Source organism: Equus przewalskii, chromosome 9 (assembly GCF_037783145.1).
Source record: "Equus przewalskii isolate Varuska chromosome 9, EquPr2, whole genome shotgun sequence".
Classification (NCBI taxonomy): domain Eukaryota; kingdom Metazoa; phylum Chordata; class Mammalia; order Perissodactyla; family Equidae; genus Equus; species Equus przewalskii.
The window spans coordinates 50,971,045-51,547,760 of record NC_091839.1 but is presented as its reverse complement, the minus strand read 5'-3'; the positions used below and the strand labels follow the sequence as shown (position 1 = coordinate 51,547,760).

The 576,716-nt window shown below is 37.5% G+C and overlaps 2 protein-coding genes, 1 long non-coding RNA gene, 1 other non-coding gene and 1 pseudogene across 5 annotated transcripts; 2 read left to right on the top strand and 3 right to left on the bottom strand.

Annotated features, from left to right (window-relative positions):
* Nucleotides 1-42,971: 42,971 nt before the first annotated feature.
* TRNAK-CUU (transfer RNA lysine (anticodon CUU)) lies at nucleotides 42,972-43,044 on the bottom strand. Its single transcript has one exon. It is a non-coding gene; the product is annotated as a tRNA-Lys (tRNA).
* A 104,042-nt stretch (nucleotides 43,045-147,086) lies between these two features.
* ASCC3 (activating signal cointegrator 1 complex subunit 3) lies at nucleotides 147,087-467,887 on the top strand. Its single transcript, XM_008516619.2, has 42 exons — nucleotides 147,087-147,425; nucleotides 162,389-162,519; nucleotides 164,738-164,888; nucleotides 179,126-179,685; nucleotides 204,716-204,836; nucleotides 209,011-209,215; nucleotides 209,947-210,088; nucleotides 210,695-210,820; nucleotides 242,003-242,203; nucleotides 242,652-242,792; nucleotides 275,410-275,574; nucleotides 283,618-283,794; nucleotides 286,417-286,488; nucleotides 318,026-318,160; nucleotides 338,755-338,946; nucleotides 339,253-339,477; nucleotides 345,137-345,256; nucleotides 347,799-347,963; nucleotides 349,633-349,719; nucleotides 350,581-350,757; nucleotides 355,372-355,597; nucleotides 357,165-357,319; nucleotides 359,843-359,941; nucleotides 360,941-361,109; nucleotides 364,652-364,872; nucleotides 366,230-366,315; nucleotides 367,808-367,974; nucleotides 368,084-368,229; nucleotides 368,358-368,478; nucleotides 370,695-370,837; nucleotides 385,760-385,897; nucleotides 385,985-386,105; nucleotides 387,047-387,179; nucleotides 390,293-390,418; nucleotides 404,003-404,114; nucleotides 404,312-404,446; nucleotides 439,494-439,718; nucleotides 459,300-459,451; nucleotides 461,147-461,294; nucleotides 464,618-464,827; nucleotides 466,803-466,978; nucleotides 467,073-467,887. Exons 2-42 carry the CDS (start codon nucleotides 162,430-162,432, stop codon nucleotides 467,218-467,220), a joined length of 6,609 nt encoding a protein of 2,202 aa, XP_008514841.1. The 5' UTR covers nucleotides 147,087-147,425; nucleotides 162,389-162,429; the 3' UTR covers nucleotides 467,221-467,887.
* Nucleotides 316,486-317,630, bottom strand: LOC103548712 (small ribosomal subunit protein RACK1-like; annotated as a pseudogene).
* A 37,149-nt stretch (nucleotides 467,888-505,036) lies between the features above and the next one.
* Nucleotides 505,037-507,048, bottom strand: LOC139073722 (uncharacterized). The gene is made up of 3 exons (XR_011522709.1): nucleotides 506,858-507,048; nucleotides 505,389-506,391; nucleotides 505,037-505,298 (listed from the first exon to the last, which is right to left on the bottom strand). It is a non-coding gene; the product is annotated as an uncharacterized lncRNA (long non-coding RNA).
* Nucleotides 507,049-507,207: 159 nt separating this feature from the next.
* SIM1 (SIM bHLH transcription factor 1) lies at nucleotides 507,208-576,415 on the top strand. 2 transcript variants are annotated; one of them, XM_070556746.1, is made up of 12 exons: nucleotides 507,208-507,552; nucleotides 508,269-508,885; nucleotides 518,177-518,259; nucleotides 521,882-521,975; nucleotides 522,506-522,610; nucleotides 522,742-522,827; nucleotides 523,549-523,748; nucleotides 523,957-524,063; nucleotides 524,747-524,894; nucleotides 547,531-547,699; nucleotides 568,326-568,728; nucleotides 571,011-576,415. In XM_070556746.1, exons 2-12 carry the CDS (start codon nucleotides 508,711-508,713, stop codon nucleotides 571,739-571,741), a joined length of 2,301 nt encoding a protein of 766 aa, XP_070412847.1. In that variant the 5' UTR covers nucleotides 507,208-507,552; nucleotides 508,269-508,710; the 3' UTR covers nucleotides 571,742-576,415. The 2 variants fall into 2 exon arrangements, with proteins under 2 accessions (XP_070412847.1, XP_070412848.1); XM_070556747.1 differs by lacking the exon at nucleotides 507,208-507,552 and adding an exon at nucleotides 507,684-507,793.
* The last annotated feature ends 301 nt before the right edge of the window (nucleotides 576,416-576,716 follow it).

Below are 576,716 nucleotides of genomic sequence, written 5' to 3'. Positions count from 1 at the left end.
TCCTTATGTAAGAAATACTTATACATATAGGGGTGCTCAAACCAGCACATTAAATAGTATCTGCTACAACATTATTTCACTGATTGAAACTTGAGACCCTGCTACCTGCCTCTCCTGCCTAGTTCCAACATTACCTCATACCACGTGTCCCTCATTCAGTCTCACACTGCTCTTCTTTCTGTCTCTTGAACACGTTGAATAATTCCCACTTCAGGACGCTTGTTCTTACTCTTTCCTCTTCCTGGAATAATCCTCTATCAGATCTCTCTTCCAGTCTCCCTCTCCCCCTCTGTCAGGCAGCTCCCTTTGGAACCCAGTTATCATATAGAAGAAAGTGTTCCAGTCAACAGCCCTAGCAAAGGTCTTAGCCAACAGCCAGCATCAACTGCCAGACATGAGAGCAAGCGTCCAGATGATTCTAGCTCCCAGCCTTGGAGCCACTCCACTGATGCCAACTTAAGCATAGACAAACTATCTCTGCCAACCCTGCCCAAACTGTGAACAAAATATATGTTGTAATTGTTTTAAGCCACAGTTTTGGGATAATTTGTTATGCAGCCATAGTAACTAGAACAGATTTGTGGTACACACACACACAGATATATGTGTGTATGTAGGAAATAACTAAACCACACAAGAAATACATTATTGTTGTTGTTCTTTTAAAAACTATATTGTTTCCTCCTGTCAATGTCCATCTACTCATGTATTTTCCCCTTCCAGTGTTCATTCTTCCCTGTAGCTCCATGCTTCCATCTATGATCATTTCCTTTGCTTAAAGAATGTCCTTTAGTATTTCTTTAGTTTGGGCCTGCTTTTTTCATTGTTTGTTTAAAAATGTCTTAATTTGCCTGAGTTTTTGATGATGTTTTCACTAAGTACAGAATTGGAAGTTATTTTCTTTTGGCACTTTGAAGGGACCATTCCATTGTCAGTCTAATTATTGCTCTGTTGAAGATAACACACCTTTTTTCTATGAGTGCTTATAATATTGCCTCTTTGTCTTTGGTTTTCAGTAGCTTAATTATGCTGTCCCAGAGTATGGTTTTCTTTGTTTTCATCCTGCTTGGATTTGATAGATGCTTCCTAAATGTGGTTTAAATCTTTTTTAATCCTTATCTCTTCAAATGCAGTTTCTATCACATTCTATCTCTCTCTACTCTTTCTGGGACTCTACGCACATGTTGAAACTTTTCACTATGTCTCATATAACATATATGTTGTCTCTGTGTTGTCTATTCTTTTACCTCTCTTTGCTTCAGTCTGGATATTTTCTTCTGATCTATCTTCCAATTCACCAATTCTCTCTTCAGCTGTGATTAATCTGATGATAAACCATCCATTGAATTAACTTTAGTTATTGTCTTTTCAGTTCTAGAAATTCTATTTATTCTTTTTCTTTCAATTTCCATTTCTCTACCAAAATCTTCCCCTGTGTATTTAACTTATAAAGCATATTAGTCATATTACTTTAAATTTCAAGTTTCATAATTTCATTATTCCAATATCTGAATCTTCTGTGGTTGTATTCTGTTTTCTCAGTTTTTTTCTCTTGGCTTTCATTCAGTTCTTATCTTTTTATACATCTAGTTACTTTATTTATTTTTAAGATTTTATTTTTTCCTTTTTCTCCCCAAAGCCCGCAGTACATAGTTGTATATTCTTAGTTGTGGGCCCTTCCAGTTGTGGTATGTGGGATGCCGCCTCAGCGTGGCTTGATCAGCAGTATCATGTCCGCGCCCAGGATTCGAACCAACGAAACACCGGGTCGCCTGCAGCGGAGCACGCGAACTTAACCACTCTGCCAGGGGCCGGCCCTTATACATCTAGTTACTTTAGATTGAGTGCCAAACACTGTGAAAGCTCTGAATGAAGTTATCTTTCACCAGAGAGGATTTATAATTACTCTCGGCAGGCATCTAGGCTAGGGAGAGAGCACCATAATCTAATCAGGCATTGAGCTAATTCAAAACTGGGCCTCCATCATTTTGAGATGTAATTTTACTAGTATATCCTTTCTCCTAGACATTAGCCTTTTGGGGTTCCAACTAAAAGCTTCAGGTGTTTACCAGGATCCCTCCTCTTTAGAGAGCTCCAAACTCTAATTTTTGTCCCCCAGTACTCAGAGACTGCTAAAATCTCTGCTCAACTTATCCTCTAAGCCAAGGTTTTAACTTCAGTTTCTCAGCTGCCACTTTTGAAACAGCAAATGCCTCAATGGGAAAACTGATGCCAAACGTTGGATTTGTTTCTATGTATTTTCTTACACATTCTCACTATCTTGTTATCTCTCTGATACCATCAAATATATTGTTTTTATATTTATTTATATTTATATTTTATACTTATATTTATAGTTATTCCCAGTGGGAGGGTTGGTAGGAAACAAACTAGTCTGCCATTACTGAACATTGATCCAGAGATGGCTTATTCTTGAGAGTAAGTTCAAATATTAGTCTATTCAGAGAGGACTATTTCACCACGGATTAGTCAACTCATCCCATCTCCCATTCCTTTACTTCCCTTCATGTTATCATGTTTATTTCCTTTATAGTATGTGTCACAATCTGAAACTATGTTGTTTAATTATTTGTGTATTTATTAATGATTTTTAAATTTATTTGTTTCTCCCAACTAGAACATACGTTCCATGATAACAGGAACACGACTCTCTTGATCATTACTCTATCCCACTGCCGAGCACTGTGCCTACAACACTCAATAAAAACTATATGAGTTGTTTGGCTGCTGCTGTCACCTCATGGCGACATGGGTAGAGGAGGCAGCATGGTGAAGAGGCAGCAGTGCTGAGGAGGCACTCGAGGCCAGAAGGGGCAGACGGCGACACAGCCTGCAGCAGAAGTTGTAGGTCCTTCTGGCTGTCTTGTGTGGGATGCTGCCTCAGTGTGGCCTGATGAGCTGTGCCATGTCCATGCCCAGGATCCGAACCGGCAAAACCACAGGCCGCCAAAGCAGAGCGCACAAACTTAACCACTCCACCAGGGGGCTGGCCCCCTTGAATTGTCTAAAACTGTGCTAATATGATAGCCACAAGTCACATTTGGCTATTTAAATATTAATTAAAATTAAATAAAATTAAAAATTCCAAAAAGAAACTATTTGAATGAATCAATTGCTTGATAATCAACCAGGAGATTCAAAAGGTGCTTTCCAGAAAGAGATAACTAAATAAAAAACTAAATTATCATAGGTAACCTACTTTTAGTTGCAGTGAACATTTTATTCTATGTATTTATTACTAATATAAAGAGTAAGAATGTTCCTCATATTGGAGTTGATAAAGTTTAGAGAAATCATATCTGAATTCTGTGACAGATTATCAACCAAGTCAATCATTTAACAAGTATTTACTGAGTGGCTATTACACACTGTGCTAACAACATCCTTTCACTGCAAATTATGAGAAGCCATGGGAACATTTGAAAACAAACACCCTTTCACGTTCTTTCTTTCCTTAAATCAGTAGTTGGTATGGTTATCACTATTTTTTCAGATTAGTCTACAATTACTACTGTTATCACTGTAAGATAATTTTCTTCTTCCAGTATTTCTTTTCTCCATCTTTCTACTTTATGTCTCTAAAAGTGTTTCTTAAGGAATGCGTTTTTTGTGTGTTCTTTCTGGAAACTTCTCTTACTGTCAGAGTTATTGTGTGTGTGTGTACATGCATGCATGTGTGTATGCAGGGGGTAAGGAGAGGAATAGATAAAATCATATGATGGCAGAGAATCTGAAATATATTGTTAAGTAATTCACTCTAAATAAGCTGGGTATTCAATCTGCCTGAATCTCTGAACCATGCTTATGAGGACAAGGATACTTTAATAGAAGTTTGTTTTTACCTCTTCTAATATTCAGGGAGATACATGCCCTGCAGTTAACCTGAAACTTTGTGTGTGTGAAAAACATTGGGAGCCATTTCTTGGAGTCTGCTTACAAGATCCACTTCAGGATGGGCTGTGACAGCTGGTGATAAAGCCCAGCAAGTTTGTGCCAGGTTGGTGTCTCAATGAACCTCTTCTCCACACCAAAGATGAGGGGACTTTTAAGTATACCACAGCTACAATAATTCTTTCCAGGTACTAGCTGCAGACAGGTCTTCCAGAACAGGGAAGCTTTACTTACTTTTCCAGAAGAGTTAGCTCTGTCCTATTACATCTGGATGGGTAATAAAAAGGAAAGATGCTGGAACCAATCTAATATGGACTGATTGCTATTGAAAGGCTGATGGAGGACGTAAAGGACATGAAGCAGTTGACCCTTCCTTCATTCTCTTCTAGCCACAAAATTCAGCCTCAAATCTATTAAAGATAAAGCTTGAGCTAATGCTTGAACATAGATCAGAAATCAAAATTTTAGAATTGAGGTCATAGACTGGCAACCTATGGATTGAATTGATCTCATATGTGTTGTATTTGGCTGGCACAGTGTTCTTAAAATTTTGAATTTAATGCCTTTGGATTAGAAATGTGTCCTTCATTCTGCCAATTCTCCCCTACAGCCTAACATTTTACACCAAGCATGAGTCAATTATGCCACGTGCCTGGACTCTACAGGCATTTCAGATTACAACCTCAATTTCAAAATGTATGTATTCAGGTTTTTAAATAAATGAAATTATCTTTAAAACATGAAATGTATCTAATTAGTTTGCAACGTCTTCAAGGATTATTGAATGATAATCATTATAGTTTTTATTTCAAAGGAAATATTCAATATATTTAACCACTTAGATGCCAGAATAGCTAGAAACACACAATCTAGAGTTACAAGCAGACAGAACGCTTGGACTTTACTTCGTCTTGTTCTGTTGGATTGCCCAAAGTTCTCCAAAATCATAAAAGTTATACATTATTATAATTTATCTTTATTATTTATCTATAAGAATAAAAATAACAAATAACCACAAAACTCCAGTGGCATAGAGGCATACAACAAGAAACATTTGTGCTCAAGAGTCTATGGGTTGGCTGGGTGATTCTGCTGATTTAAGCTGAGCTCAGTGGGGCTCAACCATGTGTCTGCTGGGAGGTCAAATGGGGATAAGCTGGTCTGAGATAACCTTGGTTGGCACAATTGGTCTCTCACACTCCAGTACACTAACTGTGGTAGCAGAGTCCTAAAAGAGAGAACAGAACAGCACAAGCCCTCTTGAGGTCTAGGCTCAAGCTAGCACACCATCACCTCATGAAATTGGCCAAAGTAAGCCATAAAGCCAGTCCAGATTCAAAAAGTAGGGAAATAGACTCCACTCTTTGATGTAAAATTACATCTCAAAAGTCACATCACAGGGAGAGGTGGAAAACTGAGGCCACTTTTTACATCAATCTACCACAGTAGCATTTTTTAAAATCTCTTTTTTCAATATAACACAAGATCCTTAGAAATAATTAATGCCCTCAACCAATTTCCTAGAAATGTTTTCAGATTTAATAGGACAGGATTTTAATGTTGCCTTGAGGGTCTAAGACTCATGGGATTTATGTTTGATATTTATAACTTTGAATCTCACATATTTTAAAGACTAAAGAGGATAAGAAAAACAAAATAATTTATTGGCAGAACCAAAAACAGGTATTTCCTCAGCTACCACTCTGATTCTCCTTAGACCCTGTTAGTTTTTGGGGTTTTTTTCTTGTTAGTGTTATCTCCTATGTGGAACATAATTCTATGTTCCTAAGAGCTCCTTCTGCTTCCAATCTGGAAACACTTCCAATACATCTTGCACACAACTGCCAAAATGACACTTAAAAAGGCGAGTGATCACATGACTCCACTCTGTAAAACCCTTCAGTAATTTCCCTGTTCCCTCAGGACAATGTCTAAATCCTTGTAGAACATCATACCTGCACGAACACCACACACCTTCTAGAACCATCTGGTTTCTTCCCGTATCCCACCGCACCTCGTGCCTACACACACTCCTTGTGCTGCACCTCAACATTCTATGAATGTGCTGTATAGTATCACGTCCTTAAGCCTTTGAAATGCTGTTCTCAGTTGTTGCCTAGGAAATGGACGAAAATTTAAAGATAGTTAATGTGTAGAAATAGATACTTAAATATACCATCGATAAGAGTTTAAATTGTTACCGACTTTCTGGAAAACAACTTGGCAGTATCCAAATCTTCAATTTATAGTAAAATACAAGATATCCCCATTTTAGGGGGAATAGCACATTAAACCCTGATCTTCCTGCTTCAATTTCTATTCCAAAGCTAAATATAAGAATGACAACAGTAAAGTGAAATTTACTGGTAAGAAACATTGTTAAATAAATGAGAGTCTAAGTAATTAAAAGTATCACATAGCCTAAACATCCAAGATTACATGTTTTTAACCACTGACATTTTAAGTCTTTTCCCTAAGAGTGAAGGGTATTTTCAGCATCCCCTCCAAGCATCAGAACATACAAGTGTACTAAAAGAAAGCTAAAAGCTTATAACCTAGATGAGAAAGAAATGGCCCTCAAAAGCCAAGCTATTACCAGAGATGGCCTTCAAGAATGCTGTACCTCGTTGGGTTCTCATTAAAGTTCATTTTTTAAATGATCCCCATTGAAGGTCAGTCTGCTGTACTGAGTAAATTGAATGTGGATGCTCCTTTGCATCCGGTTGTGAGGAGGACTTGGACCATTACCAACAATGAAATAAGCGCACTGGTTTTGGAGTGGAAGGAACATTTCCTAGCGAAGTTTGCAATTTTGCTGCCGAGTCCCTTCTGATGAGTCAGGTGGGCAGCCTGAGCTGCAAAAGGGTGATGGACAGGTGACGGACTAGTATGCCCAGAGTGTTCAGAGAGAGACGATGAGGCATCTGCTGACCCCCTGGCTCAGCGTAGACAGATCTGTGTGTCATCAGCTAAATGGGGAGAAAAGGAGCTGACTCTGCTTGCTTTTTGAAACTAACCCCACACATCCTCGTTCACCCGTGGGGTGACCTACTTACCAATCCTTAAAACACGTCTCTTCAATGAAGCTTTTGGATGTTGCGCTAACGTGAAACTATTTTAAGCAAGGTTTATGGGAAGCACACACTCCAAAATTTATTCAGATCAAATATAAATAAATTGCAGACCCACAGTTGACATTGATTTTTTCTATACGTTCATGGTTTGATTAAGCACTTTTCATAAATATAAATAAACAATCCACTTCAAGCTTATAGGCAAATACAATTTGGCGATGAAGTGTAGGCATTTGAGGCAGGCACTTACTGATAAATAACTCATTTTTTACTATTAGCCAGTGTGCTCAATAGTGTTGAGAATGAGAAGTTAACAGCCTAGGAGCCAATGTAAGTAGCAAATTCCTTAAACTAGAACCAACTTCAGATATGCCGATAAAGAAAACCATATACCAATTGTATGGAAAAGTATTAGTAATAGTTTATAAAGGGACATCCAAAAAGGGAAACAAACTCCTTCCTACTCTCAGAGAAAAATGTACCAGCACATACAGACATGAGCCTAAAACAGGATTAATGTTCAAAATCACTGAATGGTGTTTGAAGGGGGATAAAAAACAAAATCTATTTCTTGCATGTATATTCTAGTACCACTTTTGTGTTTCAGGATCAGATAGATTTTTCATTACCAAAGCAATTTGGAAGCCACAAGATTTTGTGAGCAGTGGGGAAGAGGAACTAGGAAGATAATCTATTAGTATTTTAACTGGAGTTGGAAACAGCCATTCCCAAAGCCTTAACAATAGTCCAGACAAGCTGGCCCAATGCCGATGGAGCCCAGGTCACTCAATTTAGCTGCATGGCTTTTTTCTCCATTTCTGAATTAAGACCTATGCTTTAATCTCATATAAGGAAAAGTACATCATTTTAAAATTATTCAAAGAAGAAAAAAGCTTACAAACTAAACAAGGAAAATATTTTCTTCTGGATAGGACGTTCACTGTGTTCAATATTTGAGTACAAATGGGATTCTCCTGTTCCTAGTGTGGTAGGCAGAATTCTAAGATGACCCCAAGATTCCCACCCCCTGAGGTATAACATGTATAATCCCCTCCCTTTGAGTGGGGACAGGATTTGCAAATATGATAGGATATCACTTCTGTAACTAGGTGATGTTATATGGAAAAGGTGAAGGGATTTTGCAGACATAATTAAGGTTCCTAATTGGGTTACTTTAAATTCAGTTTAAAGGAGATTGTCATAGGTGAGACTGACCTAATCAGGTGAGCCTTTTATTTAAAAAAAAGGAGAGTGTAGAGATTAGAGACAAGAAAAGTCAGAGAGCTTCTCCAGCCACCCTTGAAGAAACATACAGCCATGATGTGAACTGCATTTGGAAAGGGACAGCCTGTGAGAGCTGATGTCCGCTGTCCTACAACCGCAAGGAACTGAATTCTGCCAGCAACCTGCGTGAGCTCTGAAGAGGACTCCAAACCTTAGACGAGACTACAGCCCGAGCTGACACCTTGATTTTAGGTGAGACCCTAAACAGAGCTAATTCATACCTGGACGCTTCACTCACAGAAACTGTGAAATAATGATTTATGTTGTTTTAAGCCGCTAAGTTTGTAATTATTATAGAGTAATGAAAACTAATATACCCAGTAAGTTGTTGATCAAGTTTCAAGGTATATTCTTGAGTGGAAAGGAAATTGGAAGTCATCTTACCCAACTTTTCATCCAATTAGTTATGTAAATACACTCCTGATTACAGACATTAATTAACCTCTCCTTGTTTCCTGGACTACATCCTTTATAATACACAAGGGCATTGTGCAGCTTTAAGGAACAGAGTCCATAGTCTATTTATGTCCTCAGACATTCTCCACGTGCTTACCTATGTGGCTGGAACCAATATGGCCAGAGAACAATATGGTGGCACAAAGTGGTCCACGTTGCAATACACAGGGCTACTTGGTGCTTAGTTACAGTTAGCTCATCAAAATGCAGGTTTGAGACTTAGCCATCCAATTTAGCTCATTAGGATGTGTACCACTGACCAGGATTAAGAAATTGGATGTGGACATATTCTAGACAGTCAATTCTAAATGGAAGGGAATTTACAAATTCACATAACTTTGAAATAGGAGTTTGAAGATTTAGGTGCAGATTATATCTCTGGCACTAATGTATTTTGTTGTCTCAGGCAAGGCCTGAATCTTCCTGTATAATTTGTGAAGTTAAGTTAATTATTAGAGAAAACTCTCTAATGGTTCTTCTAGTACAGATACTCTAAGATTTTGTTAGTTCATGTCTATTTCTCTAAGTTGGGCTGAGCCTACACCAGCTCAGATGATTGCTTTGGTCTACCCACTGGAAATGCTGTTTTATTTTTATTTTCTATTATGAAAAGTAGCAATAACGGAAACAACTCATAGAAGAGGCGTAATAGAATCTTTGGCGTCTACCTAGCTAGTATCCCAGGTCATAGTGGAAAGAAAAGATGGAGGCTAAGAAGGAGAAGACCACAAAGCACAACAAGAGAGAAGAAATAGGGTAAGGAGAATGCAGGCTGTAGAGACAGGAATTGTACATGCAAAGGACGATGACTACCAACCTCATCTCCTTCCAGAGAAGGAATTCCAGGAAGGACATTATTCAAGAGTCCCATATAGAGAGGCCTTTATGTAGACCCCAGAATCTAAGAAAACTATGAACAGGCCTCTAGCATACCTATTATATGAATTCAGAATGTCCCTCGAAACAACTACAGGATACATAGACTCTTAAAGGCACCTCAGATTTCACTTACAAGACTCTACCCATATTAGAGAAGATTTAGTCTCTGAGAGGTGCCCTGAAATAATTCTATCACTAAGGATCCTACAAAGCAGAGTCAATGTTTAATAATTTTCTTCACTATCTAGAACACTGCTGCATAAAACATTAGTGCCCACTAAATGCTTTTTCAAAATCCTACTGAGGACAAAATATAGTCCAATAAGAGATCTGTAAATAATGCCACCCTGAAAGGAACAATTCAACCATCTGTCCCTTTTAAACACCAGTGAGCACATCTTTAAGAGTCTTAAAATAAATTGACAGTGAATGCCTAGGGAGCCATATGGTAACTATGACGTCCCTTAAAGAAACCTAACTCCCAGGGGCCTTGTGGATTTCAGGATGTGTGAACCAAAAGCAAACCACTTGGATCTTTCATGGGCATCAATTTCAAATGATCTGGTAACTAAAAGGGAAACAACTGTATTCTTTTTTATTATTTTTTTATTCTCCTCCCCAAAGCCCCCCAGTATATAGTTGTAGATTCTAGTTGTGAGTGCCTCTGGTTGTGGCATGTGGGATGCCACCTCATCGTGGCCTGATGAGCGGTGCCATGTCCACGGCCAGGATCTGAACTAGCAAAACCCTGGGCCACCGAAGCGGGGTGTGTGAACTTAACCACTCAGCCACAGGGCCGGCCCCAACTGTATTCGTATTAATAAATATTTCAATACAAGGTCCATGGAAGACATGATTCATACAATCTAGATCTGTAGGATTCTTATCGAGGTAAAGAATAGGCAAAAGGGAGAGGGGGTTGAGGGCAAAGATACTAACAATATTATGAAGAACTAAGACAAAAATGTTGAACATTACAGTGCCAATCAAAAACATAATTCAATAGAGGGAAAGCTGTTATTTCCCCCAGGTTTCAGCCTAGCTTTCCACAGTAGATAAAAGTAAATGCTATATTGAGAACTCTTTTGTGGAAAAGGGTGCTAAATCTCCAATTACATCTGAGAAAGAAAAAAAAAAAACCTCAATAGTCACTCATTATAGAAAATGACACATATTTTGAGATCAAGAGTCAGCCACCTGCCTGGTATATAGAGTGAAAGAAAGATTTAAAAAAATCTCTCCTGTAGTCTGTGACAATATATTTGATAAGAAAAATGATGGAGAAGATTAATATATAGAATAGCTGCATGCTCACAGTTAAAATTAATGGCCTTCAGAGTTAAAGTTAAAAAGTTAGGAACGAAAGGTAGAAGATACTACCGTTTGTTGAAAGGAAGCAGAGTATATATTGAAATGTGCGTAGACTATCCCAGAAAGGATTCATGAAAAACTAGCTGCCTCCTGGGAGGGGATCTGGAAAATTAGGGACAAAAGCTGTAGGGAGATTTACTCTAACTGTGTACACTTAATATTATTCTGCTCCAATGTTTTCCCATAAGCACATACTACTTTTTCAAACAAATAAAAATGGTATGTCCTTGCTGTCTATCACATGTAGTGGGGATTATGAGAAAGTGGAGTATGCAGAACCACCCACATACAACTGCAGAATTACATCTTTCTGGGAAGTCCAGACACCTGCAAACCTCAGGTACACAGACATAGTCCCCCATCCCCAAAGTGAACGAGGTAGAAAAGTTCTCTGGTTTGGTTGTAGCTCCATCATAACCAGCCAACAGATCATTAGGTCTTCACTCGGGGCCTAGGTGGCCCTGACAATGTTGGAGTGATGATCACTGAACACTTACAGACATCTGTCTCATTCTCACAACGACCCTGCAAGGTAAGTATTCTTTCTCTGCCTTTTAAACTGAGGTTTGGTGAAGTAAAGACACTTGCCCAAGGTCTCACAGATCCCAGGAAGCATAGTGAGGACCCCTCAGGATATCTGGCCCCTAACTGCCACGCTCCCTGCTGCTCCAGAGTTGGAGGTACAGGTATTAGGAGCAGCACAATAACAAAAGCCAGGATGGCAACTGACAGCCAATAGGCTGGAGAGGAGAAAGAAAGCAACTTCAGAATTGCATCATCCTGCGGCAGCTTGGGTGGCGCAGCAGTTGAGTGCTCACGTTCCGTATCAGCAGCCCGGGGTTTGCCGGTTTGGATCCTGGGTGCGAACATGGCACCGCTTGGCAAGCCATGCTGTGGTAGGCACCCCACATATAAAGTAGAGGAAGATGGGCACGGATGTTAGCTCAAGGCCAGTCTTCCTCAGCAAAAAGAGGGGGATCGGTGGCAGATGTTAGCTCAGGGCTAATCTTCCTCAAAAAAAAAAAAAAAAAAAAAGAATTGCATCATCCTTCAGAGCTCTAAGGAGGGTCCAGAGTGAATGCTCTTAGTTAACAAAAGCATTGAAGTATGTCACACTATATGTATTAGTTGCCTATTGCTGCTGTAACAAATTACCACAAACTTGGTGGCTTAAATCAACACAAATTTATTATCTCATATTTCTGGAAGTCAGAGTCTAAAATGAGTCTCCCTGGGCTAAGATCAAGGTGTTAGCAGGGCTGTGCTCCTTCTGGACGCTCGAGGGGAGAATCCGTCTTCTGCCTCGGCTTGTAGGCCCCATCCATCTCCAAACCTGGTAATGGTCCTTAGAGTCTTTCTCATGCTGTATCGCTTTGACTCATCTGCCTCCTGACTCCTCTTGTGATTACTCTGGGCCCACTTGGATAGTCCAGAATAATCTCCTTATATTAAAGTCAGCTGATTAGCAACCTTAATCTTATCAACAACCTTATTTCTCCCTTGCCACGTAACATAACGTATTCATAAGTTCCAGGAATTAGAACATGGACAGCTCTGATGCGTCATTATTTCACCTACCACCTAAACTTTTTAGGAAAAATTTTTATCAATAGTATTAAAATGAAGTGGCTTTCAACATTTTAATTATCTGGAAAATTTATATATATTCATGTCCACATAATGATGTTTCAATCAACAACAGACCGCATATACGACAGCAGTCCCATAACATTAATACCATATAACCTAGGTGTGGAGTAGGCTATACCATTTGGGCTTGGGTAAGTACATGCTACAATAGTCACACAATGACAAAATCGCCTAACCACATGTTTCTCAGAATGTATTCCAGGCATTAAGCCATACGTGACTGTATATGATTCTTTGATGTCACTAGGGAAAAAGGGCATTCCTCTCCTTGAAAGTTAGTTTATTCTGGAAAAAAAAGCGCCACATTTTATACAACAGCACTTACACATTTAGGAGCCTTGATAAATTAATAAATCCTAAATAGTAATATGTGACTGTATTGTAAATTTTTAAAACTTCATATGCATTTTCCTGCTGCCTCAACAACCACACAAACAGGCTGTGAATGCCCCACCCACCAGTGTGATAGGCAGGCCACTCCTCAAGTTCCCCTTCTTGCCCTCCCCTGACCATGATCTGTAACCTCCAAACACACCAGTGAAATCCCCTCACGTCTTTTGCTTGTGTACCCCACACTGACCCTCCAGAAATGCACCTGCCAAGGGGTCCTGATAAACAAATGCCAAGCAGTAAGATATTGGAGTATATGAGGAAGCCATTTGGTGTAAAACTAATTTGGCCTAACCTTGTTTTTTTTCCCCAAAAAGTGCTTCTGTGGCCATTGAGCATGTACCATATATCTGCTTTAAGCATTTGCTATGTCCCAAAGACAAGAACAATGCCCTTGAGATAAAGGTGCAACTTCCCCCACATCGGCATTTCCTTAAGGATAAGCATCTCTCCCTAAGCTAGGAATTGATTGCTGTGCCCACCCTGTGACCACCCGGTTCGAAACAACAGAGAAGCTACCTGCTGCTTACACTGAGACAGCAGATCTACTGCCTGCTGGGTCCATCATCCTTGGGCAGTCGCATGACTATTGTAAAAGGGACATTTCAATCATATGTGATACATGCTCTTTGATGGTTTATAACCACTCTGTACACTCCCACTTCTTTGGTGCCTTTCCTTCCTTGGGGAAGGAAGGCCCTGGGCTAAGCTAGTCCTCAGATCTGGCTCATAATAAACTCAACCCAACTTTCATTTATAGATCGGTTATGGATTATTTTCATGGACTGCCCTCATTCTCTCTCAGCTCCCCCTTCCCTGGGTGAGCCTGCTCCCTTGGCCCTCTCCTCATGTGGTCCCTTGTGTAGTATGGCCTGTGGTGCCTCCCCCTTCTAGGAACTGTGAGTAGAATAAATCCTCTAATGCCACTCCTAGTTAATTTCCATGGACATGCTGGAGTGATGCTTACAGACCCACAAAGGGAACTTGCGCTCTCATTTACAACACAGGGACTACTTCATAAGATGCTTATAACATTCCTAATAATCAAAAAATTCTCTCAAAAATAAAATACAATAAAAAAATTAAGAAACTAAAAAAATAAATAACTAAAAAACTAAAAAAATAACTGGTATTGATGCTGTAACTGTCTACATAATTTTACTTCTCTATCATATCAGACATATTCATGTGGTTAAGAAAGCCCTACCAGACACATCCAGAATAAATGTCCCCACAGGCACGCAGCTGTCATGTGGGTAAACCCATGACCCCACATCATCACTCTAGGACTTACCTTCTAACATCGCCAAACCCTTAGTAGATACAACAAATCCAATATTTTTCACATACACAGTAAAGGAGATCAAATATTTTAAGTACTCAACTGGTCCATAGTTGCATATTTTATTAATTGGGCATCTACTGAAAAATCAAATGGCACCAAAGAAGACAGAAGAATCTGACTAGTGTAGTTGAAAACATTATAGAATTTTTGAAGAATTTAGACTGTATTAAAGATAATACACAAAATTATTTTTAAAGATACACTAAAATCTAATAAAACCATCCTAATTTTTATTTTCCTAGATAAGAACATTTTGGATAAAGAGATGGCAGATGATTGATTCCAAAACAATTAAAGAAAATCTCCAAATTGAGAAGTGTGTGTGTGTGTGTGTGCGCGCGCGCGTTCCAGTTGCACTAAGTGTGCTGCAACACTGTTATGCGGCAAATCACGATTTGTCAGGTGTGGCACTGAGTAGCTTACAGTTATTAGTTTTGGTTCAATGCTTGTAGCCTTAGGAACAAAGGCGTTACATTCTATGCACATTCAAAAAGCAATTTCAGAAGCATAAAATGCCAACAGTTTCCCATAAATGTTGCTGTAATTATTTTAAATCACCTAATAATATTCCAGGAAAAAAATGAGTGAACTGTGTTATGCCCAAGTCCATTTCACAGAACACAACAGCATGGCCCAGAGCTGGAGAATTTTGTTTCTTTGATTTTGTTTTTGGATCAAGATGTCTGTCATAGTTCAATTATTGTCATGGTTTTCAAGAAGCCAATTGGTTTAAAGATTACTGACTAATGCGGAAGGTAAATAGACTAGGGAGATATACCAAGGCTTCTTCTGTGGGCTAAAAATCTCCAACCTGATCCCTATCTACCAGCAAGGGGAAAACCAAAAGAGGTTATTTTACATTCAAATCAGCTACCATTTCATTGTTCGCCTGTCTACTGCTTCCTTCAGGAATCCCATTTCACAAGTGAAAATAATGAGAAAACATAATCTATGCAAATATGAAGAAAAGTCTCAAATAATGATCTGCTAAAGGCTTTTTTCATAAAAGCATCAGAACTTCTGAATAAGCAAACACATTTTCCACTCACAACAATCCAGTTTTGTTGTTGGTTTGTATTTTGTTGTTTATGAAGCATGCTTATTACCTGGGTTTATCCTGACAGTGGATAAAATGTGTTTAGATAGTCTGTTCGTGCTGTGCATCAGGATATTGGCTGCAGACATTCTCTGCACTTTCCCTGTCCAGCCATAGTCGTAGGTACTGGCCACGACACTTACGTTTACGGAGTTCAGAGGCCAAAGAACAAACTGCTTCCTCCCTCAGCCTGAGCTCACCTGGTCAAGGTATACTAGGTAAACAAAACAAAATTGCTGTCTTATAGTAAAGAAACAATTGAATAATGTTCTTTAACATTTATTTAAATTTTACCACGTATTTGAAATTTTTTATAATAAAATGTTGAAGAAAAAATGGTCAAATATAAGCATATTCATATAGTTAACCTAATAGTATTCCCTAATTCTGTACCTTTGATTTTCCGAAATGAGACCCCTAAACCTTGCGCACCTTGATCCCTAAGTCCTGGCTACTTCTGCTTAACTGATGGATGTTCCAGATCCTGCCCGTCCGCATCTACACATGCTGCCATCCACACCTACGGGAAACTCAGCAGTGATGTGGAACGGATGGGGTCTCCTCCTGCCTCCAAGGAAACATCCCTCCAATTGACCTCCTGCATGTCTAACGACAGGCCACCTCAAAGTTTCGTGTGCTCAAGCTGCCTGTAGTCGTCAACACAGAGGCCATCCAGGCTTTTGCCAAGTGTCAGCTTGCTCTGGGAATTCCCTTCACACACTCATCTAAATGCACTTTATTTGCCTGGTTCTCAGGGTGGCTTCCTCTTCAGCTTGCTACCTACACTCTGTACAGTCCCCACAGCATTACCCTGCAAGCTTTTCCCAGTTCAGCCTTTCTGTTTGAAATAGCACCAGTTTCAAGATCCTCTCAGGCATGTCTTGATGATGAGGACTTGCTCAATGCATCCCTGCCTGTAGATATGAAACAGTCAGTCATATAACCTATTTTAAGTGGTCATAGCCTGGAGTTTCAAAACGGCTGCTCACAGTGGGAAAGGGTATGTCAGGGAAGTGGGAGAATCCCCCCTCCCCTTTTCCTTAAGGTTCTTATGGCTGTTCAAATAATGAAAAAGGCAGGTTAGCAGGAGAAAATCAAACAAGCTTTAATAGCCTGGGAGAAACTCAGGGGAAACTGAGTAACTCAGCCAAATGGCCAAGGCTTCCTGTTTAAGTATCTTCAGCTACAGACAAGGAGGACATCTGGAGTAGTGATTTGGGACTTCAGAGGGGAGGAAGGCAACCCACATGGAAATGGAAAAGCAAATATTTGGTAAATAGAACTTTGATAAGGGTGGGCTTAGCAAGGATCCTCCCAGTCTACGGGAACCCAAAGTTATCTATGGTGATGAGCTGTCCTGGGGACAGGCCTTCATTTTAAATTTCTTTTAGGCAGTTAGGGGGGAAAGGTCAATGTTCTTGCTGAGTCTGAGCCTTTATTGTCTTCAACTCGAAGTAATCCACATACCAAAGTGGTGCATCTTGGGGCGGCCTGCCCTGAACCCCATCAGGTACCTCAAGGAAGATGAGCCAAGTAGACTATTTATTCAACATTCAACCACATTTATTGAGCCAAGAATCTACCATGCTGGCCCACCAAAACAAAGCAGCTTTTCACAAGCTTATGATGAATCCCAACGAATTCCAATATGAAGATTTCTTTTAGTTAAAGTATAAATTCCAGTTTCTAATTTTTAATTGTTCCCATTTTAATTTTTATCCAAGTACCGTATTCACATAGCTTTTAAAAGGTATTATGATCCTTCTAATAAACATTAGTAGTGCCCTAACCCAACACATTCTCCACTTAAAATTCTCAACAAAAAGAGGCAATCTCTTTCAACTCTCTTAATTATTTTGTAATTTAATAATGTATTGTCTATTTCATGGTGAACACATACTTTCATGATGCTTACTATGTGCCAGGAACTTTCTAATTGCTTTACAATATTAATTCTTGGAGTTCTCATAATAACCTACAAAGCAGCTGTTCCTACTTTCTAGACAGGAAATTGAGGCAGAGAAAAGTCAAGTAACTTGCCCAAGGTCACACAGCCAGTAAGTCATGGAGCCAGGATTCTAACCCAAGTAAGCCTGGTTCCAGCCCATGCTTATAATCACAATAATATATAAAAATGAACATATTATTATAATATATTAAATAACACATATAAATATGTCTATAAAATATATATATATTTCTAAGTAGTAGTCTTGGACTGCTAATTATTAATTTTTAGATTTTGACAATATATATTTTCTATAATGGAAAACTAGGATAATTTTCCACACAAAACACAAATGCACACTCACACACACACATTTCTTCCCTTTCTTCCCTCAATATACTTTAATATTTTTGTTAAATTACTATCTAGTTTACATTTTTGTAACAGTTGATCTGAGACTTGTCATTTTCTTTTTCTTTTTTTTTTTTTAGAAGGTTAGCCCTGAGCTAACTGCTACCAATACTCTTCTTTTTGCTGAGGAAGACTGGTCCTGAGCTAACATCCATGCCATCTTCCTCTACTTTATATGTGGGACGCCTACCACAGCATGGCTTGTCAAGAGGTGCGATGTCTGCACCTGGGATCTGAACCAGCGAACCCTGGGCCACTGAAGCAGTAAGTGCGCACTTAACCGCTGCGCCACCAGGTCTGCCCCTGTAACAGTTGATCTGTTTAGTGCTCTTTGATTACTTTTCCTTCCTCGTATAGATTTTGTTTTTAAGTTTTTATTTTCAAGAAAATTATTGGATTGTGAACAACACACCTTGAAATGTTTGATCTGTTTGTTCTGTTAGTCGTCAAAAGTAGACCATTTCCTTGTGAGCTTAATATGTTTGGAACAGGCCTACTTCCCAAACAAAATAGTTTTTAAAAGATTCACTAACTGTTCATGAAAAAGAGTTTAACCATCCAGTGTCTCTGAGATCATAATTGGCACACACAATGCTGATAAAGAATATAGATTTAACTGAAAGACTATATACTGTGAAAAACTGACGTAAGTGGGGTCATTTTATAACAGAGCTGGAGCAGCCATTCCGGAGGAAGTGCCTGGCTCCTCCTGTTCCTTAAGCCTAGGACTGGGCCCAACCTTTGGACTGGGCCCAAACAACAACTGCTTGACAAGAAATTGTTTGAGAAATCAGCAAAAGAGTAGACACCCTGATCACAAAGACTGATGATTGTGGACTTTCTGAAGATAAAATCAACAGCCAACCAAGGTATAACTGAGTACCTTAGCTTGTCAGCACCAATGAACTCTTCTTAGAAACATCTTACATCACCTTCCTCCTTTTCCCGTAGAAACCCTTAGCCTCTTCTATAATCGGGACACTGCTTGGGTTTCTACTTGAATCTATGCTTCCCGAATTGCAATTCTTTGACCCTAATAAACACTTTGCCTCTTAAACTGATTTCTGTTTTTGTAGCTTGACAATACATTGCCTTACTTATGTGTATATTTCCTCCCTTTTATCAGTAGATATTTTATTTGGTAAACTTATTGAAATTGAAATTATGCACATTTCCTTGACTAATGCTGACGGAGCATTTAAGAAACTCTAGAATTTCCACAATTCTAGTTTGAAAAATGTTCCCACTGCCACCTCACTCTCACATAGTTCTCTGCCCCAGAATGCTTGGGAAGAGCAACTGAAGAGCAATTACCTATTGCTCCTTTCACTCTTACCAAAAAAATAAAAAAGCCAAATCAAAATTATTTTATAGCTCTTATCAAGCTCTGAGAGAAACCAAAACACATAGAGAATTATTCAGATATGTAATTCAAAATTGGTAGATGATACGTAAGGAAATACAACACTTAAAATTAGAGGTGTATTAAATAACTAAATGCACAGTATTGCTGAATTTCCAAATTTGTTGAAAATTAACTTTACTTTTTAAGTGTACATAATTTGAACTGAGCTAACCTGTTTTGACAAATAAATAAATTTTTGATTGCATACTGAAAATTGTAAAAGAAACCTTCAAATTTCTTGAAAAAATTCTTTGTCATTAAAGTGCTCCTTGTAAATGTTGTTTATTTCCTCACAAACTTATGTTTCAAATACATAGTGTAAAAATAAACTTCCATCTAGCTGGCTTCTTAACAAAAACACAAATCCTGAATCTGTGAAGTCTATATTCATAACATTAGGTTAAAAAAACAACATTGTACAAAAAAAAAGTACTTTAACAAGCTCGCAATCAACTATTCAGTCTTTCTCTCAAAATCATCTTTCAATTTTCAACTTGAAAAGCAACACATAAAGTAAGTCTTAACTATACATGTATAAGAAAGAAGTTGGAAATTACAGTATATTTCCATTTATGTCAGAAGTTATCAGAATAAAAAATTCCAGCATTTTATTTATAGGTAATTTTTTCTAGACCATATTATTGTAAGTACCTCACCCTCTGTGGAAAAGTTCTGTAGAATTTAATCTTGTATTCAAAACCCAATCTTCCTGTGGTGCAAGCTTTGACAATCTTAGCATTTTTCCCCCAGTATCAGTTTAACACAGGAAGAGAAAATAAACCATGTGGCACAGCTCATTCTGTCAGGAAGGAATCTATCAAGTCATCCTAGACAGTAGGGATTCAGCAACAGGACATGAGTAATGGGTCAGGCTCAGGAACCTTCTAAGAAGTTTCAAGTCATAGTATACATAGCAAATTGGCATTAAATTAAAAAAAATAAGGCAGCAGGTTTCTTTTTCTTTCTTTTTTTTTTTGAGGAAGATTAGCCCTGAGTTAACATCTGCCAATCCTCCTCTTTTTGCTGAGGAAGCCTGGCCCTGAGCTGATATCCGTGCCCATCTTCCTCTACTTTATATGTGGGATGCCTACCACAGCATGGCTTGCCAAGCAGTGCCATGTCCGCACCCGGGATCCGAACCAGTGAACCCTGGGCCACCGAAGTGGAATGTGCACGCTTAACTGCTGCGCCACTGGTCAGGCCCCAAGCACAAGGTTTCCGACAAGTAAGCGCTCTACACATGTACACATGTATCCTGCAACCTTTGTACAGATTAGAACTTTTATATACAGAGTAAAGAAGGTAAATTTAACAAATATGTTTTAAAAAAAAAGAAGAAGAAACTCAAAGAATTTGATTCAATAAATGTTAAGCAACTAAATATTTTAAACTTGAGTCGTCAACTTTGGTTTTCTCACAACTATCTAATCCCGATCCCTAAAACTAAACATATTAATAAGTCTCACAGGCTTCACCAGCAGACACAGGCCTACGCCAGTCCTATATCTAACCTGACAGGAGCAGGTAATCTATCTCGTAAGGCTGGAACACTGAATGGAGATACAATTTTGAGTTCAGATCCAGTGGCCCAGAAAGAGTTGCAAGACTTCCAGTCATGTTGTTGCCTCAGTCCCACCCCACTGCCAAGTTCAGTTCTCTTTTTAAATAACAGATCTAGGACCTGGGACACGCATCTTAGCGAGGTTGCTCTCCTAACATGTGCCTACATACCAATGAGTAGAATTCTGCCAAGTCCTGTGGTCCTTTGTTGCCAAGTTGCAGTTTGGCAATAAATGGAAGAAGCAACAGTTCAAATGACTGTTCTAAGAATTTGACGCAATTACTCTGCAGGTTTTTATATATGTTTTCTTTCTCTTTTTTTTTTTTTTGGCTGAGGAAGATTCACCCTGAGCTAACATCTGTTGCCAATCTTCCTGCATTTTGTATGTCAGCAGTTGACACAGCCCAGCCACTGACAGACAAGTGTTGTAGGTCTGCACCCAGGAGCCGAAACTGGGCCACTGAAGCGGACTGCGCTGAACTTAACCACTTGGCCACCAGGGCTGGCCCTATATATTTCTTTAAAAAGAGCAATTCTATGTAACTTACAAACAACTCATTTAAAATGTAAAGAATAGATAAAGAATACATTGAAAAGATATGAATAAAGCTTCTGCTCTGCTATAATGGGATAACAGTCTAGACTCACCCTCTCAATGTAAACAACTAGAAAATGGGACAAAATACTTGAAACAACTGTTATGAGACAATATGCAGCACAGACTACAAGAAAAGCACTTTAAATATAAATACATGGATTCATATGGGGCAGCAAAAGACCGCGAATTGCTAAAGCAATCCTGAGCAAGAAAAACAAAGCTGGCGGAATCACAATCCCCGATTTCAAAACATACTACAAAGCTACAGTGATCAAAACAGCATGACACTGGTACAAAAACAGGTCCACAGATCAATGGAAGAGAATTGAAAGCCCAGAGATAAAACCACACATCTATGGACAGCTAATCTTCGACAAAGGAGCAGAGGGCCTACAATGGAGAAAAGAAAGTCTCTTCAACAAATGGTGGTGGGAAAACTGGACAGCCACATGCAAAAGATTGAAAATTGACCATTCTTTTCCACCACACACCAAAATAAACTCAAAATGGATCAAAGACCTAAAGATTAGGTCTGAGACAATAAGTCTTCTAGAAGAGAATATAGGCAGTACACTCTTTGACATCAGTTTCAAAAGAATCTTTTCAGACACTATATCTCCTCAGTTGAGGGAAACAATAGAAAAGATAAACAAATGGGACTTCATCAGACTAAAGAGCTTCTTTAAGGCAAGGGAAAACAGGATTGAAACAAAAAAACAGCTCACTAATTGGGAAAAAATATTTACAAGCCACTTATCCGACAAAGGGTTAATCTCCATAATATACAAAGAACTCACATGGCTTAACAACAAAAAAACAAACAACCCGATCAAAAAATGGGCAGAGGACATGAACAGACATTTCTCAAAAGAAGATATGAATATGGCCAATAGACACATGAAAAGATGTTCATCATCGCTAATCATCAGGGAAATACAAATCAAAACTACACTAAGATATCACCTTACACCCGTTAGATTGGCAAAAACATCCAAAACCAAGAGTGACAAATGTTGGAGAGGTTGTAGAGAAAAAGGAACACTCATACACTGTTGGTGGGAATGCAAACTGGTACAGCCACTATGGAAAACAGTATGGAGATTTCTCAAAAAGTTAAAAATAGAAATACCCTATGACCCAGCCATCCCATTACTGGGTATCTATCCTAAGAACCTGAAATCAGAAATCCCAAGAGTCCCTTGCACCCCTATGTTCATCGCAGCATTATTTACAATAGCCGAGACGTGGAACCAACCTACATGCCCAGAAACTGATGATTGGATAAAGAAGATATGGTGTATATATACACGATGGAATACTACTCAGCCATAAAAAAGACAAAATTGGCCCATTCGCAGCAACGTGGATGGACCTCGAGGGTATTATGTTAAGCGAAATCAGCCAGTCAGAGAAAGACGAACTCTATATGACTCCACTCATAGGTGGAAGTTAACATATTGACAAGGAGATCTGATCGGTGGTTACCAGGGAAAAGGGGGGATGGGAGGAGGGCACAAAGGGGGAAGAGGTGTACCCACAACATGACTAACAAAAATGTACAACTGAAATCTCACAAGGTTGTAATCTATCATAACATTAATAAAAAAAATATATAAATACATGGATAAATTAAAGTAAATATATACAGAAAAAGATATACAATGCAAAAACTGGAGTTATTAATGCCGTTGAGTCAATTCTGACTCCTAGTGACACCATGTACAGCAGAGCAGAACCCCACCTGGTCTTTTTGCTCCATCCTCCACCTTCTGGTGCTATAATATCAAACAATGCATGCTGCTATTCATAGGGTTTTAACATCCAAGTTTATTGGAAGTGAGTGGCTAGGTCCTTCTTCCTAGTCTATCTTAGTCTGGAAGCTCCAGTGAAACCTGTCCACCATGGGTAATCCTGTTGGTATTTGAAATACCAGTGGCATAGCTTTCGGTACCACAGTACCATGCAGCCACCAAAGTATGACAACCAATAGACAGGTGGTGTGGTTCCCTGACCAGGAGTGAACCACAGCCATGATGGTGAGAGAACTGAATCTTAACCACTAGACTACCAGAGTTGGCTAAAAACTGAAGAGGGTATTTTACTATCAGATGTAGTAGACTTAAGGACAAGGATTATTTCCTGGATAAAGAGGAATGTTCATAATGACAAAGCGGTCAATTCAACAAGAATACAACAATCTTAATGTGCATAAACCTAATAATAGAGCCTTTAATACATGTAGGAAAAACTTGCAGAACTGATAGAAGTAAAAAGAAAGTCCACAATTACAGTTAGAGATTATGATACTCTTCTCTCAGGAATTGTTACAAGTAGAAATAAAAGTAGTGAGGATATCAAAGACATGAAGAAACAAAATCAACTAACTTGACCTAATTGGCATTTATAAAAATGTCCACCAAGGAATGATGTCAGCATCATGGCAGAGTGAGATCTTCCCTTAGATAAGATAAAACGAAAAGGACACTCATTAACCAACAGAGGAAATCCGCACAACACAATAGATGCCTGAGAGATCCACACAGCCATACATCTGAAAGTGGGTGTACTGGATCCCCTGGGAAGCAGTGGAAGGAGACAAGGGGATCTCCTCCCTCTCCCCAGTGGCAGCTAACTAGGGCATGGGACCTCACGCAATGGCTGGTGTGGGACTCTGAGAAGAGACGGGAAAAAGCAGCCCTCTGCAGGAATGCTTTCACTCTTGGAGTTGCATCTTGTGCCTGTGGGAATGCTCCACACTGAGGCAGCTCAGTCACCACGGGGGTGTCCCCACCAAGCCAAGGAGCCTAGGTGGACCACCAGTGAGTGCAGAGTGGGAGCACAGAGGGGAAAGAAAGTGCCCCCTCCTCTCCATCCCACCTGGCACAACAGCTGAGCTGGTTGGCCAGGGCAGGGGATCCCCACCAAAGTGCCTGTGCCTGTGTGTGTGAAGCAGTGGTGGCCAGGCACAGAGAGCCCTATGAGCACAATGTCTAATGGATGGGCACAACTGCCAGGGGACGTGGTGGGCTCAGAAAACACAGCACCTGCCCTGACCCAAGTGGTGGCAGGTGAAATCTGCAACTAAATGCTACCACTTTGCCATGCAAAGGTCCACCCCGTCAAACAGCATGAATAAATACATTAACACTTCAGACCAGAAGGAAAATGACAAGTGTCCAGAAATCAATTCTGAAGTCACAGAAAGTTATAATCTAAATGACAGAAATTTTAAAATATCTGTCATAAAGAAACTCAATGAGTTACAAGAAAACTCAGACAGTTCAATGAACTCAGGAATAAAATTAATGAGCAGAGGGAATTCTTCACAAAAGGCATTGAAACTCTAAAAAAAAGCCCAAACAGAAATGCTGGAAATGAAGAACACAATGAATGAGGTAAAAAACAGTCTAGAATCCTTGAAAAAGAGAGCCGACATTATGTAGGACAAAACTAGTAATTTAGAGAACAGAAATATAGAAATGATTGAGGCAGAGGAGCAGAGAGAACTAAGACTAAAAAGAGATGAAGAAATTCTCTGAGAAATATCTGACTCAATTAGGAAATGCAACATAAGGATTATAGGTATTTCAGAGGGACAAGAGAAGGACAAAGGAGCAGAGAGCCTGTTCAAAGAAATAATAGCTGTGAATTTCCCAAACCTGGGGAAGGAGCTGGAATTACACACAAATGAAGCTAATAGAAGTCCTAATTGCATCAATGTAAAAAGACCTTCTCCAAGGCATATATTAGCAAAACTAGCAAAGTCACAACAAAGAAAAAATATTAAGGGCAGCAAGGCAAAAGAAAATAACATAGAATGGAACCCCTATCAGGCTTTCAGCAGATTTCTCAGCAGAAACTTACAGGCAAGGAGAGAGTAGAATGGTATATTCATAATACCTAAAGACAAAAACTTTCAGCCAAGAATACTCTATCCAGAGAAATTATCTTTCAGATATGATGGAGAAATAAAGTCTTTCCTAGATAAATAAAAGCTGAGGGCGTTCACTACCACAAGACCACCCTACAAGAAATGATCAAGAAGGGTCTCATATCAGAAAAAAAAAAAAAGGTTTACAAATTCTTGAGGAAAGAGATAAGTAGAGAAGAAAAAAATCATAAAATTGCAGTTCTCTATCAGAATAGGTTAGCAAACACTATACTATAACAGTAAAGATAAAGGGAAGGAAAGCATCCAAAATAACTATCTTTTGTTTGTTTGTTTTTTTTTTGCTGAGGGAGATTAGCTCTGAGCTAACATCCATTGCCAATCTTCCTCTTTTTTTAGTTGAGGAAGATTAGTCCTGAGCAAACATCTGTGCCAAGCTTCCTCTATTTTATATATGGATCACTTCCACAGTGTGTCTTGAAGAGTGGTGTAAGTCTGCACCTGGGATCCAAACCCGCAAACCTGGGCCACTGAAGCAGAGTGTATCAAATTTTAACCACTAAGCCATGATACTGGCCCTATAATGACTTCATTTTAATCACAAACTCACAACACAAAACAGAATAAGCTGTGACGACAATAATTTAAACAAGGAAGAGAAAAGGGATGGACCCTACTTAAGCTAAGGAGAAAAAAGGCTTTCAGAAAATGGACAGTCTCATCTTTGAGATCTTTTATACAAACCTCACAGTAACCACTAAACAAAAAATCAGAACAGAGACACAAATGATAAATAAAAAGAAAACTAAGAAACCATCATAGAAAATCACCAAACTGAAATGGCAGTTGGAAACATGCAGGACGAGAAACAGGGAAATATAGAACAACCAGAAAACAAGAGATACAATGGCAGTATTAACCCCTCATATATCAATAATCACTCTAAATGTAAATGGATTTAATTCTAGAATCAAAAGACACGGAGTGGCTAAACGGACTAAAAAACAAGACCCAACAATATGCTGCCTTCAGAAAACACACCTCAGCTCTAAAGACAACACAGATTCAGGGTGAATTGATGGAAGATGATACTCCAAGCAAATGACAAACAAAAGAGAGCAGGTGTTGCCATACTTAGACAAAGTATACTTCAAGATAAAAAAGGCAATGAGAGAAGAAGAGGGGCAGTATATAATGACAAAAGGGGCATTCCACCAAGAGGACATAACATTTATAAATATATATGTACCTAACACAGGAACACTGAAGCACATAAAGCAACTATTAACAGACCTAAGGGGAAAAATTAACAGCAACAAAACAATAGTAGAGCAATGGTTACATCATCAATGGATACATTACATCAATGGATAGATCATCCAGACAGAAAGTCAACAAGGAAATAGTGGAATTAAATGAAAAACTAGATCAGATGGACTTAGTAGATTTACATAGAACACTCCACCCAAAAACAGCAGAATACATATTCTCCTCAAGGACACATGGAACATTCCTCAAAGATAGACCATATGTTGGGAAACAAGGCAAGCCTCAACAAATTTAGGAATATTGAAATCATATCAAGCATCTTTTCTGACCATAATGCTATGAAACTAGAAGTCAACCACAGGAAAAAAGCTGGGAAAGTAACAAATATGTAGACTAAATGGTATGCTACTGAACAACCAATGGATCAACGAAGAAATCAAAGGAGAAATCAAAAACTATCTAGAGACAAATGAAATTGAAAATACATCATACCAACTCATATGGAATGCAGCAATAGCGGTCCTAAGAGGGAAACTCATAGCAATACAGGCCCACATTAACAAACAAGAAAAATTTCAAATAAGTAATCTCCAACTACACTTAACAGAGCTAGAAAAAGAAGAATAAATAAATCTCAAAGTCAGCAGAAGGAGGGAAATAATAAAAATTAGGACAGAAATAAAATAAAATAGAAACAAAATAAACAGTAGAAAGGCTCAATGAAACAAAAACCTGGTTCTTTGAGAAGAAACAAAATGGACAAACTCTTAGACAGACTCACTAAGAAAAAAAGAGAGAAGCCTTAAATAAATAACATTAGAAATGAAAGAGGAGAAATTACAATGGCTACCACAGAAATACAAAGAATTACAAGAAAATACCATGAAAAACTATATGCCAACAAATTGGACAATCTAGAAGAAATGGATAAATTCTTAGACTCATAAAACCTCCCAAAACTGAATCAAGAAAGAAAGAGAGAATCTGAATAGACCAATCACAAGTAAGGAGATTGAAACAGTAATAAAAAACCACCCAAAAAATAAAAATTCAGGACCAGATGGCTTCTCTGGAGGATTCTACCCAACGTTCAAAGAAAATTTAAAACTCACCCTTCTCAAACTATTCCAAAAATTTGAAGAAGATGGAACATTTCCTAACTCATTCTATGAGGCCAACATCACCCTGATCCCAAAGCAGACAAGGACAACAAAAAGAAGGAAAATTATATGCCAATATTGCTGATGAACATGCAAAAATTCTCAACAAAATTTTGGCAAACCAAATACAGCAATACATGAAAAGGATCATACACCATGTTCAAGTGGGATTATACAAGGAATGCAGGGACAGCTCAACATCTACAAATCAATCAATGTGATACACCACATTAACAAAATGAAGAATAAAATCACATGATCATCTCAATAGAAGCAGAGAAAGCATTTGACAAGATTCAACATCCATTTATGATAAAAACTCTGAATAAAATTGGTATAGAAGGAAAGTACCTCAATATAATAAAGGCCACATATGACAAACCCACAGCAAACATCATACTCAACAGGGAAAAACTGAAAGCCATCCCTCTGAGACCAGGAACAAGACAAGGGTGCCCACTCTTGCCACTCTTATTCAACACAGTACTGGAGGTTTTGGCCAGAGCAATTAGACAAGAAAAAGAAATAAAAGGTATTTTAATTGGCAAGGAAGAAGTGATACTCTCACTGTTTGTGGACGACATGATTCTATATATAGAATACCCTAAAGAATCCATCAGAAAACTATTAGAAGGGCCAGGCCGGTGGTGTAGTTGTTAAGTTTACATGTTCTGCTTCTACATCCTGGGGTTCACCAGTTCGTATCCTGGGCACAGACCTACACACCACTCATCAAGCAATGCTGTGGTGGCATCTCACATAGAAGAACTAGAAGGACTTACAAATTGGATATAAAACTAAGTACTAGGACTTTGAGGAGGACAAAAAAAAGAAAACTATTAGAAATAATCCACAACTACAGCAAAGTTGCAAGGTACAAAATCAACTTACAAATACAATTGTGTTTCCATACTCTAATAACAAACTAATACAAAGAGAACTCAAGAATACAATTCCTTTTACAATCTCAACAAAAAGAATAAAATATCTAGGAATAAATTTAACCAATGAGGTGAAAGACCTATACATTGAAAACTAGAACACATTGTTGAAAGAATTCAATGATGACATAAAGAAATGGGAAAATATTCTATTCACAAGGATTGGAAGAATAAATATAGTTAAAATGTCCATATTACCTAAAGCAATCTACAGATTCAATGCAATCCCAATCAGAATCCCAATGACATTCTTCACAGAAATAGAACAAATAATCTTAAAATTCATATGGAACAACAAAAGACCTCAAATAGCTAAAGAAATCCTGAGAGAAAAGAACAAAAATGGAAGCATCACAATCCCTGACTGCAAAATATACTACAAAGCAATAGTAATCAAAACAGCATGGTACTGGCTCAAAAACAGACACACGGATCAATGGAACAGAATTGAAAGCCTAGAAATAAAACCACATATCTACAGAGAGCTAATCTTCGACAAGGAGCCAAGAACATATAACAGAGAAAGGAAAGTCTCTTCCAAAAATGGTGTTGGGAAAGCTGGACAGCCACATGCAAAACAATGAAAGTAGAATATTACCTTATGCCATACACAAAAGTTAATTGAAAATGGACTAAAGACTTGAAGGTAAGACGTAAAACCATAAAACTCCTAAAAGAAAATATAGGCAGTACACTCTTTGACATAGGTCTTAGCAGCATCTTTTCAAATACCATGTCTACTCAGGCAAGGGAAACAGAAGAAAAAATAAACAAATGGAAATACATCAGACTAAAGAGCTTCTGCAAGGCAAAGGAAACTATGAACAAAATGAAAAGACAAGCCACCAACTTACAGAAAATATTTGCAAATCATATATCCAAGAAAGGATTAATCTCCAAAATATATTTTTAAAAAAACTCATACAACTCAACAAAAATAAAACCCAAACCACCTGATCAAGAAATGGGCAGAGGATATGAACAGACGTTTCCCAAAGAAGATATACAGATGGCCAACAGGCACGTGAAAAGATGTTCAATATCACTAATCATTAGGGAAATACAGATCAAAACTACAATGAGATAGCACCTTACTCCTGTTAGAATGGCTATAATTATGAAGACAAAAAACTACAAATGTTGGAGAGGATATGAAGAAAAGGGAATCCTCATGCACTGCTGGTGGGGATGCAAACTGGTGCAGCTACTATGGAAAAAAGTATAGATATTTCTCAAAAAATTGAAAATGGAAATACCATACAACCAAGCTATCCCACTACTGAGTATCTATCCAAAGAACTTGAAATCAACAATTCGAAGAGATTCATGCACTCCTATGTTCACTGCAGCATTATTAACAATTGCCAAGATGTGGAAGATGGGTACCCAAGTGCCCATCAGCTGATGAACAGATAAAGAAGATGTGGTGTATATATACAATGGATTACTACTCAGCCATAAAAAAAGACAAAATCGTCCCATTTGCAAAAACATGGATGGACTTTGAGGGTGTTATGCTAAGCAAAATAAGCCAGACAAAGACAAACACCACATGATTACACTCATATGTGGAAGATAAACAAACACGTTGACCAAAAAAAAAAAAACAGATTAGGGGTTACCAGAGGGGAAGGAGGTAGAGGGTGAGCATAATGAGTAAAGGGACACACATATATGGTGACTGACAAATAATAATGTACACCTGAAATGTCATAATGTTATAAACTATGACCTCAATAAAATAATTTTAAAAAATTTCTACTAAAAGGAAGAAAAACAGCAAAAGGCACATTTTTAAAAAATTCACATAAAACATCAACAAAGATGGACCATATTCTGTGACATAAAACAGATTACAATAATTTAAAAGACTCGAAATCATACCAAGTATGTTCTTTAACCACAATGGAATTAAACTTGAAGGTACTAGAAGAAAGATAGCTGAAAATTCCCCAAGTATTAAACAATGTAATTCTAAATAATCCACAGGTAAAAACAAAACAAAACACAAAAATAATTAGAAAACATTTTGAAGTGAATTAAGCTGAAATTAAACTGAAAAGTCCACAAATCAAAATGTGTGGGATGTTATTAAAGCAGTGTTTAGAGGGAAACTTACAGCTTTATGTGACTATATTACAAAACAAGGGAGGTCCAAAATATATTATTTAAGCCTTCACCTTGATAAGTGAGACAAAGAAAACTAAATTAAACCCAAAGCAAATAAAGAAGGACATAATACAAATAAGATCAGAAATCAATGAAAGAGAAAATGCACAAAAGATAGAGAAATTCATTGAACAAAAAACCAATTCTTTAAAATACTCTAAAATTGACAAACATCTCACAAGACTGATGAGAAAAAAGAGATAAAAGACAACTTTCATCAAATTATCTACATCAGACATAAAAAGGTGGATAACACTGCGGATTCTACAGTGATCAAAAAGATAAGAAAACATTATGAACACCTTTATGGCAATAAATTTGACAATTTACATAAAATGGACAAATTAACTATAAAATACAAAATACAAAAAGCGACTCAAGAAAAAATAAATACCTAAGTGGCCTGATATCTACTGAAGAAATTAAAATTATAAAAGCTTCTCACAAAGAAAACTGCAGGTACTGGCTGTACCATGAATTCTATCAGATTTTAAGGAAGAAATAATACAAAAGGCAAATAAAATATTTGAGAAAGAAGAGGAGGGGGCATTTTCCAACTCATTATATAAGGCCAGCATTACCCTAATGACAAAAGCAAACAAAACATTAAAGAAAAGAAATATACAAATCAATATCTTTCATAAAAATAGAAGCAAAAATCATTTACAAGATGATAGTGATTAAAAATTCAGCAATTTATTAATCCTCAGAATTAAATATTAACAAAATCTGTCAATGTAATTCACTATACTAATAAAAAATAAAAGAAAAGCAGTATGATCATCTCAGTATATGCAGAAGTGTTCAAAATTGTTTAATCACCACCCATTCAGGATAAAAACTTTCAATAAACTACGGCATCAATGACAAACCTACAATGAATTTCATATTTAATAATTAAAAATGAATACTTCTTTTAGGGGCCAGCTGGTGGCGCAGTGGTTAAGTTCTCACGTTCCGCTTCAGCAGCCCGGGGTTCACCAATTCGGATCCTGGGTGTGGACATGGCAACACTTTGCAAGCCATGCTGTGGCAGGTGTCCCACATATAAAGTAGAGGAAGATAGGCATGGATGTGAGCTCAGGGCCAGTCTTCCTCAGCAAAAAAGAGGAGGATTGGCAGCAGATGTTAGCTCAGGGCTAACCTTCCTTAAAAAAAAAAATAGAAAATAAAAATGAATACTCTTTTATTTTTTTAATTTTTTTTTTTAGATTGGCACCTGAGCTAATAATTGTTGCAAGTCTTCTTTTATTTTTTCTTTTTCTGCTTTTTCTCCCCAAGTTCCCCCAGTACATAGTTGTATATTTTAGTTGTGGGTCCTTCTAGTTGTGGCATGTGGGATGCTTCCTCAGTGTGGCCTGATGAGTGGTGCCATGTCCACACCCAGGATCCAAACCAGCGAAACCCTGGGCCACCGAAGTAGAGTGCACAAGCTTAACCACTCAGCCACGGGACCGGCCCTGAATACTTCTTTTAAAATCAGGTATAAGACAAGGATGAATGCTCACATCACTTCTGCTCAACATTAGTCTCGAGGGCCTATCTAGTGAAATAAGGCAAGAAAAATAAATAAAAGGCTTACAGAGCATCGCCAAAGGAGTAATACTGTCTTTAGTCCCTGATGATAAGAAATCTACCAAAAATTTTTAGACCCAGTAAGTAAATTCAGCAAGTCACATGACACAAAGTCAACACACAAAAATCAATTGTATTGTTATATAATCACAGGAAAATTAGAAATTAAATTTTAAGGCCAATTAAAATAATATCAGTTATATAAAATCAAGAAAATTTAATAATATATATAAGATCTATATGGTAAAGATTACAACACATGAGAGAAATTAACGAAGATCTAAATAAAAACAGAGATTATACCACATTCATTAATTGGAAGATTCATTATTGTTAAGACAACAATTTTCTCTAAATTGAACTATAGATTCAATACAAATACAAACATTAACCCAGTAAGATTTTCTTAGAAATTGCCAAGCTAATTCAAAAATGTATATAGATAAGCAAAAGACAGAGAAAGGCACAACTCCAAAAAAAGAGGAGGGGGGCCGGCCCCATGGCCGAGTGGATAAGTTCGCGCACTCCGCTTGGCAGCCCAGGGTTTCGCCAGTTCGAAGCCTTGGCACGGACATGGCACTGCTCATCAAGCCATGCTGAGGCGGCATCCCACATGCCACAAGTGGAAGGACCCACAACTAAAAAAATACACAACTATGTACCGGGGGCTTTGGGGAGAAAAAGGAAAAATAAAATCTTAAAAAAAAAAAAGAGGACAAAGTTGAAGGATTTATGTTATCTGATTTCAAGACTTACTATAAAGCTAAAACAATCAAGATAGTGTAGGATTGGTGTTGGGATAGACTTATAGATCAATGGAAAAGAATGAAAACCAGAAAGAGATAAATACATATATTACTTGATTTATCAACAGATGCCAAGGTATCTCTTAAGGAAAGGATACTCTTTCAAACACTGATGCTGGGACACCAGATATCCTGAAATGAAAAAAGTATCTCTACCCTTGCCACACATCATACAAAAGATTACTTAAAGTGGGTCATATATATAAATGTAAAAGCTAAAATTATAAAACTTATGGAAGAAAACATAAAAGAAAATCTCTGTGGCCTTTGGGTAGTCAATGATTTTTTGGATAGGCACGAAAATCATGAACCACAAAAAGACAAAAATTCATAAATTGTAATTATCGAAATTAAAAGCTTCTACTCTTTGAAAGACACCAATAATAAAATGAAAATTCAAGCCAATGACTAGAAAAAAATGTTTGTAAACCATTTAACTGTCAAGGTACTTGTATCTAGATTATATAAAGAACTCCTGCAATTCAATAATAAAATGGTAAACAACCAAATTAAAAAATGGAGGGGCCAGGCCAGTGGCTCAGCGGTTAAGTGCGCCCGTTCTGCTTCTCGGCAGCCCGGGGTTCGCCGGTTGGGATCCCGGGTGCAGACATGGCACCACTTGGCAAGCCATGCTGTGGTAGGCATCCCACGTATAATGTAGAGAAAGATGGGCATGGATGTTAGCTCAGGGCCAGTCTTCCTCAGCAAAAACAGGAAGATTAGGAGTAGTTAGCTCAGGGCTAATCTTCCTCAAAAAAAGAAAATGGACAAAAGATTTGAACAGACACTTTATCAAAGAAGATATGTCTATGGCTAATAAACACATAAAACTTGCTTAGCATTATTACTCATTAAGGAAATGCAAATTGAAAACACAATAAGATACCACTACATACTCACTAGAATAGCTAAAATTAAAAAGACTGAAAATATCAAATTTTGGTAAGATTTTTAAAGCAACTGGAATTCTCATGCATTGCTTGCAGGAATGTCAAATTGTACAACCACTTTAGTTCTTATAAAGTTATATATACACTTACCATACGATCTAGCAATTTCACTCCCAGAGAAGTGAAAACATATACCAAATTTACTCAAGAATGTTCACAGAAGTTTTATTCATGATAGCCAAAAGCTGGAGACAACTCAAAACGTCTATCAATAGATGAATGGATAAATAAATTGTGATATATGCATATACTGGAATACTGCTTAGTAATTAAAAGGAACAAGCTTCGATACATGCAATAATATGGATGATCTCAAACACATTATGCTGAGAAAAAAAAAATTTTAAGCCAGACACAAGGTAGTACATGCTGTATGATTCCATTTACACCAACGCTAGAAAAGACAAAAACCATAGGGATAGAATCCATCTCAGCGTTCATCTGGGTCTGGGAATGGCAGAGGAGTGACTTGAATGTTTGGGGATGATGGAAATGTTCTTTATCTTGATTGTAATGATGGGCTATACATCACAGGGCTATACATTTTTCAAAGCCCATTAAACTGTATGCTAACAGCTGCATTTATTATATGTAAATTATACCCCATAATACTGTCAATACAAATAATTTAAATGATAGGAAAAGACAAATCATGAAAATTCTAAAAAAATAAAGGTGCTGTAGCTATATAAATATCAGACAAAATAGACTTCAAGGCTAAATGCCTTCCTAGAGTTCAACTGGGTATCAGAATAATGGTTCAATTCATCTGTAAAATGTAACAATTTTATATTTATAATCATGATGGCTTCAAAATATACAAAGCAAAAATGGACAGAACTATAAGAAAATGTAGACAAATCCACACTGGTAGAAGAGTTTAACCTCTCTCTCAGTAATTGAGAAAACAATAGACAAAAAAAGTCTATGAGAGTATAGATTTCATCAATGTGATTAATACATGTTCTAGTGAACATATATAAAACATTTCAACCATCTGTACAAAAGACATGTTCTTTTCAAACACATGGGAAACATTTATAAAAATTGACCATATTCTGGTCATATATGGACATATATGACTCGGGTAGCATTAAAAATAAGTGGGGAACCTAACCATATGTAAAAAGAATCATACCTCACTACCAAGTAGGGCTTGTCCTGGGAATGCAAGGCTGGCTCAACATTCAAAAGTCAATCAATATAATTCATCGCATTTACAGACAAAGAAGAAATACCATCTGATCATCTCAATTGATATAGAAAAAGCATTTGACAAAATCCGACATCCGTTCATGACCCCTTAGCACACTGGTAATAGAAGGGAATTTCCTGAGCCTAATAAAGAGCATCTGCAAATAAACTTATAGCTAACATCATACTGAATGGTGAAACACTGAATGCTTTCCCCCGAAGATTGGGAACAAGTCTTGAGTGATTTTTTCGGTAAGATAGCATAGATGGTAAACTTTCCAGGCTCTTGCCTATATTCAAGTCTATTTTGCTCTTATACTTCACTGTTTGATTTGCTGAATTATATTCCAACAATTTTAGGAGGAACACCCATCTCCATAAATCATCTTATGGAACCTCCTCTCCTTTCACGGTCCCGCCTTTAAGCCTTCTCTCACTTTCCCATCCAGGAAAGATCTCTTCATCCAGGGATTCCCACACTCTCTTTGTAACCCTTTGATACCCAGCATGTTCTGTGGTATGTAACAGTTCCTTTTGTCATTTTTTCTTCTCCCTGGTCAGTTAGAAGCTCCTTGAAGAGAGAGACTTTATCTTTCTTATCTTTTCTCAAGAGCACTCAACTGAGCCCCTTATGTAAAGCTGGTAATCAATTAATATTTCTTAAATGGCATAGAAAATTGCAGCTAAACATTAGAGAAGAACTGGTGAAACATTTCACCTCACCTGTCATCTAAAAGCACTGACGTTTGCTCATTTCATCCATTTAGGGCACCTCTTGCTATGTCATGCCCCTTCCACTGACATAGTTATTAAAATTCAAATTAGGCAATAATTAACTGCCACTCAATTCAATTTTACAAGCATCTAGTGTTTTGGTAGCTTCACATAACCAAACAGCTATCGCAGTTAAGTAAAGTAAATAAGACACTTTTCTAAATAGAAAAATATAATTAACAGTATTTCTTCTTTTGCAACTGAAAATCAAAAACCCTCTTAGTTTTCCCACCAAGGGAAATTACTAAACCAATGCTTCACAAAATTCTGCACTATCAGAAGCCAAAGCAAAATTATGGAAGTGTATGGAGAGGTAATACAATTTTTTCTCCATTCGTGTCACAGATGGTGAGGTAGATAGCTTTGAGAAGTTTATCAGAAATGGAACTGGCTCTCTCAAAAGCTAGGAGAAAACAGATCATTTATTTATGAGGAACTTCAGATAAAAACTCAGTGTCTTGTGCCAAACACATCTCAAAATATGCCTTTTTAATCATTATTCTGAAGCACAGAATTTCTGGAAAAATGAAAAAGAACAGGCATAAGAAGATCAAGCCTTTCACCAACAATATCATTTTCAAATGTGGTCATATCCATGCTCATTAACAGCAAAGATTCATCTTCTTTACATTTAATATTGGAATCCTTCTGACCTATATATAGACAGTACATGTTTAAAATTTGTTAAATATATAAAATAATTATGTGCTGCATGTATTTAGCATTATACCTTGTACATACCCTTGTGACAAGATTTAGACAATGATAGTTTCTCTTTGTTTTGGTGAGGAAGATTGGCCCTGAGCTAACATCTGTTGCCAATCTTCCTCTTTTTGCTTGAGGAAGATTGTTGCTAACATCTATGCCAATCTTCCTCTATTTTATGTAGGATGCCACCCCAGCGTGGCTTAAGGAGCAGTGCTGGGTCCATGCCCAGGATCCGGGCCTGTGTACCCTGGGCCACTGAAGCCGAGCTCGCAAACTTAACCACTACACCACCAGGCCAGCCCAATTATTGTTAATGAAGACCAGAATATTTTCTGGAAAAGGCAGGACCCAAAGAAATCCAGTACCTAGCACAGTGCATGGCACATGGTAACCACTCAACAAATATTCAAAGAAGGAATAAAGAAAGGAAGAAGGAAAGAAAAAAAGCATAAAAGAATGAATCAAATAAATGTCTTTCTAGCTTTACTCAAAATAGATGCTTTGCAGTTTTAATCATAAATAAGGATGAGTCATTAAAAATGAAAGCAACTATTTAGGATAAAGGGAAATTCTTCACTGAAGGCATAAATTACTGCAATTTTATTTCAGATTCCTCTGAATGATTTCTTCCCAGTCTCAAACAAACCTCTATGGGTCAAATTAAGATTTTTTTTTCATTCTTTAAACTTCCTCCCTTAATCATAGTATTTTCCTTGGTTTTCCTTGCAGGTAGTTCTGGAATTGCAAAATTCTGGGTTTACTTCTCGCCTATCACTGCTACACAAAATAAATGGTGTTTGTTGAAAGGACCTCATCTTCTAATAGTGAATTATTTTATTTGATTGAGATTTTATAGCTCTGTTTCACTCAACCACTTTGCCTCAAGCCTTTAAGGCATTCAAGAATAAATTTATGGAATCTTTGATGTTGTCAGAAGTTAATGGGAAATTGTACCATAAGCAAAGGGTTTAGAGAGAGATGAGGGCATTCTGTCTACAGATTCAAGAAGGTGGTCTCTCTTAGACAGGGTTTGGTTTTGTTAAGGGACATGTATCTCTGTGGTCTTTTCCTGCAGCTCTGAGACTGCAACTTCACTTAGCTGCTTTCTGATTTAAACGCAACTTCCCAAATAGTCTTCTGTACGGGAAAGATAATGCACTGATTGGCCTAAATCAATATTAGCAGCAGCAGTAGCAATCATATCTCTCATCATAAAGGGCTAAATTTACTTTCTGGGCACATTAGTATCCTCTGGTAAGCTTGAGGGTCTATAAGTTTTCCTCTGGGACTGGTCACTCCCGAATAACCAGGCCATCCAAATTTCAGAATGGCAGAAAGAAGAGAGGAAACCCTGAAGCACAGAGAACAAACAACCAGGCTTTCTTGATCCTCAACCTATTTCCCACTAATGCATTATGGTGATTTCTTTTTGGGATGAGAGCAAGGGTGACTCTAAAGTCAGCAAGTATGGCAAAATCACTTAATCAAAACTATATTTGAAAATTCCCTTAGATTCCTGTTGGTCTATTATCTGGATGATAGGAGTTGTAATGAATGAGAAAAAGACAACACCAAAGACATTAGATGAAAGTGAAAATCCCTTGGATGACCAAAGCTTTGTCTAAAATCAACATTCCTTTGAAACCCTTCAAATATAACTCAGCAAACAGTAGGCAGTAGCACCTCTTGCTACTCTCTTTACTTAATCACAAAATATGCAAAGTTTCATGTGCATCAAGTTATTCATTATCTCATATTAATAGCAAAATATTGGAAATAACAAATTGGCTATAAATAGGGGACTATCTGAATAAGGTACGTCCTTAAAATGAAGGACCACACAGCCATAAATAGGAGGAAGTGATTTGACCTGAAATGATTGTCAAGACATGCTGTTGAGTGAAAAAAGCAAAGTAGATAACAAAGTGTACTACTCCTTTGTGTAAAAGAGGAGGGGAATTCAAATAGATCCGTGCATTTTCTTATATTTGCAAAAAGAAAATGTTAGAAGGATAAATGAAAAACTAAAAAGGAAACGACAACTTATAGGAAGAGAGAGACATGGAGGAGAGAAGGATACAATTAAGGTTTCCTTCAGTGTACCTTGTATAGTTTGACTTTGGAATCATGAAAATGATTTACATATTCAAAAAGTTGAATTAAATAAAGAAAAAATAGTCCAATAAAAATGAAAACAAACAATTGTTTTACAGTTGTTAAAATGAGAAAACCTGTGTTAAGTTAGTGACAAAAAGCACATGAAGGAAGATTTGAACCAAATGACTTTAAAGGCAATAGTTTTGCTGCACATTCTTAGTGGAATACTGAGATATTGTGATTTTTAAGAAATATATATATGCTTGGTCATTCAGATGACCAAAATGTATTTCTCACATATATTTGGTCTTCATTCACAGTCTCTGGGTCACAGTTTCCAAAATCCTTGGAATTTCCTGAGCAATAAGAGCAATGGGAACATCTTTTGTTATAATATTTGGCCTCCTGTTCTCAGTTTCTGAAAATGCTTCAGGGCCATAAAGGTGAAATGGGTATTTGGTTATGCCAATGAATGTGACTGTTGGAACCCACCCAAGGGTGAGGGCTGGTTCTCAGCAGACGCACCCATGTGATCACAGGATAAGAACTTTCAGTCCCACCCCTTAATTTCCAGAGAGGGGAGGGGGACTTGAGGTACAATCAATTGCCAATGGCCAATGACTTAGTCAATTATGACTACCTAATGAAGCCTCCATAAAAACCCAAAAAGAGTTCTCAGGCTCCTTTTTGGAGAACTTCCACTTTGGGGAGCCAGAATACTCCCAGGTGCTACCGGGCCCCAAGCTCCACAAGGACAGAAGCTCCTTTGTTTGGTACCTCACCCTATGTATCTCCTCATCTGGCTGTTGATCCATATCCTTTAATATCATTTGTAATAAATCAGTATTATAGTGAGTTCTGTAAGTCATTCTAGCAAATTAATCAAACCCAAGAAGGGGGTTATGGGAATCTTTGACTTCAAGTCAGTCGGTCAGAAGCACAGATAACACCTGTGCTTGCAACTGATCTCTGAAGTACAGAGAGATCTTGTGGGACTGAGCTCTTTACCTGTGGAATCTCCTTCCATCTCCAGGTAGATTATGTCAGAACTCAATTGAATTCTCAGATGTAGGGAAGGAAGACATTTCCTCTACCCACTCCAGGTCCTTCTGACTGGGCTGTGAATTAAATTCACATGAGACAGAATAACAGGAGAAAATTAAACAAAGCTTTATAACAGGTATACATGGGAGAAACTCAGGAAAACTAAGCAACTCGCCAAAATGGCAGAGGTTCTCATCTTAAATACCATCTTTAGCTACAAAGGAGGATGTGCATGGTGGAGGGAGTCAGTTATGGGAAATTACCAGAAAAGTACAGTAAACAAGAGTAAGATTATTATGTAGACTTACGTCTTTGCCTTCCACATTGATAAGAGTGTTTAGAGATGAGGTCATCCCCCCTTCTTCCTGGTGCAGAGAGAGAGACACCTTTACAGATGGAGATTTCTCTTACAAATGTAAATGTCTCTAACAAAGGGTAAATTTTACTTTTCAGAGTTTTTCCTCATGTGTGCAGTTTTTGAAAGTAACCAGCCCAAAATAATCCTCATGCCAAAGAGACATATCTTGGGGTGGCCAATTCCAATCCCTCACACAGGCATCCTGCTGGCCTCTGAGAATTGTTCATTGGTGTGGTGAAGCCTCCATAAACACACACACACATACGTTGGAACTGAGTCCAGCAACTTTTGCAAACACATGTGTGGGGGATTGGAATTGACCACCCGAAGATATGTCTCTGGCATGAGGATTATTTTGGGCTGGTTACTTTTAAAAACTGCACACATGAGAAAAACTCTGAAAAGTAAAAGTTACCCTTTGTTAGAGACATTTACATTTTAAAGATGTCTCCCTCTCTGTACCAAGGAGAAGGAAGGATGACCTTATCTCTAGAAACTCTTATCAATGTGGAAGGCAATGATTTAAATCTGCATAATAACCTTACTCTTGTTTAGTGTACTTTTCTGGCAATCTCCCATAACTGACCTCCCCCCCACCCCCCCGCCCCCAGAATCTTCCTCTGTCTTTAGCTGAGGATGGTATTCAAGGTGAGAGTTTCTGCCATTTTGGTGAGTTGCTCAGTTTTCCTGAGTCTGTCCTGTGCATACATGTTATAAAGCTTTGTTTAATTTTCTCCTGTTATTCTGTCTCATGTGAATTTAATTCATAGCCCAGCCAGAAGGACCTAGAGTGGGCAGAGGAAATGTCTTCCTCTCCAACACAGGCAAAAGACAAAATTTCGTTTTTTACATCTTTACTTGTTTGCCTTAAAAATTTCATAACAAAGTTTTTAAAAACTTTTCAAAATTGTGCCTATATTACATTTGGGGGGCAAAAATCATCACTTCTGTAAAAGTAGAAATAAATCCAATTGTGCAAATTAGAAAGTAAACTAATTTTGTTCAAAAGCAAATTTCTAAGAGAAATCTGCTGTTGTTGATCATTATATGTCATCTTTTCAAAGAAAGCTCTTTTCTTCTCAAAAAGAGGACACCAGATGCCCAGTGCATTTTTGGGACAAGCAAATGCAGGGTGTACCTTCAGCCTTGTTAGATTCATGCTTTCCCTGGAAAGAATTTTCCATCCATGATACACCACAACTTTTGAGTTCCATCATGTTTCTGGAAACAAAACAAAAAACTCGTTTAAGAGTCAATTACAACGGAAAAGGAATAAAAGAACTCTAAAAACAATTTCTGGCATGTTCAATAAAATTTTAAACGTCACATTAAATCTCTTACAATCAGGCCTTTACAAAAGATGAATGAGATAGGGTTTATACAAGTTTAGTAGAGAATAAAACAGGCTTGCATCTGAGTCTTTGCTGGAATCTTTTAAAATGATGTTTACTTTCAGAGTAAAAAGTAAAAGATTTAGAAGAGGAAGGAATTCCACCTCTGATTGCCCTCGGAGTCAAGACTACAACATCAAGATGGACTCTTGCTGGAAGATCCAATCTGCTCTCACTTTCCAGCAACCACAATTGTGTGAGCCAATTCCTTAAAATCTCTCTCCCTCCATATTTTCTGTTTCTCTGGATAACGCTAACAAATACAGTCTCTTTTAGGTGAGTAGGAGTTCCCCCCAGGCACCAAGAGGGACCTGAATGTGCCTCCCCACTCCCCAACCCTCCCCTTCCACACCCCAAAATGGGGAAGCCTCAGTTTTCCAGCATGGAGCCAAGATCCAGAGCAGCTGGGTGCCAGAGCTGCAGGGGCACCCAAAGGAATGGCCCCCTGGAAACTCAGACTACCTGACCTCATGACTCACTGATGCAGGGTCTCAGGGCCAGTGTTGCTAACCAACCCTTCTACCTTGCCCACGCCATCCCCAGAAAGGAACCCACACTTCCCTCATTGCTTACTTCTCAGGGAAGCAGAGACATCTAAACCCTGCTGACAGAATCCCATGAGTTCCAACTTTCTTTCTACTTTAGAAAGGGGAGAGGGGCTGCGACAGGGGTGGACGGCCCAATGAGGGGCTCCCTTCCTGTCGTGTCTCTGTCCTACAAGGGAGGAAAGCTATGGTGGGCACAGGTGAGGATGCAGAGTTGTTGGAGGAGGCGATGCTTCTGGCGGGGTTGCGGCGGGGGGGGAGCATCCATGGACACAGATGGGACTCCGCATAGGTCCCCAGTCAGGCCAGAGTTAGTGTGATTCCACCTTTAGCTGAAAATCCACTTCCAAGTTGTCTATTGTCGCTCTTGTTCAGCCCTTAGTGCTAAAGTATTGGGTTCCAGTCCTATGTTAGGCGATATTCTTGGCCTGGTTAGCACCTGCCCGGATCGTGGGAATTTCAGGGAAGTCCCTAGAAGTAGAACCACTGAGAGAGGCTCCCGACTACTCTCTGTACTGTATCTGGAACTTTCATGCAAATTTCAATTTTTTTGATAACAAAATATATATGATAAGACATTAATGAGACAAAAGCAAGTTGCTGTGGTGAGATTCCAGGCCAGCTCCGGTGTGACGGGCTCCCTGGACCAGAAACAGATTCTCCTTGGTTTGTATGGACCCAGTCACCTCTGCTGCGTGTAAGAGGATCTTAACAAAAGTCACGCCCAACGTGGGGATCGAACCCACAACCCTGAGATTAAGAGTCTCATGCTCTACCAACTGAGCTAGCTGGGCAGATACAAGACATTTGTTTGAAGCACTCCATGGTCTGGTTGGAATTCTCCAAAATTTTCTTTCTTAAAATTGGTAGGGATGCCCCTGGGATCCCGGACAAGTGACATTTCCAGCACTGGAAATTAAAAAAAACAAAGACACACACATATATATTCTACTTGGTGTGCAAGAATATTAACTGAGCTACTTCAAACCATGCTGATAACCATGGCTATCAATTGAACATTATGATTTCATAATGACTTTAGCTCAGTTTTATGTCATATCCTAGGAAGAACGGTATAAAAGCCAGGATGTCACCCCAAAAGAGGAGAGCTCAATATGGCCAAAAGGGAGGTTGCCCAAATTAGTCACTAGACACCCTGCTGGAACAGAAGAGACAAAGTTGTAGCAGAGAGAAAACAACACCTGCATTGAATCCAAGACACAAGGATAGGATGTGACTGAGTAAGACGTGGCTCACCTGAGAGACTGAGAGAACGTGGGACAACAGGCGAAGGGGAAAAGTCGGGATTGACTTGGATTGTTAAGGAGTTGGCTCCTAGTGAACGCAGACATCATGTATGAGTGCCTAGAAGCAAGTAAGTCAAGAGAAAAATCATGGGGGAAGTTTATTTTCCAGAATTCTCCTTTTTTTTTTCAGGAGTTACTACTCAAATAAATACATCATAGGAATAGAAATAAAACAATGGCAGAAGTACAGGTATGCAAATTTGTTGCCAGCTTGGCCATCAACTTTAAGGAGCAATGATATAATTGAGTGTCCACTATATAAGGCACTGTGAGGGATAGAATGTTGAACAGATACAGTACTTAACACCAAGAATTTATGATTATTGACATCTAAGAGGACTCTCCTCTATCTCCAGGCTTCTCCTTTACACACCCACACCACCAACTCTCCTACTCCCATACTCCTCCACTATAGAAATACCTATCTAGGGGCTGGTCTGGTGGTGCAGTCGTTGAGTTTGTGCGTTCCGCTCCAGTGGACCAGGGTTCACCGGTTCGGGTCCCAGGTGAGGACTTATGCACTTCTTGTCAAGCCACACTGTGGCAGCATCCCACATATAAAGAAGAGGAAGATGGATACAGATGTTAGCTCAGGGCCAGTCTTCCTCAGCAAAAAGAGGAGGATTGGCAGCAGATGTTAGCTCAGGGTTAATCTCACTAAAAAAAAAAGAAGAAATACTTATCTAATTGGCCGGATTTCAAGATTCCAACTGAGCCAGCTTTGCCAATAGGCAGATTAAATATTTTCTTACACATGAGAATTCACAAAGTTTAACTCCCATATACCCATTCTTGACGTTATACTTTTAACAAAACAAGGGAGAAAATCAAGCAATTCAGGAGATGGTAGACTCATCTGAGGAAGCAGCAAATCCCAGGACAACCTCAGGGTTTGAGGGCAGCCTCCATAGATTGCAACCAAGAGGTCCGAGAAAGAGAGTTTTCCCAAAAAAGAGAGATTCCGTGCAATGAACACTATGATTGAGAGACTATAGAAACTTGAGGACATGGCAAAGACTTAAGTTTTTAATCAACAATAAAAATGATGAGTAGGGCTGGCCCCGTGGCCGAGTGGTTAAGTTTGTGTGCTCCACTGCAGACGGCCCAGTGTTTCGTTGGTTCAAATCCTAGGTGCGGACATGGCACTGCTCATCAAACCATGCGGAGGCAGCATCCCACATGCCACAACTAGAAGGACCCACAACTATGTACTGGGGGACTTTGGGGAGAAAAAGGAAAAAAATAAAATCTTTAAAAAAAAATGATGAGTAGATTTCAGGGGGGAAAAAGTAAAAAGATGTACAAGAAAAGAAAACATGGTTATGAGATTACACAATTGTTTGAAGTAAGAAAAAATCGGGGGGCCGGCCTGGTGGTGCAGCAGTTAAGTTCTCATGTTGTGCTTCTCAGCGGCCCGGGGTTCACCGGTTCAGATCCCAGGTAAGGACACGGCACCGCTTGGCAAAAGTCATGCTGTGGTAGGCGTCCCACATATAAAGTAGAGGAAGTGGGCACAGAAGTTAGCTCAGGGCCAGTCTTCCTCAGCAAAAGGAGGAGGATTGGCAGTAGTTAGCTCAGGGCTAATCTTCCTCAAAAAAAAGAAAAAAGGAAAAATCCATTTGACTTTGTTGATGGAAACATCCTTGTTTGAGTGATACAGGAATCATTTTGGACTCGTAATGAAGGAACTATAATCCTTAGCAACAGTTTCATTATTAAAAGATGTAGGGGTCCGCCCGGTGGCACAGCGATTAAGTTTGCACGTTCTACATCTGCAGCCTGGGGTTTACCCGTTCGGATCCAGGGCAGGGACTTATGCACTGCTTATCAAGCCATGCTGTAGCAGGAGTCCCACATATAGAGTAGAGGAAGATGGGCACAGATGTTAGCTCAGGGCTAATCTTCCTCAAAAAAAAAAGCAAACATTTTCAATTTTATTTATTTTTTTGCTGAGGAAGTGTCACCCTGAGCTAACATCTGTGCCAATTTTCCTCTATTTGTTAGTATGTGGGCCACCAGCACAGCAAGGCTGCTAACAGAGCTGTGTAGGTCCACGCCGGGAATCGAACCCAGGCCACTAAAGTGGAGTGCACTGAACTTAACCACTAGGCCACCAGGGCTGGCCCTGGATTTTTGCTTTTACTCACTCATGAGTTCTATTCCAGGCACCATTCCATGAACTGATTATAATTTATTTAAACAAACCTTTAGAGAAAGCATAGAGGACTGACTTTGATTATAAAACAGAATTAAATGTAACAGTGCTGCAGTCGTTATAGCTGAGATACAGTGGGAAAAGCATATGAAGGGGAGGGAAGGTAGAACCCAGAAGGGCCTAGTGTCCCCTTACAGAAATGAGGGTCTGCAGTTATCAAGTTGGAGCAACAAAAAGTGGAAGTAAAAATATATTGTTTAAAGTTACAGTAAATAATAAAATTTGTAGCGGGAGAAAGAAAGGAACGTCAAATATGGTGAGTTGAATGCTAATCACGCAGAGCAGGGAGTCCACAGCCACTGTCTTGATAAAGTTGATTATCGAACAAAAGCAGAGTGAGCATGTTATTTAGACGCATAATTCAAGGTTTTCCAAGTTCCTCCAAAAGACTGCTAATTTTTCATTATTTTTGGTTAAATTTATAAAATTATCGAGGAATAACTGACAGTTTTTCAATATTAATCACACACACTTAATAGTGTACATCCCTGAGCAAGCTATATATTTATACTGATTCAGATTTTTTGTGTTCTTTCATAGAGTAATGCAATCTTCTCCATGAAGCTTTGTGCATTTATTCTTTCAACCGTTCAACAAATATTTATTGACCATCTGTTATGTCCCATGCAGTGTGCTGGGCACTGAGAGACAGAGCAAACAAGACGTACTGTTGAAGCAGAAGCTTACATTTTAATAGCGACATTCTTTAATAAGTTCCTAATAGTTTGTCGTTTTTGAAGTGATTTTAAATTATATTTTCTTTTCTATTATTAGTTTGTTATTGCTGTTATGGAGGAAAGCTATTGATCTTTGTCTCTTGATCCTGACTCGGCACACTTTCTGAACTCTCTTATTTAATACTTGGTCTACTGATTCTCTTGGGTTTTTAAGTAGTCTTTATGTTATCACCAGTAACTAATGCCAATTTTTTCTCTTTCTTTTCAAATTTTATACATTTTTTTCTTGTATTGTGTCGTCTAGCCTTTCTTTTCAAAACACAGATTCAATCATGTCATCTCCCTGTTTAAACTCAATGGCTTTCTATTGCTCTAAGGAAAAAAACTCCCTACCTCCCTTTCCAGCTTCATCCCATACCCTTTGGTCCTGACTTTCCCCACTCCTGACTCATTTACCTGTCCCTTAGACATGCTCAGACCCTTTTCAACAGAGTACTGTCCAGCGCTGCTTTCTTTGCATGGAAAATTCTTCCCTTCTTCATTTGATCTGGTTAACATCCTACTTACCCTACAAATCTCAGATCAAAGATTTCACTTCACCAAGGACTTTTTCCCTGATCAGACTAAATCTCTTTCTTGTAGGCTCTAATAAGACTTTATTTTACACTTTTTTTTGATGTTCTTTTATTAGCACCTGTATCCGTCTGCTAGGCTGTAAACAGTTTAGGGACTGTCTGAGGAAGAAACAACAACAACAACTATTTTTTTCTAACCACTTTATCCTAAGCCCCTGGTATTATTCTTGGCACATGGCAGAAGTTCAACGAATATGAACTTTTTGCATGAATGAATGAAGTTAGGAATTTTGTTAATAAGTTAGGAGTTGCCTTACTGAAGTTTATTTGATATATAAAAATATTTTTCAAACTTAGAAAATCTATTTTACTAAGAAGAAAAATGTTAATAAAAAATATGGCACCATTTTTTTTTTCCCACTAAGATATTTCAGTGTGGGAATATTTGAAAGGAAAAAACATGGAGGAACTTTCTAATCTGTCGGCCTTTTTATGTACATAGCTTTAGTGTTTATAGATTTTTTCATTTCATTTTCAAACAATTCCATAAGACCTGTATTATTATTTCTATCTCTCTTGAAGATACCACTTACTTCTATCCATAATTTAAGATGGGAGAAATGAGGCACAGAGTGGGTACACAATTGGCCTCCAATGCAGCATTGCCCTTGGGATCCAGTCACTGTGCTGAGAGCTGAATAAAACCTACCATCTTCTCCCATCACCCCCCACCTGACTGTAGGATCTCCTGATTAACTGGTCAGCTGGGGTAGGGTAGCATATGCACCTTAGAGAGTGTTAGAAAGAAACAACTGACCCCAAATGGAGTCACTTATGCTAAGCCCCACCAAGACCTAATGCCTAACCTAATGGCAGTTTCACCCTCTCCCAGGAGTGAAAGCTTTAAACCAATCAGTCTGGAATTTCCTGATCAACACTGGTGAGATAATCTGCCTCATAAGACCCCCTGTCTTCCCCTAAGGGAAGGTGACCTTGCCTGAAATAATCTGCTTTTCAAATTTCTTTGTCCCACTCTCTTTCTGCCTATAAAAACTTCCATTTTGTACAGCTTCTCGGAGCTCCCATCTATTTGCCAAATGGTATGTTGTCCGATTCCTGAATTGCTGAATAAACCCAATTAGATCTTTAAATTTACTTGAATTTTTGTTCTTTAACAGAGTGATTGCCATTCCAAAGGAAAATGAGAACACTTCCTCAATTTTGGGTTTGTTTATTGCATGAAATTTACTTAAATTTTATTAAAATAAGAGTCATGGTCTACCCTTAGCACTCAGATTCTGCTCTACTCAAAAGATGGCCAGGGTCTAGGCCTGAGTTTCTTCTATTCACTATGATGAAGTCTCTCTGGGTGGATGATTGGAGAAGAAAGTCCTGATTAAAACAAATTATCCTAAGAGAGAAGGAATCAGGCTCTATGGGAGAAAAAGAGGAGGGGAGCAGCCAGAACCTAGCCCTTAGGATGTGGTGGTGGCTCCAGAAGAAGAGGTGGGCACTAGGCCTGGGAATATTTCCCACCCTTTCTCCTCTTTTAATGTTTTCAAGGTACAGACTCTTCATTTTTCCTTAGTGGTTTCCCCAGCTCCATATTCTTTTTTTTTGTTTTTTTTTTGAGGAAGATTAGCCCTGAGCTAACTACTGCCAATCCTCCTCCTTTTGCTGAGGGAGACTGGCCCTGAGCTAGCATTCATGCCCATCTTCCTCTACTTTATATGTGGGACGCCTACCACAGCATGGCTTTTGCCAAGCGGTGCCATGTCTGCACCCGGGATCCAAACCGGTGAACCCCAGGCCTCCAAGAAGTGGAACTTGCGAACTTAACCCTTGCGCCACCGGGCTGGCCCCTAATATTTTCAAGGTACAGCCTCTTCATTTTTCCTTAGTGGTTTCCCCAGCTCCATGTTCTAAGAACATTCTACCTGAAACCTCAACAAGAAATGAAAATTCAAATTGGATCAAATGACCAATAAACATAAGAAAAGATGCTCAGCTTCCCTAATAACTTGAGATCCTTCCTAAAGCCTTTTTTTTTCCTTCCCCTCTAAGCATTTTTTAACAAGTGAGGAATGTAGTCAGAATCATTTTTAGGTGAGGGCATATAAATTAAAAATAAAATCTTAATTCAGCAGATAACCCTGAGTAGGTCTCAAGATGTAAATGATTCACACTCTAGAATTTTTTAAAATGCCAAAAAAAAGTTATAAAACATACACACATATAGATATTTCAGCCCTTGAAAATAGCACAGTATAACAGAAAAACTAAGAACCGTATTTCATTAACAAAATCCAGTGTCACCAAGCCAAGCCCAGCATATTTTCAGATACACAGTCGCTCAGTGCTCTGGAGGCCCTGACCCGGCGGCAGATCTACCCCAGTCCTAGGGAGAGGGCATCCTTATCCCTCCCAGGAAGCAGCAGCCCCTCGCCAGACCTGGGCCAGATGCTCACTGTCTAAAGGCAATCTCTATTCAGGAGCTTGTTCTCGAGGCATTTTCCACTCTAAACTCAATGCTTTAAGTGAATTGAAAGACCGCCTTTGAAAGTAGCTCAAAACCATATTTTGAAGTTAGGCTGCCTAGAGAGAGTGGTCCAAGGGCTGTGGGCTGTTCATCCCCATCTCAGAGTAGTACATTGAAATTCAAGTTAAATGTTAAGGTCAACTTGACTCCGAGACCAGGAAACCCAGAAGGTTTACATTCCATTCTGTACATCTCTTTCAGACCAGCGGAGCTTTTTCGGCACTTGAGAATACAAAGAACGACTATTACTGTAGAATTAACTATTTGCTGAGTATTTTAAGTCGTTAATTATATGGAATAATTTAGAATGTATCCTATGGATTTTCTGTTCAGTGATGGGGGGGCATGTCACTATCTATTTATAAAGTAAACAAGACAATTTATATTATGGACATATTTGTGCCATTGTTATAAAGCATCTTTAGTTGCTGGTCACTCAGCAGACCTTAAAAATTAATTTTTCCAAATATCACAACGTTAGAATTAGGAGCATGTACAGTAATGCCATGGATGAGAAAAAAGTAAGCAGGTAGGCGAATGAAAGTGAGGAATAAGAGGAGCTGAAGAGAAATTCAGAAGATAGAATCAGCAATGCCTATTGACAACTTGGATAGAGAGGTCAAAAGAAATAAGTTGTCTAGAGAGAATCGAATATTTTGGCTTGAACAACTTTCTGTTTGGCAATACTATAGGTAACATAGGTAATATCAGTTCAGAAACATAATTTGGGGTGATGCATAAAGAAAATACATAATTTAAGTTTGTATAATCTTGAAGTGTTTGTGGGCTATCTAGGCAGAAGTATCTAGCAGTTAGTTAGATATGTATTTATAACTCAGGGAAAAAATAGATCTAGATATATTTTTTCAGTTTTATTGAGGTAGAATTTATAAACTATAAATTCACTCGTTGTAAATGTATAGTTCAATGATTTTGAGTAACTTTGCAGCTCTGCAATCATTGTTACATTCCGGTTTTAGAACACTCCCACCTCCAGCCTTATGCAGACACTGATCTGCATTCTGTCTCTATAGTTTTAGAAATTTCATGTAAATGGAATCATGTAAGATGTATACTTTTATGCCTGGTTTCTTTCACTTAGTAAAATGATTTTGTGATTCATCCACGTTGTTTTATGTTTCAGCAATTCACTTTTTTCATTGCTGAGTAGTATTCCATTCTATGGATATACTCATTTTGTTGGTCCATTCACATGTTGTTGGACATTTGACTATTTGTTTGACTGTTAAGAATATTTGCAAAAGATTTTTGTGTGAACGTTTTCATTTGGCTTAGGTAAATATGTAGGAGTAGAATTGATGGGTTGTATAATAGATGTATGTTTGACTTTTTAAGAAACTAAGTGAAGCCAAATTGCTTCACTAAGTGACTGCATCATTTTACATTCCCACCAGCAACATATGAGGGTAGCAATGTACTGTTGACTCTCATCAGTATATAAGTGGTACAAGAAATATGTATGTGATCACTCGTATAGGTTAGATTAAGCTGCAGTAACAAACAACTCCAAAATCTCAGTAGCTTATAATAGCAAATGTTTTCTTCTTGCTCATGCAACATGTCCATCCAGGGTTGGTTGCAACTCAACTGTGTTTCATCTTCAGTTCTTCTGGAATTCAGGGTGATAGAGCAGACCCTATGTGGAGCACTTTCCTGTTTCAATGGTGAGGAAGAGAATGTAGTAAAGCAAAAGCTGGTTCTGAAAGCTTCTACCTGAAAGTAACACATACTAGTTCAACTCATATTTCTTTGGTCATTCAAGTCTCATGGCTGAGCCTGACTTTAATGAATGGGGGAAGTGTAATCCTCCTCCAGGGATTGATGGAGAAGCAGATATTGATGAAGCCAAAGTTTATAATCTACCACACCCAGAGAGATGATAAATGAACAAAGACAAAATCCTGCAGAATGCCAGAATTAATTTATTTATAAACACTTTTAATGAGCACCTACTATGTGTCAATGATAATGTCTCTCATCATCCAACAAGCTGGCCTGAGTTTGTTCACATGGTGGTGGTAGGGGACCAAGAGGAAAAGTCAAAGAATTCAAGACCCCTTGAGGCCTATGCTTGAAATTGGCGTAATTTCACCACACTATCATGCCAAAGCAAGGCACAAGACCTACCCAGTTTGAAGAGATAAGGAAATAGACTCCATCTCTTGATGTGAGGAGTTGCAAAGTCACACTGCAAAGAGCATGGATCCAGAGAGGATGAATAATGGTGGTCATTTGTACAACCAATCTACCACACATCAAAATGCCAATTATTGCAGAAAGCCAGTCGCTTCTATATCCATACTGAAACTTCCATTGGAAATGGATTTGGGGGATAAGCACAAGATGAAGGTGATTGTAAATTGTAGTTTAAAAGGTAAAAACTGGTCAAATCTCAAAAATTCATGCTGTTCTTTGTCCAGGTGGGTATTGCTCCCCAAGGGCTCCACTGGCTGGCTCGGCTCCCATGGCTTCCTCCCACTCCCCAGTCACCACACTCTGGGGTGGGAAAGGCAGCCCTGACCATCCCTGAATCACCCTTGGGGTCCTCCTTCCCTCATCTTGAAAAATCAAAGAAGCTCACAGCCCAGTAGTTCTCTGGTCCAGTTCTGCAGGGACTATGAAGCCCAGCAGTCTTCTGCTGTCCTTTTTTCTCTGTTTCCTGTTAGTCATTAAAGTCAGGCTCATTCGTGAGACTAGATTGACCAAAGAAATGTGAGTTAAAGTGGTATGTGTTACCTTCAGGTAGAAGTTTTAAGAACCAGCTTATGCTTTACTACATTCTCTTCCTCACCATCAAAAAGGCAAGTGCTCCACACACAGGGTCTACACCATCACCCTGAGTTCCATCCAGCTGGCAGTGTTCCTGCTGGTATAACCCCATCTCTATTCTTGGCTTCTATTGAGATGGTTGATTAAATCCATGGTTAACACTCACACTAATCTCTTTACCAAATGGTTGGTCCACCACATCCTTAGTGTTCTCTTCTGAACACCTTTCTCATATTTTGTAATATGGACTGGCTGAGAATTTTCAAATCTTTACGTTCTGGTTCCTTTTTGCTTAATAATTTCATCTTCAGTTCATTTCTGTCCTCCTGCATTTTACTATAAGCAGTCAAGAGGAACCAAGCTGCTCCTTCAACACTTTTCTTAGAAATCTCCTTTGCTAAATATTCAATTTCATCAGTTGCAAGTTCTACCTTCCACAAAACGTTAAAAAATGAACACAATTCAGCCCAATTCTTTACCACTTCATAACAAAGATTGTCTTTCCTCTAATTTCCAATAACATGTTCCTGATTTCTGTCTAAGGAGTCATCAAAATACACTTTACTGTCCATTCTTTTGCCAGTATTCTGCTCATGGTGACTTAGATATTCTCTGAGAAGATAGAAGCTTTCTCTGCAGCTCTCCTCTTTTCCTTCTGAGCTCTCACCAGAATCTCTTTAAAAATCTGCTCATGGCAATTTAGGCTTTTTCCAGCATGCATCTCAGAGTTCTTCCAGCCTCTACCCATTACCTAGTTCCAAAGCTCCTTCCACATTTTTAGGTATTTGTTACAGCAGCACTCCCACTTCTCAGAACCAATTTCCCCCTCTGTCTATTCAGGCTGCTATAACAGAGTACCACAGACTGAGTGGCTTCTGAACAACAGAAATGTATTTCTCACAGTTCTGGAGGCTGTAAGTCTGAGATCAGGAGGCTAGCATGGTCGAGTTCTGGTGAGAGCCCTCCTTTCGAGGTGCAGACTGCGACTTCTAGTATTCTCATTTGACAAAAAAAAAAAAAAAGGAGAGGAATATCTGGGGTCTCTTTTATGACAGCATTAAACCCATTCATGAGGCCTCCATCTTCATAACCTAATCATTTCCCAAAGGCCCACACTCCTAATACCATCACATTGAGCTTTAGGATTTCAATGTATGAATTGGCAGGGGGCGGAGTCGGGGGGGGGGGGGGCACGAACATTCAGTCCATAACACCACTGAATTGTTTTGCCCTTCTGTAGTAAGAGAGAAATTTCAATATCTGATAAGACCCTTTAATTATCAGTACAGGAACTATGATCCAAATTCCATATGGTAAAGGACTGAAAATCTGTTTTTCTAACGTAGTATAGGAGCAGTTTTGTTATAGTCTTATCAAAACTTGCAGATCTGTGTGAAATTGCTTAAAATTCAAAATATACCAGAATATAGTCCTAATATTTGTGATACAGAGGAACATGATTCCTGGAACATTTGTGTTAGATGTTAGGAGATATGATTGGGCACTGAGTAGGCTAAGGACCAATTTCTGACAGGGAAATTTGTCTTCCATTTATTTCTCTTCCAATATCCAGAAGAAGCTGTCAGTTTATAACTATCTGTTTGAGGTAAATAGATTATAATAGGGGATTAGCCCAAAAATCTGGAACTAGAAAGACAAGGAGTGATGATTTCAATGCTAATAGCATTAAGAGCCCAACAATTACTACATAAATGAAATATCATTTTAAAACTCATTCCTTGCTTGGTGAAATACCCTTTAGAATAGTTTTCTACACTACTCATGGTTGAACCTTCTTGCATGATACACGGACCTCCTTTGACACTGCTTCTCACTTGTACAGGCACTTAGCCACTGATGCTCGTCTAAAGAAGACATTTTGTCTTGAAAACTGTCAGGTGCCATTTTGAATATCACCTGCATTTAGAAGCAGAACAAACTGAAATGAAGTCAAAGCCCGAATTTGAAAAACAAACTACTCACCTTCCATCTTTGATGACAAAATCAGAAGTCATTTGCAAAGCAATTGCCATGCTAGGCAACTTCAAAATGGGTAAATTAATATATATTTCATATCAAACTAACTAAATAAATATATTTTTATATACAGGAGAGTCTTGGCAGTTGTTAGCCAGAGTTGGGAGAGAGACGTCCGTTGTAGACAGTCATATCTTCCAATAACGTAGGTAACAAGATGGGAAAGATACAGCTCAGTCCCACTTTCTGCTGTTTCACTGCCGCTCACAAGGCTGACAGAACATTGCACCCGAGGCATTGATATGAATCATTCCACAGCTGTTCTCAATTTACCTCTTGAGCTTCCCAAATGTTAATAGCATATACTAGTTCAGAATGGCAAAAAGAAAAGTTTTGTGTAAAGATTTAAGTACTTATTAGGAAAGATATAGGTACAGATGCCATTGTAAGTTATAAACTGAAGAGACTAGATGGCCTTCTAAATAAAAAAGGGATTCATAAAACATTTCTGTTTCTAAATTTCTTATCAACTACATATAGACCTACCGTGTTTAAATAGCATTCCTGTATGTTTCAGATGCTGTTTATATGAATTTATAAAAGCATTTCCACAAGATTTCGTAATTTCGTAACTCTTTGACAACTAGATGTCACAAGAACAGTTTTTTCAAACAAGTGAAAGTTTATTATTGGAAAGAAAAAGACAACTTGACTTGTGAGCTTAGCCTTTACTTATGAGTGAGCAGTCAAGAAGGAAAACAAAAAATTACTTTTTTAAATGAAATATTTTGTTACCATCCTGATTTGTTTTCCTACTTAAATTTCCCTTTAGAAATGGTAGGTAAGAGGTTAAAAGAATAATTTTAACCTTAATTCCTTTGAATAAAGTCAGGGAAAGAAAACTCAGCACTGACCACTTTCTCTCCTTATTCTATAGAGAATTTACAGGACTCCAAAATTAATTTTAGATACAAAAGTTGATTCTCTTCCAACGTGGCTTTAAAAAGCCTTGGGGAAAAATAAAACCTTGGGTGACAGATAACTCACTTAATCTCTCTCTGAACTTTAGTTTCCACATTTATAAAATAAAAATAATCTTACCTCCATTATAAAAGATGCTATATGATAACATACATTTTAAAAACATGGACAAATAATAGTCAACTTGTCTGGAATAAAAAGTATGGAGTTGGAAATACAAGTAATTCCTAACAAGAAAGTGTATATTGATGGTCCACTTTCTTCACTTGTTTGCTTGGTCACTGGCTGGCTAGCTGGGTATCTGGCTGACTGAGGGAATAAATATCCCAATTTCACTTTCCTCATTCCTTCTGAAGTCCTACTAGGCTCCTATTGCCCAACCAGAAGTCAACGGACAAAATGGTCCATGGATGTGATCCATATTAGGTCAGCCTTGTGGAAAAGAGAGCCGGTTAGAAAAGGATAAAGAGGAAATTTGGAAAGACAAATGGAAGATATCCAGCACATCACTTTTTTTCACTGATGTTTCTTGAATATCACGAAGGTAATATATAGCCCATGACAATATTTATAAAAGTCTTTTTCTTTTGTCTCCCATCAACTTCTCACTCCACTACTCCTTTCATACTGCCCTCTCCCAAATGACCAGGAAAAGGCGTTCTGGAAACCCTCTCCAACCCCATTCAGCCCTAGCCTTTCCCTTGTCTCCCTCTTCTGCCTCACAGCAGCTCCGAGGGAGTTCAGCAATGGCAGAAATCTCAGAGGTGAAGGGTAGAAAAGAAAATAAGTAAACAAGGTCAATATCCTCTTTCCTTGTGAAGGGGTAGAGAAAATGCTCAGAATATTCATACGGTAATTTTTCCCAGTATTATTACAAAAGCCGTCTAACAGCTATTCTTGCTTTTTGTCTATTCTCCCTCCTTTTCGTTTTTCCTACTATTGTTAGAGTAATTACTCTAAACACAAATTTGATCCTGCCATTCACTCCAAAACATTTCAATAGCTTTCTGGTGTAGATTGCAAAAAAAAAGGCACAATTCTCCACTATTCCCTGTATCCATGCCCCTTTGCAATGGTGATGTTGCTGGTTCTCTTATCAGGAGGTACAGTCTAGTTCCTCTCACTCTTGGGAACTCTGCCACCATCTGTGAACAAGCCTAAGCTGACCAGCTAGATTATGAGAGACACTTGGTCCAATAACCTCTGTCACCCTAGCTAACAGATAGCCAGCCAACCACTAAACATGTGAGTAGGGCCATCCCACCCAGCCAACCACAAACCAATGAGCAAGTCTAACCAAGTTCAACCTAGCCTGTCTAGATCAGCTTTACCAGCCAGCAAACTCTTTGGCTTGTATTAGTATATGGTTATTATTCTAGGCCATGAAGTTTTGGGATTGTTCATCATGCAACATTGATAACTGATAAACTTCCCATCATAGGTAATATTAAAAATCTGAATGTCTTATATGATATGACCCTTCATAAAGCCTAATATAAATGTTCAGCCTTATACTCCGACCTCTAAACCTGTCTATATTGCAGTTTAGTCCTTAGAGTCTGATCAGGTCCTGCCAACAAGTATACACTTTCATATCTCTGTGCTTTATACACGAGTTAGAAGACAGAAAAGGAAATTGAAACTAACATGTACAGAATACCTACAAATGTCCCAAGATTTTTACATGTGCTTGTTCATTATACCTTCACAATAATCCTTTAAAGTTGTAGTTTGCCCTATTTTATAGATTGGAACATTGTGGCACAAAAAGGTTAGATTTCTCAAGGCTATCCAAGAGATAAATCTGTCCAGTTTCAAAGTCCTATTTGCACAGATCTTGCTATTGCACAACTGGCTTTGTTTGGTGGCCAGATGGGGAATGAGCTGGGGTAGGATTCATTTCAGAATCATCATGGGAGTGCTTTCAAAAATTAGTTGCCCACCCTATTTACCCTGAATTTTAACAGAGATGGAAATGGGCTCCTCTAATATAGCTCTCTCTCTTCAACACTCCTCTTCTGGAAAGCTACTGTACTTGCTTTATCTATGGGATTTTCTCTGCCTGGAAAACCCTTTCCTCCTTTTCCACCTGGTTAAATCATACTCAGCCTTCAAGGCCCAGCTAAAAATCTAAGCTTCTCCATGAAAGTTAGATAGAAATATCACAGATAGAAATAAACACCTAACAACCAGAAGGACCTGCAACTAAGATGTACAACTATGTACTGGGGGGTTTGGGGAGATAAAGCAGAAAAAAATAAATAAATAAACACCTGTTCCTTTGAGCTTCAAAACCCCATTGTCGACATCTTTTCCCTTATAAGCTAATTGAGGACAGGAACCATTTTTATTCATTTGCATCCCTGAAACTTTACACTATACCTGGCGCTCACTAAGTATTTGCAGAATTATAGTGCATAGCTTTCCATGTATTTAACAAAAGATGAAGGAAATATGTTTCTTTTTCAAAACTTAAGGTAAGAGAGCTGGTTTTGGCTAGGAAAGAGATGTTCCCTGAAACCCCAAATTCCGTTCCTATTCCTAAATAAGAAAACATTTTTGAAGATTTCTCTTATTAAGTAATTTACAATATAATTAATGCCAAGAATTAAAACATGAAGCTCTCTAGAGAAGAAAAACAATGACAGCAGTATCTGAGGTAATTGGCAAATGTAATCGTGAATTTACACAACAGACAAATAGACCTACCGAAGAGATCCATCCTACTAAATGTAGTTATTAGCAAAGCACATATTAATCTTCTCATGAAGATAAAACTTCGTACTTAAACGTTTACCTAGTTGATTGCTTAGCTGACAAAGCCATAATTACGGCTGCAATTTTAAAAGAAATGTCAAGATATTGAAGTAGCCTAGTCTTGAAGTGTGAATGTTCTTTATTTGTTTATGTGAAGCCATTTTGGTAGATAATGCCCTTTTCAGAGAAAAAGAATGACAATGAGAAAAGTACATATTATAACTAGATTTCCAAATATCCCCCTAACCTAACTGCAACCTTCCAAAAGAAAGGACCTCTTATTATTACCCCTTGAACCTGTGCTCTGTAAGGAATTGGGGCTCCCTAATGATGTAGCCCCATTTTGACATGGCGATATATATTTCAGGCTCCAGTGACCCTATTTTTCATTCTCAGATTAAGTTTGACCCTTGCCTCCTGTTCATTTCAGTGACTCTCATGCTACCACCATCCTCAGAAGTGCAGGATCGACTTTGGTAATTATTGCCTGTAGTGGGACATGAAGATTATTTCCTACATCTTCAATGAATTTTGTATAAATGTCTACTGCTCAGAGGAATGAAATAGGCTGGTTTTATAAGAACACTGACAACCACAGAGAGATGTGTTGAATCATCTATCTGAATCTGGCTACAGGAAAAATTTGCAGGAACATAAAGACACATATAATATCACAAAAAGAAGGAGAGAAATCCTATAGGTGAAATGATTTAGGCAGCCAAGTTGATTATAGATCATGAGAAAATGATCACCTGCTAATAAAAAACAGACCTGAGGATGCACATGATTTATTAATTAGTGAGATGCCGGATTAAGGCAGTAAGAGTCCAGGCCTTGACAAGGGCTCCTCCGGGTGTGTGATCAATCAGTTAGAAGGCAGGGTAACTGTTAGCTGCCTGGGAACACAGTCATCACCGTTCTAGCTTTAAACAACACTGGCTTATTATAAATGCATGAGTGGGAAAGGAATTGCCACTTAGACTAATCATGAAAATTTCCAAAATTTAACCTTCAACTACCTAGGGCATTTATGGGCATATATAGCTATGGATTGATTCATTTTTTAAAAAGCAAAAATATAAAACAACGTCTTCCTCAAAATTAGTTATTTTGTTAACCCTAGTGAAGGTTAAATCATGAGAAAGTAGTTGAGAAAAAATAATCAGAATCTCCAAAAATAAAAATATCATAGTAAAGGTGAAAAAGTTCACCCTAAACCATATACTTTTATATGTCTCTGAAGAATGATGATGGGTCATAGGGAAATATAATTGAAACATAATTGACAACTTGGGACCATCAACATGTTTTCTTGTATTTTTTCCCCACTAAAGACTTTGGTTTGAGTTCTATTTCCTTTGCTACTTTCACCTGCCTGAAGTCATAATCTTCCAATTGTAACATAAAAAACCTTTTCTGCAACAACCAACTGTGATACCTCAAACAGAAGACTACTGTTTGAGATTTGAAGAAGCAGCAGGAAATGACTGTCAAAAGTTAAAAAAAAAATCTCCCAACAAAGAACTAAGCAAGAGAAAGTCAGAGAACATAGTATAGAAACAGAAATGACCTTCTAGAGAATGTCTAATTTTCCCAAAGAGATTTCATGGGTTCTCTTAGGCCACTTTCACAAAATACAGTTAGCCAGGCTCCACCGTGGAAATAATGCTAATGCTTCAGAAGGCAAAGAATTTAAAGCCCAGGAATTGTGTAAAACTCACAGTCCTAAAGAATCTCACTCTTCCAAATAGAAATCTCACATAAAAACTACTAATGTCTTAAAAATGATTGAGTAAATATTAGTAAGTCAAACTATAAGATGAATATTAAGGAAATGGACTACCAACAGTAGAAATGTTATCACTTTCCACTAAGTTAGATGCTGCCACTATCTATTGAAAGAATTGTTAACGATGAGAATTGTCAGACTAGGTAACAAAAAATTGACCTGTATTAAAACATAAAATAATTTTGAAATGAAGAATCCTTTAAATAAAGTTCTTTGGAAGACATTATTAAATCATAAGGAGAAAATCCCAAATTAACAACGTGATATCTATTGCTCAAAAATGATTTCATCCAAGCTATAGAATAGTCCACGATCATTGGAGCACTAAAAAAATCTAGATTGCCTTGGGAATTAAAAGAGATAATATATATGAAAGTACATTATAAATATGGAACATTCTTCACATGAAAGGAATTACAATAATCATTGTTTTGGGGGTTGACACAAGTGATGCAACATGCAGATTCCAGGATATTTCACACAATCACCTGATTTCACTTCAAATGTATTATTTTCTTTTTATTATTTGCTCAGGAGACATTTTCTTTTTACCTTCAATACTATATCCCTGGTAATATTTTAAGGATGTTATGCTACAGGGGGTAAGATCTACTTGATTCTTATCCAGCTCATCTGAAGACTTGTAACTCCCTTAGTTGGGATTTCCCTGAAAACAGTCTGAGATGAGCACTTGCATGCAGGCAAGTTTATTGCAGAGAGAAAATAAGACAGAGAAGAAGGACAAGTTAATAAAATGGTGAGTTGTTGAGGTCTCTGCTGTAGGCCTCAGGGGCTCAGCTCCACCAGGACTTCTGGGAAACATATGGAATTGCCCACTTAAAGAGCACTAGGCTGGAAATTTTGTCTACTGACTCTAACCTCCACTTGGTTAGTGGTTGCCCCAGAGCATTAAGCCTTGCATACTTCCAAGCTGTGATTGCATAGGGCTAAAGAAGCTTCGGTTGCAGTGGAGAAGACCCCGGGGTCGCAAGAGGATGGATACGCAGTGAACTCTTGAGGTGGGATGCCGCCAGGGTGAAGTGAGTCTGGGCACACACAGAAATGTCTGCAGCAGTTAAAATCATATATAAGTTTTCTGTTGCTGTATAATAAATTACCACAAACAGCAGCTTAAAACAAGAGCCAGTTATTAGCTCATAGTTTGTAAAGGTCAGAAGTCCAGGCATGATTAGAATCTCTGCTCAGAGTCTCACTGGACTAAAATCAAGGTGTTGGCTGTAGCTGTGGTTCTCATCTGGACTCAGGGTTCTCTTCCAAGCTCGCTGGTTATTAGCAAAATCCACTTCCTTCTGGTTGTAGGACTGAAGTCCCTGTTTTCCTGCTAGCTGTCAGATGGAGACTGCTCTTGGCCTCTACAGCCCATCTATCTTTCCTTGCCACGTGCCCTCTGAGCCAGATAGTGTACAAGACGGATGTTTGCTTTCTCCCAGGCCAGTAGAAGCACATCTCTCTGACTTCCTTTTCTACCACCACTGGAGAAAACTCTGTTTTTTAAAGGTTCATGTGATGAAGTCAGATAATTTCCCTATTTTAAGGTCAACTGATTAGGACTTTACTTGCATCTGCAAAATCCCTACACAGTAACATCTAAATTGATGCTTGATTGAATAATTGGGAGAAGGTGCGTGTAGACCAGGGCCAGGAAACTTGGGGAGCATCTTAGAATTCTGCCCACCCTAGACTGAACTCACAGATTCACTCAGGGGATGTGACATGGGGCACCAAAAATACCTTCTATAGCAATTTTAAAAAGCAAGTTTGATTTTGCTTAACAATCTAAGGTAAGGGAGAATCCAAAGTCTAGCAAGATAGGTCTGAATTAAGTTTAGAGAATTAATTGATCATATTGTTCTGTACTTAAATAAAGAACCAAATAGAGGAGATCTCAACAACCATCATAACCTAGGTTTTCAATTATTTTCTATCATATTTTTTACTTGGGGTGCTTAAATAGGTATGTCTTAAATAAGGACTATGACATAAAACTGATTACTCCGAAGAACTGTGCAACTACTAAAGAAGGCAAAGTGGGAGAGTTTTAAAGATTTACTTCCCATTTATCCTGTATTGTGAGCATTATTTGAATGAATTACAACAGATTCAATTAATTTTTTCATACATAATTGTTACACTTTATCTAGCCTATTAAATCTAACATTTAAATTAAAAAAGCCCGGTTACTATAAATTAAATAACTGCCAATTTTATGGCTACAAGCACATGCTAATCTACATGTTGGAAGATGAGCCATGCAGATTGCAAGAAACTAAGCTATATTTAGAAGCACATTACTAGAGTTGGGTGTTTAAATTCAAGCTCTGCTGGATCTTGTATGACATTCTTTTCCATCTTGTAAAAAGTATGTTTGACTGTTCTTCTAATTGTATCATTTAACTACTGAAGAGCTTAGGTGACCTTACCTATTTCTACGCGGACGATAACAGTGTTGTGTTTGTGGTTACTGTCACACAAAAGAAGCACTCCGATTTTTCTGAATTCATTCCCAGCTCTATTTGGCATCTCTGCTAATCTCTGCTGTGGCTTCCTGTGCAGCTCTCTGAGTTAGTGGTGAACAAGAGAGAAGCAAATGGAAATACAAACCACAGCGGGTGCCGTCCTTACTCTCTGTGCACCCTGATCATTCTCCTGCCCCCTGGCTTGAAAGAGGGGGTATCACACACAGGTGAACACACTATACGCCAAGCTCTATCCTGAGAACCTGATTAATGTAATTTATCCTCATAAATCTTCATAGAAACTTTAGGAAATAGACAATAGTGATATCCTCATCTTACAAATGAGGTTACAGACGAGCTTATGTGACTCGCATATGGCTAATAAGATTGCATAGCTAATAATAAGCTAATAAGGATTCAAACCCAAGCAGCCTAACTCCACTGCCAGTGTTCTGAACCTTTGTGCTATACCATCATGAAGATGATGAATAAATTAATCTTCTAAAACTGCTACTTAAGGTCCAGAGAAATTAGTAAATTTTCCCTCAGGTCCTTAAAACCAAGATGACTGGCGCATACAGATTCATTATGCTGCATGCAAATATGCCACCAAGTACACTTTAATATGCAGCATTTGAAGATCTCGAGGCATCTTTCCTTCTTATACAAAATGCCAACTATTGAGCCATAGACAGAAATGTTATTATCAAACATTGATTTCCCAAATGGAAAAATGAATATAGAATTACCTTCTACTTTAAAATAAAAAATATGACTACCAGAGCAACTGCCTAAAGTTCAGAATTTGTTTTCTATTCCTTTTTTTTCTTAAATGTCAGTCACTTTTGAAATATAAGGCAAAAATTGTTTCATATCCCATATACTCATACCTGATGAGTGCTTAGAACTCTGGGTTCACCAGGCAGTTCTCATTGCCCTCACTCAGGCAAGATTCATGATCAGTTTTAAGGGTAATCATTAACAAAAGCAAAATGATAGAAAACCACTAACATATGCATTTACTATTATTTGTCAGAGAAATTATCCCTTGAAGGGTGGTTCTTATTTGGAGGGGACAAAGTGTCTTCCAGAATTAAAAGACTACCAAATGGTGATTCATAGCTCAAATGTCTTGGTTCATGTCTTCTCAAAGCAGAATGTTAAGCAAACTCTTTCAATTGCCTATGTGGATTCTGTAGGCTAAATGAACCTAAGAACTGAACCACTGAGACGTATCGTGGATGAATTTCACCAAATGAACTATTGCCAAATTTAGTGTTATAGACTTCAAATCTATATCTTGTAGAATTTTGTATAATATTGAGGATTTAACTTTTAAGCTGATGCATTTTTTCTCCCTTTAAAGGGTCCCGATATCCCAGGATAGGAAGTGATGTTCCACAGCTGGAGATGATCACCCATGTTCCATCACACCATTTAGATCAACCCTCAGTGAATTCCCAGAACTTCTCCAAAAGTTCAGAATCATTCATTTCCTCTCTCCCTTTGCGATGGATACATTTTACTCAGTATAGATAAATTCTGAGGTTTATTATTAATATACAAGCATAATGTAAGAATAAAACTACTGGGTTTTTTTTTCCAGTTTGCTGAGTAAAATATTTACAAATTCAAAATAAGAATTATAGGATCAGTAAAAGAAAAATATTATTTTTAAGATACTTGCAAATTAAATGCTTAGCATGAATGAGCTGCACTATCATGAGAAAACTTTATTATGCACATAATTTGTGCAAATCCCTGTTACAGCTTCTACTGAGACAATGAGTATAAAATATGATCTTTTTAAAAAGATTCTAATCTACAGATAAATCACTAATACCACAGTTCCATGAAAGTCATATATAAGAAAATTATCTCTTTAAACGAAGCAGAAAAGTTTTGTTTAATTTTTTTACAGTTTTTTTCCTTAGAGTAGCAATTAATTCAAAGTACAAACTCCAAAATATTATACTCAAGTATTATAGTGAAATGACAAAGATATACCAAATTTACATCATAAAAGGATGCCTAATATACCATAATTTCTTGCATTTTGAGAGAGCAAAAGTCTTTTTCTGTAAAAGATAACCGATGCGTGATTTTCCTATTTGATTTACTATTTATACATTAAACATAATTCTGATAGCTTTGTTACTTAATGCCATATTAATCCTTATTTAATCATTTTGCTGGAGATGCCTGAATCATATAGGAGTCATACTTCTTCTGATTCAAGCCCCCATACCAATGAAATAGCCCAGCAAGCAAGTCCAAGTCAGAATATAGAAGAAAAAATAAATTAATATAATAAAAACATATATAATATAAATAATACACATAGATAAAAAAGCAAATGCAACAGACTTTATATGTTCTTCACTAAGCAATAACCCAGGGAGGTGGGACTTGTAGTTTTGTAACTTTGGCCTCAGACGACAGCCTTTATTTAGAAAGAATTATTAACAATGATCCCTGAGCCTTTCTTTCCCATAAATAGAAGCAATACTGTAACTCATTGACTTGTTGTGAAATAACGCATATCAAGAAGTCAATGGGAGAAAAGGCATTTCTGAAAAGTAATTGAAATAGTAGAGCTTATTATTTAATCATAGTAGAGCTGATTATTTAATCATTACTACAACCAAACAAATTAAGTACTAGTTTTTCATTTTTTAAATCAAGATACAGAGGCTCAGAGAAAGTAAATAATTTACTCAAGGTTGCCCACCTTGAGCATGATGAATCTAAGATTTGAACCCAGACCTGCCTGATTTTTCACTTATACCAGACTGCCAACTATATTCTACAAACAGTCAAAACCATACACAGTGGGATTTTTATTTTCATTTTATTCTTCATTTTACCATCGTCATTTATAGTCCCTGCAATAGTTTGCTAAGACTACTGTGACAAAGTACCAAAAATTGGGTGCCTTAGAATAAGAAAAATTCGTTGTCTCAGTTTGGGGGCTAGAAGTCCTAGATGAAGGTGTTGGCAGGGTTGGCTCCTTCTGAGGCTGTGAGAGAGTCTGTCCCATGCCTCCCTCCTGGCTTCCGGCGGTTGACCGGCAGTCTTTGGTGTTCCTTGGCTTCCGCTGCCTCACCATGTTCTCACCTTCACCTTCACGTGGCCTGCTTCCTGTATGCGTGTCTGTGTCCAAATTTCTCCTTTCTATAAGAACACCAATCTTATTGGATTAGGGGTACATCCTACTCCAGTATGACCTCATCTGAACTAATTACATCTGCAATAACTCTATTTCCAAATAAGCTCCCATTCTGAGGTATGGGGGGAGTTAGGACTTCAAGATAGGAATTTTGGGGAGAAACAATTCAACCCATAACAGTCTCTAAAGGGAAACAAATCTTTTCATGTAGGCAGGTCTGGATCTTGTAATACTGCTCTTCACTACGTGATTTGCCCCCACAGTGGTTTGTGTGTGGATGTGGCCATTTTGCCGCTATGTTGTCTGCTGGCTTGGGCTGCTCACTGCACTCTGATTGTGTAGTCAACAGTGCACCCAAAACTATCCTACTGATCTTACATCTTCTCCTGGCCAGCAAACTTTAATCATTCAAGGCTCCCACCATTCCTTCTGAGTACCTAGGTATTCCACTGGAAAGCTAGGAAGATCTGATCTGACCAGAAAGTGCAGTTCTAGCAATCACTGCCTTCTCATTGACATTTCTACACCCTATTTTAGAGTTCAACAACTTCTGCGTTAGAGTTCCGTAGACAAGGAATTCTCTATTTTTCTTTCTGAGTGGAAAATTCTCCTCATCTTTGAGTTTTTTATCAATAACGATTGTTCACTCACATTTCTACTCTCAGGGGTTATTTGTCATTACCAAGGGGGCATATTTCTGCTCCAGAATGTTTATCTGTATTTATCTTGCTCTTCACAGCTCTTCAGTGACTGTTGAGCCAGTCACTTGACCTATATCTAACCAATCCCCGCCTGGAAGATGATGGACATTTTTCCTGCAAATGGCCACACCTATCTTTCTAGGCACCACCAAACTAGCTCAGTTTGTTTTTGGTTTCTGAGATCCAACACATAATAACAACTATGAGCATGTGTTACATACCTGTTAGACTTCTCTTGATACTAAGGGAGCAAGATATCAGGATCGTAAATGTCATGCTTTTTTGGTTAATGAGTATATCCTGTTATTCAGACATGGAAAATTCAAAATTCTAACATTATAGCATTTACAAAAATATATATAACGTGTATAAAACACCTTGAGTTCTGCGGATTCCCTCAATAATTAGTTCCAGTTAATATGGATTCTCATGGAGAGGTAGGATAAAAGTTTAAGTGCTCAGGCTTTAGAGTCTAGCAAGACCAAGTTCAGCTCCTATTTCTGCCACACCCCAGTTCTGTGACCTTGAGTAAGTCACAATTCATTTAATTGACCCTGAGCAAGTCATTTAATCTCATGTGTAAAATGAGAAATAAAAATAGCACCTACAAATGAAGCTGCATTTGTATAAAGCAGTATTTCCAAAACTTGCCTAGTGATAAAAATCACTTGAAACAAGTTAAAAACACATATTCCAAGAGCCCTCCTCTGGAGACAAGGATTCAGAAGATCTGAGTGCAGGGCTCCCAAATCAATATTTTCAGTAAGTACCCCAATAATCGGTGTCATCAGGCAAGTTTGGAAAACATTGCTGTATTGCACCATTCATATCTCATTCAGTAAATGCTAGTGTTATTTTCATTTATCAAAATTCATTTCCTAGAGACCCATGGAGAGGAGGTTGGCTAGGCTGCTCACAAGCCGGTTTCCTCTTCCTAGGCACACCACTAACCTACACCTCCTAGGTCTCCTCCCTCTCCGTGACCCCATAAGACTAGCCATGTCAGCAGAAATAGGGTGTCTCTTCTCTCTCCTCATTTCCCTTCCTCCAGTCTGATAGTTGTGTATACTCTAAGGTGACCTTGAAACCACACGTTAAAGATGGCAAACCCACGTTTATACATGATGTGGGTTCCTAAGTGATTTTGTAGCATCAATTTCCCTACTAACTCACACTGGACCCCAACATGAAGAGGAATAATGCTTTACTGTGTTAAGCCACTGGCTTTTGGAGTTGTTGCTGCAACCATCATTACATATCTTAACACATCCACATTACATCATCTAGGATTACTGAAAGTGGTCTTACTTCCTTCATTCAGGCTTCTCATCTCCACTCCAGCTTGCAGACCACTGCCTGACATGAATCTTCTTAAAACTGCGTTTGCATTGCCTCACTTACCTGTACAAACATATAGTAATAACTTCTTTTATTTGCCTCATCAGGTCACGACTCCTCATCTCGGTTTTAAAAGCCTTAAAAATCTCATCTTAACTATTTAAAGTTTATTTCCAGAGAGTGGAAAAATAAAATGCCTGAGAGAAGTAGAAAGAATCAGGGAGATATAAAGATCATTCTTTCTTCCTGGAAATCTTATTTCACTTGGAGTCTGAACCACACAACGTAGCATACAATTTTTCTGTTATTTTTTAAGATAGCTGTATCTCCTCCCCTTGATGTAAAGATGCTATTGAACGTGGGGTCCATGTCTCACACTTTTTATCCAGTCTAGTCTCTGGCACCATGCTAAACACACAACAGGAATTCAATAGAACCTTGCTGCTTGATTGTTGGGCCGACTTCACACTGTTTTGTACGTCCTTTCTCATGTCAAAACTTTATTTCTTAACTGCAGTACCTTACACAAAGTGCTGCGATAATGTTAGGTGGGACCAACTAGAGAAAGTATTCGATTTAATGATAGGCAATGGGGCGACCAAAAGCTGTGTGATGTTTCCTCGATTGTATAAACATGTTGAGAGCCGACCTGCCCAAGACTCCTCAGTTCCATGTGTTCTTATAGGTAGTTATTTGTTCCTAGTTACTTAAAAGTTTTGATACAAAAATAGAAATTATCCAAATCCTTAGAGTTTTTTAAACGGATAATGTTAGAGAGAAAAGAACCTTAAAAATTATCTAGTCCATCTCTTTCATTTTATAGACGGGAAAAACGACACAGTGGAAAAAAGACTTGAACAGGATACAGAAATACCATGTTCTGGCTTCAGTCCCACATGTGTGGTTTGAACAAGCCACTCAGTTTCCCTGGGCCTCAACTCTTCATCTAAAAATTCAGGGAGTAGGATAATATTTAAGGCGCCTTCTAGCTCTGGGATCCTAATAGTTCTATGTGCTTATTAAGCACTTTTTAAAAAAAATTTTTAAAATGTTAATTTCTAAACCCAAATAAATAATATCATTTTTATATTTATACAATGGACTTGGAAAAGTCTTTATACAAAGGCTTTGAAAAATTCATACAACACACTGGGTTAATATATATACATACTATGATATTCTACTTTGCGAAAATATAGCAAAACTAAGTTGAGCTCTTAGTTTAAATTAATACAAATGACTTACAACAAAACTAAAATTATAGACTAGTTTTTAGAATCTGTTGTAATAGATTTTTGCCTTTACTGCTTTATTTAAATCTATTTTGAGCATATAATGAGTGAGCTTTCCCCACTACCTAGGTTATGACATGAACATAAACTCAGCACATAAAGAAAATGAACTTTTCCAAGCCATCACATTACTACTTAGTGCATAGAGGAAATAAATTCCTAAATGATACTGACAAGATTTTTTTTTTAAGTATGCAGCTTTCATAATGACTTATCCCAATAATGTTGCCTGAAAACTAGACCCATTCTTATTCACTATGCACTATACATAACACAGGTGTCAGCAAAAGATCCTCCACCTCTGAGCTCTAAGTAAAATCATCTCCCGAGTCCCTCCCCTGTTCTACAGCCTGTGTAAGCTCAAACCCCTCCTCGGGTTTTCTGTGAACAAGCTCATGTCTCCTCTGCATTCTCAAAGGTGGAGTCTCTGGTTTGCTCCTCAGCAAATCAAATGTGAAATTCAACAGCCACTTCATCCGTTTCCACAAATGCTACATCAAAGTGTTAATGAGAAAAGAACAACTGACTGAAGTTCAGGGATGACGAGGAGGAATCACAGGGCAACTTTACAAACCTTACTAGATATTCCTTTCTCCAGAGGACCCTTCAACCACTCTGTCACCAGGTGTCCATCTTTTGATGTTTCCCCTATGTAGCACACTTCTCTCATCTTTCTTTGTACTAAAGAGCAACAACAACAAAAATTGAATATTTTCTCAGCTCAGAGAGAGCATTCAGCCTTTTTTTCTAGAACTTTCTTCAATTCTCAGGATCCTGGGGTTTCACCTTTTGTCCATAGATCCTATTAAGATATTTTTCCAAACAAAGTGCTCTCCTCTATAAATCAAGATTCCTTTTTGTTGGAAGTTACTGAAACCAATAAATTAGCTGAACCCACAAAGGGGGCTTTATTGGCTCATGAAACTGGGAAGGTGGGGAGGATCCTAGGACTTAAGCAGGGCCACCAAGACTCTCTCACTGACTCTTCCTGTTTCTGGATGTTGGTTCTGTTCTCTCAGACTGTTCATGTTGCGAGATCTATGGCAACTGTCAGTGAGGGGTCATATTATTAAAGCTCACATATCAAGGGGAACAAAAGACTCACTTAATATCTGTTGCCACTCTCCAGAGGCAGTTTAGATCCTCACCCAAAGTCTGTATCAGATGTCTAGACTAATGATACCACACACACACAATAAGAGTATGAAAAAAGCTTATTATTTACATAATGAGGCTTTCTGGGGAGAGCAGGACAGACTTTCCAAGCTCGTCAGAAAATAGCTTGACAGAGCAAGGAAAGGAGGCAGGCTTGAGGCCTTTATTGTGATTAGGAGGTGTGGCCAGAGTGAGAGTTCCCAAGTTCAGGCAGGTGCTTGTGTGGTTTTAATCTCCCACCAGCATCAAAGAAGCAGCACTGGCCTTTCTTATCAGCTTACTCAGATGTGAGGCAGAAGGGATAAGGGAGGACTAAGGCTTAAAAAGCTTGTGAGCACCAAAAGATGGAGCCAGACTCTTTATTACAATACCTCAACTTGTCACATGTCCAACTGTGAGAATCGTCATTGCATCTAGAAGCATATAACCCTTTGATAGATCTTGTGTTCACATCTGTGGCCATGGGGCCCAGATGCTGAAATTGGCAGCCCAATCAGATCAATGGAATGGGTGGTGAGAAAAGAACGAATCTTCAAAGAAAAGAGATATTCTCTTGCTAGAAGTTGAGGTAGCATGATGAGCAGGAAAAAAATAACCTGAGTACCATACTCCAATAAAGAGACTATAGAGCTACCTGATAAGATTGACAAAAGGTCTCCACCTTGTTATGGGTGATTGGTAGCACAAGAAATCAGCAGAGGTGCATAATACAAAAAGCACTGGAATTTGGGTTTGGAATGAACTAGGTAGGAAATAAGCCCTTCCACTAGCTCTGAGAACTTGCGCAAAAGTGAAAAAAGAAAAAAAAAAGGAGAACACGAAGACTTTTTAGAGAGCACTTACTAAGTGCCACGTAGCATGCTAACTGTTTTACATGGATTATCTCATTTAATCTCCCCTAAGAACCCTATGATCGGGGCCCAACAGATGGCATAGGTGTTAAGTTTGCGTGCTCCACTTCTGTGGCCTGGGGTTCACCGGTTCAGATCCTGGGCACAGACCTACACAACACTCATCAAGCCGTGCTGTGGCAGCATCTCACATAGAAGAACCAGAAGGACTTGCAACTAGGATACACAAATATGTAAAATATGTACTGGGGCTCTCGTGGGGGGAGGGGGAAGAACCCTATGATTTTGATGTTTTTATTACCTTCACTTTATACATACAAAATTTTATAGCCTATGAAAGTTGAAGTTAGTTAACTTCCTCAAATCCTATCTCTAGAAAGTTGTGATCCTGAACTCAACTCAAGTGCAAAGCCTGCATGATTAACCACCAAGGCTTACCTTTTCTAAACCTCAGTTCATTCCACTGTCATATGAAGACAATACCTACTTCATAGTTTTGTTGTGAAGAGTAAATTTATACAGAGAGCATTCCATCAGCATCTGACACACAGTGAATACTCAGCAGCCAATAATACATTTCTCTCCTCCATCTCCAAATATATATTTATATATCTGTGTGTGTGTACATATTTAACTATAATCAAGATAAATTTTAAATTACATTTTTGGCAAAAACATGTTTCAGAGTATAGATAGCAGTTGGGTCGAGAGATGTGGTATGAGCTGAGGCAGAGGTAAACCGAATACACGTTTTGGCTGGATGTCAAATGATAAAGTGTTAAAATAAATATTTGGCCAAAAAAAATCACCATGATAGATTACATTCCTTTGATATACTAATATATATATAAAATATTGTAAAATTTTTAAAAATAATACAAATTTATTATTAAAAATTTGAGCAGCCAAAATGTAAAACTTTGACTTTTGATACTGACACAATCATTGATCAACCCTATCAGCTTCCAGATTGCTCCTGAGTCACAGTACTGTGTATCTGTGATGATAACTTGAGAGAGGAGAATCTCAAGTAGCTCATTTTTTTCCCCTAAAATTTCCCTTTTTTCATGCTTTTCTAGTTTATGTCTGAATTAAAAATGAGTGTATTGGTCAATGTAGGCTAGATGGTGCTGCAATCTCTGCTCTTTAACCAGTCTTCCCAACTGTAAGGCTACATTGTTTTCATTATATTGTATAAAGTAGATCCTGTCTCCTTTTCATCCTTACCTCCAGCTTCAGTCTGGTTCCCAAAGGGCTCACTTTCAGAACCAAACACTTGTCAAGGTGTTTTTCAAATTAAGATAATATCACCAGAGAGGAATTTTTGTGCTGTTAGGGTGATTTAATTTTTCTATCTCCTGAAAAATGGCCAAAATAAAAATGATAAACTGCAATGGCATACTGTCTCACAAGTGACAGAGGAATCATATGTTACTATGGGGTTAGGCAAAAATTAGGTAAAGTCAAAATTGCTCTTAAAAATCCATCCAGACCCCAACTTGAGACAACAATTTTTTTTTTAAGATTTTTTTTTATTTTTTCCTTTTTCTCCCCAAAGCCCCCCAGTACATAGTTGTGTATTCTTCGTTGTGGGTTCTTCTAGTTGTGGCATGTGGGACACTGCCTCAGCGTGGTCTGATGAGCAGTGCCATGTCCGCGCCCAGGATTCGAACTGACGAAACACTGGGCCGCCTGCAGCGGAGCGCGCGAACTTAACCACTCGGCCACGGGGCCAGTCCCAACTTGAGACAACATTTAATTTGTAATTGAGTAAGTCCGGTACAGCCAGATCTTCGTCCAGCACTAAAGAATACCACTCTTTTTGATCGAGCCATTTGGAGTATTGAGATTGTGTTTAAGAAATCACGTATGAAAAATATATACCTTTCATCATTAAAATTACATTCAGCACAGCAAGACAGTCATACCATGAGATATGTAAAGAAATTATGATTATTTGTGGTAAGAATAGATTCAATGTGCCTTAGAATAAACATGGAAGAGACACCATCATATTGGTATTTTATAAAGATTATTCTTGTTTCAATGTGGAAAATAATTGAGAGGAAAGAGACCATCATGCAGACTATTGTAGGATTCCAAATTGAAAAATGATGATAGTGCAAACTCAGGTAGTAGTGGTGGGAGTGGAGAGAAGAAGCTGATCCAAGTGTTACTAAGGAGGTAGACATGATAGAAGTTGGTATTTGATTGGATGTAGAATTTGAAGAGAAGGAAGAGTCAAGGATAAAAACTGGATATTAACATGATTTGTGTATAATACTACCAACCCAGAAAACACTGAAATAATTACTTATCATGTGGGTTGTTGCCTTTCCATTAAAGCAGCATAAGATGATTGCACTTTAAATGTCATTTTAATCTCTCAACCAACTAAATCCCCAGGTCTTTTTTGGTATAAACTTTCACTAAGTTAATGTTTCCCCTTCCTGTATTTTGTACACAATTTTTTAACCTACTGTTACAATTTGTGGCAATTCTCAATTTTGATATTTTCACTTGAAAATGTGCAAACTATAATTAAATATGAGAAATATGATTAAATCTACGGATAAATTAAAAATTTTACAGTCAGCTCTTTTTTTCTCTTTTACTATCCCTGAGATAAGTCCATCTGTCCTGTGGATGAGAGAATAGAAATTTCTATGTGACTCCACAGGATAGAAACAAGACTATGGCTATGAGCTGCAGGGAGAAAAATTTTAGCTCTATATAAGGAAAGCCCTTCTGATATTTGTAGCTATACAAAAATGAAATGAGATAGTAAATTCTCTTTCTCTGATGATATTTAAGAGGATTCAACTATTAATGAAAGAATTAGACGAGGAGATCGTTCAAATAGAAATAATAATGATGAAAATGAAGATTGACAATATTATACTGAAACCAAAATATATGCTATCATTTAGATGTGTAAAAAAGAAAAACTCTTTATTTACTATAAATTGAGCCTATCTTGCTCCAGAGCTCAAATTCCTGCTGAGGGCAGTGGAGAACACAGTTTCTTCCAGTTTAATGGAAATATCTTTTGGTATAAATTCTCTCAGGTTCTTAACCTCTTTCAAAAGCATTGTCTTCTTCATTTTCCCAAGGTGATGTGTGGGGATATAGTTGAGAATAAGAATAGATAGGGCGTTAGGAGTAGAGAGCCTCTTCTTGTGCTGTCCTTCCAGTTCTTACTGGACCATGGTAAGATGTCCCCAACTCTGTCTGGTTACCAGGTGTCCAGAGAAGCCATCTACTGATATCTATGTGGCCCCTTCTGACTTGGGTGTCCCTAGTACTGAAGCCTGTGACTGAAATCTATGGCCCCTGTCATATTCTCCTGTCACTCTGCAATCTCTTTATTTCCCCCTGGGCATCTTCATGTCCACCAGTTGTATCAAAACTTCTTATCCATCCTGGGACATATGGAAATTCTGGATCTCCTACATGTCACATTCAAGCTGAGGGTGATTAAAGAGCAATATTAAGACCATCTAACCAGCACCTCCTTCCACTGATGCTATTTTACTGCTCCTGCACCCTGGTGGATGCTATACTGCACCAGATAGACAACTTCTCTAACAGTCTTGCAATCTTCCTAGGATACACATCCGAAAGTGAAGCACTGGTCTGAAAAATTTTAGGTTCACACAAATATACCCAGCATTTTTACCTGCCCCTCCCCATTCCCAGGGTTTCTCTCCCAAACAAAAGGATGGCCAAAACCTTGCCTCTTACTGCTTGCTCATCTTATGACTTCTTTCTCTTTGGCTCTTTTTCTCGCTCATCCATTGCCACAGTAATGCTGTGTAACGAGTCATTCCAAAAATTAAATGGCTTAAAACAACCATCATATGTTTTTACTCACACATCTGCAAGCTAGGAGTTGGGGATTGGTGAACCTATGCAGGTTTGGCTGGCTTAGCTCCAAGCTGAAGTTTGGATCCAAACCAGCTTTTCCTATTTCTCATCCTCATTGGTCCAGTGGACCAGCCAGGCCACATTCTTCTCATGGTGATGGCAGAGGTTCAAGAGGTCAAGCCCAACCACATGAACACATATCAAGCTTGTGCTTACGTCATATCCGTTAGTCTTCCATTGGCCAAAGTACTTTCCACCTAATATGAGGCCAAATCAAGTCACATGACCAAATCCTACGTGAATGAGGCAGTGATGTACACTCCATCCATGGAGACGAGGAGGAGGTAGGTGAATATACATGAACATACTCCTCCCTCCCGCAACAAGAAAGCTATTTCCTCTTTTCGTCTAATAGGAAGAGACAGGAATGGAATGAATCATGTTTTGTTTTGAATCATGTTTGGAATCATGAAGGTTTCCACTGGATTGCTGAGAGGAGATAAAACATTGGATAATATTTCAAATGCATTATCCCCAAAGCAATTGCTACTATCATTTAGTCCAGGCCTGTAGTAAGCCCTTTACTAGTTCAAATCATTAGTTCTTACCACAACCTAGTATAACAATTTATTAGTCCCTATTATACAACTATGGACAATGATAAAGTTCAGAAACTTGACCAAGATCACTCAGGTAAATGAAAGAGACAGAACTCAAACCAAATTCTATGTGACTCAATAATTTACTGCGAGCAAGAATTCCAGTTCAGCAAGGAAAGCTGGCAAAATACCTTGTAATCCCTGCGATTATACCAGTAGAAGAACTCTAAGTTTGCTAGACTTTAACAGCTAAAAATTAGCATTTCCTATAGACTTACTGTTTCAATGATCATTTATCAGATTGTCTTAGTGGTCACTGGAATGCCATTAATTCATTTTGCTTAGTGGCCTCATATTTTGCTCCAAAATTCATGGTCCCTGAGTCAGAAACAAGGACACTTTTTTCTTTAGCATCCTCTAACCTCCAGATATAAGACATTGCTATCTGTCATGGTAACTTTATATCTTAATTTGGGAAAATCAATAAGAGCAATAGGGCAGAAGTCCTAGCAGTAGAAGAGATCAGGAACCAAAATGTACTTGTGTGAAACAAATAACAAAAGGGCCATCTGAGATACACACACAGAAACCATAAAATACCAGGAGAACTCTCCAAATCTGCTACCGTAAGTTATTACTATCACAAGCTGTGAAATCAGTAATGACAACAGCAATGATTCAAGTTAATTGAATTCTGAGCTCCTTTATTCTTATCTTCACACCCAAATAGGTACTCAGGCCTTTCTCTGACTGAAATCACCTCTACATTACCTTCCACTCTTCCTTCCAATGTGCATAATATGAAATAAATAAATCAAATTTCTCTTTCTGTAAGCAGTTCACGCTGTGGTCTAAAAGTTGAGATTCGGTGCTCTCACTGCCACAGCCCAGGTTCGTTTCCCGGTCAGAGAACCACACCACCCATCTGTCGGTTGTCATAGTGTGGCAGCTGCACGTTGCTGTGATACTGAAAGCCATGCCATCAGTATTTCAAATACCAGCAGGGTCACCCATGGTGGATAGGTTTCAGCGGAGCTTCCAGCAAATGCAACATATTTGCTAGGTCTGCCTGACTTGGGAAGATTCACGAGTGACCGAAACAGTCAGTTCAGTACATAGGAAATCAGCTCATGAGGACAGTCCCTTAAGATCAGTGCTTGAAACCTCCCTGTTCTGTGCCATTTGTGGAGCTGTATAGACTGCAGTACACTGGAGGCAGGAAATCTTTTGTCCATGTCAGCTGAACTCCAGTCCCATAAATATTGCTGGCATGAAGTTTCCCTTTAAGCCACTTTGACTTTGATTTCACTCATCCAGAATATGTAATATATTGACCCATTCTGGGATGAAGTTTATGTTTTCCAAAACTAAAAACTCTCTGAGTTTCCATTTCTAAAAAGCATCTAACCCAATTATTTTTGAAGTGCATTCTGCAGAATATTCATGGATTTTTTTTAATATGTTAATACCCATTGTGATTTTCCTAAAGGCAGATATACTATAAAATGTTTCCAAAGCTATTTGACCTAGGAATGCCTTTCTCAGGAACATATTTTGGAAAATATTAATCCAGCTTAAAGCATGCCACTGCATATTTCATTTATTTTGAGGTGATCTGCTACCTGACAGGCATCTAGCACAATCTGAGGAAGCAGACTGAATTCCTGTCTGGGTAGACAGTCTTTAAACTAACATTAAATTATAATTAATTTAATCATCCTAAATGTGCAAATTACTGTAAGAAAAAACCAGGGGAATCTAACCTAGACTAGGAGGTGAAAGAAGGCTTCTCTGAAATAATAAGATCTGTAAGATGGGTGCGAGTTTGTTAGATGAAGAGAGGCATAGAGCATTCCAGGTAAAGGAAGCAGCAAATCCAATGGCTCTGAGGCAGGAGAAGGTGTGGCCAATCTGAACTACTGACAACCATTCAGTGGAGCTGAAGGCAGGAGAGCAGACCTCATGGAGCATACTTTCTAGTTGGTGAGAAAGACTTGTTCTATACTTTACCCTTCTAGTTCCAAACCACGCAGAATCGCCTTTTCCAGCAAATGATAAACTAGTTGTTGAGGACTGAGACACCACTAAGAATAACCCGAAGAGCAGGAATAAAAATCACCTCTTTGAAGGCATTGGAGAGTTACCAAAACAAACACCTAAGGGAATACGATTCCAGAGAAAAACAGAAGCTCAGAGAGAGGGGAGGCAAATGTTGGGGCCTCTCTTAACCTGGAGGCATTAGCCAGTGTGAGAGCTTCAGCTGAGAGGCTGAGAAGCTCAGCAGAGCACTCAGCAGTTTCACAGCATTTAGGCGACAAAAATTATGTCCAGGGCCTGCCAAGGAGAAAGGAGACAGGTTAAAATACTGATGGCCTTAGCCGGGAAAACCATAGTGCTACATGCTGTGTCTAAAGTGAGTGTTCATAAGAGCTAAACCACACTTTCAAGTCAGCTCAATCTCTGTTCAGACTAAAGTCATCTACCTACCCTAGTTGCCTGCCAGAAGCAAAAGTAAATTCTCTCAGGAGGGAGAGCTCATCTCCAAGTCCCAGATTATCTCTACAGCTTGTAATTCAGGATAGAAGGTACTAAAGGGCAGGTACTAAAGGAAGGCAAAGAAGGAAAAAGTATGGAAAATATAGAATACTGCTTAAGAAACACTTGGGGCTTGGTAAAAATGACTAGCATACCTTGAAGTTTTGGCACAAAAGGAGTGAGGAATGAGGCAAAAGCAATATTTCAGCAGCTAATGAATGATCCTTTTCTGAAACTAATGAAAAATCCTAAGCCACAGATATAAGATACACTGCAATTCCCAAGAGGAATAAATACAAAGGAAACCACATCTAGACATAGCATAACAAAACTGTAGAAAATAAAAGACACTGTGGATCCTAAAAACAGCAAAACACAACAGGGCACAGTATCTCCAAAGAATCAATAATAAGACTGAAAACCGACTTCTCAACCAAAAAGTAGAAGCCAAAATGTTAAAAGAAAATAACTGCCAGACTAGAATTTTATATCCAGCCAAAGATTTACTCAAAAATGAAAGTGAAATAAAAACGTGTTCACACAAATAAAAGCTGAGAGAATTACGCTCCAGTAGATCTATACTAACAGAGATGCCAACATAAGGTTTTCAGGCAGAAGAATGATAATCATAGACGGAGGAATGGAAATGACAAAAGGAATGAGAACTAGCGGAAAGGATAAATACATAGGAAAACCTAAATAAAAATTGGCTGCGTTAAGCAAAAATTATGTCTTGAGGTCAACTATATATATAGTTATATATGTATATGTGTGCATAGAGAGAGAGAGAACAAAAAAGAGGACAAAAATAGCACAAAAGTCTAAGGAGGCTAAATAAAATATTCTAAGTTTCTTGCATTGTTCAGGATGTGATAAAGCAATATATTTACACTACACTTTATAAGTCAAGAATGCAAGTTGTAAGATGTATGGTTAACTGCTAAAGAAAAATGAAAGAGTATATAACTAACAATTGACAAGGAAATATTGAGTTTTAATTCTCAATTGAACTTCTGCTTCTACCATAATGGATTAGGTAATGAATTTGCCCTACTGTCATAAACAACTAGAAAACTGGATAAATGATATGAAACAAGTATTTTAAGACACTGCAATAAAGGCAGCACAGGACTGTGAGCCCTGAAAAAGGAAAATAAATGAGGTGGGACCTACTATTACCATGGCTTTCCATATGGAGTCATTTTCAAGACTGCAACACAGGAAGGGTTTAACCCAACAGCAAGGATGTCTCACTGAATTAAGGAATTAGAAATCAGAGTTTGAGGAGACTGAGGAGACTGAAATTTGGTAAACAAACTACCACAGAGAAGGATGATAAGCAGAAAAAGAGATCCAGAAATCTGCATAGAGATCCCTTGCAGTGACTACTAAATAAAGATCTGTATGTGTATGGATAGGGTAAAACTTCACAAAGACAGGTATAAAGCTATCCAGATCCAACTGAATAATTCCAAAGCTCATGCAGCACTGGGAGAACTTCTAGTTCCAACCAGTGAGTACAAGGGAGCTATTTTGAAGATCCAGAGCATTATGAAGAAGCTATTTTGAATATCCAGAGCATTCAGCAAGATCCCAGAATAGATGCCTTAGCAGTAGAGCTAAACTGGCTGTAGAATAAAGGCTACTCTAGATCTACTCTTTTTTTTAAAAGATGAAAAGAAATACAGGAAAACAAAGGAGGAGGCAACCTTGAAAGGATCAAGTGGATTCACAAAAGTCATCACAAGAAGAGATGGCAATAATCTCACGCAGAGAGCAGTGCCAACACCAAGGCTGTCTGCTAAACATGTAATGTGAGTCCTTCTTCTAGGACAAGGTGAGAGCAATATTATTGGTGGGAAAAAGAAACAGACTGCTTAGAGCACCGCCATCCAATAAGAATTTAACACGTTCCACATATATAACTTTATTGCCAAGTGGCCACATTAAACAAAAAGACAAAATTAATTTTAATAAGCTATTTTATTTAACTTGACATATCCAAAATAACACCATTTCAGCATAGAACCAATGGAAAATAAATTATTATCGAGATATTTTACATTTCATAGAAAGTCTTTGAACTACAGTGTGTATCTTACACGTTCAGCAATCTCAATTCCGACTACCCTCATTTCAAGTGCTCTACAGCCATATGCGGCTAGTGGCTACTGTATGGAACAGCACAGGCCTAACGATGAGGAGTCTGAATTTGTCAGCTGTGTATAGAAGTTGTCTAGGAAAACCAGCACCTGGGGACTTTGAGCTCACAGAAAGTTGCAACCCCTCCCACTGGGGATCGGAAGTCATCATTCCCTTGGGAAAGTAACCAACGAAGCTGAGTTTGGATGTAGCCTGTTGTGATCTTCCAGCAATATTTTTGGGCAGTTCTGTTTGTTATACCATAGAATCATATTGTTAATATCCAAATATTTAATCAATGCATCTGTCTCTTGCCACTAAAATAATGTAGCTCTGGGGCCAGCTCGGTGGCGTAGTGGTTAAGTTTGTGTGTTCTGCTTCAGCGTCCTGGGGTTTGTGGGTTCGGATCGTGGGCACGGACCTACACACTGCTCATTCAGCCATGCTGTGGCAGCATACCACATACAAAGTAGAGGAAGATTGGCACAGATATTAGCTCAGGGACAATCTTCCTCAAGCAAAAAGAGGAAGATTGGCAACAGATGTTAGCTCAGGGCCAATCTCTCTTACCACGAAATAATAATAGCTCTTCCAAGAGCTTAATTAGACCATGAGACAAACAGGAGCAACCCACTGCAAGAATGTCCAGTCTTTTAGTCATTGACCATGAGATGTCAGCAACAGGAATCATATGAAAATTGACAAAGATAATTTCCATAATGGATCAATCATATTTAGCAAAAGCTTGCCATTTATTGGAAATAACCCATTTACTTTACTACTATAGACAGTAGTAAAATAGCAGTCTATCTAAGAACTATGAATAGACAATGAGAGAGAGTAGCTCCTGGGTATAAAACTGCTTGTGAAAATCTGCTAGTCCCAAAGGGCATGCTGGCATATAGATCTAGACCTTATATATGTAGAATACCATGTCACTTCTTTATGTTTCGAGATTATTCATGTTACTCAGTGACATTAAATACCTAGTTTTCTCAGATATTTTTCATAACATAAAAGCACTATAATTCACAGATCTGAGTCACGAAAGGGAGACAGATCTCCTTTGGTCTTTTAAAGAGTAATTAGCCACGTTTTAGCTAAAAGCTACAAGATCAGAAATACTCAGAAGGCTTGTTTGGGGTAAATGAGTATGAGGTGGATTTTGTCTGGCTCAGTGATTATAGCAGTCTTGAAGACATTATAAATCTCATCCAGTAAATGTGCTTATTAGTCTCCGAATATCTCCTTTCAATTTGACGTTCAGACCTTCTTTCGCAATTTTCTGATTCCTTAGAATACGTCTATAATTTGTCTATTTTAGGAGTATGCAAAACACTGCATCTTTTCTTGTTTTAAAGAAAACAAGAACAGTGTTTCTTTAAAATGGACATCTAAAACTTTTCCTATGACTCCAGGATTCTTCCCTGCAACCAAGATTTTCAATTGAAGGCTCTGGCAAATGCTGCTTTCTAAATGGCTTTCCTTTTGGAAAATTCAGGCAGTTGAAAAGCTGAGCACACCTCCAGGCACCACCCCCCCCAAGTAGAATGTGTAACTCTGAGCTCGGGGACTTTATATCTGCACAGCTTTGACCTAGGTACAACAGCAGACATCTCCTACATCCTTTTAGAAGAAAGCTACTGAGGGAATTTCTGCAAGATTATTAACAACAACGACAACAGCAGTACTGATATCCACTGTCTATTGAATGCTTACTACATGCAGGCCCGGAGCTAAGCATGTCACATGGTTCCCTAATTCTGTTTGTACAACTACCTTTGAAGAAGTGCTCAAATTTTCCCCTGAGGGAATATTAGAGGGAAAAGTAACTTATCCAATCTGACCCACCTGGTAATGGTGGAGCAGAGATTTGAAGCCAGACAGTCTGATTTCAGATCTTATGCCACTTCTTGCTAATACATACTGACTCTAACTTGTGAAGGAGCTAAATCCCACTTACACTTCAAAATCAATTCAGACTACTCTTCTCCAATAACCCTCTCTGTGTCCTTTCTGGATCTAAAACTCAGCTAGGCATCCCTTTGCTTTGCTCCCAAAGCACATTTGCATTGCCCATTCACCACACTTTCTGCATTATTTAAATTATCTGTTTACTCCTCAACGTCTCCCACTAGATTTACATTTCTTTAAGGCAATAGTTTTCAACTGGGGATGACTTTGCCCCCCCAGGGCACATTTGGCAACGTCTGGAGACACTTTTGGTTGTCACAACAGGCAGAGGGGTGCTACTGGCATATAGTGACTAGAGGCCTGTGGATACTGCTAAATATTTTACAATGTACAGGACAGCCTTCCAACTAGAAAGAAATATCTGACCCACAATGTCAACAGTGTTGAGGTTCAAAAACTCTTCTTAAGGCAAGACCAACTATATGTCATTAATCTTTGTAGTCAGCCCCCACTACAATATCTGTTACATAGTAGGTACTCAATAGATGCTTGTTGAGCAGTACTCAACTGATATTGTAGGTTAGAAAAATTTTGCTCCATTTTCTATTTACTTGCAAATGCCTTCCCCAAACTTCCCAGATTGAGTTCCCTACATCTTCCATGAGTTATCATTACCTGAAATCACCCACCAGAGGCTGGCCCGTGGCCAAGTGGTTAAGTTCGCAGGCTCCACTTTGGTGGCCCAAGGTTTTCCCGGTTCGGATCCTGGGCACGGACATGGCACTGCTCATCCAGCCATGCTGAGGCGGCATCCCACATAGCACAACCAGAAGGACCTACAACTAGAATATACAACTATGTACTAGGGGGCTTTGGGGAGAAAAAGAAGAAGAAAAAAGAAATCACCTACCAGACTGAAGAAAATCTCTCTGCACTAGCATGCTTGTTAGATGGTGACTCCTATCAGTCTTAGATATCTTTGCATCTTAGTCCCTGCCTATACAAAGTAGTTTTTAAAGACACTAAAAAAGACTATATGAAAAAAATACTTACTGTAATTAGGTGACGTTGGCATCTCCCTCCTGGGAATGCATAGTTCCTCTTAGTCTCAAATTCTATAGGGCATGCAGCCACAAGGGGACCTACAGCCAGCAGAAGGTAAAAATCCTCCGGGTGGGATGAAGGCTGGCCCTGATGTACATTACTATTTTCTCTTTTTCTATGATGTAAGCCTGTGATATTTCGTTGTATATAAGATAGAACAGCTGTCCCTACTCAAGTTTCCATCAAACTTACATTGTTTCCTGTTGAGGTTGTGATTTTATTTTTATCTGTCCTTCACAGGTCTGAAAAAACATGTCACCACGCTTTTGCTATCTATTGAATAACTGGTGCAGGACACTCTGCAGTAGGCACTTTGTTGCTTTTCTTGCAGAGGTATAAGTAAGCATTCCCCTGAGAATTTGCTACAGAAAAAGTGATTTTTCTCCTTGAAAACAGGTGAAATAAGATCAAGGGCCATAATTGATAGCTCTTGTTCAAGAGCAAGAAAGTCAAAATATTTGTCACAAAAGGCATTGAGAAAGTGCTGTTAAATTTCATTAGATTATTAACAACCTATTCAGCCTCTTTTCATTAATGTTTTTGTTTGACAGCAGTCTAATATTCTAATATTGGTAGAATAATGGTAATCCTCATGTCTACTGTATTTTTGATGAATTATGACCTGCAATACTCTTTTTCTTAGCTTAATACCTCTGTCTTTCTTAGGCTGCTCAATCCTTCTTCCTGGTATAAGATTTAATTAAGATGTTACTCTGGTGTTTTTTAAGCGCTAGATTAATGGCCATTTGTCTTTGGATCCTTCTTTACGTAGAAGAAAATGCCATTAAAACTGCCACTTTTAGCTATGACAAGGTAGCTACTAGCAGACCAAAACTCACACCAAAAGTAACTAGAAAACTGGACAAAACACACACACAAAAAAAATATTTTGGAGGTATTGGAGAGCTTCAAAGCAGCCAGGACTTGAGGGGCCAACCACTCAAAGAGACGAGATGCTGATTGGAATGAGCTTGAATTCCATGTGCCAGTTTTACCCTTTGGGGATTTTCCAAATCTTTAGGACTTTGGAGCAAGAGACAAGACGCTGGTCAGTAAAAGAAGCAGAAATTAGCAGACAGTAGTGCTTTCGGTGATCTCAAGGAGCTGGGGAAATAAAAGTTTGAGTTCAGACCTGACAAGGCAGCCAGGGCTTGAGGGACCAAGAAATTGTGTTGAGAAAAGGATAGTTGTTCACAAATAATGCTGAGCTACTGCATGCCTGCATGAGAAAAAAAAAAAAAAGAAGAATCTTGACCTTTATGTCGCACCATCAAAAAAATCCCTTCCAAGTGTATTTCAGGTTTTGAGGTAAAGTTTAAAACTAAGAACTTCTAAAAGATAATGTTGGAAACTACATTAACGTTGGCAAAAAGTTTTTAAACAGGATCTCAAAAGCACTAACCATAAGAAATTGATCAATTGGGCTACATTAAAATTAAGAACTTCTATTTTTTACAAAAGACACCTTTAAGAGAGTGAAAAAAGGAAGCCACAGAGTGAGAGAAAACATTTTCAATTTATATATCCAACAAAGGACTTGTGCCTAGAACATATGAAGAGCTCTTACAAATCAGAAAAAAAATAGATAACCCAGTTTAAAAAACGATCAGAAGACTTGAGAAAGCACTTTATAAAAGATGATATTGAGTGGACAGTAAACATGAATATGTGCTCAAATCATGGAAATGCAAAGTAAAACTACAATGAGATAGCACAACAATGACTAAAATTTTTAAAAAATAACACCACGTGTTCATAAGATTGCAGATAACGCAAACTCTTATGCACTGTCCTGAAAACGGGAGTTAGTACAACCACTGATTGGCAATATCTGCTAAAGTTAAATATATCAGTAACTTACAATCAAGCACTTCTACTCCTACGTATACACATTGCAGGGATGCAAAAACATGTTCACTGAAAGACATTTATAAGAATGTTGATTATAACACTGTTTGTAAAACCCCAAAACTGGAAAGAGCACAAGCATCCTTTAACAGTAGAACAGATTAACAAATTATAGTATATTCACACAATGTAATATTAAATAGAAATAAGAATGAAATACTGTTATACACAAGAACACTGATAATCTCAATGAAGGAAAGAAAGCGAACGTAATGGAATACAGAATATACAACTTCATTTATTTAAACATCAAAAACAGAATTAATTGGTAGCAAAGAAGTCAAGATACTAGTTGCCTTTAGGAGGGAATGTTAGGGACTGGGAAGAGCATGAGGGAGGATTCTGGGCTGCTGGTAATATTCTATTTCTTGATCTCAGTAGAACTAGTGTAACCGCTGGTGAAAAAAATTCACTTGTGATTTGGGCCCTAAATCCACGCTCTAAAAATCTATGCTCTAAAGATTCCATTACAAATCAGATGACAAAACAATGTTCATGTCCTAGGAAAAACTTATAGAAGTAGTATTAGGTGGTCAGGTTGCAAAAAGAAATTCCAACCCCAATGTATTATTTGTTTTAATCAAGACAAAATCTTCCTACCACATGTTTTCACCACTTGACATTATGTTATATGCTAACTTTTTCATTGCCTACTCCCACCCTGTAGCATGTAAATTACATAAAGGCAAAGAGTTTGTCTGTTTTATTCACTGCCATGTACTCGGCATCTAAACCCATACACAAAATATCTTTAATAAATATTTACTGAGTGAATGAAGCCTACTGTGACCATTAGTGGTCACTGATGATTTCGTTTAAATTTTGTTTGAATTTCACACACATTGAACCTTATGGTAAGCCCTCAATAATTCCAGGTGTTAAGCAATCTGCATGAAGTGAGCAATAAATAATTAAGAATTTTAAAGTTCTGGAAGATAACACCTTAATCCTGCTTCATTGCCTCAATGAATATACCACAGGGAGAGGACCGGAAAGCATTTTGAAGCAATCTTTTGGTTCCTGGGAGTTTCTTGTCAGCTGGATTCTTCTCTACAAAATTTGTAGTTTCTTAAAAGGAGAAAATAGTTCTTCCTGTCATTCAGAGAAGAAGAGGGAAGAAAATATGGCTCAAAGGCCATAGGATAATGTAATGACTGACTCGTGTCCAGAGTGACACGACCACCTGCTGACTGGAGTACTCCCCTACCTAAAGCACAGAAGGAACGTGAAGTAACGGTGGATGATCTAAATAAAGAACACCCCCTTTATGAAACAGGTAACATGAGCCCTATCTTTATGAGCCAAGTGACCCCAGAATATGTAACCCCTGGGCGCAGAAAAGCTGCACAGAGGGAAAGCCAAGGAGCTCAGGGAAAGTCTATGCAGTGTGCCCGTCATGTGGCGAGCCTGTGAAAGGGGCCCTGAAAGGGTGAGCGCAGACAGAAGCAGCTGTAGTGGCCATAGTGTTACAGGGGAACAGTGAGTCTTCTAAGATAAAGAACAAAGGAGAGAGAAATTGGAGCAGAAAGAGAAAGCTACCAATTAGGGCAATTGAAGGAGAAAGAGAAAATAAACACATATCCATCTGCATCCAGGGAAGCGAAGCCCGGTTACATAACTGCGCATTGCGCGAAGACTGAATCACTTTACATAGAAAGCTGTGGGAAGAGGAAAGAGGAGAACAAGTGAGGAAGGCAGCAGGACAAATGCTAAGGCAGCTGTCCTCATCCAGGGCAAAGCTAAATGCGTGTTTATTGTACATTGCAATGTCATAGGTGTTTAATTTATATATTTAGTAAATTCTGTTAACACTTCATTTTTAAAGCTAATTTTAAAGAAAATTAGTGAGTCCTCCAAAAGAATTTTAAAAGAAGCATTAGTTTATATTTTTTTAATTACCAAATTGCAGAGGATTGATGCCCAGGAAGCTGTACATAGAGGCATGTACCCTCCCCACCCAGAACAGAGGAAACGAGAGTATTATACAGGGAATGCCCTACATAAGGGTCATCTGAGGGATGCCCATGATTAAGATCATATTTGAAAGGTATTCCTTCTTTAAACAAGCAGAGCAAAATCTGGTAGATGAATCTGCTTCTTTTGTCCCGAGTCCATGCAGTTAGGGTTTGGTCTTATTCAGAACACAAATAGGGCTCACACTCAGTACTGAAAATTTCATTGAGACAATAGGCACTGCTAAGAATTCAAAGTTAAAACTAATATTAGCATCTGTTAGAAGCTTCTTTTTGTAAAATGCAAGCTCACGTAAAACATACCCTAGTTAGGTTATTAAAGCTCTAAACTGAAATAATTTTTTTCCCTAGAAGTTAAAATGTTAATGAAATGTCATTACTAGGGGCAAGAGAAGGCAAAGGATTAAACAAGCTGCTGTTGTGTGACTTCGACTTAGGGGACAATATCCATGATGAACGTATTATCTCTTTTTCCAGGCAAGATATTTAGTGAATCCACTTTTTAAACCAGCCAAAACTGCAAAATGCAATTCGTTCTTTAAATAATTGGAAATCAGTATTGTGAATGGATTTTGATTGCTAGAAAAAAATGTTAGCTTTTTCTTATTAGCAAAGCACAGCCGAAAACAAAGATGGAAGACAAAAAAATATGGGCTTGTTAATGGACCCTGGAAAAATAAATGAGGTTTTCTTAATTTCTTAGTGACTAAAGAGAGTGTTTATGTCACAATGTAAAAGACAGCTATGTCACAGCTCTGAAAAGTAAGTAGGAAGCATATAGAAACGGTTATTGAATTAGGTCATTTTTTTTCTTCCTTGCAACTTTTTAAAAAGATTTTTAACAACATAAAAGTAAACATTACATCACTTATTCAGATATGGTTTTTCTCATATTTGTTGAAGTCTTAATATCCAGGAAATATACAGGCTCATTGATTCTAGAGGGCAATAGACTTTCAAGGTACATAATTTGATATAAAGAGTTGAGTTTTAAATCTGGGAATAGATCAAAAGAAAGAGCTCTGCTCCAAAGTGAACCTTCAACTGTATGTATAGATTGGAATTGGTCTCTTAACTTCTGAGCATTCACTGAACTCATTTGTAAAGTGGAGAAAATAAGACCATCCCACAGACGTCAATACTCATTGTGAAAATCAAATTAGATAACAGAAGGAACAGGCTGTTGAAAGTGATTTTTCCTGTCCTCCGAATTTCAGCTAAAACCCCAAACCAAGGATAGAGAAAACTGACACCAAATATTCCAAGCACCTCTTGCAAATAGCAGAACAGTCCTGAGACCCTTACCCTCAACAGTACCTCAATTTGTGTAAGTAGTGTTTGGGAAATTCCATAGAAATGCAAAGAAGACATTCTCCCTCCCGTAGAGCAGCCATAGCCTGAGTGGAGCCCCCACCCAAAGCAAGTTGAAGGGGCACCAAGAGAACCACTCAGAGGGACTCTGAAAGAAGGGGACAGTAGCATCTCATTCCTTGGCTAGACATTTGCTCATTTGCAGATGCTTATATGCCTGCTACTGGACTGTCATCAGAGTGAAGAACAATGAGGCTGTGTATTAGTCTTCTCCAGAGAAACAGAACCAACAGGAGATCTGTCTATCTATCATCTATCTATCTATCTATCTATCTATCTATCTAAAAGGAGATTTATTTTCAAGAATTGGCTCGGACAATTATGGAGGCTGAGAAGTTCCACCATCTTCCATCTGCAACCTGAAAACCTGGGAAAGCCAGTGGTGTAATTCAGTGTGAGTTCAAAGGCTTGAGAACCAAGAGACCTGATGATGTAAATCCTCCCCTGAGGGCAGGAAAAGATGAGATGAGATGAGATGTCCCACCTCAATCAGTGAAGCAGGAAAAATGGGACAAATTCCTCCTTCCTCTACCTTTTGGTCTATTCAGGCCCTCAACAGATTGGATGATGCCCACTCACATTGGGAAGGCAATCTACTTTACTGGGACCACAAATTGAAATGCTAATTTCATCTGGAAACGCCCTCACAGATACATCCAGAAACAATGTTTAATCTGGAAACCTGTGGCCCACTCAAGTTAACACATAAAATTAACCATCACAGGCTGATATTGGAAGAACTAGGCAATAGTGCCCCAAGAGACTGGGACATACTTAAACAGAGGCTGATATTTGCCTTCTGCCTGGAGAACTTTGAATACAAAAGTCTGGCTTGAGTATCGTAAGGTCAAGATAAGGAGGGAAACTGCAAAGGGAAGCTTCCTGTAAACCAAGTGGACACCACAAAGTTTACCAGACTTAAGCTGTGTTTAAACTACACCCTCCCAAGACAGTGGCCCTCATTAAGACACTGCAGAGTACTACCAAAGGCAGGAACTTGGTTTTAGGAAATGCTTCACAAGAGGTCAATATGGGAATTCATCTCAGCTTCAGGAATGATGCTGTCTTAGTCTGTTCAGTCTGCTATAACAAAAATACCATAGACTATGGGGCCAGTAGTTCTGGAGGCTGGAAGTCCAAGATCAAGACACCAGCAGATTCAGTGTCTGGTGTGAGCCCACTTCCTGGTTCATAGATGCTCACCTTATCACTCTGTCCTCAAATAGCAGAAGCGAGGAAGCTCTCTGAGGTCTCTTGTATAAAGGCACTAATCCCATTCATGGGGGCTCTGCTCTCATGACCTAATCACCTCCCAAAGGCCTCAGCTCCCAATACTATCACGTTGGGCATTAGGATTTCAACATGTGATTTTAGGGAGGACACAAACATTCATCTCTAGCAGACGCAAGGCAAAGGTGCCTTCACGCCACACACAAATAACCAATATAAAGATACCCATAATTGAAGGCTTCCCATGCAGAGGAAATCCACAACCTGATTTCAACAGTCTCAGGGATATAAGAAATGTGATGGTTCACCACTAATCTGGCTCTTTTCTTGCTGAAGGAGCAAGAGTAGGAAGAGGAGGAAAAGGAAGAAGAATGAAAGGACAGATCATTCTGCACTCATCCAGGACAGATCATTCCGCACTCATCCAGGACAGATCATTCCGCACTCATCCAGGACAGATCATTCCGCACTCATCCAGGACAGATCATTCCGCACTCATCCAGGACAGATCATTCCGCACTCATCCAGGACAGATCATTCCGCACTCATCCAGGACAGATCATTCCGCACTCATCCAGGACAGATCATTCCGCACTCATCCAGGACAGATCATTCCGCACTCATCCAGGACAGATCATTCCGCACTCATCCAGGACAGATCATTCCGCACTCATCCAGGACAGATCATTCCGCACTCATCCAGCACTGCAGATCCTCTACCTCATGAGTAGCCCTGAGCTAGAAAAAGAGAAAAGTTTTGAATAGGATGTGAAATTAAAGTTCTTATTTGGACTAGATTGAAAGCTTCGGGATCTGCCACTGAAAGCATCAAATATCAGGAAAGGTAGTGATTGGGAAAAAATGGAACCATTTCCAATGTATACCCCATTGAATTCATACTGTTCAATAAATTGGTTACATAGATTCTAAACCTATTTTAAAATGCTTAAAGCATTATAGAAATATCATGGGTTACATTTATTGTGTTTGTGGTTATTATTATTATTATTACCAAATCAGAAACAGGGGTGTAATGTATGTTTACTTTTTTCATTCTTTAATTTTAAAAAGACAACTACTATCAGTAAATAACATTTATCATTTCAGTCATATCTTTCATCTCCAAAATTCTTGAGTGGATTTTATCTACATAAAATTTGAATGAGTCTCATATTATTCAAAGATGAAACACTTCTTACATCTTCTCACTTACTAACTTCTTTCTTAAACATTGATATCGATAAGTATAGTTGTTGCACTTCATTTGCCTCAGAATTCTTTTTTTTATTTTTTATTTCTTCATTTTTTTATTGCAGTAACTTTGAATTATAACATTATATAACTTTCAGGTGTACATCATAATGTATTTCAAATTCTGTGTAGCTTACATCATGTTCACCACCCAAAGACTAATTACAATCCGTCACCACCACATGTGCCTAATCACCTCCTCTCCCCTCCCCCTTTTCCCTCTGGTAACCACCAATCCAATCTCTGCTGCTAGGTGTTTGTCATTGCTTTTATCTTCTACTTATGAGTGAGATCACACGGTATTTGACTTTCTCCCTCTGACTTATTTCACTTAGCGTAATACCCTCAAGGTCTATCCATTTTGTCACAAATGGATGAATTTCATCATTTCTTAAGGCTGAGTAGTATTCCATTGTGTATATATACCACATCTTTTTTATCCATTCATCCTTTGATGGGCACCTAGGTTGCTTCCACGTCCTGCCTGTTGTGAATAATGGTCGTGTATCTTTATACATTTGTGTTTTCAAGGTCTTTGGATAGATACACAGCAGTGAGATAGCTGGAGATATGGTAAATCTCTTCTTAATTTTCTCAGGAAACTCCATACTGTTTTCCATTGTGGCTGTAGCAGTTTGCACTCCCACCAGCAGTGTACGAGGGTTCCTTTCTCTCTACACCTTCTCCAACACTTGTTGTTTCCTGTGTTGTTAATTATAGCCATTCTGATGGGAGTGAGATGATATCTCGTTGTAGTTTTGATTTGCATTTCCCTGATAGCTAATGATGTTGAACATCTTTTCATGTGCCTGTTGGCCATCCATATATCTTCTTTGGAGAAATCTCTGTTCACGTCTTTTGCCTATTTTTAAATTGGGTTGTTGTTTTTTTGTTGTTGAGATGTATAAGTTCTGTGTATATTTTGGATATTAACCCCTTATCTGATATATGGTTTGCAAATATCTTCTCCCAGTTGTTAGGTTGTCTTTTCATTTTGTTGATGGTTTCCTTTGCTGTGCAGAAGCTTTTTAGTTTGATGTAGTCCCATTTGTTCATTTTTTCTTTTGTTTCCCTTGTCTGGTCAGACGTGGTATTTGAAAAAATGTTGCTAAGACCAATGTCAAAGAGTGTACTGCCTATGTTTTCTTATAGAATTTCTCATGGTTTCAGGTCTTACATTCAAGTCTTTAACCCATTTTGAGTTGATTTTTGCGCATGGTGTAAGATAATGGTCTACTTTTATTCTTTTGTGTGTGGCTGTCCAGTTTTCCCAACGCCATTTATTGAAGAGACTATCCTTTCTTCATTGTATTTTCTTGGTTCCCTTGTCAAAAATTAGGTGTCCATAGATGTGTGAGTTGTCTCAGACTTCTTTAAGAAATAGCTTTCTGAATATTTTTTCTATATTTTGAATTTGTCAAATGCAAAAGTGAAACCTCATTTGTTTTACAATTCATCTTTTCTTAGTTAATTACGTAAACCTCCCACTTCATAAAAATTAAATATCTTCCTTATCCTCATTCAGTGATTAAATCTCAAAGACACCTGGAATCATAACCTATAGATATACACCCTTCCCTTCACCACCCAGGACTGTCCTTAGGCACAGGGAAGAGGACCCACTGATCTGAACCCTGAAACATCGCCTCTATCCTCCAGAGGGTAGATTGTCCTGCAGGTATGCACATCATAGGCTGAGAGATGGTCAGGGGATGGCTGATTGTAGGAGATGTGCTAAGAGCTTGGGCAGTGGGTCAAGTTGACCACATGTCGGGGTAAATGTTCCTCACAAAGCCAGAGGTGAGAAGAGACAGACTTGGGTGGGCCAGCTCATTTGAACACAGAACTTCATGGAGTCTGAGACATCTAACTTCTAATTTGGCCTTCCAAACCATTATGAAGGTCCATTTGTCAAAAGAAGAAAATAGGACATATTTTATAAAATAGTTCGTTGGCTTGATTTGTGACTTTAAATATTCAGACATTTGATGTATAGGTCTCCATTTTTACTCCTGTCCTGGCCATGAGATATTAGGGACAGGCAGGACTGCCATCATCTTCCAAGTCTCTTGTGCCAGAAATAAGGCTAAGGGGACACACAGAAAGGTCCACTGAGAAGCCACACTAAAGGGCCATTGAGAAGCAGGGGTAAATTACAGCATATTCTCATTGTCTTGAATTTATTTCCTTTTCAGAGTGTTGGCTAAACCCCATTTAGATAATTGATCGTATCTAATTAAACTACCTGTGTGGTTTCAATTTTTTATGGCATTTTTCAATGTTCCTACTTACCCAGAGTTGGATGAAATATTTTCCAAGTGTATCATTTTGTAAAGATCCCCAGAGTGAAACACAAGATTATTATAAGGTCATAATTGTATTGATAAAAGCGTAGTCTTGGGTTTATGTTCAAAATTTCTACAATGGTTTGAAAAAAAACTTTCGTCATTACAAAATGTGATCAGTGAAAATGTATGTCATTCAAACTTTAAAGCTAAATTGATTAGGTGATTGCTTAATTGATATTCTCTGCTCTGTGTTTACATGGCTTCTTTTAAATTTCCAAGTCCATCTCCAAAACACATCTAATAGGTACTTGCTAGTCAATTTCCCCATCAGACCATATCTGTTCTAAGAAATGCGGGCCCACAACCTCTACTGAATGGGCAGAGGTCCGTCTGACCCCTCCCCTTGGCCCAGCTGATTGGCTGAGGGTGATTACCTCACCTGAGCTGGACCAATTGTAATTTTCTCTCAAAAATCAGTTCAAGGACACAAGAACTCTTGCCAATCTCTGTTGGGCACTTGACCTGATACAGGATGCAATACCAAGCTAGGGGTAGCTATGTTAGGCTCATGAACAAATGGAGAGGAGGAAGTCTATGTGCAAAAGGAGAATCATGAAGCAGACACACACAGAGAGATGCTTAGCAGAGAGCCCTTACAGCCTACAGGACAGAAAGAGAGAAAGAGACTTACTACTTTGATTTCTGCTTTTTTTCAGATCCTGCTTCCAGACCAAGTGACTGACAGCTGCATTTGCTCTTTTGGATTCTAAAAAGATGTCCTTGTATACTTATCATAAGTTAGACATTTTACTTATGCTAACTTAAGTGGTATCTAAAAGCAATCATCTTTCAATATAGAACAAATAGATTTTGCCATCTCTAATTCTGTAATTTTATGATGACATTTCATATACAACCCATACACAGAAATGTAGTTATATCAAACTTTTACCCTCATAAGGATCCTATGATGTAGGTATTATTATAATCACCACTTTCCAAATAAGAAAATTGAAGCACAGAAAAGTTAAATAACTTGTCCAATGTCATCCAATGAGTATTTAAGGTCATTCACACAGACTGTGTGGCTGCAGGATCCACACTCTTAAGAACTATAAAATTTACAGCATATCAATCACTTTTCCATGATTCAAATAATCATATTTTAGAGAAGCCTTATGGTAACTCATAATTTATTTAGAAATTACTTTAAGCAGAGTAAACAAAACAATACAGCCATTAGAAGGAGCACGAGAAAACTATAAGCATCTGGAATTATGAGTTTGATGTGCAGATTAAAGTCATAAAACCTTTAACCTTCCTTTATAGAATGCCTCATTGACCACACTTTCTCAAAGGAGTTACAAAGAAGATTGATATATGATAAAATCATTAGGAAAATTAGGGGATTTATTTTAATTTTCCAATGAATAAGCAAACATGAAGCAGAGAGTAATAAGACCAAATATTTATTAAGCATTCAAGAGAGCTCGAGCAACAGTTCTTGAGTGGCTGAGAATCACTTTCCGGATTAAGATAATCTTTGTATCTAGCCTTCCTTCCTCTGTAACATGTATTTATTTAACATGAGACATAAGAATCTAAGACTAGTGTATTGTGTGATTAAGTTGACATTTTTAAGTTTCTGTTGGATTTATTTTTTGCTAAAATCGATATCATTTTAAGATAAAGCCAAATGTAATCTCTAAAAGTAAGTTTTAAAAAGTTAATGACCAAGAATGTAACAATAATAAGCAATGATGTTTTGGATCATAAAGAATTAGACGATAAGAATCTACTGTTTATACACTGAGCCCAACTCTGTGAGGCAAGAGAGAAATAAAGGGCAAAAACCTCTGCCACAAAGAGGACAATCTGGCTTGGAAGACAAAAGGGACCTGCATGAAACAAACACATACAGTTAATGAAGGTACGTAAGTCCTTACCTTAGCCTTACAAGTTGAGAAGTATTTCAATAAGCCAAAAGAAGAGAGGAGGCCAAGTTTAATTCCAGAGAAGCAGCATTAACATAAGCTTGGAAACAGGCAGTATTATATTGTGATTATCCTTCCAACAACCATTCCTACCACCATGCTGTTTAGAAGATAGTGGCACCAGTTCCAGTAATGCACTGGGCCCCAGGATATCCTGGGTAATTCCATTCTTCTTTCCACAGTCACTGGTCCAGGCCATTCAGGCCTAAGCCAATCAATAACTAGTATCCACTGGTGACAGTGATTCAAGGGAGGACTCTTGATTTTGACATGGGATGCTTTCTCTCACATTGGCCATAGGGAAGCTTGGGTCTCTGGTTATCAAGAGTGTGGATCCTGCAGCCACACAGTCTGTGAAATGACCTTAGGTATGAAACATGAAATATATTATTTTTCATAATCATGGGAAATAGAGATGCTTTCTACTGAGGAAGTTTTGTCAGCATAGAATAAATACTAATATGTGATTCTTTTCACAGTCCTTAAAATGTGACATCTGTAAAGAGAAGTTTGTTTTTTGGTTGTATAATACTCTCATTGATAACATATCAACAATGAAGAAAATACACAGAGAGATTTCCAAAACATTTCTACTGCGTATAACACTGTCCAATCTATTTGACTTCATTAAAAGGAAAACATAATTTTTTATCCCCCTATCTCACAGCGATATTTTTAAAGTTAGGGCTTATGAAAGGAGTATGTTGTGATGGTGCACAATAAGCTTTTAGGAAGACTATAAGCAGAATTGCACTAAAATGAAAATCACTGCTAAGACATTTAATGGTCAAATTTGTATTTCTTTTCAATAACTGTTTTATTATTTATGTGTTCTAGTTTCTAAAACACTCAGAATACTAGTCATAAAGCTTCTTTAATCATTCAGAGTCCCTCTGAATCATTTTCTTTCCCAACACAGTTGAAACATTTGTAATGGCACAACATAGACAAAGTAAGAATAAAAGAACTTTACAGCACTCCCATTTCAAACAAGGAAAAGTACGATGCAACTAATCCATATTCCTTTGAATTAAAGTTGGTTACGATATTATTTCAAATAGCTAAATTTCTTATTTTTCCTCTTGAAATCTAAACAGTCCTTTCACTATTTGCAGTCAGTGATTTTTAACTGATATTTAGGTCACCCAACTGTTCTCTTTTTTCTCTTATCCTAGTTTCCAAATCTGTACGTTTCATCATTGCACTTTCAGTCAGCACAATATATGAATACACAAAATCAATACTCAATTTGATATATATAGGACTAATTTTAACAAACTTCATCTTAATCAAGCCTTAGTTCAAATGTTATCTCTATTTTAAATGTCCTCTCTTACTCGGTGTTGTAAAGTTCTTCATTTCACTCTCAACACCTCTCTCTCTCTTCACATTTTCAACAACAGCTTGTCTATTTTTTCTTATTTTTGATTTGGGAATTTTTGCCATTGAATAAGAAGCAGCAATTGTTTCTTTTTGCACCTCAACTATGTCTTTCAAAATTTTTTTAATGTATAAAAATAACTTCTTACCTAGAGCAAAGAATGCTAATTAACCCTCATAAGCCAACAGTTCTGGTTTATTAGATTTCCAAAATATACTTAGTTTTTGAGCAAATTTTAAAAGAGAAATTTAAAAAGTCAATTTCTTTCAATATCTAGAAACAATAGATTTCTAACCTCCTAAAATAATCCCCTCGACAAAAACATAAAATCTAAAACTTTGCAAGAAACATAAATCCTATTTTTTCAAAAGGTATTTGTATAACTTCTCGTTGAACTCCCCAAAATATCACCCAACAACTAGCTAATAAAACCAAACCATTTGGACCCACTAAGGGAGAATGCTATCTCGACAAAGTATTGGCAGTGTCTCAGAAGAAAAATGTCAGAAGTGAGAAATTTATGAAACTTTGGATTTTGAGCTCAAGTGATTAAAGGTGAGTCTTTCAAGGCAGTAAATTAATTAGAATATGATAAAAAAATATTTATCCTACAATAATTTAGGATTGGTAGACATAGCAAAACGAGGGTCTTGAAGCTAGTCTTGGAAAGCAAATCCCTCATTGATAAGTGAGGAGTTTGCCTAGGTGAGTAGATTATTATCTCCAATAAATTGACCTATAGGAAATTCCTGAAGCAAACAGTAAAGTTTTTTATTGGTTTATAATTTCATCTCTCTCAGGCAAAATTTTCTTGGAACAAACATCTAAGTTAGGTTGACATCATTGGTCTAAAATCTTATCTGTTGAAACAGATGGTCTTAGTTCTCAGTTTTCCCTTTGGTCATTCTTCAGGCTGACCTGGAGTATAGACAGTTACCATAAGGGGAAATGATTACACAGATGTTTGTAGAGTCATCATTATGTATCAGGGTTCTGTTGGTGGTCATTTCAACCATCGTATACATCAGGTTTTCTTGCTCTTTTTGTTGGGTTATCATTTAATGGAACAGTGCCTATGAAAGGCATTTAAGATTCTAGAGATGACATACTTGAATCTAGCATTGACTGGACACAGTTAAATACTAAGAATACTGTGATCAGATTCTACGGTCTACATCTAAGAGCCAAGAATTAACAGTGGTCTAATTAAACCAAGAAAAGAGATTGCATCCACAAAAAGACCTGCAGACTAGATCTGGGTTTATTAGTCAAATTACTTAATTTCACAATTTCCTTATTTGTTTTCTGGAACTTCTTAGTAATATTAAAATTCTCAGAAATATCTATAGGAATGTAAATACAATACCCTTTCCCTAAATGGTACATGTAATACCTCTGCAGTCCAGTTATGTCTAGGGCTTCTTATTTTCAAACAGGGAAGGAGTTGTATGAATTTCTATTATCTAACTCTTCTCCTTTCAGTCTCTGACCTATGGCATGTTAAGATTTTCCCCACCATCCATGCCTCGGGTAAAGAGTGATATAAAGAGGCTTAAGGACAGAAGAAAACCATCCATAATTCCCCTTGAGTAATTAAGATTTCTGGTCTCGATAGAGGCCCAGTTTTTCTCCTTCTTGAAAAAAGCTATATAGTCATCTCTTTTCGGAGAGTGTCAAATAATGGACCAAAATGTACCCTGAGTGATATCAGAGACTACTTGACGACCTTGAAACAGGCATCAATTTACTAAGACAACAAGTACCTGTCCAATTTGTTAGTAGTAGTCAGTAGGCTTTTGTGCCACAAATTCAATACCTATGGCAGGGGTCTTCCCAATCACAAGTTCTTAGGCAAAACACCCCTAGGTGGATACCAAGTGTTATTGTACGGTTTTGGCATTATTTGGAGGCACGCTTCTCTCTAAATATAGTGTAGAATATACAGTGGGAGAATACATAGTAAAGACATCATGAAATAGACGAAATGTTATATAGAGAATATAAAGATTTCCTACATAGTAAACCCTGTTTGTAAGGTCTGTAAACGTGAGACAGGTATAAATATATTCCACAAGTTCCCTTTCTGAGTCTTTCCTTTGTGAAAGTTGTTATATAGAGGTGTGCTCCTACAAGTGGTACCTGGATATCACAGAAACCTGCCTTTCTACCTTCCTAGGTATGACATAATAGGGTGTTTTCATTTTTGGTTATCTGCCTGATGTGCTGTCCTCCACAAAACTAACAAAGAAACAACAAGAAAACAAAAACCACACATTACTAATTGAGTCAACTGACTGATGAAACCAAATGTTTTACTATAAGCAATTGGAACTACAGGAAGCTAATGGACACTCAGAGAAAATGGTTACAAGCCCAGTAATTGGTTCAATCACATGTTTTACCCAAATCCAAATCAAGAACAGGTTACATCCAGGTATTGAACTTAAATTTAGGAGTGAAAAAGGATGCAGAAAGCAGTAATGATCAGAGAGAACTCATAAATAACATAGTTAAGAACTAACAAATACGTTTGTTAAAAATTCAGAAGTTTAACCCGAAAAGAGGAAATAAAATGACTAGAAAAATAAAGAACAAAAGCACACAGATTAAAGGGTGACAATCTGTGGCTCCAGTGCTCTAGAATCAGTTCCATAGGTCTGGAGCAGAAGCTGTCCATGTCATACAGCCGTTTTCTTCATTCAAAACTCTTGGGTGGAAGCTGTCTCATTTCAAAGACCATCTGCTGCTGAAGGATTCTTAAGAAACCTTAATTTAGAATAGACATTAGGATGGCAGTTCAGGTGTCAGAGGGTGTTAAGCCTACAACTTCTTGGTATTCATATCCTGATATTTATACCCTTGTGTAATTCCACATTGTACCAAGATTGGTCTGTGAGACTGACAGAATATGGTAGAAATGATAGTATTTCAATTATGAGATTAAATAATAAAATACATTGACTTCCTCCTTCTTGATTATTCTCTCTCTCTCCCTATCTTCCTCTTTCCTTTCTCTCTCTATTTTTCTCTCTCTCTCTTTCTTGTTTCAGGCCATTCCTGCTCCAGGGGATACCAGTTGCCATGTCATGAGCAGCCCACTGGAGAAGTCCATGTGATGAGATACTGAGGCCTCCCAGCTGATAATCATGTGAACAACCTTGGAGATGGATACTCTAGCCCAGTCGAGCCTTTGGATGACTGCAGCCTCAGCCAATAGCTTGACTGCAAGCTCTTGAGAGATCCTGTTCCAAAATCATCTGTTTTATGTCATCTCAACTTGGGGACCTAGAATTTATGTGGAATAATTTTCAATGTTTGCTGTTTTATGTCACTCAACTTGGGGATAATTTATTAAATAATTTGTTACTCGACAATACATAACTATCACAGAGGCTGAAATCCTGTGCTTTTTTAACTGGGAGACACAAAGCCAGGGATCTATACCCTGGAATGTAATTGCTGTGACAGTGGCTGGAAGTATCTGATAGAGTTCTTTCCAACATGACTCCTAGGAGGTTACTTTTCTCCTCTAGTGTCTTTACCTGAAGGGGAAGTCTCCAGGTATTAGGCCATGCAGAGTTGCGTGGGAGGACGTAAAGAAAAGGCAACTTGGATTTGCTGTGATAAGACTGAATATATAGCATGAATGCCTTGCAGTAATTTCCCATGTATGTCTGAAGTAAAGTCCAAAATCAGGGAAACAATCTCAAAGGGTGACTTGTGAAAAGTTCAAACGGTAAGAATCGATGAGCACCAGAGGGTATGAACTTCATGGTCTTGAGAGCCAGAGGAAGCCCAAGAGTACCAGTTAATTTTGCTAGTTTCAGTTTTAAAAGATTATTCATTATTGGGGCTGGCCCAGTTGTGCAGCAGTTAAGTGCACACGTTCCTCTTTGGCGGCCTGGGGTTCGCCAGTTCAGATCCCGGGTGTGGACATAGCACTGCTTGGCAAGCCATGCTGTGGCAGGCATCCCACATATAAAGTAGAGGAAGAGGGGCATGGATGTTAGTTCAAGGCCAGTCTTTTTCAGCAAAAAGAGGAGAATTGGCAGCAGATGTTAGCTCAGGGCTAATCTTCCTCAAAATAAAAAAAAAAAAGATTATTCATTATTTCTAATTTTCTTGAGGTTTGAGGATGACAGGGATAATGAAGTTTCTGAATAAGTTCAAAGCTTTACCAAATTTTCTAACAGTCCTTGTAAAATGAGTGCCTCTATCACTGGAGAGACAAATTAGAATTCCCCAGGTTGGGAACATAAAATCAACCACTGTGTTTGCTACTGTCAGAATCATAGCTCTCCAGAAAGCAAATGCTTTAGTCTACTCTAAGAATAAGCAAACAATGATCAGAAAGACATATTTAAAACCCCTAGACAGAGGTAGTTATATGAACTCCTTTAAAAATGTTCATGATGGGGCCAGCCCTGATGGCCTAGTGGTTAAAGTTCAGTGCATTCCACTTCGGCAGCCTACATTTGGTTCCCAAGCACAGAACTACACCATTCATCTATCAGTGGCCATGCTGTGGTGGTGGCTCACATTAAAAAAAACAGAGGAAGATTGGCAACAGATGTTAGCTCAGGGCGAATCTTCCCCAGAAAAAAAAAAAAAAAAATTGCTCATGGAGATCTTGAGGCTAAGACTCTTATCCATGTCCCAACAAGTGTTGGCAAAGATATGGAGAAATTGGAACACTTGTGCATTGCTGGCAGGAATGTAAAATGATGCAGCCACTGTGAAAAATAGTTGATGCTTATATTAATGTATTTACATTAATGTTAAATTATGCTAAGTGAGATAAGCCAGACGGAAAAGGAAAAACATTGTACGATTCCACTTACATGAGGTACCTATATTAGGAAAATTCATAGAGACAGAAAGTAGAATAAAGATTACCAGGGCTGGGGAGAGGGGGCAATGAAGAGTTACTGCTTAATGGAGACAATTTCTGTTAGAAATGAAGAAAAGGTTCTGGAAATAAATCATGGTGATGGTTGCACAATTGTGTATTTCTTTTTTTTTTTAAAGATTGGCACCTGAGCTAACAACTGTTGCCAATCTTCTTTTTTTTCTGCTTTTTCTCCCCAAATCCCCCAAGTACATGGTTGTATATTTTAGTTGTGGGTCCTTCTAGCTGTGGCATGTGGGACACCACCTCAACGTGGCCTGATGAGCAGTGCCATGTCTGCGCCCAGGATCCGAACCAGCAAATCCCCGGGCCACTGAAACGGAGGGTGCAAACTTAACCACTCGGCCACAAGGCCGGCCCCAATTGTACATTTCTTAATGCCACTGAATTATACACTTAAAAATGGTTAAAATGGTAAATTTGATTACATATATACAAAAGAGAGATTGAATGCTTGTATTCTCCCCAGATTTTTATGTTGGAATCCTAACCTCTAATGTGATGGTATTATAAGGTGAGGCTTTCAGTAGGTGAGAAGGTCATGAAGGCAGAGCCTTCATGAATGGGATTAGTGCCCCTTGTAAAAGACACTGTGTGACTCCCTTGCTCCGTCTGCCTGGTGAGGACATAGTGAGAAGGTGGCAGACTGTGAACCAGGAAGCAGAGCCTCACTAGACACCAAAGCTGCTGGCACCTTGATTGTGGACTTCTCGGCCTCCAGAACTGTGAGAAATAAATGTTTGTTGTTTAAGCCACTCAATCTGTAGTATTTTTGCTATAGCAGCCCAAATGGACTACAATATACATATGTGTGTGTCTGTGTGTCATGTGTATGTGTGTGTGTGTGTATATATATATACATATATATGTATAACCTTACTTTTTAAAAATCTTTGTTTCCAAAACATTCCAACATCATGGACTACCCGCTATGATTATATATATGATTGTATATATTAGCTCTTTTCTTTTACCAACTGGCAAACTCTTGCAAGTACAAAAACTTCATCCATCTGAGCCAAATTTGTTTCTGATAAAGGGTCATGTTCCAGGAGTGAATTGAGATCTGCCACGGCATATCTTGCCTAATATTTCCCAGTTTCAGAATTAAGAGATGACTCATCAACAAATTACACTAAATCAGGATTTTTCCATGGATGTTTATAACAAATCTTTTCAAGGCATAGTTCTTGAACAGAAGTTAGACAGTCATGGGATTCCCTTTCCTTGGGTAATGAAAGAAGATTAGTAAGATTTAAAATATTACAAAGATGGATACAGTGTGTGAAGGAGAAAGTGATAAAATTTCATAGGAAGTAAGTCTGCTCGCTGGAAAATGACACCTATTTTCAGTGAGTAAAAAGATTACACAGCATGAGACACCATCAAGTTTAAGGAAGATCCTAAAATCAAGTCAGTAAAAGCCTCCATTTGTTTGGCTGCTGCTGCTTAGACAGGGAGATTATGGGCGTAGAGATGCCTAAAATAAGCAAGTGTCTGTGATGATTCCCATGAGTTTGTATTGGAACACTAAGAGATCATCCCACGGCATTCATGTCTTGACCTAAAACAAATAAACAGCCAGTTATTTTACCAGCAAAATGGGTTTATTGAGGAATAGCAAAAAACTGCAATTCCAGACATTTAGTCTATGGCAAAACACTCATAAGTCCGGAGAAACAAAGGAAATAAAAGTTCTTTTATGAAGTTCGGAGGGGCTGGTGTAAAGGAAGAGCCCATTGGAGGAGACTGGGAGTTTGAAGTGTAGTGGCTTTTCATTGGCTGAGTTATGGCAGTCTTTCATTGGCTGAGCTGTTTGCCGGGCAAAAAGGAATTTCTTCCTTCCTTCTGCTGGGGTAGTGAGGAGTATCATTTCCTATCAGAGACGCAAGGTGCGTCTCTTTGTGTTGGGGGTCTGTAGTGTGTGCTTTGAGTGGCACGTGTGTGAGAGTTCTCTCTTCTGGCCTCCCAACTCCATTTTAAATGAGCTTTCTGTTTATTAATCTTCACACATGTCTAAATAGGTAGAGAGGTTTATAATTAGGAAGACCCACAGTATAGGGCTTTTGAAGAGGTAATTTTAAGTCACAAAGTGGCTGTTAAACTTTAGATTCTAAGGAGTTTCAGTTACCAAGGACTAAGTCAGTCATATAGAGATGTGACAATTTCTAAAAAGTTGGGAATTCATTGGTTGCAGGAGCTAGTGAAAACCAGAAAACTTCTTAACTGTCTCTCAGTAATCTTTCTAGGAAAGTTTTGAATGACTTGTAATATCGAGAGTGAGAGTTTATTCTCCTTAGGATATATTGTGTCCTAGATAATGCACTCTGTTCTAAGAAAATTGTCGTTTTCCTTTGGAAAAGATATAAGCTTTCTGAGCTAAAATAATAAGTAAACAGGAGTCAATCTTCAGGCTCACTTTATCTTGAAAACATAGCAAAAGTTTCTCCACATATTGGATAAGAAACATTCGCAGTTCTTCAGCGCCTAGTTAAGAACTTGTGAAAAATAGGAGGGTGCCTCAGTAAACCCCCAAGGCATAACTATCTAGTAAATTGTCAAACTTCTGGTGGTGGGGAACACCAGGTGTTGACTATTTTGATCTAAAGGGACACTAAAGAAAGCAGAACATGTATTTATAATGTTGGCATTTAAGGTAAAATAGTATTGGGATTTGGTACCACAGGGAAGCAGAGGATGACTCATTTATTTGAGCTTAAGGTTTGAACAAATCTATATCTTCACTCAGTGGGTTCTTTGACTAGGAGAATTGGAGTGTCACAAGGACTAGTATAAGGTATGACTAATATTCTTTGAATATTTGACTTTCAACTATTGACTTGAGGTCTTTCTTAGCTTCTTCTTTTAGAGAATATTATGAAAGCTTAGGATCAATCTGAACCTTGATGAATTCATCCCCAATAAGTCTGCCAATATCAGTAGAATTTTTTGCCTGCAAAGAACCTGGCACCATGTGGTGATTTTCAATCTGGGCCTAATTTAGACACAAAAATACTGGAGAGCCAAAGTTCAATTTAGCTAGGAAGCTATGATCTGATTATCAATAGTAAAATTCTAAGAGATCTGAAGAAAAGACCATCAGGAGAACTTTTAGTTCAGCAATTCCACAGCTTTTCTAAAACCTTCTGGTTTCCTGTGCAATTCAGAGTCTTCTTAAGTAACTGTATTCAAAATGTATCATACATTGCATTTGTGCATTTTCTACCGAAAGGGCCCGTAGCTCATCAGATGGAATCATAACAACCATTACCCTTTGCTTGTTCCTTTTAGCGAACACCCATTATGTACAGTCTTGGCAAAAATATCAAAGTGCTATCTTTTCTTAGTCAACGGATATGCACATAACTCAACCTAAACCAATCAGTTTTCCTCTCTTCCATCTCTTCTCTCTGTCTTTCCCCCTCTCCCGGCCACCCTCGGATGCTTTTTTAAATTTTAACTAAAGTGTTACAAAGGCATTCAAATTATTTAATAATAAGGGTCTTCAAAAGATGCTGTTAGGAGAAAGAAAAGAAAAGCTACAAACTGGAAAACACTTGCAAATTGCTTATTTGATAAAGGGTTTGTATTCAGAATATGTAAAAAACTCTGAAAACTTAATAAAAAAGCAACCCAGTTTTTTTAAATGGACAAAATATATAAAACTATAGCCAACGAAGTGCAGAATACAATCACAATAAAATATTTTCACCTATCAAAATGACAAATTACTTGTTCCACACTTGCAAGAAATTTGAGGACAAGCACACAAACTTTTGTAAGAACATGAACTGATAAAACTTTTCTGGAAGGACATTTTGATACCATTTATTCTAGAGTTTTAAATGTGTTCATATTTTTTGGCCTATATATTCTCTTTTGTGTAGATAAACTAAGGAAATAATTATACATGTAGTCAAAGATACATATTTGAAAATATTCTTTACAGCTTTTTTAAGATAGAAGAGAATGGAAATAAACTAAAGGTACAATAATAGAGATATGATTGCATAAAATATGGTACAGAAATACAATAGACTGAGCAGCCTTCAAGAATATTGTCTAACATGAGAAAATATTTAAGTTTTAAAGTTAAGTAAAATATATATATTTAAGGGTTTAAGGGTGTTAATACACTACCTCAGTATAGGAAACCATCAGGACTGAAAGGCAGAAAATGTTACCTCATGTCATTTATAAAATATAGGATTCTACATAATATTTTTTAGGTTGTGGATAATTTTTATCTTGTTTATACTTTACTTTGCACTGTTTTCTATGATAAACATATATTTCCTTTATATGGAAAAATAGGTGTGTTTGTTTCATTTATTTTAGGTAGTAGGGCAATCATGCAGACTGGTGGCTTTCAGGCACTGATTCATCACAGGGGACCATGAGGTTGAAGTATAAATCTTGTTTTGTATTAATCTTTATAAAACACAGATTAAGAATAGTAAACTCAATCACCACGTTCTTCAAGAAAACTAAATCAAGTGACTCAGTTTCCAAAGTTTCATGTGAATACATTTTTAAGGTTGAGCTTGGGAGTGAAGAACAGGCAGGCAGAGTGAATCAACGATCTTTCCTTTGACATCGGAGGATGGATGGAAAACACGTGTGGCTCAGTAATGGGTGGATTAATAAATGTTTATAAAAAAGAAAATTAGAGGTTGTTTCATTCAGTCTTCTCATTTTATAGATGGAGCATCTGAGACTTTACTACTATTCTCGTGTTTGAAAATCTGCTAATTCTAGTTAGTTACTATTTTCTATCCCCGGATTCAAAATACCTACCACTACTCAGAATTTCTTTGAGACTTGGGACATCTGATAGCTTTCCTATTTGTTGTGGTAAAAAGACAAATAGAGATGTAAAGGCAACCTGTTTGATAATGAATGATGGACACAAATGTGGCCCAAGATATGATGGAGTGAGCCTCTGCTAGTTTTATTGCTAGAAACCAGCTCCCTTTCAAATTGTGCCTGAGTGAGTTCTGATAACTTCCCAGCATGCTACCCTCTATGTGCTCTCCTGTTGTATCATCAACTTCTTCCTCAGATCAGCACTGCTTCTTTGATGCTGATGACTCTCCTAAGATTGCTTTACCGTGATCATAAATGCCTTCATCCAGTGACTGCTTCTGTTATCACCATCTGGCCTCAGAGGAATAACTCTGCCCATTCGTTGTCTACTTTACCATAAACGTTAGTCAGCTACTTCTCTTTGATTCTCCACAGCAGGCCATTAACCACATAGTTACATGGGAAATTGGAATTTGTAACATGTCTTTATTGAAGGATCAGGGATAACAGAAGGGATCCTGTAACCACCCATAACCATCATTTGAGTAAACCATATAAAAGTAGGGACAATGGACTTTCACCACAAAAAGGGGTTAAGCCCACAACACTATTTCCCCTGGTCTACTCTAATGAGCAAATAAGCCGTGCTCTTTCCAAATGTCCAGAGTCTTACTTTCTCTTGGATGCCTATTTTCTTGTCAACAATTAATCTAAATCTTAAAATCTGCTTAAACCTAAGATAAAAAATGCTTTTCCCATCACCAGGTTTTACTACCTTGGCTCACCTTGCTATTTGCCATTTCTGAATTGAATATTTACATTTGCAACACTGGAGTATAGGTATTATATTATAAGTTCTTATCTTACATTTGTTTCATTTATCTAAATTCTATCTCCACAGCTAGCTGGCTAACATTCCAAGGACAGAAACTACTATTTCTTTTTCTTTCTCCATAATACTGGACACAGAGTAGGCTTTTGATACTCAAAGACTTGAATGAATTTGACTTATAGCAATAGGATAATTTGAGATTTGAGATATTAAGGCAATTGTCTCCTTTAAATGTTTATTCTTTCTTTAGTGATTTAATTTAAATGGCTTAGCCCTAAATATAAGAGTGAACATAAATCATTGTAAACGCTATCAGGAAACAATAATGAATGGAATCCAGGATTAGACAGGAAATAACCACGTATACATATGATTAGTTATTTCAATTTTTACTATCCTGTGTTATTTTCCTTCTTTATGTAGCTTGCTTAAACTTTTAATGACAAAAATAGTATTTGAAAAATTTATTCTATTTTATTATCAGTCCAAGAAAACACATGGATCAGTAGTATCCTAAGCACATTAACCTCCTGACTGGGGACTATCTTGAAAAACAGCAAATCTGACATTCATTCACTGGAACAAGGACAAATAGAATAGAAAAACTGTTCACCTCCAGATTCAGGCAATTAGTTTTAAGTATGTCTAGATGAGAGCTGCTATGAGAAATAAATGCACTGAATAGTAACTATGAGAAAAGATAAATTGCAAAAGAAGCCAAGGTATAAGTAAATATCCTAACAGAAGACCCTTGAAAATAAATCCTCCCTACTATTATTGGAGGGTTCAAAATATAAAGATCTATTAAATTTTATTTTTGAACTTTCATAAATGTCCCCATGGTAATACTCCAGGACAATTCAGATGGAAAATTTAAATTAAGACCCACACGTTGGACAGAAAGAACAAATGTCCATAAATCCCTAACCTAATTAAGCAGATGAATCCTAGCATTCATTTTTTAAAAATAGTGATAAGCCTTCTGTCCTGATCGGAAGATGGGGTAATCTGAAGAGAATCAGATAATATTTTGTTTAGGGATGTGAATATAGAAATACAGTGTGACAAATATTCTGGAGACAATATTTATCTTTCCTCATAATGCAGACATTTCTTTCGAAATAAAAGGTCTTTTATTTTGTTTTTATCGTGAGTAATAGATGCATATAGAAAGAAAAAATTTTTAAGTATAAAAGAGTTTAAAATGAAAAACAAGTGTTTTTTCCTGTCTCCCACTCCCCATTCCACTCCCCATTGACAAAAAATTTTTTATACTATTTCTGGCTTTACTTCTACAGGTTGTCTTTGTTATCTGCTAGATAACAAAGATTATCTAGATTCTAGGTATCTTCTAGAGGTTACAAAGTGTATAACAGTATGCTTATACTTTTATACTTCTATTTCTTTTATCAACTGTTCTCTCTACCAGAAAAAATGAGGAATTAGCTCACTCCCTCTTACCTCCCCCCATACAATCTGTATTACGTTATTCTTTTAGTAGGTTTACTTGAAAATTTTAAATAATATGCTTAAACATCTTGTTCTTTAATTTACATTTCTAAACTCCTCTCTATAAATACAAAAAGTTGGTCAAGGTTTATAGAATTTACATTTTATTCTCTAACAATGATCAGCTCTTTCGTTTTTTGTCTATATGTTGATTCTGAAAACTGAAAACCAATACAAAGCATCTGTTATTATTCATTACAAAATTATGTTGTATGATTTTATTCAGAGAAGGAAATATAATCTATAAAGTTGAATCATGTAGATAAAATATTCCAAAAGCATGGATCAAATGGATTCTCAATGTTTACTTGGCTGCGTCTCAATGCCTTTGATTAGGAGGAAATATTTGAAGAAACAATGAAGTTGTATTTTCCAGAATTCTTTTTAAAAGGTGAAATTCTTCACATTGAAAAGGCCCTGACAGTGCCAAAGAGAAGAAACAAGGGAAAATCCAACCTGTGACACATTAGAGTGAGATCTATGAATATCAAAGACAAAGGGAACATTTAAAAAGCTTACAAAGAGAAAGAACAGATAATATACAAAGGAATAAGAATTAGAGTGACTTCAATTTTTTCAATAGCAGCATTAGATTCAAGAAGACAATGAAGAAAAGTCTCCAAAGTATTAAAAAGCTAGAATTTTCTATGTAGCTATTAAAATGTGAAGGCATTATAAGATATTCTCAGAAACTTTGCTGCAATAGATTTTTCTCTGAATTCTCACTTCTTGCCATGATGGCTGACATAAGGCAGACACTCAATAAATACACAATAACGAAAGGAAGGAATTGTGGGAGGGAGGAAAAAAGGCAGGGAGAAAGGAAGGAAAAAAGAAAATCCTAAAGCAAACTCAGTAAGAAGTTTCATGAAAACACAGAAACACTATTTCACATGTGGTTGGATACTGTTACCAAACCAGGTCCCTTTTGCCTGTTGCATAAAAAGCCAGTTATCAAGATGACCACTTTGCAGCAGAGGAAGAGTTTATCCACAAGGCAGCCAAGTGAGGAGACAGGAGAACAAATCTCAAATCTGCCTTCCCAAAAATGGGGATTAGGGAAATGTATGGGGTAGTAGGGCAGGATGGTCTGAAGTGTGGGAATAGATGATTGGAGGTATGGAGAAGTGAGGTAATTGGTGAACTGTGAAGCATAGTCAAGCTTCATGGCTCTTCACAGGATGTACGTTCACAAAATGGTACGTTCACCCTAAGCATGATCTTAGGGTGGAATTTTTGACTCTCTGGCCTCCAAAGGGTCACCTATCGGTCATCTGTGCAGGTTAGTTGATAGTCAGTGGTCTTAACTGGCCTGAACTGGACAAAGAGTCGCCTCCCAGTTCCTGAAAAACTTACACACCTGTTACCATGGTGGCCCAAGCATCAGACAGGTTACCTATAGGGTGGTCTTTAGTAATGCGTTATCTAACTACTTTTGCAAACAGACAATGAACCGAATACAGTTAAAGTAAGCTGGCCCCAGTTTCAATAGTATTTACTATATAAAGACCCACATTAAAAACAGTTTTGGACACTTCAATAAGAGGAGAGACAAATTCAAAAGATGTTGCAAGAGATATATGAAGTAAAGGTGATAAAATATTTTGGTAAAATTTATTGCTTTCTTTTTGAAAAATAGCTGAAACTAATTATTCAGCCTCAAACAACCTATGTTACCATGTAGACAAACCTTAAGAAAGTTGTGCTAAGTGAAACAAGCCAGTCACAGAAGGACAACTACTGCATGACTCCACTTATATGAGGTAGCTAAAGCAGTTCAACTCTTAGAAACGGAAAGTAGAATGGCACTTGGGCTGCTGGGGGAGGGGAAAAGAAAAGTTGTTCAATGGGAATAGAATTTCAGTTTTGCAAGATAAAAAATATTCTAGAGGTCTTTTGTACAACAATGTATATATAGTTAACCCTACTATACTGTACACTTAAAAATGGTTAAGATTGGGTCCGGCCCGGTGGTGCAGCCGTTAAGTTCGCACGTTCCTCTTTGGCGGCCCAGGGTTCGCGGGTTAGGATCCTGGGTGCAGACATGACACTGCTTGGCATGCCATGCTGTGGTAGGCGTCCCACATATAAAGCAGAGGAAGATGGGCACGGATGTTAGCTCAGGACCAGGCTTCCTCAGCAAAAAGAGGAGGACTGGCAGTAGTTAGCTCAGGGCTAATCTTCCTCAAAAAAAAAGAAAAAAAACAAATGGTTAAGATGGTAAATTTTGTATTATGTGTTTTTTACCACAATAAAAAAAAAAATAGCTAAACTAGACCTATTGTCTCTGCAATTAACTAGCAACATAGAATAGCTGCCTTTCAATCCTTCCTTAGGGAACAGATGATAACTATTAGATTTTTTAAATACCTAGCACTTTTTCTCCTGTCTTCTTTAGAGTATTGATTTCTCTTTCCTCACTATTCTGAGTTCTATGGCCATGGACCAAACTAAACCCATCAGGCTTCTTTTCTCAGTGGTATGAATTGAATTGTGTCCCCTCACTCCAAGTTCGTATGTTGAAACCTTAACTCTCCCAGGACCTCAGAATGTGACTACAGTCATGAGTTGCATAACGACATTCAGTCAACGGGGGACCATATATATGACAGTGGTCCCATAAGATTAGCCCCATATAGCCTGGGTGTATAGTAGGCTGTACCATCTAGGTTTGTGTAAGTACACTCTATGATGTTGGCACAATGACGAAATCGCCTAATGATGCATTTCTTAGACTATATCCCCATCATTAAGCAATGCATGACTATACATGCAAACAGGGCCTTTAAAGAGGTAATTAAGTTAAAAAAGAGGCCATTAGGGTTGGGTCCCAATTTAATATGACTTGTGTCCTTAAAAATGGAAGAGACATCAGGGATATGCCTGCACAGAAGAAAGGCCATGTGAGAACACAGCAAGAAGGTGGCCATCTGCAAGCCAAGGACCAAGGCCTCAGAAGAAATCAAACCTGTCCATACCTTGGTCTTGGACTTCTAGCCTTCAGAATTTTGAGAAAATAAATTTCTTTTGTTTAAGCCCCCCAGTCTGTAGTATTTTGTTATGGCAGCTCTAGCAAACTAATACACTCAGAAATCTTATTTTGGGAAAAAAGCCATCGAAAAACCAAAGGTGTTTAGTGTGATGGTGCACTGTTGAGCAGTTCCACAAGCAGTTAACAGTCTGGACGGGAAAACAGACAAAACATAAATAAAATTCAGTGTCAAGACACAGTCAGTCCTGTGAAGAAAACTATATGAGAGTAAGGGAATACAGAGATGGAGGAGAAGGGCCTATTTTAACGTAGTATGGGAAGTAAATAATGAGAATTTTGTTCTCTTTGGGTTTTTCTACAGAGGCTCAAAGGAAAAAAGTCTCTCTAATATCAGCAAGAGTTTTACGTTCTTTTATGAACAACTAGTTCAATTTCATCACATTAAAACCACGACACTTGTAACAGTTCACGTTACCCATGTAACTTTTGTGATTGACCCTTATCAGTCAGAGAGAAGAGAGAGGTTACCAACAAAAGAAAGACAATTGGACAGACAGCTGACATTTTAATAACAATTGAAGACAGAAAAGAAAGGGAAAATATTTTCAAAGTAATCAGAGGAAAGACAATCATAAGATTGTTTGAATTATATTTTAAACTTAATTTACCTGACCCTAATAGCAGGCATATTCCTGTTATGGAGATGACTATATTAGTTTACTGATTTGAATCAGGATAATAGCTAATAAAAAATACTATTTGTAATGCACCCACAATACACATATAATAGCTAATCCTCAAAACAATTTTTAAAATAATCATTATTACCTCTATTTTATAAAACAGAACAAGAGACTCAGAGAAGTTAAATTATATAAAACCACACAACTGGGGCGGGCCCAGTGGCGCAGCAGTTAAGTTCGCACGTTCCGCTTCCCGGCCGCCCGGGGTTCACTGGTTCAGATCCCAGGTGCTGACATGGCACCTCTTAGCAAAAGCCATGCTGTGGTAGGCATCCCACATATAAAGTGGAGGAAGATGGGCACGGATGTTAGCTGAGGGCCAGTCTTCCTCAGCAAAAAGTGGAGGATTGGCAGTAGTTAGCTCAGGGCTAATCTTCCTAAAAAAAATAAAATAAGATAAAATAAATAAATAAAAACACACAACTAATCAAAAGCAGAGACAGGACTCGGATCCACTGTCACATTCCAAAGCCCATATTCTATACATTACACACCGGGCCTCGCCTAACAAATTCTTCTTTCTCTAAATTTATGCTCATCAAGCAAACTTTGTATTGTAACACTTATTTTTACATACCTCTTCTCTTTGGGGAGTAAAATTGCATACTGATTTCTCCTAAAGTTCATGTAAGAAATATATCTGGAATATTAGGGAATTTACCATAATTTTATTTACACAAATACTTAGAAGTATGTCTATGATCAAAAAAGGAAATATACTTATATTCACGGAGGTATGCCTGTCATAAAACCTATTTCGTCTAATTATATGAGTAAAGTACCATCTTTAATATATGAAGTACTAACCTGTCATCAGAAGGACATGAATACTGGGAGTGTTTTCAGTAGAGATGAAATGCTAATACCACTATACCTTGCTTTCTTACTTCATTTTCTTTATGTATCTCCCATCCCCCAACTGCAAGATGACCACTCATGACTAAATATTTAACTCAGTCATGGAACATTCTGACCTACAAAGCAATCAAGTTCATATCCTTGGCCCCATTAAAACAGTTTCACTAATCATCATTATCTAAATTTACTTTTTGAAAATTCCAATAGCAATTATTGTCTGTACAACTCTTTTGGCAATTAATCATGTATGCTTTGCGACAAACCTATTGTTCTTTTAAACTATTACTTAACTATCTTGTTATTTATCTTTATGCTACAATCCATCTGTCATATTATCACAAATTATTTTCCTAAGCACAGATATGATCACGTTGTTGCCCTGCTCAGTAACTATGAAAGGCACATTCTTATTCTCCCCTCTGGCTTCTAGTTCCTCGCTTCCACTGAATTGGTGCATTTTAGAGATCATCACACTGTTTTACCTGTACCCTCTTTTCTTCCCCACAGGGATGCAGTGGTAAACAGAGTAATGGACCTCCAAAGATGTCCACACACTAATCCCCAGACCCTGTGAATGTGTTACCTTGCATGGAAAAAGGGGCTTTGCAGTTGCGATTAAGGATCTTGAGATGGAGAGATTAACCTGGGTTATGTAGGTGGGCCCAATGTGACCACAAGGGTCCTTCCAAGAGGAAGGGGGAGGCAGGAGAGTCAGAGATGGAGAAGGAGGTGTGACAACAGAAGCAGAGATCAGAGAGAGAGAGTAGAAGATGTGATGCTGTCAGCTTGGAAGATGAAGGGAAGGGCCATGAGCTGAAGAATATAGGAAGCCTCTAGAACTCGGAAAAGACAAGGAACAGATTTTCCCCCTAGAGCCTCCAGGAGGAATCAGGAGGACTGACACTTTCATTTTAGCCCTGCAGGACACATTTTTGGACCTGAGACCTCCAGAACTGTAAAATAATAAATGTAAGTTGTTTTAAGCCACTAAATTTTTTGTAATTTAGAATAGGAAATGAATACAAACCCCTTTGTGGAAATCAGTCTCTTCTCTCAACTTGTCAAACTGGACTCCCGAGACTTTCCTGAGATCTGGGGAGGCAGAGCAGGGAGTTTGCATTTCAGAATAACGAACATTAGACATCTCTGCTTTTAAAATACTCACCCACACTGCTTTCTCCTCCTCTCTATTGTGCTCTTCCTCTTTCCCTCAAATTCTATTGCTAATAAATACAAATTAAGCTTTTTCCTTTGTTTGTTTGACTCCTGATAATCTAAGCCCTTAGGATCTCATTTTCCATATCAGGTGATGTTATCAAAGCATTTCCTCAATGAAATCAAAAGAACTCCGATACTAGCTGTTAAGATAACAGGTTTTTACACCTCGCTGTATAAACTACGTGAAACAAATATCATATATCATTTTTACCTCTGCCGTTCCTTTTTATGGTAGATGCTCCTCACGTTTTTCTTTAAATTTGCTTTTTCAGAAACATTATTAACTGAATTCAACATGTAAGCTTTAGCCCCATATGTGGTTATATAACTTCTAGATTCTCCTTCTGTTAAAGGTTCCTGGAATTGCCTTTGAATTTCCTGTCAGGAAGAGGTCAAGGGCTCTAAATTTAGTAGTACGTTATTTTCATTTGCTCTCTTTTGGTGGTGAGAGTTTACATAGAATTACATGCATCCTCACCAAATCCTCTCTGTGACTGATGGTATATATTTTCAAAATGTTCACTCACTTTTTTTTTCTCTACTTTCTTTGTTTTCCTCATAACCTGAAACTAACAGAGGTCTCTGAATTAGAATTATGAACATGATGTAGGACTTCAGAGCAAGAGCTATTCCAGAGACTAAGGGACTACATTAGCTTGTCTCAACCAACAGGTCTGGGAATACAGGCAGCTAGAAAGCCAGCAACAAAGCAGCTGGTCAAAAATCGAGCACAAATCTTCACAAAGGAGTACCAGCAATACTATGGGATACAATTATTAAGCCAATTTCTTGTCCTTATTTCCTAACTCCTTAGAAAGTTAATAGCAAAATCATTGAATGTGATCAATATGAGGCAGATCTAGTCTACCTGGATTTTTTCTTATCTTTTGTATTTAGAAGAAAAGTCTGTAATTGGTTTGACAGGAAGGAACTAAAAATGTTATGTTAACTGCTCTATAAAGGAATTTATTTCGTGAATGTCATGCCCCAACTCAAGGTAAGGAAACTATGGCACATAAGCCAACATCTATATTGATCTCATATTGTCTGAGTGGTAATATCCAACACACAGAAAAGAATGTTTTCTGGTTTTTGATGCCAGCATACCCTATTCAGAACAGAGATTTATTTTGGAGATTTAAAGATTAGGACAGTTGAAGTATGATTAATAGTAGCTAATAAGATAATCGAAATTTCAAAGGACAGAGCTAATACTCAACCATTTACTTAAAATCCCATAGTTCAAGTAAATAGTAGACTGTGAGAAAAAAACATTACTTATTTCCAATTCACTTCTGCTGCAGAAAACTCAGATTATTATAAAGGGCATCAGTATTTTAAAGACCCTACCTGACAAACTGGCAATTCTCAGCTCCCCACAAACTCTTCATGTCTAAGTTCAGTGGACATGAGGCTATTACTAAAATAAAGGAAACACGAGGCTATTACTAAAATAAAAGGAAAGCCTATAACACGGATAATATTCAATAGACATAGGACAGTAGACCAAATGACCTCAACGTCACATATCATTTTGTGATATATCATTTGTCACTTACCATTTGTGAAAGTATGTTACATAGTAGAGCCCAGTCTCAGTTACATGCACTCCACTGCCACTCTCCATTGAAATAATCACTCTCCTGTGACTGCTAACAAGTTTCTGTTGACATAAGCTGCTCTCAAAAAGTTTTGTTGTTTTTAGGTTCTGTTTTTCATTGTCTTCTACTCTATTGACTCCTATATTTTCCTCTACTGGAGAAGCAGATATCATTGAGTGTAATTCCAAGTGTATTACTGAGGCGTATTCTACTGTAATATATTCCATAATTTGTTTATTCATTCACCTTTTGATAAGCATTTGAGCAGTTTCCAGGTTTTAGCTATTGCAAATAATATTACCATGAACACTTGTGTACAGGTCTTCATGTGGACACCTCTTTTAATTTCTTTTGGTACATATCTAGAAATAAATGGTTAGATTATGTGGAAGGTGTATGTTTAACTTCTTAAGAACAGTCAAGCTATTGTCAAAAGCACTTATACCATTTTATATTCCCATCAACAGTATATGAGAGTTCCATTTCCTGAACATTTTTGCCAAAATCAGTCTTTTTAATTTTAGCCACTTTAGGAGGTGTGTAGTGGTTTAATTTTCATTTCCCTAATTACTAATCATATTGAGAATTTTTCATGTGCTTATTTGCCTCTTGTAAATCTCCTTTAATAAAGTGTCAGAGCAAATGTTTTTGCTCATTTTTGTAGGTTGTTTTCCTACTATTGAGTTTTGAAGGTTCTTTATATATTCTGGAAACATGTCATTTATTAAATATATGATTTACATACTTTTTCTACCCAGTCTGTGGCTTGTCTTTCATTGCTCAAGCAATGTCTCCTGCAGAGCGAATAAGGCTAATTTTGATGAAGTCCAATTTATCAATTTATTTGTTAATGGATGGTGCTTTTGTTGTCAAATCCAAGAAAGTGTCACATAACCCAATGTTTTCTCCTATGCCTTTCTGTATCTATTGAGATAATCACATGATCTTTCGTATTTAGTTTGTTGATGTGGGAAATTACATTGATTGATTTTCAAATGTTAAATCAATTTTGTATTTCTGGAATAAACCCCACTTGATCATGATGTATTATCCTTTTACATATTTTTATTATATTTGCAAAAATTTTTGTTTAAAGATTCTAATCTATGTTTGTGAGGACTAGTTCTCTGTAGTTTTCTTTTTTGGTAATGTCTTTTTTTTTTTTGAGGAAGATTAGCCCTGAGCTAACTGCTGCCAATCCTCCTCTTTTTGCTGAGGAAGACTGGCCCTGAGCCAACATCCGTGCCCATCTTCCTCTACTTTATATGCGGGATGCCTACCACAGCATGGCTTGCCATGTGGTGCCATGTCCGCACCCGGGATCCGAACTGGCAAACCCCAGGCCACCAAAGCGGAATGTGTGAACTTAACCGCTGCACCACCAAGCTGGCCCTGGTAATGTCCTTTGTTTTGATATCAGCGTAATTTTTGCCTCATAGAATGAATTAAGAAGAGGTCTCTCCCTTTTGATTGTCTGTAAGAGTTTGTGGAGAATTCATATTATGTCTTCCTTAAATGTTTGGAGGAATTCACCAGTGAAACCATCTGAGACTGGAGTTTTCATTGTAGGAAAGTTGTTAAGTGCAAATTCTATTTCTTTCATAGATAAAACTCTAACTCTATTTGTTTATTTCTTCCTGAATGAGTTTGGTGGTTTGGTCTTTGGAAGAACTTGTTCATTTCACGTAAGCTGTTCCCTTCATTAGCATACTGTTGTTCTTAATTGTTAAATCAGAAACCTCAAAAGTCAGAGATTTTACCCTACTTGCAAACTAACAAGTTAGCCTTCCACAGTGTTACATATATAGATATAGCTATGGATGTGGATATAGATATAGATATAGATATCTTAACAGAAGAAACAAGATTTTCAGGATGAAAGAAACAACCTACTGCTTACAGCACAAACAGCCAGAGGAACATCTCAGCGCCAGTTCTCCCAGCCCCAGTCTCATGTGGCGACACAAACGGAGCAGGTATTACTTGTGTGTGCGGCGGGGATGCATCGCAGTAGAGGAATCTCAAAATTATGAGACTTGGGGGGCTGGCCCCGTGGCCAAGAGGTTGAGTTCGCGCGCTCCGCTGCAGGAGGCCCAGTGTTTCATTGGTTGGAATCCTGGGCGCAGACAGGGCGCTGCTCGTTGAGCCACGCTGAGGCAGTGTCCCACATGCCACAACTAGAAGGACCCACAACGAAGAATATACGACTATGTACCTGGGGGCTTTGGAGGGAAAAAGGAAAATAATAAAATCTTAAAAAAAAAAAAAAAATTATGAGACTTGGAGCTGATGTAGGGGCTGCTGGCACATATGACCACTCTCCTCTCTGGCGAAAAGGAGGGAGTCTTTTATTCTGAAATGTAAACAAATCCTCCCCAGAGAAGACAGGCAAGGTCTTTATCTAAGTTATCTGGGAATATAAAAAATGTCTCCAGAGGAGACAAGTCTCTAAATTTCTAGCTTCCAGGGCCTTTAGTATTCACATATGCTCCCTTGGTTTGAAGAGCTGAACCATGCAGAAACCTGAAAATATTCATAGAGAATTGCCTACCAACACAAAATATGACACATTTTATTATAAACACAATCAACTCCTATCTTCAGGGGCAAACCACCCCAAAATCCATTCAGTTAATATATTAAGAGGCAATTATCAGGAGACCACTGTTGACTAGAGGATGTGCAGGTCCCCTCTAATTTGATTACCTGAACATGATTCAGAGATAAAGAATTATTCCATCTCATGGCTCTGCAATCCACAGGGCTTTGTCATCACCTTCACATCTTAGAGTGAGGCTCCTCATCCAGTTTCCAGACAGAAGGAGAAGGTAGGAAGGCCTGGCTTCTCTCTTAAAGGACTGTGGTAGCCAGCCTCCAAGATGACCCCAATGAATCTCATCTCCTAGTTTCCATGCCCTTTTGTATCACTCTCCCACACTGAATAGAGCTGACCTGTGTAACCAATACGATATTGTGGCAATGATGGCACGTGACTTTTGAGGCTAGGTCACAGAGATGTTGCAGCTTCTGCCTTGCTCTCTTGGTTCACTTGCTACAGGGAAAGCCAGCTACCATGTGATAAGGATACCCAAGTGGCCTTTTTGGGAGGTCTATGTGGTGAGGAACTGAGGCATCTTGCCAAAGACTGTATGAGTGAGTCATCTTGGAGGTGGAACGCCCAGTCCCGCCAACCCTTCAGATGACTACAGCCCCTATTGCCAACCTGACTGAAACCTCATGAAAGACCCTGATTTGGAACCACATGGTGAAACCGATCCTGAATTCATAAACCTCAGAAACTATATGAGATAGTAAATGTGTGCTATTGTGATTTATAATAAGAAATACACATTTGTTCTTCATCCACTGTTCATGGCACAGAGCTACTAAAGTCCTTGTAATTTCCTGTGTAAGAACCTTAGAGGCATCTTTTGTTATAATATTTGGTTTTTTGTCCTCAGTTCCTGAAACAGCTTCAAAGCAATAAAGATGAAATCAATGTCTTATATTATTTATAGAAAGCCCCTTTCAACTACATATGAGCTTATGTTAATGAGATGACTTTTGGAAAGCCCTTAGATAATCTAAGGATGGAAACTGGTTGCCAGGGGAACCAATCATGGAACTTTTAACCCCAACTCTTAACCTCCAGGGAGCAGAAAGGGGCTGAAGATTGAGTTCAACAATCTATAGCCAGTGATTTAATCAATCATGCCTATGTAACGAAGCCTCCATAAAAACTCAAAAGGACAGGAATTGCTTCCAGGTTGGTTAACATGTTGAGGTGCTGGGAGAGTGGAAGGCCCAGAGAGGGCATGGAATCTCCATGCCGCTTCTCACATACCTTGTCCTATGCATCTCTTCCATCTGGGTCTTCCAGCATTATATCCTTTTATAACAAACCAGTACTCTAGTAGGTAAATTGTTTCCCCGAGTTCTCTGAGCCACTCTAGCAAATTTATCAAACCCAAGGAGGTGGTCATGGTTGGTCCAAAGCACAGATAACAACCTGGACTTGAGATTGGCATCTGAAGGAGAGAGGGCAATTTTGAAGAACTAAACTCTTAATCTGTGGGATCTGACACTATCTCCAGGTAGGTGGAGTCAGAACTGAGTTAAACTGTAGGACAGCCAGCTGGTGTTGGAGAGCTGCTTGATGTGCGGAAAACCCACACATTTGGTGTCAGAAGTGAAGTGATGTTGTAGTAGAGTATTGAGAGTAGAGGAGACACATAGGTATGTGTGTTTTCCCCTTAATAAAATGTTTATTGTTCTTCTAGGCTATAATTTGTTACACAGCAAGAGATAACTAATATAATGTATTGTATTACTTCCACTCATGTTTCATCGGTGAGAATTTAGCTACTTTGACCACATATAACCAAGAGAATCTAGGAAATGTGGTCTATCCATATACCCAGCAAGAACGGTAGAAGAGTTTTTGGTGGACAGCTATCATTCTCTGCAAAACGCATTCTAATATCTGGACATTATCTGTCCTGTGTCTCAGTTTCTCCATCTATACTATGGAAATGGAGACCCAAATTTTAGTGACAATTAGCTATTTCTGCCTTAGCTGATTTGTGTTAAATGCCCAAACTTGAACCAAATAATTGAAGCCAAGACACAGGATTAAATTCTACCAGTATGACAGCTGTCATGGTACACAAATGGATGAGCTGGGCAGTGCAGGGTGTAGTTCTCAGAAGATGTGTGGGGGGTACTAGGCAGACAATTCCATAGATACATACTACATTTCTCAATAGATATCTATAGAATGAATGAATGACTAAATTGAACTTCTCTACAAAAGAATGTTTTAAATACAAAACTGTAAATGGGCATGAGATAGATGTATACATCATGACATGGAAAAAGGTCTGTCCTATACCATTAAGTAATAAAAACAGATTATAGAATAGTCTGTATAAAATTACCCCACTTATAAAACAAACAAAATGAATATGAATAAATATGTATACATGGAAAAGTCTTGAAAAAAATAATGTACCTTGGGGCCAGCCCCGTGGCCCAGTGGTTAAGTTCGCGCAATCCATTTCAGCTGCCCCGGGTTTCGCCAGTTTGGATCCTGGGGCGGACATGGCACTGCTCATCGGGCCATGCTGGGGTGGCATCCCACATGCCACAACTAGAAGGACGCACAACTAAAAATATACAACTATGTACCAGGGGGCTTTGGGGAGACAAAAGAAAAATAGAATCTTTAAAAAATAATAATAATGATAATATACCTCAAACTGTTAAGCATAGTTGCCTCTGAGGACATTCACTTTCTCTTTATACATTTTATTATGGTTTGCATCTTTTCACTATCTACTTTATACATACTGCATTATTTAAATTGTTTACAATAAATATCTATTACTTCTATAAGGATATGTAGTAATAAAAAGCAGTAAAAATAAATATATTCTTTGGGGGAAAAGAACTCTCTCTCTAAAATGCTTCACAAATCTGGCTCTTTCTCTCCGTTGCATCTTCCTTCTTTAGTTCAGTCCTTTATCACTTATTACCTAGTCCAGGATTCAGCAAACTTTTCTTGTTAAGGGCCATGTAGTAACTACGTTATGCATGCAGGCTATATGGTCTCTTACAACTACCCGGTTCTGCTGTTGTACCTTGAAAGCAGCTAGAGGTGACACCTAAACTAACGGTTGTGGCTGTGTTCCAGTAAAACTTTATGTACTAAAATAGGTGGTGGGCCAGCCCATGGGCCAGCGTTTGCTGACTGCTCACTTAGACTCCCAAAGCCACCAAATTCTCTCTCTGACTCCAATCCCCCTCCTCTCCCTCTCCCATATCTTACACTGTTTCTGTGTATGTCACGTAATTTCTTCACATTCTGTTTTTGCTTAAGTCTTATCTGCTTGGAAAATTCTTAGATTTCTAGTGACCTCAAAGTCATTTTTTAAGACTCAGAATAGTCCTCATGACCCCACTAAGTAAAACTGACTGCTTGGCTTCAGTGCTGTCACAGTCTTTGTCCATATCTTGATTGGCATTTTACGTTGTGATAATTTCCATGTGTGCCTCCCAGTGAGACATAGCACACCTGGCACCTAACACACGACAGAGCAGAGTGGGGATTCAGAAATGTTCGCGGAGTGAATAAAGGGAGAGAGAGGTATCTCTTTGGCCTCTTAGGCTTTCAAATTAGGTGCAGAAAATTGCTCCTCCCAGCAGTTCTTTTTCCCTTCCCAATCAGAGCAATCAATACCTGGCGGTTTGGATCCTTCTTTCTTCCTTCCTTTTCGTATTTCTACATGATTTAATGCCCAGAGCAAATAAGACCATATAATGAATAGCAACTTTTTGAATCTAATTTTTCATCTGATCCAAAACAATACTCTAAGCATTTACAGGTAACATCTCTCAGGGGACGCTTCATCTTTGCCCTGTAGTCCTATTTATGAGAGTTTCCGCCCCCCAAATCAGGTTCACTTGATGGTGAGCCCTTTGACTATAGGGAGCAGAGGGAATATATTTGTGAAAGGCTAAAAAACATTTAGTGCATAAATGAGTGACTCCCTGGGGCAAAGGCTGCAAATTTAGAATGTGCCTTGGTATGCTTGGTCCTCTTTCACAGGGCTTGAATGTAGGAGAAATCTTACCTTATACACCAGAAACTATCCAAAAGCCCATTGTATTGTTCCATTTAATCCTCCCTCAGCCATTTAGCTGGCTATTATCACCACCTTGCTGATGAGGAAACTGAGGCTCAGGTGGTTAAGCATCTTACCCAGTGTCATAGTGAACAAGAGGGTAGAGGTGGGTCTCAAACTCAGTTATTCAGATTTTAAATCCTGTGTTCTCTTGGAATGTGCTGCTTACTGTCATATTCTCTTGATTATTAACATTTCTATAATAGCCTTTTGCATATCACTTAAAATGAGTTATTGAACTCTCCTATCCAGTCCTGGAGCTTTTGCAACTGTTGTTAGTGCCGTCAAGTCAATTCTGACTCCTAGTGACCCTTTGTGCAGCAGAGGAGAACCCTGCCCGGTCGTTTTGTGCCATCCTCTCACTTTTCAGTGCTGTATCAGACAATGCTCCGCTGCTATTCATGGGGTTTTCAAGGCGATTCTTTTCAGAAGTGGGTGGCCAGGTCCTTCCTCCCAGTCTGTCCTAATTTGGAAGCTCCACTGAAACCTGTCCACCATGGGTGACCCTGCTCGTGTTTGAAATACCAGTGGCATAGCTTTCAGCATCACAGCAACATGAGGTTGCCATAGTATGACAAGTGACAGACAGCTGACTTTCTGCTAAAGAATATAGTTAATTACTCAAAACGTTGTTAAAAGGGATGCAAAAAGTTTGCCTGTTGAATATTTTTTAAATGTTTAGAAAGACGATTAAAACAGTCTTAAGCAGCACTAAACACAGAGTTTCGCTGAGCTGTCCCTGGGTTTTGACTGGCAGTGAGATGGACTAGACTGAGATGACCTGCATCTGAAGACTGAATAAACGTCCATCCATAGGCAAGGCAGGTAAGTGGACTAGACCTGCACAGCCCAACATGGTCAAAGAAGGCCAATGTCAGTTACAGTATTGGAAAATTCAACAATAGATGAGATCTCCAGTAGATGTACAGAATACGATAACAAAAGAACCAGAGATCTACTCAGCATCCAAAAATCCTGAAACCAATAATAGAAATCTACTCATAGGGATAGGACTTAATCAAGAAAAAAAAAGGAAGAAGCTCAGCTCCGTAGGAGCTAGCATACTCTTCTCAGAAACAAGGTTGATACTCAGGCAAGAGGAACCAGACAGCATATTAGGGGCAAGAAGTAGGGTACAAAGTTAAAGTGTCAGCAGCTGACTTGACTTAGGCTCCCTCCCATTCTCTCTTCCCAGAAGGGCAGAAATGAGTCATACAAGTTGAAATCTATGGATGATGCATACAATGCTCCAGCTCTGAAGAGGCAGGAAAAACAGGCAGAGATTACAATGCCCATCAGTAGCAATATCTCTCTTCCAGTGTGCCCATCTTCTTTTATATATCTCTCCATGTCCACTTCTCTCTTGCCTGCCTCCCTATATTCTTTGCTTCTTACTGTTCAAAGGCTTTATGTAACCAGAGTGTACTTTGGAGTATTTTCCTTAATTATTAAATAATCTTCCTTTTTCTTGTTCTGAATTTTTAAAATAATTTATTATTTTATATTTCACTATAAAAAATATGATATTCGATTGATTTTTTTCCTTTGGGTCAGTAGCCCTCTGTAGAATTCCTAACCCAGCTTTAACCATCTGTTTATTCACTCAACTGAAAATTTCAATTAATCCAAACTGCATAGATCATATTCGTGTTTTTTAAAAATCCCTACATTACAAAAAAATTGAGTATACATGCCTCCTAAATATTCATAAATAATGAAATAGTTAATTATTGTGCATTCACTTGATGAAATGCTAAGCACTGATTAAAATGATATTTAGAAATGCTAAGAAGCCAGGTAAACAAATGTTTATATTGAAAAACTTAAAATCTGGGGCCAGCCCTGTGGATGAGTGGTCAAGTTCATGTGCTCCACTTTGGCGGCCCAGGGTTTCACTGGTTCGGGACCTGGGCACCAACATGGCACTGCTCGTTAGGCCACGCTGAGATGGCGTCCCACATGCCACAACTAGAAGGACCTACAACTAAAAATATTCAACTATGTACCGGGGGGCTTTGGGGAGCAAAAGGAAAAATAAAATCTTTAAAAAAAAAAACCTTAAAATCTGAACTCATGACTACAGATCCATAAATTTTGTAATCATATGGGCAAAAATGTTAAGAGAATGTGGAAAAACATGGTTCATAGAGAGACAAATGGTGAATTACATTTTTTTGGTATTATTAGGTTACTTGGGCAATTAATCATATTTCTTAAAATGTATATCCCACACCTATGTTCTTTTTCTTTTTTTGTATTTAACTCATTGAGATGGGTGCACAAGCTCACACAACACACAGTCAGTTTCACAATGCCACTATTCTAAAAACACTCAGCTGTTGTACGCTTTTTAAATAAAACATTTCAAAGAATCTAGCATCTTTGGGAAATGGAGCTGTAACTTCACGTATCTATAAAGACAAAAAAATCTTTCCATGATAGACATGATAAAGGAAGCCATCGCTCAGCATAGTTAGATTAGAGTGCATTGTAAGGAAATTCTATCTACGACCTTCTAATCACCTCTAGTCCCCAACTCCACCCTTCCCCATCCTCCCACGATAGCAAAAAACCAGTTTTCATTTAAGTTTTGAGATTTTTCTCTAATCCTCAGTATTACTGCAGAGAACACCAAAAGACTAACTTTTTGCCCTTCCTCTGTTTTCAGATATGTCATTTTTGGTTTCTAATTTGAATGCACTTAAATCTTGCACAAAATTAAATTCTGATTATGCATTCACTTACCTTTTATTCCTTAAAAGTGGTTTTTCTTCCCCTGAGTTTATAGTAGCAGGCTGATAAAGGCCTGCTTACATGTGCAATTTTATTAAATTAATACACATTCAATGGAAACATTCAGATATGATTATTTTACTATTCATAATATGTAATTTGTTTCCTTTGAGAAATCGTTTATTCTTCCAACAAATAACTTCAATAAAATACAATAGCATAAGATTGAATACATGGATAGACTCTTTTTATTATGAAGAAATATAAATGCTTATTAAAAATATGGACTTTTCCCATAAGAACTTCTTAAACGTCAGTTCTAAAAAGATGAAGCAAAAGGAATTTTTATAATAGCATTAAAATTTGTGGTAGCTTAAACTGAAATAAGATTCTGATATGAAATTGGTTACTTTTTATTGTTTATATCCTCAGATTCATTGCCACTATGTTGTTTTGGCTGCTGGCTGTGACCTAGATTTTATTTGTTTTTATGTTTTATTTTTCTTTAATCTTATGGCAAAATACAAAATACTGAAAATTTATTTTAAATAATATCAAAGATTTTTTATATCAACAACACCACAAAAAATTCTGAGTATCTGTGAATATAAATTTGGAGCAGTGACTGAGGCAGGAGCAAACTTGGCATATTCAATGATAGCAAGGAGGCATTGTTACTGGCTACAAACTCAGGTTCTTTACCCTCCACTCAAGAAGGGCCAAATAAAAACTGGAACACCAGGCTTAAGGCAAGGAAAGGATTTTTATTTCAGGTGACATCAGCTGGGAGATGAGAGTGAACCCTCAAATTCATCTGTCCCCCTGAAAGATGAGAGGCCAGAAGTTTTAAAGTTTGCAAGGAATGCCGTTGCTTATAGGGAGGGGGAGGCTGTGGCCTTGCTAACTGGCATTTTCCCACGAGCCTGCATTTGGCCTTGTGAGGCTGCTTACAGAGAAGAGTGTGGTGAGATAAGGGAATCTGCAGATGGATATCCTTGGTTGTCTGCCCCCGTGGGGGATAGTGGATTCTGGTGCCAGGAAGTCAAGGAGTAAGCAGGGAAAGAGAATGAGTGCTTTGATTTTAACCCCATATATGCTGAGTTTAATGGAGGGGAACCAATATCAGGGCCAGTATCAGCATGATGATTGGAGCAAAGAGAGAGAGGGCGAGGTGAGTGTAGAAGGTAAGGTCAAAAAGATAACCAAAGGGCAAGACATAGGGCAACAGAGGTCTTTAGATTTTATTATACATGTGAAGCCATTGTGGGGTTTGGTGCAGGGCAGTGACATGATCTTATTCTTGTTTTCAATGGCTCACTGCTGTGTGGTGAGTAGACTGTGGAAGGAGAAGAGTGGAATCAAGGTAGTGAGGATGGTGGATTGAGGTAGGTGATTTTGCACAGGTGGTAAGGTGTGGTTAGATTCTGGAGACATAGAAACCTACAGATATATCCTTTACCACCAGGTTCACCTGTTGTTAACATCATACCCTATCTGCTTTACCATTTCTCTCTCTCTCTCTGTCTCTCTTCCTCAAGCCTCTTTCAAGTAGTTCCTCTGAACTATTTGAGAGTAAGTTATATTAAACATACATCGTGGCCCTTTACTTCTAAATTCTTCAGTATGTATTTCCTAAGAATAGGGATCATCCCTTACATAACAATTGTACTATTATCAGCTTCGGTAAATTTAACATTGATACAATGTCTAATTTTATCTGATTCACCATTTATTTTCTAATCTTGTCAGTTGACCCAGTAATGTCCTTTATAGCATTGTACCCGTCCAGTACAGGATCCAGTATTGCATTTATTTGTCATGTCTCTTTAGGCTCTTTTAACATGAACCATTTCAAGAAATTTTCTTTGTCTTTTATGGCTATATTTTTAAGGTAGACCAACGGACAGGACTGAACATTTATACAGATAGATTTGATGTGGGTTTTGAGGGAGTTGAGGATGATTCCAAGATTTTTTGTTTGAGAAACTGAATGGATCTCATTTATTATGATAACTAATACAACAAAGATAGGGGACAGGTGATAGGAAGAGAAATCACTGAAGAAGTGCCTCTTTGTGAAGAGACTTCTAATATGCACTCATATCTTATTCTCCTTTCCTGGACACACTAGGAGATTATACTTCCCCACCACCTTACAACTACCTGGGGCTATGTGATCAGTTTTGGCTAATGGGTTGTAAGCTGAAGTGATGATATCACATCCCAGGTGAAGCATTTTCTTCTCCTGTCTCATTGATCAAGCAGGCTGCATGTTTCAGGTGGCGCAGCTGCAGGATGGTAGAGGCTCCATCAGTCCGGATTGTTGAGTTGTCACATGAAGAATGATTGCCCAGACTCAGACCCACAGCAGACTTTGCACAAGCAAATAAATATTTGTGATGTTAAGCCACTGATATTTTGGAGTTGATTATTACCTAGCCTATCTTGACATTAGACATTCAAGTGAAAATGGTGAGTAGACAATTGGATATAAGATCCCAGAGTTGGGGTCAGGTTAGGTGTGGGAATGTTAGGAATCACCAACACGTAAATGAAAGAGGCATGAGATTGCCTCATGTAGTGAGTGTAGGTATAAATAATTGATTGATAGGTGATCAATTAATTGATACATACATATACATACATACATAATGACCTAGCCTTCAACTACCTGACAGAGATCATTGATTCAGGAAAAGGCATCTGAACTAAGCCAGCCACTCAAAGTCTGTCTGCAGGATTTTTGAAACTGAAACTAAGATAGTCAGACTCTCTTAGATGGTGGGAGTCAGAGACCATAGTCTATGAGGGTCAAGAAATCATGTTCCAAGCCATGTGGATGAAACTAGCAACAATAGATGAGAGCAAAGTGGAGGTAGAGAGAAAAGAAGAGATAAGACGGAGTCCCAACAACATTCAGTTCCCTGGTTCTCATTGTTCTTGAGGCCATTTCTCTTATATCTGTTGGATGGTTTGGTCATTCAACAAAACTGTTAATTACAAGAGCCAATAATTCTCATATTCTTCTATTATAGTTTGAATTAGATTTCTATAACTTAAAGCCCAAAGAATGCTGGATAGTAAATGGATATTACCAAATTAATAAAATATAACTTTTTAACCTAAAAGAAAAAATCATTATTGGTTTCTTCTGTTCTTACACATGGCTAAAAGAAAAAAGCCATCATTTACTTCCTGTCCCTTCCCCCATTTAAGATCCTATTCCAGTTACCTATTGATGTGTAACAATACTCGAACACTCAATGGCTTAAAATGACAATCAACTGTTTTGTTCAAGAATCTGCAATTTGGGCAGGGCTCCACAGGGAAGGCTCATCTCTGTTCTACATGGTGTCAGCTGAGACACCTGACCAAGGACTTGAGCAACCACTTCCTAGAAGGCCCACCACATGGCTCACAAGTTGGTGCTGGCTGTCCACTGAGAGCTCAACCAGGCCTGAGGTTTCTCTCCATGTGGGCCTGTCAGTGTGACCACAGCTTCTTCAAAGATGAACCGGGCAAGCACATCAATAGAGGGGTGACCAGGCAGAAGCTATATCACTTTTTATGACTTAGCCTCAGAAGTCACACACTGTCACTACTGCCATACTCTACGGTCGAGTCAAAGGTCTCCCCAGGTTCAGGGGGGAGGTACATAGATGCCACCTTTTGATAGGGTAGTGGCAAGGCTCTAGAAAAGCATGAGGGAAGGGAAATATTATGGCCACCTTTGGAAAATTTAATCTATCACAGATACTTAATGGTTTATAGAAACTAAAGTCAGCGTATATAATCCACAGGGACACACATTTTGGTTCCATATGAAAAAAACATTCACTCATTCATTCACTCACTTACCCATTTATTCATTTATAAAATAAATATTTATTGAGACAAATATTACAGGTGCTTTGATAGATGCTTAGTATATTCTACAATTTATTTATGGCTTCATAGCCAGTATTCATTTTTACTGGGCCTGTGTCCATTTGGATGACTTATGCCCAGGTTGTCAAATCATCCCTGTGCTTGGGGAACAGCAAGTCTCTAGCCACTTCTTCCAGGAAGATGTAGACTAAGGGAGGAGATTATAGTCTGGTGTACACCTATAGACACTCTGCCAATCTTACGTTGGATTCCCTAGAAGTAGAACCTGAGACAGGGGTTCTTGTGAAAGTGATTTATTTGGGAAGTGCTCTCAGAAAAGGAGGGAGGGAAACAGGACAGGGCAGGGAATGGAAGCTAAGCAAGTGGTCTTGGCTGGAGACTCACATTAGCCTGGTCCCACAGGGAAAACTGGAATGTGACTTGCAACACAGTGGGTCTTATCTTGAGGCAAAGGGGCCATATTTTAATACACAAGTGGCCACTGGTTTGGGTCAGGTGGATGAGGGAGGAGCGGAAGCTAAGTGTAACCTCCTAGGTGTGGCAACTCCACTTAAGTAGGGGCAATTCTCCAAAGAAGGGTGCAGTTGTGGTCCCTTAGCATCCAAAACTCAAAGCAGCTGGAGATGGACACACCCAGCAAAGAAAGAAGTTTCGAGAAAGGTACTAACACATTCACTACACATCTTTGCCTGCTTGTTTTACTAGAAGCTGTGTGCCTCTACCTGATACCTAGGCATGAAGTAAGAAGAGAATTTGACCAGCACCTAACTAGATATGAGTCAATGGCAGGTCTTACATATTGCTTGTTGACTAGAACTCTCCTTGTTTGAAGATGAGGGTAAAAAGAAATCAACATAGTGTTTATGAGGAGGGACTTCAGGAAAGAGAAAGAACATTAAATTGAACTTTAATAGGTTGAATTAAATTAAATTGAGTTAAATAGGTCACTGAAAATTATGTATTATATTAAAAAACTAGATGATTTTTATAGTTTTATTGAGATATTTATATATCATAAAGTTCATTGATTGAAATAATTGAATGAATAAATGTTTTATATCTACTGAGTTGTAGAACCATCAGCATGGTCTGATTTTAGAACATTTACATCATCATTAAAAGAAATTGCATGCCCATACACAGTCATTTTTCATCCCCATTCCCCCACCCCAAGCCCTAGGCAAGCATGTTGTATCATATATCGGTACTTCTTTCCTTTTTATTGCCACTTATTGCTGAACAGTATTCCATTCTGTTTTGTTTATCCATTTAGCAGATGATGAAAATTTGGGTTGCTTCCATTTATTGGCCACTGTGAATAATGCTGTTATGAACCTTCATGTAAAAGTCTTTACCTTGAGGGTAATTTGCTAATAGGAAAAGAGGGTGAATGCCCTTTGGATAAATCTTTTGAAATCAGGGTCATTCAGTAGTGTAAGCAGCACAAAGGTTCAAGCTCTGAGGTTGATGGAAGTTTTGCTTAGATTTAATACCATCCAACCACAATACATTGCTAGATTTCCAAGTAGTCTAATAACCTGTAAGTTTTCTGTTCTGATTCCTTTTAAATCTTACAGCTAAAGCCACTCAATCTTCACTTGGAAGTTCACTTCCATCTCAGATTCTGAAAGTAGTTCTTCACTACAGAATGTTAGTAGAAGCCCGAAATCGATTTGGTTTAACTCAACACACTTATTTTTATATTTGCTCTAAGCTTGGCACTGTACAAGTTACTGATGACAAGATAAATAACCATAAAGATAAATAAACCACAGGCTTGATTCTTGAAGTGCTTGTGGTCTACAGCAGAGGATCCTTAAATGCTAATGTGTATAATAACTGCCAGGAAGGTTGTTAAAAATGTAGGAGCTGGCCCCACTCCCAGAAGTTCCGATTCATTAGTTCTTTTAGGTGATCTCAAGTGAGTGATTGCTCTTTGAAATCATTTGTCCAGGGACCAAGCACAGAACACATATTTCAACATAATGTCAAAGTGCTATGTTGGAAGAATGGTTAAAATCATAGACTTTGGCATCAGAAGATCTGGATTTGAATCTAGTACTACGTACAACTGACTACTTGTGTGATATTGGATAAGTAATTTAATCTCTGTACAAATATTACCTCCTAGGGTTGTTGTGATGTTTAAAATTAATGAAGTAATTTAAGTCTAAAGGAATGAACTAAAGCTTACTGTTGTACTAATTTTGTTTTCCTGAGAAGGTGTTGTAACAAAATGCCTCGTTACCATCACAGGACTTGGGAATCAGTGTGGGCAAAGGGAGAAATGGAAAATGGAAAGAAGATCTAGAGTCTGCAAGGATAAAGAAAGAGATTTTGAAAGAGATGAACAGAGATATCTGATGAAGAGCCTTGCCTAGTGTGTGCTCTGTTCTGTGCAAGGTAGGTTTCCTAAAGAAAATTTCATAACATTTACATTACTAACCAATGTTTTTGAAGTTAGACTTGCTTTTACTGGGAATGTCAGAAGTGCTGAGGCTGTTCTCAAAGCCAGCTGGGTGCAGAAGAGGCTGCCCAGAGAGTACAGTCACATGTTTATTAAGGAAATAAAAAGCTAATAGGCCAGCCCATAATAAACCTCCAATAAATGATAGTTATGATTAGGACCCTCCTCTTCTTTGTTCCATTCTCACCCCTGTTGCCTTCTTCCCACTCTATCCTTAAGTATTCCAGTTAGTTTTCAAGAAACCCTCTTATATTCTTACTTTTTTCCTAGAACAATCCCCCTTTGCAACTTCTGACATTAAAGCCTAAAGGCACCACTTCCCTCATCGATTCCTCTCACAGAGAGCCATTCATTCAATGGGTCATTCACTTAACAGGTACTTACTGAGAAAATACCCTGTGTTGGGCACTAAGCCAGGAACAAGAATAGGACAATAGAAAAAAGACATAGTCCCCTCTCTCTCGGAGCTCCTAATCTAGGGGAGGAGCAGACATCAAACAATTACACAAGTCAGTACCTAATTACAAATAGGATAAGTGCTAAAAAAGAGAAGTTCAGTGCTTTATGAGAATATGCAGGACAAGTACCTATTTCTAGTCTGGACAATAAGAAAGGTCCCCTACTTTAAAAAAAGAATCATTATTATATTTGTCAAACACCTATTATATCTCAGATAGTAGTTGCACCTATTATACATGACATATAGGTACACATGTTAAATAAAAGTTGCGGGAGGAAATTAACATTTATAGTACAGTATGATAGTACAGTACATACATACCAGATATGTAAAAGATAAGTACAAGGGCATTTGAAAAAGTGCTAGGAATCAGGGAAAACCCCCTAAAAAAATAATAAAATAAATGGTAGCTATTATTCTCATGATGCCATATGGTCTAAAAAGAGGCATGTAGCAGGTTACATAATGACCTCCAAAAAAGACATGTCCACATCCTAATGCCCAGAACGTGTGAGTATCACCTTCTATGGGAAAGAGCGCATATTACCTTAGAAGTGAAAAAGATGTGATTAAGATTTTGAGAGGAGGAGTTTATCCGGATTATCTGAGTGGGCCTAAATGCAATCACACGCATTCTTATAGAGGCAGAGAGAGTTTTGAGACCTAAGAGGAGGAGGCAATGTGACCACAGAGATTGGAGTCCCAAGCCAAGGAACTCCTGGAGCCACCAGGAGGTGGGAGAGCGGGGAACAGATTCTCCCTTACAGCCATTGGAGGTAGCATGGGCCAGCTGACACCTTGATTTCAGACTTTTGGCCTCCAGAACCGTAAGGGAATAAATGTTTGGTTTTTTCAGTCATCCAGTGTGTGGTAATTTGCTGGCAGCCAAGGGAGTGTTAACTCCTTAACCCAGGGGCCGGCCTGGTGACCAAGTGGTTAAGTTCACGTGCTCTGCTTCAGCGGCCCAGGGTTTTGCCAGTTCGGATCCTGGGCACGGACATAGCACCATTCATCAGGCCATGCTGGGGCAGCGTCCCACATGCCACAACTAAAAGGACCCGCAACTAAAATATACAACTATGTACCGGGGGGATTTGGGGAGAAAGAAAAAACAAACAACTCTTAACCCAATTTGCAAATGTAGGGACAGCTTTTGGGAGCCAAAGGAAACTTAAAAGGGGGGAAAGATCCCTGTAATATATTACTATATGTAAAATATTAATATTTTTAAAAAAGGACACCAGACATGAAACAGCGTAATTTTTTCTGGGGACTCTAAACTATAGCTGTGGGGAAAGGAAGAGATGTAATCAGAGATCATAACAGATCTGAGAATGGGATTCTTTCTGTCATAATTTCTACTGAAGCACCAACAGATGACAGGGTGCCAAGTGAGGATGAGAGACATTCTTCCCTCCATATGAAGGTTGACAAAAGAAATATAGTCAAGAAACTGTTACATGATTCTTGGAGCCTTCGACTTGTTAAAAAACAAAAACTGAACTGAGTAAATTTTAAAGATCTTATTGGCTTTATTTAGTGATTCGTAAATTGGGCAGCATCCTATCTAGCAGACAGAAAGGAGCTCTGAGGAGCTGTACAAAATGAAAGGCTCTTATAGGCAGAGGGGAGAGGGACCAGGAAGTTGTACCAGCATAAAGTGGATTGGATGTGGCAAGGTCACCTTCCTTTAGGGGACAGCAGGGGTCTATCAGGCAGATTACCTAATTAGTGCTGACCAGGTAATTTCAGTTTGATCGATTTAGGATTTCATTCCTGGGAGAGGCAGAAACTGTAATTAAATCAGGTATTAAGTCTTGATTTGGTTACGTGGGGCTTAGCATAAGTGTCTCCATTTGGGGCCTATTGTCTTTTTTTTTTAACAATTCAGATCAAGGATATAAAAAGTGTCAGGGAAAGTAAAGGAAATGCTTCTTTGGACAGCTGCCTCTGTGTTGTGAGTACCTGTCTTATTAGAAAAAAGGCACAGGTGAGTAATACCTTCTAGCCTCAAGTCTAGTGAGGATGAGGATCAAGGCTGCCCCTGGGAGAGAAGCCCAAGGCTTCCTGGCCTACATGCTGATCTATGTCATCCTCTGGGAAGCGTAGGACGTCCTGACCTGATTCAACCTGATTTGTATCCAAAATTATACACCCACCTCATAACCAGACCCCACCTGCATCAATACCATTTTAATGACTTTTTTACATGATCTTTCCTTTGTCTTGTGAAGAAATAATTCACATGCCTATGCTTTATAAACTGAGCCCCACCCTCAACCCATTGCAGCTCTTCCCTGCCCATGCGGCCTGTCCCCATGCCTGCAGCTCTTCCCTGCCCATGCGGCCTGTCCCCATGCCTGCAGCTCTTCCCTGCCCATGCGGCCTGTCCCCATGCCTGCAGCTCTTCCCTGCCCATGCGGCCTGTCCCCATGCCTGCAGCTCTTCCCTGCCCATGCGGCCTGTCCCATGCTACTCCATGCTATTCTCTGAATAAAAGAGCACTACCACCAGACCTTGAGAGTCCAAGAACTCTTTCTTTCGACTCCTCAGCTCACTGAGCAGGCATCAGTGAGGGATACTGCCGGGGGACCACAAGAGAGCTTTGGAATGTATTTTCTGCAGTTGGAAAATGTAAAAAACTAGTGTTGTACTGATGCCCAAAAAAGCTTCAGTGGACTGTAGACTGAGGTGGACTCTCCCTCCACCCCAGAAAATTTAGAGACTAAGAGGATGATTGACAGCTTGGTGGTGGAACCAGGGGAGTGCTTTTGCTTTAGAACTGGACTTCCACCCTAAAACTTTTCAGGGAAAGGGATGTAAGCCAGAGAGAAGTGAGCTAGAGTGGGTCATCTTGTGTTCTGTCCAATTAAGCCATGTGGAAGAGTAAGAAATTCCCCTCCAAAAGAAAATGTAGATGCCCAGCAGGCTTCCCTGGGCCTGAGGAGGGACACATGCATCAGCCAGGGAATTGCAGGAGTTGGGAAGGTCGAGCTGGGAGCCTTCAAAGAGTCCTCAAAAATGTCCCCCAAGAAAAAGAGTCTGCTTTAATCGTTTACCAGAACCTGCGAGGGGCCCCTGCCTTTAGACCCAGAGAAGGAAACCACCAGAATTTTCAACCAAGTAAGAAATTTCCTATATCTCCCGACCTCCTTTCATTCTCCTATCTCCTAAGGGATGTGTGTACCCTTGGAAATGACAGCGATAAGTAGAGTGGGAGGATGTTGTGATATGGAGAAAGGAGAAAGAAGGGCCACCCAACTTCTTCAGGTCAGGCTTTCAGCTCTAAGCTGGCTTAAGCTAGTAGAAGGGAAAAGAATTAATACTAAACTCAATTATGAATTTTCATTATTACCTAGTACCGAAGAGTCTAGTACTAAATAGTCTAATTACTGAATTGCAGTAGTGTTTGTGACCTAAAATGACGATGGAAAGTTATATTATTTTAAAAGTCAACAGTAACAATAAAGTCATAGATCCCACCAGAGTCTTCATCCAGAAACAGGCAATCAGCCTAACAAAATTTAAAGAAATTGTGAGAGAAAAAAGTTTCATTTTAGTATGTCAAAAGCTATGCTTGCTCAGTATACAGATTAAATTAAAATTTTGGTAAATATTGCTCTTTAAAATGCTATCCTTTGAGCTTGCAACCTCTAGCAATTTGAGTTGGTTCATTTAGATTAGAAGATAGCTGAAGAGAAAAAGACAGAATTCTGGGACTGACGTCAATTATGGACAGTCATAACCCGCACTTGTGTCTGCAGAAGGTGATCTCAACACACAAGCTTGCTATTGCTATGCAGTTGTCTACTTCTAGAGCCTCAAACTATGAGAGAATATTATACTATTTCCGCTTTTATGAAAGGAAATACTATAGTTAGTGCTACACACATAATAAAAAGTTGTTGCTTAATCTTGTTTTGCTTATATTTGTATTTATGATTTCTTACTTTGTCTTTGTGAAAGGTTAGAAGGAGAAATTCTCCCACAGAGCACATATGTCAGCATTTATTTTGTAAAAATTCACTTTGGTGGTTGCTAAATAACCAGATCTGTTCAGAGTTGTGTAAATCTGAGACTTTATGTTCAGGCTAGGACAATTTTTCTCTTTGTCCACTAATTGTGCCCAGATTTTAAAATGAGGTGTTGGTGAAAACAATCTCACATTTTGAAGGAACAGCTTATTTTTAAGCAACCTTGAATATATATTTTAAGTGCTTTTATTTTACTTATTTTTTACTTATATATTTATGTATGGTATTTATATTTTAAGTACTTAATATTTTCAGTATTTTAAATACTAATATACTAAAATTAATTTTCTATCCCTATTTTTCTTTCTCCTGCATAACAGCAAAATAAACGCCAACTGACAGGCTATAGCCAAAATGAGCCCCTTCTCCTGGTCTAGGAAATATTAGGATCCTAGACAATAAACCATTTAGTAAGGAAGAGAATAAGGTAACCCTTAACTAGTTTGTCATCAGTCCCCAGCTTGACTTTCTTTACGAAATTCCACATCTTGCCAAAAGATGGGGCTCTTGTATCCAGCATAGAAACTGAAAGTGATAGCGATGAGGATACTTTTTTTGATACGGAGAAACTATGTCCATTACAACTGGGAAAGGCCTTTTGATAGCAAGAAAGTTCAGCTTTGGAGGGTTGGCCAAGTGGCCTTTGGACATTCTCTTTCAACCAGATGGTCAACCTCTTAGAGACTCAATTTCCTTACCTGTGAAATCTAGATAAAATCACTCACTGTTAAAAGTGAGAGTAATAAACCCTCTTAGTGTTCCAGGAAGAGTACTTAGCATGATGCCTAGCAAACAGCAGGTGGGTGTGTGGTGAATGTTAGTTCCATAAAAGCCAGCACAGTGTTTATCCTGTCTGCTCACTCATACTAGGTGCTCAATATGTATCAATTGAGTGAATAGATGAACGAATTTCCAAACCAACCTACAGACTTAGCTAAATATAGCTTTCAGTCTGAGCATCTTGAGCCATGACATCAGAATATGTCTGACTGGAACTTGCCCTTCCTGACCAGAGACTCTATGATAGTCACCTGACCGACCTGCGATTTGATTGACTTCAACTGCCCTTCATCTCGCCTGAGCTGCTAAGGTGGCATTTTAGTCTCCAGCCTGTTTCATCAACTTAAGTCCTGTATCTCTACTACATCTAAACGTGAACAAAAAAATTGCAACTCATATCTAAACTAGGAAGAAAGCTAAATGTATCAAAAAGTAATTAAAAATTATTTTAAATAGAAACTTTAATTGTAAGTGGCTCCTTAACCTTTAAATCTTTTAATTTTAAACTATAATGATATTAGTTCCTCAGTGATTACTCCTTAATGCATTTATGTAAAGACAGAATGTTCAAAATATAGGGACATTTTTTGACAACTTCACCGTTCTTTACAGAGGTCTGGGGAATTTGCGCTCTTTCTAGGGGAGTTTTGTACACTTACTCAATCCCCAAACCTCAAAATCACTGAAAGGTTGCTACCCAGCCTTATTTTTCGTTCATGGTCAGTTCTAGCATTATAGTCTACTGGGAAACTCTCAATTTTATTTTGTAGCTGTGTCCAACTTTAAAAACAAAATGCCTCACAGGTCAGTAATGTTGGTAGAATCCATATATATATATATATATACATATATACATATATATATAGGACAATTAGAGGAAAAAGAAAATGTTAGTAATCTTACTCCAATCTTAATCCTCTCATCAAATATGATGAGATGTTTCATAATTATTCAGAATTTTCAAAAATACAAACTCATAAAATTTATTGTTGAGAAACAATTTTTTTTGAAGAAACAATTTAATTGCAGGATTTAGAAACAACAAATTTTCCAGTTAGAGAAGTAGTAATTTAGAGGGTAGCTAGTAAAGAATTTGAGCTTGCCCAAAGAGAAGGCCTGGCCTTTGCCCTCAACCTTGTAGGATATGCTGTTTGTTTGAGAGCTTTGGGTCATACTGGGTAGCCAAATGTGATTTAGCGTAGGGACTGGACATACCCATATAGTCTTAGTTTGGGGACTGGTGAGACCAAAAGACCAACAAGCGATTTAGGGTGGGGGCTTTGGGTCACATGGTGTCAGTGGACCTAGAAACTGAGATTAACCAATCAATCATGCCTACATGATGAAGCCCCCCCCCAAAAAAAACTCTGGACACCAAACTCAGGTGAGTGGTAGTACTGACTGGCAGTCCTCTGTCCGTATGTCATACATCGATGCTGGAACAGTAATATGTCATGACCCCCTGGCTGGAAGACAACTGAAATTGTATTCAAAACTGTCCTGGACTCTGCTTTATGTATTTCTTCCTTTGGCTAATCTTAATCTGTATCCTTTCCCTTTAATAAAGCATAACTATGTGTGTAACAGCTTTCAGTGAGTTCCTTGAGTCTTTCTAGCAAATTATTGAAACTGAGGTAGTGTGGGGAATTCCCCCACAAACTTGTAGTCAGTGTCAGAAGTGAGGATGGTTTTTTGTAGGACTGTGCCTCTAACTTCATAGTCCACCTAAACTTCTCATAAGGGATTTCTATGTTTGTTCCAGTAAAAAAGCCACAGCAAGCAACTTGACTATCATTTTTGAAGTACCAAGTTGTACTATAATGGTACAGGATGAAGGTTATGCTGACCTTGCCTACTCTGAAGGTAAACACAACCTGTCTTTGAAGTTTAAAGATCAATGACAGCTGTAATATATATTACTATATAGTAAATATCTTTTATGGAGGTTTCCCACAAGAAAAGACTTTTAAAATAGAGGGTGGAAAGCATCTCTTTCAAGTATCAAACAGCGTCACAAATTAAGGCCAGGGTGGCAACATCGTGAAAAAATGTTGAGTGACACACTACGCGATTTCATTTATATGAATTTCAAACCAGGAATACTAATGTATGTTGATAGAGGTCAGAATTGTGGTTGGGGTAGGGTAGGGGGATTTGAGTGTGACTGACAAGATCATAAGGGAGTATTATGGAGAGCTGGAAATGTTCTGTATCTTGATTTGGGTGGTAGTCACATGAGGTAGCACATAGCACTATACGCTTGAGATTTGTACACTTTGGTACACCTCAATTAAAAAAAAAAGGACTATTCCTCAACAAAAAAAGCTAAGTCCTTAGTCACATAAAGAACATTGAGTATAAAAGGAAAACCATATTTATTTAATAAATATTTGGTGGCTACTATGTGTCAGGCATTCTGCTAGTACTTGTGGATACAGTACAGATCAAAAACCAGAAATGAAACTTGTTTATAGACTATTCAGCCAGCAATTTGTAGCCTTTAGGTTGTCACCATCAACAACCTGAATTTTTTGGGCTTTTTGGTGAGGAAGATTGACGCTGAGGTAACATCTGTGCCAATCTTCCTCTATTTTGTTTGTGGGACACTGCCACAGCATGGCTTAATGAGTGGTGTATAGCTCTGCACCTGGGATCTGAACCTGTGAACCCCAGGCTGCCGAAGTGGAGCATGTGAACTTAACCACTACACCACTGGGCCAGCCCAACAACCTGGGCTTTAAAATTCAACATGGCTTTATTCCCTGAAATCAACCCTACAAATAAACCTTTCATGATTTTGCATGTGGAAGGTTTTATAAAGAAATTCTACTTATTCTTAGAGGCCCAGTTTAATTTTCACTTTTTCTGCAAGGTTTTTAATCTCCTGCAGCCAACAGTGGCCTGTCTTTACTTTGGACTCCTTGTCTATTCATGAAGTTTCACACAACTCTCTAACAGTCTTGTGTTAAATTTATCTCGTACCAAAACTGTAAGTTCCTTAAGAATAGAGATCATGTTTTTCTTTGAAAAGTCCCAATTCTTAGCAAAGTGTAGCTTATGTGATACATGCTTAACTACTTGTGGGCAGAATGAATGAAAAGTTAACTTTGACTATATTAAACATGCTTAAGAATAGTTTAAACTTCAGGAAAAATTAATCCTTAAATAATTACTATCTGGCATTTTATTTTGCCATTTTTTACTAGCTTACTTTTTATATGCTTGAAAGACATATAAGTTATTTTTGACATTCCATTCTGTTCCCTCTGGCTCAGTTCTGATAAGAAATAAAGAGAAGCTATCCTTATCTGTTTAATACCAGAATGTTTGCTTTAATTGAGAAGGAAAAGAATTCTGGGTGAAACATTTTCTCTAAATATTTCTTTATCTCTCATGGTTACAGAACTCTGATTTTTTTTTTAACTGAGCGTATAGTTGCCTAAAATAAAAACTACATTTCCCAGCTTCCCTTGCAACTGAGTGTGGCCATGTGACTGAAAGGGATAGGTACACTTGTAGCTCCTGTTCCCAAAGTAATGTGCTTTTGTTCCTCCTCTTCCTTTAGACCGCTACTTGGATACGGTCATGGTTGTGAGTCATCTTGGACTATTAAGTGAAGACAACACTCTAGAAAAGGCAGAGTAAAGAGAAGATGCCTAGGTCCCTGGATGACTAAATTGAGAAAGCAACTACACCATTTCAGGATTACCCATCTAGCCAGTGATGTGAGAGGAAAACTCTATTGTTTAAACTATTGTTATTCTGGGTCTCACTGTACACAGCTTAACCAGTTCCCTAACTTATCCATTGGGGCAATCATAGCATGGCAACAGTTAGCAAGGGAAGATTCTTCCTTTCCACAGAATGCTTTAAGGAATAAATATGTTTTAACCCCAAACTTTGGGTGGGTGATTTGCTTGTATAAGAAAGTCAAATCTAGCTTTTGATATCAGAAAGCTAGTTTAAAAGGATTAGTTTTGATGCTAACTATCCCTAATCTTCTTTTCCCCAAGTCCCATTCATACACATAAACATATATTCATATGCAAACTCATACTCATTATGGGATCTCAACCGGTATTTGGCAACTGGCAACCAATTGAATATCAAGGTAAATTAGCCAGTGAAAATTGTGTGACTAGTATTGACTTGAGTGGTGTTACATTTTAAAACCTAACCTATGCCTGCATCTTTGAACTTGGCTTTTGTCTGCATTTTGTAATATTTCATAAAAATTTAACGTATGTTATTATCTTATAGGAAATAGTTTAAAATATTAGCCATTGAACAATTCATAATTTCAAGGCTGCCAAAAGACACATACCTTTCATATTGTATATTCCACTTAGAAATTTTTATAGCTATATGTTCCTCAATATCTTAAACTTTTCCTGTATTTTCAAGCATCCTCTACTTCTTCCATCCTGTCTCACAGGAAATGTCCCTCTGCCAAGGTCAAGAATAACTTCCTTCAAGGTCTTGAGTGCATCCTTGTCTGCCTTCACCTCATTATTTCCTTATTTAACTCATCTCTTTCTTATGGGTTCTTTTCCTCTATCAATATCTCGTTTTCTGGGTTTTTTCCTTCTTCTCCTATTTCTATTTCTACAAAAGTCTTTCTATGGATCCTGATATTTCTTCCATGTATTGCTCTGCTTTTTTATGTATTTATTAGACAAAAATGATCATCTGTGCTTTCATTTTCTCACTTCACATTTACTCTCTTATGTTTGCTATCTGATTCCATCTCTATCAGGTTACTAATGTCGTTTCCAATTCATCAATCACCTAAATCTCCAAAGACATTTACTCAGTCTCCACTCTCCTTGACATTAAGCAGGAATTAACTTTGTTAATGACTTAAAAGAAATAATTGTATATATCATTGCTTATCTCTTACCTTTTTAGCCACTCTTTCTCCTTGGCTAGCTCCCTTTCTTCCTCTTAGTCCTAGGTGTAGCGGATATGTATTGTTTTGACCCTTTTCCTGATAATATTTTTTCTGAATTTTCTTTAAGGAACTACCCCTTTCCACATTTTATCCTTGCACTATTTGATTTACTACAACTTCGTTTTTTTTCAAATCCCCTGTCTTACCATCTACTCTGAACTCCCCCATTTTCTCCCATAAGGCCTAACTTCTTGAACCTGTGTTCCTCTTGCTCTGTCTACACTGCTTCCTCTCTAGAACTGCTGCACAGTCCTCTCCCAGGAATTTTTCTGTGCCTTTCTCTAGGATTGGTACACCTTTTCCAGAATTTCATGTTTTTCTCTTAGTTCTCACTCTTATTTTGCTGGAGTATATGGTCCAGTAACTTACTAAAAGATAACATGGGAGGAAAATGTTCTGTATCCTTGCTGGTCTGAAAATCTATTTAGTTTGCTCTTGTAGTTAATTGGTGACTTGAATGAGTATAGAATTCTAAACTAAAAAATATCTACTATTAAAAACTTTGAAAATATTCTGTCATTGTCTTCTGGTATCCCATGCTGCTCATAGGTTTTTTTTTTTTTTTTTTTTTTTTGAGGAAGATTAGCCCTGTGCTAACATCTGCCACCAATCCTCCTCTTTTTTGCTGAGGAAGACTGGCCCTGAACTAATATTCGTGCCCATCTTCCTCTACTTTATATGTGGGATGCCTACCACAGCACGGCTTGACAAGCAGTGCATAGGTCTGCACCCGGGATCTGAACCAGCGAACCCTGGGCTGCTGAAGCAGAAAGCCACCAATTTTGCTGCACCACCAGGCTGCCTCTGATAGGTCTGATTTTTATTCATTTGTTGATAATATGTATTTTATGTTTAGAAACTTTGGGGATTTATTATTTTTATTCACTATTATTATTCCTAGTTTTTATTCTTTGTATTATATGATAATGTCTCCAAGTATGAGTCTTTTTTCTGGTACCCTATAGTCTACTCAGTGTAAAGACTTATTTTCTTCTACATTCTTAAAAAACCTTTTATAATTAAATTTTTTTTTCTCACTTTTAAGAAAAATCTCTTTCTCTGCTACTAGTTGAATGTTAGTCTGGTGGATTGTTTCTCCATGACTCTTATCTTTTCTCTTACTTTTTGTATGCTATGTCCTAGATTTCTTTGATTTTATCTCCAGTAATTCCATTGAATTTTTAATGTAAGTAATCATGTTTCTAGTGTCTAGGAACTCTATTTTATTCTATGTTTGCTACTTTTTCAGAGCACCTCGTGTGTATCTTACAGATATAATATATTATGAATACTGGAGTTTATAAGTTGGACTGCTTTTTAAAACTATTCTCTTCTATTTCATACATTATATCTGCTTCCTTTAGACATAGTTCTTCTGTTTTTCTTTGCCTCTCTATTTCATAATGGTGATTTTCCTGATTTGCCTGTTGAGTCTTCATTGTATGTTTATATATATATGCACATACATATAAAGAACTGATCGTTGATGTGATTTTCCTTGGCTTTTAGGAAGTAGGCTCCTCCAGTTCTCTCTCCTATGTAGGAATTGTGAATAAGTTGCTGGCTTGGGTAGCACAGGTCCAGGAATGCCAAATATCACTTTAGGATGAGTAGGCAAGTAGCTGACTCTCTGGATGCTGGTCCTGAATACCAGAATGAGAATGGTTTGGAAGCTTTCACTTACTTTCTACTACATATGCAATTAATTTAGAGAAGACTATGTGGGTCTTTTTGGGTTTCTGTTTTTGTCTGGTGGCAGATGTCTTTGCCTGCTCTCAGTGTGTATGGATGAGAGGAGGAAATGTGTGTGGTGATTGATTCAATCGTACCATATTTAGAGTGTTATCCCCATTTTTCAGCCCATATACTCCTGCTCTCTGTCATGCCCCCAACCAACTCCTCTGTAGCTTCTTCACTACAGTTTTTTCAGGTAATGGTTTTGGATGTTTTTACTAGTCCAACCACTACTACTAGCTTTGTTTTCCAGGAAATTGCTGAAATTTCATTTACTTTTCTCCCTTCCTCCACCTACCATTCTCCCTCCCACCTAAGCACATGCAGCTCTTTTATTTATTACTTGGTTTTTCTATTTCTACATTTTTATTTCAGTTGTGTCTAGGAAAGAATAGTAGGCAAATTATATGCCAAGTCTACCATCTTGAACAGTAACCCAAGAATAACTCTCTATATTTTATAAGCATATAATTTACCATTAGGGTAAAACATATTGCAGAATCCTCCCTAGCTGACTGTCACTTGGCCACATGACCACTTCTACAACATTCTTACACAAAGGGAAATAGAATTACTTCCAGGGTAATGGGAGGAGCTTGCATTTCTTTAGTTGTTTGGTACCCTAACAAATTCATTTTATTAATTAAGGAAGAGGAGAAAAATGGCGGTTGGGCAGGCAACCAATAGTGTCTGTCATAGTAATGATCTAAATTTTTTTCCTTCTCAATTTCACTTACTAAAAAAGTAAGGGAAGCTTATTTTATAATTGAGTCTTTCATTAATTAGCATCCCCCAGAGGTTAAGCTCCAGGTAAGGAACTGCTCTGGGGTCTAGTAAAGATGGATTTTTAAGACACAATGTTTCAGGCTGATGTAGGAAAGAACAAGAGGGGACAATAGACTGAAAATAGGTAAAACCAAAAAGGCCTAGAAACTGAGGCTGTGGGACACTGGTGAGCTGAGCAGACCTAGCGGACATACACACTGAAAGAGATACAAAGAGACTGATGGGCTGGAAATGCATCTGGAGCTTATCAACCCATCCTGACAACCCATGAGGTGACAAGGCCAAGAATGAAAGGCTAATACGCTAAGAGTGATGTAGCATAGAGCTCAAAAGAGCCAAAAACATGGATGACTTTGTTGAGTCACTGAAAATATGTTGGGAAAACTTACTTCTTGAGATTTTGTTTTTGAGACAACTTTGAGATAATTAACGCATTCTTAGACAAATGATCTAGTTATATAAACACGAATAATTTTACATATATGGTTTCATATTGTATATATGTTGTTTTGCAAACTATTTGCTCAACTGTACATCTTGATATATTCCCATGTCAAGCAATACAGGGAGCCAGCATGGTGATGTAGTGGTTAAGTTCCTGCACTCTGCTTCACAGCCTGGGGTTTTGCAGGATCAGATGCTGGGTGTGGACCTACACACCACTCATCAAGCCATGCTGTGGTGGCATCCCACATACAAAATAGAGGAAGATCAGCAGAGATGTTAGCTCAGGGATAATCTTCCTCAAGCAAAAAGGGGAAGATTGGCAACAGATGTTAGCTCAGGGCCAATATTCCTCAACATAAACAAAGCAAAATGAAAAAGCAATACCGATTCATGTCATACCTTTTTAATGCCTATAAAGTATTCCACTTTAGGGATATGCTATAATTTACTTAAATCAATCTCCTATTGAACATTTTTGGTGTAATAGTTTTAAGTACAATGATTTTTAATTGGTTGCCCAACCACCCACTAATTTCAATCCACCCTACTCAATATTGCCAAGATACTCTTACAACATCATTTTGTAATTGCCAAATCCTGATTGCCTACAGTACTAAATTCCTTAAATTCAAAATTGAGTTTCCTTACAGACTAGTTCCTATCTAATTTTAAATTTATTGTCACTATTTTCCAATAAGAACATTCCATTATAGACAAACAGGTTACTCGTTATCATAGAATGCATCTGCAGTCTTGTTTCCTTATCTTTGCTCATGGCATACTTTCTGGACAGCCTTCCTTCTCTTCATTAGGAATCTTGCCTTCAGACTGTCTTTCCATCAACATTTTGGAAACCCCCTCAGGGACAACAAAGAGGACAAAGATAGTTTTTAGAGTTCAATGAAGTAGATTTCCTTCTGGGCCAGGTTTATCTAATAGAACTAAGATGCAAGCCACCTATGTAATTTAAAATTTTCTAATAGCCACATTAAAAAAGTAAAAATAAACAGTGATAATTTTAATATATTGACCAACATATACCAAATATTATTTCAACATGTAGTCAATATAAGAATAAAGATACTTTAGTCTTTTTTTTTGTACTAAGTCTTCAAAATCTGATGTGTATTTCACACTGACTGAATGTCTTAATTTGGACTAGCCACATTCCAAGTGTAAATAGACACATTTGGCTAGTGGCTACCCTACTGGACAGGGCAGTTCTAGGCAGTTTATTTTCAATTTCCTTCTTCTCCCTTAAGCCCCTGGAACTGTGATGAGAACAATCTGTCATGTGAATCCCCAGCACTTACTGTTAGTACCTCTCATTATCATAAGGCCTCCTTGCATTATTTACCTTTTGATGCATTTGTCTTGTCTCATAAGCTAACCTGTAAATTCTTTTAAGGCTGGGACCATGGACTCTTTGAATCTCAGGGTTGGAAATAACTTTAACAAAACCATCAACTAATTCTTCTCTTGATGCATGGCTCCCCTGCACCTAGTCTCCATTAGTAAGCCTTAGAATTTACTTAAAGACAAATCCAGTGGTCCAGACATCCATGCATCCTAAGGCAGACAACTTCTCTGGCTAGTGCAAGAAGGCGATCTCTTTTTAGGATCTGAGATCTGTTTCTCTCAACACTGCATATCTTGAGACCACATGAAACCAATCTATGTCACATGATGAGTCTTTACATATTTGGAGGCAGTCCCACTAGCTTTCTCTCTTCTATGAGAATCCTTCCAAGTTCAATCAGTACTTCTTCATTTGTCATGCTTTTGACTTTTCTTCATCATTTTGCCATTCTCTGAAATAATTCCAACTTCTTTGAGGTCTTCTTAAAGTGCTCAGTCTAGAACTGAACACAGTACTGCAGATGTGGTTTGGCCAGTGGAGCATATGACTGGATCAGTGTTTGCTACATCTCTATAAAACACAGTTCTACTAGGCTTCAAGACACATACGCACCGCTCCTCTCTCCTTTACCTTTAATAGGAATTACTTCCTCCCCGTCTTCACCTTATGGAGGAGGGCGGGGACGAGATGCAGTCCACTCAAGTAACTGCAGGGAAAGACCCCTAGATAGTGAGCTGGAGGCGGCACCCCCGGCCAGGTTGGGGCGTCCATCGATCACGGAGTCCCGGGAGCACGTGCACTCGCACCTGCGCCCGTCCGACCGCGCGCCCTCGCCGCGGGGCTGGTCCTTCTCCGAGCTCCGCGGGTAGGAGGCGGGGCGGCGGCGCGCGCACGCGAGGGGGCGGGGCCTCAGGGAGCCGACGTGCCGACGTTGGCGCCGCGGCGGCCGGTGACGTGTCATCCGCGCCTGATCCGCCCCCTCTCTCCTCGCCGGCTCTGTGGGTCTGTCTGGCGGTCGGGCGGTCTCTGGGCGCCGTGCCTGGGACTAGTAGTGACCCCAGCAAGCGCTGGCGTGGGGCGCGGACGAGGGCGCGCGGCGCAGCTGTCCGCTGGCATCCTCAGCCCTGCCCTCCGCTCCCGACCCAGCGTGGGAAGTGAAAATAAAAGCGAAAGGGAGGGAGGCGCTGAGGCAGGAGCCGACGGAGTGTGATGGGGAGCTCGTGAGCCGGGCCGAGAGGTGAGGAGGTGGAGGTGGGAAGAGGCGAAGGGGCGCCGGGCCCGGGGAGACTGGCGGGAGGCGGGACCTGCGGGGCGGGTGACATGACCGGGCTCGTCCCTAGGGCGATTCTTGTTCGGCCCCGGAGGCAAGCCCGGAGCTGTCATCCCTCTTCGGGCCTGAGGACTTGCCCAGTCTCCGACAGTCTCGACCCATTCCTGGAATTTGTCGGTGGGGGTAGGGATCAGAAATGAACTCGAGGCACAATTTGCCCAGGGTTAGGCCACAACGTGATGACAGATGGGGTGCTTTTCTTTCCTGTGTGTGGGTAGTTTTCGTTAGTTTTGTTCCCATTACAAAGCTGTGGTAAGTTTTTCGTTTTTTTCACCTAGCTTTTGGGAGAGAAGTCTGCTTCATTGTATTTTTTATTCCCACACTGAAAAGTGGATAGACTGGATAGGGAGTTGACCATGGTGATTTGTGGGTGAATTTAGCAATCGAGGAGTCTAGAATGTCATTTTGAAATAAGTAAATGTGTGTGTACGGCGCCTCAGGGAGGTGTGGGTACATGGGCGGTTGTTTTAAATAGACTTATAAATTAGCCTATTCATCCAATGCAGTGTGTTCATGTATTTTGCTATCTTTTGGTTTAAAAGAAGCATAATTTTAGCAGTAGCTAAAAGTTTGATATGAATGGTATCACGTGTGCGTCTCAAACTAGTAATCCTCTTTTCTGTCTTTCTGTTTCTAGTAAGGTTAGATTGAATAGTTATATCTCTTTCACCATATTTCATGTTTGATAGATTGAAATCATTTTCTGAAGTTCAAAGTGTTTTCAGAAGTTGAGAATTCAGCTTTGGATTCTCCTTGGATTATGCGCCTGGTCATAAATCTTTTATTTTAATAATGGTTATAATAATAGTCTTGCATGGGAAAAATGCTCCTTAGAGATGCCAGTTAAGTGTAGGCTAAATAATCTTATTTGAGTGAATTAATTTTTCGTGACTTTGCCTTCTTGATCCCTTCTGAACAGTTTTCTTTTGTCATTCATTCATTCATGTCTTCAAATGTGCCGGGCACCCTGCTAAGTCTAGGAAATTAAGAGAGACACAGTGCCTGTGCTTATGACACTTTCTATAGTTCAGCATCCTTTTAATAGAGATTCTTGACCAGGGTTCCTCTTCATGCGGTAGATCTCTAAGTTGATCAAAGCAAGGCTTTTTGGAAGAATAAGTTATTGTCAATGTTTATACATAACTGGCATTGAAAGAGGAGCAGATTATTTTCCTTGAACAGCGTGACTTAATTTTGCCTTTGATCAAAAAGATAGTATACATGCCAGCGTATTGCCAGTTAAGAAGAGTGAATTTTTCTTTCTGCAAAGTTAGCTGAAATATAAAGTTCACAATTGGAAATCAGTTTCTGCCTGAAAAAAAGACTGTGTTTCTAGTTTTTACATTGGTCTGATTGATCTGTGTGTTAATAACTTGTAATTCATAAGAATTCTATGCACAAAGCATGTTCATCAGGAACGTGTCTGGTACTTATTGAGTGAAGTAAATTTATTGCCCCATTGCACTTCCCCTGGGGAGATAGTTAGCTAAGGCCTTTCAGTACAAAATATGTCTTCTTTTTTTTTGGTGAGGAAGATTTGTGCTAACATTTGTGCCATCTTCCTCTATTTTGTATATGGGTTGGGCTGCCTCCACAGCATGGCTGATGGGTGGAGTAGGTCCATGCCCAGGATCCAAACCTGCAAACCCAGGCTGCTGAAGTGGAGCATGCTGAACTTTAACCACTCAGATGTGGGGCTGGCTCCCAAAATATATCTTGATAGAATGTGGCACAGTTTTTCAACTTTGAGAAGATATCTGCCTGAAGTCAGAATTTTAGCAAGCTCAAACATTTATGGAAAGAAAAAGTGCATAATTACCAAAGAGGAGAGAGTAAGGTATCTAATATGTATTTAGTAACCATCAGAAGGCAGACATTATGTGTCTATCTCCTACATTATACTGTTAAGTTACTTAAAATAGGGACTGGATCTTTTATCTTGTATCTTTTGCCTAGTATAATACCTGGCACATAGTAGACAGACCCTATATAAATGTTCATTCATTCAACATATATCATCTTAAATCTTCTATTTTGCATGTAGATGAATGAGTATGTGTGAGTATGTCTACTGTGTGTTCAGTGTCATTTTTCTGCTATCCGTTGGCTATGATAATCTGTCTTCCAGGTCATCTTAACTTATTTTTGAAACTCTAATTCTTAATTCAAAGTTAATGCAATTTAGTTCATGTTTGAGTATTCTGATTTAATCAGAGTATTAGACTTGAAAGGGACATAAAAAAATCACTTTGTAATCCCTTTTTATTTTATTGATCAGAAAATTGATAAAGAAGTTAACTGATTTTCTTCCAACAAACAAAAATTGGCATCTGAACTCATTTCTCTTTATTGTTATTCTACTTCTTCCTACTATATGATTCTGCCTCTCCTCATTGTTCTTTGAATAGACTAACTCTTACAAATAAATTAAGATAGATTCCCATTTATTGTCCCAGTTTTGGAGTTTTGGGCTAGTCTTCCTTTACCTCTGTGATTCACTCTTCAAAGAGACTTCTTAGGAATTGTGTTCATTATTAAGGGTTTGAAGTGACACGGAAAATTAGGGTGGAATTTGGGAAGATACATAATTAAAAAACCTAGTAATCTGTAAGAAACTTACAAGTAACAGTAAGCATTCTCAGGATATGTTTTAATGAGATAATTGCCAAAAAATACTGTATTTGAAGAAGAGAAAGTTTACACCTACTTATTTAATGACTAAACAAAAGAGTGTCAAACTACTGAATCAAACTTTCTTGGGCTGGTGTCTGGAAATGTCTATTTTCAAGCACCTCCCCAGTTTTTCCAATACAAGCACTTCATATTGTTTCATGTTGATCATTTCTACATTAAACCATAGGAATTCAAGAGTCTCTTAAATTTTGGATAATATTTATTCTCTTAAACCAGAACTTCAAAAGAAGGAAGGTAGTTCATCTCAGGATTATGGAGTAAAGGAGACAGTTGCTAATGTTTTCCTGCATTTTCAAAGACTTGCTAGGTCTTTTGAAATTAAGTCAGTCACTAGCAAGTTACTCACTTGTGTGTAGCTAAGAGACATGACATGAATTTGACAGAGGAAAGTTTATATTCCATTCCAAGAGAAGTAATCCATGCTTACTGATGAAACAATTTATCTTTTTAGGAAAAATCCTTTATTTTAGAGTGAATGGAATGCCAAGCATGCTAGTCAGATGGAACAATATAAAAATGTTAAAAACTGCTTTTATTTATAAATAGAAATAAATATGCCTTCATCTTGAAATAAGAAACTTAATTATAAAATTCTACATAAATGATATATAAGAAGAAATTAATATGAGGGTGGTGTTCAATTTGCAAAAGTAATTTCAATACATCTTTCCCAGGGTGCATGTTTTTCGAGTAAAATGAGACTTGCTTTAAGTAATTATTCCTTTAAAGAAGGTTCACTAAGTACTGATTTCTTTCTGACTCTTTAAGGGAAAAATACTATCTATGGCCGTAATGTCACCTGAAGTTAGCAAATTTAACTCTTCCTATTTCATAATGATTACTTGTATCTTGAAACCAGACCTCTCTCCTTACTTCAATCCAGCAACCCGTCTTCTCTTCATCTTTCATCTGGATTGTTTCAACAACCTTCTGTTATCTTTCCTCTTCCAGTCTTGCCTTCCTGTGGTCCACTGCCTTCACTGCAGTCTTACTAATCCTTAGTAAACACAGCTCAAGTCAAAAACTCTCTTGCAGATTTCTTTTACTATTAGAATAATTTCTAAACAACATGACTTATAAGGTCCTTTGTAACTTATTCCTACCTCTCTCTCCAGCTCCGTCTCTTGTCACGTTACTCCTTGACCACCACACTCCAGTCATCTTTTTCAGTTCCTTGAATGTGAAATGTTCTCACTCTTCAGCTGGAATGTATTGCCCTCTTTGCCTGGCTAACTCTTCATCTTTGAAGTCTCAATACTAGAAAGCTGCTTCTCCTTCCTGACCTCCTTTCTTGTTAGGCTAGAGGCACTTGCTCTGTGTTACAGTAACACTCTTTACTGCCCGCTTTTATAGCAGTCTTATTTTGCATTAGGTAGCTTGTTTAATTTGCTTGTCTTCCCCATCAGACTGTGAGCTTCATGAGGGAAGGTGCCAGATTGATTTTGCTTACCATGGTCTACCCAGCCTGGTGTCCAGTATGTAGTAGAAATATTAGTTAAATGAGTGAAACCTGTTCTACATTCTTCTATGATTTTCCTTGTGAGTCCACTCCTACTCTAGGGTTTCTAGCAACTATCAACTTTTCTTTTACCCTTGCTTTTGCTTTTCTGCTTTAGCTTTGTTAGCTTGAGATTTAGAAAATGCTTAGATAATTTTAGAATTAAATTTCTGCGTATGTAAGTTCTTTGAGAAGAATGGCATCATGAGTTGAATAAATGACATTAGATTTTGATTTCTTTTGTGTTTGAGTAAACTTATTATTTTGTAAAGCATCTTATCTTCTTAAGGGCTGAAATAAATTAAATAAACTAATTTCTGTGAAAGTATGTTTTTGAGGTCTTGAAATAAAGATGATATAAGTATTAAAAAAATAAATGCATAGGAATCCAGACCTGTAAATGCTTCTGCCTCTTTTTTGTGGCAACTTTGACCACCCTTTATCCTTCTGGTCATCCATCCAGCCAGCCATTATATGAATACTAAGTGAGAACCTGCTTTGCCCCAGGCAGTGTTTTAGGTGCTGTGGACACTGCAGTGAACAAAGCAGAGTTCCCACCCTCACGGCGCTTGTATTCTCTTGGATGAAGTTGACAACAAATAAGGAAAACATGTGTTGTGCGATAGGTGCCATGAAGTAAAGTGGGTTGGGTGCAAGAGAAGGATCAAGGAAGGGGGGTGCTTTTTTAGATAAGAGTGGTCAGAGAAGGCTTCTCTGGTAAAGAGACATTTGAGCAAAGACCTGAAGGAAATGGGGTGCTACCTGTGTGGCATCTAGAGGAAGAATGTTCATGCAGAGCGATCTGCTTGGTGTAGTTATATCACTGGAAGGAATGCTAATATGGATGCCCCAGAGTGAGCAGGGAGTAGAGTTACAGGAGATTGAGTCAAAAAGTAGGAGAAAGCCAGGTTCCTTGGGGCTTTTGAAGGTTACTCAGAGATATGGGAAACGTTTGGAGGGTTTTGAGCAGAGGAGAGCCACAATGTTACTCGTTTTAGAAAGAATCATTCTTGTTTAATGTGTAAACTAGATTGTTAGGGAGTGAAGGTGAAAGCAGGGATACTAGAAAAGCCCTTGCAATAATCCAGGGAAGAGATGATAAGTGGTCAGATTCTGGATATATTTTGAAGATAGAGTTGGGAGAATTTGCTGATAAATTGAATGGAGTAAAGCATAACTCCAAGTCTTCTGGCCTGGGCAACAGGCGGAATGGAGTTGTGACTTACTAAAGTGAGGTGGACCACACAGCAGGAGGTTTGCAGTGGGAGATCAATTTTGATATTTTTAAGTTTGTGCCAGCTCTTAGACATCCAAGTGGAGATGTGGAAGAGGCAGTGGGTACAGAAATCTGGGGTACAGATGAGATGTGCAGGATGGAGATAAGAATTTGGTGTTTGTCAGAATATAAATGATACTTAAAGCCATGGGACTGAATAGGATCCCCTGGGGAAGAGTGTAGCTAGAGAAAAGGTCTAAGCGCTGAGCTCAGGGGTACAACAATGTTTAAAGGCTGGTTGGATGAGGAGGAACCAACAAGAGAGGAAAGTGCCAGTTATGTGGGAGAAAAACCAAGAAATATTGGTGTTCTAGAAGTCAAGTGAAGCAACTGTATCTAGAAGGGCTGGGTCAAAAACTCCTGACAGGGATCAAACAAGTACTGAGAAGAAACATTGAGGATGGCAATATTGAAGTTGTTTGTGACCTTAATAGCTCTTTTGGTAGAACAGTGGAGGTAGAAGCCTGACTGCATGAGAGTTTTCGCTGTAGGTAGGGAGGGAGCAGAAAAGTGGGGTGTTGAAGAGGGCTGTGGAGTCAGCAGAGGTTTTTAAATGTGGGAACTGCTACGGCATATTGTTAGGCTTTGGAAATGATCCAATAGAGAAAATATTACTAATGAGAGAGGAGACAGTTTCACTCCAGCAACTCTTATCACTGTCTCCCCACTGAATAAATTTTTCTTGAAAGAATTAATCAATGAATGAATAAAAGTTCACCAGATGCAGTATATTTTTTTATCAGTGCTGATAAAAAGTAGGATAAAGAACATTTTTTTTTTTTGATTTTTTTTTTTTGAGGAAGATTATCCCTAAGCTAACATCTGCTGCCAATCCTCCTCTTTTTGCCAAGGAAGACTGGCCCTGAGCTAACATCCGTGCCCATCTTCCTCTCCTTTATATGTGGGAGCCTACCACAGCATGGCTTGCCAAGCGCTGCCATGTCCGCACCCGGAATCCGAACTGGCGAACCCTGGGCCGCTGAAGTAGAAGGTGGAAACTCAACCGCTGCGCCACCCCGCCGGCCCCAGGATAAAGAACATTTTGGTTAACACCTGCATTTTCAGATGGTTCTGAGAATTGATTAGGTTTCAGCCTTCCTTGGTTAAAGCACCATCTTGAAGTTTCCTTTCTCACCTTGGTGGACCTGTGTTTCTCAAGTCTTTGCAGCTGCCCTTACAAATTGTCTCTTAAGGTGTGTCACCACTATGGACATTTCTCATCTTTTACTTTGTGTTCATTTATCCCATTTAAATTTTTAAAAAGTTGGTAGCTATTTCAAAAATTTGAAGACCTGTTAGGAACTGTTACCCTTAGCTTAAGAAAATACAAAATTTGCTGAAGAGTGAAGTCAGATTTTTAAATATTCAGAGTAGGGTTGCCAATTAAAATACAGAATGCAGAGTTGAATTTGAACTTCAGGTAAACAACAAATAATTTCTTAGTATAATAGGCCTCATACAATATTTGGGACATACTTGCGTGGGACATACTTATACTAAGAAAATTACTTGTTGTTTACCTGAAATTCAAATTTAACTCTGCATTCTAAATATTTATTGGCTAAATCTAGCAACTGTAATTTAGAGGAAAGGTTTGGATGATTCTTAGTCTAAGAATATAAACAAAAGGTAAACTGTCAGAATTTGGGTCTCTTGAAAATGTAATCCTGATGGTGTAGTCACACCTAACTGATGATCAAGAAGAGGGAGGTATCTCAAGTAACTGATGTTGCTGTGCCTGGATATTTTAAAAGAATATGAAATTGAACATGGAAAGAGAGTATACAAACCAAGGACAAATAAAAGAAAAGAGAATTTGTAAGAACTGGGAGCATATCCTTGAAGAAACGTTAGGGTTCGCAAGAACAATTTTTAAGTTATATTCATCAGTCTGTTTCTAGAGGCAAGTGCTAGCATGTTAAAAAAGAGAAAATGAGTTTACTTAATCTGCTTCCTTCTTTTATGCTAAGGAGTGTAGAGAATGGACTCTCGATGGGCAGAATTGCCAATGAAATGGAAGAATTGATTTGGGTTAAATGGAATTGAAGCACCTTATGGGTGGAAATATTAAAAGAGCACCCAGATGTTCAGTGTTCAGATGTTCAGTCTGTCATAAGCCTGAGAATTTTCAGATCCTGCAATTTACCAGACACTCATTTTGATGCTTTCACAACTTACCATCTCTTATTAGCCTCCTGTGTTTATTTAAAACTTTTAATAATGGAATAATTCAATAATATGGGGAATTTCGGGAAATAATGTAACAAACACTGATGAACTCGTGATGCAGATTTAATTAGTATTAATTTTTACCTTATTTGCTTCAGGTGTTTCTCTTCTAAAAAATACTGCTAAATTTGTTTTTCTTTTTGTCACTTTTTCTCCCCTCCCCTTCATTCCACTACTTTGAAGCTGGTGTGTATAGTTATCATGCATATTTCTACATACTTCTGTGTGACAGGATGTAAACTAAGGCATAATGAGGGAGTTGATGGAAAGAAGTGGAACTGATTAGTGTGGTGAAGAGAAGACTTGAAGTAGGGTGAAAGTGTCTTCAAGTAGAAGTCACTCATATGAAAAGGAATGCTTAAATTTGGTAACTTATTGACATTACGCAATACAGATAGTTTTTTGCCTTTAAGATCAGAAAGGAACATCCAGTACTTAGTGATCAGTTATTTTATGGTCTATACTTACATGGAAATTTTTATTAAACATCGAAAAATATTGTTCAGCCTATGCAGATGTCATTTTTATTAAAATGTCAACAAAAATTGATTTTCCTAATATCTTCACAGTAAAAATTAACCAGCGATCTTTAGAGAAATGACATTACTATTTAAAAAATTGATAAAATCAAATGCTGTAATTTTCAAAGCACAAGAGAAAGTGAAATTTTAAAATATCTTCCTAATATGGTGCTTTTCGAAGCATGATATTTCTTTTCAGTAATTAAATTTTAAAAAAGGTGGGAGGTGTCATTGATGAAACCTGTTGTTTTCCTCAGTTGGAATAGGTATAGTTTGTTTCTAAGGAAAATGGCTTAGAAGTTAGACTAAAGGAAGAGGGAGAAATCTGGGCCTGACCCTTTCAAACAGCTCTTCGGTTGAGGAAGCTGTGGATAGCAGAGGATGGAGTGTGAGAGGGCAGACAGTTCAGCTCAGAGCAAGGCACAGAAGACGTCCCGGTGAGCTGTATTTGGCAGGCTGCGTTTCTGACAGATATAAAGGGCAAGAGTACCCTGTTTTTATAAGTAATTAAGTTTTTTCTCATAAGTATTGAAGCAAACAGTTCAGACCAGAATGTTAAATGATGGTCATGTCCGTACATTTTTTCAGAAGGATTAAGTAAAGCATGTATTAAATACAATATAGTAGCACAATAGAATTCTTATTTCTATATATTTGTTCTAATTCACAGTCCCAGTGAGTTAGTAATTCACTTTTGTGTTTTTACATTTCTTGTTTACCATGTAAAATTCATTTGAGTCCTGATTTTAGCGTCTGATTTTTCTCTACTTGAGAGAGAAGGGTAGTGATTTCATCCCGTATTGCCAAGTATATGCCATCATCTTTTACATAGTGTCAGTGTTAGGGCTATTTAAGAATTTCCTCTACTGTGCACAAAACAATAAGTAAAGATTAAGGCCATCATGTCCTTTGATAGATAGTTTTTGGCTTTGGAGTTTGGGTGTAAACACTTGAATCAGATTTCTGAAAGGTCACCAGTTGCAGAGCTCATGTTCGGGTAATGGTGCTCCATATAATTGTGATAGAGGAACAAGTGTAAGGTCAGGAAAACCCTTTCTCTTTGAACAGCTAAGGCTGGTTCCAGAGCGTCACTAGAGTTTTGGTTTGGTGTCTGAGGGTGCCTCTTGAGAGGAGGAGGTAGTCACGGTTTCAATTCAAATTAATCTTTTCAGGGTTTATTAAGGGGCAGGTATAAATTCCTTGGATCTGTCTTCCAGAGGCCCATAGATTAGTGTGGAATGAGAATTTTGCCTTTCTCAAGTAATCTGGACCGGGACCTCTTTCACTAGGCCAGTGTGGGAGAATTAAAATATGACTGCTCAGTAATATGCGGGCTTGTTTGATCCTTGTGGGGTGTTCTTTCTGACTGTGCTTGTTCTCATCTGGTGCCGATATGTTATTCTAGCCACTTGTTTTCCTGAGGGCATTTTTAAAGAAAAATTTTTCTTATCCTTTGTTACAAGGAAAATTAATGTAACTATGGGGGTCTTCTGTGATTATAAAGACTATTCAGTTTATAGTTATGAGCCTGTCTAGGTCTCCTCCCCTCGCGACCATTTCTCACAACATAGTCCCATTGTTAAGTGATGTATGACTATATATTTGGGTTTATCTAAAAAGTGTGTTTGTATGTATTTAATGATCTTTCCCTTGCTTTCTCTGTTCTCTGTGCTCCAAGTCTCTTTCCTAATTTGGTTGGAAACTATTCAAGAGCAGTTGCTTCTTGCTTAAGAATGAGTTAGAATCTAAAGTGAACTTGTTGGGTGGAAATTATGAATAGTTAAAATTACCCTCGAAAATCCCTTATTTGGACACTAGGTTGTCGCAACATATTGTTTCTCAATATGTTGTACATAGCTGTGTTTTTCCTCCAGACTTGGAAGATATCACGGTTTCCTCAGATGAACCAGGTGAAAAAGTTGGCTTGTGTTGAATGGCCATGTTGTGTATTTTTTTAAAAAAGGGAGCATAGTTTTAAACATTGGAGTCGTGCAATGCAACAAGATGCTCACAGTTTGAGATGCATGTGGTGATTGAAACAGACTAAGGGAGCATCATATTCTTGTTGCTCATCCCCCATTCACTCTGGAGCAAGTGTTCAGTATGTAAAATAGTGGGCAGAATCTCCAGTATTACTGTTTTTGTCTGTCTACAGCTTTTATTTGGCTTATTGTGTTTGATTGATTCAAATAATTAAATGTGCCTGTGATGTGACTCTGCTGCACTAACCAGTTGATGGCAGTAAGATGCAATGTAAGAAGGAATAAAAGGTAAAAATTCTCTTTAGGATATACCATGAAAAATCACCTTTTTTTGAAATGGCATAATAGAGGATTATATGTATAATGTCTATTAAGGCTGATGTCTTTCTGAATTCTGATCTTGACAGTGTTAACTCTATCACAACTCGATTTTTTTAAAAGGTGAAGTAAAATATAAATATTCTAGTTTATTTTTCAAGATATGGGTTGTGGGCATATAGTTCTATTTTAAGTATTGAAATCTTCTTTTTTAAAGATTGGCCCTGAGCTAACACTTTTCCTTCTTCTCCCCAAAGAGCCCCCCAGTACATAGTTACATATTCTAGTTGCAGGCCTTTCTGGCTGTGCTATCTGAGACGCTGCCTCAGCATAGCCTGATGAGCCGTGCTAGGTCCACGCCTAGGATCCGAACCTGTGAAACCCCAGGCCACCGAAGCGGAGCACACAAACGTAACCACTCAGCTACGGGGCTGGCCCCTTAAGTATTGAAATCTCAAATTCTAGTTTTTAGTCCATTCATGACCTACTTCATTATTCCAGTGTTTTTTTCCTTTACCTGCATTATATCACTTGACATTTTTTTTCCCCTAATAATTCTCTAGTATCCATGCTTGTCAGCAACTAATTGCTGACTTTATACTCATTAGGAAATATAGTTTGGCTGTTCTGGAGATTCTGTTATTTGTTCATAGTGAAAAATACATTAACTATATTTTCCTGACATTACTGTCAAGTAGTCAGACCTTTTTTAGAGTTCAGAAACATAGGTGTGGAATATGAAGAATAAATCTTACCAATTTTCGGAATAATATGTATTAGAATTCTAGCCCACTAGATTATTGATTATTGGCTAATATAATTTCACAAAGGGAAATACACTCTTCTCAGATTTTTTTCTTTCCTATTTGAATGTTAAAAAGGGCAATTAACTTATTCAAGACCTTTTCTTTTTATCTGTACTTATATCTAATCAACACTCTAAAGATTCATTCAGATAGTCACAGATGGGTACTTCTGGCCAATAAAAAATAGGCTTTTAGGGTTTCACTCTTAGAAATTATATTTGTTCTGAGGTGTTAATATTTCCTATTAAAGGAATTTTTCATTATACTTTTGTCATTTAGTAGACCATACTAAATGTGGAATAAAAACTACTGAGGTAACAATTGCAGTGTAGGCCAGTTTATCTTAATGGGTATTCACCGTAGTCTTAGAAATCAGGAATTTTGACTGTGAACATTATAACATGTCTTTAAGACCTCCTAGTTGATCATCTTTTCCTTTTATGTGCACCTCAAATCCAGTACTTAATCCCTCTCATCATTTAGGCCCCACTGTCCTCCGATTGTCCCTGTGTTATAAGCCATAACCCTAGGTCATACCAACTTTTGTTCCTTTGCCAGATTGTTGCCACTCTAAATTCATGGTTTCCAGGATAAGTGGAGCATTCATTGCTACCCAAAACATTCTTTTATGGTTTGTTAATTAGTTTCCTCTCTGTTGTTGGTAGTGAGGTCAAACTTTTGCCTCTGTCATCAAAAATTCCATCTCATCATCTTTTAAACAGTTTCAGCAGATCTTAAAGAAAACAGGAGTCGTCTTGGTGGAACTCCCTTTACCATGTTTTCTCTCCCCATTCACCTTCTGCTTCACCATGTTATAGACATCTGCACTTCCACTCATCCATCCCTCCATGCTTCTCCTTCTCTCCGGGTCTTCTCAATTTGACTTCTATACATTTCAGATACCTTTAAATGTTGGTAATCTTGGGGGCCAGCCTGCTGGTCCGCCAGTTAAGTTCACATGCTCCGCTTTGGTGGTCCGGGGTTTGCCAGTTCAGATCCCAAGTATGGACCTACACACCGTTTGTCAAGCCATGCTGTGGCAGGCATTCCACATATAAAGTAGAGGAAGGCAGGTACAGATGTTAGCTCAGGGCTGGTCTTCTTCAGCAAAAAGAGGAGGATTGGTGGCAGATGTTAGCTTATGGCTAATCTTCCTAAAATAAATAGATAAATAAATAAATAAATGTTGCTAATCTTTTTACTGGTACAATTACAATGAGTTTTGAAGAACAGAGTTCTTAAAACTTATTTATACCCAGTACCTAGCACAGTTCCTGGCTAGATAGGAGAAACTCAAATATTTGTGAATAAATGATTTATAGATGATCATGAGCAAATGAGCTGTTACATTTTTAGTGTTGATTGTTCAACCTGAGGAAGACAACAGATGAAACCAAATTAGAAAACCAGTAATATGATTTACTTCTCTTGACAAGTATAATTCGTGCTGATTATTATTATTATTATTTTACTGAGGAAGATTCGCCCTGAGCTAACATTAGTGTCAGTCTTCCTCTATTTTGTATGTGGGATGCTGCCACAGCGTGGCCAATAAGTGGAATAGGTCTGCGCCTGGGATCTGAATCCCCAAACCCAGGCCTCCAAAGCTGAGTATGTAGAAACCAACCACTATGCCACGGGGTGGGCCCCAATGCTGATAATTTTGATGGGAACTCAGGGAGCTTTAAAGTTTCCTGTTAGTGTAACAATGAGACTGGCCTCAGTGGGATCATTACCTGGCCCTACTATTAGATCTCTTCTTAGAGGTTAGGTTTATTTCTTGTTTTGTTAGGATTTGTTAGGTTTGTGGTGAATTAGAACAAAAATCAGTGAAGTCTTACTCCTTGTGTTTTTTAGAGAGGGATGGGGGATTCAGGAGATTCCTGTGAGATATGTGAAAATTATGGAAGTAGTGTTCTCAAGTACCCCATTTATGTTCATAAGACCATGCCTGAGGCAGACCCTTCTGTGTATCATAAGTCTCTTGTTCTGATGTAACCTTTTGAAAGCACTAACTTGTGTGGTAAAAGGTAGGTTCTAAGGCAGAATCTGTTTAGTTTAGTGTCAAGACCTTTCTTTAAAGACTTTTAATGTCAGTCATCATCAGTAGAATGCCTGTCTTTGCAGTCTCAGTTTAGGTAGACAGTTTAAACCCCAGTGCCCTAAGGCATTGTTGTATCCCTTAGTTCTCCTCTGTGGGTGATATTAACTGTCTTCCATCTTGCGAGACTTGACTAAAAAGTCTTTCAACTCACTTTCAGTAAGACTTTATTCTCTCACAGACCCTGATTGAGAAAAGCTGCTAGGAAGCAGATTGTGCACCTAAACTTTGGCCTCTGAAATCTTAATAGATGGGAACTCCTTGGTCACTGTTGATTTGAGACAAAATTGTATGGTGACTTAAGAATAAATGATACTGCCTCTAAGACGGTGGTTCTTAAAGTATGACCAGCTGCATCACTTGAGAACTTGTTGGAAAAGTAAAATTCTTATGCCCCATGTCAGTGCCATCTGATCTGCTGAATCAGAAAATTGAGGGTGAATAGTAGGGTCTTGGGGCTCAGCAATTTGAGAAGCCTTCCAGGTGACTTTGATGCATACTAAAGTTTGAGGATCTCTGCTCTGTGCTGTCCACTAACTCCTGCTTCCTTTTTTCTTCCAAATGCTCCAAGAAGTATATTATCCAGTCTTAGAAAAATCCAGATGTGATTCCCTGAGTCATCTCGTTTCCAGAATTGCTCTCCTAAATTCATTCCCAATGGGTAGTTTAAAGTCAGCTTCTAGGGCATTCATTTGCAAATTGGATCATTTTACTTTTCTGAATAAGATTCTTCAGTTTGATGTAGAGAATCCAACTGCTTTTTCATACTATTTCCTAATTGATCTGCAATGTAGTCATCTATGTTTTTTGTTTCTGATTTTTAATGTAATTTTATTTTGGTCAGAAAATATGACCTATATCAGGGGTCAGCAAACTAGTTTGGTCACCCCGAGCCCAAGAATGGTTTTTACATTCCTGTGTGTCAAAGAGCTAGCTACAGGAACTTTAGGAAGAGTGTTCCAAGCAGAGGGAAGCACTAACGCAAATGCCTCTGAATGGAAACATGCTTATATTTCAAGAAGAGAATAAGCCGTGAGACTCTGAAAGCAAGGGATAATATTGTGTGAGATGAAATCAGTGAACATAAAACAAAATTAGGGAAAGGATGGGCAAGTGCTTTCGTCTCTCTCAATGTTAGTGGCAGTAGTACTACAGTATTTGAAGCCTGTACTTGGGAGTCTGTAGAACGCATTTTGAAGGAATATTACAGTAGTACCCACAAACAAGTGTTTTTTGTTTGTTTCCTTTTCCTTTCTCCAACCATAGCCAGTGCATTATAAAAAAAACTTAATGGGTAGAAAGTGTGTCAGGAGAATTTTTCAACAGTGGTAGCAATTGCATTTTAGTTAGTTGGTTTCTTTTTTCTCTTGTGTAGGTCAATTTGTTGAGTTTGATTACCTCTCTCCCCTCCTCCCAACGATAAATATCATCTTGTTTTGTTTCAGTTTCAGGTTTCTCATTGTATGGATCACTGATTGAATAATAGATGGCTCTACCTCGTCTCACTGGAGCCCTGCGCTCCTTTTCAAATGTCACCAAACAAGATAATTATAATGAAGAAGTGGCTGACTTAAAGGTAAATTTTTTTAGATGAAAACCATTGTAAATATAGAATATAGGCAGACATTTGACATTCTTTTTCTCTATTCTGTGTGCTTAAAATAGTAAGTCTTATCTTGTTTGGTGTTATACTGAGAAGGGGTATGGGTATACTGATGTTTCCTATGGGAATACTTATCTTAAGCACTTATGACTGTATTGTCAAAGAGAATAATCAGAATTATGATATTGAATTCTTTAATTTTTCTTTTGCTAAGGTTCCTACCACAGGTATTTTTGTAATTTAATCCAAGAATTTGCCTCTGGATCATTTAAGTTTTTAGGTCTTTGGTAAAAATTTTATCAAATCCAGAAACAGCGTCTGTACCATAATATGGGAAATATGAATATTAATCTCTTAAATTCAGTGGCTGGTCTCATAATTGACATCTCTCTGGTCCTTATAATTGGTTCTGGACTTTATAGGCTTGAAGGTATATGAACTGTGTATATGAAGGAATGACCCGTATAATATAATATATGAAGGAACTGGCCCTATGCTGTTTTTTAAAAAACAGCAGTCACTTTACTGACTCCTTATTTGACTCTATCGTAGGATATTATCATCATTTCCTAGTAGGTTGGAATTTTATTGCTTGAAGTCCTTATGCAATTTTACAATTAATAGCTTCACTTACTAGGAAGAAAAGATTTGAAGTAGTCTTTAGATAGATTTTTCCTCTAACAGTGATAGAGAATTTTGCTACACATGAAACAGTTAACCTTTTTTACAATGGGAGCTCTTTTGCATTTTCCATAGCAATTAAGATAAGGATGTATCTATACAATTAATTAATATTGTATCTTAAACTTGAATTACTACATTTCCTCTACTAAGGTCCTTTACAGGTTATTTTATGTTAGAGATACAACTGAAGATTTTAAAATTTGAAAGGGAGTAAGGACTACATGCTTTTCCCATTTCATTTCATTTCATTCATTCTTGTAGGCTTTTAAACTTTTTTTCCTGAGGAAAGAAAGTGGCAGATATAACGAGTCTCATTTTAATACAGCTTTTTATCTTGGGAAATTTTCAACATATACAGAACAGAGGGAAAAGTAAGATGATCCTTTATGTACCTATGACCCATTGTAACAATTTAATTCAACTTGTCGCCAGTCTTATTTCATATCTACATTTGCCCATTTTCCTCCCCCTAAATCTTGATTAATTAGCTCCGTTTTAAATTAGAACTGAGGGGGCTGGCCCCTTGGCTGACTGATTAAAAGTTCATGCACCCCAACTTCCACAGCCGAGGATTTCACTGGTTCGGATCCTCGGTGTGGACCTAGCACCACTCCTCAAGCCATGCCGAGGCAGCGTCCCACATAGCACAACTAGAAGGACCTACAACCAGCAAATACAACTATGTACTGGGGGGCTTTGGGGAGAAGGGAAAAAAAAGATTGGCAACAGATGTTAGCTCAGGTGCCAGTCTTTAAAAAAAAAAAAGTTAGAACTGAGGCAGGGAAGTAATAGTGAATTATGCAGCATCATCAGTACAACCAAGAGTAAAATTAGTTTTTATCTGACCTACTACTTTTTCATTTGGTCAGAAGGCTTCGTGAAGTTTAATCTATGGATCAAGGCCAGTGGTGTAAAGTAAAATTTTTATTGCTTTCTGTGGTCAGTTCTTGAGAATGAGGAAAAGAAAGAAAAGAGTGTGGATAGATAAGAGCTCTTAGATGCCTAACCTGTTCTAGGATCATAATTAGGAAAGCAATGCTGATTTGAATATAGTGAACCCATCATAGGAATCTAATTTTCTTTAAATGCCTTTCATCAAAAAGTATCGCATAAAGGTCTTGTATACAATATGGTCTAAGCTATGTTAAAAACAAGCAGAAAAGTGTAAAAGATGTACATGGGATGTTACCAATTGTTATTATCTAGATGTTGGACTTTATGCTTTTTACTTTGCTGTATGAAAATAATTTCATGATGAGTATTCATTGTGATTAAAATGATAAAAGAAAAAGGAAACTTTTATTAAACATCTTTTAAACAAATAAGATTCTTTTAAATCACATTAAATAAAGCTCCTTCTGGGAGCTGTAAATTTGGATGTGAATAGATACAATTTTGAATTCTTGTGGGTAGTGCCAAGCTGTATAATGGGATGTAAAATAGATGCAATAAGTAATGGATTTGAGAAAACCTTTAACCAATATGTCTCTTTATTATGCTGTTTCAGATGAAGCGGTCTAAACTTCATGAACAAATTGTAGGTTTGGACCTGACGTGGAAGAAGATAGTAAAATTTTTGAATGAAAAACTGGAGACAAGTGAAATGCAAAGTGTAAATGAAGACTTAAAAGATATATTGCAGGCTGCAAAGCAAATAGGTATAGTTTTGTTTTGTGTTTTTTTAAAGAACCACTAAGGTTCAAAAGTAGTTTTCTTTTAAACTATATATTATATAGTGAGAGGCTAACATTTCCTGGCAAGTATTCATAATTATGAACGTTTTATCTATCAAGGAGCGTAGGATAGAGTCAGGGAGGTAGAAGGAAAGTAGTAATTATAATACAGTGAAACATGAGGGATTTATAGGAATTTAGAGTTTGAAAACCAGTCTTGATTGAAATAAGGGTCAGATAAATTAAAAATTTAGTGTAACTTGGAGGAACCTTAAAAGGCATAATCTCTTATAGATGCCCACGTAGCACATAGTGAGGGACAGCACTAAAGCTGAACTTTGCTTTATTTCTTGTCACACACTAACATTCTCATCAGTTAATTATATTTGAAAGAAATTAGAGATTGTAAGACTATGTGCTTAACACAGGTTACTTTCCCAAGGTTGAAAACAAAACAAATCAAATGACTATTTGGTAGTACATCTGAGTTTGTTCATTGAAATTCATCATCTCATTCTAGACTCTTATAACTAAAACGCATAGTTAATACTACTATAGTTCTAAATTTTCCAAATTCAGGTTTTCTGCCTCCAAAAAGTTCAAACTCATGCCCTGGCTCTGTGTGATCTGGCCTCCACCTTTCTTTCTGGCCACAAGTCATGGTTGCCCTCGCTAACTTTGTTTCAGACACATGGACTTTTCTCGCTTCCTCAAACCCGCTAACTTGCTGCCTGTTTTGGGGGTCTTTGTACATGCTCATCCCTGTGCTGAAAATGTTTGTCTGTCTAATCTTAGAGTGGGTAGATCCTTTCTTGTTATGCTGAACTCAGCTAAAAAATTACTTCCTTAATGAGGCCTTCGCTGACCATCCAATCTCAAGTTGTTACCCAATCAATCTTTATCTTATAACCCTCTGTAACATTTTCTCCACAACATTTATTGTTATCTGATATTTTGCTTGTTTGTTTATTGCTTGTGTTTTGCTACTAGGATGTAAGTTTAATGAGAATAGGATCTTATTTTTCTTGTTCTGTCTCCATCCCCAGTGCTTAGTATGGTGCTTGGCATATTTTAGGGTCTTAATGAAGGTTTACTTGATAAATAAATGAAAAAGCTTTCTCAGGTGATTTCTTGGTAGAGTGAAAATGTAGATCTATACTTTTCCATATGCTGGTCAGCAATTTTCTTCCCTACACTAACTTTGGAGGGTGTTCTATCTCATATACTTGAAGACTTCTGATTTATGATCATCAAATTTTTAAATTTATTTTTTAAGTATTTTGACTTTGATTATCCTTTAATTATCATTGTTTCGTAGTATAGTATAATATTGAATGTCCTCGCTGTTTTAAGTTGTGAGAATACAAAATAAATGTCATATACGTTTCTATAGTTAGATGATCTTCTGAAGTTCAAGAGCTTTAGTCAGAGTTGAGTTTGCTTAAGCCTACGGGAAACAGAGCACACTTTGGTGAGATTTGTGATAGCATTTGGCATAGAATCACACTTTATATTTTAAGAATGTAGAGGCAGTTAGATACTTTGGAAAATGGTAGCAAAAATGCAGTGTCTCCAGTGCAGATCACCTTGACTAGGATCCTAACCCTTATGGGCTTCACTGTCTTTATTTCTAAGGTGTTAGGGCCACCAGGGGGGTGGTCTGACTAAAGTGCTTTTCAAAAACGGTAGAGAGTTTCCTTCCTCTTCCATTTTAAAAATGCCTTAGAATACCTAGCAAAAACAGTAATAAAATATTAAACTTATTTAGTACCATGGCTAAGTTGTTTCTTTATGTAAGTGATGTAGAAATTAAGATTTTTAAAAAATAAATTATCCTTTAGACTACTTCCCCGAATATCTTTGACAAGTCAAAAATCATTGTTTGAAACACCAGTCATTAAAAATAATCCTAGGAGTTTTGCCTATTGGCAAAATATCTGATTCATACTCAGGGACTAATCTGTTGATGTGTGTAAGGATTGATTATTTTGAGATGTAATGTCTCAAAAGAATATTTTCATGATAGATAAAATCTTAAGGTTGGATTTAGGCAAGTGCTTTGTTATACCTACTTTGTAATACTGTGTTTAAGTTGAATAACTATTAGCTTTAGTGAAACTAATAGTTGGCCAGGCCAGTAGTCGGCCACTCTTTCTGAATGAAAATACTCCTGACTGGAAATGTAATTAAAACTAGCAGCTTTGAAAAAATTAGTCTCACAGGAGAAATGTCTTTGTGATTTCTCTTATACCATTCTTTTAGCACAGGTAATTTTGGTGTAATTGTATTGAAAAGGTAGAGCAAGAGAATAAAGAAAAAAGAGCAATCACTTACATTTCAATTGATTGTAATATAATAGTATGAGGTACTTGTTTAAGACCATGTGTATTGACTAGTCAGAGTAATAGGTATTTTAAGCTGGGGGGACATCAGGGAACATCTTGTCTAATCCATTCATTTTGTATGTGAAGAAACAGGGCCCATGAAGGTTAGTGAATCCCAGGTGAAGGTAGGCCTAGACCCAAATTCTGAAATAGAAAACATGGTGGAAATCCTAGATTCTTTCCTTTCCTTGAAGTCAGAGGTCATGTCCTGTCAAGTGTACGTTTTAGCTATTCTTGAACTCCCTCCCTCTATGTATTTGCCATCACCCTAGTTTAGGCTTTTACCATCTCATGTCTGCACTACTGCAGTAGCCCCTTGCCTCAGCCTTCCTTTCTTATTCAACTTCTTCGCTGTCACTAGACTGATCTTTGTAAAAAACAAAGCTCATTTTTATTCCCAGCTTACTCTTTAGACCAGATTCCTTAGAATGGACATAAGAAAAGCTCCTTTATGAATGGAAACAGTTTACCCTTTCATCTCCTTGCTGTTCTATCACATGAAACCTTTACTCCTAATATATGCAGTGTTTACTCTCTTCATTTCCTGAACAGTGCTATTTTTTTCTGTCGTTTGTGTGTTAAAAAATAAATTTCCCTATTGTGTTCAACTGGTGAAATGCTTTCTCATCTCTGAAGAAATGACTTAAGCTTTATTTGTGTCTTCTATTATTCCATTCTAATCTTAGTAGAGATTATTCCATTAGACTGTCATCTCTTACGTACTTTTTTAGAATACTGTCTCAATATTTGATAATTATTTACTTCTGTTCCCTTCCTGACGGGCTGTGAGTGCCTTGATGATACAGGGATTCCAGGAATCACAGCATCTTTGTATCCCAGTGCCTCATATGGTACAAGGGATACAGCAGATTGTTCAATAAATAAATGAAGTATTGAGAATCCAACTAAAAGTTTTCCATTTTCTTTACCACCTCTGATGCTGACAATGTCTTACAAGTGGCAGAGATTTTTTGTTGTTATTTTGAAGTATTTTTTTCCTTTTAGATTTACATTCAATATTTTTCCATACCTTTTACAATTTTATTCTCCTTTCAAGATTATTTTAATAATAAAGCTTAGCTTTAGGAACAAAGTAATGTAAATAGTATTACTTGGGGCTGGCCCAGTGGCTTAGTGGTTAAGTTCGTTCGCTTCGCTTTGGTAACCTGGGGTTCGCTGGTTTGGATTCCAGGCGTGGACCTCCACACTGCTCATCAAGCCGTGCTGTGGCAGGTGTCCCACATGCAAAATAGAGGACGATGGGCACAGATGTTGGCTCTGCGACAATCTTCTTCAAGCAAAAAGAGGAAGATTGGCAACAGATGTTAGTTCAGGGCCAGTCCTCCTCACCAAAAAAAAAAATAGTATTACTGGTCCTTAATGTTAGTTTATCCAAATCCTCGTTGTAGGCATAGTTATCTTCTCCATGGATCTTGAAGGATAAGCATAGTCATATTAACCTGTATTCTGTTGGCGAGGAAATTTTGTTAGTACATTTTATGTGTTCTAAGTAAAAACATTTTTGAAAGTAAAGAGGTCAAGATTGAGCATGGCAATCAATAAAATGCATCATGTATTAGGCATGTATCTCTGTAGCTTAGTGTTTTAAATGTTCATTTCAGGAGGCTGATCAGATTTTCACAGTGTCAAGAATGAGGGTCAAGAATGGTGGGAAGGTCAGTAGAGAGACGCGACAGTTCCTGATCAGCTCCATGACTGAGTCTCCCAGGGCCAGAACAGAATGAGCTAATGATTTTACTCTGGTCTGGATACCAATCAGGATTCAGCCAGAGCTGAGCTAGGTTTTTTCAGTATTCAAATTATTTTGCCACACAAAGTTCTGTTTGTTTTGCCTTCTCTAATTTATAGCCTCTGCCTTATTTGGATTTTGACATTTTATGCATTTTATGTTTAATAACTTTGTCTTTAAGAAAAGTATGAATCAAAAGTTAGGTTGGATGGGAGTGACTTACAAAGTGTGGTTTAGGGAATTTCGGAATCCATTATGTTTTTGAGTTCTCAAAGAAATAAGATTTGACTATAAAAAAGTGAGAAATCAAAACCAAGGGTGGAAAGCAGTTTATAATGCAATGATAGAAAAGGAGGTATAAAAAGATATTAGCAGGATCTGGCAAGTCTGTCTATGGAAGTAACAGTAGACATTTAGAATAATAAAGATCTGTTGTGTATTGGATGTGGTAGGACTTTTTCAGGAGTATTAGTGAAAAATAGCTATCTTGAATATTGCAGATAACAAAAAAGTTCAGCGTTCCACTTCCCTTTAATTGGCAGACAAGGTAATTTGGAACAACTCTCTGCTGAGAATAACTAGAAAAACTGTGAAATATGAAATGTGACTGCATCAGAGTACTACTAAAGCAATGAAGAATTATGGGGCCAAGATCTAGAAGCAGAAGTAAACCCAGAAAATGTGATCCTGGCATTTGGGCCACTTTTTCCTAGAGGTGACTGACCATTCCAGAAGAGGAACCCAGCGGGGAAGAGGAGGATGAGAAGATGAGCAGAGCTTTGACAGCTTCAGAGGACTAAGATGACAAAAATAACTAAAATGGACAAAAGAGAAAATAGAAAATCTGAATCTTTTATTATTAAAGAAATTCAATCTGTGTTTAAAAACCTTCACACAAAGATTATATACCTTGACTGCTTTACTGGGAAATACAATATAATGTCATTTAAAAAAGATATGAGGATACTATTGTAGATTAAAGGGTGTTACAGGAATATAAAAATCATGTTCAGTGTACTATCTTTGATTGAGTCCCGGATGAGAAAAAAAATGATAAAGCTGTTTGGGGACCATTGTAAAAATTTGAATATGTGCTGTGTATCATTAGGTAATATTAAATCTTAGGTGAGATAATGGTGGTGTGGCTATGTAAGAGTATGTCCTAAAGCTCGGGAGATGCATACTGCCATGTTTGTAGGGAAGTGTCATGAAGACTGCAATACACTGTCAAAGAGTCAGTAAAAAAAAAAATACACATGAGATGTGTGTGCGAGAGAGAACGCAAGCACATGTGAGGTCATAAATGTTAATTATTGCATTAATAAATAGGGAAAAACAGTGTAATTCATATAAAGTAATAAAGTCTTAAAAGTCACATGCTTAGTAGATGAAGAAGAAGCATTTTATGAATATCTAAATCCAATTAAGATAAAAAATTTCAGCAAACTAGGAATAAAGGTAACTTCTCTAATTTGATAAAAGAGTATTAAAAAACCTACGTCAGACATCATATTTAATGATGCAGTGTTGAAAAAGCTTCTCTGAGGTAGGGAATTAGACAAGAATGCCTATTACCACTTCTGTTTCTCACTGGACTAAAGGTCGTTGCTAATATAATAAGGCAAGAGAAAGAAAGAAGGGGTGTAAAGATTAAAAAAAAGCTACCATTATTTACATGACTATATCTTTAGAAAATGAAGTTAGCAAGGTCAATATAGAAATCAATTCTACTTACAAGCAGCAAGTTAAAAAAATGCCATTTACAGAAACATTAAAAATTATCAAATACCTAGAAGTAAATTTAACAAAAGATGAGCAGATTTCCTCATGGAAAACTAAAATATTATTGAGAGAAATTAAAGAAGATCTAAATAAATGGAGAGATATACAAAGGACTGGAACACTTAGTATTATAAAGATATCCATTTTATCCAAATTGATCTACACATTCATTGCGATCCCAGTCCAAATCTCAACAGATTTGTCCTTGAGGGTGTGTGGAAATTGACAGAATAATCTGAAAGTTATATGTAAATTCAAAGGCAAAGACCAACCAAGTCAATCTTGAAAAATAGAGAGGACTAACTTATTCTACCAGATATGAAGACTTATTATAAAGATCAGTAATTTAGACAGTACAGTGTTGGTCCAAGGATAGACAGCTAGACCAGTGGGATGGATTAGAGTCTGAAAACTGACTCATGGATATTAGGACACTTGATTTATCATGAGGGCCCGGTAGTGAGACATGGCTGTGTTTTCAGAACATGATGCTGGGTCAACTGCACATACATAGGAAAAAAATGTACAGATAATTCTAAGCAGATTATAAAATGAAACATGAAGCTCAAAATAATAAAACTTGTAAAATATAAAAGAATATCTTCCTGATCTTTGAATATGGAAAAATTTATTAAACAGAAAACAGAAAGTACACATAAAGGGAATGATTGGTAAATTGGGCTCCATTAAAACTGATACTTTTTTTTTCTTTTTTTGAGAAAGATTAGCCCTGAACTAACATCCACGGCCACTTCTCTTTTTGCTCAGGAAGATTGGCCCTGAGCTAACATCTGTGCCCATCTTCCTCTATTTTATATGTAGGACAGCATGGCTTGATAAGCGGTGCATGGGTCTGTGCCCAGGATCTGAACTGGCGAACTCTGGACCACTGAAGTGGAGTGCGCAAACTTAACTGCTATGCCACTGGGCTGGCCCCAAAACGGATACTTTGTATTTTGAGAGTAAAAAGGCGGGTCTTAGAGTGGGAGAATATAGCTTCAACATATATAACCAAAAAGAGAGCTTGTTTCTACATTAAATAAGAGCTACAAATCAATAAAAAAAAAGGACAGATAATCCTGTATAAAAATGAGCAAGAGCCTTGAACAAGCACTTTGCTGAAGAGAATTGAATGGCCAATAAACATGAAGAGGTGCCCAACTTAAATAGTAGTCAGGGAGACGCCACTACATGCCTGAGCAAATGGTTAAAATTAAAAAGACTGACATACCAAATGTTGGTCAGACTCAAGAATGTGAAACAAGAATTCTCATCCACTGCTGGTAGAATTTAAATTGGTAGGACTGCTTTGAATAACTGTTTGGTAGCATCTACTGTGCTTGGACAAGAGAAATTTTAAATCTTGGTGCCTATTATCTAGCAACACGTACATAAATGTTCAGTAAAAATGCCAGCACACGTACACAAAAGACACGTGTGTTCATGGCAACATTATTTGTAATAGCCTTAAAGTGGAAACAACCCAATTCACTGTTACATAGTGGCATAGATAAATTATCATATGTAGACTATCTTATAGCAATAACAAACTACAGCTCCATGTAACGTTGGAAGTGAATCTCATAATGTTGACTGAAAGAATCCAAACACAAAAGAACAGATAGTTTGATTTTTATTTGTATAAAATTGAAAATTAGGCATGACCAATCTTAGAAGTTGGGAGAGTGGTTACTTTTGAGGAAGGGAATAATGGAGTGGATATGAAAGAAGTTTCTGGGGAGCTGATAATGTTCTGTTTCTGGAAGAAGTTATCCAAATAATACAGGTGTGTTCATTTTGTGGTAATTCTTTGAGCTGTATGTGTACTGTATGTATTCTTGTTATGTTCAAAAAACAAGTAAAAATTATAGCTTTTTATACTAACAATTGTCATGAAATATTTTATACTGGTAAAAATAAAAAAATAATATAGCAAATACCTGTGTAGTCACCATTCAGCTTAATTCAGCTCAGATATCAAAACCTACAGTGACAAAGAGACCAAGTGGGTGTATTTGTTTTACCTGACAAATTCCCTCCTTAGGGTTCAGCAGCTTAATAATGTTAGGGCTGGAGACTGCTCACGGCTCGGACTTTTCTTCATGTTTGTTGCCTTTTGTTCACCATGTCTTCTCCACCTCTAGTCATCTGTGTGCTAGATGTTTCTTCTTTAATTTTTTTTAAAGTAGATTACGTTGCTAGATTTTCTGACACTTAACCATCTTTGTACTCCTGGAATAAACTCTACTTGCTTATAGTTTGTTTTTAGATAAATGGATGGATCCAGTAAGCTAATATTTTCTTTAGAATATTTGCAACAATATTTTTTTGTACCATCTTTTTTGTTTTCGGTTTTAAGTTTCCATAAAATTATTTTCCTACATCTTAGGATAATTTCAAGTTTTCAGTTAATATATGTGGTACAAATTTAGTTCTCTTATTTACTAGTGGGTAGCTAATTAATATCACTAAACCTATTTCCTCATCTATAATATAGTGATGGTGATTCTTACTTGTATAGTAGTTGTGATGTGAAGCAGTACTACAAAGTGCCTAGAGTGCAGCCTGGTAAATGACTATCAGTCAATAATTTTATTTAAAACCTAGATGTGCCGGTAGCCATTGGTAAACAAATAGTTCTTTGTCATTAAATGTTATTGATAGATGTATATGCCTAGTGATATGGTGATACTAAAAGGGCAGGAACTCTCCTTGGGTAAGTCAGGAGGAAATTCATAGAAAAGGAAACTTGGGGACAGAATTAGATTTTGTTTGCATGTTTCAGGGTCAGAGATATTATATTTATGTCCATTTCACAAGAGAAATTAGAAAATAAAAGAGCTGAGTGACTTAATGAAAATCATAGATGACTTTGCTAATGTATCCGTTGTGTAAATAGGCAGTTCAGATTAGTTGGGGTTATGGCAAACAGCTATAAATCGAATGGATATTGGAGCAGTCACAATGGAAATATTTTCCTAATGAGAACAGGATCAACTCTTCACAGTTTGCTTTAGTTTATCAGTATATTATTCTTCATTTACAAATTAATTATGGTTCCTTAAGCTTAAGAAAATTTACACTGCATTCCCTTAGTAGAGGCATTTTTAAGGTTGCAGTTAATTTTCTTTATAGTATTAGCAAGTGCTAAGCATCTGATAAATAGATGCGGCAGTGAAGTGTATCCAGTCACGTGCCACATCGTGATGTTTTGGTCAGTGACAGACTGCATATACGACAGTGGTCCCATAAGATTACTACCATATAGCCTGGGTGAAATCGCCCAACGATGCATTTCTCAGAACGTATCCCTGTTGTTAAGCGACGCGTGACTGTACTTTGTCATCTTTTTTTTTGATGTTTTTCCTTGGGCATTAAAAAAATAAAAAATGCTAAGTAAATCTCATGAGCTATGTGATTTGTTCAGAGGCACAGTTTATTGCATTTGTGTTGCTCAAAATAATGGTTTTATTATCAGAAGCTTTTGTATAAAATCTGATTGAAGCTTTTATGTTAGCTATTTGGTTGCTTGGGAAGTCAAGTTGTAATTTAATGCAGGATTTTTTCATTCTAGAAATGGTAATATGTGACTGAATGCTGGTTTAAAGTCTACACCATAAGATGCATTTCACCTTTTGTAATGAATATATGTAAAATTAAATGCCTGGCTTCAAAACATGGGGAAGTGCCTTGGACTCTTTTTTAATCCCTTGAACTGCTACTCTTTTTCTCCACCAAATATGTTTCTCTGTTTGCTTTCCTTTAATTATTTGCTCAGCCTGAAGGCAATAATTTCCATATAAGTGTAGGAATAATATGAACATGTAAGCAACTCCTTCAGATTACTATATTTAATATTTCTTGAATACTTTGCCCACTTAATGCAAGGTTTTGCTGGAGGTGCTTTGATGCACAGTTGTACCCTAAAAAAATGCTCATTTTATTAAATTTCATTACTTAGGCAATATTAAATTTATATCACATAAATTGTTCAGTTTATTCCTCAAGAAGCCATATGGTAAATGCTTATCTCCATTACATCATGTTTGTTTGGTAATTTGGTAATTATTTCAAAGATGGCATAATGCAAAAAGAGAAAAAAAAGATGATCCTGGCTCTTGTAGTCTTAGTGTGTTATTTAGCTTCTCTGTATCTGAGTTTCTCAGTCAAATGAGGAAAATACTTGCAAGATTCGTGTGACGGTTTTGGATGCTGTACTTGTTTAAAAAGTACACTAACAGGCACTGCAGGTGAATATGTAGAGGGAAAAAAAATGACAGGATAGTATATGTTTAAATTGAATCATTTTTGTGTTTTTTTATGTGTAATGCTGACCTAGAAAAGTTGCTGGTACAAATATTTTACGTATTGGTAAAAGAAATCATCATCATCACAATCAGTTTAAAAAATCAGTTAGCTAATCTCTATTCAAATATAGCGTTCATAGCAGTTTGCCTGCCTTGCTGATATGTCTAACAAATGGAATGAGCTTGAGTTGACGCTGATGCAGGGTTATAATATTATATTTACAGTTGCAGATCAAGTGTCAGGTAAAATGGACACTTCAGGTATGGACCTAGCATGAAAAAACCGACTACTTTGAACAGTGCAATATTAACATATAAGCATAAAAGATATTTGTAAAATATTTTCTACTGAACAATGAAGAAGATTTAACTGGTTAAGGAACTCATTTGTTGACAACTTCTAAATTGAGTATTTAGCAGTTAAGGATGCAAGCAGTTGATGGATATTTTTATTCAATTTTCAAGTAAAATTTCCTACTCAAATAGGATAGTCAAGTGGTTAGGGATCTAGAGTAGCTTCCTTAAAGGTCTGGAGCTCTTGTTGCATTCAAACTTTGGCCAGTTGATTATTTAGTGTATATTTTATTCTTTACTGAGACTTTATCTTGAGGGCAAAACTAAACTTAAAATATCTAAATTTCTCTCAGAAAGATTAGCACAGTCAGTGATGTGAAACAGAAAAAGTTTGAAGAATTGGGAGCAAGTTTTAATTGACCAAAGAGCTTCAGCCTAGTAAGTAATCATTTAAAAGATTACTCAATACTAAATTGTACATAAAATATAAAGGGAAACGAAGACGAAAGATTATTTGTGAACAAGATCCTCACTGTTAATCTAACATGATCAATTTTGTATATGGTCTAAGCAAACAAGAACACACTCCCTCATTACAAATTGCCCCTCGAGAGGTGCCGCGCGCGCCTTCCGAGGCCTCCGCGCTCCCTTCGCCGTGGCCAGTGCTTGTGCGCTGGTCCAGCCCGCTGACCGAGCCGCGGAGCAGCGCTTAGGTTTCTCAGGGTTCCCCTTCTCACTCCGCTTTTGTCGAGGGGAGGTTTGACAAGTCCGACATCATTTCATTCATTCTTTTCAGATGTTTTCTCTGTTTTACAAACACCATTCATGTATTTCAGTCACCAAAAGATCTGAGTGCTGGCTTCGTGGGTGGCTGTACTTGCAAAGTGGCGTGGCTCCTTTGTCGCTGCCCTGCCTGGGGCTCCAGTCTCTGCTCCAATGCTGGGCATTCTTCTCATCCGGGGTCGCCTAACAGCCAATCCCCTGCCATCACGTGCCAATGGCTCGCTGGTGCACGTGTCTGGGCTCCGCGGGTTTTGGGGGACAGGGGGGCAGAAGCGCGTGGGTGGTTGCCGGAAAGCGGCAAGAATGGATGTCTTCGCATGTTTGACATTCCAGGAAAGTTCATTGTTTTCAGAATGCGGTAGCTTCTTTCCCTGTCGGATGGCCAACAATGACAACAAATGCTGTTTGCTAGTGCGTTTCAACAGTTGAAACTCCAGAGTCCTGGGTAGCGTGGTGTAGAGATTCGCTTTTGAGAAACGGCTTTGTGGTGTGAACACGTGTCCATTTTTAGCAGTCCAGTTGAAAGATGTGGTGGAATAAGTTGTGCAGAAGGAGAGTTAATAGTTAGGCTAGGGTGTTAAAATTTATGAAGCATCATTATCCACCTAAGCTTAAAACTTTTTAAAGTAGTTCTATGTTATTGAAATTTATAGATGTAAGTCAATGTTCATTTAAAATTTGAAACCCTGAAAAAAATTTTTTTTGATCTTTGTAGATGTTTCTATGAGTCTGCAGTTATTTTTGTTCAAAAGTGAACTCATAATTTCTCCTGCTTACTGTATTGTGGAGGTTATTTTATGGCAAGATATGTGGATCCACTGCATTATATTTAATGAAGGCTATATATGGCTGTAACGTAATTTAGCCAGTGACCCACAAATGAGTATTTGTTAATTCCACTTCTGGTAATAAGTTAAGGTTGTTATTCCATTTGTTACTTTATTTCCTAAGGTGATTTATTTGTTTTTTATTTGGTAAATGAGAATTAGAGATGAATTTAGTTTCTAGGAATTTACAGTAGATTAGTGTAGTGTAGTGGAAAGACGTTCATTTAGGAGTTTTTGAAATCTGCTTTGAATCTTGTTTAATAGCTAAGTAACTATTTGATCTCTCCCAAATTATTTGACTCTGGTCTCCACTTTAGCATCTGATAGTTTTGTTAGGAAGAATTGGGATAATTTAGTGTGAGAGTTCTTAGTAAGTTGCTTAAGAAAAATCCCAAGGTGCAGAATGATAATATCTTTACGAAAGAATACATATTTACAGTGTTAGAGAATAAGTTTGTAAATGTGAATTCCATTTTTTCTCAAACTATAGTATTCCCAACCCTGTTGAATTATGTGTAGATTATCACAGTCCCTAAATTGTCCAACACCTAAGTTCTCCAAGCATCATGTATAGAATGAATAACTAGAATGTACATAAATGCTATTCAGTTAATTAATTTAAAAGCATTATTTAATTTATAGCAGATTTTTGACATGTATTTTCCTAAATGCTAAAAGAATATGCCAGATGGTGTTTTTTTAAATTTTTTAATCTTAAAAGACTTCATACTTGAAGAAATTGGAAATAATAGGCATGCATTGTAAAATTGATTATCTTCATTCATATAAACTGTCAGTCTTCTACACATGTGTAAACATGTACAATAAAAAGTTATCGAGACAATGTGGTGTAGTGTAAAAACACTAGTCTGTTGTCATAGAGGCCTGGGTTCAGTTTAATTCAACAAATCTTTGTTGAACACCTATTTGGGGCTTGGTACAGTGAGAATTTACAATAATGTACACAATATTGTACTCACCTTGAAGAGGCAGTTGAGCTGGGTTCTGAAACATGAGTGGGATTTGAAGAATCAGAGGCCTGGGGGAAGGTTACATAAAGGCACGGAAATAGGCATAGTGTAAGACAGGACCTGGTGTTTGGATGTTAAGAAATTCTTGTTGGCTGGAGCAGGAAATGTGTAATAGCCAGTAAGCCTGGAAACAAAGGATGGGGTCAGCTTTTGGTGTGACTTGAAAACAAAGTATAGGAGTTTGGATTGAATTACCGAGTTATAGTAAGCTGTTCAAGATTTGTGACTATTGATAAGATTTGAGCTGTGGTTTCAGGAAGATACTAGTGGTAATTATATTACTTTCTTTACCAGTATTACTTTTGGTAAGTCATGTTGACTTTTGGGACGTTCTGAAGATTGAAATTCCTTATTTCTGCCCTAAGAATATTCTTTGACTTCTATGACACAAGTACAGGTTTTTTCCTTCTTTTATTGGAGAAAATCAGATATGAGAAATTAATGCCTTAAAGAAATTAGGAGCTATTCCTTTACTTCCTCTGACTTTGGTAAGGAGTTTACTTTTGGTTTCTTAAACAGCAGATTTTTTTTTATGTTTTATAATATGGCTAAGTTTATTTTAAAAGGTTCTATTTAGGTTCATCCTTTATGGTATTAAGTGTGTTTGAATGAAAACTATGTAAATCTACTTGCCGTCTCAGATTTACAGGAAAAGTTGGAAAGTTACAGATCTCTGAGGTTTCCTTCCAGCTCCAAAGTCTATAATTCAGATTTTTTTGCACCTTGTTTTAGTTTAACTAGCTCATCAAATTAGTACTTAAATTTGGTTTTAAATAAGTTTTAGCTAGTGCCTCAAATTGTTTTTAGGAATAGTTAAAGGGTTGTTATTAGGTAGTTTTTGTGCTTAGCTACAGAATAATTATTGATAATGGTTTATTTGATACAGTTCTTTGAGAATTTGGGAATGGACTTAAAGGGATTTTTCTGCTCCTATATTGGTTATCTGTATCGGTGCGTGTTCAGTTTTGGATTTGCTCAGAAGAATATTGGTGGGAGTTTTTTGAAAATGGTAACTTGAACCATGATTCATTTGAACTAATATTGTTTCTTTTGTCTTTGCATAGTTGGAATGGATAATGGGAAAGAAGTGATTGAAAGTGCGGCTGCATTTCTCTTCCAGACATTTCACTTGAAGGACTGTGTTGGTCACAAGGAGACGAAGGCTATCAAACAGATGTTTGGTCCCTTCCCATCGTCATCTGCCACTGCAGCTTGTAATGCTACTAATCGAATTACTTCTCATTTTCATCAAGACAGTCTTACAGCTCTTGTCCAGATGACAAAAGAGGAAAATGGTGATAGAGTTTTATTTGGTAAAAATTTAGCATTTTCATTTGACATGCATGATTTGGACTACTTTGACGAACTGCCAATAAATGGTGAATCTCAGAAAACTATAAGCCTAGATTACAAGAAGTTTATGAATGAACATTTTCAAGAGCATTCTACCCCAGGGCTCAAGCCTGTGGAAAAAACAAATGACTCCTTTTTGTGGTGTGAAGTTGAGAAGTACTTAAATGCAACTTTAAATGAAATGGCTGAAGCAACAAGAATAGAAGATCTTTGCTGTACTTTATATGATATGCTTGCTTCTGTTAAAAGTGGTGATGAACTTCAGAATGAGGTATAGTTGAAGTTATTGCAGTTTTATGTTAATGTGAACTATCTTAATGAAAAGCCTTTTATGGGTGGCTAGCAAAGAAAGTACTTCTTTAATGTTGTGCTACAGTTGTCAACTATGTAGCCGAATAGTTTTGCATAGTAGGCATGTATAGGTCTTTGAATAGCAGAAGAGTCAGAGGGCAACAGTTAAGGTGTCCACGTGTCCTGGTTACTGGCACAGTCCTGGTTGAATCTGTCGTTACTTTGTAACAATTAGTAGTACCCCTTCTCCCAAAAGTGTATAGGTTTGAATGATATATGTCTACTCTAGTAATCACTGTTAACGTTTGTGCAGCATTTTATATTTCTAAGAGTTCTTTGATGAAAATACAATACACTTCAAACTATTAGAAATTTTACCTATGTATTAAGTGACTTACTGATTTATAAAAATATTTTTGACTAGTTGCTACGTTTGAAAGAAAAACCTTTGAAAAACAGACTGCTCTAGAAATAATTAGGCTCTTTTATATTACTTGTTCAGTAAAGAATTATCTTTACAAGTTTTTATATCACACACAGGAAAACATTATTTTACTTCCTTTCTGTGCCACGATTTGGCTATGTTATTCAAAATGATGAATAATTCCTACTGTCACATGAAAAGTTTATCTTGAAGGGTTTAGTCTTACTCTCAGTACTGTTATCATATTCTTTTCCTGGTAGAAATTTAAAATAATGTCAACCCAATTTTAATGCTGGATAAATTGAATGAGTAACGTATTTGATGAAGGATTAGGAGAGGTGGCATGCTGTTGTAGAAAGGGCTCAGGCTTTGAAATCAGATTTTCCTTTTCACTTACTGGTATTGAGACTTTAGGTAATTGAATTTCCCAGAGGCTGATTGTTGGACTATCTCAAGGGGATATGAATATGAAGATTACAGATTTGGTATAAGGCTTAAATGAGATATCATATGTGAAATGGTAAGTAGCATTTGGTAGCTGTGGTTATTTTTGTCATTATTATTATTGGAATTAAGAATTTTTAAATCACACAGAGTATCAGTCAGGAATACAGGAAAAAATGCTAGTTATATTTTTTCAGGGAAAAATTTATTTAGGGAAGTTGTTGAATAGGTATTGGTGGACTATACACATGGTAGTGTTGGGTATTATGCTGATTAACTTTAGTTTGGAAGTGAGGTATCCTATTGTTAATTCTGTGATCAGTCTCATTTACCTTTAATATTTTACACTTGGTTTAATTTATATCAGATATCGTCCACATTCATAACATTCTGAAAATGATACTATTGTAAAAATTTATAATAAATTTATAATTTATAAAGAAAAATTTAATGATATTTGCTGTCATAATTGAATACGTAGCAGTTTCCCTATTATGATTGTAGTAAACTAAAACTTATAAATATCAAACTAATGGAAATTTTTATTTTCTGAGTGAGCCATAAAACTATTCTTTTTACTTCTGAATATCTAGCGTGAGGTTTGTATTTTTTAGTTCCTCACCACAATTTTTATGTGTGTAACCAAATATGATTGTTGGAGGGAGGATGTTTTTTAGTTCTCAGGATTTTTTGATAAATCTGCCTCATTGCAAGGTCAAACTGAATTCATGCATCCATCCATTCATCATATATTTATTGTATGCTTACTCTGTATTAGGTACATTGCTAGTTACTGGACATAAAAGGATGAATAAGATAGCAGCCTTGTTCTTGCGGAATTAATTGTTTTGTAGGAGGAGACATGTCAATCGATAAATGTACCCAAATACCATAGGTGTTAGGATAGTATATACAAAGAAAATGAGGGCATTAGAGAACCAGTCATAGATTCTGTAGAGGAGTTAGAATGGAACGAAAAGTTTTCATAGAGGAGGTTAAGCTTGAGCCAAGTCTTAAAATATGGCTAGATTTAACTTCAAGTGGACCAGAAATGCAGGGAGCATATTTTGGGTGTGAGAAAAAACATGGTGTGTTTAGAGAGTTGCAGTCTGTACAGTGAGGGTGCAGGATGCAGAGAGGGTGTGGTGAGAGACAAAGGTGGGCAGATGGATTAGGGCCAAGTAAGGTAAGGCCTTGTACACCTTATTGAGGTGAATTATAGGCCACTCTAATGCTGGTAGATACACTCTGCATGGTCTGGTTCAATGATTTTTCAACCAGGGTTTAATGGACAGTTTAACATGTAAGTGAATATTTCTCATTCTGCCAATGGCTTGAGTAGTAGAGCTTTAAATGGTTCATCCCCTCACCATTTTGATTTTTCTATCGGTGAATGAAAATAAACAACCCTTATGGTAGTTTTTTGTTTTACAGCATAGACTGTTCATACTTTATATATTAGATCTCTTTCTGTACAATTGTATTGTGTTACAGCAGATTTTCTGTATAATTTTGAAGTAATGCTTCAATAGAAAAATGTTTCGATACAATCACTCTTGACCACTATTATTTTCATTTTAGGGTGTGCTGTATCTTGTGTTGTCTGTTTACTTTTAAATCCCTCACTTAAGCCTGGAACTAATGTAATCAGTTTATGTGATGGCATAGTTAATTTCCATTTCTTTTTGAGCTTGTTGTTGACTCTGTGGAATAGGAATATTTAAATAACCACACTGTATGCTGTTGCTCCAGAAATTTAGCAGACCATAGGAACGCATTTTTACATGTAACTTAAACGAGGTAATAAAAAGCTACGTCTATGCTGAAGGTATTTTTGCTTAACATATTTCCCAGTTCTGAATTTAGTTTAGTGACCTAATGACTGATGATAAAGCTATTTTTAAAGGCTAGCTATTTAAAGTCTTTTTTTCCAAAGACCTTTATGTTATTGTTGAACTAGTGTTGGAAGCATAATAAAAAGTGTATGCATATGGGGATATTTACCACAAAGATGGTGCGGGAGAGGTTCTAGTCGTAAACATGTGGAGAGCAGTAATCCTAATGACAGTGGTAATGATGGCTACATTTGAGTGCCTCCTGCATGACCCATAAGGCCTTCTGTGAAGTGCTTTATGTGCCTCACTTCCCTTAACCCTTACAGCAGTGCTTTGAGGTAGGCAGTGCTGGAGTAAAAAGTGTTAGAAATTCCAGGCGCTGAAAAGGTTACACTCTGAGGCACTTCTCCTCCTCTGCCATAAGTGATTTAACAACATCAACGAAATAGATAAGATAAGAAAGTCTCATAGAATTTCATTTTTGCCGTAGCTAAGTTGATATCAAACATTGAATTTTTTTAGAAACGTTTTTCTCATTTTTTGGTACCTCTACTTGGCTGGTACCTTAAGGAAATGCTTGCTGGAGGTAGGTATTTTATGGAGATGTTGGGAAATTTGCCTAAGGTTACAGAATAAGTAGTGGATCCAGGATTTAAGTTCCAACATTCTAACTCCAGTGTGTACTTTTTTTGCCAAGAAATAGATCTGCATTTTCTTGTATTTGGTGCTTTGAAACATCAAGCATTTTAAATACTCTGAGGCGTCTTTGGCATTTGCTCTTAATTTGCAGTTTGTTTAGAAACGATGCCTTTCCCTTTTGGAGAATTCCAGAGAAGGAATTGGCTGAAATAATAGAATGGATGAAACTTTGAGACCCTGTTAAAGATGAGTTTTAATATTTCTTCAGGAAATTACAGTGATGTGCCACATAACAAGGTTTCCATCAGCGATGGACCACATATATCATGGTGGTCCCATAAGATTAGTACCGTATAGCCCAGGTGTGTAGTAGTCTATACCATCTAGGTTTGTGTGTGTACACTCTGTGATGTCCATACAATGATGAAATGGTCTAATGATGCATTTCTCAGAACGTCTCCCTGTCATTAGGTGACACATGACTGTAGTTACATTTAAAGTACTTCTATGTTCTTGTGGGTGTTGAATTAATAAAACAGCCCACTTCTTCGGTTTCCCAATACCATCTTCTTTTTCTTCCCTTTCACCTCTAAGTTTTCTATTCTAGGGACTTTTCTTCCTCTATCTTCTGAGTCCTAGTAATTTTTCTGCTAAAGCTATAGTCATGGGTAAGCCTTAGAATTTGATTGGGCTAGAGAATTTTTAAGGTTCTTTGTACTCTTGAGATTTGTTTATTTTTAAAACTATTTATTGAAGTTAGTATATTTTAATCACCAGATTTGAACATCGCTTATTTTCTTTTTTCCCCCTATTTTTGTTTTTTTGCTGAGGAAGATTCACCCTGAGCTAACATCTGTTGCCAATCTTCCTCTTTTTGCTTGGGGAAGATTCTCCCAGAGCTAACATCTGTGCCAGTCTTCCTCTATTTTGTATGTGGGTCGCTGCCACAGGTGGCCATTGACGAGTGGTATAGGTCCCTGCCCGAGAACTGAACCTGGGCTGCCAAAGTGGAACACAGCAAATTTAACCACTAGGCCCTGGGGCTGGTCCTGCATCTTATTTTCTTCATCAGGACTCGTCTATTGTTGGTAAAGACATCTTCATGCTGCTGCTGTTCCATAACCAGAATTACAGCAATAGGTTTTTTTTTCCTATTGGGATCATATTGTTAATGAACTTTCCACGGAAACTTTCTCCCTAGGAAATAGTAGTATTAGTAGCAGCAAAACTACCATGTTTTGAGTGCCTAGTGTGTGTGGATGTGGACCAGGCTATCTCCCTTGACATAACCAGTTTCTTCACAGTCTTGCAAGGTAGGGGTGGTATCCTCCGTATAAAGAGGAAAAAAACCTGAGGCCCAATTGTTTCCTAAAGTCAGAAAGGGAGACATTGGTAGAAATTCTGGGATTTTTTTCTCAGCATAGGCCTGCAGTTCCTATCCATATGCCGTCAGAGTTTTTGAAGAGAAGGGCATTAACTGACAAGACTCTCTGAAGAAATTTTTTGTTTTTAATAAAGCCAGGTCAAATTCTGTCTCTGTTTGCTCACCTGTTGTTTAACAGGGACAAGTTACTAAGCCTTGTGAACCTCAGTTCCCTAATTCGTAAAATATTTGCTTTACAATGTTGCTGTGAGGTTGTGTGAAATAGTATATGGGAAGTGCTTAGTAATGTTTCACAAACTGTAGGCTCTCAGATGTTAGTTTCTTGCCTTCCACATTAATGAGCATCATATATTTGCACATATCAAAGTTTTATTAGAAAATATACCTTATGGATCAGTAAATAAATTTTTATCTAGATGTTTCATATAAGATGTTTCAAATAATTAATAAAATGATGCTTAAAGGCTAGATCTTAATTCAGAGAATTATTATTTTACTACTTTTGTTTTTTCTGTTTTGCTTTTTTTAAGTCTCACTATCCTAAAGAAAATCTTTTGAATTCAGTTTTTGATGTGAGTTCTGATTTTAATAGCCTTTGGTAAAATAGAAAAGGTGTCAATAAAAAAAGACTTGAGAATATTGGAGATATAATGGAGATGTACTGGAGTATACCTATCTCTTGGTATTATTTCACTATTAAATGCTGTTTGCAGAGTTATTAATGCTGGTGTAAATATTGATGGAGTTATTGTGTAATCAGTTCTTAGAAGAAGTGAATTTTGAGTTGTATTGATAAGGTCATAATTTGCTTTTGTGCAGATGGAGCTCATTCTTTGTATCATTTGTGATTTGACATTTGCTGTTAGCATTATCTCTTGACTACGCAGATGGTGTTACTTGAGCCATGCAAGTTCATTTCTGAACCTAATACTGTTCCAGATATGTGCCTCATTCTAAGAAGTAGGAATTATTTGGTTATATTGTCTTCTGAGGGAAGACTATGTATTTTTAGTACTTACATGTATCATAAATGATTCTAGCATTCTTTGAAATTTTGATGTAGAAATTAGCATGGTTTAATACAATGGTTCTCAGACTTTTTGTTCTCAAAACTTCTTACACTCTTAAAAATTACTGAGAACCTCAGAGAGCTTTTCTTTATGTTGTTTATCAATGTTTTATTGATACTTATTGTATTAGAAATTGTAACAAAAATTTTAATATATTAAATGATTTAATAAGCTTATTAAATCATTTTAAATAATACTAACTCTATTATGTTAATATAAGTAAAATTTTTTGTGAAAAATAACTTTTCTAAAATAAAAAATATATAGTGAAAAGTAGCATTGTATTACATTTTTCAAATCATTTTAGTATCTAACTTTATGGAAGACAGCTGGATTCCCATATGCACTTCTGCCTTCAGTCTGTTCTGATAGCACACATTATGTAGCTTCTGCAAAACTCCACTTTGTACTTGAGGGAGGATGAGAATGAAAGATGCAAATAATATTGTAGTATTATTATGCAAATGATTTTGACATCATGGACCTCCTGACCACACTTTGAGAAACACTCACTTAACATGTATGTTACAGTTTGGCAAGGAGCGTATAGTGATGTTTTTCGTACCTAGAATAGGATATTTAAAGTCCTATGCTGAATCATTCACATTAGTGCTTTATGAAAAGGTGCTATACATTGTTTTTGGTAGTCTTAGCATTGCTGAACGGTAAGGGAGGACACCAACATCAGCCAGATTGGAATTAAAAGAGTCTCTTCAACTATGAGGACCAAATATGTATTGCCTTTTTTTTTTTGCTGTTTCCTAGTTTTTTTTTAATTGAGATATAATTGACATATATCATTATGTTAGTTTCAGGTGTACTGTGTTGCTTTTTCTGTAGTCTTCCCACCAAATAATCAGAAGAGCCCCTCCTCATCCCCCAAGTCTGAATAGAGAGCTGTAATTGAATAAAATTATACTTTTAAGACCTAGAGGATGTTTAGAATCATATAATTTCCCCACCCCATATAGTGTTTGTATTTCTGGTACTTTATCCAAATCTAGACCATATAGTGAGGTCTACTTACTCTAATGAAGAGTTTCCTTTTTTCCGAAGGCATCTTATCCCTTCCTTGGTTAGTTCTCTTGTAACTTGCTTTTATTTTGCTCAACTGATGCTACTATTACGTCTGACATTTAGCCCTGTATCTGTACAGAGGGGCACAAAGCCGTAGACATCTACTCTTTTACGTGACTATGTTTTAGACGTGATGGCAGTTATATTTTCTTTTCCTTAGTCTTTGTTTTAAGTGTAAAACTCCATCAGGTTTCCTCTATGTAGACATTAATCCGTTATCAACACAATTTGGATACAGTGTTCAGTGCTGCATAGATCTAACAGTAGTGACATAGGACGCTTTTCATCTTGTTTTTGAAGATACCAACCTTTCAGTTGCTTTGCCAAGTTAACAACTAACCTAATAATCTCATAGGAAAAAGAATTAAGATTATTTTGTCCTGACTTGACTTGATCAATCCTGTTCTTTGTTTTATTACATTACCATGTGTTGATGTTAAATTTACACTTAAGTAATTTTCACACTCCATCATTTTTATCATTTCTTTTTTCCTTTTTTATATTGGGGAATTTTGCCTTCATCTGGCACTTCCGTTTCTCTTCATTATTTCTCAGAGATAGCAGTGATTCTGAGATCAAATCTGAGCGGTTCCTGAACCTTGGGATATGATGCATTAGAGTGTCAATACCTGAACTTATTTGAAGAGGCTGGGAGATTCCTTACTACTTTCTTCCTTACCATAGGTGGCATTCAGTGTTTATGATATTTGTTCTGCTCTTTCCTGTTTTAAGCTAATATTCTCTGTAGGAGAAGATGCAAGCAAAGTGATAATGGACTGCTTCTCCTGTCTTATCCAAGGAAAAGAATATGTCCTGGTTTTATTTCCTTGCTTCAAACATTGGTAAAAGAACTCTTTTTATTATTTCTCTCTTTTATATGTGCCTAGACTTCCTTTTTAGTTATTTAACCTTATAGACACTACTATTTTAGGTTATAAGAACATATATGTGCAACTATATTTGTTTTATTACGGTTTTGCTACCATATTTTCTTCCATGTTCCTCTTAATTTTTTCTGTGTAGCCATAAGTTTACTGTGTAGCCATAGTGTTTTGTTAGAATCCACTCAATTTTTTTCTCATATTTTTTTCCAGGATTGTGGTGGAAATTTCAGTTTTTTATGCCATTTCATTTTTTAATGCCATTTCATTTTTTAATGCCACTTATTTTTTTTACACAACTTTATTTTTCTTATTTTAAAGATATATCATTATGGAAAATTTAGAACAAACTTATACAACAAAGTGCAGGAATTCTGTCATCTGTTATCTTACTACTATCCAGCCATAGCCACTGTAAATATTTTGGAGTGTGTGTGTATATATATATATATATATATATATATATGTATTTGAATGTAAATACTTAAAACAATGGGTCATACAGTATATATAATTTTGAACTTGCTTTTTGTTACTCAACACTTCCATGCATGTTCTTGTGAGAGTATTCTATTGTGTAATAATTTTGTCCTCTTCTCTGTTTGACACTGTTTGTTCATTCTCTAATGTGTGACAAGTACTCTTAGGTTTTGAGAGACAGAAAGGTAATCTAACGAAGTTTAATCAATCCACTCCCATTATCTTGCTTTTTCTTTTTAAAGATTGGCCCGGAGCTCACATCTGTTGCTAACCATTCCCCCCCACCTCAAATCCCCCCAGTACATAGTGGTATATTCTAGTTGTAGGTCCTTCATGTTGTGCTATGTGGGCTTCTGCCTCAGCATGGCTTGATGAACCGTGCTAGATCACCCAGGATCTGAACCAGTGAAACCGTGGGCCACTGAAGCAGAGTGCACAAACTTAACCACTTGGCCATGGGACCAGCCCCTATCTTGCTTTCTTGAGTCTCCTCTTGGAACTTTCATACATATATTTAAAAGGCAGTGGGCAGGAAGATTGTGTTTGATGTAATGAATGTTGTTATGACTAATTTGGAGGAACACATGAATTTTATATATTGAGAGATCTATGATGTATTGATATGGGAAAGAAATAAGATAAATACATTTTATTAGTAAAATAAAGGAGAAATTTCTGTTTTAATAGTATTTGAGATGAATAAAAAACATTTTGGATAATGTTTTCATCGTCAGTTTGTAAACATAAATAAGTATGATTATTAGATTTAGAAATTGCTGGTAAGCGTTCATTTAAATATTTAAAATTTAATACATTAATTTTGTTCAGCTTTGTATATATACATGTGTGCACACACACATGTTGGCTGTGGATTTGTTTTCTTTAAGGCAGTTAAAATGAGCATGTTCTCTTTCTAAGAATAAAGGAAGCTTTCAATTTGTCATGTACACGAAAATGTGAAATAAGCTTTTAAATACCCAGTGGTACCTAGCTTTAACCTTACTTACTATACATCCAACTAATTGTAGTAGGTGGTGAATAAATAATGTTCACTTTCCAAGAATTTTTAATTAAGTTGTAAATGACCTTAGTTTTTGCTCTGTTGAATTTTTGTTAGATTAAGTACCTGTAAATAATGAGCATTAGTTATTCTGGAAATATAATTTATCTAATTCTCTACAATGCAGCAACAATTTGCGTAGCACATTTTTCTTGAGAGAAAAATAAATGCTGAATAAATTCTGCCCTGATTTTCATGGTCATTTTCTTATGTTATTTGAGATTTTATTTTGAATGTATGAATATTTAATAATTTTTATGCCACCAACCAAAGAATAATTTACAATATAAATATTATATAAATATTATAATTATATAAATAATATAGGTATAAATAATATAATAAGTTATAAATCATATACTCTGCTTTATATAATTATTCTAAGGCTCAGTTCCACATGGACTGTTAATTTACAACTTTTTCAGAGTTACTCAACTTTTAGCATTTTCTTTTATCATACCTAATTATTCTTGGTTTTTGATACCCACATCTTTTTCACTTCACATTGCAAATATAAAATTGCTACTTATAGCAAAGAAAGGCATTCCCTAAATTGAATATAGGGGTTTTTTTGGATGCTATTCTTACTATAATATATAATGCATGCAGTTTATTACATGAAGTAGAGGTGTAGATACAAATTCATATCATTGTATAATTAAAAAAGGAAATCCATTGGTTTTCTTTAGTTAGATTTCTGAGAATCAGAATGCCTCTTTGCCTTGAGGCTTTAATTGGATAGACACTGGTGCATTTTATGGTTTTTCCATCCTCCTCCTATGCTTAGAATCCCAGCCTGAGTAAAGAATTTGTAAATTATCTTGTTTTAATACCTAAAGTTATTCCAGCCTCATAAAATAAACTTTTGGAGCTTTTTTTTTTTTTCTATTTTCAAAAATGTTTCTTTAAGAAAGCAATTGTTTCTTTCATGAAAGTTTGTTATTAGCATGCTTCTAAAACTGTCTGGCGTGGGGTCTTTTTGCAGGGCAGGCTTTGGTTACCAAGAATTTTCCAGTAGTTGTCGGTTTTCTGTTTCTTCTTAAATCAAGTTTGATAATTGTATTTTTCTATGAAATTAGCCATTTCATATAGTATTTGAGCTTTTTGCTATAAAGTTATTTATGTCTTCTTCCTTTAAAAAAACAGTTTACATAGCTTTTAGCTATGTTGCTCTTTTCTATCTGCCTTTTCTCTACTTTTTTCTTCATTTATGCTAGAGCAGTGTTTGTTATGTTTTCACAGAATCAGCTTTTGGTTTTGTTACTCTTCTCTTTATTTTTTTTTCCTCATATGTTTCAGCTTATGCTCATATAGCATGTATTTGTTTTAAATAATAAGACATCTGGCAGTTTTCCAATCTTCAGATTCATAAGAAGTTGAGAAGCCTGATGGCCTCCTAGTTACACCCAGTTATAATAGGTGTATTTGTTTCACAATGAAAATGGGTTTCTTTAAAATTTTTAATCTGTTTACAACTACTTGTTTTCTTATGCTTTCAATAATAATCATGATAAGATTTGAAATACTCTAAAAATATATAGACCTCAAGGACATTTATTATATATGAAAAGTAAAATAGTTCCCAATGAGAAATTCCAAAAGAGATGTATATTTTTTGATGACTGATCACTAATGCTGGTAGAAAACAACCCCATATTGATCATTAATTCGCTTTTCATTACTTATCATTTTCTTCACAAATATTTGTTAAGTATCTTTTATATGTAAGGCATCTTGCTAGGTAGTTTGTTTAAACCACAAGGGGATAATCCTTCAACTTTACAAAAATTTATCAACATTAAGAGAACACGTTGATTGACAGCTTTATAATTCTTATTATCTTGAATCATATACCATCTTTTTTTTAATGAATAGACTTTTTTCCAAGCAGCTTAGAGTAAAATTGAGCAAAAAGTGTAGTGTTCTCATATGCCCTCTTCTGTTTCATAAATTATTTTAATGGAAACAGCTGCTTTGGTGACCTCTTTGAGTTTCATAATATTACTGATTTTAAAGATTTTGTCACACTGTTCTGTATTCCTTTCTTTTGCAGTGAATTTATATACTATTGTTAATTTTGTTGAACATCATTTTTAGTATAAGATTTCTTCACGTGTTTTAGAATTTTAATTTTTAGGCTGATGTTGATTTGTAGCTTCTCTCCTCCACGTTCCTCCTACTCCCTGTCTTAGATTCCTATTGAAATGTGGCCCGAGGTCTCATTTTGGTAGCAGTTCTTTTCAGCCCCTTCTCATGAACAAGGGAGCCCCATGCCCATACCCTGGCTTTACTAAGCCTCGCTCTAGTACACCATTGTATGGAGCAGGAACCAAATTCCTGGCCTTGCTGTCCAGAACTGGAACCCAGCTTATCTCTTTAGCTCTACTCAGTGCTTTGCCCTTTTTGCTTAATTTCTGGTCCAGGGAGATATTTGTCTTGTTTTTAAGTTTGAAGTGTCTTTTAAGTTTTTCTCTTTTTTTATTTTACCACAGGAGGTGCATTAAAGCATGAATTTTGTGCCATCTTTTCTTCTTCATCTTAATCACTAATACTTGTTCTTTCGAAGGCATCCTCCTTTGTATCTTAAGCACAAAGGGCAAAGGGTTTTTTCCAAGATAATTTTAAGAAGAAGTTTAAAAGTAAAATATATTTTAGTGGTTTTTTTAAAAAAGAGAAATGACTTATTATTCTTATAGAATTGCATTTTTTATTGTGACAAACAACATTTTATGTTTAACATCACATAAACAGTTATGTTTAAGCCCTTAAACATATGGGTTTAACTGTTTGTCAACATTCTAAAACTAGAAAATAGTAGAATAACTAAATTCAGTATGTGGAATTTACATACCACTTATACTGTCATAATCAGTGACTAAGTCAACACTTAACTATTCTTCCTATATAGGGATAAAATTGAGATCTTAAGTTTGCTCAAGGTAATGGAAAATTAATCATGATGGTTATGTTGTTTTAATAAGAATAACTTAACTGTAGCCTTTACAAGTATTTTGATGATTCTGGGGGAAAAAACCCAAATCAGGAACTCATTGTTACTTATATTATTGTTAAGCCTTATTTATGTTATGCTTTACTTTGGTAGTTTAACCCTGTCTCTCGTTTCATTTGAGTGCTAGTTCTCGTAATTTAGTTACTTATGCATTTTATATATCAACTGATACCCCAAAAAAGTGATGTGTGATATATTCCTGGGATTGAATTTCTGTGTAGAGAGTTTGGTACCTTGCAAATCCCCCAAGTAGAAAGTTCCCCTGATAGATGCTGTGATTTTTATTGTCTGTGCCAGTAAGGAAAGAGGCTAAACATTATTGCTTGCATATTACCAGGCTACCATGAAATGTAATAAATAACTCTCATACAGATATTGAATGTGTATATGAAGAGTTACAGGGATTCTTCTCTGTGAAAAATGCTCCTTTTCTTTTGATATACAACAAAATAAGCTTACTTGAAAAGTAATACCTCACCCACTTGCTCCATTTTATAAGTCTGGCTATTTAGATGCTCAAGTAAACTTTTAATTTTTGCATGTAAGCTGCTGTGCCTTTTCCTCACTAGCTTGGTTCCAATGCCGTGTCTCTTCTATTTGGAAAGAATTTAATGGATAATGCACTTACTGCATCTCCATCCCTCTTAACTAGTTCCAGTTAGGTATTAGACTAATGAATTTGCTTATTAACTCAAACAGTTAAATTGTTAAATCATTTATTGCTATTATAAAATAATTAATGTTATTATTAAAGTTACTAAAATAATTTTTCAGTGATAAGATTTTTCAGAAAGTGGTGTCAGTGTGATTCCCATGTGCTTAAATTGTGTTTGATGAAAAAGATTTTTCATTTTGAAAATAAGATTTGATAGAGGAAATAAAGTTTAAATTGTCCCGTCATTGGTCCTTGTACTATTAATTATCAGCTGATTTGTCTACATAAGAGTTTTTTGTTTACATAATTTCTACTGTTCTTTCCAAATATAGTGAATGTGTAAAACCTATTATTTATGAATTAAGTTAGTAATGTTTCGTGTATTTAGCAGACAAAAAGTGAAAAAATTGGTAAATTGGAATCTGCTTTATATTATTTAAAAATAAAATCTTTTCTGATTAAGTAATATATGTTTATTATTATAGAAAAGTTGGAAAAGATAAGAATAAGGAAAAATAAAAAATGTGCAATTTAGTAATATTTCAGCATTTCTTTGTATAGGATTTGTTTTCATAATGAATATGAGAATATATATGAAGAGCAAAATTTAATGAAATGAGAAATAAAGACAAAGTTGCCAAAACTTGGAAGCAACCAAGATATCCTTCAGTAAGGGAAGGGACAAACAAACTGTGCTGTATCCATTCAATGGAATATTATTTAGTGATAAAAAGAAGTGAGCTGTCAAGCAATGAAAAACTTGGAAGGACATTAAATGAATATTTCTAAGTGAAAGAAGCCAATCTAATAAAGCTGTATCATTATGATTTCAGCTATATGACATTCTAGAAAAGGCAAAACTCTGGAGATGGTCAAAAGATCAGTGGTTCCTGGGGATTGTGGGGAAAGGAGAGAGGGATCAATTGGTGGGGCACAGGGCATTTTTAGGGCAGTGAATCTATTCTTTATGATAGCTGTGATGATGGATACATGTCATTAAGTCATTATACATTTGCCAAAACCTGTGGAATGTACAACACAAAGAATGAACTGTAACAGAAAACTGTGGGCTTTTAAAAAAAATCAAATTTGATAGCATGATACAGCTAGACATAAATTATGCTATATAAACATATCTTGATATCAGCAGAAAATTTTACAGTAGAATCAAAATATCTTCTAAGCCAATGCTGTCTTTTGTGATGATTGAAATACTCTGTTTGCTCTCCAACATGGTAGCCACTAGCCCCATGTGGCTGTTTATGTCTTGAAATGTGGTTAATGTGACTGAGGAATTGTATTTTAAATTTTGTTTAATGGTAATTACTTAGAGTATAAATAGCTTCATATGACTAGTTGCTATAATATTAGAGAGGGAAGTATCTAAATTAGATAAATAAGATAGAGAAATGTGAACCAGTGATTAATGCAGTTAGATGGAGTTAATAGTTGATTGAAAAACCTTACTCTAAATATTGGTTCATTGCCAGTTTAGGGTCAGGTCTTCGTACTTCATCCTGCACTTTTTAACTGTTGTCCTGTCTTCAGTACTTCAGCCATTAATTCTCATGAAGGTATGGTTATTGAACATGTGTTCAGAACAGATTCAACGTTGGTAGTGTTTACTGGTGTGACACATGCCAGAATCTGGATTTGGAAAGCTCTCAAAAGACAAAAATAAGAGCAGGAAGAAGGTGAACTTTATAAGGGATCCGTTTGAAATTCTCGACTTAAAAAGTATTATATAAAGTATAGGATATGGGAATCTTGACCTACTAGTGTTCATGTGGAAAAACCTAAAACTGAATGTTTTTACTTGTCTACACATTCAGTTCAAGCCAACAGTGTGATGCTGTTACCAACTTATGCTATGTTTAAAAAAGTTTAACATCTAGTCCAAAATTGTTTCTATCTCTGTGATCTTCCCTGATCAAATTATATTTGAAATATTCAGTTTTGGATTGCATCTTTTTAAGAAGCTCAGTAAAACATAGATTTCTAAAGGAACCCAGATGAAGAATCACCTAGAAACTAAGTTGCATGATTAATAGTAAGGAATTGATGTATGTTTACCTGGGAAAGGAAGAACTTGAGTGAAGTGTGCCTACTATTTTACTTGGCCTTGTCTTCAAATATTTGAAAGGCTGTCTTGTAGAAGTGTTACTAGGATCATTCTCTGTAACTGCAGAGGACACAGCTAGAGTGAAAGGTGGAAAGATAGACTGATAGGGCTCAATGTTAGGAAGGAGTTTTTGACAATTAGTGTTCTCTAGGAGTGGCATGAGTTGTCTTGTAAGATAGTGTCCTGCTGGCTGAGGTATGCTGTATGTTCATCAGCCAGGAAAAAAATTGTCAGTAGTAGCAGTGGATATTTATTGAGCACGTTTTCAGACACCAGAAAGCTGAGGCTCAGATTGCTTAAGAAAGTAGCGCATAATCACATAACTAGGAATGGACAGAACTCATAACTAAACTTAGTTCTCTCTGACTCCATACACATATTCTCAACTGTCCTGTTATTCTGCTTTCCTATGGCAGTAATTACTGCTTTTATGGGAGCTTTGTTTAGATGTCCTTGAAGGTCCCTTCTAAACTGAGCTTAGACAACCCCATTGTAGTTTCTTGGCAAGGTGTACATGAAAGCTCACTATGAGGAAGGTTCATCTGGTTCTAGGATGTAACAGGTTGAAGTAGAGACATACTGGTGGTCGGCAGGAAGATTAACTAGGAAGCTGTGATCTAACCAATGATTAAAGTTTTAGTTGGTGTAGTGGTTTCAAACCTATTGCTGCTTTTTACAGAGTACTTGGAAATACTGTTTAATTACACCATTGAACCGTGAATAATTTTACCCACAGAAACTGGAATTAGAATATATGTGTGCACGTATTACAGTCACGGGCACACTTCCTTGGAAAAAATGCTGAAGTAAACATGCATCTCATATATTTTTGTTAATATTTGTTATGTGTTCATTTATTTCCTGACAAGTGATAGTTGGTTATTACTTTTGTAGTGTTTTCTTTGAATTATTATTCTATCATGATTGCTTTTAAATGATAAATGCATCAATGTTATATATATTTAGCAAAGATTTCACTTAATATTTCTTCAGACCAAGACAGCTGGAAATACATGCTTTATATGTAAAGCACTTAATATCTTGCCTAGGACATAAGCAGTGTAGAAGGGTTAGGTATTGTTATTATCGTGATACAAACTATTTTGTGTATTTTTCTTACTCTCTTACCTGATTATGATTCATTTATTTTAGTAATAATAAGCACTTAAAATTAATTGCTTATTATATGCAAGGCACTGTGTCAGATACATTTACATAACGTTATTTAATTCACATCACAGCCCTGTGAAGGGTATGTTTGTACTCTATACAAATGAGAACATGGAGGCTCAGTGAGGATGTCTAACATCCTAAAGCTAGTGAGCAGTAGGCTCACGATTTTTGAGCCCTGATTAACTCTTCTGCTCTAAACTGCTATGTAGTACTAGCATTCATAAATTTGGTAAAATAGTAAATTAAGTTGACTGACAAGGGGTAATATGAAGTAATGACTGGGTTGCTGACTTAGAAAGCAATTACACAAAAGTTTTGAAAACATGAGCAGTGATGGTATCAGTAGATTATGCATAATCTGTATATTCTTAAATTCTATAAAGCACCGATAATTTTCAGGAACACCATTCATTTAATAACCTTTTTGGAAAAAATGTTATATTAAACATATTTATTTGTTATAAGACATACCCAGATCATGAAACTGTTACATTGAGAAAAAGTTTTATAACAGAATGATACTTTAAAGCATTGGTTTCCAAGCTTTTTTGATCCTACCTTTTAACCATTTTTTTTTTTTGGAGGAAGATTAGCCCTGAGCTAACTGCTGCCAATCCTCCTCTTTTTTGCTGAGGAAGACTGGCCCTGAGCTAACATCCGTGCCCATCTGCCTCTACTTTATATGTAGGACGCCTACCACAGCGTGGTGTGCCAAGCAGCACTATGTCCGCACCCAGGATCCGAACCAGCGAACTCCGGGCCGCCGAAGCAGAACGTGTGAACTTAACTGCTGTGCCACCAGGCCAGCCCTTAACCATTTTTGATAATGCATCCCTGATATAAATGTAGTTAATTTAAAATTATATCCATATACTGTCGTACCTTATGTTCATTATAAAACATACATAGAAATGGAGAATTAGAAAGGATTCTGTTTTAAAAGTAATATTTAACTTTATTAATGATATTAAAATTCTTTCTAGTCAGAGCAATGTGATTTAATATACTTCAGTATTTTTGAATCTTAGTTTCGCACTGTGATGCTTTGAGGTTCTGGTTCTACGTTCAGTTCAATTCAATACTTCATCTTGGGAACAATGGAGAACTATTGGAGATTTTGCTGGCAAGGGATGGAGGGGAGGTAGTATTCATTGACCAGAACTGCATTTCATAAAATTCACTCTGGTTGCTCTGTGGAGAATGGATTGATATGTGTTTTGGATAGATGTGCAAAACCATCTAGGAAGCCCTTTGAGTAGTACAGGCAGTAAATATTTGGGAGCTTAAAAAGAGACAAGCAGAAATCTGTTTAGTAGTAGAGATCAAGGGGACTTGATAGTGGGTTGGATGACAGGGGTGGGGATTTGTATGGTGGGATAAGGAGATGGTGAGGATGCATTTTAGGCCTTTACCTAGAAGGATGGCAGTGCCATTCATGGAAATAGAAACATTTAGAAAAGAGTGAAGAGGGTAGAAAACCTTGAGATAATTTTGGACATGTAGAATTGTGAGAGGCCTTGAGACCTCCAAGTGGAGATAATGACTGGGCAATTAGATAAATGGAGCTCAGAGTAGAGATCTGGGAAGGATGTATAAATTGAAGAGTTTTCAGTGTATGCTTGCTAATAGAAGCTAAGGGCTCGGATGTGAACAGTGAAGGAGAGAATATGGAGTGAAAGTAAGAGAAAGTTTAGGATTAGCCTTGAGGAACTCCAACATTTAGTAGTCGCAGTGAGCCTGAAGAGGAGACAGGAAGGTAGCAGCCTGAAGAGTGGTGGGACACATATCAAAAGAGTGATGTGTCAAGGATATCAAAGGAAGAGTATGTTTCAAGAAGGATAAGGAGTATTTAGCAATGTGGAATGATGCATGGAGGAAGATCAAGCAAGATGAAGCCAGAATAATATTATTATCTTTGCCTTTATCAAATCTATGAGTATCCCTCAAACAGAATGGATAATAATAGATAATAATAGATCTGTTATTGAAAAAGTTTACATAGATATCCTATTTTTACTTTGTTTTTCTTGTTCTATGCTTTAATTTTTTATTGTAAACTCCTTGAAAAGTATGGATTAGAATTGAACTCAGCACTCTAAATATGTTTCAATTAATGTAGTATCCTTTGCGATGCTAAACAGGGTTTTTGAGATATTATATTACTATAATACATTAATTTTTTTCCTAGTCTCCATTGTATTTTTTATTCATATTGAGTCTACCTTTCAAGATTTTCCTTAGGAATTTATCTGTGGGACCAAGTTTCCCCATCTTGTACAAGTACACAGGAGTTTCTTTAAACCTAATTATGGAGTTTTATGTTTACATGTATTACTTCTCCTTAGGTCTGGCCAGAATATATCAGACTATTTAGAAAACTTTAAAATCTTGATTCTATCATGCACCATATTAACACTTTAACAACTTTGATTTAATATGTCTTCTTATTTATATATCATTCGTAAAATTTTGAACATGGCAGAGCCATGGCCAATCCTTGAAGAACAACTTTAGTGATTGATCTCAATATTAAGATTAATGTCATAGTCCACCTAAACATATTGTTATCCGAAAGGATAACTTGCTGATGTCAAGATAGTGTGCCTACTGTGCATCACTGGCTATTTTTCAGAATGCCCATTGACTATTTCATATGGAGAATTGTTGGTCTCTCTTTTGAAAGAGGTCTTTTTGGAATCCAAATAGACTTATTTTTTACTTTTAATGAATTCTTTATTATTGGTTAGATGGAGAAAGAATGGAACCGACAAACCTTTTATACATATTGAAATTTTATTTGCTTTAAAGCCTATTTTAGTGATTAAATACTTTATTCAGCATTTTTTGACTAACCCAAGAAGTAGGGTTCAAACAGGACATTACCATAACCAGATTGTATTTTACTTGGAAAGAATGTTTTGCCTCTAAATCTTTGAGTACATCCACAATCCAAGAATGTCATATTTATTCTGTGGTTCATAAGCCCGTAGCATTCTCTCTGTATACCCCAGTTTGAGAATATGTTTCTAGTTCTTATTTAGGCCCATTAAATCTCTTTTTTTCCAAACGAATTTTCATAGAATTTATGGTATAATCTTTCATGGTATATTATTTAAAGGGTTATCGTTACTTGATAGTTTGCTTTTATGATGATTTAATATCTGTGATTCATTTGATACTGTATTGGGAATATAGCATCCACTGTAGCATTGTTCCCATTGGAATAAAAATGATATAATTCAGAATACAGTGGAAAGTGAGACTTACCTTTCCTGAGAGATTCGCAAACTACATTTATATGTTAAAAGTGTAAGAAACAAGGAAGTATGTAATGCTGTTTTAGTTAGTTTGTACATGTTCGAAATAATTTTATTTTTCATCTCAGGAACGTAGTCTGTTGGTTAATTTTTTGACTGTTTTAATTCATTAATTTAACAAAGGACTACTTGAATAATTTTATAATAAAAAAGGATTTATAATAACAATAAGAACTCTAAGAACCAGTCTCTATTGAGAAGTACCTTACTAGATAATAATGGCTTTAACAGCATCTACCGGGAAAAGTATGTTACCTATCTATTTCTATTGTGGCTCCTCTAAATCTCGTATCCTAAATTTATAGCCAGAATAATGAAACTTGCCTTTTTATTGTTTGAGAGCTGCATTCTTTTTTTTTTAAACTCTGTGGTTGATGTCTGTTTCCGTACCCAAAGATAACTTTTCCTTCCCTCTTTTTTTTCAGTAAGATAGCTTCTGGAACTTCTGTCAGTGCATAGAGCAGTGATCCAGACAGCTGTACCTTTACAAACAGTCACTCTCTGTGCCAAATTAGTTTGTAGTGCAAATCTTGAATGAGAACTGCACCTGCTCTCAATGTGGATGAAAATGGCAAATGTTAGGCAAAGCATAATTTTGGGATTGCTTTAAATCTGATGGCAGCTGATCTCAGAATTCTGCTGGGGATTCTTCATCTTAGAGTTATGGAAGTCCTGCTATTCAGAGCAAAACAGCCTTCTTGTCTCTTTTGGTAGGTCTTAGTTGTGTTATTTTTAAGAAATAATGTACTCTTTGTGCTGTGATCCCATACTTGGGATGTTACATTAGAAGTTTTCTTCCAGATATGCTCGTGGTTTCCTAAAATTATGTTTTGGACTAAAAGTTTCTGAATCTAATTTATCATGTGTGAGTATTGTATTTCAGATTAAGTAACCTTGAGTAGTTAAGAATATCTATAAGGGTAACTTCCATGATAACTTTCTTATGGAAGAAATGGTCTGAATCTGAGAAGTGACACATTCTTTGAGAGTTGTAGGATATAAAGGACATTTCATGCTGTACATAGAGAGCATTTCCTCCTGCAATTTGTTTGGAGTGTGGGTGGAAAGTAACTGTAGCTATGTATTGCAATTATCTTTTTGGAATTTGCTGGTTCTTTAATATCACCCTTAACCTTAAGCACAGGGCTTGTGTCTAACAGCAATTCAAAACACTCACTTAGCATGCTTATTGGGGAAATTATATTTAATCTTTATCTTTCACCCCTAAGCAATTTTTTTTGTTACTTTTAGTATTTGAAGTTATTTTCATTCATAATTTTAAAAAAAGCTTCATTGATATATAATTTACATACCATATAATTCATCCATTTAAAGTGTATGAATTAATGGTTTTTAGTATATTCATAGATATGTGTAACCATCGCCACAGTCAATTTCAGAGCATTTTTATCATCTCAAAAAGAAATTCTAAACCTTTAGCTACTGTCCTCCTACTGCCCTCTTACCCCCTAGACCTAAAACAACCACTAATCTATTTTCTGCATCTAGAGATTTCCCTCTTCTGGACAATTTCATATAAATGGAATCACATAATATCTGGTCTTTTGTGACTGGCTTCTTTTACTTAGCAAAGTGTTTTCAACATTCATCCATGTTGTATACCACTTCATTCCTTTTTATGTCTTAGTAATATTCTGTTGTGTGGATATACTACATTTTGTTTATCCATGCATTAGTTGATAGACATTTGGGTTGTTTCTACCTTTTTGGCTATTGTAAATAGCCACATTTGTGTACACGTTTTTGTTTGGACACATATTTTACATTGTTTGGGCTACATCCCTAGGAGTGGAATTGCTGAGTCATAGTGTAATTCTCTGTTTAACTTATTGAGGAACCAGAAAACTGTTTCCCACAGTGGCTGCGCAATTTTGTATTCCCACAATGTATGAGAGTTCCAGCTTTCTCCATATCCTTGCGAACACTTATTAATTTTGGTTTTTTTTTTAATAGCTTTTTTTGTGGTTCTTGTGGTTTTGATTTGCATCTCTCTGATGACTAATGATACGGAGCATCTTTTCATGTACTTTTTGGCCATTTATATCTTTTCCTTGGATAAATTTAGATCCTTTGCTCATTTTTTCGTTGATTGTCTTTTTATTTGTAGTAAGAGTTCTTTATGTATTCTGGATACAAGTCCGTTATCAGATATGTGATTTGCAAATATTTGCTCCCATTCTGCAGGTTTTTTTTTTTTTTCACTTTCTTGATGTCTTTTGAAGCAGACAAGTATTCTTATTTTGATGAATTTGAAATTGTCTGTTTTCTTTTGTCGCTCATGCTTTTGGTATCATATTTAAGAATCATTGACCAAATCTTAGGCCATGTTTTCCTCTAAGAGTTTTACAAGTTTAGCTCTTACATTTAGATCACTGATCCTCTTTGAGTTAATTTTTGTGTATGGTATAAGCGTCTAATATCACTCTATTTCATGTGGCTAGCCAGTTGTCCCAGCATCATTTATTGAAAAGACTGATCTCACTGAATGTCTTGACACTCTTTCTGAAAACTTAACTTGTTATCTGGTAGTATTTTAGTGGATTCTTTAGTATTTTCTATGTAGAAGATCATATGATCTACAAATAGAAATAGTTTTACTTCTTCCTTTTCACTCTGGATGCCTTTTATTTCTTTTTCTGACCAAATTACCATGGATTGAACCTGCAGTACAGTGTTCAATGGAAGTTATGAGTACAGACTTGTCTTGTTTCTGTTCTCTTAGTGGGTAAGTACCCGGTGTTTCACCATTGAGTATGATGTTAACTATGGGTTTTTCATAGATGCCTTTTATCACATTGTGAAAGTTCCTTTCTAGTCTAGTTTGTTGAGTATTTTTAATATGAAAGGGTGTTAGATTTTGTCAGATGCTTTTTCTGCATCTGGTGAGCTGGTCATGTGATTTTTGTGTTTTATTCTATGATATAATGTAATGCATCAGTTGATCTTCTTGTGTTGCACAACCTTATATTCCTGACATAAATCTCACTTTGTTGTGGTGTGTAATTCTTTTTATGTATTGCTGGATTTGGTTTCCTAGTATTTCATTGACAATTTTTGTGTGCATGTTCCTAAGAGATACTGGTCTGTAAGTTTTCTTATAATGTGTTTGCCTGTTTTGGGGTCAGGGTAATACCTCATAAAATGAGTTGGGAAGTATTCTCTCCTATTTTTTGGAAGAGTTTGTGAAGAATTGGTATTAACTCCTTTATATGCTTTATAGAATTCACCAGTGAAGCCATCTGGACCTGGACTTTTCTTTGTGGGTTGTTTTTGATTACTAATTCAATTGTTCACTTGTTATAGGTCTATTCATATTGTTACTTCTTGAGTGACTTTTGGTAGTGTGTATCTTTCTAGGAAATTTGTCCATTTCATCTAATCTGCCACGTCCAGGGCTTGTTATTTTTATTTGCTTGTTTGGCAACCAGCTGGATTATTTTAGTGCAGATGATTCCTCCCACCCTCACCCCACAGTATTTAGCCTCTGATGTTTTTCCTCAGGGAAGCATACCTTTGGGTGAAAGTAGTTTAGGTAAAATCCTCTTCTTCACTTTCCCTGACCACACCCAGCTTTTAAACTTTTACCGGATGATTGCTCTGCTTGCATAGATGCCCCGGGGCATAAATTGCTCCACAAACTGATCCAATAAAGTTGTGGCCCCTTTGAAGGAATAATTCCAGAAGTCAGTGTTTGATATTCGTTCTCTCCCAAAGAGGGCTCCTTCCAGTTGTCTATTTCCGTAGTTGTCTCCTGTAGCCCAGTTGTTGAATCTGTGAATCTTTTCCTAATTGTGGTTCACCACAACCCCTGCTGTTTTTGAGATAGCCCTTAGGCTTTAACTTCATGCCTTATTGTAAATGAGATCAGTCCCTTTGGAAGAGATTGGGATCTTTCTGTTTTATGGCTTTGTGTCCCTGTTGTGTCCACGCTCCCCACCCCCACCCCCCCGCCACCCCGCCCCCGCCGACTCTCTGAGGCAGAACTCTGGAGCTGGGGACAATGGAAAGCTACTCTCTGAGTGACACCCCTGCTTTAGGAGCTGGATACTTGATGGAAGGGGTAGGCAGTAGCCTAAGTTCTCGGCTTGCCTCTCCTTGTGTGGAATCTCGCACAGGGTGAGAGTGATTGGGATGCCAGTATATTCTGTGATGCTTCGCCCAAAAGTAGAGCTGTTCCACGACTGGGAGCTGGGTGGCCTTGTGTGTAGATAATGTCAGTAAAATGAACAGCAAAAAGAAAAATAAATATTTAACTTCTCATATATACTGTACATAAAAGTCCTACTTTTTTTTGAAGAAGAAGAAGATTAGCCCTGAGCTAACATCTGCCAGTCCTCCTTTTTTTGCCAAGGAAGACTGGCCCTGAGTTAACATCCGTGCCCATCTTCCTCTACTTTATATGTGGGACACCTGCCACAGCATGGTTTGACAAGCAGTGCATAGGTCCGCACCTGGGATCGGAACTGGTGAACCCAGGCCGCCGAAGCAGAGCATGCAAACTTAACCGCTGTGCCACGAGGCCGGCCCTAGTCCTACTTTTAATTATGATTTGATTTGTGTGGATTCTCTGAAAACAGAATTTGGTTGATATAAAATCATCATATGTAAAATTAGAGGTTATCATTTCTGGACAGGAAGAGAAAATAGATCCCTGAACCATACCTGAGGAAATTAAAAGGCTTTCTGGAACAGTTATTTTGTATAGTTATGTAATAAAAAGGCTCTAAATCCTAAAACTGGTTCTCTGACTCTGGAATCAACTTAATCTTTGGCAACCACTCTGTATAGGAGAGTAGGAGATGCATGGAAACCTTCTATGAAGTTATATAAAGCACTTGCAGTACTGTATTTTAGATTTATTAAGCAGTAAAAATTACTTATTAATTAAGCATTTATAAAATAAATAAAATTTAATAAAAATATATTTAATAAAATAATTTATTAAGCAGTAAAAGTTTGGCATGTCATGATTCTTTAAAACTTCCTGATGGTTCATTAACTCTGAAATGATAGCTGTTATATTTTGTAAGACAAATGGTACTCTGAACTCTATTTGAAAAAACCAGAATAGTATATTAAAAAGCAAATTAATTTTACAATTTCATTTGGTTATGCCAAGAAAAAACAAGTGTAAGAATTTGTTATTCTGTGATATATAATTTTATATATAAATCATAATTATTTTAAAAAATTGGATCATGCTCTTTAATTATGTAATTGTAGATAGCCTTTATTAAAGCTGAAAGCTCCTTAGCAATATGAAGAGTTATTTTTCTTTCCTAAGTTACTGTATTTTCCTAATTTCTCTGGATACTTCTGTATTAGTTTGGCTTCATACCTCCGTAGAATAGAGCGTTAGTAATTTGAAAAACTTAATTTTGAGGTAACAGGTTGTTTTGATTTTCTTCCTCTTATAAGCTGTTTGAACTACTGGGACCTGATGGACTTGAACTTATTGAGAAACTCCTCCAGAACAGAATTACAATTGTGGATAGATTTCTTAATTCTTCAAATGATCATAGGTTACAGGCTCTTCAAGGTAAGAAAGTATTCAGTGATAATTCTGATATAAGGGAAAAATTCATTGGTTAGCGAATCTTTTAAATGTAATTATACTTTTAACATCCTTTGGTCTATTATATAATCTACTGATACCATCCTTTTACGAAGTAGGTTTTAGATATGGCAGATTATGAAAAAAATATCAATGCCCTAAGAAGGATGTTATGGCAGAGATTCTATTTATGTTTAGGTATGGCATGTTTTCTACAGGAAATTTCAATAGACAAAAATTTCTTTTTAAAAAGCAAATACCTGTAGTACTTACTGTGGGCCGAGTACTGTTATAATTTCTTCTCAAATTTTTATTTTGAAAACTTTCAAACCTGTTGTAAAGGTGCAAGGATAGTACAGTGAACTTCGCATACCCTTCATGTAGATTCCCCAGGCATTAACGTTTTGCTTCCTCCCTCTCCTTCTCTTTCTCTCATTATAATTCTACACACACAAACACACACACATACACCCCTGCATTTAAAACTTTTGCTAAACAATGACCGGTAAGTTGCAGACATCATAATACTTCACCTATAAAACCTTCAACGTACATCTAAGAACAATAATAGTCTCCTACTTAACTGTGATACAGTTTTCACACTCAGCAAATTGAACATTTCTATTGCTATGTATTACATATATTTACAAACCCCAGAAGAATTAGGGACCGTTGTTTAGGAGGCCAAAATTGTAAAAAATGTCTGAGCTACTATGACACAACTGATGCCAAACTCAAGTTTTAGGTGATAAGCAGGAAAATTAGATTTCTTACCTTTATCCAAATATTCCTTGCCAGTCTTAGAAATAGTTTGGAATTTTTAAAAAGTGCATGACCATGAGAAATTAGATACTCTTCTTCAAACTACTCAAGATTTATCCTTTTTCTATGTAAGTTATGTCACTTTTCCTTGCATTTATGAGTATGGCACTGAAAGGAAATTTTAAAAACAGCATTGATGTAAATCCACAATTTCTTACAGATTTCCTTTATTTTATACTCTGATTACTGATAGTTGCCTGGAGTTGCTTGGAGATTTTTAGAAACTTGAAAGAAGTGAAATGACCACTTTGTCTTTCTGCAATTCTCTTGGTTCTTTAAGAGTATTGAATGCTTGTTAACTGCCTTGCTTTACGCGGGCTCCCTCCTGTTAAAGAGGGCTTGATCAGACACTGCAGTGAGCCAGCGGAGTTTAGGAGCATCTAACGAGGCTATCTGCCAGAAGAAAAGGAACGAGTTTAAATATCTAGTCTTGCGATGTAAATTCTGAGAATTTGGTGTTTGTTTTGTCAGCCTCCTAAGTGTTAATATAGAGATACTTATTGATTCCACCTTTCAATAGTGCTGATTTATTAGCAAAAAGTTCAAAATGAGTGTGCATCACATATATTTTTAGAAAGCTGTAGATGATGAGTTAGTGTTGTCTTGCAGTTTCATTTCGTTTATTTTTATGTAACGTTTACACTAATTATATTCTATTAGGATAACTTTGTAGAAACAACACGTTTTTTAACCCAAAAACAAATATTAAATATTCAAATTATTTAAAAAAATATTTGAGCTGTCAATCTGCCCTGAAATGTTTTCTACTCTTCTCACACTTCTTTTACTCTTCTATTCTATGCTGGATCATTATTAATATTGTTACTATGTAAGAATAATAATTATATTATTGAACATGTGGGGCGATTAAACAAGTAGACTAACTTTTTCTAAGAACTGTGGTGAAGAAGCTGACAACCAGCATTTTCAGGTTTTTTTTAAGAGAAGTTTTCTGTGTGCATGCATTAGAAATGATTTTCCTTAAATTTTGGGGGAGAGAAGGAACTATTCTTGAGGAAAAGAATCTTTAGACTCTTGTTTTACTTTATTACTGTTCTCATCCGTTTTTATCTTTTGATATAATTTTGTTAATGATCCTTCAAATTCTCTCAAAAACTACCAAATACTGTTTGTATTCTTTATTAAACTCCCTTAGTATGACAGGCACACCCCATCCTCTTCTCTGTTCCCCAAAATCATAGTCTTAGAGAACAGTAGCTTCTTGCTATTTAGCATTTTCTAGCTTTCATACTGATTTTCTTTGAATCTTTTTATCCAGATACACACCCACCCTACTTTATCTCTGTTCTTATAACGAGGAAAGGTAAGGCAGGTGGGAAGTGGGTGGGTATAGTGTACTGACCAGTAAGTTGAGGATAGTTAGAAATTAGATTTTGTTTTCAGGGCTGATGTGGAGGATGTTTAGTGCAGGGGCTATCGTAAAGTAAAAATTGTTAGCTCATGCTGTCAAGTGACAGTGTTTTGAATAGTTATACAAGGCTTTTTCCGTCATAATGACATTTTAAAAGGATACAAGCTTCGCCATTGTTCTTCAGTAAAATTTTATCTTAGAATTTCTGTTAAGCTTATTCATTTCATTTCTGCTTGTCAGTCTTTACAATTAGCTGAACCTTTCAAGGAGAACCGTACATTTAATCATTTGCTACTTTATAACTTGTTTTTTTTATTACCTATTATGTTCAGTCTTATAGGATTCCAGTATATTCTGATTGAGGCCTTATAAAGCTATCAATGAGGTAGACATATTTTTTTCCTATAATTTTAATTTTCTTATTTGGATGATTGCAAATGTGTATTATAGCATTTTGTTACTATCACATTTGTTTAAAGTGTTAATGACATTAGCATAGCATTTAGTGTGTCATCCAGAGTTTTTAGTTGCACACACAAAACCTTTAACATTCATTTCTAGAAATAAGCTCATGGGATTATTCACATTTTAAAAAATTCTGATTAATATCTGTGTTGCTGATTGTGTGACTGTAGTCGGTTTAGCTCAGAGTACGTGTGAACCTGTCAGTATGCTGCATTCTTTTTCTAACGTTGAAAGTTGGTTATAAAGTCAGTCTTTACAATAGGTGTATAAGATTTGCTTAGAAACTAAGATGTGTAAGATTTATTTAGAAAAATACTTTATTCGGAACTATAAAATGTAGTCCTTATGAGATTATATTTTATTTCATAATTTTGAGATGCAGTAAATCTTTATTTCTCACTTTCCTTTCTGAGATTTATAAAGCCATTATACAGAGAGGTTATTTCATGTTATTGAGAATTAAAATGACTTATTCAAAATCATGTAATGAAATAGTGACAAGTGTTTGGGAATTCTGAAGGTTTGACTTAGAATGAATTAGAGAGCTAATTTCCCCATCTTGATGCTATGCTTAATTTCTTCCTTGTTCTGCATTGGATCTTGGAATTTGATGAAATAACTTGCACTGTGCTCCTTCAGAGTGTGGACCGTGTCTCATTTTTCGTCATCTTCCTCGCCTGGCAGCAGTGGCTGGAATCTTGTAGCTCCTTAATACAATAAATGAGTTTGGGCTTCAATTGCTTTCGGCTGACATTCCTATCAGTTCCTTTAGGGCTGACACTAACTGGGAAGATTTAATTAAACACAGAAAGTAATCTTGTTAGAAGAAAATTTTTCCTGAATACTGAGTTGACAAAATCACAGATTTAAATTGTACCTTAAAAACATTGAGATTTGATTGACCTGATTCTTCTTAGTGGTTCTGGCCTTTTTTGCATTTTTTTTTTTTAAAAAGTATGTCCATGAAAAGGTAGACTATACTCTTTCTTTATTTGCCCTGGTCATCTTCTAAATATATCCTGAGTCAGTGTTAATAAATTTTATTTTGTGTACAAGTAGTAACAAACAATTTCACAGAGTAAGGCCTATTACATTGGGGAAAGTTATATCTGATATGTAAAGAATATCTTTATTATGTTAACAGTAAATGGTAATTATTGATAATTATTATATTTATTGAAAATACATAAACAGAAAGTTTTCAGAATTTTAAAACCTAATTTTTAGATTCCTGATGTCATATGTAAGAATTTGTGCCATTAAACTGTTTACTCTATAGGAGGAAAATATCTGCTCACTTTTCTTAAGCAGTTTGTAATATCATTTAGATATTGTGATTGAAAAAAACTCTCCTTAAAACATATAATTGAATGTGCCGGTTTTAAAAAGATGAATTGTTAGAGCACTGTGCTGTCTGTCGTATGTTTTGATGAGGGGGAAAAGTGTTTTTCATAAAGGCTAAAATTATAAAATATGATGTTTCTCAAATTTGCTTCATAGACAATTGCAAAAAAATTTTAGGAGAAAATGCCAAACCTAATTATGGCTGTCAAGTCACTATTCAATCTGAACAAGAAAAGCAGTTAATGAAACAGTATCGCCGTGAAGAAAAAAGAATTGCCAGACGAGAAAAAAAGGCTGGAGAAGATGGAGAAGTTTCCGAAGGACTTATGTGCTTTGATCCTAAGGAATTGCGGATACAAAGGTAATAAAAGCCAGAAGCTGAAAAGTGCTTTTGTGTAATTGCTACATATATGTATCATTATCATCTTTTAGTTTAGTTTAAACAATTTAGGTGATTCTTACTTCGAGTCACGTTTTCTTACAAGAACAGAATTTTGTTGTATGAAAACCTGATTTTCTGGGATAAGAAAGCAGTGATCTGCTTAATTAGAATATTCTTGGTTGCATCCATGTAGATGAGAGATTTAGATTATAGCAGTAAGCTATTTTTAGGTGCTGTGTACACACCACTAGCTTAAGATTTATGAAGCCGGCACAAATTTATTTTGAGACTTTTCTTTTGTTTCCTAGCTTAATGAATCCTTTTCCCCATGTTGTTCTTTAGAAGTAGAAAGGAGGAAAATGGAATAAAGACATTATTACACTTGGTCTTTAAATATTGTAACCCACTTTAATAAAGGAGTATGTACCTTATTAAAAACATCTTTGGATTGTGACAAAGAAAATTATAAATAAAGAACGTTAAGTCAAACTTATCAAGTGATTTTATCTAAAAATAGTACCTGAAAATGTGTTGACTCCTATGTGGTTACACAGAAAATTTCAGGATTGCTAATGTGTTCCTTTGTGTAGTTTAATTTCTTGTCTTTTATAATGAAGGCGACCTGAAATAGTTATTACAGTGACCTTGTTTTAGTATATACTTTGCAAGATAAAAATTACAGATTTAGCCTATTATTTTCGTGTTAACAGAGAGCAGGCACTTCTGAATGCTAGAAGCGGTCCAATTCTAAGCAGGCAGAGAGACACGGACATTGAAAAAATACGTTACCCGCATGTTTATGATTCCCAGGCTGAAGCGATGAAAACATCAGCATTCATTGCTGGAGCGAAGGTATGTTGTTGGTATGTGACCACTTTTGGATAATATGTTTATTCTGAGGAAATGACATGTAGATTTTGCCTGTTCCTTTTGTGACTCTAGTACTAGTTGACTGTATTATGCTAAATTGTGTTTAAAAATATTGAGGAAAATGAGATAATGCAGTGTATGTAAAGTTCTTGGCACATCGTAGGTATTCGAAACATATTTGTTCTCCTCCTTTTCATTATTTATGCAACTTGTATTTTTGAGTTTTAGCAGTTGCATCACTTTTTGATGAAACTTTATGCTGTATATTGCGGTTTTCCTAGCTCTACCAGTACGTGTATCTGCAGGAGTACCATCTAATTAATGTATACTTAAAATTCATCAACATAGGATGGACTGTATGTTATGTGAGATGTCCTATACATGAATGCTTTGTGTGTGTGTGGTTGTTTGTTTGTCTTTGTTTTGTTTCAGCTCATTTTCCTTTAAATTAGCTAAATTATTTACCAGTGCTGTGTTATGAAAGCAGTCGTGTTCTTTCTCTCTCTCTCTTCTTTAATCTAAGAATCTTTTCCAGAGTAACTGTTTTATTTTTTGTTATTATTGTACTTTAATTTTTGATGTTCATAGATGATTTTACCAGAAGGAATCCAAAGAGAGAATAACAAGATGTATGAAGAAGTAAAGATTCCCTACAGTGAACCAATGCCAGTTGGCTTTGAGGAAAAACCAGTTTATATCCAAGACTTAGATGAGGTGAGATGTTCATTTTATAAAGTTGATATTTTTGATTCTTGGTATGTTTTACAAATGGATTTTGTATTGGAAAAATTATTTTTAAAAGTAGGTAGCTAATACAGCAAAGAGATATGTGCAGTTGGTTACTAAAGAGGTACAGTAGGAGAGTTTGAATTAAAAAAATATACATTCCTACACACGTTAAACATATTTTTGCATATTTTGTGTATGTATTTCTATACTTTGATATTTGTTTTGGTTATGTCAACTGATCTCTGGTTTAGCCTCTGTAAGCTGACTTAAGTGAAGTGTTTTAAAGGATGCATGTGTCGACGAAAATAATCCATAACCAATCTATAAATGAAAATTTGGAGTGAGTTTATTTTGAGCTAAAATGTGAGGAGCATGGCCTGGGGCCTTTCTTCCCGAAGGGTGAAATGGCACCAAAGAAATGGGGTGTACAGAGCGGTTGTATACCCCCAAAGAGGATGTTTCACATATGATTGAAATGTCCCTTTTCCAGTATTCTCCAGACTGCTTTGTCGGCACAGCGATTGATGGACACTGAAGGTAGGTCTGCTGTCCTGGTGGACACAGCAGGGTGGCAGGTCTGTTGTCTTGAGCTGGGTGGTCACAGGTGAGCTGGTTGGTGAAAGGTGAGTGCAGCAATCAGTTCCTAGCCTAAGGAAAGATGCTTATCTTTAAGGAAATGCCAATGTGGGAGGAAGTTGGGCCTTTATCTTAAGGGCATTTGTTCTTGCCATAGGAAATGTTTAAGGCAGATATACAATACATGCTCAACAGCCACGGTCAGCCCCTTTTGGAAAAAACAAAGTCAGGACGAATTAGGTTTACACCAAATGGCTTCCTCATATACTCCAATATATCCATTGCTTGCCATTTCTATATGTCACATGTATTGTATTGATATATCAAATGGTCAATCTATAATAAAGTAGAATATTATTTGGAGAGGGAATCAAATTCTAAACTATTTTCTTTAATATATTTTCCCTCAAGTTTTTAATTTTGAATTATTTCAAACCTATGGAAAAGTTGCATGAACAGTACTATCCATATACCCTTTGTCTTCATTTACCATTTGTTAAAATTTTGCCATACTTGCTTTATCTGAAAATAAAGATATTTCTTAATTTAAAAATACAATCATGCATCTCTTAATGGTGGGTATACGTTTTGAGAAATGCACTGTTAGGCGATTTCGTCATTGTGCGAACATCCTAGAGTGTACTTACACAAACCTAGATGATATAGCCTACTACATACATAGTTTATATGGCATAGCCAGTTGCTCCTAGGCTACAAACTTATACAGCATGTTATTATATTGAATACTGTAGGCAATTGTAACACAGTGGTGAGTATTTGTGTATCTAAACATATCTAAATATAGAAAAGGTACAGTTAAAATACAATACAAAAGTTAAAAAAATGGTACACCTGTATTGGGCACCTATCCCGAATGGAGCTTACAGGACTGGAAGTGGCTCTAGGTGAGTCGGTGAGAGAGCGGTGAGTGAATATGAAGGCCTAGGACATTACTGCACACTGTGGTAGACTTTATAAACAGTGTACACTTGGGCTACACTAAATCTATAAAAAAAAATTGTTGTTTCTTCAGTAGAAATCAACCTTAGTTTACTACAACTTTTTTACTTTATAAACTTTAAAAATTTTTAACTTTTTGACTCTTTTGTAATAACACTTAGCTTAAAACACAAACACGTTACAACTCTACAAAAATATTTTCCTTCTTTATATCCTTATTCTATAAGCCTTTTTCTATTTTTAAAATTTTTATTTTTTTTTACTTTTTAAACTTTTTGGTTAAAATCTAAGACACAAACACACACATTAGCCCAGGCCTATACAGGGTCAGGATCATCAATATCACTATCTTCCACCTCCACATCTTGTCCTGCCAGAAGGTCTTCAAGGGCACACGTGGAACTGTCATCTCCTATAACAATGCCTTCTTCTGGAACACCTCCTGAAGGACCTGCCTGAGGCTCTTCTTGAGGAGGTGTCACTCTTTTCAGAAATATGTTCATGGTGGTTTGCTTCATTTGTTTGTTGTTTTGTCATAGATTTGCTTGTAAGCAGATGGTGTACTGTGAATATTCCTCTCCATGAGTGAAAACCTTTCAGTATTGGGGGTCCATGTTTCAAACTTTTTAACAAGCTTGAGGTCTGCAAAAGCTTTTATAAACCCTTCACTGTGAATGTTCCTGGGAGTTAGTTCTTTTTTTCTTCTGCAGTTTTCTTTTCTCCTGCTGCTTCTTCGGTTATGTGTTACCATTCCAGTTCCAACAACAGCTCATTAGTCAACTCCTCAGTAACCACCTCTAGCAGCCCCTCAATGTCATCCTCATTCATAACACCCAGGGTAAAGTTGTTTGCCGTCTCAACCACAGCCTTGTTGATTTTAGCAACCTCCTCATCCTTGGCAAATCCTTTGAAGTCATGGACAAACTTCTTGAGTGTCTTCTTCTAGATGCCATTCATACACTCCTTGGGGACATCATCCCAAGCCTAAGCAAGGTTTTTGATGCACTCATAGATGTTGTAGCTCTTCCAGCAGTGCATCAGTGCTTCTCAGTGTCTTCCTCGGTTGCAGCAATAGCCTGGGTGAAGGTCCTCAGGTAGTAGGTCTTAAAAGCTGCTATAATTCCTTGATTCATTGGTTGGATCGAAGAGGCGGTGTTTGGAAGGAGAAACACTACTTTGATATTGCGATGATCACCAATAAAAGGAGGATGTCTGAGAGCATTATCAAGAAGAAGCAAAATCTTGAAAAGTATGTTGTTCTTCAAATAGTACTTCTTCATTTTGCTAGCATGGTAATTCAGGAGGGCATCTTGGAAGAGGAGCTGGGTGGTCCATGACTTCTTATTGCTCCTGTAGTTCACTGGTAGTTTGTACTTACTGATATGCTTGAAGAATCTAGGGTTCTCACTGTGTCAGATCACAAAGGGTTTGAATTTGTAGCCTGCAACATTGTGCCCAAGCAAGACTGTTATCCTCTCCTTAAAAAAAAAAGCCTTGAAACCTGGCATTGACTTGACCTCCTTATGGATGAAAGTCCTTTCACGCATCTGTTTCCAGAATAGGGAAGTTCCATCCATATTGAATGTTTGCTCTGGCCAGTGATCTTCCTCCACAATCAGCTTATCTAGAGTTTCCAAAAATTCTTCAGCTGCCTTCGCATCAGCACTCACAGACTCACCACTCACTTTCACTTTATATAATGATGTTATGATGGCTATGATGTCACTAGGTGATAGGAGTTTTTCAGCTCCATTATAATCCTACGGGGCTACCATCATACATGCAGTCCTTCGTTGACTGAAACGTTGTCATGTGCCACATGACTATATACGTATTATTTAAAGTTAACCTTTTCTGGCACCAGAATGAAGTTGCTTTATTGTTATATGTCATGTACTCTTTCAGAAATATCAAATAATATAGGCAAGCAAAAACAGCATAAAGAATAACCACAGCCTATCAAAATGAACTCCATCCTATACATAATGTGTCCATACGTATTTTGTTTTACAAAACTGGATATATCATACCCATTGTTTTGTGTATGTTTGTATATATACATCTTTCTATGTCGGTAGTCATATTTCTGCAGCATCATTTTTAATCACCATACGGTATTCCATTTTATGCCTTTATTACTTTTAAACCAGTTCCTTGGCATTGAAATTTTAAGTTGCTTTCTACAGTGTTTTTATAGTAGACTAAAATTGTCATTAAATCTTATATTCATGTATCAGAAGTACCTGTAGAACTTTTTCAAATGCCTTGGCTCTTATTAAATCATAATCTCTTGAAAGGGACCCAGATATCTGTATTTTGAAGATGATTTTGAGAGCTCTGTAGGTAATTCTGAAATGCAGCAGGGCTGAGAGTCCATAGAATTAAATAACTATATACTGAATCCTTTCCAAACCTTACCAATCATTATAAGCGCTATCATCATTAAGATTGATTTAGTTTTATATGTTAACATTTTTCATGTAACAACATCCCTGATACTCGTCATCTGTATAATGAATAAATCAGGCTTCTTATTTTTCTTTCATTCTTAATTCTAAATGAATACTTCATTCATTTTTATTTAGATTATAGGACTAAAAGAGTTTTTCTGAATGGGTTAATTCCATCTGCAGCCTTAATGTCTCTTTGTCATGTAACCTAATGTATTTACGGGTTCCATGGATTGGGATGTGGACATCATTGGGATCATTATTCTGCCTACCACACATGATATGCATGACCACAGTTTAACTCTTCACCTGTTGAAGGACATCTGTGTTGTTTAAAGTTTTTGGCTATTGTGAATTGTATACCACAGACTGGATGGCTTAAACAACAGGCATTTATTTTTTCATAGTTCTAGAGGCTGGAAGTCCCAGATCAAAATGCCAGCAGATTCAGTTTCTGATGAGGACTCCGTTCTTGGCTTGCAGACAGCTGCTTTCCCACTGTGTCTCCCTGGTCTTACATGGCCTCTTCTCTGTGTGTGCATGGAGAGAGATCTCTTGTGTTTCTTCCTCCTCTTATAAGGACACCAGCCCTATTGGATTAGGGCCTCACTCAGATGACCTCATTTAACCTTAGTTACCTCCCTAAAGGTCCTACCTCCAAATATAGTCACACTGGGGGCTAGGGCTTTAACATATGAATTTTGGGAGGCTATAATTCCATCCATAACATGGATAAAGCTGCTCTAGACATTGGTGTACAGGTTCTTGTGTGAACATAAGTTTTCATTTCTCTGTGGTAAATCCCAAGAGTGCAATTGCTGGGTCATATTGTATTGTATGTTTACTTTTCTAAGAAATTGCCACACTTTTTTCTAGAGTAACATCTTATAGTCCCACCAGCAATCCAGTGAAATCTAGTTTTTCTACATACTGGCCAGCATTTGTTGTTTTCACTATTTTTTATTTTTATTTTAGCCATTTTAATTTATACTTTATTCATTATTTATATTTTTATTTTTATTTTAACCATTCTGGTAATGCACAGAGATTTCTCATTGTGATTTTAATTTGTGCTTCCATTAGGGGTCATACTAATTGGGGAATAGTACATTCAAATGTAATGTGTCATTATAAGTACATAGTAAACTGTTAGATGTCATGATCACTTTAGATAATGGTCCTACCAGATGTCATTAGTGTGAATAGTAATGTAGACCTCAGGAGAAAATGTAAGTGTTAACAGGATGTTAGTTTAGTAGATGCTTCTGTTGGCATCAGTCTTTTTGATACAAGGTAGACTCTTTATGTATCAAGAAAAGTGCTCTTGAAGATGTTATCTCTCTCTTTTCACTGAGATCATAATTGCATGTCATTCCTAATGGTCCTGCAGAGCTGTAGATAAAATGCTGTTATATTCTTTCCATGACTGAATGTCCCATTGGATAAATTTCTCCTGTCTTCTTAAATTACTTCTGTAATTTGATTAAAAAGATAAGGAGAATTTTAAAATTCTAAAATGATGTGCAAAAATACTGTTCATGCTGTTAAATGGAGGTTGTACTTTCTTGGACAGGGAATGGTGTAAAAAAATTTAGATGGGTTTCTGTCTTAGGGCTCACTCAGTTGGAAATTAGAGAATCAAAGTCAAAGCAAGCTTCAGGAAAGAAGACAGTGTACTGGCCTTTCTAACCGGAATGTCCAGGAGAAAAGCTCCCTCTGTGCCCAGCTGGATATATGGGTTCAAATAATGTCATCACATCTTGCCCCTGTCTTTATTGCTCTCTCTCTGTCTCTGTTTCTCTCTTTCTTTATTTCCTTCTCTTTTCTCTTTCCTTTCTCCTTATCTCTTCCACTCTCTCCTTTACCCACTGTCCTCATGCTTTTTATTTCTCTGATTCTTTTCATCCCCTGCTTCCAGTGAGGCTTTCTTCATATAATCAGGGCAAAATGTAGAGCAGCAGCTCCAATCACATTTGCTTCTCCATACCCTAATCCTAAAAGCAAGCGGATTTTTCCCACCAGTTCTGTCAGAAAAAAACTTCTGGAATGAACACTGACTTTCCTGACTTGGGCCACCAGTTCATTTCTGGACCAATTACTTTCCCTGTGGTGGTTGTATGGGGTTATTATTGACCATGCCTAGTCCCTTGTGTATCCTCATAGTCAGCTCTCCGTGAGCTACTAGGAGTCGAGGAGAAGTTTCCCAAAGGAAAGACAAGTGCTGTTACTACCTTAAAAAGGAGAATGAGAAGGATACTAAGTAGACAGAACTATGTCTTTGATATTTTGATGAAAGACTCAGGTTTACTTTTTTGTTGTTGTTAGATAGGTTGACTTCTGTCTATTTTCAGAGTTGGGAGTTATATTTTTCAAATAGTCAATAGAATGTTATTCAGCAAAAAGGGAATACTAACCCAAATGTAATATTTTATTTGGAAAGGTAATATAAAAGATGTAAATAATGTTTCATTTGAAAAATTAATAATATTGAGTTCTGTAAAATCTGAATGTAGAGAATTTGAAGTTTCCTACGATCCCGGCTTCTTTAATCCTATCCTTATATGCTAGGTTCTGGGGGAAATAATGAATAGGATATTACCCCTGATCTTAAGGTACTCAATGTAATGTATCTGCTCCACATCTTTCCCATGGAAATACCTGATACAGTAGGGATACGTTATACAAGGTTCTGTGGTAGCACAGAGAAGGCAGATTAAAGAGTTCACAGAAGAAGCCTTCATGGAGGTGAACGTTGAGGGCATAAATTGCCAGATAGGCAAAGAGGTGGCAGTATATCCCAGGCAAAGGATGCTCCATGAAACAGTTTGTGATGTTTTGGAAACAAGTATTTCAATATTATTAGCAAGTAAGCGGTATGTGGAGAGTGGCAGCAAATGAGTCTAGAAAGAGACTTAATAGCACGCGAAGGGCTTTGAAAACCATTCTAAGAGGTTCAGAATCAGTATTGTGGGAATTATTACTTCTTAAAAACAGGAGAGTAAATGATCAGATTTTTAACTTAGAGGGATTACTCTGGTTGCATTGTAAAGTTGAAGATTGGGGGTAGCACCAAGGGAGAAATGCTACGAGCCTGAATTAAGAAAATGGCAGCCTATATGAAAAATGGGACAGTGGAGAATAATTTAGCTGCTAGTATATATAAGATCTGATGACTAGTTAAATGGGAAGGGGAAAGAATGAAGCAGAGAGAAGAATCTAGAATGACATCCATGGCAACATGAGTGAGTAATAGTGTCATTAATTAAGATGAGGAGTAGGAGGAAAGGAAAGGGTTCATATGTGTTAAGTCCAGGAGGCAGCATGCCATGTTGGTTAAGAGCAGGGCCTCTGAATCCAGGCAGACAGAGTGTGACTTGGCTCCCCCACATTCTAGCTGTGAGACTTTGGGCAAGGTGCTATTTTTTCTGTGATCCAGTGTTTCATTTGTAAAATTTGGACTATAGTACCTACCTCATAGTTCTATTTTGAGGATTTAATTAGTTAATATACATAAGACACTTTAAAGAATGTTGAGTACTTAATACATTTTAGCTAAAATGTTAGCTTAAAATGATAAATGTAAGGATGAAAGCTGACACTGTGAGATCAGTCAGAGTATAGATAAAATGAAAAGACTTATTGTTACTTTGGAAATTGTATTTATTAAATAAACTACGTGTGTGTTCATTTATGCCGTTCAGCTATTCATTCATTCCAAACACATTTGGAGTAGTATTGGATGCTACCATATAAGATCAGGAAGAACTAAACATCATAGTTACTATACTAAGGCATCTAGAGTAGTTTTTAGTTAATTGATAGAAACTAAAGAAACCAGTCATTATAATAATTGACATCTGTGGTTATCTCAAGGCTGACAATTTTGAAAAAGTCAAATAGAGTAAGTAAGAAAAATCTTACTTTTTCTTTGATTTTACACTGTCCTCTGAACCCAAGGTGATCCTAAAGCTGAAGAGTTTATTGACCCAGTTTGATTCAGTCAAATTACAAAGGCAAGAAAGCTCAAGAAGCATCCAGAAAAACACTTCAGAGTGTGGATCTTTTTCATGAGATCAGTTTGAACTGGATGATATGTTGCTAAAACCTGGACATGCTCCCAAGTAAAAATCCTTTTCCTGAAGCATCCCACAGGCTGCTTATTACACTGTCAAGCAAATCATCAATTTCATCAGAACTGTGGCCTTGAATCACTCACTGCCTTTTAAAGAGGTGATATCAAGAAATAAGAATAACATATAAAGTTTAAAGCTGAAAGTGAGTTTACAATCTTTTTCACACTGATAGAGATCTTAGCAAAGATTTCGTAAGTTTCAAAAGGCAGGAAATAATGTAGCAAAAATTAAATTTCTAATCGTCTTAACAAATTTTAATTTCCCTTGATACATGCCTAGTCTGATCTGGCACCTGGAGCCATGAGAATTCTGATTCTGTTTGCTGCTTTATTTGTTTGTTAGATTTTTCAGCATTTATCACCACCAACACAAAATGCACAAACAAACCTGTGGCTGTAAACTACTTCTACATCTGTTATAAATCCCACAATACATTGTAATTCTTTTTGCTGTAACAGTCTTTGTAAGATTAGTTTCAGATATCTAAATAATAAAAAATGTTTTTTATACTTGTACCTATCTGGGACCCTTTATGCCTTTGTGTAGATCTTTGTGTAGATCCACACCTCCCTATCTGGTACCCTTTATACCTGTGTGTAGATCCATGTTTCCATCTGGTATTCATTTCTTGTAGTGCAAGACTGCTGGTGATGAATTCTTTCAACTTTGTATGTCTGAAAAAGTCTTTGTTTTGTCTTTGTTCTTGAAAGATCTTTCAATTGATATAGAATTCTAGATTGACAATTTTTATTCCAGTACTTACAGATGTAGCTGCATTGTGTTCTTGCTTACATGTTTCTTATAAGAAATATGCTTTCATTCTTAATCTTCTTCTCTATGTAATATGGGTTTTTTTCTGGTTGATTTTTAAGATTTTCTCTTTGTTACTGATTTTAGGCAGTTTATGATGTGACTTTGTGTTAACTTTCAGTTATTGTATAAGAAATTACCAAAACCTTAGTGATTTAAAACATCCGTTTATTATCTCAGAGTTCTGGAGGTCTGATCTGGCTGGGCTTTACTGGGTTCTCTGTTCAGGGTGTCACAAGGATGAAATCATGGTGTTGGCCAGGGTGAACTCTTATCTGGAAGTTCTGGGAGAGGATTCCCTTCCAAGCTCATTCAGGTTGTTGGCCAAATCCATTTCCTTGCATTTGTACACCTGAGGTCCCCATTTCCTTGCTCCTTGTCATTCTTAGCTCATACAGCCTGTCCACCTGTGTTCCTTGGCATGTGGCCCACTCCATCTTCAAAGCCAGCAAGGGAATATGGAATCCCTTCTATGCTTCAAATCTCTCACTTCTCCTGGCAGCTGAAAAAACTCTCTGACTTTAAAAGATTCATGTGATTAGGTGAGACCCACCCAGATAATCTTCCTATCTAAAGGTCAGCTGTTCCCTATGGCATGACCTAATCGAAGGAGTAAATCCGTTATATTCACAGTTCTGGGGTTTATGTAGGGTGTTTATACGGTAGAGTGATGGCAGGGATTAGAGAGGAAATCTTGAGAGCTAACTTAAAATTCTGCCTGCCACTGCCTTGGTGTGATTTTTAGTTTTGGCATTGATTAAACATCTTGGGTCTGTGGGCTTATAATTTTCATCAAATATGGGACATTTCTAACCATTAGTTTTTCAAAAATTTTCTGCCCCTTTCCCACTTTTCAGGAACTCTCATCAAAGGTGTATTAGGGTTCCTGAAGTTATCACACAACTTACTGATGTTCTGTTAACTTTTGTTTGGTTTTGGGTGTGGTGGGTTTTTTTTGTATTTTTCTTCATATTTCATTTTGTGTAGTTGCTATTGCCTTGTCTTCAAATTCACTAATCTTTTCTTCTGCAGTGTCTCAAATACAGTCATGTATCGCTTAATGGTGGAGATATATTCTGAGAAATTTGTGATTAGGTGATTTTGTTGTTGTACAAGCATCGTAGAGTGTCCTTACACAAACCTAGTTGGTATAGCCTACTACACACCTAGGCTATATAGTACTAATCTTATGAGACCACCATTGCATATGGGGTCTGTCATTGACCAAAACATCATTATTCGGTTCATGACTGTACTGTTAATCCCATCCAGTGTATTCATCTCAGTCATTGTAGTTTTATCTCTAGAAGTTTGATTTGGATTCTTTTAATATCTTCTATGTGTTTATGTATGTATGTTTGTATAGGAATTATTTAGACCTAATGTACATTATTAGACCCACAGAGAGTCTTTTCCAGAGTCATTATTGTCTTCTTTTTTATTAAAATAACCTTTGAAAGTGTCATAACCATTTTTAGCTTATAGGCCATAACAAAACAAAACAAACAAATAAAAACAACCCTCAGGCTAGATTTGCCCAACAGGCCATAGTTTGCTGACCCTTGCTCTAGCTTCTTGAACAGTCTACCATTTGTGTTATTTCTGGATTGGTTTTAATCAGTTTTTCTTATTTCTTATTATAATTTTTTTTTCCTGTTTTTTAGTATGCTTGATCATTTTTGGTTGAATGACAGACATTGTTATTTTACCTAGTTGAGTACTGGATATTTTTATATTCCTATAAATATTCTTGAATTTTTTTCCTGGGACGTAGTTAAGTTACTTTGGATCAGTTGGATCTTTTCAGGTCTTGCTTTTAAAATTTTTTAAGTGGACCAGAGCAGCTTTTAGTCTAAGGCTAATTTTGCCTCACTGCTGAGGCAAAGAGCTTCTTACTACTCTGCCCAATTCCCAGTTAATTAAGAGGCTTTCCACTATGGCTGGTGAGAACAGGAACCCTTGCAGACTCTGTGTGGTGAGGTTTGAGTTTGCCTCCTCTAATCCAGTCAGATGGTTCTTTCCCTACCTTGAGTAGTTTTCTCACTGCTTTTGCCATTCAGTATTCACCTCAAGAGTTGAGGGAGACTCTCTGCAGGTCTCTGGAGCTATCCATTCTCTTTCTCTGATTATTTCTTTTACAATAAAAATATCTCCCCCAAATGGAGAAACTGAGCTCTAAGGGAAGGAAGTAGGACATGAATCTGATGGAGTTAAGAATTATACTCTAGCAAAGCTCACAAAATCTCGATGTTTTAATAGAATCTTTAGTACTTATCTATGGATTTTATTTTTCTTTTTGAACCCAAAGTGACAGATAGCTCTGTAAGTTGGGAAAATTGGGAATTATAGCAAGTCAAAAGGTTTGTTTTTCCATCTCTCTCTGAAGGAGACTAACAGCTAATTGTATTCCAAGATAACTCGTTATCAAAGGAAGGAGAAAGTCCTGTTGTCACACTTAGAAATTTTTGGAAAAGTGAGGTCTGCACTCTCAAGTAACGTCCTGAGTAACGTGAGAAAAGAAAAAGGAATTGACCCCACCTCACCATTTCCCATTCTTTACCTACAACAGTGGATCTCATTGGGCTGTTTTGGTCTCCTCCCCACCTCCTCCCCACCTCCTCCACAGGAGACATTTGGCAATGTCTGGAGACACTTTTGGTTGTCACAACTAGGAGGGTGCTTTTGGCATCTAGTAAATAGAATCTAGGATGTTGCTGAACATTCTGCAGTGCACGACAGCCTCTCTCAACAAAGAACTACCAAAATGTCAGTAATGCCAAGATTGAGAAATCCCGAAAGAACAGAGCTGTCCTTCAGAACTTTATATCCTCCACAGTTAGGTACCTGGAAACTTGGTTCTTATTTTTTTGTCCCTTCCAAGCCTTGATTAGATCTAGGCTTGTATTATAAAATAAGTATTATATTGTTATAAATAAGTATTATATTATTATAAAATAAGTATTATAAAATAAGGTGGTTAAAACTTTAAACTCCAATCTCTCCCTTTCTGACTCCTTTGATACTGTTGTCATGTTCTTTAGTGTTATCTTGTTTTACTTTTTACACCAGATATTATTATTGTTGTTATTTTGCAGTCAGTAGTTATTTGAATTTCCTATATGTTTTGCTCATTGTTTTTTAAATTCCATCCGGTGCTTTCATGTTCTGTGACTTCATTGCCTGAATTTTCTTCAGTGAGAATCTGGTGGTGGCAGATTAAGATTCTCTTAATTTTTGTTAATCTAAAATGCCTTTATTTTACCGTTATTCTTGAAAGATATTTTTGTAGTTAATAGAATTTATAAGTTCTAGTAAATAGAATGAGTGAATAAAACTAGGTCTTGTTCACAGTTGTTTTCTCTTAGCAGATTGTAAATATTATTCTATCACATTCTATTTTAGCACATTAATTATTATTGTTATATCATCTGCTTTCGTTTTTGATTTTGAAAAGTCTGCAGTCGATCTAACTGATTTGTTTTAAGGTAAACTTTCTCTCTGGCTGCTTTTAAAATCTTCCCTTTGCTTTTGGAATTTTCCAGTTTTACCATCATGTTTCCAGATAAAGTTTTCTTTTTTAACCTCTCGTTCATTTTTTCACTCTATTGTCTGCTTAACCTCAGCAGCCAAAGAGGAAGAAAAAAGGACTCTGCATTTTTCATGCACCAAAAACTTGGCAGACGTTGTTAGATAATATAAAAGAAAATCAGGAGCCAGCCCTGATGGTCTAGTGGTTAAAGTTTGGCACTCTCACTGCTTTGGCGTCCTGGGTTCATTTCCTGGTCACAGAACCACACCAGCTATCTGTCAGTTGTCATACTATGGCGGCAGCTCAAATAGAATAGCTAGAAGGACTTACAACTAGTGTACCTATACAACCATGCCCTGGGACTTTGGGGAGGAAAAAAAGAAATGAGGAATATTAGCGACAGATTAGCTCAGCCTTTGTGTTGAGTATTTACCAACAATATACTAAGTACAAAATCAGTAGTTCGAATTTAATGTAATCTTACATAGAAGGAAAAGGGATTGACACAGGCGATTAATGTTAATGAAGATTTCTTGAAGAGCATGAGACTTGAGTTGTTTCTTGACTGCTGTGGTCTGGGGGAATTGGGCTTTATCTAAGAAATGAGAATGAACTTAAAGTTTTCTATAATAGAGCTGGTGTGGGGTGTACAAAGAAAGGAACAGTTCCTGATTTGGTGTTGAAAACTTTGTGTGGACCTGGTATAAAATATTAAAGATTATGTCTTGTCCATATTACTTTTTATATAGAAACTTTAAAATGGTATTTATATTTTAAAAACTTAGTCATTGTCAGGAGGGCCATTATTTTATGTATTAGAGTTTTATTTAAAGTATTTAATATGGGGCCAACCCCATGGCCTAGTGGTTAAGTTTGTGCGCTCCACTTCAGCAGCCCAGGGTTTTGCCGATTTGGATCCTGGGAGTGGACATGGCACCACTCATCAGGCCATGCTGAGGCAGCATCCCACATAGCACAACTAGAGGCTCTCGCTAGAAGATGCAACTATGTACTTGGGGGTCTTTGGGGAGAAGGAGAAGGGGAAAAAAAAAAGATTGGCAACAGTTGTTAGCTCAAGTGTCAACCTTTAAAAAATAAATTAATAGGGGCTGGCCTGGTGGCTGAGCAGTTGTGTGTGCACGTTCTGCTTTGGCAGCCCAGGGTTTGCTGGTTTGGATCCCGGGTGCAGACATGGCACCTCTTGGCAAGCCATGCTGTGGCAAGCTTCCCACATATAAAGTAGAGGAAGACGGACACGGATGTTAGCTCAGGGCCAGTCTTCCTCAGCAAAAAGAGGAGGATTGGCATCTGTTAGCTCAGGGCTAATCTTCCTCATAAAAATAAATAAATAAATAAATAAATAAAGTATTAATATGGAAACTGTAAGGAAAATCTTTTCTTTTTCTTTTTTTTGGTGAGGAAGATTAGCTCTGAGCTAGCATCCATTGCCAATCCTCCTCCTTTTTTTTTCTTTGCTTGAGGAAGATTAGCCCTGAGCTAACATTTGTGCTACTCTTCCTCTACTTTGTATGTGGGATGCCTCCACAACATGGGTGATGAGTGGAGTAGGTCCATGCCCAGGATCTGAACCCATGAACCTGGGCCACTGAAGCAGAGCACTCGGAACTTTAGCCACTAGGCTATGGGGCCGGCTGTTGTAAGGAAAATCTTTAAAATTTCTCAGCTTGCTCTCAAAAGTAGTTAGGGATTTTGATGCATTCAGGGTGCTATGTGTGAAAAGTATGCTTTTGATACCATGTTATCTTGTTTTTGGGTCTTTTTTTTTTTTTTGAGGAAGATTAGCCCTGAGTTAACATCTGCTGCCAATCCTCCTCTTTTTGCTGAGGAAGACTGGCCCTGAGCTAACATCCATGCCCATCTTCCTCTATTTTCTATGTGGGACACCTACCACAGCATGTCTTACCAAGTAGTGCCATGTCTGCACCCAGGATCCGAACTGGTGAACCCCGGGCCACTGAAGTGGAACATGCGCACTTAACCGCTGCACCACCGGGCTGGCCCCTGGGATCAATTTTATATGTAATAATTTGATACATTGGATAAGTTTTTTTATAAAGTTGTAAATAGATTTTTTTGTTTGTGACTCAGCAATTATTTAAATTATATGATTAAAAAATAATGTTTACTTGTTATGAAAGTGCACTATAGTTCAAATATATGAAATAGCTAGGTCTCATTTGAAGGGAAGTACTATCCATAATTTCCCTTCTAAAGGAGAATTAATTTTATCTGTGTGCCCTGAACTTTTTTAGGAATTCAGTACCATAAAGTCTACTGGGAACACTTGCAAACAGCTAACCAGGAAAAGGGCACCAGCTGCTTGAAAAATACCTGCTAAACTAGAGAGGGAGTTTGCCTCTAGCTAGGAGTAATCTAACAAAATAACTTTCTTTACAGCCTACAGTTTATTGATTTTTATGGCAGGAAATTAGAAGAGAGAAGATTAAAGCTTAAAGGCATATTGAGCTATTCCATGATGATAATTTTAGAACTCAAATGAATTCAGAAGTCTGAAAAGTAGATGAATTTAACTTGTAATGTGGGAATTTCAAGTTGCTTTAGAAATGAACGTAGTCTATATCTTCACATATGTCTGTGTATTGTCGTTACTCAGGCCTATTATAGTAAACAGAAATATTCAGTGTGATTGTGTTGCCATTTATAGGTTTTCATTATTTGTCTCTGGAAATACGTTTGGATTGGTTATCGGTTATCAATAATCATTTCTTGAGCTCCTAATTGATGCAAGGTATTGTGCTAGGAGGTATGGTAGGCACAAAGAGTTTAGAATTATGATCCTGCCTTTAAGGAACTTGCTGTCCAGTTAGGCAAGTGCAACTGATGTTGAATTCCCAACTTCACCATTTGCACATTGTAAGATATGAAAGTTCCAGAGTGCCTTTAAGTTTCAGTTTCCTCATCAGGCTTTATGTTGAAGATGGCATGAGTCACACATGGAAAATGTGTGGCAGTGTCTGTGATACATTTTAGGTGATCAGTTCGCAGCCTGAGTAATGCTTACACAAAATTCCTTTGGTTAATTTCTCACGTTGCTAGCTGAGTTTTGTTGTGTGATTCTGGGTACACTTTAAATGTTTCTGGTAAGAGTGACAGGTGGAATTATTTTGGTATAAATAAGTGTAAAATTCCTCAAAGATGAATATTGAAGTAATGTAGAAGACATCTTTAAGTTAACAAAGATAAAACTAAGGAACTCACATTTCTTTAGGTACTTTATCTTGCATTATTTAACTTAATCTCCTCGTATAACCCTGAAAGCAAGAGGTTTAGAGAGGACAAGTTTAAATTTGTTCCAGTGATACAAATATAAAAGATTGATTGAGTAAACATCGATTACCCTACTTTTTACGTTCTCAACAAGCTCTTACATTCTTGGAAAATTTCAGGGTTATATGAAAATAATTATGTAATTTGGGGTAATTTTAAATGTATCAGAGGCAATCAATATATAAAGAAATCTCAGTGAATTCTTAAGCAATATACATAGTATCATGTTTTATTGCATAACTTTTATGAATTCTTCCTTTAAATGTTCTGTTTGTTCTTTCAAACTTTACATGCTGCACAGGAAGTTCAAGCAAAACATGTATCTTAAAGGGACCTCCTACTAAATTTCTCCATTCTAACGTGATAGGTGTTTTAAACAGAAGTTTTTCTGAGTAAAAAGTACTTTGTTCTTTCCAGAGTAGGTTGTGTTAAATTATTAAAAAGCAGATGACTAAGGAAACCTCATCGCTGTGTTGGCACTGGGTGGGGGAAGTTAGGATAGCAGTTCTCAACCTTGCTTGTACTTGGTAATCACTTGTGTGCTGTTAAGAAATGGACAGATTACTATTCCCCACCACAGGCAAATGAGTGAAAATCGCAAGAGGTGAGTCCTGGAAATGTGTCATTTTTCAAAGCGTGCACACTCCCTACCCTCAGTGTGAGGACTGTTCTCAGAGCTCTGGCCTCAGCACACCCTCAGCTGAGCTGCTCTCCGGCATTCTCTGACTAGGTCCTTCCCTCTTTGGAGTGGTGGGTTCAGTGTATTTGGAACCCTTCCATATGAGCTTCAGATCTCATGTGAGAAACAAGCAGTGAATTTAAATTTAAGGAAGCAATTTATTATAAATCCAGTTTACTGCTTGTTTCCCCAATAAATGTTTCAGATCATTATTTTATGGAAATAAATTGATGACATTAAATTGTGTATTTAAAATAGAAAATTTAACAGGTGTCGGTTTAAATAGATGTTTCTAAATTTCTGTTCTTCAGGAAGTCAATAGCAAGTATGTTGCCAAGCATTGGAATATTGGAATACGCATACATCTTCGTACACATGTGTACATTTGTGTATTGAACTGACCATTCTAAATAAGTCATTAGTACTTTCCTTTATATAACACGTTTGTGCTGTTACTATTTATATCAAATTAATTCTTGACTTTAAATCATGATAAGTTATGCACATATTGTTAGATTAGTGAAAATAGTCTCTTTCAAAACAGTTCATTTGAGGATTCTATTAGTGATGAAGTTTTCTTGTGTGAGGAGATGTATATTTAAAATGACATCCTTGCTTTAATTAGTGTTGGGAAGTTTAGTCATACGTACTGTAAAAAAAAAATTTAAGAAATTACCCATCATTTAACAGCTGTAACATTTTGTGAGCTTGACTATGTAAGTGCCCAAATACTTCACCCTCTTTAAAGATTTCAAGCAAGCTAGGAAGTAATTAAAGGTGAAAGTCAGAGCTGAAACCAGTTATTACCATAAATATCAGCCAAGAAACTGAAAGTGACATTTTCTTTGTGGGATTCAACAGAATTTGCCAAGATTAGAAGTACAGCTGTTTATTAGGAGGTGGGTCCCACAGTTTGGCCCCAAACGACAGTTTATAATGCCAATTAAATAGTACTGTCTTTCATTTTTAAGCTACAATGCTTATAATGACATCCTGGAAGGATACCTATAATATATACATGTCAGTATGAGTTCATCTCTTTTACGAAAATAATATATTAACTTTATAGAAAATACCAGCATCTTAACCTCCAACTTTTCTTCGGTTTTAAACATCTGAAGTCTGCATACTTAATTACAATACTAGTTTTGTGAATCCAGCCCTGACTTATTATGATGATTCTGTCTAAAGATGAGCAAACCAAAGCCAGCCAAATCAAACCTATGTCTTTTACTGCCTTCCTGTGCATTGGTAAGGTGGCTGTTGGCACAGCACCTTGGTGGAGATGTTTCAGAGTGACAGCTGACGTGTGGATTGTTGTTAAGGTTGTGCTGGTGGAAACCCAAATGTGCAATCTTGATGGTTTGTCAGTGAAGCTTGTTATGATTGGGCAGCCAGAGATTTTTCTTTTAAAATACCCTTTTGAGACCTTTCTCTTCAGTTTTCCTCAGCATTCAAGCCTTAGCTCAAACCTGGTAATGAGGAGCGTCCCCTTCCCCTGCCAAGAAGAGGTTAGCATTCCTCTCTGGTTCCCATTATACCTGAAGTTCTCACTAAATGTGGTATTGCTGCTGTTTGTTTTTCTCTCCTGTGTTTTTCTCTTCAAGGGCAGGAATAGCTTCTTATTTATCATTTTGTCATCAGGGAGTGGAATATATTTAGAAGGCCCATCTATTTATTTACTTGGCTTTTTTGTTGTTGTTATGCTTCTTAGATGAACTGTTTTCAGTATGAGAGAATTTTTAGGTTGACACTTATGGGCATATTGAGTATTTTCAGTTATTCTTTTAAATGGTGTAAATGCATTTTGTTAAATAATATGAAAGGATCATGAATTATGCATTGTGATTTCTTACTGCTTTTTTCGTATGTAATAAAATTTGGCTCAGTTTCATTATAGAAAATAACCAACTTACCTGATTTTCACAAAATCTTATAATCTAACTTCCTTCGAAGATTTAATAGCAGATTACTCTCCTGAGCTCTTTTGTTGCCAAGACTTAATTTCCTCTACCCAGATTGTCTGGTTCAAAATAGATTATCATGAAACATTAAAACTCATGACTCTGGTAAATAGAAACTAACAGTGGCCACGGACTGTTTTTCTCGTCTCATAATTAACACAGTTCAGTAATTTTTCAGTGCATTTTTAAGCGGGAGTACAAATTGGAAATTGGTGTTTGTTAAAGACATAGGACTCTCTATATGACATAATGAAAAACCATGAATCAGTTACTTTGTATTAAGATGAAAACGTTAGATATTTATATCCATAAAGAAATTATTTTAATACATTAAGTCAATACAGAGGTCTTCTCCTTTAGTTAATCCTTAAGATAAAGATTTTTATCTAAACACGAAAGCATCTTTGTGGGGCTGGTTGTAAAATCTGTTCACTACAAACAAAAGTAATATCTAAAATGTAATATTTAAATTTATAAAATAGAAAATGAAAGTTCCTTTATAATCCCAGCTTCAAGGAACAGTTTGATACATATCTTTCTGTAATTTTTTTTGTATTAATAAATTACATTTAATTAGTTATGTTACAGTTCTGTGGCATGCTTTTTTTAATGTTTTTCTGTAAGCGTACGTATCTTCCTCATTCTATTTAATTACTGTAATTCGTGAAGAATGTATCATGAATTACTTATCCTAATCCCTATTTATGGACATTCAACTGGATCCGTTTTTTCTTAGTATAAGTGATGTTATAGCAAACATCTTTGTGTTTGTTTATTTACTTATTTTTGGTGAGGGAGATTGGCCCTGAGCTAACATCCATTGCTGATCTTCCTCTTTTTGCTTGAGGAAGATTGTCTCTGAGCTAACATCTGTGCCGTTCTTCCTGTATTTTGTGTATGGGACGCTGCCACAATGTGGCCTAATGAGCAGTGTGTAGGTCCGTACCCAGGATCCAAACCTGTGAACCCCCCAGGCTGCCGAAGCAGAGCACGCAAACCACTACGCCACTGGGCCAGCCCCCATCTTTGTGTTTATTTATCTGAGGTTCTTGTTCAGTTAGTTTAACTTAGATACATTTTTTGAAGTGGTATTTTTAGGTTAAATGGTAGGCAAATTTATTAATGTTAATCATTGGCAGGTGATGCATATGGTGTATGTGAACTTGTAAACATTGACACGAATAATCAATTTCTTAAACACTCAGATTAGTTAAAATCTTATTCTATTTTGCTTTCATTCGATTGTTAGTATAATCATTATTTTCACTGACTTTGTATTTTTTTAATAAAATTATGTTATTTGGTTAAAAAGTCAGCATAAAGAATAAAAGTGTAGGAAATCAGTAAGCTTTACAGTCTTTAACTTGGACTTTTGATTTGACTTTGGTGTTGGATACCTGAGTTCCAGTCCTTACTGCTTACCGGCCGTTTATCCTGGGGTGAGTTCTTTAATATCCCCATGCCCTAGCTTCCCCCTCTTTAAAAGAAGGATAATAAAAGGATGTACCTCATAGGTTTTCTTTGGATGTTAAATGAAATAATTACTTAAAGCAGTTAAAACAAAGCCTAACATGTAGTCAGTGCTCAATAGCAATGCTAGCTAGTACTATTATCATTAAATGGATTAATTAACAAGTTACTTGCCAACTTTATAAGGAATATATTATCTTAATTTATCCATAATTCAAGAGCATTAAAGATAACAACATTTCAGTTTCTATGTTATGTCTTATTAGTCTGTTGATCTTGGATTGGCATGTTCAGTGAAGCAGCATGTGAAGTCGTCTCTGCTTCCTCTAAAGGTGAGGGTGTGGGGATGTGTAGTAGCAGAGCTATAGCTGGGGCCTAGTAGGCTCCTGGTGGCCCACAGTCACCTGCTGCACCGTGAATTCTTGAGTTCAGAGAACAAGTCCTCACAACTTGGTGCTCCGTAGGCAGTGTTCAGTATGTGTTGCACTGGTGGGAGGGTACATTTTAGCTAACAGCAGGATGTAGTTTAGACTTGCATTTAATAACAGATCTGGTCCTCTGATGAATCCATAGAGGTTGCTGAGTCCACAGGTACAATGCCACAGATGTTGGAGGTAGGGAGAGAACCTGCTGTTTCTTCTATTCCTAAACTTCTAATTGAGAGAAGCCTTTGAGGTACTAGGCATATAAAGACCAAAAAGAGAATGTGGAAGAGGACAGTGAGTGGAGGGACGTATGATTTAAAATAATTTGAAGGGCTGTTAGAAGAGTAATTCAATTTACCTTTTTGTCTCTGGAGGGTAAAACTCTAGGAATAATGAGAAGAATTTTTTAATATGAAGAATTTTTGTAGTGCCTGAGGGCTCACTTAGGCTTCTCTGCTTAATCAGATGCTTCTTTAGTTTTTCACTTTTTTAAAGAAGTCAGTTGTGTTTCTTTGTGTGTCTCTTTTTTCTTTTTCTTTTTGCCTAGGTATTATCATCACATTTCAAAAACTAGAAACCTTTATATAGAGAAAAGTCTCTTATTTATCCCTGATCCCCACATCTTTCTGTTAATAACTATTGTATTTAGATTTTCTGTTTTTTTCCAGAATGTCTACAAGCAAATATAAATGCAGATTCTTGTTCCCTGCTCCCTACCTCCACCAACTTTGAACAAGATCTTTCCAGGACAGTAAATAGAAAACGTTCTTAATTCTGTTTTATTTCTACACAGAATTCTATTTTATGGATGTGCCATAATTTATTCAAGTGGTACTCTATTGATAATGTTTGGATTGTTTCCAGTTTTTTGGTGCCAAAGATAATTTTGTGATGAATAATCTTATACATACACAATTTTGCAGGTGTGCAAGAATGTTTTTGGATACATTCTAAAAAAGTAAAGTTGCTAAGCCCAAGGCTATATGCATTTGTGAGAGAAAGATTTTTGTGTTCCCAAAATGAAATAGGCCATATTTTGAAAGACTACATTTGTGTTCACTAGAAAGTATTTATCTATAACATTGAGTTTCAAACATTTTTATTAACAGCTCACATTAAAAAAATTACTTGACATTGTGATTCAGTATACTCAAACACAAAATTTTCATGGAATGGCATTTACCCTTATATGTAAAACTCTGCACTATTTTCTTTTTCTTTTCTATTGTATTCCTTCAAAATACTGGTCACAGTCCACTAAATTGATTTCATAACCCACTAGAGGAGCATAAACTCCTGTGTGAAAACACTGATGTAGAGTTTAGTTGACCAACTCTGTTTATGGTAGAGGGTGCTCCTTGTTTGGATTACCTAGTCTCTTGAGAATTCCCTAGAATTCTCCTGCAGCTAAAACAAAAAATAAGAACAATATTTCACTAATTCTTAGAAAGTCTTTCAGGAAATGATATTTTATCATCTTTGGACCCAGAGGTTATGATATTTTAGAATAATGGTATACGTTGATATAATATCTGTATACAGAGATATAAAAACGTAAAACTATGGATATATAAATTTAGATTTGTTTTGGGTATAAACCAGTCAAGAAATTTCTTGAGAATAGACAGATGATTTCTTGAAGATCAACAGTAAAGATAGAATATTAAATATTTCTTAACATAATTTTTCTGTATTCTTCATAGTATGGGATATTTTATGACATGCTAAGTGTTTGATTATCTTTAGAATTTCTAACGCTGTCTTAGTGTCAGAAAGATTTTAAAAATGTAGAAAGTATGTTTTGAAACACCACCTCTTTTTTGGTTCCCAAAGCAAATGTAACAGGAGCTGATGCAATCCAAGTAACTTCTAGTTTCACTGGAAATTGCATTGAATGTGTGTAGAAAAAAGAATTTGTCTAGTATTTCTGATATCTGATAGAAAACAGTTGTCAAACTTAAATAATGTGAGCAGAAAAATTTATACCAGCCTCCTATTTGAGAGAGAGTCATTAGAGGATTAATGTGGGGTGTCTTAAGTATTATTTAATTTATGAAAATTCATCAACAGTGCAGCTCACAGATGATAATTATGACTTAATCAAAATGACTCAGCTGAAACAGAAAGTACAGAAGTACAGAAAAGTACAGAAGGTACAGGAAAAACAGTATCACCAAATATTTACTTTGTGCCAAGTACTCTGGCAGGCATTAGGGAGACAAAGATGAAAAACATAATTCCCAACCCTTAGGAATCTCATATTCTAGAGGAAAATAACTCCTTATATTTATCATTTAGCACTTTAGAGAATGTAAGTGATTTCATTTGATCAGGTGGAGTATTTGTCATCCTTTAAAAAAGGTGAATAATGAGGCTTCAGTTGGGACCAGTTTATAGTGTGTGGTGGATGCTTAGACCTGTTTTAGACCATAGGTTGGAATAGAGAGGTTAGTATTAGTGATTCAGTCAATCTTGGAAAAGAACATTGATTCCATTCTTTAACATTCAACAAATGATTACTTGTTTTCTTGTTTCTTTCCATAATAAGAATAACTTTATGGAGAATAAGAAGTCAGATAAAAATTAATGTTCTGTCTCTTCCCCAAAGCATCCTCAGAGATTGAAAGTTTGTAATAAGGTTTATCTGAATTCCACGACTCGGATTATGGCACCACCTTTCAGACCATGTTAAGAATTTTAGATGTTGCCCTAAGAGCCTTTCCCACAACGCAGTCTGCTATGTTATGATAGTATATTAATGACTTTAAGAACTCTACAGCTGCACTGTTTAACACGGTAGCCATTAGCATATGTAGATGTTGAGCAATTGAAATATGGCTAGTCAGGATTGAGATGTGCTCTAAGTGTAAAATACACTAGTTTCTCAGACTTAGTATGAAAATATTAATTTTTATTACATATTAAAAAGATAATACTTAGATACATTGGATGAAATAAAATTATTATAAAATTAATTTCACTTAAAAATATTTTTAATGTTTCTGCTAGAAAATTTAGATGTAAATGTATGGCTTGCATTGTACTTTTGTTGGACAGTGGTGATCCAAACTAGGGATGTTTAAAATTTTTTTAAAATTTCTTTCATTTGTTTATTTTTGATTTGTAGGACTACTTTTTTTTTTAATATGTAGTTCCAATCCGTCAGATTTCCTACCACTAGGGTATCTGATGTTTGATCTTCCAGTATTTTCAGTTGAGTGTGAAAGGTTATGATTTGAACATTGATTTCTTAAGTTATTTATTTACAACCCAAATGCATTTTTCTATGGAAGTATGATGGTCAAATAAAGACATCTGCCCTAGTATGTTTCCATAATTTACCTGAAATTTTTTAAATTTATCCATAAACCTACCTGTCCCAAGATCTCTAAGACCTAAATGAAAGTCCTGAGCTTTCTGAACTTGTCTTTCTGGAGCCATTACTGACAGATTCCCATGAGCTTTAAGGAAGATGAGAATTAGAGGGTATCATCCCTCACCCGGTACCACTAGCATAGTTGTCTACCACTCCTCAATCTGTTCTTCACATGGTAGCCAGATAGAGCTTTAAAAAATATATTTGTCATTCTTCTGCTTAACATCATGCAGAGATTTTCCATTGTGTTAAGAATAAAAATCCAAACTCTTTACCATGACCTGCAGTAATATGACTCCTGTCTCCCTTTCCTGTCTCGTGTCCGAGTGCTTACTCCACATGGCTCCTTGGGCATATTAGCTTAGTCCTGATTTAGTGGTCTGGCTCTAGGTCTTCATTCTGCCTTGAATATGTGATGCTTCCATATTTTCTTATGGCCTGCTTCTTGTCATTTTGTTCTCAACTCAGGTCGCCTCTCTTGAAGCAGCTTCCTGGAAATCTAATTTAAAGTCATTGTTACATCCCACTTTTCTGTATTATACCATCTATTAAAAATTTATTCAGAACAATATTTGAAATAATCTGTTCATTAGTGAATATGTTGATTTTTTGTCTCCCACTCTCATGTTTGTTTGTTTGTTTTGCTTTTTAGATTCCACATACAAGTGAATTCATATGGTGTTTTAATTTCTCTGTGTGACTTATTTGACTTCGCATATGCCCTATAGGTCCATGCATGTTGTTGCAAATGGCAAGATTTCATTCTTTTTAATGGCTGAGTAGTATTCTGTTGTGTGTTTGTGTGTGTGTGTGTGTACACCACATCTTCTTTATCCATTCATTTATCAGTGGACACTTAGATTGCTTCCGTATCTTGGCTATTATAAATAATACTGCAGTGAATATAGGGCACATATATCACTTGAATTAGTTTTCATTTTCTTCAGATAAATACTCAGAAGTGGAATTGCCAGATCGTATGCTAGTTCTATTTTTAATTTTTTGAAGAACCTCCATACCCTTCTCCATAGTGATTGTACTAATTTACGTTCCAGCCAACAGTGCACAAGGGTTCCCTTTTCTCCACATCCTTGCCAACGCTTGTTATTTCTTGTCTTTTTGATAATAACCATTCTGACAGGTGTGAGGTGGTATCTCATTGTGGTTTTGATGTGCATTGTTCTGACGATTAGTGATGTAGATCACCTTTTCATGTATCTGTTGGCCATCTGTACATCTTCTTTGGAAAAATGTCTACTCAGATCCTCTGCCCATTTTTTTAATTGGATTGTTTTTTGTTTTGATATTGAGTTGTATGACTTCTTTATATATTGTGGATATCAACCTCTTATCAGATGCATCATTTGCAAATATATTCTCCCATTCAATAGGTTGCCTTTTGTTTTATTGATGATTTCCTTCGGTGGGCAAAAGATTTTTAGTTTGATGTAGTCCTGTTTGTTTATTTTTGCTTTTGTTACCCTTGTCTGAGGAGACATATCTAAAACGTTATTCCTAAGATCAGTGTCAAAGAATTCACTGCGTAGGTCTTCTTCTAGGAGTTTTATGGTTTCAGGTGTTACATGTAAGCCTTTAATCTATTTTGAGTTTGTTTTTGTATATGGTGTAGGAAAGTGGTCCAGTTTCATTATTTTGCATGTAGCAGTCCAATTTTCCCAACACCATTTATTGAAGAGACTGTCTTTTCCCCATCGTATATTCTTGCCTCCTTTGTCATGGATTAATTGATCATATACACATGAGTTTATTTCTAGAATCTCTATTCTGTTTCACTGATCTATATGTCTGTTCTTGTGTCAGTACTATACTGTTTTGATTTCTATAGTTTTGTAGTATAGTTTGAAATCAGGGAGCATGATACCTCCAGCTTTGTTCTTTCTCAAGATTGCTTTGGCTATTCGGGGTCTTTTGTGGATCCATACAAATTTTAGAGTTATTTGTTCTAGTTCTGTGAAAAATGCCATAGGTAATTTGATGGGGATTGCAGTGAGTCTGTAAATTGCTTTGGGTAGTATGGACATTTTAATAATGTTAATTCTTCTAATCCATGAGCATGGTATATCTTGCCATTTGTTTGTGTCATCTTCAGTCTCTTTCGTCAGTGTCTTATAGTTTTCAGAGTACAGATCTTTCTCCTCCTTGGGTAAGTTTATTCCTAGGTATTTTATTCCTTTTGATGCAATTGTAAATGGGATTGCTTTCTTAATTTCTCTTTTTGATAGTTCATTATTAGTGTATAGGAAGGCAACAGATTTCTGTATCTTAATTTTATATCCTGCAACTTTACTGAATTCATTTATTAGTTCTAATAGTTTTTATGGTGGTGTCTCCCACCCTAATTAGACTGTAACCTGTATGACTATCTTTTGACCATTTGAACAATCTGTAGCACAAGAGGATGCACTCAATAAATACTTGCCAAATGAATAGATGATGATCCTAGCCATGAATGAAAGATCAAATTTCCTTTTAATATTCCTATTAAGGAGGCCCAAAGTTATCTATTTTGGAATGATTATTGAGAATAGTTTTATACACACACACACGTACACATATACACACAAAGCAGTGACTACTTAAAGACCTTTAAATGAAAAAATTATCTGATTATCTAAAAGAAATTTATCTGTCTATCTAATTAATACTCAAGGGTTTTAAGTAAGGCAGTCATCTAAAGTTTTTATTTTTAATCTCATGACTGTTAGGTATTTTCTGGTATGGAGCATGATTTGTGAGGAATCTTAGAGTGCTGGGATTCCAACAGATAGAGCTTGGATTGAGTATGCTGAGTCACGATCGTCTCTGATTCTGAAATCTTGAAACTAAGCCACTTGCTGTCTAGAGCCAGAGGAAGCTTAAAGTGTGAAAATTATATAGTACGTGTCTTTGGTATCTGTATGAGTTTTTCTGAATATATACTGAATTGCTAATGCCTACGGCTAGAATATTTTAAACTTAATCTTATGATTTATACACTAGCTTGAAGGGGCAGCATGGTCCTGTTCATCCCAGATATCTAGTCAATGCTTTTTAATCAACTATCAGCATAAGTGCCTACATTTGATTATTATAAGCAGCTGACGTAGTATGTTTAATGTACATTTTTGTTCTTCTAGTTAAGTACTATCATCCAGGTTATTTTTTAAAATAAAGTGTGCATTTGAGAGCACAATGTGATAGCCAGTGTGATAAGGGATATTCAGAGCATATATATTTTCAGTGGGATTGTATAAATGTCATGTCATTTCTGTAAAATTGGTAGTCTAATGAATCTAAAATATATATAAAAAAGTGGATTTACAGTCAAGCTTGTAACATTAAAAATATTTTTGATCTGTTGATTATGATGTTTTGAAAATATCTTAGTTAAAACCAATTAAAAGGGAAAACGGTATATATTTAGGATGGCTATCTGGGCTGAACATAAGGCATTTATGATAAATGAGCCATGAGACACTCAGTTTTCTGTTTAAAAGCAAATGCTAACATGCTAAGAAAAATAATTGCAGTTTAACTTTATGCACTCATTAATATATAAAGTCAAAACATTTTACTTTTAAGTTAGAAGAATACCAGATATTTGGAAGTAATGATTATTATCACCATTTAAGTAGACATTAGTATATGTATGAAATATAAATTAAACAATGAATATCATTACTACATAGTTCCAAATTTGAATAGAGTTTTGGTATAACTACCCTTTTCTTCCTCTTTAATCTGTTGTGATCGCTGCTCAACCTTTTGGCCAAGATCAAGTGTAATCTTTTTTTTCTTATTTCAAGATAGTTGTGAATCTAATTTGAATAGCATTCAAATATAAGAATCGCCTACGCATAATAAACTTTAACCTAATTTTCTCATGTTCCAGTAGCTCACAGATACAATTTGAAATATACTGGGCATCCCCGTGGCCGAGTGGTTAAGTTCACACGCTCTGCTGTGGCGGTTTCACCGGTTCGAATCCTGGGTGCGGACGTGGCACCGCTCATCAGGCCATGCTGAGGCAGCATCCCACATACCACAACTAGAAGGACCCACAACTAAAAATACACAACTATGTACCGGGGGGCTTTGAGAGAAAAAGGAAAAGTAAAATCTTTAGAAAAAAAAAGAAATATACTGAGTCCTCAGGTGAAATCTTTTAATACTGTTACGATTGCTGTCTGTGCACATGCCTTTTATTTTTTACCAACAAGTTTATTGGTGAGAATTATTTCATTCATTTTCCTAAATTCAAAGTGAAAAACAAAAAGAAATGTTTGGAGGAAGAGGTAGAACATGGGCTATTTGAAGTGATTTATAAATATTTGGAGGGTTTTTTTTTTTCGTAACTTGCTGTTTCTCATCAGCATGTTCTGTTGATAGTAAAATGTCAACAATATTTTAAGGATTCTTTCGCAGTGGTCTGTTTGAAAAGAATATAGAGACTTATTAATTGGCAAAATAAGTCGTCTTATAGTATTATTTTAAACAGTAAATTTGGTGCTAATTCGTATTTGGAGCCAAGACAAACTGAATTCAGGTCCCATCTTGTCACAATTTATTAGCAATGGGGACTTGGGTGAGTTGTTTAACTTCTCTAGGCCTCAGTTTCCTCTGCTGATTTCCTCCTTTAGTCTTTCAGGAAAGCTTCAGAGGTTTCTAGAGGAGTCTGTACAGTAGTCTGGTCTTCATGCTCTGGTCATGGCCTGCTTTTCCACCTTTATCGTCTCTGGTATCCCTTCCTCCCGTTTCCCTCACACAACTACTAACTTTAAGCTAATTTTAGGTGTTTTTCTACCTTCTACCTGTTCTCTCTCCTTGAAATGGTATTCTTCTTAGTGACTCTCCCCTCAGATACCTCAGTACATAGTTTATATTTTTATTATAGAAAACTAAACTGATGTAATATGGTTTTTAACATGCCTTTTTTCCCCTTTAAACCACAAACTAATCCGTTGTAAGGATGATTTTATACACCGACTTTTGTTAAGAAAGTGAATATTTATACTGACATATCCTTAGTATAGTACTATTTATACAAGTGATAAGTAGTGATTGTCATTTTAACTTTCATTTCCCTAATGACTAATGATGTTGAACATCTTTTGGTGTGCTTATTGCCATCCAGATACTTTATTCGGTGAAGAGACTGTTCAAATCTTTTGCCCATTTTGAAAATTGGATTGTTTGTTTTTTTAGCATTGTGTTTGGAGAATCCGTTTTATATTCTGGATACAAGTCCTTTATCAGATGTATGCTTCACAAAGATTTTCTCCCATGTTGCGGCTTCCTCCTTGATTTTCTTAACAATGTTTTGAAGATTATAGGTTTTTCGTTGTGCTTAAGTCCAATTTATCAATTTGTTTGTTCATGGATTATGCTATATTTAAGAAATCTTGGCCTAACTGAAGACCATCAAGAATTTCTCCTATATTTTCTTCTTCAAGTTTTACATTTAGTTCAGTGATCCATTTTGAGTTAATTTTTATGTATGGTGGGTGGTATGAATCCAGGTTCATTTTTTCCCATGTGGATATCCATTTGTTCCAGCATCATTTATTGAAAATGCTGGCCTTTGTTATCTGCATTACCTTTGAGCTTTTGTTAAAAATAAGTTGTCCATATATATCAGGGTTTATTTCTCGATTCTTCATTGTGTTCCTTGATCTGTTTATCTTTAAGCCAATACGATGCTGTCTTGATTTCTCCAGTTTTTTAATAATCCTTGAAAGTAACTAGTTTTAGCTCTCTTACATTGTTCTTTTTCAAACTTGTTTTGTCTCTTTTAGTTCCTCTCTATTTCCATGTGAATTTTAGAATGATCTTGTAAATTTCCACAAAAAATCCTGATGAGATTTTGATTGGAATTGCATTGAATCTATATAGATCAATGTGGGAAGAGTTGATGACTTAAGAATATTGAGTTTACTTTTGTTTCTCTTAGCAAAATTATGTAGTTGTCAGTATATAAGTGTTTCCCATCTTTTTTCAGATTTATCCCTGAGTGTTTCATAATTTTGATGCCGTTGTAATTGATTTTTTAAAAATGTTTACTTTCATATTTTTTGTTAGTATATGGAAATACATGTTTGGTTTTTTTTAATGTTGATCTTGTATCCTCCAACCTTCCTAAAATTCACTTATTAGTTTTAGGTGGTTTTTTGTAGATTTAATCAGGTTTAGTGCAGAGAAAATTACATCATCTCTAAATAAAGACAGTTTTTCTTGTTTTCCTATATGAATGCCATAGAGTTATTTAGTTCCAAATATTTAGATATTTTCTTAGGATCTTTAAGGATTTCTAATTTAATTCCATTGTGATCAGAGAACATACTTTATATGATTGCTTCCTTTTCATTTTATTGAGACTTATTTCATGACCCAGAATCTGGTATGTCTTGGTAAATGTTTTATGAGCAGTTGAAGAGAATATATATTCTGCTATTTTTAGATGAAAAAATATTAGGTCAAATTGGTTGATAGGCTGTTCAAGTCTATAGCTTTGCTCATTTTCATGCCTACTTGTTCTATCAGCTGTTGGAGAGGGATTTGAAATCTCTGATTATAATTGTGGATTTGTCTGTTTCCCTTTGCATATCTATCAGTTTTTGCTTCATGTATTTTAAAAACCTATTACTAGATATTTAAGTAATTAGGGCCATTATGTCCTATTGATTAACTCACCTCTTTGTCATTATAAAATGACTTTCTTTATCTCTGGTATTATTCTTGGCTTTAAAATGTGTTTTTTTCCCCTTCATATTGATATAGCCATTCTGGTTTCCTGCCATGATTCCCATCCAGTGTTTGGTTTATTCTCAGACTCTTCATATAGGAAGACTTTAGGAAAAATTATTTAACCATTCTGTATTAATTCTCTTCTCTATTAAAAGGATATAATAATAGTGCTTATACTGTAGAGTTGTTTCAAGGATTAAATAAGGAAATATATCAAAACAATTGCATTTATTGAAGTGTAAGTTCTGGAAAAACATAATCTGTAGCTATTATTCCTGCTATTATGGCTGCCTTTTCAAAAAATGTTTTAAAGATCCTAAGATTTAAATAGAATTTCCTATTGATTTAAATCCCCAGGAAGTTTTTCGTTTGCGTGTTCATTAGTAGTCTTCTATCCAAATAAACTAGAATATCATCATATGAATTCAAAAGATACCTATGTTTAAATTTGTTTCCTAAGATTATTAATTTATCATTGTTTTATACTTTGGATTATGTACAAAGATACAGGTATAGTTCTATTATTCTGTTTTTCAAATTTAATTTGAAATTCCCAAATGCATTAGAATTGTACAGTAGTTGTGAATTGTTCTCAACTCGACACTCCAGTTTACATATTGCGAGACTAAACAAATTAGTCGTTTTTGGTTTTTTTAATCAAAGGAAATAAATGTTTACATTTACTGTTTTGTGTAGGTCCTTCACATTATTACCGTTTATAATGGGTCATGTCTTTTTTTAGATTGGGCAGCTGGCTTTTAAAGGAATGAGGAGACTCAATAGAATCCAGTCAATTGTCTTTGAGACTGCCTACAACACCAATGAGAACATGCTGATTTGTGCCCCTACTGGAGCTGGAAAGACCAACATTGCGATGCTTACAGTTTTGCATGAAATTCGCCAACATTTTCAACAGGGTGTTATCAAAAAGAATGAATTTAAGGTAGGAAATTAACAAGCCAGACGACAGCTTTTTAAATTGTAAAATTAAAATCATTTTTTCTAGTTGTATGTGTTACGTGAAATCTGGAAGTTTTTAAGGATGTCATATACATAAAGAAGGCTGCTTGATTTACTTTATTACTATTAAGGCAGTCCCTATGTTATGAAAATCCCATTACACCTGAGAAAAGCTATGAAAATACATCTAGTTTTGAGGCAGAACCAATTTTCAAAGTGATGAGGCTGTATAAACAAATTCCGTTGTCCTTTAAACAGCCTGCACACTTAGCCAACAAAGGTAAGTACCTTTCATATATCACTATTAAGATTTTTCACTTGAAGTGGCTAGAATCATATTTCAGTATAAATTGTGACTTGTATTGACTACTGTGAAACAAATGACACTGTAGTTTTTGCTCATTCATCAAGCTAGTGTTTCGTTGGTACAGATTGTATATGTTGCTCCAATGAAAGCCTTGGCAGCTGAAATGACAAATTACTTCAGCAAGCGTCTAGAACCACTGGGCATTGTTGTGAAAGAACTGACTGGTGATATGCAGTTGTCAAAAAGTGAAATTTTACGAACTCAGGTATGTTGTATACTTAGATTTTTTGTTTAATATTGTTCTCTTTTTTCAGGTAATTGTGAAAATTGTATATAACCATACCTTAAGTAACTATAAAACAATACAAACATAATGTAATGAACTTCTTTTATTTGTAACCACATCTTACCTACAAAAGAAGATCTTGGTGGTATTTTGTTTTATGGCATCCCTTCTAATTTCCTTGATTCTTGCTGTATCTTGAATATTATTGGATTCTTAGTGTAGATTTTAAGTCCATCGACAGTAAATGTGGTTCTTTTAAAACAGTAGGGAATAAGAATATGGATAAAACCAAAGTTCAGTTTTAAGAGCAGGCAAATGTGTAGATCTTTAAGTGATCCCAGTAGTATTCAATATCATTCCATAAGGATGGTTTAACTTATAATAAAAGTTTTTAGTCATTCTTTATTTCCTCAAATAAGAAGTTATTTAGACGTGCACTGTATATAGCACTATATTAGGTGAAATGCATGACAACAAAGACATTTAAGATACAGTTCCTGCCTTCAAGGATCTTACATTATGGCTGAGTTGGCAAAAGCTATACTGGAGCTGCAACTAGATTATCATGAATGGATGCAACGTGTAAGTAAGGTGATGTTCCTAGTGCTTCTAAAGAATAAAATAAGGGATTACCAAATAGTAATGGAACAATTCAGGGGAAAATAGATGATACAGCTTTTGGAACAGTGAATGGACATTGATTTAAAATGGGATTGGAGGGTGTATTAGTTTCCTAGGGCTTCCATAACAAAATACTGCAAGCTGGGTGGCTGAAAACGACAGAAACTTAACTCTCACAGTTCTGGAGATCAGAAGTCTGAAATCGAGGTGTCGGCAGGGTTAGTTCCTCTGGAGGCTCTGATATAGTATCCTTTCCATATCTCTTTCCTAGTTTCTGGTGGCTGTTGGCAATTCTTGGCCTTCGTTGGCCTGTAGACATATCACTCTAGTTTTTGCTTCCATCATCACATGGCCTTCCTCCCTGAGTGTCCTTTCCCCTGCTCTTTTAAGGACACTATCCATTGGATTTAGGACCTTCCCTAATCTAATATGATCTCATCTCAAGATCCTTGCCTTAATTACTTCTGCAAAGACTTTTTCCAAATAAGCTAACACTCGCAAGTTTTGGGTGTACGTATCTTTTGAGTTGCTCATGTTCAACCCACTAAAACAGCTACACCAGGTACACTGAACCGCATGACAAAGATAGAAGATCAGGTTCCAGTTAAATGTATTTTGGTGCTGATAAGAATAGGGTGCATTATAATCCACTTTTATGCCAATTTTACCAATTGTCCTTAAGTTTGTCTTTCATAGATACTCTTTTAATAAAAAAGTTAATCCAAAACCCATGCATTTTTTTCCTTGTAACATTTTTGTAGTCTCTTATTACTTCAAATTTTTCTCAAAAATCAGTAATTATATTTGATATGTTAAATGCAAAATTCCTTTATTGTCATTATTTTAATCATCTGCCTAGAGACATTTTAATGATTTCTTAAAGTTTATCTGAAAGGACTTTTTCTATTCTTTGATATGTAATCAAATTTCTAATATTGTCTATGAAATTTGAGTGATTAGATATTATCCAGGCTTTTCCTTGAAATATTCTAAATTTGGGTATGTGAAAGAATCTAGAGAATTGTCACTTGAAAGGAAGAGTAACAATTATATTTATGTATAGTCCTTAACAAATTTTGGTTCTTTTTATATAATTTGTATACTTAACACAATGAACTGAATCATGTTTAAAATTTTAAGTTTATACGATAAAGAGAAGGGAATTTACAGATTTTTGTAACACAGCACAGTATTGTGTATAGTTTCCAAATTTATGGACACATTAGATTCTGAAAGTTTGTTAATGTTTTCAGAGAAGTGGTGTTGTATATGATAGATTCCAAGGCCAGCTACCAGGGCTAGCTGAACATATAATTGCAGAGATCATGTCTCAGAACCTACTCATCAGGATACATAGACTGGTAGATAATTTTTTTTAGTGTGTGATGTTTATTTTCATAATGTCTTGTAGCGGCATATACATTAAATCAAAATATAACATTTAACAAATTATCTTTATTAAAAATAAAATTTCCTGAAATTGGAAGCCTTCTAGACTATCTGAGACCATATCTAGGGTGCACCTTACCTAAAGAAATGAGTTTTCCATCCAGGTGTGTACAATGAAATTTAGGGAAGAAATTGTCAGTTTATGTCTCTTTTATTCCTTGCAACTTTAGCCTTGAGAAATTTTCTGGAAATAGTAAGTTTGGCTTTGGCAGTCTTATCTCACTGCTGTGCCAAATCCAGGGCTTTTCTTTTTATCTTGCTTTAGTCTTTCTGAACACCATAAAATTTTGATTGGTCTTATACTGTATCCAACTGTGTTACTGATGCTAGTGAAAGAATGTTTATGGAAGGACAAAGCAGGTGACATTTCAATTCAGATTACAAGCCAGTCACTATGCTAAATGCATAGGTGCATCCTCATTCAGTCATTACAAGAACCCAAGTAATGTCTCCATTTTACAGATACAGAAAGTAAAACTCATTAAAATCTACCTAGATTTATGTATTTTCAAAATGTTTATGAGCATCTCTCTTTTTTTCCTTTTACCCATCTCTGTACTTCCCTAGACCTGCTCTGTATCATTTGTAAATATTTGTTAGCTCTGTAAGGGCGGGGACCAAGTGCTTAGCCTCAGTAGTAGTTAATGAATTGAACCTCCTGTCTTGTGCTTGCTCTTTATTCTCCTCCAATGTAGCCCTACGGTCAGTGATGGTAATTTTTGTAGACTTGGAACTATATAGTTACTAACCTTTTCACCCTGTCCTCCTGTCTGTTCTCACAGATTAACAGATTGTGCTACTATCAGTGCCTCTGAGCCTGGGCTATAGAGAGAGCAAAGCAGGAATATTGCAGAGCACATGGGAGTGCAGACATACTCAACTTTTATTTTTGAAGTTTTAATTTCCTGCTTTCCCTATAATTTTTGCTTTTGTAATTTTTAATAGCTTTTTAAGGATTTCCATTGTATATTTTTTTGTAAATAAGTTTCCCAATAATTAAGCCATTTAATATAACCTTAAATTTTTCCTGTCATTTTAAAAATTGTTTTCAGTATTGTTAATCTTTTTTTTTTATAATATGGAAGGCAAGTTAATCTCACTTGCAAATTCTCTGTCATGCTGTTCTCATCATATTTTTCTCTTGGTCATAAACTTTCATTGGTTCTTTATTGCTTATTGAATTAAATCCAGCTACCTAGCTTGTTAAGAATCCTGTGTAAATTAAGTATAGTACACGATGTGATTTGTTTTGTGGTTCAGTAGGGACTGTCATGTCTAGAAGGAGTTACGATTTTATTGAGGAATGAATGTAAAATTTCCTTTTAAAAGATAGAATTATGTAATTCTATGATTTATTGTCAGGAGAAATAGTCTGTGTAGACAACAAATAACTATCTGATGTTCAACTGAAAAGCAGCTTTGTGCAACTTTGAACAACTCAGTAAGTTTGTCGTCAATGAAAACACCAATTTACTTTTCTGACCTTATTTTCCATTATTCAACATCTACCATTAATTTCAAACTTCACCTTTTAAATGTACCCATCATGAAGAGTTCCTATTTTACAATATTCCTTGTGGTTTTCAGTAGTTCCTTTGCAGCTGTGCTGCTTTTCTTTATATTCTGCCTTTCCTTGACTCAAATGATCCCTTCTGCCTGCCTTCCCAATATCGTAGATGCGGTGTTCTTCTGAACCTCAGTAACAAGATTTCTTCTGTCGTGGCACTAACTGTATTAAAGCAGAGCATTCGTTCTGAGTTCTGGAATTGTTCTCCTTCTTTTGTGTTTGTTTGCTCATCCTTTTACTGGGCTGAGTTTATCTGTGAAGCTTTGGGGGTTGAGATGGGTTACTTCAGGTTTTGTTTTTGTTTCTGTTTTAACTAGGGATGGAGGGAGAGTCTATTCAAATCTCTTGGGCCCAGGCACCAGCAAAGGGAACCCTGAATTTCTGTTGTGTTATTCTGTTAGATCAGAGCTCTAGCAGCCTTGGTTGGAAGGCTGTGTGCAGTGTGCATATGCATGTGCTCATGTCACACTCAGTGTTAATGTCACACTGCCCTGATTTACTCTTCTCTCAAGGGCATTTTTCCTATGGTATGTGTTTTGTTGATTATTTCACTGAGAATGTCTATATGCTTAGGCGTGGAGGGTAGGAAAAAAGAGGAGATGGAAAATTGAGTTAGAAATTATATATGCTAAGGTCGCAGTTTTATCTGGATATCTGTGTATTATATGTTTAATTTACTATTGCTACCTTTCTGTATAAAATCTAAGAATGTCTTTGTTTCATCTCCATTCCTGAAGGGTATTTTTACTGGATATAGACTTGCAGATTGTCAGTTCTTTTCTTTTAACACTTGCAAAATGTGCCACCTTTTTCTGGTTTCTGAAGAAATATCCACTGCCATTCAAATTGTTCACCTATAGGTAATGTATTGTTTCTCTCAATCTCTTTTCAAGATTCTGTCTTTGTGTTTAGTTTCCAGAAGTTTGATTATCATGTGTCTAGTTGTACATTTCTTTTGAGTTTAGCCTGTTTGGTATTTGTTTAGCTTCTTGAGTCTGGGTTTGTGTCTTTGGTCAGACTTGGGAAATTTTCAGCCTTTGTTTCTTCAGTCCATCACTCTTTCTCCTCTTCTTGGACTTCACGGACAGGAATATGGTATGTTTTGAATAAGCCCCACAAGACCCTAATATCTGTTCATTTTTTTTAACCTGTTTCCATTGTTCAGATCCGATAATTTCAATTGATCCATCTTTGAGTCCACTGATTCTTTTATCTCTTGTCTACATTTTTGCTATTGAGTATTTAATTTAGGTTTTCAGTTTTAACCTTTCTGTTAGGTTTTTTTTTAATCTCCTGTCTTTGCTGAGACTTTTTATTTTTTTCATTTGTTTCACGTGTTTTGAAACTGCTCCCTGAAGGATTTTTCTGATAGTTGGTTTAAAAGTCTTATCAGGTAATTCCAACGTCTTCATCATCTCAGTGTTGGCATCTGTTGTAGGTCTTTTCTCATTGGGTTGAGATTTTCCTAGTGATTGGTTTGCATGTTGTTTTCAGTTGTGTCCTGGATCTTCTGGGAGTTATATTATGAGACTCTGGTTCCTATTTAAATCTTGTTACTTGTTACTGCTTGGCTGGGATGCCGGTCAGGATTCTTTTCACACATGGCCCCACCCACTTAGTGCCAGTCTCAGCACGTAGTGAGGTTGGAGAGGAACACTTTTTTCCTTAATGGTGTTTGACTAGTATTGTCAAAAAGGTTCTGCCCCCCTTAGTACTTTGGCTAGAGAAATCTCTTGTATGTTGGGTGTTTTTTGTTCAGGGGTGGATTCTGCACCCTCTAGCTTATTGAGTTGTAAGCTTCTTCAGCACCAGGCTGGGATATATAGGACTAAAAGAAAGAACCCCTAGGCAACTCACTGCTACGTCAGTTCTTGAATCCTGAGGTCCTTATACAGTCCCACTTCTCTTCTCCAACTTTAGAGTTTTCTGATGTCTCTTTCATGATTTTTATCTAGAGTTTTTAAATGTAATAGGTAAGAGTAAGATGAAATATGTTTCCTCTATCCTGTCCAACTGTACAGACTTAAATTATAATGCAGTCAAATTCATCAACTTGATGGTTTGTTTTTCGTTTATTATGTTTTCTTTATCCCAAGTTTATGAAATCCTCCTATATTTTGCTTCTAATAGATTTAAAGTTTTATTTTTTACATTTAAGTTTTGAATCTCTGAATTTTTATTGGTTTTTTGGTGAAGGAGGATTCTAATTTTAGTCTTTTATGTAAGGAAAGTCAACTGTTTCCTCATTTTCTCTCTGTCCTTTCCTGGTGAATTTGAAATGCCATCTTTACGATATTCTGAATTCTGCTGTTGTCTTGTAGCTCTTACTGAGATTCCTGTTGTACATTGATGTATATATCTGGCCTGGTCTCAGGATTACAGTGTTTCACTTACTATTATTTTAGAATGTGTTGAATGTAAAGCAAATCCCACCCCCCTATTTTGTTCTCATTTTTCAGAATAGCCTTAGCTATTCTTTGACTTTACTTGAGCATTTTCATTTTTAAATCAGCCTCTTTCGTTACATCAAAGGATCTCTTGGGGTTTTGATTAGAATTTCATTGAATTTATGGAATATTTTGGGAGAATTGACATTTTATCATGTCATGTCTTCATCCATGACCATTATATATTTTCCACCTTTTAGTTCTCTTTTTGCCATTCAGAATGTTTTATAATTTTCATCATGGATCTTATACATTTGTTTTAAGATTTATTCCTGAAGATCTTGTATAATTTGTTGTCATCTTTTAAAATTTCTATTATGTAATGATTATCATTGGAGTTTAAGAACACTATTGATTTTTGTATATTTATATTATATCCCAGAATGCTGCTAAATGCTCTCATTGATACTAATAGCTTATCTATAAATAGCTTTGATTTTCTGTATAGATGATAATCTAATCTGTAAAGTACAGCAGTATGGGCTCATTAACTTTGAGAGTAGCCCACCTTTAGACTCTGATGTTTTTGTCTTTGGATTCTCTATCTTAGTGTGTGTCTGTGTTGCTTTAAACATTTTCTCTTGTATTTTATATTTTTGAACTGAAGAGGGGAGTTTACATCAGTTCATTGTGCTTTATTGAGTGAAAGTTACAGACTTCAATATTCTCATGCTGATGGACAATAAGCAAAATGACCACAGAATAATGACTAAGATGCATGTGAGGGATTACTAAGAAAGTTGGTTTTTTGTTTTGGAAGTTTAAAACTTCCAAATCTTTCACTGAATTACTTTATTAAATTAAAAATTGAGAACAGAGAACCATATATGTTATTTCTGAGGAGAAAAAAAAATCATAAACAGAAGTGTAAAAGTAGTATAAAGTTCAGAAGTACAAAAGCATTCAGCCTGTATTATTTACTTGTGGGGAAAAAAAGATTTCACTGTTATTTGAAAATGTCATTTGTTATAGCAGAAATTTGGCTAATTGAAAATAAACATTCACTCAAAAGCAAGTTTTAAAGTACTAGTGGTTCTTTGATTAATAGCAATTCCAGACCTCGTTTCAAGGGAAAATTTCTTGATAAGTTACTTTTGTATCTTATTCCAAAAAAAAGATTCTTTATATCTATGACTCTCAAAATCTCCTAATGACATCTGTAACCCTAAAATATTTTATTTTGGATCCTTTTCCATGTAGACACACAACTCAAAAATGTATGCTTTTTCACAAAAAATTTCTTTGCTACTTCTGTAGAATTTGGAAGTTGTTCTTTTCAGAGTAAATTTGAATTTCAATATTGTGAATTGTACAATAGAAGCTTTCTTGACTCTTATGTAGTTTTGTCAGACTTTTCAAATGTCATGTTTTGCTTTATAGAGTTTTCAATATAAAATTACATTTAGAATCTTCTGTCACATCTAAGAACCTCATATGTATTCTCTTTATAGTGACAATAAACTTAACCCTTCTGACTGATTTAACTAGATCACTTTATAAAATTATTGCAAAACCCAGTGCTTGTAGATAGAAAATGTAAAATGTTTTGCAAAAGAATCCTAGAATTGAGTTGTAACAGGGCTGATGTTTTAAGGGACACGTTTGAGGTACATGAAAAGCCATCATTAAATAGGTATTTGCTGAATTATGAACTTGTATCTCTAAATGATCCTAGAGGGCTGTGCCCTTTTACTGATGACATTATTTAATACGACCTTCTTCCATATCGTATCATTTTAATTTTAATGGTGATATTTTAGGATAGCTGATAACCATTTTTATTGTGAGAAATTACTGTTTTTTGCTGTTGAATATTTTAGTAACAAACTACTTGTCAGAAATGTTAGTCAAATTTTGTCAAATTTAAGATATTAATTAAAATTTTTACTTTTTCGTCCTCTGATTTTCACTTACAAATTACAAGAAATTTAAACATCACCAACTTTATTTTGTTCATGTTACTTGGGACTTGGACAGAAATTAATGTACAAGTTGAATAAGCTATAATCTTTAAGATGTTAGATTGATAAAAACCTTAGATCAAAAATCTTAAATCAAAATAATTGATTGGTAAATCTTGGGCCCAAGCTTTAGAGACCCTCCCAAGTCTGTGCTCTGAGTAGGCCCATTCACTTCATAACGTAGAAGGGGAACAGCAGAAAAACAGCTGGATGAGTATACTTCTTACTTGGGGCTTATTAGATCATTTACTCTCGTTTTTCTCATTCTTTAAATTTTTCCACATTTGAGAATTTTGCATTTAAGATGGTAATCTGGATTATAAAAGAAACAATAATAATTTTAAAAAGGCATATTCTGAACTTCTTATATACAGCATCTTGAACTGTCTGTTGCATAGGTCTTCTAAAGTTTGGTCAAAATCTATACAGTGGTCATTTAGACTATAAGTTTTGGTTGGCTCATGTAAGTAGAATTTGGCCCATGTAAAGTTCTGGACATAGTTCTGACAGGTGGGAGGGTAAACAGATGTAATATATCAAAATAACATTTTCACAACAGACAGTTCTGCTGCTGAGCACATGGGAGGACAAAGTAACTTCTTGTAAGAATGGTGAATTTGGTTTTCAATATGTTGAGTGTGAAAAGGTGGCTGGAGTTATAAACATAACTGAATTGGAAGGGCAAACTAGTCCAGAAGGATTCTGGAAACTTTCCTGGAATTAGAATATAATGTCACTTAACTTGGGTTTTCATATATAATTCCTAATATATCTGGTGAAATGTGTTAAGTACTGTGTGCCTAGAAATTAGGATTGCCTGAATCTCATTAACTTTGCCCTCCTTGTTCTGCAAAAGATTTAATCTCTCTTTCATGAGCACATTTAAAAAAATAAACACAAAACAGCAAGGTAGTATGAACTAAAAGTAGATAAGAAAAGTAAAGGAAATTATGGTCCAGATTAAAAAGAGGAGCCAAGAATAATACGGATGCAATAATGCATATAACAGAGTTGAGGGAGGCCTGACCAGGTTCATAAACCCAGTGAGCATTTGCCAAGGAGAAGCTGTTCTTGAGGGTGTGGGGGAGGAGGACATTTCCTCTCCCAAATGGGGGTTCGTCTGGCCGGAGAACGAATTAAATTCACATGAGACAGAACAGCAAGAGAAAATTAAACAAAGCTTTATGAGGAACCATGGCCCGGGGCCTTTCTTCCCGAAGGAAGAAAGAGCACCGAAGAAGTGGGGTGCACATAGTGGTTATATACCCCCAAACAGGGTGTTTCACATGTGATTGAGATGTCCCTCCCACAATAGTCACAAGATTGCCCTGTCTGCACAGTGCTTGATGGACACAGCAGGTAATGGCCTGCTATCTCGGTGGGCGTAGCAGGAGGCAAGTCTATAGTCTGGAGCTGGGCGGTCACAGGTGAGCGCAGCAATCAGTTCCTAGCCTAAGGAAAGATGCTTAATCCTTAAGAAATGCCAAAGTTGGGAGGGGGAGGGAAGTCAGTTACAGGAGGTTACCAGAGAAGCACAATAAAATGCAGATTTTAAGTCCTTGCCTTTGGTATTGATTAAGAGTTTTTAGAGAGAAGGTCATCTCCTTTCTTCTTCCTGGTACAGAGAGGGAGGCACCTTTACAGATAGAGATTTACATTACAAATGTAAATGTGTCCTAACAAAGGGCAAGTTCCAGTCCCCAGAGCCTCTGTCCCTGTCCCAGTTTATCAAAAGCAATCAGCCTCAAATAATCCTGATGCCAAAGAGACATATCTTGGGGTGGCCAATTTCAGGTCCCCACAAGGGTAAGAGGCAAAAATATTTTCCAGGGGCTCTTAAAAAGAGAACAATCAGGAATCTAATGAAACAAATCCTTAGTAACACTCTCCAGTGATGCAATGATAGGTTTTATGTACCTTTAAAAAAAAGCTCTGGCATGTAGGAACCTGTGGATCTGTATAAAGTGGAAGGGTAATCTGTGTTTCCTTGTCTTTTAGGGAGTTACAAATGACTTCAGTATTTGCTGGGGTCCTCGCTGCTCACTTTAAAAGGCCCATAAAAATAATCATGTAAGATGAAACCATGCTGTGATCTTAATGATGGGAAAATGTTCCCAGTGGGGTCTTGGTCAGCACCGTATAATCAAACACATTAATGCTTTTACAGCAAAACTTTTTGGTATTTACATCAAGGGTACGGGTCAGGTTTTGCCATGGAAGATTAAGAAATACTTTGTCTTACAGAGTTTTTTTGGTCTTGGAATTGGAGATACAATTATGGGCCTACATTAGAAGGTATCTGTGGGAAAACGCATTCTATATTAACAACTATGGAGGTTAGAAATATAGCACTGCCTCTGGTTAGTTTTGGAAGCATTGGTAAGGGTCTGAGGTCTCTTTCCTAATTTGTGACCTTCACCTTTTATCCCCAGTTTTCCAGAAATTCAGAACCCTGGATAAGGAACTCCTTTCTGTAGGATAGGATTTAGATGTGAGGAAGGAAATAATGTAATTGTATTACATTCTAAGATGTGAAGCAAACTTCTATATGATAGGCATTTATCTTTTATTTTCTATAACTAAAGTAATGCTGAACTATACAGTAATAAAATGGATCCATTTTACTATTAAAGATGATTTTCAGTTTTTAAAACATTTCGTTTTATTATAATTTCTTAAAATTCTGCCTTGTTTCATTTTGTGTAGTTTAAATAAAAACTGAGGTCAGTAATGTTTTTATTGGTGTTATAAATGAGTGATTGAGTCCAACCACCGTGAGGCAGATTTTAATCTGATGAATCTGGATTTAAGGTGAGCAGGAGGGAATGGATTAAGCGCGGTGTTCTCAGGCATGTTTGGATCATAGACCAGTGAAAATCTGATGAAAGCAATGGGCCCTTTCCCCTGGAATTTGGATTGAGGGAGCAGATAAGCACAAATATATAAAATTCTTCACAGTCTATTATAATGTTTTACTCTTCTCAGGTGAAAAGCAATCCTGCCCCAATGTGACTATTTTTACATAAAGGAGAAGATATCATGACTTGGGAATTACAATCCTGGTGTATCTTTGTTGGGCAAATCATCCATTGAAATCTGTACACACTTGAAAGGTTCTCAATTTTAGTAGGATGCCACAGATTTTAGCTGTTCTGTGCTGGCACTTCCTGGTTGTGTTCCTGTTGAGGACCAAATGGTTTATATACAAGTGGTAAAATATATATTGTTAGGTACTCAATAATACCATTATATTGTTAGCCGTGATGCAAAAGCAACTGGAAAAGTTTTGTAAACTGTGTTCTGTAAAACGTGTGCAATTATAAAAAGATATAGATCTGGTTAGAGAGATTCCTATTTTATAAAAATTAGAATGATTCTTGAAGACTCTAGGGTAAATACATTTCACGAGTCTTATGATACAGCTCACATTTTTACAAATATTGGTATATAGGCAGAAATATATGACAGTTCCAGGGAAACTGTATTGTCTTGGCAGGCAAAATTTACTCTTTCAAGAGTCAGTTCCTCTACAACTGAGCTGCACTGATGGGGCAGGGACTTCATAATTCAGACGTCTTCAGGTCTCTTACCCCAAGGCATCTGAGAAACACGAGAGCGTTCTACGTGCTCGTTAGTATCTGTGATGTTTTTTGAAATTGTGAATTTATTGTCATCACTTACCTCTGAAATGTTTTAAAATCTGTGCTTAAAGGATCTGCTGAATGAAGACATTCTATGTTAATCTGAATACGTGCACTTTCTTGAACAATACCAAATGCTTATGCTTTTCTTCAGAAAGTTCCAGTTTCAATTCCAGTTCAATTAAAAACTTGATTTGAAAGCAAGTTTTCTGTTGTTTGGGGACAGTTATTTTAGTCAATATTGCGGGCACTTGTTGAAAAGGCTCTTTTCTCACAAACACTGCAACAGAACAAAGTTGCTGTAAACCGAAAGTGTAAGTCTTAGGCTGGTTAATTTTAGGAATTGTAGAGATCTGTGCTTTCTGTAATTTCTGTGACTGATCTAAATAGCTTCTTTTGAATTTATAGTTTGCACATGTCTGTAAAAAATTACTTTTATATTTATCAAATTGGAAATATGTGAAATCTTATTTTTGTAGAGCTTTATGCCACGACAGCCGTAAATGATTTTCATAAAGAAAACTAGTTGTACTTGGATTCTTCATTGGTTTGAACCTTGGTTAAATTCATTACATAGGATTATTTACTGCCTATTGTTGTTGCATAATCAAAGTCACCAGAACATTAGAGGGCATGCCTATATGTATTATGCTAAATATAATGTTAGATCATATATTTGAAACTATTTTGTATCCTAAAGGTCATTTTCTGTGTGTTTTGCTACATAGTTTTATATTTCTAACTGTAGCTTTGTGGCACTTTTTAAAATCAGTGTGAATTAAAAGTTAAGTTTATTTTGAAAATTGCTGTACCCTACATTTTTTTCTGATTCCAAAAGGATAACATGCTCATTGTAGGAAAAGTTGAAAAAATACAGAAAATTAGAGTTTAGCATATATCCTCCTAATCTTTTTTCTAGGCAAATATGTATGTTTAAAAATGAAGGTTGATTGTATATTATTTTGTTACATTTTTTCCAGTGAGTATTTTTGCATATCATTAAATATTAGTTAATATTGCATGGCATTTGATGGCTGCAGAGTATTCCCTTTATTGGATGTACTAAGTTAACTGTACACTTCTAATAACTTTCACTCAAAAATAAGATTTATTTACTCACTCACTCACTTACAGCTGATTGAACGCTGAGGGGAAAGAGGCAGATAGGAAGTCTCAGAAACTAAGGTGAAATGGTGGAAAACAAAACTTTCTCTTCTAGTTTTTGAGTTGATTCTTCATAGACTCACCACACTACCACAAATGCCTTCTTATTCATTCTTAGCCATCAGCATTGACTTACGTTTCTTTAAGTCCAGAGATGCATTGGGTCTAGTCCCCTTAAAAGGAAAGAGTTCTTTGTCTTTCCTGTTGATGGGTGATAGACATAAACGATACACTCCCCTAGACTTACTGATAGGATGGGCTATGGCTTATCCAGTTCTTGGTGTTACAATTATAATTCTGTTTTTTCTCCATTATTCAAAGCAAGTCTGAATGCAAGATAATCCTGGAACTACTGTGTTTAAAAAATAAAATAAGGGCCAGCCCAGTGGTTAAGTTTGCACGTTCTGCTTCTCGGCAGCCCAGGGTTCGCTGGTTCAGATCCTGCGTGTGGACACATTCTACCTTAGTGGCCCGGGGTTCCACGGTTTGGATCCCGGGTGTGGACATGGCACCACTTGGCAAGCCATACTGTGGCAGGCGTCCCATATATAAAGTAGAGGAAGATGGGCACGGATGTTAGCTCAGGGCCAGGTTTCCTCAGCAAAAAGAGGAGGACTGGCAGTAGTTAGCTCAGGGCTAATCTTCCTCAAAAAAAAATAATAAAATAAAATAAAAATTATTTTCCTTGGTACTTTAATATGCTACTTTCATTTTCAGTGCTATGTAATTTATATATTATAAATATTTTTCTTACATTTTAAAGAAACATTAAGCACTGTATACATTGTGTGTAAGGCATAGTGCTTTGTGTTGGGGGTTCAACCATGTTTAAGGCAGTCCCAAGCCTCTAAAAGTAAGAGATTAAAAGAATAATCTCTGTGCTTTCTAGTCTTTCCTATTTGCCTTAAAAACATTTTCATTGTATAATGCTTTGTTCCCTCAATTTATAGGAGACTAAAGTAGTCAAAATGTTTTACTGTTATTATTTGATATAATGTATAAAAAATATTTTGAAGATGGTGTTTTGCACATGGTTCATCTTCAGCAAATGTTAGTTCCCTTCTGCCTCTTCACTGGGTTCTTTGTTCTGCTCCTCACCCGCTATACTTCATGAAAAATAACCCCAGAGTATATATACACTTGATGATTTATGCTACATTGACTCTTCAAACTATGCTTGGCTGTTACGATCAAAGAGAAAAGAAAAGATTGATGATTTTTTCCCCCCAGTTTTAGAAATGACAGTATAGTAAGTATGAATGGTACTTATTTGGCAGTAAGTAGAGTATCCTTTGACTTTTTCCTTTGGCAGAACAGTAATCTGTGGAATTCTTGCCAGAAGAAACCCTCTTGCAGGCTTGGTTTAAAAGAAGGCTCTTATGTTAAATTTGATCCTCTTTTTATAAGAGGATAAAAGCTATTCATTCATTCTTAAATTTGAGATTCATTCCTAAATTTCTTACTAGAAAAGAAAATAATAACTGTATTCTAAGGAAAGTACTAGATACTACTTCATGTTAAATTTAATACATGTGTACTGGCTGATCTTTAAACATTTTATTTCACCTTTATTGAGGTATAACTAATGTACAGAAAACTGTACATATTTAAAGACTACAGTTGAATGAGTTTTGACATATGTGCATACCAGTGAAACCATCACCACAATCGAAATAGTGAGCATATTCATCAGCCCTGAAAGTTTTTCTTTCAGCCCTCACATCCGTTTGTAATCCATCTCTCTTCCTCTGCCACTCCCATCCCCAGGCAACCACGGAAATGCCTTCTGTCACTACAGGTGTGTTTGCATTTTTATACATTTTGTCTAAGTGGAATCATACAATGTGTACTTTTTCATCTGGCTTCTTTCTCTCAATATAATTATTTTGATATTCATCCATGTTGCATATATTAATGGTTCATTCCTTTGTATTGCTAAGTAGCATTGTGTGTGTTGCATGGATATATCACAAATGGTTTGTCCATTAAATTTTGATGGTTGTGTGCCTTGGTTCCAGTTTTTGGCTAGTACAAATAAAGCTGCTGTGAACATTCTTATACAATCAGTTTTTGTGGACATAGGGCTTTCATTGTTGGGTAAGTATGTAGGAGTAGAATAGCTGGGTATATGGTAGATGCATGTTTAACTTTTTAAGTAACTACCAAACTGTTTCCAAAGTGGCTGTACCATCTTACGTTCTCACCAGCCATCTATGAAAATTTCAATTTCTTCACAACCTCTTTAACACTTACATGGTTATTTTGAATTTTAGCTAGTCTAGTGGGTGTTTTAGCTATTCTAGTAGTATCGCATTGTGGTTTTAATTTGCATTTCTCTAATGACTAATGATGTTAAGCATCTTTCCATGTATCTTTTCAGCATCTGTATATCTTCTTTGGTGGTGTATCTTTTCAGATCATTTGCCTTGTTTAGAATATTTTAAGTGGGTGATTTGTCTTACTACTGAGTCATAAGGCTCTAAAACAAGTCCTGAGCTGGATATGAGCTTTGCAAATATTTTTTTCCAGTTAGTACGCTTGCCTTTTTATGTTTGTAACAGAGTCTTTTGAAAAGTAAACAATTTTTTAAGAAAATATTTTATTGAGGTCATAGTGGCTTATAACATTGTGAAAATTTCAGGTGTTCATTATTATATATCAGTTTCTGAATAGACTGCATCGTATTCACCACCAATAGTTGAGTTTTTATCTGTCACCACACATATGTGCCCACTTGCCCTTTTTGCCCTGCCCCCGCCTCCTTCCCCTCTGGTAACCACTAATCTGTTCTCCTTATCCATGTAAACGCTTAATTTTCATAGAGTCCTGATTTATTGACTTTCTTTTATAGTTCATACTTTTTTTTTAAGATTTTATTTTTCCTTTTTTCTCCCAAAGCCCCCCAGTACATAGTTGTGGGTCCTTCTAGTTGTGGCCTGCGGGATGCTGCCTCAGCATGGCTTCACGAGCAGTGCCATGTCCATGCCCAGGATTTGAACCAGTGAAACCCTGGGCCGCCAAAGCAGAGTGTGTGAATTTAACCACTCAGCCATGGGGTCAGCCCCAATAGTTCATACTTTTTGTATCCTGTTTAAAAATATTTGCCAAGCCCGAGATAGGTAAGATTTTTCTCCTATGTTTTCTTCGAGAAATTTTATAGTTTTAGCTCTTAAGTTTTAGGCTGTGATCCATTTTCTGCTGATTTTTGCGTTGAGGTTCACTTTTTTGCATATGGATACCTGCTCTTCTGGCACCATTTGTTGAAAAGGTTATGTTTTCTCTATTAAATTGCCTTGGCACCATTACTGAACACTGACTTGACCGTATATGTGTGGCTCTTTCTGGATTCTGTTCTGTTCTATTGATTTTGTATCTTTATCTTTATGCCATTACCCACACTGTCTTGATTACTATAACTATATAATATGTCTTGAAATCAAGTAGTGTAAGTTCTCTAACTTTATTCTTTTTCAAAGTTCTTTTGATTGTTCTAGGTCTTCTCATGTCCATATAAATTCTGTATGTTATGGTCGATTTTTGGTAACTTTTTCCCATCCATTACTATGCAATTTTATCTGGTAACCATAGAGGAAAGAGAGAACAAGTTATAAAAATGTTAATTGGAGGATTGTAGCTGTTTATTTTTAGTTATTTTGCAAAATGTGCACCCCCTGGAAACACTGCTTTAGTGGCAATGTAAGCCTAATTGACTGAAAAGAGATTAGAAGTGTTTTGAAAAGTAGGGAAAAATTACCCACAACACCCTAGGTTTATAGATCCCTTTTAAGCATTTAATTCCTTTTTAATACTTTTAGTTTTTTAATGTTTCCCTTCTCATTTCAATACATATTCTCTCATTACAGAAAAATTAAAAAAAATAGACAAATGAAAACATAACGTGCAATCACAAGTTATGACAAGTACATACTTTCCATTTCTCATTTTTGTGTTAAGATATATTCATATATTTAATGAGAGGTAGTATGGTATAGTGCTATGTGAAAGTTAATTGATTTTATACGTGTGAAGTGTTTAGAACAGTGCTTGACACATAGTAAGTTCTCAGTAAGCATTAGCTATCTTTTAATAGAACCATACAAATACGCTACTTTATAGCCTGCTTTTTTTTTATTATTTAACAATATATCATGAACAGCTACCCATGTCAATAAATATATGTCAACAACAATTTTAATGACATTAACTAACTATACAAAGTGAATTACTGATTGTTGAAAAAAGACCACATTCACAAACCTGCTATGTATTCCTTAATTATTAAGTTGGGAATATAGAGCAGTGTAGGTCAATACAATAGTCACTAGCCACATGTGACTGTTTATATTAAAGCTTAGTAAAATTAAAAATTAAAAATTCTTTTCCTCGTTTACAGTAGCCTCATTTCAGCTGCTCAGTAGTCACCAGTGGTTACTGAATTAGATAATGCAGATATAGAACATTACTGTCATTACAGAAAGTTCTATTGGACGGTGACAGTTTAGTGCTTAAAGGAAGCATTGTGGCAATACAGAGAGCAGAAACTGACACCGTGTACATGCATACATGTGCATTTTCTTTTGTTGTGGGGCATATAGTTCCAGTATACGAAGCGTCCTGCCTCAATTGAGAAAGAAGCCAATTATTGCTAAGCTATTCCCCTTTTATAGAACTTGGGTTTACAGTTTCTGGGCTTTGGTTTAACAGAATGTGTACAAACGTCAGGCTTTCCTGCTTCAGAACCAATTTGATACAATTCTCAATTGTACAGTTGAGAAATCTCTGCTTCCAGCTTCCCAGCGTCCTCCAGAGCCCTCTTTCCACAGTAGCATACAGCATCGTATGGATAGTTTATGGGTTTTTTTTTAAAGATTTTATTTTTTTCCTTTTTCTCCCCAAAGCCCTCCAGTACATAGTTGTATGTTCTTCGTTGTGGGTCCTTCTAGTTGTGGCGTGTGGGACGCTCCCTCAGGGTGGCTTGACGAGCAGTGCCATGTCCGCGCCCAGGATTCGAACCAACGAAACACTGGGCTGCCTGCAGCGGAGCACGTGAACTTAAGCACTTGGCCACGGGGCCAGCCCCTGGATAGTTTATGTTTTATTTAACTCTTGCTTGGATTTTTTTAAAGTGTTGTCAAACTTTTCCTGTTAGAAAAATCAAAGAGTGTGTGTGATGTCTAGAAATGTGTACTAAAAAACAAAACATATCTATTAGGAAATAAAACACCCAACAACTTCTGAAAAATTGGCATAAATGCTTAATAAAACGTTGAAAGTTGCAAAACAACCCTGTAGAGCACCAACATTTTAACATTCAAATTAGTGACTAGGAATAACGTTTTCATGGTTTGTCGTTTTATAGTTTATCATTACAAAACTAATTTGATGTTACTTTTTATCAAGTTATCTATAGTCATATTAGAAACCACCTTAACTTCCAGTCCTTGTCTTTTTCTGCTCATAGCTAGTCATTGAAATTGCCTTGTTGCTCTGTTGATTATATTTTGCTCTGGAAAACACAGTGTAGTTTTACAGCTTGCTTATAATAATCACCACTCCCTCCCCAGCCTCCCTCTCTCACGCAGTGCTCTCTTTGATATGAAGAGCTAAAAAGAAAATAACACATTTAAATTGCTCGATAATAAAATATGGAATAAAAAACTAAGAGGAAGTGGAAATGGTGCAAATTGTAGATTTTATCAACGTAAAAGGATTTGTTTCAACTTCTGGATTTTGTGAAGATCTGGATTCTGCCAAGTATAACTAAGGACATTCTAGATGAAATCATTTCTCTAGCTTGGACCTGTTTCATAAATCAGTGAAGAGTGCTAATCATTTGAAATCATTACTCACTGAGCTACTTCAGCATTGGTACAGTTTTCAGACCCGTTGAAAACCCAGAACCTTAGTGATGAAATCTAAATATTCTGAGGTGTTGATTTAGTTTAGAAATTAGTGTGGCATTTATATTTGTTCTAATGTGGCTAATTTCCCTAGTTGTCTTCAGTTGTTTGGTTTTGGGATTTGTTTTTAATACTACTTATTTCAGAACCAGAATAAAAGACGACAACAATATTCTTTTATATTTTGAAGGTGATTCTTGACTGTTTTAGCTTGATTTTTCAAATGACTGCACAAGCATAATTTGTGTGTTTTTGGTAGCCGTAATGATTTTTCAATCTTTTGTTAATTTAAACATTTTGTGTTTTCTAGATTTTTTTCTATTTGTGTTTCCAACTTTATATAATTAAGCAACTCATAACCAAAATGAACTTTTTAAGATGTCTTTTATTAAGAGAGATATCTAAAAAATGAGACTAGAACTTGAAATGTGAAAGCTTCGATCTCTAAGAGGAACAATTACTTTAAAAAGGCTTAACCATATGTTTATACTGAATGGAATTGGAAAACTACCACTTTTAAAATCTCTGATGAAATGTAAATATTATTTGGCAGGATAACTATTTCCTGCATTGAAGGCATGCCATTAAGAAGTAGTGAGTTCTATTTTGAAGATTGTCTCATTACTTTTATTAGAAAGTAAGCTATAAATTACTTGGAAGCATCATGGAATTCTTAGTGTTAATTATTACTTATTTTTACTTTTGCAAGATTAAATAGCTACTGATGAAATATATTAAAATGCTTTGAGTAAAAAAGTCCACTCCTATGTATAAGCTACTGTTTTTAACTATTTCGTTCTTAATATACTTTGGGTTGGAGGGGGTAGTGAGAGAATATAATGTTTGATGCCTAAAAATCTGTCCAGTGAATGCAAATTATGCATTATTTGAGGCTCTTATAGTATATTTTAAAAGCACAAAGGAATCTAATTATCTTCACCTTCACTGAAAAAAATTTAAAATAATAACTTTGCTTGTTCTATCAGTACTCCTTTTGCAGAAAAATAGCTTGTTTCATAGTATTAGAGGAGTTAAGAGAGGAATGAGGTCATATTCTATTAATGGTTTCTTTTTCTCTTTTGTTTTATTTGTTTTGTATCAACATTTAATTGCTTTTTTACTTTTTTACTGTTATCCTACAGCTATTGAGGTGAACCTGTAAAAAGTAGTTTGGCACATAAGTAAAAGTGTTGACAGCTGGGAAAGAAAGAAGCTAACCAATTTTAATTTTCTTCCATTATATTATTAAGTCAAGTTTGAAATTTTTTTCCAGAGGGTAACTTATACCTGAATTGAGTATTTTTTTTTTTTTTTTGGAGGAAGATTAGCACTGAGCTAGCTGCTACCAATCCTCCTCTTTTGGCTGAGGAAGACTGGCCGTGAGCTAACATCTGTGCCCATCTTCCTCCACTTTATATGTGGGATGCCTGCCACAGTATGGCTTTGCCAAGCAGTACCATGTCCACACCCGGGATCCAAACCGGCGAATCCCGGACTGCTGAAGTGGAACGTGTGCACTTAACCACTGTGCCACCGGGCTGGCCCCATGAATTGAGTATTTTTTAATGTCTCATTTTGATCATTTCATCTTGAACAAGGAGGATGGTAAAGAGACGTAAAATATTTGACCCTTGAGGAATTTTCTGCAGACTGTCTTCTCATATTGCGTTTCCTTAGAAAAAGTGATTGACTATACTTAGCTTAGATATAGTCTGTATTTAAATATAAGGTAAATATAGTCAATCCAACACCAGTTCCTATTGATTATTGATTTTGTCTCCTAAATATTTCTCAGATTCATCTATGTCCTCTCTATCTTCATTAATACATCCCCCTAGTCTGAGCCTCTGTTGTCTCTCATCTCGGTTACTCCTGTAGCATTCTAACTGGGGTACCAGCATCCATTCTGCCCCCATTCTTTCCCTACGGGGAGCCAGCAATGCATTCTCTCAGCTTCACTCCTTCCTTTCTCACTCGTACTCTGTCCCATAAAAAACAACAACAATCAAAAAATAATAATAATAAAAATGTTTTAAAATGAAGCCACTCATAGTTTTCCAGGCTACTCTACAGAGTGAAAAGTATACAACTCCTGGAAGTGGCTAAAAAGCCGTGAGAAGTCTGCCCCTTCCCATCTCATTTCCACCTGATTGCAGTCCTCTCATTCTCTTTGCTCCAGCCACACACTCTGCCTGTCTTCAATCTCTTCCGTCCCTATGTTCCCCCACATGCTCTAAGTACATGCCCTGCTTCTGCCTGTACCTCTCTTTTTTCTCCTTCACCTAATTAATTCTCTTTCATCCTTTAGATTGTTAAATCAACTGTCACTTTCTTAATAAAGCCTTTTCTGATTTCTCTGCTTAGGTCAAATTTTCCTGTTATAATTTGTCATAACACTGCACAGCTTTTCCTTAGTAGCTTATCACAAGGAGAATTTTGTATTTTTATAGCTTTTCGAGTAGTGCCTATTTCCACCCCACCTCTGCTGCAATGTAAGTCCTATGAGATCAAGGGCTGTGTGCCTTTTTCTTTGCTCACCATTGCGTAATGCATAGCACAGTGCTGGACACACTATGATGAGGAGGATGAGGGTGAGGATGATGCTGATGAGGTCTAGAAAACATAACAGATTCTTTTTATATATCAGGCATTATTCTAAGCATTTCATATGTATTAATGGGTTTCATTTTCATTAGAACCCTATGATATGTAGGTACTGATATTTTCTTCATTTTTTTATGGAGGAAACTAAGATTTTTGGTAGTGGGTACACAATACATATTTGATAAATGCATGATTGAAAGATATTGAATGTGTTTTTATTAAACATTTACAGTGTATCAGAGATAATGTATTGATAAATGAGATGTGGCTATGAGAATACTTAGATTTAGAAGTATTGATAACTTGTGTTTATAGAAACATTAGGTTTCAGTCCATGTTAATAGGACTACTCACTCTTCTTCCTTGTTTTGGAGGAAATTTAATTTAGAAGACCTTAGCTATTGGCCTATGGGATGTGAGGAAGTAAAAAGCTGGCCTGTTCTGATGGGAAAGGCCTGAGATGGTCTTGGGTCAGGTGGGGTGGGCATAAGGGGGCAAGACAGGAGCATTATAAAAATCTGTGATTGCAGAATGTTCAAGTGATAGTTGCTCCTCTTTGAATGGTACTCAGAGATACAACTCTGCTCTTCCCAAAAAGATAAGAATCCAGGCCACTTAGTTTAGCTTAATCCAGGAGGAGCCATTAGGATCCTGTCTTTCCTCAACAACATTCATTTAAGGGAAATAGCATCCAGATATTGATATCATCCCCTGAGGCCACAGAGTGGGCAGGGCGGGTGCCAGAGTCTTCTTTGTTCAGTACTCAGTAAGTGGGCGTCTTTCCTTGTGTAAGTTTTTAGATTTTTCAGTTTGGTAAATGTCCATGAACTGATTAGGAAGGAGAGAATTCCTCTGGCTGATTCACAAAATTCATTATGCAACAGTATCTTAAATGTAACTTTTTAAACCTAAATATCTATATAGTAGAAAATAAGTTGTATAAATCCTACTAATAAATGTAGAAATATTTGTTCTATTTTCTTATTAGACAAGAATAGTTACCACCCATATTGTGGGGTTAATAATTATTACCTGCAAAAAAATATAATTCATCAACAGTTCTTGAATATGTACCCTGTGCCAGACCACTTCAAGACACTGTGGCTCTAATAGCTGTCAGGAGAGTCACTGTCCCTGCCTTTTTCTGTGCCTGTGGTCTCTTGAGGAAGACAAATATTTAAGCAAGCAACATAGTGTAATAAATGTTGAGATAGAAAATATGTGCACAGAGATGCCGCAGAAGCCTGTGAAAGGGAAATACTACTAGGATATTGTGCTTGAAGAAAAGCCTCTTAAACAGCTCAGGAGCTGGAGGATGTAGAGAAATATACGTATATGTAATTCATTTTAGTTTACTGACAATGGGATCATACTTTATGTATACATGTGTATATATTTGTATAAAATGTGTAATGTTTTGCCTTTTTCACTTAATATCAGTGTGTATAAATCTACATTATTGCCTTCTGAAAAACTTCCTGAATGTCTATCTGTGTCCATAGACCTTTTTTCTAGGATAGAATTCTGGAAGTGAGATTGCTGTGCATTTTAAATTTTGATAGAATTCACCAAATTACTGTCCAAATGGCTCCACTAGTTATGTTTAATATTGCTATTAAAGGGTGAGTTTATGCAAACCGATGATATATAAACGCTAAATACAAGAGTGAACTCTTCCTATAAGGGAAAAATGCAAAGTTTCAAAAAATAAGTTGTTAAGCATCACTAACAAACAAACAAACACTAATTAAAATACAAAGCTATTTCTCCATGATAAATTAGTAAAGATAATAGAAATATCCCGTGTAGGCAAAACCACAGTGATAGCTCCCAGCCATTGCGGGTAGTGTGTAAAATCATTTTGGTGAGTGATTTCCTTAAAAAAATCTAGATAGTATGATGAAAAACAGTGTAGTTAGCTGAATAGAAAATGGATATTGGAATCCCGGGGTCCTGGAAATTGGACAGATTTAGCCAGTTCTTCTTAACTCAAGTTGCAAGATCAGAATTACTTGGGGAGTGTTTTCCTTCTACACACACTGGTATTCTTTTTGAGAATGGACATCCTAACAAGTGTGAGGTGATAGCTCATTGTGCATTTCCATGATGATAGTGATGTTGAGCAATTTTTCATGCACCCATGCCAGGGTTCACGGAAGCCTGCTGGTAGCCTGGTGCCATGGATGCTGCCTGGGGTGGTGGGAGCCCCCTTGGGCTGCTGGAGGCAGTAGGTACTGGGGTGAGCCAGGGACCTGGGTTTGTGGAGCTGCAGGAGGGTACCTAGGGTGCCTGGTGCTGGATGGACCAGCTGTGGGGTCTGCAGTGAAGTTGGGCACCCACTTTCCTTTCCTTCTCCAAGTGGGGAAGGTATCTCTCTCTGCACTGGGCTGCCTGGGCTTAGAGGAGGGGTGATGAGGGAAAGGTGGATCTATCTTTCCTACCCTCCTCACTGTGTCTTCTCTTATTCCTCTGCTTCACCCATATGCTGTAATCCCTCACCTGGAATCCTTAGCTTTTGTGAAGTTAATTTTCGTGTTCAGATAGTTGTTCAAATTAATCTTTCTGAGGGGAGGGGACGAATGCTAGAAATTATTGTGCCGCCATTTTGCTGACATCACTCCCAGTTTCTCTTTTTCAACTGGGTGTCAAGAAAGCTTAGAACTGGGTTTTGTACTTAATCACAGATATTGTATTGGCTAGTCCTTTGGGCATATTTGCTTTTCTCCTTCTTTATCACTTTCCTCAGCCTCATTTTTAGTGTATACGAGTTTGTGTTAAGCTACTTCAAAGCCAATAACAGATAATTGTTGTTTGATCTCTTTTTCAGTGCAGTAAGTTTGTTAAGCTGTAGGAAATGGAAGGGAATGGAGGAAAAAATGCAGAAAAACATATAATTTCCCTTGGCTCTGCACTGTAGTCATACTGGTGCTCTATGTGTAGTTTCCACCCTGAGTTGCGGGCAGAGGCAGTGGCAGCTGCTTGAACAGGGTCAGCTGCTCCCTCAAAGGTGACCGCTGGATTTCCTAATGCTGTGTGAGAGATTTCACTTCTTTGCTGTGATTTCTCCTTAAAGTATAAGCTTCTAAACTTCTTGCCTTTATCTTTGTATTCTTAACCATAGACACATATCTGAAAACAGTGAGTGAGTGAGTGAATCACAAACTTTTATCAAGAAGCTCTCCTTTGGATAACTATAAATTGTGATTAAATAGTACACGCGTCCTGCCTTTGTTCTTTTTTTAAGTAAAATAGAAAGGATTCAAATAATAGAAATAGGTAAACAGTAAGGACAACTAATTTGCTTAATTGCAGTCATTTTCAGCAGCTCATATCCTGCCATAATTTGTTCATAAGATTTTAGAATCCTCCCTTAAAAATCTGACTCTTCTTCCCAATAGTAGATCCCAAGCAAACTTTTGATTAATTGTTCTTAAATCAGTAAAGTCTCTTAATATTGAATGTCTAAAATTAATTTGAAGAGATGAAATTGGTATTATTTTGGATTACTTTTGTGAAGAGCTGCAGAATGCATTTTCTTTAGCTCATCACATTTGAGGTTTCAGTAGTTTGATATTGCAATATGACATTTTAAAGTGTTTCATTTTAGTAAGAAATTGATTCTCAAACTGAGCTTTGCACATGTGACAGGAAAGAGGTGGTGACTGTCAAATGTTCAAACTCATACAAGAGATGATTTTTTTCCCCTACTTTCAAAGGCACATATACCAGTCTGATTTGAAAAAAACTGCTTTACAATAAACCAAAGAAATCCATTCTCTATGAGCCACATCCCAATTGAACAGAATAGGACTCACCGCAGGACAGGTTTCTGCCACAGATTAGTCACATGTCAAGAACCTTTCTTGATGAGTGAACAGAGGTTTGAGGAACTGTTGTTGGTTGTGTCAGACCCTTGCTCTATGAGACTTCAGAGGAATGCCGTCCTGAGGTATTATGTATAATCAGTTAGAATGCAAGATCTTTATGGCTTGTACACATGGCAATGTAAACAATTTTTGTATTTTCCTCTATTATGTGTAATTAGCTAAGTTTTAGGGTAACCAAGCATTGTATCCTTTACAAGCTTATGTTGAGGCTAGACTTCTGTATGTATGTTCTGGGATCGTTGGAAAGTGTTTTATATCCACAAAAAGAACTGCAAAGATAATTCTACTCCAGCTGTAAACACGTGTAGTCTAGAAAATATTTTTTTAATGTTCAATTTGGAATTGTGTATTACTTCCAGCACTCCGTGCTCTGATCCTTCAAAAGTTTTAAAATTTCTTATTGAATTATATGTTGTTTCTTTATTTGGTAAATGTTACGTATAAAATTTTAAATAAAAATAGTATCATAGAGATTTTTTTTTCTAATGTGAAAACACCAAGACACATTTCAGATTGCATTCTTTATGCTTTAGCTAATACTTTTGTACTTGAAGATTTTCCAATTAATTTTTATATTTTTATTTTATAATTGAAAGCTGTGGTCCTTGACATAAATGAATATGACTAGACACTTCAAAGGACTTTGTGCTTTACGTGTGTTAGTGCACACTCATGCATGTGAATTGATGGGAGAGGAGGGGACATAAAACATGTAGAAAAGGAAGTAGTTGGAACTAACTGATTTGTTGTAGTGTCCCAAGGGGCACGTATAATCTGCAAGATGTCAGATTCCCTTACAGGGGCTGTTACCATCCATCAAAACTGACATTTGTATAGCAGAGGTTAGTATAACTGTAATTGCATGTATGTTTATGGAATCTAAACTGTGTGACATTTTAGATTTAATCTTTAAATTAAAACATTCATATAATTTATAAGCTTGTGGTTGAGTGATTATGCATTTTAAAAGGAAGATGGACTTCCTGAATCCTGGAAACTGTTGCCTGATCTACATCTATAGCATTAGAATATGATTTGTAACGACTCCAGTCTGACTGTTTACAACACAGAAAATGTATTAAGCAAGGATTCTTGAATTTTGCTCTTTAGCTTGGTTAATAGAACCCTAACATTTTCAGCTAAATGTACAATATTTCATCAATTGTAAGACACATTTTTAAAAATGTATTTCATATTTTTTTTAACTTCTTAGTGACATATAAAATGATGGTGTGGCTTATATAATCAGTGGCTCCTGAGATTTGGTGAAATATGGTAATATACTCCTGGATTTTAATGAGTATATTTTGGTATTTTACCATTCTGGTTTCTAAAACAGTTATTTATATAATTAGTTTAAACAACTCTTTTTGAATTTTCTGCAGTCTAAGTACTGAAAATTTCAAAATCAATTTTAGATTATGAAAGCAAGAAAGTCTACTTTTATTTTTTAAATTTCTTGTATTCGTTTGATTTAACATTTTAAATCTAGTTTTAATTTATAGCCATCTGCCTCAAGGAAACAAACTGCTCCAACAGTCAGAATGATTTTAAAAAAATGTTTAAAATTCAGTATGATATCAATATAACTTGCATAACTACAATAGATATAACAGGATTTGTTAAACATAAAACAGACTACTTTTAGACATCGCAAGCATTTCTCTGTGTCTTTGGCTGGATATGTATTGCTGATAGTAATATAATTTCAGGACTGTATTTTTCTATATAGTGAATTAATTTATTGGTATTAGAAAGTTTTATGGACTGGACTATGTATGAAAATATGAATGTGAAAATACAATAAAAGGTTTTAAAGGTTTTTAAATAGAGAGCAACAAGAATAACATTAAGGAAATAAGGGATTATGAATTCTAAATTATGTGTCTAATTTTTCTTCATGGTTCAAAGATTTCCCATAATTATGTTGAACTTTCTTTTTAATCATAATGTTTAAGTGTGTATAGGATGCAGCAAAAGCAATTTTAAGAGCGAAATTTATAGTGATAAGCACCTACATTAAGAAAAATAGAAAGTTCACAGGTAAGTAACCTAACCCTTCAGCTGAAGGAACTAAAAAAAGAACAAATTAAGCCCAAAGTTAGCAGGAGGATGGAAATAACAAAGGTCAGAGCAGAAATAAATGAAATAGAGACCAGAAAACAATAGAAAGATCAACAAAACTAAGACGCAGTTTTTTGAAAAGGTACAAAAAAATTAACAAACCCTTAGCTAAACTGAGAAATAAGGTGAAGACTGAAGTAAATAAAATCAGTGAAAGGGGAGACATTACAACTGATACAACAGAAATATAAAGGATCATAAAAGACTACTATGAACAATTGTATGCCAAAAAATTGGATAACCTACAAGAAATGAGTAAATTCCTAGAAACGTAAAACCTACCAAGAATAAATCATGAAGAAATAGAAAATCTGAATAGGCCAATACATTACATTAATAGAATGAAAGATAAAAATCATACCTTAATAGGGGCAGAAAAATCATTTGACAAAATTCAACATCCTTTCATGATAAAAACTCTCAAAAAATTGGGTATAGAAGCAATGTTCTTCAACCTAATAAGGGCCATATATAACAAACCTACAACTAACCTCATACTCACCCGTGAAAGGTTTAAAGCTTTCCCGTTAAGATCAGGAACAAGACAAGGGTGCCCACTCTCACCATTCCTATTCAGTGTAGTACTGGAAGTCCTAGCCAGAGCAGTTAGGCAAGAAAAAGAAATACAGGGCATCCAAGCTGGAAAGGGAGAAGTAGAATGATCTCTGTTTGCAGAATATGATCTTACATATAGAAAATCTTAAAGATGTACCAAAAAACTATTAGAACTGACAACTTCAGTAAAATTGCAGGATGCAAAATTAACATGCAGAAATCAGTTGCATTTCTGTACACTAAGAATGAACTATCTGAAAATGAAATAAAACAATCCCATGTACAAAACATCAAAAACAATAAAATGCTTAAGAATAAATTTAACCAGGGAAGTAAAAGATCTATACACTGAAAACTATAAGACGCTAAGGAAAACGACTGAAGAAGACACACATAAATGGAAAGATTATATCATGTTCATGGATCAGAAGACTTAATATTGTGAAAATGTCCATACTAGCCAAAGCCATCTGTAGATTCAATGCATTTCATATCAAAATTCCAACAGCATTTTTCACAAAAATAGAAAAAACAATCCTAAAATTTGTATGAAACCACAAAAGACCCCAAATAGCTAACGCAGTTCCGAGAAAGAACAAAGCTGGAGTCATCACACTTTCTGACTGATTTCAAACTGTATGATAAAGCTATAGTAATCAAACAGTATGGTACTGGCACAAAAACAAACACATAGACCAATGGAACAGAATAGAGAGTCAAAAAATAAACCCACACATATACCATCAACTAATATTTGACAATTGAGCCAAAAATACTCAATTGGGAAAGGATAGTCTCTTCAATAAATGATGTGGGGAAAAGTGGATAACTATATGCAGAAGAATGAAAATGGCGGCCCAATTTATGCCACTCACAAAAATTAGCTCACCATGGATTAAAGAGTTAAATGTAAGACCAAAACTGTGAAGCTGCTTCAAGAAAACTGCTTGACATTGGTCTTGGGAGTGATTGTTTTGGATATGACACCAAAAGCACATGCAGCAAAAGCAAAAATAAACAAATGGGACTACATCAAACAAAAAAGCTTCTGCATAGCCAAAGAAACAATCTGCAAAATGAAAAGGCAACCTACCAAATGGGAGAAAATATTGTCAAACCATACATTTGATAAAAAGTTAATACCCAAAATATATAAGGAACTCATATAGCTGAATTGCAAAAAAAAAAATCCAATTGAAAAATGGGCAGAGGGCGTGAATAGACATTTTTCCAAAGAAGACATACAGATGGCCACCAGGTACATGCAAAGATGCTCAACATCACTAATCATCAGGGAAATGCAAATTATAACTACAGTGAGATATCACCTTACACCTGTTAGAATGGCTATTATCCAAAAGGAGATAAATGTTGGTGAGGATGTGGAGAAAGGGGAACTGTTGTGCACTGTTGAGGGGGAATGTAAATTTGTACTGCCACTTTGGAAAACCGTATGGAGGTTTCTTAAAAAATTAAAAGTAGGACTACCATATTATCCAGCAATCCTACTTCTGGGTATATATCCAAAGGAAATGAAATTACTATTTCAAAGAGATAGCTGTACTCCCATGTTCTTTGCAGCATTATTCATAATAGCTAAGACATGGAAACAACCTAAATGTCCATCAGTGGATGAATGGATAAAGAAAATCTGGTATATGTGTATAATGGAATATTATCCAGCCATAAAAAAAGAAGGAAATCTAGCCTTTTTTCACAACCTGGATGAATCTTGAGGGCATTATGCTATGTGAAATAAGTCAGATAGAGAAAGACAAATACTGTATGTTCTTACTTATATACGGAATATAAAAAAGCCAAACTGAGAGAAATGGAGAGTTAGAATGCTGGTTGCCCGGGGGTGGGGGGGTGGGGGATATGGGAGATGCTAGTCAGAGTGTACAAACTTCCTGTTATAAGATGAATGTGTTCTGGGGATCTAATGTACAGCATGGTAACTATAATTAACATTACTGTGTCATACCTGAAAGTTGTTACGAGAGTATACCATAAATGTTATCACCACACACACACAAAAGGTAATTGTGTGAGGGGGTGGAAGTGTTAACTAGCCTTACTGTGGTAATCATTTTGCAATGTATATGTGTATCAAGACATCACATTGTAGACCTTAAATTTACATATGTCACGTCGGTAATCTTTCAATGAAGCCATAAAAAAAAGGAAGGAGTGGTAAAGTGACTTCCCCTAGGTCACAATATTTTAAAAGGCAAAAGATAATAATATTAATGTTTACATGAATTACCAGATGAATTGGCAAGTCTTAGGTCTCTTTGGTTTTGCTTGTCAAATGGATGAGCCTTTTCTAGTTGAATACTCCAAATTTTTGGCACAATGGTGTTGTATAGCATCTCAACTATGCCATTTTTCCAGTGGACGGGCTAAAATTGGAACTGTTTGGAATAATGATTTTTGTACTCCTGAGGGGATAAGTACATGTATTAAGAGGAATTTAAGTTGACAGTAAAAATATTGACAGTTAACCCATGCCCTAATATAGAAGCAGATGGGAATGTCTTGCATGAATTCCAATTCATTAAGCAAATGTGACACTTTATTTTCTAGTCATTTTAGTTCAGGGAACTGAAGTAATTAAACAGTAATATACATGAACTGACTTCTCACAATGCTGAAAGTAAAGTACAGAATATAAAATGCTGGAATGGATTTTTAAGATTTGGCAGTTTTCTGGTATCTGAAAAATTTGGTATTACAATTTAATTGTTACCACATTATTATCTCTGAACTTTAATTATAAGAAAATATCGGCACAGTATTCTAAGTTCCCAGTGAGGTAGGTAGCCAAGCTTTGTATTTATTATTATAATTTAATAGTGTACTTTGTAGCTTTCTAACATTTACTAATACAGTCATACATCACTTAACAACCGGGATACAGTCTGAGAAATGCATCATTAGGCGATTTCGTTGTCATGTGAACATCATAGAGTATACTTACCCAAACCTAGATGGCACAGCTGAATACGCACCTAGGGTATATGCTACTAATTTTATAGGACCACCCTCGTATACGTGGTCTGTCATTGACAGAAACGTCGTTATGCGGCACAGTACTGTAATAAGTTTGCTCATTTTATATTTAATGTAATATGAATTTACAATTTAGGAGAATTGCTGGTTTTGAAAACAGGCATGTTTTTCAGGACTTTAATGAAAAGAGTTGTTAGTAAGTGATCCCTAGGTATATTTATAAGAATATATTTTGGGTTATTTTTAGTTTTTCATTTTTCAAAGTAGAAGTTCTGTTTAAATTTATTGTAATATAACAAATGTTGATTAATGCACAGTGAGTGTTTCAGCCCATTTTAGATCTTAAAATTCACTATACATCCTTTTATACTTAATCCCAATAGCATATTTTTTCTGTAAAATTTGATGTGATCTCGGCATTGCCATTTAGCTTTAGCAATTAACTAAATGGCTTTGGATTTGTAGTATTTCCCACTTTAGATATTAATTCCTTAATCTGTTTCATTGCAGTTTGCCAATTAATGTTCTGTCGAAGTACAACTGCTAAATTTTGTGGTTGCTTTAGTTCATTTCAAAATGATAGCAGTGATAAGTAATAATGCAACAGGCTGTATTGACAAGTTTGGATTGTGCATTTGTTAAAAATTTATATATCATTTGCAATCTAAAAAAAATAGGATTATCGTTCCCATAGGTGACTTCAAAACAGACATGAAGTGACATAAAAATGTTGAGAGAACAATCTGACCCCTGTCTCAGTTAAACTCTTCAAAGCACAGTTGAGTTGTGATTATCATCAGTTTCTGTAATTTGATAACGTGGTTAAGAGAAGCTTGGGGTTTGATTTTTACCTCACGGGTTCTTTGAATTATGCACCTATGGGCTTATTTTCTCATGCAATGTTACAATAGTAGAAGAGGTTACTAAGCTTGTCCTCTTTTTCTCTGCCTCAGTATGCTTTCAGAGGATACAAACAATTCAATATGTAAAAAGAATAGATTGCTTCTGTGAAGTTCAGATGAATACTGTGGGCCGGCCTCCTGCTCTCAATGCCCTGGGTCTCCAGTGACTCACTGTTTGGGTTCCAATTATGTGCCACTTATGCTGTAGTATATGTAGTAGTTTGTTGTATAAAGTACTGCATATGCTAGTTGATATTAAAAGGCAATTTTTAAAAACTATGCATCAGTAGTAAACTTTCCTCCAAATTTGGGTAGGTGTAAACAGGTGGCTATTACCAGAGTGGATTCTTGGTTTCTTTTTCATTTTCTTTTAACACTTTATTCACTTCTTTGTCTCTTTTCAAATAAAGGAACAAAGTTATCAGTTTATGCTAGTTTAAAAGATAATATCATTTGTTTTTTACGTCATAGGATGCTTTTTAAAAATCTCGTGCATTTTGTACACTTCACACTACAATTTGTTGACAGACTGCCTTCAATGTTTTAAATAATTGCTTAATATCATAACTTAAAGAAAAGTCCTCTTGAAGTGACCATTGTCTACAGAGAATTAGATTTCATTCTAGGATATTTTTAACACTTTTTACTTGTTCTTTATATAGGTGGCCAATCATATTTCTTTTTGAATGACACAGTCGAAATTTAAATAATCTGTGTGACTTTTTCCTCCTTTTAATTTGATTATCTCTTTTTGTCTTACAGATGCTTGTGACCACACCAGAAAAATGGGATGTAGTGACAAGAAAGAGTGTTGGGGATGTAGCCCTTTCCCAGATTGTAAAGCTCCTTATTCTGGATGAAGTTCACTTGCTGCATGAAGATAGAGGACCCGTATTAGAGAGCATAGTGGCCCGGACTCTACGGCAGGTAAGAGGATGTTATTTATCAGCTGATTTTGGAGGGATGAGTAAGTTTTTAAACTTAAATGTAGCATCCAAAGAAATATCAATATGTATTGTTCATGGGGATAAAGATAAGTTTAGTATGGAGAAACTTTTAACTATTTGATTTTCATATTAAAAGTACATATCTTTCTTCCTTCCAAGTCTTATTGTATTGAAGTCTCTTTAAATTAAGCAAAATAAGCACAGGAAAACTTCTATTCTAAACCTTTGTTGCAAAGCTGCAGGTGATATTAACTAAGCAGTATCAAGATATGGTAGAACATAGGAGAACATTAGTGATTTCGTCTACCTCTCTCCTCTCTGTGCCCAAGCTCTCCCCATTGAAAACATCTGTGATTTATATTTTTTCCAGTATACTAGATAAAATGAATTAGAGGGCTCTCAGGGACATGTTCACTTTTTACCACATAAATTAATAATATATATACACACATAGACAGACAGACATAAAATACAAACAGGTGAAATATTCAAAGCAGACACACAAAAATCAGAGATTTTAGCTAATATCCAACTTAAGAATAATTTCAAGGATAGAGGTCGTTGTGAGACAAGGGTGAAGCATGGATAAGCCTAAAACTGCCACCACCACTCTCCAGGTCCTTCCTTGCCCCACTGGATCTGCTCTGAACCAGATTTTATATATAAGGTCTCAAAAAGAAGCATGCAAGGCATCATTTACACAAAAGAGAGCCATTTGATCATGAAATGTTTTGATTTTATACTCTGATATTTACATAACTTAATGATACTGTTCGGGGAGCCCTGCCACATGGATCCACACATTCCAGGTTTATTTGCATTGAACCACCTAGAGAGACCACGACCATCAGCTAAAAACGTTGGAACGATAAGGACTTTCCTGCACTATGGAACTTTAGAGGTCAGGTAAATATCATTAGTTCTTTTGCCAGGAGGTCTGTCATTAGCATGTTTACAACAGCATTTGACTGGGACATCTGTCTTTATTGAGCGTTCCCAGTTGAAGGAGAAAATAGATTGCAGGGCTGCTGCTAATACTTTCTGCGTGTATGTACACAGACATGAACACAACATTTTATATCATATACACTTCGAAGCAATCATAAATTTATAAATTTTTTGTAGATTATAAATGTATAATAGTATAATTTTCTGTATATAGTTTATAAATATAAGCTATTTAACTATATTATATACTATATTATAGGTTTGTTTATTATATATAATTATATAAATTATATAAATATATCATATAGAGGAATATATACTGTATTGCATGTAATGTAGATATATAATATGTGAATATAGAAAATGTTAATCCGTCCTACACATTGCCATCTCCATAATACAAATTCCAATTATATAGTTTGTCACTACTGTGCTCAAAAACCTTTGATGATTTGCTGTTTGCTATCTTAAGAAAAATGTTCAAATTCTTTCGCTGGACATTAAAAACTATTGAAGCCTGATCTATTCGTCTAATTTTAACTTCTCCGTATTCCTTAGCTACGATAGGCTCCAGCCACACAAAACTATTTGTTCCTTCCCCACTTCCTTTCCACTACCATTGACCCTTGTTCAGAGATGAAACTGATCTTAAGTTGGAGTGTATTCTTGGTTATGAGATATTAAGGGTTATAAATACAAAATGATATATCTTTATCACCCCACACATCCGTCTGTTGAAAACCTTCTGTCCTTTTGAATCTACCAAATATCACTTCTTCTGTGAAGTGTTTCCTGGTTCACCACTCAGAGGAATTACATCTTTTCTGCATTCCTTCTCTATTCCCTTTCTTTGCATATTTTTAGTGCTTATCACAGTCTTCCTTATAATTTCATAACTTGCTACAGTTAATCCTGTCTTACTCTGTATCCTTTACTACAGTTTAATCTCCTTGACAGAAGGGTCTATGTAATTCTTCTCATATTTCCAGTGTACTAGTGCAATGCTCGTAACTATTTTTAGTAAAAAAGCGAAGTTCCTGTTTTTATTTGTTCCTTGTGATTACCAGATGTTCCCAGTAGATGGCAGTGTTTCACACAGCACTTCAACATTCACAACTAACCTAGAAGCACCGTAGGGATCTATTCTACCGCAGTGTAGATTCTGTTCAGGTTCTGAAATTGCATGTTGGTTTTAAGGACTAAATTCACAACACACTTGGCATGATTGAGAAAAATTTGGACAAGAGAAAAGTGCAACAAAGGCCAAATCTGTTGTATTTAACAACAATCAACTAATGTTAGTTGTCTTCTTAGTTTATTTTCAGTGTGTAGGGAGACTTTGTCTGAAGTTAGGTTTGTGTGAGAGAAAAGTCATAAAAATTTACTGCCTAGTTTTTGGGCTAATGATAAAGAGGAAGCTGCAAAATATTTTTTTATAGTTGTCAACAGTTAATCATTTTTAGATGAATATGTATAGTATATAGAGCTTCAAGGTTTGGCTTAGGACATAAAGTTCCAAGTTCTCCTTATATAAAAGAAAGTATTTCTCATACAGGCTTATCTATATTGAGAATGATAGAATTATATTTTTAGATTAAAAAAATTATGGTTGTTTTAAAATGGATTTTTAGCTGAAAAATATCTCTGGCGTTTGCAGGGTATCATGTATCAACATGAAACGACTTTAAAAATATATTCAATAACTTTTGTGTTGTCAATAATGATTTTAAAGCCAAAAATCACTTTTATTTCCTTTGAAATCATCGCTGGTAGTAAGCAGAACTATTTAACTATATAAAATTAAATATATAAAAATTATATATAATATAAACCTATAACTAAAATCATCACTCTAATCACTATAAAGAATTATAATCACAACATGTAAAGGAGATTTATTGAATAGGTATGGTTATCATTTCCCCTTATTTAGGGTTCCTTGGTTTTGGTTGGGTTGGGTTGGGGTTTTTGCTGATATCCGTAAGATTTCTTTAGTGAAAGTAAATTCATGGTACAATGTTGTATATGTATTTGTACTTTAATTTTCATCCATCTCTATCATTTTTCAATCCTCCCTCTTTATGCTTCTGCAAATATTCTCTGTTATGTATGAATCAGTGTCTTATTTGGAACTGTGTCCCCATTTCATAAAGGTTAGGTCCTCAGCCAGTGTTGGTGGATGGACGATTCTGGCAGTATTCATATTACTCATGTTAGACTACTTTGCTTATATCCATCGAGTCTTCTAGACTGAACAAACTATCAACAGCTTCCTCAGAAAACTGCTATGAAGTTGTTGATTGCAGCATCATGGGATCATAATGCTTTATTTTAATTACTCAGTGAATAGATGTTTTTGGCTATCCCTTGGTTTTATCGTTCTAGGTATATTACATTGTAATCAGAAAATATGGCCCATATTATTTATAGTTTATGGAATTTACTGAGTTTTTTGTGACCTAATAATACATTTAATTGTTACAAAGTTCTTAATGTACATTAAGAACTATTTAATGTAAATTCCCATGTGTATTTTTAATTATTGTGGGTACAGAGGTCTATTATGTATCTCCTGAAACAAGCTTGTGAATTCTAGCCTACAGTCTTACATACTAGGACTCTCAAATTGACGTCTAAATACATCTGTTTCCACTCTCTCTCATTCATCTTCTTTCTGCTCAGCTTATTCCAATCTTACAGTCTTTGCTCTCGCTATTAACCCCTGCTATAGAAAGCCGTTCGCTCATGATCCTCTCCCATGTTAACCCCTTTGCAATTACCGTTCTTTACTTTACTCACAGCCCTTATTGATATTGATACCTGAAATTACCTAGTTTGTTTATGAATTTATGATTGTCTCTCCCCCACTAAAATGTCAGCTCCTTGAATATAAAGTCACTGTTTTGTTTTTATTTCACAGTGCCCCCAAAAGTGCATTTAGGTACACAATTAATATCTGTTGACTGATTAGTAGAATGATTGACAAAATCTTCTATGACTTTACTTAAAATGTTACCCTTTTAAAATTTTTAAATGTTATTTTTCCTTCTTCGTAAGAAAGAATAAATTTTGTTTTCTCACTTTCCTGACTACCTGTCGTGATTTATCTTGTGTTTTTCTTGAATCCTTTCTAGTAATAATGAGTATCAAATCAGAAGATACTTTGTCCCTTTTTTCTTTCCTGACTTTGTGAAAGCAGTTTTATGAAGTACTCACTAACAGTCAATGGATGAACAATAAATTAACAACATGTAGTTTCAAAGTCTTATTGAATTATTTTCTAGATAATATCACCTAAAGGTAAAACCTTTTCTGTTAAAAGCAAAAGCGTATTTTGAAAATTCACTTATTTATTTTCTCATTTTTTTCATTTTTCTTCTATAAACTTAGCTAATTTATATAATCTTTTATGGAATCCATTGAATTCTAAATTTTATGGAGCAAATGGATCTGTTTCTTCAACTAGTCTGTAACTTTGCTGGACAAATGTTTATATTGGCTTAGTACATAATAATCTCAGTTGTTTTTTGAGGGGTTTGTTCATTTGTTTATTTTTAGGTCCATACAGATACCTTTATTTGAAAGGAAGATTAATTTACAAGTTGTAGTTTTCATTCTTTTAAACAGGTGTTAAGAATCATCTAAGGAGCTGTATATGTATATCTCATAGGTAGTGTTTTATTTATTCCTCAAATAGGCCCAGATATAACCCAAAATATGAGTAAGTAGATTTATTTTTGTCCTACTTACAAATGAGTTTGGAAGTTCCAGGGCCACATGTTCTGCTCGTGCCTGTGAGCAACACTTTTGCCAGGGAGTGTGCCCAGACATTTGGACTTGCCCCACCTGCGTATGTGCTGTATTGCAGTATCCAGGGAGAAATCCAGCATTGCACACTGCTCTCTTAGGTACAGTAACTTGAGGATACCCACATGGTACAGGCATGTTTTGACTAAAATTAGATATACATAAGAGGGACATAAAAAAACTGAAGAGAGAATTAAAATACTTACCCAGGTGTCTTTCCGTGAATCCCCTCATTTTACTTATGGTAGCAAGAAGGTGAGAATGACTTAAACATTCTTAGATTTAAAAAAGTAATAATATTGTGTAGCCTTTTATTAAAGATTGGAAATCTTTTTATATGCATTCTCTCATAAGGGAGTTTAGTCTTAGGTTAATTAACTTGCCAAATTCATTCCAAGTCATGTATACTTTTAAAAATCACGTCAGAAGTTTTCAAACTTTTTTCCAGGTAAGAAACCCTCTTTAAAATCAGACTTTTACCTGGAAGCCTAGTATATGAAAATATAAAAGCAGGGGCCGGCCTGGTGGCACAGTGGTTAAGTTCACACGTTCTGCCTCAGTGGCCCGGGGTTCACCAGTTTGGATCCCGGGTGCGGACATGGCACCACTTGGCAAGCCATACTGTGGCAGGCATCCCACATATAAAGTAGAGGAAGATGGGCATGGATGTTAGCTCAGGGCCAGTCTTCCTCAGCAAAAAGAGGAGGATTGGCAGCAGTTAGCTCAGGGCTAATCTTCCTAAAACAACAACAATAACAACAACAACTACTACAAAATGTGAAAGCAGATGGGATATGAAAACACAGACACGGGGACGTGGGGCTGCAGAATGCCACCTGTACTAGGGCTTAGGTGTGAGAGGGCCTGGACTGTAGCATGCTGATCATATAAATTATTCCCTATAGCAACATTTTGCATCCTAATTTAAAATGAGAAGTTTGTGTGTGATTAAAATGATACTTTCTTTTGGCAAATGCAAACTTCCTGTATTGCTAATGTAGAGAATTTGAATAATATAATTAATGTGGTAAAATGGTAAAGCATATAGAATTGTATAACCTACAAGTAGATAAATTATGTTCATCTCAGGTCTCCATGGTACATTTTCTCAAAGCAGAAATTGAAAAGACCATTGTCTTTATTGAATACAACAGGAATTTAAAAATAAGTTCTATATGATGAACAAAACTGTATATATAGATACACACACACATATATATGTATATGTAGATATAGATGTATATACACATATATGTATACACACATGTATACATACATTTTACACTTTTCTATTTGTAAAATGAGGATTTATAAACCACCCACTTAAAAGGAAAGAAGAATCTCCTGCCACTTAGCCGTCAGTAAGTCATCACAGAAGGCAGGGAGGGAAGGAGGCAGGGACAACACTCTTTTTGGAAATAATGAAAGCTAGTTATAGTTTAGGGTAAGAATTATACTCTAAAAGGAAACAGGAAGGGAGGGACTAAAATAAGTTAATCATTAAATTTTGAATGTTAGATAATCTTAAACAGAATGTTCTAAAGAAAACAATGGAAAAAATAAAGTTGAAAACATAAAATCAAATACAAAATAGGAAAACAGTAGAATTAGTAATATTTTTATTTTTATTTTTTATTTATTTTTTTTAATTTTAATTTTTTTCGGCTGTACATCATATTTCAAATTCTGTATTTTTAAAAAAAGCTAAGTAAAATAAACTTCTAACAAGTCTAATCACAAATAAATAGAAAACCTATGAATAAACAAAATTAGAGATAACTTTTACAAAATATTTAGAAACTTAAAAAGATGAGAATACTGGAAACTGTCATCACAGAATTAGACCTGAAAACATTATTGAGAATTAGATACTGTTGAATGCTCGTGAGCAGTAAGGAGTTCCTTGGCATGAGAGATCTCATGGTCATTTCTACATTTCTCACCACGTCTTCTGTCACCTCCCTTTTCCGATTCATACCGCTAGTCTTGCTAAATGGCGTACCCTAAACTCACCACTCTTTTTGGCCTACCTGCCCCTCTGCTGTTCTCTGAGCTTGGAACGCCAAGAGCCGTCACCTCAGCATGCCTGCCCTGCCTCACCCACTTTTCGTTAGTGCCCTCTCTTCATTGTTCGCACGGTTTTTAGAAGGTGCTACTACTAATAGGACACATCACAGTGTTTTCTGTGATTATTATGTATGGACTCTAAGTCTCTGCTCTACTGGCACTGGGCCTGACATTAAGAGCTTAATAAGTGATTGGTGAACAAATTAATCAATGATATCAGCAGTGTTTAGAAACAAAATTAGAACATTAAACTGTACCAGTGAACACAAATAATGTGGCTTAATACATTTTGTGAGTGATTTGTAATTTTTTCTCAAGTTTTGGCTATTGTTCTGTACAATCAAACTCTCCCTTATACTGCTGTTTTGTTATAAATATGAAATTATCTGAATCTAAAGTGCTTAATGATAACTTGTCTAACAGTCTGGAAAACTTTTTCCTTGTGATGATGGAATAGTTAGTTGTGTTTTAGTTCTTAAGAATTCATCCATTTTACTGATCTGCTCCAATTGTATGTTACTGTGATGTAGTAAAAGGAATACTTTGTGAGAGGTAAGGAATTATAGATTAAGTAAGCAGTCTATAGTAAGGAAAGGAAGATACTCAGTTTATAAACGGGTCCTCAAGAATTTTGAAAAATTTTAGTTCCCTGTAAATAATTTTTCAGTAAATATATTTATACATAGTTTCAAATGTTTGTGTCATACAGTTGTATCATGTTAAATTTAAATTTGTAAAACACTAGAAGTGTATAACTTAATTATTTTAGACTTTTGTGTTTTTGTGTTTGAAGTGAATTTGAAATTATTGAACTTCACAATAAATAGCATGTATTTTTAACACCTGAAATTATAAATCGGTAAAACTTACACTAAAACCTAAGCCATGTCACTTACCTTATTACATTTTTAGGAAAAAAAAAAAAAGAAGAAAACATTTAACTAATGGGATTTTCCAGTTCAGGAAATCTAATAAAATTACATTTTTAATTATTTTATATCATCCCAGATACCAGGTGTAGGCCAGTTTCCTTTCATATTATCTGTCTTTTAGACTATATGTTTTTATTCTGTATTTCTTTGGGGATCTTGTTTTCTTGTGAATGATTCATACTTTATATTTACTAATATTTATTTTAAACTTAGGAAAAGTCCATATGGGTTGAATCTACCTCATTCATTAACTAAAATAACCCCTATAGGTTGAATCCACACAGAGTATGATAAGGATTCTTGGACTCTCTGCAACCTTACCTAACTACCTCGATGTTGCTACGTTTTTACACGTTAATCCCTGCATTGGACTTTTCTACTTTGATGGCCGTTTTCGACCAGTTCCTCTTGGACAGACATTTCTGGGGGTTAAAAGTGCAAATAAGGTAAATACTCATTTTAATAATTATTCTTCTGTTTTCTAAAAATATTTTTGTTGATGTATTGTTTAATACTTGTTTGGGATTAGAGACTGCAGAAGACCATTTCACTAGCTTTGCAAATATAACAGCCTAGACAAGATCAAGCTCACTTTCTTACTGTATGTAGTAGAGTAATTCCTCCTCCAAAAAGTTGCTTGTAATAGTTTCATTGTTATTATTAATGTATGTTTTGTATTCTCAGCTAAGAATACAAGTTATATATAAGAATATAAGTTTCAGAAAGTTATTTTGGTATGATTGAAGACCAATGTGAATAATAAAAGGCTCTCAGTAAACCAGTAATATATATTTTGATATATTATTCACCTAAAATAAATAATATATGCAATTGAAAAATAATTTTAGGGTAGCAATTATTGAGAGGTGTTCTGTTTAACTTATGACTCTTTATAATTACCATATTAATTATATATATGTGGCATTTCTGAAATTCTTTATAATGCTTTAGAAAGTTTATCTGATTCCTTAAATAATATTACCATGTACCATATATACTATTTGGGTGCTTATTTTAGACTTTTATAATATTATGAAGGAATACTTTGTGTAACATTTATACATTTATTGTTCTGTTTAATGACATTTTTTTTTCCTCTTGAAGTAATAGCTTTAGGAGGACATTCACAGGCCATATGATCTCTTAATCAAAGAAAACAAGATGGAATCATGTGTTACTATGTCAATCTTGATCTTTAATAAATTACGTTACTTCTGGTCTAAAAACAATTTTATTAGTAAAATAGGGCCATTTTAACCATTCATTATTATAAATAAAATACTCAGTCGAAAAATAGCAGAAGCGACTGTCGCTACAACAGTTAATATGCTTCTCTGTGTTACATGAAAGTAAGCTATCTTTAGAATTGGAGGGAGCCATTTCAGACCTGTGCACGAAAGGGTAATTCCTGATATGGCCATAGTTATCATCTGCATATTTTGCCTTCATTAATTGTTTCAAGTGCTTTTCAATATGACTTGCTGCTTGTTTTTATTCAGTCATGTATTAATATATATATTTGATTATTTTTATTTTAATGTATCATTAGGGCAGGTGTAGAGCTGTTTATAGCTTTAGATTGGTCTTTCAGCTTTATAATTTAAATGATAGCAGATGGTTATCACAGAAGACATAGAGAAGAAAATTTTTTCAGATGCTTGCCAGCCATCTTAAACCTTGTTTTCTTTTAATTTTTTCATACAAATTGGTCAATCACTTAAAACTAATTAAATTCAAACATGGTATATTAGCATTATAATCATAAAAGGAATGGTATTAGATGATGAACCATCATAATTGTTTTGAAAGGTTTAGAAATTTGGCAAAAATTGGCAAATTTTAAATCCCCACTTTTACATATCTTACATAGTGTAGGTAGTAAAGTAATTGTATATATAAGTTATAAATACAGATTTTTGTCTTACTAAAATGTATTATTTTTATACTCAGCCAAAATATACAGTTGGTAACTGTTAAGCATTTCCCCAGGGTATCTTTTAATATATTTTCTAACCAGTCGTTACTTTGTCATTTCTTATAAAAAGAAATCCTTGTAGGTTTCTCAGAGTTTCATTCAGAAACTCATGATGTGATTCAGTTGTTATGAAAGAACCTGGGAAAATGATGTACATGACATGTCTAATTTGAAATAATGGACTTGGCCAGAACTCAACCCAAAATACGCTGAAAAGATTTGTGGCAGTTTTATTTGGAGGAGTTGTTTTTTGAATCGTTAATGGGGAGTAAATTATCTTGTGATTGTTTCATCCTACTTAGTCGGTGTAAATCATAGAGGTTCCAGAATATTAAGGCGTTTACCTTATTATAACCGAACAGATCTAAATCATAGTCATTTTAGATGTATGTGGCATTTTCATTCCCTCTAAACTCTTAATAACTGTTAAGTAGAGAGATCCAGGCTGTCACATGTCTACTCCTTTGGATTAACCACCTTGCCATTTTTGCTTGGAATCTTTCTCATGATTAATTGGGAAAATGAGACTGCTTCTTAGTTCATGAATTTGATGTTAAATTTCCAATTAATCTGAAATATGTTTCTGTAGAAAAATGTCTGCCCCTCTCCATATACGTTGCAGAAATACTGTGTTTCGTTAGATTTCAGCTTTATATACCATGACATCCTACTGGTAGTATTCCGGTGATGTTGAGAATTTAACAGGAAAGCTCTATAGTTTATAGAATGAAATAGAAGAAAAACAGTCTGAAGAGTGGGCTTCTCTGAGGAAGCAGAGAAAACAACTTGAAAAATTATTCTAAAATATCTATAACTAGTATATTATCCTTAAAATTACCGTCTTTAAAAAACTTGGCACTCATTGAAAGTTAGTACTCTGAAAGTATTGTATAATATATTTTATTTGTACTTTTTAATTACATTGTGTTTGTTCCTTATTGGATTGTTATATTTGTGTTGCTTTTGTTGTTTCTGCATTCTAGCTAGTCAGAAAGTAAAAAAAAAGATGCATTGTTAATTTACAAAGTTTTGTTTGTGGTTAGAAAGTTTATAATTGTTTCATTTGATATTTTTATGTTTTTAAAACTTTAAGGTGCAACAATTGAATAACATGGATGAAGTATGCTATGAAAGTGTTTTGAAGCAAGTAAAGGCTGGACACCAGGTACGCTTTATTTTAGCCTATTTTCAGAGGTTGCTTAGTGATTAAAATGGTTAATTTTTCTTGAATTTTAAGATAATGACTCAGAGGTTTTGTTTCTTAATTTTTGTAGCCCAATGGGTAACTGTATACATCGTAAAATATTCATAGATAATATTATCATCCTGATATTGATAGGTCATGCTCTTTTGTTTGCCATTTTTATTAAATAGAGAAGGATTTCATCCTTTACATTTCTGGGTTTTTAAAAAATTTTTTTTAAAATCCTTTTCTCCCACCTCAAAAGTTTTAATTTGTATTTTTTCACATAATGTAAAAATTTTGTGTTATATTATTCTTCCTGTTTTCACAAAGTAGTATCATTTGAAATATATATGTTTTTTGCTTTATGGTGTTTAAAAATTAAGCAGTTTTTCTTGTAAATTCCATTGTCCAAAATGCTCCAGTCCAGATTGTTAAAGAAAATGTGGAAGGAGAACAATTGCTTCCATACAACTTAATCATTGTCCAATTGTACATGGTTCTTTGGAGCTCTATTTTATTTTGATTTTTTTTCCCCTATGTTGTAAGCCTTTTATGACATGTAAAATGAGATATTTTCTGGTCCTTTGCTATTTAAATTCATTTTAAGAGCAGTGGAATCCTATTTTTTCAAACTAAATATTGTTTGGGGCCCCAATATATAAAACAAAACAAATATATATATATGTATATATATATATATATAAAATTTATATATAAAATATATAAAACAAAATTCAAAGATGAATTAGACTTGAGAGCATGGAACACTGCCTACTGAGCATCCTTGATGCATTTTGCCCCTTTTGAAGAAATAGTTTTAAAATCAGTTTTCTAACTAATCTCAAGAGAATGTCCTTAGTTTTAAGAATAATTTTTAAGGAAAAAAGACATAATTAGATTGTATAATATTAGTGGCTTTCCTTTCCTAGTGATTAGTAAATGCTTGACACTGGTAAAATTATCTTACATTTATTATCTTCGTCAGAAGCTAGGAAACTTTTTCTGTAAAGGTCCAGATAGTAAATATTTTAGGCTTTGTGGGCCTTATATTCTGTGTTGCAGCTACTCAACCCTGCTGTTGTAGCGTGAAAGCAGCCATTGACAGTATATGATCAATTATGTTGTTCCGTTAAAACTTTATTTACAAAAGCGGGCAACAACTGCATTTGGCTTTCAGGCTATAATTTGCCAACCTCTGTTCTAGATTGCCTCATGAAATTTATTTGTAGTGAATGCCTGATGATCCAAAAATGCTAACTAGAGAAACTTTTGACAGCATTTCACAGAAAATCCTGAAAGAAAGAAATATCCTGTATAGCCACCAATGTTTGTACCTTCTTTGTAAAAGAACAGGATAATTCAGTGTAATTAGGTAGATGTTACCACCATGGACATCTATTTCCAACTTTTATGTTACAGAAGATATATACTACAGTCATGCGTTGCTTAACAACGGGGATAAATTCTGAGAAATGCGTCGTTAGGCGATTCGTTGTTGTGCAAACATCATGGAATATGCTTACACAAACCTAAATGGTATAGCCTACTACACACATAGGCTATATTGTACTAATCTTATGGAACCACCATCGTATATGTGTCCATCGTTGACTGAAACATTATGTGGTGTATGAATGTATATTACGGGCGAGGGAATGTAGCTGTGGAGTCTGTAAAATCTATTTGTGTATGCTGTGTTATAAAATGTTCAGTAAATATTTAAATGTTTTCTCCATTAAATTTTTTAAAAATAGACTTTATTTTTTAGAGCAGTTTTGGATTCAGAGCAAAACTGAGCGGAAAGGAGAGAGTTCTCATACACCTGCCCCCGCACACTCACAGCTTCCTCTATTATCAACATCCCACACCAGAGTGGTACATCTGTTTCAGTCGATGAGCCTACGTTGGCATGTCAATATCACCTAAAGTCCATGGTTTACATTAGGGTTCACTCTTGGTGTTGTACATTCTGTGGGTTTGGACAAATTATAATGGCGTATATCCACCATTATAGTGTCATACAGAATAATTTCACTTCAGTGAAAAATGACTGTGCTCAGCATATTCATTCTTTTTTCTCCTTAACCCCTGGTGACTACTGATCTTTTTACTGTCTCTGTAGTTCTGCCTTTTCCAGAATGTCATATAGTTGGAATCATACAGTATGTAGCCTTTTCAGGTTGGCTGCTTTTACAATAGGTATTTGAGGTTTCTCCATGTCTTTCCAAGGCTTGATAGCTTATTCTTTTTAGCATTGAATAATGTTCCACTGTCCAGATGTACTAGTTTATCCATTTGCTTACTGAAGGAAATCTTGGTTGCTGTTAAGTTTTGGCAGTTATGAATAAAGCTACTATAAACATTTGTGTACAGGTTTTGCCTGGACATAAGTTTTCAGCTCTTTTGGGGGAATATCAAGGAGTGTGATAGCTGGATCATGTGGTAAGAGGATGTTTATTTTTGTAAGAAACTACTAAACTGTGTTCCAAAGTAGCTGTACCATTTTACATTACCACCAACAGTGAATGAGAGTTCTTCTTGCTCCACAGCCTCAATAGCATTTGGTGTATTTTGGATTTTGGCCTTTCTAAGAGAGGTGTGTAGTGGTATCTCGTCGTTTCAACGTGTGTTTCCCTAATGACATATGATGTTGAGCATCTTTTCATATGCTTGTTTGCCGTCTGTCTGTCTTTGGTGAGGTGTCCAGATTTTTTGCTCATTTTCAGATCAGATTGTTCATTTTCTTATTGTTGGGTTTTAAGAGTTCTTTGTATATTTTGGATAGAAGTCTTTTGTCAGATATGTCTTTTGCAAAACTTTCTCTCAGTCTGTGGCTTGTCTTCTCATTCTCTCCATAGCATCTTTTGCAGAGCAGAAGTTTTTTAATTTTAATGAAGCACAACTTATCAATTATTTCTTTCATGGATCGTGCCTTTGGTGTTGTATCTAAAAAGGCATCACCATACCTAAGGTCATGTAGATTTTCACCTGTGTTATCTTCTAGGAGTTTTATGGTTTTGTATTTTACACTTAGGTCTGTGATCCATTTTGAGTTAAATTTTGGAAGGGTGTAAAGTCTGCGTCTAGATTTGTTTTTTTTGCATGTAGTTGTCAGTGTTCCAGCAGCATTTGTTGAAAAGACTGTCTTTGCTCCATTTTATTATCTTTCCTCCCTTGTCGAAGATCAGTTGGCTGTACTTGTGTGGGCTTATTTCTGGGCTCTGTTCTTTTTCATTGATCTGTTTGGCTATTCTTTAGCCCATGTCACAGTGTTTTGATTACTGTAGCTTTACCATCAGTGTTGGAGTCCGGTAGTGTCAGTCTGCAACTTTGTTCTTCTTCAGCGTTGTGTTGGCTATTCTGGGTTTCCATTTAATTTTGAACTGTAAGTTAATAACATTTTTTTTCAGAATTTTTAATTGTGATGGGATTTGTTCACAGCATCACCGAAGAACTTTTTCTAATCTGTGATAGACTTCATTATAAATGCGAACCTTTAAAGATTTTTCCTCTTTTTAAATAATGGAAATTAAAAGGTAAATACTTTACTAAGTATGGAACATATAAATAGACATTTTATATTTTGACTCTAGTCAGGAAAACGCTTAGTACTCCTTTTGTAATTGAATAGCCTTGCCAGTATTATGAAAATACTTAAGAAGCCGCTGGTAGGAATGTTACTGTGTTGCCCCTAGAATTAAGGAAATTAAAATAATCATTTTTCTTCTGTCACATTAAGTTAGCACTTAATGACCAGCTAAGTGGGAATTTGGTACATTACTGTGAAATATAGGATTGCTTCTCATTGAAGTAAATAACTTTTTTAGGATAAAAACAAACAGTTTTGTGAACTTTTTCTTAGACTGATAAATACATATATCCATATATAAACATACACAGTTGCAAATACTAATATAAGTAAATAGTAACTAACTACTATATGCCATTACTGCCAGTACTACAGCAATTATGAGGCCTTAACAATGACAGGTCATTCATCTTTGTAGCATTATAGTCTTTATCATGCTGTTTATAATTGTTCTTTAAGTGTATTTATTATCCTACTCCAGCCTTTTTTCTCCATATAATCTTACATTATAAAATATTTCTTTACAAAATAGAATGCAGTCTTACCCTAAGTGTTGGGGAAAGTAGCAGTTGTATCTTCTATTGTAGGTAGGTAAAAATCCAAGTAAATGTTGCAACCACCACAGTATGACAACTGACGGCCAAGTGGTGTGGTTCCCCACCGGGGAAACGAACCCAGGAACCTGGGCTACAGCAGTGAAAGCGCTGAGTCTTGATCACCAGGGATATATTGTATATACAGTTTTATATTCACTGTTTTCCTTAATGAATACTAAACATTTTTCATTGTTTCTATGTGGTCATCACAATTTTGATGTCTGTAAGAGAGAAAAGGGAGTTTTTATTCTGGTTCTACGTTTCAGATGCCAGGTCAGTCTCTTTGGACTTTTAAGCTTTCTAATCCTCTGAAATAAGCATTATTATCTCTTTTCGTTGAAAGAGAGAGTGAATTTAAGACATGTTAAGCAGCTTCCCAAGGTCATAGAGCTAGGGCAGCACCAGGATTGAAATGCAAGTCTTTGTTGATAAAGCCCACAGCATCTTCAGAACCTCATAATGCCCCTGTGCCATGAAGCTGACATTGGCTGTTCCTCTGTTATGGATATTCCTCCATTATTGAGTGCTTTCAGTGTTGACAATTTTCTCTTACTAAAGATAATGCTACGTAGTGATCATCCTTCTGCCTGTTCTTTTTTCCGTTGAAACATTTACTTAGGATAAATGTCCTAAAATGGAATTATGGCTCAAATGGCCACATTTTATAGTCTGCCACGTGATCCTATAATACATTCCGAATGGGTTATAACGTTTCATTTTCATAGCCAACCTACATAAGATTTTATAAAATTTATAAAATTAAGCTGTGTTCTTCTGAATAGTTTTATCAATGTAGTGTGATTTGAGGTTATGATCTGAGGTGTTTGCCTTTTTGAATTTGTTTTACGGTCTTAAGGCATGTAAGACAGAGTAGTGTCATACCAGTAAAATTTTTTCTTAATTAGCAACTGTTACCTGTAAATCATGATTATAAAAACACGTGTTTTGCATACCATACTGTTCATGCTTTGCTTTGAGTGTAGACTCACTTTCAGTTAGAAAAAACTGTTCTTCTCTGTGTTTTTGCTTCATACTGTGATCCTGTGGTCTTTGGCCTCCATAATTGTATTTTAAAATGTGGTTTAAATATGACTAATATAAAAGAGACTGAGAAAAAAAGAGTTTAAACAGATTTAACCCTTGGGTACACCAAAAAGCAAAAATGAGGGGGCAAAAATCACTGCTAATTGTACCACCCAGAGATAGTTTCTGTTGGTGTGTATCTTTCCATTTATTAAAATGCATTTTATTTCCTTAATTTCCCGTCTTTTTTTCTCAGTTATTCCTGTAGTTTCTCTAATCTGTTGTATATTCCCCTGCCCCAAAATATGACAGAACCATAAATGAAAAATAACATTAAAATGTAAATAAACAGATTAAAGATGTCATATTTAAACAATTTAATCAATGTGTTCTATGCAATGTTGTCCTTTTAGGTTTTGTGTTCCAGTAGGATAGGTCCTATTAGGTAAGATTTAGGTTATAAGGAAATATTTGATGGTCAAGTTCCTGGTGTAGTGTCTTGTGCATGGGGACTCTGGTAAATAGAATTTGTGATGAATTGCCTCATCTTCAAAGACTTAACATCCTTAGTGAGATGGGGTGATGGGAAATATGAAATGCATCAGGACTGTGACCCACTGGTTGATGTTTGCCTCTAGTATTGCTAGTGTTACGAATGCCCAGGCCAGTGCCTTCAGGTGATTGGTGCTGAGTCGTTAAGGCCACGCCCTAGTCTTTTACATTAATGTAATCATCTCAAGTTAAGAGCTCTTTGCAACATAATTTGAGAACAAAGCTTTATGGTTCTCATTTCTTTAAATTATCTATATTATGTGTGTAACTTTGGGAAGGGTGCCCAAAACTAAAATCTTTTCCTGTTTTAGTCTTTTCAAAAGGATCATTCTGTCTGTTTAACTCTTTTATTTGCAAATTGCTCTGACAAGTACTGTTTGGCCTGTAAGTTCATTTAGTTTGATAAGTGGCAGCTTCTGCTGATTGCCTTTGGAATATGTCCAGAAACAAAATTACAGTGTGGATGCTTGGAAAAGAGGACTACTACACAGTCCTTTGATTTCGGAAGCTGAGGTAGGTACCTATTTCAACAAGGCTAGCAATCCTTAATTTAATCCATCACCAAAGAATTGCTACTTCACAGAAGTCTGATTGCTGAAGCTCATATGGAAGTTTGTTTTTAGGGGCTTAGAACCCCTCACTGGATTATTTTTCCTTTTTTTTAATCTTCTTGAGGAAATACCTTTACTTACTGTGGTCCTCTGCTTTTAATAGAAGGTGAACAAAGAGCTTCCCAATAGAGTAGAGTTTCTGAGTTGTTTTTTCCCCTCATAATTGAGGTTGAATATAATTTTATCCCAGTCACTGGCGGTCTTTGTATAAGGTTCCAAGTGATAAATTTCAGCCAATGAATTTGTATGTATCCATCTGTCAGAAAATGAAAAATATACGATTCAACAATCTTTTTACCTTATTATCTAAAAAACTGACAGCCAAATTAACTCTCCAATTATATTATTCTGTCTAACTCTCATGACTGAAAGGTCTAACTATATGTGCTTCATTCTAAGAGACTCTAATGTTTGAATGTTTTGTTGTACATATAAGTACAGTAAATTTGTATATCTGTGTATGTGTATCTATGTAGATATATGTAGAGAGAGGGAGAGACAGAGCTTTGCTTCTGGAATTCAGTTATAGTTATAACTAACTGCACATTAGTGCATTGTTATTAAACAGCCAACTACATATTAAATATGCTTTTCCTTGTTATTAAGGGAACTTAAGTTTTTTCTTCTAGGACTGTGTACTTACCAAACTGTAGCTTTATTTTGTTGCCTTTTAAATATATTTTAGCAGTTAGTGTATAGTAGTCACTCAGGAAAACTAACTGAATTTTCTCTGTTACCAACTCATGCCCCCCTCTCCCTGCTAACCAGTCAAAAAATCTTTCTAGTAAATATTCTTTGATTTTGTCTGTTTTCTTGCCTTCAGGTTGTTTAGTATTTTACATTTTCTCCCTAACTGTGTTTTCCCTAAATACTTTAATTTCATCATAGCAGCTCCTTTTCAGACCATTCTTAAGTAGACTGAAATATGTATCCATTGAAAACAAAAAAAGAACTATAACTCTTAGGCAAATAAATATTTTTTCATTCTAAAAATTAACATTTCCTCTTAAATATACAAATGGATTTATTTTATTTCTCTCCATTTAGATTAAATCAGAATAGAGCAAATTTCATGTTCAAAAGCCATGCTAATAGTCTCTGTTCATACTACTCCATGGGTTTCAGTATACCAGTCATCTAAACTTGTGCTCGTATACTTAATAGTTTTTATGTGAAGCTTTGCCTTAAAAGTATTAAAAACAGTAGGAGGCAGTTGTGTTCCATTCAAGCATGTGTGATGACAGATGGAGGAAATCTTTTCATGTTGACTTTTCGACAGTCATTCTCTGCAAGACTTCAAGCTCTTCTTGGCTATTGGGAAATTAAAAGTTGGCTATTCAGCCTTTAATTTTGATCCATCTGCTCAAGCTAATGAGACGTCTCATTTGAAGCTTCTCTTTGAGTTACCAAATGCAAGTACAGCTTTATCATTCCTGTTAATAATTCCCCTCCTCCTGTGTAACTTGCAGAATGGGAAAATAATTGATGCCTTAACCCTATTGAGATTTTTCTTGTTATACAAACTTTGTTACAGTGATAGGAAAAGAAATTAGAAACTGCCTCAGAGATTATGGCATATTTAGTAAGTTAACTTGTTCTTTTTTCACATTATCAAAGAAGTTAAGATCTTTATTTAGTAGCTTCTTACACAAAATCTACCTCCAGTATCAAGAATAAAAGGCTTTGCAGTGTTAAAGAGGAAGAAAAATCATCTTCAACTATGGATTAATGCTAAACATCAGCCTTTCTGTATTCAGATGTGGATCTTGTTTTCTCTTTCTTCGTTGTTTGTAAGTTTTTGGTAGTTGTTTCTGGTTCTGATGAGAAACCACCTTTAACAACTGACTAATAATTATGGATTAATTTAATTTATTACTACCTAAAGGGAAATATTTTTGTTTCTTAGCATTGCTTCTTAGCTTATATAAAAGTAATATGTACAATTGAAACAAATTTCATCATGCTAACTGTAATAATAAAACTTTCCATTGTCCCTTTTGCCTAAAAAAAGTTTTATTCCTCCAGATACAAACATCTCTAATTCTTGATACCAGTGTCTCCGTCGTATTGACTTTGTCTAACGTGACTTTTATTTGTGAATTATTTGAGTGCTGCTTTCTTTTCTGCCTTCTTTGCTTCCTCCTCCCCCGCAAATTGAGACGTAATCTCAAAGGAATAGAAAAGCAAGACTCTTAAAAAGCAGATATTTTAACAATTATGAGCACAAGAATTAAAGATATTTCTCCTTCATCTTTGCCACTGAAGATGGTACTACTAAAGCAATATTTAAGGACTTTTTTAACTACTAAAAATCCAAAAGAAGCATTCACTAAACCTCTACCTTTTGAAAAAAAAAAGCACTACCCCACCCACCACAAGAAAGCTCTGATAAATTTTTTATCGAATTGAAATTTTCTTTTCCCACCGTACTTCACAGGTAAAAACTAGTCTTTGGTACTCTTAGTTCTCTAGTTTACTTTTTAATCAGTATTGCTAGTGTTTTGCTCTTCTCTATGTATAATAAGATAAAAATTTCTTGAGTGTACAACTAATGCATTGTATAAAATGCATTAAATAAGATTATATATAATACATTATATAAGAATAATAGTTGAAACTTTCTTTTGTGTACTTCCCTTTCATTAACAGTGATTTCTTTTATTGGGTAAGGAGGAAAAAGTACTGAGGTTATTCATTTACCCATTTATTCATTCCTTTATTAATTTAACAGCCATTTACTATAGACATTCTGTGAGTCAATTACTTGGAATAAAGAGTTGAAACACATTAACTTCCCATTTTGGTGAAATGCCAAAGGGTTAAGAGTTGACGTCAACATTTGGTTAAAGTGAAGGTCAAAACAGAGTATCAACATCATAGAAGGAATTTCTGATATCATATAATGAAAATTCCTCAAAGAAAGTTCAATTATAATTATAAACTTAGTAAAATTGTTTAAATTGGACATTATAGTTCAGGAGCAATAATCTCTTAGCACTGTTAGCTGCTAGATCCATCCTGTGATAACTGTGCTGTATACTTGGCCATGCCTCATTCAGGAACATGGAAAATGTCAACTTAGGCATTCTGCTTCAGCCTTCCAAAGGCCAAAGCCAAAGAAGGTTTAACTAAATAGCAAGGCAAAGTAAAGCTTGATACATCCTTAATAAAAGGTTTTTTTTTTAAAGGCAAGATTCCCTGATCACAGTAGCTCATAGTTGAGAATAAAATAATCAAGGGAGGTTGTAGAAGAGGTTGCAGAAGTAGAAATAAGTGCAAAATACTGATTTCTCTTTGTACATTTCTGTTCTGGCTCTTGTGACACCAAACTCTCCTTGTTTTACTCTATCTTCTAACCTCTTTCTTCATCCTTTTTCTTTCTCTGTAGGCTTTTCCTTTTCTACCTGGCTTGTTCCTAGCCCCCCCCCCCCTTTTTTTTGAGGAAGATAAGCCGCAAGCTAACATCTGTTGCCAATCTTCCTCTTTTTGCTGAAGAAGATTGGCCCTCAGCTAACATCTGTGCTCATCTTCCTCTACTTTTTATGCGGGACGCCTGCCACGGCATGACCTGATGAGCGAGGCATACGTCTGCGCCCAGGATCCGAACCCACGAACCCTGGGCCACTGAAGTGGAGTGCGTGAACTTAATTGCTATGCCACCAGGCCACCTCCCCCAGACCCTCCTTTAATTTAGCACTCCTTATTTCATCCTATCCCAATTATGACCTTTATAGAAATAACTCATTTATATTCCCAACCCAGACCTCTTCTCTGAGCTCTAGACCCATATTATCCTGTCTGGCCTCTCCTCTTGGATATCTCAAATGTAGTATGTCTAAATCAAATTCATAATTTTCCCCCCTCACTAGTGGTATACCATTCATTATTCCTTGGTCCAGTGAATGACATCACTATAGATTTAATTTCATAAGCCAGAAACCTAAAAGGCATCCTTTTTAACTCTCTCCCTCATTCTCATTTCTGATCCCTCAAGGCATTTTACCTAAGTGTCTCTCCAATCTTCCCATTTCTCTTTATCCCCTCCTGCTCCTGCACCATCACCTCTACCACCTAATCATAATCATAGCAGTCCATAAACAACCATCATATTGTTTATGGACTGCTCCAGCTACCTCTTAACTGCTCTACCTGCATCCATTCTGGCCCTCCAGCTGCTCTGTATACTGCAGCGTGCTAGAATGATCTTTTAAAAATACAGCTCCAGAATGACACATGAATACTTAAGCTCCTTTAAAACAACCCAGGAGTCCCATTATTATTTGGCCATTACCTCCTAACATCTTCATCACGTACCTCTCTCTCCCTCATTCCCCACCTCCCACCTTCCTGGCCCTTCAGACCCTCATCATAGTGATGCTTTTCCAGTTTCCTCTGCGCTTTTGGCATAACTTGTTCCCTCTGCCCTCACACATTCTTCTTTATTCTCTTTCTTTAGTTGTCCTCTACTAAATCCTTCAGATTTTGTCTTTCTTATAGAAGCCTTTTTTTTTCTTAACCTCCCTGACTTTTTCACCTCCCTATTATGAATTGTATAATATCACAGTGTATGTCATCTTCATATTTCTAGCTGTAGTTTTACATTTTTTTCTGGCTGATTTTGATTAAGGCCACTTTTCATTATGACATCATAAGTCCCATAAGGAAAGGGACTATCTCTGGTTTTGCTCATCATTACATTCTCATGACAGTACCTGGCACATAGTTAGTGCTCAGATAGTGTTTGATGAATAAGTGAATGGGAAATGTGGTAGTCTTCATAAATCTGAACTTATTCTTAAAGGGTTGGGGTCAACTAACTTCAAGGAAAATCAAGAAAATAATCATTAGTCCTACATAAGGTGAATGTCCAGGCTGCGGGGAAAACAACCTGGAGATGTGGAACAACATCAAAGATTGCTTTGATTACCTTCTTACGGAATTCCCCCCACCCCAGGCTGTAAAGATCAAGGAAAAAATGTTGCTAATCTCCTTAAAAGTATTTCATTATATTAAGGCCTGGCCTGGTGGCACAGCAGTTAAGTTTGCACATTCCACTTCGGTGGCCCATGGTTTGCTGGTTCGAATCCCAGGTGCAGACCTATGCACTGCTTGGTAAGCCATGCTGACAGGCGTCCCACATATAAAGTAGAGGAAGACGGGCATGGATGTTAGCTCAGGGCCAGTCTTCCTCAGCAAAAAGAGGAGGATTGGCAGTAGATGTTAGCTCAGGACTAATCTTCCTCAAAAAAAATTTCATTATATAAATTTACTCTCAATATTATTTCATCTGATTATAGTCTTTTCTGTTAGAAGTATTAAATTATCTCATTTTCTCCTATTTAAGATATTCATCTGACTTAGCTGTTTTTCATGATATAGGTATCATTTGTGCCACTGGCTTTTTTAAATTAATATATTATTTCTTTTATTTCTATTCATCAAGCCCAGAGGAGTAACTTTTGGACTCTTTTTAAATTTTACATTTTTAAGAAAACAAAGAAAATTTCCATTTTTCTGCAATATAACTTACCATAAAAGTACTCAATTGTATTCCTGAAATTTTCTGTATAATAGTTTATTAACTTTATAATGTTCTCTTCATTTGCAAAGGGAATACTTTTTAACGAAAAATGTTAGTATTGCATTTTTCCTTCATTGCTATTAACATTATTATTTTTCCTCAGTCTTCAAGGATTTTCAGGTTACTGAAATAATACATTGTGTAACAAGTAAGTCAACACAAAATGTAAAAAGAAAAAGCTAATGAATTACTTTCTCCTCACCTGCCTCACCCCATAGCACTCTTACCCCTCAAGGATATTCAGTTTTCTCCTAGTACCAACAGACATATAGAAATATGCACACACCTTCAGGCATTTGAGCCTTTGAAAATTGATAATCAGTTGTTTCTGGAATTAGAGCACAAATTGACAGGGCACAGGGGAACATTTTGTCTTAGAACGATGTTTGGAAATTTTGAGGGTATGAACTAGGTTTGGATCTATCCTTGTACTCTCTGCAGATCTTGAACCAAAAGATCAGAAGAAGAAAACGCTTTGCCATAACCTTGGGGGAAAAACTGGAAGCAAAACAAGTAATTTTGGTTATTTTCCTGAAACTGGTTTTCTTTATATTAGTTACATTGTTGATCACCAAGGGAGATATCTAACAATTCATACATGGGAAACAAAGCTTGTGGTCCGTCTGCTTCATCTCATCCACTTCATCTGTTACATAGTTGTACATTATCTATTTTTATATGTCTGATCAGTATAACTCCCTTATGGAAGATGTCAACTTTTCCACCCATTTTCTCATTCTTTGTGTCTTCTTTGGTGCCCCTTTTCCTGTGTTAAAGTAGCAAAATGTGAAGATAGTCCAAGCTACTTTGCCCTCTTACTAGGTACTATTTTTTTTTTTTTTTAAAGATTTTATTTTTTCCTTTTTCTCCCCAAAGCCCCCCGGTACATAGTTGTGTATTCTTCGTTGTGGGTTCCTCTAGTTGTGGCATGTGGGACGCTGCCTCAGCGTGGTCTGACGAGCAGTGCCATGTCCGCGCCCAGGATTCGAACCGACGAAACACTGGGCCGCCTGCAGCGGAGCGCGCGAACTCAACCACTCGGCCACGGGGCCAGCCCCTAGGTACTATTTTTTAACCATGTTTTTGTGTAGTTTTCCTCTCAGTTTGTTCTCTTTCACACCTCCAACATGTCTTGCATAAAAACAGCTATAACTGTTGGGCTTTTCATGTATGCTTTATGCATGTAGCCAATGCATAAATGCATGTTTTCTGACATAAATGCATGTTTTACATAAAAATGTAAAGTTAAATTTTATATAATTTATAATAAATTTTGTTGCTTGAAAGATTCCATGTAGATCCATTGCTGATTTAAATAAAATATTCCAGATGTAAGAAATGAATTTATTAGGTTATTTGGTAATTTATTGATGCAATTGTTGTAATTACAGTATTAAATTATAGTAAATACATAATTATCAGGTTAAAAAATATAAAACAAGCATTGAGTCTATTTTATGGTATTCACTTTTCTCACATGCTTTGTATATTCAGTATTTTCATTAATCCTGTTGAAAATAAACCTAATTTACATACTTGTTTATTTTATACTGTTATTTGAATTATTTGTATTGTTTAAATAACAGTAGTAATGTAGACTTGGGAAATACTAAAACAATCTTTCACTTTTTATAATCATTTTTCTTTTATAATGCCATAGAAAATTCTCTAGACAGCTATTCAGAGTATTTTACATTAAATTGTCAGAAGTTAATTTGACAGCTGTTTATTTCATTTTAGAAAATGATATATTGAATCTCTGTATTAACTGGTTTCCAGCTGATATTTGGACTTGGAAGCAATTGGTAGATACATTTAATAAGATTAGTGACCACCACAAGCATTTGTTGACTACATTTTTATAGCTATCTTTTGATAAAATTGAACAAACAGTATTTTTATTAAAGCTGAGTATAAAATTTTGTGTCCCAAGGAAATCTGATACAACTATTCATGTATTTGCTCAAAAAGCATAAAAGGGAGCTGAATATTAAACTTAATTAACCATTGCAGATTTTTACTGTCTTGTCTGTAGCTGGGGTTATATCAGTTCTTTTCGTTGTCATAGTAGCATATTTAAGTGAGAAGGGATGGGAAGAAAGAAATTAGATCTCTAGTTAATATTATAAAATAGAATTCTGTTTTTAAGAAAATAACGTAGTCTCAGCTCTCATCTCATTTTTCTCTTGGTTTTATAAATCAGTAGATGGGAAATGTAGCTCTAACTATATTATGGCAAATAAAGTGGGCATTTCCAAATTGTACGGCATTCATCAAGTTAGTGGCTGCTCCCGAAATATGGTCAGAGACCTGTTAAATTTTGTGAGGGGTATAAAATATTATCCCACTTGAATGCTAACCTGCCACAGGCTAACTTCATTGTATATTTTATACACACACACACAGAGCAATAAGAGACGCCTGGATTAGGGAACAGACCTTATATTTATTCACGGAGCATCATGTTGGTTGCCCCTCCCTGGCCTCCCACAGCGTGGCATGGTAAGATCCAGCTATCTCAGTGCACATGTGCTGCACCGTGGGAGAGGAGCTACAAAATTATGGAACTTGGAGCTTGTGTAGTTGGTGCTGGCATATCTGCCCAGACTCCCCTATGCAGGGGGAGTGAGGAAAGGGAGGGAGGGAGGAGAGAAAGAAGTGGACCAAGTGACCCGCCCAACACCTTATCTTTTACTCTGGTCTGTAAACAGATGTTCTCTTGAAAAAGGAAGGGGACATCTGTACCTGGAACATAAGCAGTTGTCTCCTTGAGAGATAAGAAAGGACTCTCTAGACTTTATTACCCTTAGAATGGGAGAAAATGGCTCTAGGGAAGTGGAAGCATTCTTTGCCATTAAAGTTCTTCAGTGCCCACTGGTCGGAAGGCCCTGACCATGTAGGAACACCTAGAACTTCAGGGAGGATTATTTTCCAACAAAATTTAAAGATGTCTGAAAAGGACACATACTCTACTAAACCATCGCATTAAGATAGTAGTCTGCTGTCTACTCCTACTGTCTACTTAAAAAAAGAAAAAACGCTTTCATACCTTACCTGTGTTGCATACTCTCTCCAATAGTCTTTTTGTCCTGTTCTCCATGGACATAGATCTCAATTTTTTACTATGGTATTTGATATACTATGTCTTGTAGCTATATTTTTGATATCATATGGAGGAAAGATCAAATAAATTTAAACAGCGTAATGGATGGTCAAATGACAATGTGCCTTTTTTCAAGTGTTGTATAACTATCTCAACCAAGTCATTTTTTCTTGTTTTTCTTTTTCCTTACTTTTTTTTAATAATCAAGAGGGTTGATTGAAAAGTACAACACAGATTTGTGAAGAATTTTGGTGTTTTTCATTTGTGTTTATGAAAGTGGCCTAAAAAAATGGAGACGGTCGAGAGCCAGCCTGAGAGAAATTACAGCTTTGTGATTTTCCGTTTATAGCAGTACAGTTTTAATTAGTCTAGCTAGTAAATTTGATTGAGAGGTTATTGGCTTAGTAGGATTTCTTCAGCTTAAGTCACTTAAAAAATAAAAAGTCTATTCTTTTAGGAAGACTCTCTTCAAGTGTGTTACTTCAGAATATTAAATGCACAGTTGGATGTTCAGGAATTATAAATAGTGATTATTGTCTAAGAAAAGAAATGAAAAATACTGATAGAAATCTTAAAAGTACATTTTTATGTTGTTATTTTAGTGAAATTAGATTCAGTCCAGTACATCTTATAATGTTGAATAATGACAAGCCTTCAACTTCAGTGGCATCTGTAGAAATGAAATTGTTAGCTCACTAATGAATTTTATTTGCATAGTAATAGACTAGCTGGTCTTGCTCAATTTGCTCTACAGAATAGATGTTGCTATTTTGGGGCTGTCAATAGCCAATGTCAATGCAGTTTGGACTGTTGTGGAGGTCAGTGAAATATTTTTCTGTGTATGATACTGTAATGTAATGAAGAAAGATTCTTTATTCTGCCTTAGCTTTTATTGGATTGACCTGGGTTTAGCAATGAATTAAGTTGATCCACATTTGTACTATGAGGACTACCTAGGAGCAAAGTAGTTTGGCTCACATCATTCAGATTTTAGTCGTATTTGAGAACATCTTTGACACAGCATGAATTCAAAGTGCTTGGATTTTTAGAACTTCACCATTAAATTCTTTCATCATTAAATTAATCATTACAAGTAGGTTGGCTTCAGTGTATGTTCCTTAAAATTTTTGCTTGTGTGTGTGTCTATATGAACATTTAAAATTAATAATACAGTCTTTTCGTGCTTATAATGTAGAGTGAAGGTTACAAATGGAAATAGAATTCTAGAATTAGAAGCTTTAAATTACTGATACTGGTTCGTGGTTTGGGATCTCTTCTGTAGTCTATTTGCCCTGTTAAATTAAAAGCAGCAGTGGGTAGAATACCAAATACAGAAACTGCTACATTTTCTTCTGGCATATGAGCTATATCTGAGTCATCAATCTTCATTCTAGGTATTGTATAGAATGCACATGGGTTTTAAGACTAAGCTAAGGCAATACTGGCAATATTCAGCAAATATTTATTCAATACCCGATGTGTGCCAGGGGCTGTGCTGAAGACAGAAAACAGAAAGATACTCTGCATTAGTGTTGCTTATAATCTGATAAGGGAAACAAAGCTTAATCCAATAATTATGCATAAAATGTAAATATACAGATTTCATAATGAACTTTCGCCCACTTGTAGCATCTATTGATTTTCTAACTGCATCATTCCTACCATTGTGAAGAAGGGCTTCCACTTTCCCTTATTTATTAATTTATTTCTCTGTCAACTCAGATTCTTATTTTACTCAAAAGGTTATAATCCATTTTTATATTACTTTGATGACCATATTAGCCCAAATTTGGCAGTTGGGAACGTCTTCAAGCTATCTTCTTTGTCCTTTTGATGTGTCCCTGTCCCAGAATTGAAATTAATCATTCTGATCATTTCTGCAAATAAACCTAGTTCCTTTTTAGTACAGAATGGCATTTAGAAACCAGTGAAAGTGTTTTATTTTTTTAAATGAATATTTTCACTGACTTCTTCGCCCAAAATATTATCCAGAAGAAAGAAAGAGTTGGTGAGTTTTAGAATTTTAAACCTTTTAACAAAAAGGAAACATAATGTTGAGCAGTCCTTTCAACTAGAAGAGTTCCTCTTATAGCTATTGTTTTCAGACTGCTCCAGGGTGCTCTGAGGTGCCTTAGGAACTGCTGTCAGGGGGTTGGTACTAGGACAGGTGTGCTGTTTGGCAGGGAGAAATGAGATTTGAATCGCTCAGGTCCACTTCAGTACCTTTAATCTTTTCTTTTTTTTTTTTTTAATTGAACTGCTGCAAGAGTTTGTTGGAAGAAAGAATTCCATAGCCAAAACAAGTTTTTAAACCACTGTCCTATAGCCTTAGTTTTTCATAGTTTGCATAAGGCTTAGTAGTTTCTGTTCTTGGGGTGATAGCAAGTAGACTGATCTTTCACGTATGGAATATCAGTTTAGCTTTTTTGTGTAGAGGTAGGATTTGGTCTTCCACTTTGTTGTGTGTACGTTGGACCAAGCAAACCAGTAGTTTTCCCTTACCTACCTCTATTACCAGCTTGAAGACTAATCGCATATGCTTGCTGAATGCAGTAACCTAGAAGTTTTTAAATGTAATATCTTTTATTCACCAGGCAACTATGACTCCTCCATCCCTCAAATGAGATAAAGAGTCACATATTTTACATATATAATAAGATAGGCCAGTAGCTGAAAATGCTGCACCAACTCTGTAAACAAGGGCTGAGCCAGAAAGTAGAGGGTATGCCTTTCCACAGCACCCCCGCCCCCAGTGCTGTGCCTCTTCCTCACTGATTGTGAACTCTGCACACAGAGACTTGCATGGTTCATGCTATTTTCACTCTACTGACCAAAATTTAAGACCCCCAAGTTTATTGATTTGGGTAAATGCTTTTTACATAAAAACCTGTAACAAAATCAGCTTTCTAATTTAAGTCTGTTTTTACACAAATAGTTTAGGTGTATCACAAATTTGTTAACATCAAATATGATATAGAGAACAATATACTTCATAGTCATCTTAAGATAAATTCATATCATGATATAAATATTCTATCATTACATTTTGAATCATTGCTAAAAATCCCAAGATGTATTATTTACTTGAAAATTAAGATGGGTAATACTCTAATTTTTTCCTTAAATTATAGGTTATACTTAATAAATCCTATTTTTATCATATTCTGATCTGGTCTCTAATAGTTTTATTTCAGATGAAAAGTATCTTAAAGACGACATTTAATAAATCATCATTATATTTGTTTTGTCATTGAATTTATGAAAGCATCATGAAGTTCATTGCTCCATGTTATTTACTGATGACAAAACTAAACCAAATAATATGTCCAAAATCAGACATCTAATAAGCTTTCAATTGAAACTAGAATCTTGGCCTTTTAGCTTCTCTTTCAGTGTTTTTACTCCCACAAAACTGACCTTGTCATTTAACCAGTTATTACCCGGCAAAGAGCAGAGATTGTGAAGGATATGTTTGTAAATTCCAGCCGCACAATCTGGCCTGAGCAAATCCTCAATAGTATGTGCAGAAAATCTATAGCAACCCAATAATTTCCAGGTGATAAATTTTTTTAATTCAATTCTTTTAGAAAAATATATGATCTTTCAATTATTAAAAAATCTTTTTTTAACATTTTTAAGAAATGGATTCCAATATATGCCTTTTAAATTATTTCAAGTTTCTAAGTAATTAGAGTTGATGTTCAAATTGATACATCTTTGAAGATAAAATGTAAGGTTGTTTTAACTGTATAATCAAGGTGAGAACACTTTCATAATAAAGCCTATATACATTTAAACAAATTGTTTCTTCAGCAAATTATCTTACTTCAGGGCATACTTTTGAGTATTGAAAAAGTATAAAGAATATAGAACTCTTCTAATGTCAAATAATAAAAACTATCATTTATGGAAAACAGCATTGAGAACCAGTGATGTTTAGCTGAGGAAAGAGAAGTCCTACAGGAGATGTGCTAGTAGTTTTCATATATTTGAAGAATTGTTATATATAACGGCATTTGTTTCCTGTTCCGTTAGAGGGTGATACCGATCCTCGTTCCAGTGAGTAGGATGTATAGGGATTAGGTTTGGTGTGATTATAAGGAAAACCTTGGTAAAACAACTAAACCGTTTTTCCTACTGAATGGACGACCTTTTTATGTGCCAGGCTCCTTCCTAGTACTGTGTAATTATTGTTTCTTGTCCCTACAGAAGCCTTACAAGGCAAGTAGTATCGTCTCTATTTTCCAGATAAAAACCAAAGCACAGCTAAATTTGCCCAAGTTTATCTAGCATATAAATGGTGAGTTATGATTCAAACATAGCTCATTTTGATTCTAAAACACTGCTGGTATTCAAAATGAGACTGTTGGGGCCAGCCTGGTGGTGCAGCGGTTAAGTTCACATGTTCCGCTTTGGCAGCCCGGGGTTCACTGGTTCCGACCCCGGGTGTGGACCTACACACTGCTTATCAAGCCGTGCTATGGCAGGTATCCCACATATAAAGTAGGGGAAGATGGGAATGGATGTCGGTTCAGGACCAGTCTTCCTCAGCAAGAAAAAGAGGAGGATTGGTGGCAGGCTTTGTTAGCTCAGGGCTAATCTTCCTCAAAAAAAAAAAGAAAAAACAAAATAAGGCTGCATGTTTTATAGGTTTCTTTGACATCAGATAAGAATTTGGTGAGTGGGTCTAGATGGCTAAGAAGTTTTTCCTAAACAAAAAAATTAGCTTGAGTGCATCTTAAATTTAAGTAATTATAAGCCAATAAAATTAATATTCTTGACTGTTTATTTACTTTTGTATGTTACAAAAACTAAAAGAAAATAACATTTTCTATGCTCAAGATAATTTTAAGGTATGAAATGCACTTTCATCTATAGCATATACAATATTGTTAAAGTTAACTATGTTTATAAATATAATAAATAAATTCCAAAAATGAGTTCAGATCTCAAAATAATTGAATGCATAAATGTATATAGTGCACATATAAAACAAAGCCTGTGTTAAGACTGTATAGATCATTTTTTCAGGCATCAATTGGATGACATAAATTATGTTACCTCTAGAAGACATACATGTGCTTAATATCTTAGGAAAATTAATATTTAAGAAAAAATTGTTTTTAATTAAATTAAAGAGAAAGTTTATAGTAAAGGGAAAATGCGTTTAATATATTTACCACTTTCAAATTATATTTTAAAAAACTCTTTTTCTCTGTTTTTTGTGGTCTCACTATTTTAGAGACCATGCTGAAGAATAACTGCTTGTGCTTCTAAATATATTGTACAATGTCCTGATATATGGTTAATTGATTGTAAAATAATATTTTTTACGGTGGGCTTAGGTAGAAATATGATGATATATATTTTTGCTGTCATGGTACATAATGTACACTGAGTCTTCCATTTTTTTATTATTATTATACATTTTGATAACAAGTACCTTTTAGGATTTAAAAGATGAAAAGTATTGTGGATTTCTTTTAACAAAATAGAGCAGTTAAAGCTCCCTGCTATTCAAACATAGAAACTTTTCAATATTAAAACAATTCCTTTAGAGAAATCGGTGAAGAACGTATTTCACATTCAGGGTAATGCCCTAAATATAATTCACTAATGATAACCTGAATCTGTTTATCACTTGAAAGCTTAGGTTTCTTGAGAGGAACTGCAGATTCTCAGCATGAGGGTCCAGAGGTGGCTTTGAACTGCGGAGTTTAGACCTAATTACACAGCTTGGAGCTGCGGAACCACTTCTCTCTACTCCAGATTACTTTCCTTGGTTTATTTGCATAATTTAATGCATGAAGACTAGCCAGTGAATTGTACAGTTTTCTGATATAGCTCGGACAAAATAAATTAACCCTATTTGAAGTAGTTTGTATTTTCATGGTATATCTGATAAACATTTAACCAGCTCTTATTAAACTAAAAATTATGCTTTAGTAATTTAGTTGGTTGCCAGGAATATCTGATAATAAATGCTAGCTGTTACATCCATGATTAATGAAATTAAGGATTTAAAAATTTATTATTTTAGCCCTAGTTTTAGTAATAGTAGTTTTATTGATGTAATCTAAATATAGTAGTGTCAAATTTTCTACAGTTATAAAATGTAAATGCTGGGGCCCGGCCCAGTGGTGCAGGGGTTAAGTTCACATGTTCTGCTTCTCGCTGGCCTGGGGTTCACTGGTTCAGATCCCCAGTGTGGACATGGCACTGCTTGGCAAAAGCCATGCTGTGGTAGGCGTCCCACATATAAAATAGAGGAAGATGGGCATGGACGTTAGCTCAGGGCCAGTCTTCCTCAGCAAAAAGGGGAAGATTGGCAGTAGTTAGCTCGGGGCTAATCTTCCTCAAAAAAAAAAAATTTTTTTTAAACATGTAAATGCTTTCTTTATTCATGTTGTCAGTAGGATATTAGTTAATGAATTTGATTAATCTGATTCATTGTAAATGTAGGTAGGTTTGATTTAGAAACTATCTGACTTCAAAGGCCTGAAATTTGTTTTTTAAGATGCTTTCAGAACAGCCCATTTTATAAGTTGTTTATTTTTTTTCTATGATTTCTTTCTTTTGAGGAAGATTAGCCCTGAGCTAACATCTGCTGCCAATCCTCCTCTTTTTGCTGAGGAAGACTGGCCCTCAGCTAATATCCATGCCCATCTTCCTCTACTTTATATGTGGGACGCCTATCACAGCATGGCTTGCCAAGCAGTGCCATGTCCGCACCTGGGATCCGAACTGGCGAACCCCGGGCCACCAAAGCAGAATGTGTGCACTTAATTACTGCGCCACCGGGCCAGCCCCAGTTGTTTCTTTTTTAAATCACAAATTTTGAACTTTGCAATGAAAATACACACACATAACTTTACAACAGTATCAAAAGACTAATCAGTAGTAATTTTAGTTTGTTAAATATCAGTGGAATCTTTGTTAATAAATTTAAGTAAAACTATCCAGGAAAATTATCTATTTGAATAATTAGATGTTAGCTTGATACCCCATGTTTTAATAAAGGTGTCAGTGAAAGTATTAACTCAGCCTACATCCTGTTGATTTATAAACTTTTAAATTCAAATCTCTGCTAAAAAATATGATTAAAAATCGATGGTTTTTGTGAAAGCTGACCATCTTTAGCATTGGAATTTTGCAGTCATTTGTTGAGTGACCACTGATTGGGTGACAGCAGGGAGTGGTATAGGGGATGACAAGGAGATCTCAAAATTGGTAAGATATAAACTTGCCCTCAGGCAGCACCCAAGGAGGGAATATAACTTGATGGAAAGAAAGTCTCCTTTGGAATGTCAAGTCTGAGGCTAATTCCCAGCTCTGCTCTTGAGTGAGTGGCAACTTCTTAAAATTCTGAGCTTCAGCTCTCTCACCTGTAAAATACTAAGAGAATTACCTTCCTAATTTTGTTGTTAATAGTAACATAGATAACTATGCATGGCACCTGGTACTGGGCCTAGCACTTAGCAAGCACTTAATAAATCATGTCTTATATTATTAGTCCTAGTAATTATTAACAACAGTGGAGAGACCAATATACGTCTTAAGATCACGCAAGGCACAAATATGAACAGAGTGCTGTGGGAGTGATTAATTTTCCCTGGAGAGACTGGAGAAGAATCCTTAGAAGTGGGTCTTAAAGGTTTGTAGAATTTGCACAGATGAAGTTGGCAGAAGTAAGTAAAGTAAAACATGGAAGTTTTGAACAACAGGAAGAAGGACTCAGAGAGTTGACACCCTAAGGCCGATAATGAAGAAACTTTAAATCAAGTAATTTGCTAACTTTGAGAAAGGACCCCAGTTAGTTTCTAAATTATGCTTTTTTCTTTTTTTCTTTTTTTTTCGTTGTGTCTTCTTATGGTTGTTCATGTAATGAATGGCAGCGTCTGTGTTCACCATCTTCCCAGACTCCAGTCCTGCGCTGTAGTAACTACATAGAAGCTCCAAAAGCACAGGACCAGGGCTGGGCTTTGTGCCGTTAGGTCCCCAGTGCCTGTCATGGAGTTGTTGGGTGATCGCAGACTCACAGAAGAACTAAATCAAGCACAAGAATAGCTGAAAATAAAAGGTAACCAGTGATAAATGCTTAAGAGAGGGGCATAGGAATTCTTTGGATGCTCAAAAGAATCAAGTATCACTTGTATCTGGAAGCATCAGGGAAATTTTTATTATTTTAATTTATTCATAATAGTAGGATCCATCTCCCCTATGTAGGTATGAGGGTCTCTTTTTTTTAATGAAGTTTTATGAACTTGTATCATCTTTTCAGGTAGTTCAGTGGCTACAAAGCTATATTTTGAAATGTTTAAATCATAGTTTCTTTTATAAGATCTGTCTCAAAAAGTCGTACTTAGTCTTTCCCAGGGATACTTCTGTGAGTATTTTCTTCCTCATCTTCACTCTTCATGAAAGAACAGAGCCCTCTTTGTTCCTTTTAGTAACCCCACCCTTTTTAAATTGTCTGGCCATTGTCCTATCAGTTTACAATTCCAAAATCACCTTTAGGGTTTTCTTATGTTTTGTCCACCTTTTCTTTTACATTTCCTCAAGTCATATTTTCTTTATCATCATGTAATATATATTTCTCTACAAAAATCCCTATTTTTTTCATGGCAATGGCCTTCTCTCTGTTCACTTTAAAATCTTTCTCTAACATAAAAATAATTTTTGCAGTATTGCTTTTAGTAGTATCATTTTTTCTGCGTCTTGAATGAACTTTATTCTTTGTTTCAGTATGTATTTTACACTGAGGTTGTGTTTTGCCTTTCCAGATACTACTCCTCTTCTGTCCACATGTCTATTTCTACCAAAAGGCTGTATTCACCACTGTAAGGGTTTGTTCTCTTCTCCGTACCTTTGAACCTCTGTGTTCTTTCCTTTGAAATGGTGTTTATTTTCTTCTGCTAGACCATGTCTGTCTTTTCCTTTTAAAGCATTTCCAGGTAAACTAAAACAAGAGAAATTTGTCACCTCGACCAGAAGTACCACCATCAACCTTTTAAGTGCATTGTTAAATGTGTTCTTTAAGCTTTTTTCACCTTGACATCATAAATCCCTTAGCAATAAAATAATCTTATCAAATATACTATTATAATACTATAAGTATACCATAATACTTATATGATTGTTTAATGATCGTTGTTATCATTGATCATTTCTCCTGTTCAGTATACTTTATTTAACTATAAGGCTTGTCTCAATTGTTAAGACAAACAATACAAGGTTATACAAAGGAAATGTTATCTTTTTATCCCACCCTTCATGCTGTTTTCATTTTTTTTTTTTTAAGATTTCGTTTTTCGGGGCTGGCCTGGTGGCACAGTGGTTAAGTGTGCACGTTCCGCTTCGGCGGCCGGGGTTCGCCAGTTCGGATCCCAGGTGGGGACGTGACACACTTGGCACGCCATGCTGTGGTAGGCGTACCACATATAAAGTAGAGGAAGATGGGCACAGATGTTAGCTCAGGGCCAGTCTTTCTCAGTGAAAAGAGGAGGATTGGCAGCAGTTAACTCAGAGCTAATCTTCCTCAAAAAAAAAAAAATTTTTTTTCATTTTTCGTTTTTCTCCCCAAGGTCCCCTGGTACATAGTTGTGTATTTTTGGTTGTGGGTCCTTCTAGTTGTGGCATTTGAGATGCCGCCTCAGCATGGCTTGATGAGCAGTGTGCCATGTCCACCCCCAGGATTCGATCTGGCAAAACCCTGGGCTCCGAAGTGGAGCATGCGAACTTAACCACTAGGCCATGGGGCCAGGCTCCTGTTTTCATTTTGTAAGGTAACTAATTTAGTGCATATCCATCCATGGTTTTATTTTAAACACACAGACACACAGATACACACACACCCTTTACACATACACTCAAGTGGAATTGTTCTTCAACTGGGTATTTTTTCACTTAGCACCATGTTATGAATATCTTTTCAGATCTGTGTGTATGTGTGAGAGCAAAATCCAACTTTGTTTGTGCCTACCATTGGATTTCCAAAGCCACACAGTCGTAGTGAAGTTCAGCACCTTTTAATATGTTTATTACTATTTTCACGTCCTTGTCCATGAATTTCCCAGAAGTCATAGTGAAAAATGCTGACAGATTTAAAAAAAAATTAACTGTTTCTGTACTGAATAAGATACCATAAATAAAGTCAAAAGATAAAGCATAGACTAGAACAAAATATTTGCAATACAGAAAAAGACACAGCATACTATCTTTCATATACAAATAGTACCCACAAATTGATAAGAAAACAATACCCAATAATAAAGCAGAAAATATTCAGAATAGGGACATAGTTCAGTGAATAGCTACATACTTGGACCCAACAATTCCACTTCTTTGAAATTATTTAACAAATATATTCACAAACATGTCAGGTGACATGTACAGGATTATTATGGCGTTGCTTTAAATAGGAGAAGATTAGAAACAACGTAAATGTCCTTCAAACAAGGACTGGCTAAATAAATGATGGTATTTATAAGTAATGGAATACTATGCAAATATAAAACATAAATGAGGAAACTGTGTACTGATGTGAAAGATCTGATGACCTCAGTGTCTTCAGCTAGTCAGCACCAGCAGGCCTAAAATGATGACTCTGTACTAAGTTGTTGCACCCACCACAGATGACTCCTGGATGCACAGCATGCAGGCTGAAGCCCTTTAAAATTACATTTACCTGATAATGCAGATGTGATAATATGACCACAGCAATAAAAACTATTTTGTGCGTACATGCTCTCATGGTATATAACAATATCTGAAATACATCTGTAATGGCACTCCTCGCGTAAACTATAGAACACAGAAAATAGTCAAATCATTTTCTCAGTTCTTGCAAAGATAGTACTTACCAGAATCATTCTAAATGCACAGAAGAGAAGCTAGGTTTTCTTTCTTTCTTTTTTCTTTTTTTACTTAGAATGGATGCCTTCATGCTGGGCTCTCAAGTTTTAAAATGAGTCAGAATCACCTGGAGGGTTTGTTTATTAAGCCAGATTGCTGGGCCCCAGCTTCAGAGTTTCCCCTCAGATCTGTGATGGGGCTGTTAATTTGTAGTTCTCACAAGTTCCCAGGGGATGCTGCTGCTGCTGCTGCTGGTTTGGAGACCACACACTTTTAGAATCACTATTTGTTTAGGTCACTAGGGCTTAATTCTCTTGAGGAACCTGGGTTAAGAAAGTTGGGAAGAACCGAGAGCAAGACAAATAAAAGGCTATGTTGGTTAGAGTGAAAACAGAAACCACCAGGACGTACGTAAACCTCCTCGCTGTCGCGCCTCATTCTTGAACCCTTGCAAGGAGTCAATACCATGTATTATGGGACGTCACTCCTCAGCCACATGTTTCTATGGGACAGTGATTTGCTGTGTTGTATCTTTTTCAGATATTTCGATTCTTAGTCTTCCTTCTTAGCAGAAATTTCCAGGAAAGAGGCTTTAATCCAAGATTTCACATTTACTCTTTGGCCTCCCCCTGTTTTCGAATAATCTCAGGCTTAAATATTCCCATTAATCTTTGATTCCTAGTTCATCTTGCACAACACCCTGACAAAGGTTGTCAAAGGATAAGTGTTCTTTTAAATTGTTTTGTGTGGTGTTAGATACACACACACCATGCATAAATGAGGAATAAATACTTATACACTTGTCAATTTATAACAGTCATTTACTGATCTAACCATTTAGTCTTTTAGGCCAAATTCATTTTATTAATGTTTATTACCCTTATAATGGTGCTAATACCAGCTCTGATAAAGGTTCTCAAAGATCATGTATGGAGTATCAGCATCACCTTGGAACTTGTTAGAAATGCAGATTATTGGCTTGTCTCAGACCTACTTTATCAGAAAGGGGGATGGAGGGAAGGAGCAGCAATTTGTGTTTTTAAAAAGGCTGCCAGGACTTTGAAGCATTTTAAAGTTTGGGAGCTATTGCTTTACTAAATGCAGTGTTTCCACTTACATTATATCCTTCAATTCTTACAGTAATTCTGTGACACTAGTAACTATCTGTGGAGCAGGGGAAATAAGAATCAAAGAGATTAAATAATTTGTTTTAAATCACACTACTATTTAATAATATTTCAGAGTAGAATTTTTGGTCTTTTTCAAATAATATGTCCTCCTTTCCCTTGAATGCACGGAAACAATATCAATTACTTAAGCATTCTAGTTTTTTGAATGATTATAATCTGAACTTTCACTGTTTCATTAATTTTAATCAGCATCTCATGCAAAGAACACTTTCTTTGGCAAGTCAAATAACAGGACCAGAAATCAAATTCACATTCTTTCTTTCCTAGTCCATGACTGCTTCTATTGTATATTTTTAAACGAAATGACTTTTTAAGCTAAAAATAAGTATATAAAATATTTTAAAATTCATTGACTGAACAGACTTCAAGTAAAAATATAAACAGTTTTATAAAACAAAATTTAGCAACATTATTGATGTGAATCTACTGTTCTAATCTTATTTTAATGACACGTATGCCTATTTAACTGCTGTTTGGTTACCAACAGTGTTTCTAAGATTAATTTGGAGCTATTTCTGCCAAATGAAACAGTTCTGTCCTCTCTGTTAGTTATAATTTTCATATGAGTCTGTTTAAATTAATTAACCAAATTAACAAACCATAAAATCAAGTATGTTTATAGAGACCGAAAAACTTTGTAATGGCTTCTGTTGGAGTCTCTAGACAGAAAATTTTTAATAAAAAAAAGTTTATTTTACTGAACAAGACATGATGGATCCTTTAATAAAAAGAAATTGCCACTTTAAGTTGTAACTAATATTTCTCTTGGCTGCAGTAGAAAATAATTTGCAAAATGATAAGTTGACAAGTCAGACTGAAATAAGTAATGAAGATTTGGGGTCATATTTTATTTTCCCTTATGTTTTCTGTATCTGTTATTTCAACAAGATTTACATAATGTGGCATGTGAATTATGGAGAATAGAAATCTGGTTGCATCATAAAACCCTAGCCCATCTGGGAAATGATCTTGGGGCTACAGTGGTTATATAAAATACTTTCATATTCCCCGATATTTCATATGTATTGGTAAATAAAGATGGGCCATTAGGGAATTTTTAAAATCATCTTTGTAGTGGTGGTTTTATTTTATGTTTTCTTTTAAACTTCTTTTCACTTAAGAGAATAAAATTAAGTTGGTGGTAATTATTAACTAATAATCAACTAATTTCTCACAGCTGTATTCTCAGGGCTTGGTAGTGACTACATGCTCAGAAACATTTGAACAAATGAATAATAAAATAATAAGGAACTTCATTTTAATTGAGATTTTCTTAATATTTAATGTATGAGGCTTTGTGTGCGATAAAATTTATTTTTATTTAAGAGAAAAAATTCTGCCTTACCCTTTAAAAAGAAACTTACAGTTGAAATATCCCTTCCTTTTGCGAGAGACAGGATGGTAGGAGCTGACAGATTCTGAACTAGTAAAGCTTTAGCGGAGCATTAGGCTTAACAGAATTTTCTGTCTAATTTAGTATTAAACAGCTTATGTTAGTAACCTTGAAAATATACAGTGAACTTAAATAGCAGTCTCATGACATCCTATGAGGTAAGCTCCAGAAAGCTGGAGAGCCTATCAAAATCAGATTTGGTTTTTTTAGTTGAAAATAAGGAAAACAAAAGAATTTTCCAAGTATCCGTGAAACTTTCTGGAATAAATTTTATTAGTGTACTCTTTAGAAATATACTTATGATCACATTTATTTTCAAAACACATTACTATCAGCAAATAACTTAGAGCTCTGACAGTGTGAAGTCTCAAGCTTTATATCCTTGAAGGCTGTGATTAGCTTATGTTAAATTTCTCCAGATGACTTGAACGCTTTTTCTATGTTCTCTAAACACTTTGGGAGTTTTTCACTGAGGAACTTCTGATCTTCTCCAGATTATCTGCTCTCCTTTACTTTGAATACACCCTGAAGGAATATTAGTGTGTTTCTTGAATGATTGTTATCTGAGATTTTACTCTACTGTGATTCTAATCAGCATCCTGTGTGTAGAACATTTTTGTTGACAAGTTTATAGGCATAAGATTAGTATGGGTTCGTGACACACCGTGTGCTCTAGATCTGTGTCACTCTGTCTCCTTTCTGGGCAAATCCCAGGCCTCCTTCTCCTGTTCACTTTTGTGTTATTCATCAAAATGATCTTCTCTTTTAGTTAGATCAGCTCACATGAGCCTATTAATTCCCTGACTAAAAACAGCTGATTGCATGTCCTCCTAAATCTGCAAATAACATCAAAGTTCTGGCTTCCAGGAAAACATAATTAATAGAATATGGGAAGATGTTGGGAAGAGAGGCAAGAATTAGGACCTTCATGTTGCTGAGGCTTACGGGAAATACCGCTGTGACTCCAGAGAGATTTAGAAGTGTCAGTTTGTTTGCAAGCTGGGGCTAGAACTTGTCAAATCTCAAACATATCTAAAGATGCTTTTATTCACACCATATAAATGGAAAAAAGTTGTTCAAATGAAGAAATAAAATTATTTTTGTCATAGTGATGTCTGTTTGGGAAGGCGTGGGGTTGGGCTAAATGTGGGGCGAGGTGGAGGCCAAAGAAGAAACATCGCAGAGGAGAGAATGCAGGCGCTGACAGGCAGCAAGTGCAGCCTGCTAATCCTTCTCTTATTTGATTCTCTTGAATTGTATTCACATTCTGCCTGGTGGCTATCCCTGAAGATACTTTTTTCCCCTTCTTGACAAAGTGTCTACACATGCGACTTTGGCCTAATTCAGATTTCCAAAATCACTTTGTGAATAATTTCGCGGGGAGGTCTACCACAACAAAAACTTCCAAATACTTCTCTAGAAGCATTTTCATCTCCAGCAGCCCTCTAAACTCTCTTTTATTTTTACTTATTTTTTTTAAGTCAAAAACCAGTTTTTTATTTCTAAAGCTCTGCCATGTATTTCTAGTGGGTGCCAATGGTCACCTGCCACACTTGCACCAGGTTGTCCGTGTAGCCAGCAAACAGAGTCTGGCCATCAGCAGACCAGGCCAGAGAGGTGCACTGGGGTGGCTCTGCCTTGCTGCTGGTACTGATAACTTCTTGCTTCAGTTCATTACAATGATCTTGCCCTTCAAGTCCCAGATCTTGATGCTGGGGCCTGTGGCAGCACAGAGCCAGTAGCGATTGGGACTGAAGCACAAGGTGTTGATGATGTCCCCACCATCTAGTGTATAAAGGTGCTTTTCTTCATTTAAATCTCAAAGCATGGCCTGGCCATCCTTGCCTCCAGAAGCACAGAGAGATCCATCTGGAGAGACAGTGACAGTGTTCAGGTAGCCCCTGTGGCCAATGTGTTTGGCCTTCAGCTTGCAGTTTGCCAAATTCCACACCTTGACCAACTTGTCCCGGCCACAGGAGACAATGGTGGAATACTGCTGTTTGGTGAGAAGCAGATGCAAGACACCCACTCTGAGTAGCTCTCATCTTGGACAGTATATTTGTATACACCCAGAGTATTCCATAGCTTGATGTCTTATCTTGGGAGACAGAGACAATCTGCTGGTTGTGAGAGGAGGTCACACTCAGCACATCCTTGGTCTGGCCCACAAATCGACATGTGGTGATGCCCTTCGTGAGGTTCCAGAGGTGAAGGGTTCCATTCCAGGAGCCTGAGAAGGCAAACTGGCCATCTGAAGAGATGACCACGTCACTAACAAAGTGGGAGTGATCTTGAAGAGCACTCTGTGGGATGATGTAGTTGGTCTCATCCCTGGTTAGCTTCCACATGGTGATGGTCTTGTCTCGCAAGGCCGACAGTATCATGTCTGGGAACTGGAGAGTGGTAGCCATCTCTGGGTTACTCAGCCATTGTGGCCCTTGAGGGTGCCATGAAGGGTCGTCTGTTCAGTTATGGCAGCAGTGGGTGCACATGTCGCTGCAGCGACAAGGATGGAACTGGATAGCTCAGAGACACAAGCATCACCTAAACTCCATTTTAAATAGTTGTTCTTAGACATGATTTTGACCAAGGAAGAGTGTTCTTTATTGTTTTCAATTTCTTTAAGCATCTTTATGATACTGGAAATTTCATTGACTGTGGAGAAATAGGCTCTTGTATATTTTTATACTCTGTCCCTATAACATACGATTATGCTAATGAATCATGTCTTCAAAAGAGAAATGCACAAGTTAAACTCCACATTTTATATAATCCATTAATTTCAGTTCTAACTTCTCCAGTTTATCGGCTAATAATAAATAAAGCCATGTTACTGAATTTTATTTAACTTGCCTTTATCTTATGCACACTTTATTCTAAAATAAGGAAATGTTAGAGAATTTATAAACTGGGGATTTTATTTTAACAATTAATGGTTGTTCGTGTAGGGTGACTTCCAGACTGGTATTAAGCCATCTTTTAGTGAATTTGAATATTAAAATAAACTGCTTTATTTTATTTTAGGTGATGGTGTTTGTACATGCTCGAAATGCCACTGTAAGAACAGCTATGTCTCTGATAGAAAGAGCGAAAAATAATGGCCAGATTTCCTGCTTTTTACCTTCACAAGGACCTGAATATGGACATGCAGAAAAACAGGTAGGGAACAAATAACAGCAAGATACAAGGGCTAAAGTACATAAAATACCAGATATAGCAGATATTTTATATACGAAAGATCCATAGTCTCCAATTGCAATAAGTTAATTTTACAGATTTATCGTGTTATAATCTTGACTTTTTTCTTGACTTAATGCTCTTTCCGAGGATCCCGGTGCATGATGTGTTCGCTTATCAGTTCTTCCTATGTGGTTGTAATTGTGGTGGGTAGCCCTGCTCTTTAAAATGTAGTGAAAACATAAAGTACAGTTAAATTTCATAAACCATGTTAACATCTATGGGTTTATTATTGTTTTTTTAAAGATCCAGTAGATATTTTTTTAATTTCTCAGTTTTAATTTCTGAGGTTGATATGGACAGATATAGCCTACATAAACAAAAGCTTTTTTTAAGAATGTAAAACTTTGAGACCAAAAAGCTTGAGAACAGCTGCCTCACTACTCAGTGTATACTCAAAGGACCCCGAAAGCCTGGGTGTTCATTTGAAATGCAGAACCACAGGCCCCCCTCCCGAGTCATAGTCTGATCCCCAGGTGGTTTTATGCACATTACAGTTTGCGAAGCACTTCTCTAGGTAATTTGGGTATTGATACTATTTCAGGATTTACAGGTGGTTTTGTTTAATTATATCAAATAATGATTTAGATCAGGAGTGGGTGAACTACAGCCTGAGGGCCGAAGACAGCCACTTGCTTTTGTAGTTAAAGTTTTATTAGAAAACAGCCAGCCCCCTTCTTTTATTGTCTGCGGCTGCCTTCTTGCCGTGCAAGGGAAGAGTTGCGTACTTGCCACAGGGACTGTATGGCCCACAAAGCCAAAAATACTTCTTCTGGTTGTGGAAAAAATTTACCCTTATTTAAAGCTATGAAAATAAAATTTCAAATAAAAAGTCTATGGGAATAAAATGATAGTAACTTCAAAATATTTTGTCTGCATAGTATACCATTTAACTGACGTTTACCCAACAGCCGCCAGCTGTCAGGCATTGTGCTGTGCCCCTTCACATTTAGCATTTTAGTAAAATGTGTTTAATTTTTGTGACTGCACTGTAAATTTCACCATTTTATATTGATATTTTAAATTCTGAATATGATGGTCTATGCTAAGTTGCTTTGAATATCAGATTCTCTTTCAATTTAGAACTACAAAATTTGTTTTCTTCATTCTTTTCACCTTATAAAATTTTCTATTACATAACATATTATCCAGCTTTGTATTCTTCCAGTTACTTATTAATTATGAATTTATGAGAGTCTTTGAAAAGTCAAGTTGGATTTCGTAAGTCTTGTTTTATTTCTTTGGAAATACAAAGCAAATCTATTGTGTTTAAAAGCCAAGCCTTGAGAGCCACCTTGTGGATTTCTGGTTACTTCATACCTCTCAATTCTGGGTGCTATTGCTATTCTAATTAATGCAGGTTTATTATTTAATTTTTATAATAATAATAATGTTTAATGTTTGTCAAGTATTTACCAGGACCAGGCTTGTGTTCATTGCTTTATATAACTCATTCAATCCTTGGAACAGCCTGTGATGTGTATTTGTAGTATTATTATCCCTTGATATAGCGTATGTGCAACTAATGCAAATATAGCGTGGAATATTCTAAAGTGTATAGAAATAAATTTCAAATAATATTTATTTAAGGCAACATCATCAAACACAGATTCACAGATCATTATGCTGAAAAACATGGAGAAATGGAAAGTTTTAATGCAGTCAAGCAGACTTGAAAATCCCTAGGCATTTTTATTATACTTTCTTTGGTATTTTTATTATACTTGATTTTTATCCTGATCCAACTGTTATTACTGGGGTTTTTAAAATAAAAATGAATTCCACAAACATTTATTAATACGTACATGTTTTCAGGGAACATTGTTCTGTTCACCATTATATGCCCAACCTTTCGTATGGTATTTGACTGATAATAGATACCTCAAAATTACTTTTTTTTTTGCCCTTGTTCCTCTGAGACAAACATTATAAGAAATGTTCTCACTTTAATTTTATCATTTGATCTGTACCACTATTCTGTCCTTTAGAGATTCTTATCTCCATTTTACAGATAAGGAAACTGAAACTGAGAGAGAGAGTAATTTTCCCATGTAATAAGTAGTAGAGCCATGATTTGAACCAGTCTGACTCCAACATCTACCATTTTCACTTCACTGCATCCTATTTGTTCAAGAGCAAACAGATCAAATCCAGTCTAGGACTTTCTAAAGACTTTACAGCTTGAGTCATTTTTTTTTTTTTAATAAAATGGAAGAACCCAACCATATCCCTCATTTCTCCTAACGAGAGATTCAGAAAAGTTGGCTCCTCCACAGTGGATATTATTTTATAACAACAGATAAGGTTATCTTTCTGAATGTTTTCTCAAACCTCCAGAATTTTAGATTATTTTTCTAGTGCTAATTGTATGTTTCTTCTTTCTTTGTTTTTTTTTCTTTTTTTCAACTGTTGCCAATCCTTTTTGGCTTTTTTTTCCTGCTGTCTCTCCTCCCCAAATCCCCCCAGTACATAGCTGTATATTTTAGTTGTGGGTCCTTCCAGTTGTGGCATGTGGGATGCTGCCTCAACATGGCCTGATGAGCAGTGCCGTGTCCATGCCCAGGATCTGAACCGGTGAAACCCTGGGCCACCGAAGTGGAGGGCTCAAACTTAACCACTCAGCCATGGGGCCGGCCCCTCTACTTGTTTCTTGAAGTGCCTTCTGAACTTGAATGATATTAACATTCTAGCAATTCTAAGGAAGCTATTACTATGATGGTAGCAGATATTTCTTCCTAAATTTTTGAAAATTGGAAAATTAAGTATTCAAAACATTAAAATAAATTTAGAAGGTAAATTTGCTTTGGTAATACATAGAAATTTAGCCTCATGACCCCTGTCAATGGATATACAGCAAAGTCCCTACTGTACCACAGTGATAATTTCCCCTTAAGTGTTAAGATAACTGTCTCAATTCCTGACTTACCAAGTATGGTTTTTAAAAGCATTTCTTCACAGTTTTATTCAACACACTGTAACTTTATTTGTATAAATAGTAAATAAAAACTCCGTTAAGGAAATGCTCCTTTTCTTTGTGTGTGTATGTGAGTGTATATGTAATAAGGCCATTTCTGTCCCTTAGCCACAACTCAAAATGAGTCGTCTTCCCAGTAAGTAACAATTATACTTCAGGACTCCTCGTACCATTTTCATCTTTAATATCAAAGTCACCCCCAGCTGAAAAACCAACTATGTTTCCAAATTGTCCGCTGAAACAAGAAAACAGTGAAGGGAAAGTGAAGTGCCCTAAGAGTAGCTTAAGCTATAGAGATGGAGCTTGGGGTTGCCCCTGCGAAAGGGAGTCTCAGGAATTTCAGAGGAGGTCCAAAGTAAGAGGGCACATTGACAAAAAGCTCTGGTTGGAACTTTGCCTCCAGAAGCCCTGGGGCCCTAAATGCCTACACATTTCTGCAACCTACTTTCTCTTCTATCAGATGGAACAATAATTGAGTAAATAACGCCTATTCTAGTTATTTTACCCTGAAAAACAAATGGAGTGATATATGCAATTATTTTGTGAACTGGCTAAACAAAAAACTTTACATGTCATATTATAAAAATCTACTTTTAGAGCTATATATTAATAACTAAATTTTAAAATGATGAAAGGATAATGCACTGTGGATAAATTTCCCTAATTTCCTCTGCATGTTATTACTTTTTGCCCTCCCCAACAAAGATGCTCTCTTAAGAAACCACTGTTTTCTGTAAAATAGAACATACTTCAGGGGATAGTAGCACTTTATATTTATAGAAATAAGTGTATCATTAGGAATGCAGATACTTTCCTTTTTAAGCCATTTCTTTCAATTATGATTTTAATTTTAAGTTGAATATTTCAATTAGAATCTTCAGATTCTGTTTCATCTGAGATCTCAGTCAAATAAATGCTTTCCCCTGTATAGTATTTCTCTGATTTATGGGCACTGATGTGGTTCAATTTTTTACACATATTACTAATACTAAGAGTTTTTCTCTTAGGTGGTAATGATCTATCATGCAGTAAACCTCATGAATGTAATTATTGGAAATACATATCTATTAAACAGATCAGAACACTGGGAAGAATCCAATAATAATATGTACTCTCAAGGGACCTTAAAATATCATTTTTTGTAACTTTTTATTATTATCTAGACCTACCATCCATCTTCTTGTTCTTTTCATAGATCAGCTTTAGCCTTTGCCTAAATTAACAGCATCTGGCTTTGATACTAGTTATCTGATGCTTACTATTGGTAGCTTTCTTTATTTCTGCTTTAGCAGCTTTACAGTGTCAGTATGGCCAAATAAAAGTAGAATTTTCTCTTCCTGGAATTGATGATATTTGTTAACTAAAGACAGGAGCAGGTGCCTAATAGCCTGTTTTCTCTCATTTTTTACTTTAAATATATGCAGAATATTATCTTCTTAGAGTTTATTCTTTCCTCAGCCACATCAACTTCCTTTTTTTTGCAAGTTAATGTAGTGAATCTATTGTACCCACAGAGAAAGAATGTCAAAAGTGTATTAATATTTTTAAAATAAAATCAGAGAAAATTAGTAAAAGGTAGAACTGAGTGTTTAATTGGATTTTTGCAAGCATGACTTTTCTGTTTTCAAAGGGAAATAGCCTCTTGTGGAATAAAGGTTTGGGGTCCAGGCAAACCTGGCTATTATCTTGACTCAGACACTTGAACATAGCCTTTTAACTTCCTCAAGCCACAATTTCATCACATGCAAAGTGGCAGTGATACCTAGAGCTTAAAGTTTTTGTAATAAATGTGGTAACAGAGATCTTGCCTGACGCTCAGTAGACACTTTGTAAATGGCTACATGTGAGCTCTGAAAGGAAAGAAGATGACAACTTTAAAGAATGACAGATGTGACCAGATTTAAATTTAAAGCTTTTGGTCAACAAAAAATAGTATATTGAATTGTAAAAGGCAATAAACAGGTGGGGGAAATATTAATAACAGATACAACAGACTAGTTAATATCTGTCTCTTTATATGTGTATTTATTAAGCTTAATAACTAAAACGTGAAGTTTCCAGTAAGTAATTATGAGCAAAAAGAGGAAATAGGGGAACTGTGGAAGAAAAAAATTATTAGATGAAATTGTGTAAATTAACAGACTATGTACTGTTAAACTCAATACATCATCAAAAACTAAAAACGATAATGCCCAGTTCTGAAAATAAGTTGAGGATTTGGCACGCTCCTAGGTTTCCTGTTGCAATGATCAGTTCAAATCTTTTTAAAAACATTTTAGTAATGTGTTTTAAGAACCAAACTTTTTGGGAGCCTCTAACCTTAAAATCCTAAACCTGGAATCTTTCCAGGAAGGAAAAGTTAATATACACTGAGAGTTTTGTTCCAACACATTATTTATAATGAGAAAAAAAATACAAACAGCATAAATTTCCAAGTAGGGGAATTTTAAAATGAAGTATGGACGGCAATTCAATTAAATATTATTTATCTGTTAAGAACAATGAATTAGAGTACATAGTAAGACATCTAATTCTAAATTAACATGTCAGTTTTAATTCAATTAATTAAATGTCTTGTGTCACTGACAGTAAATGGCTGAACAAGATAGTCTCTCTGCCTTTAAGACCCAGGCTGTCTCACAGAGGATTTAGAAATGTACATATAAGTAAAGCAAAACACGGTAAATGACTTGAGAGGAGAACAGGTCACAGGGAACACAGAAGAGAAGTAGATTAATTCAAGCTAGTGGCCTCATATTTCAGGAGGCAGCAGTGAGGGTAAGGGACATTCCAAGGAAGGAAGAAAGAGAACTTGGGCAGAGCAAACCACTGGATATATTTGGAGAATGAGAGAGTGTTCTCTTTTCTCTGGAATGTAAGGTGTATGAAGGGCAAGGCGTGTAGATTTTGATTAGAATGTAAAGGACCTTAAATTATATAAGTAAATCATGGACCTTTTAATGCAGCGAGGAGCTATTGAAGGTTGTGGAAGAGCTAAATTGTTATGAACGGAATTCAAGTGCCGAAAAGTAGGATTCATTTTCCTTCAAGCAGAGGAAATTCCCATGGCACAGGTGTTCATTTCAGTGTAGCCTAAGGTGTGAGACTCTTTTTAAGGGACGTAGAAAGTAGCATTGGAATTTTGTCCTTATTTCTTTTGTTATTACCTTTAAGTAAATTTTGATTGCAGCAGTTTTTTGTTCTTTTTTTTTAAAGATTTTATTTTTTTCCTTTTTCTCCCCAAGGCTCCCCGGTACATAGTTGTATATTCTTCGTTGTGGGTCCTTCTAGTTGTGGCATGTGGGACGCTGCCTCAGCATGGTTTGATGAGCAGTGCCATGTCCGCGCCCAGGATTCAAACCAACGAAACACTGGGCCGCCTGCAGTGGAGCGCACGAACTTAACCACTTGGCCACGGGGCCAGCCCCTTGATTGTGGCAGTTTTTGTTCCTGTTCTATAAGATGTATTTAGAAGCACAGAACAAATTTCTTATAACAAATTTATACATCTTGTTAAGGAACCATGCTGCTTTGGAAAAGTATGTTAATTGGAATATTGTTGCTCTCTCATTTGAAAATACTTTAGTAGAAGAAGCACTCTAAAGACATATAGATTAAATAAGTAAGTTTATAAATCCTTAGAGATACAGAGATTTATATTGGTAAAATTTAAAGATCAAAATCACATTTCACAATGTGATTTTTTAAAAATTTTATTTCAGCATTTATTTAAAGATGGTCTAATGGATATAAAGTATGCAATTTTAGGTGAGATTTATCTTTTGCTAACTAGGATGCTTTCTGGAATGCTAACTTGTTTCTATGTAATTGAGTTGTAGTAATATCAGAGTAGCCTGTGTGGTAACCGAAACCATCTTTCAAGGGCTATAACATGGAACAGAGGACATAGTACTTCTTTTCTCCCAAGTTAAAGTGAATAATTAATTAGCACAGCCAGAATGACATAAGGGAATTCGTTATGGGAATTAGACTAGTCTGTATCGTTGTGAATTGATTGTATACACATGAGCCTCAAACTGTTTTCAGACATGGTCATTCAGTGAATATTTATTGAGCATAAGCTACCTCCCAGTCACTGTGGTAGATCAATAGGTATCGAGATAAATAAACTCTGCTGTCAGCCTGTTTAGAGTGGGTTGAGGGAGACATGTGTTGTATTAGTCGGTATTCAGTAAAGGAAACAAACTACTCTAGGTACGTTCTAAATAGAAAAGGATTTTGTACAAGACATTAGGTACTTACTACAACGTTGGTGAGATTGGAGGAGTAGAAGTCAGGGGGCTACCACTGAAACTGTTGAAGAACCGGCCACCATGATGGTGATCCAGTATGTAGAAGCTACAACTGCTACTACAGATGCCTTTCAACATTCATGAACACACTAGAAAACCAAATTTTGAATGTATGGTATACCCATTATAACTTTGAACCCTCATTTCTCCAAGACCTTGCTTGCCAGCAAACAACGACAGCAGGAAGTTAGTTTCCTCTTTACTTCCATTGTGTGTCTAATTAGCAGAATGGATTTTTGCCAGTACCCTGACTACAAGAGATCTGAGAAATACAGGTTTTACCTTTGGCTCATGCAATACAGGAAGCCCATAGAAGGGCGATGGGAGTTGTGTGCTGATTAATATTCTTTGCTTTAATTGGGAATGGAAATTTATTTAGAAGAAAAAGTAGCTGCCCCTTTTTCTGTATGGAGCTTACGTTTTGGCAGAACAGAATGATTAATCAACTAGTTAAATAATTGATTTTAATTGCATTTGCAATAAACAATAAAGAGAGAGAAAGTGCTAAGAGAAAGTAAAATTGGGGGATCTGACCTAGACTAATAGTGTTAGAGGAGGCTTAGCTAACACAGTAACATTTAAGCTGAGATTTGAAAGTTAGAAGTTCACAAAGCAAAGGACGACAGAAGGATGTTCTAGGAAAAGTCTCTGATACCAGAAAAACAATAGCACATTGAAGGAAGTGGATAAAAGTCAGAATGACTGAAATGTAGAGAATGATGGGGAGTGGCAGACGACAGATTTGTAACATAAGACGAGTCTAATGTTGTAGGCAAGGAACAGGTCATGAGGGCTTGGTATATCATGTTGAAGATTTGATATTTTATCTTAAAAGGAATGGGTTATAATTAGAGGAGTTTGAGGAAGAGAGTGCCATGATCAAATTTGTGTCTATAAAAAAAGATCACTATATAATCTGTGTATGACTCCACTCATATGAGGAATTTAAAATTATGGACTGAGAACAGTTTAGTGGATACCAGGGGAAAGGTGGGGTGGGGGGTGGGCACAAAGGGTGAAGTGGTGCACTTACAACATGACTGGCAAACATTAATGTACAACTGAAATTTCACAAGATTGTAACCTATCAATAACTTAATTTAAAAAAAAGATAACTATACACACAGGAAGGGCAGGAGAGAATGTGAAGACCAATTAGATGTGGATTCATTGGGGAATATTTGGGAAATAGACTCGCTAGTACTTCGTGGTTAATGGGATGTGGAGGATTGAGGAACAGAGACCTAAAAGATTTTTGGCTTCTAAAAGATACGTGGCTTGCATTATTGAGTGGCTAGTTGAGTCATTTATGAAGAAAAAGAATTAGTAGAGAAGGGTGAGCTTGGAGGGAAGAGTGCAGATCATGAATTCCATTTGGACGTGCTGAGTTTAAGATACCTGGGATACTTAGAGATCTAGAGTAAGCATCTGGATGCATATATGAGTCTGATATCAGAAGCACAGTCTGTTTCAGATTGTGGAAACCATGGGAGTAGATGGGAGTAGTAGGAGAGCCTGGGACCAGGCCTTGAGGAGTTCAAGTTTTTAATGATTAGATAGAGGAGAATGAGTCAACAAAAGAGCCTCCAGGACACTGGAGTAAACCCAAGGGAGTATAATGGCATAGAGGGCAAGAAAAAGAGCGTTTCAAAGAGAAGAAGGTGATCATCTGTATTGAGTGCTGCTGTGAGAGGTCACGTAATGTGAGGGTGGACAATATTCGCTGTACTTAGTAGCAACATGGAAAATTTTGGTGACCTTATTTAGAGCCTTTTCATTCAATTGGTGGAGAGCAAAAACTAGATTAAGTTGGCTTATGAGTGTGGAATTAGAAAATTCAAGTGTAGACATCAATTTTGAGAAATTAATTTATGGCCAAAAGGAAAATGGATCATATCTAGAAAATATGAAGTAGTACAAGAAAGGTTGATACATTCGTTCTTTTTAGGTAGAAATGATATGCTTATATTCTGTGGGAACTATTCAAGAGAGAGTGAGAAAGGAGTGAAATTGATTGATTACTCAGAAAGGAAAGAAAAGGGACCACAAGAAATACGAGTTCTGAGAAGGCAAGAGGCATAGGATCCAGAGAACAGGTATAGAGATGTTCCTTAGATAGGAGTTAGGGTACTTCTGTTTATGACAGAAGGGGAGGTTAAAAAGATGGGTTCTGATGCAAATAGGTTTTAGGTACATGGCGGAAGATAAGGGAATTTCCTCTAATGTGTTGTATTTTCTTTATGAAGTAGGTATTGAAGTCATTCTCTGAGAGAATGGGTGGACAAAGTAGTCAGAAGTTTGTGGAGAATAAAAAAATGTCTTAAGTAGACATGTGAGACATATGAGAACAAACTGACTAAAAAGACGTTGCAGAATTACTGTTCACTGTTAAGGACTTGTTAAGATTGTGCTCCTGGATTTACAGTGGTCTCAAGTTGCCTTTGTCTATAATTTTTCTTAATCACTATCTGCCTTGGGTCATCTGAGGTTGGCATTTTCCAGCCAGGTATGACAAAAAGGCAAATGAGTTTAAGAAATTGGCAGGAGTGTGATTAAAATGTTGGGCTCTGCTATCTAAGCTGGAGAAAGAGCAAGAAGAAGGATTGGGCAGGGCTGGGGCTGAGGTGCTGCTGATGAATAGAAAGAGGGTAGAGGAATTGTGATCTGGAAGTGTCATTAATGATAAAGGATGGGCTTAGAAAAATTAATTAGGCAATCTTGAAATATAGGAAGCTTTGATCAGAAAATGAGATGTCTGTACTAGTGATTTTGGAAGTAGTACAGTTGTGGGCTGATGATAAGGCCTAGAATATAATCATTGGTATGGCTGAGGTGGGACAGAGGAGATGTCACTGGAAATGAGGGTGTCAAAGAACTGAAGGGTGAGGGGTTTGGATGTCCACATGGAAAATACCATCACTAGGATGATGACAGGCATTGGAATGGAGAGAAAGACTAGGAGCCATACGTATCAAGTCTTCATTGGGTAAGGTTGGGTGACAGGTGACATAACCAGATGGACTGAACCTTAAAGGAGCAGAGGTTTTTACAAAAGATGAGTACATACTGGTCTGGAAATGGTGACGGGGAAGAGAGACATCATCTCCCATTACTTGAGAGGTATGCATAGGAAACAGAGTCCATGGAGGAGAGTCAAGTTTCAGTTAGGCATGATAGGAGAAGAGATTGGTAAAATTTGCTGATGACTGTGTGGCAGTTCCAGAGAGTAAGGTGAAGAATTTGTTACACTAGGATGGAGAAATAGTAGAGAGGGTAAGGAATTGAGTAAACAGCAAAGAAATACCAAGTATTATTATGGGGACCATAGTATAATACATCATTGGTTCCCCATTACCTGTTTGCATGCTAGATATCAGAATCTCTGAAACTAAGCCCCTAAAATTTTTAATAAGATCCCCAGAAATTCTGATTATAGCCAGGTTTAGTTTACATAGTGAGCAGATCACTAATGGACCTTGTCCTGAGAACAAGGATGAGACATATGATGGATTTCCTTGTGACAGCCTCATGGAGGACAAGGCATTGTTCTCTTGGCATACACACGAGAGGACCAATTTTAGATGTCTCAGTGAACAAGGTTTACAGTATAAATAAACAAGTAAACTCTTATTACAAGTTACAGAATAAGAGCTTCAAAAGATACAGAATAAGAGCTTCAAAAGAGAGCACGAGAGAAAAAGAGAGAGAGAGAGAGAGAGAGAGAGAAGGGGTGAAGAAGTAAGGCATATGCCTTAGGTCTCTAAACTCCTTTGTCAAAAGAGAAGCCAGGTGTTAGTTTATGCTCCTAACAATGTAAGCAAGTCCATTGTCTCATGCTGATTAACTTCACAAAGATTGAATGACAGGGGCCGGCCCAGTGGCGCAGCGGTTAAGTTCACATATTCTGCTTTGGCAGCCCTGGGTTCGCCGGTTCGGATCCCGGGTGCAGACGTGGCACCGCTTGGCAAGCCATGCTGTGATAGGCATGCCACATATAAGAAAAAAGTAGAGGAAGTTGGGCATGGATGTGAGCTCAGGGTCAGTCTTCCTCAGCAAAAAGAGGAGGATTGGCAGCAGTTAGCTAAGGGCTTATCTTCCTTAAAGAAAAAGAAGATTGAATGATAAACATAGCACTTACCAAAGATGAGGACTCTCTAATATTTTTTCTAACATTGATAAAGCATACTCACTAATAATTGTGGGAAAGAATGGTATCATTTGGCAGAAAATATTTACCTCCTCCTGGTTAAATTTTAGTTTTTATAATGGGAGTCATTCTTTCCTAATGAATTTGAAATTATTCATATTAAAGCATGCCTTATCAAGATAACTTATCTCAGAAGGCTTATAAATGTCACTATAAATAATTTATGCAATTTCATCATGCTCTTTCATTCAGAGTTTGTGTCTGAGCTGAAGTTCTTGTGTTTCTTCTGTATATTTTTTGGTCTTATGGGAGAAAAAACTCAAATTTGTTTTCCTTTAATATCTTTGTATGCTGTGAGTCTTTTTAAATCTTTTTTTATTTTTTATTTTTTGGTGCGGAAGATTGGACCCCGAGCTAATATCCATTGCTACTCTCCCTCTTTTTGCTTGAGGAAGATTGTTGCTAGGCTAACATCTGTGGCAGTCTTCCTCTGTTTTGTATGTGGGATGCTGCCACAGCATGCTTTCGTGAGTGGTGCATTGGTCTGTGCCTGGGGCCCGAACCCATAAACCCCAGGCCGCCGAAGCGTATTGTGCAAACTTAGCCACTATGCCACTGGGCCAGCCCCCTGGTCTTGTTTTTTAATCATGTGTTTGTGTTAGTTTGGAAGTCACCTTTGGGAAGTGGTTCCATTTTAACCTCATTCATTTTTAAAAGTACTCACACTGATTTTACATCTCATGGGTAGGAAAAAGATATGGAAAGTTATGGAAGGAAGCCCTGCCTGCTTTCACTGGGAGAAAAGAATATAGTACCCTCGGGGCTAAATGATTATCTTAGTGGTTGTCCATTCCATTCTAATTTTACTGACTATAAAACCCTCTATGGGAAATTCACTTGTGAAAATTGGAAATACAAAGTCAGAGGAAACCAAGCTTAGACGATTCTTAGACAAACTACACACCTGACTCCCTTTACCTTTTCACAGCTGGTGTTCTTTTGTGCCGGATTTCCAAGTACAGTTTATCCAGTGAGTATAGTATTGGATCTCAAATGACTTCCTTAGAGAATCCAACGCCCTATCCAGAGAGTGTGAACAAGGTGAATTGTATCTCATAGCTATTCAGAAGGTAGCAAAGCCTGGACTCCAGATAGAGCTCCCCCCAGGAAACCAGGTGGAAACAGTGATTGTTCTGATACTTTGGAAGGTAGCAGGCATCTTGTAATAAACAAGTTTAGCTCCATAACTCATGGTCTTAACCATCTCTTCTCCATTCATTTCTCCACATGAAACTCCTGTTAAGAAGCTCCTTACATTTCTTTCAAGGAAAGATTTTGTACAACTGCCATTGTGTATTTGTGTGTATGTTTTAATGTGAACAAATTAGATCATGTTAGACACACTTTTATGTCTCTTGCTTTTTTTCACTTAACAGTATCACGGAGATCTTTCCAAATCAACACTGAAAGATGTGGGTCATTCTTTTAACAACTGCACAGTATGCCACAATGTGGACATTATCTTAAATCTTTTACCCAATCCTGTCTTGATGGATACTTTTGTTGTTTCCAATTATTTTTTATTGTTAATAGTACTGCAGTAAACATTCTTGCTCATACTCTTAGCATTTGCAACAATATCCATTGGGAAAATTCCTAGCAGTGGAATTTATCATCAATACAGTGCATGCATTTAAAATTTTGGGGAATGGTCCTGAACTACCCACTAGGGAGATTGTTCCAAATTACACTTCCTTGAACAGTAACTTTCTCCCATGTAACTTTGCCAACACTGAACAGTGTTTAAGTTTATGACAGATTAATAGGCAAAAAATGGTACTTCATTATTATTTTGACTGGCATTTCTTTATGAGTGAAGCTGAGCATTTTCCATATTGGCCATTTGAATTTCTTTTTCTATAAATTGCATTTTTATATTCTTGGTCCATTGTGTATTAAAATGCATGTATTGTCATATGCATTACATTTTTTTCTAGTTAACCTTTCTTTGATTTGTTTATGAATATTTTTACCATGCTGAAATTTTTATCAATTTATAGTCTTTGGGCTTTGTCTTGCTTATAAAGGCCACACCTACTTCATCTGTGATTTCCTCTAGCCCTTTTTAAATTTAATTCAATTTAATTTTTATTATTAAATCTTTGATCTGTCTGGAACTTATTTCATACAGTAGTGGACCCATCATCCTTTTCTGAATATTCACTGTTTATTCTATTGATTTTAAGATTCAAAATAACATACAGAATTCTCATATTTGCGGGAGTCAATTTTTGGACTTTCTCTTCTGTTTCATTGATCTTACTATTTCTTCTCTACTATCAAACTGTTTTATTTATTCTGTTTTCACAATATTTTTAATACATGATTGGGAGAAGCATCCTGATTATTCTTCAATTTTAGAACTTTTCCTGGATAAATATGCAGGTTTATTTTTCAAGATGAACTTTAATATCACCTCCAAGAAATTATGTTCATCTTTTAGTTGAGTTAATGGATTGATTTTATAGATTGTTGTGAGAATTGGTATTTTTACCAAATTAAGTTTTTCCATCTCAAAAGCAAAGCATGTCACTTCATTTCTTGAATGACCTTCAGCAGTATTTTAATACTTTCTTCATGTGGGTGCTATCTATTTCTTGTTCTTTCTGTTTTTGATGGCTGTTATAAATATGATACTTCACTTTTGTTTTCTAACAAGTTATTGTGTATAGAAAGACCTTTAAAAAATATTTTCAAGACTGCTACCTCTCTGAATTCTTTTATTATTTTAGTTACTAGTTTTTAGTCAGTCCTCAATTTTCTAAATAAATGTTCATTTCATCAGCAACTAATAAGTACTTTGGCCTCTATGTTTTCAGTATTTATGCTGTCTATTATTTTCTCATGTCTAATTCCATTTTCTAGGACATTAGTAGGCTGATGATAGTAAACAACTTTGCCTTGTTCCTAATTTTGATTAATATACTGTAACGTTTTACTATTAAGATATGGTTTGAGATAGATATTGTCACCTCTACTCATCAAGATTGAATGTAGCATTTTGTCAGATTTCAATGCCTGGAGATGATCATATGTTTTTTTCTCTTTTGACTTATTAATAATTAAGTTAATATGTGTATTTATAAGTATAATGCCCTTGAATTCTGGGGTTAAGTTATACTTACTTAGGTGTATTGTTTTAATGCATTGTTGAATTCTATTTTTAAAGTTCTTTGCTATTTGGATTAATATTCTTAAAAAAGAGGGCCAGCCTCATGGCCGAGTGGTTAAGTTCACGCACTCTGCTTTGGTGGCCCAGGGTTTCGCCAGTTCAGATCCTGGGCTAGCAGCTAGCGCTGCTTGTCAGGCCATGCTGAGGTGGTGTTCCACATGGCACAACCAGAAGGACTACAACTAGAATATACAACTCCGTGCTGGGGAGGCTTTGGAGAGAAGAAGAAGAAGAAGGGGGAAGAAAAAGAAGATTGGCAACAAATATTAGCTCAGGTGCCAATCTTAAAAAAAAAGTCTTAAAGAAAGATTTCTCTATCGTATTGTTTTCTACTTATTAATCAGGCTTTCGTACCAGTGCTGTTACGCTCCCTCTGTAAGATTAATTTTGAGGCTCTCCTTCTGTTTCTGTGCTCTAGGGCCTCTTAATAACCTTAGGACTAATTCATCTTTAAAAGTTAGATAGCTTTTACGTTTTCTTCCATTGTTTTTATTTTGCAGTTTTCTATTACTTTGGGGATATATGTAAGTAACATATTTTCCTAGAAAATCATCCATTCCAGACAGTTTTTTAAAGGAATGTATTGAGTTTTACAAAAGTACTCTTTTCTGATTCTTTTAAATTTGATATTTGTGAACTTTTTTTTTCCACATTACTAGTTTTGCATCTTTATGCTTGTGCTGTTGTGCTTGTGCCCAGCTATGTATCTCCTTTTACATAAAGGCCAAAGACTAAATATTTTAAGCCTGTGGACATATGGTGTCTGTCACAACAACTCAACTCTCTTATAGCTCAAAAGCAGCCATAGACAGTATATAAGCAAATGGATATGGCCGTATTATGATGAAACTTTATTTAGAAAACAGGCACTTGGCATATAGTGTGCCAAACCCTGCTGTAGCCAATAAGAGCCATTGTCTATTTTTGTTTAATTTTTTTCTTTTAAAATAAGAGTTTTGTATTTACTTGTCAATTGCATAATTTTTACATTATCAGATTCTACTCTATTAGGGCAATTTTTCCTTCTTTCCTTGGCTTTGTTGTATTTTTATTTTTCCAACTTCTTGAGTTACATGCTTAATTTACTTTTTTTCTTATTTACATAAATATTTGAGATATGTTATCTGAGAGCACAACTTTACTCTGTTCTATAAGTTTGATGTATGGTCTTTTAATTTTTACATCTCCGCAATTTTAGTTTTTATTCCTCATTTGTTAAGAAAGCCAAGATAAAAGGGATACATATATGTAGAGTTGCATGTGTGTGTTAGTTAAAACTTACTATTTTATTCAGTTGTTTTACACCTGCTTCAATCAACCATCACGTCTCACCTGGCATATTGTAATAGCGTTACCTAACTCATCTCCCCTATCTCTCTCCTACTCAAAAACCTTGAGTGGCTTCCCATTTAATTCAAAATAAAAGCCAAAGTCTTTATAAGGGGTGTCTTCAAACTCATATCCCATACTGAATCTTCCCACCTTCCTAGTGCCTAAGCTAAGGCAGAAGCGTCATTTCTCCTCATCCTGTTGTGCCCATCATATAGTGCTTAGTACATCAAAGCTAGGATGAACTTGAAACAATCCTAACTCCTTCCTTTCCTTCATGTTCTGCTCACCCCCCTTTCCAGGCAGTCACCCAGTCTTGATTTCTTTACAGCCTACTTTCGCCCTGACTTTATGGGATATCTCTATTTCCCCTGCCCCATCTTCTCTCTTGCATTGTTGTAGTAGCCCCAAAGCTTCTCATCTAGCACAACTATGGAGTTACGTCTCTAAACAACAAATCTGATATTGCTTAAAAACTTTAATTGGCCCCCTTTTCACCTATGCTTGAGACCAAATAAAGCCTGACCCCAGTCCTCCTTTCCAGCTTCATTTTCTTGCATTCACCCTATGCCCCCTGAACATAATGCCCTCCAGACACACTGTACTCTTTCACTAGTCCAAGCCTCTGTGCTTGTTTAACCTGCTACCCACCTTCCCCCATTTAGCAGGATTTCACTTGTGCTTCAAGAGCCATTTCACATTTTCTGTAAAGACTTCTTTTATCAGACTAGCAGATTGTTGATACATCACTCCGGAAATGTGTGGTAGTTTCTGCTCTGCAGCAGGTGCTCTGCCAGGTGCTAGCAGTACAAATGCAGATAAACCATAATGCCATTCCTGTCCTGGTTTTCGCTTTGTCCACATGCCTCTATTATAAACAGATCATATTTTATAGAAATCATTTGAGTATAAGTCTGTCTTCCTCTCCAGTCTGCAGATTATCTAAAGCTCAGATTTTGTCTTAAATTCCTTTGTATTCCTAGGATCTAGCACATGATAAATAGGTGTTTCATGTTTAAATGACCTTCTCTTTGGTTCTTCACAGTTTTTTTTTTTTCTGTTAGTCACTGTTATGTTTTATAAATTTGTTAGAAGGTACTTTTCTTAGGAATGTAAATAATTAATACAGTAATGAATGTGAAGTTACTTAGCACTAAATAATCTCAAAAAGTCAAATTGTACCTAGATGGATAAAAACATCGCTGCGGATACCTTCTTGTAAGGAACTGTGGTCTTTAAGCTTCAGTGCACATCAGAATAACTTGAGGAGCTGATTAGAAATATACATCCAAGAACATGAAAAGCTGTCTCACACCATTAACCATTAGGAAAATACAGAGTAAAATCATGATGAGATACCACCGCACACCTATTACAAATTGCTGAAATAAAAAATAATGACAGTATCAAGTGCCAACAAGCCTGGGAAGCAGCCAGCACCCTCATACATTGCTGGTACAAAAACAAAATGGTACAGACACTCTAGAAATAGTTTGGCAGTTTTCATAAAGTTAAACATACATTTACCATGTGATCCAGCAATACCATCCCTAGTATCTACTTTAGAAAAATTAAAATGTATTCACACTCACAAAAAAACTATACATGAATGTTCATGGAGGCTCTATTTATCATTGCCCAAACTGGAAACAACCCAAACATCCTTCAGTGGGTGATTAGATTAACGGACTGTGATATATCCATCCATACTATGGAATACTACTCAGCAGTAAAAAGGAATGAACTATTGATACAACCACTTGGATGAATCCCAAAGGCATCAAACTGGGTGAACGAAACCAGGCCTAAAAGTTTATATACTATTTGATTCAATATATATAATATTCTGGAAGTGACAAAGCTCTATGGATGGGGAATAGATCAGGGGTTGTGTGTGGGAGAGGTTTTAACTGTAAAGGAATGACACAAGGGAATTTTTTAGGGCGAAGGAACTGTTTTGTGTCCTGATTATGGAGGTGGTTACACAGATTGAACATAGGTTAAAGTTCATATGACTGTATGCCCAAAGTGGAAAAATAATCAATTTTACTGTATGATAATTTCTTTTTAAGATTGGCACTTGAGTTAACATCTGTTGCTAATCTCCTTTTTGTTTTCCTCTTCTTCTTCTCCCCAAAGCGCCCCCCCCGCCCCGTACATAGTCGTATATTCAAGTTGTATGTACTCCTGGTTGTGCCATGTAGGATGCCGCCTCAGCATGGCTTGATGAGCGGTGCCATGTCAGCACCCAGGATCCGAACCAGTGAAACCCTGGGCCACTGACGCGGAGTGCGTGAACTTAACCACTCGGCCACAGGGCCAGCCCCTGTATGATAGTTTTTAAAATACAATTTGGAAAAGTGCATATCTCTGGGCCTCATCCCCAGGGATCTAAGTTCATCTGTACTGTGAGCAATGCTAGACCTCAGTTGGCAGATTCAGATTCAAAGATAGTTAAGAATGAACAACTCAAGACTTATTTTAAGATTGTTATCCCTTCAGGTCTCTACTGAGCCAATAAAAAAGCAATGCACAAATCATGAGCAAGAATAGAGACAAAAGAGAAGCGACCCCTGGTGCCTGTTAGTTCCTCACAGAGACCAGAGGGATGTGCCCAGATGGTGGCCATTGGTTGAACCTACCGGGCCAGAGTGAGAAGTGCTATGTCAGCACTCCAGGATCTACCTACTACCTCATAGGAATCTTCTTCACCTCAGTTACCTACAGCCCGTGTTCAACTGATTACTGTGTCATTGGTGTCACAAGCCAAGTCCTGCTCCAACTGGAGTTTGACCAAGGAGTCTGCATTTATAACAAGCACATCAGGATAGTCCAGTGCAGGGGTCCTGGGACAGCAGATTCACCTGAAACAAACAGCAATCCAGCAGTAAGATTTGTGTAGAACCTCTCCTCCAAGTAATGGTTTTTAGTTTTCTCTGTTATTTCTGAGTGTCCACTTATGAACAGTAGAGAAGAAATGCAGTCGTTGAAATCTTTCTCCTCTTCCTCCCCTTGGCCCATGAAAGAACTCTGTTATATCCTAGCAAATACTCCACAACGGACTTTATCCCCGTCATCCCGTATTCATGAGATTGACAGTAACAGTTCCTGTCTGAAAAGATGAAAGTTGATATGATCCAAATGTAGTTAATCATAAATGTGTGTATGAAATGGTTTCTAACAGGCTGACCACAGTTCACAAAAATAAAATAAGAATACATTCCTCTTGAAACTTGAAGAAGAAAGTCTTTTTTGTGTAAGTGTGTGTTTTATTTGGAACTCTGAAAGGCTCCAAATGTCTAAGTTGTTAATTCCTTGGCTGGCCACTAGATGGTGTGGTTTGTTAATGTATTACCTCATATTTGCAGCAGATTCATGGAGTATTTCCTTAGCTAATTATTTATTAAATTAGAAGTTTAAAATCTTAGTGACTTTAGAGATAATCAATGTGACAAAGTCAGTACTAGAGACCCAGACCCTTGAAATCCCCTTCCCTGCCGAAGTAGCGCCGATTACATACAAACTGTGAAACTGTTTCAAAAGAAACTATTGAAATGCTGATCATGAAATTTTCAGAGCAATAGCAAATAAACACAGGATGTGATGCCCAAACAGAAGCTTTGACTATACAAACACCTCTTTTATGTTAACCTAACGTATTTAAATTTGCAGAAAACTTTTCTCTATTATATGTGAGTCGTCAGGGAATTTTGTAAGATCTTCTGCTATCGCACTTGTACAAATTGCAGATAAGTGGACCAAATTCCACATCAGAGCTCAGACCAGGCCAAAGAGCAGGCCCCAGAAGTGAAGCTAGTGTATTTAGGGCAGCTGTAACGTTGAGGAGCTAAGACAGGTGGTCGGTCAGTGCCCTCCCGTCGAAGATCCCCGGGAACGCAGCCGAAGGTGAATGAGTACAGTTGGGCTTATTGGCTCGTTGCTGTGGGGAAGAGCGTGTGCTATGCGGAAGCTTGGGGCATCTCAGGATGAGGGGAGAAAGTCTTCCGGGCAGTGGATCTGGAATAGACAAAGACTCTGAGGCGGGTGTGGCTTTGTCAGAAAAGGGACTGAGAGAAGTAGTTGGCCCTTGTGGCTGGCATGGGTAAGTGCGGGTAGAGGATGGGGATGATTTCTGTGGGGCCTTCATCCTAAGGACTCTGGCCTTTACTCTGAATGAGTTGGAAGCTGCTGAGATTTATATTTGTTTTTAATAGAGTATTTTTGGAAGGATAGGAAGCCGGTAATACTAATTGATTGCAAGAAAGGAATACCTGGGTTAAAGAGACACTTGCTTTTAACTTCATTCTTTTTGGATTTTGTGTCATGTTCAGGATTACCTTTTCCTTAAGATGGATGAAATATGATTTTTAATAATTTTGTATAGTTTTATATAATAAGACAGTAAGATATTAAGATGCTTAAAAATAATTGTATGCTTTCTTTGATTCAACAGAAATGTGAAATAGCAATTGCTTTTAAATACTAAGGAACACTGTTATGTTTTGTTGCTATCTACTCTAGGTGCAAAAGTCAAGAAATAAGCAAGTAAGAGAATTATTCCCGGAAGGTTTTAGTATTCATCATGCAGGAATGCTTCGGCAGGACAGAAATTTGGTTGAAAACTTGTTTTCTAATGGACACATCAAAGTCTTAGTCTGTACAGCTACATTAGCCTGGGGTGTCAATCTTCCTGCTCATGCTGTTATTATTAAGGTAAGAGCTTACCTTACTTTGCACATGGATTTGTGGTATTTTAAAACAAACCTGTAGATTGATTTATTTAGAAAAATATTGTGATTTGGCTACCTCACTGACTTTGAATGTTATTTATAGAAGGTCAAAATTATTTTCTCCAAAAGAATCTAGTTTATATTGTGAAAATTTAACTCTATCACAGATGATGAAAAGATTAAAGTACGCTTTTGAGATCTTGCCATATTTGCCTAATTTCAGGATTCACCTCATCAGGATTATATTTGTGTGTGTTTATGTAAATTTTTGTTATGTTTCCTCATCTAGGGAACACAAATATATGCTGCAAAGAGAGGTTCCTTTGTTGACCTTGGAATTTTAGATGTCATGCAGATATTCGGGCGAGCCGGGAGACCACAGTTTGACAGATTTGGGGAAGGAATCATCATAACAACGCATGATAAACTCAGCCATTACCTCACTTTACTCACTCAACAAAACCCAATTGAGAGTCAGTTTCTGGAAAGCCTTGCAGATAACCTAAATGCGGAGGTAAGATCTAACGAGGAAAAGCTTGGAACACAATCATCAGCCACAAGAATGATCAAGTAAAATAAAGGTTGAGTTGATTACTATTTTTTAGGATTTAGGAATATAGCTTATGCCATTTTACAGTCATAAGACGTAACAGTCTGAGTGGCAGTATTGTTGATTAGTTCAGAGCAGTACAGAATGCAAATGATAACTGGTAAGAGCTCAATGCTAAAAGCCTATACTCTTACATTATGAGGTTTTGTTATAGGATGGAAACCTAACCAAAGTTGTACAAACCAGGGAAACAAAATAGCAATAACAACAACTATATTTGTATTGCAGTTTTACAAAGTTTTTAATGATTTTATAAAGTTTTTATAAGGTTTATAAAGCTCTTTTATCTTAGATCACTTGATGCTGGTTTCTAGTAGCATATTTACAAGAAAATTTAAAAGATTAGGAAATAAATTTTGACTCCAAATAAAATATTATAGCACAACTTCAGTCTTCATTGCCTGCTGCGATTGGATGGCTGTTTATTAAATAATTAGGTCTTGGGTCAACGGTATCTCTGATGGAATAGTCTGCAGTGCAAGGACAGTAATAGTAGTGGTGCACTGAGGACTAGCTCAATGCAGGGACTCTGCTGAGTGCTCCTTGTATGTTCTCTCACTCTAATATTGCTGCTAAGTAGGTGGTGTCCTCAGAGAGATATATAACTAATCCAAAGGTCATTCAGCTACTAATTTTGGGAACTAGTGTTCAAACTTGGGTCTATTTAACTCCAAATCCAGTCTTTTCATTATAGCCTAGGTGTCTGTTATATTATATGAAATGGAGTAAGTTGAAGGTGAATGCATTTCTCTACATTAATACCTACCATTCGCCTTTTTCTAAGACCAGAACTAAACCTTTTCCCTAGTGGTGGTCATAATGTCTCTGACTTACAATAAAAATGAAGTCTCTTTATGCAAGTTTTTTAGAACAGCTTTTCCTTAGTGTCAAGGAAGACTATATCTTTGTAAACTTAGTATTGCTGTGCTTGATTTGTCCTTTTTGCTACCGGTAAAGTAAACTCAAGGTGGTGATGTTATTATTCAGAAGATACAAGGTGAATAAAATACTGCTATTGTCCTCAAGGAACTTTTTCTTAGGGACTATAAAATACCATCAGTGAAACTATTTGGTCAAGCCCTGAGAAATTAAAAATAAATTGTCTCCCATAGATTCACCTCATATTCATAAAGTGCTTATTAGGTATGTCATTTTCAGAAATGTCAACTAAGTATAACCATAATTCCATTTAATGCCATAAATGGCATTTAATAATGAAACATATACTACCTTGAAATTTTTACCTAATATAGTAAATTTCTTTCTAAAATTTCTTTCTCATAATTTGGTCTACTGGAATAGCTCCCAATTAAATTTTTTTCTTAAGGAAACAAACTCCCTTAAATTATATTTGAGTGTGAAATTAAATTTGGCAATCTGTGGAAATTGTGTGAAATTAGTTTATAAAATGAATGTATGCTGTACTCGTAAAGTAATGGATTTTTAAGTCTTTCGACTCCCAAAATCTTTGCAAAACTGTACAGTGGCAGTGATCAACATAAAGATCGTGTTAGATTAGGGATGTTGCCTTTACTAATATCTTCGATAACATGAATATCAATTCTGACCATTAGTTTAGAAGAACTGGAGAAAGTATTATATTAAGTAATAACTTCAATGCAGACATTTTATGAGGCGTCTTTGCTGATTGATTCTTAATGGGGCTGATGCCCTCATGCTAATGCCAAAAGGGCACATGTCCCAGCCCTGTAGAAAGCCACTTAATTTTTCACTGAGAGAAACAGTGAAGCATGTTTGAGGCTTATTAACATTTATTCAGAAGACGTTACTGGGTACCTACTCTGTACCAGCCCCCTGTAGTCCATACTGTACAATATGTCATTCTTTCTACAACCGCACATACATTCTTTATATAGAGTTCCTCCCGTCTCTGCAGGATGTCGTACAAACCCCTCTCCTTGGCTTTAGGACCTTCCCAGTCTGACCAGCTTTCCCTCTTCTGGCTCTGATTACTCTCCAACACATGTCTGCCCTAGCCAGGTTCTTACTCTACTTTCTTCACCTATAAAGTCCCAATTTTCCCATTTATAAAATAGGGATAATCTCACTGGACTGTTGTGAAAATGTAACGAATGGCTGTGGCAAGTTGGTATTCAGGAAAAGATTGTATCACTTACCATTATCTGATTGTCCCTTGATATGCAGCCCCATTTATACTTACTGCCAGCGCTCTAATTTTAGTTGAATAAATAAATGAATGGTAGCATAAATGGTTTTTATGTATTTACTAAAGGAGTGTATTTATGTATATATATATATATGTACAGATAAGTACATGCGCACACACGCGTGATGATTATATTTGCTTAGTTTTTATATGATTTCAACCAGTTTAAAAAATATACATACAAATAAGCAATTAAGATAACCTTAAAGACTAAAGTTTAAATAGGTATATTAGATATAAAGTGATACTTTGAGTCTTACTTCTAAATTACCAAATTTAGGGTAGGGTTTTTTGCCCTTTTACTTAACAGAGCATAAAGAGCTTTTTACATAACAGAGCATAACAGAACATCTATTAACTGTACAGCCATGTGTTGCTTAATGATAGGGATACATTCTGAGAAATGCGTCATTAGGTGATTTCGTCGTTGTGTGAACATCATAGAGTATACTTATACAAACCCAGATGATATGGCCATATCATTAAACTAGGTGATATAGCCTACTACGCTCCTAGGCTGTATGATACTAATCTTATGGGACCATTGCCATGTATGTGGTCCGTCATTGACCAAAACATCGGTATGTGGCGCATCACTGTGTGCTAACGGCACTTTTATATGTTCCACATTTTAGGTGTTTTTGTGAAAACATTTTTGAATACATATTATGTGCCAGCCACTGTGGATAGTGGTTTCATATATGTCATCTTAATTAGTTACACATATCACACCTACAAGACTAGGGAGCTTCTTGAGATCAGGGACCATGCTCTGTTGGTTACCGTATTATTTGTGCTTTACATAGTACAGTCTTGTGACTGACTTACTATGTGATTCTGAGATGAATGGATAAACTTTGAAGATAGACTGAAAAATACTTGTTTTATGAAAGGCTCTTGTACTAAGTAGCCACTAGGTGACAGCAAATGTTTACAAGTAAATTTTTATTTTTTGTCACTAGGTGGCATTCAAGGATTAATCTCAAAATATGGTGTACCATCATAAATTTCCATTCATATTTCTGTGTAGTCTGTTCCTTTTTGCTGAACATTTAGAAGACTTGCATTATTTGATCCAATCTTTGATACCTACTTCCTCCTTTCCTTTTATCTTTAGTAGCAATAGGTAATTATTAGGTAATTAGGTATTAATAATAGGTATTATTAATGTTGATTTATTGAGTCTGATTTTGAAAATAATAGCAAGCTTATTTTATTCTTTATAAAATTTCTACTCTTAGGAATTGTGTAATATTATTTTAAAATATCTATAGGTCATAAGGGAATTAACATGGTTTAAGCTGTTAAATAATAGAATCACAAATAGGACACATTATCAGATTTTTAGCCATATCATTAAACTAGTTTCCTAAGCAGACTAGAAAATGTGTAACTGTCTTACTTGTAAATATCTAGGAAGTGTTGTACAACAGCCTCATTAGCTAAATTTTAGTTCTTGTTACTCTTCATTTTGTGGAAGTCGTATACAGTTCACATTTTAGGAAATGTATATTTTTACCTATATTGTGAATGATTTAGTCCTTTCTAATTACCTTAGTGTAAATTTAATTTTTTTTAGCTTTATAGAGATATAGTTGACAGATGACATTGTGTAAATTTAAGGTGCACAATGCGATGATTTGGTACACCATGTATATATATTGTGAACTGTTTACCACAATAAAAAGTTAATTAATGTATCCTTCACTTCACATAATGACCATTTTGTTGTTATTCTTGCTATGATGAGAACATTAAAGCTCTACTCTCATAGCAACTTTGATTCAAATATACAATCTAATATTATTAACTATAGTCACCATATTGTATGTTAGATCCCTGGAACTTATTCTTATAACCGGAAGTTTGTACTCTTTGACCAACATCTTCCATTTCTCCAACCCCCCAGCCCCTGGCAACCACGATTCTAGTCTCTGTTTCTGTGAGTTTGATGTTTTTAGATTCTACATATAAGTGAGATCATACAGTATTTGTCTTTCTCTGTCTGACATTTCAAGTTAGCATAAATTTAAAAGTAAATAGGATCTGCCTTACCATATTTTTCATTTTAGTCTTTTCTCTTTTTAATGACAAGTAGTATGATATAATATTATAATATTTATATATTGTTATATCTCATCTTTAAGTAACTAAAGATGGCTAAGCATCCATATATTTATTTCACAAAATTAACTATACGGAATTCATAATTATACTATAGGAATGATGCAAATTTAAAGTTTTTTTTTTAATATTTCATACTAATTTGAGAGGGTTTGTTTTTCCTTTTATTCTCCTAAAATTTAATAATTTAGGTAGGGAGCCATCTCTTCTTCTTTGATTAAAGTATTAAGAGGTAAAAAAAAATTTTCAGCCACAGGTTCAGGAAATGTCATACAACTATGAAGTTTAACAACTTGGATGAATTTTTAAATTAACGTGAACACTTTAAGTGAAAGCAAAATGACTACCTGTAGATCCAGTGGCTAACGAAATGTATTCTTAACACAATTTGTCTTTGCAGTTCTGTGTTAAGATTATTTCCTAACAATTTCCTTCCCTTTATTACACAGATCTAATGTGTTATTGTTGTGTTTTTATATTATTAAACTTTGGTTTCATTAAATTGATATGTTATAAAGCTATATTAAAGTGCTAAATTATATTTCCTTTCAGACTATAATCTAAAGAATTATACAGTGTTTATTATGGTTCAAATGTATAAATATCTATCTTTTCCATAGACTGTTTTAAGTTTACCAATAAAAATTAAAACCACTCCCCATTCTTGTATCATTTTTTCAAAATATATCTATTATTAATATGTATAAATTACAATAAAATCTGCTTTGTTTTTGTGCAGAGATGATTGCATTTTCCATTGTTTTCATATTATGTATTTATACCAGCCATCCTGCAAATGAGTATCTTTGGAAGTAAAAGCTAATGTTATACCCTCTGTGGTTTATGTTGTTTTGATTCTGGTGCACTTACATTTAAAATTTTCGGTAGTGTGGTCACATAAAATGAAACCAAAAGAAAAAAGAAACAAGAAGAAGAAAAATTAATGAATACCAAAAATGTTTTTAATGCATTAAACTACATTTAAGGGAAAATAATGAAATGCCCTAATAACGAATAAGTTCAGCTTTGGAAGATAGCATTTCTAATGCACTGTTCTCAATTAAATGAGGCAGGACTGAGTTTTAATTAATTGGAGAAGTGTCTTGTCCAACAATTGTGCTTACCTTCTTTTAAATACAGAATAATGATGTATTTTAAAAACTTAACTTTTGACAAAATAGGTTTTGATGTGATGTTTATATTCAACTTTAAGGCGTTAGTTTAATTTTCGTTATTTTTTTTGATTTGCAGATTGCTCTGGGAACAGTAACTAACGTGGAAGAAGCAGTGAAGTGGATAAGTTACACTTATCTTTATGTACGGATGAGAGCAAATCCATTAGTGTATGGCATCAGTCACAAGGCTTATCAGGTAGAAAACTCATTTATAAAAAAAGAATCAAACCTTCTTTTTGGTTCTGTAATCCTTTCATGATATGAGAATAAATGTTTGCTACTCCTGCCTCATCTGAAAAGAGTGCGGAAGCTGGAAGAAAAACAAAGAGCTTTAATCTTTTTAAAAACATACTAAGGAATATTAAATTTGCCCCCTATAATTATTTTACCTTATATCTGTTTTCCCCGCTGATACTAAGAAGTTAATCCTTATATTATTATCAGTTTATTATTCAAGTACATTTCCATTTGACATTAATATTTTGCTATAATTTTCTTTTTAACTATGAAAAATTTATGTTTTGGAATAAACCAGACATAAGGAAACTTACAGACCACATTTAATAATAGGCTTATGTTATATGCAGTGTGTTCCTCTTATGAAGTCCTGTCTAAGCCCTTATTCCTAAATTAAAAGACGGCATTAATGATTTGTTATCGTAAGTTTGGAGGGTGGGATTGATTTCCCTGTGCACATACACTGAGATTCAGACGCATGTGGCAGCAGCTCTTCCTACGAGCTTTCTAGTTGTGTGATCCACGTGGCTTACAGATTTGTGAGAACTTGTCTTTTCTTTAGAACTCTGCTTTATACACTGTAAACACTTCCTAATTACAGATGAAATCCAGTTGTTGTCTAATGAAAACATCATTTTACCATCATCATATGGATATTCACTAGCATTGTCGAAATTAGCAAGGAAGTTGAATTTAACTCAGAATTATAGTTTTCCTCCATTTCCTGATAACTTAGTTTTTATATATATTCCATTGTGTTATCAAAGCAGTTACCAATCTTTTTTTTCTTCATTTTTCCTTTTCTATGCAGTAGATTTGACCATGGGAAAATTTAAACTTAAGGCTTAGGGGGGAAAAAAAACAAGAAAAGTAGCAGAGGCAACTAGTTCTGAAGCTGTTAATCTGAAATCATTAGGTTTTTATACTTTGGTTTACTCTGGATGGGATTCACCTACCTCTTCTCAATTAAAATACGTGCCACCTCTTTTACAGCCAGATTGCTTTCATTTATAAAATGTAGGTCCATTGTAACCTGTAATCTTACATGTTTTAAAGAATGTGGCACCAGTTATTCTCTTTACAAAGATGGACTTTGTGAAAATAGTAATGTGAAAATGGTACTATGAAATTATTCTGAAGGGATAAAGGAAAACAAAGCTCATGTATTTTCATGGGTTAAGCCATCTCAAATCTTGGGACAAGATGAACACATCAATTGATTTTTAAGTAGTAGGTTAATATCAGAAGTCCTTTTTGTATATAATTTTCCATTATAAAGAAAGTGATTTTTTTTTCCTTCTGAGATGCATAGTTTTACTACCTTCACAATTCAGAGAATCTCACCCTTTTTTATTTATGTGTTTTCATTTTATTACTCAGTATGAATTTTCAGCCACAAAACTCTGGTGAATTAACACAAACCATGTAGCTTAACTTATTTTTTAATGGTTTGGTAATATGTGATTAATAAAATGTTTTTATAAGATGTGCCTGATACATACAGTATGTATGACTTGTAGCAAAGGCTTTTTGTATTTACTCATATTACTCTTGACTCCGTCTTACTTCCCTACAGTTGATTTTCCTTTGCCTCATTTTTCTGATTTTTAAATTTATTTTAGCATATTTTGTGCATGAATAAGCTGCCATAAAAATCTAAGAACAAATGGTAGGAGTAATAACTCATTAATTGATTTAGAAATATTTTTATACTTCCTCCTCCTCCCTTTAAAGGTCCTATTTCACTTTATTGCTCATGCCCAGAGAGTGATCTTCAGGACCTGGCGTGTGTATGTGTATGCGTGCGTACATATGTATATTTACATGCACACAGACCGTAGGAACAAGAACATTTGTTACTATCTTGTACTAAATGTCCTTTCTGCTCAGGAAAAGACTGTAATATAATTCAAAACTATTCAAAAATTCATTGTCAACTTTATTTTACTCTTTGCTTCTATTTTTTTTTTATTCTATTATAGGCAAATGGGTTTTCCCATTAGCAGTTATGAAACTGTTAGAACACTAAAACCATACTGTTGAAAGAATAACTTTGCATTTATTTTTGTATATCTTTACTTTGACAAAGGAAAGCATCCTCACTGTCATTTCTCTAAATAACTGTAAAATAGGAATATGGTATGATGTTTTAAAATCCATATTTATTTTACTGTGGAGGGAGAAGGCAAAGATTTTTTTCTTATATGTGATTTCTAATTTAAAGATTATAAAACCATATAAGAATTTCAGATTTCAAAATATTACCCTGCATAGATAATATATAGATTGATAATTAGTGAATTTTTAAAGCTTCTTTTTCTTAATGGGATAAAATATTTTCTAGTTATGTACTAAGTTTATTAAAATGTACTTCCGTAAAAATTGTAATAAAATGTTTGAAGCATCAATAAAAAATTTTAATTTTCATGTTTGCAATTGTGTATGTTTGCAAATGATGACTCTAAAGAAATATTCAGGTATTCGTAATGTTTTTTCTGTAGATTGACCCAGCATTAACAAAGCATCGAGAACAGTTGGTCATTGAAGTTGGCCGAAAACTAGACAAAGCTCGGATGATCCGTTTTGAGGAGCGAACTGGGTACTTCTCCTCAACTGATTTGGGTAGAACTGCCAGCCACTACTATATTAAATACAACACCATTGAGGTATTATACTGAATGGAACAAATACAGTAGTATGTTTGCTATTTGATGCAGATACTTTCTGGACTTCAAAATATAGCATTAATGCAAAATAACAAAAGCTACTAATAGAACAAGATGCTTTTAACTTATATGAATTCAATAACATACACTCAGTAAAGACAAGAAAAAAATAAAACTTCAAATACTAAGGACCCTCTTGCTGTCCTGTTCAGTGAGTACATCCCAAGCAGTAGACACACCCAAGCCTAAAACAGTTGAGCATGTTGGTGAGATCTGTGGAATGAGGGCCTGAATGATTTTAAGTGGAAGGTGATGACTTAATGATATCCTTGAATAAAAAATTGATAAATTAATTCCAGGCTATTGAGAAACACTGACTTAAGAAGAGTTAATAAAATTATCAGGTCAACTGTGCTTTTTGGGCAATTTAAGAGATTTTCAAGGGTAATTTTAACTACACAGTTGTAACCTTTTTGTTGCCTTTTAACATATTCTTATGTGAGATAGGGTGCCACTATAATATGTACATTTCAAAGAGTGTATGCATGTCTTCATGCGTGTTTGTGTGTATGTATGTCTGTACCTACATAGTTAATATGTGGGAAAACTTAACAGTGATTACCAGTGAGGAGGGGACTTAAACTTGAAGAGAAGGAGGTGGGTGAAGGTGAATTTTTACTCTATTCTTTTTATAAAGAGAAAGTTTGAATTTTTTTCTTATATTCATTTTTTTTACTTAAAATTGTTTTTAAAACAATGGAAAAGAAATAGAAATCACTACAGTAAAATTTCTTCAGAAATATGAAAACCTAGGCTTTTATGAAATCTATGTTTTGTATTTATTTTCCATATGCTTATACATATAACAGGTTTTAGAAAATGCTTTCATATGCTTACTAGCCTTTCTTCATCTTTCCCCAAATAAACCTTGTATTTGTGTAGCACATTACGTTTTTTCAAGTCTTTTAAAGTCTATTATCTCACAATGGTGATCTGGTTGTTCCTCAACCCAAACGTTTTCCCTAGCCCCCTACTGCTTCTATCACCTATTCACGTCCACTCATTTTGTCCACTAAGTTAGCTTTCTCTTTTCTCCACTTGGTAGTGTGTTGCTGCTGACATACATCTTAAGCCTGTTTGCAGCTCTCTTTCAGGAATTCTAGCCATTCTTCAGCTTTGTCTTTATTCTATATGGCCTTTTACTGATGTTTTTCTTTCTAGTTTCCTGAATTTCTACATGCCCTCACTAGTAATATTGTGATATCTTCACCAGAACTTTCAGGTTACATATTTTTAGTGATAGACGATCAGTTTAAAGTTGGTGAATGGTGCAGATTTCCATATGCCCATACTGAAAGTGAGCCGAGACCAGAATGTTGTGTGCACATCCTTTTAGATATCTTATATAGGTTTCATTAACTGATCGTATTGATCTTTTTGCTTCTAAAGGTCTTCTTTAGCTAATTATGTTTTAGGGATGTTTTTAGTCTTTGATAAATTTGGTGATGTTTAAAGCAATGGTTTGGAATAGTATGTCAGCGACGTTATAATTCTGCGTTGTCTAGGGCTCAAATGTTCTTTAAGAATGTGTGATTTATAGTCGCGTTTTTAATTTAAACTATTTTGCTGGACCTCCTGTTTTAATCAAATACAACGCTTACCTTGGTAGACCTTCAATGAACTCTTTGATGCTCACAAAACAGAAAGTGATATTCTTGCTATAGTCTCCAAAGCTGAAGAATTTGATCAAATCAAGGTAAGATTACTTGAGGCTTGAATCAAATGCATATGACATATATGTATTCATTCGTTTACAAAAGCTTGCAATTAATTGTTATTCCTGATACGGTATAAGCTGTGTGGCACTTCACATTTGGAGTACTAGCAGTGTTCTTCCATTTATCAACAGTGTCCACTATCCTGTATTAAGATTTATGTCATACCTGACATAAATGTATGACATTGTCTAGTACAAATCAAATATAATTTAAATAGGTTTTGCACTGAAACTATCAAAGAATATAGTATGTAGATTTCCGTTTATTTGCAGTATAAGGTTTACTGAAGAAAATATAAAGGACATGCATGATTCAAACTTAGATATGAATGTTTCTGTGCCTGTATTATAATTTAATCTTATTAACAGGGAAAACTTTAATACTTTGAATCATAGTACTTCACAGCTTTAAGCTATGAATGTGTTATACCATATAAAAATATATGACTGTAATGAATGCATTTGAAGATAATTCAAGTTTGCGCTAATCCATTTGGGCAGAGGTTTTACTCTGGTCAAATAAAAACTGAAATCTCATCAATTGAAGGATGGTGAGGTCAGAAGATTTAATTTTTGTGGCATATCAAAATTTTATATGTCAATGGTAACTTTAATATTGGTGATGAATAATAAAATATAATTGTATCAGCCTCAAGATAGTTTCTTATTGTATTTTATTAGCTACCTGTGAACAAATTACTATTATTTAGTATATAAAAAGAAAATGGTGAATTATAGTAAATGGAAACTTTTAAAAAACATTTAATGTGGTTTAATTTCAATATGAAAATTTTCTGTGAATTAGCCCAAATAATCTTATAAAAACATTGATTCTTCCAGGTCAGAGAAGAGGAAATAGAGGAGTTAGATGCCTTGTTAAACAATTTCTGTGAACTCTCAGCTCCTGGAGGTGTAGAGAACAGTTATGGGAAAATAAACATCCTACTTCAAACTTATATCAGCCGAGGAGAGATGGACAGTTTCTCCCTTATATCAGATTCTGCATATGTCGCACAGGTAAGAATATTATTCCCTTCTAATTTTCTTTTACTTGTTTATTTTTAGAGACTGAAGGAATTAATTCATGCTATCCTGTGAATGTATCACATTATGACATGCTCCCAAATTACCATTTTATCTTAGAACTGGTTCTATTTGACTTGTATGTCTTTTATGCCATCTCTGCCATTAGAGCAGGAGTGAGAGTGGGATTTGGTGGTGGTTTGGCTCTTTGTGATATTGCTGCTGTTTTTGTTTTAGAGTTTTAAAATATCAGTATCTGATTTTTTTCTGCTTTTAATGATAAAGTTTATTCCTTTTGCTTACAAAGGGCAATAAGGCAAGAGTATTTCAAGCAAAAAGAAAAGATTGTGGAACCTTTATAAGCTTTCCCCAAATGTTAGAAATATAAACAAATTTTTTTTTACCATGAAATATGGCTTAATAAATATACTGCATACCATGTATGCACTATCGTAACTCTGATTTAAAAAAGTAATCTTTCATCCCTGCTGTTGATACTTAAAAATTGAGGATTGAAAGAAAATTAGTCCCTAAATTAAAGCTCATTGAATGTATAATTTTTAAAAATACCATAGTATAAAATGTTGTAATACAGTCTTGCACTGCATAACAACATTTCGGCCAAATACAGACCACATATACAACGGTGGTCCCATAAGATTATAAAGGAACTGAAAATTCCTATTGCCTAGTGATGTCGTAGCAATCATCACATCGCATAGCTGAAGAAGAGGCAAGAGAAAAGAAAGCTGCAATAGAAGAAAAAGAAGCAGCCTCAAGAAAATTCACATTGAAGGGTTTAGCCGAAACTTTCTCAACAGGCTCCTTGAAAAATTTGAAAACACTGACCCCTAACACTGAAAGGTTTTCATTACTAGAGAGGAATATTCATGGTGCATTATCTGCTTACAAATATATCTGTGATGACAAAAAGAAACAAACCAAGAAAACCACCATGGATGTATTTCTGAAAAGAGTGGCACCTTCTCAAGAAGAACCTTGGGCAGGTCCTTCAGGAGGTGTTCCAGAAGAAGCATTGTCATCATAGGAGGTGACAGTCCATGCATGCTCTTGCCCCTGAAGACCTTCCATGGGACAAGATGTGGAGATGGAAGACAGTGATATTGGTGATCCTGACCCTGTGTAGAACTAGGCTAATGTGTATGTTTGTGTCTTTGTTTTTAGCAAAAACGTTTAAAAGTTAAAAAAAAATTAGAAATATAAAAAACTTATAGAATAGTGATATAGACAAAGAAAATATTTTTGTACAGCTGTACAGTGTGTTTCTGTTTTAAGCTAAGTGTTATTACAAAAGACTTAAAAAGTTAGAAAACATTTTAAAGTTTATGAAGTGAAAAAATTACAGTAGGTGATGGTTAATTTGTTATTGAAGAAAGAACAATTTTTAAAATAAATTTAGTGTAGCCTAAGTGTGCAGTGTTTATAAAGTCTGCAAGTGTGCAGTGATGTCCCAGGCCTTCACATTCACTCACCACTCACTCACTGACTCCCCCAGAGCCGCTTCCAGTCCTGCAAGCTCCATTCATGATAGACGCCCTAAATAGGTGTACCATTTTTTATCTTTTATATGGTATTTTTACTGTACCTTTTCTATGTTTAGATATATTTAGATACAAAATACTTACCATTATTTTGCAGTTGCTTACAGTATTCAGTAAAGTAACATGCTGTCCAGGTTTGTACCTAGGAGCAATAGGCTACACCATGGAGCCTAGGTGTGTAGTGGGCTATACCATCTAGGTTTGTGTAAGTACACTCCATGATGTTCACACCGTGACCAAATTGCCTAATGACACATTTCTCAGAGCAATGCATGACTGTATTTATGTTCAAACCCTCCATGTGAAGTAAAGTAGGTTCTTTTTTGCAGTATTTACCTTTCAAATGAGAGGTTTCCCTTCAATACATACTTTTTAGAAAAATATTCTTTACTTATCAAGAATACCTTTTTCATTCTTTTTAAAGATTTTTTTTTCCTTTTTCTCCCCAAAGCCCCCCAGTACATAGCTGTATATTCTTCGTTGTGGGTTCTTCTAGTTGTGGCATGTGGGACGCCGCCTCAACATGGTTTGATGAGCAGTGCCGTGTCCGCGCCCAGGATTCAAACCAACGAAACACTGGGCCGCCTGCAGCGGAGCGCATGAACTTAACCACTTGGCCACGGGGCCAGCCCCTCTTTTTCATTATTTTTTATTGAGTAATGCCTCCTTTAAGTTAAGGAGAAATAAAAGCTGAATTTTATTTTAAATATAGAAACTATTCCACTATGTATCTTGTGTTTATAATTTTATCCAAAGACTTAATATAGAAAAAGCATGTTTGGTTAAATAAATTATTAACAGCCTTGAATACTCAGGAGTACTTTGAAACAGCTGTAAAAATGAAATATTTACAAATATGAACCAAGAAATATGTTGGCAAAAAATGTGAATAAATGCAATAATTTAATTAAAGAAACCAAGTGATAATTTCTTATACTGTGTAAAGTAAATGCGAATGTGGTGAAATTTTTTTTGCATTTTGGAACACATATGTTTCTGCCATAGAAAGATTATATGTGCTCTCTAACCCCTATAGCCTCTGTAGGAATCAGTGTTTCTAACTTCTTTTGTTTTATCTGTTTTGCTAAAAAATAATGTAATATTGTCATTTTATATTTTCTAATGATGTTATGTTGAAATAGTTAATGATTTAACTAAAAGGTAAAACTTTACTGGGTTCTGGATGAATAATCTGGCCACGTTTCTTCTTGATTCAAGATTATGAAGATGTTATCAGACACTGATACACGAATTGCTTTACAATATAAAACTTACGGTTTTTTCATGATTGGTGCCCAGAAAGTCAATCTCAGAAGATTAAGGATACATCTCAAAGCATCCTTAGTTTTTCTTAAATAGCTGTGATGGGTTTAGCATCCTTGAGTGCATTAGATAATTATTGTTGAGTTTTTTTATATTTCAAGTTTAAGCCATCAGTAGTTCCCCAAGCTCTCTCTCAGCTCTGTAAAACGGTGCTTCCTTCTATATTTCTGAAACTTTATTCTCTTAGCCCCTAAGATAAATCCTTAGTTTAAGTATTCTGTGATTCTGTAAAGAAACCTATACTGAACTTCTCTAGTTAGTTACTAACTGCACGTTAGAAACTTTGATCATTATTTCAACCCAATTTATATCCAGATTAAAATATCCTGTTTGTGTCTTGTCATATGGGATTTCTCCTTCCATTTCTTTTAGCTTTTAGGGAACAACTGTAGGTTCTGAAATATAAAAGTAACATCCTTTAAACACAGTTGGGAAAATTAGCCTGGCAGTTTCTACAAGAGCAACTGGGAATGATGTAGGAAGACTTATTTAATAGATATAATGATCACAGTGTTCATTTTGTTTATCATTCTGTGGGCCTAATAAGAGCCATCCTGTCATTTTTAGTGGGTATCAGAACTGTTCTCATACTTCTAAATACCATTTTGTTCTTAAATTTCTAATACTGAAACAAAATAGTCGAATTTATCAAAAGACAAATACACATTGTAGATAAAATATAAAACCAAAGCCCTTAACTCTTATGATCTTTTTTACCTCATAATTTCAAGCCAGATTGTCTGTTTGCTATTTAAAATCTTTAATCTTTTTCTGATTTTGACCAGATTTAATGTTCTTCATTTTCAAATACAGATGTCGTTAGATATTGTAAGGTGTCTCCAAGTTCATGATTTTAAAAATAATGTTCAATAAAACAGTCTGCAAAGTTCATGATAGAGGGAAAGAAGCAAAACAAATGGAAACTAACCGTGGAGATAGGAAAAAAAGGCTTCAATCGTTGTAACTTTCTATGTCTATTAATAAAGTTATACTCAGACCCCTCAACTTAGAATCTTGCAGTTAAATTTGGAATTGTTTAGGTCTGTCTTTGAACAGATACTCTGACACTAACTGTCTGTGTAACCTTGGTCAAATTATTAACCTCTCCAAGCCCTCATATCTTCATCTATAGAATTGTACTATCAAAGCAATGAAATGCAGTTGTTGTAAAGATTAAATGAAAGAATATCTGTAAAGCAGTTAACACATTGCGTGGTTTATAGGGAGCTACAAATATGGGTAGCTGCACTCATCAGTACTTCCTCTGTCACCCTTCTCTTACTAATTTTTATCACTGACTGGATCCCAAAGTCTTCCTCATTTCTCTAAATAGCCTTGTAAGTTAAATCACTCCGCTATATACCCAAGAACACCTTTGGCTGTCTCTTACATTCCAGCTGGCCTCAACAGCCTCCTCAGTGCTTTGCATTCCTCTCGTCTCTTCCTACTTCCTTCCTGTTTACGGGGTGTAGGGTGGAGTTTCCTAAGAACTTGGAAATAAGGCTACCCTCTGAGCATTAACCAGGATAACATCCACATAGAAAGGATACGATTATTCTTGCATAGAAATAATAAAGATAATTAGGGTTATATGAGGATAGATGTTGCCCACAATTAAAGGAGGCAGCTTGACATACTTGTTCTGAAACTGAGTCTGAATAATAAACTGACATTTTTAAAAGCACATTGGACCTAACCACCAATCCCTCTTTTTTTCCTTCAGAATGCAGCTAGAATTGTCCGTGCCCTTTTTGAAATTGCTCTGAGGAAACGTTGGCCTGCCATGACCTACAGGCTCCTGAATCTTAGTAAAGTCATCGACAAGAGGCTCTGGGGTTGGGCTAGCCCTTTGAGACAATTTCCAGTCTTACCACCGCACATTCTAACAAGATTAGAAGAAAAAAATCTTACTGTGGATAAACTGAAGGACATGAGGAAAGATGAAATCGGTAAGAAGGAAGCAAAAATACTTTAATGCGTTGTTCTGTGGAAATAAAATATTTTACTTGATGTAAAAGAAAAGTACTGTGAATTTTCACCTTACTCAAGATAAATTTTTACCATTTTTATGAAATTTCCCTTTCATTTGTCTAAACTCAAGCAGAAGTCCCTCTAAATTTTATGAAGTTGCTTGAAAGAACTAGCAGTTAAAATGGAGTTTAGATCGTCACACCCTTAAGTTGAGTATTTTACAGATAGAATCTTAGCTATAAATGATGAGAATTAATCAGTGAGGTTTATTTCTTAATTTATTTTGTAACACTTAGCTCATTTCAAAGTCTTTTTTACATTTATCAGCAGTATTACAGCAAAAAATTATGTCAACGTTAAAATCTGTTTTTGCAGAGTTTCTAAAGGAGTTTCATCGTTACATATTTATCTTTAAACTCAGCTGGTATCAGTGTGTAAATACATTTGGTTGTCTACCTTTTTCACGTAACGTTGAAAAATTATTCTTAGATACATTCCTATGTACCTTAGCATTTTATTGGACAAACATATCATATATCAATTAGGTAATATTCCAGGCTCTGAGTAGGATAGACATTACAAATGAAGGTAGTCAGACTGCAGAGAAATAAGAGAGAGGATTGCTGCTGACAAAAGGCCCAAAGATGTGAAGCGTGGCTGAGAGTTATTTCACTTGTGTAGTAAGAACAGTTCTTAAGACAGAGTGAAAGCAGGGAAGCATCAATAAAAATACAGAGAATTGAGGGGTTTAACTAGGAAAGTTGAGAGTGCTCATAATAGGGTAGCATGTAAATATTTTATCAAAACAAAGAAGATCACTTTAGTTTCAAATCCAAGTGAACATAAAACATTTTAATTTATTCATAAATGTGATTTAAAAACTTTATTTTGGAGAGCCAAACATGTAAGAAATATTGATACTATAAAATATAATCTATTTGCACTTAGTTGCTTGGACTAGAGTAGGAAAATGTTTAGTCACACCTGTTTGTGACCGCCACTTCTACCCCAAACATATCTGTATTTGAGAATCTGATCATTTATGAAAATATGTATAAGTGGTTAATTTTGTGCTAGATTGACCATATTCTATCTTTATGATTTCTGGAAATGGATGTGGATGGGTGACTTGTGTTTGATTACTAAAGCATTTCCCATCGTGGTTATAGAGTTCTGAAATAGATCTTGAATAAATTAATGGCTGTTTTCACAAATATTAGATATTTCTATAATGTGTCATGAACTAACTAGGAGAAAAGTGGAACTTTTTATAGTAGTTTAAACACTATTAAGTCTCAGTAATTTTAAGAACCCTATTAATAGTTGAAGAAACCTTGATACTGGTTTTCAGAGCTATGAATTGCTAATTCAAGTTAACTATTACAAAATATTCAAACATGCCAGGTCAAGAATGTCAACTATTCTACATAGCAAATCATAAAACAAGCAATAAAATCACCTTCTCTGAAATCCCATTTACAAGTCAGATTATATTGCTTTTTTTCTCCCTGCACACATTTCTTCTATGTGATGTTTTTCTTGCAGGTCACATGCTGCATCATGTGAATATTGGACTCAAGGTCAAACAGTGTGTTCATCAGATTCCTTCAGTTACAATGGAGGCATCCATTCAGCCCATCACACGGACTGTCCTCCGAGTGACGCTCAGCATCTGTCCTGATTTCACTTGGAGTGATCAGGTAGAAGCAGAAAATACCTATATCAGCGTTAAGCAAAAATGTCTGTACTGCAGGTTCAACTACACCTCCTTACGTCTGTCCTCCAGGCATACAGAAAATCCACTAAAAAGAATTCATATTGAAGATTCATTAAAACGTAGCAATATTTACTCTCATCCTCAGGAAAAATGTGTGATATGTTAATATGTCAACCAGTGAGACCTCTTCAGAACATCTAGGAAACCTAAAATTTCAACATTGAACAATGTTTATTGAATTGAGCTCCATAGGGACTTCGTTTAATTCTCTTTCATTTTCTTTGTGTTTTCATTTTTGCCACCTCTCCTTACTCTTTCATTTTAGCCTACTAAAAATTCAAGGTTCTCCATGCTGAAAGAACCGTTTTTAAATCCTTTTGTTTCTCAAACTGTCATTCTCTTCTTTTCTTTACCGTTAGACTTGTGGGAAGAGTTTTCTACATTTCACTCCTGGTCACCTGTTTCTCTCCTGCTGAGACTGCTTTCTCAGTGATCACTGAAACTGGCTGGTTGTCATGAGAAATGTCTTGTTCTTAGTTATTTTCTTTACTTTCTGAACATTCAGTGCTATACATAGTCTTTGACAATGTTTTTCTTTGGTTCCAATCACATTCCTATTTCTGTTTTTACCCTTTCTTCTGTTCTTCTTTCACTACCTTAGAAGTTATATGTATGTGAAGATCCACTCTGGATCTTATTCTTATTCAATCAACATTTTTTAAGGTCTGTTTTCGTACCAGTTACCGTGCAAAGAGTACGGTAGCGTAGAGATTGCAGATACAAAGGCAAGTAAGACTCAGTCCATCTTTTTAAGAAGCCAGTGGGGGAAGACATGTAAATCAGTAAATGTAGTATTGCAATGCCTACTTTACATGGTTATTGTAAGATCTAGTTAAGTATAAGTAAATACCTTCTGCATTACCTGGCATTAACACGCTTTAATGTGAATGAATTGTGTTCAGCAACATGCTCTAAAATTACCCAACCATAGTCCTAAACCCAATTGACCATTGGTCTTAAAGTGTTCTAACCTTTAATTCCTTCAGTTCCCTCATCCGTAAACATGTATAATAATAATAATGATCTTTCTCACAGAATTTCTGTGAGGACTAGATGATGTAAAATTATATCTAATATTTCTATAAATATAGAATTTTGCATAATATAAAAATTATATGTAGCCATAAACTCATATTTCAAGTTTCATATTTAAGAGAATTTTTCAAATGCATTAAAGTTTCATATTTTCTTCACATTATTTTCTTCTGTCAATATCCATAGTCTCCCACAATTTGGTTTAATTTATTAATAAGATAGAGTACTTAATTGTTTTTATAGTTAACTCTATCAGTTAGAATGCTCTTGGCTGCAAGAACAGAAAACATGACTTGTCTCAAACTAACTTAAGCAAGAAAATATATTATCTTCCACAATAAAATGTCGACAGGTAGAACGGCCCTAAAGTTGATCAAGACTGTTTAATGATATCATTCAGCACCCAAGATCTTTCCATCCTTTTGCTTGGCTGATGCTGTTGGCCACTTCCCAAATGTTTTCTTGCTTCCTTGTTCATGTTTAAAGAGAGAGGGAAATACCCCCACTTTACCAACCCAGGGCATGGACTATAAGACCTTTCCTTCAGTTTAATTGGGCATGTGCCTGTCCCTCACCACAAACTATTTTCAGGGGGATGCTGTAGGCTAATTGGCTTATGCTAATCAAAATTATTCTTGGAGATGGGGTCACCTCCTGAGTCACATGAAAGAGAGATGAATACTAAACAAGACTGAGCTTTGTTAGAGAAAGAAAAGAGAGAGAGAGGGTCAGCCCCAATGGCCTAGTATTTCAGCACACTCTGCTTCGGCGGCCCAGGTTTGGTTCCTGGGCCCGGACTTATACCACTTTGTTAGCAGCCATGCTGTGCTTGTGGCCCACATATTAAAAGCTAGAGGAAGATTGGCACAGATGTTAGCTCAGGGCAAATCTTCCTCAGCAAAAAAAATAAAAAGAGTGAGAGAGAAATGAATACACAAAATGTGGTATATCTATCCAATGGAATATTATTTGTCTATAAAAGGAGTGAAGTAGTGATGCATGCTACAACATGTGAAGTGAAAGAAGTCAGTCACAAAAGATCTCATATTTAAGTGATTCTGTTTATGTGAAATGTCCAGAACAGGCAAATCTATAGAGAAAGGAAGTAGATTGTGATTGTCAAGGATTGGAGGTTGGGAAGATGGGAACATAGGAATTGACTGCTAATTGGTGCAAGACTTCTATTTGCAGTGATGAAAATGTTCTAAAATTAGATTGTGGAGATGTTGCACAACTTTATAAATATGTTGAAATCATTGAACTCTTTACTTTAAATGTAAACTTTATGTAAATTGTATATCAATAAAGCTTTTTACAAAGAGAGAGAGGAATGGGTGCTGGGTATACAAACAACAGTATCCCTTTCTTGAGTTATAATATATATAGTATTAGGATACTATTTGTCTTCTAGGTCCATGGGACTGTAGGAGAACCCTGGTGGATTTGGGTAGAAGATCCTACAAATGATCATATTTATCATTCAGAGTATTTTATAGTTCTTAAAAAACAGGTAAATATGTGTGTGTGGCTATATCCTTATTATGTTACTATCATAAAAAGAAAATATAAACTAAATAACAATTTCTGTTTTTATTTCTCTAATTTCATAGTGACATTAAAGCTTTATTTTTTGTTTCTTTTTGGCTTTACAAGGAAACAGTAATTAAATGTTAGAGTATTGATATATTCAGTGTGACCTTAGTTTGAGAAATTGGATTGTAATCTTTATCATGGTTTAAGGCATGGCTTCCAGAGGAATGGAATGTATTAAATAGGTTTATATTAATTATATGAGTAATGTAAATGGGTTTATATTATATTAAATAATATTAAAAATAAAATTAAATAATAATAACTTTAGGTGTTACATAAACAGTACTAAAGGGTATTGAATCATATTGTGGAAGGGGCATTTTTTTTTTAATTCTCTATAAATTCCAAGGGAAAGACTCAATTTGAAGCTAGCATGTCGAACTTTGCTTCAGTCCTAATTTCTCTTTTTATCACAGAGAAAGCAAGCTTCAGGCTGAGAGCTTTGGGTGGGCAGCAGTAGAATTTCATAGCAATGTTTTTTTTTATTGCATGTCTTTATGATTACCTTCTATGTATACCAAGTGATTCTGTTATTCCACTTAAGGTAGTGATAGAATTAAAGAAAAATAGTAAGTAAATAATTTAGTAAAAATCATGAAATAATTAAGTAATCGAATGAATGAAGTTTGGGGAATTCTGATGAATCGAATTGGTAATCTGTTAATACATGATGATATGCGCATGTAAATAATATAAATTGAATGTAAATTTTACCCTTGGTTATATCACGTATCCTCAGAAGGAGACTCCCCACAAGTTTCTGAAGTACCTGAATATCTCAGCTATTTAGAAATCTAACATGCTTTCTTTATCTTTAGTGTATCTTGCTATAGATACTATTGTCTTAACAATAGCTTAATAAGACTTTTATAATGCTAGAACATCCATCTTCATTTTAGACTTTGTCTCCCCTTAGGTCCTTAGTAAAGAAGCTCAGCTACTGGTATTCACAATCCCTATCTTTGAGCCTTTGCCTTCCCAATACTACATCCGAGCAGTGTCTGATAGATGGCTGGGAGCTGAGGCTGTGTGTATTATCAATTTTCAACACCTGATTCTGCCAGAGAGACATCCTCCCCATACAGGTAACATATCCAATAGCAATTTGAATCATCGATTTTCCAAATTGTTGTTTTAGTTAATGTTGAAAGTGTCTGCTTTAAAATTGTCTGAATCTGAATCAAAATCCAACTTATTTGTCAATATAGTTTGAAAAGAGACTTCAAAATCAAATCTTTGTATGTATTTGTTTTGTAGAACTTAATGATGGGCCTTAATTTTTGTTAATTTGAATTCTAAAAACATTTACTAAGCCTAGTTCAATTCTAATAGTTCTAACAAGCATGAGACTATTTCTGTGTTCCTTTGCCTTCATCTCTATTTTTACATGTAACCATTATAATTTCTCCATATCGCCTTCCTTTTTCATTGCAAGTATCGTTTATCATTTAATCTGTACTCTCTGTAAAACTTTGGAGATATCCTTTTTTCTTTGTGTTTATTACCATTTACTTAAGCGTATTTCTAGTATGTTAAATTAATAAAGTGAATTGTAGGATTTTTTCCTCCATTTGGTGTGCTTCCACACCAAAAAAGTGCTGATACTGGGGCCGGCCCTGTGGCACAGCAGTTAATTGCACACGTTCCACTTCTCAGGGCAGCCCGGGGTTTGCCAGTTCTGATCCCGCTTGCAGACATGGCACTGCTTGGCAAAAGCCATGCTGTGGTAGGCATCCCACATATAAAGCAGAGGAAGATGGGCACGGATGTTAGCTCAGGGCCAGTCTTCCTCAGCAAAAAGAGGAGGATTGGCAGTAGTTAGCTCAGGGCAAATCTTCCTCAAAAAAAAAAAAAGTGCTGATACTAAAGAGTCCTGTTATAATATCACTCCAGGATGGATTCATGTATACCTTGAGTCAATTTGTGTCCTATGAACAGTATGTACCTTTATATTAGTTCTAGTTCTCCACAGTAACATTATAAAATGGGGTATGGTAATCTGCAATATCATAAAAGAGTGTTTTTCATCATTGTAACTGACAAGAATCCATTTTAAATTTTCATAATATGAGCAGAGTACCTTTCTATTTTGACTTGTTGAAGAAGCAGAATTTCGTGGATAAATGTTTATAATGATACCTTTAAGTGCCCTATAAAATCAAAAATATCCTGATACTAATCTATTAATTAATTAGTGTGTTAAGTTTATTTCTTCTCATGGAGAATTCATAATGGATAAGTATTGATTTCAAGAGGTCCTTAATTTACTTTATAGAGAAATGAAAGTCCATTTTTCTTTTCCATATAATTCTTCCAAAGGCAAACTCTTTGTCTTTTTCAAAATAAAAATGTTACTTCTTACTACTTTTAGTGAGCACATTATTTGACCATCCTTTGGGAAATGAAAGAAGGCATTAATGTGACTTTAATCTTTGCCATTTTTATCAAATGTGTACCTTGTTCATTATCTTAAAGAGAGATACTTTAGACGACCCTTGATACCACTCTGATATCTTGAGAGAGCAGAACTAAAAAGTTTGTCAACATAGAAAAATAGTGAGATTGCAGTATTTACTTATCTATTTATTGACGAGAACCTTTCTGGTTGTCTTTCTTCAAATATTCTTATATGTGATATCAAGGATCTCTAAATAAAATACATAAAAATGTTTTGTGCTTTAATTTAAAATATATGCTACCAACATCACTACTAGTCCTCTTTGACTGCAGTACTTGATTTTAATATGTATTAACATTGTATGTTAATGCTCATGTAATCACTTCTCTGCTCAGTGGCTATGCACCTATCACCCTATTTATATAATTAGTTGATTTCTGACTACCTTTTATTTTTTTTGTTTTCAGTGTTTTTTGAGGAAGATTAGCCCTGAACTTACATCTGCCGCTAATCCTGCTCTTTTTTGTTGAGGAAGACTGGCTCTGAGCTAACATCCATGTCCATCTTCCTCTACTTTATATGTGGGACGCCTGCCACAGCGTGGCTTGACAAGTGGTGCATAGGTCCACACCCAGGATCCGAACTGGCAAACCCTGGGCCACCGAAGCAGAACATGCCAAACTTAATCGCTGTGCCACTGGGCCAACCCCCTCTGACTACCTTTTAAAAAGCAATAAATGCACCACCATGACGTTTCAATTGATATTAAAAATGCCTGATGTAACCTCAATGATTCCTGATCCTATTTGGCTCAAAGTATCTATGTACGTAGGCATCCTGTTGAGCCTAAATCAACCAAGGAAAATCTTCATCTTTCACAGAAGCAATGCGTTGTCAAAAAATAACAAAATGGGTTTTTTGGTCTTTATTAAGAGTATGTTTATGCTGGGGCTGGCCCAGTGGTGCAGTGGTTAAGTTCACATGTTCCGCTTTGGTGGCCTGGGGTTCACCGGTTCAGATCCCAGGTGCAGACATGACACCGCTTGGCATGCCATGCTGTGGTAGGCGTCCCACACATAAAAAAAAAGTAAAGGAAGATGGGCATAGATGTTAGCTCAGGGCCAGTCTTCCTCAGCAAAAAAGAGGAGGATTGGCAGCAGTTAGCTCAGGGCTAATCTTTCTCAAAAAAAAAAAAAGAATGTGTCTATGCTTTGATTAGCATTGCAAGTTAAGACTTCCTCCCTTCTTGATTTTCAGTGCTACAGAAAATTTAGGAGATTATAATCCGAAAACATGCGGTTAGCGCTCAGTTACCTATGTAATAGAGTGGAGCAGTGGGGCAAGGATAATACTTTAAGTACATTGAGAAGAGAATTCTCTATACTTTCCATTTTGAAACTTTACTACGAAGATCTAACTCAGGATACGGAACACTGTGTCCCCTTACTGATTGTTCCTCCTTTTCACTCAAACTTGAAATGAGTAGAGTCATCTCCTATGAAATAATCCTATGAGTAAAGCTGCCTTCTGGTTTTCTAACTGATACCTTTCTGCATTATGGGAAAATACAAGGTCTGTCAAATTCAAAGGTATATTAATATAACTTTATTTCTCTAAATCATTTTGACTTTCTAATCCCCTGGACCTCTAGTCGACCTAATGAGATACAACTAAATCTAGTTTCTCTCAGGGTTTTCTCAGCGTAGGTCTTGGTTACCTAGTGGATTTAAAACTCCCACCTAAGTTTCTTCCTGGAACTATTGTAAGTCCGGTTTAGTTTACATCGGCTAGAGCAACAGCTCACTGCACCACTCTGGTTTGGTCAATTGTCTAACAGATCAAAAGTCATTTGTTATTAGTAACTATTCTAGTACTGAAGTTTGCAAATAGTTTTCCTTTTTTTACAAATTGGAATAGATTTAGTTTTCTTCTATAACATGCATATTTTCATACCACTTGTCATTCAAATTACTTTCCTGATTGGAAGAGAAAGATAAAGCATTATAGTTGGCTTATGGGGAACACCCCCCAGAAAAGCGTTTAGTATGTCCATATTATAAATGTGTTAACAGAGCTAAAAAAGATCTGTAACTAGTATATAAAAATTTTTGATAAGCTTTTTTCCCTCTAAAGAATTAAGGATTGTTATAGTCTGTTCCTAAGAGACCGCTTTTAGTGTTGCACATATTTTCCAGTTATTGTATGGCAGTACCTGTTGCATCTTTTCAGAATTACTGGATCTTCAGCCTTTACCAGTCACGGCTTTGGGATGTGAAGCATATGAGGCGCTGTACAACTTCAGCCACTTTAACCCTGTGCAGACACAAATATTTCATACGCTGTATCACACAGACTGTAATGTCCTACTTGGAGCACCCACTGGATCGGGAAAGACTGTTGCAGCTGAATTAGCTATTTTCAGAGTCTTCAACAAGTACCCTACTTCAAAGGTTTGTTTCAAAGAATCACACGCTTACATTCAGTTAGGAAAGACAGTTCATAATCTCTAAACCAGCCAGTTCTAAATATACTGGCAGAGCTCAATAAATAGATTTGTCACTCACTCTCTTAGTGAATTTTCCAGGAGGGGCCAGATGAATATTGGAATAACTGGCCACAAGGTAATTTACCTTAACCTTCGGAGTCCTCTAGTTAGATTTCTAATGCACATATTGGTGCTCATATGTCCTTTCCTCATTGTAAGATAGCTACAATTCAGAGGCAGTTTCATTGTAAGATACCTAATTCATAGCCATACTTATAAGATTCATAATGATTCATAATCAAATCCTTAGACTATGAAGAAAAAGCTAATACTTTAACAAATACAGTTTGATTATACACAGAAAATACAGAGGCAGTTTTTATTCCATATTTCTTCAAATGTCTATGATATCATTAGTTAATATAAAGTAACCTGGGAAGCAAATAAGTATTGATTTTAAGCATTCTTGAAATGGCAAGTACTCAGGTTAGAAACATTTTTCAAGAAAGCTAATTCATATGTTGTGATTGGAATTATGTGCTAAATTCCTCATCATTTATGATTTCAGAAATGCTTTAACTTCCTTTTTCAGTGATTTCTAACTAGTGACTTTGCCCTGCTGAGCTTTAAGTTTTCCTGCTTCTCCGTCTGTTATGTGGTTATTGATCCAGTAGGAGACATGTGAATGCAACAGTAGAGCTCCACTCTAGATTTGGAACATTTTATAAAGAAAAGAATTTTTTTCAGTGAATAATCTATATGTAAGTTTGGATTATTAAAGACGAGTTGTTTAAAAAAAAAAAGATAGAACACCTAAAATTTACAATTGGCATCTTCCAAAAATCTGCATTAAAATTTAAACAACTGGATTATTTCTCTTCAGAATTTCAAAATCAGTAACTTTTTTCTTCAAAGAGTTACAACTTAGATAACTCTTCATCATAATACCAGGAAAAACTTTTGTTTACATCAGAACTCTGATTTTCTCTATATGTGTATTGTCTCATCATTTTTAAATTTTTTCACATTATGCCCAAAGATAATTTCATTATAATGTACCTAAAAAAAAATACTTCTGGTGCTTTTTAAAATTTGTTGTCAATATTTTTGTGATGTGTTATAATTCTGTCTTCCTTTGGATAAATGTAGTTTGAGTAAGTTAATGACGTTTTCACATTAAGTTAAAATTTTAAGTCTTTCAGTATTAAAAGATACATTTTAAAACCACACTCTCATATTTGATAAATTTTATGGAGTTTGCCTTTGTTTGAAAATGCTGTCACTGTTTTCCTGAGAGTCTTTTTCCCCTCCCCCGCTTCTAGGCGGTATATATTGCGCCCCTGAAAGCCCTGGTACGTGAAAGAATGGATGATTGGAAAGTTAGAATAGAAGAAAAACTTGGTAAAAAGTAAGTTCATACTTTTTTCAGAAGATACGCTTTGAATAATCTAAAAGGACTAACAAAATAAAAGATTTTCATAAAACTATTCAATGCCTTTATAATTTTCAGTCATTTATTTAAAGGTATTGTATTACCTTTAAATGTTGTCAATATTCCCATTGTTTTAAGATTGAAAAATGAAATCCCTTAAATTACTTAATATGAATACTTTTAATTGGCAAGATAATTTTCTCAAAATTTTGAAATTCTAAAACAGAAGGAAAATGGGTTATATCTATTTTTCTTTCATATCATTCAGAGTAACTTCTAGAAACCACTTAGAAGGTAATTTGCATGTAAATCATTTACCAATAAACAGAAATTCTTTGAAGAACATGACTTTTAAAAAATATTTAAATATTGTACAATGTATTCATTGTAGCGTTGTGTTTAATAGCAAAATTGCAGGTGACCTGAGTGTCCAATGGAGTATTGCTAAATTAATTATGGTACATTCGCACAGTGCAAAAATACCGCATCACTCCATAACAGAATGAGCTCTTTATGTGCTGAAGAAATGGTCCCCAGAGTTACTGTAAAATAATGTTTTAAATAAAGTATTCTATCTTTTGTCTTTAAAAAATGGTGATGAATATAAATATGTGGTTGCTTCGGAATGAGAACTGAGTGACTGGAAAATAGACATGTTACAGAGACTATTCACTACATAGTGTTTGAACCATATTACATGATTGCATATTACATGAACCATAATACATGAAATATATTACATATTCAAAGTAATAAAATGTTACAATAAAAAATGAATAAAAATAAAGAAAAGCTTTGGGAACACTATACTTGGAGGAAACTAATCTTGACCTTTTTTTGCTTTTTGAGTGGTGAAACAAATGTAAAAATTATTTAATGATTACCTAAAATTTTGAGTTAGCCTCCAGATTTCCTTCTTTATCATTATCTGCTCAGAATGAGGTGGCACATATTTGTCCCAGCTTTCTTATGTCCTAATATATTTGAATTTGCCTATAATATCTATAGAAAATTTTAAAGTAAGAAAAGAAATGAAGCTTACACATAATCATATTCTTAATAAGTGCCTCTTTTTGTCTTAATAAGTTAACACTTTTCCTCATTAGAAAGGTGTTTATTCCAGCATAAACAGAAGGAGATGTGAGTTCAACTCTGTAAAATCATATAAAGCAGAGATTATGTAAACATCATCAAAGTTTGACACATTTGCATATCTGCATGAAACAGATTGTCAGTGATTTGAATTTATATGTCCTACTTTTTATTTATTAATTTCTTAATTTATCTAAGAAATTATCTTAGAATTCTTAAGCATATATTTTGGATTCAACTCAGAAAATTTCAGAAGTCAAAGGGAGATAAAACAGTTTTAAGCATTATAAAACTTTATTTTGAAAGATATGTTTTTGCCTTTACAAGGTCATGTCTTACCTGAAAAGTTAAAGAGATCATTTTTATTCCTCTCCAGAGTTATTGAACTTACAGGAGATGTGACTCCAGATATGAAATCCATTGCCAAGGCTGACCTTATCGTCACCACACCAGAAAAGTGGGATGGAGTCAGCAGAAGCTGGCAGAATAGGAACTATGTAAAGCAAGTCACTATTCTCATCATAGATGAGATCCATCTGCTTGGTGGGTACCACTGTGTCTGAAGCAAGTTTACAAACTTCAACTCTCCTACCTGCAACACGCAGCATCAGGGCTTGTTAAACGATTAACATGCATTATTCCTATTTCCTAGGGGAGGAAAGAGGCCCTGTTCTAGAAGTCATTGTATCTCGAACAAATTTCATCTCATCACACACAGAAAAGCCTGTTAGAATAGTTGGACTATCTACTGCATTAGCTAATGCCAGAGACCTTGCTGACTGGCTCAATATTCATCAGGTATGTAGAAGATCAATAAATCAGGCGTTTTAATACTGATGGCTTAGGTGTCCACATTAAGGAGGCGCTATAACATTATAAACTTAAGTATAAAACTGAAAATGATTTCTCTCTCATTTTTACTCTAGATGGGCTTGTTCAACTTCCGACCATCAGTACGCCCAGTTCCACTGGAAGTTCACATTCAAGGCTTCCCAGGTCAACATTACTGTCCTCGTATGGCTAGTATGAATAAGCCTACATTTCAGGGTAAGTTTTAGATTTTTGGAATGAAATAGCAACCATTTTTTATGGTAGCCTTTGAATGCATTCTAAATAATTTGGGTTTCTTTGAAAGGGTGATACTGCTCCAACTTCTACATATATCTAAAACTATTTACCTTAATTGTTAAGGAATATAAATATGTGTTGTATTAACTATTGAAAATGAGATTTCATAAATGATAATATCTTTGTAGTAGAATAAATGTATGTGATTTTAAAAAGTAATCAATTCATTCCTAAGGTGTCTTCTTATGGTAGTTAGTAGCTTGAACAAATGATAAGTAGAAGCTGCAAGTAAAAGAAAAGTCACACAATCTTAATTTTTGCCAGAAACCGTAAAACTTACGAATTTCGGTACTTTCTTACAATGATTCTGTTTTTGTGTTTTGCTTTGCCCTAACAAGTTAGACAAGCAGGAAAGATTTAAGAATAACACTCCTATTTTATTGGAACATGTTTTGTTTAGGCTGCATAAGGAATATTTATTATATCAATTAAAAATAACCTTCAAAATAAATTCTCTAATGTGAGCTGCTGTTGATTGTGAGGTGACAGTTGTGAGGTGACTTTTTAGCTGCTGTAATTAGCCTTATGACAGAATCAAAGTATTGATTGTGAACTGGAGACCAGTCTTGGCAGTTCAGATTATTTATACCTCCACAGAAGCATTGTACAAAATCACTAATGAACAATAAATCTGCCGTGAGCTGTTCAGGCACACCTGTTCTTGCAGCAGCAAAAATCCATTAAATCTTGAAGTTTAAAAAAAGAGACAGATTCATTCATGATTATGTGTACAAATGATGCCAATATTGTACTAATACGTGTATTTTGAACAGTGTATCTCTAATATGATTTATCAAAGCATTGCCATTTACATTCTATAGTATTCTGATAAACAGTAAGTGAGAAATAAGATAAATGAGCTTATTTTTCATAGTATGTATTGTTGAGATTGCTTATATCTGTTTAAGGAATGGCAGATTGCATACCAATGATTGAAATGAAGCATTTTGTTTTATGTAAATCAATAGTAAATAACTGAAATACTTAGACTTCTCTAGATATGGTATTAGTATGGCGGTTATCCTTATAAACTGTTTACTGTACCTGGAGTGGATCACTATATTTCTTTGAGTTTAGAAATATGATTTTATGATAGCTTTATTTCTCACTCCTAGGGTGTAAATATAGTTAATGTCATGTAAACATTTCCATTCTAAACCTTGTTTCTTAGCCCATAAAAAGAAATTCTGCAGCTCACATTTTAAACAAGAAATTACAAGGAGATTGAACTTTTTATATATAAATTTTAAATATCTCTGACTGTTTTAAGGGACGTTTGTACAAATAATATAATTCTCCTTCTGCCATCTTATCAGCATTTTGGAACCTATGTATAGCAAAGAAACCTTAATTCTAGTTAGGTCAAATGATTTATGTGTCTCCTTAAGCAATTTTTTTTTCAGTCTTATTACCCAGCTTTCAAACTGCCCGTCTTATCTTCTGTGTGTCTACTGCCCATGTGCCATCACTCAGATGTAGGTTCAGGCATGGCACTCCCTTCCTCTCTCTTCTACATTTTTTTTATCTTCCCACTTGAAACCTTACACATATATTTTTAGAAAAACAAAGGGAAAACATTCTTCTGACTTCTCTGACTAGTTTATTGCTACAGACTCTTAATTTTTCCATCTGCTGGTAACAGGGCAAAAATAAAAGGAATTTTTTGTGACTTTTCTTAGTTTTCATCACCCTGCAGGACTTGACTCTCTCTCCAGATCCCAGGAGCAATTAACCCTGTGATATCACTGGTTAGGCAACCAGAAACACAACTCAGAAATAGAACACTCCACCTACGATTAGCCTCCGTATATAGCTATTAATGGAGAGTCTCAGCTTTTAAGTGTCTCCTTCCTTGGCAGCTCAGAACAGAACTGGGAGTCAACATAGTTGAATCTCCCCTGTCCGTGGCAATATGCCCCTTTAGGTAGGACCAGCAACCTGTCCTGTCCTGTCGTTTCTCCAGTATGCTGTCAGTTCTGTGTAGTACTTGGAATAATGCTAAGTTTCATGACCAGAGTAAGAAGTCACTTAAATCATTTACAGTGTTAGCTTTCATGTACCCATTTGATATCCTAATGAAATTCAGGTTCTAGTGTCAGTGGCTTACCATTTTATTTTCCACAACTTTTCAACAGCAATTAGAAGCCACTCTCCAGCCAAACCTGTGTTGATATTCGTCTCATCAAGACGTCAGACTCGCCTGACTGCTTTGGAATTGATAGCATTTCTGGCTACTGAAGAAGATCCAAAGCAGTGGTTGAATATGGATGAGAGGGAGGTAAGCAGTATATTGTATTTCTACTCCTCGCACGTGTCAAATTAGTTTGTATTGTAGTATAATGAAAAGTGCATATTTAATCATGTTTAGTTTTAATCTGTACTAAAAGTTTAGTATAACATTATAGAAATGTGGGGGAAAAAACAGAGGAAAGAGGAAATGTATAATATTGCCATCTTAACCCTATTAATATTTTGAGAATTTTCTTCCAGTAATTTCCCACTAAATGTTTATTTTTTATATCCATATTTATTCCCATATTTTTTCCCTTTAACATTATCACCTGTGTATATTTTAATATTCATGTTAAGTTTTCATAATATTTGAGGATTCACTGCCCTCATGGAACTTATAAGCAAGTTTCAAAAGTAACTCTTTACAAAATATATAATGACCATTTTCGAAATTTAGAAAACAGTAAGTATGTAAAAATGAAAAATCTGTTCTTATCCTTTAAGCAATGACCATCATTAAAATTTAAGCAATTATAAGTTTTTATGTCTGCATAATTCTGTTATGTGGCTATTCCATTGTATTTTTCTCCTGCAGTTAAATAATCATGTATCTTTATTATTATGACTTTTTCTTTATTTAGAATTATTTCCTCAGTACAGAGTTCCAAACTTAAAATTAATGAGTCAAATAATGTGGACATTTTTATAGCTTTTCATATTCACTGCTAATTACTTTCCAAAAGGGCTGTACGAGTTGATGTTATCACCATTGTATATGAAGTACCAGCAGTATATGAGAGTAACAATTTTACTGCATCCTCCTTTGTTGTTATTTATTGATATGTTATAGAGAAAATGTTCCTTATTGTTGTTTTAATGTTTTAATGTATGCCTTGATTTTTGTGTGGTTGAACACTTTTTTTCATATATTTGTTTATTGTCTTCTTTTTTTCTTTTTTTTGTCCTTTCATTTCCTTTAGGCTTCATTCTGTTGCAATATTTTTCTTATAGATTTGTGTGAGAGCCTTACCAAAATTTTTTTAAAAACACACACACACCTAAAACTTTATATGATATCACTTTTTCCCATATATATGTATTACTATATATATATACAAGTTAATCTTTTCATCTGCTTTATTAATTTTGCTAGTTCATTGGATGTCTTTATCCTGGTAGCTTTTTACAAATAGAAGTTTTTGCACTTTGTATGATACAATTGTTAATAGGTTCTTTACGATGCCTTCTACTGCTTCTAAATGTAGATATTACTCCTCCCTTCCGTAGATTTATATATAATGATTTTTTCTTGTGCTTTTCCGGTTTTTAAAAAGCATTTTTCTAGTTGGAGTTAGGATGAAAAAAATAGATGAAATCAGTAATAAAATTGTTGCATTGTCTCCCTTGCCCACCATGTCTCTCTTTGCTCGTCTCATGCATCCTGTAGAAGAGCAATAGAAACACTGTTCCTAACCCACTAGTATCCAGTCTCAGCAGTTTGCATATTTCTCTCCGTCCACTTCTCATGATTCATTTAGGGTTAGTAGACCTGTTAGATGGTACTGTCTATATTACAGTAATATGTAATAGTTAACTACTATTTTAAAACATTCTTGCATAAGACCACAGATGGCCTTATTCACTAATAAGTAGCAGACTCCCAAATTAGAGTCTGCTAAAATAAAATAATAAAAGGTATCACATAACTCCCTCAAGTATAATGAAAGCTATCATTTTATCTTCCAGATTTCATCATTATTTCCTTAATGTTGCTTCTATGTGTATACCGAATATTTATTCAAGATAATAATTTTAGATCAAAATGATTTTGCCAAAAGGTTTTTTACCCTGTGTTATTTAATTAGCATGCCCAAATAATCACCTTGTTGTGTCTAAACAGTATCTTGACTTAGGAAGCAAATGCTGAAAAATAGATCTTTGGAATATTGACAGTTTAGTTTATGTGCAGTATCTATCTAGGGTTAAGTTTTTTTCTCTTGTGTCTTATCCCTAAAAGTGTTCCAAATGGAGACCTTTCTTTGAAGTCGAGGTACAAAGTACATAACTATTGAACACGTTTTAGGATGTTTGCTCAGAGTGTATATATGTATAAAACCTGTGCATTTAGCACATATGTGACTCACATTAACCTCAAATGTGAACCTCATGTGCTCTTCCCAGTTATAGTACAACTCTATTTTTTCTTTTTAATTTTAATATATGAGAGCCAAGAAACTGTGGACAGCTCAGCCATTGTATAGAATTTCTTCTCTGTTTTGTTATTTATCAGCACAAAAATTTATCACCAAGGCTAATTAGAAGTCATAGAATTACTTGCATGGTTTCTGCTGTTTTGTAGATTTTCACTGCTAAAATAGGACAACTAGAAATTATGTCATTTCCAGACATTTTGTTTCACCAAGCCCATCTCAAGAATAAGACAGCCCAGGCTTTGTTTTATTCCTGCCTCTAGAAGCAGGCGCCTTTAAAATCAAAATTTCAGAGAGTTTGCAACGATTACCCTGCAAATTCAATCTGATTACATGAAAACCTGCTATAAAGCAATTGTTTTAGTTATTGAATCCCCTAAATAATTAAAATAGGAAGATTTTGTTGATACTTTAATCTCTGTATGGGTTACTTTCCATGATATCCTGGGCTAGAGGCTTAGTAACTATTCCTGTTGTTGCTCCTTGTATAGGGTCAGATGGGTGTTCTGTAGTAGGACTAGTGTTGGCAACTTGAACGTTCAAAGGAGGCTGAGCAAGCACAGCAGCAGTTATCCTCACAGTTGTGGAGCAGGGTGCCTGTGGATTAGGTCAGTGTCAAAATCGTTCTGCAATTGAATGGCCTTAAGTCAGAAGTGTCCCTAGATGTGGAGGTGGAGGGTGGGGAAGAGGGAGGAAAGAAAGCTGGGGCAAATAGGAAGAGGATGGAGACAGAGAATATAACTAGGGAGAATATATATATGTGCCCTATTTTATTTCCTAGCAAAGGCAAAAAGAGTTATCCATCTATCTTCTTAACCCAGTGAAGTCTCAAAGTATTAGGGAGCAGAAAGACCTCTGCAAGTGTATCATTGATGTGAAATTATTCTGCAGCCTGAGGAAACACCAAAAGTAATACCCTTCCATATTTGTCATTATGGAGCCTTCTTGCAGTGATTTCAAAAGTTTGTGGGCATATGCTGTCATAGCACTTGGATTCTCAGTTTGACAGCCACCACTTCCACCAACCTCAAACATTATTGTGTTTTCACATCACTCTCTCAAGCTTCGAGTCCACGACAGAAACACCTGAATGCCTGAGCGTCAGTCTCTAACATGCAGCAGAAAGAGGGAATGTCTTCCCCTTTTTGGCCTCTATTGTAGGAGGAGATGTTCAAATACTGGCTGTCTATAAACAGCAAAGGTCTGCTACAGTCCTTTAGCTTCCCAAACTCATTCCTACACCATTCTCTCCATACCTGCACTTAAAAAAAAGCTTTTCTCCTAACAATGCAGTTCCCCCTCATATAACCAAAGTCCACTCATCCCTTCTCAAGGAAGACAGCTGAAAATTTCTTCATTGACTCCATTAGTCCTAGATCTCTTAGTTATATCCAGTCTCCCTCTGGTTCTTTTGAAATCCCATCTCAATATTCTCTAGCCAGTGGACTAAATTATAAAGTTACCCACAACCAACACATGCTATATTGAGCAGTGGAGGATAAGGAGAGGAAATGAAATTAGTAAAAATATGTAAAATATGTTAGTGCATATATTAGATAGCAAGGAAGCAAGGGTAGCGGCTACAGTATTTGTTTCTGCAACTGATCAGGGGGCCAAACCTATTTGTGATTTAGTTTCTCTACCATACATTACCTATAAAGTTCTTCTTCAACCAGCCCCTAAGCTCATTAAGATTCTTTATCCAATGGAGTAACCAAAACCCATGTTCCTGGGACATTGGAAATTGGACTTTTATATATGCTTAATATATAGGTTTTAAAGTATCTTTGATTAATTTTTCAGATGGATACAGTAGTGTCAGAGGATTTCTCTGGGGTCCATCCAAATTTTTCCCTCCTTTTATTGTGTAGCAGTAGTCGACTGTCTTCATCAGGATCAGCCACCCAGGCTACACCATGACCACATTTTACATGTTCACCCATTAGCATGAAAGCCTCAAGTGGCCATGTGGCTGTTTCAGCTTCCAAGTAAATTGTCACATTCCTTGGATATTAAGACTCCAAACTAGCAGAGCTAGAGTTATAAGGAAGGGAAACAAAAATTGTCCGAGTGGTTTATTAGCTATGATTGCAAAAGAAATCCTCTGACATGGACTGCTGGGTTCCTAAAATTGTATATTCATTCTGGCAGTGAGAGAAATATTATCACTTAATGATTACTAGTTCAGAGCATACACCTCATCCTACAAGATAGCACCCCAACCTTGCCAAAGGAATGTCTCTCAGCTGCCACTCTGAGTCATTAATCTACAAAGCCAGCTCTTTCTGGATAATGAGAGATAGATAATAAGACCAGTGCCTCCCACAGGATCCGTTGTCTTAATCTTTCTCTATGAAGTGAGTTCCTCAGTCAGAAACATTATTGTATGGGATAGCATGATGATGTATAAGGCATATAAGGTAATCCTGTTATTGAGGCTACTGGCAGAACCTGTTAGTCAGGAAAAGAGAATCAAAATCCAAAGTAAGTGTCTATTCTAGACATCGTCTCAAATAGATGTCTCCTCCATGAGGGAAAGGGTCCAATATACTCTCCTTAGCACCAGATACTGCCATCTGGTCCTATGGCTAAGCTACTTCATAATGGGCCCAGGGTTGTTTGCACTAGTAGCATATTAGTCACCAAGCAGTGGCAATGGCTGGGTCTGCCTGAGGAAGGGAAAGTCTGTGTTTAGTCCATGCAGTTTTCATCTCTTCCACTGTGGCACCACTTGGTACATGAAGCCATTGCACAAAATACTGGAGTTTGGAAAGGAGAGTGCCAGGTATACTCAGAGGTGGTCATTTTGCCCACTTGACAATTAACAGCATTTTCCACACTGCTGTGAGCTTTTTGGTAAACATCTTCATAGGATATAGGTAGTTTTTTATTCTGGGACCATTCTAAAAGTTCATCCATATAAAACATTTGCCTTTCTTGCTCCCCTTCCTCCAACAGCATTCTTAGCAAGCTCCTAACCATTTGGCTGAGCCAGTAACTGCAGAGCAAATTGTGGGTTGTCAACTCATATCATCTCTACTTTGTAGTAAAGTAGCAGTGAAATGCTTGACATACCACTTTTACTCTTTTCCTTAGAGTCATTCCTGAAAGGGGCCAAAACACCACATCCAGTGTTCTTTATATGATATTGCCATCTTGTTCAAAGCCATTTGGAATCTGGAATTTTTTTCCCTTAGTCAACTTGACATAAGAAATATTTCATAAGGCTTAGGTAGGTTAAAATAGGGGTAGTATGGCAGGAATAGGCACACACATGAAGCATTCATGAATTACCTTTCATGATATTCTTCTATCAGGTCCTTTCATTTCTACTAATGATGAACTCTGCTAGGCACACCCAAACGTATAGCTAGAGAGATCAGATAACATCCAGTTCATGATCAGCAGCTACAGTTGCAAACTTACCTGGTATCACATAGTCAAGCATTCAGGCTTCTTCCCCTCCCTGCCTCAAAAATAACATTAAAAATGGTAATCCTCTAACTTAAATCAATAGGCACCTCTTACCAGAATTTTAAAGTATTCATTTAACATATATTTATTGAATGTCTGCTTACCGAGCACTGTGTTAGCCAACTGATCCAATTCTCAAGGAGCTTAAGTGAAGAAGACAGAAATTTTTAAAAATATATATGGTTAAACAAATAAATTAATAAATAAATTAGTATCAAATTATGAAAATTGCTGTGAGAGAAATGAAATGAAATAAGAGGATGGGAGGCTTCTTCAAATAGACTGGTCAGGGAAGACTTCTCTAAGGAGACGCCATTTAAGCTAAGAACCAAACCAGAAAAATGAGCTAGCGACACCAAGAGAGAAGAAAACAGCATTTCAGGTGCCATGGGAACAGCATGTTAAAGGAACTGAGAGATTGGTTCAGCTAGAGCGGAATAAGCTGGGAGGAGAGTAGCACAAGTGAAGTTTGAGGGATAGGCAGAAGCCAGCTCATGCAAGGCCTTGGACCCGTGGTAAAGGGGTTTGGATTTTTATTCTAAGTACTATGGGAAGATGGCCATTTATTTATTCATTTATTAAGCAGACATTTCTTGAGCTCCTTCTGTGTGTTAGGTAAAATGTCTACCCTTATGGAATTAACGTTCTCGTAGGAATCAGAGATAGTACGCATGTATATCAAATTGTGATAATTCCTATGGAAAAAAAAAAAATAAGCAGAGTGAAGGAAATAGGGAGTGCTGAGGGTGGTAATGGAGTGTTGTACATTGTTACAGGTAGAGAAGGCCTGTCTGATGAGGGTACCTTTGAACAGAGAACTTGAAGGAAGCAAACCAAGCAGATATCTAAGGGAAGGGGTTCCAGGGCATTGAAAGGTTTTAGGCTAAACAAATTACATACTCCAATTTACATTTTAAGGTAACTTTTGCTGCTTAGTGACAAATGGATTGAAGTGGAAATAAGCATGGAATAAATGATGGTGGTGACCTAGGGTGGTGACAATAGGAATGAAAAGATATGTTTTGGATTGGATTCCATAGGACTTTCTGATAGATGAGAAATGGAGGTTGAGAAAAAGAAAAGAATCGAGAATGACTCCCCAGTTATTAACTCTAAACTTCTCGGTAAATAGTGGTGTCATTTGTTGAAATGAGGAGAGCTGAGAGTGTAGGATAGAAAGGAAGGAGAGTGTAGAAAGAAAGGAAGGAAGAAGGATAGAAAGGAGGAGACAGATTTGAGCTAAAACACAAAAAAGTTACGTTTTGGACATGTTAATTTGTATGTCCAACACTTTCAAGTGGAGATTACAAGGCAATTAGATGTAGGAAGTCTGTAAAACTCGCAGAGGATTATGAGATGAACATGTGAATTGGGAGCATCAGTATAAAAGCAGCCTATAAACCCAGATGAGCACAAGAAACCTTCAGGCAGAGAGTGAGAACCAGAGAGCAGGCCTTAGGGGACTCTCTCATTGTAAGCTTAGGTAGAAAATGAGGAGCTGGCAAAGGGCGCTGATCACTGAAAAGTGGTGCCAGTGAGGAAAGACAGTGTCCTGAAATACTATGGAAGCGAGTTTCATGAAAGAAGGCGTCCTTGACTACATCAAATGTTAGTGGGAGTTGAGTGAGATGAGAGCAGAGAAACACCCATGGGATTTAGCACTTGGACGTCCTGGACGAACTTGGAAAGCAGAGTCGGTGACATGTTGTGAACAGAAGCCAGTTTGGAATGAGTTGAGGAGTAAATGGGTGGAGTGGAAGGAAATGGAAGCAAATAGGATAGACAACTGCTTCTAGAAGCTCTGCTGTGTAATTTAATTAGTGTTATAATTTAGCACCTAACGAGTATGGCCTCTGCCCGATAGTTTACAGTCTAGTCCCACATGCAAGGGTGGACGGCGCTAAGATCAAGGATCTGGATAGTTGCCAACCTGCACTAAAAGATAAAAGAGCAGAGGGAACATGCTTTCTTGTAAGTGAGTTTACTGGTTGAAAGCTCAGAATACTGCCCTTATTTCATCACTCTCACCTTGAATGAGTTGCTATATCTGGGGTGGGAAAGCAGAACTGTGGCTGAAGATTAGACGTTATTCTTCAGTCCTGCTTACTCTTTCCTCTTCATCTCCTCTATGTTTCTTGCCAGTTAGCCGCAGGGAAAACCCCTTTTTGCCTCCACACTGCTAATAAGGTCCAGGTAGCTAAAAGAAGAGCACATCAAAGAGAAATAGCTACAGTCATGCGTTGCTTAACGACAGGGATACATTCTGAAAAATGCATCGTTAGGCAAGTTTGTCATTGTGCAAACATCATAGAGTATACTTACATGAACCCAGAAGGTATAGACTACTACACACCTAGGCTATATGGTACTAATCTTGTGGGACCACCGTCGTATATGCAGTCGATCGTTGACCAAAGTATTGTTGTGTGGCACATGACTGTATTCTTTTTTGTCCTTCCAACTGGCAATGAATTAGACAGAATTATGCAAGGCTCTGTGCTCTAAAGTCTTCAGTACCACTAGAAGGTAAATGGGGGGAAAAGAATCTGAAGCTGGAAAGGGAATAATTTTCTGACTGGAGCAAGATATGGAAGAAATCCAGATGGAGGTAACATGAAAATCAGAGGAGTATGGAAGATAAGACTTCCTTGGAACAAGAGTATAGTTAAACCTTGTTGAGATTCAGATTAATTGGCTGGAAGGTTTACCTAAATTACGCAGAACATTATTAAAGAAATGCACTAATTATAATTTTACGCACTGCTTCAAAGTGAATTCATCAGAAACTGTGTAGCATAGGTGCATAAGAGAAGCACTTTCATGAAAAATAAGGTTGGTGTTATTTTCACATGCTTAATACTGAAAGATGTTTTAGATGGTTGAAAACCTTATCATTTGAAGCTAAACTTAACTCATTCAACCTCATTACAAGTAAAGCCTTAATAGACTTACGAAATGAACTATAGACTAGCTTTACTCAAAATCATCACAAGTTCAGATTTGGTGGAGTTTCTACTAGTGACATTTCACTATAGTTTTCTTTGAGTCATTTGTGTTTTCATTCAACCTATATCTATTGACTTCTTCCTATAGGTAAGAAGTTAGCACCAGGCTTTGAAGGTGGACTTTGAGATTGGTGAAAATCAGAAATTAATTTGTTAAGGCAGAGTAACCACATCATTTTCAACTAGAAGGATCTGGGGATTTTTGTCAAACTAAAATAGATTTAGCCCATAATACGAAAGTCTCACCCCAAGTGCTTTCTATTTTGAACAGGTCTGAGACCTCTTAATGACTGATCAGTAAAGAAACTATGAAGCTGAGAATAGTGAGCATTAAAACAGGCGTTATCTCTGTATTTGCTGAGCATTGGACATTAACTCAGTTGGACCTGATGGAATATTTGTGTAGTTAAGAGCAGCTACAAAATAGGAGGCTGTTTTATTTTGCCTTAGTTGACATCATGTATGTCCTATTGAAGAGAGGGGCAAAGCTCTTATTATGCTTAATAATAATTGATATTTTTATAGAGAGCTTTATAGTTCACTGAAGGGTTATCTCATTTAATCATGAGTTCTGGGAGGATTGTTCTTGTTTTCCCAGTTTTACAGATACAAAAACTGAAACTCAGAAGAATTAAGTGATTTCCCCAATAGCACAAGCAAGTGAGTGGAGCTTGGGAACTCAAAACCAGGATGGCTGGCTCAGAACTTCTGTTCCTTTATTCTGCCACGCCGTCAGTGGAATCATTGACATCACACTGATAGAGAAGATGGAAAAGTCAAAGTGGAGGGATGTCTGATTTGACAGGGACAGAAATACAGCAAAGATAGAGAAAAGTCAGTAAACTATCAAACACGAGCAACCAGCAAGAGCTGTGCCATTTTCAATCATGACAGCTATTTTAATTTAGAAAAGAAGATAATTTTAGATATTCATCATTTTTAGGCATAGGAGTAGAAATACTCAAATAATAAAGAATAAATAGATTTGCAAATCGTCTGCATAGTTTCCCAGCTGTGTGAGTTTAGTACATTACTTATTATTTCTCAATTTACCCTTTTTTTGCACACAGTTTAAAATAATGAGACCCAGCATTAAGCCAAGTGAATAGTGTCATTACTTTAAGTAGTTATTTGAAGTAACCCTCTCATTCATGTGGTGATGAGAGGGTGGCATTGTGGTGGAGCGCATGGCTGGATCCAGGCTTCCTGGGTCCGTACTGCCTGCCCATCACAAGCTGTGTGACCCTGGAGGAGTGTTTGACCTCTGAGCCTCGTTCCTTCAGCTGTGAACAGATAATAATAATCCTATCTTCACAGGATTGTTTTGAGGATTAAATGTGTTAATGCATTTAACATACTTAGAACAGGGCTGCAACACACGTAATGTTCGGTCAATGTTAACTGTTATTACTATTGTAGTAGAGCAACATTGAATAATACTTTATAAACAGATAGGTTCTTTTTGCTGAAAGCTGGAAGTGGTGAAATTGATCTTATTTTTGTAATCTTTATCTTGTGATCCCTCACAAATTTAATTTGTATTAATATGTATCTGTTCATTTAAAATTATGCTACTTTAGAAAATTAATTTTATAATGTCCCTTTCATCAGCTTTCTCTGAATTTTAACAGTTTTTCAGTATATGGAAATACTCTTCAAGCGTGTGTTGGAACCTGAACTCTCCAAAAATGGAAATAAGCATAAAATGTATATTCAAAAATAAATAGGAAGCATTTATACTGGGATTTCCTATCAACATAGTGCATTAAATTAAAAACATTAATAAGGAAAAATCTTTAATATCTCACCCTACCAGCATAGTTTTGATACTGCTATCATTAAGAATCAGGTCCAGCTAAAAAGCAAACTTTGAAAATAGTATTGTGTTTATTTAGCAAACATAGCAAAGATTTACATGTTATGGCTTAGATTTCATTTATATATTTAATTCACATAAATTGTATATTTAAGCACATATAAATATATTTATTATATTAACAGTATGGTGAAATATTTTGAAGTGGTGTTCTTTGGGACATTAGAGGGGGCAGTAAGAGATTGTTTTGAGGAATACTGGTAAAGTTTGGAGACTTACTATCTTTAATTAATTAATTTTATTTTTTTCTTTCTTTCCTATTAGTAGATGAATGGAATGTTCTAAAGTGTTTCTTTCATTTTAGTTTTTTGCCCTTCAGTCTATGGGGTTTCCATACAGAAGTGTATTTTAAGAAATGAACACTTAGTAATTATGAGGAAATGTTTTAACTTTATTTAACATCTGTACCAGATGTGATAGATTTAATTATTTTTGTAAAAAAAAAAGTCTTTGTAACTTTCATTATTTTTGTGTATGGTGCATCTTTTATGGAGCATTTTAGACAATTGATAAGCATTATTCGGTGGCATATGGTCTGAGTCTGACGTGCTTTGAAAAGAGTACAGAGTTCTGATAATGAGGATTCTGTGAAAATGGGAAAACCAGCACAACAGATATGCTTTGAGAAAGTATGGGTTTTTAGCATCTTGAAACAATATATCACACTCAAAGGGACAGAATTGGGCTGCACAATCTGTTAGCTCATTCTTGTCCAATCTGGTCTCCTCCTTTCTTTTGGAGCCAGCATTGTCATCAACTCACTGAATTATATTCTGACTGGAATGTATTTCAGGCACAGAGTAATGTATCTACTTAAATGGAATCCTATCTTTCTACAAAAGCTTTTTGAGTATAATAAATTTAAAATATAAAAAAAATTCTATTAAGTTAAAGTAATTGGTTCAACGGTTTACATATGTGCCTCTCCCCCCACCACCCTGAAAAACACCACTACTTAGAAGAACATAGGTCTGTTTTTCTTTTATTTACAATATTGAATTACTTTTTTGGTTAAATCAGCAATCAAACATATTTCAAAGACTGTTTATTAGAGAGATACCTATACATTACAACAAATGTTAGTTGAACAGAAATGAACTGTAGCATTAAAACTTCTTCTATCAAAGTATTTTAATTATTATGCTTATTCTTTTAAAAATTCTGTAGCAGCCTATCTTAATAAGACGTAAGCCTTAATGTCCTAAGGCATCCATTGTATGTAATAAATGAACTTTTTTCATAACCATCCAGAATGGTATTAACTCTCCTTAGAAAAATGAAGAGGATGGTAATTCAAGTATTTTTGTGGGGATTAATTCTCTTGCAGAAGCTGGATTGAGAAAGGCTGGCCTATAGTAGTCAAGATAACTGAACTTTTAACCTTTAGTTTGAAATATACTGGGGTGTGTAGAATTGGGTGTTACATTAAAGCTATATTACTTTACATAAAGGATTAAATGTGACAAACTTTGTAAAGTAATAAGCATAATGCCTGACATGTAATAAGTACTCAATAAATAATATCTATTATCACGTTTTAAGCTTTCTTTATCCTCAGTTCCTGAAATGTGTTATGATGTTTCAGACAAGATGAAATTGGTTTTGATTTTAAGCACAGTAATAAAGATGTATATAATTTAATCAAAACTTTATATTTTCAAATTTAAACAGGCTGTCCTAGTAATATTTTATGCTTAGTGATTGAATAACAATGCTTTAAATTTTGCTTTTTTATGATCTTCAAATAACTCAGAATTCATCCACAGTAACCATGTGATAAATGAAGTTGTTTTTTGTGATTGTTCTCATGAGGATTTTTAGGTCTTTGCCAGTTCACATAGGCAAATAGTTCTCTTTAATGCATTGATTTATGTGAAAGTAGGGGCAGGGGGAATGAGAAACAGCTAGTCTTCCCTGTTGTGAACGGACAGAATATTAATGCCTAACCAAACCTCATGCCGTAGGATTCTTTAGCTTTCCTACAGTAAATGGTACATTACTTTTTGGATACAATTGGCATTGCCACGGAGCACTATAGGTTATACAAGTTATAAAAATACACCATTATTTGTGAAACTGAAAAAAAATTCCTGAAACTAATTGTCAGAGCAAGAATATCAGTGAATTAATTCTTGGTAGTGTAAACTGAATATACCTTATGCAGTACTATTGACCAAAAAAATAGATAATAGGCTGTCACTTGAGAATGGCTAACATAATTTATGAGACAAGACAAGCATCTTTCTTTATTGCATGCATTTGTAGTCAGCTTATTCAGTGCTAATTTTTAAAGGTAAAGTGGATTTATATTAATACATTTCCATATTCTTGCTTAACAGTTTATAAGGTAAATACTGCAGGAATGTCAGGTGACCATACTGTGACTGTGAAATAGAATGAACTGTTTATACATTGCATTCAGTTCAAGGAAAGTTGTTAAATGCCATTTCTGATGTGTATGTCGTTAAAATATTACCTAGTCTGTGCTATGCTTTTTATATTAATAATTATTATAAAGCCAAACTTCATCGTCTTAATTTTTGAATTATTTGTTTAAAATAACCGGTATCCACATTAAAAACTTACAAAAATTGTCTGACCATTGCAAATAAAATGAGTAAGAATGGACACAGTTGGAGTGCTTCATTATATGAATATGTTTGTCTTCTGCATTTTTACTAAACTGCAGTAGCCAGAAAAAGTTTCTCTAGATGGAGATTTTGTGAGCTACTTAGTGGTTTATACGCTGCCAGGACAGTACGTGTATTGCAAGTATACTTGTGTATATTAGAGGGGATTGATAGGAGAAGGAAAAAGGGAAATGACATCTGAAGACAGTGTCAGTTTTTCATACTTCTTTCTCAGTCTTCAGGAGTGTAATATTTATACATGTACGTATTTCCAAGTTCCTCCTCCACTGTTGTTTAGTGGTGGAATATGGTAGTGATGCTGTAGACACAACTAAAATATGTCCTTCTTTCAAATGCTAATATATTCTCAAACCACTTGATCTCTGCATTACTCCCCGCATAGAGTTGCCCAGAAAGAATGTCCCCATGCTGCACCTGGTGCCATCCTCCTCGTTAAGGACCAGTAGAGGTCTCTTATTAAATAGAAGGAGATTGGGCTTTCTATTTAGTTCTTTACTGGGAGTAAGTGTTGTAAGAAAATAAGGTTTGCTGCTTGTTGCCATAAAATCTGTGTTGCATTAAGTGTTTTCCACGTAGAATGGAAAGTGATAGACTATTCAGAGAGTGTTTATAAAATATGAGTTTCAGAAACTGTTTAGACATATGAAAATTTAGTAAGCTAAACTGAGGCTGTAAATGAAGTCTTTTAAAATGCCAAAACTGTAATATATAAGAATTCTGAATATAATAAAGTTAGCATTTAAAATAAGTGAGGTAAGGAATTATTTGACCAATATTGCTAAAATAATTGATTAACTAGGAAATATAAACTTAGATTTCTGCCACACTTTCTATTAAAAAATAAATTACAAGTTAATTATTTAAATGTAAAAAATAAAACTATAACAGAAGTTGAAGAAATAGTAAATGAATCTGTATTTGATCTCAAGATAGGAAAAGTTTTCTAAGCAACAACTACGTAAGGGACCAACTTGAAAATTTAAGTCCATAAAATTAAAAAAAATAAATAAAATGAAGTACAAATAAAAAACTGGGTAAAAGTGTTATAGCATGTGATGGACAAGGAATTGGGACCCTTAATACATAAAGCGCTATCACAAACCAGTATGAAAAAAGACTATGACATCCAGTTAAAGAGTAAAAAGATAATTTATAAAGAAAAATCAAGTAAATGTGAAAATTATTTAAATGCAAAATTGATCAAATGAAGAGAAGTAAACAAAAATATACCAGTTTGATTTTTAAAATGAAGGAACGGAGGCTTAGAGAGGTTGTCTGACATGTCCTGGGTCACAAAGTTCAGTGAGAAAGCCTAAATTTGAATGATTTCTGTCTATCTGATGGGAATATGACATTTTTTTCATGAATTTTTTGTTCATATTTTCTAAATTTTTATCACTGAACCAAAAAGATAGAAGTCTTTTCTATAGCAAGAGATGAACAGAAACACTGAAACACTTTAGGCAACATTACATCCCTTTTAATAGTAGTTACTCATTAAAGGGATATTCCATTTATTCACAGATTTTTTTCCTTGATGCATAAAAATAGATGGATAACATTTAAACTTTAATTCATTTAGAATATACATTCTCACTAAGTAGATATTCTTTTCAATTAATTTAACTTTAATCATAACTGTAGATGGGGCTTATATTTTTATGCTTATATAGTATCATAAAAAGCAAAAAACAAAGTTAATCAAATATGGAAATTTTAAAGCTAATCTTCTAATTGTATTTTTATTTGCAGATGGAGGACATCATTGGCACACTAAGAGATTCCAACCTGAAGCTGACACTTGCTTTTGGAATAGGAATGCATCATGCTGGACTACATGAGAGAGACCGAAAAACAGTAGAGGAACTATTTGTAAACTGTAAAGTTCAGGTATCTTTTTTTCCACAAACAGACACTTAAATATAACTTAACAGCTTTGTTTTAGTTAGATATAAGATATTATCTTTTATTTTTTAGGTTCTGATTGCTACAAGTACATTAGCCTGGGGTGTAAACTTCCCAGCTCATTTAGTAATTATTAAGGGAACAGAATATTATGATGGAAAAACAAGACGTTATGTGGATTTTCCCATTACAGGTAATTTTTAAAATTTACAGATACATTAAGCTTCTATTTTAGCCTTAATAATTTGAATTCGTATGAAGTAAATTTTAGAGAATAGGTCACATTTAAACGTATGAGGAGCAAAGTATAAGTTTTTGTTTCTCGTGCAAATATTATTCAAAGTATTGAGCTGTTTTGTTTACTTTTACTTACCCAATTTGTTGATAAACATCAAAAGCATAACTAATGTTTCAAATTCATAAATAGATAAAAATATTGATTAGTAGCTATTAGTAACTTAATATATTATAGTTAAACAATGTTTAATTTTAAACCTATTTCACTAGCAGTGATACTTCTATGGGACTTCTAGAACCAAATCGCTTGTTGCTACAATTTGTCCATGAACATTGTATTCACATATTTTAAAACTTGGTAAAAGCATTTTCACTGGGTTCTGAAAAGGGAAATATACTCAGTGTGTATTTTCTCTCAATGAATACATATAAAAACTGTATCTCTAAATCATTACTTACCTCAAAGATTCCTGCAGTATAAAGAAAGAAATTTTATACCATGGGTGGGAGGAGGGCGAGGCCTAAATGGACCCATTATTCAAATAATCAAGCGAATCTGCTGAAGAAATTTTCCTGTGTATGTTTTACTTTTTCTTGTTTAATTCAAATAGTAATAAGTCCTGAACAGCGTTTTTAACCATTTAACTACAGGAACCTTTCATCTTTCTTTTACAAACAGTAGGAGAGGCCCTTTTGGGTACTCAATTTTCTATCATAGTGAATTGATTATTTACTTATTAGGGAACCCAATCATAGGCATCAGAGATAGCACATATGCTCTTCAAGTATTCTGTTCCCTTTGTTGTTTTGTTGTCTTGTTGAAACATGCCATAATCAGTAAATATACATTATGCTGTGTGCCACATTGCAGAATACCTCTTGTTCTCTTTTTTACAGATGTACTCCAGATGATGGGGCGTGCTGGGAGGCCTCAGTTTGATGACCAAGGCAAAGCTGTAATTCTGGTTCATGACATAAAGAAAGACTTTTACAAAAAATTTCTTTATGAACCTTTCCCAGTAGAATCAAGGTAAATTTTGCTGTAAATTAATTTAAATGGATTCACGTCATAGCAAGTTGATATTTATATGGTTATATTTTATTAGATAAAAATCAGTGAAACTTTGAATTCAAAAGAATTATTTGAAGTGAAACTAAATATGATTTCTGTAAGACAAAATTCAATTATAATTTTCATTTAACAAAAAAAACTTCCTTAAAAGAAGCAGTGTAGTACAGTGTTCAGTCACATGAAATCTGGAGCCAGACAACCTGGGTTCATATCTGAGCTCCACCACTTACTTGCTTGATCTTGAGCAAGTTATTTAATTCCTCAGTGCCTTAGTGCACCTACCTGTAAAATGGAGATAATAGCAATACTAGCTATTTCATAGGGTAATTGTAATGATCAAATGTGTAGTGTTTGAAACAGTGTCTTTCACATAGTAAGCATTTAAAAAAGTATTAGTTTGATGTGTATTTTTGTAGTATAGTTAATAAATATCTAAAACAAAGGGACTTGTAATGAATAATTTAGGCTACTGGCCTATTTCAGAATTATCACATACTTCTTTTTGGCCCAGTAACTGCAACCCAGTTGACAGAAGTCTTCCCTCATTTTCTCAGCTGAAAATAGCCTTTCTCATATTTATATATTTTTGGTTTATAACACTTATCACTTGCTACCTTTTGTAATAGTCTTTTTGAATATACTGTATCTCCTTTACTATATTCTAACTGCAGAGGACAAAACATGTTTCTAATTTATAGTGTAAATAGTTATTGGATTTTTTATTCTAAGTACTACCAATTTTTTTTAGTTTGGAAAATATAAAAATATTAAATGTTGTGGGATACAACTAACACTGTGCTGAAAACATTTATGACCACAATTTTTATATGTATACATATATATATATATAAATTTTAAAAGAAAGAATGAAAAATCAGTGATCTAAGTATCCATCTCAAGAATTTGGAGCAAAATTAGCAAATTGAACTCCCAAGAAAGATAAGAACAAGAATTAATGGATTGAAATCAAACAAACATTAGAAAAACAAATCAACAAAGCCAAAATGTTGGTTCTTTGAAAAGAATAATAAAATCGATAAACCTTTAAGTCTGATTAAGAGAAAGAGAAAGAAGGAACAAAATATTAGGAGTGAAAAGATATTGCAGACGTTAAAAAGATAGTAAGATATTATGAAAAACTTTATGCAAATAATTTTTAAAATTTAGATGGAGTGGTAAAATTTTAAAAAATACTAAAACTGACATAAAAGGAGATAGAAAATCTTAGTAGTCTCGTTTATTAAAGTAATTGAATCTGAAGTTTAAAATCTGTCCACGAAGAAATCTTCTGAGCCAGATGTTTCACTAGTGAATTCTTCGTAACATTTAAGGAAGAAATAACATAAATCTTACATGAACTCTTCCTAATAATAGAAAAGATAGGAATATTTTCCAACTCATTTTATGAGACTAGAGTAACCTTGATAACAAAACCTGATAAGAAATTTACAAGAAAAGAATGTAACAAACCTGTGTCTCATGAATATAGATGTAGAAATCCTAACCAAACATTAGTAAATAAAATCCAGAATATATAAAAAGATAAAATATTACAACTAGGTGTAGTTTATTCCATAAATGCAAAAATGATTTATTATTTGAAAATAAATTAATATAATTCACCACATTAGCAGAAAAAATGAGAAAAATCATATGATTATTCATAAAGGTAAAAAAAAGAGCATTTGATAAAATTCCACATCCATTCATAATAAAAACTCTTAGCAAATAAAAATATAATGAAATGTCCTTAGTCTGATAAAGAGTATCTACAAAAAAATCTAATGTAAACATCATAAATTAATGATGGAATATTGAAAGCATTCCCTTTGAGATACGGAATGTGATAGGGATATTCCCACCACTTTCAGTAAGTATTGTGCTAGAGGCCCAAGCCACTAAAATATGGTAAGGAAAAGAAATAAAGTCAGGATATCCTTTTGAGGAAGGGTAGTGACTAAAAAGCACAAAAAGATGGCTTCTGGAGCACTGGTAATGCTTGATTTTGGGTTTGGGTACACAGGTATGTCCTCATTGTCACAATTACTTGAGTTGTACATGTATAATTCGTGTAATTTCTTCTATGTGTACTTCATAAAAAGTTAACTAAAATTTTTCATTTTGTACCTTGATATGACTATTAATATTTTATCTATTGCAGAGTATTCCATAGTTTATATATTAACTTCTTTATTAATGGGCATTTAGAGAGGTTCCAATTACATAAATGTTGCAGTAAACTGTTTTGCTTCCCTATCCTAACATGTAAGTTTTTCTCTAGCAGGTGATAATGAAAGTGAAATTACTGAGTCATAGTGATTGTTCAAATAGATATTGCCAAATTGCCCTCCAGTTGATTATACAGGTTTATATGCTGTCACTGGTGACTGAAAGTAATATAGAAACTCGGTTTTTTCATTCAATTTATTATGGCCATTTTGTCACGTCCTTAAAAAAATTCTTTGCAAAAACTATTTTTAATATCTGCATATTGTTCCATGTATCATCATTTATTTAGCCTTTCTTTTGGTGGATATAGCTTTCTTTTTTTTTTCTGTTTTTTGTAATTTACATAAGAAACGAAAATGAACAGTTTGTTGTGCCAGTCTTTCAACACATCTAATCATCCTTGTATACTCCACAACACCTAGTACAGTTGTCTTCTGTGATTAGGGACTTAATATTTACTGAATGAATGAATATCTTTGCTCTGTCATAACTCTCATCCCTTTCTTGCCAACTCTCTTTTCATCTGCCTCAGAGTTACTCCATACTTAACTCTGGTGTCTCATAAGTGTACCCTTCCCTGCTCTCCACGGTGTATCTTCTGCTGTCTGCTCTTACCTTGGATCTCATCTTCTCTCCCAAAAGATGCTAGCTCCCTTTCTGTCAGCCTCTGTTTATTTCCGTCTAGCAATTCATTTCCCCAAAATTATGTACAAAATATACAAATTATACAAAACATATTTGTTTTATATCTTGGGATGTAAAATCTGAGTCTTGATTATGTGAGCTAAAATGTGATTCATTTAATGTTCATGTATGTTTCCCATGTCTTGTTCACTGTATAGCTTATTAGGAGTGCTCTCTGACCATTTAAATGCAGAGATTGCTGGTGGTACAATAACATCCAAGCAAGATGCAATGGATTATATCACCTGGACTTACTTTTTCCGACGTCTTATCATGAACCCCAGGTAAGCATAGGACAACTATTTATCTTTCTGTTTTGCACTGAAAGAAAATATGTATGAAAGTATTAATCTCTAAATTCAGGTACATAACAAGTCAGAACTTTGAACATTCTAGATATATACATTTGCCCAGAGGATCAGATGATGTCTCTGATATGATCATAATATAATATGACCTATTAGAAAATAATTGTATGCTTTTTTACTTAGCTTATTTAATTAACTTAGAATATACTTGAGGAGTTTGCTCTGTAGTTAGGGACACAAGACACTCAAAAGTCACTAAGAAATGTGCTAAATTACATGATAGTCACTGACTTGCATACAGTTGGTATCCAGAGAAGAGTGAGTCTTGTGAAGTTGTAAAGGGAAGAATTTGTGAAGCACTCGTAAGAGTTAATGAGAACCTACAAGCAGAAATAAAATTGGGGGAGTTGTGATGGAGTGTCTTTTACTCCAGGCATATGGGTTAGAGCCTCCTTCAGCACCTATTTGTCAGGTGTTAATACTAGACACTGAGGGATAAAGGTGAGTGTATATCATCCCCTGTCTTCAAGGGCTGATCCTTTAACACGGGAAAATGACATATAAATCACTACAGTGTAAATCCTAAGTGCTCTAATAAAACTGTATTTAAGCCTATGAGAGTGAAAGTTTTACAGAAGAGATGATACTTCACCAGATCTTGAATCTGGAACAGGAGTAGAAAGGGTAGAAGGCACAAAAATACTATATGGGCAAAGGGCCTCAGGGCTTGAAAAAGTGTTTAAAGAAGGCTAAGAAGTTTGCCGTAGCTGGAGCTTCAGAAGCATGGACACAAGAAGATTGTTTGACTGGAAAGTGGGCCAAGCACCAGAGAGTAAAAGGCCCACATGCCATGCTAAAGGGTTTGCATCTGAGCCCTTTGGCTGTGGTGAGCCATTAGAAATTTTTAAACATAATTTTAGCATCATCAAATTAAGTTTTGTTTTGTTTCAATACTTATGGCACTGTGGAAGGGAATGAACTGGAATGGGGAGACATTTACAACAGCAAGACCCATTAGGAATCTGTTTAATAATAGGGGAAGGATAAATAGGATCTTAACAGATGCTGAGGGGATGAGAGGAGGCCAAAGTTAAGAGATATTCCTGACATAAGTAAGAGGAAATGTTAAACCATTGTAAGGTCTTGAACTGAGAGATTACAATGAAAATGTTATTACTAAATCTTGCCTGTTGGTGCCTTAAGAAATTTGTTTCTTCTCAGCCAACATTTCCACTTACAGAGATAGGAGTTTGAGAATATGGTGCCATTTTGCTCAGTTTCCTCAACTGTTAGGACCTCTCGATTAGGTACAAAATATCATTTGGGAACATGACTACAGAATTGGTGAGATAGCCATCCAGCACTGCAAATGTATCATAGTAAATAGATCACAGGATTAGAATTGTGGAGTCGGATACTGGGATAGGGTTTACATGCACTCTAGTCCCAACTTTTGTTTGATATTGAAGAAATGAAGACTGGAAACTTAAAGTGACTTGCCCTGAATCCCGTAATTACTTTGTGATAAAGCCAGGACTTAAAAACCTAAGTTTTCTGACTCACAACTCTTTGTTTTTTAGAAGGAGAGGGGGCTTGGTTTCTAAGTGTTGATATATTTCTTTTTCATATATCTTAAGAATAGAGGCAATTAATCTGGAGGAAAGAGCTTTGAACTTGGAATCAGAACACTGATTCTTGTTTCACCTTTTACTAACTGTGACCTTGAGTCATTTCACCTCTCTCAGCTTCCCTTTCCTTATCTGGAAAGTGAGGAATAGCCTGCATTGCTCACAGGGCCATACTGAGAATCAAACACATGAAGTAAAGTCTTTCTAAGCTCTGTATTAATTATGAAGAGCATAATTAATGTTGCTGAGTGAACTGCTCTTCCTGTACTCCCTTCTGGTTGGTTTACTGGTCTATACCATCCTAAAGAGTCTAGTTTAGAGACTAAAAACCTAATCCTTTCTGTCAGCTCGTCTCATTAGCAAACAAGGGAATAATTCACTGAGGTAAATTGAATTCTTCAGCAAATTATGTTTCCTATTGAATCCACAGGTACACTGAACTTCGTATGTACATCTCCTTTTCTTAAATTAAAAAAAATTTTTAACTTACTATTGTAAAACAATTTGAAACTTTAAAAGAATTGCAAAAATAGTACAAAAAGGCACTACATATCCTTCACAAAGCTTCCTCAAGCGTCAACATCTTACATGACCATAGTACAATTATCTAAACCAGGAAATGAAGATTTATGTAATACTATTAACTAGTTCACAGGTTTTATTCAGATTTCATCAATTATCCCACCAATGTCCGTTTTCTGTCCAGGATCCAATTTAGTATCGTGCATTGCATTTAGTTGTCCTTTCTCCTTAGTTCATACCAATCTGTGATATTTCCTCGGTCTTTGTCCATCATAACCTTGACACTTTAGAAGAATATTGGCTGGTTATTTTACAGAATGTCCTTCAATTTGGGTTCCACTAAAGTGTCCTCATCCCTAAGTTTAAGTTCTGCCCTTTTGGGCAAGAATACTGTGGAAGTGATGTCTTGCTCTTCTCAATGCATAATATCATGAAGTTCTTCTCTAGAGATCCCTTCTATATTTAAAATATCACCTATATGTGAAAAACCCCAAAATATGTTACTCCAATCTGCTCTCTATCAAAATGCAATCTCATTCTCTACCTGCCTTCTGAATGTTGCCACATGAGCTGCCCACCATCATTTCAAACTCAACATGTCTAAAACTGGATTAGTCATCTAGCAATAACTTCCTCTCACCTTTCTTACTTTTGTTAATGTTAGCACTCTGCATCTGTTTACATTGACCTCAAACCTCAAATTTGCATTTTAATTTTTCTTTTCCCTTGTTTAGTTAGTTCTCCAACAGCTTACTCTGCTTTTAGTCTATCCCCAATCTAGCCTGATTTGCAACTGTCATATAGTACTGATCAGAAATTAGATGTATTATGTTGGTTGTGGGAGCTAGATAAGGTTTAGTTAGTAGACATAGAATGCATTAAGTCTTTACATTCAAATAATGAGTGGGAGACTGTCCAACTTTACGTTTTTTCAACCATGAGAGTGAGATGAGCCAAAAGCACAGCTGGAGGTGCCAATCGGAATAGGGGTCCTGCTGAGAGGGAACTGGAGTAGGCATCACTCCCTGTTGCTCTGGTTACAAGCTACCTTCTATTTAATAATATTATGGTGAGAAAATCCACGTGAACAAGTATCTAAGTACACAAGTATATAAGTATATAAGAAACAGTATTAATTAGGGACAGAACAAGAAGTTTAGGGAGGTTAGCAGTGGAAAAAGATGAAATCTTGAGGGGATGTATTTGGGTTATAACTTAAAGAAATGATACTGAGCTTCTGAGCCAGGGGACTTCTTGCGTATTGACAACTAAGGATATCTCCTGCTCTTATGATTGTAGTTCTTGTATGTACGCGAGTGAGTGTGAGTGTTCCTTAGTTTACATTGCCTTGCTTCCTTTATCTGATGGCTGTCTTTGCTGGGAGGAAATTCTGGGACCAGGGGTCAAAGGACACATCATCTTGTTCCGTTGGCTTAGGGCACTTAGTAGTTGCGGCAGCTGCTTTTCCTGCCCTCTGGGCTGCCATGGATGAGAGCTCGGTATCCCCCACTACCACCACCAGAGGGGCAAAGATAGGTTGAAGGAAACTTTAATTCACACCACCTCTGGGTAAGAGGTTCCTCTCATTTTCGTGCTTTTACTGTCACTCTTCTTCCTGCCTGCGTTGCCCTCCCCAGCCCTTAAAGCCAGCCAAGCTCTAACAGTCTTAAAAGTCCAGTCATATATTGATAAATGCACTTCAATTAATTTTTGGGAGGGGGTGGTTTATCCACTCTTGACCATCCGTATCAAGTGTGCCAGTTCCTTTAGTACCCACCTTTGTGTATTTTGAGATACCTGGCTAGGTTAAGAGTAAGACTGTCATTGTTATTCAGAAGTAGAAACCTATGCCCAAGCTGTTGCCATCTGAATTAATCAGTCCAGAATAGGTACAACAATAAATAAATTTAAAAAAAAGCATAGCTATGATGGCATTTTTCACAGAAATAGAACAATCCTAAAATTCATATGGAACCACAAAAGACCCCAAATAGCCAAAGCAATCTTGAGAAAGAAGAACAAAGCTAGACGTGTATCGCACTTCCTGATTTCAAACTATATTAGAAAGCTATAATAATCAAAACAGTCTGACACTGAGGGGCTGGCCTAGTGGCATAGTGGTTAAGTTCACACACTCCACTTCAGTGTCCTGGGGTTTGCAGGTTTGGATCCCACCTGTGGACCTGGCACCACTTGTCAAGTCACACTGTGGTGGCATCCCACATAAAATAAAGGAAGATTGGCACAGATGTTAGTTCAGCAACAATCTTCCTCAAGCAAAATTGGCAACTGCTGTTAGCTCAAGGCCGATCTTCCTCACCAAAAAAACAAAAAAATGTATGATACTGTCATAAAAACAGACACCTAGATCAATGGAACAGAATAGGAAATCCAGAAATAGCCCACGCATATAGGATCAATTAATCTGCAACAATATACAATGGGGGAAAAGACAATCTCTCCAGTAAATGGTGCTGGGAAAACTGGGCAGCCACAGGCCAAAGAATGAAACTGCACCACTATCTTACACCATACACAAAAATCTACTCAAAATGGATCAAAGACCTGAAGGTAAGACCTGAAACTGTGAAAGTCCTCAAAGAAAACATAGGCGATAAGCTCACTTATATCAATCTTGGCAGTGATTTTTTGGATTTGACACCAAAAGCAAAGGCAACTAAAGCAACAATGAACAGGTGGGAACTACGTGTAACTGAAAAGCTTCTGTATAGTAAAGGAAACCATCAACAAAATGAAAAGACAACCTATGGAATGGGAGAAAATATTTGCAAATCATATGTCTGATAAGGGGTTAATATCCAAAATATATAAGAAATTCATACAACTCAATAGGAAAAAAACCATCTGATTAAAAAATGGGCAGAGGATCTGAATAGAGGTTTTTCCAAAGAAGATATCCAAATGGTCAACAGGTACATGAAAAAATGCTCAACATCACTAATCATCAGGGAAATACAAATCAAAACCACAATGAGATATCACCTCACACCTGTTAGAATGGCTATTATCAAAAAGACAAGAGAGAACAAGTGCTGGCGAGGATGTGGAGAAAAGGGAACCCTTGTGTACTGTTGGTAAGAATGCAAATTGGTGCAGCCACTACGGAAGACAACATAGAGGTTCCTCAAAAAATTAAAAATAGAACTAGTATATGATTCAGCAATTCCGCTTCTGGGTATTTATCCAGAGAAAACACAATCACTCTCAAAAAGCTATCTGCACCCTCATGTTTATTGCAGCATTATTTATAAGAGCCAAGACACGGAAATAACCTAAGTGTCCATCAGCAGGTGAATGGATAAAGAAAATGTGGTGTGTGTCTGTGTATACATGTACGTATATATATATATATACACACACACACACACTGGAATAAAAAAGAAGGAAATCTTGCCATTTGCGACAACCCGGATGGACCTTGAGGGCATTATGCTAAGTGAAATAAGTCAGAGAGAAAGACAAGTATTATATCATCTCACTTATATCTGGAATCTAAAATAAAAAACCAATCTCATAGATAGAGAGAACAGATTGGTGGTTGCCAGAGGTAGGGGGTGGGGTAGGCAAAATGGATGAAGCTGGTCAAAAGGTACAAAATTCCAGTTATAAAATAAATAAGTCTGGGGATGTAGTGTACAACATGGTGACTATAGTTAATACTGTATTGCATATTTGAAAGTTGCTAAGAGAGTAGACCTTAAAAAGTTCTAATCACAAGAAAAAAATTGTAACTGTGTGGTGATGGATGTTAACTGAACTTATTGTGGTGATCATTTTGTAATATATGTATATATCAAATAATTATGTTGTACACCTAAAACTAATATAGTGTTATATGTCAATTGTATCTCAATAATAAAAGCTATGATTAGCAAAAAAAAAAAAAAAAAGCTATGATTAGGTTCTGTTGGAAGGTAATAGCAACATGAGTAATAATATCTAGTCTCAAAATTCATAAAATCTACTTAATATGGTCAAGTATAAGCATTTAAAAATTAAATCTGTATTCCTTAATTCAGTAAACATCTATTGAGTGCCTCTTAAGTGCCAGGCGCTATTCTAGGAATTTTAAAGATGTATTAGTAAACTAATCAGAAAAATTTCTGTTTTCACGGCACTCATGTTCTTTTAGCAGAGACGGTAAATTTAAAAGTATAAAGTGATGAGTGCTTGGAGAAAAAAGAGAACAACGTAAGGAAGACTGGGAGAGCCAGAGGGTCAAGTGGGAGGAATTACAGTATTAAATAGGGAGTCAGAGTGGGCCTAATTAGAGGTGCTGAAGGGGAGTTGAGGAGATGTTGGTCATGGGTACAAACTTTCAGTTATAAATAAGATAAGTAAGTTCTGGGGAGCTAATATACAGCATGGTGACTATAGTTAACCATACTGTATTGTTCAAAAAATTAAAAAGGATACTGCCATTTGAACAAAGACTTGAAAGAGATAAGAAGGTTGGCTGCAGGAATATCTGGGGAACAGCTTTTCAGGCCAGGGGAACAGGAGAGCTTCCAAGGCAGGCATGTCTGGTGTATTCAAGGCACAGTGAGGGCAAAGTGTAACTGAAGTGGAATAAGTGAGGGTGCAGAACAACAGGAGATAAGGTTAGGGTTGTTGGGGGTTGGGTGGTAGAACAGGTCATGTGGGATCTTAGAGGCCATAATAAGGCCTTAGATTTTCTTTCTGGGTGAAATGAGAACCATTGTAGGGTTTTGAGCAGAGGGCTGATAGGATCTATTCATATCATGGGTCAGGTCAATTAGAATCATAAGTTGTTATAAATGATTTAAATTTTGCTGTTGAAAGACAGAAATTCTCGGATTGATTTTTTTTAAATCCAGCTAAACATGATTTATAAGCAATGATATATATGATTTATATATTAAATCAAAATGATACAGAAAAGTTGAAAATTAAGGATTAGGGGGCAGCCCCATGGCCAAGTGGTTAAGTTCGCGCACTCTGCTGCGGCTGCCCAGGGTTTCGCTGGTTCGGATCCTGGGCGCGGACATGGCACCGCTCGTCAGGCCACGTTGAGGCAGTGTCCCACATGCCACAACTAGAAGGACCTGCAACTAAGATACAACTATGTACCGGGGGGATTTGAGGAGATAAAGCAGAAAAAAAAAGAAGATTGGCAACAGTTGTTAGCTCAGGTGCCAATCTTTAAAAAAAAAAAGGAAATTAAGGATTGAATGAAGACATGGAGAATAACAAAAAGAAAGCAGTAGCTGCAGAATTAAAATCAGACGAAATGAAATTCAGGGCAAAAAAGATTGAAAAGGACAAAGAACCATTCATGTCAATAACAAGAACAGGCACTAAAAAGTTATAGTAGTGTACAATTTCCTTGAATATGTGTATATCTTTTTGTGTACCCTCCCAAAACAATTATCATACTTGCAAATATATCACGGAAATTTATTTATAAAAATGTACCATATACTGGACCACAAAGAACAACTCAGTATATTTCAAAATGTAGAGATCATAAGGCCATCTTTTCAGTGTATAATGTAATGAAACCAGAGATAAACAATAAAAAGGATGGCAAAAAAATAAATCGCACTGCTTAGGATTTAAGTACTTTTATTTTGGTGAAAGATGAAATTTTTTAAAAAGTTACAGACTAGAGGTATACAAAAATAAGAGTGTTACATAACAAAACCTATAAATTCCAATCAAAGCACAATTCCAAGGAACATTCATATCTTTCGAGCACCTACAGGCAACTGAATGCTTGAAAGTAAAATAAGCAAGCATCCGCCTCGAGGAACTAGATGAAGAAAGTTAGCAAAACATAAATAAAAGCAAAGAGGAATTTATAAAAATGGGAATTGAAATTAGTAAAGTGGGAAACAAAAACTACACTAATATTATTTATTGAGCATCTACTATATTTGAGATACTGTTTCAAAAACTTTACTCATTTAGTACTGTTTTGATCCCCATTTTATACATAAAGGAGCTGAATCCCAGGGAGATTATGCTACTTGCCCACGTTGGCACAGCTCCTGAGTGGCAGAGGCAGCCACTGGCTCCAAAGACCACATTCTCTGTCACTGGACTCATTATCAGGTCCAGAACTCAAATAGCCACACTCCCTGTCCACTTCTCTATTCACTGCTATGTTGGAAAATCTATTTTTGGTGGAAACTCTACCACACTAATTCTAAATATATAACACTTTTGTTCATTTGATACAAAAAAAAAAATTGTCAGTTTTAGTGAAATAGGAAATTGTGCTTAAATAAATTTAAAAATTTCATATTTTACTTAGTCTGCTATGGACAAGCCCTGCAATGTTCTTTCTTTTCTTCTTTCCTTGATTATATCTTTTTATTATTGTCTGTGCTAACATCACCTTTCCCCAAAGTTGGAAGCGAAGAAAGGCACAGGAGCTCAGGAAATTGGTAAATTTTTCCTCCTTATTTTTATATCTGTAAAAGTTTTAAGAAGGCTAAAATCATTGTCTCAAATGATGAGCTTGTATAATGCGTAGTTTTAATTTATCTTTGACACTCCCTATCATGAAGAGCCAGAAATTAAGATTTGACTTTTGGTTGGGTGGGAGGGGCGTATGTGCACTCTTGTGTGCGTGCTTGTGTGTGTAACAAGAAGACACTGAGGTTTATTTAAAATAGAAAAGACAAAGACCATTTTCAAAATACAGTCATATATAGATAAATAAATATGACCGAATTCTCCAACCCCCTTCATTGAATCATACCCCCACCACACCATCACCAAAAGAAACGCTTATATTGACAAAGATTTCAGCCACTGGTCCTGGGTTTTCTCTATATGTGTGTTTATATTCTTTTGTGTGTGTGTGTGTGTGTGTGTGTGAGAGAGAGAGAGAGACATGTATATATACATATATGCATATAAAGATACATATTTTATGTATAAATATGTGTAGACACATAAATATGTGTACGTTCGTTCACATATATATAAACACATGTACTAGTGCATTATGAAATATAATATATTCCAAATTGAGTTCTGGATTCAATTTGTATGTTCAATTTTACTCTCACTTTTCCCTTGAGATAGCTTTTAAATATTTCTGGGACAAAAAATGTTGTGGTGATTTCAGCTGTCCCTGCAACCACTTTCATTATTTCTGTCATTATTACTGCTGCATAATCCGAACATAAAAAACATGGTGCTGTAACAAATGACTTCCCAGTACTGACAGTTATAGCAGCGGCGCCTCAATACTGATGAGAAATTTCCCAGGGAGATCTCTGGCCAGGTTTACATAAACCAAACAGGATATGGCTGCCGCTATGTACACTAAATCCAGACTGTTTGGGTGTAGCTTTATCTGTGTTTTACATTTCAATAAAATCTCTTTTATTTTCAACTGGTGAAATTTCATCCTTATTAAGGTTGGAAGAAGATAATTTAAGGTTTCATGTGTCACATTCTTGTTTGTCCTTTGATAAAATCTTTTAAAGATAATTTTTTAAAAGTTGTTTTACTTTTTGATAGTTAAAATTTAATGAACTTTGTAAATTTTTATGACAGGGAGAGATTTGTTATGACTTTTCCCCAATGGACTGCTAATAGAAGTTAGCTTGTCTAGCCCATGTGCTAGATGCTGTCAGTATCAAACTGCCTTTGACTTTCACACCTCTCAGGGGACTAGTAATTGTTGTGTTCAAACAGCCTGTAATTGTGATCCCACTGGCTTTCTCAGTACGCTTCTGGCTATTAGAATCATTAAACAACTCAGCACCTGTTAACAGCATTGTAAATATTCAACCCTGCTTGTGTGCAGGTTGAGTCCAATATAGAGAAATCTTACAGAGCTCAGCCTCATAAATTAGAGCTTCTGACAAGTCAATTATTGTGAAACTGGGTTTCTCTGTGAAATAAATGAAATATCGTGCTGACAAAAAGGTAGGCTGTCTGTTTATGGCAAAGAGAAGATAATGACTTGATGATTCAATGCAGCAAGCATGAGACAACGTTGTATCCTTTCTCCGTGAACAGTTGTGTAATATTTCTGTTTAAATAACCAGGAAATTATAAATTTTATACTGTGGAGAGTGCAACATGAAAACAGACCTTTTTACTTAGCTGTTGCATGCTTTTTCAAGTTAGTAAAGTAATTATTGAAATTAATGATATGTAACATTTTAAGCTAAAGGCTTATAATTATTTAGGCTAGAAATTGCTCAGTGGCTGAACAGTTCACGTGATAGAAACAAAGTCCTGCTAATGCTACTAATAAAGATCATATAAATATAAACTCTATTCTTTTTTGTAGTCTAAATATTCTTTTATATAATCTAAAATATATTCAGAATATATTATCTCTCAATTTTGTGATGTAAAAAATAATTCCATTTATATTCAGTTTATTATTTTCAGTGTCTTGAAAATCTAATTAAGATGTATCAATATCTTTTATAATGATTTGTAAATGTTTTAAGTAACCTTAGAATCAGTCCAAACATTAGCGAAGAATGATGCTTAGTATAAATCAGTGAAGTTATATCACTAACAAAAATAAATGCATTTTATTTAGTGTGTGTGTTGGCTGCATAAGAGACAAATTTTTAATGATTAAGATTTTACTATTTTATTCTTGAATGTAATATTTCAACTAGCATTCTCTATTTTTAAGCCGTCACTTTAAAAATAAATAAATAAATAAAAGTTACCACTTGTGTATACTAGAATACCTGAGGAAAACAATTTTAGTGATGTTTTTAAAATTCTAGATTATCCCCAGGTATCATAAGGATAAGAGTATTAATATTGAATAGATTGAATATCAATTCAATTACTTAAAATGAATTTTGCATTTCTTCTATTATGGAAGTCAATAAGAATGTTGATGAGCACATTAGAAAAGAACAAGTATATTAATAAATATCGATGGAAATTTTTCATGTTATTCTCCTCAAAAAAATCTGTTAATTTTTAGCAAGTTAGATTATGAATAATATTTTAATGTAGTCAACAGATAATTTGTTGTAGTCTTAGAGATATAATTTCCCTTAATTTTTTATTTCTTGCAACTTATTTTAAATGTTTACCCTGACTGTACTTTATCTGGATAAAAGCTACAAATTAACTTTAAAAAAGTCCCAGTAGACTTAAATAAACAAACTTTAGACAGGATATTAGCCCATCAAAATATATCTTAATATATACCTAAAACAGTGAATAAAATAAATATAAAAAAGAACCTGTTTGTTGAAGGCAAGTGTTTATCATTAATGGTTTATTTTTTGTAAGTGTACCAAATTTATTCATTAAAGCATAAAATGGTAAAATTGGCCTTCCAGTTATATTTGTAGGAGAATGACTGGTGGTAATCAGCAGCAGCATCCATGAGATTTTTTTTTCAAATTACCTAATAAATTTAGAGTTAAAAATGGAATTTTAACTTTTTGTTTCACAGTAATATTATTTTCATAATATCTTCTTTCTGTAATTTTAATTGCATAAAGAATAGTTTGATTCTTGCTTTACAAATGGTACTACTTATTCAGTGTCCTGGGCACATTTTCACTAGTGTTTTCAATTTAGAAATAACTTTATCAACTATGTCTTAGTCCAGACAGCTGAAAATAGTGTTGGAAAATTTATAGGCTTAGCAAGCCAAAAGAATGTGAATATAAAGTAAGCACTTACATTGCAGAAAGTTTGGCTGATAAATTTCATTTGCTGGAAGAAAATGAAAGACAAAAAATATTGTTAATAATTTGGACTGGCTTTGGGGATCTGTCTTTTTTATGGGGCTTTGAATGTCCAGAATTTTTATTTTCACCTCTAAAGCAGAATACATTATTCTAACTAAATATTCCTTCTTAGTCATTTTTCAGGATAAAGGAAATATTTTCTAAAGGTTTCTAATGCTGGTTTTTCTCTTTCGTGTGTGCCTGATTAGATGAAAGTCTGTACATCTTGTTTAAATTAATAACAGCCCTGGTTTCAATACTTATTTATGTGTTCATTGATAAATATTGTTTATTTTGCTCTATAAACAAGAGCTTTTCTAGGAAATGCAGTAATTTCTCTACAAACTAAAATTAAAAGTATTTCTCTTTTATGAAAATTCAAATCCTCAGCATATAATTATTACTTATAGTTATTTTCCCAAATAAATAGCCTGTTATTGATCCTCACTCAGTGGAGACTCTCATATTTGGGTGTACCTTGCCATTTGTGCTAACTCCTTTTTGTAATGAAAATATATCCTGCCGTGATTTAGCTCCTGCTTTGTGTATTTATAAAGAAATTTTTGTAGTATACTGACCCAAAACCTTTTCCTTTGAAAATAAGAAGAAAAAAAAGATCACCATGTTGACATGTTTCTTCATCCTTCTCAGACTGTGGTTTCCTTTAGGCCTCTCCCATTTGAGATTGTTAACACTTTTGCCGAGGCTGTCAGAATCCCCCTCCTCTATTCTTGTACAGATGTAAAACCCTCGTGCTGGGGTTTCAGTGACAAGAGCCTGTTCTCTGAGGCCACTTTCCACTTCTGTTCGTTGATTTGGATGGAGGAAGGAGAGGTAGGCCGCGTAAACTCTCCATACTGAATAGGGTACGGGCTTCACTCAGCAGGAATTCAAGAACTGCCATGCCTGTGGGGACAGTCCCTCAGCTTTGGGGTCTATTCCCAAGCGCAGAGTCCTGGTGACCTTAGGGATTTACCAAGAACCTGTCCGGGATACAGGGAAGAGCATTCAGGTGAATTGCATGTCCTTAGGTTTTTTACTTGCAAAATATCTGGAGCTGAACCTGTGTGTTTTCTGTCTATTGAAGCTTAGTTAGAATACTTTATTTTTAGCCTGATGATGTCCCTTCCAATCTTGAAGATAACATTTATTCCTTAAGCACCAGGGGAACGATAATTGACTAAATTTCCTAAAAGAACTCATCTACCACCCAAATCAATAGTTCTGTGAGTTTTGTAAAGTTACTGAGGATAGGTTTTTATACATAAAAGGGAATTTTATGTATATAAATGTATATACTAATATATCAATGTAAATAATATATTATTATATGCTTCTTACCTTTTCTAAGTCTGGTGCATAATTTTAGTTTGCTGTAGATGTGTAATCTGAAGTAATGCCAGTTTTAACACTGGAAAGTTAGTATCTTTTTAAAATGATGCTGAATTTTATCTGCTTATCCCACATGTTTTTAATGCATTGTCATTGTTCATCCTTGTCATCAAACCTTGGTATGGGGCTTTTGATCTGTAAAATGGGAATGGTGATCACAGTTGCTTTATTTCTTTGATTCACTGGAAATATAATTGTTTTTTGAAATTCTGAAAAGAAAAGAACACTGTGAAATTGAAGTGATAGTTTTAATAGAATATATCTAGAAACAAATAATGACCTCGCTTGTTTTCCAGCTACTACAATTTGAGTGATGTGAGCCATGATTCTGTGAACAAATTTCTGTCCAATCTGGTCGAGAAGTCCCTGGTTGAATTGGAACATTCCTATTGTATTGAAATTGGAGAGGTACGACTCAGCCATACACACTCCAAGTGCAAAGACTGCCTGGCTTTTTAACAGCAGGGGTTTTGCTTCTAATGATAACCAAAAATTGTAATGAAATTGTTGCAATAGTGATTTGTAGTATGAATTATTAATTTTATGAATGTATCCATTTCTATTGTACTTTTCATTTATGTCATTTGATCTTTCTTTTGAAATAGGATAATCGGAGCATTGAACCTCTGACATATGGCCGAATTGCCTCTTATTACTATTTGAAGCACCAAACAGTTAAAATGTTCAAGGAGCGTTTGAAACCTGAATGTGGTACTGAAGAATTGCTTTCAATTCTGAGCGTGAGTTTCCTGATGTTATTGCATGGTTTTTTTAATATAAAGAGATTATATTTGATATATTTCATACCTCCTCATTTACTTTGGGTCTTAAATTGTTGCCATCCAGTTCTTCTTGAAATTTGGCGGAAACTGTTTGTGAAGTCCTTCCCTCTGTCAAACAACATCAATACAGAGCAACATATCTTGGTTCCTATGGGGAACCAAGTGCCCCACAGATAAGGTGACAACGTAATTTATCATTCAAACCTGGATCTTTCTGATAATGGAATGGAGCACTCTTAATATTGAAGCCAGGATAATAGGTGTAAACTGGGCTCTCCTGGGCAGCCAGGTGATCACCCTGTACTTTAATCTAATAGCCCGTCTGAGTGAGAATTAAAAGCTTTTCTTCTTGCTTCTTTTGGGTAATTCTTGTTAAATTCATGATGTTACTGAATTTTCTTTACCTGAGGATCCACATGATTAAGCTCTCTTAAAATTAATGCCAGAAAAGCTGTTTAACTTCCCACTTCCAAAAAAAGTACAACCAGACTTATCACACAGTAAAAAACTATACTGAGTTCATTTTTGCTTTTTGCCAAGAAGCTAAGAACTAAATTCAATATTGAAGTTAAAATTACTATTAGGAGTACCTTCTCCACCTTCCTTTCTGCATACTATATATATGTGTTATTTATTTTTTTGGTCTTTGTTGAATTTAAGTATAATAATTTACAACAAAACTTTGTTGGCACATTATTCAGGGTATATGTTACAAGTGAATACTGTATGGTATCTTATCCCTTGAGTGTCTTGGTGCCTTTTAAAAAATTAAGAACCATTGGACTATAATGTCTTTAAGATCCTTCTCTTCTAAATTCACTGATTCCGAGATAGTTCACTTACTTAATAGGTTTTTTCTTCTCTCTCCTGTTGCTTTCTCATTCTCAATAGGCTTCAATATCCCATTCTCAGTTTTCTAATTTTTCAGTATTTTTCCCTTTGAACAACTAGTGTATAGATTTTCTTCACAGCATAAGGCCAAATACATTGTAGTGACTCAGAAAATATTTGTTAATGGATTCATAGGTAGATGGATGGATCCTGTATTAACCAGTTTCCTATCGTTTGCTCTATAGAAAAGAGAAGATTAACATATATGAGGCAGCTATCAAAAAATGATTTTTTATGTAAAATTAAAAATTCATTTCTGAAGTAAGAGTATAAAAAAATGAAAAACATTTTTAGATTCCGAAAATTGAGGTTTTTATTATTTCCTAGTCAGGAATTCATAAAAATAGCATTTATCTGGGGGAAAGACAGTAAAATAATGGTTAATTAATTTGGGCAAGCATCTTAAACTAGTTATCTGTTAGATTTAAGAATATAATTTTTATTTCATATTTATCTACCTTGATATATTTAACTAACCTAATATTTAAAGGTTGTCTGCCTTGGGAACACATATAATAATAGCTAACACCTTTGTGTACTTTTCATGTGCTGGGCACCGTTCTCGGAACTTTACAATGATAAGTCATTTAATCCTAACAACAACCACTCATTTGATATTGGTAACATCCCATTATTATTCCTATTTTACAGATTAACCAACTTTTTTGCAGTCTAGTACCTGAGTATGGGTTCTTAACCACTGTACTTTGCTGCCTCTCATGTCATGCAAACACACACACACACACAATGAGGTGGAAGGTACTAAGGTGGGAAGTACAAAGTACCTCATGTTAAGACTGGATGCACATTGTTTCTAAAGGAGGTATGTTGGGGCCAGCCCGGTGGTGCAGCAGTTAAGTGCGCACATTCTGCTTCGGCGGCCTGGGGTTCACCAGTTCGGATCCTGGGTGCAGACATGGCACTGCTTGGCAAAAGCCATGCTGTGGTAGGCGTCCCACATATAAAGTAGAGGAAGACGGGCACGGATGTTAGCTCAGGGCCAGTCTTCCTCAGCAAAAAGAGGAGGATCGACAGCAGTTAGCTCAGGGCTAATCTTCCTCAAAAGAAAAAAAGTTAAAAACAAAAAAAGGAGGTCTGTGAAAACCGTATGCCTATTATGTTCTGCTTCCCTCTCTACTCCACTAAAGAAGCCCAAAAATGCGTACAATACCAGAAGAATTAAATTATTATCCTCTATGCTTCATTCTTCTCTGTGAAAAGGCATTGATGGGAACAAGAGGTCTGTCCACATCCTGTTTCAGCAGCCTGTTTATTTCCAGCATTACGCAGCCTAAAACCAGTTATGCTGATCTCATAGGGTATTTTTATTAAGATAAAGTCAGTTCTTTTGTGAATAACTAAACAAAACAAATCATCTGCAAATATATGTCAGGTAAACTCAACAGAATATTTATATAGATATTGTTTGGTGTACTCCCTTAAAAATTTGCACAGCAACAGTGATGTAACCTCTTCATCCTATGGTGTTTGAGTCGGAGGAACTCTCAGCTTCCTCTAGAGAGTGTCTAAGTCTGTAGTGTCTCAGTGAGACTTCTTTTTGCACAAGTATAGCGGGGCATTAGAACTGTAGGACTCACAGTGACAAGCAGATATGCAGGCACCACCAGCTTATTAATTTCTTATCCAGGAATTATTCTCTATTCACTGAAGAACATATGTGTAACTACCAGAAAAACATTACATGATAAAGCAAGATTGTGTTTGAGGTAATTACAGTGCAATTTCTAGAAATCATTCTTTCACTGAGAAGTGTTTTTAAATATTTTCTGTGAGCACACCAAAGATTCCTCAGTGGAATAGCCTCATTATCCTCCCTCCCCTCACCTCCAAAAATGCCTACTAATCTCCTTGTGATTTTAAGACAAGGAGAAAGAGCAGTCAGACAGGAGTTATCAGGGACTGGATGATAAGCGCAACAGGGCAGAGAAGAGTTGCGGGGGGGGGGACAGTTAGTGCTTCACGGGCCTATTCCCATTGTCATTGTTTTTGTTACTATAATACTTAATGTCACATTATGTTTTTGAACAATTCACTATTATAACTTATTCACTATTAGCATCTCCTTTTACTAAGACATCCCCATTGATGTTTCTAAAGTCATTTTTGAACTCTTTTACTTTTTGAATTTACAAATTATTTTAAGAGGAATTTTTAGTATTCCTGAGAAGATCACAACTGAAAAGCTTCTATTCTCTTGAGTATTACTTTGCACTTATTATAATACTTTCATCAATTTAATTTTGACAGTGAATGAAATTTTCTCATCATTTCTTAGGCTACATATTGTATTTAACTTTTGCATTTTGGTCTCTTTACTATTAATGATAGTGTAGAAATTATATGACGGTTTTTCTTTTAGGTCCTCTGAAACTGTTCCATTGTGATTATTGTTGACACAGAGAAAACAAACTAGGAGGTAACCATCGAATGAAAAAGGAATACTAAAACATTGATTGACTTCAGCAAACATTTAAAATATATAAACCTATTATTTCTCTTCAGTTAGCATAAAAATAGTTTCAGATGATGATCTCTTGATCTTATGTGTTCATAACTGGTGATCAATACCTTTTTTGGGGCCTTTCTTTTAGAGAAGGTATGTATTTAGAAGCTCATACTTGGCCACCGAGTTGTTTTTCCTTTATACGAATGAATTGGAATTCTCACTCTTTATCTAGTCATTTTGTATATTATTATCAACTTTCCTGAAATAAGAATAAAATTTCTTCTTTTTTTTTTTTTCTTTGAGGAAGGTTAGCCCTGAGCTAACATCTGCTACCAATCCTCCTCTTTTTGCTGAGGAAGACTGGCCCTGCACTAACATCCATGCCCATCTTCCTCTACTTTATATGTGGGATGCCTGCCACAGCATGGCTTGACAAACAGTCACCACCTGGGATCTAAACCAGTGAACTCAGGGCCTCTGAAGCAGAATGTTGTGAACTTAACTGCTACGCCACTGGGCCGGCCCCTAGAATTTCTTCTTAAGTAGGGATATGATTTTATTGCGTTTATAATATTTACTAGAAAGGGTATTTTCTTTCAAAAGTAAAAGAGAAAGCCTTTAATCAAGTCATTTCTTCATCTGTTTTCTTTCGAAGTGCTTTTGGCACTGCAGACTTCCTTCATAGCAGAAGGTTGTCAGGTTTGATAAGAATATTCCATACATTAGGTCTTCTGAATTCTATCCTTTATGTTCTTTTCCCCTATCAATAGACTGGTTTGGGTCAACCTGGTGTTTTGCAGAATCTTTTTATATTGACAATATCACCCTTTTGACTGAAGCATGGAGGAAACAGGAAATTTCCTATGGGTCGTGGTAATAAACTATCAAAGACACTTGGGCATTGCTGCTGAATGAGTGTGGTGCTCTAAGAATGGCAGCAGTATGTTGCCCATCATTAAAAAGAGTATCTAAAAAGAAGACAGGATATAGGATTCTGTCCTTCACGTTAATCTTCCCTCTGCAGGAAATTTGCTATCTATGTTTCTTCTGGCCACACATCAAAAGAACATCATGGAGAAAGTGTGAATGGGCCCAAAGTGAGCTACTCAAATGATAGAAGATATGCGATTAGGGCATTTCAGTCAAGAAAGGCAAAGGCTTTGAATCAGTGTAACTGAAATTAAAATCATGAACTGTATGAATGGAGGCCCTCTTTGGATCTTGAGCACAGTAACTTTTTCAATTAGTAGGAAGTTCCATCTGATCCTGCAAGTAATACACTCGGAGAATTTATGACTTCAATTGATGAATATATTATAGGCCAAAAATACATAGATTCAATAAGGGTTGGGATGAATTTATTAATGTTAAAACTGCTAAAGAACTAAAGGAGGAGATGGAATTGCTGTGACTGTCATATTTGGTGTGCCATGATGGTCATTCCATTACAGACCAAGGAAGGCAAGCCTTAGGACTGGAACTGTATGGCATTTGCGTGTTTTCTTTTCTCTTGGCCCAATAGATATTTTAGGAATACTTTTATCCTTCAGAATATTGTGGGGTTGGTTGGTTTGTTTTTAAAATGTGGCAGTCTGTTATGCTTTCAGGTACCTAATTCCTGTTGATTATTACTCCATTATATGTAAATCTTTATTCCAGTCAACACTGAAAAAGAAAACACACTTCCACTAATGTTTTCTTCTCTAGTAACAAATCTTTTGAGACTTCTCTTTTCACTATTCATCTTCTTCCTGAGAAATTGGACTGTTTCTGGCTTACGTCTTTACATGTCATTGTCTTTAAGTGACATTAAAATACTCTATTGTGGGTGTAAGGCCAAAGATTGTAGTGAGACTATTTCTCTTCACTAATCTTATTCTATAATAGTAACCCGTTTATTTAAATCTTATCTTTCTAATACATCCATGAAAAGAATAAAACTAGCTTTTACTGAACACCTACCCCATGCCTGGCACTTTATATACATTGTTTATAATAATCAAACATCCCTTCATGGTAAATGTTAATACAGAGAAAACAAAATTGAAGTTTACTAAGGTTAATTAAGTTTTTCCAGCTTCTATGGAAAGTAGCTCTTTGGAACTTTTCCCTCTACCTTACTTCCTCTTCTGGATGTATTTTATCCTTATCCTATGATTTAATTTCAGCTGTAAAAATTTTTAAAGCATTGAAATGTAAGAGTATATACTTTTAAAAAGCCAATTAAGAAACAGAGTTACTTCTAAAATTCTATGTGACCTTCCAACTTAGAATTATAGGTACTAAAAGCAGATATTAATTACCGGCAAACTAATTATTTCAACATTCCTTATTGAAAACATGTATTTTAAGTTTTAAGCAATATGATGTTATTTGGAAAGGTTGGATATAAGAACTCTTGCCAGGCTTTTTTTAACACCATGAATTAATAAGCTTCATAATTAAGGCAGCTGCCTCACACCTCTATTGTTAAGCAGTGACATTACATCTGTCTTGCTCCATTGATGCCCTCTCCTACTTACTGAAGCATTTAGCAGTTTTGGCAACAAGGATTACATGGCATGGAGTAAGTAGTCTAATTAGATATAAGTGAAAATCCTGAGGGAAAAGGACATTTTAAAAGTAATTTGAAGAATCTCTTAATGATGTTGGCACTAAAAACCCAAGTCTACAGTAGAAAGTGCCTGTCATCATGGCAAACAAGGCTAGTGATTTGATATGTTCAGTGGACTTTTAGAAGGTAGCCTATTTTAAAACAGTTACAGAAATGAAAAGATTTCAAAGTTAGGAAAAATTTATTTGAACAGATTTTATAAAATATGCTTGCCATATATTAATAGCTTTGAAAGAAAGCAAAATATGCCCCAGATATATTCTGTATCTAGAATTTTCAATAAATTTTTTTAAAAGATATACTCAGTTGTTATGGTTCTTGTGACTACACAGAAACATGAGATTATATTTATGTATCAAATATCCAATTTGAAAAGTTGTGAAATTCTTATTTTTCTACAAAGCTTTGGATATGGATTAAAAGTAGGGGATTCATGTGTTAATATAAAATAGAACCATTCCAAATTTAGAAAAGTACTAAAAGAATAAGAATTTTATATATCAATAAATTTCTAGGTTTGGTATTTCTCTGTACAGCTTGCTTTAAAAGCATACTGATTCTTTGCCTTGCCCATATATAGAACATTTTCAGTAATAGAACATTTTTAATGCTTGAATTTTATCCTGTTTGGGGCATGGCTAGAAATCCTTTGGTAGAAAACTGCAAAAGTATCTTTCTTAAACAGGAGCTTGGAAAAGTAAGCAAGAATTTTTTTGAAAGAGAGAAATTTTAAATGAAATAAATAAAAAGGACAAGCCAGATATGAATGGCATTGGTAGGGGACCCAGCATGTAAAATTAAAGAATTCATTAGAGGGAAAATGAAAGGAAGGAAAGGTTAACTGAGTAACAGTGAACATCACCAACCTCATGGCCTTCCATTTCCAAATAACCTCCTGACAGTCACAGGATCCCATCTGCTACTCTTTATCTTCCTAGTGGGGAAACCTAATGGGATATCTTCCAGGTTCATGAGAAGAGCCTCCCCAACCCTCAGGCTGGGGAGCTGCCTGGCATCTTTTGGAGAGGCACAGATGGCAAATATCTTGGAAAAAAGTATCTTTCTACTTCTCTTGGTCTCTTTCCCTTGAGAACTTCCCTATTCTCCATTTTTCTTAGCTTCTTCCCAGCTTGCTGCCCTTAGAAGCTTTTCTCAGCACAGAGAAAAGTGGATTGTTTTCCTGGTAAAAGGCCCCCATCTCAGATATGTCTCTTGTGATTTAGTAGATTACTCTTAAGATTTTTAAGCTAATTATGTTCTGATGAGCATGATGTATTTGCGATATTATGTGAAATTTGTCCTTTTATAGATTTTTGGTTCTTTTTTTATTACTTTTGGCTTCCTAAACTGTCCCACAGAGTAACAAATGTCAATTAGGATGCTAAAGGTTGGTGATTAAAGAGGGTTGTTAATTAAGAAATGAGTTTAGATTCCAAAGTATGGGTAGCTTTAATATTTCTTCCATTATCAACTAGTTTAACTTTCTCATTTTTCACGAATCAAAGACCCAGTCTTGCCCAAGATGACACAGTTATTATGGAAAAATAATATAAAAACTCAGCTCCCAGCAGGAAAAGGGCAGAGTTGTAATTAGATTTCATATCTCCCGGCAACCTCTTAAATGTCCTTTCTCTTTTCTTTCCCTTTGCTGTTTTGTACTTTTCTTTCTCCTCTTCTTGCATCTTATTTTGCCCTTTTATTTCAACTTACAAAGCAAGGTACATAAAAAGGCTACACCATTAACCTTCTCAGCCTAAGCTATCTGCAAAAAACACTTTCAGCTTGTCAGCATTTATTAAGATTTGTTAAATGTTCTCTCTAATATTTAGTGCCCTTGGAAGAATACCAGAGAAATAGAAGATAGACCCATATATTCTAAGGCAATTCCTACTAGGGCCCACAGAGCCCATTAAAAACAAAGGAATAAGCTTGTGCTGAATTCATCTGTCTCTTCTGCTGCTTTACCTATGCATGGAAAGTGTTTAGTCCTACTTATGGCATTCAAGGCAAAAGAGTTGCTGACATTGTCCTCCCCAAAAGTCAGTTACCAACCTGGCCTGTGGGCGAGATTGGATCACCAAGCTCCTGTAGGTCATATAAGAGCATTTACAAAGGGAGACTCCATTTAGACATTTCTAAATTACACATATAATCTTGGATGATTTCATATAAATTAAGTCATTTTTATAAAACTCTAGGGTCGTTTGCTTTTCAGGGAACCCTATCATGAATCATCTAGCAATGTAAATCATTAATTTGGTTTTGAAAATATTTTTGTCTGTCATTGGGAATAACACTCTGCTTAACTTAATATCATAAACTATTTAGAATTGTCAATACACATACAATCACATTGGGGAAATAAAAATGTAATGAAACCAACATTGAAGATTATTGTTTTACTGGGAATAAAATCTTTTCCCTAAATTCTAACCATTTGTCATTTCGTTCTGCTTTGAGTAAGCAGAGCATAGTTTAGACTTTAAAAATAAGTGGAAAATAAATGGAAATTTTAATATTGGATAAAACATTTTTAAATATAGTTTTCATATGCTGCAAATTGGTTTCTGCTCAAAATGTTTCTAATTTTGTCTCAAAAAATCTTAAGTACTCTAAAATTATTGTTAGGGTCTCATTGGTCCAGCAGGTGGTGCAGTTCAGAAATTAATGCTAGCTCCTTCCTCAATTAATGATGGTGATCAGAAGTGTTCCGTAACACTCATGGTTCCTGTCTTACATATCTTCTCGATACAAATAATGCCAAAACATTATGTAAACTAAAAAATAGACCATCCTGCCTTTTATTCTCACAAAGCAGCCAAATAGGTAAATAAGTGTGATCAATTCCAAAACTTAAAGCCAACTGAATATATTTCAGTATCATTTCTGTGTAACAGAGCAAAAGAAAAATTAAACATCCTGATATCCTTCCTAACCCCCAGTTGGTCTAAGCAGAGTCCTAGAATATTACTTTTCTTTGGAAACATGGAATTTTAAAAGGAAAAAATTATCATAGAAATACTTCTTGGTAGGGAGGGACATACAGCCTTTTAACTTAACTAACGTGCAAGGCTTTTTCTTTATGTAATAAAGTAGAGAAACACGATAGAATCACTATGTGCTTTTTAAAAATGTTTTTAATTGTATTAACACAGGTTTGGATAAAATTTTTGCAAATTCCCTATTGTAACATGTATTAACGTGTATCCTAATATGTGCTTAAAAATGAGTCATTATATTTAGCCATCTCCATGGTTTATTGAATCTTGTTTTACAGATGTTGCTACTTTTATAAGTTTGGGGGGTTTTGAATGAAAATGGTACAGTTACCCTTCCTTAATTTGTTTATTATTGCTGGCTGTATTTCTTTATACTTAATAAATAATAGATTGTTCTCCCAACTCATTGTTTGTTATCAGACCACTACTAGTCCTCATACATTAGCTGTTACTTAGTCTGTATAGAGATATATTTCTCCTGATCATTTTCTTACAAGACAATTTCTTTTCCATTAATCCTTCTGAGTAGTTCTTTTTATAGTCCTTCTGTTTTAAAGAAAAGAGCCAATAGTCCAAGTACAGAACGTTTCCAGAACTATAACTTTTGTGACATCACCAATAAGTATCTCATGGACTTATTGGGAAAATTAAATTAGTTAATATAGGTAAAGCACAGAACATTTCCTCATTTACAGTACCTGGTAAATGTTAGCTATTATTATATTTAATAGTAATATTTATTGGGCACATACTATATTCCAGGCATGGAGGATACAGCAGCAAACTAGGCTGATGAAGTTCTGGTACTCATGGACCTTATATTCATAGTGGGGTTGGTAAAAAAACAAGTAAACAAATAAACAGGTCATATAATTTCAAGTGGATGTAAGTAAAATTTTTTTAAAAATAAGGCAAGAGTATGAAGGTAACTAGAGGAGTTTGTTCTTCATAGAACAGTTAAGGAAAGCTTTCCTGAGGGGATAATATTTGAACAGAGAACTGAAGGACGTGAAGGAGCAACTTAAGAGAAAGCCTTGGGGAAGAAATTCTAGGCAGAGGGAATGGCAAACACAGAGGCCATAAAGCAGGAGCTACTTGTCAGGTACAGAGAATAGCAGGAAAGCCAATGGGCTAGAGTGGAATAAGCACTGGGAGGCATGGGAAGCTGGGGCTAGGTCATCTATGGCCTTGTTAAGGAGTTTGGTTTTTATCCCAAGTGTCAGAGAAGCCATTGGAGGGATTTTGATCTAAAGAGTGATGTGGTATTATTTCTTCTGAAAAGATCTCTCTGGCTCCTTAGTAGAGAAATGATTTTTGCAGAAAGTCAGGATGAGAGAAAATGGATCAGAAGTTGAAATAATAAGTAGTAATTCGACTCAGGATGTTTTGAAGGTCAAACCAACAGGAATTGATGGATTAATTATAAGTAAACAGGAAATAAATATGGTGCCTGGGTTTTTGGCCTAAACAACTTGGTGAGAGAGAATACCATTTACTGAGGTGAAGAAGACTGGGTAAAGAGCAATCTGTGTTTGTTTTAGGAGGACTGGTGACAGGCATATGGATGGCATTAAAAATTTCCAAGTCATGAGGTTTGTTGAGATCATCTGAGCTGCGAGTATTGACAAGAGGTCTGAAGATGGAGCTCTGGGAACTCTAGCATATTGAGATTGGGGAGAGAAGGAGGAGAAGGTGGGTCAGCAAAGAAAACCAAGAGTGAGGGATGATAAGTGAGAAGGGAAACTTTCAGGAGAGTGCACTGTCCTGGAAGCCAAGGGAAAAAATAGTCAAGAAGAGGATGGTGGTTAACTGAGTTAGACTGTTGATGTGGAGTGGATGAGAGCTGAGATTAATCATTTGACTTGATAAGATGGTGATCCTAGATGTCTTTAATGAGTAATTTCAGTAGAGTGATAGGAGACAAAAGCCTTATTTGAGAGGACTCAAGAGAGAATGAGTTTTAAGAAACCAGAGCCAGGAAATACAGCTAATTCTTACATGGAGCTGGGGGAGGGATGACATGAAATCATTTTTTTTTTAAGATGTTATAGCATATTTGTATGCTGATAGAAATGATCCTATAGAGAGGAGAAAAAAATGATGATATAGGAAAGAACAAAGTCCTTAAGAAAACAAAAAGGAAATAAGAATCAATAGATAAGTAGAAGAACTGGCCGCAGGTAGAGGTAGAGACAGTTTACCATTGTAGCAGGAGAAAAGACAGAGTGTTGGGGCATAGATGCAAGGAGGTTGGTATTGGTGGTAGGATAATGAGGAAATTCCCTTGTTTGCTTTAATTTTTTCATGAACTTAGAAGCAAGGTCATCAGCTGCACCTGAGGAGATGGGGAAAGACCTGTAAATGTGAGCAAAGGCTGTTAATAGGCTGAGGTAGCTATGGTGTGGTGGAATGAAGATGGTGTTTGCCTTTAGGAAACACGGGTTCAAATCTCAGCGTGGCCATTTTAACCTCTTTGTGCAAGTGGCAAGTCATTTAATCTCTCTAATCCTCAGTTTCCGCACTTGTTAAAAAATGTGCAGTCATACCTGCCCTACTTATCACAAGATTAGTGTGAAGATCTAATAAGGTAAAAGATATGTGTTCAAACATAGCTGACCTTGATCTAGACAGATTTTTTTTGTTTTGTGTTGTGTTTTAGTTTAGTTTTACTATTTGTGTTTTGCTTTTAAAACTGCCTCATTCTAAACACCTTAACGTTTTTAGGGCTTCAGAACACTTAGTCTCTCTGTCAGAAGGGCTGGCCTTATTGGATTCACTAAGGAGCTTTTTATTTCATCATTAGTGGTTTGAGGAATAAAGAAGAGTACAGAGTCATGATCCCAAGTGCAGCTTTGCCCCACCCTGGCATGTATCCTTTAGTGAGTTTTATAGCTGCTCTTTTTTTTTTTTTTTTTTTTTTCTTTTAACAGATGGTAGCTTCATTTGAGAGATCTTGGTATCCTTGATTGCACTGTCATTTTCTGAGTTTTCTCTTAGGCTGCTCTGCCTCTTGTCCCTTGTTCCCTCTTCCTTTCTCCTCAGATTAATATTTCACTAGAGGCCATGGTTCTGGGTTTAGTGGACCACAGGGGAGTAATAGCAATGACTCCCCACTGCCACATCATCCTACCTCCAAATAAAACAGCCCTGTGATTCGTTCGTGAAACACTTCCCTGGCTTCCACCAATGTCGGTGCTCCTAAGAGTGCTCGTCTATTTACAGTTGTTAAAAACCACTTAGTAATTAGAAGAAATCGTAAAGTAATTATGATTAGTAATAGTGATTATGGCTGGGTGATTACTCCTTCACTAAGATGCTTTGCAAGTGGATTAGCACTTCTTTGAATTAGGAGTTTGTTCTTGAAATCTATGGGGAAGCTATATTAGTAAGAAAAATATTCTTTCTATTGAGACTAGGCAGAAAGCTGTAGAACAGCCAGGAAGCTGTTGGGAACTTGGCTGAGAGAAAAATCAGGCAAATCAAATTGGCCATTTTATTAGGCATATATTCATCTGGAAAAATTCTCTTCATTCGTTTGCAGTTAAAGCTCTGGTCAATTTAATCTAGTTCATTAGTAATGCCAACTCTAAGTTGGGCTGTGCTATTTAGTAGTTTCTCTTCCTGAATAATTAGGTGACTATTACATTATTTAATATAATACTTGGGGGGGGGACCATATTTAAAGTCTAGGTACTTGCGAAATATACTTTTTCAAAAATCAGCATTTTTGATATATAAATAGACAAAGAATTACTTCATTTTAATTTCTAATGAGGAAATTAATGTCCATTCTCCCTTACTGGTTATATTTTCTCTTGCTTGTCCTTCATTTTCTCTTATTTGGAAGCTTGTCTGTTCTATACCTATTACTCTCCTACAGATATTCTTAAACACACATCTTCAACAGTCTGGCAAGTATTTATTTAGCACCTAGTGTGTTAGGTGCAAGGGGACAATGATAATTAAGAAATGGTCCCTGCCTTCAAGAAGGAAAAAGCCCTATGTTAAGAAGTAATTATAGTTTGATATTAACTATTTTGAAAGTGTAGGTTGTACCAGCATGTCTAGAGCACACTGAAAGTCGAGTTATTAAGAACATGAGCTTTGGAGTCACACAGATGTGACTCCACTACTTTCTAACTATGTGATCTTGGGTTAGTCGCTTAATCTCTACAAGCTCATGTTCCTCTATAAAATAAAGGGGAAGATTAGATAATGTGTGTAAAGCCTCAATATATTACCTGCCATATGATAGTTATTCGTATGTGTTATTGCTAGTTTCCATTGATAATATTTTAATATTGATAACAAGTTCTAGTAGTTGATGTATGATAATTTATATAAATCATATCAACAGAGGACAAAGGCCATTATCCTCTTCTATTCAAAGAAATTTTACAGATAAATTCGGAACCCTTAGCATGCCATGTTGGATTGTTCTGAGTCTGGCTGCAGCGTAGGTCGGGGTGAAAAGAGCTTCCACCTCCAGCTGCTCTTCCCTTTTTGCTCCTCTGTGGAACTCTTGCTGTTCCATCTGCCAAGAATGCCTCCTTCCCCACCTCAGCCAGGACAGTTTTCACACATTGGTCAAGTCCCGTCTCACTTATCTGTGTGAAGCACTAAGTAAATAAAAAGAAAACATCATAAAGTCATTGGTTAAGGGGTAGTTTATTCAACAAATATTGTTGGGTAAATTGTATAACATTTTGAAAAATAGTCAAGTTAGATTTCAATTTCATAGCATATACCAGAATAAAATTCAGTCAGAGTAAGGATTAAAGCCAAGAATAATGTTAAAATTTCAAAGAAGGAGAGGGAAAGAAACACAAAAAGCATAAAGGAATTGAAGAAATTACAAAAGGAAATGAATTTGCCTACATAAAAATACAAAATACATACGTCTCTCTCTATAAAACCTTAAAAGCGTTAATACTTATTGTAATTATAGACAAAAGGGTACGATATTTTAATTTTTTTAATTAAAAGATTTTAAAAAAATCCACTGTGACTCCAATGATAAAATGAAAAGAGAGTATTAAATAACAACTTTTGGAAGAATACATTTTTATCAAATATCAAAAAAAAAATTCAGCCTTCTCAGTGATCAAGCAAATATGAATTGAAACAAAAATAGCAATCTCTTTAGCCTATTAAATTATTGGAAATTCAAAAAGGGTGATGCTCATTGATGATGGGAGTGCTATGAGTTGTGACATTCCCAGACACTGCTAAAGAGAGTCTTCATTGACCCAATCTCTCTAGAAACAAATTTGATAGTATCTATGAGAGCTATAAAAAGAAAAAAAAAGCTTTAAAAAATTTCTGCTCCCTAGTTTTGTAATTCCTTTTCTAGGAATTTATCCTAAGGAAACAAGTGTGTTGTCAAGATATATGTACACAAATGTTCATCACAGCATTATTTATAATAGCAAAATAAAAAACCTGGAAAGCTTTTCTAAAATGACTAATATCTTTTTAAGAATAAATAATTTGTAATCTTTTGAATAGAAACTTAAGTTTTTGAAAGAGAATCAGTGGGAAAAGTGAGTTTTGATTTGTTTTCGTATAACCACATATGCGTATTGTAGGGTTGAGATATTCATGCTTGCCTTGTCAGCCAGTAGAGGGTCACTTACTAATTATCTGATAGTGTTGACAAGCTCTTTTAAGAAAAAGATCTAACTAGTGATAAATAATTCTTAGCAAACTGTAGTCTTTCCACTGTGAGAAAGACTAAAATGGATACTTTTATGCTGAGCCATTATACATATGGCAGAAACCTAGCGGAATTTCCTCTCCAGTCATGCATTTATAAGCTGAGTATCTTTTGATTTCTCAGCTCAAGAAATGGATGTGCCCCATTCTCATATGTATTCTGAAAAATTTTGTTGTTGCTACAAAATAAAATGCATAAATATGGTCTTTATTACAGTAGTATTATTCAGACCATCTGCATTTTATTTTAACATTACATTCTTTTAAAAAAGGACTCTACTGGTTTTACAATGTTTTCCAGCTGACAATCCAATAGATTATAAACACGTCTCAGAAATTTGATTATGTCAGAGTTAGAACTCACTTTGCTTAACAAAAAAACCTGGGAGGTAAGAGCAACTTCTAAATGTCATTCTCCTCGCATGCATAAAATTCTACATGTTCTTCTGTTCTATTCATTATTTTGTATGTAATTCAGAAGAATAATGAAGTTTGGCAGAAGCACAATAATCTCCCTTTTAAAGTATTTCCATTGGCTCTGAGGAGTTCTTCCATACACACTTGCTTCAACTTGGTAGATTTAGGTTCTTCACATCATCTCTGTAGGTGTTTTCTGTTATTTATTAAACAGTGTCAGCAAAGTTGTAAGACAAATGCCAAACAGGTGTCGTCTTCTACTGACAGATGAACAAATAAATTGTCTTACAGAACCATTGTTCTGTAAGCTGGTGGTGTATTGCTCTGCTGGATTGAAAGCACAGAAAGAGTTGTAACCTTCCTCTACTTTCACTTTTTTAATCAGTGAAAGAGGAAGAGAAGTGAGTGAGGAAAGAATCAGTAAGACATCAAAATAACCAGTGAATGCAACTAAAATCAGAGAAAAAGGAAAGATGGATAATTGCCACTTGGGCTCCGCACCAAAGTGATGTGGGTAATATCAGACTAGAGCTTAAAAGTAGGATTTGCTTTTTAAATTATTACTATTATGGACTAGAAATATGATGTGATGATTATTTAAAATATTTTCATTAATAAAATTTCTAAATTTATATCCTATATGGATTTCAGAATTCAAAGAATTTTAATGCTATAAAATACTCTTAGAACTGTGCTGAAAAATTTTTCTTTGATATTCAGAAGACCCATAGAGATCTTTCAGAGTCCGGAAGCTGTCGTTATAAACATCAGTTGTCATTACATGATGGGTATATTAAAGTGCTACAGTGCTCACTAATAAAGAGTTGATGGAGTCCTGATGAACTTCATTTTGCTGTTTGCAGATCAAAAGCAGTGAACAGTTCTTTTTTTTGGAGAAAGCAAAAGTCCACAGATAGCCAATTGAAACTAAAGGCCACAAGTCCTCTGTGTAACACTTAGAAACTGATTAAACAGTCTTACCTTTCAAACCAAGTAGTTGGTTCCTACATTTGAGGATCTGGGAATGTGTGTGGCCTGATGTATTTTCATATTGCACTCTAGAAGTTTAATTTCGAGTTGATCAGCCTCATATGAGTACCAAACTTAAGAGCTGTACTTTATAACCTCTGAACGTGTACTTTGTTTTCCAACATTTAAAGAACCAGGGAAATGCAAACTGGATTGAGGAAGTGGGTTAATTTAGCTTACAGCATGTGATTGCCTATTATTGAATAGGTAGGATAGATGGATGAATGGATGGATGAGTAGATAGAGATAGAGGTATATACACATATATATTCCTATAAGATGTTATGAGGTTTGAATATGACTTTAGCCATAAGAATGCTTGTTTGCTTTCTCTTGATTCAAACAGAGCAGATGGATGCTTGACTGCCTGCTAATCCACAGCTGGAATGGTTTCAGCAGTTTCCACGTTGCCGGGTTAGAGTGGCTTTTCTAGTGGACTGAGAGGGCAGCAAAAGAGGGATATCATTATTCATCAGTATCCCAGCGGGAGCGCTGCCAGCAGAGATTAATTTTTTCTGTTATGCTTGTAAAACAAGCTCAGGTGGAGTCTCTAATCCTCAGGGCACGGGTGGCAGATCAAGGAAGATGCTACAAAGCTAGTTAATTTTCTGATTCTGGGGGAAACAGAAGCTCTGTTAGATGTATAAATACATGATTGCAAATTTAAGTAGCTCAAATCCAAATGGGATCTTCCCAGACATCTGGTACTGAAAATCTCTATCTTTCTTTGTTGTCTTTAAATATAACTTCTTAAAAGTTTGCCCTGGAGTCAAAATATTAGTAACTCTAAATATGAAGAAGTAATTAATTTTACGAGTTAATAACAAAACATTTAATTTTCACAAACATAAACAAAAGCAAAAGCTTTCTGCCTAAATAGACTCAAAGTTAGATGCCTAAAGTACCCACTTAAGTATATTACCAAAAAGATACAGCATTATCTATCTGATTGTCAGGTTGTATTTTTTTAACATATATTTGGTCTATTTTTTATTTTTAGTCTCCCAATTTATAATTTCCATGTGACACCTGTTTCCTGTATCTTATTGTGTGATCCAGCAGTATGTTCATATTTAGGCTTCCAAATAGGTGACTTTTTCAACAAACATAGCAGAACTTATATGTTCAATAACTATCGTCTTCTTATTTATCTTTAAAAGCTGTTGACCAAGTTCATTAAAAAAAATATTAACTTCTTCCAGGCCCATGGCACTCTATTTTGATTATTTTGGGTACAAAATGTCATCCATTAACTGTGCTTTTTTTGTTTACTTTTGTTTTGAGAAAAATGACAGGAAGTTATTTGAAGCCAAGACAGAAGACTAAATTGTTAAGTCAGGCAGTGTAATTTTTGGTTGTAAAATTGATTGTGACCACAAGATAACGTGTAGTTCCTAAAGTCGTTCTGACTACAGTGCCAAAAGAGAAGTTTTCAAATGTTTTCAGTGATGAAAGCCCTATTGAAATGCATCTGTAATCTCTCAAGGTTTTTATTTTGAAGAGCATGACATACATATATTCTGGGATATTTATTTAAAATCAGTCCCTGCTGTGACTCTAGTCACACCTTACCTTCCTTTTGGTTACGTTTTGGATTTTTATTAATAATGAGTTCAAATCTTGTTTATACCAAAAGCATTTTGTAGTCCAAGAGATAAAAGCACGAAGTAGAATTCAAAAACTACATAGAAGTGGGGGCTGGCCCCGTGGCCGAGTGGTTAAGTTCGTGCGCTCCGCTGCAGGCGGCCCAGTGTTTCATTGATTCGAATCCTGGGTGCGGACATGGCACTGCTCATCAAACCACGCTGAGGCATCGTCCCACATGCCACAACTAGAAGGACCCACAACAAAGAATATACAACTATGTACCAGGGGTTTTGGGGATAAAAAGGAAAAAAATAAAATACAAAGAAAAATTCTTAAAAAAAAAAAAAAACTACATAGAAGAGGCTCCTATGAAATTCAAGGTTTGTGAGGGTCAGGAATGCTTTTCAGTTATGAGGAAGTAGCCAGAGGACATAATATGGAATGAGAGTAAACAAGTCCTAGAGAGACTAGAGGACTAGCTGAGGAGTTAGGATGAAGCCTAGAGCCGTTTGTTAAGTAATTTTTGAAGTAGGAATGACTGCTAATAAATTAAGTAATTATTCCCCCAATCTGTATCAAATAAGCCAGTTCTCGTTGCCCATTACGTGTTCCACCAGAAGAAAATATTCTGTCTTTAAGTACTGTACCTAGGCTAAATCAGAAACCTGTCGTTTCTTCATTTTACCCATGTCCACCTTAACTTCTTCCAACTTGTCTTTTTCAGACAGGCCTTGCAAATCACGTGATTAATTCTGTAACAGCATTTGACTTCCCATAAGAAACATTGTTTCAAGAGAGAATAGAAATCATCTGTTGAATCAATCCTTAATTTTAAGCAACACATTTCCGAATGAAAATAGAAAATTAGAATATTTCTCAGAATTTTTCAGAAATTTTAGGGATATCTATATTTTTCTTCCTGATGAATGAAGACTTTGCTTCAAAATGGAGTAGTTCATATATACATTGATATATGCAAGCTACTGTTTCTGTTAGTTTCCTCTAAGAACCTAGATTTTTGCATTTTAGCTAAATGAGAAGTTCCCTTAGAATACTTAGATTTTAAAAAAGAAATTTTCTTTCCTTAGTGAATAAAAAGCAATAAAATCTAATACATTTGGGAAAATACCCTGAGCTGTTTCTCCAGTCGATGTGGCTGGCTGGCTGTTGCTTCAGGTACTACTGTACACATCTCATCTTCTGAACTCTGCGCCTCAGAGATGTGTTTGTTGACTAGACATTTAGGAAGAGAATTTTTGAAACTTAAGAGGCGTTATGTGAGCGTTGACCTATTTCACAAGTTTAACTGTATTGTTACATGCGTTCTTTATAGTTTTTAATTTATTGATATTGGCAAACTATGCTGAGGAGCAACCGTTTATAAAAATTAAAGTTTATATTTGTATTAATAATAATAATACTGTCCAGATACTCTTCTGAGATACATTTGAATATATTCACCATATATTCAAATATGCAGATTTATGTACCCCATTGTAGCTTGAAGTTCAGATTTTTACCAGTGGTGTCCTGTCTTCCCTGTTGGAAAACTGTATTAAGACTTACTTTCAGATCATTGAAACAGAGATTTAGCCTAACATTTTAATACAGTTGTATAGAATTACTCACTTGTTTGTGAATTGGGAGCCTTTTAAACAGCTATATTTTTATTAAGGCACAGAATTAATATCACATTTAAAACCTAATTAATTCAGAGCTTTATGTCATTGTGCTAAATAAGATTGAAAGAGTCCAAGAAGAGGCAGTGCTAGAGAACTGAGGATACTGATCTCTAGAAAAAGCCACTAAAATTTAATCTACTTAAAGAGAGTCTAATATTTTATAGTAAGTGAGGAGAAGGAAGAGGACAGTTTTATTGAAGATTTTATCTTAAAAAATGAAACTAAAATCTGTGCAGAAAAGTTTGTTTACTTTTATATTCAATAAAATTTGAACTTATATCTTACCTATTTATTAACTGTTAAAGGCTGACTCAGATTGATTTTGTTTGCGGTATTTTTGAGAGAACACAGTTTTTCTAACATATGTATCAGGCTATAATATTTTTCACTTTGAATTTAACTTTTAGCGCACAATCATAAAATAATTTTTTCCAAAAATATACTTAAGGATATCATCAATTTTCCCCATGACCTATCTCAGTTCTTGGATATGGAAATCATTTGCTTTTGAGCACTTACAGTATCATCATTCTTAAGGATTTTTCTTCTTCAGTTGTTAATCCGCCTAACTCTGCTTGATTCTCATTCGCCAGTGGATTTGCGTGTTAGTTCAGTTTCTCCAGTATCAGTTTCATTGACTTAATGAAATAATGCATCTTTTCCAAGATGTTTAGTTTCACTTTGCAATCATTTTTTAATTGTTTTGCATTATATTGTTGAGTTCATTTTATACAATTAGTCAGAGACTGGCAAAGTTATTGACTGATGGCTAGGGATAGATGATAATGTTAAATTAGGAGGAATGCTTGATGGCTAATTTTTAATTGGTTGAAATATTTAAGAATACTGTGTTATGACTCACTTTTTTGCACAACTTTTCAGCCGTAGGGACTTAGGTAATGAATACTCAGATGACAGACGCCCCTGCATAAGGGAAAGAACATGGCTTTGGTTTATTATGACTACACCACCGCCATCACAGTATCTATCTTATTCTCTCTGAGCCTATTTCTTCACCAGTAAAGTAGGAAGTGATGATGCTTATTTTTCTTCACAGAGTTGTTTTTAATATATAATATGTTGATGAAAGCACTTGGCAAACCGTTAAGCACTATTTTAATATTGTTGTTATGCCACATTGAAGGGAAGCAATCTACCTTTAGAATGATTAGAAACAAATAGATACGGGGCCCACTCGGTAGCGCAGCGGTTAAGTTCGCGTGTTCTGCTTCTCAGCAGCCCTGGGTTCGCCTGTTCGGGTCCCGGGTGCAGACATGGCACCACTTGGCAAAAGCCATGCTGTAGTAGGAGTCCCATGTATAAAGTAGAGGAAGATGGGCATGGATGTTAGCTCAGGACCAGTCTTCCTCAGCAAAAAGAGGAGGATTGGCAGTAGTTAGCTCAGGGCTAATCTTCCTCAAAAAAACAAACAAAACAAAAAACAAATAGATATTTTTTTTAGATAAAAGATGTATAAAGTTTAAATAAATATTTATTTAAAAATATATAAAAGTTTAGATATATAGAAGGAATTGAATGGCATTTTTTACTTAACATTTTTTACTGGTTCCTTTATTCTTCAGTTCATTTTTACTTGAAAAAGAAAAAGAAGCTTTTTGTGTAAGTATTCAGCAAATTTTTATGAATCGTCTTCTCAATGTACAGAACTGTGCTAGGCCCTAAAAAGAAGACCCTTTTCATTATCAAATGATCTGCTCCAACTCCCCTCCAGAAAGAGTCTGAACTCCAGATGGTAGGCAGCACCCATTTTCACTCACTAAGAAAAGCCCAAGCTCAGATGGCTTTATTAGTGATTTCTACCACAGATTCTAAGAATTTCTACCAATCCTATATAAATTCTTTCAAAAATAAAAGAGAGAGAACGCCTCCCAACTCATTCTATGAGGTCAGTGTTACCCTGACACCAAAACCAGACAAGGACGTCACAAGAAAAGAATATCACAGACTAATGTCCCTTGTGAATATAAGTGCAAAACTCCTCAACAAAATACTAGCAAACCAAATCCACCATGACCAAGTAGGATCTATCCCAGAATGCAAGGTTGATTTAACATCCAGAAGACAATTAATGTAATGCGCATGTTAATAGAATAAAGGACAAAACCCACACGATCATCTCAGTGACACAAAAAAAAATTGACAAAATCCAACACCGTTTCATGATTGAAAACACTCAACAAAGTAGAAATAGAAGGGAAATTCCTCAGCCCGACAAAGGCATCTACAAAAACCCCACAGCTAACTTCATGCTAAATGATGAAAAACTGGATAGTTTCTCCCTAAAATTGGCAATAAGGCAAGGATGTCTATTCTCACCATTTCTATTAAGATTGTGCTGGAGACTCTGGCTAGAGCAACTGGGGAAGAAAAACATTAAAGGCATCCAAATTGGAAAAGAAGAAGTAAAACTGTTTCCAGTTGCAGATGACATGATCTTGTATATAGAAAAGTCTAAGGAATTTAACAAACTACTATTTTAGAGTTAATAAAAAAGTTTAGCAAGGTTTTAGGATACCAGATCAGTTTACGAAAAATCAATTGTATTTTTATATACTAGAAATGACCAATGTGAAATAAAATTAAGAAAATTTCATTTACAATAGCATCAAAAAGAATAAAATACTGAGGAATAAATTCAGCCAAAGAAGTACAGACTCGTACACTAAAAACTACAAAACACCCTTGAAAGAAAACAAAGATCTAAATAAATGAAGAGGTATCCCATGTTTGTGAATCCAAAGACTTAATATTGTTAAGATGGCAATACTCTCCATATTCATCTACAGGTTCAACACAATCCCTATCAAGATCCCAGCTGACTGTTTTGCAGAAATTGAGAAGCTGATGCTATAATTCTTATGGAAATATAAGGAACCCAGAGTAGTCAAAATAATCTTGAAAAAGAGAGCAAAGAGGAAGACTCATACTTCCTAATTTCAAAACTTACTACAAAGCTAGCATAATCGGAATAGTGTGGTCATGGCAAAAGGATAGACATATAGATCAATGAAATAGAATTGAGAGTCTAGAAATAACCCCTGACAGTTATGGTCAGTTGATTTTTATACCAGAGTGACAAGACAATAAAATGGAGAAAGAATAGTGTTTTCAACAAATGCTACTGAGGTAATTGGATATATACATACAAAATAATAAAGTTGGACCCCTTCCTCACACCATACACAAAAATTAACTCTAAATTTACCACAGCCCTAAATGTAGGGGCTAAAACTATAATACTCTTAGAAGAAAATATAGGTATAAATTTTCCTCACCTTAGGTTAGGCCATGAATTTTCAGATAAAACACCAAAAGTGCAAGCAACAAAAGAAAAACGAAGATAAATTGAACTTCTTCAAAAAAGCTCTTGTGCTGCAAATGATATCATCAAGAAAGTGAAAAGATAGCCCACCAAATAGAAAAAAGTATTTGCAGATCATATATCTGATAAAGGACTTGTATCCAGAATGTATCAAGAATTTTTTTATCTCAATACTAAAAAGATAAATGGCTCAATTTAAAAATGGGCAAAGGATCTGAATAGACATTTCTCCAGAGAAGATATACAAATGGCTGATAAGCACATAAAAAGATGCTTAACATGATTAGTTATTAGGGAGATGAGAATCAAAACCACAAGGAGATACCACTTAATACATACAAAGATGGTTACAATCAAAAAGACAAACAATAGGGGCCGGCCCCGTGGCCGAGTGGTTCAGTTCGCTCGCTCCGCTGCGGCGGCCCAGGGTTCAGATCCTGGGTGCGGACATGGCACCACTCATCAGGCCACATTGAGGCAGCGTCCCATATGCCACAACTAGAAGGACCTGCAACTGATATACAACTATGTACCAGGGGGGATTTGGGGAGATAAAGCAGGAAAAAAAAAAAAAAAAAGATTGGCCACAGTTGTTAGCTCAGGTGCCAATCTTTAAAAAAAAAAAGACAAACAATAACAAATGTTGGTGAGGATATGGAGAAATTGAGACCCTCATTGCTGGTGGGAATATAAAGTGATGCAGCCACTTTGGAAAAATTATTCCTCAAGATGTCAAGTACAATTACCGTGTGGCACACCAGTTTCACTCCTAGGTTTATGCCCAAATGGATTGAAACGTGTCCAGACAAAAACTGGTACACAAATGTTCATAATACCCAGAAAGTGGAAAGAGCCCAACTATCCATTAACTAATGAATAGATAAATGAAATGTGATAAATCCATAGAATGGATAACAGTTGATTCTCACAAGCTGTCTCTAATACTCCACTGGTTCTCTCCCTCTTAACTCTCTTGTTATAGAATTTTCTCAGTAGTTCTCTTGATATGGTTTCTTAGAAACCTAAAAATAACTTTTTTAACTCAAAAAAATGCGCTTCTAAATATATATAGGTCGTCCTTAGTCTAGAGAGAAGAAACCTCTTTGTTTGATTTTACCACACTCCTCAACTAAACATCTTATTTCCTTTCTCCTACTCACTGCCAAAATAAAAAATGAGATCTCAACCTGCTATCTCTATTTCTTTTTCGTCCATTCATTCGTAACTTCCTCTCACCTGGATTACTGTTGTTCAGAATTTTTAGAGGTTCCCAGTGTTCTCCTAATTACCCACTGTTACAGTCTTTTCTTAGTACTCATTCTCTTCGATCTTTTTATAGCATTTGACAACATTGTTTACTTCTTCATACTTTCTTCACCCTTAAAAGTGCACTTTACATCTTATTCAGCTCTTTTTCTTATGGCTTGACACTGCCTCCCCTTCCTGTGCCTGCCTCCAGTTGTTCTTCAACTTTTTTTCTTGGTTATCTGCTTTTCTATGTATTCACCTTCCCAGGTCACACACAATTATAGTTTAAAATACCAGCTTTAAATAGATGTATGTCATAACAGTCACCAGTCTCGACATGCTTGTGAACTACAGTTCCACACTTATGCTGGCTCAGTGGACATTCCCACTTCATTTTCCCTCTGTGACCCAAACTCAGAATGTGTCAGTCCTGGTCTTCATTATTGCCGGAAGACTGATTATTCCTGTCATTGTTTTGTCTATCAGTTGTACTTGCATTCTTTCATACTCTCAAGATGAATTACTTCGAGTAATCCTTGGCTCTTTCTTTTCTCCTCCCCAACTCCTCATATTAAACCAATTATCAAGACTGTTCAGACCTTCCTTTATAGTTTTTTTCTCAAGTTTCTGCCTTCTTTAAAAAAATGTTCACTCTTCAGCTTCCGTCTGGGTTCTTATCACCCCTTTCCTAAATAATTGTGCTAAACAGTCACCTAAGTGATTCTCCCACTTTAGTTTCTCTCTCCTCTTTAATTCACCCAACTCATCCCTGCCAATTTATCTGTTTTAAAACACCATCTGTTGGACTGGCCTGGTGGCACAGTGGTTAAGTTCACATGTTCCACTTCGGCAGCCCAGGGTTCACCAGTTTGGATCCCGGGCACAGACCTACGCTCTGCTTGTCAAGCCATGCTGTGGCAGATGTCCCACATAAAAAGTAGAGGAAGATGGGCACAGATGTTAGCTCAGGGCCAGTCTTCCTCAGCAAAAAGAGGAGGATTGGTGGCAGATGTTAGCTCAGGGCTAATCTTCCTCACAAAAACAAAACCAAACAAAAGAACACCATTTGTATCATTTCTGCCTTCCAAAATCTAAAATTATGTACATAATAAGGCATTATTTCCTGAACCTGGCTGTCAAGACCCTCTGCAGTCTTCCTTTTTTACCTACACCTTCCATTAGACTCTTACAGATCCACCCTCACTTCTCCTGATTAACCATCTTACTTTTACCTTTGCACATGCTGCATGTACACTCAGCTTCACGCCTTTGCTATGATTCCCACCTGGAAATGTGTCTAACATTCATCCATCCATCTTGGCTCAGCTACCTCTTAAAATATTTACTAATTCACACTTGTTGACTACTACTTTTTCTAAATTCATGACACCAATGTTTGTTTCATTAATTTGTCAATCACTCCCGTATTATCTTGTGATATTTCTTGTATATCAGTCTATTTTGATATTTCACTTTTAGATTTATTTAACTTTTCGTGTATGTATGTATTAACTCTTGGAAGAAAAATATTCAGTAGTTATTAAATAGATTAGAATGTTTTAATGTTTCTACTTTGGGTTTTTCTTTTTCATTTATTTTATGTTTGAATGTAATCTCATAGCCTATAGAAATGCAAATTATAAAGGAAGTCATCCTAATAAATATGTGAAGTTTTAAAGGCAGAAGCAAGGTGGTAAGAAAATATTTGTTTAGCTTTTAAAGGTAGAATGCAGAGTGTGACATTTAACAATAGACTTATTATATGTGGCTACTAATCTTGGTTATCCCCTTTAGGATTCAAACCTGATAGCATCAAGATTTTTATTTCTTAAAAGGAAAATATCTAAACATTGTTAAGCTATAAGGCATTTTTATTATATCCTTGAAAACTGAGGAATTTTTTTTCAAGTTTCATCAAAGAGCAATTTTTTGAGGACTTAGCTATAAATCCTGGAAAATAGAAGTTTCTGATGGAATTCTTACCACTGAAATTATTTTAAGTACAACAGACCTGCTGGTACCCACTATTATAAGACCCGTTAAAATCCAGCTGTCAACCAGGTGGTCATTCTTGCAATGGAAAGAATAAGGTATTATTTCTTGTTCATATTTGTTTTTGGCAAATGATTCGGTGCTTGCCCTAATTGGTTGAAGGCCAACCATATGTCCATAAGTTTGAGACATTGATACAAATCAGACACATATACTCACATAATCCCTGAAAGGAAACATACATAGATCTATGAGTAATTACAATTATATCAGTATTTACATTTTTGCCATCTGCATATAATAAAATTATTTTGATGCTTTTAGCAAAGCAAATTGTATGCACATTGGAAAAAATATTTTATTATTGCTTAATTACCTAGATCTTAGTTTTATCATTTTCCAAAAAGTGTTTTATAACCAAGGGCTCTTTTTTTCCTTTTTCCCTTTAACCTGGAATGTTACTAATTTCACCCCTAGTATACCTTTCTCTGAATTTTGAGGTCATTATAAATTCCACGTAAGTTTAGTTTACGGCAGTCTTTTATTTTGGAGATACACTTTACTCAGTATAGTAGTATATGATTTATTCAGTTTGAGTAGATAATTTTTATAAAAGCACAAATCATGTGTTAGAAACAATACTAATTATATATACTATTTGATTTTAAAAATGTTATATTACACTTAATTTTTTAATAGATTAATGATTAAATAAAATGTAATCTGAAGTAATAAAGATAAAAATATGAGGCATAGTTTCTTATCCCTTAATATATCTGAACCTGGCTTGGTAAATGCTAGATTATTTTTCAAATATTATTATAAAATATATAATATACAATTAGTTTAGTTCTTCTGAAGGGCACAGAAATTAAACAGGGTTCCTATTAGGGAAATTTACTGAAATGCTTTTTCTACAGCTTCAGTGGCCAAAAGACAGCACTGGAATGTGAGAAACTAATTTTGGTTTGTTGTAACGCCTCAGAATGTTACAAATTAATCAAGTGCTACTTAAAGTCTAGAACTCATTAACTTTCTAAGTTTTACTTTTCCCATAACAGAGATTAAGTTATAGCCAAGGCTTCTTTAGTCTCTCACATTGATCAGGTTGCCATCCCCACTGCACACGTGCCCTCTCATCTGCTCCTTAGTGAGTTCAGCGTGGGCAGTGAGGTGTGCAGCGACATAAAAGCACTAGTTTACTGTTACGTCATGCTTACGCGAGACCAAGCATGAACCCGTCCTGGCCGTTTCTTACCCCGGTAGTTTGCTTAGGTAAAGCAGAATCTTATAGTTACTGCCCCTGTTCTTGGGAGAACAAACAAGTTAGTGATATAGTGGTGTGAATAGACCATTCTGTCAGAGTGTATATCCCCAGTAAACTAAGATCAGTGTAAATATGCGGGCAAAACATAGTAGCATATATACCTATGTATTTTTTTTTATTTTTTACCTTATGTGCAGTAGCTGAGTTTATGGCATTTGTAGAACAGAGTGAGGTTTGTAATGAAAAGGGAAACAAAATGAAAACTATTGAGTGAACAGCAGGGCCCATTTCATGTGATTATGGAAGATGTTTCTTTATTCTATTTTTTCTTTTGCAATCTAAAAACAGTAGCAGGGGGTTGCAAGCAGAGTTCATCATAGGTTGTCAATCACTGTCATTTAACATTTGCAAGGGAAGACGTCTTTATTCAAGGACAGCTGGGCAAATCAGAGACATAGATTTGCAGTTAGTAGCCTGTCCAGCCCGCACTAAATAAACAAGGACAGGGCAGACAAACCAGCCCCTCACATAAAAATATAATGGACTCCACTGACCTTGCTGCCCTCCATTCAGCTTCAATCCCAGTTGCATAAAAGCTTCACTGCCCACTTTCAATTTCCTTTAATTACCTACATGATGTAGATAAGAAAATGAACCTCACTTAGACTCAGTGATCACACACAGGAAATTAACTAGACAAGTTGTTTAAAATTAGAGGAGTAATTTGGGAGTAAATAGACTGTCCTACTGAGGAAGAAGTGGCTAGAAAGGGGCTCGTTTCCTTGCTTGTTTTTAAGTGGGGATTTTGATTATTTTACTAGCTCTCTCTGCTGATCCTGGGGTTGCTGCTTTTCTAATTAATCTAAACTAAATAAAGCATCTCCTTTGTAAGTATTCTGAAATATCCAGAATAAACTACTTGAAGGAGGTAGGAGCTAAGTAAAGTGGTGAAGCAAACGTCACATTCTAAGGAGCTTAGAAAAATTGTGAGCTGGAATTCCAGGAATAAACGATCGTGGTTTTCACACGAGGGTCTGGTAGAGCAATTGGGGATTAAATAGCAGTTGTCTTCATTCATTCTTCATTTTAAATTGCTTCTTGAGTCCATAATCAAACCAAAAAGAAAAATTTTAAATGCTAATATTTTTTATTCTAATTGATATAAAAATCGTTATTTTCTGTTTCATTCTTGTGTTCATAGCACTTGAGTTTTAACTAGAAAACACTGCAGGATTTCATAGTAATATAACAATCCATAATACTTTTTCTTCAGAGAAGTTGCACCAGGTGTGTAATATAAATGATTTGGTTTTTTTCCCTGTCTTTCCACAGTATTTTGAGTTGGTTCACTGAGGTACACCGAAAAGAGCATATTTCCTTATCACACGATGTGCTTTTGTGAACATTTAATTCATATGGATTTAAAAGAAACCTAATTGGAGATTGGAGACTAAAGCCTGCAGTATCAGATCTGCAGTTCAAGAGGATACAATTCCTGAATATTTTATCTTTAATTTGACTGTCTCTTGTATTACAAGAACGTTATCTTTTAAACAGCCAATATTTTCTGTAACACAATGACGTAAAAAGTGTATGATTACTTGGATGAAATGAATGTGCCGCTAGTAAAGCATTAGTAAAAAAAAAAATCTTTTTTCTTTGAATAATATTTAAGATTCAATGTCATTTTAGGTAGTGAAGTATATTTACCTAATTATAAACAAAGATTTACAGCTGCAAACTGTAGAACAAAACTCAAATAATTGAATCTTAAACCTCAGTTAACATCTTGTATGGTGTCAGATGTGGGGATTATTATAATAATGATAATGCCTAACATTTTATACCAAGTCTGACAGTGTTTAAGTGTTTCATAAACACTATCACATTGAATCCTCCCACCAAACGCCAATTGAAGATAAGGAATTTGGGACTTAGGGAGGTTCAGTTACTCTCAGAAGGTCACATAGCTTGTAAATGGCAGAGCTGAAAATCCACCTGTTGTATCAATTCCCAGATCCACTATTCCCTCTCCCACCTCACACCATGCCATACCACCCTCGTGATCTCTAACATTTCTAAAGAGATGAATTATTACTACGTTCTTTGGATTCCCCTTTAATTCAAACACTGGAAGCAGAAAAGGAGGGCTCCTCAAAGGAAGTAATAGCTTTTGCTTAGACCTCAGTTAATTATGGATAATTTTTAACTGTGGAAACTATTATTGATTTGATATTTTATAAACTTTCATAAATCAAATATCAACTCCTTTGAAGATCTCAAAAACCTGTGTCAAATTTAATAATGAAAAAGATGTTACTTATCAAAAGCATATATTAAGTAATAAATTCTATATAGACATTCTAAAGAGTGTGTCCCTGTAATGAGTCAGTGTTTCTTTTTTTCAATTCAAGTTTGAACCTTAACCTATCATTCCTCCCTTCTTTATCTAAAAAAATAGTTTTTTACTCTCTTTCGACTCAGTCATAACCTCCTCAAAGGTACCCTCCCTCACTCTGTTACAATTTGTAACTCTCCCTCCTTATACTTGTCCAGTTGTCATTTTACTTTTATTCATGGTCAATTTGGATTTGAGGTCTGGCTCCCCAGCTTGACTGTAAAGCTTCATGAGAATAGGGGCTGATGTGTCTGCTTTTGTTCACCATTGCAGACCCAGCAATAATATGTGTGGAATAATATTTGGTAAACGAATGACTCAGCGTACTCAGACCTTGTCCATTGTGGTTATTAAAATACTTTTAATTTTTATTAAAGTGTATAGTTTTCCACAGAGAGATTAAGGAACCTTAGTATAGAAAGATCGCTTTGTGCACTGCGAAATTTTTCATGCACTGAATTAAATTTTTTAGTAAGGTCACTGTCTTCGGGTAATCTACATTAAAGATCCCATGGCCCCCTTGTTAGACTTAGAAGGATCTCTCTACTGCAGAGCATTTTTTCCAACCTAAAATGTACTCAGCTGTGAGCAGACTCATCTGATACTGATACTGCTGGCAGTGAGCAAATTCACAATCCTAGTGAAGCAGGGGATTAAAGCAATAAATCGGGTAATTCAAGCAGAATTGGCATGGTTTGGAGAACAGTGGAGTCCCATCTTACATGGAGTTTAGATTCTAAAGCAGAGCAAATAAAACGAAAAGCACTAATGATCAAATTTACTTGAAAATAACCCCAAGAGTACAATAAGCATGATTGTGAGTAGTCAGCCCTCTTCAGATGTGCTGCTTCTCAGGGAGGTCAACACCACTAGTTTTCCTCCAGCCGTGGAGCAGATCGTAGCTTCTTTAGGGCCGAATGAAGTAGTTGGCTTGCATTTTAGAAGTCACGTTTTATGAAAAATGTGCATCCTTGGATATAGAATCACACATCACAGAAAAACATTTATACTTTCAGAGCTATTTGGGAACTAAGACTGGGGAATGCCCAGTTTATATTGTTGCCTCCGAGTCAGTCTCTCTCTCCCTGTCTTTCAGTGTGGGAAGGGGATATATAAGGCTTCTTATCAAATTTGAGTAGGATTGTACTGAGAGAAGTGGATTACTTAGGTAATACTATTAGTGCCTTCAGCCGAATTCTTACTTTCCTTATATTTTTTTATTTTAATTGAATTTTTCATATAATTTGTAAGTCTAATCCTGTTTCCTATGTATTCAGGACCTGAAGAATCAGTTCAGTTTGCGGTATTAAAATAGCTATTCGATTTTCTTCTGGTGAAAGATCAGAAGTTGTATTTCATGAACAGTAGATAGAAATCTAAATAGGAATAAATTTTTAGACTTTGAAACAGACTTGCAGTTGATTTCTTCTCCCTTCACCTCCACCTAGCTCTCTGGATTATCGGCATCTCTTTAAGTGTGTTTTGCATACTTGACAGAAAGCTCCCGCTCACTGAGTGTTCCCAACTTCTCTGCTATTAATAGCATCATCATTCTCCACATCCCTGAGGCTTAAACCTTAGACCTCTCCTTATCTGTCTTTATGGATCTGCTTGTGCTATTTTCTCTGTCTGGAATGCAGGGAATCTCTCTCCCTCTCTCTTCTTCTGCGAATTGTGCTAAGCCTAGAACAAACACTCTCTCTTTTGGGAAACTTTTGAACACATCCAATTCACTCCAGTACGCTTTTCTGAATAAGAGTAATCTATTCTACACTTAAAATAATTATTTATATAAATTATTTCTTCCAATGTCATTTTAATTTTCTTGAAGAAAAAGATCATGTTTTAGATTTCTGAACCATCTTCTTCCTTATCTCCTGTTTCATTTTTCTCAAGCCATTTGGCAAGTCTGGGATAGCTGGTCAGTTACTGATAGGAATCTGGAGCCCAGATAATAGATTGAGATGGGTCAGTCATCTGGTGACTGCTTCAGTCCTGAAATTCACCTGAAATCAGAAATAATAGCATTATCATACATAACTGGTCCTTCTTTTTTGGCAGATGACTGCAGAGAGAACACAAAATAGCTGAAACGACAAACAAAAAGAAAACCACTATGGCACACAGGGGCAAAACGTTATTAACTGCAACGTGTCAGCATACGCTTCTTACATAAGGCAGTCCAAAAGGGTGAAGAGTGTTCAAAATAGCCTAAAATAGCTGTGATATTTCTTAGTATTGCAAAACAAAGTAAAACAGTGGACGTAATTTAATAATATTTTTCCAGTTCAGTTAAACAGAATGGTTCAAATATTCATTTAAGATATTGTTTTCAGCGTACTATATTAAATCAATTGAAATTATTTTTAGACAACATTTTTTAGTCTTTTGGACTCACCCTTTTCCCTCCCACTGTAGGGCCTTTGCATATACTCTTCCTAGACAGCTCTTCACTTTTCTTTCCACCTGGTTAATACCTGCTCATCTTCTATCTTAGCTTATCTGCCTTTTTCTTCAGGAAGCCTCTATGACTTTTCTAACTTGATCTAATTTCTTTGATAAACTGTCTCATGCTTCCGTGTATTTCTTCTTCATAGCACTTGTCACCATATCAAGTTTGCATTTATTTATATGATTGAATATAATGTCTATCTCCCTCATGAGGTAGATATTCAACAAGTATTTGTTTAAATGAATTTATTCCATTCAATTTTTGAAATAGGAATTTGTTAATATAATGATGAATTTTTATCATAAGGATATAACTATCATCATTGCCCTTTTTTTTAAGTACTCTTGTAGTATATTCTTAGCATACAGTAAAGGCACAAGTTTCTGAAATTGTTGATGAAGTAAGAAAAGATGAGGACATACTATACGTAGAGAGTAGAATACTCAAATTGTTTCACATTACTGAATTTGAATTCCAAATAATAAAATCTTAAGGGGTTCTGTCAGAGAATCCTATTTCGTGGGCAAGAATCCTATGCCTGTCAAATGCAAATCACAGTTATCTTGTACCCCTCTCTGAGTAGGTACTCCCTGCTTTAATTCCCATCCCTCCCACTCTGACCCCTTCCCCAGATAACCACCTGTCTGTTTCTGTTGCTATAGATTAGTTTGCATTTTCTAGAGTATTATATAAATGAAATCCTAAAGTATGTACCCTTTTTTTGGTCTGGCTTCTTTCACTCAGCATAATTATTTTGAGACTCATCCATGTTATGGTGAGTATCAGTAGTTCATTCTTTTTATTGCTGAGTAGAATCCCATTGTATGGATATAACACAATTTGTTTATCCCTTTGCTTGTTGATGGACATGTTTTTTCCAGTTTACTTGATAAGTCTTTGTGTGGACATACGCTTTCTTTTCTCTTGGGTAAATCCATAGGAATGGAATGGCTGGATCACATGGTAGTGGTGTGTTTAATTTTTGAGAAAATGTGAAACTGTTTTCCAAAGGGACCATAACATTTTACATTCCCACCAGCTGTGTATGAAAGTTCCAGTTTTTCTACATCTTTGCCAATACTTGGTATGTCAGCCATTTAAATTTTGGCCATTCTAGTTCTTATTTTCCTAATAGCTAATAATATTGCACATCTTTATATAAAGTATCTGTTAAAATCTTTGCCCATTTTTTCATGGGCTCTTTTCCCACTTTGAGTTTTAAGAGTTTGTATAGTCTAGATATAAGTCCTATATTAGATATATGCTTTTCAGATGCTTCCAGTCTGTGGTCTATATTTTCATTCCCTTAATGCCTTTTTAAGAACAGAAGGGTTTTATTTTGATGAAGCTCAATTGATCAATTTTATCTCTTATAGATCATGCTTTAAGTTATCCTATAAAAAAAAATCTTTTCCTAACCCTAGGTAACAAAAGTGTTCTCCTATTTTCTTCTGGAAGTTTTATAGTTTTAGATTTTATATTTAGGTCTATGATACATTTGAGTGAATTTTTGTATACAGTGTTCGATAGGGATCAAAGTGTTTTCTTTGTTTTTTTGGTGTAGATACCCAATTATTCATTTCTTGAAAAGTCTGTTCTTTCTCCACTAATTTGTCTTTGAGCCTTTGTCACAAATTGGTTGTCCATGTATGTATGGGTTTATTTCTAGACTCTTTATTCTATTCCAATACAACCCTTTTTTGATTAATGCAGCTTTGTGTTAAGTATTGAGATCAGGTAGTTCTAGCTTTTCGGCTTTGTTCTTTTTTAGAGTTCTTTTAGCTAGTCTAGTCCTTTGCATTTTCATATGAATTTTAGAATCAACTTGTTAATTTTTACCAAAGGGGAAAACAAAGTCTGCTGTGGTTTTGATTGGGATTGTATTAAATCTATAGATCAATCTCTCTCCATTTAGTTAGGTTTTTTTGCAACAAATTGACCCAATTTTTGTTGGTCTGACAAAGTCTTCATTTCTCTTTCACTTTTGAGGGGTGATTTTACTGGGTGCAGAATTCCGGGTTGGTTGCAGCTTCTGTTTCTTGTCCACACTGATCCTTCAACAATTCATCAATTACAGATCTGTTTTCTTACTCTTGCCCTGGTGCCCTTAGCAGTGTCTGCTCTTGAGTCTCTGCTCCAGCTGCCAGCTGTGACTCCCTGTGTTCACCTGTCTCCAGTCTTGGGGGTAGCAGTTTGCCCTGTGTCCTCCCCTCTCTTATGGATCCAAGAAGAGTTGTTGATCTTTCAGTCTGTTCAGCTGTTTACTTGTTGTTGAAAGCCACATAGTGGCTTTCAAGCTCCTTACATGTGTAGCTGGAAACCCTCAATTTTGAATCACTTTATTTTAATCTAATTTATTACAATAAATTTTTACCAATCCTATCCTCATCTCCTCTTCCCCCAGCCCTGCCTTATTTCTTCCACTCATCCTATAGATCTTAATTTAAATATCACGTTTTCCAAGAAGTTTTCCCTGACCCTCTAAAATAAGTAGGTCTTCAAACTAAATGTCTCTTAGCACCCTGTACTTACCTTATCAGAGCATTCATTACATTTTGTAGAACTTGCTTGTTCCTGGTGAACTCTCAGTTTCAGGTTCACTGCTGTGGCCCCAGAGTCAGGCATAGCGTGTGATGCCCAGGAAGTCCTCCGTTATTTTTGTTGACTGTATAAATAAGAAGAGCTTTCATAAATTTCAGATATATTGTACATTACTAGCTTTTGCTTATGTATTAATAATAGTATTGAACAAAGCAAAATTCTAAGGGGCATGGTTGTTTGTCTTGTGTTTTTTCTAAACCATGTTTTAAACGCCAGTAGTTAAAGCTAAGAAGTACATTAATTATTATATTTTTATTCTAGCACATTATTAAATATATTGATGGGGGATTTTTTTTTTTTCAGGATGCAGAAGAATACACAGATTTGCCAGTAAGACACAATGAAGATCACATGAATAGTGAACTGGCAAAATGTCTTCCCTTTGAATCAAATCCTCATTCATTTGACAGCCCTCATACCAAAGCCCATCTCCTACTCCAGGCCCATCTCAGCCGAACCATGCTGCCCTGCCCAGACTATGACACTGACACGAAGACAGTCTTGGACCAAGCACTCAGAGTATGTCAGGTATGAAAGTCCTTTCTACTACCTATGTTTTCTCCCATCATTTCTGGTTTGTTTGGGTTCTTTCCTATTGGGATAAAATATACTTGCATCTTAAAAATTTTATTGACTCTTTGTTGAGAAAAACCTGGTGAATCAAATCAAGCATTTTCAAAGGAAAAAGAAATATAAATACAGTAAGATGACAATTTCAGTCATCCATTTAATCAAATTTATTGAAAGTAAACTAAGTGCCAGGTACGTTTCTAGCACTGAACTATAGCAGTGAGCAAGACAGAAGAGTCCCTGCTGTTGGGGACTTGCACTCGAGATGGAGAAGACAGACCATTAAAAATATAAGTCTAGAGGTGATAACTGCTATTTTAAAAAGATGAAGTATAGGGGCTGGCCCCGTGGCCGAGTGGTTAAGTTCGCGCGCTCCGCTGCAGGCGGCCCAGTGTTTCGTTGGTTCGAATCCTGGGCGCGGACATGGCACTGCTCATCAGACCACGCTGAGGCAGCGTCCCACATACCACAACTAGAAGAACCCACAACGAAGAATACACAACTATGTACCGGGGGGCGTTGGGGAGAAAAAGGAAAAAATAAAAAAAAAAATAAAAAATCTTTAAAAAAAAAAAAAAAAAAAAAGATGAAGTATAGTAAAGGAAACAAAGAAAGATGGAAGGTGCCATTTTGCACTATTTTTTTAATGTGATATTTAGGGACTATCTTGCTTATAAGGTGACATTTAAGAACGAATTGAAGGAAGGGAGTGAGCCATGGGATTATCTGGGGCAGTGTATTCCAAAACTGAGAAAAACTAGTGCCAAGACTCTCATGTAGGAACTTACTTGGTATATTTAAAGAAAATCAAGAAGGCCATTGTAAAAAGGATGGGAAAAGGTGATTAGAAATGAAGTCAGAGAGGAGAAGGTATTGAGATTATAGAGAAAATGGGGTCGGGTCATGTAGGGAGTTTGTAACCCATGGTAAGGATTTTGGATTTTACTCTGAATGAGAAGGAAGCAACTAGAACAGTGGTTCACTCATGGTTATGTTGGTTATATATATGAATATTTCCCGCATCAATTAAAACACAGAAATTCTCCAATATTTATTACTTCACTTAAAAATAATAATAAGCCCATTATGTTAATATAAGTAACATGATTTCTCAGGAAAAATATCTATTCTTCAAAACAATAAAAAATTAGTAAGAGGGCCAGCCCCAGTGGCCTAGTGGTTAAGTTTGGCACCCTTCACTTCGGTGGCCTGGTTTCAGTTCTAGGTGTGGAGCTACACCACTCCATTAGCGACCATGCTGTGCTGGCGGCCCACATACTAACAAATAGAGGAAGATTGGCACAGGTGTTAGCTCACGGCAAATCTTCCTTAGGAAAAAAAAAATTAGTGAGAAGTGTGGCATTGTTTTACATTTTTGCAAATATCTTTAGTGTCTAACTTAATAGAAGTCAGCTAGATTCATATATCTCCTTTTGCAACCATTCTGTTATAATGTGATGTTTTAGTTGAGATATGTGAAGAATCCTCACAGAGATTTGTAGTTTGAAAAGGTTTTGTAGCCTTTTCAGATAATTATGGATATACTTCTTTGATGCTACACAAAAATTTGACATGTGGTGTTTCTTGAAAGTTAATTGCAATATGGAATCTGAAACTGTATCAGTGAACTTTTCATGCCTTAAATACTTTAGGTCTAGGCAAAAAATGATGGCGGCTGGACCAGGTGGATATGAGTGAGATTGCTGAGAATTGGTTAGATTCTGTATATTTTTTTAAGTAGAACAGAATGTGCTAATGTGTTGGACAAAGGTTTTTAGGGAAAGTGAGAAGCCAACGATGATTCCATGGCTTTTCTGTAGAGCCAGAAGGATGGAGCTGCCATTTCCTGGGAGATGATTGTGAGAAGATCAGGACAGGGGGACACACCTAAAGGACTGAGATTATGAGAGATTTTGATTTTCTACATTATATGCTTTTTGGACGTTTCTCTATTAAAAAACAATTTTTTAAATTTTTAAAAGACTTATGGTGTTTTTAAAGATAGAGTAAATGAATCTGTGAAGATATATGTACAAAAACCTCCATTATGGCATAGTTTACAAAATTAAAGACTTGGAAATAACCTAAGTATCTTTCAGGTTATAAATCTTTCAAAATATTAAAATTCCATTTGTGAATTCTACATCTGTGTAGACTATCTGTATCTATATGTTAAAATATACCTAGAGAGAAGATCCAGAATAGTGTCCACCAAAAGATTAACAGAAGCCACTTCTGTGTAGCAAGATTTTAGGAGATTTTTAATTTCCTCTTTATGCTTTTCTAAAATCTTTGAATGTTTTTAAATGAACTTCTAACATTTTTATTTTCAGAAAAAAACTAATTTTATTATTTAAAAGAGTAGGGGTGTTTTATAAAATAGAGCAAATATAAACAATCAGGAATTAGAAGGGAAGTAAGGCTGTAATAAACACATAAATTTTTTTGACCCCCTTTTGTAACTAACACGCAGCTTACCTCTCTAGAAGGATGGTTTGCCACTCTTTGTAAGTCACACTTTATAAACAAAGGTTAAAGTTCCTAAAGTTTTAGCTGTGGCCGTGAATGCTCATTTGTGTTTCCTATACCTGTTTTTTTTACCCCTCAAACACTGACCTGTTAATGCACCCAGGGGTCAGAAAGGGTTGGAGAGAAGTTGCAGGAGGAATTCAACTTTTATCCTTACAGATATGCTTAGAATGTACATATGTACATCATATGCAAAAATTATAATGTATGATAAACTCATTGATACTTTCTTTTTTTACCCCTAAGTTGATAATGATTCAAAGGCTATATAATAATAGAAATTAATAATTTCCAAAAGAGTCTGTTTCTGAATTTGCCATAGGGGAAAAGATTCAGTCAGGTACTTTGAGCCTCTATTAGATATTTTTATATGGAGTTTTTCGGATCATATTTATATTTCTTGAATGTTGTTTGATCCTTCTAAATGTCATCTAAAGAAAAATAGTTTTCTAATTATAAAAGTAATACACTTCATTGTAGAAAATTTGGAGAAACAGCATATTAAAATTAAAGTCATTTATAGTAATTATATCTTCACCCCCATGAATATGAGGCCTTTTCTTTTTTTAATGAATTTAAAAATTTATTTTTAATGAAAAAATTTAAATTTTTTCCTTTTGAAACAAATTCAGAGTTATGAAAAGTTTGTAAAAATAGTACAATGAAATTTCTATATATCCTTCACCCAGCTTCCCCTAATGTTAACTTTTCACCTCAGTACTGATCTCATCCTAATAACTATCTACAGACCTCATTCAAATTTTGAGTTTGAATTTTGTTCCACTAAGGCCCTTTCTCTGGACCAAGATCCAGTCCTGGATCCCACATTGCATTTAGTTGTCATATCTTCTTGGTCACCTTGTCTTTCATAACCTTGGCACTTTGGAAGAGTACTGGCCAGTTTTTTGTAGAGTTTGTCCCTCAGTTTGGATTTTCCTGATGTTTCCTCAGAATTACGTCGACGTTATATGTTATTGGCAAGAATACCACGGAAGTGATGATTTGTCCTCTCGGTGTATCATATCAGGAGGCTTGTGACATGGATGGGTGTCTTTACTGGTGATGTTAACTTGGTACACTTGGGGTGGTGTCTGCTGGGCTTCTCCACTGTAAAGTTAATTTTTTCCTTTTCTAATTAATAGGTATCTTGTAGGAAGATAACTTTGAGATTTGAGATTATGCAAACACTCCGTTTCTCATCGTACTTTCCTACATCATTTTCAGCACCCATTGGTGGTTTTCGTGTGAAAGTTACTACTACTGTGATTTTCTATTTCCATCATTCCTGGAATTCTGCTATAAAGAACTTTCCCTTCTCCTTCACTGATTTATTTACTTTATTCACTTATTAATTTATATAACTATAGACTTATGAGTGTTTGTTTCATTCTATTGCCTAAAATCTATTGCTATCATTATTTATTTTGCTGCTCAGATTTTCTCCTAGTCAACCACTGCGGCCTCTCACACTGGCTCTGGTATCCCTTTGACATGCCCCATCATTTTTTAATATTATTGCATTCTGGCATCTTGTACTTGCCTTGGCCCTGGAATTGGCCATTTTCCCAGAGAGCCCTGGATCCTTTTATTAGAGAATGGTTTTAGAGACTAAAATCTGGGTGCTTGTTGAACATCGCTACCTAGGTGTCTTTCCCTGTAGGTCCTCTCTGTAGACAAAGCTAGGAAATAGAAGTATGTATATAGAGACATCTACTATATCTATTTGTATATCTACTTATCTGTGTATGTATTTATATATGTGGGTGTTTCAGTGTGTGAAAAACATTTGTATCCATAAAACCATGAGTTCAGTCTAATACCTCCAGTTCCAAACCAACACCAAAGGGTTCATTTTAGTCTTTCCCCTTTTTTATTTATAACTCCTTTCTCCACCTGTGAGAAACATGGCTTCATTAATCAAAACATATTTACATATTTCCTCAATCTTAGCATAGTCCTGTGGTAGTCTTAGAGTTACTAACCCTTTCTCCTACAAAAACAAATTTACTAACTGGAATACAATAGTTGTGTATAGTGCTTTTTGTCTTTGGAGACTGAAAGGCTCTCTCTCTTTGTACATTTACACTCATACACACTTGCTGTCTCATTTTCTTCTTTTGCCAACTTTTATCTTGTTATTTTATAACCTTTTTTAATTCAATAATTTATAACTAAGTATTCTTTAACATTAAGTATTTTTCTGGAGCATAATTTCTAACAGCTGCACTATATTCCTTCATATGAAGGTCATAATTTGTTTAATGAGTCCCCTGTTATAAGACATTGTGTGTCCATTTTCCTTTCTTATAAATTATAAACTTTAGTTATGATCATCTTAAATGTTGACTTGGCTTTTCAGAAGCCACCTGGTAATAAACTTAGTTCTAAAGCGATGGCAAACAGTTTTATGTCCTAAATCTTCTCATTCCTGCAATTTCTTCTTAAGATTATAATAATAGTAAACAAGACAGAAAGAGGAAAGAATATTAGAGTTGCCAATGGAAAATTTGGGGAGAAAATCAAGAGTTGATCAAATTTTCCATGACTGATTGACAGTTTGAATTATTGTACCCTATTATTCTCGTTCGATACATGCATCCTGCTGGCCTTAGACAGCATTGGTTCGCGTGGTTTTCCAAGCTGCAGCCCTGCTGGCTGATTGAACGTTATACTACTGTCCTCATGGGACATCAGCACGACCTTGGGTCTGTGTATGGGACTCAGTGCCACCAGCTCTTACTATAAATTCAGCTCTGCTCCTGTTTTAGTATAAGGCCTTAGGCAAGACACTTAACCCCTGGTGTCTGAGTAAAAATAACACCTTCTGGGAATGGGGCACTGGTTAATGTTTATAAAGTAAACAACAATTTGAGGACTCAAGGAAATAGGTCTATCCTGGTATTCTCATTCTTAGCTGGTTCTTTTATTTCCTTGCTTTATCATAGTAATTGTAACCCTAAAGTTTTTTTTATTCCCTTATTTTATGGAAACATAACTTTTTATATGAGCCATCACGTAGATTATGAAAACTCTGTAGTCTTGATTCTCCATGTCCTGGGACTCTTTCACAAAAGAAAAACATAGTTGTTATGGTAGTGGTATTCCCCCTTGCTTGAAGTCAGAATGGCTAATATAGCCTGCCTTCCCTTCTTGTACCCATTTGAAATTATATTTGTGTCATTTTTTGGTTGAAGGTGTTTTTGTCATGGTTCCTGTTAATATTTTACTGTTACTATCATTTCCATTTCCATCCTAGTCAACAAGAATAAAAGTCAAAATTACTGTGATATCGCAATTCTTAAAATCTGCTTAAAATGTTCTAATTTGTAAATTAAGTAATTATGGAATTGATTATTCTTGCCATTCACCTTTGATTCCTCTTCTTGATCATGTTAACTGTAAAATATATTTGTAAAATGTAGTAAATGATATGACATACTTTCTGTGTTGGAGGTACCAAAGAAAAACTTTGTTAGCTTCTATGGGAAAATTACAAATAAGTATCAAAAATTAAAGTAACTTGCTTAGATTTTCCAAATTTGGTGACAACGCCAGAACTGGTGATAAACATCTGGTGTTTTGATTAGCTTTCTGCTGTTTTCATCGAGACAAAGAAATTAATGTTCAGAGAAGTTAACTTTGTTTAAAGGTGATTTTTTTGAGGCAGTCCATGCTGAAACCAAGTGGAGATACCAGGATTTAAATCCTGTTCTAATATCTCTGATCTCTTCTGAGAAGTCTTTACATGATTCTAATGTAATATAAATATTATTTTTCATTTAAATGAAAAATATCTAAATACAATACAAAGGCAAATAGCATAAGAGTACAGGTTTATTTCTTAGTCACTTCCATTACCGCCTACTATTTACAGCAAAACTTCCCAGTAATTGAATGCTTTCAGTTGTTTAATGGAAAAAGGGAAACCATGGCTTGAGGAGCTGATTCAGTGAGCTGAGAACCAGAGGCCTGTGAACTTCAAAGTGCCATGGTGCTGTCGCTTTGCTGGGTTCATTTGGGAAGATTTCTCTCAGATGTAGCAGAGGCCAGATTTACCCTTCAGCTAGTGCTTTCTAGCCTGCAGCCTAAGTTTAATAGATCAAAACGTTTGTGTGCCTTTTAAGACTTCTGTTTTAAAAGACTTTAGCAGCAATGCCTTTAAAGACTACAAGATAATGCTGTATCTCATGAAAGAAGAAAACACACACACAAATAAGACAGTGTAGATTGATTAGAAAGATCTCTGGAGAACTATGCTTCCAAATTTAAATTGGAATTAATGTATGTTAAATAACAAATGCTAGCACAGCATTTGGAGAACTGAACACCATCCCTTTACCCCACACAAAAAAAGCTCTATTTCGTGATGGCTCATAAAGCAGACCATCAGGAACAGTGGTGGTGGTGAACATTCATTAAGGACTTTCTCTGTACCAGGCTCTTGTCTACTTGGTTTGCATTGAATTGACTCATTTGTTATGATAGTCCAATGAAGTAGACAATTATTATCCTCGTTTTATAAATGAAGACTAAGTAACTCTCCCAAGAGCACATCAGAAAGAAAAATAGCTTTCAGCAAAAGTTGGATGTATAAAAAAAGTGTATATCACAGGGTTCCCTTGTCCTATAAAGATGGATTTAAAAATTGTGCTCATGGTCTGTTCAGAATTTGTTTTAAAGTGTGAGAACTTCACAGGAATTTCCACGTTTTTTTAAACCAAGAATTCCTGCTAGACCATGAATAATATTTTTAAATTACAGTTGTGCACTGCATAGCAACATTTTGGTCAATGACAGACTACATATACGCATATATGATGGTGGTACCGTAAGATTAGTACCATATAGTCTAGGTGTGTAGTAGGCTTGTGTAAGTTTGTGTAAGTGCACTCTGTGATGTTCGCACAATGACAGATTCACCTAATGATGCATTTCTCAATGTTTCGCCATCATTAAGCGATGCGTGACTGTAATCCTCCTTTTCAATGTATACTCAAATCACCTCCCTTTAATTACTCTAGTTCCCTTTCAGCAGTCTGCCTATAATTGCTTTAACCAGTTCCTAAGAGAGACTTGTTAAGATGATTGATATTTGTAACTGCTTTATTGTATCACTCAACAGTGTCCCAGTTGATATGCTGTTTGCCCTTTTGGTATCAACTCCCTTATGATGCTTCTCAAGGTTTAATTTATATTATGCTAGGTAGATCAATGAATTAGCCATTTACTTCCCCCACACTCTCCCCCAAACTACAATATTTGAAAATAAATGGGGGAACAATCAAGTTGCTGACACAACCATAGGAGGAATGCCATCATAATTATAAGATAATCCTGCGGTAAATAGTATATACATACTAGAACAACCTGTGCATAGGTTTATTATTAAAACACACATACACACATTTGATGTTCCTCTTTCATTCTTTAGGGTTTGCCTTCTCTGCTTAGGTTATATTCTTGGCTTCTTTCACTAGTTAATCATCATCACCACTAATGGGGCTCCCCTGGATGCAGCCCTGGTCCATCCCACTTGTCCTTTTTGAAAAAACTTCAGACTTCTAGTAGCAATAGGCAATGTCAGATATTCCTCACCCCAAGATACGGAACTACCAACTCCCCAAAAGGTAGCAGCCCTCTCCTCTTTGCTATTGAGGAAGAGTGTAAAGTTCTGTATTCTGCATACTGAATGAGACATGTGTTTGTATAGATTGAATTCATGTTCCATTGTCCTAATGCAAGTGGGCAAAGGTATCCGAGGGCACATGCCTTAAAAATATCGTAGGCGATTCATTGCCTGAAAGGAAGATCTTTAAAGAGCTGTGTTCTGGTGTGTTAAGTTTCCATTGTTTTATAAATTCTTCCATCTAACTTTAATATAGGAGCTGTCATTTTACAGTATTTTCCTTAATGTCCAAGTCTTTTTTGAACTACTAAGTTTCCAACCTTTCTTCTCTTTCACACATAACAGGTAGCTCATATGCCACTAAAATTAATGTTAAAATGTTCCAGTAGGGTTTATCGTGTCATAAAAGGTGCTAGTCAAAAAATAACTTTAATAAGCTACATGAATAGAGGAAGGTGGGATGTGTGAATTGGACTCTTTTCTCCACTCAGAAGAACCTTCTTAAATTTGCAAAAGCAAATCCCTAAAAGTTTATTGGTGGGATTGCTGTTTAGCCCAAACTGCAAAACAATAATTTGACCTCTTTATCTCTGTAACAACTTCTGATAAACTTAAAGTGTATTACATTTCAAATAACTAGTATTATACTTTTTTCTATAACTCAAAGCTATTCTGAAAACACATTGCATCTTCAATCTACTTTTAAGAGTATTTTAATTGAGGAACTTAGTACGTGTATATATGCACATATTAGGATCTGAGAATAGGAAAGAACAGATACAGGAAGCAAAAGAAGATATAATATATGAATATTTTTCATTGCCCTAGTTCTTTTAACTGAGAGATCCTATGACTATAGCTGGGTCTATATTTCCATTAATAAATGATTCCCATTTGTAGTAGATTAAAAAGCATAGAAACATTTGATGATACCAGGAGATGAAACTGTCAGGGAGCAAGGCTAACGTAACCTTTGAGGAATATGTACCTATGGGTGCACTGAGCACAGGCTCAGTGGGTTGTCCATGTGTTAAAGAATGTCACTGTCAGTTAAATGAACAAGTTTTAGAATCACAGAGTCAAATACAGTTAGCAGTGAAACTAGTGCAGATATCACCCAGCTTAACAAAAGAAGTACTTGGTCAAATCCTTAATCCAGTAGTGGTAAGAAATGTTTTGATATAGTAAATTGTACATAAAATCTTCTGTATATTCTTAGTAGAATCCTTTTACATTTTTAAATGCTTATAATTAGACCAAATGAAAAGATTGTCTTTAAGTGGGCAGTATAGCACAATAGGCTTCAGAAAGTGTCTTCAAATCATTTTAAGAAAAAGATGGGTAGGCTATAAGTAAATAGTTTTTAGACTTCCAAAATTAGATTATACGTATTTAACAATCTACGGTTTAAAGAGTTAATTGCTGTAACTCAAGTCTTTAAAGGATTCTAAAATGAATATTACACTATTATATTTTAAATCTATTTTATGGGTATGTTTCAAGGAATATTAATACTATGAGCATACATTTGAAGGATTTTCCATCATCCAAAATATGCTGGAACCTTATCAATAACTATTTATAATGTCACTGACTGTTAAGGTGACTTGGGCATAATTCTTGGCACATAGTAAATCTCAATATATCATGGGTAAATGGAATAAATAAATTTCTCACTTTTTCCTTTCTCATTCTTCCTTAAGAGAGGATTGAAAAGGGAGATTTATTGTGTGTGGATTCTCACACTGTTTTTAAGATTATCTGCCAAATCTGAATTGTCTACCAACAAATGTAGCCTGTTTGTTGTAAACAGTAGTGTGACCTTATCAAATTAAGGGAGACGGGGAAGTCTAATTCAGGCTGCTTTCCTGGCAAGACTGCCAGGAGCTCATCTCTTGCCACAGAAGCCTGATGAAGTTTTATTAATGGATGACTATTTAAAAACAAGTAGTTCTAAATGAACTTAATCCTGAGTGCTTATTCTTCCAAATGCAAAGATCCACATTACAGTGCAGAATCATCATCCAGTTCGTGGCTATTTTCTCCTGTATCAAAGCTACATTTTAATTCCACAATACAACACCCAAAACACCACCTAAAACAAAGCACCATTCCCCATTCCGGAAGCAACACAGAGCTGATACATTTGGCATTTCCAAAACTAACACAAATGTGTGGATTTTGAGATATTAAACACCTTTACTTACTCTTGTGGATTTATAAGCAATCTTCCTTCAAGGACTATAATATAATTTGGAAGGCTATTTTCCCCTGGGTGACTCTACCTGTAAGCTTTTGTATGACAATTTGGTGACGGTTTATTGATGATATGATGCTATTATGAAGGATCCTTCTACCCTCAGCTCCTCTCCTCATACCCACATAACAATCCTTCTCCCTGTTGGGCTGTAGGAAATGAGTAATGCTTAACCCATTTGTGTGATCAATTCACTTAAGCAGCTACTGTGAAATGTTAATCACAACTTTAATTTGTACTGCATTAGCATTTTGATTAACTTGTAGGCTTGCTAGCGCACTTGAAGCGCTTTTACTCATAGTTACAGCTCGGAAATGACTTTTTGATTAATTAAGTTTGTTAGACAGCAGCTGAGCTTCCTGAATGCTAACCTTCTGGGGGTAAAAGTTCAGGAGAAAGTTACCGTGAACAACTGTTGCTATTGAAAAAGATTCTTATAAATGTACTTATAGCATTTTAATTATTGACAAAATATTGTATCATTACTTGCAACTGACCTGAACCTTTAGAGGAGTGTGCCTTTCTGTTAAAAAAGCTTTTCTCAGGTTTTCCCATCACTGTAAAACTTCTGGGAGCTCTTGAACTAAATAGTGCATATTCTAACAGATGTCTAACAACTAATGTTTTAACAAGCTGCCTAGGATGAATTTCCATAGTTGTTTTTTTTTTTAAATAGACTTTATATTTTAGAATAGTTAATGTCTTTTTTCTGCTCTAGGATCCCACTACTCTTTTTCTACTTTGGGATCCCACCCAGGATACCACATTGTGTTTAGTTGTCATGTGTCCTCAGGCTCTTCTTGGCTGTGAATTTCTCAGACTTTCATTGTTTTTGATGATCTTTCCATAGTATTTTGCATTCTCATGACATTCCATAAATAACAATTTAGTTTTTGTTAATTAATAAAAATCTTTTTTCTTATTCTAGACTAAATAAATCTTTCTCTTAAGCTCTGACAGTGTATTATCTTTATGTCATTTAACCTGAACAGAAGTAGCAACATTATCTAGTCATTTCAACCTTTGTCATGATTTTATTTTCATGTGGTTGTTGTAATCTCTACACTATCACTCAATATGTGAGGATGACTATCAGGAGACACAAGGAACAGGAGAAAAGGTTTCTTGAAGAAGAGAAAGAATAAAGGGAGGAGGAAGAAAGGGTGCAGGTCATCAGAATCCTCAGAGGGGGATAGAGAGGCTGGAACTTTGCCCCTCCATATGTCACCCTACGGCCACAGAGTCTCGAAGACACCGAGGACTAAATTCACACTTATTAAACTGAAGTTTAGAAAATTTTAATAATGGACCTTAGAGCTACATCTTATATCCTTCTGTTAACTTACCTCTTGCTATGCATTGAATGATACAGTTTTTCTTTTAGTGGCCTAATTTAGTGATTCTGTTCCCTTGCAATGAACTTGACATAATTCAGTCACAGTACTCAGAGTTCCTATTTTACCCAGGGATTATTTAAATCCAGAATTCAGTTGTGTTTCAAAAGATATTTAATGGCTGTATATCAAATATTAAAATGTAGATATAACCAAATAGTACATTAAAATTGATTTTAAAATTGTGGGCTTTCAAAAATCATGTTGACAATATTTGTTCAGAGACATTAATCAATTAAATGTGTAATAATTTTGTCTGGAGTTTGTATTTTTCTGTTATGTGGGGAAACAGGACAGATGTAAACCACTTTAAATCCTTCTTGAAACAAGACGGGCTATATGTATAGCATTCAGAGATAGTAGAGTATACTGTAATGAGCACAGATATGAAATTGGAAAACCAAAATCATCTTTTTCTTTTTTTTTAAGTATGCTTTTCTTTTGGTGAGGAAGATTGGCCCTGAGCTAACATCTGTTGCCAATTTTCCTCTGTTTTTATTTCCTCCAGAAAGCCCCAGTACATAGTTGTATATCCTAGTTGTAAGTCATTCCATTTCTTCTATGTGGCACACTACCACAGCATGGCTTGATGAGCAGCACGTAGTCCCGAGCCCAGGATCTTGAACCAGTGAACACCAGGCCACCGAAGTGGAGTGCGCAAACTTAACCACTCAGCCACAGGGCCAGCCCCAGATTGTCTTAACTTAACTTTTTACCAATGTGATTACATAGTCATTGAACTTCTGTGAGCCTCAGTTTCTCCATCTGTGAAAAGGGGGTAGTACTGATGCCTGTTTCATCCTTGGTATTTTAAGGATTAAATGAGAGCTGTTTATGAAAGTTTTATAATCTGTGCACTACTATACAAATATTTTCATCACATCCTATATGATGCTCTCTATACAGTTTGATTTAACTCTATACTTCACCAGGACTTTTCACAATAGTTGAATGAAATTTACTTTATTTGGTATAAAATACGTAGAAATATGTTGTCAAGCTTGCATTTTTTAAGTATAAGCTACAGTAGAAGAAGATAAGAAAAATATCTATAGATTTGGATAAATCTGTCCTTTGCAGAAATAGTAACACCGCTATGAAAATGTGGTTGAATTCAAATGCTAAGACCAAGCTGGATATGCTTAGGGAATTCTTGAAATCAGTTCAAAATAAATGTTGAGGACATAGGTGTATTCAAGTCAGAAAGCATGCCTTTGGCTTCTGGACTCATAGAGCCTAACAAATTTCCTTCCAGAGAGTGTCCATTTTCTAAACTCCTAATTCTTTTTGTTTGTGAAGGTGAGGGATGGGGTTGTCTTTGTGCTGATGGTGCTGTTAGTGTTTGTTGCATCGTTTTACGTTGCATAAAGCCAAGTACTTCAGAAGGTCTTGAGTTTTCTGTGAATTCCATAGGGGGACAAGGTCTGGGCTGTGTATAGTATGTATGTGCACCTGTATGTGCACCTGTATGTGCACCTGTCTTTGTTTTTGCCTGTCCCTCTTTCCTGATCCATTGCTCCTTCCCTCTCTTGCTCCGGCAGTCAGACATAGGCAGACACACCCACCGTCCCATTTCTATCTTCCCTTTGAAACTCCTGAGCTGGGTAATTCTTATTTCTCCAGTAATAAAAGTCTGCTTCCTCAGGTGTCTCCAACCACATGTTTTTCTCAGATTCCTGCTTCTTTTATCCATGTCATGTTTCACTTTCAATGTCTGTAAGATTTCTTTTTCAACTATGATCCAAACTCTAGATCTCTCTGCCCACCTTCCTCAAACACCAGTTCACTCTTCAGGTTCATCCCAGCTCTTGCAGTCATCACAAGGGCTTCAGCAGATGACCTTTTTTCCACATCATGATTGCATGCATCCCAAACTCCTCCACTCTAATAATTACTATATCCAAACCACTTTAGCCACCACCTCCATGATATCACCCTCTGAATCTCCTCTCTGACTGTAGCATCTTTACCAGTCAGCCTGACTGAACATTTCTGTTACTCATTAGACCTGACTCTCTTATCCCCTTCCTAAACCTTCAGTTCGGTCTTAGTCCTCTATGACTTCGCTTGCCACCCTAAACAGCATTGACCCTCGAGTTGTCCACTTCAGCAGTGATATCGCTGGTAACCTAAAGTCTCTCACCTCCCTGGGTATTCGTCAACATCTGAATTCTCTGCTTTCATCCTCAAATTATTCCTGCTCAAATTATTCATACTCATTATTACCGGAAACAATCACAAAACATTGCTAATTGTTTCTACACTTCCTAATTGTTTCTAATAATTTCTATAATTATTGTTTTAAAGTCATGCTGTTGAAATCACTGCTGCTCTAGTTTTTATTCACGTCATTAATTCCCCCCAGTACTTAGTCAAAACCCTTTCATGCTCCTTTACGGTACTTTCTCCCAGCAAGAGATAGCACCTCCAACTTACAGACAAGACTGAGCCCTCTGCTATGAGTGCTATCAATTTCCATCCTCCTCACAGCAGAGCCTCTCTCTCCAAAGGCACTGTGTGTGTGAGGCTTCAGTGACCAGCTGAAGCTTGTCTTTTGTATGAGGCCTTACCCACACACCCCAGCAGCCAAACCTCATCTTCCTCTGATCCCAAGAGGGTCTTTTCTCTGTGCAGCTTGTTCTGTACTTAGTATATACTGCCTTCTTTTTTGGCTTAGGTTTTTCTGCCTGTGATTTCAAGGATATTACAGTCCACCTGGAAAGACAGAAAGTGTACTTTATGAAAACAAGTAACAATATAGTATGGGTATGTTGACATTTTATTGATGAAAGATTAAAACTTACAGAAGATAGACTTTTTCTATCTTTACAGAAGATAGGATTTTTCATATGAGAAAAATGAATACCAGTAGTTCAGTGATTCGCCCAAGGTCTTATAGTTAATTTAAAGGCACAAGACTCTAAACTCTCAAGTCTGTTTTAGTATACCGCACCATCTTCAAACCAGTGTCGAGTGTTCATGAGTTAGACGTATGATTATACTTCATCTAAACTTACTGTTTGCATTAAATACTGTCATATCAGGAAACCTGCTCAGAGTCCTATTTTATCTGGTATGCACATGCATCATAGAATCTTCTGTTCTAATCCAGGACCCCATTCCAATTCCACACACCTTCTTCACATCCTGAACTTTATAGGCAGTATACTATACTGGTTAAAAGTAAGCATTTTGGAGTCAAGCTTCCCAGAAGCTTGAACCCCAGCTGTACCCATTTACCAGAGCTTTGTAGCCTTAGGCATGTTTCTTTACCTCTCTGAGCCACCATGTCTTCATCTGTAAAATGGTTTAAGTTCGGTAACTTACATAAAATGTTATCAGAGTGTTTGACAAATGGTACATGCTTGACAAACAACCCCTCTAATCCCAATTGTTTCAGTAGTGCCCTGAGAGTACCTTCGATGCCCTCACCTCTTTATCCTTTCCTGCCTTTACGGATCTCATCTCCACGTAGCCCCGACCCCACTCTGCTCCAAAGATGCTCATTTTAACTATTTTGCTACCTGCTTTGTACCCAGGATTTCTAAGTCCACAACCCCAGCCCCTACTCTCTCCCCAGAGCTCATTTTTACCTGGACTTCTCACCTGGCTTCATAGTGGCACCTCAGTTAAAATGTGTTCAAAACCAAACTCATCACCTGCTCTCCTATAAATAAATGACAACCCCACGGTTTCTGTTAATTGTGATAAGGTTTTAATTGTAATATAATTTTATAAATGAATACAGTGCTATAAATCATATTTCCATTCTGTCACAGCTGGACATGACACTGAATCAACACTCAGTTGAAGGTGAAGACAACTTAGTGGGATAAAGTCTCACACAAAGTCAGCCCCCATCCTTTTTCCCCTACACTTAGAATCATCCTGGCTTTACCTGGTAGGTAGCATGCCAAGTAGAAAGTGGATAAGAGGTAAAGGGAGAGTAAGTATTTGCCTAATGTTAATGCTAAGCTAGTAAAGAATGTGCACAGTTATTTCTCCTTAGTGTACTAAAACAACCTTCTGTTATTGAGCATTAGATCTCTGTAAGGGACTTTGAGGTGACTTGGGGAACTGAGCCATGATCTCCACTTGTTACCAAAGCTGCCCCAGGGAGTATCATATTCCTGTTAGTCCTTATCTACCAGGAAGACTGCTATAAAGATAGTGAGACAGAAGGAGTCCATCCTAGGCTCTGTCATGTGGAGGTGTGTCACTGCAGGCAACCAGGACCCTCAAGCCCATTTTCCTGGACCATCCTTGACCTTAGCCCCTTTAGGTATGTGCCTCTGAACAGTAACATGGGCTTGCCCATTCAGACTGAGAACCGAGCCCACATCCTCCAGTTTGGCCTGAGCTGCAGTGTCCATCTTTGGCCTTGTCCCCTGGCTTTCTTGTAATTGCACACCTCTCTTGAGGAACAGTTCTGCCCATTCTGTGCCTTTGCTCCTGACCATGCATGCCCTGCCCCTTGAAGCCCTGTACCTCTCAGTGCAGAAATCAGCACCAAAAGGCCAAAGGAAGTCCCTATAAGAAAGAATGGGGTGTTTTAGGGTGTTCTTTTCATATTATCCTGGAAAAACTTTAAAAATAGACACATGTTGGGGCTAGCCCAGTGTTGTAGTAGTTAAGTTTGTGCACTCTGCTTCAGCGGCCCATGGTTCCCAGGTTCAGATCCCAGGTGCAGACCTAGCATGGCTCATTCAGCCATGCTTTGGCAGTGTCCCACATAAAACAGAGGAAGAGTGGCACAGATATTAGCTCAGCAACAATCTTCCTCAAGGAAAAAAAAAAAGAGGAAGATTGGCAACAGATGTTAGCTCAGGGCCAATCTTCCTCGCACACACACACACACAAAAAAAATAGACGCCTATTTATTGAGTTCTACTGTGTTCCAGCCAGTATATTAGATATCTTACATAGTACCTTATCTCATTTTACCCTCAGAGCACCCCTATAAGGAGGTATAATACCCCTTCTATCAATGAGAAGTCTGGCATAGTAAAGTTAAGTGGTTTCCCCAAATTTACACATAGGAAGTGGGACAAAATTAGGATTCAAACCTCTGTCTATCTGACGTCAAAGCCTGTCATTTTTTTGCTACACGGTACTGCCTTTGACAGAGGTACAACAGCTTAAGCAGAATGTCGTTATGATCATTGTAACTGGATTTTTACCGTATTCTTTCACAAACTATGTCTTGAGTGCACTATGCAGGGCTAGAATTACAAAAAATATTTCCAGAGTCGTGCCATCAAGGAGTCTAAAGTTTAAAGGGCAGGTGTGTAAACAAAGAATCACAATGGGATAATGTCAAGAGCAGCAGACACATAGGAAAAAGAAGTACCTACAATCCACCTGGAAGCATTGGGGAGGCTTCACACTTGGAGTAACATTTGATCTAGCCTTGAAGGATAAATAGGAATCCCCAGGTGGACAAGGCCGAGAAAGCAGTATTTGTAAAAAGGGAACATTAGGAGGAAAGAGGAATGCGGGGAAACAGCAGTAATTTAGTATCGCTGCACTGAAGGTACAGAGGGGAAGGTGGCAAGGGCGGTAAGCCAGGACCAGATAGATCATAAGGTGTTGACTGTCGTGCAGAGAAGTGTTAGCTTTTGTCCTCTACACAGTGTGAAGCCATTGAAGAAATTTAAGCAGAGGAATGGCATGATCAGTTTTACCTCTGTAAAAATTTACTTTGGTAACAAAGTAAAATATGGGTTGAAAAAAAATTAGATAAGAATGAAAAAAAGGGGTATTTATCATATTTCAAGTGAGAGTTAATGAGGGCAGGGGGAGGCAAAGGAAACAGGACCAGCTATAAGGTGATTGAGCAGACGTGTAGCAACGTTTGGCTCGCCACATTTGGGTAGTCACAAAACCTGTGTCATCCCAGATTCTTGATCTCCCTACCTACCTTTTCTCTAAAACAAGGTAAATAATAGTTTTCAATTCATGATATGGCTTTTCATTTGCTTCATGTGAGCAATCACTTTGCATGATTTTTTACGTTTCACATCTGGATCATACAATGAAAGATTGTGGGGAACTCTCATAAATTTTATGAAATCTTTCAACTTCATCATGAAAACTTCAAAGTTAAAAACATATGGTCCATCCCTCCAACTCTTCTAATATGTAAGCTTTTGGTCTGGAATTTATTTCCAGTCAAGTTGTAATGTGAAATCACAAGTCAAATCTCCATAGTTACTCCACATTACAACTTCTAACATCATCGTGATACTGCATTAGATGTAATTATTCACTTCTCTTTTCCTTTTCTCTTCCCTTACAGAACTCCAGAGTTGTGGCTTGTAAACTAATACTTTTTTTGTCTGAGTAGTGTTCATCATGACCTGCTCGTCTCATGCACTTCAAAGAAAGGCAAAATGTTTTAATTAGCTCTGCAGAGACGTAGGAAGCAGAGAGGTGGATTTTCCCCAGATTTATAAACGTGTACCTTTGTAGATGTATACACATTGATAGACACACATACACATATTCATTCTTATGAATATACCTATTATACCAACATTCAGGCTTTACGATGTATAATTAGTAGACTCATGGGTGATTACTCAATGGTGTAAATTCCATCACATCAACCATGCTATCCAGAAATGTTGATCCATTTCCCTGTAAGGTCTATGAGAAGACCACAGATTGGTTGAGCCAGGTGTTTTTTAAACTATTTTACTTGTGTAAATTAGAGAAGACAGATAGGAAATTCAAAACTTGTAAGGAAAATATATCTGCCTCAGCAGTACTAAGTAGTATAACAAGTTAATTTTACTAAAATAATATACCTTAAAAATTATTTCCAAAAATGTATTAATAGATTTCATACATTTTATCAATATTTTGCTGTTGGTGAGATGTTTACTATTAAAGTGTCATTTTAGACATTTACTAGGTACATCCAATTTCTCTTACCTTCTTCTCTTCATTTCCCAAAACAAGAGAGTACACTCCTAAAACTGTATTAAAGAGCTGCCTCAGATCATGATATTAACTTATGCGTCTTTAAGTCAGCATTCTCCAGAATCTAATTTAATTGAAATAGCTTTGCCTGTGTAAACTTCTCCTTTGTTTAAATAAGATTTCACTGTTTAGTTTTGCCTTAAGCAAATGCAGCGTTTGTTTGTCCGTAAAACATTAGATTAAATGTATAGACTAATATGAATAGCCTCCCGTCATTCCACATGCACCACTGGCAGTTGCCCCTTTGCTAGTGTGTAGTGTATTATTTTTGTTGAAAACCAAGGCTCTGTCCTTAGGCTGCTCTTTGGGGAAAATAAATTTTTGGCAAGAAAACCTCCTGTCGCCTTACCATTATTGATTTTAAGTTTGGAAAAGGCTACCTGAGATTTACTCTTTAAATGCAGCTGCGAATGCTCTTGATACAATGAATTATATAGGTATTTGCTCTCCAAGTACACTGAGTTTTTTCCTTTGCCTTATTACTGGGTACCAGTATTATCTGGCTATCTTTGCTGCCCTAAAAAACTTAAATATTTGACACTCTGTGGGAAGTAATATGCAGTGAATGTTACGGGAGATTCAGTTTGTTCTCTCCAATCCGACTGTAGTTCATTTTCTGGTTTCTATTTTGATTTAGAGGTATAATGCTCGGTTTTGTTATTTCTTTTTTGTTGAGGCTAACATCAGATCTCCAAAGAAGAGGGCAGGTGCCATAGTATTCTTTTAATACGTGCCTTTCCCCTGTTCAGGCAATGCTGGATGTGGCTGCAAACCAGGGCTGGCTGGTGACTGTCCTAAACATCAGCAACCTGGTTCAGATGGTGGTCCAGGGCCGGTGGTTGAAAGACTCTTCTCTTCTCACAGTACCAAACATAGAGCTCCACCATCTTCACATTTTCAGGTGATCGTTTGGATTTTCAATGTAATTGGTTTTTAAGTTTCAAAAAGATTATTTTGTTTTCATGTGGTTTTTTTCAGGCTGTACCTAGAATATTGATTCTTTACAGTGAAAATGCCTGTTTCCCAAGGGGAGACATGGCCTACTTCGTGATGTAATGTTCTCACTTAGAATTTGATCATCTGTTCCAAGCTGAACCACAATTCATTGTAACCTTCTAATAAATTGTCTTCCGTTTGCAACAATGGATACATTTTTATTTTAACTGTGTTTATTCCTTTACAATATCAGCCTTCATTTAAAAAGATACTTTAAAGTACTTTGTGATCTAAAGCAAAATATTTAAATTGCCAGTTTCTGTTATTGCAGAATAGATTTGAGGAATCCGAAATCCATTATCAAAAGTAAATTGTGCATCTGCAAAATGTCCAAAACTGGGTAGCTATTTTTACTAGGAGCTCAAAATATAACCTATGCCTAAAAGAAGAGTTTATATTATCATCAAATGATTTAACCCTTAGGTCCTAGGTACATGGCTGCAAATATTTTAGCAAGGAAGAGAACATTACATGTTACAAGCAAGGTTGGCAGTGTTTAAATGGAAATGTTTCTTTCATGCCAGTGTTTCACACCAGTTGAGAGATGCTTTACAGCCAAATCTTGGTTCACAGTCATGTAGACAAAGCAAAACAGTCTGGCTGCAGCCTGCTGTCATGTACCCTCAACCTCTTGTCAGCTAGATTAGGGGTGGTGGTCATTTGAGGCATCTAGATACAGACGCCAGGCAGAACCTCAGACACACCTGGGGTCTCCTCAGGGAAGTCCCTCAATTTGACTCAAGTGTGAGGTTCCAGGGCAGTTATTTCCATGGTGCTTGAATCCCCAACATGGGATGACCTGGACACTAAAAGGCACATTCAAAGAGAGAGCCACACCAGCAGCAGGTGGCATGAGGGGAAAAGCAGATCCCTCATGTGTCTGCAGCTCAGTTTCAGGAGCCCTTCCAATCTGGTAGTAAAACTGGTGGGAGTTGGGTTTCAGCAGTAAACCAGGCACATAAGGGTACTACCACGACACAGCACGGAGGCTGCTTCAGGCCTAGGAGATTGGATCCAGTTCTTTACTGTCACCCTGCAAAGTGGTATGACAGTATAATTTTAATTATGTTTTTCTTCCTGCTGTATAAGCAGCAAATAGAGAATGAAATTTAGATGGACTCCATTCTTGGGGATCTGGCAGTAGTTACGCTATAAATCTCAAAGATTCCCAAAATGTGCTTTTCATTTTATGCTCCTAACAACTTACAATGGAAAACTTTATTCACGTAATTGTCTTAGAGACATTTGCCTGCAACCATTGAAAACATGTCAGGGCTGCAGTGCAGAGCTTTATCCATGTAAAAACATCAGTGCATGCCAGTGCCTTCCTATGCAAAGACACCCATGCCCTGTGAACCCTCAGTATTGACTGAGCTCCCCTATGATTTACACATTTTATGTAGTGACAGCAATACTGCCTTGAGTTGATATATCTTAGAGGATGCTAGCTGATTCTGAAACATAGCAATAATGGCCTTTAAAAAGTTATATAGTAATCTTAATTTTAAAAAACTGTTCTAATTTTATCAATCATTATTGTCAGAAAATCCCATTTGTGCCATGGAAGAATTATTTGGTCGGTGTTGATATTATTTCTTAGGAAATGGAGCTCAGGTATAAAGGGCCCACGAGCTGGGTGCCATGGCTTCATTGAGTGCCTTCCTGAACTGATCCACGCCTGCGGAGGGAAAGACCACGTATTCAGCTCCATGATGGAAAACGAGCTACCAGCTGCAAAAATGAAGCAGGTGAGGCCATCCCTTCTGTGTTTTGAGGCTCCCTCACTCTGTCTGGGAATTTATACCAAGATCTTCTAACTTAGAGCATTGGAGTTTTGGAGTAAGGCTCAACTGGGTTTAAAGTCTGTCCACCATTTACTGATCATGATTATAAACATGAAAACATCATACCTGTCTCATGAAGTTCTTGTGAAAATTAAGCAGGGTGTTATCATTAAACTGCTTTGTGTAGTTCCTGATAGAGAACAAGAGCTCAGTGAATGGTATTGAAAGTCACAACAGTGACAGTGTTTAGTAGCAGTCCTGGCCTTATTAGAAGTTGCTTCAGTCGAATGCTAGTCAGCCGGCTGGGAAAGCCCTGCGACGCCTCGCCCATCGCTAGGCTGCGTTACTGAGGCCATCTCACCCCTTTCTTCAGGATGATTTTTCTTTTTTTACGCTTGGGTATATTTTCGTGCAATTCTCTCAGTTACTTTTTTAAGCCCCCTCCTTATTTTAATCATTTTATCGTTCCTAGATTCTCAAATAGTCCTTCAAATGAACTTTTTATTTTTTTATTTGTGTAGCATATAACTGAGACAGAAAGCTACATCTGTGTTGTGAAAGACACCATAGGTCATCTCTCCAGACCATCTTTGGAAAGGCCAAAAATATGAATGAATGATGCCAGAAGTATTTGGCATATCTAGACTTTTAAGTCTTAAACAATTTTACCCTAAACATGTAAAGTAAACATTCAGGATTTATAAGGTAATGAACATCTTGACTTGCAAATGCAGGTATTAAAATAAAGAAACTTCTAAACCATATCGTTTTTCTTCCAATGGAACTTACTTTTGAGCAAGACTTGGAAAAAGTATGACAGGCTTAAAGTCTGATTGTTCAATTTCTGTTGAACCCAAAATTGGCACAAAAAACTATTTAAATATTCATAATAAGTGCCTACCTTTCTAACTAAATTACCATCAAAATTATGAATAAAAACAATATATCTAAATCAAAACAAGGCTTCCCTTAGCAACAACAGATTTCTAACATCGTATACATTGATTTCAAGCCAGGTTTTAGATGTGATGAAAAATTAGAACATTGTTATAATTAGTTCAGGGAGAACGCTGAAGTAAACTTACTTAATTTATTTGCATAAATTGCCGTTCTGTTATCTTTAAAACCAAATGCAAATTGGCTCAGTCTGATATGATGATGGTTATTTGGCTCAAAAGTGCTTCAATTTGCAGAGCAATCTGCTGTCGGCTCTGCAGTGAGGCGATCCCAGGTAACATACAAATCCTGAATTATTCCAGAAATTAGTATGTTTAAAGCATCAATTTAAGTGCTAATTGCAGTAGTAATGAGAAAAAGCAGTACGACTGTGAGATTTGCATCTTCCACCCCATCAGTATGCCTGGAACGGCTGCTGACTGGCAGAGGATTTGGCTGCTAATTAAATAATTGTATGCATGGCAGTGCTCTTGCCTGATTCAATAGATGAAGATTAATCCTCAGATAAATATGTTTGGCTGGTATTGAAATGTCTTAGCAGTTTCTTTAAAAATAGCTCGTGTTTTATATACATATGTGTGTGTGTGTGTGTGTTTGTGTGTATACACACACCCAACAAATATATGTGTACCCACTGAGGATGAAAAATAATATTAACTGCTACAAAAAAGATTACATACATTTAAAAACAAGATCTGACTTTTGGGGGCTTTGTAAAGTTAAATCCCAACAAGTTGCTAATAACTGAAAACATATTGGTAACTAATTTAATGGTACTAGTAAAGAAACATATGAAGTCTTGCTTCGTGTGATAAGTGTCACTTTGCCTCACAAAGTTAGATGCTTTGCAGAAATGGTTTATTTAAGTGTCTCCTTGATCACTTTTCCACTCTGGCCAGCCTTAGAAGAACATCAAGCGGTGCAGCTTCTGTGCTCCATAGCTCTTGGGTCTAGCAGGAGATAGGCTGTCATCTGTTACCTTGAAGCACAGTGTAGACCATTCTGTGGCTTGACCATTTCAGGGTCTATTCCACACATAATGTAAAATTCACAAGACAGGTTATAGGATTGGAGTTGCATTGAAATTTTGCACTAGATTTACATTTTTTGAGTTCCTAAGGGGTCGTTGGATTCATCATGGCTGCTTCATTTCAATTAGATATCCTCAGCGGCACTGAAGTCTTAGCAAACATGAAATCAGAGCCTATAAGGTAATCTATGGTACGTATTAAAGAAAAAAAGGGAAAACCAAAATTAAAGTATTCATATACTTTTAAAAACGAACTTAGGAGTAACAACTGGTAAAATAACCAACATGCTGAGAAGTTTTCTTGACTGATAGTGATAGCGCCACATAATTGTAAATGATAGAAAAAGGTGACCCTTGGTTATCTGAGGACATCAAGTTTGTTTTGTATACATCCTTTCTGTAGACAGGAATTCATTCATTCTTTCAGTCATTCATTCAGTGATGATGAGCAGTTACTATTTCATGCTGATTTCTCACAAATATCTTTCAATTTAAAGAACAAGAATAAAACTGGTTAAAAATTTTCTACCCCTTTAGTATGTGTCATTTTAACTGGTATTCTCAACATGACAATGCCAAAAATACATATTTGTTTCTAGAGGGAACCCTAGACTTATGAGGTTCCTAATGATAGCGACATAGGAAATATTTTTTTTTTTCAGAATAAATTTGAAATGTGGACAAAAAAACATTTTGCATAGTAAGTGGTCACTGGATTAGGCTGGCTGACATCAACAATTGCATCACATTTTTTTTCAAGTTACCCTTACATCCCCAAGTAATGCTCTCCACCTTAACAGTCACATAAATATTAGAATAGACGCTTCTCTAAAACAAACCAGTTCAACAACAAACATTCTTAAACTTATTTTTTAATATAGTCAGTAGTCATTCAATTTCTAGCAGGGATTTATAGTAAAGTGGTCTCAAGTTTGATAATTCATTTTCTTTTTAGTTGCTTTGAAAGGAATTTAAACTACAAAGATTAAAAGCACAGTATTTTTGCACACAAGTGAGTACAAGAAAAACAGAGAAATCTGGATAAGAGCTGTGGATTGTGTCAATTTTGATATCCTGGTCTTAAAATTGTCCTTCAGTTTTGAGAAATGCTATCATTGGGGGAAACCGGGGCAGTGGTGCATAGGATCTCTCCATCTTGTTTCTTACAACTGCATTGAATCCGGAATTAATCTTAAAACAAAGAGGTTGATTTTTTTTTTTAAGCACACTATTCCTTAGTTGATCACTGCATTTCACGTTAGCCATTCCTTTATGATCTTTTCTTTCTTTTTTTATCCAGGCATGGAATTTCTTATCTCGCTTACCGGTGATAGATGTTGGCTTAAGTGTTAAAGGCTGGTGGGATGACTCAGTGGAAGGACACGGTGAACTCGCCATCACAACTCTGACTTCAGACAAGCGAGATGACAACAGATGGATCAGATTGCATGCTGATCAGGAGTATGTGCTTCAAGTCAGCTTGCAGAGAGTCCACGCTGGGTTCCACAAGGTAGAGTGTTTGGTTTCCATTCTCAAATGCTTCACACCAGATACCAGCATGCAGCACCACACATATCTTTTCTATTACTAATGTGTCCGTGTCATTCATGAATCCCGCTTTCTCAACTGGCCTTAAACAGCAAAAGTCAGTCTTCTGAAATTAGTCAGTTCTCCTCATGTGCCATTTTTCAATCCCAGAATATTGACCTCACATGATAATAAATTGCCTGGAGCACTGTTCTCAAAATATGGTCTATAGACTCTGTCCAGCGGAATTTCCTGGAGGGCCTTTAAGATTGCAGCCTCCTTGGCCCTACCCCAGACTGAGTGCATCTGAATTTCAGGGGGAGGGATCTCAAAATCTATACTTTCACCCAGCACCCCAAAAAATTTTTAAGGACATTGAAGTTTGAGAAGCATGGCCCTACCAGCACTTTGGTATAAAGGAACCACATTGTGTGGATGTGGATGAGAACCAAGCTTTACCTCTTAGCTCCATGAATTTCAGCAAGACACCAAGCATTTCCGCACCTCAGCGGCCACATCATCCTGCTTCCTTCATTCTAATGCATCTGAGAGAGCTTTGTCGGTGTTCATACAGACCGAAAGTTCACAGTATTTTTATTTTAAATTACTCTGCTCTTTTCTGTTGCCTGTGACACCAAAATTGATTGTTTGGCCCTCTAAGACTATTACTGCACCAGCGTGTGGGCAGATTGGGTTTTACTACCACAATAATCGAAATAGAGATTTGTCTTCTCTTTAGCCCAGTGGCGTGAGGGACATTCCCTACCTAGAATAAGCCCTCAGGAGAGATGACTGTCCCCTCAGTTTGCACATACAAAATGCTCCCTGGCTTTCTCTTGTGGCGACATCTTTTCAGTACTGTGCCTTCAAGGCCCACCTCCTCTGGTTTCTGATTCTGAAAGCCAGTCAATGAAAGTAGGAACTGACTGGCCTCTGGCATTTCAGAGGCTTTAATATGAACGTTTTTAGGTGACTTAATGTATCCCTACTTACAAAGAATAGTCATCATCATCAGACAGATAAAATCATGGGAAAACTAAGATTTTTTTTATCTTAACATTACTGCTTGAAAATTAAATTCAGTCATGCTAGAAAAACTAAATTTGGTTTCTAAATGCTGTAAAAATACATTACTCTCTGACCTTTCTTTTGAAATGCCTTAAGTGAAACATCTCCCTCCGGAATATCAAGTGAAGTCTGATTGAGAACATGTCATTATTAGTACCTGTCACTCTTAGTACATTTTATGCCATAAAGTCATTGTCTTAAAGATTCACTAGAATAATCTTCTGTTTTGTAAAATCAATCTAAAATAAACAGTTCAAATGCTGTCGTTAGGGTGATATCTAGTTTTGGATTGTGGTGATTAATATATTTTACAAATTGCTTGGCTTACAATTTCCCATTCCTCAGAGAAAGGACTTTTTAATATTACCTAGAATATGTGCTTTTTTATGTGAGTTTTATTTTTGGGTGGGGGGAAGGTGTTTATATGCTGTGGTGCCTATGATCTTGAGGTCGAGAGTCTAGTCTTGACTTTCTCCCTTTTTCCCCCTAAGTATCAGTTTCTGGTGAATTAGGCTTTGGAAAATTTGGTTAACATGGTTATAGCTCAGTTTATTCATCTGCAAGTGGGATATAAATATCATTTATAAGAATGGTGTGAGAATTTTCTAATTCATCGCAAAGACTCTGGGCTTTCTGTTCTAACTGAGCCAAAATATTCTGGTGGTTATGGCCGCAAATTAGTGTCTGTAATGTGCTTTGAGGATCTTTAAAGAAGGTAAGCGATAGCATATCAAAGACACCAAACCAGAAAATTAGAAACATCCCAGATAGATATACTGATCCAGGTAGATTTATGGCCTTCACGTAAGACAACGTAGCTTTTTAAACACAACCGAGTGGTGTAGAAAGTCTAGACATTATTAATGGTTTTTTTTTTTTCTGATTTACAGGGAAAGCAAGACAGCCATGCAGTCACCCCTCGATTCCCCAAACTAAAAGATGAAGGATGGTTTTTGATATTAGGAGAAGTGGATAAGAGAGAACTGATTGCTTTAAAAAGAGTAGGATATATTCGAAATCATCATGTAGTTTCCATCTCTTTTTATACCCCTGAAGTGCCTGGAAGGTAAGCAGAATCTTGCCAGCAAAGTTCTGAAAGAATTAAGTGTGGCTGTCATTAGAAAGGTGGTTTTCCACTTTTGTTCTATTTCGTCCTTTAGGTATATCTACACGCTGTATTTCATGAGTGACTGCTACCTTGGCCTGGACCAGCAATATGACATTCATCTCAATGTCACACCCGCGAGCATTTCCGCACAGGTCAACGAGGAGGTCTCTGATGCCTTGACTGACCTGAAAGTGCAGTAACCTGACCCCAACAATCCGCTTGAAAGAAGTGCTTGAGAAGTCTGGCTGTTCAGTCCTCTGGACCAAGTCAGATTACTTGATGTTTGCCTTGGTGGAATCAACTTCTAACCTCAGGACACCGGGGGAATGGCCGGTGGCTGCAGTACTGACTTCAGCAACACAAAGTTAGCTGCAGTGGCCTTTTAACAAATGTTGCCTTTTATAACATTGTCTTCATGAGTTTCTTGATATGTAAAGTGGATAGACATGTAGGAGAATCTTTCTATTTGTGTATGTTGAGATGATATTTAGGAATTACCAAATTTTACATTTTACGTCTCACAACGTACTGTTTACAAGAATATTGGCTTCTTTTTTTCTAAGGAAAACTACGCTGAGGTATGACAGTGTTAGAATTTGTTGTAACAGATTTCTAACCCTGCAGCATAAAATATATAAGATAAACATGTATGGTGGCACACAGTGTGTCTTGTTAGCAAAATTTATACTTTGATCACATGCAGAAATAGTTTCAGGAATTTCTTATAGTCATAAATGTTAATAATATATGATATAAAACTACATTACAGAGCCCAATGATGATAAGAAAAGAAAATGGAATATGCTGATCTTAGAAAATGTAGATACTGTAACTGGTGGAAATAAAATATTCAGAGAGCCACTTCAAGTCAAGCTGACTGAATTATTCTTCCTGCTTCCTTCCCATTATATCCTCTCTTACTCTTCTATTCTTTTTTTCACTCCTTTCTCCTTCAAGACTTCACTTCCATTCTCTTTCTGATCTATTTATTACCCAGGGAGAGAAGTGCAGTCTAATTGGTGTTGTAACATGTACGGACCATATGGTACGGTTCTTTGCCGTTAGGCTCTCTAGGACAGGTCTGAGGCAAATAAAATTTTTGACCCCTACAGGTAGGTTTGTACCTGTGATAAAGGAAATTTCTCTGCAGTAATCCCCCTTATCTGCAGTCAACTGTAGTCCAAAACTATTAAATGGAAAATTCCAGAAATAAACAATCCATAAGTTTTAAATTGCCTGCCATTCTGAGTAGCGTGATGAAATCTCATGTCATCCCAGCCAGGACGTGAATCATCCCTTTGTCCACTGTACCCACACTGCATACTCTACCCCACCGTCAGTCACTCAGTAGCCGTCTCGGTTATCAGACGGACTGTTGTGGTATCACAGTTTGTGTCCAAGTAACCCTTATTCTATTTAATAACGGCCCCAAAGTGCAAGAGTGTTGATGCTGGCAATTCGGATAGGCCAAAGGGAAGCCGTGAAGTGCTTCCTTTAAGTGAAACAGTGAGAGTTCTCTACTCTATAAGGAAAAGAAAAAAAGAATTATATGCTGAGGTTACTAAGATCTCCAGTAACTTTTATTACAGTATATTGTTATAATTGTATATTTTATTATTAGTTATTGTTGTTAATCTCTTACTGTGCCTAATTTATGAATTAAGCTTTATCATAGGGGTGTATGTATAAGAAAAACATAGTGTATATAGGGTTTGGTTCTATCTGTGGTTTCAGGCATCCATTGGGGGTCTTGGAATGCATGCCCCGCAGATAAGGGGGGACTACTCTGTGTCCAAACAATGTGGGACCCCAGGCATTCACTCCCCAAATTAAATCTAAGTAACTAATGTGAGCACACCAAGCACTGTGGACATGAGGTGCCTGAAGTGCTCTAGTCTCTGAAGTTTCCTTCATATAAAGAGTTTTTTCTGCTTTTCTTTCGGCATTTTATTTCCTAATTGAAATTCATATCTTAACCACTGTTTCAGTGAAATTAAAAGAAAAGGAAGATTATGTATAGACAAACGATCACCAGTCCATATAGGAACCTGAGGTGCATCGGCCTCATTGTCTTCGTGTTCGTCAGCGTCCTTCCATTTTGTTAGAGAGCAGATAGGTGCGGGGAGGTGGGAGATCTCCTTCACTGGGCATGTGACACAGGACGCAGGAGCAATAAGGAAGAATTTCTGTTACATCCATTACAGAGAGGAAAAATAATGTGACTAATTAAAATTAATTTGAAAATTAAAAGTGATTAATTCAGAATAAGCTGCAGAAGACACTAGTAAGGCAAGGTGCTCTTAGATAGGAAAGTGAATCTTTCTCCAATGTGTGACCAATGCTATTTGTCTACGACTTTATCGTCATTCATTACTCAACCAAAATGTTGGTGTTAAGCATGCATTGTAACAAGACGTGCCAACAAAGTCAGATTAATACTACTATTTTCAGAGTTGTAAATCATTAACTTCTCATAACGTTTAGTGGCCAGTAGTTTCACCAATATTTCAAATCATTCCAAATCCTAATTACTGAGGGAATTTATTTATCCTCCTAAAATTTTTTAAGGGGATTTTGTTTTCTTGGGGAGAAAAATTATGATGAACAGATTTCAGTGGGCTGGATTAAAAAGTACTCTCTTAACTGGAGTACCCACAGCCCACTTCACCTCTCAGACCATGAAGCTCAGACCATGTGCTGGCTACTACCTTGTGCAACTCTGATTTCATGGTGTGTCGTTTGATAGTCCTTTGGATTTTATCCACTCCAAATAATTGAAGTACCAGTCAGATACTCATTCCGTATACTGTGTTGAGTACTCTGATGTCAGAGACCTATCCTGCCCTCAAACAAGGCAGCCTGGTGATGAAAAGATGTAGATAATTATAATGAAAAAGCAATTGCAGCAGTGAAATATTGAGAAAACTCATGAAGGGACATTTAGGCAGCGTTTTGGAGCTGGTTAGAATTGTGAAGGCAGAGACAAAGGAGCACTCCAGGTGGAACCGCATGAACAGAGGCACTGAGATAGCCCAACCTAGGATGTCCAGTTAGTCTGCATTTTCAGAGATGTGAAAGAAATCAGCAGACGAGAAGGATGGAAAAGTCTGTGAAGTAACCTTGAATTAGATGATGAGGACTTCAAATCTTACATCTATGCAATGGAATTCTGTGGCAAGTCACCAGAGATGCTGACCATGTTCTGACAGTGGAAGAGAGAACCAGTGGAGATGTGAGCTAGCCAGGAGCCTGGGAGGGCGTACGTCTATGCCTGCAGTGGAGAATGCATACGAACACTGACAAGAGGTCCAGGAGGTGAGAGCCAAGTCAGGAGTCCTGGCTTTGTGGGTCGTGTGTCATTAATGATTGTTAAGAGAGTGATTTCAGCAACATAGGAAAGGAAGAAGCTTAGACTGCAGGAGGTAAGGACCTGAGAGGGCAACGAGAAAGATGAGGCAGTGAATTATGCAGGCTTCACTCAGCGAAGAGCTAACATGATGGCATGAATCATGATAGGGTAGACACCAGTTGGTAAGAATCAGAAAGCCTCTGTTTCCATCCCTTGTTCGCTGCAACCTCCATTCCTCTACACACAAAAATATATGTTCACCCCCCACTTCCTACCGTGACACCGTTGAGCTAAAAGTTAAAATCCCTCACACGTCCCCCAAAATACTTGGGTTGTTCCTCAGTCTCACCCCTGTTCTCTCCCTCAGGGCAAGGTGGAGTCCAGTTCCCTTGCACATAGGTCCTGCTGTTTCTTGTTACATTGAGGACCAACTGGAATTCAGCCGTCAGAAACATCCCCCACATCCCTGCAATGGCTGACACGAGAACACAGGGAAACCTACAGTAAGAGTGGCAGCTCTGAAAGTAGGATCATACCGTTTCCACGGATCAGGACCCCTTCTCTTTCCAAACTCCATGGGTAGCTTTGTTGGGAAGGGGATACAGTGACATGGGATATTTAGTCACCAAAAATTGTTTCCCCTTCCCTTTACCCACACAGAGTGAAAATATACAAGACTATGCCTCCCCTCCCAATTTTCACATCCCCTTCTAAGTGAACTAATCCAGCAGCCTGGGAAAACCACACATCACTTCCCAAGCACACACTCCACACATACCTCCAGTTGGTCAGGCCAGAAACCTGAGTCATTCTTGACTCCTCTTTTTTCCCAGTCCACAGCTAATATGTCTTCAAACCCTTCCAGCTTCACCAGTAAAATCTAGTCAGAATCCAGCCAGCTTCACTGCTTCCACCCTCATCCACACCACCTCCTGACCGGCCTCGCGGCTGTCCCTCTTGCTGCCTTGCAGTATTTTCTCTACACAACCATCAGCCTTTTGAAACACAAGTCAGATCATAGACCTTCTCTGCTCAAAAGCTTGCAATGAGTTTCCGTCTCAGAATAGACGCCACAATCCTTGCAGTGCCTACAGGGTCCTGCGTGGTCTGGGCCTCCTCCCTAACTACCTGCTCACCTCGTCTCATTTCTCTCCCTCTCACTCGCTCCATGCCAACCACAGTGGTCACCTTGCTGCTCATAGGACATCTCACAGGGCCTCTGCTCTCCCTGCTCCCTCAGTCCAGACAGCTGTTTCCCCAGACACCCGCAGGTCTAACCATCTTAGTTTAAATGGCAAGCCCACCAGTCCTCTCTATCCCCCTTTTCTGGTTTCTTTGTCTCCATTGTCCTTATCACTACTATGAAAGCATTTGTTTATAGTTAGTCTCTACTGACTAAGGTTCAGGAAGAAATCTTTGTTGCTTTTGTTCACAGTTACATTACCAGGACCTACCACATTGCCTGGCACATGGTGGCTGCTGGATGAACACTAGCTGAATGACTGAGTGAACACAGAAGCACACATGGATTCTAAGACACCGCACACCTACTTCAGTTGACCCTACTCTTCTAGAAATCTCAGCTACTCTCAGAGACTTGCCAGGAGCAGGGTACTTACCTGACCCCCTATACACCTGTCAACAGAGGAAAGGTATACTTAAGTTAATTGGTAGTTTTATGATGATGATTTATGTATGAAAAAGAATAATAAAATATTTTTATATTGCAATGGATCTTGGGTATTACAGGTATTTTAAAACTTCACATTATCGGGGCCGGCCTGGTGGTACAGCAGTTAAGTGCACACGTTCCACTTCGGCGGCCCAGGGTTCGCTGGTTCCGATCCCAGGTGCGGACATGGCATCACTTGGCAAGCCATGCTGTGGCAGGCATCCCACATATAAAGTAGAGGAAGATGGGCACAGATGTTAGCTCAGGGCCAGTATTCCTCAGCAAAAAGAGGAAGATTGGTAGCAGTTAGCTCAGGGCTAATCTTCCTCAAAAAAAAAAATAAAAAATAAAAAAAAACTTCACATTATCATAAACCCTTTTGAGCCTGCGGTTTTCTCTCTGTCATCCCTACCAGACCCCCTTCTTTCCCCCATCATTGCTGCTAAATGTTCAGTGGAAGCTCCCCAAACAGGAACTCCATATGTTAGAATATAAACTGTTGATAACTTTGGGCCTTCTTTCTTTCAGAAATAATCCAAAATGAGTAGGCAAAAATTACTTCCTGAGTGAGCTTCTTAAAAAAGAAAAACCTGAATTGTTTTAAATCTTTCAACTGAGTATTACTAAATATAGAAGAACTTGGTTTCCAAGATTTGTATTGAGCCCTTAGATTAGCTTTCTTTTTCTGCTTTCAGAAATCTAAATTCTAAATCTAAGCAACACAAAGAGGTAAAAATGTTGAGTTTAATGACTTCTAGTTGTATTATTTCAAGGTTCTCAAAAATGATGAGAATGCTGATTCCGGGTTGTCTGGGAAGCCTGTTTTTTGAGTAATAGAGGATGACTGCAATGACTTCTGGAAGGAGTTGTTCCCACAATTTTAGCTCCATTCTTTCCTTTTTTGGCATGGAGCATTTGGTACTATTTCTGGGAAAAGCTCTTCAAATTTGAGGCCATTAAATGAGGTTTCAGGGATTCCACTTTGCTTGAACCTTCTTCCCAAATCTTTGGCCTGTCAATTTGAGAAAGATCTTGGGTTGCTATTCAGATGTTGGGTCCAACTCACCCATGGTCAAGCTTTAGGCCCAGACGGCCACATCTGAATGGATACTTAAATTTTTATTTTTGCTTTTCACTTGGCCTATAATTCAGAGGATTTTTTTTTTTTTTTTTTTTTTTGAGGAAGATTAGCCCTGAGCTAACTGCTGCCAATCCTCCTCTTTTTGCTGAGGAACCCCTGGCCCTGAGCTAACATCCGTGCCCATCTTCCTCTACTTTATATGTGGGACGCCTATCACAGCATGGCTTGCCAAGCAGTGCCATGTCCACACCTGGGATCTGAACCGAGAACCCGGGGCCACCGAAGCGGAACGCGTGCACTTAACCACTGCAACAACAGGCCGGCCCCAGAGGATATTTTTTAAATGCGCTCAATTAAAGTCTCACGAGAAATACCATGTCTGTACATTAAGATGATGCAGTTCATTATGGAGACTTCCTGGAGAACGTGATGGACTGTAAATCAACCCACGTTTGGTTGAGCAGAATCACAAGCGCCTCCCAATTAAAAGTTCTTTGAATCCCCAAACCCATGTTTCCTTACTTGTAACTTTCATTATTTGCATGTCCTCAATTTTATTTGGACTTAAACCACATAGACACCATGCCTGTCCATTGGAAACAAGTACGGTCACCTCGAATGATTGCACCCTTTAATTCCAAGTTGTATCGAAAGCAATTGTTAATGATTTGAGGATCATAGCACTGATCTAAGCTGAACTGTACTCCTGAACTTTCAGCCCAAGTGCAGCTGGCTCCTGGCCCTGGAAGGCTGTACTTTGCAGGATGTGGGTTGCTCTCGCCAGTTTTGGACTCTTTGGAGCTGATGGCCCATTTTTCCAATTGGCCTGGAAGGTGCCAACATTTCAGGGGAGAATGCAGCTTCTGAAATAAATAATTCCTGCAAGTGAGATGGCTAGTAATGCTGAGTAATGCTGACTGCCAGAAGAATGAAACTACTTTTCTCATGACTTGGAAATCAACAGCAAAGACAATCAGAAAGGGAGATTCTGAAAATCTTCTTCATAGCAATACGTGATAACGGATGCGTATTCTCCAAAATAACAGTCTAAAAGGACAAAATTTATTTGGATGTGTAAGTTCTAGGTTTGTGGCTGCGTTTTAGTCACACTGATGCAAGCATTATTAAAAACAAAAAAATAGGTGCCAACCTGGTGGTGTAGTGGTTAAGTTCGCACGTTCCACTTTGACAGCACAGGGTTCGCGGGTTTGGATCCCAGGCATGAGCCTATGCACCAATCATCAAGCCATGCTGTTGCAGCGTCCCACTTACAAAATAGGGGAAGATTGGCACAGATGTTAGCTCAGGGACAATCTTCCTCAAGCAAAAAGAGGAAGATTGGCAATAGATGATAGCTCACGGCCAATCTTCCTCACCAAAAACTAACAAACAAAAGCCAAACAAAATGCTAACCAGAGTGGACCAGCAAAAAATAAAATGTTTAATTACAGAAGGAGAAGTTTGAATTGGAAAGAAAAAAAAAAACACCACAATAAGATTATAAAATAATGACTAGGCAGGCTACCAACAGTGATCCTCATTGATCAAACATTATCTGCCTCAGCATCATAGCTCTCCACCAAACTCCAGATCACACTGGAAACAAATCATTGCATGCTTTAAATCTCTGACATTGATACCACATGAAAATGTCTAAATGCCATTCTAAACAAAAAATGCCAATAACTTCAATAATGCTTTCAAATAAGCTCTTCTAACTACACTACAACAATGGCCTCCTTATGAGCAGTATACCAGGAAAGTGCATCTTTACCTGTGTTACTTTAGCTGGGTATTATTCTGAAAATATTTCCTCTTTGCTGTTTCCTCTCATAACACAATTTCACCAAGATTCTGGAAGAAATGGATATGGATTAGAAAGAAAAACTGGGCTTGCTGTATCAAGGGAAGCAGTTTTGGGGTTTTTTTGTTTTTTTCTTCTGAGCTCCTGTAATGCTACCTCACCCCTGTGTTATATTTGGTGATCTGACCACATATGGGAAGATTTTAGGACAGTTCATCTGATCAACTCTCTTCTGTTCCCATTTCCTCCCCTATAAACAGAAGTGCTACCTGCCCAGGCTGCCCCTCAGAGTAGTTGGCTCCATCATGATCAGAAAGTCGGTGAAGTTCATTGCTGTATACACAGTGCCTGCACAGCAAGTGTTTTATCAATTCTGTTGAACTAATCATTTATGTGAAAATGCTTAGAAAATGATAAAGAGGAAATGAAATATAAATGAAAGTCTAAGGTGATAAATTGTAAGTAAACTTGTCCTCGGGATTGATTTTATATGTCAATGGGCAACAGGCTAAGGGCTCACCCCATCACTGCTAACCCCCACCAAAAACGGTAAAATCTTTGTGTCCGGAGAGGCATGCACTTGTGTTCCATTCCTTTGTGCTACGGTATTTCTACCTCTCCAAATGCAAATGCATGGATGTGTGCACACGTTCATTGTGGCTCAGCACATGGATGGGAATGGGAATTACTTCTGTGGAACTTCTAGGGATGCTTCCTGGGAATGTGCTTGGACAGATAGTGAAGGGTAGATAGAAGCCCCAGACAGCAGAGGAGAGGTCTGACTGCCTCATTTCTACCCCTTCGGGGCTCTGAGGACAAACTTCCCCACTTCATGAGCTCGTCAAGGGCTGTTTCTGATGTCCACATCCGCAGAAACAGGCAGCATTCTGGAAGCAGGACAGCATTCAAGAGCAAGAGCACGGGGTCAACTCACACTTTCACCCAGCGTTTGGATCACAAGGTATGTTGCACCCAGAGTGAAATGACATTTTGAAGCAAGTTCTAAAATTTCTTTAAAGGAATTTGTATACTTTCTTTAACATTTCAAGAAATACCCACTCTGCCCAATCTCCCTGGAAGTCTTATTGCGCCCATGCTTGTATAAGTGCGAAACTTAGTTTAAGTATATTCAGTAAACACCTAAACACTTTCCTTTTAAAAGCAAATATTTGATTTTTCTTTTGGGAGTAACTACTTTTACACCATTTTATCCAACTTCTGAAACCTAATTCTAGGCAAAAATAAGGAGGAAAAAAATATGCCACTGGCTTATTATATTGTGCTGTTTTTAGCGGAATCAATGAGAATAATGTAGACATCTTAGTAAAACCTCAATCTTATTTTCTGATACTTTAGAAAAATGCATTCCTCTAAAAACACATTACCCTTTAAGTGGCCTTTAGAGAAACTGAAACATTGAAGAAATCCTTGGATTGCGGCAAAGAACATTCTCCGCGGACAATTCTAATCAATTATAGAAACATAACTGTACCTAGATCATATCATATACCACAGTGATGATCTTGGCTTCTGTCCATCTTCTAAAATGCTGCAACTCATAAATATCTGTCCTGCTGCTGTTTGCAGCTCTCCAACCCAGAAAGATTTACTCTCAATGACGGTTACTTTTCATCCTGAAAATGATTGGACATCTGCATCATCCATTTCAGTTTTGTCATTTTGTTATCTTTGCCCACTGTGTTAATTATTTTGGATGCTTCATCCTATCCCCAAACAATATATTTGAAACACTCATGAGGATGCGTTACATAAATACGGAATGTGTTAAACACGGAGTCTGAGGTAATTCAGAATGAATTTAAGTAAATTGATTGGAACCAGCTTTTATTTAGGAAATCTTCTAGGGACAATTCTGACATATTCAAAATACCTAACTGTTCACAGAGATGCAGCCTGCACGTGCATTCCAACAATTCCATGAATCAGCCATCAGAACAGAAATATATGCTTTTAAGGTGCTGGAAAAAGCTAAAAAGAGAATCAGAAAGATGATGCCAATTACAGTAATGAAATACGTGGGGAAAATTCTTCAGAATAAAAGTATTTTAATAAAATCAGATAAAGATAATGCAACAATGATGGGTGTCAAAATGAAACAGGGAAATGTAAAGTACACCCAAGCTGCAATCACATCCAAGTTTTATAGGTTCAGTAGACAGAAAAATGAGATCTATTCCACCCAGGTGAACAGTGAGGGAAAGAGAAGTGGCAAGTGTAATTAAAAGCCAAAGGTCTTGCATTGAATTTGGCAATGATTTCTTGGATGTGACACCAAAGGTACAAGCAACAAAAGAAAAAATAGACAAATTGGACTTCATGAAAATTAAAAACTTTTGTGCATCAAAAGACACTATTAACAGAGTAAAAAGGCAACCCACAGAATGGGAGAAAATACTCACAAATCATCTATCCGTTAAGGGATTAATATCCACTACATATAGAGGACTCCTAAAACTCAATGACAAGAAAACAAACAGCCTGATTCAAAAATGGGCAAAGGACGTGAATAGACATTTCTCCAAAGATATATAAGTAGCCAATGAGCACATGAAAAGATGCTCAACATCACATCACTACAGAAATGCAAATCAAAACCACAATGAGATACCACCTCAAACCAATTAGATGGAAAAAAGGGAGAAAATAACAAGTGTTGGTGAACGTGTGGGGAAGTTGGAACACTTGTACACTGTTGGTGGAAATGTAAAATGGTACAGCCACTATGGAAAAATAGTATGGCAGTTCCTCAAAAATTTGAAAATAGAATTACCACATGGTTGAGCAATTGCACTTGTGGGAATATACCCAAAAGAGTTGAAAGCAGAATCTCAAAGAAATATTTGTACACCTATGTTCATATCAGAATTATTCACAATAGCTAAAACATGGAAACAACCCAAATGTCCATCAACAGATGAATGGATAAGCAAAATGTAGTATGTACATATAATGGAATATTATTTAGCCTTAAAAAGGAAGGAAATTCTGACATATGCTACAACATGGACGAACTTTGGGGACATAATGCAAAGTCAAATAAGACAATCACAAAAAGACAATACTGTATGATTCCACTTATCTGCAGTACGTAGAGTGGTCAAATTCATACAGACAGAAAGTGAAATGGTGGTTGCTATGGGCTGGGGGTAGGGTGTAATGGGGAGTTAATAGGTATAGTTTCAGTTTTGCAAAATAAAACAAGTTTAGGAGATGGATGGTGGTGGTAGTTGTGTAATAATATGAATGTGCTTAATACCACTAAACTGCATATTTAAAAATGGTTAAGATGGTAAATTTTGTGTCATGTGTGTTTTACCACAATAAAAAGAGATGTTATTTTTTAAAAATCAAAAGTCTTAGATCAAAGATGGCGAATTACACGAAAACCAAATGACACTCATAATGTTTATTAAAAGTTCAGGACATATAATGATGTACACCTGAAATTCATACAATGTTATAAATGAATGTGACTTCAATATAAATAAATAAATAAATAAAATATACTAAGACCAAAAAAATGTTCAAGACAATGCACTATGCAGTCAGAATACCATATAGGCAAAAGTAAGCATTCTAAATGGAAAACTTATCAGACAATTTTACTGGTTTATTCCATTTAAAGTATTTTTTGAAAACCTATTAAATGCTGGATCTGGAAATCATTGTTTCTAGATATTAAAAAAAAATGTAGTGGAGCAACTAATTGCCATTCACACATCCTTCATGCGGTTTTTCCTGCCAGAATCCATACCCCCGAATTAGGTTAAAGTCAGGTCTTCTCAGAGTCAGAAGGTGAGTCAGCATCCTCAACAACCCCAAGACTTTGTCCCCACAAGACACTCAAAAATGATTGGTTGGTTGAAGAGTAGTCCCTTTGCAACACCCACACCTCCAATAAAGTAAAACTGGTACCCAAGAACTCACGCCTCTTCCTTCTCCTCTTTCTCCCACATCCACGCTTGTGAAGTACTTGAACCCCACTCTGAGTCCACAGGAAAGGGTTTTAATTATTTGTATTTTGCTCATTCTTTTTCACTTGGAAATATTTCAAACATATAAAAAATGCAGAAACTAGCATAATGGATATCCCTGCACTGCCTCCCAAATTTATTGAACTGTGACATTTTCCATAGTTGCTTTTTAAAGAGAAATAAAACATTAAAGTTGTAGTTGATGTCCTCCTGCACTCTTTCCCAACCCTGTTCTCTCCTTCCATTCCAGTGCTAATCCCCACCTTGAATTACTGTCTTTCATGTACATTCTTATTCTATTACTGATATAACCACATAATTTTGCTGGAAGATTTTACAGTATTTTCACATATATCCGAAACCGACACATAGCAGCTGTGGCAGGCAGCCTCCAAGATGGCGCCCAAGGAGCCTTGTCTCCTGGTCTTCATACCCTGGGCAATTCTCTCACCTTGGATGTTGACTAGCCTTAAAGATGAACTTCTAGTGAACAGAATAAGGCAGAAGTGATGTGATATCACTTCCAAAATTAGGTTATACGAAGACTGTATATTGTTTTTGAGATTTATCCATGTGACAGTTTATTACACTATATGAATATATCAAAGTTTATTTACTAATTTTTAAATTGTTGGGCTTATATATTTGTTCCCAATTTGTTCTACTGCAAATAATTGCTGCAACAAATGTTTTTCCCACTTCTCTTTGAATTATCTTTAATTTCATAAAAATGCACATAGCTAAACAATAGTCAAGTTAAGATTTTCATTCAGGAATCAAAAGAAGCTAGACACAAAGAATTTACAGTTTGCCTAGACTAGCATGACACGTTTATATTTTTAGGGGAAAATTTAATATACCAAGGTGAAACCAAGAATTTCTCCACAGAAACATATCTAAGTCGGTGATGTTGAAATTGTAGCGTAGAATAAAGGCAGCCATGAGACCACATTCCAGGCCAAGGCTGAGGGAACCCAGGCAGCGTGTCTCATGATTCCCTGCTTATGTACAAATGGAGCTAGTTCACATGCTTTCTCCTTTTCTGCTGTTCTTTTAAACTTGGATTTAACTGCAGAATTTCCCAGTGGACGCTTCTTTTGTGCCTCAGTAGGCGACTTCCTCACAGGTGGATACTCCAGGAGTCACCTAAAGGAGAATGGAGAAGCAGAGCCCCCATTTTCACTGCTCTACTGAGCACGGGGTGGGGAGCGCTGGGCGGGCAGTCACTCTCCCGGCACCACAGGAGTTAAGCTGAAGTTGTAAACCTCCCAAGAACTGGGAATATGCCCTGTCATTCTCTCTCCTGGCAAATAGGACTGGTTAAAATGTCATCATGAATTAGCAAGCATGCCTGCATGCTTCATGGTGTGACAAAGGTCTTAAAAGATTCTCTTCTATTTTTGATTTACAGACTTTTAAAGCTGACATTAAAAATTATTCCTCCCATGCAGCATATTTGGCCAAATGATATCTTTGGGCAGGCTTAGTTATGCGTTAAACATATTGTTTATATTTCCTATCACATCGTGATAGGAAAGGAGAAACCTGCAGACTCTTACCTCCCAGTTTTAGCTACAGCCATGGAGCAAACTACCCCCAACACCACCTCCACCCCCATTAAGACATAAAAATACTAAATAGAGAAAAGCCAGCTTTGAGGAGAGATGCAAATATGGTACCACCCCATGAGGAACCACCTGCAATGGCTGTTGTTCCAATGCATACTGAATGGGCAGGCTATTTAAAGGATGTCAAGCTTTTCAAAGAACCTGAGCTACCATTTCACTACAATTTAAGATTTATTCAGGAAAAAAAAAAAACCCAGAAAGATCACATATACAATTCTTTCTTTGCATCATTTTCGGAAGCAATCTGTATCTCTCTCAGAATATACATATTTTATCTCATGTGCATCAGCTGAAGAAATACATACTAAGCCCAACCTTCAACCAAAATCGAGCTACGCAGATGCTTCAGAACCCAACAGGCAACAAAACTTGGCCAGTGGCAGTCTCCCCAGCCTTCTGCTCCTGCCTCTCTTCCACCCAGCCTCAAATGCTGCTTCCTCGCCTCATTTCCTAACCCCCAAAGCACTAGCCTCCCTCCTAGGACACCAGGTCCCCTCCTACCCTCGCCTGCATAGAACACGGCCTCGTATGTAAGAAGCGTTTGAGAAACATCGATGGAACAAATACAAATTTAAAATAATGCACTGAAGGATTGTCTAATATAGACAATGAAACTAACAAAGGGAAATGAATTTAACAAAGGTTTCTTGAGCACCCACTGGGCTCACTGTCCCATCTTCTTTTAAAGGGATAGGCGGAGGCAGCTCCGGTGAAGGTCAACAGAACAAAGTGAGGTTACAGGATATCCTTCCTGCTCGCAGGTCATTAGGCAGACAAATGCCTTCCTGTGGTGGGAAAGATGATCTGAAAGAGAGCGAAGAACAGAATCTAGGAAATTAAAGGTAGTTTTCAGGCAGTGGATTCTGCAGTAAAGCCCCTGCGTCTAACAGACCCCGCTGGAAAATATCTTACAGCCTCCGCCCCAGACTGCTATTCCTTTAACAACATGTTCTGACTAAGTGTGCCTTGTCTGAAGTACTCACCCCTCTCCTCAGAATAATTCTGGAAGGCTATACGAGGAATCTATGAGCAGTGGCTTCGGAGGAGGGGACAGGAAGGAGAGACTTAATGTTTAATGTTTTGCACCATTTTGATCTTTTTTTCATCTTGTGCTCACGCAGTATTTTTCCATTGAAAATAGTTGGTTTAAAACGTTTGATTAAAAAAACTCTCAAAATTGTAACCTGCCTCAAAAACAGACAAAACCACACCAAAAGATGGCACTTGGTGTTCCCTTTACAAACCGATTCACTAGCTGTACGTCTGAGGGGATGGGGTTCCACAGAGGGTTGAGGACAAACCTTTGATTTCCTGTCGAGGACAGCTTTGGGAGAAAGAGGGTGGTTTTCCACTTGCGCCTGTGAAGGGCCCCTGCTCAGAGCAGGCGTGGGCTCTCTGGAGGGTTTGCTGTATGTGGAAATGGCACAGCCGGCGCCGAAGCCCTCAGATCTTCTACGAAGCACCGTGAACCTGAGTGGATGGTCACCCGGAATGATTCTTTATTAAAGGATGATTAAAACAAGGGCAGGGGCCAGCCCGTGGCCGAGTGGTGAAGTTCACGCTCTCCGCTTCAACGGCCCAGGGTTTCCCTGGTTTGGATCCTGGGCATGGGCATGGCACCACTCATCAAGCCATGCTGAGGCAGAGTGCCACATGCCACAACTAGAAGGACCTACAACTAGACTATACAACTATGTACTGGGGGGCTTTGCAGAGAAGAAGAAGAAGGAAAAAAGAAGATTGGCAACAGATGTTAGCTCAGGGCTAATCTTTAAAAAAAAAAAAGGCAGATTCAGTGTTTCATTTAGGGAGAAAACAAGATTTTCTGGGGAACGGGTTTTATTTTTGTGCTTTTTGCACTTCAAAAATCTCAAGGTGACTTCTCTCCTTTCATTCCTATTATGAGTTGAATTGTGTCCCCAAAAAAGTATGTGGAAGTCCTACCACATAATACCTCAGAATGTGACCGTATTTGGAAATAGGGTCTTTACAGAGAGAATCAAGTTAAAATTAGGGCCTTAAGATAGGTTCTAATCCAAGAGGACTGGTGTTCTTATTAAAAGGGAAGTTTCAACACAGAGACACATATAAAGGGAAGACGAGGTGAAGAGACAAGGAGCATGCCATGTGGAGAAGGAGGCAGAGATTGGAGCCAAGGAACACATGGAACTACCAGAAGCTGGAAGAGGCAAGGAAGGACCCTTCCCCCACAGGTCTCAGAGGGGCCTGCCCACTCCTGGATCTCAGACTTCTAGCCAACAGAGCTGGGAGACAAGGGATTTCTGCTGCTCTGAGCCACCCAGTTTGGGATACTTTGTTATGGCCTCCCCAGGAAACTGATCCAAACCTTTCTCATATCTTCTAGGCTTACAGACTCTCGGCAATCCCTGCCAGGTCTCACGGCCTGTGGCCTTTTGCCTCAAATCTGATGCCTCCCATTTGGCCTCATTGCATTTAGGTCCCTCATGCTGGTGGCACCTCCACATCTCAACTCAGTTGTCTCTGTGCTTGGCAGGCCTGTGGGGCCTTTGTGGCTGTAGCTCTCTCACTCATCCTCAAGTCTCAGCCCAGAGGCCTCTCCTTGAGCTGATGAAGTGCCCATTCCCTGCTCCCCCCATCGCCCCTTCCCTCCGATGCTGCTCCTGCCCATGATGCCGGAAGCGTCTGTCTGTGGGTCTGTCCTGCCCAGCGGAGATTAACTCCTCCCAGGGCAAGAACCATGCCATCTTCATCTTTTACTCCCAAGCCTGCCACAATTCCTGGCACATCCAAAGTAAGAGCCAGTGTCCAGAATCTAAGCAGCCTGTGGTGTGGACTAGAAAGGAGAGACTTCACGGCAAGGAGAAACTAGGGCGTCTGGTCTGTTTCTAGCACTTCTGTGACTATTACTCAGCTCCGCTCAGAGGCCCCATGAGATAAAAGAGCCCAGTGAGACAAACAGGGCCCCAGGAGTGGCAACAGGCCTGGGCTATAATTCTGCACTGTCTGGGATATTTTTACCCCCGTTAACCCTCACTTGTCTACATGTGCATGTGCCTTGATTGCATTTGGTCCTAAGTTTCTCTGGAGCCATAACCTCCACTTCAGAGAGTGTCATTCCGGGCCCTCCGGGAACTGAAGAAACAATGGCTGAATTGAAACCACAAAACCATGAGACTGAACAAATGGGTAGATGTGAAAGAAAGCTCTGGAAGAAGTAGGTGGTCTCATTCCCTCACTCCTTTATTATAAGACCAAAAGAACATGTTTAAAGGACTAACGATTTTGAAGAAATAAAAAAGAAAAGTGGGAAATAAAAGCCCTATTTTTCCAACGAAAGAACATTTTTCTCTTGGTGATCCACAAATTATAAGATGACATATATTAGCATGCTATTTCATTAACAAATTACAGTCCATTCTCCACAGTGAAGGAATAAAGAAAAAGTTCACCTAATAAGAGAGGTTAGCTCCTAATTAGGATCAGGCTGCAGAATTTGCCAGCTGTAATTTTCCACTGCAAATTGCTCTCAGGTTGACCTTGGCTGGTATTAAGGACATGGGTTTGAAAACACATCTTTCCTTTGCCAGCACGTCCCCACAAAGCGCCAGTGCCTTCCACAGACCATTACGGAGTCTGTCTCCATCCCCCAGCATCCTGCTCCCCGATTGCCTTGTCATTCCCTCTAGCTTTAAGGAATCTTCTTGAAAAGAAATTAACATTTACTGAGTACTGTGTGATGGCAGAAAAGACACAGGACCTGGAGTCAGACAGGCTGGTGGTGAACCACATCTCCACTACATACTTACTACCTGTGTGGCTTAACTCAGTCTTGGTTCCCAGCTGTATGATGGTTTCAGAGTTGTCTAGGGGTTCAACGTGATGGGGGTGTGTTGGTACAAAGCAAGCACTCACACACGTTATTTCCCTTCTGTTTCGAGTCCTGCCAGCAACTCTGCAAGGCTGGCATTCCTCCTCATTCTGAAGCTAAGACACCCAGAGAAGCTAAGTCAGTCTCTCAAGGACTCGCAGCCAGTATATGGTGAGGGCAAGATTTGAACCCTGATCCCAAAGCATCCAACTTGGCCACACTGTCCACCCAAGCACACTGTCCTTGAAGACTGGCTGCTTCAAGCTGACACATGGAGTGCAGGCCCCCAAAAACGCCAGTGCTAAACACAGTGCCTGTCCATGTCTTCTGCCCTCAGGGCTCAAAAAGTGAGTCTGGGGTGGAGAATAGGGCAGCCGAGGCAGCCCTGGACACAGATATCTTCCTGCCTTGAATCCTATGCCCCTCACTGGGCTGTCACAGAGGATTGCCCTGGGTGTCCTGCTAGCCCAGTGTCTTCTAAAGAGATTGTGTAAAAACCTTGAGAGACGAATGCCCTTTATTTCCAAGAAGCCACCACCTCCTACCCTCCCACCCCATCCCACCTCCTCGCCTGAGAGGCCTTGTGCGGTCCCAGGTGTGTTGATCCATGTGTCGCTGAGGTGGTGATTTCTAATGAGGCAAAGATCAGAGCTTTCTACAATCGCTTCACCCATATCGATTGCTTCCCCACACGAATAGGAAAGCTGTGGAAAAGTTCTATAAGTGCACACCAAGCGATCCGGCTTCTCACGTCAGCACTTTGGAAAACTTTGGGACTTTGAAAATTTTCCAATGGTTCCAGAGAAGTCAATGTGACTTTCAGAGACAGGACAATGGTGGGAGGGTAGGGAGGGGAAAAGAGGAAAATATGACTTCAAGCTCAAGCCAATTATGCTCTCATATCACTATAATTCATTGCTATCTGGGAACATTATCAGAAAAGATCTTGAAAATAGAATTAATAGAATCTCATAGGACTTCAGACTTTCCTTAATTCCTTGTAGGGTTTATTTCTATTTGCTCCAAAAGGGCCCCACTTTTCTGGCCACCTGAGAACTATCATCAGGAAAGGAGTTTCCGGGCTGGCAGGGTGGCATACTGGTTAAGTTCATGGGCTCTGCTTTGGCAGCCTGGGGTTCGCAGGTGCAGATCCCTGGCACGGACCTAGCGCCTCTTGTCAAGCCACGCCATGACGGCATCCCACATAAAATAGGAGAAGTTAGGCACAGGTGTTAGCTCAGTGACAATCTTCCTCACAAAAAAGGAAGAAATTTCAAGAAAAACAGTCAGTTAAAAATCTCTAAAATTTGGAGATCAAAAATTGCAATAGGTTGTGGAAGATAGAGAAGTAGAGAGAATGAAAAACAAGAATGAGGAAGTAATCTTTCGTAGCCAGTACTTATAGACATGACAGGTGATGTAAGTTATTCTCATACACACTAAAAACCTAAAAGCAGAGTTCCTAACATGCAAGTCTGTTTTAAAGGAGAAAAGATTTGTCGTTTCCTCTTATATCCTAAGAGGAATTATACAAATTTCAACGATCTTCCTTTGGCTAAAAGTGACTTTCATGAATTCAGTTTTACAAATACTCAAATTTACAAGCAATGATTATAAAGCAATCTGACTTTTAGCAGGTCTCCCAAATAGCACCTGAGTGAGTATTATTTCCTTTAAAGTCATCCTCTTGGTATATTGTGCTTATTTCTACAACGCAGTTATTGCCCACAAGTTTTTGAAACTCTTTCAGAATTCCCTTCAGAACCTGAGGATCATTTCTCCTCAGCGGCGGCAAACGTTTGTTCTCTGAGAGAAAATTTGATTTTTGGAAATGGCCAAAATTAATACACTCAGTCTAGGTGAAAAAAAGCTTTGGTCAAAAGCTAGATGAGGCTGTGATTCCAGAGTCATCGTTTTGAAACCAGTTCCCAGAGAGGAGTTTGAAAAGGTGTTTTATTTACCCAGTGCCCGTGGGAAGAGAGTCTGCCTTCCCAAGGCAGGTGCTCACTCAGCTACATGGAAAGTCATTCTCTTCTCTTTTTGAGTCTGTTACAGCTTATTCAATTTTTGCTAGCTGCTTTTCACAAAGTTTTAATTAGGCATTTATAACTTGATAATATTATTTCCCCTTTCACCTGGGATCAGTCATTTTTTTCATTTCTGATGTAGAAAATTAGTTCTCTCAGAGCCCACAGAATTAATTAGCTGGTGGAGGGGCCACTGTGGATTTGCTTGATAGACTCATTCTTTAGTTTACAGCATTTCCTATTGAGATGAGGGTGAGGTTGTAGCTTTACCATGTTTCTGATGCCACTAGCATGCGGAGGTTAGTCAGGCCTCCTTGCCTCTCTAATTTGGAAGCTCATTAGAAGACATTTGCTTACTTCTAAAGTGTATGACCATCAAGGCTATCCAGTGCTGATCTCTTCCCCATCACAAGGACTGAGGAACAAAATCTTTCTACACCCACTGTGTTTATAAATGCCTTTTGTGCAGTTCCTGGGACAATTTCTCTGTATTCTAGAAAAAGATCAAGGTTGGTACATACAGACAGAAGAAAGATAAAATTGCTTCTAAATGATGTTCCCTCTGTACTCACTTGCAGCGCCCGTGCGCCTGCTTGTGGTCCAAGCCTGCCTCTTTCATCCAACCTAGTAGAAAGCACGTGGGCATCTTCCCTGCTACACTGAACACCGCGGCTCAGGCCGCAGCGGGCTGAGAGGGGATCCTGGTGTTTGGGAACACAGTGGAGTCGTCCGGGCTACCAGGGGGGCCTGTTCTACAGAGGTCAGCTGTCACAAGCACATCTGAAATTGGCATCAGGCTAAAACTGGGTGTGTGTTCTCTTGGGCCATATTGGAGGACAGCGCTTAGAGGAGGAGCCTGGGGCATCTTAGAAAACTCCAAGTGAGGAAGCACAGGGACCTGCCTGTGAAGAGCCTTTCAGATGGCAGCACCCAAGGGCGGGTGTTCTGCCTGCTGACCGCTGACCCAACGTGATATTTTGGGGCTAGGGGACCAGGTTTTCCCTCCCTTGAACAAGAAGGACGATGAAGGATTCTACACTGGCCTACTGTTAAGGTGAGTGTTTATCTCTGTCTCTGATGTTTACCTGGGGATTTTTATTTAATTCATGTAACTTACTTATTAATGTCATATACATAAGCTGACCTCAGATGTATGTATTCTTGATTTATATGATCAAAGCTTCGTGCCTCTAGGTTGGAAAAAGGTGTCATATTTATTCCTTTTCAGTGGTTGTTTGAAATTATTAAACACCCAGAACAGCTTTCCAAAATGGGAAGTGAAGACCGGCTATTCTTCTAAACTAGCGTCAAGTGCATTATGTGCTCGGGAAGATGAAGAATGTAAAGTTAGATTCTGAAATGAATCCCTAAGTTCTCCATAATGTTTCTACAAGTCACATTCTACTGACAAATTTGCTGCAACTTTCACACACACAGAACCTGCTTTGGAAAGTGGGTTTTGCCTCATGTCAGTATTTTCCTGTGGGATCACATGGCCTATCTTTGGTGGTTGGCTGCCTGAGAGAGGTGAAGAAAGAGAAGGTACCAAAGAAAATTAAGGACAAATTTGGAAGCTGGTACCCTAGGGTCCCTCCCTGCCCTGCCCTCCTGTTGCTTTATTTCTCCATCCTCACTTGAGAAGCCGGAAGTAACTTAAATATGTTGCTTATATAGAGAACTCGAATAATTTGTCACAGTATTGTCAACACAGAGCAAATTTATCGAGAGAACTCTGCTTGCAAAACACCTCTCCTCACACTCCGTCCACACATTAAAATACTGTCTGCTTTGGACACATATAAGTGTGATTCTAGTAAGGCAATAAAATATAGGCCCAGCAAGCATTCCTGAATCATTCCCTTTCCTTTATTTCCTCAGCCTCTGTCTGTCTGTCTGTCTCTCTTCACTTTTTATTTTTGAAGTTGCTAGTTTGTTGGGGCAGAGAAGGGACGGGTAGGTCATATGTGGAGACAGTGGTGATGAAACTCTGGAACTCCTGAGTGACCCAGGTCAAATTTCTCTGTACGCTGGCAGAGAAACACACAGCCCCTGCCAAAGCCACAGAGTAAAGTCTTCTAAAAATCCCCTCAGACAGCGACGTTTTAGAGTTAAGCCTTTTCATTTATATTTGGATAACCACCTGTTGACTTCTACTGGAGCTTGTCAAGGGCGGATAGATGGCGGGAACCTGGAGCAGAATTAGCCTATTCAAAGGGCTTGATATCCCTTTGAAGAGGTTGCCATTGTTTTCAATTGAGCCTAGTCAAGGCTCATAAGATCAAAACAGGAGAAACAAAAAGGAAAGGGTCTCCTCTGCTCTTGTGATTATCACGGCAGTCTCAGGCCATCCTTCTAAATCCAGGAATTGGTTAGGGCAGTCTTTATGATGCATTTCCGAGTCCTGAATGCAGTGGGTGAGAGCCAGGGAAAGACAAGGGAGAAAATCCACACTGGACATGGAGGGCGCCTCGGCGGGGCCTGCTCCGTGGCTCCTGCTCTTGCTGCACATTTTCTAGGACAAATTCTGCTTCTACCACAGAGAAAGAGGAGAGGAGGAAGGCAAAGCCAAGCCAGAGGAAAGGGGACAAAATGCAAAGTGTGCCTCAGTTAGGAAGTCTCATTTAAACCAAATCTCAAATTTGTGACGGGAAAGTTGACCACTGTATGGTAGCATCTTTGGCGAGATGCCAATGGTTCTAAGCACTGACGTGGTTGCCTAATTCCCCAGCCTGCCCAATCAAGAATTCCAGCCTGCCATTCCACAAGCGTTTTGCAAGTGTCTACTATACTCTAGGCCCTGTGGAAACATAGCAATGAGTCCATCATGGATCCTGCCCAAATGAAAGTATATGTTGTCAATTATCCTTAACAATTCCTAAAAGAGGCAAGAGGATAAAACTCAAAACTGTATGGCTGTTTCTGCAGAATAAAATACTCCAATGTCTCTCTTTGGAAACAATTCCTTGGCCAATTCAAAAGCATGAACAGCAGACAGTGTCCTTTATTTACCAACATAGCGTTTATTATGCACCTCTGCAGAGCCAGAATTACAATCAGGACTAAGAGGCAGAGAGACAGCGTGGGAAAGAAAGCCACTGTTGCCCTCTTCCCCTACGTACTGTGACATTTTGACAAGTGTGAGCACCCAGCTCCAGGAGATTCCTCCCATGGTTCCCCATCCTCCTCTGACATGTCACTCACTTTGAAGCCCTTTCTGCTGCCGCCTGCCATGGACATGGGCTCTGCCAGCTTGGAATTATTTCCCTTCCTCTCATCCACACCTACCCCAGCCAGCCCTCCAACCCAGACACCCAACTGGGCTTCCACAGAGCTGGGGCAGGGTGAGCAGGCTCTGGGCTGGGGACTGGGGAACCAAAGCTGACCCAGATAGTTCGTCCCTGCCCTCAGAGTCAACACGGTCAGTCCTAGGTTGGAGTGTCTCTGAAGTGCTTTGAGAATATGGAAGGTACGTATTTGATTTTACTGGGAGAGAAACAGAGACTTCTCTAGTCCCAATTAAATATGGCATCGACTGCCACTAGACCTGAGGCAGGGCTAGAGCAGGCAAAACAGGATTAGGGCCTCACCGGAGCTGTGGCTACCCATCAACTGCTCGGTTCTTTGGATTGATCTTCCAGTTCCCCAGATAGTCACCTAAAATTGGCATTTGGCTTTCAAAGCAGACAATGAACACACCTGTCATCTCCACAATGTAGCCAGTAGCAGAGGTGGGCACTCCACACAGCAAAAGAGAGTGCAGTTCCACCTGCCATTCCTTCCACCCTCCCTTCACTGCCTCTTCTAGCCACCCAGTCCCCCATCTACACTTTCTCTCCAGATGGATCCCATCCCTCTACCCACCCTGTGAGCCACTGCCGGATCATTCTTTCTGAAAGGCCATTTGCTCCTTATCCCGCGCAGACTATAATGAAAAGAGACAGGCACCCTCACAGAGTTTTGCTGAGAAGAGTTTAATGAAGGGACTGTGCAGAACTGGAACAGGGTTATGGATGCCACCGAAGGATAACGAAGCACCCAGGGACCAGCAAGAGTAAGACACCCTTACCACTTCCAGGTCTGAAAGGGCACAGGGAGAGAGAGGGGGTCTCTAAGCTGGTGAGAGCTACAGCTGTGGATGAGAGGTTGCCCCCAGAGCTGGAGCCTAGAGAAGTATGGCCACTGTCAAAGCCATGGCAGTAAGAGGACAAGGCAGTAACAGTCAGCCTTGCTCTCTCCCATTCTCCAATGGCTGCCCAGAGTTGAACTCAACCAGAAGCTGAAGGGAGCCCAGCTTCCCTCTGGGGCACTCTGCTGAGGTTCAGCATCTGGGGCACAGAGCAGGGTTGAGAGAGCAGAGAATGGGTCTGTGTGTGTGTGTTGGTGGGGGTAGGGGGTGAAACTAGAAAATAACCAGCACAGAGCTACAATAGTACAGAAATACAATACAATACAGTAGTTCAGAAATCTTTAATCCAATGGGCATTTATTGACTACCAAAGATGTACGTTGCCATCATGTTACTTCTGATTCATATCAGACCCTGAGCAAGGTTCTGGTTCTTACATTATCTCATTTACCCATTTTATAGACAGTGAAAATGAAGTTCAGTTAGATTATGAGTCTTGGGCAAGGCCTTGCAACTAATAATGACACAGTCAGGATTTGAACTCAAGTCTGTCCAACCCTGAACCTGGGTGCTCTACCCAGGGAAGATACACCTGTGACAGGAGTCAGTGACTGGCGGGGTCTGGGAAAGGAGGAAGAGGGGAGATCTGATTATGACTTTCAGGGGTTGACCCTGTTGGCTTGGAGCATGGTGAGGCCATGAACTGAAATGGGAAGCCCAGGAGGGACAGATAAGTTTTACGGGCACGTGCTGAGTCCGAGGCCCCTGAAGTAAACAACCACTTGATGGATGTGTCAGCATGCAATGTGGGGGCAGATCTGGAGTATCTGGAGGTCTCAAAGCCAGAAAGAAATGTTGACACTCACAGGACTGGGGCGATGGCTGACACTTTGAGGGTAAAGGACATCATCTGGGGAGCTTTCCAGGCAAAGATGAGATGAGGACCCAGGCAGGGCCTTCCAACACCCCTGCACTGAGCAGCTCCTCCTTACCTGAAGGGGATTCCCATCACCTGGTGTGGCACACAAGGCCCTCCTCCCCTGGAACCCACACATGCCAACATTCCTTTTCACCAATTCCAGAGACAGACCCCCCCCTCCAGCTAAATCTGCTTGCACTTTCTCAACTCCTCTGCCTTTCCCACGCTCAACCCCTCGTCTCACTCATGCCCCGCTCATCCTTTGCATATGCTTCGGTCTGGCTGATGGCTCCCTTTCTTGACCTCGGTAGTTCCCATATCTCTGCCACACAGCACATGCCGTCTCGTAAAACCTGTGTCTTTTGTCTCCATCCTATATGGAGAATTAGGTGCTCCATATATGTTGGATGTAGATGGACCAAAAAACAGTTGATTCAATCACTTGCTTATTTTGGAGGTAGCCAAATATCAGTAGGGCCAACTTTCTTGTTGGATCCAAAATAGCCCAACAGTTTGGAGTAGTTTATTATTCCTAAAACAGTGCTCCAAAAACAGCAGTGGCAGCATTATTGGAATATATGGGTAGACATCCAAAGGGGCTACATGAAAAGGGGCAACACTTATTTGGATCCATATCACTGTAGTTAAAGGCACGGTGGGCTTAGGAATCAAACTGTCCATGTTCAAATTCTGGCCCTAGCACTGCCTTCCTTGTAATTTGGGGCAAGTTACTTAATCTAAGTCTCAGTTTTCTTACTTGTAAAAGTGGAACTTATTTTAAAGGTTTGTTAAGCAGATCAAATGATCCTGACAGGTAGTAAGACCTTAATGAATGTTAGATATCACTGTTATAATTACTTTTAGCCCATAGAGTCTAACTTATTAGACTCAGAAGGAAATGCATATAGTGCAATCTCTTCATTCATAGATGTGGGAATGGATGCTCAGAGATCAGGCCATGGGCAGGTGATGCTCAGATATCGTAACACAAGGCCTGTGTATTTCCTGCACTGCCCCGCATCATTCAGGCATCCATGTCATGTTTATACTTGTACAGGCCCAGGCTTTCAGCTGCATTACAAGCAGTGGGCACAGTGATCTTACATCTGCTTTTTCTTCCTGAAGAAATACAACTTTTATGCTATAAAACCCAAACTAGCTTGATCAAATAGGAAAAATAACAATATAACATTCAAGACAAATTTTCATAAAGTGAAAGTTACATCAGTTTGTAATCACAAAAATCATTGCTCACAATCCTAATTACTACCAGCAGGGTTATGGGAATCCTGTTATGGGAGTAATGAAAGCGAACAGGCGGAGAGAAGGTTGGAGTAGAAGTCATGGGGTGATTTGTGCATGACAGGTTTTTTCGTTTTGTTTTGTTTTTGCTTCAGACCACTGCTTAGGTCACAGGAAAACCCTTGTAATGAAAATGTCCACCTATAGGTGGCGAACTTAGACTGCGGGCATTCTGCCCTTCAGCGCCCTTGCACACAAATGCCGCTGGAGGTGGAGATGAAAGGGAAATCTACACAAAGAAAACAAGAAACCTAAATGGATCCAGAAATAACATTCCTACACAAACTTCTAATGAAAAACACCTCACATAATTTCACAAAATATTTAGTCTGATTCATCTGCCAAAACACATCATGGAATTGCACCAAGTGCATTCATTCAAAATATATTTCCAGAGTCCTTACGAAACAGCACATGGTGGCTTGGAGTGGAAAAGACGCACATCCCTGCGCTGACAGCCTGGTGGCCTTCCGCATGCCAAGCACTTCTGGCCACAGCTCTCATTGGACCAGAGCCGTTGTCCCTAAGTTCACAGACGAGGAAAACAGAAGCTCAGGGGCCCTGGGGGAGGGCAGTCGAGACTGGAGCAGAGCCCAGCTCTTTGCATTCCAAGTTCTGTCTGTCCACCATTCTATACTGCCCCCAAGATGAGGCAGAAAATGACAAAACGATCCAGGATTTGGGGGTAGGACTAATTCTGTTGGGATTTATCACTCACAAAGGAGCCCCAGCCAGTTCTTCCAGAGTCCTGACTCGAGCGGCCTGAGCTGCCCCAGCTAACCCAGACTCACTCCCTAACCTTGGGGGTAGGGGTGTTTTCTGGAGTGCGGGTCTAGACATCCTGAACTTCTAGGGAAGGTAGGAAAGAGCCTAATTTATTAACATGAAAAAAGTCCTTCTACCTTATTTTCAAAAAGATCTTTGGATACAATTCAGTCTTTTTAAGTGTGTTTAATTAGAGCAGTGCTAAATGCCTATTTAAACCTATAAAGAGAGTGAACCCACTCCTTGCTCCTGTCAAGAGTTTCCTCTTCCAGGCCTGTTCCGACGTATTTACACGTATGTGGATATGCAAGCATACATAGAGAGTTTTCTTCACCCGCTTCATATATCATCTGCCACTTGCTCTTTTCACTGAACAATGTATCTTGGAGAGCCTTATGTAGATATGTGTCACTCAGTTTACCGGGACCTGGTGATTTAGAGTTTGCTTGTACCATGGTATATAAACCATTCTTCTACTGGTGAGTATGAGGTTGTCTCTGCCTTCCACCATTACAGACGGTTCTGCAGTGAAATACTTTTACATGTAACGGCACGTGTGCAAGTAATGCTGAAGGATAAATTCCTGAAAAGGAAAAATTATTGGAACCAAGCCTATATACATTTTAAATTTTAATACTCTTAAATTGCCCTCCAGCCCCCACAAAGCTTAAACTGAGTTTTTTGTTGACTCTTTCCATCTTTTTTTCTCTTTCTCTCTCATTAACTCTCTATTCTCATCCTATAATATGGATCACTTTTATCCCATGTTCTAACCTTAACCTTGAAGTCTTCCTTCTTCCTCCTTCTCCTGCATCCAATTCGTCAGAAAGCCCTCTCAGATTTACCTTCAAATACGTCCCCAATCCAACTGCTTCTCACCCTCCTCTGCGGACACCTGGTTGAAGCCACCTTCTCTCTCCTGCGTCCCTGCAGTGACCTCCTACACAGCTTTCTGCTTCTACTCTTGCCTCCTTCAAACTGTTCTCAACACAGCAGCCAGTGACCCTGTTCAAACCAAGTCCGATCATCGCGCCCCTGCGCTCAGCATCCCGCTCAGCTCCTCACCTCGCTCAGAGGAAATTCCTCGCAATGGCTTCCGAGGCTCTGTGTGATCTGCCCCTCTTGCCTCTTTGCCTGTGTTTCCTCTCCCCGCTCCGTTCTGCTCCAGACACTGACCTTCTTGATACTCTGTGTGCATGCCAGCTGCACCCCCACCTTAGGGTCTTTGCTCCATAGGTCCCCTCCATCGAGAAATCTGCTTGACTAACTCCTTCACCTCCCTCAAGTCAGCACAGTTTGCACCTATTCAGCAAAGCCACCTTGGCACTGTTATTTAATGCTACAAACATCCCCCACCAGCACCCTGCTCCCTGGCTCCTTCCCCCTTTCCCATAGCACTTACAACCCTCTTACCTACTCAAAGTCGGTAATTAACTTTTTATTACATTTATTTGCCTGTCTCCTCCACCTGAATGTACGTGCCACACGGGTGGAGATCTTTGCTGCTTTGTTCACGGAAAAACCCGGAGCACCCAGAGCAGCACCTGGGATACAATAGATACTTGAGAAATATCCATAGAATTGGAGTTGCCATTCCTCCCCATTCTGTTGAAATTAGGAAACAATTGCATAGACATCTGGTTTTGACACTGAGGCGTTCCCTTGAGGATGATGTTGTCCTACGGCTTTTTGAAAATAACTTTCAAAATGGAAAAATTGGACGTCGTTAATATTGAAAACTTTTCCATGTGAAAGAACCTATAAAGGGGATGAAAAGACAAGCTACAGACTGGGGGAAAATAGTCACAGGTGACATATCCAACTAGGGACTTGTATGTATAGAATACATAAAGAATTCTCAAAATGCAATGGTAAAAAACCAAAGAATCCAATTAGAAGGTGCACAAAGGGCATGAAGAGACATTTCATCAAAGGGGATAAAAAGAAGGCAAATGAGCACACGATAGGGTGTTTAACATCACTAGGGAGATGCAAATTAATGGCATAATGATATCAGACCATCATAATGGCTAAAATAAGAAATAACGATAACACCAAATGCTGGCAACGATGTGGAGAAACTAGATCCCTCGTACATTTCTGCTGGAAATGTAAAATGGCATGCTCACTCTGGAAAATAGTTTGGCAGTTTCTTTTAAAACTAAAAATGGACTTCCCATCAACCAAGCAGATGCATTCTTGAGCATCTATCCCAGAGAAATGAAAACATATGTTACACAAAAATTTGTATACATAAGTTCATAGTGGCTTTATACATAATATTCCTAAAACTGGAAACCACCCAAATGCCCTTCAATGGGTGAATGGTTAAACAAACTCTGGTACCTCCATACCATGGAATATTATTCAGCAATAAAAAGGAATGAAGTATCGACACATGTACCACTTGGATGAACATCAAGGGAGTTATGCTGAGTAAAAGCACTAGTCTCGAATAATAATAATATTAAAAACTAAATTGAATATTATATGATTCAATTTATATAACATTCTTGGAATAACAAAGTTATAGAAACGGAAAACAGGTTAGTGGTTCTTAGGGTTTAGGGATGGAGGCCGGGGAAAGGGACAGGCGTGGGTGTAAAGGACAGTGTGAGGGAGGCTTGTGGTGATGTCACTGCTCTGCACCTTAATTATGGTCACGGTTACACCAAGCTACACACGTTACCAAACTGCATATAACTACACACACACACACACACACACACACACACACACACACGAGGCCATATATAACTGGAGAAACTGGAATAAGCTCTCTGGATTGTATGACTGTTAATTTCCTGGCACTGGTGTGTACTGTAGTTACACAAGATGCTGACATTGGGGCTGTCTGGGTGAGGGGTGCACCAGGCTTCCCTGTACATGTCTTTGCAACTTCTTGTAAATCTATAATTATCTCAAAATGAACAGTTAAGAAAAGTTTCAAGAAGAAATACAAGCCAGTTAGTAAGCAAATCTTCTTTCAGCCCCAAGAGGCTTCTGCTTCCTTGATTTTTTCTTTTTTTTTTTTTTTTGGAAGATTAGCCCTGAGCTAACTACTGCCAATCCTCCTTTTTTGCTGAGAAAGACTGGCCCTGAGCTAACATCCATGCCCATTTTCCTCTACTTTGTACGTGGGCTGCCTACCACAGCACGGCTTTTGCCAAGCGGTGCCATGTTCCCACCCGGGATCCGAAGCGGCCAACCCCGGCGAACCCCGGGCCACCATCAGAACATGCGAACTTAACTGCTGCGCCACCGGGCCAGCCCTGCTTCCTTGATTTTGATGAAGATGTTTCCCCTTGGGGTAGTCTCTTCATTTTCAAAATACATAACCCCTTTTTACTTGGTCTTTTTCTAAAAGTTCCAGTCACTTTTCAAGGGAAAGTCTGGAAATAATTGCGTGAACATCATTCCCGTGGGGTTTTGGGGCAGCTACTCAGCTCTCTCCCTTTGGAAACTTGGAGAAATGTCATCTGTCGCCTTCCTCACCGGAATGCTGAGGATTACAAATCCACAGAAATTCCAACGAACTCCTTCCATGCTGAAATCATAGAGAAAGAGGGAATTGGGGTGAGCACTCCCCTCCACTGAGTACCCCCCACATTCCGGTCACTGCACATGCGCTTCCAACACACTGTCTCACTGGTGAGGTTTCAGCTCATTCTAGAAAGACATGAAGGTCCTGTGTAAGCTACAGCATGGCCAACCATTGTATAACTAGTAGCTAATAATATTATTAAATATTATGGGTCTACAGTGGGTTCAGACCCTTCCTCAAATTTCCAATTAGTCAAAGTGAGTGCGATTTTTCAAAAGTTACTTTTTAAAAAATGCATAAACTAATTGTCTAGTAAATAAAGTTTAAAAAATAATCATATTCAGCACTTTTAAAGCACTTTTCCCCTGGATTCAACCAATAGCTTTTCAAACCACTTTGTGCATGTTCATGTCAACTTTTTTGTAAAACTCTCTCCTTGCTGCTTCCCACAACCACATGTTCCTCTCTTTTTCTTCATCACAGTAACATCCCTTTGGCACTCTCTCACTTTCTCTAGAACATGCCCTCACTAAACAAATATGCTGTGTCACTTCTATCCTTACACTTCCCGGGAATAAAACAGTATTTGCTGGTCACTCGTTAACCAGTGAAACCCCTGCATGATTATTTCCAATGCATCATAATAAACATCCCTTGACGTGTGTCACACAAGCCTAGAAGCAACAAGGAGGGGAGAACTGGCAGGGTTGGTGCAATACCATAGAGTGCCTTTGTGCAAATTAGAAAAAGCACACTCTCTGGGTAGGACACAGGACTGAGTCACAGCTGAATTTCAGTCTTGACCTGCCCAGGTGGGGCACGACCTCCCGAACTGGACTCCGAAGTTCCAGAACAAGTTCAGGAACACAAGCTCAGCAACTCCTCACCTTTGCGCTGACTCCGTCCTTGACTTACAATGTTTCTAAGAGCAATCACTTGACACTTTTGTGACACAATTTTTCCCTGGGTCACAGTAAAAATTATAAAGTACTTAGACATGAAGTTTTACAAACCCATCCTGTTACAAGTTTCTTTTTTTGTCACCATGACAGTAGTGCCATGCTCACTGGGAGATCAGCATATCTCTCAGCTGTAGGCCAAGCTCAGACTGTTGTGGTTCCCTTTAATGAGGAAGGGGCAACTCTGGCTATTTTTGTCCTTGTGTAGTTTCCCTCTCCAGTGCAGTGGTCTGTGATGCACAGCCCGACATTCATGACCTGCTGGTGGGGACCTGATGCCCAGCTTCTCTTGAGCTGAATGAGAACATTTGACTGTCTCTGTCAATCTACAGTGGAACACACCTCCTAGACTTTCTACGCTATGTGATACCAACTCTGGACAGTTCTCATTCAGTGCGCATCTCTGTCAGCTAGTCTGAAAATTGGAACCAGAAACACTTGACAAATCACTGGCCACAATGTGGTTACAGGTGGTGACACATTGCTGCTGCTGCTGCTGCTTATTCATGACACTGGAGGTTAAGACTCCATTTCTGAGATGTAAACTAGGGAAAACCCCACGTAAAGCACCAACCTTGGATAGAATATCACACAGACAATTTCCAACTGAAACGCCAGTTATTAGAAGTCATGTGGAGTCAGGAGTTGCCATGGCATCCATTTGATTCTAAACCAGCTCCTCGTGCTGGAATCGTTTCTCATTATCATGTCTTTCTCATCGGGGGGAGGGGGAGAGAAAGAAGAGGGAGGGCCATCTGATATAAAACTATGTTATAATTCTAACACACTCAAGCCTTAAAATGAATAAGAAATTTAAAATTTTAAGGAGAATTAATATCAGCGTTAACACATTTATATTGCTGTCTGGTTTGGAATAGCACAGTCACATTGCCGTCATGATTTCTTTTCTGTGACGTCTGATTATTCAGGGAGAAAACACGATAGTTTATCACATGGCATTTATCTTCACAAATAAGTTATTGGATCTCCAGGAGTGAAAATAAATATCTAAGCAGATCTAAACCACGATAGGCTGCATGTCTGCCGTACACTTCTTTTCGTCTGTTTTCTCTTATATATCATTTTTATTTAGATTCTTAACCAGACCATTACAGCTTTTCCTCTTGTGCAACTGCTGCCAGGGTGAATCTGTCCCCTTGTTTCTTCCCAGTTATTTGTTGGAAGCACAAGAAGTGATTTGCTGGCATATGTTAATGCTTGAGTTGTTTTTATGGTCAAGTCCACATGTGTTTGTAGGTAGAATGCAAAAACAGGTTGATCAAATATCAACTTGGGACAACTGAATTTCAAAACATACAGAATCCATAAATTAACCACTATGTTAACATATGTACAATATAATTGATTATAATTAGCCAGAAGATCTGTTGAATGAAGACACATTACAATTATATTTGCCTGTTTGTCTCCTGTGTTGTGCTTTAAAGTGTATTAAATGTTTCATATGAGGAAAAAAAATGTTGGTCGATGACTCCAGAACCTTGACCCTGTATGTCTGATTGTCTCCACTTCCCAGTGTTCTAGAGAGCTTTCTCCCAGGAGTTCAAGAAACCCTGATCTCCATTAAAATCCACATCCCAGCTCTTCCTCCTGAGCAGGGCCCTTAACCCACTTCAGAGCCAGGAGGACCCCCCACCAAATGTTTCTGCAAAGACAGTTCACAGGAGAGAAATTCAAAGGCCCTTCAGTACATGAAAAGATGTTCAATCTCCATAATAAAAGAAAAAATTATTTTTGGGCCAGAAAAAAAAACTTACACTCTTCTCCATTGCAAGGCTGTGGGGAAACAGTCCCTCACCATTGCTGGTGGGAGTGTCAACTGGCACAACTCTTGTGGGGGGCAATTTGGCAATATCTGTTAAGAATACAAATCCATGGGGTTGGCCTTGTGGCTGAGTGGTTAAGTTCGCGCGCTCTGCTGCAGGCGGCCCAGTGTTTTGTTGGTTCGAAACCTGGGTGCAGACATGGCACTGCTCATCAAACCACGCTGAGGCAGCATCCCACATGCCACAACTAGAAGGACCCACAACGAAGAATATACAACTATGTACCAGGGCGCTTTGGGGAGAAAAAGGGAAAAAATAAAGTCTTTAAAAAAAAAAAAAGAATACAAATCCATGTACCCTTGACCTAGCAACTCCTCTTTTGGGAATCCATCCTGTGGTTATGCTTATATACAAGTAAATAAATGACACGTGTACAGTCTTACTCATTGCAGCATTGTTTTCGATAGCGATGAGAAACAACTGAAATGCCCTCAGTGGGGGACATGGTAAATAAATTAGACTGATATCTTCTTAAAATGGAATGCCATACAGATGTTTAGGAAACAAAGCATGAGGAAGCAGTCATGGAAAATGAAAAACTCGAGGTGCAGAACAGTGTGTAAAATATCAATCTTAATGTTTGCTTGAATATGCATAATGCAACTCTAGAAAGATAATAAGAATTTAAGTAGTTGTATAGCAGCGGACACTGACCGGCAGCTCAAGATGCATTTGTTTGGTCTGTGTAGTGTTTTAAAATTGGATTTCACTTAATCTGATATCCAGGTAAGGAAAAAACAAGGAAGCAAGCCAGGTATTAAGATAAGAGATGGTGCTGGTAACCAAATCTGTTTGCATTTTCCACCTAGCTTTAGGGTGGCACCTTGGACATAACTAAGCAGGGCGGAGGGACTCTGCAGTGGCAGCACTGGTGAGCCCATGGGTTTCATACCAGGAGGGCAGCTGTGACTCATGGTAGATATCCTTGCACCAAACCTCTCTCCAGATTTCCTAAAGAGGCTTCAGAGCTGCAGCTGGGAACAGGCACCCCTAGGACCCCCATCCTCCCAGGTGTGCCCAGGAGCAGCAGTGACTCATCCATTTGTCACAAGAGGCACAGTGCCTAGGGCCCATGATAGTTTTAGAGGCTCACAAAATGTTTTAATTTTAATTAATTTATAATCAAAAGAAAAAAATAAATATTAGGAATGGGAAATCCATTCCTATAAGAAGATGAATTCAACCTGAATTACATTCATCTTTATACCACCAACGTCGTAAAATATGATCTTAAATACTTTTTATGGAGGAAGGGGCCCATAAAAACAAGACAAAAGTGTCCCAGTGCCCAAGTCCTAAGTCCCAATGTGGCCCTGCACTGGCGGGAGCACTCCCTGCTTGAGGGGAGCCTACACCTCACAGGCCCCAGGGGCGCAGGCAGGACCTCTCCCTCCAGGGCCAGCTCCCCTGCACCAACACTTGGGTCCTTCATGCTCAAGCATTCTGGCAATGTAGGGAACAGTTTCAGGGCCAAAAGGAGAACCAGTGCTTATCTGCTATTTTCCCGATGTCCTACCCCGGTAGATTCACCCGAACCCTCTGGACTTCTTCCCTGTAGCCCAGCTAGAATCTTGGAACCTTCTGGGGGTATCCTGAGCACTTCACCTGCCCTTCTGATGCCAAACTCCCCACTGAAGGGTGGCCTGGCTGGGTTCCCAGGCCTCCTCTCCCTTCTCCTGAGGTCATATTCATCCTTATTCCTAAGAATGCAGGAATGACCCCCCTTCAGACACCCCACCCTATCACAACCCTGAGCCTCACCCCTCCCCTCACTAGACAGGCGTATCATTTTATGCCATGTGCCCAAGCAGGACTATCACCTCAAATCTTTTCCGGGCGGACAGTCTTCTCCAAAGATACGCTGAGAAAAAGCAGACTAAAGCAATGGTTCTCAAAGTGTTGTTCCCTGACGGCGGTGCACCAGCATCACCTGGGAACTTGTTAGAAAGGGAACCTATTGGGTCCAACTCTAGATCTGCCGAATCATAAACTCTGGGAGTGGGGACCAGCAATCTGTTTTAACAGGCCCTCCAGGCCATTTCCGTGCACGCTTAAGTTCCAAAACCACCGCGCTAGGAGCAGGGCCGCCCAGATTTTCAAGGGCAGATCCCCCTGTCCCGGACCCAGAGGTGATGAGTCCAGCAAGAGTGGGACTCAGGAATGTGTCCCGGATGCTCCAGACACTTGGTTCCCGGCCCAGGCTAGCACAGAGGTAGGTACTTCTACCGAGATCCTGGGGTGATGCCGGGAGGGCGGGCTCGGGCAGCAGCTATTTGAGGCTCGGGGCCTGTGGGCGCAGCGACTTCAGTCGGACGGCGCCCCCAGCCAGTCCCGCAGGGGCGTCGGGGCGGGTCCGGCCGCCCTCTCTGCGCTGTCGGAGGCGGAGCCCGCGCTCCGCGCTCTGAGCTCGTCCTCACCCCTGCTCCTGCGCCTCCCGGAGCTGCCTGGTGCTCCGACCACCCTCTCCCCTCCCACACCTAACGGAAAGCTAACTCCAGAGTCCAACAGGGATTTCCCGTTGCTAAATCAGTGGGGCCCGAGAGTCCGTATTTAAAAGCAGCACTCTGCCACCACCTCCACCCCAGGTGACCCTGAGGTTAGGCCGGATTGGAAGCCGGTCATCTGTTTATGAACTAGAGGGATCCGCGTGAGAGTATGCCTTACCCACTCCGCCTAGAGTATGGGGGCTAGGGGTCCTCTTCAGGCGCTCGCAGCTTAGTCCCGGGTACATGTTCCCAGGGGCTAGACGCATAGTTGGGGCTCAGAGAAGGGGAAACTCCCCAGAAACCGAATCCAAAGGCTCTCAAAGCCGAAGGGGCTAAGGCACACGCCCTCTGGATCCACCCAATTCTGACGTCCCTCACCCTTTTCGAGGCCACTGACCCCACTCCGCCCCCTTCCGGCCACCCTGCCTCCCCAGGTGCTTCCTGGCCACCCGCTGCCGAGCCCGGGCCAGGCATGCGCTCCTGAAGCACACCGTGAGCGTGATTTGGCCTGAAATTCTGAAACCGATCAAACTGTCTTTCGCCAGCAGTCGCAAACCAACGTTCACCTTCAGTTTCTGAGCCCCTTGGTCCTGCTCCTGTGCCCAGCTTTGCTGAACTACATACGCACATTATCCCCAACTCGATTTCTGGAAAGGACAGGTGTGAAAAGCGCCGGCGCTGCGAGCGACAGGCACCCATCAGCTCTTGTCCTCAGAATGCGCAGCATCGGAGTTTTCCAACCACTGTTAATGTCTGAATAATTCAGTTCTCTTAAAGTGTGAACGGTTAAGGGGCACTCTTGTTTCTCAGAGACCTATTCAAGGTTATATTCGACTGCAAATATTATCCAGAATATTTTAAAGCTATATAAAATCTTTACTTGCACTAGCCACTCTCATTTTTAAAGTTGGTGCATTTTCTGTTTTTGTTTTTTTTTCCCAGTGTGTAACTACTGAAGTTAAATTTTTGAACATTTCAATGGTCAATTCAGGCAGGCACCTGAGAAGCGGTACCTCAGAAGAAGGCTGTTTTGTTTTGTGCATAAAATATCTCATACTTTCCAAAACGTCCTGATGAAACAAGTGATATTTACTGTAATTTTTAAAATATTAAATATAACTCTATTTTTTGGAGGTTCCTCCTATCCTTTGTTTTTTAGCAGACTCACCCCACCAGGTCAAAGTTGTAAGGGGCCCGTGTTTCTGCCCTAACATGACAACGTCTAAATGTGGTAGTAAAATGGGGTAGAGCAGGATTCACTAAGATACATGGAAGAAGAAAAAATGTTAGTATTTCCTTAGACATTAATATTTCCCTAGACAAATTCTCCTTTCCAGTGGTAGAGAGTGAACATCTGGATATAACATACTGAGATATTTGTGACTATCTTCAGATTTTGCATCTCGATTATAAACATATTCTTTATCTTAACCTTGGCTATTGAGTAAAATCTGTGCCTGTGTGCTTTGCACAATTGTGTATGTCATGTGCAGGCGTGTAAAACTGCATGTGTGCTCCCCTAGCAGTCTTTAAAAAACAAACAAAAAAAGCATGTTTTGAGGGGCAAAGAGAGAAACAGAAATCACTCTGGTTTTGACAAGATGCTCAAGAAGCAGGGCGCAGAGAGGAGTTACCGGAAGGCAGGAGAGAGGTCTGCGCCCGAGCAGAGGTCGCCGGCACGGTGCGCCCTGGTCGGGGCTGCGCGCGGAAACCTGGCTCGGCGGTTTGCCCCAGAATTCCGCTGGGCGTTCGCTAGTCCTTTTACAACCCAAGGGTTCAGCATCTCTAGTCTGGACTTTGCCTGATGTTGGGAGGGGTCGGGCGGCCCTCGGAGGCCCCCTCCTCTTCCTTGCGGACGCGCGCAGCGCACGGGCCTCCGCGCGCACCGGCGTGGCGGTCCTGACTCGGCCGCGGTGGGCGCGCCCTGCCTCCGGGACTAGAGCGTTGGGCGCCTGCTCGTCTTGGCGACCCGGCCGCTGAGGGCGGGCTCCTTGCGGGCAGCATCCAGGGTTGCCCGGGAGGTGGGAGAGAATCCCAGGGGCACAATATTGCCTTCACTCAGGCTGTTTGCCCTCCTTGGTCATGGGGGGAGAGGGGGTGGAGAAGGAAGATTCTTTATAGATAGACTCCGGTTTCTTCCCGCATTAGGAATCGCGTCCCGGGCCGCGTAGACAGTGCCTGAGGGCCAGAGGGCTACATTTTGAGGCCCCGGCGCAAGGAGGAGGAGGCCTAGACTCTCTCCGTATTCCCTTTTGGTGTTAGTGCGTCGCATGTGCCCGTCTCTTTCCTTTCTGGGGCTTTTCCCCTTACACTGGCAAAGAGATGGGTAGGATTCGCCTTAAGAAACGGATTTAAAATTTCTCATGCTAGAGGCGAACAGAAATTCTCCAAACACGTGGGAGGCACCTGAGGTTCTGGTTCATCTCCCCCCCCCCCCCCAGCTGGCACGAGGCTCGTGCGGGGCGGCGGGCGGGGTCGCCGGGAGGGTGGGAGGCCGGTCCCCAGCACCCGGGCGGGGGAGTGAAGGAGCCGCATTCCGGCTCCAGCCTAGGTTCAAAGATTAGAAAAACAGGTGTTACGTCGCCATGCTAATTTACTCTCTCGGTAAACGCGGCTCAGAGAGTTGTGTGCGGAGGACTTAGCGAGGGGCTGTCCTCACATGGCCGTGCATTCACTTTGTTTATTAAACGGTATCTACTCGCTTCATCGACTACTGAGCCTCATTGGGACCCTGGAGCAGCCCGCCTGGTCCCCCAGGATGTCGTCTTCGGTGTGAAGATTTTCATACTCATTTTGCCCATCTTGCTTCTGAAGGCACAACACAGCCTTTCGTCCGTGTGAACCGCGCCCTGTCTGGGGAGCCGGGCACTGCCTGATGCCCCAGAGAGTCCCAGGACCCGAAAAGGCGCTCACACACCTGCGCGCTGTTGGAAGTAGAAATACGGTTTACAGTAACCGCCAAGTGAATTGAAATCCTTTCTAGAACACAGCCCGAATAGAAAACCGCTTCTTACCCTAAAGTGTCTTTGCTTCGCCTGGCCGCTCCATTTTACCCCTAAGATCTGTCTAGGTTGTGGGGGTGGGGGAAAGAAGGTCACGGAAGGTTCTTTCATCCTGTCCAAACACACACCCCTCTCTTTACATGTAGTAGTTAACTTGACCTTATCTGGTCTTTCTGGACTCTTGTGTCCAAGGGAGCCACAGTACATCTCTCTCTGTATTCCTACTCATCTCTTGCTAAAAGTGCATCACTTGGTGCTCGGAACCAGCGCAGAGCAAGGTCTGTAAGTGAGTACAGCCTCTGGGGAAATGACTTCTTCTAGATCAGAGCCCATTATCTGGATTCCGGTTTTGAAACACCTGCTAAAATCTCTATGTTTAGTTATTTTTTCTCATTCTTTCTATCTAGAACGTTCACCTCCTCTTGCCAGGTGTTCCCCAGATGTGTAAATACCCCCAGAAAGCTCCCGTTGTCCTTCTGCGAGCTTACTGCCATCGGGCGGCAAGGAGGTGGCAGATGTCTGTATTTTTGAACAAACACTCTTAAAATTGTCCCGAATATCGGCAGAATGGCACACACCCTTCTTCAGAGTATATGTTTTCTTGGCGGCAATTAGCACCACGACGAGAGGACGAGGGCAACATTATGGGCGTTCTCACTGTCTTTCATCGTCCATGAAACAACTGCCTCCTAAGTGCACTTCCAGGAGCAGAATCGTGGTCACCAGCAGCACCAAAAACAAGCCGGGAAGCGCGTCTGTAGGGAGTGACTCGAAAGCGACATTAATTGTCTTGGAGGGGAGGACAAGTCAACTTTTTCCCGTTGCTATCTGTTGTCTTTCCTCAGATGACAGAAGGGAGATTCAAATCAGAGGGTCTCTTAAATATAATTTGTCAGCAATGATACTTACAAGCGTTTGTTTAAGCAGCTCCTGTTGGGGAATGGTGAATGTTGGAAATTCATTCGCGCAGATTACATCCTTTCTGTAAGGAATATTCATGTTGGACTTTGGTTTCCTGAAACAAAACCCATCAAATGGTCTTCACTTACGTTCAAGAAAATGGCTTGTTGTGAGATATTTATCTATATATCTACCACTCTACCTAATCTATTTTGGCCTGAAATGTAACCTCTTGTTCCCGGGTCCCGTATCTGCTCTCCATAGGAAAGCTCCTCCGCTGAGCTTTCCAGGGTGAACAAATCTGCCCCCAAACTCGACCCATATCGAAAAAGACGCTCCTCGTTAAGGTTAATTTAAAGACAGGTATATTTATCTCCTCTGGTGATGAATTCGGTATCGTTGTGGTTTCAGAGAAACGTGAAAGATAAAATAAAGCCCGATACCGACCCTGCGCAGGCCTTGGGCCCGCCAACCTGCCCCCCGGAAGGGCACGGCCGCCAGCTCGGCCTTTGGGCGCCCCACGCCCGCAGTCTAGGTGACTCCTGCCTCTCTGACCCGGAGCCCCAGCTCCCTGGCCCGACCTCGGCAGCTTTCGGGCGCCCCCGGCACCGCGGGGCCGGCGCTCAGGGCTGAAAGCGCAGCCACTCGACCCCAGGGAGCGCGGGCCCTGCACATCGGCCGCGAGGCCTGGGAGGCCGGGAGCAGCGGCGGCTGCAGGGCAGCGCGGACGCGGGTGCCCGGGGCTCGGTAGTAGCAGGACCGCCACGCGGGTAGCCAGGGGGCCAGCCGAGAGCGGGGCCGCGCGGAGGGCCGGCGCGGGGCGTGCGCGCGTCACTCAGCCCGGCCGGCCAATGAGCGCCGCGCCTCGGGGCGCGCCGGGCCAATCGGAGGCGAGGAGGTTTGTGAGTGGCATCAAGGGAGGGCGGGAGAGGGGGAGCCAAGGAGTGAAGTTGAAGCTAAACGCCGTAAGCTATAAAGAAGTTATAGGGGGGCGTTTTCGGCTTCCAATTAGGAATAATATTGGCTTCGTAGCAACTACCGAGGAGGAGGATTCTAAAACAACCTCACCCGTCCCAAAGCCCACATCCCCCTCCTTCTCGCACGCACCCCTCCCCCAATTCATGACCAAGAAAAGAAAAGGGAGCCAGGGCGCGCTCTGCTCCTCTCTGCCGGTGGGAAGCGGAGAGGCCGGCGGAGTGGCTTAGTTGGACGGTAGGCATGAGTAGAATTAAGAGGTGGGCGCCTCCGCACCCTTGGCCGCCAGCGGGGACTGAAGGTAGGTGAAGTGGAAGACACCCTGCGCCCTCCCAGGGACGCCCGCAGCTCCACGGCGGAGGGGGAGAGGCCGGGACGCCTCCCACCCCCACCCCCACCCCCACCCCCCACCCTCGGTGCCTGCGAGGGGCTGTCCTGAATGTGCCACCTGTTAACCTGGCGCGGCCGTGCCCGACGTGTTGCCGCCCCTGCTGGGCAGGGAGAGCCCCGGGTTGCCTCGGGAGTCCCGAGGGACTTGATGTGTAAGTGCCACTTTTTGAGGAATCCCTGAGACTGGAGAGTCAAGTCAGAGAGGTAGTCACGTTCCAGATCCGCCAGCGCAGGGGGACCGAAGGGCGCTCGCCGCGCCCTGGAGGAATTCTGATTTGCAGAAACCTGGGGCGGGGGCTGCGTCTGGCCTGGGCGCGGGCACGGGGCCCGGCGGCCGAGGGTCTCCTAAGGGTCTTCAAAAATATGCGTTGTGTTGTTTGGGCAACTCCCCAGGGCCCTGGAGAATGTGGCTGGCATGGGTGAGGGAATGCGAGCATTATTTGCAGGGCCTCAGTCTCGCTGTGATTTCTCCATATCTTAAAAAAACAAACAAAAACACTGGCAAGCCTGGCGAGGAAAGCCGAGGCGCGCCGAGGCCCTTGCCGGCCGTTTTTGGGAATTCGGGCGAGGGCATGAGTGATCGTGGAGCCGCCGATCTCTTATGCTCTGATGCTGTTGTCTTCACAGTGGCCTGAAAGAGGTGTCCGGCATTCCGGTTGTTCCCAAAGGGCTCAGAGCCATCTCAAATGCCACGGGACTGAAGCGCCAACGTCGGGGATGATTATGTCGATTTTCCGAGGACCGGGGTTCGCAGCGCGGAACAGAAGAAAAGGCTGGCTCCTCGGGGATCTCGCCGGCATTTGATACCCAGACACTCCTAGGATTGCCCAGCTTGCCGCCGATCAGCAGCTTTCCTACGCTCGCATCCCGCGTTTTTAAAGAAAGTATCTTCTGTTCGCCGCGTTGGTCTTTTACTACCCTCGGTACACGGAAGCCAAGACTCCAGTCTCTACATTCGAAGTATGCTTTATGTTTTTGCTAAATATGATCTCTAATTGAAAGTTTATTTTTTGGTTTTGGATGAATCTGTGGAGCTTATGTGGTAAGAAGAAAGGGGGAACGAGACACAATGAAAGAGAAGTCCAAAAATGCTGCCCGGACTAGGAGGGAGAAGGAAAACAGTGAATTTTATGAACTGGCAAAATTATTGCCTTTGCCCTCGGCTATCACCTCGCAGCTGGACAAAGCATCCATAATCAGACTCACGACCAGCTATCTCAAAATGAGAGTAGTGTTCCCAGAAGGTAAGTGACTTTGCCCAGATGGAATTTCAAAGGCAGAAGGGTAGGGGATTTGCCAGACAGTAAGTGAGCCTGCACCGCTGGGCAGAGAAGTACATTAATGCTTACACACAGACTCTCTGCAGAGGGAAGTTTAGAGTGGCTGCTTGACTACGGACCTCTCTGAACTTAGGATTCCTGTTGCCTGTTTGTGGCTTTTTCTACTTCCCCATTAATACTTTCTCTTCAGTCCATCAGATATGTTTGGTTGGGAAGCAGCCCAACGGTGCCTTTGTCAACACTTAGGTACTGGGCTCAATTGAAAGTAGTACTAATCCAAACACGACTTTCTTTTTTTATTCCTCTTGTTAGAATTGTATCTAGCAGGAAGGAGGAGCACTGCCAAATGCTTGTATTTTTGCTACCGTATAGATAGGCCCGTGTACATGGAGCTAGCTAAGCTAGATAACAATTTTTCTCTATGTCTTTAATTCCACAAATGAGGAGCAGACATATTCATGAACAAATATGCCCTGAATTTACCCAGTCTCTTGATGGCTTATAGGAAATTTATTCTGAGTTTTTGAGACATTCACAGATTCTGAAACTAACTCTGGGGCTTGGTGATTTGCAACTCTGGGCTTGATATCATCTCTGAGATAGGAAGCTAGTCCCCCAAAACATAAGATTGAATTGAGATGGCTAGCCCACTGAGAAAATGTCTTCTGGGTGGCAGGTTGGCAAATGAATCCTGGGGCAATTTTCTTATAAGACCTAGAAGTTAGAAGAGCTGAGCTGTTGACATGATTTAAAACATGTATTTAGATTATCAGGATTCACTGAGTGAGGACACAGCAGCTTTCACAGAACAGTGAAGAACAGTGTCCTGTATAAAACATTTACACTCACTGGGAAAAGGACACTTCTCGCTTCCCCATCCTTTCCTTTACCCATATTCAAATAACATAAACAGATTAAAAAAAATATTTTAGATATGTCTTTGCTGGGGGAGGGGAATTTGGAAATGCAAAGGAGACAATTCTCAACGAACCAACGAAAATCCAGGAGAAAGAACTCTGTTTATTTACAAACCAGAACTTCTTATTTGACCTGGGGAGTTTCTGTTATTGTTGATCTGGGATGTTTGGGGTTTGTTGTTTTCTCTTAAGGGGAAGGAAATGGTCGTGACTGGGCTAGGAGTTTCACTTTCCTCCATCAGGACTAAAAGTTATTATCCGAATCAAAATCTTGCAAAACATGCCCCGAATTAGTCAGGGGCCATAAAGGGAAACTTTCAAATTGTAGTTCCATTTTACTCCCAAACTCTAAGTAGTGTTATAGTCGTTTTATCTTAAAGCAGTTCCTTAAACAATCTCATCTGACCCTGGACACCCAGGAGGAGAGGAATCAAAGCCTAAAGTACCTGAAAAGTTGAAGAAAAAAAAAAAAAGGAAAAGAAAGAAAAGGAAAAAAAAGGAAAAAAGGAGGGGGAACTTATATATTCAAAACCATATTTCCCATTCAGACTGTGCTGAGAATTGCGGGTGGGAAAATTACTATTATGCTACACCGCCTTCTGTTTAAAAAAGAGATCTCGTTGTCTTTGATACTGTCGGCGCCTACTTTATAAAAATAAAGCTATTGCGAACTCCGCTGGCCGCGCTGTTCTAACAGGATTATTAGCGGTCTCAGTGGGCTCCCTTTCTGCGTGATTTCTAGCGGGTCTCGTCAATTATCGGTGCCGATGTCGCTCGCTGTTTGATCAGAAGAAGCATATGGTGCTGCTTGTGGGGCTGCGAGTAATCGCGGGAGGAAAAGAAGAGCGGGTCGCCGTGCCGAGGCGGGCACAGAGAGGGACCGCAGCGCCCAAGGAGTCGCCGGGCCAGAGGCGCTCCTCGGAGTCCTGCAGACCCCGGGCAGGCGCCGCCAGAGGGGATCGGGCTGTTTTGTTGTTTGGTTGTGTTTTTAAGAGAGCAAGCTTTCTTGTTTAATTAAGTGCTAACTCCACAAATTATAACTCGCGTGATAAATAAATAGGACGAGCAAAATAAGCTCTCTCAGCCAACTTCTCGTTATTTTTAAAGCAAGAGCTGGTGGAGCTCCTGCTGGAGTCCCCTTGGTGGCCAGGCCGGTCCCCTGTGGCTACTTTAAGGGCGACTGTGCTTTCTGCAGCCCCCTCACCTTCCTCCCGAGTCCTGGGCCCAGGGCTCCTCCCGCCTCTCCCTTCTTCTACGGCTGAGTGTGAGTTTATGGGGAGGAGGGGATGGACGATGTGTGAACTCTGGGCACATCATTTATTTCTCCAGCTACTGTCGAGCTCATAACTCACCTGCAGCCTGCACCCGGCGAGTTAGACAGGGTCATCCGAACAGCTGGCTTCTCCGGATGAGGTTTTAATTGTGAGGATAGATTAGCTTCAAAAACCCAAAACCCAAACACAGCCCTTTAAAATATTAAAGAACAACAACAACAAACAAAAAAGCCAACAGCTTTCAAAGGAGTGAACTAATCACAAGCTGCAGAACCTGGCACAACCTGCAGAGGGTGCCAGATTTGGGTTCAGCTGTTGACTGAAGGCAGAGGGTGGACAAGATTGGGTCCATGGCAGTGGGGGGAACTGACCACCTTATGTGGGGGGTCTTTTTTAGTGAGGAAAAATGGAAAGAATTTGTTTGAAGTTGAAGTTCATTTTGACGTCTATCTTGATGCCATCCTAGCACATAGTAGGTCTTCAATAAAATTTTGTTTTAAGGATGGGATAAAGATAGCTAGTTCATCATGGTAAGCATTTATCACACGTAACATATGGATTTGCAAAGTGTACAATCTAAAATAATCATAAATTTAGCAATATCTTAGTTATAGGCATAACAATGACTGTAAAACTCCACTATTTTTGCTCATATTACATATCATCTATAATGCTCTGTAATCCCAAAAGGCTTAAATCATTAAAAAAAAAAAGTCCTTCCATACTTATATTTGAAAAAATTAAAAAAAATTCTTAAATATAGCTGATTCCCCTGCTTTCTCAATTGCTGAATACAGCTTTTCCCGCCCATGGTCTAGTAGATTCCTTGTCTGAAGGCAAACTTCAGCTTTAAATTATCTGAGTAGATAAAATTGAGCTGATGAGGGAAAAATGAGAAAGAGAGAGAACAGAGAAATGGGACTTGGGTGCCTGGAATAATTAAGAATAAAGCATTAGATTGTAGATTCATAGTAAAAAATAAAACTCAGGTAAGATTACTGTGAAATCATTAAAAAAGCATATCTCCCATTTGGTAACATATTTTATTCTAAAACAGACTTGCAAAGGAAAAATTGAGTCATCTAGAAATGTATGTGTCTTTGGTATTATCAAAGTCAGAAAGGCAGGATTTTAAAAAAAGATGATGACTTTGTGTGCAAAATAGGACAAATTTAACTAAAAAGAAATATGTATTTGTTCTCCAGATACAATACAGTTTTGGGGGGGGGGGCGTAGTGGCTTGCAGAACATCCCTTGAAAAGATCAGACATGTTTTCCAATCTATAGCCATTCAGAATCTTGGTAACGTCACACTACCATTTCACTGTCAAGATGTCTTGGGAAAATAAAAATATTCACAGAATTGGAGTAACCATGCAGGAAGGAGAGTCTTTACAAAAGCTGGGAGGACAAGCATGATTAAACAAACCTCCACAGACCCTTTCTATAATATTCACCTCAAGATTGAAATCCTTAATCGCTTTATATTTTTTGAGGCTGAGAAGTGAAAGAGAAAAAAAGGTCCCATTTCCCACGTGGATGAGTGATTTAAGGCTGTTTTTCTTGCTGCTTGGGGAAATGATTGAGCATTAGGTTTCCATGTTTATTTTCTTACAGAAGTTTTTCTCATTTAAAAGACTTTAAGCGCAGTTTACGCTCCACGCTGGTTTTCTGTGTTTAATTCCAGTTTTGATGTTGACATAAAACGTAGAGTGCAGAACTAACCTCCGTGCAAAGCATTTGCAAGGCAGATTTATGTGCTAGAAATTGTAGATCAGATCAATGGAAAAAATACTTTTTCTCTTTAAAGGGAGCGATCACTAATAAAACCAATAACAAAATAACAAAAACAGGGTATCATAAGCTATGGTGGGATGCTTTTAAGCCGGGTACAATCACCCACCTGACGCTGAAATCAGGCTATATTTCTAGAGGACAAACCTGATTTCTAGCGGGGTAATGTTTCAATTCTGGGGAAATCTTGGCAGCTTCGAGCTTTTGCAGCCACAACTGTGGACATAGAATCAGAACCCATGGATCCTCGCTGTGTTTCTCTCTTAGTTGGCCCAGGAAATTTCTCAAGAGAATGCGGTTAAGACCCAGGTAACACCTTGAGATTTTAGCTGTTCACCCATTGCGGGTCCTTGATGCATGGAATTTGAAATTTTGTGTGGGGGAGGGGAAACCTCTATTATTTAGCAATGGGTCTGCTGATCAGAAACTACTAAAACCGTCTGAGAATTGCGGAGCAAAACTTCTTCCGCAGGTAGCCCCCTCGGGCAGGCGGCTCTTGCACAGTCGTTCGACATCGGTCCCTCGACCAGGTCAAGGACGGTGACCTTGTCGAAGCCTCGGCCAGGCCGCCTGCACGGCCGGAAACCCGTAGCGGACGGGGCTCCTCTACCGCGGCCCGTTCTCTTCCCGCCGCTGCAGCCGGCGCCCGGCCAGCCTTGGCTCTGCGGGCCGCAGCTTCCGCACGCTGTCCCCTCGTTCCCCACGCCCGACCATTCTCCGCCCTCCCGGGGATCCAGGACATCCCCTCCTGCCTGCCCGGAGAAGGGCCGGGCAGTGCGGGAGTGCGCCCGCCGTCCCTCGTGCTGCCCGAACCGCGGCCCCAGGACCAGCCGCGCTCTGCGCCTTGAGCCGCTGCCGTCGGAGGCCCGGCTGCCCAGCGGAGCCCGAGCTGGCTGTGCCTCGCCGCGCCTGCCTCTGGAGCGGTGGCATCGCCCCGCCCGAGCCACACTCAAAACCCTGTAGTCCTGGATGACACCGCTTGATGTTTCTCTGCCGCCACGCCGGGCACTCTTGTCACCGCCATGTGTGTTTTCGCCCCTTGGTTTAGTTGGGACCTGGCCGAACCCCGCCCGTCTCTGGCCCCGACAAGTCGCGCTCTCTCGTGGCGGGCCCGGGCGCGACAGCCCACCTGGCTGCAGGCTCGGTCCCTGCCGGGCAGCCCTAGCTCCGAGCCAGAGCAGGACGGGACGCAGAGGGAGAGCCAGCGCCGTGGCCATCCGTTTCCACCCCAGATTTGCACCAGCGTTAGTGGATTCCCCCGGCGCGACCTGGGCGCTCGGAGGCAGGCAGGGGAGGGCATGGCACGCAGGGCCATTGCCGAACGCAGACACACACGGTGGGCGCAGGCTGCTGCGTGGGACAAAGCGTGGCCCAGTGGGGCCATCGACGCCCTCAGGAGGTCCGCCACACCTGCCAGGTGGCCAGAGGGGGCGGCGAACTGGAAGGACCCCAGCGCCCAAGGTGGGGGCTGTGCACACAGGTGCGCGAAGCAGCCTCCCCGCCCCCGTCCCCTGCCCCCTACCCGGGACGGCTCCTGCCCTAGGTCTCGGCTAAGGGCGCCCCATCTCCGTCCCTCTCGTCCCCAGAGAGCCCAGCCGCTGGGGCTCCCGGAGCCCTAACACGAAGACCGCTCGGTTACTGGACCCTGAGGAGGCCGCGCAGGCCCTGCCGAAACCCTGGGCGGCTGAGCCAAAGCCCTCAGGACCCGAGTTAGGAGCGCGGTCACTGAGGCCTTTTCCTGACTCAGTCACCAAGTTGTGGTCTGGTCATGGGACAGCTCCTCCAGCCCCCTCCCCTCCCCATGTTGCCTAAAAGGCACATGTAGAGCGACCAGTCCGGGAGCTGAAGGTTCCGGGAACGACTGCAAGGAGGACACATTTCTCCTGAGCTATAGTGTTTATTTATTCAAAACAAAACAAAACAAAAACAGTAGCATAAGCCCTTCTCTTCCTCTTCTTCCTGTCTGAGAGAGGGAGGTGATGATGCCGGGTCTGTAATCTATATTTTGTCAAGGGTATGAAATTCATTCCGAAGGAAAGGGTCGATCAATTTATTTTTGCTGCTTGCAATAACACAGCTGGATGATGCTTTGAGCTCACGCTAGACGGGGGCTCATCATTCATTCGCCAAGAACGGGCCTAAATTGTGCCTGTGGGATTAGGTCAATTTTACTGGATCTACTTCGCCTCATTTGGTTACTAATTGGTTTCTTGTTTTATAAATCGAAATCTCATTTTCAGGAAATTACAAAACCCGTGCAGTCAGTCCATTGAGGTAATCCTTGGGTCAGGGGGGTATTTAAATGGAAATGGCTCAACGGCGCACCGAGGGTAAAGCAACAGTGAAACTTCGCCCGGGTTTTCACATGAAATGTGAGCCAGCCTTTTAGATCCATAATAGATACATCTCTTCTAATACTACTTATGTAAATATGATAAACTAGACTTGAAGGGAGGAGGGGGAGGGGAGAAGCAAAATTTATCTGCTGAGGTTAATGTGGCATATCTTGGAAATCTTCCAAAATAGATTATGTTTTCCTTTGTCTTCGGCCACTTTAGCTGGGGAAAATCCTTTTGTCTAAAACCCGATTTAGTTATCGCCTCCCTCACAGAGCTCCTTTTTTCCTTTGCAAAACCCCGCTCCCTCGGCCTCACCGAATTACAAGAGAATCTTTAGATCTTGTTCCCACTGTAATCCTGCCGCAAAGGGAGCTGGTTTCCTCCTCCTTTTAAACAGACAATCAAAGGATTTGCGAATTTTCTGCGGTAGGTCAAGTGCAGAAACGAAATCTCAGCTTACCCTCCTCGCCAACTGAAATTGGGTGCGGGAGCGCGTCACCGCAGGCAGGAGGAGAGGGGTCCGGGGACAAGGGTCTCTGACCCACTGCGGGGTTTTCGGGAGGCGGGACCCATGCCCGGGGTCTGGGAGGTGTCCTGGGCAGGCGGAAGGGCAAGCTCGGCCCTAGTGTGAGGTCAGGAAAGCACGCAGGTAGACGAGCGCTGCCAGCCTCGCATAAAACATTAACCCAGACATAACCGTGTGACGGCCATTTCGACCGGGGACATAAAGAGAAGGCAATGCTCCGTGAAAGCAAAAGGTTCCTTAAAAGGGGGGCGAGGGGCAGGAGAGGGCGAGGGAGGCCCCAGTTAACCTGCGCCGCCCGGCTGGTTATTAACCTGCGGCGAAGTCTGATTCTCCCCTCCTAGGCGCATACTAATGAGGCCGCAACCCGAGAGCGCGAACAGCCCGGGCCGGCGCGGAGTTCGGAACCAGTGCTTAACCCCGGGTCCAGCCGGGGCGCTTTCCGACGCTTCGGGTCGGGATGCCGATCCCGGGGTCTCCCAGCCGCTTTGGGGGACCTTCATAATTTTAGGATAAAGACGCTTGGAGGCCTTAAGCGCAGGCTTCGCACCCTTCTGGGAGCTGTGATTTCAGAAGTTGCCGGCTCCTCGCCCCCGCGAAGCTGTGGGCTTTTAGGCCTTTGGCTGGGCCCACAGCGTCCAAGGGGCCAGAGCCACCCGCGTCCCCGGCTGACTCTCCCCTTCTCCTGTACGGCCTCCCCAGCCAACCCCTCTTGCCACTTCTTCTGAGTCGGTATGTGTGAGCAGGGATGAAAACATGCATGTCGTGCCGGAAACCAACGAAGATAACTTGGCTGAGACGGGAGGAGCGAGGGAAGGTGACAAGGCGAAAGGGTGTGTACAGGAGGCTGTGGCAGAGGCCCTCTGGAATGGTCCAGGAGGACCACAGGAATCAGGGCAGTGCAGTCACTCTAGGGAGGGAAACTGGGGCGGGCTAAAGAGCCCGGAGGGGTCGGCGAGACGCGAGGGAGGGAGAGGAGTCGGGCGCGGGCGGGGAGCGGCGGTGTTTGCAGAGCGCTGGGGAAATCGTTAGATTTATTTAGATGTGCAAACACCCAGAAAGACCCTATTCGAGCTTAAGGGGCGCTCACGTTGACTCGTTACCAGGGTTTTGATCGCTTGCTTAGGAAGCAGCTTCTGGCCAACACATTTTAAGAGTCCAACTCCTTGTTTTATTCTGAAAGATCCGCCCCCACCCCCACATTACAATGCGAGTGTGTTTGTCTTTATGTACATCGTAGTAATTTCCCCGTAATTAGTAAATCAGCAAATCAGCCCTTTTTTGGGTCATGTTAAAACTTGTTTAATGGTGTAAGCATAAAAGAGTTTAACTACCTAGTTTAATTTCAGCAGCAACACTGTTAAAAGATAGTACCTATAATTAGTTTAACTTTGGTCTCGGGAAGTTTCTTCTGCCTTATTTTTCATTTTCTTTCCGCAAACAGGTACTATAGTAGACTCCATATTAATTTTTAAAAAATCAGCCACGGGCACCCAGGGAGTTTTACTTTTTAGGCATCACCAGAGAAATGATTTGTGGCAAAGCCTGAAAAGATCTTAACGTGGTAGCAACCGAGGAGAGGAAACGGCTGTCTTTGTTAATCGATGATACGAGGACAGTAGAGAAACGGATTCTCTATCCAGAAGGGAACGAAAATAGTGCTGAGATGGTGTCAGCACCGGAAAGTAACTGATTTCAAGAGCGCCAGTGCGGTTTTTGGTGGGGGTGGTGAGCTTAGGATGGGTGAGGCCGGGGCTAGGAGGGGAAGGGCAGAGCAAGAAGGACTGCGCGGGAATAATGGTACTGGGAGCCATGCCGCGAACGAACGGATTTTTCCGAAGGAGATGAGAGTCAGAGGCCGAAGGGGAGAAAAATGGCTGGAGAGCCCTGCAGCCAATCAGAGGGCCCACTAGGGACCAGCTGGACCTGGCCTGCCGCGCCCGCTCCGGGCAGGCAGCGGCATTTGCTGGATGTGTGGCCATCCTTGCCTCGTGATGAGGATGATGATGAAACTTTGGGTGAGAAATAGTGTCCCCCACCTCCCTCAGCGCAGTAATGGACCTACGCAAAAGTTGTTGCTGGGGTGCGGTGTCGAGGCCCCTTCAGGCTGTCCCCAAACTCGGCTACTTGGGGTCCCGCCAGGGGGACACTCAGTCAGGGCCCTGCGGTCCCTAAGAAGCCCACGCTCGTCCCAGAGAGGGACTTTGACCTCTGCTTGACCCTTTAGAAGCTGAGAGAACCGGGCGAAATTTACCAGCTCGTAGGTCCTCTCGGTCCTGGTGGTGGGGAGCCCCGAGGGGATGAGGTCTTGTGTGCGAGATGCGCGTGTGACACAACCGCCAGACCAGTCTCAAAGTGCCCGCTGGGTCGGAGTCCCATCGCTAAAGGGCATCTCTGCGTCTCCACAGGGCTCGGCGAGGCATGGGGTCACTCGAGTCGGACCAGCCCCCTGGACAACGTTGGCCGAGAACTGGGCTCTCATCTGCTCCAGGTACCGGCGCGGGCCTTCCGGAGGCGGCGCGGATGCTTCCAGGGCCCGGGTGTCTGGCCCCACCCGGCTTCTTTTCTCCCAGAAAAATGGGATCCGGCCCGCACGTGGCCCTCTTGGATCTCCTACAGCTCCTCCAAAGTTAAAGCGTTTAGTTCTTAACCTCGCTGGGTGCGGATGGCGCCTAGAGAGGCGGAGAGGGAGGCAAGGTGACAAACGGCGCGCTGGGTTTGGAAGGCAGCTCGGCAAGGCCCCCATCAGGATGGCTGAACCCAGGGAGGGGGTGCCCTTTGACACCCTTCTTCTGAGGGAACCCGAGGGCCCAGGACCAAGCTGCCGAGGCCGGGCTGCAAAACCGTCCAAAATGAAGGATTTACACAGGAAATAACGGGAATCCAGCAGAAATGCCGGTCAATGCTTTAAGCCCACACATTCCGGATCCAGCTGCGTCTGCGACTCGTTTCATCTCCTCCCAGTAGTTTCCCGGGCTCCCTCCTCTCTCTCCACGTGCCCTCACCCCGGGCCGTCCCAGGCCATGTGCAGACCCTCGCGCGCACACATATATCTCCCCAGGTAATGAGTTTAACCAGTGTGGAGGCGCTCATCCCCGCGTTGTTTGCAGTGTACACCGTTTCAAATTGCCCCTGCCCGCTTAAGTCGCCTAGCAAATATTTAAAGTAGTAAAACTCCCGGTAGCACTTTTAAGTTTGACACTTGTCTCCCACTCTGCACCCCCTTATTATTATTATTATTAAAGTCCACCACGAGCTCCTCATGTGGGAGTCTCAAACCTAAGCAGCATCGGGGGAGTCTGAGTCCAGACTCCCACTCATAGAAACACTCACCACGCTTCCCTAAATTTTCAGTCCCAGGCCACCTGGGCCCTCCCTCCATCTCACAGGCTGGAAAGATTTTAGTTTCACAGAGCAAAGAAAGGCTATGGGTGAGCATTCCTTCACTGGTCTGGTCTCCACACCTCCAAATTTAGCTAGAATGGTGCCATCCTTCCTTTTTCTCAGGGCCAGCTTCCGTTAGTTGTCTCTCAACAAATGACATCCCCCCCCCCAATAATTCCATATTCCCAGCTAATTTCTCTCACCAACGTAAACAAGAGAACAAAACCCAAACAACCCCTCACTCTTTCTAGCTTGTGCCCAATCTCTTTCCTCTTCTTCATCTCAAACTTCTCGAAGGATTTAATTTCACTCTCAACTCCCTGCTCACCCTGCCCCATCGCACCCACACCCCTGCTGTCTGGCATCTCCCAGTCATGGGGCTCTGCGTGTACTCCACCACATTTTGGTATTCAGCATAAAATGCTCATCTCTTATTCTACCTGACCACATTCACTCCACAAATATAGGAGGGCCAACTGTGTGCTGGGCAGGAAGCCCTGCCCACATGGAGTTTACATTCTAAGGAGAGTAGTCTTGCAAACCCATACAGGTGCAGTGCATACTATAACAGGTGATGTAGATCCTATGGAAAAAATTAGAAGGGGAAGGAGGAGAGCTGTGTTTGAATGATACCATTGAAAATGGGGACAGCTGTGGAAGGCCTCACTGAGAAAGTGACATTTGGATAAAAACCTGATGGAAGTAACACTGCTTACTTTACATTCTCCCTTTCCCTGAGTTTCTTTTCTTTTCTTTATTTTTTTAAAGATTTTATTTTTCCTTTTTCTCCCAAAGCCTCCCGGTACATAGTTGTGGATTTTTAGTTCTTGGTCCTTCTAGTTGTGGCATGTGGGACGCCACCTCAACACAGCCTGATGAGTGGTGCCATGTCCACATCCAGGATCCGAATGGTGAAACCCTGGGCTGCAAAAGCAGAGCACTCGAACTTAACCAATCAGCCATGGGGCCGGCCCCCTCCCTCAGTTTCTAAAGTAGCACAATTTCCTGGATTGTTCCCTCTCTCTGCTTGCTCCTCTGGCTTTCCCACCACTGGTTGGCTGTAAATGCTGGCATTTCCCCAAGCTTGAGCTCTGTTTCTCCTCTCACAGTGTCAATGACTCCTGGGTGATTTCAGCCAACACCACCACCTCAACTCTTTTCCCCACATTTGCAAAACTCCAGCTGGTTTCTCCAGTCTAGACACCCCTCCTGAGCTCCAGATCCTTATTTCCTGCTGCCAACTGGACACATCCAAATGGAAACTGCATGCACTTGAAGTTTAGCACCTCCAAGACAAGAATTCATTGTCTCCTTTCTCCAGACTCCCACTCATCGAAAAACTCACCACACTTCCCTAAATTTTGAATCTTGGTTAGTGGTATTACCCTCTTCTCAATGCCCTTACTGAAACCTTGAAGTCAGTCTTGGCTTCTCTTTCTGCCACCATAAATTCCACAGCTGGAACCATCTTTGGATTAGACTCTCCCCCTTTCCCATCCCCCTCGTGACCACCAAAGTTTGGGCTTGACCATTTCTGATCTCTTCATTTCCACTCTTTCCTCCTGCATGTCAAGGTCCACATTCTGCCAGAAAAAAAAGACATCTAAGCATGCTATTCCCCTGCTTAGAAAACTTTGTTGGATCCAGCACCAGTATACTTCCTCAGCCCCATCTTTGGTACACCAAACTTATCTCACCTGAGTACACCAGATCCACCATCCCCCTCCCCCCCCCAAGATCTTGCCTTTGCCATGTGTCGAGTCATTCCTTCTCCTAGGATGCCCTTCCTCCCTTCTCCAGATCAGGCTTCCTCTTCAAGGCTTTGCTCAAATACCTCCTGTAAGGTTTCTCTGATTCTTCCCCGGGCCTCTGGCCACGTAGCCTCTGGGCCTAACAGTTCCATCTCTTCACTCTGTGGTCATTTTATCTGTCTTCAGGCCAGTTTCCCCTGCTGGACTTCCAGCTCCTTGAGAGCAGGATCTGCCTCCCTCCTATATCTCCACTGCCTGGACTGAAGCCTCATTCACAGAAATGCAGGGACAGTGAATGACTTTCCTTCATGGAGAGCTGTCAGTCCGCTACATCAACGTAAACACACACACCCATACACGCTCTTGCACTTTTCTATAGAATTGCTGCCCAGAAAGCCTCTCATCTCCTAAATCCTCATCTCCCGGACTCTTTGCAGAGCCACTGGCTTTCTGTCTACAAACTTCTCACACTGCCAGACCTTCCGCATTGCCCTGTGCCTATTTCCCAAACCCTGCTAGCCCTCCTTCCATTATAGGATGCTGCCACCATGGAGTCTTCCAAGACTGACACAGGAAAATTCTGGTTCTTTCAGTGACCATCACCCCAAGAACCTAACTCACCTCTTATTGCAGGCTGTGATCCCCCCACCCACCCAGAATGTCTGTGTGTGTGTGTGTGCTACAAATGTGTCTGCTTTGTCCATTGTGGTAGACCCTGCGTCTTGGATGGCAGTCCACCCCTTGTCTACTTCCTCTGGACCTCTCCCCGTGTGCTGCCTGTCCCAGAGGCTTACATATTTGGAATGAACCAAAGAGGGGACTCTTGTGCCTGGTTTTCTCTGCCCTGTTTCCTACCAGCCCCTTTACTCCATCTCTCTATACTTCTGGCTGAACATCTCTAACTTCTCTCTCTCCCCTAGTCAGTTTCTCCCAATGGCCCAGAGGGCTCTCCATTCAACTCTGTTTCTATCTCCCCAGACCCTGGATGGCTTCATCTTTGTGGTGGCACCAGATGGGAAGATCATGTACATCTCAGAAACAGCCTCAGTCCACCTGGGTCTTTCTCAGGTAGGTGAGTGGTCCACACCTCCAGCCTTCAATGTTTAAGACCAGAGCTGTAGGCAGGAGAGGGAAGGGAGCTTTCCCAAAGCTTCATATGTGCATTGTATGTGCATTTCTGGGGCTGGAAATATCTCAGCTGGCAGGGCATCTGGATCTCTCCCTTCCTCTACTTCCCTTATCCACCCAAGCTTCCACCCCAGACCAAACAGCAGCAACATTTTTGAGTCCCTACCATAAGCCAAACACCAAGGAAGGTGGTTGCAAACTTATGTCATGATGTCTTCACAAGAACATTGCCAGGGAGCTACTACTACTACAATTATAGTTACTGCTATTATTTTCTTTCATAGATAAGCAAACTGAGGCTTAGATAGGCTGCCATAGGTAGCAGGCAGCAGAATTGGAATTAGAACTCAGCGCCGACTCTAGAGTTCAGGCTCCTGTCCCCACAGTCCTGTGGTCCCGCGGCCAATCTTCCAGCCCCTTCGCGGGGTTGTACCACCTCCTCGGAGACGGTGATACCCTCCTTTTTACAGGTAGAGCTGACCGGGAACAGCATTTACGAATACATCCACCCGGCCGACCACGACGAGATGACGGCCGTGCTCACCGCCCATCAGCCCTATCACTCTCACTTCGTCCAGGGTAAGGCAGACGCGCGCGCCGGCGACACTCGGGCCCACCGGAGTCCGTTTGCGGTTCTTCCCCTGTGTCATGGCCGGGACGGCGGCGCCGCCTGTCTCACGTCCTGCGCCTCCCTCCCTGCTCTCTCCCAGAGTATGAGATCGAGCGCTCCTTCTTCCTGAGGATGAAATGCGTCTTGGCCAAGAGGAATGCGGGCCTCACCTGCGGCGGCTACAAGGTGCGCAGCTGGGACGGAAGATACACGCATGATGGCGACCACGGCCACCTAGCCGGGTGTAGACGAAGGGGGCAGGACGCGAGGCGTGTGCGGCGTGGGAGGGACATTCCTGCGACCGGGACCACCCCAGAAGGCGCCCCCGCATGCGTCAGGGCGCTGCGGGCCCGGCGCACCACGAGGGACATTGAACTTTGTGAACACCTGGGGACTGCGTTTTAAGACTAAGTCTCCCTGGGTCCGCATACTGCTCGGCTGGCCGCGGGGGCTCTTAACCTGGGGCCCATAACGGGCATTAGGGGTGTGTAAAGGGTCTGAAACGGTAACTTCGGGGGATCCGTTGAATTTACTCACAGCATAAGAATCTGACCCCTGGAGAGGTTAAGAACCCGAGCCTTACCTGAAATCCGTAGTTCTCTTGTTTGATGAGACTAAACATGATTAGAATGTAGGTTCCAGGGCCCCCCTTGGAGATTCGGATGCGTTGGGTTGGCAGGGCCCAGGCCTCTGCATTTTTACAAGCCCCAGGTGAGTTCAGAATGGCAGTGCATTCTTTCCCTTGAGACACGTTGGAGCCCCAATAACTTTGGACACTTCAGTGCGAGGGCGTGGCCCACATGGTCTTTGTGGCCGAGGAGTGTTTCCTAACGTTTCATTCTCCTCCTCACCCTTTTGGGGTGTCTCTGGCTGTGGCTGAGTCTCAACAGCTCACCCTCCGCCGCAGGTCATTCACTGCAGCGGCTACCTGAAGATCCGCCAGTACAGTTTGGACATGTCCCCCTTCGACGGCTGCTACCAGAATGTGGGCCTGGTGGCCGTGGGCCACTCGCTGCCTCCCAGCGCCGTCACGGAGATCAAGCTGCACAGCAACATGTTCATGTTCCGCGCCAGCCTGGACATGAAGCTCATCTTCCTGGACTCTAGGTGGGTGGCCAGGGCAGGAAGGGGTCGCCCCTCGGGAGAGGGCGGCTCTGGTCAGTGACAGAGAGCACCTTGGCAGCCCATTTTACAGATGAGGCGGCCCATCGGGCACTGTGAAGTGAGGGCGGGCCCACAAGTCTGAGATGGCTGTCTGGGGTGGAGGGGGCACCGCCGCACTCGGTACTCATCCTCCGGGGATTGATCTTCGCAGAGTGGCGGAGCTGACTGGGTACGAACCTCAGGACCTGATTGAGAAGACCCTGTACCACCACGTGCACGGCTGCGACACCTTCCACCTGCGCTGCGCTCACCACCTGCGTAAGGCGCCAGGCTGCCCAGCGCTGGGCCCACCCCTGCGCATCCTGGCCGGCCCGGGGGCGGGGGCGTGATTGAAGTCCTCAGTCCAGGACGGGTGGGAGCCCCCTGAGCCGAGCGGTGGCAGCGTGTGAGGCCCTGCTAGTGGCTCCTCCAAACCTGGGCCCCGACTCGTTTCTCTGACATCCGCGAGCAGCTCACACAGGCGGGGGGAGAGTTTCTGGGCAGAACCTGCCCTGGAGGGGTCTCATTCTCCTGTTTATATGCTTCCTCCCTTGTAGACCTCTAAAGGTGGGAACAAAAAGCGAGGCTAGCCCGCTTGGCTCACGCGAGTTGACGCTCTTGGCTTTTGATACAAGTTTGCTTTTGAGCTGAATCTCCCGGAACTGGAAAGAGGGGCGTCGGAGTCCTGCGGCCTGGACCCCGCCTTCCATAGTTAGAAAACAGAATCAGGGAATCCCCCCAATTTGAGTGTTTCCCGTTTTGCTAATGGTGAGGGACCGCAGGATTCGATGCAAATTAACCAGACAATCAATTCGTTTTGGAATGTGTTGGTTGTCTCTCCCTCCTGCCTGGCGCAGTTATTAGGGCCCCCAGGGGACCCGCACTCCCACCGCCAGGGATGGCGTTTGAGACCGATCCAGAGCGAGCTCGTTCACGCCAGCTGCTTTCTGTCTCTCCATCAGTGCTGGTGAAGGGGCAGGTGACCACGAAATACTACAGGTTCCTGGCGAAGCACGGCGGCTGGGTCTGGGTACAGAGCTATGCGACCATCGTGCACAACAGCCGCTCGTCCAGGCCACACTGTATCGTCAGCGTCAACTATGTTCTCACGTGAGTGCAAGCCTGCGACCCCTTCGCCCGCTCCAGGCGACGCTGGTCTCTACGAGCGTGCAGGTGGGGGGCACCGTCGGGTTAGGCGAGTCTAGGTTCTACTGGGGACTCTGGTTTTGACCCCAGTGCTGGCTGCGCTGGGAGGCGGCAGCTTGAACACTTTCATCCTTATGAAGAGGCTTCCTTCGTTATATTCCGGAGAAAGATTTAGGGGTTTTTCCATCCACAGTCTATATTTGCTTTCTACTCTCTCTCTTTTAGCCTTTTAAGCGAACTCTGCATTAAATAAAACTTAATGCGGCAGAAAGGAAAAAAAAAGAGAGAGGAAAGGACCCGACGTACGGAGCCATTTATGGTTAACAAACAGGACATCTGTTTCACTTTTTCAAATCTGGGTTTGAAGTTCTTAATTTTAACCAGTCTCCATTCAAAGTTAAGAGTTCTGAGAGAGGGATTCTTTTCCTGAACCACAAAGGAGGTTTGAGTGACCAAGAAGGTCTGACTTTAACCTCCAGAAAGCAAAGCGATCCGAGCTAATGCTGCCAGTCTTGGCTGGAGCCCAAGCCCCGAGTGTTGTGTGACCGAATCACCGGGTGAGGAGCCGGCCTCCTGGTGCCACCTGCGGGTGCTGCTCGCTGGGTGGCTGCAGTGGCTGCATTTGAGCCTTATTCTTTCTAGAAACAATAATCATTTCTGGTTGTCGGTGTTGCCCTGCAGGCTGATCACGTGGCCTGGTGTGTGGCTGGTGAAGAAAGCACGTTCTGTATAATGTTTGTGAAAGTTGAATTGCTTAGGGTTGAAGCCTTTATGAAGAACCCTTTTGTGTGCGCAGTTCTTTTTTTGTAGATGTTGAAATTCTTGTGCTTTTAGGAGATCTCAGGAGTTATTTGCTTTAGAAGCATTGACACCTGGGCACTTAGTAGAAATGCTATTTTGACATTACGGAGTTGGTTAAAGGGTGCTGTTTGGAATCAGACTATACTATAGGTGATGAGGACTAGATTCATGCCGTGTTCTTCTAAACTGTTGAATTAAAAGTATAGTAGTTGGAAATGTTAGGCTTGGCAATAAGACTATTTATTTTGTGCCCTGTTTAATGAGAAAATTTAACCCAAAAGACTTGGAAAATGAATTTGGTTTAGGTGAGGATTCTGTGTTCAAGAATAATAGCTGGTTATTAAGAAGAATCTTTTTATTTCTCTCATTTTAGTAAATGGTTAAAATAAATACTGTTAGGTTTTTGTAATAGCAAGAGGGCTGTAGATTTTCATACAGAGCAGAAAACATACCAATATTTTGGATATCATGAAACAAAACCATCTATTTTATGAATGCCATTTTTCATATTATCAAAATAAACATAAGAGAAAACGGCAAAGCATAATTCATAAAATAAGCCACTCCGTGAAGCAGAAGTATTAAAGAGTGAAAAATTATGTCTGCTTACCATGGAAAGGAAACGGACATTCTTTAAGAAGGTGCTTTATATGTCTGAGACATCACAGCATTATACATACACTCTGCTCTCTGGTGGGTGCCTGTGCTTAGTAATCATTTTTTATCAAACAGCAGGGTATATAGTCACACAGACCCATATAAATGATCAGAATGCAAGTTAGACCTCCCAATGGGTAAACTTAATTTATGTTTGGAGTCATTTTGAAATATTCAGTCTTGTTTTCCAGTGGATAAGTGTACTTCCTTTCTTCTGTTGACTCTGTCATTCTTCACTTTACACAATCCTTCAGGGCAGTGGGGTGAGAATCCCAACTTTACATCAGATTAAAAAGATGTAATGAGGATAAATGATTTACAGAAGGAAAAAATAGCATGGCACATATTTTTCTGAATGTTTTATACCTTTGAATGAAAACAGAAATAAACACACAGAAGCACACAAGATGAAAAACTGAAATTGATGACCCTTTTATGAGCCTCAGCTCCAATTCTTTGTATAAAAATTCTCAGGGCAATTTTTATGGCTGCAAATGTGAAAACTGCCTTAGATGAAATGTCATCAAGTGGCTCTGTGTGTGTTGACGGGATTTTCATAATGAACAGGTTGCAGTTTGTTTGATGTGTATATCGCACATCTGGCTGGAAGTTACTAATTTACATTGTCTTAGCAAATTAAATAGATGGCTATTGATTCTCTATGGGAGCAGTGAACTACCCCATACATTTGTTTTCAGGGCTAGTTCTCTGTGAAGCTGAGAATGATAAGTGAGTCTTTCCAAATACACCACCTCAAACAATATACTTAAAATCACAAGCCCCCCAAATAATTTGACAGGCCAGATGTTTTCCAAATTTAGATATTTTAATAGCATACACTTTGAAGGGATTTTCATGTCATGAAAGTAGAGAGAATTTAAAATAAGCATCAGTTAAAGGAAGGTGTGACATTTTGGAGGAAGTTACACTCATAAGAAGCTTATTTTTCTAATTTGCTGATGATAAATTTATTGTGGATGTTAACATATGCCTGGAAAAATCAGCCATTATTATCTAACAAAAGCAATGATGAATAGAAATATTCAGTAACCCTGTTTTAAGCAGCAGCTGCAACAGTGAATATAGGAATTTGAGGGGCAGTGGTATATGAACTGGTGCTTTTACTGACTTTTGTGTCATCACCAGACAAAATATTGGTGTTCTGAAGATCTGGAGAGGAGAGTGAGAAGACACTATGATTAAATTTTTAAATTTCTCTTAGTGTTTTTCTGGGTCTTTAAGGTTCCCTGAAGCTTCTATAGCTTTTCATTAAAACTCCAAAAAAAAAAAAGAAAAAAAATCCAGACCAAAAACTAACCAGTTCATGATTTTCTCTAAGACACACATACCTTGTTAGCTTTATGTTCTATACTAAAAAAACTTTCTTACAAAATTCGAGTTCCCACAGGCTTTGAAATAAACTTTAAGCATGACAGGCCTTGGTCCCTGCTTATTTTCAAGAGGACAGGTGAACGGAGCTAGTATCTAGTAACAGTGAATGTTGGGAAAAGTCCAGAAAAATGTGAAGAGTAAAAGGAAAGCCTACTGTGTAAAACCTAAGTGATTTTTTGACTTCATATTTCCTTGAGTTTGTTTAATGAGTAGTATTAATTATTCACAGCCAGTTCAGGTGGAAAACAGCACTTAATGTGAAGAAAATTAAAAATGTGGAATACCCAATAAACTACAAAAAATAATTTCTAGGAGAATGAAGAGCGTTGATTCTCTTTATGTTTTTAAACTTCTATGTTTTAAAAAGAAAAACTTTTAAATCTGCTTTTAAGGATAAACCAATGAGGTGTAAAACTCCCATTTTGAGATATTTTCAAACACACAAAAAAGTTGAAAGAATAGTCCAACAAATATCCATACACACATCATCTATAATAGAAGCCATATTTGCTTGATGTCTCTACCTATATGTATATATGCATTCTTTTCTCTACTGGGTCGTTTTAAAATAAGCTACGGACATCATGAGATTCATCCTTGAATAACATTTTCCTACATAGTCACTGTACCATTTATGATGCTGCACTTAAAGTATTCAAAAATACTGTGTGTAGAAGGTTGCAAAAATATATGTGTGATCTAGTTTACTCATGCCACGAAAACAATCTGCCATTGAAATTCATCAAGCCCTCACTGATGTGTGACCTCAATTAGGCTGATTGATGGATGATATTTTGTGAGAGGACTTCTGTAGGATATAGTTGTAAAGGTTAGTGTGTTTTAAACTAAACTTTTAATGAGAATTGTAAGCTAATGCAATTCTGATACTTTGCCTGGACGGTAAGAGAAAAGATGTCGAGAGTGATTTGGCAAAGTTGGAATCAGACAGATTCAATATCTTCAACAATTTTTCTTGGTAAAGACGGCTTCTCTGCCTCTTTCCTAAGTTCCATCCTAAGTTTAGGATGGAACACTGTTTTAATGGAAAATTTCACATGCTTTAGAGTGATTCACTGAACCCATAGAAGGAAGTAATTTTCTGTGTTAAAATTCCTATTTCAGTGTTACAAAAAGCAGAACACATAGAGACAATTTACGTTAGTGGTCTATAGTACACTTGTTATCTACTAAAGAATCTTTTTGAATTTGTAGAAAAGTTAGGGCAAATACCAGTAATTGCCATATTAGCAAATGCCAATACTTCCTTCATATAAAAGAAAAACAGGAGTCTCTACATTGTAATTATTGCAGGTCACATAATGTTTGTTCTTCTTTGCATAAAATCCTTATAGTTTTCACAATTAAAAAGGATTTTTAAGTCTTAACATATTCTGTGAATATAAAATCTTATATATTCTTACTATAAAGCAGAAAACATTAAAATATGCTCATATTAGTTTGCTCTTTCAAGCATATTAATAGTTTTGAGTTAATTTGGGAATTTAAATTTGAAAAAATTTTTAATCTTAAGGCCCAGCGATATTATTACTAAGATATTTTAGAAAATACTTTTAAAAAACGTGACAATAATATGTATAGTTATAGGAATAGATTTTAATTTCTTGGTTAGCAAAGCCAGTCTTTTATATTATAAATAATGTCAAATGAAGCACCTTTTGACTTTGCAAGCTACAGCAAAATATAAAATAATTTACTCTCATGCCTCGGATCTGTGGAGCACTTGTTGCATAGATTTAATTTTTTTGTTTGTTAAAAATAATAATCATGCACTAATGTATACCCATAAATTAGATTTGATCCTTAATTAAGTTTTTTCTTTATTATGGTAATATTGAACATCAAACCCCCAGCTGTCCTTTTCAAATGATCTTAAATGTAACTGAATGATTATAGAAACAAATTGAAGACACATTTGTATTAATAGTAATTTATAACAACCAATATTATTAATAGTAATTTTATAACCACCAAACACTTCATTGAAAGAAAGAGCCAGGAGACTTAGTTTTAAAGCACGTAGTATCAGCACTTACTTAAATCATCTTCAGCACTTACTTAAATCATCTTATTCTTCATACACTTGTCACTTATCATCTTTTAATCAAAATGATCTGTGTTTAGTTTTGAATACATCACTTGTGCTCACACTTTGTATTTTTTTCCTTTTTGAATGCTGAACACGTTTCCTTCTAAGTGCTGTCCCGTTCATTCCCTATCTGCTCCTTTGACAGCTCCTCACCGTGGTTTGGGCAGAGATTACACTCCTCATCTTCTAGGTGAGGAAACTGAGGTCAGACACACACAAGTAAGTGGTGAAGCCAGGATTGAAGCCTGGGGTGTCGACTCCTGTTGTATCCTGAGGTCCTCTGTATGGCAGTGGGAGTCAGGGGTGGTTGTGGGAAGAAAATATCCCAGAGAGAGGGATGGATTGAAATGAGCAAGGTCTGAAGTATTCAGCCCACGCAACTTCAGGGTCAGCTTTCGTCTGATCTCATGATGAAAGATTGAAAAGCTGCCTGTGTGGCTGCTTCATGAGTGTGTACAGATTTTAACAATTCAGTGGTTTAAATTTGGCAGTACTGTCTTCTCAGTGACATCCAATGAAGAGTGTATCATCTTTTTCCTCACAAATCTCACTAAGGACATTTTCATTTTATAAGAAAAATTGTGGCCTGCAAACATTTTAGTTTTTTTTACTGAATTACTTGCCTCTAGATTATACAGATATGTTATTGCTATTACTAATTATTTCTTTTCTGCAACCAGATTTAACATTTTATGTTCTTGTTAAGCAAAACTGTTAAGCCAAATGCGGGTGGATTGGCAAGCCATGTCGTCCTTTTTATCAGATGAGACACAAATTACCTCCTGTGGCAGCGAGCTATTTCCTAGATGGCGTGTGTGTGTGCGTTTGTGTGTGTGTGTGTGTGTGTGTGTGTCAGGGTGAGGGGCATTAGCCCTTTTCTGTTTTTGAGGGAGAATGACAGGAAGGTTGCCCCTGCAGACTCTGTTCAGGGGCTGGGGATGGAGAGCTTCCCAGCATGCTCTGGGTAGGTGTGTCATCCTCTGGCCCTTTAGCAGTGGGCCGCTTCCTCCTCCCCAGGTCTCTCTGCCCTCCACTTCTTCCCTGATTGTTGCCCTGACCTGAGGCGCACTGACTCACAGGACCTCCCCTTTAGTTTTAGGGTGGAGGCCACTTGGTGTGTGCTAAATGACCAACCTGACTGCTCTTCTCTGGCTTTCTCTCAGCCCCGCTGTTGGGGCGACAGTGTTCTGATCTTTGAGTCACATCATGGAAAACATGAATCCTTACCTTATTTTAAGGCAGGGATTCATACATGTTATTGTGAACAGAAGGACAAGTTCAAATGAGCCTTTGCTTGAACTCCAGAAAAGCACATTTTGTCTTCTGACTTAGTCTATTCATGTGGCGAACACTGTTATGTTTAGTACAGGATGTGTGTGTGTGTGTGTGTGGGGGGGAGATTATACATATCTTGATAATTTAGTAAAAGGCTGCTACTTTTCCCCCCTTATCCAATGCTTCCCTCTCTGTTCTCTGTTCTCATTGGCCTGTGACATCTTTCTAGATGAGCGGGTGGTGAAAGAAAATTCATTTGGGTTGAAGTGCTGCTGTCTGTGCTTGAGCTGTCATGCTTTAAAAGGATTGGTTAGTGTTTAGATGAAACCTGGAAACACCTGAGTGCCTATCAATGGAGGAATTTGACATTCTGCCTTGTCTGGGAGTAACTTACCCCTACTTCCCTTCCCTTGCCTCAGGCATTCCAAAGTCCAGGGAACTGGCAGGGGAGAGAGGTGACTCGTGGTGATGGCAGAGCTAAGGGGACTGAGAGGGGAGCTGACTTTTGTAGGACGTTAAGAACGTTTGGGGTCCGGCTAAGTCTGGGCCATCTGTTTACCATCTGTGACTTTTACTCCAGGAAGTTATATTACAGCAGATCATGATTTGTTTTTATAAAAGCCCACAGCATCGTTTGAAGCAAACTGCAAGGGAAAGATATGGGCTTTGGTGTCAGACGGATCTGGATTCAGGTCTTGGCTCTGTAAGACTTTGAGCAGGTCACTCTATCCCTTTGACTCTGTTTTCCCGTCTGTGAAATGGGTTCTTTGGACCCATCTTTTAAGGCTCAAGGAGGATTAAATGAGATAACCTATATATAGCCCAGTATCTGGCAGAAAGAAGATTCCCAAAATACCTTAATGGTTGTTACTAGTTCTTGCCAATTATATGATGTCAACTGAAGCACTTTGAAAGGGGATGAATAGTTCCCTCTTTGCCTTGAATTTCTAAATCCTCAAATCCACAAATTTAGGTGTTTACTTTCTCCTCCTTCACCAGTCCCTCAACACATCTACCTCCAAGCATTGCACTCTTTGTGTGTGGTGATTTCTTCCGTTGGGTTCGGCTCCCCTGCTTTCCACTGCTGTCATTGTCTACTGTACAGAGAGCCGAGGTGTCTGCTTGGAGGGAGGTAAGCCAGTATTTGCCCAGTGCCTTCTTTGTGTCAGGCAAGGCAGAAGGAGCTTTACATAGGTTACTGTCCCAGGGAAAAAGAAGGTTCTAAGAAACTAAGCTTTTATCAAATGTCTAAGGTTAGTTTAATTGGAACCAGTGTTTTGTCAACTTTACCAGTGTCAATAATTATGATTTAAGGTGAATAAAACATGCAACACTGGCATTTTTGACAGTGTTCAGTGGGGCCTCTTGTATATTCCCTTCACTACACACGGACTGGGTATCGCTAGTGTTTCGCAGAGTATGGCAGATTACAATGATTTATGGCATGAATACACGAAGCAGAAGTCTTGGCATCTCTCGAGTAGTTTATAATTTAGCTGGCAGAACAGAAAAGTTCTATTTACATATTTAAGAACTCAAATTAGCACTGTTTGAAATGATATGGTGTGTGTGCTATCTGCTGAAGGTGCAGAATTCAAAGGAGCTTGAAGTGAGGGTGGTGCTATTGGGGAAGGAGTAGAACTTTAAGGGTTGGAGGCTGAGGTAGGGTCTTTTTTTTTTTTTTTTAAAGATTGGCACCTGAGCTAACGACTCTTGCCAATCTTCTTTTTTTTTTTTAATTGTTTTTTCTCCCCAAATCCCCCCAGTACAAAGTTGTATATTTTAGTTGTGGGTCCTTCTAGTTTTGACATGTGGGATGCCACCTCAACATGGCCTGATGAGCAGTGCCATGTCCACTCTCAGGATCTGAACCGGCGAAACCCTGGGCCGCCAAAGTGGAGCACGCGAACTTAACCACTTGGACGCGGGGCCAGCACCCTGAGGTAGGGTCTTTTGAGATGGGCCAGCAACTTACATGCATTTGTCACATTGTTCCTTTTCTATAAGTGCTCCTTGTAACATGGTTTGTATCACTCTTCAAAGTAGATTCAATAATTCTTGTCTCGCTGCTCTCGTCTAAGTTGGGTTTTCTTTCCTTCCCTTTCTTCTTTACCCTGAACTTTCTGTTGAATTGAGCGTGTTCCATCAGGACTGGATACTATTTTCTGTAAGGCTCTTACCTTTTCCAAATTAGTACTGCTGTATCTTCTCCATGTTCACCCGAGTTTGGTAATGAATATGTTTTCTTAGCATCTAGGCATAGAACACAGTTTAAAAAATTTTAAGGGATGTCAGTATTCTGAATTCAATGTAAAAACTTATTGAAATGAATACTCAGTGATACCACATGTATAATGGTTGTATTTTAAAAATTATTTGTAGAAAGCAAATGTGAGGTATACATTAGGACCATGAACACTAGCAGACGGGAGGAGAGGGGCTACAAAGTAGCTGCACAGCATGTTCCAGATTCACAGGACTGGAAGGCCTCCCCAGTGCTGCATTTGCCATCACAATCCTACTGCTATTCCAATAAGATGCAGCCTAGGCATCTCGGTGCGATGTTTCAAAGCCTGGGAAACATAGGGATACATTACAAGGTATTTGAAAACTGTGTTCTGAAATGAGATATCACTACATTTTATTTTGCAACACAGCCTGTTAGTTAAGAGCTTGGCTCGAGGTCCGTTGCCTAGTCAGATCCCACTGCGGCCACTCACTGGCTCTGGGACTGCGGGCAAATCGCTAACTTCAATGTCTCTCTAGTTTTTTAATCTGCAACGTGCAGGTAATGATAATATCTACTTTACGGAGTTGTTGTGAACATTAAATGAGATAATTTGTGAGGTTCTTGGTACTGTGCCTGACACAAAGAAACACCTAGTAAATGTGAATTATTAGGGTGGTTATTTAAGTGAAATTGAATAAAATAATTTTTGCCCTACCAATAAACACGAAATCAGTGTCTGTGAGTCTCTGGGCTGAAGGAGGGAAAGCATGAGTCTTAGGAAGGCAGAGAGCTGCCCCGGAAGGAGAAACCACCAATCATTCTGATACATCTGGAAAGGCTTGTTAGATCCTCCTTCAGTAGGTTAGGACTAGTAGGTTTTAGAGGTTCATAAGTGATTTATTGAGCACCTATCCTGTATCAGGCACCATTCCAAGTTCTGGGGATGTCAAAACGAATAAGACAGTATCTGCAAGAAAAAGAAGCAAGCACAAGTCCACGCTGTATCCCAGCTTGATTTCCCCAAGGGCTTTCTGGTGACTGAGATTCCTTCCTGCAGGCAAGCGCTTCCATCTCAGTTAGAAAGAAGAGCGTGGAAGGGCCTTGGCACTGTTCCCGTCACCCCTGGAGAATAAGCTTGCAGGTGTGGTCAGATGCTTCTAGTGAGATGCTGGGGAGGGGGTGGAGGCAGTGGGCGGAGCTGGGCCTCTGGAGAGGGGTGTGTGTGTGTGTGTGTGTGTGTGTGTGTGTGTGTGTGTGGTGAGGGAGATCATGACTGGCAGCGAAGCAACTGGCTGCAGGCTGAGTCGTCCAACTTCAACTCTCAGGAGGATGCTGCCCAGATGGGCCCTGTGTATCTCAGTACGCCAGCCAGAGAGAGAGCAGTTGTGTGCGAATGATGTTGAGCTGATTTTTCTCTGCTTTAAGTGGGATTTTTGAACACTTTTGGGGTTGACTTCTGATAGAATTATGATCTCAGTGAATTTTTAAATTGAAGAATCGCTTTAGATTCAAAACAGTCTTTGTAGATTTATTACATTTTTTAAATTACTGCTAATGATTTTAGGTTTTTTGTAGTGTTTCTCCTTTCTTTTGTAAGGGGTAATTCCCAGGCATGGCTGCCTTGCCCTGGAGAGACTGGAACATGACGGTCAGCTCCATGCCGAAGGCGGGGTAGGAAGGAGCTCAGTTTATTGCCATACTTAGAATGGTTGGGGAGTACGAAGGATTCGCATTTGAGGGGCTACTGCTTTGTGCCAGAGGCTCAGAGAGGCCAAGTGACTTAGTCAATATAACACAGCTAATGAGTGGGCATACCAATTCAAGTCCAGGAGTCTAGTGCCCATCTGATTTCCTCTTTGGCATGTTCTCTTAAAGTCAGTAACGTTGTACTAGGGTGAACACTATGAAATTAATTGTACATTAAAACAGTCCAATATTGGCAGTTTCACATGGCTCCTCTTAATATTTAGGAAGTAGTAGGACCTTTGCAGAGATTTTGCAAAGGTCTCTGAATAGTTTGCTTTCTTGTTCAGTATGAGCTCTCCACACAGTGACTCAATTGCTTCCCTGTTCGGATGTACTCAGAACCTAGGCCGCTGCCACGCAGTGTGGTCACCCCCTCAGCCCAGCTCCGTCTCCTCTTTGCCAGTTTAAGCATCAACGGTTATGACATTTTCACAAAACAGCAATCTATAAGCTCACCCATACAACATTATTTTGTTTAGAACATCTAACATTTTACCAGGATTCAAATGGGAGCTGCTGTCTTTACTAGAAGGATATTTTTCCTTCGATTGATTGCTAAATAGATAGAGCCTGTGAAAGGATCTTTTTCTTTTCCTGGGGATTTCTTGTTCAAACAGAATTTGTTGTATCCACATCAGTAAAGCCGTGCTAATGTGGGCTGCTGGCCCGACCGTAGAAATAGCCTCATTATATTGAACTGGATGTCATAATGGTACCCATTAAGGTGGGATTCTCTCTGTGTTTGTACTTTTAAACCCAAGTCCCTTGCCACTTTTTACATCTCTCTGAGAATAGCAACATTCTCCGGTAATGCAATCTGAGGATGAGCTCCCTCTCACCTCTTCCTACTGAAAACCATTGCAGAAATAGAATCCTTGGTTCTGAGCATTTTTAGGAGTTTGTGGCTTGCTGCTGCTCTTCAGTCATTCATTTCACTCTCTGTGCTTGTGATGACTATAATGTGTTCTGGTGGCTAAAGGGACGAACCCATGAGATTTGCTTCTTTCAACACTCCCACTAATTGATATTGGTGTCCAAATATACAACAGGAAAAAGCAGCTTTTTTTTTTTTCAGAACTAACCAAATGCAACACGAGGCTTTTCATTTTAATTTTTATAAGCTGTTAAGAGTCTAATAGTGTTGGAAGTCACAGCATTTCTATTAGCTGTGGAAATCTTACTATAGCCCTGGCAAAGGGAAGTATTTGTTGTGCTGGGTTTGGGTAATGGACCCCTGCAGGGTTACAGCTCAGGAATGCTGGAAGGATGGAGCCCACAAAGAGGAGGGCAGAGTGGGTATCAATTTCATTCCTGTAATTAGAGCAGTTAGAGAAATAGCAAAGTGCAGGGGAGCATTTTATTGTGAGGGCTAATTGAAAACCAGGGGAAAATATTTAGAGATGCTCCATGGCATTTTACATTATAATCTCCCTTCTATTTGTGTCTCTTCTCAGTTGACTCAATAGGACCTTCATTAGAAACAAATTTCTATCATTAGCATCAGCTTAATTTCTGTTGCTATAATTAAGTGGATGGTAAGCAATGTGGTAGAGTGTAGTCCACTCTATGGCAATCTGGGGATGGTTCTTGCATTCAGTCAGCAAGTATTTCCCCAGTGCCAGGCTCTGTGGTAGCACCACGGTGTGACTAAGACAGACAAGGTCCCTACCCTCATGGAATGTAAATTTTAATAGGAAGAAACAGTGCTTATAAACTAATAAATATGTCATATAATGTTAAGAAATGAAAAGGAAAAAATTACGCAGGACGAAGAGATGGGAGTGTTCAGGGAAGGCCTCTCTGAAGACTCCCAAATGGAGGGAGGCAGCCATACTGAGACCCCCAAGGACAGCATTCCTAGCAAAGGAAGCAAGTGCAAAGGCCCTGAGGTGTAAACCAGCCTGGCAAATTGATGAATGGAGAAGGTCACTGTGGCTGGAGCAGAGAAAAGGAGGGGAAGAGCAGAAAGAGATGATGCTAGAAGAGGCAGCATCAGATCAGGGGTCTAGAAGTCCTTGGGAAGCCATTGGAGAGTTCTGAGCAAAGGCATGGCATGCGCTAATTTAAGCTATGAAAAGATCATTCTGGTGGGTGCCGAGAATAGGCTTTGGGGAGGATGGAGGGTAGAGGCAAGGAGACCAGTTGGGAAATGATTTTAATTGCCTATGTGAGGGAAGATGATGGTTTGAAAGAGGGAAGTAGTGGTAAAGCATCAGATTCAAGACATATTTTGAAGGTAGACCAATGGGGTTTGCAGATAAATTGATGTAGGTTGTGAAAAAATGGGAGGAGTCAAGAGCAGCACATAGATTTTTAGCCTGAGCAACTTGGGTGAATAGCAGGAAGGAGTGGATTTGTAGGCAGAGGCAGCAGTCAAAGGTTATGTGTGGGCATGGTTAGTTGGTGATGCTGACATTCATCAGAGTGGGAATATCAGGGAGGCAGTTGGGGTTGGGTGTCTGTGGAGTGGGAAGGTCTGGGCTGGAGATTGGGGTCATCAGAGGATGGCATTAAAACCAGCAGAGTGGATGAGATCACTAGTGTGGGTATAGATAGAGAAGAGAAGCAGCCTCAATACCGAGCCCTGGGGCTCTCCAGTGTTATGGGGTCTTTGGGAACATAAGGTCCCCAAAAGGAGGCCGAGAGGAAGCAAGCAGTCCGGGAGTAGTTTGGTGTAAGATAGGCAGTGAGGTTAGGCCACCGGGAAAGTCTGAAGCTTGAGTTGTTCCCTCCCTTTTCAGTGGTTCTCCATCTTCTCTTTGGTCCCTTTTCACCTGATTCCTTTAGTTTTTTTCATCCCAGATGACAACTGCTCTAGTTCTCAGAATCTGATTCCCTGACCAGCAGCATCAGTACTATCCAGGAACTTGTTAAAAATGTGAATTGTCGGGCTCCACCCTAGACCTACAAATGGGAAACTCTAAGGGGTGGAGCCCCAAGCTGTGTTTTAATAAACTCTTCAGGTGCTCCCGACGCTGGCTGAAGTTCGAGAACGTAGCTCTAGGGAAAGGAGCTGCTAAACGGAATCAATGAAAGATAACAGATGAGGTTACTCTCTTATCCCTTTCTGGGCCATCTGTCTAAAGGCAAAGAAATAAATATCTAATGCTAGGTTTTAAATATCAGTAGACCATTACTGAGACATCTTTGTGGGGGCCCTGGAAACTTCTCAAGCCCTCCAAATCATAAAAGCAGGCAGCTGCCTATTCTGCCTTTGGTAATGGACTCTGTTGATAACTATATATCCTGTAGAGTATTATACAAACTCTCTGACTCCAAATATAGAGACAATGAAAATTTTGATATTTTAGCGGGCAATCCAAAATCTCTAGCAACAGTTCAGAACGTATTTTGTTTAAACACAATTTATCTACCAGGCATTTAAAAATAATATCTGAATACTGAAGCACATAATGGTAATAACAATAATAACAATAGTGGCAGAACATTTGTTGAGTTGTGAATTTTTGTTCATAAAATACAGCTCGAATTTATTTTAGTCATTTAAATAATAGAGTTTAATGTATATTTAGTCAAGCATTACAGTAGTAAGGGCTTAAGGAGATTAGAAATAAATTAATCCAATTAAAGAACATGTCTGTGAGATTTGATATGTCATAGGTATGAACGAATTGTTTGCACAGCAACTGTAAAGAAACCGTTAATGATTAACTATCCAGAAGAGGTTTAATCAAGAATAAATGCTGTAGGACATATCTCAAAATATTTAAGTTAAACAAATGAAGATTTGTGCATTTGAAAACATCACATCATGCCATCACTTTTGCTGCCCCTTTTCCTCGGGAGTTCCAAGTCTGAGGTTCTATTTTTCTGTTATCTGCAGAAATGCCAGTGCCTTGTGGTTGTGCAGAAAAGGCAGAGCTTCCAACAGTGCATGAGATTTGGTCTTTTTGGGCTCTCCCCACGTGAGGCTCTGTGTGGAATTTGGAGACCCCATGGCCTTGAGTATGGGGTTCAGATTTCTCAGTGCTGTAGGAAGATTATTTCTTAAGATTACCGGTATCTCTTCTGTTCCTGGAGTTTGTGGAGTTAAAATAGGAGGTGTGCTTCTTTCACCTTCTCTGGCAGAGGATATTTTTAGGGTTTAGGAATTGGCTTTGTAAGGGTCAGAAGAACTAGATGGGAAAGCTGTTTCTGTGGGAACAAAGTTTCAACGACATATAGGGTGGGAGGTGATGGGTTCCTCCATGACTTTGTTATCTTAGGTATTGGAAGGGTTCTAAAGGGAACACATATTTGAAAAATATCAGCTTTATAAATGACAATGAAGGCAAGGGGGATGGATGTCCAGGGTGGGGAAGTGGGAAAGAACGGAAGGAGATGGAAAAGGGGCCAGACTAATATGTGTGCATTTTATTTTCCATTTCTTGAAAATTTTAAGAAGTAGAAAAAATTTGGTTGAGATGAGTATCACTTTTTCTTTTTCTATATTTGGCTTTTTTTTTCCTCCCAGAAGTGGGCTAAAATTAGGGGTTCTGATTATGGCAGAGGAGACTGACAGTGTTTAATTTATGCCTTTGATGAAAGAGGCAGCACACTTTTCTTCAATTTGTTCAGATCTATCCTTTAAACACCAGCATCCCCACTCCCCACAGCCTCAAGAAAATGAGAAACAGAAAAACCAAAAGAGCGATAGAATTTGGAACTTAGACCTGAAGTGTTCACAAAGACACCTAAAACTTTAGTAGCTAGGTATAGAATGAATTTCTGAGCATAAAAAGTGAAGTTCCTCAGAACAAGAAATGTGGCCCCAAAGTAGGGTTTACTCCGTTTAAACAATAACAAATATGCCATCTATAACTCACGTGAAACTAAATTGTTTTAACAAACTGTATGGCAAGAGTTTCTTCTTTGCAGTTAGAAGTAATCATTTAAGTTCCGTTCTTGAAGAAGGAAACACAGTTTACAGGAAAGCCTGCAGAGATGGATAATTCTGTAAGGTAGGAAAGGTGGAAAATAGATCAGAGAGTAAGAGAAATGAAGAGGCACTGAGAGCATATGGACATTTGGATATTTAAAAATTATAAATGACGTGCCTGAGAAGTAGAACCTATGGGAAAAGAAGTTTAGTAGTGCCTTCTCTTTTGTAATTTAATATTATTCACAGAGAAGAAACTCTGGAAATATAAAGAAAAGAAATTTAGGAACAATTTCAATATGAAGTGGGCGTACCTGAAATTTGCCTCAATTAGTGTTTTTTTAAAGACTAAAAACTTTTCTGAATATAAAAGAAATACATGTTTATTAGAGAAAAAATTAAGATAATGCAGAGAGGTACAGCAAAGATATAGAACATCTTTAATCTATTTTCCAGATGTCCACTGTTGACAGTTTAGTTTTTTGCCTCCCAGTACATGTACATGAATATACAGTACATGTTAATTTAAAAAGTGGTAAGTTTTCACTTTATCAGTAGCATTTTTCATGTCATTAGTCACACAATTTAATGACTGTGTGATATTTTTTCACATGGGTATACCATAATTAAGTAATACTTCTATCATTGGTTCTTATTTGATATTTACAATTAAATATAAGAAGTTCTGTGGATAAGCACTCTTGTATATAGACTTTTGATACTTGTCTTTGATTATTTTCATAAGATATATTCCTAGAAGTGGCATTACTGGATTTAAGGTTTGAACATTCTTAAGATGCTTGATAAACGCTGCCAGTTTACCGTCTTACCAGAAGTAAGAATGCCCATTTATTTCACCTTATCTTCATTGGGATATATTGTCATTTAAAAAATCTTTGCCAATTTCAAGGCAAAAATGACATCTGACAGCTGCCTTAATTCATATAGGTTGTTACCAGTGAGGCTAAACCTTTAAAAAAAGTTGTTTCTCAGCAATTTGTGCATCATTTACATCCTTTTCTTATTTTTCTATTGCACAGATATTGTATTTGTTATTGATTCATAGAAGTTATTTCTCTGGGGGTTTAAAGCATTATTCCTCCTCCCTCCTTCAATATGATTGTAATAGTTCCAAATAAATGATTGAGGGTGAAATGAATTTATTATTCTAGTTTGCCTAAATATCACATATGCCATGCCTGAATTATTACTTGACAAAAAAATAAGTGCGTTGTATTAACGTACATGACACTAAAACAACAATGTATAATTTATTTCTTTGATTTGGAATCTCACAGAATTTCAGAATGACCATTGTTAATTGAAATATGGGAATTTAAAAACTCACATAAACTTGCTTACTTAGCAGTTTTCTTTCATTTATGTAGAAAGGTTTGCCAGTTTTTTGAATTTTTGGTCATTTGGATTCGAGATGAATGAAAGATTATTGCAATGGGAATTGTTTTGTTAATCACTTGCAAGTGAGCATCTGTTCTCTGTAAGATCTTGTGCTAGACAGTAAATAGAGATTGTTATAAGAGAAGGGATTTAGGAGGTTGTTGTCAGAAATGCCATTCACCAGACTGTGGGACAGAACTAGGAGTGCCAGATGAGTGGGAGTGGCGGTGAAGTGTATAGGAGCTCAGAGGAGGGAGCAGGGAGAAATCACTGCGGTCCATGGCGGTAAGGAAATAAATTCAGAAGTGGTGTGGTGGCAGGTCTGGATTTAGCTATATTTCAGCTTGTGTCATGGGTTGGTTCAAAGGTATTCACAATCCCTGTTGTGAGGATGGTTGACTTTGCCATATTTTACCGACACATTAGGGTTTTCGACTCATTTTTTGGTTGTTATTGTTTGCCTGTTGTTTATACTGCTGTCTTTCCTTCTTGAAATCACAATGTGATAATAAACTCTGTGCCTAAGCCATCCCTTACCCTTATGGTGCCATCCACTTCATAGCCTGTTAGATGAAACCTACAAAATGCAGGAGAAAGATGTTTCTAGGCAGAGGCAATGTTTATACAAAACCAAAGACTTTGGGGGAACTACTAAAATCGCCAAATCAAATGGAGAAAGCCACAAGGAGCAAACACAAATCCACTTATTAGTATGAAACTATTACATTTCCAAGGGTGCCTTAGCCTAATTTCCCAGCAGATTGTCTTCATCTGTGAGCCCCTCACAGTATGGAATCCTCCTTATCAGCTATCTCTGCTGGGCTCCATGGGAGCCTGAAAATGAAACACAAAGTAGGTCTCTCTGCTGCGGAGGTTTACTCAGTGGCCAGGCAGTAACTCTGCCAGAATATAAAGAAGGTCATGCACTTCGTGTAACAGTGACTCTAGAATCCAATTAAAAAGTTTAGTATAAGGTGCAGTCATTCCCACTTAATCCAATCACGGTTTAATGCAATCCTCTGCTTATTTCAGTCAGCGCCTTTGGAGGCAAATCAATTGTATGTCTTTGTTTCCACGTTTTCCTAGGTAATTTGATCACCTTCAGCTGTTTAAAAAAAAGCTCAATTGGGAAATTTGGCAACATCTTTGAAGAATTGCCACATAGTGTGAAGTCAACAAAAAAGCTCCAGAATGGCCAACTCCAAAAGGGACATGACAAAAGCAAAAATTCAGTTGTCCATAATGGAAGTGGAATAGGGTGTGGTGGAGTTGAAGAAGAAAATTCTTGCAGAGAATCTTCACTCAACATAAACTGATAAGATACTATTGATTGCTTCTCTCTACACTCATTCCAACTCACTGGAAGGCTGTAAATATGTTGGAGCTGCCTTTGGCATCATGGAGGCTGGTCTCCCAGTTGAAATGATATTGATGCATTTCTCTGAAGCTGACAGTACTTTTTAGCAGTCAAAACACCTTCTGTTTGCTTTGCAAGGGTGTCACCTGAGCTCCCACACGGCAAGTTGGCATTTACCTCATGAGTGTGTATGGTGTATTGTTTCAGGGAAGACTGAGAAGGCCAATGATGCAAAAATGCCCCCTTTTATTCTATTGAAATTTGAGTAATTCCGAATATGTACATGGCTATTATAAAATTTAGAGTAGACTCAGACGGTTAATTCTGCAAATTGAATGATTTCTGACTGTCCATAATGGAATAAGAGGATTACTTTGGTCTGTGCAAATATGAGTGAGATTGACAAGCTGCATGTCCTAGTGATTGCAAATTACCCATTTCACGTTGCTTTCAGAGCCGAGGTAGCTGAGGATGTCTGCAGCTCTGCTACAAGTCATTAAAGGGAGAAAAAATCCAAATGTAAATTGGTATCAATAGCTATTTTGAAAAATATGCCCAGTAACATATGCTACCGTTCCTCTTGCTGATCATATGCTGTTCTGAGAGAACAGCGTGAGCTGTTCTTGAGAGGATTACTCATGGAGTCACAGATATGGTCTATACGGCACTTTTCAAGAAAGCGTATAAGTACAGCAGGGCTATGTCCTCCTTTGTTAAAGTCAGCTAAGTCAAATTCCTCCCCACATTCTTTTTAGAGTCTAAGTTCTGTGCGCCCAAGTATTTTATTTTGTCCCGCTCCATGGGGAAGCACTGAATGGCTTTGCTATGCCTACACCTAACTTTGAGGATGCGTGTGATCCTAAAACGTGCCTCAGTGCGGGGAAGGGTGAGCAGTAGGGCCAGACTCTTCTTTGTGTCTGAGTTTGGAGGAGGAAAATGGAACTTGTAATGTGATTCCCATCAGCAGCTAGCCCTTTAATCTCTACAAATGAAATACTCAATTTAATAGAATTCTAAAAGTAAAACAAATGCTTTGTTCTCAGTGATTCCGCCATTCAGAGCTGCTCTTGGCAGCACATCAACCACACTTGAAATGTCTTTGGGTATTGTTTTTTTTACTGTGCTTTTCATCCTAACACGTCTTTTGAGCTGTCAAGAGTTTTGGACAGAGAAATAGGAAGGCTGAACTCCTCTCAGAGTGGCCGGTCTCTGTTGCTCAAAGGTTCCCGTTTGCTGACTTGGCAATAAATAACTTACGTCAGTAAGGATTTTGGCCATGCTACAGTAGAGATGAGAGGCTTAAAAGTAACAGAGCAAACGAAAATGAGTACCACGTAGGGAGGTGTTTGTAATGAAATGTATTATAATTCTTACCAAAGTGAGACTATTAAGCTGGGGAAATCGGATGCCAAAAAATGCCACAGAGTGTGGATGTTAAGAAATCATACTTACTGTTTATTGAGCATTTAGTGTTCTAGGCACTGTGCTAAGAGTTTTCATATAATATTTCATCTAACCCTCACTAGGTCTCTATGAATTATAAAGAGGAAATTGATCTCTAGAGGGGTTGTCACACACTAAGTGGCTCCAACCCTGATCTACGTGACTTCATGGTCTTCTGCTGAATTTTGGTGAATTATTATTATTATTTTTTTGTGTGTGAGGAAGATTGACCCTGAGCTAACATCAGTGCCAATCTTCCTCCACTTTTGTATGTGGGACGCCACCACAGCATGGCTTGATGAGCAGTGTGCAGGTCCATGCCCAGGATCTGAACGTGCGAACCCTGGGCTATGGAAGTGGCACGTGCTAACCTAACCACTACACCACTGGGCCAGCCCCTTCTTTTAGTATTTTTTGATGTGCACCAAAACATTAAAATTTTTACTAACGTATCAAAAGTATTGTGTAACTTCTCTTACATTTATTAGAGTGTTCATGTGAAGATGGAGAATTTCAAACCATTTCTTGATTTTAAAATTTTATTTAGGCCTATTTAATTTGGAGTATTTCTGTTATTGGAGGCTAAGCAAAAACTTTGCAAAGACTTGTTCAATAGTTGAGATACATACTTTGGGGGTCTGAAAGTGTACAAGAGAAAAATGAATCCTTGTTTACTCCCTGCTTGTAGCCACGAAGTTCCTGGGCTGAAAAGTTACATTAGGAATGAGTTTGCAAAGTTATTTGGGGTTATTTTCGGGGGTGCGTGATTTTTGCTGTCAATCTAGGTCCTGTCAGGCAGAGACTGAATGGATACTCTGCTGCTCAGTGGACAGAAGTAGACCTGACACAACCAATGCCCAAAGGTGGGGGCTCCACTTCCTGTCAGAGCCCAGCTTGCCTGGCCCACTGTTGCACACAGGCAATCTCAGGGAAGTTGGGTCAGGAGACTCCCATCCCATGGGGATCTTTCCCCACAGAGAAAGGCTGTTGGGTTGCAACTGGGGAAAACAATCCTTTCTTGGTTGTATCCTTATCTTCTTCCTCTTCCATCTATGTGAAATACTGTGCAAATGGCCATTGGAATACAACAAAATATCTCTTGACTCTTGTCCTCTGGGAACTTAGAATCCTCTGGGAATGGTAAGATGTGATCACTTGAAAAATAAGCTTAGAGGAGGAAAAAGATAGTTTCTGGTCCCTTCCACTTACCTTAGGAACTGGCCCTGGTGCCTTCTTCATGAGGGTGAGACGTGGCCTTCTGTTCTTTGCTGTCTCCCCGGCCCCTGGAGCAGGGTCCACATGGAGACACTCAGTCAACATGTATTGAAGGAATTAGTGGGTTAGCAGTCAGGGAGGGCTCCACGGAGGTGAGTGGGATTCAGATAGTTCTTTATAAGAGGAGTTTTATAGGTATGTGTGGGAGGAGGGAGAGAGTCGGGAAAGTCTAAGGTCATTTTGGAGAGAACTATTTTGGATGAAGTGGGGCTGGTGAAGGAAGATTTTGAGATATTGTCAGAAGAATAGGTGGGAGTCACACTTTGGAGGGCATTGAATTTCTCACCTGGAAGGGCTTAGAGTCCATGTTGTGTGTTATCCTCAGAAAGAGTTGGTTAGAGCAGTGAAGCAGACCAGTAGGGTGACCAGACTTCCCCAGCTTGAAGGACAAATCGCCTGCCCACCTTCTAAGTTTTTGTTGCTCCCGTAGGAGAATTTTGGTTTTTTTTCATTTGCACTGAGCAGATGGACTATTTGATACGGAGCCATTGTAATGTGCTGACATGGATCACTACACTGTAGTTTGTGTAGGTGATATTATTGGACCTGTGTTAGCTGGTTTCTATTCCTAGTCACTTGAAGGACTCCTTGACTGAATTATAGTTTCGCTTTTGCCTGATCTCTCTGTAGAGAACCAATAGGGAAAAGAAAAGAAGATAAATGAATATTTATCCATAGAAAATGGAGATCCATGGAAATCTGCCAGTCACTTTTACATATATAATGTTATTCATTTATTACACTTCCTATACCTGTCTTAATCCAAAGAATATTAAAAAAATGCATATGCATTTTTAAAGAAGATGAACCCAGTAGAGAAAAGTTAAAATAAGATAAGAAAAATTTAGGAAGCCAGTGGAGTTTGTTGTACAAAATGCCTGCCTTGTACTTGCTACTTGTACACTTGCTAGAGATGGTTGCAAACTGGAATGGGGACTTGGGCCTTTTTGACTTCTGGTGCAAAGAGGGAAACATGGTGAATTATATGATTCACAGTATTTGTGAGATAAGAATAAATCAGTTACTCAGGAGCAGCCCAGCTAGTTCTGGAACCTGAGAGAAAATTCTCCCACGAGTCCTCATAGAGAAGACTCTGAAACATTTTATTTTGGTTGCCAGTGGGAAGGGTGGATATTGTCTTATGAAAAGGGAGGAGTCGGAGCAGATCCCCTGCTGCCTGGAAGTGAGTGAGGTGGGCTATGGGCAGGCTGTCATCTTTAGCCCCTAAATACCTCAAGCAATATCTTTAAGTAATGAGTTCTCTAAGATATACCCCTGATCCCATTCAAATCAAAGCCTGCAGTTATTCTGCTTGTTTATTAATTTACTGTTTCATCTCCCAATTAGATTGTCATCTTCACAGGGCAGAGGCTCCAAGTGTCTTATTTATCCTTTCATCTCCACATAGCACATAGCTTGTATATACATATATACTTATGAATAAAGGAATGGAGAGAACTGGTGATAAAATGTACTTTAAAGTAACTAAATTAGTTAGCCTGCTGAAAGGGATTTTTAACCACTTATAAGCCTGGTTACACTAGTTTGCTAGCTATAAAAACATTTGGAATGTTTACCAGAATGATCGATCTTGAAACAGCTGATAGAAGACATTCTTCTCGCCAGTAATCAGATAGCATCAGGGGGCCAGTTGTCTGCTGAGTTCACCCCATACAGGAAATCTTTAGAGTAGGTTTTATAATCCATATCTTACCAGTGAGGACACAAAAGCTCAGAGAAGTTGTATTCCATAATTTTATTTTCTACTTATAAAACTAATGAAAAATGTGTTTTTTAATTGAGACATTTTCATGAGCATATCATATAATTTGGCTGTGCTATATGTGGCAGCTGCATTCACACACTTTAGTTAAATGCTAGGCATTTCTAAAATAATTCAGGCGACTGTGGGAACCAGTTATATGGCTAACTTTCGCTTGCTTCCTTTTCAAATATGGATTGCTGTCATTCCTGGCGAGAGAACATATGAGTCCATTTCCTGTGGTGGCTGATTAAGGTCTGTGTCCTCCTGCCCTGCAGGGACACGGAATACAAAGGGCTGCAGCTCTCTCTGGATCAGATCTCAGCCTCCAAACCAGCCTTCTCCTACGCCAGCAGCTCCACTCCTACCATGACTGACAACCGGAAGGGGGCCAAGTCCAAGCTCTGCAGCTCAAAGCCGAAATCCAGGCCCTCCCCGTACCCTCAGGTAGGCGCATGGCCCTTTCTCAACTTTCTTTTTTGTGGCTTAATTTGGTCTCACAGTTGAGGAAGTACTAAAACTGTTTGGAGTTAATTATCTGGTTTTAATAAATTTAAAACTTCTATAAATCTGGAAAGCTTTCTAAAACTATCTTCTTCCTCCTCTTATGCCTTTAAAATAACTGCGCTGGTAAAAATCTGAAGTGATCTTGTGGCTTATTGCTTTTATATGAAGGTCCTGCGTCTCAGTCACAGTCAGAACCATAACTTGGTTATTTCAGAGAGATTGATTCTAAATTTTTTCCTCACAATGATTAACCAGAAAGATGTAGCCAGCATAGCAAAAGATGGACAACAAGAGCTCGACGTAGAAAACTTGAATTTTAGGACAGGACCTGAAGTAGAAGGGAATTAAGAGGTGGAGGCAAAGGATCAAGGATGTATTTTATCCTGAGACTTGAGCACAGATGGACTATTTATGCAGAGAAATGAAATAGAGAAGGTCTTCCAGATGGCAGGAGTGGGAGAAAAAGCAATGCTTTTCTCATCTTTGCAAGGTGGTGAGTTGATGAGACCCAGAGGAGGTATTCCAGAAACACTGCAAGGTACAATGATGAGTCCTGATTCTCAGAAGGAAAAAATTATTTTTCTCATTAGTCACTGAGCTATAGAAACTACACTGTGTCAATGTGTGTGCACAACTCTCTCCTGGTCTGAAGGAAGTGGGACAGGACTGGGGATCCCCCACTCCCAGTATCCTGGGACCACCTCACCTCCATCCTTTTCTTTAAGGACACCACATCAAACTTCCTGCAGCTTATCAGAGTAACTCAGGAGATGATTTCTGGGCTGGTATAAAACCAAACTAGATTCGAAGTCATTTCATTAAGGCTGTCTTTATCATTTATGTTTTTAATATATTTTTCAAAGTAAAAATGGCGATCTAGTGGGTACAGAGACTATTGTTTCCTTACTTAGAGCTATATTATTCTGTTGATTTCTACAAGTGTATATTATTTGAGGAAATGTCATTCATTGAACTACTGACCACTAAGAAGCTACTACTGGCTAAATTATTTTAGCATCTTGGTATACCAAGATAAGAAGATCCAGCCCCCAAGAGACCCCAGGAGAGCTAGGTCACGTGATTTAAAATCTCCCACAGAAGACCGGGCTTCTTTACTCTGACGAAAGGGAGGGCGTAGCTGTGTGATACCTAGATGTCTTCAGCGGATACTTTCTGTTCTGAGGACTGGACACTTTACTTAAGTGAGTTTTAGTTAAAGTCACTGCAGAGGAGAATTTGCTTCTTTTTATTGAACATCTGAGAAGCTTTTCTTATTACTATCTTGTACTTCGGAAAACGAGTTTTATTGTCTCCTTTTACTACTTGGAAGGATGGATTATGCCTCTGGGTAATTCTATCCTTAAATATGTAGGAGTGTTGGACAAATAGATGAAAGAATTTAAATTAGGAAATACTATTAAGGAGTTTGTCCATTGTAATATAGGAATTAAGCCACAAAAACAAAATTTCCTCATTGGACTTCCAAAGCCTCACTGTCTAAGCCTATGTTTTCTTTCATGCTCAGCTTTTAACATTTAAAATTTGCATTTTCTTTTTTTACTCTAATGGTAGACTACGCATATAAAAAACATTTTAACTGCCATTAGACTGCTCCTTGTGTGTGTGTGGAGGAGTTAATTTGGAAGTTATACACATTCCATAGTTTTTTTAAAAAAAAGCAATACAGAAGAGTGGAAAGTAGAAAAACCTCCTCTGTTCCCTCATTTTCCCTCTCCAAAACTGTGCTTTCTTCTAGAAATGGTCTATGATGTATAAAAATCAAGCACACATACACAGATATGTCCACATAGGATTTCTCTTGACGTTTGTGTGTTCACTTTTGTGGTTAATACTCATATAAATGTAGTCTTTAGAATTTTGGCCATGTGTCTTATTTGAAATTGCACAGTCATGAATTAGGTTTACTTAACATTTATGTGCCTAGTAAAGGTTATTCTTTAATTGTATTTACTTTGGATAATCGTGGTGCTAGGTCAATCATTGACTGAGTTCCTATTACATGGGCTACTAATACATAGAGATCAGAAATAGAAGAGTCTTTGCTTTTGAGGAGCCACTTGTGTAGACAGACAAGGGAACAGGAAAAAGAAGTAAACTGTCACAGGGTGGGCAAAGGGTCCTCTGGGGACACATTGAAAAGCATGACATCCAGAGCAAACTCATCATCATTTCTGCTGGAAGAAAACAACTTAGTACCATCATCTTGGATTCTAGACCCTCAGAATTTTAAGGAAAAAAAAGAATTTAGCTTCTCAAAAGTCTTATTTGATTGAAATTGTCCTTATATTATTAAGGATACTTAGCTTTTAATTTTCATACATCTTTGCTGTTATGTGTCTTTGACTCAGAAGATGCTAGCTGAGCGCCTGCATGGGAAAGATGCTGTGCTGGCCATTGTGGTGAGTGGGAGTAGGGTTGGGTAAAAGGTGCTAGGTTATAAAGAAGTGGTCTAAAAATTGTCCTTAAGTTTTGCAGTACAGTTGGAATGGTAAGTTATATACTAGAATAAGTAGTGTCTTGGAGATGGTGTGCACAAAGGGCTTTATGAGTGGTGTCAGCTGCAGGGACGCTAGCCTGGATGACTGCGGAAGGTGCTGGGGGTGACTGGGTTTTAAGGGTAGAATTCAGATATTTGGGCATAAGGGAAGGGAGAGAACACTTCGGGAAGATCAAGATTACGAAGAAATTTAGGAACGCATTGTTAGTGTAATTGGGTCTGGGAGTGAAGTAGGGGAGGGGAGGTTCCTGTGGATGAGGACTAGGGGTGATATGTTTGGAAACATTGATTGGTGCCAATATCTGCTAGGCCAAGGAGTTTAGAGTTTGTTTTGTGGAGCAGCTGTAAAGGTTTTCCAATAGGAAATGAGAGCATTACTGTCATTGAGGCAAAGCAAGCTACTTAGGAGACTCATGTTAATAGTCCTGGTGTGAGTCTATGAAGATCTGAACGAAAGTTCTTTACTGAAGTCAAAGGCCCTACAGAGGAAGGATGGATAAGATCCTTTTTAACCTTGGCTGCTTGCACCCTGTTCTCATTACAGATATATTTTGATCATTATAGACTTATTCTGAAACTATATTTTAAAGCTTTTTGTAGTTAATGACATACTTGTACTGAATATCTCTTTATGTATTAATCGATGCATAATAAATGCATTTTTAGTTCCTGAGTGATCAAGCTTTTAGTTGTATTTAATTTTTAAATACTTCTGCCTCTTTGCTAAAAAACAAAGAGAAAATCTTTCTATTTTGTTCTTTCCATCTTTACATATTTTCAGCATGCAAATTCTCATCAGATTTTTCAAGAGGCAGCTTCCAGAGCAAAATTGAGCTCATAGGGAGACATCTTATGCCTCTTATTAGTTACTTAAATGATGACAATGATTCTATCAATATTATTTATTAGACATGTCTAGAAATTCCTAACAGATATCCAACGAATGGCAAACAGCAACTCTGCTTTTTGGATTTATTTAGGCATCAGTATTTAGACATGTGAGACAGGCACAATTATAATTCACGGCCACCACCCAGTTTGTCTGCAGTAGTCAGTGAACTTTCAGGTCCCCTCCTGGTATGAGATGCCCTTGGGAATGATTTTAGACTTGATTATATTACAGTCACTTAATGAATGACTTGATCACCTTTGTACCTCTATGTATTACTTTGGACAAGAGAGGTCAAAATAGAATTGTTTTGAATGGTTTTTGAAAAATTGTTGTAAGAAATACTACAGTTAATTTCCAAAGATCCTGCAGACAGCCACTGTGCTGCCTGCCATATAGCAACAATCTTGCCTTTGTGACAGTTGTATTTTATTGTTATTGGGTTTATATTCATGTCAATCACCAATTATTTTTTTCGTAGTTCTGTTGAATTAAAAATAATGAGTTGACAGAATTTATTTTTCAGACCTCATCTCTAACAATTACTAGTAGTGATTGCTAGAATATTCTTCACTTATTTTTATGGATCTAGTCATGGCTCCTCAGATACAGTTGGAAGTTATCTTGCCATAGTTTAGTCATGTCAACCATGAATAAATTGCCTCCTGATTCCCGTTTCCTTTTAGACTTCTCATGTTGGCATGTTTATAGTCGTCATGTTTATTACAGACAGTGCATGCCCTCCTGTTTTATTGCATCACCCTGCCCTCCTCTTGCTTTGTCCCTACTCAGTAATAACCAACTCGCTATAGAATTCCTAATAACAGCGCAAGCATTAGACTGTGTACGCTTCTGAAAGGGGAAAGTATTTAATCACTTGCTACAGACACACTGTACCACTTGCAGTCTTCCTCTACATCTGTTACCTTAAATAATCCCACAGAACCCTCTTAATGTTCATTGCCAGCAGTCTGGCTTCCTTTTGGTGAGGGTAGAAACTCTCTTCCTGCACAGGTTCTTCCTGGCCTCAAAAATACACCAGTGCTGGCTATGCTGACGTTTTCAGTTAGAGAGAAAAGAAGGATCAAGAACTTCTCAGCATAGTTTTCCTTTACGTATAGTACTTTTCTTACCACCAGGATAGAGACCCCTTCATTTCATGTTTTATATGTGAAATGAAAATATATAACCTTGAGCATTAGTGACAAAAAATTTTTAATGCATCTTGCAAAAAAAAAATGAGATTATCTTCTCAGAAATTCCTACACTGTACAGGCTAGTTTATATTTTCCAGCCATGTATAAACTTGAGATTAGTCTCCCTCTTCCATAGAAATATCAGGAGATTGTTAGAATGGATCTTTATGGTCTTTCTAGATCGTCTTCATAAATGAATCTCTGAGTATTATTTTAGAAAACTCAATCAGGTGAGACCTCTCTGTTACAGATTTGTACTTTCGTTTTTACTAACTCTCGCATTTAGTTAAATGTCTATTATGTTCACTAAAATGCTAAAGGTGGGTCCTTAAGGAACCATGTCAATGGTCTCACTGGGGAGGCAAGACCAACATTTTAGAGAGGAATTGTAAGATGTGGTTGATCACGGGACCTCAAGTTTGCAGCTTCTGCCTTTTCATTCCCTTGGCACATGGTTGGGCGCGGGGCAGAGAGTGGGGTCCAGGGGCTGTTGGCTGGTGCCTGTCCTTCACTGATCACTAACAGGTTTTCTCTATGTTTACTTTATGGGATCACTTCCTGGTCACACACTTGTCCATTGATCAGTTTCCTTACAACCCCCCAGATTTACTTGTCACTACTCTGCTTCTCTATCCTCACTCAGCCTGTGGGTTTCAGGAGGGACCCAGGTGCCTTATTTGAAATAGGCTAGTGAAATTTGCTATAAAGGACATACAAACTTGCTGAGGGGGCGTGCGGGATAAAGGAATCCACAGAGAAAGATGACGTTTTAGAAGATATGATGGATAGAGTGGGCAGTGAGATGGAGGGAAACACCAATGGGGACAGGCAAAAGTGGTTGTTTCTGGTACAGTCTGCCTAAGCCATTATAGGGAACTTCTTTGTCCTTCTCCTTGCTTTGCAGCACAATAGTATAAGATATTGGTAAAGATAAGGTTGGTATTTGTGGTAGATAAACTAGGTATATGGATTAGAAACAGGAGCATATACTTTTTGGCTGAATAGTTTACTCAAATGGGCAGATATCTTAAGTATACTGTTTAACTGATGTTTGCTATAATATTACAATACATAGTGATATACGCCACATACAATGCATTCCCAATAGTGAGAATCTGATGATGATAAATCCCCAAAATTTTAAATAAACAAATGGTTAGATTTTGTCACATTAGATTTATAAGTAAGGCAGCAGGACATTATTGAATAAGAAAAGACCAATCAGAAGAAAAAGTGAGAAAAAGTGACATAAATGAGAGAAGTGGAATGAGACAGCAAAAATGAGAAGATGAAAGGAAGAAAATTTAGGGGCGGTAAATGGGGACTCTAAGGTCCACGAGGACAGGAGGTGTTGCGCTTGATAGCCACCCTGCCTGGGCACCCAAAAGTCTTTTGAGGATATTGAGTGAGTGCATGAATGAATTGTTGGATGAGCCCATGAAGGTGATAGTGTAGGTGGAGAAAGAAGCAGAGGGGCGATGAGATATGTTTAGTCCTGGGAATACAGTCCCTGTCCCAGAGGGCTGACAGATTCAGTAGGGGAGATAAAAATGTAAGCAGATAATTTAAACACAGTGTAGCATGAATGTGATAGGCATGTGGTGATGGCTGTGGCAGGAGCTGTGGTGTTGTGTGTTGCGGGCCAACCTGCCCTTCCAGAAGAGATCTGGAGGTGGGAGCTGGGGGCTGACAGTGAGAGAACCAACGGCCTCTGGGCTTAGAGACTGCATGTGCCATGGAGACTTATCAGCAGGTTCAAATTTGTCCCTGTTTGCAAGGCTCGCAGTGGGGCCACGGGATGACAGTTAACAAAGCCCTGCACCCTTGGGTGCCCCTCAAGAACCAGACTCCTAGCTGTGCTTTCCTCTGCTCTCACCCCTCATTTACCCTCCTCCCATTGCCTGTGTCCTAGGAGCTCCCTCACTCTGGAGGGTCGCAATGGCATCTTAGTTTTCTCCTCATGTTGGGAAATTTTCCTCTCCAGTCTGCCCTGCTCCCTGGCTGACTTTAAAAGACCACTGATCATGTCAGTGCTTGGATGCCTGCCACAGCCCTAGCTGTCACTCAAGGTCACCTATAATTGGGTCCTAAATTACCTGAGCCCTGTGATCCAGCCAGACCCCTCTGCTCACTATTTGCTGGATGCCTTCTCCTTTCCTGCCTCCATGCTTGTGTTCATGCATTTATTTCTGCCTGATTGTCTCTATTTTTAAAAATTCTGCCTATCTGCTAAGGCCTGGATTGAATGCAACCTCTTTCATGAAATTTAACAGGGTTATATTTCTCCTTTGGACCCCTATTTAGAATAATCCACCTTCTACTGCCTTCTAGATATGTCATACCTCCTTTCTTGGACTATAATCTATTTGAAAGTAGTAACCATGTCTATTTCATATCCACATCCCACACTGCCCCAGCATCCAGTGTGGTGTCTTCCACTTATTTACTCACTAAATGTTAATGGAATGAATGAATAAAATAAATACATGAAAAAGTGTGGGAATAGTTTGTTAGATGCCCTTAAAGATATAAAGACCCCCAAGGAGGGAAAATATTCTGCTACTAAGGAATTTATGATCTATGAAAAGAGGCAAAAGATATGCATGCAAAACAACCTACGGATGGTTTCACAAACGCAAAATCCTACATTACAAATCAAACACCAAGGTGCTGGGGAGGAATTAGATGTGGTAGAATCCACAGGCTCTTTCAAGAGTAAAACTTTGACTCACACTCTAGGAGCAGAGAACCACCAACATCCGGTCCTAAAGGGGGCTTTCTAGTCTTCATGTCCCCACTGTCATCTCCAGTGCAACCCTGGAGAGTGTGACAGCTGATATTTTCTGCATGTGTGAGTTTTATTACAAAAGAATCACATTGACGTGTCTGGGCAAGAAGTGCCATTTGGCTCAGTCTTCCATCTCCGGAACCTGTCTTGGTTTATGGGCTCAGCCCTAGTTCCAGGGCGCACTTCCCATGATCGGAAGACACTTTCTAGATCCCTCTTTTTTCCTTTTAATAAGGTACATGCCTTTTTTGGACTATGCCTTTAGTGGTGTGTTATGCTTTATGAGGGATAGATTTCTTCTACAAGAAAGGGAAAAGTCTCTGAAAATTTTGTTTTTCTGTTTGTTTGGTTTGGTGTTTGATCTTCTGGACACAAAAGGCCTGTGAGGATCATGTTCTTTCATGATGCTTCTTGACCCTTGGCTCCTTTCCTACCCCATCCCTATTGTCTTTGCCCGGTTCCAGGATCTCCAGAACAGGACATCACAATTAGACTATTTCATTGGCCTCCTTGTTCTCTGGTCTCTGATCATTTCTGCCAGAGTAAGCTTCCTGAAATACGATTTTTGTCATGTACCCCCCTCCCTGCCCCCACACTGCCCCCTGCCCTGCTTAAAAATCTGCAGAGGCTCCTTGTTGGTTGTAGTTTGAAGTCCATTCTCCACAATCTGGCCCAGACTGCATCTTTGCCTCTGTCTGCCCCCTCCTTCTCCCCTTCCATCAGGTCTCCACGCTTGCTCGCTAGAGGCTGCTGTGTACTCTCCCTGAGGACACCTTTCCCGTTGAGGCTCTTAAATCCTATCCACCTCCCAAAGCACGGTTGCAGCTCCACCTCTCATCCCCACAGATCTCGGGCTATAAGGCATAATTCATGTGAAACACATCTCTATTCCATAACGTAGGATGGTTTGGATCTAGGGGAGAATTAGTGTCAAAAAAGAAATCGGGCAGTGGGTGAAGCAGCTGTGCTAAATCCAGTGGCAAGCCTCTGCTTCTGGCTTCATGGAAGTGGTGGCTGGAATTTGTGATTCCGCTCCCCAGCTGAACAGAGGAGAAGAGGCGAATGGCTGAATCCACCACCAAAATGTATCCAGGGAAATTTATTTGAACAAAATCTATACGATCAAATATTACTAAAACCACATAGTGAAATTAAAGAGAGCAGTGCCTTATTTGACGGATCTTGGAATTGGACCTACTCATACTGGGAATCTTCTGGAGTTAAATTTGGATTTGGATATCTTTATCTAAGAAATCTAGATTTCTTTAACTCTTCTGTCTTTCACAGATTTTTAGGAAACCCCTTTAGCATATTATCGTGGACTGAATGCTGTATTTTCCTGGAAGCTCAAGGTTCTGATGTATATTCTTTAATAGATAGTTTATGCTATTTTAGTTTTTCTCATTTTTTACTGTCTTCAGTTTACTTTACTTTTCTTCATTATTTTACATTATTATTTCACTGCTTGGCTTAGAAGAAAAGGTAGATCCATCCTTCCTTTTACAGACACCAATTTGAAATGGATTCACTAGGTAGAGGGCCTTTGGGCTTCAATTTCTGTTCACAAAATTTCAAATCTGATAGATCTCCTCTTCCAGCATGCAGAAGCATGGTAAGATATCTGCCAGTCTGCTGGCCAGGGTCTAGGACACTCCCAAGAACAGCTTGGGCAGGCTGTCCTTTGTCCAGACCCAGAAAAAACCAGTGGAAGACCAAACAAAGCTGCAGTAAGGGGTTGGAGCAGATGGTACCACCTGTACCCATCTAATTCAAGCCCATTTAATCTGCTACTTATATGTGAAAAATCAGAGAGTGAGTCAGAGAATTGGTGAAAAGGATGGAAGTGGTTCTGGCTCAAGCCCAAAGCCCATCGTAGAGGAAGATTACCATTAAAACTAGTGCTACTGGTCCTGGAAACCCAGGATTTACCCAGTGAGCTAGAGCTATTTCTGTATTATCTACACAAGTTGGGATCGTTTTGATCATTCACAGCTGTGTATGCCAGGACATAAGGGGCTCAATTAGTGTTTATTACCTGTTTAAAATCTTCAGGGCAATGAAAATGCCTGCAAGTCTTTAGGACTTACCTTTGGATTTACGAAAGGCTGTGGATTGTGGATTTCACGGTTTGGGAACAGCTCTCTCCATATGGAACCCTACAGGAGAGTCCTTATAGAATTACATGGAGGAAACCTGGCCCCTGGTCCAGAGTGCTGGTTCCTCTCCAGCTGCATATCACCCTGACAGCTAATGAGACGTCGACTATGGTTACTATTCTGTGAGAAAAATAAGCGAACCAAATCCGGGGAACATTTTTGTAACTGTCAGGGGTGGATTAAGAGAAGGCCTATGACATTTCAGACCACATTTGAGGCATATTAAAAAACTTCCCATGTTTCTACTTCATGAAATATATCAGGGAACTTACAGGTATGAAAGATTTCTCACCAGAATATGCTTTGAGCTAAAAATAACTAAATTGTAGATTAAAATTAAAAACAATGTCACAATAAATAGGTTATACTATAAGTGGAGCAAATCATAAAAATTACAAGTGAAAATCTTGTGAACACATTCTTAAAAATTGGTCTTGAGAAGCTGACAATTTATACCATTTTCTAAATGAAGGAAGAAACGGCCAAAATATTTAAAATTTCTAATAATTGAATTTTGAGTCAGTATTTTATAATTATTTATAGTATAAGTGGAAATATTTATTGCTCAGTTCCTCTAGTCAAACCGTCCTCATCTCTGGAACGTGACTCAAGATAGATAGTTTTTTCTTTTAACGTGCATTCTCTAATTTTCCTTGAGGAAGTTTTTTTAAATCGTTACCTTTCAGAGCTATATGTAATTAAACCGAATGTCATAAAAACATTCATGAGGGTTCTTTTCCAATGCTAAATATTTGTGAAACTTATGTAGAAATAATGTTATACTTAGTCTTTCTTAATGTCTAGTCTATACAGAATTCTTTTTTTTTTTTAAAGATTGGCACCTGAGCTAACATCTGTTGCCAATCTTTTCTCTTTTGATTTTTTTTTCTTCTTCTCCCCAAAGTCCCCCAGCACATAGTTGTATATTCTAGTTGTAGGTCCTTGTGGTTGTGGCATGTAGAACGCCGCCTCAGCATGGCCTGATGAGCTGTGCCATGTCTGTGCCCAGGATCCCAACCCATGAAACCCTGGGCTGCCAAAGATGAGCGCGCGAACTTAACCACTCAGCCATGGGGCTGGCTCCAGAATTATTCTTGCTGTTGATTAATAAGAATAAATTAGAAATGAAGTGGCAGCAAAAAATTCCCACCTACCCCTCGTAGGAGTTCAGGAACATAGAAAATAATGTCTCCTGGAGATCCTCTTTGCAGTTTCAATTAGTTATGGTTTCTAGGTAGCAAAATTTTTCAAGTTAGAAATGGCCTCTATTATTTGACTTCTGTTCAATCACATTATCCCAGGCATGTGTTTTCAGTCAGCCTCTCAGATTAGCAAAATAACTTGCATAATTGTCATCTTAAAATGCATTTGATTCTGACATTAGCTTTTCTCTTACCGTTATGTTTATCCTCGAGGAAACCTCTGGCAATTTCCAATGTGTGTAAGCCAAAGCTGTTCTTTATAGTAAACACGACTCCTGTTGGAAGGAAGCATCCCCAGCAGTGAGGGTTGTTTTAATGGACATGCTGTATTACTTTAATCTAACCCTTTTACCATCTGTTCTTCCCATAACAGTGAATGAAAAAAAAGAACATATTTTATGTTTCAGGGTTACATTAGTAAAAAGTAAGATAAAAGTGATTTAAAAGCATGCATATGTTCTTCGTACAGTGCAGTCTGCATCTGTGATGTTTTTTCTCATGGTTCAGACACAAATCAAGAGCAAAGCTGCTCATGCCTGATAGAGTGAAAGTTTTTCATGGAAAACAGGACTTTACCATAAGAGGGTCTCTCTCTATATTTTATGGCGAAAAATGATAAAAACCTCAATGAGCTGCCAGAATAAAAATAGATAACTGGAACATCTATTGTTGCAACATCTGGCATTTTTCCTGAGTTGGGTTGTTGCTGCCACGTCCAGATGAATGCAGAGCACCTGTCTGGAACATGCTGTTGAGGCAGGAATGGATCTCATGACTGTTATCAAAAGAAGAATATCTGTAGGTGTCACTGTGTCGGAAGAGCGCTTCAGTGATAAGGACGTCACCCAACGGTGTGTGGACATGGTTTACTGGAGTGTAGAGGTTGGAGAAATCTCCCTTTGTGAATACATGCTTGGGGACCTGGGCTCCGTTACTGCTTAGAGGGTGGGACACTATGGTCGAAGTCCTTAAGTCTACAGGCGTCTGGGGTACCGGAAAGAGCAGGGGCTCTGGAACTGCTTCTCTCCTCTTAAACTTCGTCATCATGTGACCTTGGGCAATTTTTTTTTTGAGCTTTATTTGCTGCATCTGTAAAGAGATTAATAATACTTTTAAGATGTTGTTAGCATTTAATGAGATAACGTCTGTGGGACCTCAGTGTAGCGACTAGCACATAGTAAGTAATTTGATAATGGTAGCTGTTATTTTTGATACTATGGGTATTAGTTACCATATGCAAATCATATAATAAATTGCCTCAATCAATTATAGTTCATTTCCCCTTCCTAAGCAACTTCAATGTTAAAAGAGAGAATAATGGCTATCTTCTTAGAACTCCTAAACTACATTGTTTTTCTCCCTGTTCAGGCTCTGGCCACTTTCTAACTTGCATTAAGATTATGCTTTGTGCATTGTTTGTACCCTTTGTAATGTGAGCACCTTGAGGGTGGGGCTGTATTTCTCATATCACCTGGCACACTGCCTTGCAGATAGTAGACACTCAAAAAATGTTAGAGTGAATCATAGAATGAATTATTGTAAGTGGTTCCCATTGCATGCATATTAGGCACCAACCAATGGCTCAGACCTTTAACTGGATGAGCCATCAGTCTGTTCTAGAAAGAATGATTCTTTCATGGGCTGAATCTGGAAGGGGAGTTGGGGGATGTGGATGTCATCTGGACTCCAGTCATCCAAGCTCTTTGCCTGCCAGCTCTAGCCCACCTTTGGTGGTGGCATTTGGTTTCACGTTTCATGAGAACAAGGGCATCCTTCGTTGGATTCACTTTTTAATTTGTCAACATAAATGCTTGCTTTGAAAACTAAATTTTAGCGGCCGGCCCAGTGGCCGAGTGGTTAAGTTCACGCGCTCCACTCTGGCAGCCCAGGGTTTCACCAGATCAGATTCTGAACGAGGACATGGCACCACTCATCAGGCCATGTTGAGGCGGCATCCCACATGCCACAACTAGAAGGACCTGCAACTAAGATATACAACTATGTATTGGGGGGCTTTGGGGAGATAAAGCAGGAAAAAACACCCAAACACTAAATTTTAAATTGGAAATAGGGGCAAATTAAGGTGCAGAGTATTCAGAATGACAGCAAATTTTCTGAGAAAGAAAAATAGAAGTTTCAGCAAGATTAACCAAAAATTGGTTTTCAGTGAACTTTAATTGATTGATATAATCTAATTAAAATAGGGAATTAAGTCATTCAGTTTCTTAGCTTTAAAGATAGAAGAAAGTGCTGTTATCTTTTCAAAGGAAGAACAGTAGATCTTCTGTAGCTCCTAAAACTTGATTTTGTTTTACTTGAAAATAGTAGAGAGACCAACAATCAATGGAGAACCATCCACAGACAGGACTTGCATGTATTCTAATGGATCATCATTCTCACTATCTCTCCACTCTTAAAACACCTTCTGGGCCAGTCTCAGTGGCCTACTGGTTAAGTTCAGTGCACTCCACTTAGGTGGCTCTGGTTTGGTTCCTGGGCACGGACCTACACTGCTCTCTTAGTGGCCATGCTGTGCTGGCAGCCTACATACTAAAAAATAGAGGAAGATTGGCACAGATCTTAGCTCAGGGCCTATCTTCCTCACAATAAAATAAAATAAAGAAAATATTTATTTTGAAATGATTTCACACATCAAGAAAAGTTGCAAGAATAGTAAAGTATTCCTGTATAATAAATCTAGGTTCACCAGTGCTTTATATTTTGCCATATTTGCTTTATCTCTTCCTCTTCGTTTTCCCTCATTATTTATTTTTTCTGAACCATTTTAGAGTAGGTTCCATATATGAGGCCTCTTTCCCTAAACCTTAATACTTCAATGTGCGTTCCTTGGTCTAATGATTCCTTAGAAGCAGGAAATTGCAGTTTTTTTTAGGTATTGCCAAATTCCCCTTCATCAGGGTTGTATCTGTTTATATGCCCACAGGCAACATGTGGGTGTGTCTGTGTCCCCACACTCTGCCACAAATGTATCATCAAGCTTTTGAATTTTTTGCTATTCTGGTAGTTGAGAAATGGTATCTCAGTGTTAATTTACATTTATCTTATTAAGAAGTTAAACATCTTTTCCTATGTTTAAGGGGTATTTTTAGACTTTTTTGTGAATACCTAGTTTATGTCCTTTGATCACTTTTCATTGTACTTTCTTTTGTTATTTTTCTAGCTTTGCAATTGAGAGTTGAATTTATCTTTATTTTTTCATTTTTATTGACTTGGGTGTCTAAAGCTGTGTATCTCATAAATCCAGATATGTAGTATTTTCTATTTTCCCCAAGAGTTATGTAATAGGTTTTTTTTTCAGGTGGAAGGGCTTTTTTAAAAAAATTATTTTGAATTTCTATTTTTTATTTATTGAGGTCAGAGAGTGCTGTTATAATACTTCTACTTTGTGAAAGTTACTAAGCTTTTCTTTGTGGCTTAATATTTGATCAATTTTGATGATTAGTCATATGCACTGAGAAGATTTATTCTGTATTATTAGTGTGTAAAGTTTGATATAGAGAAAAAACACTCAACTGATAGGTTTTGTTTTTGAGTCTTCTATAGTCTTTCCTTCGTTTTTAAAATCTACTTTACTTGTCTTATACTGAGAGCAGGGTCTTCGTCTCCTACTATTAGGATGTGTCTCTGTTCATCCTTGCCTTCCTATAGTTTCTGCTTCATATAGGTGGTATTGCTATGTTACGTGATGTATAGACAGAAAGACAGAAAAAAAGAATATTTTTAAGCAAGAAAGTGACATGATTAGATAAGAGTTTCAGAAAGATCTCTGAGGTGGCTAGGTTCTGGAAACGTCCAACCCCAGGCCAGTTTGGGGGTCCCTGGGACTTATTAGTTTTTCCTCTCTCAGAAAGACGGAAAGTATAATGGTGGTTCCCAGGGGCTGGAGGGAGGGCAGAAAGGGGACTTATTGTTTAATGGGTATAGAGTTTCAGTTTTGCAAGATAAAGAGTTCTGGAGATGGATGGAGGTGATGGTTGCCTAAGAATGTGAATGTACTAAATGTCACTGAGTTGTACAATTAAAAGTGGGTAAGATTGGAAGTTTTATGCTATGTGTATTTTACCACAATTAAAAATGATTTTTTTCTTAAAATAGACAATTAAAAAGTACTTAGAAGTATTAAGATGCTGCTATTGCGTGAATGTATAGCTGCCATGAATGTATGTGTGCCATGAATGTGTAGGTTTTTGTATGAATATAATTTTTATTTAACTGGAAAAATGTCCAGGATTGCATATGGTAGTTGCACATTTAGATTTTTGGAAACTGTCAGGCCATTTTCTGGAGTGCCTGTACATTTTACATTCCCATCAGCCATGTATGGGTGATCCAGTTTTCCCGCATCTTTGCCAGCATTTGGTGTTGTTACTATTTTTTATTTTAGCCAGTCTAATAGGTATGTAATGACATTTCATCATGGTTTTAATTTGCATCTGCCTGGTTGCTAATGATGTTGAATGTCCTTCGTTTAATGATTTGCCATTTGCATATCTATTTGATGAAATGTCTCTTTATGTCTTTTGCCCATTTTTTTTTTATCATTGAATTTTGGAAGTACTTTACGTATTCTAGATTCTAGTCTTTTGTTGTATATGTGGTTTGCAAATGTTTTCTCCCTGTCTGAAGTTTGCCTTTTCATCCTCTTTTTCTTTTTTTAAAGATTGGCACCTGAGCTAACAACTGTAGCCAATCTTCTTTTTTTTTCTGCTTTTTCTCCCCAAATCCCCCCAGTACATAGTTGCATATTTTTTCAGTTGTGGGTCCTTCTACTTGTGGCATGTGGGATGCTGCCTCAGTGTGGCCTGATGGGCGGTACCACATCCATGCCCAGGATCCGAACAGGTGAAACCCTGGGCCGCCGAAGCCGAGAGCACAAACTCAACCATTCGGCCATGGGGCCAGCCCCTCTTTTCATCCTCTTAACAGAGTCTTTTGCAGAGCACAAGTTTTTAATTTCTATCAAGTCCAATTTATCAAATTTTTCTTTTATGAAATGTACCTCTGATGTCAAATCTAAGAACTCTTTACCCAGCTCAGATCTTGAAGATTTTCTTCTATATTATTTTCTAAAAGTTTTATAATTTTATCTTTTACAATTAAGTCTGTGGTCAATTTGAGCTAATTTTTATATAAGATGTGAGACTTAGGTTGAGGTTCATTTTATTTTTGCCGATGGATGTCCAATTACTCCAGCACCATTTGTTGAGAAGTCTATCTTTCCTTTATTGAATTGCTTTTGCACTTTTGTCAACAATCAGTTGGGCACATGTGTGGGTCCTCTATTCTGTCCCATTGATCTGTGCATCTATTTCTCCATCAAAAAAGCACAGTTATGATTACTGTAGCTGTATGGTAGGTCTTGAAGTTGGGTAGACAGATCCACTCACTTTATTCTTTTTCAAATAGTTTTAGCAATTTAGTTCCTTTGACTGATATAAGTATTATGTATATATTGAAGTTTTTCTATCTTCTTTCAATTATTTTCTCTGATCCTTTTATTTTTTTCTCTCCAATTTTTATTTCCTTATATGTTTTCCGGCCTTTCTTCAATTTACCTTATTATACTTTCATTAAAATCTTTTCCTTTTTACAACTTATAATTTATTCTTTATTCAATTTCTTTGAATTTCGTCAGTTTTTATTGCATTTTTTTCCTGTTTTGTTGTTGTTGAGTTTGTTTTGGTCCATTTCTTAGTTTTAAAATTTCTGATTCTAGCTGTGTGTGCCCGTGTGTGTGTCTCCAAATGCTTGTTGAGGGTATTATTTCAGTTTGGAGCATGCTTTTATTATTTTATTTTGTTTAATGGTTGGTTATTTGGCAAGAAATTTTATCAACTGGGATGTAGGTATTTCCATTTTCATGTTTTTTTTCCTACAGAAGTTTTATAGGGAGGTTAACTTTTTCCCTAGTCTTTGGCATTTCATGGGTCGGGTTAGCAGGTAAACAGCACCCTTTCCTGCCAGTTTCGTGAAGCACATAGTTTTAAATGGGTGATGATGGTGGTGAAGAGGGGCAGGAGGAAAGCTGGGATTCACCTGTCTGGTGTTTTTCTTTCCTGTCTGATGGGTCCTAAGTTCCTCCTCTTCCTTCTCTTCTCTCACTGCTGTGCTTTGGAGGGACACTGCCCACTCTCAGCTGGCATCCTTCTTTTATGGAAACGACCCCTGTGGGAGGCTTCCACTTTGAGTTTTGCTTGATTTTGGCTCCCTTTCCTGTGGCCAGTGCTGTTAACCGCTAGCTACTGACTTACGTTCATATTTGGGCATGCGCTTGTGCTTTTTCTTTCTGAAGATGATTTTGTCCATTTTGCCAATGGCCTGAGTTCCTTTCTCTCTCTCTTTTCTTTTCATGGAGTCTCCTAAACCTCCATTTACCCTTCTCTCTGCACCCACAGGCTCATAGCAGCTGCTGTTGGACTTTTTCTTTTTTGACTTACAAATACTTTGAAGTTTGGCATATTCTCTACCTTTTAGTAATGCTGACAACATGGGTCACATGTGATTTAATTTGTGCTCCTTGATGACCTTATAGATTCTGGGGGCAGGATGTGTGGAGAGATGCAGATTCAAGTGGCTGCCATTGCCCTTCATACTCAGAAGCCTCTAGAATGGAATAATTTATTGACCCAAATGCATCGTAATCTCTATAAAACTTGTGTCATAATGGGATACTTGGGGAAAAATTGACATTGTAGTAAAACTGTAACTTACATAATAACTTTCTTTTTATAACCATGACAATAAAAATTCTTGGACTTGGATTATAGTTCTAAATAATTATCTTCTTTAAATAAGTGAAATAGGGGGACAGGCATAGGAATCATATGTTTCAACACTAGAAAAGATACTAACTAATTATTGTATCGTATGGAATATCAGACCAGAAAGAAAAGCTAGAGAAAGTGTAATCTAACCCAATATGTCATTCTACAGATGAGGCTAAGAAAGGAAAAGTAATTTTCCCTAGTAATTTTCCCTTACTCTGAGAGTTGGTAGCAGGGATGGACCTGGAACCAAGTTCTCTTGGCTCCTTGCCCCTAGTGCCTCTTCCATTAAATGCCCCCAACTCTGGTTCAGACTTTGCTAGTTTAAGTATCATCATGACCCTTTTCCTGTTGAGACAGAAGAAATTAAATAACTTGCCTAAGATGTAGCAAAAGTAGGTATGAGGAAGACCAGGAGCCCTCTTCTGTAGCATTCATTTATTGTGCTGCACACGCTGCATAGACTGGCTGTCTGCCTTCCTTGCCTCTGCCTTCTCTTTCTTCAAATACTTAACGAACGCCTGAAATATTTCAGATCAAATTAAGGCAATGTAGTGTTCTCAACAGCATGCAGTTCATTTTAAAGCGGTGAACGTGGCCCTCCCTGATGGTGCACACAGGTGCGAGTTTACAGGTGTTACAAACAAAGGTTTATGGCACATCTAAGGCAGTGTCAATTCTTGGTCTAACTGAACCACCGACTCCCGCCTGCGTGAAGGGCAGTGTACTTGCCGGTGTAGTTTCCTGATTATTGACAAGAGGCTTATCTGTCAAATTCTTCTTTGGGTGCTCTTGAAATGTGTACCTCGTATATGCCAGGGTTGCCTCGTGTTGAATTTTCTTTGTGAGCGAAGGACAGAATGTTCTTCTCTGCTGCGCCAATAGCACTTTCCCATATACACTCAGGGAAAGCTTTTTCCCCTCTCGACAGGGCTCAAAAGTCTTGACTGGAGTACTTCAGAAATAGGCCTGGTTTATACTTTTATAAAAACAAGCAGAGTCTGGGTAATTCCTAGCTCAGAATTGCACTGATGATCTGAATTTTTCCTGGGCAAGTCGATGGAGTGTGCTACCAAAGGGCAAACGTGTTGCACTTGGATCGCCACTCAGTGAGGAGAAGGGGTGCAGCCCTCACTTGCTGAGGTGCAGGTGGCATCTGGTGAAAAGAGAGGCTGGTGTGCACAGGCCTGCAGAGGTGTGATATAGAGAAACAGAGCTCAGAATGCCTCCATGTCCTATATCCCACGGTCCTGCCTGGAAAGAAGTAGGATTTCCCATTTTTTTCTTGATGGAATATGCTGATAGTCCATATGTACATTTGGCAGATACTTAAGGACATTTAGAAATGGTAATGGAAAAATCTTGAACCTGGAATTTGCATAGAACTCTGTCCTGAGCATGCTGTATTTATTAGCATACTTTGGAGTTTCCCCAGAGGAACCTCTGTACCTCATGTCCCTGGCTTCAAGAGACCCTACGCCCAACAGCCTGTGTGCACTGAGTTGGGAAGAGTCAGGTTTCTTCCTCCTGCTCAGGGTGGGCCCAGTGTGGAGGGGAGAGTTTGCCTTGTCCTGTGAAGGTCTCATCTTGGGTAAAATTCGCTTAACCAGCATGTGACAAGTGAAAAAGTGTGGAGCCTAGGAGTTTCTCCTCTCTCCCCCATACTACCACACACACCCATCCCTCTTTTTTCTGGGGTAAGAAAGAAAATGTAAAATGGACTTATATTTTGGTTCTAGAGCCTGTAAAGCAGTTCTTGCCACTTTTCTGGAAATGTCTCTAACATTGGACACTGTTTTCTCTTCTTTTCCTTAGCAGTGTTTTCTCTCAAGTGTAAAGTCATGGTTTAGAGCGCAGGCTGTGATACCAGATAGACTGGGGGCGGGGGGGCGGGGTTGGGGGGGAGGGAGGGCGTGGCATCTTATTAACACTCTCAGGGATGCAGTCTCCTCTTCTATAGAATGGAGATATAGAACTGTCCAGGTGGTTATGAGGATTCAGTGATGTAATACGTAGTGATTAGCACATTGCCAGACACAGAGTAAGTTCTCAAAAAACAGCATCTATTATTATTCTAGCAGACGATCTTTATATAGTCCCTAGACTTGTGTTTGGCATTAGGTAACCAAAACCTGGTAGAAATGATTACGTTACTGATTTCAGCAGCTCATGAGGGCCTTCAGACGAGCACATCTAGGGAGGTTTGCCCAAGCTTTTACCTTTTCTTTCAACACCTGACCACATAGTCCGGCCCCAGGTGAGCAGCATGATTCCAACAAGGCACGGCGTAGCCTGCAGCTGTTTCTTCCTGATGAGCCTATGCATATATGAAGTTTTACTGTAGAAAGCAAGAGACACATCCCAGTATATGGGACAAGACTTTTTCCAAGTTGTATTGCAATTGAATTAGGTAAGCATTTGTAAACTATCGTGTCGTGTACCCAGCCTGGCTCTCAGAGAGTTAACAGCCCAGTGTGAAGAGTGAGGTTGCTGCACACTGCGCCTTTAAACCTTATTTTTGTTTTGTATTTTAATTAAGACAAAATGTGAAAAGCAAATAGAAATAACATGTGGAGCTCTCTTGGACTCTCCCTTTGGCAATACCATTTCGGTGGTGACTTGGGTTTGAGTCTTGGCTCTGCCACCTGCTGACCCTGTGGCCTTGGGCAAACCCCCATCCTCCTTTGGGCCTCAGCTTCCCTCTCCATACAATGGGTTACTAATAGCTCCGTTAAAGGGTTAATATGAGAACTTAGTGGGGTAATTCACGTGAAGTACTTGCAACAGTGCTTGGTACTTAGTTCAGTCCGTGTTTGTTATTATTTTTATCTTCTCCTTTCAGCAGCGGAAAGGATTTTCTTTGGCGGCACCATGACTGATTAAGTGATTCTGAGTCAGGGGTGCCCAGCGTGGTGCCAGAGTGAGTCTTATTTTGGTACCGTAAGTCCAATATGACCTTGGGGGTGCCTGCAGAGAAAAACGCTATTTTTCTTTTTTTTTGACATGTGCTTTTCTCACCCTCTCGGTTTCAGTATTCGGGATTTCACACGGAAAGATCGGAATCCGATCACGACAGCCAGTGGGGCGGAAGCCCCCTGACCGACACGGCCTCCCCGCAGCTCCTGGACCCCGGCGACAGGCCGGGCTCGCAGCACGACGCCGCGTGCGCCTACAGACAGTTCCCCGATCGCAGCTCCCTCTGCTACGGCTTTGCGCTCGACCATTCCAGGCTGGTGGAGGACAGGCACTTCCACACCCCGGCCTGCGAGGGAGGCCGGTGCGAGGCAGGCAGGTACTTCCTGGGAACGCCGCAGGCCGGGAGGGAGCCCTGGTGGGGCTCTCGCGCAGCCTTGCCCCTGACCAAGGCCTCCCCAGAAAGCAGAGAAGCCTACGAAAACAGCATGCCTCACATCGCTTCCGTGCACAGGCTCCACGGTAAGGGCCGCTGAGACGCCTCCTGCGCTCGCCGCAGGCCCCTTGAACAGCTTTATAAAGTTCTAGGTGTGACGCCGGCGTGACCGCCCAATGGGTCTGCTCCTTTGAATTGACAAATCAGAAACTCACACCAATGGGATTTTGAAAACCAAATCCACTCCTTTCAAGTGTATTAATTTTGCTAATGTTTGCCAAATGCGTTTATTTTTCCAGGCTAGTAAAAATGATTCCCATTTTTAACATCAAAAAAAGTATAGAAATTAAGTTCAAGTGAATTGTTAAGTCTATTGAACTTGTGTATCCATTTAAATTTCTTGGGTATTATTTTCTTCTGTATTCTCATGCTTCAAATGTGGACTTAAGTAGTTCTGGGCTCATTTAGCAGTGTTTCTCCATGAGGCCACTATTGGCATGTTGGGGAAGGCCAGTCTGTTTTGTTTTGTCTTTTTAAAAGACTGGCACCTGAGCTAACATCTGTTGCCAATCTTCTTTTTTCTTCTTCTTCTTCTCCGCCAAAGCCCCCAGTACGTAGTTGTATGTTCTAGCTGTGAGTGCCTCTGTCTGTGCCATGTGGGATGGTACCATGTCCGTGCCCAGATCTGAACCGGTGAAACTCTGGGTGCAGAAACGGAGGGCGTGAACTTAACCACTCGCCACTGGTGGCCCCGTGGCCCTTCTGATTTATGGTCCATCACTAACATCACAGGATGTTTAACCTCTCTGGCCCTCTGGGCATTAAATGCCAGTAACTGTGCCTTTCCCCCATCATTATGATGACCCACCAGGTCCCCTGTGAGTAAAGGATGGAGGGATATGTAGAACCAACCCTCGGAAACGTTCACCTGGGGATTACTACGTGGCTTTACAAACGCCTGGAAATGTGCTCTGCAGTTAAAAGCCTTCAGCGTTGGCAGTGCTCTTTGTTCATTTCAAAGTAACCTGGGCAAGGAGAGCCAATTCTGTCCATTCCTGACCAAATTCTTGAGTCCAGGCAGGTCTTTGAAACCCTCATTTCATTAGAAGTCAGTGACATTAAGAGTGATCCAATAGCCGCAATATTACTCTTCTTGCTGTGTCTTTAGGATGAGAAATATGTAGACAATGTTGTCCTTACTCATACAGTACTGGTCAGATACCACCGGGGCACTGACTGCCTTCGATGAATGATTTTAAGTTGTCTCTGATTTTGCTTTTTATTTTTCCACTTTTACTCTGAGTTTCTCTAGTTTGGTAGACTGGTAATGGAAGCCCAGGGCAAAGGGCAATTGCTTGCCAAAGAATGGAGTGAAGTGAAAATCCTGGCTTAACCTACATCGTCTAGAAGAAAATGGGAGAAATAAAATCAGAAGAAAAGGGAAAAGGAAAGCAATGAGTGGTGTGATGCGGGGCTTCTCTGCTGCATTAAGCAGTTCATAGTTTTCGTGCGTCCCTTCCCGTTTCTCTTCTCTCTTTTCATATTGACTTCAGACTGTTTTGAGAATAGTTTATTGAATATATTTTGGATGAACTATTCCTCCATATTAGATCTCTCTCCTTGGTTCAGAACAAGTTGTTAGTAACATTTTAGATATTTATTTTTCACCTTATTTCAGAAATAGTCTAAGATTCTGGATCTACTATATGATTATGTGTCAAACTGAGATTTTTGCCACTAGATTTGAGAAGACAATATTTATATTTTTGACTGGGACAAGATATATATATCCATGAACACATTTATACATATTGACTATATATTTTTTTAACCCTCAAATAATTTAAAAAATAACAGAGCTTTATTGTAATTCTACTGAAGATACATTTAGCAATATTAGCATTTTTAGGTAATTTATTTGTAATTGAGAAAATAGTCCAACCTATATTATCATCTTTCTCAAACCCAGTTGAAGTCATTTTCTAAGCATCAATTTAACATCATATTTTTCTAGAAAATAACATAAGCCAAATGCTATGCATTTTTCTTTTATGTATTGCCAGACAGGTCCAATGATGTGCATATGTGGAGAAGTATAAACACCCTTTTGCTAATTGGCATTCACAATCCACCAACAAGGTTTACCTTCTAAAAAACTCGTTATAAACTTCATCTGCACTTAAAAGCCGCTGAGAGCTATGAAGTCCGGTAGAGTCCTTTGACACTGTCATGTGAGCCTGTGTCTGTTTCAGATATTGGTGCATATATTAAAAGTGAAAGACATAAGATTCCTTTTAAAAAGAAACATGCTTACATTTTTGGGGGTGTATTTCGAGACCGCTTACTTTTTACTTTTTCTGATTTCTAGGGCGAGGTCACTGGGATGAAGATAGTGTGGTCAGTTCTCCAGACCCGGGGTCTGCCAGTGAATCAGGTGACCGATACCTCACTGAACAGTATCAAAGTAGCCCACACGAACCTAGCAAAATTGAAACTCTGATAAGAGCCACCCAGCAGATGATTAAAGAAGAAGAGAACAGATTGCAGCTGAGGAAAGCACCCCCAGACCAACTGGCTTCCATTAATGGAGCTGGGAAAAAACACTCCCTCTGTTTTGCAAACTACCAACAGCCCCCACCGACAGGCGAAGTCTGCCAGGGCTCTGCGCTTGCCAACACTTCGCCATGTGACCACATCCAGCAGAGAGAGGGAAAGATGCTGAGCCCCCATGAAAATGACTATGACAACAGTCCCACCGCACTGTCTCGGATAAGTAGTCCCAATTCGGATCGCATTTCAAAATCCAGTTTGATCCTAGCTAAAGACTTTCTGCATTCGGATATGTCTCCTCATCAGACAGCAGGAGACCATCCTGCCGTCTCTCCAAACTGCTTTGGCTCTCACCGGCAGTATTTTGATAAGCATGCTTACACATTAACTGGGTATGCCCTGGAGCACTTATATGACAGCGAAACCATTAGAAACTATTCCTTGGGCTGTAATGGCTCACACTTTGATGTAACTTCCCATCTAAGAATGCAGCCAGACCCAGCACAAGGACACAAGGGAACATCTGTTATAATAACCAATGGAAGCTGATGTTTTTCTAAAATATTTTGTTCTTTAAGGAGCTCTGAAACATATTTATAATTTAATTCCCCATTACCAGCATTTACCATGCCACAGATTGTTAGAGAGGATAATTTAAGTTACTGGGTATTTGACATGTGTTCCTGTGAAATCAAAGAAAACAGCACTAGCATTCAGGGTTATACACAGATAAGGGAGCTAAAGTGAATATACAAATTGCCCCTCTAATTATATGGGAACCAGAATAGATGAATTTTGCGTTGAAAAATACTCGTGTAGCTTAAGTGAGCACATACACCACGTGAAAGGACTGACGGAGGACAACATTGCCTTGTGTCGATCCAGCAACCCTCATACACACAGACCGCCATCCACAAACTGCTGTGCACACTTTACATGCAGACATGTAGATGGATGCCATAAATACACCCCAAATGGGCAACTTTCCTTAACCGCAGCACGTTAAGCTTCCTAAATTTCCATTTCCACAATAACTAAGACACAGAGAGATACATCTTGTAAACTGGTCTCTTCTTTGTGGTTTCAACCAGCCAGCTCATTTGGTTCAAGCGTAAATTAGGGAGATGGTTCTGGATGTGGTACAAGAATGAGTTTTCACCTGGTACCCATTAGAAGCAATCAGGAAGGGGTGATTTTTCACCTTTGGAGTTAGACAAGGAACAGGATCACACTGACATAGCAATAAGGGTTTTTCTAAGTCAAAGCACTGAGATGTTGGGACACACATCAAAAACCTGGTGTGCTCAATTGGAACTAGTTTAGTGGGGATAGAAAGGCCAGAGGCAGAAGGAAATGGAATGATATCTCAAAACCAACAATTTAAGGCTCAGAATATATAATCAGCATATTTGGGGCTTATAAAACCACCCCAATAAAAAGTTCAAACCGATTCATCGAGAAAAAAGGCTAAGTGTAAAAAATAACTAAGGAAAACCAGTGAAGTGCTATATGACAGCAGTGTAAGTGTTTGAAAACATTTCAAAGCACAGATGTGCAAATGTGACAGCATGTGGAAAGCCTCAGGAGAAAGTCTGAGATAAAAGCTTGGGTTGATAGACAAGTGATTTAAAGCACAAGAGGAGTCCGCTGACTGAAGGAGCAGGCAAAGCATTCATTTTCCTTATTGTTTGTAAACAACAAAAACTTGGTCTTAAGCTCATGTGATGCAGTACAAAGACCAGCAGACTAGATGCCAAGGTCTCTGCATTCCAGCTCTGACCTTGCCTGTGGCTTATTTAGGTGTGTCCCTCACCGCGCCTGGACCCCAGTGTCTTTGTCTGTATGGCACTTCTCCTGTCCTCTGGTTGTGTGGTTCATCGGTGCAGCAGAACTCAGCTTGTTAACCAGTTAACTCTCTGCTGTGAGTTGTCAAGGCTGATCACCCTGGCTTTTCTGCACTCATACAGAGGTCCTGCTTTGGAATTCAAGCAAGTGCATGGGCTCTTTTAGACATGGATGGTTACAGTCAACTTTCTAGATTCAGACAAAATGTAGATGGTAGAAACTGCTGAGGGAGAAGAAAAATAAGTAAGAATTATTTAATGCGCTATTCTCTAGGAATCAAAGCAAAGTGACGTAAGTGATTAGAGAGGGTTCATAGATAATATTTCCGAGGAGTCCCATGCCTGAAATTCTTACCATATTCAAGGAGGGGAATGTATTGGAAGAACTTGACTTGTAATTTTGAAGGCAGAACATGACATTGAACACTCAGGGATTAGTGCTATATTTTCATCATTTCACACACTTATTTGGCAGTCCATAGGTAGGTGACAATCTGAATGGGATAATCTCAGAGATGAATACTGGGTTGTTTGTATATGAGAAAAGAAATGAATTGTTTCTTGGGTGTGACAGAGCAACGTTTGTGCTGTAAATAGACAAAGTTCAGGTAAGTGAGAAAGTTAGTGGTTATCATATATACTTTCAAAAAAGTTTGAAGAACAATAAAAACTAAACTTTGAACTATACAAGAAAAAGTATTCAATAATTTTGAGAAAAATATTTATGAGAAACCCCTGGAATATTTAAAATGGATTTTCAATCAATTTGCAATATGAGGTAACGTTTTAGGAATGCTAAAGTTTTTGCAAGATTCTGTAGATGGATAAATAGTTCAAAGACACAACTATCTGAAGAACATGGTGTATTTTGGAAAGGGAATCTATACAGATGGGTTTTACTGGTGGATATGCATTCTGCTGAAAATGTCAGGAACAGATGCTATAAATGAAATAGAATCTTAAGAATTAAGGAGAATGATGTGAAAGAAAAAATTATCACTAAAGAAATTTCAGTGGAATTTTTATATAAAAGATAGTTAATTGATGAAAGAAATAAGTTAATGAACTCTACAAATAGGGGAAATCAGAAAGAATAATGCTCTTTAAAATAGTATGACCAGTATTTTTAAATGAAGGCAGAATTAACTAAATTACATCTTGATTAAAAATTTTGGTAGATCGGTCCAGTTTTAAATACCTAACCCTTTATTTAATTTACATGTCAATAATTTATAGTAGCAGATTCATTACATTACATATAATGCCTTACAGGCCCACAGTATTATATATCCAACATTTTTTTGCAATGTGGCGTGATTATTACAAAATGACCCAAAATAAGTCGACAATTTATGACAAACTTTGATATACACATAGATGTGTTAAAAGGTATTTATAATCTACACTATTTTGTTCTGTGCAGGAACCTATTTCCTCATAATGAAGATGTTAAATATGTCTTTTTAAAATATGGGATGTAAAATATGTATGTTCCCAATAACTTAATCAGTTAAAATTAAACTTAAATTGGCTTTCGTTTTAATCCTTGATTTCCACAACTTTGCTAAATGCTAAGAATCATGATACTTTGTTGAAATAGAGAAGTATGATTTTTATATCACCTTGAGGATTCATAAAAATGTGCTATATCCAATTACCAGTACAAAATGTAGCAATTCATTAGATGATACAAAGCTCATGCCTTCCGGTAATAGTAAGAGTATCTTTATTGCCCATTTTACCTGCCTGCGCTACCTAATTAAAAAATTTGGATGACCAAAGAAATAAAGGAATATTTCCCCAGTCTTCCTTGGGGAAATTATGTTAAAACTATTGTTGAGAATATACAGATTTGATGTATTATTTTTGGATGCATAATATTAATGTCACAATCACTACAGATCAGATGCTTGGGTGTGCTTTGCTCCACAAGTCTTTTGACAGACTATGCTGAACATAATGGGCTAGCTTTTCTAAACTGTAATCGCCTGATACAGGATAATATGGCACAGTGCTGATGTGACATTCAAATTGAGACAGAATGCAATAAATGATTTGCCTTCAGTGTTTATACAGAAAAACCACTTATTCTTTCTTGATTATATTTTATAGGGCCACAATATTTCCATTGGGTACTATTCTTAATTCTCTCTACACCCCACTGCCACATGCTGCCTCTGGGCAAAGAATCCCACTTATAATAAGCTTTAATAGGATCTTTTAGAAAAGGATAATATGCTCCATTTTCTTTTCTTTTTTTAATGGGGGATGAGGATTGATTCAATAAAAGATCACTCGCAAAATATGCATAGATATTCTAAAATAAAATGCAAGGCTTTTTCCCCCCAAGACCTAGACCAAATAAGTTTGATAGAAGACACTACAGCTAAAGAGACATTCTGAATACAGATGTAATATTTTATGGTTCGCTCGCTCTCTCTTCTTCAAGAGCAGGATGTTACTAAGATATTCAGTGCAATTCTCTTAGTACTAGTAGCATTTGGAAGTGACTGAATAAATGGTGATATTTGGAAAACTGAGGATTTGGCCATTTTGGGGTCACCTTGCCCAGTGGAATAGCTTACACTTTAATATACTCTTCTTTATTTAAAAAGTTTGAATGCCCAAATTTGGCTCCCCAATTCACTCAAATCACAGGAATAGACATTACATCCTGTTTTCCGAATGACAGTAAAGAATGTAAATCCTATGGTTCTCCAAATAAGTGATTCACCTTTCATGTACATGTCAGTTTTTGTGAATAGGAATTTGACTCTAAGATAGGAAAATCTCTTGGTTACTTCTTACTGGGAAATGCTTTGTGGATAAAACATTCATTGTCGTTCTACACTTCAAATGAATGACAGAACAGCTATGGACACATGCTAAGGGTGTATTACATAGAAAATCTTCTTGGGGAGAATTTCCGTGTGGTGCTCATTTCTTGTGCACAAGAGTTGTTCGGGCAGTGCTTAACTCAAAAAGTGAGATCGTGACCATATCCAAATAGGGGTTTGTTTGGAGTTCCTTGTCTAGGACTGTATGCAGAAAGGCTGTATGTGTGTGTGCCTGTGTGTCAGCTCCATATATATACACGCACACACACATACACACAATTGTAAAGCAAGTAGCAAGATTCTCTTCTGCTGTGCTCCTTAATAACTGATGGTTCACACAAGAAATCCTAATAATTTTAAACCAAACATTTATAGTTTTATTTATTGCAATTTTGCTGCATGGGACTTTGCTTTCATAAACATATATAGTAGAGACTTTGTCCTAATTTGCTGATCTGCAACACATTTAATCATAGTTGAATTTACACCCAACATCCCTGGTGTGTTTACATTTCAAAAGAAATAAAATCGGCGTACACAAATTTTTAGAAGTACTGTAACTTTTTTTCTGTTTTTTTTCCACAGGGAAATATTTCAAAAAATGAAACATATGAATAGGCACTTCAAAAAAGATAAAAATATTTTATGTTTGTTTTTTGACTGACATGTTCTAAAAAGGATTATATTTGTGAAAGAAGATACTGATTGCCAATATTTCAAATATCATCTTGCAATGTATAGTTTTTAGTGACATCGTAGTATAAATCTGTCATTTGAACTTTTACTTTGGAATGTAAAGTAGAAAATATTAGCTATGTCAATGATATCTTGCAAAGTGTCTCC

Excerpts from the sequence above, each read along its gene's own strand:
- SIM1 (XM_070556746.1), top strand. The coding sequence starts at position 508,711 with ATGAAAGAGAAGTCCAAAAATGCTGCCCGGACTAGGAGGGAGAAGGAA. Across the intron at positions 523,749-523,956 it reads CTCATCTTCCTGGACTCTAG|AGTGGCGGAGCTGACTGGGT; the intron begins GTGGGTGGCCAG and ends TGATCTTCGCAG. Across the intron at positions 568,729-571,010 it reads TTCCGTGCACAGGCTCCACG|GGCGAGGTCACTGGGATGAA; the intron begins GTAAGGGCCGCT and ends TCTGATTTCTAG.
- ASCC3 (XM_008516619.2), top strand. The coding sequence starts at position 162,430 with ATGGCTCTACCTCGTCTCACTGGAGCCCTGCGCTCCTTTTCAAATGTC. Across the intron at positions 242,204-242,651 it reads TCAAAAAGAATGAATTTAAG|ATTGTATATGTTGCTCCAAT; the intron begins GTAGGAAATTAA and ends TCGTTGGTACAG. Across the intron at positions 370,838-385,759 it reads TGAATATGGATGAGAGGGAG|ATGGAGGACATCATTGGCAC; the intron begins GTAAGCAGTATA and ends TTTTATTTGCAG.